We start from the raw sequence: 565,333 nt of genomic DNA, 5'->3' as shown, positions 1-565,333 counted from the left end.
GCAGCTGGTTCTAACATCAGTTACATTAGAGTCATCTTCTCCCTCCCCGCCGTTCTCTTGTGGTGGTGGAGGAGCCTTGGTGAGTTGAGGTTGTGGGCCAGGGTGCATGGCTGCATCATGATAGATGCTTTCACACTCTAAGCATTTCACGGAAGATTTGCAGTCTTTGGCAACATGTGAAGTTGAAGAACAACACTTGAAGCATATTCCTTTCTGTTTTAGAAAGGCCTTCCTGTCATCGATGGGCTTGTTTCTGAATGTCCTGCATTTTTTAAGTGAGTGAGGTTTATTGTGCAATGGGCAGTTCTTGTTAGGGTCGTTGTTGATTGTAGAGACATCTGTTTTGTGAACCGCGATAGACTTGTTGGTGTTAAAGCTCTTCATAGGTAATCTTTCTGGTTTTGTGGGGTTTGCGCCGTTGCTTTGACGAATAAAGCTGGGGTCATTTCGCTTCTTTGCCTCATGACAGACAAAGTTACAAAAGTAACTAAAGGGAGGGAAGCAGCCCTTATTCTCTTCTTTGTACCACGACCCAGATGACACCCACTTCTCCTGGAGCCCATATGGGAGCTTGTCTACTATGGGTCCAATACCTCTGGAAGTGTCTAGATATGACAGCCCAGTGAGGTATCCATCCTCCTTGGCGCCTTGTATCTCCATAAGCAAATCCCCAAGTTCACGTAATCTGATGTGATCTTTGGCTGCAATTTTTGGAAAACTGTCAAGTCTCTGAAACAGTGACTGCTCGATCATCTCAGGGGCACCATAGCAGTCATTCAGCCTCTCCCATGCCTTGCGCAGAGCCAAACCAGCATTATTCACATGCACTGAGCGTATGCATCTTATTTGCTGTCCAGACTCTTTTCCTAACCATTTGGTCATGAGGTCTAATTCTTGTGTTTCTGTAAGTTGAACCTCAGCCACAGCATTAGTGAATGAGGACCGCCGTGCACGGAAATTCTCTGGCTTATCATCAAATTGATACAGTCCTGACGTAACGAGATCACGTCGCGCCAAATATTGTGCCAGAGGGTCTGGTGGTTGTGACACGCTCACTGGAAGCATATGCCGGGGTGTTTGTGATTGAGCACCTATATACGTGCGAGAGTTTGTTCTTTCGACGTCGGTCTTCAATTCAGCTCTGGTCAGTTTAGACAGGTTTGTTGTGGGTGGATGCGTCCCATTATCCACTTCGGGCTTGGGCTTGCTATTGCTATGTTGGAATTCCGCTAAGCTTACAGGTGGATGCCATGTTCTGAAACTGTCTTGTGATTCTGCACGGTCTACAGATTTAACAGGTGGGACAGATACTGGTGCAAAGGTAGACCGATTCTGATCATTTTGAGAGCAAACATATTCACTAGTACGTTGCAATCTAAGCCTGTCTTCTGACTCAGATTTCACATTTTCTACATTTCCATGCATTTCTGCTACATCTTCTAACACCTGTGCTTCAGCGATGGCTGCGTCTGCTTCACGATTTAATGTTAGCACTTCCAGCTCTGTATCAATTCTAGCGGCTTCCAACTGATTTTGAGCTTCTCTAGTTTTCCTTTCTGCTTCTCTAGCAGCCTTTTCCAATTTTAATTTAGCCTCCTGGCTAGCATATGATGCTCGTACCATAGCAGCTTCTGCTTTAGCTCTGGCGCGAGCCGCACTTACAGATGATGCTGATGTCACGTTGCTCCTGGTATTTGATACCGATGACTTGTTGCTTGCTGCCATCACGAACACGTAGGACCATCGAGTGCCGCCTTTTCACTGTAGTGTTCTGTTGCAGAGTGTAGCAACTCCGATCAAACACCAAGCTAAACCTCTGTCAATGAATACACGAGTCCGAGTAGAGTTGACCTTTTACTCAGAATCTTCATTTGACAAGCGGTGAAAACTGTAGTTGAAAAGAAATACAGAATAGAAAAAATGATCGTTTACATAAATATTGCATCACGAAATAACTCAAAATGTGACCTTACACCTTCGTGTTAGCTTTAGCAACAGCAATGATCATCAAAACTGCCTTTTTTAACATGTACAAATCAACCTTCATGAATCACAAACAAAATATAATTTTTAACAAATACCGCTATTTATGCCTTTTTAACACCTTCATCATGAAATATATACACTTACGGCGTTGCCTGAACAATGTTCCCAAGTGGATGGCTGTGGATAAGTCTCAGAGCAAGACCGCATGTCACTCTCCCTCTTAGAGATCCAGGAAGAGGAATTAAACAGGAAATGAAGCAATACAGGTAGCCCACCAGGAAGTGAGGTTATTAGCAAGTTCACCTTCAAAATTAAAGCTTCTTAACATTTTTAACTCTTTTTACTGTTCTTTCTAACTTAAATACATACAAAAGAATTACTTTAAGCAAACATTAAAGATAAATGAAATAAATGCCTTTGAGGCATCACAATTCTCGATAGCACATTATCCTTTAACTCACATATCAACAATATTACACGTGCAGCATATTTCCAACTCCGTAACATTAATCGCCTCCGCCCCTTCCTCACACCTCACGCCACTGCCATTCTCATCCATAATCTTGTTATCTCTAGAATTGACTACTGCAACTCATTATTATTTGGCCTTACACAAAAATCTATCAACAAGCTCCAACGTGTCCAGAACTCTGCTGCCCGTATTATTACTAGGACTTCTTCTACCCACCACATCTCCCCAATCCTGAAGCAACTTCACTGGCTCCCGGTCAAATTTCGCATCCATTTTAAAATAATTCTGTATACATTCAAGGCTATTCATTCTCTCTCTCCACCGTACCTCTCTGACTTATTACAGATGAAGCTCCCATCCCGCTGCCTCAGATCTTCATCTTCTCTTTCTCTCTCTGTTCCCTCTGCTCGTCTGATCACAATGGGAGGGAGGGCCTTTAGCTGCTCTGCCCCTCGACTTTGGAATTCCCTACCCCCGGACCTCAGAAATATTAGTTCATTCTCTCTTTTTAAGTCCACCCTCAAAACTCATCTGTTTAAAATTGCCTATTCTTAAATTTCTGTATGTTTTAACTTTTATCTTCTATTTTTATCATTGTGTATATTTCCAGTTTTTATCTGTTGTACAGTGTCCTTGGGTGCTTTGAAAGGCGCTATTTAAATAAAATGTATTATTATTATTATTACTATTACTTTGAGGTTTTGCTGATTAAAATCCTGTTATGTAAATCTCATTGTGTTTGCGTAGATCTTCAAGAAGAGCAATCTGTGAAGGTTCTCAGTCATTCAGGTCATGGTAGTCTTGAATACTTGAAATGAAGATAACTGGATGTTTTCACCTCTTATCCATGAGGTTTCTACACTTCTAAGATGAATGACAGTTCCTGATGGATAGTTCCAGGTATTTGTCCCAATACTCTGCCTCACTTTCAAGCGTTCAGTTTATCATGCTTGTCTGCACTGTCTTATTGTTGGTCAGGTAAAGCTTGAGAATTGTTGAGCCAACACCTGGCAGTATTTTTGCAATGGTCAGATAAATCAGATAAGAAGGTCACCTATTTGGACTTTAGTTTGATACAGCGTGCAACATCAAATCTTCAACCATTCAGAAAGGCTCAGCCGAGACTGATGCCCCTGTGTTATGTGTAAGGATTGCTGAGGCTTACTGTGTATTACAGAGTACATGATCTGCAGCCTGGTGATGATCTGTTTTCATAAGCTGATCTCTTTTTGCAGACATGACACATACAAGATGTAAATTTTAGAATGTGTAAGAAGAAATAAAACCTCCCTTAAAATTGAGCTGCTGTGCTTCTACCGGAAAACAGAGATCTTATTCAGTGTTTTTACTGCATAGCATTTTACTCAGAGTCATTTCTGTGACTCTGACTTTTTCTCCAGCAGAGCTGACAACTTTTACTGTGTTCCTACTATAGAACTGATACCTTTTACCTCAGAGTAATGACATCTCCATGGGGGGCACATCTTTCTCTAATAGCTGAGTTTCTGTTGTGTAACATCCTACGGTCGTCGTCTCACAGGTGAACAAACATCTTTTATTCAGAGCAGTGTTACCGCAGTGTATCTGTCCAACTTTAATGCAACAACAGTTGCTCCAGCTGCAGGAGCTGTTTCTATCTGATTGAGTGAGAGTGCCATTGACCTTCAGCCATTTTACAGAGACTGTATTAAAAAGGCCCAGCCAGAGCCCTGATTTTATGGCCGAGCCTTCCCAAGGTCCCACTGACCTGATGGATATTACGAGGATAAATCAAACTTTCATGCCAACACACTCATCCACAGTAGGGGATGAAGCATGACTGTGTGCTGAAGAATGGCATGACTTGGAGTTAAGGAGGGGTTTGTGCATCTGTGTGTCACTGTGTGTGTAAGTGTGCCTTTTATGATGTTTCCAGTCCTGGATTCAAAGGAGTGTAGCTGGTTGGCCATTTTATTTTGATTGGCTGGGCCTGACGATTGAAGTCTTTAATTTTTGGACTTTTTTGAATCGAACAACGAAAGTACTACTTTCTTATTTACTTATAAGTAGCACTTAGTATTTATTTAATCAGAGATTTCTTTAAAATAAAAAAAAAACAAAACATATTTACTGTACATTTCAACAACTGATGTATGGACAAAGGTGATGCCGCAACTTAAAATTGCCACGTGTCATCATATAAAGGCCTCTGATGATTATGACGATGCCCAGCATTGAGATGGCAGATTTTGTTTATTGATAGCTATAAAACAAAGTGACATTTGACAACTTCACCAGCACCATGAGAAGAAAGAGCCACATACTACTGTATATTGTTTTTTTCTCTAGTTTTCATGCATTGGTTTTTAATACAAATGGGAACATTTGACAAATGTACAAATACATCTAGCTGTAAAAAGTAAGACCTTGACATCACTCTGCTACGGTCTATTACAGCATGCTGGTAAACATATAAATATCTAAAAAGACTACCTGTCAACAGTGTAACCGTTTGGCTAGTGTTAGTAAGGTGAATGAGGTAATGAATGAGGTAAATACTCAGAAAAGTTACTTGGCACTCAAGGGTAAAAATCATTAAATCCAATTATTGCTGCAATAGAGTACTCAAAAAGGGGTCCATTTTGGTACTTTAATTATAAGCTTTTACTTGCCAGGATGTATTAAAAATAAGTGGTCCTTTTCAGTTCTTGAAACCTCAGGTGAACTACAAAACATGAAAGATTACATTGGATATTTATTTCTTTAACAAAAACTAAGTCAAAATGCACAAGCAATATTAAGAAAACTAAGTATACCCTTACTGATTCCGTAGAAATTAACAGGGTAAGTAGCAATCAGGTGCTGCTAATGAAATACACTTGATTACTTGATCATCAGCGAGGATTAGCACCCAGTGTGCAAACAATCTAAAGTCCATCATTCTACAGTGACAAAGATTATTTGCCAGTGGAAAACATTCAAGAGCAGTGCCAGTCTTCCCAGTAGTGGATGTCCCAGCAAATTTATCTCAAGGTCAGACTGTCCAATGCTCAGAGGAACTGCAAAAAACCCAAGAGCTACAGCTCAGACTCTACAGCACTCGATTAGCATGTCAAATATTAAAGTTCATGACAGTACAATGAGATCACTGAAATGGCCTCCACAGTCGTCAGATCTCAGTCCCATATCGCACCTTTAGGATGTGTTAGGACGAGAGATTTGCACTGTACAAATCTGCAGCAATTGTGTCCAGGATTTCTGCAGAATGTTTCCTGCACCTTGTTAAATTCACGTTATGAATTAAGGCATTTCTGTTGGGGACTCCAACCCAGTACTAGCAGCATGCACTTAAGAAAATGTTTTTCTTTATTTTTCATTGTGTTTGCGGGTGCCAGTGAAACGCATTAAAAAATTAACAAGTTAGCACATAAACACTCAGATTTGACAGCTGCTGCATGTATAATTTGCCAGCAAGCAGCCTGATCTGTCCTAATTGTGTTAACTGGTGCCGTGGACCACCTAAAGGAGCGGTGTCATTACTGTAAAAGCATTGAAGAAAAATGTTCTTTAATGTGGATACATCAAGTTAACATTAACAATGCTGACACACAGGGTGAGTGAGAGGACAGTGGTGGATGGCAGCTCTATTTTCAAACTGTCCAGAGTCTCACATTCAGGGGCATTCAGGGTTTGTTATTCTGGGATTTAAGCTTCAGTGTGTGTTGACAGCTTGATAATGCTGCCCTGATTCAGACAGCAAGCTGTGCTCCTCTGGATTTACCAAGAGCAGATAGTCTTAATGAGATGTAACTGTAACTTCCAGTTTCCTGATTATCACTCCTAAAAGTCTTCTTGTGGCTACAATATCAGACATGAGCAAGTGTTAGATGAGAGGAGAATACTTGTTAGACATCTGACAAAACCAACAGTTTTGGTCAAAACTAATTTTATGAAAGTTGGGTAAAACATTAAATGATGATGTTGAAGCTAGAGGATTAAGCAATCCAAAGGCTACCATCTGCTGCATGCTGTCCACATATACTGTTAAGGACTCGCGCTTCCAAGTAATTATAATGTCTTTGTTTTTTTCCATAGGGTAAAAGTGCTCTTATATTGCATAAACACAAAAGCAGAAGAAAAAGAAAGCCTAGAAAAAAACATCATTAGTGAAAAATAAATTGAATCTGTTGCAAGACTTTAAAAAAAAGAAAAGATTTACTGATTTTAAGCTGAACTTCAGATTTTCACCACAGTGTCAGACGGGTTCACTCAGAACTCGGTGGTCAAGTGCTTTAAACATATGATTACTGATAATGTACTCCCAGCCGGCTTTGCTAATCGTGGCCTCTCTCAGCATCATGTGTGCTTCCTCTGCTTCCCTCCGTGTGTCATTCGCAGAGATGAGAACAGAAGAGAGAGAGAGAGAGACAGACACAGACGAAGTGATGATAATGTTTCTTGAGCTGATGACAGCTTGTTCCGAGGTTATGTAGAAGCTTAACAACTTTTAATCCATTGAAATGGTTTGTTTGTCAAGACACTTATTTAGCCTCAAATTCCACCCATTTAATGCACATAAGAAACTTTTGGTATGTGTACTAGTTTTTCATGCCTCTTTTCCTCCTGTATTTCTGCTGGAACCTCCTGATGTACCACGTAGCATTGAGCTGGTGCTATGTCTCCCTGCATATAGCAAAAGAACTTCTGAGTGGGACTCACAGATGTGGAGATAGTGATCCTATGTTGTTGTGTTGTGGATGCAAGAATATTCATAAATGAGGCTGAGGTTTTCAGCACTGTGCAAAAATTTTGAGCCACCCGTCATTTCTTTATTTTTTGCTTTCCAGAAGCCAGACTTTCTAGACTTTTTAAGTGGTTTTTGGGATTAATTAATTATCCAGACCTGGATCAGATTTTGACCCACCATTCAAGACCAACAGCTTCATTTTACAGCATGACAATGATCCCAAACACATTGCAAGTGCAGTAAAACCATACCTAGATAGAAAAAAACCCCGTAGTGGAACACTATCAGTCATGGATTGGCCTCCCCAGAGTCCAGACCTCAACTTTATTGAAGCAGTGTGGGATCATGTTGACAGAGAACAGAACAAAAGGCAGAAACATCCAAAGAAGAGCTTTGAATGTCCTTCAAGAAGTCTTGAGAATTATTCCTGAAGACTACTTAAAGAAATGACTATGTTAAAGAATAAAGGTGGTCATACCAAATACTGACTTTCTGACAGTTTTTGCCTTATATACTGTTTTTTGATGTATGTTTGCATGTTTCAATAAATCACTGCACCTATTTCTGAGCAGAATCTCAAAAAATGAGGAGTGGATCAAGATATTTGTACAGCACTGTAGATTGACAGCTAAGCCATTTAAATGTTTAAACTTTTTATTTCATAGAAAATATTTAAAAATATGGGACTTTGATGAAAAGCTGTGTAATGTCAGAGTGGTCGCCTCTACAAACAAATCCTCATCAAGCAACTTCGCATTGCGCCTCTCGGCTCAATATTGTCATGGATCGCTGTGTGGCAAGCAGGAGGAGGACCCAAATGCATAACTCACAGACACGGGGATGAACTCGAGAAACACAGCTTTAATGCTGGCACGGCAGAACACAGGAACGTGAACACATGAGAACTAAGAATACTGGGCCAACATGGCCCAGGATCATGACAAATATATTGTTATAGCTTATTCTTCCTCAAAGCATCACCATCACTTTTGCGTCCTTGGCACTGTGGCAAATAAATGAGAGCTATCATTTCTTGTTTTGTTTGTTTGTATTTTTGGTGTTGGAGCAGGGAGGCTGGGGGAATAATTTGAATAATAATAATGGCTAGTAATCTTTTACTAAAACAGTCTGTTTTGCAAGCAAAAAAAATATATAATTAGCTTCAAAAATTCCTGTCCATAGTTCACTTCCTTTCCCCAAAGACGCTCTCTCTTAGTCGCTCAGTTTCCCATAGCAGCATTTCCTGTACCTTTTTATCATAAATCCATTTCTGTTGTTATTGGGTCAGACTTACTCTCCAATGGGACTTCATGTTGCTGTAAAAACCAATAAAAGAGAGCCCCTGGCAAGTTTCCAGACAATTTATCATTGCTGCTAAATGTAAGCAGGGCACTGTGGTGTTTTTTTTTTTACAAATTTAAAGGCAGGTTATGGAAGACTGTGAGTCTGTGTGTGGAAGCTCACACAATTTCAAACACTGTTTAAATGTGTCAGTCAGGCAATGTTTAAGGACTGATCAGCACAGACTCACAGTGTATCAGAAAGATGTGAAGATATCAAGGGGTATCAGCTGGGGAAGGGTGACATACTTTTCTGTGCAGCTTCTAAAAAAGTACATGTTACTTGGGTAAAAAAAAGATTTCTTGAAATAATGTTAACATTGAGGCAAAGACAGTAAATATTCCACAAAGACCAAAAACTACTGCACCGCTTGTTGCTTGGATTGATGACAATTAATTGAGAGTTTACTATTTAATGAAAAATTCTTTTGATCTAACTTCAGATTTCTTTTTTAATTCCAAACATGGGTCAAGCTGTAAAAAATGCTGGATCCTACAACTTTCCTAATCCTACTCAGCAGCCCCTTTTATTATGCTGTGCTCCTATCATATCAGTATTTTCATTATTATGACTTCCTTGCTCATAGATAGTATTCATATCTTTGCCCAAGTCATAATTACTCCAGGTAATCTTGGAAGGAATGGTGGGTATGCTGAATATGGATGCATGATGTCAGTTAAGTCCAGTGCTGAATACAATTAAGGAAGACGTTTCACATATAGATACATTGGCTAGCAAATTACAATAAGTTACACATATTCACCATTTAATAAATTCTTATTAAGTGACACATTAGTGTTCTGTAAGTCATTTGTAGATTGTGATATCTGATACTGTTAATAAACTGTCTCTTTGTGTCTCCCTGCATCAGGTTAACCACCTGTCCAGAATGTACCCTGCCTTTCACTCTATGGTAGCTGGGATAGGCTCCAGCCCCCAACAACCCCGATAAGGATAAGCAGAAGAGGATGGATGGATAATAAGCACCCAGGTTTCATATTTTAAAGTTGCCTTCTTTTCAAACGAAACTACTACACTTACTAGAGTGTATTCTTGAGTGATAGGTAACACCTTTAAAAGAGAGTGAGAGAGTGCTCTTCAGATGTACACATTCTGTTGCCATTCAGTGGCAGAAAACAGCAGGGGGAAACTACTACTACTTTATTACTGAAACACTTTGGTTTCTTGACATTATCTGTTGGAAAAAAAAATCAAGGGTTTTTTTTTCTGTAAGAATAAATGAGCAGCCTAGATGTGGAGCTGTATAAGATTTTATATATAAAGTTAAGTTGTGGGCAGAGGTTTTCATACACTCATCATGAGCATGACCTGTTCTTTTTCCAGGGTGATTGTGCAGCATACACCTTTAATGACTTAAAAAGCTAAAATTGGGTGAACAAGTATTTGTTCTAATCTGCACAGTGTCAAAACTACACATACAGACTCTAATATATGTATACACTCAATTTTTTAATAAATGGTTCTGAGCTGAAAGGTCAAGGCCTATTAATTTCTCATTCTCAACTGGTAGTTTGTCTTTGCCAGCATAAAAAGGATTTGTTTGACAGCATTTACTGGACTGATCAATGCTTAAAACAATGGGAAAGTCTAAGGAACTCATTGAAGATCTAAGGTCTAATGTGAAGACCTTCCAAATGTCTCTTTGAGCCATTTCCAAAAAACTGCAGGTTCAAAAGATCATCAGTTTAAACAGAAAGAAGCTTTTGCTCCAAAACCTTTAAGCTTGACTAAAACTTCAAATGCCTTCCAAATGCCTTCTGGAGAAAGGTTTTATGGTCAGGCAAGACAAAGATTTTAGTTATGTTTGAGAAGGCGAGGCTTTCAAACCTAAGAACACTGCATCAGCTGTCGAGCATGGTGATGGGAGCATCATGCTCTGGGGTTGTTTTGTTGCAAGTGGTACTGGTACATTGCATAAAGTAGATGCAATAATGCAAAAGATGGACTATTTACAATTTCTTCAATTTGACCTCAAATCAAAAGACAATTAAAAGTTTGACACAGTTTGGTGATCCAACAGGACAATGATCCCAAACAAAAATCAAACCTAATCATGAAATGGAAAAAGCAGACTATCATTAAGCTTCTGGAGTGGTCTTCCCAAAGTTCCAACTTCAATTTATTGAAAATGTTTGAGACTGCATGTGTACTTTTGATTAGAGAAAATTCAAAATACATTCAAACTTGTGCACCTAATTCTTGTTTTTCAAAGTCATAAATGATGTATACTGAACAATCATTCCACCAAAAAAAAAAAAAAACAATTCAAAGAAATCTTTAAAAAACCAAAGATAAGCATGACACTCATGCCCATTAAACTTTTGACCACAGCTGTATCTCTAAATATTGTGATACTGGACTTATGGATTAAATGGTGTCAAGGTGGACTGGTTAAAAAAGATGTTATGTTTCTGAAACCTAATCACAAATTGCTTCATTTTAAACTGACTATTAAGATTTATGATAAATACAAAGATGTCATATTTAAAAAAAATATAAAAGAGTAATGGCTGCTCTTGTGGTACTTCCGCCTTATGAGAGTCACACTGAACAAGCCATATAAAAGTATGCTATGAGTGCTCTGCTTGGGTTTAGAGATATTTAATAAATACATGGTATGGGTGACTCAGTTTGTTGACCCATCTGTACGCTACAGTTCAACAGCTATGATTTCAAAGAACTAAAACAGGGATGGCTACTCGTCAGTGGTGCCTGCAGCAGCAGTTAAAAGGCTTTTCAGGGAACACGTTTAGTTATTGGGCTAACAGATGCAGAGCATGGTAGCGCAGAATACAACGTATACAATTTTAGCTGTCTGATGTAGATGTGAACACACAGCCATTATGTTTGTCTCTCTTCATCAATATCACCCATCCGATGTGAGACCATGTGCTTCATCATGACACTAGTATCACAAACTGGGGTTCAAGTGAAGTCGCACACTACAATAACCAAAAGGTGATGAATAGTCCTTAAATAACAAAAAGTCCACAACGATGAATAAAATTCAATTGAAATAAGGCATGAGATCAAACCAGGAACCTTAGGAGAACCTGAGATTAAAGAAAGGTGGGGGATCACAAATATTTCCAAAAGTTTCACATTTATAATGAATACTGGCCTGACAAATCAAAAATTGAAATTATTCCATGTTTTCAGCCTTTCAAACGTGAGGATTTTCTGCTTCCATTGTTTTGAATAATAGTAGCTTTATTACCTCAATTAGCTTTGGATGGTTGGTTGGACAACAAATAATCTGAATATGTTATCTTCAGCTGGGGGAAACCATGATCGGCATTTTTACAATTTTCTGACATTTTGCTGATGATCCATGGTCAATTAAACGTTTAATTGCACCCCTAAATGATACACTTGACCTAATCATTTAATCAAGTATTTTCTTATTTCATGATTTAAAATTAGGCCCTTGTAAGAACATGTTTCTGATAACATGTAGTAGAATATACAGTACAGAACATTCAGCATGGACTCCTTTAACAGAAACAGACATTATATATCAGTAATCCATATTCAAATGAAAATGCAGCTCTGAGATGAGGAAAAACTTACAGATAATGTTTGAAACTGTTTTCAAGTCTGAGTTAAGTCAAGTCAATGTCATTCATACACAATCGCACGCTCGCTTAAATGTGAGAATATCAGCAAAGTCCACAGGAAGGAATGTATAAGGAAACTATTCTTAGTCGTTCTTGGAAATAGTTTTACAGCAAAACAAATCAAGCACAACCTTGGAGTTCTGCTGTGGCACAGTGAAATGCTTCCTCGTTGCATGGGTGGAGGAATGAACATGACATGAACACCAAAGAAGGAAAATTATGATAAAGAGTGCGGACAGGTCCATCATGGTTAGTTAAAGTAACACAGGCTCAAATTGAATTTGTTTTGACTCCTCCTGTCAAGAAAATCACTAATTCAGGGAGGATGGCTAAACTCTTGCTAATGAAACAAGTGTGAGTCCATGTGCCTTTGGTTTATAAGCACAGTTCTGTTTTTTATCGTGGCTCAAGAGTTGGGCGTTCGTCTTGTAATCGGAAGGTTGCCTTTTCGAGCCCCGACTCCGACAGTCTCGGTCGTTGTGTCCTTGGGCAAGACACTTCACCCGTTGCCTACTGGTGGTGGTCAGAGGGCCCGGTGGCGCCAGTGTCCGGCAGCCTCGCCTCTGTCAGTGCGCCCCAGTGCGGCTGTGGCTACAACGTAGCTTGCCATCACCAGTGAGTGAATGGGTGGATGATTGTGTATAGTGTTAAGCGCTTTGGGGTCCTTAGGACCAAGTAAAGCGCTATACAAATACAGACCATTTAATGCGGCAGTGTGAAAGTGAATGAATCAAATCTGAAAAAAAAAAGTTTTTTCCAAAACAGAAAACAAAAGTGTGATCACACACAAACAGGATCAAAGTCCCGTGGTGAACTGCACCAACGAATAACCTGCATTCAGCTGCCAAGACGGAGATGTAGCCCTGCTTTGACATTTGAGAAGAAACAAAGCCAAAATACTGTATGCATGACTGACAGGATGTTGGGGATTTGCCCTTTGTGAGAGCTTCTCTTATTGGCTCGATGATTTTCAAAGAGGTTAGAGAATGTCAAGCAAGGAAGCTATAGTAGGCTCTGGCACTGCTCGAGAATAACACCAACTTGTGCTACAGACTTATCAAAGCGTTGTTTTTATTAGTTGAAAAGAAAGTTGAACGCTGTAGCTAAAATGAATAAAAGATCAAATACGTGATTATATCTGGTCGGGTGATTATATCCAGCCTTATCTGCACTGTTATATTGCACAATGATCCAAAATATTGAATGTGAAATGTCACCAAGACTAACGACTCCATTTCCAGTTAACTGTGAACATTTTCTGGTCATGATGGATGTGTTTATAGTGTGGCAAATGACCTTGACAACAGATGGTGATTATACTTTCACTATTTTTTCCCCCTTTTCTCTGTAGCCTTCTCGCAGGCCAGCAACACAAAGCAATTAACGGAAATACACAGCGAGCTTCAGAGAGATAGCGCCATGTTAAATACTTGACAAAAGAATTAAAGTCTTCAGTGTTTCATAGAGTTAGCCAGAAATAAATTCACCTGTCTTCACATGTTTATATGCACTGCAGGGTTTAAACAAAAGAGTTTAGGTTCTCATTGCAAAATCACCAGCCAGCCTAGAAACCAAAGCTTTTTGCTAATGTCATCTTCTTTTTTTTACAGATTGGACCAACATGACTGGGGGATAGGACAGGGAGAAAGAATGAAAGAAAGAGAGGGAGACGAAGAAAAATAGAGGGGAGAAGAGATGGTGAGAAAGGGGGGAAGAAAAAAAAAGAAAAACAAACAAAACACCAGGATCACCTGTATGGAGATAACAAAACAGAAGAGAAAAATAAAAAAAGAGCAACATAATAAACACAACACCATCACAATAAACTAGCTAACAGTGGATAACAGTAGATACTAAATATTAAATGTTATTTTGCAGCACGCAAGATTGACAGAGCCCAATGTGCTTTGAGGTAGCAGCCAAGAAAGGTGTGTGCAGGAGGAGATCCAGGCACCAGACATCCAGAGGCCCCAGAATACAAGGACCCAAGGAGGACCACCAAAGGGGCAACTGTGCCACCCTCCTAGGAAGAGCTGAGGAGAGCCCCAAACGAGTGGTCACCCAGCAGCCACGGAGCAGAGGCCAGAGGGGGTTGCAGTGACGTGCCCGCGGGCTCTGCCGGCAGCCAGCTGTGCCCAGGGACCAGGCCCAGGGGCCAGAGGCCTGAGAGCACCCCACCCCCCCGGAAGCTATTTATTTAGCTTTATTTATTTAAAGCTAAATAAATAAAAGCTCTAAAACATAGTAGAAACACCTTTGTGGAGCCTGAAATGAAGTTAGGTGGCGGTGGTTCTGATGGCTGGCAAAATAACACAACGGCTGAGAATTAAGAGCTGAAAACTTTGTTTAAACTGTTTCTTTGTAAATATGCATAAATATTTACATATTTAAATATTTATATATTCATAAATATTGACTCAGCAAATCAAAAGCTAGCTAGCTACATACATTGCCAAAATTGCTAGCCAATACGATGTTATCCCATTTTAATGCCTCGACTGTTGTATTTTAGACATTGCTATATTTATTTTTGGGACCGAGAATTAACTGTAGTTGGACCAGACGCTGGAGTGCTAATTTGTAAGGAAATGCTACCAGATGTGTGGGCAACATAGTCGATGAAAAACAAAGCCAACGCAGAGGTGCTTTAAAACAGCATTCTTTATGAAGACCATCAGATGGCTGGTGGTTGGAATTGATTTTCAGTCCTATGGAAAATGTCTTGACCTCTGTCAACACTGTCATGATGAGTCAGTCATTCATTTTGACTATTATATGATATAATATAATAATAATATAATAATTATAATAATGATATTAGTCAATAATGTCGCAAGTGGTTTTACAGTCAACCCTGCCCTTTCTCATCACATCTGTTTTTAATTTTAATTTTTTTAACCAAGATAGTCTCCAGACTTCAAAATGGAACACATCGATCTCATGAAGATAGGTATAGCCAGCTTTTACAATGTCTGTGGTTAGCAAAGTGTTCCCCATAGAGACACAGATACCTTCTATTACTATGTAATATGCGAATTTAATTCTATTTAATGCAACAAAACATAAACACAACTTGGTCTGTTAGTGTTGTAGTATTTGTCTCAGCTGCTCTGTTATTCAGATGGGGTAAACAGCAGGTAGCTCTGCATTTTTGATTTGGCAGACTTTTATGCCCCATGCCCTTCCTGACACAGCCCCAAAGGGATTTGTGTTTCCTACTGGAACCAAACCAGGGATCTTTTACTCATTAGGTGAATGTGAACACAATACTATTGATACTTGAATAAACACTGCTCCAAAGGGCAACGGCATCACCAACAGAACTGATCGCTTCTGGCCTTGGTGGCGTGGACACTGAAAGGCTTAATACAATTTAAATAAGTGGGACCATCCCCCCAATATAACAGGCTATAACATGTTTATTTCTGTGTAAAGTAGATTACACATTAGAATCTACAGGGATTGACTCACTTAATTAGCCATTCAGGGAACTGCTGCTTTTGCGGTTTTGTACCTGCGTTGCTGTTATTTCACTGCGAAACAATTACTGGCAGTCAGGGTTGCTTTCTTGGAGTTAACTTACCCTCATCCACTCAATTTGAACTATGAGGGCCACAGTCATTGCCTGCCTCAAGGCAATTTTCAGCTACATTTCTAGGGAGGTACAAATGAGGTTGCGGCATAGGCTTTCAGAAGGGTTTGGGATTACGATGTACACATGGTGAAGATTTAACACAAAAGTTATGGTTTAGCTTCATTTTGCAGCCCTGGAAGTTGTGGCTTTGGCACAAAGACAAGCTGAGAGAGATGGTAATGTCATTAGTTTAAGTTATGAACCAAAACAACAGAATAATTTCATAGCATTTTACCGTGCAGTTATAGAGAAGTTCAGTCAAAACCACATATATCAACCACAAAATAATGCTAAAGGAACTCAACGGATTACAGCAGTCTGTAGGGCTGTCTGTGAATTAACTGTCTGTGAATCATAAATGTCTCCATAAAATACCATGGCGATTTATCTAGTAATAGCTCAGAAATTTCAGTCTTGACCAAACTGGTGGACCACCCAACAGCTTCGTATTGACGTCCCCAGAGCCATGCCACTAGCATGGAAAAAGAATTAGGTAATTTACTGTGCCTGAATGTCACTTGATCAGATTGCTTGTGATTGTGCATCTTCTTTTCAAGCAATTTGCCTCTTAACCCAAGCCTTTCATATATTTCAACACAAAAAAGCAACCATAGAGAAGCAAAGCAGCTTTTCATACACTTAGGTTTATATGTATTTGGACAATGAGACACATTTTGCAGTTTTTCCTTTGTACACTGTGACAGTGGGTTTTTAACTCAAACAATCAAGATGAGATTTAAGTGGAAAATTAAGAGTGTTTTCAGCCTCTAAAGCAATTGGTCAAACTACCATAATATTAAATAGAAGTACTGTTTTTAATACTTTGACTGCAAAGGGTTTTCCTCCTTGTTTGTGGGTCTCTCTGCCATCAGTTCTTCAGTAACTAAAAAGCATGCTTTATTGGGTTGAGATCCGGTGACTGAGTTTGCCATTGAAGATTATCCAATTTCTTCCCTGGAGAACATTTTGGGTTCCTTTTGCAGTGTGCTTTGACTCAATATGTTACATTTTCTGGACTTCCTGGTGGAATTCATTTTAAAATTGTATTAATAACATTTAAAGCTCTACATGTACAAGTATATAGCAGAGCTACTGACACCTTATAAATGCAGCTGGCCTCTCCAATCATCTGATCAGCTTCTCCTAACTGTTCCACAATCTTTTAAAACCAAAGGTGATCACATCTTTAAGGTTGTAACACCTAAACTCTGGAACAGCCTTCCTCAGGTCAGCTTAACCTGTGGTTCATTTCAAAGGACTCCTGAAAACTCATTTTGTAGCTTAGCTTTTCTTTAATCTTTTGCCCATTGTGTGTGGCCTTTTGTTCTCCTAATATGTATGATCATGAGGTGTTTCTCTCTTTCTTTGTATTAAGACAGACTGTTTTTTTTTAGATATTTTCCACCAAAGTTAATTAATGTTGGAGTCTTGGACATTGATATGCCACCTCTAGTGTTCTTATCTTGGCAAGATATTATGAAGAGTTTCTTTTTACCCATTTTTATTTGCAACATCTGTTTGGAAAATTCCAGGAAAGAGCTTGTGCACGTTCAATACTTGTAATCAACTCTACTTATAATCAACCCTGTGGCTTAAGTTGTCATTGATTAATGAGGAGACGGACATCACCTGGCCACTAAAGCGCTTGTCAGTCAATTTTCCAATAATTATTGAGTCTGAAAACTGGAGAGTATTTAGAAAAAGTCTGTCATTCCTAAAGGTTTAATGCAATTCTTTTGTCAGAACCCTTGAATTAAAGCTAAAAGTCTGTAATTCAATCATGCCTTAACTGTTTAAATCCAAGTTAACTCTGGTGGTTTACAGAAACAAAATTATAAAACTTGCATCACTGTCAAAAAATAGATGGACCTAACTGCTTTTTGGGGTATTTTAAATGGTGAACATGCCCATGGTTGATACAATTGCTGAATAAAAATATAGAAGTTAATTTACATGTAAACCAAAGTAGCATGGCAAAAATTGCTTGTTTTTTTTTTTAATGTGTGTGATGTGTGAACCTAATTTAAACGGGCTAGTAAAATTCATGTTTAATTACAGATGTCACTAATAAGCAGCCAAATGTCAAAGACTGTGTGTGATATGCCCCTCATTTTCTCCCCTTTCTCTCCTTACATGCCTCATTTACTGATTAAATATTGATAGCTCATTAACCAGCTTCACGTGTAAGTGTTTATGTTAATCCCAGCACATCATGATAGTGTATTTTTTTTTTATCTTAAAATGTTAAATTTAGTATTTGTCTTGTGATGCCAACTGTTAATACAATATATAATTACTCACATGGAAGTTCAGTGATGACCGCACTGATTTGAGATATTTTGCCCCATAAAAATATGATGTTTTGAGGTGATTTCTTATTTTGGTCCACTCTTTCAGGCTGACATCCATACCCAAGCTGAAAAATGGCTGGGAATGGGTGTAAAAGCAGTGTGTAAACACTAGATGTTTGTCACATCACAAATAATTAGCTTCCCCCGTGCCTCAAGTTCAAACATATTCAAACAGTAACTCACCTCACCTTTATTTGATAAAATGCAGCAAACCTGGAGTCATTTACTGGAGCATGTTTATGTGGAACAGTGCGTTCCAGACACTGATGTCAGGTAAAGAAAATGACTTTAAAAACTATAAATAAACAAGTCTTCACTCTTTTTGGAAAACAATTTCTGCTGCTGCCAGGCAACTAATGAAGAGGGCAGAAATGTGTAGGAGAAATCTAATTTCATTTAAAATTTCAACACTACACCTTAAGAAAACACAAGGCATTCAATTTAATTCACTATGTGCGCCCGGATAAACAAATTGTAAAGTTTTTCAAAAAACAACCCCCCCCCCCCCAAAAAAAAAACCCCAAAACAAAACAAAACATCGCTGAATAAAAGAAAATGAAAAATATAGCCAGTTACCATGGCGCTTTTTGTTGTTGTTGTTGTTGTTATTCAGCAGAGTTTCTGATTATGAATCAGGATTGGGCTTCATTATTTAGCACACAAAGACTGAGAGCAAGCAAAACATCCACCCACCTCCTGGCCTGTGTGTTACCAATAAACAACACAGTCAAAAGGCTTTTCACTCCAATAAAAGACCTCAGAATACACAGCAGACAAGCTTGTGCATAAACAAGAGGATGCAGAGCAGAAAGCCTGATTATTACCTTCACTTGAAGAAATATTCTGCAAGTGGAGGCTGAGCTAAAACCGCTGATTTTTGTCCCTAATAGTATTGAGATCTAAACAATTAGAAATAGATTTTTGGATATAAACAGCATGCTGAGTTGTGGTAAGAATATTTCCCATTGGCTACAATGTTAACCAGAGGCAGAGGCAGACATTTGATACACCCGGGGCTTAGCCCTAAAGGGTAGTATGCATGTGGGATTTGAGGGGGGTGGGGTGGGGGGTGGGGGTAGAAATGACTGAAAAAATCAGAATCAGAATCAGAACTACATGATAGTAGCACTAAAATCATAGATCATCATAGACCTGCACTACACTTATTTTTTTAATTCTACCAAAGTACAATATTTAGATTGAGAAAAGTTTATATAATTATTGAGCCTTGTTGTGCAAACAAGCCTGCATAACTTAATAAATGTAGAATTTGAAAAATAACAAACCTAAAAAGAAACACTAGGTACGAGATACATGAGTACCTATGATACGGTGATACTTTTGGTAAACAACCATTTGACTAACATCTGTCTCACCTGCTCTCTCTCCCTCTCTCTCCCTCTTTGTGCTGACAATCAAGCCAAACACCAACATCATCAAGTTTAATTGTAAATGGCACCAAATTGTATTCAAACTTGAGCCACACTTATGGAGCTCCACAATTCTTTTCCTGGTGTTTTGGTTGATATCTCTTGATTTTCCCATGTCAAAGAAACAGGCTCTGTGTTTTGCCTTATATGCATCCACAGCTGTGCCACCAGTTTACTCTCATGGACTCTACTAACCTATCAGAAGCTTCTTCACCTCAGAATGGAATCGTCTGGAGTTTTCTTATTAATTAACAATAAACTTGGTGTATATGTACTCCTAAATTTGATGAAAGTGATAAAAATAGACAGCTCGCTCTCTTTATTCTGACATTTAACTAATTCAAAAGATATTCCAATATTTATTCATCCAAAACAAAACAGGTTTACTCTAAATTCATGTTGTACAGTAAAAAAATGTTCTTGTGTTTTCCATAAAGTGTATGTAAGTATCTGGTTTAAACTGTGGATATACTGCTGTGTATTGAAATTCCTCTTGTTTTACAAAGGAATGTACTGAACAACATACAAAGCATAATATATAAAATAACATCTACCAGAGTTTTTTCTTTGAAAGAAGCCCCTTATTCTTGTGTATCAGTGCATTACTTAAACCGATTTATTTAGCTGTGGAGGGTAACAACTGAAAATATGAAATAAACACACATGTAAGCTAAGACTCTCTAAAGAAACAGCATTGTTGTTGTTCGGCTTTTCCTTTCGCCATTTGTTGATTCACTTGAAGAGCAAGTAACGTAATATGGGTGAAGTGATCAGTTTGATATCAATCTTTCGTGATACACCGTCATATTTACATTATTTGTACAGTACGAATGATTTGCTTTGGTACCTGGTAAACTTCACTCTGCCTGGCTGCGCTTCTCCAACAGCGCACTCGCAGGCAGCAACTCCCCCCGCCCCCTCGCTCCGTGTCTAAGCTCGGATCATACCAATATTAGGGCGGATTTACGCACAGTCGTAAATTCCCACAGTGTGCACTATGTGCTTCGAATATTGTGTGTAGTTTTTGTTTTATACAGTTGTCAGTCAGGCATCTAGCTATGAAAAAATTACACTCCAAAAGACCCCGGGTTTCTGAAAAAACAACCCGGACTTAAGCCCAGTAAGCCACCCCCACGCTCCGCCACTGATGTTAACATAGACACTAAAGCCCTAAAATGCAGAGCTATAGATAGCCTTAAGCTTGATATTCAGGCATAAACATTTCACCTGTCTTTATCAGATATGTTCAGCAATATAGGATAAATCTTTGAGGGTGTTCCAGAGGTGTTATGTTGAAGCCATTCAGCTTCCTCAACTTGGGAATCACGCCAAAGTTGGAAAATTTGTTCTTATTTTTCTGAAATATACTTTACACCAAATGGTAAATGGCCTGCATTTGTATAGCGCTTTTCTAGTCCCTAAGGACCCCAAAGCGCTTCACACTACATTCAGTCATTCACCCTTAAATTCCCACACTGGCAATGGCAAGCTACATTGAAGCCACAGCTGCCCTGGGGCGCACTGACAGAGGCGAGGCTGCCGGACACTGGCGCCACCAGGCCCTCTGACCACCACCAGTAGGCAAACTTGGGGTTAGTATCTTGCCCAAGGATATTTGGCATGCAGCCAGGAGGCAGCCTGGGATCGAACCACCGACCTTCTGATTAGCGGCTGACCTGCTCTGCCACCTGAGCTACAGCCACCCCATCACTTTTTTTATTAACGGCTCAAAACTATATGTGTTTTGAAAAATGCAAGTGAAATACACAGTACAGAGGGGATTTTGGAGCAGCTCTCTTATACTTTGGAAAGTCGAATGGATGTTGAATTAGCCTAAGCATAGCTTTGGATAGGCAAAATCAAATCAACGAATATAAGAATCAATGGGAAAAATGGGAAATAGATTGTCAATTATACTTGAATAGGTATTTTACTGTGAAAAAACAATGAAATGGTAATTAATGAATTTGTTTGGTAACATTTATAATATAGCCTGTGACAAAGGGTGCTATTCCCTCTAATTTACTTTGTCTTTTGTGTGTGGTTTTTTTGTTGTTGTTGTTGTTGTTTTTTTTTTTTTTACTAAAGTTACTACTTTGTTATCCTTGTTACACTAGGGTAACAATTCAATATTTCACAGAAAAAAAAAGTCTAATTAATTATAAGTAATGTGTCACTTCTGGATATTTTTTGGGAAAAAACAAATGTTTTACACCTTGAATACTTTCAAGTTCTGGCTGTAATATGGAGTGCTTTTACCTTGCTTTGATACATTTATGCATTATATTAATGTACTTGATAGGGGTTTAATTATTAACTATTTAATCCTTGTTTTACAAATAATAATGTGATCAAGACTGTCCTTCATACTTACAGAAAAAACTAAACACAGCATGGATCAATTTGATCTTCTAATAATCAACTTTTATAAAAAGAAACCAAACAAAAAAATGGACTTCCCTTTTGTTATTGGGGGGGGGGGGGGGGGGGGGGGGGGGGGGATATCTTATTTGTGTGGTGCTTCCACAAATAAGCAAATAAGATATTTATTGTAGATTATTTTTCAAGCACGTCAATAATTTAACATAGCAAACCCTTTAAAACATACAACTCTTTTTTTCCTTTTCAGTAAAAACCTGAATTATTTACTTGATTGTACACTCAAAAGTATTTATGTCCAAAATGCTGACGTCAAGTAATTTGATTACATGTAAATTGTTACTTGTAGAAAATGTTAAATATATTGGCATCAGGTTAAATGAAATGCACTGATTTTATACGTTCAGTTTATACCAAGCAAATTTCCCCTAATCATCAATTATTTGACTAAATAAATAAATCAGCTTTTTAAATTTTTATATTTCAGCTGCATTTTATTCCAAATTATTGCTTTAAATAAATTAAAATATTCCCTTTATTCTTTTTTTTCTTTAAAAAAAAAACCATACTTATTAATTCCACTTTAAATCGGGGTCTTTAATCTTGGGTAGTATTATAAAGTTCCCTCTAGCACAGATGCTGTGACTGTCACTGTAGTAGTGACATTTCTCACATTTAGATCCAAACTATGTTCTTTTCCTACATCCAGCCAAACAGCTAGCTTTAAAGCAGTGTAAACAAGCTTACATGAACACAAAACTGTCTGAGCTAAAGGTTAGTGGTTTGTATATGATGGTTTTTATAAAGCGTTACCAAAGTTATGTAGTCAGGACTTGGCCAGATAGTGGCTGGTGTCAGTGTGGCCCATCACTTTTGTAATCTAATAATGTTTTCAGAATATGAAATAAAATGGTAAGAAGAGAGGAATTTCAATATGTAATATAATTATGTAACTAGTTTGCATAATTTTCAACGTTTTTGTCAGATGTATTACTTACAGATAGTAGTCTTATATTATCATGCTACTACTTAATTTCCATAGAGGTTTATTTTTTCGTTCTTACAGCTAAACTATGTTAATAATGTTAGCACTTGAATTACGCAATAGTATTTCACTCTGCATTCACACCCTCATCATATTTGCAGTGGTGCATTGCACTTCTTAAGTTAAATCTGTTGTACTGTAATGTGGGAGAGAGAGTGAGGTCTGGGAAGTGTGGCTAACTGAAGCTGGTAATGAGCCAGGAGGAGAATCATCCTATTCCTGTACTTTAAGTGATGTTTTGAGCAGAAACTTTGATGAGTCAGAGCTGACTCATTTTTGCCCATTTACCTTTCATGCTTAATAAAATGTGTCCAAATATTCCTCTTTCAGTATTAACACTTTGCAGTAATACAGGAGAACCTGCTGAAGAGACATGAGTCAAGGGAGAAGCAATTACAAGTATTTTACACAACAGTGATCTTAAGGTAGCAAGGTCAGGCAAAAATACAAACTGTAATTTTAGAAAACTGAGTCAAAAACACAGACAAACCCGGAAAGGAAGACTGATTTTATTAGACAGAAAATAAGATAGGGGTCTTAGGAAGAAAAAGGGGGAGAGAAATCAGATAGGACAACACACACTAGAGAGAAGGCCAGGGACTATTTTAGATGAAGGTCTTTCCATTTGTCTCTCTTCATTGTGGCCGCTGCTACACAAGAAAAATCATGCAGGTCAGAGCTGTTTCAGACCAGGTGAAGTCTACAACTGATTTTAGAAAATGAGTTTGTAATTATCTCTCCACATAAGCTCAGGGCAGATGTTTGTAATAGGGTTGTCCTTTTTTTATTTTTCCATAATGAAAAAGGAGCTTTGACACACACACAAACATAAAACGTCCAACAATACTTTTGAACAGAGAGTCCTTGACTTCAACCCAGTTTGCCTCTGGATGTTGCCATGAGGGCTTTAGCAATAACTACATGGCCACGTTTCCAATAGATGTTCTTTTGTTGTCATGACTTTTAGTGCATTTGGCAAATGAAAAGAGAGGGGAAAAATGTTTCTGCAGGCTTGTACAGAAGCTTTAATGTTTTACAGATTCATGACTACTTCAAGCTAAAATGCACTCATTTCATTACATAAACCTGTTCTGCTGCACATTTACATAAACATCTAATCCATCAATCAAACAGCATGGACATGCTTATCACCTGCTGAAGTTCAAATCAAGCATCAGAGTAGTGAAGAAAGGTGATTTAAGTGGCTTTCAACCTGACCTGGATTTCGGCACCAGATAAGTTGGTCTGAGTATTTCAGAAACTGCTGATCCGTTGGGATCTTCCCATACAACCAGTCTGTAGGGTTTGCATATAGAAGAAAAATATCCAGTGAGCTGTAGTTGGCCAGAATGCTTTGAGCAGACAAGAAGTTGACAATAACTCAAAATAACACATGTACAACCAAAGTGTGCAGAAGAGACTGCACAACGTCTCGAACCTTGAAACGGAGGCGGAAGACCACACCAGGTACCACTCCTGCCAGCTAAGAACAGGAAACTGAGGTTTCAATTCACACGGACTCCTCAAAATTGGACAAGAGAAGATTGGAACAATGTTGCTTGTTTTGATAAATTTCTCATTCTGGTGTGGTAGGATTGGATTTGGTGCAAACAATGGATCCATACAGTTGAGCTGGTGCTGGTAGTGTAACGGTGTGAGGACTGTTTTCTAGGCACACTTTGGCCACCACTAACTCATCATCCGAGCTGAGTAGTGCTCCCGACCACGTCTTTCCCTCTATCACTTCAGTGTACCATCTTCTGATAGCTGCTACCAGCAGGATAACACACAATATCACAAAGATCAAATCATCTCAAACTGGTCACCAGATTTCATTGAAATATGTGCTTTTATTTTCACGTTTAGCTAAACTCAATCCCTCAGTTTGATTTTGCCTATCCAATCCCTAATCTGAGTTTAATCACCAGCATCCCACCTTTAATGAGCCTTTTTTACATTAGATATTTGAACATGTCATTACAGCAAAAGCAGACACATTAAGAAAGACTTCACTCTAAATGGGTGTGTGTGTTTCAGAGCTCTGTTTATTCTCACTCAGTCTTGCTGGGACACTTAATGGAACTGAGCCATCACTAATGTTATTAGTTACACCTGTGCTTGTCTGAAACAGCCAACGTGCCTGCTGTGAAAAAGGCTTCCTGATCTGCCACAAACATATAAACATACACTTTTAAAATTTCTGATTTGGAAGATCAGAACAGATTGTTTTTTCCCCTCTTTTTTTTGTTTTTCACAACTTTCTTACTGTCTGACATTTGATACTAGGCAGGCAGTGTGCAGTCGATTTAGCTGGTGTGTTTTTTTCTCGGCTTGCTTTAGCTTGAAACAAGGCTGATAAGAACAGTTACACTAAACCAAAACAATAAAGTTGTGGGTTATAAAACTAAAAGACTCAGCTGAAACCCACCAGAACATTTAGTTCCTTTCAGAAGTGCAGAGTCAGATCATAATCATCTGTAGGTTTGCTACTTTAGGCTTTCTCTTATCTGATACAAACAACATAAGCTCTTTTCAGACATCAGACATTGCTGGCTGATCCTACAATGGCCTTGATTGCTGGAACTATCCAGAGTATTCAAGAATTTGAGACTTCCTCATTACTCATTATCACAGGATTTCATGATCAAAGTTATTGTCAAAAGCCAACCTTCAACAGGAGCTGAAGTTTTGTTTGCCGCCTCCAGCAGCATAGCAGTCTTTCCTCTGAGTTTATTTAACACCGACAAAAAGGATTGCTGATGATCTTCAGCATGGTCATTTATGGATGTAACCCAACACAGCAGGGACTCCTTTAATTACTCGTAATTATCAATTATCCACAACATGAAGGCGGGACCTGTCAGGATCTAGGCATACACATTGGGTAGTCTCTTTGCCACCAACACACACAGAGGCGTTGTTCTGAGAGAACAAAGCATACTGACTTGACGTACAGTAAATTCAAGGTTAAGCATGTATTAATGTCAGTGCACCTGACGTGTGCTGTATTTGCATTGGCTTCCTGTGTAAGCTTTACACCTTCTCTTAATCTTACCCTCTGCCCTAGGAGGTTATCCTTCAGTTCTTAATAACTACAGGCCCAATGTGAAGATACATTTATATAATAAATGCTGCATTCCATTTTTCTCTCAAAAGGTCTCTCTTGAAAAAGATTAAAAAGCTCTTTGACCATTTTACCTGTAAAATACAGAAATACAGATTATGATCATTAGCAAGGCCATATCCTACATTTATTTACTGATACAAACTTTATTAAACTTTAGTGAATGGATCAGACAATATGCGATGAATAAAGTCTGATGAAAGTTCATCTGTTTGTTGCTGCTCAATGAGCCTGTCTCCATGTTGGAAATGATGTTTTTATCAGTTATTGCTGATGGCTATAGCATTCCTGTGTCTCATGTGTAAATGCAGAAACTCTCCTATCACTCTGTATAGGCTCATGCTAAAGCTTGAAAACTACTTTAAAGTCTATCTGTATTCTGGAGTGATGACCGCACCAGTGAATGATGGAACACTCGACATCAAAGGAGAACGTGTTGGATATTCACGAAGGCTCTGGGGTGTGTATGGACTCATATAGGTGCTGAAAAGTGGGAAAAGCCTCATATTCAGACAAAACTGACTACATAAATAAAATAAATGAAAACACAAATAATTAACTAAGAATTTATTCTTCTTCCTGCTCCTTTTCATGCATGGAAACAGTGTTACTTTAATTGAAAGGAAGGGTGTGTATGGGAATGCATTACTGCTGTACCTTGTGTGAAACAAAAAAATAAAATAAAATAAAAAATTAATAAAATAATACAATTATAATAACAAATAAAATGTCTGTTAAACTTACATGTCAAACTCAAACGAAGTAAGCCTGAAATGTGTGATTTGACGAGTGCAATTTCCAAAACAATTGTGTTTTTGGTGAGCTCAGTAACTCACAGAGATGTACACACTGCATGTCTGAGTAATAGTTTATGCAAAAAATAAAAAGATTAAAGAAGCCTTAAGAAACCATGCCTTTGCATGCATACAGTCTGCTTTTATAGCTGTTTTTAACATTCGCCACCATCCACACGCTGCCAACACTCAACTTTAGTGATTACATAATTTTTAGTCGTCTGACCTTTTCCCAGGTGTTTTTTTAGAGTTAAATGCCTGACTGAATTTACTTGCTCGGTCAAGCCCTCTGTGTGCCTGCTTGTATGCAGATGTGTCGCCGCGTTTCTTCTTTTCAACATCAAGAAGACGGGTAATATTGTTAGAGCCTGAATGTTCACATTATAATGGTGCAAGGTAATGGTCATTGGCTTTGATCAACATAAAAAAATAAGAGGGTGGCTTGAGTATCTTTTGTGGGCATGAATATAACTGAAAGTGGTATCTTAGCAAGATAAAAAATAATATAAAATACAAAATAATCAACAGAAAGAAGCAAAATAGAAATTATTTTGTAGTTTAAATCTGTTTTCAGGTGGTATGATGTTGAAGTTACAGCAATATGGTCCAGCATTTGACTCTAATGGGCGCCTCAACCCCAGTCGACTATGGCAGATGGCCTCCCCTCCTTCAACCTGGTTTCTTCCTTTTAAAAGGGAGTTTTTCCTCCCCACTGTTCCCAAGTTCTTGCTCAGAGGGGGTAGATTCATTGTTTGGTGTTTCTCTATATTGTTGCAGGGTCTTTACCTTATAATATAAAGCACTTTTGAGGTAGCGCCTTATGTGATTCGTTGAATAAAATTGAATTGAATTGAATTAAACTATCCACTTGACCCATGACCTCTGGGATAGACGTCAGCCCAACTATGACCCTGAATCGGATAAGTAGAAGGAAATGTATGGATGGAATCTGATAAATTAAAATAAAAAGCCCAATATAGATATAATAGACGTTACTGACAGTGACACTTTAAACATTGCATGCTACCAGCAGGTGTGCAGTGGCTATATTTACATATATCTCACACATACATAAAGAGACACAGCATCACTGAAAACTAGAGCTGTAAAACTAAATCTTTAAGCAGATAAGAAAATACAGAACCGAGTAAAGTGGATGACATCGTCAGTTATTGTTGAAGTGAGCTCCTGCACCTTTCTCGCCTTTTTTAGTCAGCCTGCGCTATGAACAACAAAATATCTCCTGGGGCCTGCAGCTAAAGTGACATCCCCTATAATCAGCCCAGATCTATTTTCCTTTACTAAAGACAAATTAGACACTGGGCCTTTTATCACCATTTAGCTGAAATTATTTAGACAATGCTTTTCTGACAGAAGAAAAGCTTAGAGGGTGATTTACACGCCACACAACTTTTTAATTCACTGGGTGTCTCCTCTCTAAGTCGATCACTGCGCACACCATCTGTAATTAGATGCCAGTCATAATGATGAGAATCTTTGTAGTCGTGTTTGAATTAGATTAAGGTAGTGTGTGAATTAGATTTAAATCTCCCAATAGCCCGGTGTAGGCGAACGTCATTAGGCCTGCTTATGAAGCCCTCAGCCATTCCATTAAGTTGTTTTCTAATTAATTTCAGAGTGTGTGTTCAGTGTGTAAATATCACAGAAAGAGGAGACGTTAAGTTTGAAAAGTCATCTGCAGCAGCTAATGTATTCTCATTGAGTCTCCGCATACAGAAAAGATATAGCAGAGAAAAAATCCATCCTGGCCTGTCTTCAGCTCCTAGAAGACGCAGAGGAATAACACATATATCTTTATTGGACCTGAGTGAAGGAACACTTTATTCTACATGTGACTTTCTGATGTGGATATGTGCGTGCAGTACTAGCCGACCCTCCTGTTTCACAAGCCCTGCGATGATCCACAATAATTTGCATGTTATAGCAGTAAAAGAAAAGAGATGTGTTCGAGTACTTTACATAAGGTGCAGTCTGCCTCATCAATCAGAATAAACACACCAACAGAGCTCCAAGGAGGCCGCTTATTAATGTTAACTGAGTGTTCTCTAAAAGCTGGATAAAGATGTTTTTGCACATATCTACAAATGTGTTTAGTGGAATAACAAATGAGTCATAAAAATGTGCTTTAGATGCCATTTCCAGAGGGAAAATGCACACTAGACACTAACAGGTGACGGAGCTTGCATTTCTGAGACTATTTTGTGGTTGGTGGTGCAGATAACTTGGCAAAGGGGCAACATGACATTACATTAAGACATTTCCAGAGGAGCGTTTGATGGCAGAAAATGATTCTAACAAACATCTGCAGAAGGAGCAGCAGTTCTTTTTTCTTTTTTTTAGCATCAGTCTTTCAGAATCAAAGAACGAGAGCTTCTTCCCAACTATGAGGTGCCGTAAGGGACATTATTACTGAAACGCTCTCACACACACTACTGAAACGCTCTCACACACACTACTGAAACGCTCTCACACACACTACTGAAATTTTAGCTCTCACACACACTACTGAAACGCTCTCACACACACTACTGAAATTTTAGCTCTCACACACACTACTGAAACGCTCTCACACACACTACTGAAACGCTCTCACACACACTACTGAAACGCTCTCACACACACTACTGAAATTTTAGCTCTCACACACACTACTGAAACGCTCTCACACACACAACTGAAACGCTCTCACACACACTACTGAAACGCTCTCACACACACTACTGAAACGCTCTCACACACACTACTGAAATTTTAGCTCTCACACACACTACTGAAACGCTCTCACACACACAACTGAAACGCTCTCACACACACTACTGAAACGCTCTCACACACACTACTGAAACGCTCTCACACACACAACTGAAACGCTCTCACACACACTACTGAAACGCTCTCACACACACTACTGAAACGCTCTCACGCACACAACTGAAACGCTCTCACACACACTACTGAAACGCTCTCACACACACCACTGAAACCAGAGGCATTTCTGCTGAACAGGAAGTTGTTTCCTGACAAGGAAACTGATGGAAAAAGTGGTATATTTCAAAACACTACAAGGATTTCTACTCAGCAACCTGCTAGTACAGCAGTCCCCAACCTTTTTTGCGCCACGTAAACAATATAAAAAATAAAAAAACGATAAATACCATGAAAACCATAAATAGAAATGTGTTCGAATTTTTGTGGAGGAATAAAACCCATTACATAGAAAGATCTCAGCTTGTGAAGGGATACAATAAAGGTGGTATCAAAACTCCAGAATTGGAATTTATGGTTGGCACCCTTAGAATTAAATGGTTATAATCTTGTCTGTCACAGCCAGACTCTACTTAGCTCCACATCCCATGATTCTTGTTTAATAAAATAGTATACAGGATTAGACTTTATTTTGAAATGTGATTTTGCGTCAAATAAAATCCCCATAAAGATATCAAACTTTCCAAAACAGACGTTGCATTTTTGGGAAAATGAGATTTACCCACAACTTCTCCCCATAATTCAACCTTATGGAATAATAGGGTAATAACACTTAATCAAAAATCTATTTTCAAGAGTGACTGGTTTGAACAAAAATATTATATTCATAACAGATTTGTTGGATGATAACGGTGTCATTCTAAGTTACACAGACTTTTCAGAAAAATATTGTCTAAACTGTTCTCAAAGAGAATATAACAAATTTTGTGAACTGGTCCCACTGTCTCTGCTTCATTTGATTAAAATTTTTATGATATACAATAATTTCTCATCAGTGCTCCAAAATTTATTGCTAGGGCAATGTCAGCTGTTTGATAAAAATGCAATAAGAAATTTGTTAGTAGTTTCTTCAAAGACAAAATATTTCATAGTTACAACAGAATGGTTACATGGCATGGTTCTAATTTAGTTATTTCATATACACTGGATAAAGCATACTAAAAATTTATGAAATAGCCTATTCTACCTAAAGTTAAAGAAACACACTTTAAACAAAACTAATACTGTGGCAGAATTTCTAAAAAAAGAGATTTGGCTTTGAGGTGGATCAGTGTTCTTTTTGTACTGATGAAAATGAAACCCTAGAACATCTTTTTTTTTCCTATGCCCTATCACACAATGTATTTGGTGCAACTTAAAAAATTGGATTTCCCTAAATATTAATGATGTGCCACTGTTTGAATTACATCATAATTTTTTTTATATGGATCATCTAGCATTGGATGTCTCAGACATTATTAACATCATCATACTTGTTGAGTATTGCAGCATCGACAGCGATCAACTCGAAGGAAAATGACGACGGAGGCAAAAATGTCCTTAATATTTTTGGGAACTTTATTCCTCATCAACATGCGGCAAAACTTTTCTCATGGGTGCCATTTTCGTTGTGGTATACTTTTTTTTTTTCTTAGGGGCGTGATGACGCAGCATCCGTGCTCTTACAATGAAACAGTGCCTCCTTGTGGTGGCAACTAAAATACTGTCTCTGTTAAACCACAGTAACCATAATGCAGTTAAACACTGTACAACATGAGTACACACAATGAATATCTTAACAATACTTTTGAGTAAATATCATATCCATTGTGCTAAATGGAGGAACGCTAAGCCTTCTCTCCCTGGTTTTTTTGATGATTTTAAGATATTTTTCTTTGCTAAAAAAAAGACAAAAAGCACATATGCCAAAAAAATAACCAGGATAATGCACGTCTCCTGCTATTCTAAATTTTGACTTATGCTGAGGCTAATATATTGTTAAGTAATGCAGCTGTCTCACTAAGGTCCAGAATCGATTTGTTCCACGATTCGATTCAATTCAATTCGATTTGATTATGGGGAATTTTGACAGTCAGAAATATTATAATTCAGATCAGTACATTTACATATTTTTGTATTTAAAAAAAGGAAGCTGACACACGCAAGACTTTATCAAAGGTGTGAGCATCACAGCAGATGCCTTTGTGTCAAAGTAGCTGAAGATAAAACACATAAAAACATGAAGGTGGTTTTCCTGGCCTGGGATTTTATAAAAAATATTCTGCAGTACATCAAAAACAAAAGAAAACCATTAACATATGAACGTTACCTCTGACGTTACAGCGGTTTTATTAGAGACACGGCTAACGTTTTGCATTTTGCATAATTTTAAAAAGTTTAAATTTATTCAGTATTGAACGGCAGAAATTAGGTTTTCTTTTCAGAAGTATGTAAAATGAAAAAAAAAAAAAAAACAGCGGCCGACTGCGCTGTAAACAACAGTAGACTTGTGCATAACAAGCAAGCGAATAATACAGAAAACAAATTTTTAGACGGGAAACTGTTCTTGAAGTACAGAGAGAGAGAAAGAGAGAGAGAGAGGGCTGTGCATGACGTGCGATTTTATCGTGGTGGAAGCAAAACAGTGAGGGAATTCATGACGATGTTTATGTGAAGCGCAGTTTGGATCTTCTTTTGCTGCTGGTTCAGTCAATATTGTTTGGAGAGAGATCAAACTAACAGCTTTAGAATCGGCGCAAAAACGGCGTGAAAACAAAGCGCGGACCTGCCGACAGATCAGAGTCTGCGAGCTGTCGGCTTTCAGCCCCGACCGTGTCCGTGCTGTCGGGTGAGAAAGGCGACATCTCACTGATTCTGATCCGCGGGTCCGCGCTGTGTGTTTACGTCTTTGTGCAGAAGCCGTGTACCTGCTCTCATTTACTGTCTTAGCTGTTTGGTGGTTGTTGAAATTTTGTGAGGTTTCACCAGAGATTCTGGCATTTCGGGTAAAATAAATTTATATTAAAAAATCGATTCAGGATTTTAATGAATCGATTTCACATTATCCAAGCCAGAATCGATTTTAATCAATAAATCGATTATAAAAACCCACCCCTAACTAACAGGTTGCTGAGTAGACATCTGTGTGGTGGTTTGTTTGAAATCTAACACTTTTTCCTTCAGTTTCCTTGTCAAGAATTAACTTCCTGTTTAACTGAAATGCCTTCCTGTTCGACTGAAACGCCTTCCTGTTCAACTGAAATGCCTTCCTGTTCAACTGAAATGCCTTGGTTTTTCAGTAGTGTGTGTGAGAGCATTTCAGTTGTGTGTGTGAGAGCTAAAATTTCAGTAGTGTGTGTGAGAGCGTTTCAGTAGTGTGTGTGAGAGCGTTTCAGTAGTGTGTGTGAGAGCGTTTCAGTTGTGTGTGTGAGAGCGTTTCAGTTGTGTGTGTGAGAGCGTTTCAGTAGTGTGTGTGAGAGCTAAAATTTCAGTAGTGTGTGTGAGAGCGTTTCAGTAGTGTGTGTGAGAGCGTTTCAGTAGTGTGTGTGAGAGCGTTTCAGTAGTGTGTGTGAGAGCGTTTCAGTAGTGTGTGTGAGAGCTAAAATTTCAGTAGTGTGTGTGAGAGCGTTTCAGTAGTGTGTGTGAGAGCGTTTCAGTAGTGTGTGTGAGAGCTAAAATTTCAGTAGTGTGTGTGAGAGCGTTTCAGTAGTGTGTGTGAGAGCGTTTCAGTAGTGTGTGTGAGAGCTAAAATTTCAGTAGTGTGTGTGAGAGCGTTTCAGTAGTGTGTGTGAGAGCGTTTCAGTAGTGTGTGTGAGAGCTAAAATTTCAGTAGTGTGTGTGAGAGCGTTTCAGTAGTGTGTGTGAGAGCGTTTCAGTAGTGTGTGTGAGAGCGTTTCAGTAGTGTGTGTGAGAGCTAAAATTTCAGTAGTGTGTGTGAGAGCGTTTCAGTAGTGTGTGTGAGAGCTAAAATTTCAGTAGTGTGTGTGAGAGCGTTTCAGTAATAATGTCCCTTACGGCACCTCATACCCAACACTGTCATTTCACACGAGCATTCAGTGATCACACGGGGAGACATTTATCACAGAGGAGGTACCGCCAGCAATTTCCTCACTGGCAGCAGCCTCAACAGACCGAGATGCAATGCAGCAACTGCTGCTATTGTTTTCCTTCAGTTTGTAGTTTTTAAATTTGCATCGAGCCATTTATTTATTTATTTCACTTTGTATGTTGATAGTAGAGCTGTCACATCTGATTACTTATCTCTCTTTTTTTTTTTAAAATCTAACTGATAAAGTTATAGTAAAAGACAAATTCAGAACAAAGCAGTAATTTATGGTGTAGATTAACATCACAGTGCACGGTGTATCAAAGAGAATTTCAATTTCTGATTTCAAAAGGATATTTTTTTTAAAGTAATGGCTTGGAGTGAATTTTAAGTTTTACATAAAAATGCTTACAATGTTGACAAATGCTCAATATGTCCCCCTCAAGATAATCAAACTCATCATGCACCTTTTGTTGATATGAGCCAAATATTTTACTGCTACTATTCATAGCCATCATCATTACCATGGCATTAATAACATAATCTACAGCATTGATATTGCATTCAGATGTTTAAACATAATGGCACCATATTAACCTTTATTAAAGGTGCAGTTATAACTATTTTTATACACACGTTGCAGTTTGTGCTTATTAAAGAGTTAAAGCTCAGTCAGTAATTGAAGGTCAGAAGCTTCGTCCGGCGCTATGTCCAGACGATCTATTGTGCAAAGTGACTTAGAGCTATGGAAGGATTGCCTACACGCTTACAAGACACATATGCCATGTTATTCATTATTATCTTGTATTCGTTTATATTCTTTTTATTAAGCTTTGAGTGGTGGCATTTGATTAAAGCATTTATTCAATATATTACATATATAGTTTCAGTTAGGTTGTTACACATATGAGAGTGGCTCTGTCTGGTGAGAGGTCATGAGTCGGCGAGGTGAGACAGAGTGCATTTGAGGTCAGACACACACCCACACACACACATCATAGGTAGATTCATTTCTAGGTAAGAGTTTAGACATATTTTGCAAGCTTGCAACTGCATTTTGTGCCTGCATAAGTGATAGTTTGTTGTAGGATGTGCTCTGATGTTCCGGAGATAAGTGAGGGTAAGATGAGCTACCGGATGCGCCTGGCATGGAGATGAAGAGAATGTTCCTTTCAAATGTGTCAAAAGTCGTTAACAGAACATTTGTGGTTTTAACTTATGCATGTGATGTATCTGCTTGACGCATGAGGGGGCGTAAGAATACCCTGATGTTATAAAAACAACTGCTTGTGTATTTTTGGGCGAAGATTGATGCTGAGTGTGTGACAGTCTTCATCTCCCCACACGTGTGTTCATTAAAATCATCGTTTGACCTAAACTCTCCTGGACCATCGTTGTTTTTTTCTCATCCTCAATATTCTGGACACGCGACACTTTGCAAGCATGTCACTGATGTTTTTTTCTACCTACCGGCAACCGCGTGAAACTCCCAAATCTGCTCTTTCTAACATTACATGTTTAGATCGTTACAGCAGAATTAAAGCACTTTAAAATGGATGATTGTGTTTGATAACCACAGTATAACATGGTAAAATATTACAATTATTATGGCACCCTAGTAGGTAGTGCAAGTTGTACTAAAACAGCATGTGGCTGTCATGATGTTAGTTTCTTGTCAAGTATGTGTTGAGTTTTGGTTCTTGTTTTTAAATGATCTCTTTTCTCGTGACACTAAAAACGTGTTGACATTCTCCTGGTGCCTCCTGTGCTTTTCCTTCTTTGTCTCCCTGTGTTACTTCTAACAGTGTCTTTTATGCAGCATTCTCTTCTGGCTGCTATTCTTCCTTTGTTTTCACCCTCCTTTTTATTTCTTACCACTGTTGTAGTCTGCTCCACCCTAATTGTTTCCACCTATGTCTCAGTTTCAATCAACCCAGAGTGTGCATACATACTTTGTCCCATGTTCCCCCCTCATTTTCCTTGGTCTTTGTTTCTAGTGCCATATTTTCAATTTGGGTTATTCATTTTGGGCAATGCTTTTTGCTTTTTGTTCTTTGTCCTCATGTGTTCTGCATTCAAGCCCCCCATTTATATCAAATCACAAAAGAGGGAATCCTAGCAAAGAAATGTTTGCTGTAGTCACTTCCATATGCTATCACTTCATTGTGTTAAACTGCATGTTAACAGAAATATCTAATCCAACAATCAGATGGTAGGCTTTAAAAAGAAAAAGATGCTTGTCTGTGCCTCTGCCTTTGTCTATGAATTTGTTCATTTTACATGTTGTATTAGTTTTATTGTTACATTTATGTCTAGTGTCACCTCCCTGTGGACATATGATTGTCATATAATACTGGCGATCAAATCTGTCATGGATATTTTCAAAACTGGGGAGTATTACCTCCTTCTGTCCTGTCTGGAGCTCTCACCAACATTGATCCATCACTGCTGTCTATTATTAACAGCTCATGAGGCAAGGTTGCATGCTACTTTAAACATGCTGAGGGAACTCCTTCACAAATAACACTTAATCTTGATGACAGTTAATTTGGTAATTTTTTTTCAAAGTGTAGAACGTCAGTTTAGGTCATTATTAAGCAAATTACAGATTTGTTAACCCTTTTCAGTCTGGTTTCAAAAGCAGCACTCCACCGATACTGCTCTATAGCAATCTTTTATTGGCTTCTGACACAGGGTCAAGGTCAAGTTTATTTATATAGCACATTTCCAAACAGTCAATGTTGCACAAAGTGCTTAACAATGTAAATAGTAAGAGGATATGTTCTTTAATCATTCTTTAATCTCAGTGCAGCCTTTGATACTGTTGAGCATAATATTTACAGATATTTTACTTACTAAGATTTTGGTATCTCTGGCTCTACACTGAAAAAAATGCAATAGGGTGGTTGTTGAATTTGCATAGAATTACTTCATATATCCAGCATGACTAATTTAAATTTCACATCTAAACATATTTTTGTCTTTTAATTTTCACATATTCTTTAAGAATATTCATTCTTTTAGAACAAATCATGTTGAAAAGAAACAAGTTAGTCGTGTTTTATCCTCAAGCTCCGCCCCCTGGAAAGGAAAAATCGGCTGCACTGTCCGCCATTTTTGTCTCTCGCTTTGGAAAATCTACTACCATCTGGAGTTTTACACTTGAAGGTAAATACGATTTTAAAGCTAACACACCAGTGAGAAAGAGTGTAGACCCTTTATATATGTGGACTTTTACTGGGTGTTGTTATTTTACAGGTATGTGGGCTGTTTATCGAAAACCATGAAAGGCCAATGTTAGCTAGCTCCAGTTAGCTAATGGTAACCGAAATTATGCGATAAGCAAATTAGTAATTAAAATATATAATGTGAGTTAATATTGTTTGTATATTCTTTCAGTTTAAATTAACAGACTATTACAAACTTGCATCGGTGTCTGTAGTAAGTGGTGGTACCTGCAGTGTCTTAACCATTAAACAAGCTAATGTAGGGCCGGGATATGACTAGTTTGTTGAAACATGTCTGCTGCCAATGTGACTGCTCACACACGGTAACATTATCAGCACATAGCCACAGCCGCTAAAAACATGCTGAAAGGTCAATCTAGCTTCTGTAGTCAGCAGCTGGAAGACTCAACACAGACCCAAGATTCAGTGTAACGGTTATCTAAATGTTGTGTGTCCTGTTTGTAAGCCCAGAAAAAGAAATAAAATAAAATGACGACCTTGAGCTTCAAGCTAATGCTAATAGCATAAAGCAACTAATGTAATGATGAGGTTGTTAAATTAGTAAAAATACAGTAAATATATCCAACATGAATCATTTATATTTTTGGTCTAAACATAATTAAGTCTCACGCCTTTCACTTGTTTTAGAAGGATGTTCAGTCTTTTAAAACCAGTCATATCAAAATAACAGAAAATAGTTATGTTTTCTGTTGAAACTCCACCCCCAGGGTGTGTTCTACGAGGGAAAATTCACTGTGGCGGTCCGCCATTTTTTGTCTTCGCTTCGTTTACGTTTGGTGCTGAGCTTTACTTTGTCGAGGTAAACTGAAAACTACATGTTTGAGAGGAAACGAAGAGAACATCCATTAGATGGGGAAGTTTTTCTCATGAATTGCTGTTGAGCAACATAATGGAAAAAACAAGTCATTCCTTAAGTTAACTAACGATAATGCTAGCTTAAGCTGCGGGACAATATTATGTGCATTAGCTTTTTTTCAGTGTGTGCCCAGTCACATCCGCTTGTTTTTTCTCAGTGAATACAGACTAACAAACTTGTGTCCATTTAGTTAACAGTTAAATAAGCTAGTTTGCCATGGGGTGGGCTCTGTGTGTGTGTTCGGGAGAGGGGGTGGGGGTCTTCACTAAAGTCGGTTTATTTAGGGCATGACACCTATGCAGTACTCATTAGGAGAGGAAGTGCATGACGTGGGGCTTTATTTCATGTTCTGGGGCAGTGAATGTAATCTACTGATAACATGTTAAAGACACACAAAAACCCAACAAATTGTTTTAACTGATTTATAGAGAGACTGAGAGGAGGGCTTAAAGAGATAAAAAATAATGACAATATAAATATATTAAATTTATTTTTTCTGTATCGATATATGGTGCTTATCCCTGCTGAAGGGCAGATTGGTGTTGCTTCAGAACACTTCTCTAGCGCTGTTATGTAGAGGTGTTACAGTTAAGGTTTTAATAACATTATTTTATTTACTAGTGAAGATTTGCATCTGTAAGGTAAATTTTCTGGAAAAGTCAAATTAACTAATTTAACTAAGTATTAATGAAAGACCTTGATGTGTATATGACAATAATAGATGTAGTTTCTGGGTCATTTGGCAGAACTGCAAAATGGCCAGAAGGAGGCAACTGCTGTGGTTGCAAACAGGCTTTGGGTGGTATGGAAGTAAGGGCAACTATGGAACTGCTCAGCAACATGGGACCCATAGCTAATAAATAGTAATATGACAAAAAATAACAACTTTGTGTGGATGTAGCCTTGTGAGATTTGAGATTTTGACAGCCTTTTTATGTGACAACTTCTCTTTTTAGATACAGAGTTTAAGCGCATTACCACCATACCACTGCAGTCCATATTACTCTCGCAGATAGATGTGCTATCTGACAAACTAATAAAGGTGTTCAAAAGGCGAGGAGGACAAATAGGAAGAAGACTTCAGAACATTCTGGAGCCCACGGCCCAGGTAAGAAAAAAATTAATTTGTGTATACACTTTAGGGAAAATAATAATTTTAACAAAATGCTGCTTGTCACTCTATGCCAGGAGTATGTTGAAAATCACCTGGGATTTTCACAATTTACCATGGGTGCGTTTTTTTTTTTTCTTTTTTCTTTTACCTGCATTAGAACGATTCATAGTTGAACACCTCTCTATGCTCTGACAGTATTCTGCTTCTTTGCATGGAGATTTCACTTCAGAAATGCATTACCTTTTTAAGCATTCTGAGGACTCAAATCACATGCTGTAATGAATCCATTTTTGTTCACCTAATGTGTTAATGTTAACATTTTTTGGAATAGTGACACAGATTAAAATAAGATTTGGTATAATGTTCTTTGACCAGTGTTCTGTTTAATTAAATTTTGGAATTCTGCATTTTCTAGGCCACAGATGAAGCCATTATCCAACGATCTAATAAGGAAACAACCATGGGAATTTACATCATAAAGTCAAGAGATGCCAATGGCAGCCCTGAGGACATCGGGATAGTCCTTGAAGGCCAGAGAGTCTGGCAGGATTTGGATAACTATACCCTAGCAGCTGCAATGCTGTTTGGACTAATGTACACTTTGAACCTCACCTACCCACTGGAAAAGTATACCTTCGAGGTATTATAGAAACTGGTTATGGAGCTCAAAAGGAACAGCCTTTCAAAGAAGGCCCAGGTTCTCAGGACCAGACTGTACGATTGAACAGTTTTCCAGTTATGATGTGGGAACAACATGTTTACCTCTTCGAATATGGCTCTTTTAAGCCAGCACTGGTAAAGTTGCAGTACATAGTGAAACTTATTTTTCTGGCACTTTTCAACTTGGGGCCTTTATTACTGCAGTTTTCACTTTTCAAGCCATGGCTCTTTTAAAAAAGAAATTCAAACTTTGAATGTCCATTTTTCTCAATGGAAATGGTGCCTTGCACCAATTTCACCAGTTTGCAATTTTATTCCCAAGGTGCACCACTACAAACAGATTGCATCGTGTAGTATTAGTGATTGTGATGTTTAGTGATAGAAGCAAGCCAATACTAATCAGTTTAGGTCTCTTGGTTGTGTGCCTGTGGGTTATGATGTTATTTTAAGTCTCTTCTTTGTGTCATTTTAATAATTACACCCCTGTTGCCATATTACCTCATGGCTCTTACATTTAAAAAACAATTTTTTACATAAGCGCGATGTCATAAGGCCCCACAATGTTGAATTCAGGTTACAGCAGATAACTTTGAGGAATGTTGTGGAATGTTTTTCAAGAGATGCATTGTACAAATATGACTCATGTATATTTTGGAAGCCTGAATTGAAAGTCCATTGTTACAACTGTGTAGTATTTTCAAAAATACAGGTCATTGTTCAAAAATGTTTTGCTTATTTCTTTGATTGAAGAGAAAGTGTACAGTACATACAGTAAGATCAGCCTTAATTTAGTTTTATTTATTGAACACTCAATTATATATTAGATTATATATTATATATTAGAAATTTGTTATAAAATAAAATAAGCTTACCATAAAATAATCTTGTCAATATAACACATAGTAGTCCAATACAATTAACACAAAAAGTTCATGTCTGATAAACAAGTGGTTTCTATAAATATTTGACCGGAATGAAAAACATAACAACAACATAAAAAAGTCATGTTCGTGTTACCAGAAAAATGTGTGCAGGTATAACATAAAAAACTAAGGTTAACCAAACATAACTTAATTTCGTGCAACCGATTACAATGATTTTTTTATGTTTATCCCACTGATTATTTTTTTCAGTGTAAGTTACATTGGTTTTCTTACAATTTAGAGTTTCTCTGTCATCGAGAAAGTTCATCTTTAACATTGCCTCTCAACCTGTGGGGCCTTCCACAAGGTTCAGTCCTGGGTCCACTATTATTTTCTTTCCACATGCTTTCCTTAGCTGCCAACATTCAATCTGTTATTAACGTTCCTTATCAATTCTACATTTGTCTGTATAAGACTGATCTCCCTAGTTATCTGTTTAACCTGAACTAGTAATTGACTCTCTAGAAGTTACCTTGTTTTAAACACCAACAACACTGAGACCATTATTACTGCCTCTCTTACTGCTATATCCTGAATCAGTCAGGCTCTTGCTTCTTTTAGTTTATTTGCTAAGTCTAGCATTCAAAATCTTGGCATAGTTCTAATCTGGACCTATAGCCTATGTGTCTGCATCTTTCATTTAAGAAACCTTTCTAAATTGTGAATTATTCATCATATGTATCATCGGCCTTAGACTACTGTCATGTCCTGTATAAACAAATCATCTCTATAACTCCAAGCTATACAAAATGCCGCAGCATAATGTGTATTATTAACACATTCTAGCAAGCGAGCTCACATCACTCCCATTTTATGCTCTTTACATTGACTCCCAGTTGATTTTGAATTCTTTTTCAAATTCTTACATTCAGAGTACTAAATGGCCAGGCTTCAGATTATCTGTCTCAGGTTCTTGCAAAATGCACATCTGCTTGCAGTCTTCTTCACAGGCTAAGAATTTGTTAAATGTTTCTTATGCACAACTGAATACTATAGGGACACAGTTTGTAGCACCAAGGCTTTGGACCAATCTACCATTGCAACTTCAACTCTGTGGACTCTTAAATAGCAGTTAAAAACCTTTTTGTATAAACAGGCTTCCTGTTGAGAATTTTATTGATTGTATTTCATTGTCTTATTTTAAACTACCTGTTTATTTTATTGTGTCTATTTGTTTCTTTTTATCGGCATCACTTATTTTCTTATTTATTTTACTCTTTTCAGTTGTCACTGTGAAAGGGGCTCAATAGATACATTTACTTACTAATAGCGAGTTTTTTCATTACTTAATAATTAATCTTTTTCAATGTCCTGTGTATCGATTTTTTGTGTGGCTCCTGTGACTGTAACTAAATAAAATAACTAAGTGTTGTATAGTAAAGTAGGACAGCAGAAGGAAACAGTGTAAGATCCTTAATTATAAGCAATAGTACATAAATAATAATAATAATTAATCATAATACTATATTCTATATTTAAAATATACATTATCAATAATATTATTCATAATGCATTCAATGTTACCAGCAGACAATATTTTAATATAAAATGTAACTTGTTTTGACTGATTTTATTCAGCTGGGTAGTTAATCTTTAATATTGTCTAGAATAAATTTTTGTAATTTAAAAGCCTGACGGGAAAGACTTCATAGTAGATTCAGCTGGATGTCTTGTAAACATAGCATTACTTCTTCCTATAATGATGTTCATATCTACTGTCCCAAACAACCTAAAAAGGAAATAAAATACAAATAATCACAGGCTGATGAAATATATGTATGCATCTGTAGCTGCAAGGGAAAAGCCAGGGCAATCCTTCAGTCTGAAATCCTATAGAGAAGAATTGTAAAGCTGGAATTGAAATACCTAAATATGAAAGTACACATACATCAAACTGGGATTCACAACACAAAGTTACTTTTCTCCGCTGGAGACAAACAAACAGATACGAACTAAATCAGAACACGAGCATGACGGATGAAGGTGCACCGAAATAAGTGGGCCAGGTGCCACAGGAGAAACTCACTGACGCTTCCCTTCACAAATTCAAGAGAGAGCGGTTCTTGTTTTGAAGTTTGAATTACTGAAAAAAATGTAAATGAAGGTGCTTTTATTAATAGATGAGTAGGAGAACACAGTGACTTCACTCGGGAAATGTGAATGTCCATTAATGGAGCATAGAGCATTAGTCAGCAGCATGAGGAAGCCCCACAAGTTCAGAGAGCTTTGTGAATAGTCCGATTGTTTTTATAATGTCAATCTGTTACAGTAGCTAAGCAGTAACTAATCTTTTTGTATTTTATGTAGCAGTGCATACTATTTCTACATTCAAAACAAAGTGCAGCTTATATAGGAATATTTTACAAGCATAATTTCTGTTTTAAAATGCAGAGATTAACAGAAGTAAAAACAGGAAGGTATTATAGTGCTTTTGATGATATTTAATCACTGTTTGCACTTGTGTGACAGAATATGGTATACTTAATTGCCTTTCCTTTTAAGAAAACAATGCAGCTTTGGGTTTTCTTTAGGTTTTCTTCTGCAAGGTACCCTTTTTTGTTTATCTGATATGAATGTGAAGCTATCCTGCATATAATTAGCGTAGTTTAGCATTAATACCTGGAAACAGTGGAAATAGCTACTCTGTGTCTAAACCTAGATAAGGATGCCATCAGAACTGATACTTAAAATACCTTTTGATACCAAAAGTCTGATAATGTAACGCTACTGTTTTATGTACCAAGTAAGGTTGTTAAAAAATATACTTGGATACTAATTGACATTAAAAGTAACTATTGAAATAGATTCTTGTTTGCAAAGGTATTGATCCCACCAGTGCCATCTCGTCCAGCTGGCAGAGAGGTGCATACAGGCAGACATACAGCAGCTCACTAACAGCTGAACACATGAACAGCAGCAAAACAAACTTGGCAAACTATTTCAAAGACTGATAGCCCCGTCTTCATGTGAATTTTCATGACCATTAAAATGTTAAAATGTTAACATATTGTTAGCAATTTAACTATTAACAATTACCTTGTAGCCACTTTAGCATATAACATATAACACAATTATTTGTGTCTAAAAAGTGGAAAGTTTCTCTTAAAATTCCAGATAAAGATAAAAAAAAAAAACCTCTACCAGCTCTATTTGATGAGCAACAAAAACATGGAGACCAGTCACAAGAAGGACAAATGAATTCAGCATGGACCAGTATTGTTCTAAACTTCTATGGTATGAGCATTTTACTGGGCATCGGTATCAACTTTGAAATTATAATATTATGACCACCCTAAAAGTGAATATGTTTTATACTCTTTTATTTAGTTACTAATATTATGCACAACATTCACATATCTATGCAGAGGGATATGTAGGTGTATATAAGTAATAAGCTTTGCTGGGGCTGCAAAGACATGGTAAGGAACAAACCAGCACAAACAAGAATGCTGGAAATTACCTAATCACTGGAAATTTCTAGCTAATAAACTGATTGTCTTTTCCCCCTTTTATGCATCAAGTTTGATTTATGCTAGGGGATGTATTAAGGTTTATTTGTCCTGCATTCATCAAAGTGCATAAGCGCTTTGGTTATTTGCATGAAAGAGACAAACTACTTGGTGAGTGTGGGAATCCTAGAAAGGCTTTTAGAGTGATTTATGTGTATTTAAATGTAAGTATATTTGGGGACAAATATAGAAAAATGCTAAAAAAATCTATTATTCAATGACAAATACTCAGTTGCTGTCAAAAAATATATTTTTATGTCTAAGGTTAAAAATATTTTGGTACTGATGGCTCCTCTCTTACCTAAATTTACATACGGATTTGTTTTGCATAAATGCCAAGTACTTGAGCAAAATGATTTTTATGCACTTTGTAGGCAGGCAGATGCATTTGTCTCTTTTTTGAAAAGCAACACTAAATGTCAGTGATGCAATGCAAGGGAGATAGAAAAACATTTCCAATTAACATAAATTGTAGTTTCAGTGCACACACATCAATTTCTGAGTAGTGAACCCACATGACCAGCAGCATAATCTCACTGTCTACTAACCTCATAGTCATTTTACAAGAGAAATGACCAACACAGAGAAAAAAAAGGATACTGGGGCAAGTTTCGTCAATTATGATGATAGATATAGAAAAGAAGTTAAATGAAGCATGCCACAAGAAAAATCAAAAACATGGATGAAATTTTATGCACCACAAAATGCAACTGGTATTTAAATGGCAACCTCAGGGAGGATGATGAAAATGTTAACAATTTAGTCACCTGAAAAATAACATCATGATGATCATAAAAGGCTTTGCAATCAATGTGATTAATTCTTACAAAGCATGAAAGGCAGAGTTGCAGGTTGCAGAGCGGCTTGCAAATGCTTAATGGCTATGGTCAGAATAAAGGAACTGGGATAGAGTTCAAAGGGTGACATCGAGGCCACCAGTTGATGTGAACTGCCCACTAGCAGACTGCCATGGTCACTCACGGTTTACAAGGAAGATAGCAATTGGTAGCTAGCTAACCACCAAGTAGTAGAAAAACTGTGAAGGAAAAAAATGTGAAGGAAACTGAAACAGAAACCGTTTGCCTTCACAGTAAAAGTTATGCCTTTTCACTAAAACCAAAACATTTCAAAAGGCACAGCTTTTACTCAGAAGATGAACAGTCTCCTTTTCTAGTTTGGGTTGGGCTCTTTGCCATTTTAGAACAGCTTAGCAAGCAGTAAACAAGTGTTTGTAATCCAGTCAGTGTCGTCCATACAAACTATGGGCAACCGTGGTAATCTCCTAGCAGCCAAAGCAATAGAAAAGAGGTTTTTGGTTCAACACAGTATACAACTTTGCAACCAATTTCACCTAGTGACTCCAAGTAAGCACTTGCAGCCACTCACTAGTCAGTCGGGGAATAATAACTTTTCCCTAGGAACTAGTAGCCACCAACTAGTCTATTGGCCTGTGTGACTGGAGCCAACGATCGGTTGTTATCAGCTCTGTTTATTTTGTGTCTGAGCTGAATTATGTAAGCTTGTAATATAACATGTGTTTTATGTCTACTGCTAATTCTGACATTGGAAAGGTAAAAACCTGGCAGATTAGACAGACTTAAAATAGAAACCCTGTTAGACCACATTTCAAAACTGGAAGGTGATTAATGGGGAGAGATGTAATAGCTGTATTTTTCCTCCCTTTGGCCAATTGGCTGTTTTGTTAGAAAAGAGATACCAGAATTAGAGGATATTCTATCTGGAGTCAGGCTTCCTCAGGGCCATGTCTGTTTCAATGCAGCTGCCTTAATGCCTGGTTCAAAGACTGAACAAAGATAAAAGCCTGGAGAGTGGGGAAGCACAGGAGGGGTGGGAAGTAGATGATGTTGTTTGTCATTGCTTGTTAAAAACAAACTGCTGAAGATCATTGAAGGTCCGGCGCTTTCAAAACTCAGACCTCAGGCCTTGAACAAAGCAAGTGAGGGAATGAGTCCCTCCTAATCAAAATGAGAGTCCTCTCGCCCCCATATTGTTTCCCTCTTGGGTGGTGACTGATGTTGCATGGGTCTGAAAATGCATCGTGCAGTCCATTTCGAGGCATCCTCAGGCCATCTTGCCATCATGTTGTGGGTCAAAACAGCTCTTAAAACAACATCTTCATAAATTTAGGACATCATTGGAATGTCCCGGACACCTGAAAAAGTTTTATCTTCAGGCATCTAGCCATCTGAGTTTAAAAAAAAAAGGTAGCGATGTCCAGTGGCTGCAGGAAAGAGCATTACTGAATGTCTGAACACCTCAGCTCAGCACAGCAGCAGCAGCCGTGTTAGAGGTATAAGACTGAGAATATTGGAGGCAAAAATGATGTAAATTATGGAAAAGTGCTATTCAAAAGCAGCATCCAAAATCAATGGAAATGACTTTTGGGGGACATTAACTTGGTACGATTTCATATGTTGGTTAAAAGGCAATTTCCATTAGTGTGTGGTCAAAGTGGAAAGAAGAAAAAAACCCTGCCCTGTCAATCTACATCAGCCTGAGATTCATTGGAAATTCAAGCCATGAAAATGTAAATGGGAATTTTTCCTTTTTATTAAATGGTTGTAATTAATTCCTTAAACAACAGAGGACTTCTTCCTCCACACATTAATTTCATTGGTCTTCAGAGGGATATCTTAGCCTTTCCAGAATTAGCACAATTAACCACCGCTGAATAACGATCACCGGGCCATTTGAGATTGCTTCTGGCTTTTTCCTCTCTATTTCAGCAACATTATATCTAAGTGCCCGACAATAGTGAGCCCATATTTGTTCAATATATGAATGCATGAATTATTGATGCTAGCTACTATATCTGTTGCCACTTCCCATGGGTACTGTCACTTCTTCATAATATTAGATAATGAAAAGAGTGAAGAGAAAGATCTACAATTTTTCTTTTAAAAGGCCTGTCTCCAGCTGTCTAAAATCTTTCTTAAAAGCGCTATCTCCTCCGCTGCCTTCTTGTACTAACGAAGCAAAGGCAAAGGCTCTCATAAAAAATGAAAAAGCGTAGTGTTGAGATGGAAAAGAATATTTTTACTGTCACAATCTGCAAAATGTTGACAATCCAAGTAGGTTCATGCTGTTCTATGGTATTATGCAGCAAAATCCCTGATGTAGATTGTTTTTGTCATACTTCAACGAAACACCATCTTTAGCAGGATTTTGACATTGAAGGGGACGTGTGTGAATTTTAACAGGACTGGGAGAGGCTCTGTTTAGTTTGGGCTGAGTTTACAATAACGCACTTTCAAAAGTAGCTGGTTTACCCCACACTGTAGCTGACCCCATGGCCTGTGTGATGCATTGAAAACGTCAGCTGTGACATGCCTGTAGCCACTGCTGAACATTAAACAATAAGGCTCCCAGGTGGGAGAACTGTCTCATGCATGACAAGACAAGCTCTATGTTACTCCGACCTCTTGTGCTTGAAAAACGTCTGAACTTCTGTGTAGAAGTGACTAAAGAAAGATACTTTCTCTTTATATATTCTTTTTTCTAGTGTTCCAGACCTCTTGTACAAGAATTGAGCATTCAGATTATTAAATCATAAACACTATGCTGTAAAAGATGTATGTTTTCTCCCACTGGTTTTGAACTCCATAAATTGAAGCTTAAATATTAGCATTTTTACTTTTAGACTGTTAGTTCTTTGGACTAAGAAGCTTACATGGATGGAGTGCTAATTTACCATTAAATACTACACTGTAAAAAAAATTGTAATATAAAAGTATTTTACTGTGTATTTTACAGTTTTGTACTGTTTTTCTAGAATATCATTAAATTTACATAAATAGGCTGTGATTTTAAATTTTAAATGTAAATTAATGTAAAATCACTGTAAATGTAATAAAACATAATTTTCTAGTTTGTTAAATGTATCTTTCTGTACATATGCATATTTAGATTGTTAAAATAAATTCACAAATGTATCATAATTTCACAAATATTTGTTCGTTATTTGAAAGACCGAACTGTTAAATTCAAATGTAATGCTATGGAAAAATATATAAAATGATTCTTATAAACTTTTTTTACACCAAATAATTATTATTATTGTTGTTCTTTAGGGCGATTGTGGCTCAAGAGTTGGCAGTTTGCCTTGTAATCAGAAGGGTGCTGGTTCGAGCCCCGGCTTGGACACTCTCGGTCGCTGTGTCCTTGGGCAAGACACTCCACCTACTGGTGATAGCCAGGGGGGATTATTAAAATGGAATTGTAAAGCGCTTTGAGGGTGTCAAAGAGCGCTATATGAATGCAATCCATTATTATTTAAACCAACTGTTAACTGTACATTTAAGTATTATTATGAAGCGCCTTGAGGCGACTTTTGTTGTGATTTGGCACTATATAAATAAAATTGAATTGAATTGAATTATTCACATTGCCGCATTCATTGACCTTGTTTATAGGTAATTTCATTGTTTAATCACATTAAAATGTTCCTAATTTAATGTTTAAAAGCACTTGAAAAAGGCAAAATCCCATGTAAAATTAGGGCAACAAACTGTATTGTCATTACTGAAAATAACCCTATTTTCTGTTATTTTATGGTATTATTTTGGCGCTCCAGCTCCCGGAATATTACTGTTTTTTTTTAGGATTTTTTTTTTACGGTGTAGCTAACACTGCACATGGATGTTTGTACTCTGCTTTTTAAAGAGAAAATGATTCTGACTGGGCCGCCACTATGTGGATTTTATGGGCCCAGATATAACCAAGCGTGGTCTAAAATATGGAGTCGCAAGTTATCAGTTAACACTAGCTACTTTGATTAGCAAGCTGTATTAATAAACTGTGCAGGTGCAATACATGGGACAGATACTCTGGTATATCTGTAAATGACTAGCAAAATGCTCCAAACTTACTTACCACAGTTGAAGCACAGACTTCTGGGATGGTCTCTACCACACATTAAGCTATAATATTAATCAGATAATCCATTAAAAATGATCAGAAAGAACCGGACATTGTATACACAGTGGAGAGCTCCAGTTTAAATATACCAGTGGGCTACCTGGCTTTGTCAGCTAAATGTCAATCAATATGGCCACACCTCTAACCCAGAGGTTTTATGAAGAGGCCAAAGCCTCTTTTTAACATGCTTTATTAATATTCTAAATTTAGCTATTTTAATATGAGACACTGGTGATAGCCTCCCCTTTTAAGCTAGTGTTTACTTCAGTTTTGAGCTCTGAACGTTCAAATGTTTGCTGTAGCTAGTTAGATCAACTAGATACAGAAATAGATAAATAACTAAATAACTTCTCTAAGACCAGCAAATTTGTTTTTTTAGCAGCATTTCAATGTATGCATCTCATTGTCGACATAAACATAAATTCATAAATTGCACATGATGCCACTTTCTGTATAATACTCTTAATGCTTGTTTGTTTTAATTTGGGTTTATATAGGATCCAACTACAACTAAAGAGAATAGACTTCATAAAAAATATGCAGAGACTAGTATTTTAAAACCTTGTCTTTTGGATTTGGGGATCTATCAAAAGTAACACACGAGTAAAACACTACAATTTACTCACTAAAACTGTCTTCTTAAGCTTTTGCATTAGCAGAGATGAAGCCAGCAAGTAGCCAAATACTCAACACTGTCACATCCCTAAATAGGTGAGGTTAATAGCAATTGACAGTACAGTAATTGACATGTACAGTTGTCACAAAGTGTCAAATTTGCCAAAGAGCAAGGCTTTATTTTATTATACCATGCTGTAAACATTATGGGATAACTTCTGAAACTAGTCAAGTGACCATGTAAGGAACTGCAGTGGTTAGTGCTTCTCTTTAACCCTCTCAGGCTCAAATTAAGTTTTTTGTTGCTAATGCACAACCAAGTCCTGCAGAGGTACCTCTGAGTAAAAAAAACCTCATAAAATATGTATGTGGGGTAAGTGGTAATCAGGGTAAACTTTTGCAAATTGGCAACGTCTGCCTTGAGAGGGTTAAAAGGATAGCACTTTTCTAATAGCATGTCAGGGCAGCTGTATTTCTGTTTTATAAGAGGTTCCAAATGGGTTTGTAGATTTACGGTCCTCAGTCCTTCCTTAATAACCGCTAATTCAATACTGAGAGATCATCTGAAAGAGGATTTATTGAAATACAGAGATCGAGTAATAAACTATTTGGCAGAGCGGAGTCCAGCAATGGTAGGAAGTAGGACAGGTGCCCCAGGAGTCTAAACGCTGGTGGTGGCAGAGATGAAACAAGTGGAGATTTGGATGAGAATCTCTATCTGGAATGGATGAGGTGGAGACAAGGTGGAGTCTTATCTCAGCCAGACAGAAGAAGCACTGAGATTTAAAGCACACGGGACACAGGCTGATTGGTTCACTGAAGACGGGCAAGAAAATGATTGGACCAGAGTGATGATGACAGAATTAAGGTTGACAGCATGGGAAAGTGCGAGTGATGTAAAGAATAGAGTAGCAGCCCAGACACCAAGCCACGCAGGCGGATGAGTGAATACAGTTCTTCCTTAATGAACTTACACGTGAGCTTCATTAACACTTGTGTGAGAAAAACATCAGAAACAACAGGTTTAGGTAGCAGCTTTGGTGTGTCAATTATAATAACAGAGAAATTTCACAGATGCACGGCTCATCATGAACCTTGGGAATTCATCTTGAGGAAATGAGTAATAAAAGTATAAAACAAAGCTGAATGCACCTCTGTGCAATGTCACTGAAATGATCTAAAAGTTTCTTATGATCACATAATCGATTTATTTAGAGGGTTTTGATCGAATTAAAAAACAACAACTATATTATTCACGTTTTTAGCATTTAAAGTCATGATGATGAGTTGTGCTTGTTAATCCAGTGACATCAGTCAGAGACAATTCAACAGGCACTGCTGAGAGAGCAAATTCCCACATGTGTGGTTTGAGGGATCTGAATGGTGTGGGCATCAGAGTAGGCTCAAATGAGTAACTGTGAAAGGTTATAACTTCCACTCTGTACACCTGCACAGATAAGACAGGATGTTTTCCATCTACATATAGCCACTCTGAATGCCAATCGGCAAGTGCATGTGGACTCCAGTGCCCTACCTGAACTAAATCCTTGCTTAATTTGCAATTTCTTAACGCACTTTTTTGCGATTATACCTTCTTTTCCCGCTCTCTTGTTTTTACATTTGAATCATTTGTGGTTCAGCTTGATTGGCTCTTGTCAGATTTATTGAAAGTACAGTTTATCTGCTGTCAAGCAACGCTGATGTTGAACTCAAAGCAACCTCTAATTATTTTTTACTTTGCCAAGCCCAAGTCATCAGTTTCATCCGTCTTGGTTTCAGTGGATGGGTTCCAGGACCTTACGTGCCTTTTTTTTCCTGCTTCTATAATCGCAGACGACGAGACATCGCATTACGCCACTTCAGGCACGTAAGTGAAGTTTCACCCATCTCATACATCAAAGATAAATATCAGGCTTTGACATCAACCATCAGAATAAAAGAGCAGGGGCATCTTTCTAGACTCATCCCTTTACACCAATATTCATGTGGATGGAAATCCATCTTAGACGAACCAATTCCTCCACCGACAGCTGCCTCCGTAGACCATAATGCAACACAGCAAGAGCAAATTTATTTATTTTTTTACTGTCATCTGTTCTGAGAAAAAAAGCCATCTTTGACAGCTTTTCTTGTAATTTGAAGAACCTGGGGCAGCCCAAAGCATCATCACCATCTTATCTATTTGATGCTTTTGAAATCTGTCATTCCCTCCACCTCTACAACAGGTTATTGCTCATTCAGGGCTTGGGAAAGGATAAAGTTCAACTGAGTTTGGGGCGATACTGACTGCAATATGCCTGATAGAGGCAAACTGGTGTCAAGGAGCAGGTCTGTGAAGCATCTGAGTTGGAAAAGTACAAGGTACTTAAAGCCTTTCATTGTGGGTGAAGTCAATGCTGTTAGCACAAACAGCCTCATTGCCTGGTGGATTTTGTGGGTGTGAGGCGAGAAGAAGAGGTCAAGTACATAAAAAGCATCTGCTCGCATGTAGATTGAACAGCATCGTCAGTTTGGTTAACTCTTATCAGCATTCCCGTCATCGTTTCAACAGCAGCTACTAATTTGAATATATTTATGAGATTTCAAATGAAGAGATCCAGCTTTATAAAAATGTACCCACACGTTTCTTCAGAATCCTAATTTATTATAATCATGCCTAAAATCTCCTCAATGACTCCCTCCACTTATCTACAAATGCCTGTGAATTTGCAGTGCTTATGTCATTATGCTGTTATAAAGTGGAACATCAGTTCAAAATATCTAGACATAAAAAGGAAAAGAGCTCTTAGTCTCATTTTACCCGGCTTCTATAGATCTACTCCTGCTATCCTTTTTCATTTTTCCCCAAGGAACCTGGATCTTGATAGACTCAGACAACCGTATCAAGCCACCGAATGACACAGTCTTTATTACATGCATGGCAACTCGGGGGAGGTGTCCACAGAGAGGATATGATGAGTTAATGGCAAGAAACTATGTTTGATATGGGATGGCAGTTGTTGTTCAGTGTACCTTCATCACACTGTGAATCTTGCAGCAACTGTTTGATCAGCAGAGACTTGACCACCTGGGAAGCTGGGGCTTTAAATTTCCACCCGCAGTCAGTTGGTAGAGAACATGGAGTCAACTAGCTGGACATCCAGATCCCACGAGGTCACCGACTGCATGAGGCTGAACACCAAAACACAATGCAAGCCAATTACCAAAGAGAGTAATAACAGAATAACATTTAGAAACATTCATGGGAATACATTTAGAACAGCTGTGATAAAGTTGTAGACTATTTAACTACTAACAAAAGCTCACAGTGTAGGCAATTAAATGATAAAGAGGGTTATTAGTGGACATTAGTTTTTGATGTATGTGCTTCAGCTTCTTTAATGACAGAAAGGTGTTGTATAAAGGTGTCCATCTACCTAAAGAAGTTAAATTCGAGACTTTTTAAGACATTTTTAAGACATTTTTAAGACCTCTTTAAATGAAACTAAAGACAATCGATTAAAAGTTATGAAAATACACATTAAAAGTGAAAATATACTCTTTGCATGTAAACACATTGATATCACGTTAATATAACCGTTAAGGTGAAGCAAGTTGGGTTCAAATCTTGTGAAGGCAGTCGGCCTCCTGAAAGCAGTGGCTGTTGTATCAAACTAGCTTTTACGTTTTTTCGGGTCCTAATACAGAGCTCCTCCCACCTTATAACAGGAAATGACTTGACCTTCTTGGGAATCTATGCAAGTTGGTTTTGGCTCTCTTTGTTCATCTTTAAAGAAGGCTGGTGCCAAATTTGTTCTCATTTGCCTTTTTAAATTGTGCATCTATCCCTTGTTTAATAAGCATTGTGTTTTTGCGTTTTTTCTCATATTTAGTTTATACTTTATTTAGCTGCTATATATACATTTTATGCAACAGGATGGAAACCCATTCAGGGTGTACACCGTCTCTCTCCCTGTGGTAGCTGGGAGAGGCTCCAGCCAACCCACCCCCTAAACCTTAAATTGTAAAAGTGGAACAGAATGGATGGATGGATTAACATCTTGGCTCAGATAAATTGCTATTATGTGGATCTCCTTCCTTTTTACATGCTCTTAAAATAACATTTCCACTGACAGGAAGCCAATACTTATACTAAGGCTAGTGGGACATTAAAACTCCTTCTTTCCATCTACAGGGTGTTAGGATGCCTGGGTCGGTGACCCAGGATTTTGAGTTTATTATATTATTTATAATTTCTAGTCTTTGGTTTCTTTGAGTTCTGTCTTATGGTTTATGTCTCTGTGTTCTCTAGTTGCTCTGACTCCCCTGTCAGCTGTATCCCCTTGTCAAGTTCGCACACAGCCTTCACATAACACAGGGTGGGCCATTTATATGGATACACCATAATAAAATGGGAATGGTTGGCGATATTAAAGTCCTGTTTGTGGCACATTAGTATATGTGAGGGGGCAAACTCCTCAAGATGGGTGGTGACCATGGAGGCCATTTAGAAGTCGGCCATCTTGGATACAACTTTTGTTTTTTCAATAGGAACAGGGCCATGTGACACATCAAACTTATTGGTAATGTCACAAGAAAAACAATGGTGTGCTTGGTTTCAACGTAACTTTATTCTTTCATGAGTTATTTACAAGTTTCTGACCACTTATAAAATGTGTTCAATGTGCTGCCCATTGTGTTGGATTGCCAATGCAACCCTCTTCTCCCACTTTTCACACACTGATAGCAAAACCGCAGGAGAAATGCCAGCACAGGCATCCAGTATCCGTAGTTTCAGGTGCTGCACATCTCATATCTTCACACCATAGACAATTACCTTCAGATGACCCAAAAGATAAAAGTCTAAGGGGGTCAGATCGGGAGACCTTGTGGGCCATTCAACTGGCCCACGACGACCAATCCCCTTTCCAGGAAACTGTTCACCTAGGAATGCTTGGACCTGGCACCCATAATGTGGTGGTGCACCATCTTGCTGGAAAAGCTCAGGGAACGTGCCAGCTTCAGTGCATAAAGAGGGAAACACATCATCATGTAGCAATTTCAAATATCCAGTGGCCTTGAGGTTTCCATTGATGAAGAACGGACCCACTATCGTTGTACCCCATATACCACACCAAACCATCACTTTTGTTGTTCCAACAGTCTTGGAGGGATCCATCCAATGTGGGCTAGTGTTAGGGATGGGTACCGGTATCCGGTGCCATTATGGCACCGGTTCTGACATAAACGGTAGTAACCAGACCGAAAAGCAGCGCATATTTCGGTGCTTTATTTCTGTGTTCTTTTTTCCCCTGAGATGTCATACACTTTGGATTCTAGCCAATCATTTTACCTTTGCATGCGCAGTAGGCGGACCCAGGTACGTACTTTCTTTTAGAGCAGAGCTACAGATTAAAAATGCCCAAGGCGAAGCAGCCAAAAGTCTGGCTGTACTTCACAGCAAAAGATGCAAACTCAGCAGCCTGCAACAAGTGCTTTAAGGTGATACTGTGCAAAGGAGGTAACACCTCGAATCTGATGAAATGCCTGGCGACAAATAGCGGGGGGGGGGGGGGGTGTTTAAGCCGAGAAATGCACCGTATTTGATAGCTTGCTGCAAGACCAAGCACATCTTCTGCGGGTGTTGTGCCTGTTATCGGAACCGGAGTTAGCAACATCCCTCAAGAACCCGAAGAGGAGAGTCAGTGTAGCAGAAATGATGACGGGTGATGATGGCAACAGCAGCCGTTCTTCTCTGAGTGAGTAGCTTAATGTTGTTTGTGTGTAATTTACGTTGAGTAAGCTAACCACGTGATTAAATTAATGCATGTAAGGTGAACTAGCAAACACCATCGTAGTTACATGCGGCTGTCTTCTTGTTTGATGGCAGATACTCCCTTCACCCTGGCCAAAAAGGCTAAAATGACCAAAGGAAAAATGGGAAACAGCTAAACATGAGAGGTTTTTGGACAAAGTTTGCGTTTTTTCCATTGTTTAAGCACTACTTCCAGCCAAGAGTGATACCATATGCCCTATAGCTACAGAAAAGGCTAACATTGTTATCTTTTTACAAAAAAAACAGCTAGAAATGAGAGGTTTTAGGACAAGTTTGTGTTTTCCATTCTTTAAGCACCGATTCAAGCACCGTTTTAGCACCGGCACCGTTTCAAAAGTACCGGTTTGGTACTGGTATCGGATAAAACTTAAACGATACCCATCCCTAGTTAGTGTCAGACCAATAGCGGTGGTTTTGTTTGTTACCTTCACCATTCACATAAAAGTTTGCCTCATCACTGAACAAAATCTTCTGCGTGAACTGAGGGTCCTGTTCCAATTTTTGTTTTGCCCATTCTGCAAATTCTGTCTGGGTCATCCTCGTTCAGACGTAGCTGTAGTTTGTAAGGGTGCCATTTGTGAGTAGCTAATATCCACCACCGAAGGGATGTTCAACTAATGCAACTCCCAGTGACATGCAGCGAGTGCTACACTGTGGGCTCTTGCTGAATGAAGCTAGGACAGCCACTGATGTTTCTTCATTAGTGACAGTTTTCTTGCATCCACATTTTGGCAAATCCAACACTAAACCAGTTTCACGAAACTTAGCAAGCAGTTTGCTAACTGTAGCATGGGAGATGGGTGGTCTCGTAGGGTATCTTGCATTGAAATCTGCTGCAATGATTCGATCCACTCCTCACGTGTTAACCTCTTCGACATGTTAATGGCTGTGAACAAAGAGAAACTTGTAAATAACTCATGAACGAATAACGTTACGTTGAAACCAAGCACACCATTGTTTTTCTTGTGACATTACCAATAAGTATGATGTGTCACATGGCCCTGTTCCTATTGAAAAAACAAAAGTCCAAGATGGCCGACTTCTAAATGCGTCACTTCTTCCATGGTCACCACCCATCTTGAGGAGTTTGCCCCCACACATATACTAATGTGCCACAAACAGGACTTTAATATCACCAACCATTCCCATTTTATTATGGTGTATCCATATAAATGGCCCACCCTGTACATGCGGCTAACAGAGTCCTGGTTTTTATCGTCAGTTTCCCAAGGAGTATTGCAAGCCCTACAATGACCCTACAGGGAATTTTTTTTTTTTTACACAACCTCCAAGTAATGGTTGGCTAATGTATTTTACCTTACTACTATCACTCTGATATAGCTGATATAGGTATAGACATCTAAACTTGTTCCAAAAATAATGTGACCTTAATGCGTTATAGATTAAAAAAAACAATTAGGAAGCTCTCTCTCTGTATATAAATGTATGTGTATATACAGTATGTATACATGGAACGCCATAACCAAGTGGCCAGCATAGCATACAGAAACATCCGTGCCGAATATGGCCTGGAAGTCCCGAGGTCAAAATGGGATACGCCCCCTAGGGTGGTGGAGAATGACCGAGCTAAGATCCTGTGGGACTTCCAGACACAGATGGACAAAATGGTGGTGGCTAACCAACCGGACATAATGGTGGTAGACAAACAGAAGAAGAGACAAAGTGTGTAGATCAACTGAGGCTGAAATAAAGTAACAAACTGTTAGTCTGTTACTGAAAGAAGTAACCTGATCCTTTTTTGACATTATTATTTTTAGTAGTAGAAGTAGTGGTTGTGGTATTGTCCTTATTATATATGGATATAGGCACACACATCTTTGGTTGATATATGACTGCAAATTGTAAAGAAAATGCACAAAATAAATGCTGTATTTACTTTTTTTACGTCAGTATATTGAAAGCCATTTTGCTACCTCTTTCGCACAAAACATGACAATCACTTCAATTTTGGTGACATTACTGCAGCACTTTCTTGTTGTTAATGTTTTTAATGTCTGTCATCATAATATCTTCATTGTTGTGGTTATAGTTGTCTGACAATCTCCACGAGACACAAATGTTCGGAAATGAGAATAAACTATAAACAATATTTAAGGCTGAAAATTCATTGTTGACCTCAGAAACAATATTTTTCTAAACAATCACACAAGGAATACCTCCCAACTACCTGCTACCTAATTATCTTACCCAATCACATCTGAACATTATAAGCATTTTCTATATGTTTTTTCTTTAACTTGGAAGAGCAGTTTGCCGTCAGACAAGGCAACTTGCTTGGGGCCCCAGGCTCCTCTGAAGGCTGAAAGGCTTGAAACTAAAGCAGGGGCTATGTGCAAAGTTTGTATTGACAGTCAGAGCAACCTGATATCACGGCAAAGAGTATAATAGACAAGCCAGTCCACCATGTAAATTTCACGCTTGGGAGAGGTAAAGCGTGAAATGGACACAGTGTACCAGTATGTCTAATATACGTTTTACCTAGATACTGGGTTGGAAAGGTTGACCTGACCTCCCTAAGGAAGCAATGCCTGACTCCACTGCAAGTGGTATTTATGACTTAAATGTCAAAACTGATGCCAGTCAATGAAAATAAAGAGGTGTCCATATGATGAAAAAAAGGAGTGATGAGAAATGAAACGACAGTAGAGCAGTAAAGATAAGATATAATGCTATATAGCTAGATCCTGCGAGTCGCTAATGCAACTCCGACCTACACTATATCTTTCCCTTTATTTCCTTTGGCATTTAACATTAGTTAACTCAGCTCGCAGACCAGCCTGTAGCATCTCCACTGGCTGTCATTTGATCAAGTTGAGTATGGCTAGCCAACAGTCAGAGACATGGCACCAAGCTAGCAAGCCAATAAAAGTTAAAAGCCAGTATTAAACACCGTTTAACCAGTCAGTTTGGTAATCTACCAAAACTATTACCAAAATAAATGTTATATCTGCCATTTTTAGATAAGTTTTTTATGCATCGTTTTGCAGGACACTAGTCATGGGCAAATCTTCAGTGAAAGTTTTTTGTAGCTGACTGATGAAAGCTGTGTCTGACAGAGCTAACTGTCAAGCTGCGAATGCTAAGTTATGAAAGTCTGATGTGAAGAAATCTGGACATGCACTCTACAAAGGTGAGTGCTGTAAGTTATTGTTACAGTGCTCTATGTAGAGTATGGGGTGTTCTATTATATTTTCCATATTGGCAAATATAATAAAATATTGGTAGCATAGACTTAGTGATTTTATAATATTGAACATGTTTTATGCAAACCTAAGTAGACAGTGCAGGCTCCAGCACATAAGTTTAATCCTCTGTATTTTCAAATGAAAAGGAAAAGGCGCCATCGTTTTTTCTAAGATGGCTCCGGTGAGGACGGCTGCCGTCGCTCAGTGTCCTCCTCAAATTTGCGTTCTTCTTATGTTCGCTGTTTTATTTCTTAGTTTCTTTGTAACCTGTAATGCTTTATCACCTGTGACAAACTCTCCTGGACATTCATCAAAATTTTAATTCCGGACCTTCACCAACTGACTTTTTTGTGAATGGTGGTGACTCACCTTGGCTTCCTGGGCTGAAGAAACACTGGAGAAAAAGGGGGAGAAAGAGCCGAGATTCTGGTCAGGCTGAGAAACAGACAACATCGCACCCCGCTTCCCAGCATTCTCTAGCAAACGTCCAGTCTCTAGAAAACAAGCTGGATGAACTAAGGGCCAGGATAACATTCCAAAGGGACATTAAGAACTGTAGTGTGGCTGGACCCTTCCATCCCTGACGTGGCCATTGTCACTGAGGAACTCTCCATTCACCACCGGGATAGAACAAAGGACTTGGGTAAATGTAGGGGAGGTGGCGTGTGCGTAATGACCAACAAAGGTGGTGTACTAATGTACAGACAGTTTTGTAGAGGTGCTCTCCTGATCTTGAACATCTTATGAAGAGATGCAGACCTTATTTGACCAGGGAGTTTACAGCAGTATTCTGTACTGCTGTTTATATCCCCACCAACCCCCACGCTGAACCAGACTGGCACTGGATGAACTATTTGATATTATCGAACGGCAGGAAACGTTACACCCGGAGGCTGCTTTTATTGTGGCTGGCGACTTTAATAAAGCCAACATGAAGAACGTTTAAACTCCGTACGCAAATGCTTACAAAGCCCGCCCCCGACTGGCCTTCAGCAAACCAGATCACTCCTCGGTTATGCTTCTGGCAGCCTATAGGCAGAAGCTGAAAAGCGAACAGCCCATGGAGTGTTCGATTCAACGCTGGATCAACTAATCAGACAGTGCCCTGCTTCAGCATCACAGACTGAGAAGTCTTCCGGACTGCCACTGACAACAACATCAACAATTATGCTGAGTACCTAACAGACTTTATTCACAAATGCATCAATGACATTGTACCACGGGCTATTGTACAAACTCCAACCAGAGGCCGTGGGTTAATGGAGAGGTCCGCACAGCACTCAGAGTGTGGACTGCAGCCTTTAAATCTGGAGATCCAGGTGAATACAAAACATCCCAGTATGCCCTCAGGAAAGCAATAAAGATGGCCAAGGGACAGTACAAAGAAAAGGTGGAACTCTGCTCCAGCAACTCTAACACCAGGAACATGTGGAGTGGTTTGAAGACCATCACAGACTACTGTACATGGGAAACAGAGGCAGAGTGAGGGAGGTAACTTCTCTATCTGATGAGCTTAACACCTTCTATGCATGCTTTGAAAAACATCTATCTCAGGAGCATTTGCTGGAAGAGGACAGCTGCCCTTTTCAGATATCTGAAAAGGCAGTCATGAGTAAATACTTTAGGAAAGTACACTCGGAAAGCTTCTGGACCAGACAACATTCCAGGTCGTGTTTTTAAAGCATGTGCCCACGACCTGGCAGATGTCTGCACAGACATTTTTAACCTTTCCCTGCTCCAGTCTGGTGTCCCTATGAAGTGCTTTGAGTGCATAGACAAAGCTCACATCATATCTTTACTCCCTTCTTCACTTGATCCACTCCGGTTTGCCTACAGGCCTAACAGATCTACAGACGATGCAATGTATACCAATAGTACTTCACACTGCCCTCTCCCACCTGGACCAGAAAAACACATATGTGCGGATGCTATTCATCGACTATAGCTCCGCCTTCAACACCATCATACTCCGTGACCTGAACATCAGCTCCTCCCTGTGCAGCTGGATCCTGGACTTCCTGATAGACAGACCTCAGGTGGTTAGGATCGGCAGCATCACCTCATCCACACTCACACTCAGCACAGGTACCCCCCAGGGATGTGTGCTCAGCCCCCTGATGTACACCCTGTTCACCCACGACTGTACAGCAACACACAGCTCCAAACCATTATCAAATTTGCAGATGACACCACCATCATCGGCTGCATTTTGAATAGAGACGAGATGGCATACAAGGCAGAGGTGAGAGCCCTGGCATCATGGTGCCGTGTCAACAACCTGCTTCTTAACATCAGCAAAACCAAGGAGCTCATCTGGGATTACAGGAAACTGCAGAGAGGAGGCCACACCCTGCTCTACATCGAAGGAGCAGAGGTGGACAGAGTCAGCTGTTTCAGATTCCTGGGCATCAATATCAGCGAGGATCTGAGTTGGTCACACCATGTTGGTGTGATCACAAAAGCAGCAAGACTGCGGCGCCTGAGAAGATTCGGCATGAACTCCAGAATACTTACAAACTTCTACAGATGCACCATTGAAAGTATTCTTACTGGCTGCATCACCACCTGGTATGGCAGCTGTAACAGCTCTGCAGAGGGTGTTGAGATCAGCACAGCGCATCACCAGGACTGAACTGCCAGCCTTGCCGGATCTCTGTAGACCGCGCTGCATGAGGAAGATGCAACAGATCCTCTCTGATCCCAGCCACAGACTTTTCACACTCCTCCTGTCTGGCAGGCGGTTGAGGAGCATTCAGACCCACACTAGCAGACACAGGGATAGTTTCTGCCCAGAAACCATCAGGCTTTTGAACTGCTGACATTCTGCACACATCATTACACACTTACTACAACTACTGGACTCTACACACGGTCACTTCAACCATTTTAAATCCTCACTGCACAAGTTTTTGCACAAACTGTAAATACCAAACAATTGTCTTAAATTCTTTAATATTTAATCCTTCGTTATTTTTTTATTATTATGATTATTCATAGCACGAGCACCAGAATTTCATTACAGGTAAATGTGGCTACGCTGTTTATTTGAAACTTGAAACTTGGGAAGTTAAGACTCTTTTTAGGGGTTTTTAACTTTCATCTTTGCAACCCTGAAAATAACTGTAGTAATAATAGTAATAACCTCTTCCTCCATCTTCCTCTTATGTTGTATTCCAGGAAACTGTCTACTAGAGAAGGTACAAGAAGGAAAACAGGTTTAAAAAGTTTTCCTGATTTCATGACTTTACATTGCACACCATCAATGCTTCCACAGTGAGGCTTGTCATTAATAATAAAACTTGTGTTGCTCATGACAGGAAGGGGAGGAAGCAACACAAAGTAATCATTAGTTTTTATAAATCTCTAGCTCTCTTCCACAGTCTGTCTTTTGTCCTGACTTATTACCCCCACCCCACGTCTGCTACGGCCAGTGGGGTGGGATGCCCTTCCCGAGCCTCATTCTGCCAGAGGTTTCTTCCTGTTATATATTTTTTTCTTCCCACTGTCGCCAAGTGCTTGCTCGTCTGTAGTGTCTTTACCTTACAATATAAAGTGCCTTGAGGCTTCTGCTGTTGTGATTTAAAACTATAAAAATAAAACTGAATTGAAGTGAACCCAAACATTAGCAAGCACGTGCAAATTGTTCTGGCATTGCAGGGTCATTACTGTGAATTAAAAGGAGTGTGATTGTGAATATTTGTTCTCTAAATTGTGTCAAAAGCATTAACTAACATAGGCCAGATTATTAGAGGTTATTAGCTAATGTCTATGAGCCATTAGTCCTCCTCCATCTTTTGGATGTCAGCACAAAAGCTGAGAGAGGAGGACAGAGAAAGGGAGATACAGGGAAGTAAAGAGAAACAGGGATGAATGGATGTGTCGCCAAAGTCAACATTGTTGTTACAATGCCAAGGAGGCGTCTGTTTTGATTTCACATAAGTCAGTAGTGTGTCATACAGTTATTAAATGTGTATTCTTCCCAACCTGATTTAATAACAACTTATGTTACAAATGTGCCTTCTTTACAGATACTGAAGTTAACTTGGAAAACCAAGCTGTTTAGTCAGTTAACAATGAGCACATTTGAATTGGAGAGCCTCATGTCCCATGTTGAGGTGGAAACAGTGTTGTGCATGTCCCTCCTTTTATCTGCTTTGCTGCAAATTGTTCTTTAACTTACTCGGGTTGATCGTAGTTCAGCTTTGCTTCAGGTTCCATAAACGGTTCACTTTAGAACATGCCCATTATATTGAAAACATCCATCAGCCTATGCTGAGTTACGAAAGTTAGATGTGAATTTAGGCCTTGGTCTACAGGGAGTGCAGAATTATTAGGCAAGTTGTATTTTTGAGGAATAATGTTATTATTGAACAACAACCATGTTCTCAATGAACCCAAAAAACTCATTAATATCAAAGCTGAATGTTTTTGGAAGTAGTTTTTAGTTTGTTTTTAGTTTTAGCTATTTTAGGGGGATATCTGTGTGTGCAGGTGACTATTACTGTGCATAATTATTAGGCAACTTAACAAAAAACAAATATATACCCATTTCAATTATTTATTTTTACCAATGAAACCAATATAACATCTCCACATTCACAAATATACATTTCTGACATTCAAAACAAAAACAAAAACAAATCAGCGACCAATATAGCCACCTTTCTTTGCAAGGACACTCAAAAGCCTGCCATCCATGGATTCTGTCAGTGTTTTGATCTGTTCACCATCAACATTGCGTGCAGCAGCAACCACAGCCTCCCAGACACTGTTCAGAGAGGTGTACTGTTTTCCCTCCTTGTAAATCTCACATTTGATGATGGACCACAGGTTCTCAATGGGGTTAAGATCAGGTGAACAAGGAGGCCATGTCATTAGTTTTTCTTCTTTTATACCCTTTCTTGCCAGCCACGCTGTGGAGCACTTGGACGCGTGTGATGGAGCATTGTCCTGCATGAAAATCATGTTTTTCTTGAAGGATGCAGACTTCTTCCTGTACCACTGCTTGAAGAAGGTGTCTTCCAGAAACTGGCAGTAGGACTGGGAGTTGAGCTTGACTCCATCCTCAACCCGAAAAGGCCCCACAAGCTCATCTTTGATGATACCAGCCCAAACCAGTACTCCACCTCCACCTTGCTGGCGTCTGAGTCGGACTGGAGCTCTCTGCCCTTTACCAATCCAGCCACGGGCCCATCCATCTGGCCCATCAAGACTCACTCTCATTTCATCAGTCCATAAAACCTTAGAAAAATCAGTCTTGAGATATTTCTTGACGTTTCAGCTTGTGTGTCTTGTTCAGTGGTGGTCGTCTTTCAGCCTTTCTTACCTTGGCCATGTCTCTGATTATTGCACACCTTGTGCTTTTGGGCACTCCAGTGATGTTGCAGCTCTGAAATATGGCCAAACTGGTGGCAAGTGGCATCTTGGCAGCTGCACGCTTGACTTTTCTCAGTTCATGGGCAGTTATTTTGCGCCTTGGTTTTTCCACACGCTTCTTGCGACCTTGTTGACTATTTTGAATGACACGCTTGATTGTTCGATGATCACGCTTCAGAAGCTTTGCAATTTTGAGACTGCTGCATCCCTCTGCAAGATATCTCACTATTTTTGACTTTTCTGAGCCTGTCAAGTCCTTCTTTTTGACCCATTTTGCCAAAGGAAAGGACGTTGCCTAATAATTATGCACACCTGATATAGGGTGTTGATGTCATTAGACCACACCCCTTCTCATTACAGAGATGCACATCACCTAATATGCTTAATTGGTAGTAGGCTTTCGAGCCTATACAGCTTGGAGTAAGACAACATGCATGAAGAGGATGATGTGGACAAAATACTCATTTGCCTAATAATTCTGCACTCCCTGTAAACTCCTAACAGACTCTAGAATCACCACTGCTTGGAAACACTAATTTCTGTTTACTTAGGATATATTTGAGCTAACAACAGCAATTAGAAATAGTTTATTTTAACAAGGACAAAACAAAATGCACTGTTTAATCGAAACAACTTTATCCACAATGCTGTGGGGCAACTTATGTACCACATTGTGTGCTGTGGGTGGCCTGTAGGGCTTAAAGGGGATGACTTGTTGTCCTACAACCTGGTCAGCAGCATAAGCCAAACTGAGCTCCACGAGGTAAAGACTAAGTCTATATGACGGCTGACTCCAAATAAGTTGTTTTTTTGTTTTTTTACTGTAAAAGAAAAGAAAGCTCATATTTTAGCTCCTGTGTCCAGGTGGATGTTAGTCTGCCCTTGGGCATTTATTTTACGTTGTTCCCGTCACCCTCTCATCCAGGTTTCACCATATACATCAAATAAAGTCAAAAAAATATTCCCCAAAATCATAAGGGAAAAAGCAGCGCTAAGAAATAGCAGCTTTAGAAACCTAAACCTTCCTCTCAAAGCACCACATGTCACTTTTGTCCAGAACATCTCCAGTGAAAATTTCAATTTCAAGATATATATATATATATATTGAAATGGAGAATATTCACATGTATTACATATAACTGTTAAATGAAATCCATTATTATGCATTTAATGGATTCATTTGGGCTATTATAGGTAAATAAATACTGTACAGTATATAAATAAAAATTATTATAATCATAATTACAGAGCACGAAAATAATGATGTACATCCATCTGGGGCACTAAAGCTCTCAGCTAATACAAATCACTATGTTTTTCTTCCGAACAGCCGAAATTGACAGTAATATCTCTATAAAGCCTGCCATATGTACTTAAAACAGGTAAATCATAAGTACTGAATCTGACTGCAAAGTATAATTTGATGGGGTCATTCACTGCAGCCATAAAAAGCATGTAGCTGCAAGTGAGGTGTGGTAGTTTCCAGTGTTGGGCAAGTTACTTTGAAAAAGTAATTAATTGTAGTTACTAGTTACTTCTTCGAAAAAGTAACTGGGTTAGTAACTGAGTTACAATATTCTAAAAGTAATTAATTACTTGAAAAGTAACTATTGCATTACTTTAACGTTTAATGTTTAACCCTCTGGGGTCCAGGGTATAATTGGCCATTGTTAACTACTTTTGATTTTCTCTCCACATTTCACCTTTAAAAACGATTTACTTTGCCTTGTTTGGTATCATCCTTTTCAGCACAACCTCACGTGTCTGAATTTACAGTTATGTTTTCATTTTGACATACTGTATTAACACAATTAATCTAAAGTCAGACAAAAAACATAAAATCCGAGTGGAAAAAGTTAAATTCTTTTACTGTAATAACCACAGACATGTTTAATGAATCAAATTTGATAACTTTAAATGCAAATATAAATTGTCAATTTTAAAATCATATGCACAAGTTTTACAAACAACAAAGTTATTTGCAGCCATTTACCTTTTACAATTTTTTTAATAACCATTTCAAACTAATTACATAACCAACAGGTGTTCTGCATTCAATAAGATGCCACACAAATTATTTGTGCAACTCTATACATGCACCCCCACTAATATTTTGTTAAACTTGGAAAACTTTAAATAGCCAACAACAAGCCTTTGGCATAATTCTGCCTGGATATTTGACCACTCTTCTTGGCAGAATTGGTGGAGCATATTCAGATTGGTTGGTTTCCTGGTACCGACCCAAATTTTTCAGCAGGTCCATCGCAGGCTTTTCCAGTTCCTGGCAGGCTTGAGACTTGGTAGTTCCTGAACATCCTAACATCTGAGGGTAACCCAGGCTTCCTGACTTTGGCAAAGTGGTGTCACATTTGAATAACTTCTACTTACGTATAGTTGTTGAAATCGTCGATCTTTATATAGCAGTTGTTTATAAATGGTTCAAAGAGACCTTCTGAACTTCTCCTTCTTAGATCTTTACAGAGTTCAGACTGCTTTCCCATTGTTTTGTTTTGGTCGATCCAAAAAAATGCTCTCAAAAAAAGAAAAACTATCAGTAGTTGCCAATCATAGGTCGTGTCCAAATTCATGGGCTGCATCCTCCTGAGGCCGCATTTGTAGACCGATTACGTCACAGCGACGCGCTGAAGGCTGTCCAAATTTGTAGACTGCTCCGAATGCAGCCGACAAATGCGTCCTCCTTTTCCCCGAATTTGAAGGATGGGTCGGGTGTGTCCTTCGTGGCATACCATATCCCAGAATTCATAGCGTGGCCCAGCCAAACTCCAGTTTCCAACAATGGCGGCTGCTACTAAGTTTTAAAATCACTCATACTAATCCTTCTGGGTCATAAGATAAACTTTTAACATATTTTCAGGCGAGAAAGTAGCTGTGTAATCATCAAATATCTGCTCGGTTTATCAAGATATCGCATATTTGCAAAAGTGCTTCGACGTTTTCGGAGATGTCTGCTACCCACCAGCTCGACAGCTAGCCGGGAGCTCAAGGGTCACTGAAGCCGCCGAGAACGGCACAACTCCCGGCACATCATTTTCAGATCACCGTGGACTTTCGCTACTCCGGTTAAACGTAATATATAATTCACTTAGACAACCTTAAAATGTTATTGTTGGGCTTTTTTCAGTGTTTTGTTTGTTCGTGAGTAAATCGGTTTGGCTGAGATTAAAGTTATTAGATTAGATTAGAAAAAATGAAACTTTATTAATCCCCGGGTGGGTTCCTTCTTGGTTTTTACACAGCTGACTAAACGTCAAACAGAAAACTGATTAAACAGAAGTATGAGACAGTCGAGAATTTATGCCAGTGTCCTGTTATATTTTAGATAGCAAGGAGCAGACTGCCGAGTTTATTAAACTCCACCGAGACAGCGGTGACGCTAATCAGAAGGCTAGACTGTCCAATTTCCCCAGCCGTTTACTTCCTTGGACTTGTCAAGTTAAAAGAGGCTGTAAAAACCTTCAGCACAATTGATGTTTGTATAATTTTGACCCTGTGTGGATTAGAGAAAACCCAAAGTAAATTCAAACCTGTGCACCCAGTTCTTGTTTTAAAAGTGTAAGCTCTACAATCATTCCACCCTGGAAAAGAACAGTTCAAAGAAATCATCGAAAGCCCAAAATTACCATGAGATTCACGCCCATGATCTCAAACCTTTTAGCATAACTGTATGGTAAATGGCCTGCATTTGTATAGCGCTTTTCTAGTCCATAGGACCCCAAAGCGCTTTACACTACATTCAGTCATTCACCCATTCACACACATAAGGCATAACTGTATGCCAACTGTAAATTGGAAAGGTAGATTGATGCAGCACTACTCACTGCAGAGATAACTGCAGTGTAACTGCTCCCTCATTGGAGAAAAGATGCACTGTGCCAGTGTTCCTCTTAAAGAAAGGCATATGCAAGCCTTCCTTTGGTATGTAGTAGCATATGGTATAGTGCAGCGAATGTTTAATGTAAAAAGCCAAGTTTCTCACATTGGCCTGCAGGTTTTCTCTTTAAGAACTATAAGGAGAGAACTACATCATAAAAAAAAAAAAGTTTTTGTGGCCTGGGGTGGGGATGTTCCAGGAACTAAGTCAGAGAATACACTTTTCTAAACCAGCAAAACACCCGCTGAGCCACAGAGGATAGAGTCAGAATGCTACTGGTGCCAGTATTACTTTTGCTGTCACTAAAAATAACTGCCATACTGAAGCAATAATTTACTAGGTGATTGAGACACAAGCAAAACAGGGAAAAGGCAGCCAGGCTAAATATTATAATTAAGCAAATAAGAATCACAACAAGAACATAACAGGACAGGAGATTAAGTCGCTCAGAGAAAAGGTTGCAGAGAAAGGCTTTGACTCAGTGGGGATTTACAGAAAATGTAAGGTAAGGCAGATCATCTGTGTTGTATTACAAAATCTGGAAGGGGGATGTTAGAAGTCAGTAATGGAGCTGCTGCAGTGACTGACATGGATGTTACATGATGCTGATTATGAATTCTCACCAGCACACTGGCAGTGTCAAAACCAGCTTCTCTGAGTCACACTCAAGTGGGATGGAGTTTGGAAAAGCTGTGTGCAATTTTCTTTCCTTCTTCATTTTCTTCTTATCCCCCTGTGTGGCAGCAGATGGGGCTCCCCTTCCTGGAGACACAGACAGAGACACAAAAACATGATGCTGCTGAACAACCCTCTAGACAACCCTAGTAACCAAAACCCCGGGGAAGCTGCTGGAGTTCAGTTCCCCTCGTAATGAAGTGGAAGCCTCATTTGAACATGCCTGAATGATGGATTTACTGTTCGTTTTCATCTGCAGCATTTCAATCAGTGGCCTTAGAGCACAGATATGCCACATTTGCTGCAATATTAATTTTAGTTTAGGAAATGTTTGTTTCAATTTTCAATTTTTTCTTTTTTATATATAGCTTGGAGACGGTCTGACAATTTCGTGATTATAAGGGCCAACCTTCAAAAGAATCAACCCAGGGTCAAGCTCAACATGCTGGCAGCGATCCAGTCTCCTCCACTGTCCTTTAGAAAGAAGCCTTATTAGCTCCTGGGGTGTTTTTCTGTAGCTGACCCTGTGCGCTGACCTTCCAGCAGAGAGGGACAGGCAAAAACAGAATTTCTCAGCAGGGATCACTAAAGCATGTAATTCATTCATTAATCCTTCTCGCCTCTGATTAAGAATATGTGTGACTGCTAAGTGAGTTAAATATGCATGTATTATAAATTTTATGAAAATACTGAGGCTTTTTGTATTTCCCTAGTTAAACTTTAAGCAAGTCAGAAAATGAAATCGTGCAATGGGCTTTGGCTTTTTTCAAAGTTTATGGAGAGCAAAAAATATATTTCACTAATACAGTTGTGTTACCATACATGGAAGAAATAATTACAGCTTATATATGGAAGAAAACAAATAGTAAACACTGTTTGTGGGTCACCATCAGACCAGGCATGATTGTTTTTTAATGTTTTGCTGTAAAATTTTGTTGAGACCAAGGCCTAATATCCTGTTCTTGGCTGACATGAGAAGGGACCCAGTGTGGTCTTCTGCTTCAAGGTTCGATGTGTTGTGCATTTAGATGCTCTTCTGCCTTCCTTGCTTTTAAAGACCTCTGATGTCAAGGATTGTGTCCCATAGAACTGCTGCACAGTGGACATTTTCACAGAAAGGAAAGTAGAAAAACCAAGTTAGTAGAAGAGACTAAATAAACACAGGTAAAAGCATTAACACACAAGAAAAAAAACCTACTAAAATAAAACAATGAAATATGGAAGATGTTGGAATGATACTGACTCCCAAGAAATGACCCATAGAAAAAGTAAGAACATGGCAGTACAGTATTATCAAAGTGTTTTTTTCTTTTTTTAGAATTAGATTGTTCCACATTTGATGTCAAACATCTACTGTTACACCTCAAAAGCCCTATCTGTAGTTTTTACAGCTTGTTACAAATTAATCCGAGATGATTATGACAGCAATAAATCTAGTGAAGTGATATTCTCTACCCTTCAATTTTAATTGGCAATGGCATGTTGATGAAATGTAGACACTAAAATATGCAAAGAACGTATATACCGCAAAGGTGTGAGGTCAGGACAGACAGATGGTTTCACAGTGTGAACTGGAATGTGCTACAGCATAAAAATCTGGCACCAAGACTCATCCCCTTAAAGCCCAATCAAGTTCTTCTCTCCAAGATGTAACTCATCGCATAATGTGAGTCACTGTGGCTGACTTATCCCAGCAAACACTGACATCAGTAACCTATACCCTCCAGGCTGCCTAATTGTGATGACTTTGCAACAAAAGACACGTCACTGCCTTTAATTTAATTAGCTTCCATCTTTATTGGCGTAATTGTTTGTGACAAGACGTTCGCCTAGACATAGACTAGGAGGGTGACGGGGTAAATTATATGGTGATGAGTAACTAATGTGTTTCTTAATCAAACTGGAAGCTGATGGGTTATATATGGATCAGCAGCTTGTTTCAACAGAGTTATCCTGAATGAATCTATGAAGAGATTCCTGTGTGTCTTCTATAAAAACATGTTAGTTTTTTTCCTCCAGTGAGCTTCTGTGCAGTTTGGATTTGAAGACAGGTTGAAATTTGGTTTTATGATTTGTTTATTTCTTTAGAGCTTTTCAGATGTGCCAAGCTAACAAACCTGACTACCTCTGATGTGTTGTATGCATTAAAGCAGTCCACTGGGCTCCTCCAACTGGCTTGTTTGTGATAACCCAAGAGGACTGTGAGCACTGAAGAGATACAGCAGCTTAATTCTAGGGGTTTTGCCTTCTGTTTAATTAAAGCCCCCTTTTCACATGAAGAAAGCTTTGAAAAACTTAAATATTAAATAGCGCATTTGTCTTCAACAAATGTGCCTGTTTAAAAACATCCAATCAATTCAATATACTTTGCGGGTAAAACTGAAGGAAGGCATTCATCAAATATGTAGCCTGTCTAAGTGCTATTGAAATGATTGGTTTGGTGTTTAGTCAGGAGAAAGTGATTCTAATTTAAACTGTCTGGCATGTTCTCTGCTTCTCAAAGCAAACACTGCTCTGAGCAGCGACACTGAGGTCTTAAAGGGAAAGTTCACTTCATAAAGAAGCCTTCTGTCAGTATGGAGTGGGAGTTTTAAGGGAAAGACAAAAGGCTGTGTCAAAGCTACTGTCTGATTTGCAGCACTGTCAGTGGGGCGCACTAAAAATGCCTCATTCACAGTTTGAAACAATATGCCATGTGGTTTTCTCTGGACAGTGAGAACATCTTTTGAGTTGTTTCTTTAGAGGGTTTCTTATTTAAAGGCACAATCTGCCATACAAAACAAACAAAGTTGCTGCCCTTTCACAAAATGTGCTAACTTTCAAATTGTTTTCTAATGCATAGTTTAAATAATAAAGCAAAAAATAAATAAATGGAGTTATAAATTATGTTCCTATGATTTTATGTCAAGAATGATAATGAGGCTTAGATATAATAATGCCTTCATTCAATAAAATAACTTAATAATAGGCTTGAGCACTAGCCAGTGACACTCAGTAACCATGGTCACTAAAATATGTGTATTCCCCAAGTGGCTGGCAAATGGTTGTGGGAGGTTGCTTGAAGTAAAAAAATTAACCTTTTAAAACATGTTGGTAGCATTAAGGCACACCTTCAGAAGGAATATTGCATCAATTAGTTATACTAATGCTTAGTTGTTAGCCTGTCTGCAGACAAGTTCCACGCAAACTATGGCTGACTGTGGCATGCTAGCATTTTTGGTGCGTACCCTCTGAGTGACAGACTTCATCCAGCAACAGCCAGCAACCTCCATCACCCACTACAGGCCAAGTGGTTGGCTAATACATATTTTCTCTTGTGACTGGAGGTTACTAGGGGATTGCCAACTGGTCTCTAGGCCAGTGTGATGGAGTCCTAAGATTAAAAGCAATATACAAAAATACCCATGCTGTAACATGCATGTCCTATTTTCCATGAACGTTTGAACAGTGCCAGCATTTAGATGCAACCTTAATACTAAAACCCCTTGGCAATGTAAAAATTGTGTAAATTATGTGTGAAGTTTACCATGGCTTTGAAGTGTAAGTAATTACACCTCACCATCAGTGAAACAGTGTTGAGTCATTTCATGTATTTCTGCTATGGAATGAAACACTTTACATTCAACAAAAAACTTTCAGTGATTGGTGAAATGACAACTTAAGCTAGAATTTATTTATTTATTTTACCGGTTAGGTGAGTATGTCTCCAACTCCAGCAGAAGATGGTGCTGTAGCATTATTCTTGGACAGAAAACACATTTTTATACCGATATTTTAATCAAGACAAGACAAACAGACTAAAGCTGCTACAGATTGAAAGCGATTAGCTCGTTGAATATTGCTTGGCAGTTCCTGGACATTCCAGACTTTCTTGCCTAGGTAATGTCTAATCTATTTAGTATCACATCAGTCAAGGGTATTCTTCATTTGCACTGCTAGATGTTTCATACACTCAGCTGGAAGTTGATAAAAGTTCATCTCGGGTCCCACCCGCTTCCTGTCTTTCTGGAAGACAGGAAGTGGGTGGGACCCGAAAATCGCTTGCAGTCGCAGGATGTCCTTCACTTTCTGTTGTGTCTGGTCATCACATCACTTTCAATGTGGATGCAGCTTAAAGGTATGGGAAATTTTTGACCAAATTTGTAGATGTAAACTTCCACAAACCAAAAGAAGAGGACAATCTAGCATCTTGAATTTGTGATTATAGTCCTTGAATAGGCCAGGCACTTGATGTGCTTGATGGCTTTTGGAGCACACAGATTTCCTGCAACAGTGAAGTATGCGTTGATGGTAGTTGCTAGACAGAGCTGACTTACTTCTGACCCTGAGGTTGTGATCTTGTCATACAATGAAGCAAGCAGTGGATTTAATCCAGTGTCAAAAGAGAAATGTCTTGCTTCACTGGACTGATGATCACTGAACTGAAAGATCTGACGCCTGCCAGATTCTGACAATGCTATCAAGCCTCCACTGATGTTGGCTAGCTGTAATGCAACAGGTGATTTTAGCTCTGTGAAGATACCAGCTAATCCCTACAGGCGTTATATTGTTATAAAATTTTGTCCTGGTTTCTATGAATAGATACCTATTCTTTTTCCTTAGAGGAAATATGACAATAGACAGGACTTAAGGATAACAAGGCCGACCAGCAGTAGAAAGCTGAGATAACGAGGTTCCTGACAGACAGCTAAGGTAAGAAATCGCAGAGAACTCGGAGCTCCCCTCTCATTACCAGTTCTCACCCTCTGATTCCAGAGCTAACTGTGTTTGCTTGATGTAGAGAATATGCTGGTGTGCAAGCTGTGACATCTCCTCGACAATGAGCTGAGGATGCCAGGAGCTTGTTTTCCATTTTCATGACAGGCTCGGATCAAGTCGAGCTGACAGCAGTCAGTTTTAAGATCAAATGCTATGGACATAAATAATGTGGTTGTTGGGATCAAACACAACAAGATCATGAGTAGATTTCTGGCAGTAAGTTATTTTTCATTTGACTGAAAAAGCTTTCTCACTATTGCGGACAGATCGTTTCTGTATGGGCGAAGACCAAGAGAAAAGAACGTCTGGGCAATAAAGTTCTCTCTTTTCCATTACTAGTTGGATGAAAATAGTTTCCTAACATTAAGAGGGGGGAGCACTATATGTGGTTATCTTTGTTCTTATTTAGTTTAACGATGAGTGTGTCAAGATTCCAATTTAAATGCAAATAAATCTATCCAGTGTCGACTGAATTAACAAAAATTGTTTGTGTTTATAGAAGAATCAACAAATACCATAAAAAGAAAAAAAAACAATTGGTCTTTAGCTAATTGTGATTAATCTTGTCAGTCTTGCAGTCATTTTTTAAGGGTGCTCTCCACTTCCAACTTCATCTGTCTTTCTGTACTTCCAGAAAATATAATTCTAACTAAAAGCAACACAGTTGCTGAAGCCAAAGTCAGTGAGGAAGCTAGCCAAAATGCCAAATCTGTGCATAAGTAGGTCTGACGACAAAGTATTATCTGGGAAAACTACAGATTTTGAAATGCTTAACAGCAGCCAACAACTATGGCATGTTTAAAGTCACTTAAGTCAACTTTCATGTGCATTCTGATCTTTCTGCTCATTCCAAGCAGACTGCTTTGAGTTAAATAATAAACAGACTGGTAATGTAGCACTTTTCTACTCTACCAGAGCACTCAAAGCATTTATACAACTTGCTCATTCACACAAACACTTTTTCTATGCCTAAGTGCTTTCTATCTAACATTCACACACAATTGTACTCCAATGGATGCATCAGAGATCAACTTGGGGTTAGTATCTTGCCCAAGGATATTTGGCATGCAGCCTGGAGCAGCCAGGGATGGAACCACCAACCTTCCAATTAGCAGATGATCTGCAGTACCTCCTGAGCTACAGCCACCCCAGTTGTTGCCACAGATACTTGCATTAACAAGCAGTTGAATGGGTCTACATAATAATGTAGCCAGTGATCATATATCTCGCATAATCTATAGATCCTTGACAGGAAAAAAAAACATTGCATCACCATCTACAAAAGATGATAGCATTTTTCAAGATAACCAAGAGTCAATAGGCTGTGTTTTATCTGTTACCCTAAACATAACCTAATTTAGACCAGGTTAGGCTGTGTAGCATTGGTCACCAACATGATGCTCCCCGACAAGAAGCAAATCACCATTATGACAATGAAAGCCAATAGTTCAGTCACAAATCCTGCTTTGCTGTTTGGGCCAAACACCAACAGACAATTTAGGGCCTTTAGTTTTATAAAGATGAATATCTTTAGGGTTAAACAGTAGTGAGATCAACTACAGTAGTGAGAGAAAGCTTGCACAGGCATGTGGAAAACTGAGAAATTTCTCACAGAGAGCCAGAGCCTTCTCTTCTTAAGTCAACAGTGCCAACATCATTGCACCACTATCCCACCTGACCATTTTATATTCAAGACAAGGGTCAATTATCTGCCTGTTATGTCAAAACCAAACCTTTTTACAGCTTTTAAAGGAGAACAGGTTGCTGAAAGTGACAATATTGCTCAATGTCTGTGAGGGAGAGGTAATGCTGAGAAAAGCATGTATGTGTTGGTGTATCTTTTCTAAAAGCCTCCTGGTCCATTGGCACTGAAATGAACCAATATGTCTCTTCACAAACATTGAGGGGTTAATAGGATGTTCACCTTGGGGATGCCAAGCTGAGAAAAAGCCCTCTGGGGAAAAATCGTAAGCACCCCCCCACCTTTAGATGATTCTCTGCGCAGGGTGCCTGATTCATGAGGACAGCAGACATTAAACTGTAATGGCCTCGCCTCGGTTTCTTACATTTCTTCTGCTAAACTCTATAATTCTAGCACTTGTTAGACTTTCTTACCGAGTGAACAAGAAGCAAATCAGGACTTGTGTTTTAGTGCCTACCGCGAGAAAATAATTTGAAACAGATGAGCGCTTGTATTGAGCTTATTTTCTCTCACCCTGACATGTTTGTAAATGGAAACATGTTATTTTGTAGCTTAAAATTGAAAACCTTGTTTAGTCTTACTATAACCAATATTTTAGAACAGCAGTCCTGAGTTAAAGTTTACATACACTCATTGTGAGCGTGAATGTCATGGTAATTGGGGTTTTAATGATTTCTTTGAACAGTTCCTTTTCCAGGGTGGAATGATTGTATAGTGTGCATCTTTAGTTACCTTATAAAACAAGAATTTCATGCACTGGTTTGAATTTATTATAGATTTTCTCTAATCTGCACATGGTCAAAATATATACAGAGGAATTCAAAGTTGATTCAGTGAATGGAAGGACTGCAAGGTGCCTAGGTCATGTGGCTGCAAAATAAGTCCAAAGCATTACCACGAACATGTTAGACAGTTGCTGTGTATGCTGTGTTTGGCTTTCTCCAAATGTGGCACTGTGCATTATAACCAAACATCTCCACTTTAATCTGATCTGTCAAAGGACGTTACTCCAGAAGTCTTGTGGTTTTGTTCAAATACAACTATTATTTGTCATTAGTAGTTGTATTGTAGAGGTATTTATGATATAAAACGTCTTGACATGACTGCTCTTGCTGCTGCTGGACTGGTGCTATATAAACAAAACTGCACTGAATTAAGTTGAATTAAATATATTATTTTAAGGGAATAGAAGTCTAGAATCTAAAATACATTACCTGTGACCTATAAATGTGTGGATTCTCCCATCTGGTAGATGGGTGAACTTTACTAGACAACCTTGTCCTAATCACAGCCACCTTTAATTTATTTTAAAGCAATCATGTAACACAGTGAGGATTAGTGGTGGACTGCAACTGACAGAGGCCCCTTTGACACACACAGAAACTCCAGCCAGTTTGGAGAGAAGATAAAAGGTGCTTCTCAATATTTGCCTGGTCACAGGTGTGACAAAATGTGGTAAACTACAGAACTGTTCCAGTAATGTTTCGTGGCAGCATCATGACCAAAACCTGCTACTTTTACAGGATGGTTTCAGAGACTATACAGAACTGCTTCAGTACAATACAATACATGTGTGAACACCATATAAAATATGCAATAATTTCTTTACTGCACTGTGGCTATGTGCAGCAAAATGTATGGAAATTGATTCATGTCTTAAAATACTCTTTTGAGATTTGCTGACAGGAAGAGAAACTAAGATGAACTAGTTTATACAGTGTAGACAGCAGTACTGTAATTAATGTGAATTTTATGTTTATTGATTTAATAAAAAAAAAACATTCTCCCCCTGCAGCTGTGTACATAAAACCTGTTTGACAAACAGGTTTCATTTTAAATTTGGTGGATAATCTCGTCTGAGCAGACTGCATGTTTATGTCACTGCTATATTAATTAAGTTAATGATTAACATGAGGATATAGGCGTTAATTTGATAGAATCACTGTTTGATGTATGCAAACTCGTGGATACAGTGTGATAGCTAGTGCTATTAATTAGTTTTCTTTATGAAGCAAAACTGGCATCATTCATCTCAATAACTAATGTCTGTGGCATTTGTCCCTGTAATTTAAAACTATAATGCGCAGCCAGTAATTGCTGTTATTGCCAAGAAGGTAAAATAAAAAGCAGGTTCATAATTTATAGGTTGAATATAATTTCTTTAGGTTGACAGGTTTTGCTACAACTTACCACACCTTAATAGGGTGAAAGAAACAAAAAGATGGCTTAATTATTCAGTTTTTCTTGTTCTTTTAATGTCTCTGTGATTATAATGGAAGAACAGCAGCAGAAAATATAATAACTTACTGGATTTTTCATAAGAATGGAACTCTTTTTAAATAGGTCTCATTAGCGCTTAATTTTGATGGGTAGTGATTTAGTAGATACTGGTAGAGAAAAGTCTGTGGCCTAAAAAACCTTTTTGCAGGGCTTGCAAAGAGGTTAGCAACACCTGACCATTTTCAATTCCAAAACAATTGTACGGGTCACCTAGTGGGAGTCTGTTTCCAGACAATTGCGATCTGACTCTGACTGCAATCACTCTCAGGTTAGCCAAGGTTTGCAAATAAAACACCTATGAGCAGAGCTCACCTGTGACACATCTCTTTGCAGTAGTGAACTCAACTCAACTGGTTCCCAATTGGTTGCATTCTGGTTGTATTCATGTAATAAAGCAAGGCTGCTAAGCAAATGTGTTATTTTGAAGTTAAATTTAAGTCCGACAAAAACTATGTCTCTATTTGTAGGCAAATTTCTGGATTTCTATTTCAGATTTTTGAAGTTCCAGCTGGACTTTGAATGTAAGTAGTTAGTATAACTTATGACTGTGCATTTCTATGTAGTTGGCAACATATCTGCAACAGACAGCAAACAAGCATGTCCATGTAATATCCAACTTCACCCAAGAAGTGATAGCTGACTGAGTCTGATTGTCATAATGCCATCTTAACACAAGTTGCTTTCAAAATAGCAACCGTCAAATCTGAGTGGTCTCAGATCTGGTCTCCATCTTTGAAGCAACCATTTGAAAGGCAAGATGATCGCAAGTTGTTTGCATTCGGTCCTAAGGTTCCCAACCACTGTTCTCTCTAGTGTGACTGTTGCATCAGCAGTCCACAGGAGAGCAAAGATGGGAATACATCTACTGAAATTCTGTCTCATAACCATCTGAGTGAATTAGTTTTTTTTTTTTTTTTTTTTTTTTGCTTAACAGTAACCAGAGGATGGAACAGAAAGTCAAAGTTGTGTGACACTGGCTGTCAGTCCACAGAGGTTAAGTCAGAAATTAGCTCTGGAATTCCCAAGAAAAGTACAAATAATTTACTATATCTGCTGGTTTAACAATAGAATGTCCTCTTTTTAACGTATTTCATGTTTCCCCTAACAGATGCAACTTTCCGATGTTGAGGCTTTTGCCATTTTTAAGCACCTAAGGAGCTGTCTTGTGATAATTTTTCCAGTTTTTGATTAATTAGTAAAGTAATGAAGTAATTTTTTCAATTAGTAATGAGTAACCAAGCACGTATATCAACAAACCCATCCAATATTGCTAATGGAATGCTGGGCATTAAAAAAAGCCACATGGCTCTCCACCACTGACCTCTGGGAATTTTATAAAATCATTATGGCCCACGATTAAAAATTCTGAATGATTGTTAGTGCCTGTGTGGAGTACTTCTCCAGTTGACACAGTTAATTTGGCCTGTTTTGGGAAATAAAGTTCATAGGAAGCATAATGTCTTGTCAGCACCATTGGCTAATACAGACCTTCCCAAAGTGTGGGGCCCAGAGCCATTGCAGGGGGGGCGCGGTATGAAAGGAGGGGGGGACAAAACGCATAGCTGAATATGTTTCCAAACCAACTTCATTCTAAGCCAAAGACTAGAAAATATGGTGAAGCATATCTTCCCTTTGGTTTCACCTGCACAAGTGCCGAGGTAGGTCTCCCCTGCAGAATTGGTTTTCCCTGTGTTGGGAGCAGCGCTGGGCTCTTCAAATCACGGACAAACAGTATCCCACAGTTGTTTATGTTTTTAAACCCATTTTGCACAGAGAGGCATTTTTTGAAAAATGCATTGATAGCAATGTTGAATATTATTACACATGAAAAAAGAAACATCCATCCATCCATCCATCCATCTTCATCCGCTTTGTCCGGGGCCGGGTCGCGGGGGCAGCAGCCTAAGCAAAGAGGCCCAGACCTCCCTCTCCCCAGCCACCTCCTCCAGCTTATCCAGGGGAATACCAAGGCGTTCCCAGGCCAGCCGAGAGATATAATCTCTCCAGCGTGTCCTGGGTCTGCCCCGGGGCGTCCTCCCGGTGGGACATGCCTGGAACACCTCACCCAGGAGGCGCCCAGGGGGCATCCTTGTCAGATGCCCGAACCACCTCAGCTGGCTCCTTTCGATGTGGAGCAGCAGCTGCTCTACTCTGAGCCCCTCCCGGATGGCCGAACTTCTCACCCTATCTCTAAGGGAGAGGCCAGCCACCCTTCGGAGGAAGCTCATTTCTGCTGCTTGTATCCGCGATCTCGTTCTTTCGGTCACTACCCACAGCTCGTGGCCATAGGTGAGGGTAGGGACGTAGATCGACCGGTAAGAAACAACTACAGTAAAATAATCACACCGTGACGCCTCTGCCTTTCTAAATGGAGGGACAGTAACTGCGTGTATATGTAAGCGTGTAAAACCTGAAGATAGTAAGATTAACAGTATTTTGTCTCTATCTGCCATTCTGCAATTCATCTCATGTAAATGTGGCACACAGCGTGACGTGAAAAAAGGCAAATACCTTTGATGTTGCAACGAACTCTGTATTCCTCGTCCACACGTAAGCGGAAAAAATTAGTTTTAAAAAATCTCAGTTTTCGGTGATAGGAAACGCCGTTTATGTGTGGACAAAACAGCTGCGTTTTCAAAAATACCCGTGTATGTTTGAAGGTAGCCTAAAAGAGTTAGTAGTTTATTTTATTACTACCTGTCATTTATTGCAGATTACTTGTATTTGCTTAATTGTTTACTAAATGTTTGAGGTGTGAAAGAAACCGCAATGGAGCAAAATATGGGTGTGTGTGGTTGGAGGATGTGTTCGTACATGTGCGTGCGCACGTGCGAGAAAGGGGGGCGCGAACATTTTTCTTGTAAAACAAAGGGGGGCCTAGCAAAAAAAGTATGGGAACCACTGGCCTAATATATCAGTCCATCCATGCGAACAGAGCGACAGGCAACCCCACACTCACCCTCCTATAATCATTTTAACACTTAACATAATGAGGATCTCTTGGGTGGGGTAAAGCTGGAGTAAACCCATGTAGGCACAGGGAGAACAACTAATGTGGTGATTCCCACCCAAGTCCTTTTAGTGACAGTGCTAACCAAAGCACCTCTTTGTTGCCCATTGTAGACCATGTAAAGCTTTATATATGAACGTGTGTAATGATGGAAACCTGTGGCAACTGTCATTCCTGCTCGCCCACGCTCCCTGGTGCCCACAGTTTTTGTCCTTGTTATACAAAAGGTTTAGGGTAAAGTACATGATCTGACCCAATGACCACTGTGTGTGAATAATAGCAGCTAACTGTGTATGTTTTAATTTACAGGCAGTTCTCAGAGAAATGACGGGTGCAGTCAGTTTTATAATTTTACTATACAAGATCATCCTCCTACATTAACATGCCCTGAGATATGTCAGGCAACAACAGGGGCACAACTTGGTGGAGAGGGAGCACTGCATGACTGAGTCCTTTGCTATTCAAGTCACTACTTTATTCAAAATCAGTGCTGAGCATCTGCAAGCAGTGTAGGGGATAACAATTCCCAAAACCACTTAAAGCCATTATATTATAATTACTTATTCAGATATTGCTGTGTTACCACAACCTGATTTTCTAGGTAGGTACATGTGCTGCAGGTCACAACAGATCCAACGAAAACTGGAGGAGGAGCGAGACGTGTGCTTTCACCAGCTTGGAAGTTTAAGATACAAAGAGCATTTCGTGCAGTGGAAACTTTGTAATGCTTTCGACCGTGAAAAACAGATTTAATTTATTGACGCGTCTCATTTGGCAGCATGTCTACAATGTGCAACTTACCCAGCAGGTAACTTTATTTCTCAGAAGCAACTAATAACAGCTCTGCTCATGGGAAACAACGTTGACATATCTTTCATTTGCTTTCATTTATTTTGCTTGGTTATCAAGCCTTAAAGGAAACCCTGGTAACATCACATTCCAACCAGAGCATGCACATTTTTAAATTATTATTAGTTTATTATTTAATTTCTTTTCCTGAGAATTCTGCCCTGAAAGAAAAACCTTTCACTTGTTGAAATTATAGTCATCTGCTGCCATTCAAATACAGGTTATAATCTGTAACACTTTTCATGCCTTTTCAACAAATTCAGTCAAGGTTTAAGAGGGAGCTCTGTGAATCCGTTCACCTTCAGATAAGAAAAACAACGCCAGCTTTTCTATGCTGCTGAAAGCTAAAGGAAGACCTCCCAGTTTCTGGTCCACACAATTTATTTCACTCCAACTCAGGTTCATTAAATTCAAAGATTTGTACTTCAGGTAGCATGATAACAATTAGAGATGGCACGATACCACTTTTTTATGTCCGATACCGATACCGATATCATAAATTTGGATATCTGCCGATACCGATATGAATCCGATATAGTGTTTTTTAATCAACAAAACTGTTTTTTAAAATATCTTGCTGCATTTTGCAAGTCTGCAAGTTCATACTCAAGTTTAAAACAACAACTACACTAAAGCTATTCTGTTATACCTGTGTACAAAAAAAATATTTAATAGTTCAGCAATACTGATCAATCTAATAAACTTAAACCTACACCATCCTCCCTATTCTGGTATTTTAAAGAGTACTTAGCATAAATATTAAGCAACCTAACTAATAGGGTTCCAACTCCCAGCAACAACAAAAATAAAAAATAGGGAACCACCCCTCACGCGCCACCTCATGATGCTTAATCGACGTAATCAACCTTAATTTGATGCAGTGTGAAAAAAAATGCACAGAAATCAATTATTTTTCAAGAAATATTAAATAGATTCAACATCTTTCTTCAACAAAATTGCAGACTGCACAGATGGTACCTTCCCAAAGGAAAAAGTACTATAGCTTACTAGGGTATATATATTAGACTTAATAGTCACTATATACAGTAATTGACTTCTATTCATTTTACATCAAATTAAAACTTTGTGTGTCAGATAATTATTTATTAAAAGCTAGACATTGTAAATGAGAATAAGAAAGAAAAGTATGTCTTTGTGCCCCCTTTTCCCTGTTAATGCCCTATCGGCCCCCCTGGCTAAACTTTGCTAGATCCGCCCCTGCACAGTTACCAGCCGTCAGCTACGTAGAAAAAGATCCTGGAGTAGAAAGTAATATTAAATAAATTCTAACAACAGCTTATCAAGCTTAAACGTTCTGCTGTTGTTCAGCCGATGGTTTCCTCTTTCTGGTGCAAAGTGGGCCAAAAACAAAGAAGAGAGACGGAGTCGCGACAGAAAAGCCGATCAGCTGATCATTAAGCAGTTTCACGATTGAAGTAGCAGCCGGAGGCAGTCGCTCGTTAAGCTTAACGTGGGAATGCTTTACAAACATTCAGAGATGGACTTACACACTTGCTTTACTTCTCTCGGGGATAACTTTGTCGGAGATGAAATGCCGGGTTGCTAGCGAAGCTCCACATGCTATCCAGACCACCGACAGGTCCCGCATGCCACAGCCGCTCTATCACATGATGCATACTGCTCTGACATGCTAACGTTCTGAGGTGAGTTACGGCGTGTTGCAAGTTTTGTGAGGTGCTTTCGTGATATTTAATGGATCGGATTACATTTTTTATTTTTCTCCGATATCCGATCCAGTAATTTAGGCCAGTATCGGACCGATACCGATACGTAATATCGGATCGGTCCATCTCTAATAACAATAGACCACTAGAAACCATAGTTATTCTGTGCTGTACTGCTAGATTTTCAGCTAATACTCCCTAGTTCAATCTTATGTGAATTGGACCTTTATTAAAAGATATATATAATTTTGCAATAAATCACAGGTTGCAAGGTTGTCAACTTTTGTTAAGTTTCCTGGCAAATGGGTGATTGACACCACATAAATAAGCAGCTTTAACAGGCCTGCATATTAAACATCACCAGTTAACTCCATGAGCTTTGGATTAAGATACATTTCTTATCCCTCTGTGCAATACCACATCACATTTTAAATCAGACAATAAAGATGTGATTGAAGTGCAGACTTTCAGATTTCATTCAAGGGATTAAAAAAAAAAAAAAACTACATTAACTGTTTATGAATTACACCTGTTTTTATGCACATTCCTCCCATTTCCAGAGGTGTAAAAGTATTTGTGCAAGCTAACATAACAGGACACATTACATGAATGAAAATACTTTGTAATTAATGACTGCCTGTGTCTAGAAACCATGGAGATCGCCAAATGCTTTTTCCTCCTTTGAGATGGTTTGTTGGGCTGAGATCAGGTGACTTCGCCATTGAACAATTTCCAATTTCTTTGTCTTTAAGAAACTCCTGGGTTGCTTTTGCAGTATGCTTTAGCTCATTATCTATTTGCTGTGAGATACTATCCGATCAGCTTTGCAGGTTTTGGCTGAATCTGTGCAGAGAGTATAGCCCTGTACACTTCAAAATTCATCCTGCTGCTTCTATCAGCAGTCACATCTTCAATAAACATCTGTGGCCTGGTTCCACTGGCAGCCATACATGCAACATCCGTGTCCCCAGCATGAACTTTTATTTATACTTCTCTCTTTCCACAAACTGTGGTACAAGTACATTTAGGTTTCATCAGAATTTTTCCATAACTGTGCATGTGAATGTCTTTGGTTTTGTGGGGTTTTCTGTTTCATTCCAGTACATGTTGTAAGGGGAGCAAATGTATTAATATGAAGAAATAATTGTTTTTATCTGTCATTTCCCCTAACACTCATGAGATTGAATTAGAAAAGATTCAGGGTTCATGAACTCATAGAAGAGATTTGTTGCTCTTTGAGATGTTTTCTGGCAAAGTCTAATCTGGAGTTTCTGTTCTTCCAGAGGTTTTCACCTTCTCATAAATCCTCTCTATTTGCATTCATTGTAAACTTTCACAGTGATACACCTACCTCCTTCCGAGTTTTCTTGTCTTGGTTAGATGCTGCGAAGAGAAAGAAGGCTGCGATCACATGCATTGGTTGCCTCCTGCGCTCTATCAGGCCTCTTACTGTTGCTGAGCTGGCCAACATAGTCCTTCTTTTTAACAATGTGCCACAATGGCGTCCCCTGCCTCCCTCACTTGCACTGAAAACCTCATATTGATAATTCAATTAAAAATACAACAAATCCAAGTTCAGCACTTTAGAAGATAAAAGATTAACGATCTTTTATTTGCAAAGAAATAATGAGGAAAGAGGCCTCACCTGACCATGAGAAAGGTTGTCGGTCGATTGTCTAGTTACTTTTGAGCCTTTAAAATAGAGGGGACTGTGCTCTCATTCGTTGCGAGTACATTGCTTCAGTGCCTTCGACTTGTGCGACTTGTTGTGAATTATTGATTCAATAATGTGTCCTGTGTAGGGTTCAAAAATAAATTCTGGAATCTTAAAGACTTGACTGATGGCTTGGGTAAAAATTAACTTACACATTCATTTTTTTTATGCATTTTAATGAAGCCTCGTGTGTCATCCACTAACTGTTGCAATCATAACCCTCTACTTCTTAGCACAAAATCCAACAAACAGCTTAAGTCAACTGTCAGATCAAACACCTGCTACAGTTTCTGACGTGTACATAGGACTAGTCACTGCTGTTAATGTTCCTTAATATTAATTACAGGCAAAAATATTTTCAAATAATTCATTTTTCCTGCCTGCTACACAACTGTATCAACATGTACAGTTGTGTAGCAGCTTTATTTACTTTATTGTCAATACATATGCCGGTATAATGTGGCATATGTAGGGGAGCTGTGATTTTCAGCTGCAGTACATTTCATCAAAAATCTCTGATGTGAAGTGACCATAAGGCACATCACCTATGAATGACATTAAGCTACCTTTTTATGAGATAGACAGGCAGAAATAGTTTCACAAAGACAGCTCTTGCCTTCAGTGTCATTAATATAATATCTCTGCCCTTCAGTGGCACTTTATTATTAATCAGCAGCAAGAAGCAGGGCTTTTAAAATCATCCACTAGGGGTAAAAAAAAAAAACACTGCTCATGATTAGGTGGTTAAATGCTGCGCTGCATGGCTACATTTGGGCCTATCCTTCAAGTTATTAATGCGTAGGCAGTTTGCTTCCACAGTTCTTTGTGTCTGTTTGCATGCAAAATGCTACAAATCTGGCTGGGTGTGGATTTACAGGTTACTTAGGCAAGTCTAAAATTTCCATTTAAATGAAACTCTTTGGTCACATCATGCACTGGCAAAATGTATTTCTTTATAACCCTTCAGATGTGTGTTTTATGGATTAATCTTCAGTTATCACATTGTTCAGTAAAACCCTCTATTAAATAAGGCATCAAAGTCTTTGGTTTTGTGGGGGTTTCTCTCTTTTTTTTCCCGATACATGTTTTAATGGGATTGGATTTAATCATAAAAAGAACTAATTGTTTTTATCTCTGTCATTTCCCATAAAACACACGAGACTGAAATAGAAGAGATAAATTTGAACAAAGGGTTCATAAAATTGCAGTAGAGATTTGTTGCTCTTAATAGAAAATGAATGAGAACTAATCCCACATGATAGCCAAGAATGTGTGTTTTTCTTTTATTTTTGAAGTGTTTTATGACAACTGAAGCAACATAGTTTTTTGTTTTTTATTTTTATTCTTAATCATTTGCAACCCTGAAAGAAAGTCAGTCATAAACACAGAGGGTGGGTTAGATTAGACTGGCTGTCATCAATATGGCTTTAGCCATGATCGTCACCCTGTCCCTAACACTAGCTCATAACGTAGCCAAGGAGTGGCTCTCCTTGCTTGAAAGAAAGTGTAATAATATCTGTCATCATTCATTCCTATTTGACCTATCATTTGTATCGTCCAGCCTTACATTGTTTTATGTGATGCTGCAGAGCGTGACCTCTGTTAGAGACGGGGAAGTAAGATTTACTCGAAGGTTCGGTGGATGAATGGTGTGTCATTTAGTTAAAGATTAAAGCGTGGGGGAGTAAGCCAACAGCCAGGCAACAGAGGCGTCTACCATTGGGTGGCACCGGTCCTCCCACCAAATATCATTAACTTTTAATAACTTTATCAAGTATTTTACTGTTTAATGCTGCACATGTGTCTGAAAATTGTGTTTTCTACTCCAGTTTTCTACACTTCCTTGAAATCAAGACAGGGCAGAGAGGTCATACGGCCTCATTCTTGTTATGTTTTTGTCTTTAGTCCCTGTTTACTGCTGTTGAGTCACAAAATTGCCCTTTTGTCTGCAGCATCTTGCATTCAAAGCAAATCCACAATTTTGAGTCAGCCATGACACAGCAGCATCAAAGGTCATCTCCAGACACCAGCACCTTTGTCATTATTAAACTTTGGTTGGGAATTACAGTACAGGTAATAATTTAGTTTAGTTCTGCCGTAATAACCCTGTTTCATTCATAGACATTATTCTTTATTTCCATTTTTAAAGAGCATCATATTCTACATTAGGAGGCAGGGAGGTGCGGTAGTGGCATTTTTAATGTAAAAGACAGTAGTGAGATGCAGAAAATATCTTGTTGTGTATCTCTTATCAACTGATATAATCATTTATATATATATATATATATATATATATATATATATATATATATATATATATATAAAAATTCCCCACTCGCCCCTGTGGGCATTCAATCCTTCGAGCTTGAGGGTCCTGCGCAGCATCTTAGCTGTTCCCAGGACTGCGCTCTTCTGGACAGAGATCTCCGCTGTTGTTCCCGGGATCTGCTGGAGCCACTTGCCTAGCTTGGGAGTCACTGCACCTTGTGCTCCAATTACCACTGGGACCACCGTCACCTTCACCCTCCACATCCTCTCGAGCTCTTCTCCGAGCCCTTGGTATTTCTCGAGCTTCTCGTGTTCCTTCTTCCTGATGTTGCTATCATTCAGAACCGCTACATCGATCACTACGGCCGTCTTCTTCTGTTTGTCTACCACCACTATGTCCGGTTGGTTAGCCACCACCATTTTGTCCGTCTGTATCTGGAAGTCCCACAGGATCTTAGCTCGGTCATTCTCCACCACCCTTGGGGTCATCTCCCATACATATAACCATCAGGATGATTTAACAGCTTATCCACAACAGGCCCACGTCAAGGCTGGAGTCTCTCCCACCTGAGAGGGTGTGAGGTAAAGTACACCCTGGACAAGTCACTTGTCCATCACAAGGCTAACACAGAGCGACAGACTGTCCCACATCCACACCTGCAGCCAATGTAGAAACACGAATTAATCTAACATGCCAGAGTAAAGTTATGCAAGTTATGCCACACGGAAAAGAACCTTCTTACTACAACACAGCCGTGCTCACAACTGCTCTGGAAAAATGCACACATCAAATGATTCCCAAACCAATCATTTATTTAATCAACAGTAGGCTGCCAGAAAGCTTTGCTGCCATTACATGACAACCAACTAAGAGGTCATACCATTGCTAACTTGACACATGTATGAGGGTTTGATGCAAGAGTCCCATTAATAACTGCATATGATACCTGCAGGGCCTCATTTCCCATCATCCCCACAGCCAGTGAATAGTCAGTCACTGTTAGGGCTTCTAGGTTTGCTGTTTGCCACATGACATTACAATATTTTTAGAATATCCACCATCGGTAAAAGAAACATTAAGGGTTGATACCCATAAATAAACACTCCTATTTTATTTCAGTCTCTAAAATGCCTGGGTAACATAAGAGTTAACAAGCCCAAGTTAAGTGTGGATGAACGAAGTTCTTTCACAGTCTAAAGGTAAATTTAAAACACTCCACCAAGTCCTCCTTTGCACCAATTAACTCAGCCCAATATTCCTTTCGCCGCTGCCTCATCGCAGTATTGAACATTTGGAAATGGCGTAGTACAAGCAGAGAAGAGTACAAATTGCCAGTTGTCTAGAGGGGAAACTGGTATAAATTAACTCCACTTGCAACATCATTTACAATTGCATTAGGTACAAATACTTGAAAATTGCTTTTTCATTGTGATCTAATGGCTTTTAATTGGGAAAAACAGTTTAAGTCTCCAGAGGAGATGTGATGAGGTGTGCCTACTGCATATTAAATCCTTGTGTTTGTGTGATGTCATCCTGTCATAACAATCCAGGAAACAGTGCATGCTCAATCCTACAGCCTGTGATTTAAAAACTAAAGATAAGTGATAAAGATAAGCTGACATTACAACCAAAAAACAACCACAAAAAAGTTACTTTCATTGTTTTCTGCTGTGCTGTTTGCACAAATTATCATCTCTTTAATACACACAAAAGTTTCACTTTCACACCTTTTTTTTCTTTAGCACTGAAAGCATTTCTGTGTAATTACAAACGGCAGTAAGCACAACTGTTACTCAAACCACAGTGTGTAGTGTTCATGAGACAAAGAAAAACACAAACAACAGTGGCTATTCTGAATATGGAAAGCACCAGGTGATGATACCAACACCATTAAGTGTAATTTCATCCTTTCTGGGGGATTATGGAAGATTATTGCTGTATTCACTACAGGATGTGTCTGAAAGTAAAAAGATTCAATGTTAAATTCATGTCTGTGACAATATGGTTGTTGAACTATGTTTACATCACAATAGAGCTGAAAAATTATCTTTGATACAGGATGATTTACAGTAGAGATTTAATGGGAATGCATATCAACCAGAAAAGTTATATATAAATAACTCTTGTGTGATATTGTTAATGATGCATAAATTAGCATAAGTAAAAGCAATTTGAATTATTTGCCCTGTGCTACTAACAGCTGTATCATCTCCACTATCTATTCTTTTTGTATGCAACACAAACTGGTTGCCTAATAACCAGAAATCCTTAACCTCTCTTCTACATCCATCTTTCACTCTAATATCCATTCAAAACAGGAAGTCTTACAACCACACAGCTATCGTGTAGTCTCTAAATTCATTGCTGTATTCCATTCCCAGAATTTGGCACCAACATGAAGGCATGCATCTATCCTGCCTTGTGTGAACAGTCATGGTTCTTGGTGGTAAAAGTGTGTGGAGGATGTCTTCTTGGCCCACTTTAGGCCCCTCAGTACCAACTTAGCATCGTTTAAACACCATAGCCAGATAAAGCACCATGTCACAAAGCTCCTGTCATCTCGAACTAAAGATGAGTAAGATGAGTAAGTCGGCTTGAAATTACCTAGAGCACCACTGGGATATAGGACAATGGAATATTCACATTGTAGACATGCAGCCAACAAATTGTGTGCCGCTGTCATGTTAGTGTGCACCAAAAATCTCAGAGGAATGTTTTTAGCATCTTGTTAAATCTGTGCCATGGAGAGTAAAGACAGCTCTGGAAGCAAAAGGCAAACCACCCTGGTACTAGCAAGGTATACCTAATAAAGTGGCTAGTGCGTGTGTGTAAACAGTTGATTAAAAAAGTAAGAACCTTCTGTACTGAGGGGATCTGGCTCTGTTATGCTGACCGTAACATTTTGTGGCATGGTTCAGGTCCATTTGTCCCTTCTCAGGGAAGGGTCACTTCTAATCAATACAAAGCTGTTCTGAGTGATAACATATATCCTATAAAGAAACACTGCTGTTCTGATGGGACTGGTTTGATGAGTGTGAAAATGAGGTAAACCATATTCTTTGGCTCTTGCTGTCATCAGATTTCATCCCTGTTAAATCCCTGTTAACTTATTTTGGGCAGCATTATCATCAAAACACCAAACAGAGATAATATCTACAGAAAAGGCTGGTGTTTATCTCTCCACTAGAGACAATCCCAGGCGAAATGAATCTGTTCTGGCAGTACATGGAGGCCCAACACCTTACTAAGATATTCTAAGTGGATTTACCTTCAATATGTCACCCATATGTTTGTATTTACTCTAAAGAGAGTGGGCTTCACAACCATTTAAGTGGATTTCTACAATCTGTTACAAGGGTGTCTTACACTTCTTCAGGCAGTCTGAGGTATGAGTCAGCTCTGTTCAGTGGTTGTATGTGTTTGTAAAAGTTGTGGACTCCTTGTGCTCCAGTCCCTTAGCTCATCCCTGCAGACTTCTATCAGCCTGCTAGTAATGAACTGCGTATCTGTGCCACTGCCCTCCTTTGACATGCCAAATGGATAGATCTTTCCTTTATCTTCCACATTCTTAAAATAAATTACACCACACAAGTAAAAGACAAGCAATTCCGCTGCAGCAGAGATTGTTTGCGTTCGTCCCGATTGTGTTTTTTTTTATGGCTTTGTTTGGCAGCGATCTCTCTGACTTCACTTGAACAGCTGGAAATCCATTTCCTCCCTCTCCAAAGTTAAACATGCAAAATGTTTGTTTCTATGATTCATGTTTTGTTTGCCATAGCAAACGTGTACACACAGATAAGCAAACAGCGCTTTCCTCCGACCGAGCTTAAGCAGTTGACTTTGTTCATTTTTCATCAGCAGTGACTGAAATTCAAAGTGTCGTCAGATAAAGTCCATGTGTCTACAAAGCCTCTGTTTTTATTAATTAAAAATGGGGAGTTATTTTCGAGTGTCAATCTTTTTTTTTTTTTTTTCCTTCTTTTTCCTATGCCGTGCCATGAATAGCATTAACTGGGTCTTACTGCGGCAATGGTATTGAGATACTGGTGATAAATTTACCCCTGGAAATTCATATTGATCTTTAGGAACAGTAGGCATTTCAGTTCACAAACAGGTAAAAAAAAAAAAAAAGAAAAGCAGGTACCTCTTTTCTAGCTGTCAAGTATGTAATCTTGCTAAAAAAAAAAAGATGACTGGTTTTGTTAGCCGTAGCTAGCAAATGATACCCAGTGACAATGATTTTGAATGTTTCAGGCTCATTTGTTTTTACATCAATGTCTAAACACTGAAAATATAAAAGCAATGAGTTAAAGAAAAAAACTATTGTGCAAAAAAAAAAATCCAAGTGTGAAGTCCTGCAGTTGTAGCAAACACAACATGCTAAAGTGGCTACGTTAGGCTGGTCCACAAGTGAGTCAATCATTGGAGACTCCCAAGTTAAAACTGTCCATGTCATCAGGACAGGTAATTAATTTATTGTAAACTTTATTCAAAATTTCATTAAAGCTTAAAGTTATGCATAATTAAAAGAATGGCTCTTTGAATGGTAAGTGGGTGCTGAAACAACTGCACCTGCTAGCTTTTTGCTAGCCATCATCTCAGTTATTTCAAATCACTAAAATTGATCTTTTCTATATATTTGGGGCATAACTAGAAAATAATCACTTGTTGTGCTAATTTTACGTACAATCCATGCTGCAGTTTAGTACTTGATAGCAGGAATTTGCATTTGCTGGTCTGTACAGTTGTCAGTCAAATGTCCGATTACTTTTGAGCCTCTGAAAATGGGGGACTGTGTATAAACATTGTAGTAATTCCTAAGCAGTTGACACAATAATTTTGTTTAACCCCTTGAATTAAAGATGAAAGGTATCTACTTCAATCATATCTTAACTGTCTAATTTCAGAGGCAAAATAATAAAAAAATGTCCAAAGAGCTAACTGTAAAACTGATTTTGGGTGCTGTTTTTACCAGATTTAATGCATTTTTCAGCCCAGCAAAGGTAGTGTGAATATTTCCTGTGTTTAGGTATCTGTAATTGTACAAAGCAATCTTCTAATTTGAGGGAGGTCATATGAGAGTCACTCATTAATTTTCATGAAATGAACCTCCTACAAATAATAGCCCTTCCCGCCTTCATTACAGCTATACAGGGGGGAAATGTCATATAATTCCTCTTGTTTTAAGTGTATTAAAGCTTATATTTATGCATAATTGTGATTATAAATGACTGCTAACATTGCTATTAATAGAGTGTCCGTACCTGTATGCAAAAATTCAAAGTATGAGCATGAGCGAGAGTAGTTAAAACATGGTAATCTCTGGTTGGCCGATGTTTGTTTGAAGGTCAGAATATATGTAGAAGTCTGTAATTATTTGAAAAAACATAATTTTCCATCACAGCTATGCAAGAGTATAGATCGAGATATAGATATTAATAACCACCCTAAATGCCACAACATTAACATAGGTTTATTTGCCCTTTAATAAATGTGTTTGAGTAACAAAGTAAAAGCTGTAATTTAAAAGAAATAACACTAAAGAAGGTTCAGCTCCCCAGACTCTTCAAATCTTGTAAAACTGCCCAGAGCCTCGTAACAAGACGTCATCAGGGCCACAGTTTCATGAGCAGCTGAGGGGGATGCTAGTTAAATGCCTCAGAACGTTTTACACTGTGAACGGGTAATATATATATATATATAGGGCCTTTCATCACTTGCACAGGTAACTTTAAAAAAAAATACTAAAATTATATATACATATATAATTTTAGTATTTTTTTTAAAGTTATCTGTCAACCCTGTGAGTCAGAAATGCTGAGCTCCATGTTGGCTAGAGGGAAAATAAAACTGACACAGGTGTCAGCTTCACTCGTCTTCTTCAGAATTCAATTTTATACTGCCAATGAAATTCCACATTCACTGCTATTTTTAGATAGCACATATACTGTATTGACTCATTTCCTTATGCAAATGAATCCATTAAAACAGTTATTAGGAGAAAATCCATTATGCTCATGTTACAATGGCTGGGATGCACGTCGCTGTTATTCAGGTCAAAGTTTTTGGTGGTGCTATTATGACTGCCGAGCAACAGCGAGCTGGCGAGGCGAGGGCCTTTCATCACTTGCTCATTTGCCAACATCTGGATATGGTCTTAACAGTCACATTCATGCTGTTTATTTCCATATAAATAAAGCACATCCATTAAAATTGGGGTGTGAATTTAATCTAGAGGCAGGTATATCTGCAATATCACCCCGTTATTTGTGTGTGGGGGGAAATATACAGCCACTGCAAATACTCCCAGCTCATTATTTTTGTTATATTTAATTCATGTTTGGCATAACTTTTTTTTTTGCGTGGGAGCCAGTCCCCCAAAAGGAAACTTGTTACAACGCAGACTTAAATCATGGCTGTGTTCAAGCACAAAGTCGATGATCATAGCTGATGGAAACAGCTTAAATAAGATGCTGATTTTGGGCGTTGTATATGAGAACAGCAGGTAATCACATTTGATCATCAAATTGTCTGCTGTTGAAATTCAATCACAACACAGGTCATGACCAAAATGACCTCATCGTGAAAAGAACTGAGGCGTACAGGGGACTTCTTTACTGCTGTGAAATCGCTTTCTCTGGCATCTACTTAGCCAGGCACAGATCAGCTCTAATCACAGTCAACATAATGGTTTTGAGAAGTCATTCCGGCTTTCCATCTTCGTGGTGATGGCGGAGAATTATGCATCAAATCCTGCTCCCGCCATCTCTTGAGGATGCTCACTGCACATTAAATTTGGATCATGTCGGATTATCCCAAAGGCCAGGGCACACTGTGAGCACCACGCTGTCCAAAATGACTTCAGCCTTCAGTGACCAAATGCATCAGAACCTCAAAAAGAGGACACAAAGCTTATAAATGTTGCACATTTTTCACATTTTAGAAAGATCCCTCCAGCTCAAGGCCCGGAAACAACGAGTTCCTGAATCTTTATCATTATTTATGAAAGGCTCTAACATTTAAATAAAAGAAACACACTCCCATTTAGCTTCTGTGTCTCCCTCACATCAGGTATATCACCTGTGGCAGCTGAATTTACCCCAAGCTTAGTGAGGAGACAGTTTTCAGACAAGCAGAGCTCAGCATCACTGGGTTGCTCCAACCCCTTTCTGCTCTCTCTTTTGCTGTCAGGTACATCTGTACATGAGTTTGTTTTTGATGCTTTGTTGCCGTCTTTGTGAAAGACAAACTCTGTCGCCTCACAACATCTGTTGCATGCTAATTCCTTGCCAGTGGTGGGCGGCTGTAATGTTTTCGGTGCTTTTTGAGAGTGCCACAGGGCTAACAAACAAGTTAGAATTTTGATTATGAAAGAGAAAAGAGGGGAGGGTTAAGAATAAGCCTTGTGCTGATCTCGGTGCGCTCGTAAAACTGCAGCAGTTGTTAATTTATTACATGCATTATTAAGTCTGTAAGTGGAGAAACAATTCGTGTGTCGACTCCTGCAAGTTAATGAAAACAGAAAAAGAAAATTAAAAGGGAAAAAAAGGGGTTTTTTGCCTGCTTGTCAACTTTCTATGTGACTCAGACTGTTGGGTTCAGATTGGGCTGTATCAGATCTCTGAGTGGTTTTTTGTTTTTGTTTGTTTTGTGTTGGTACTGTACTAGTCCAGGTAACTTGAGGTACTGTATGTTTTAATCAATTATTAAGAAGATCTGTCATCACCTGTATCTTTTCAGCTTTTTTAGAAAAGCTGAAAAGAGATAGCAGAGGTAGAGAGAGAAGTAAAGACCCAACTAAAGGACTCAAATGTGATCATAAAGCAAATCTGTTTACAGCTCGACAGCTGTTTGTTTTAGTATATTTTACTATTGGATGTCTTGATGCATGCTCAATCATCCAGGTAAGTAAATCCCAAAAGCTTGATTCTGTTCATCTGAACACTTGAAAACGCTACATCCATTTGAACAGAATCAACCTTTTGGGATTTATCATTTTAGTCTCTTTGCTCAAGTTTTAGAATTAGGGCCAAAATGTGTTGGACAAAGACACAGTCCTTGTAGTTCTGCCTCTGTACAGGAACACAATGGATTCTAAATCAAGGCGTCAGACAGTTTCATGGCCAGGTGAGGCCTTGCTTTTTCATTGCAAATGAAGCATTTGTATTTTAAAACTTTTCACTGTAAAGTTATATATGAGGCCCAAAGAGATGACAGAGAAACCAGAGAGAGCAAAAACTTTAACAACCTAAATCAACAAGGTCTTAAAGCTCTTAAAGGGCACAGGATACGACTACAGTCCATGATGGCAGAATTATTTCTATGGTTAAGAAGAATAATTGACCAAGTGAAGAATATTTTTGAGGAGGCAGATATCTCACTCTGAAAGTCTACAATCAAAAAAACGCCTTCATGAAGGGAAATGCAGGGAGTGTACAATGAGGTAAACCACTGGTTACACTCACAGGAAGTAGACTTTGATAGAAAACATGTAAAAGAGTCGACACAACTGCGGAAAAAACAAAAACAAACAAACATTGGACTGAAGAAGATTAACTGAAGATTGACTTGTACCAGAATAATAGGTAGAAAAATGTACTGAGAAGAATATGAAGGACCCATGAGCTGAAGCACACCACATTATCTCTCAATCATAGTGGAGGCAGTATTATGGCGTGGGCAAGTACGGCTGCCATTAGAATCAGGTGGCTAGTTTTCGCCGATGACACGACTGCTGACAAAAGTAACAGGATGAATTCTAAAGCGTGAAGCTTTATACTCTCTCCTCAGATTTAGCTAAATATAGCAAAACTGATCAGACAGCATTTCACAGTGTAAATCACTTTCTAGCAAAAGCATACAGGGGGAAAAATTAGAGCTGTCCACCACAAGGCACAGGGGGCAGATTTAGCCCAAGAAAGGTCAGAATCAGACCAACTGAGATTTTTCGTACTAATTCATACTGATAAAGACATCCACCATTGTCATTCATACTACACCAAAGTAATTAAGTAATAGAAAAACAATAGAAAGATCCACTGTCTACTAAAAAATTTTTTTAACAATGGGTCCAAAGGGGGAAAAGGAACATTTTCTGTATTTTAACTGAAAATCAGAGATGTGCTGTTGAAATTGCACTTCTTCTTCCTATATTACAATGGGGTTTTGCTGGTTTGGCCAACTTAAGCTCATAGTGAGCTGCGTGTGGCCCACGATGTCAAATAAGTTTGACATCCCTGCTCTAGAATGACACTCCTAAGACATGAATCCCTCAGCAAAAATTATGTACCCCAAATTTAATCAGTCTTAAATTCCTTTTTATTTCTAAGCTTTTGTAACCTGCATGTCTTAACATTTAAATGGTAATTGCTGCAATGCCAAAGTTTACAATTTCCCCCATCTTTGTACACAATCACATCATTTCTGTACCATAAAAGTGTCATATACTGCATTTCAACGTTTCTCAAAAAACATTTCCCTCCCTTTGTAGTTTTATTGATGGCTTAAAACACCAACATAAGAATTCACAGCTAATGTTCATGTTGGTTCAAATCCAAAAGAGTGTACTGCTAAAAATCTAATTTTCCTACTAAAATATCACAGAGCAATTTCACAGAACTTTACAAGCTTATTTATTTATTTATTTTACTCTTAACCCTGATGTAACATGCCTCATTTCTCTCTGAAAGGGTGGCAGAATTTTGATATTATATGCACTATAAAGTGGAAAAGATATTAGAATAGACAAGAAGAGTCAAACTAAGTCAAAAGCACCGCATGAGTCAACACACCAAATGAGCGTTATACTACAAAAGCAGCATTTCTTCTGCGTTTACTGTGAAGGCGGAAGGAACAAAGTGTAACTGCAGAGGTTTTTCTGACCCGTGGGCATTTTAAAGCCCTATGCGATGAAACAATGGGCTCCAAAGAACTTTTTAACTCAAACATTGAATCTTAGTGGGTGAAATATTGAATAAATAAAAGAACACACAGTCGCGCTTCAAATTAATATTTAATGTGCCGCGAAGACGCTGGTGCACAAGTTCCCCAGTATGCTTTTAGCACAGGACAAGTATGCGGTGGCCCACCAGCAGTCATTCAGATGCAAACAGAAGAGCATTTGTTGAATGGATAACTCAGTCTAACAATCAGAATATTTATGGCTTCCTGTAGATGGAATTTCCACTGGATCCCATAAAGTTTTGATGTCTAAAACTTTGATGAAAATGAATCACGTCCTCATTTTTTTTTCTCCAACAAAAAAATAGTGAAGTCAACTTGAACCTCTGTTTTTTGTTTTTTTGTTTTTTTATCTCAAAGGCTCTGTTTGCAGCAGATTTCAACTATAAAACTTCTTCTATTGCCAATTTATGGACAGATTATGACCTAATGTCTAAAACTGGACCTTTCCACATAAATAAAGCTTGTGATCGTTATTCTTGTCCTTAATTGTTTTGCTCTTCTCTTCCTCTTAAAATGCCAACACCGAGCAACCTTAGCTAACCTGAGTTTAATCACTAGTGAACAACCAGCTCACAGCACAACAAACTCTGTATGAACCAAAACTGGGTGTTATTTTGTTTTAGATGGTTGGCTCTAGACTTCTACATATTATTGTACTGTATCTAAAATTACTTGCTATGTCTTACTCAAGTCAACATTATTGTCACTTTACTTACACTCAGGTATATCATATACAAGCTGCTCTTTTGGTTACAGTACATTTTACATGGCCATATGTACATCAAATCACTATTTTGACTACCTTGCCTGTTTTAAAAAACACCTAGCACAATTACTTCTTGAAAGAAAGCTAAGAAAAAAAAGATACATATGTCATATACAGTGGCTTGCAAAAGTATTCGGCCCCCTTGAACTTTCCCACATTTTGTCACTGTCATGGTCCCTGTGCCTGCCCAGCCGGCCTCACAAGGCTACACTTGTGTTTTTGCTTTTTCTCTCTCTCCCCTACCACTCTGCCTGGGCGAAGCTCACAGCTGGCTCCCACCCTTGGCTCACACAGCTGTTGGCGATCAGCTGATGGCGATCAGCTGATTACCGATCTACTATTTGAGGCTGGGTCACAGATCCTCTCATCGCTGGATGATTGAGCTACTGACTTTATCTTCCCAGACCTGTGACCTCCCCGCGGTACGGACGTGTGTGAGTCGGATGTAAGGACGTGAGCGAGCGTGAGAGAGAGAGAGAGAGAGAGAGAGAGAGCCTTCCCCTAATCCCCTGGAACCCTGGACTTTCCCCCGTCACTGTATATAGTATTGCACTGGTGTGTAAATAAATCGTGTTCTGATACGTCAACCTGCTCTGCGCTTGAGTCCCTGCTTTCAGTTTGTGACAGTCACATTACAGCCACAAACATGAATCAATTTTATTGCAATTCCATGTGAAAGACCAACACAAAGTGGTGTACACGTGAGAAGTGGAACGAAAATCATACATGATCCCAAACATTTTTTACAAATAAATAACTGAAAAAAGGGGTGTGCGTAATTATTCAGCCCACTGAGTAAATACTTTGTAGAACCACCTTTTGCTGCAATTACAGCTGCCAGTCTTTTAGGGTTTGTCTCTACCAGCTTTGCACATCTAGAGACTGAAATCCTTGCCCATTCTTCTTTGCAAAACAGCTCCAGCTCAGTCAGATTAGATGGACAGCGTTTGTGAACAGCAGTTTTCAGATCTTGCCACAGATTCTCGATTGGACTTAGATCTGGACTTTGACTGGGCCATTCTAACCCATGGATATGTTTTGTTTTAAACCATTCCATTGTTGCCCTGGCTTTATGTTTAGGGTTGTTGTCCTGCTGGAAGGTGAACCTCCGCCCCAGTCTTTTACAAGTCTTTTACAGACTACAGAGATTTCCTTCCAAGATTGCCCTGTATTTGGCTCCATCCATCTTCTCATCAACTCTGACCAGCTTCCCTGTCCCTGCTGAAGAGAAGCACCCTCAGAGCATGATGCTGCCACCACCATATTTGACAGTGGGGATGGTGTGTTCAGAGTGATGAGCAGTGTTAGTTTTCTGCCACACATAGCGTTTTGCATTTTGGCCAGAAAGTTCCATTTTGGTCTCATCTGACCAGAGCACCTTCTTCCACATGTTTGCTGTGTCCCCCACATGGCTTGTGGAAAACTGCAAACGGGACATCTTATGGGTTTCTGTTAACAATGGCTTTCTTCTTGCCACTCTTCCATAAAGGCCAACTTTGTTCAGTGCATGACTAATAGTTGTCCTATGGACAGATTCCCCCACCTGAGCTGTAGATCTCTGCAGCTCGTCCAGAGTCACCATGGGCCTCTTAGCTGCATTTCTGATCAGCGCTCTCCTTGTTTGGCCTGTGAGTTTAGGTGGACGGCCTTGTCTTGGTAGGTTTACAGTTGTACCATACTCCTTCCATTTCTGAATGATCGCTTGAACAGTGCTCCATGGGATGTTCAAGGCTTGGGAAATATTTTTGTAGCCTAAGCCTGCTTTAAATTTCTCAATAACTTTATCCCTGACCTGTCTGGTGTGTTCTTTGGACATCATGGTGTTGTTGCTCCCAATATTCTCTTAGACAACCTCTGAGGGCAACTGACTGCACTCAGACCAAAGGGGGCTGAATAATTACGCACGCCCCACTTTTCAGTTACTTATTTGTAAAAAATGTTTGGAATCATGTATGATTTTCGTTCCACTTCTCACGTGTACACCACTTTGTGTTGGTCTTTCAGGTGGAATTCCAATAAACTTGATTCATGTTTGTGGCTGTAATGTGACAAAATGTGGAAAAGTTCAAGGGGGCCGAATACTTTTGCAAGCCACTGTAATTAACGACACAGGAAATCATTCCTGCCTGTGGCCATCTCCCTGTACAACGCATCCACTTAACACACTGTTTGCTGCTACAACTACACATGTTTCTTTTCCAAATATTTATTTATAAGTGACTTATGTATGTATGTATGTATATATATGTATATATTGTACTATTCTTAGTTAGCGTATTGTCTGTCTTGTCTTAATGTTGGTTTAAAATGGAGCACTGTAACAAAAAATAATTTCCCCCAGGGATCAATAAAGTATTCTGATTCTGATTCTGATTTTTTGAAATGTGATCATTGCATCTTCTATAGAAATGCAGCATTAGCCAGGATGCTGTCAGACTCGAATCACAATACACCACTGTGTCATCTGCTGTGATCAAATGATCAAAACTCTACAGAGGCTTCATCGTTAATAGCTTAAACTACACTACAACGAAGGCCAGCTCTGACCAGCAGTCTTGTTGCAATTCTGGCAACACAGTCCTCCGCCTGTCTCTCTAATGAACCTACGGCATATTAATCCCTATCACTAATGAGGCTATTCAGAATGATAAGCTTCCCCATCATCCGCTAATGAACACATGCTAAAACTGCCTGGGCCTCTGCTACGCATACGTCAGGCTAGCCTAAATCACACAGCCGACACCTGGGTGACTGTAGTGACTGTACATCAGTGTCCCTGATAAACTGCTGCTCTACAGTCGAATATGATGTTTGTGTCAAAATTATGATTTGCTCGTGCAGAGTCAAAGGAAAATATGTTGAGTAATCCAATCAAGCCGCCACCACTTGCATGCGGAGACGTTGTTTAAAGGTTCACATTGCAAGCATTTCAGATAAAACTTTATATAAAATAAAAATGTGTGAGGTTGTCAGAACCACAGAGCTAACGTGTCACAACAAACAACCTTTTCAAATGCAGCAGTCCATATGAAATTAAGTAGATTACATTAAAAGGCATTTATTATTTTTTTTGCTTGTGAATTACGTAGCGTTGCAGCACTGAAGTGAAAGGTTTATGAGGTCTGACTCCCAGCATATGCAACAAAAACATTTTCATCAAGGTTAGGCGGGGGGGAAATGATAGTTTCAGTAAAATGCACAGTAAACATTTTGTCTCTCAAGCTTCGAGCTGCTTGTCAATAAACCTTTTTGCAACTAACAGATGCATTCATAAACCAGTGTCTCATTATGTAGAGAAAATAAATACGTCTCTGCCTCTATATCTGTAACAAACTGTCTATGTATTTGCACATTTTTTTGTATACATTCATTTTTCAGTCCCAAAGCTGTCGATCTGCTTGCAAAAGGGTGGAAAATGTATTGGGGTTTTCTTTTAATAATTTGATGAACTGCTCTTTGTTTTAAGCTTGTGTTAGCCGGTGCTGTGGTATGGAGTAATTCTGTTAAAGTTTTTGTGTTACACAAAATACCACCCAGAGAGGAGCTTACAAATCTTTTCCCCTCCCCCACCTCGGCGCCTCAGACCATATCACTGTCATGCTAATGTCTGCCTACAGACCGCTCGTTAAAGTCACCAAACCGGTTCGTAAGCAGATAAAAGTGTGGCCAGAAGGGTCTTCAGAGGCTTTACAGGACTGCTTCAACACCACAGACTGGAACATGTTTAAGCAGGCTGCCACCTATAACAACACCACTGACCTCCAGGAGTACGCAGAGACTGTTACTGCCTACATCAACAAGTGTATTGAGGATGTAACAGTCACAAAAACCATAACTGTCCGGGCCAATCAAAAACCATGGATGACAGGAGAGGTCTACAGGCTGCTGAAAGCTCGGAATGTTGCCTTCAGAGATGGAGACGAGGCAAGCCTGAGGACAGCTAGGGCCAACCTTTCCCGTGGCATCAGAGAGGCTAAGAGACAGTACTCCAGGAAAATATCTCATCACTTCAAAGACAGCAGAGACTCACGGAGCCTGTGGCGAGGCATTCAGACCATCACAGATTACAAGCCCCCACCACAGACCTGTGATAGCACTATCCCCCTGCTGAACGAGCTGAACACTTTCTTTGCTCGCTTTGAAGTCCAAAACAGCACCACTGCACAGAAGACCCCACCCCCTCCTGGTGACCAGGTGATGACTCTGTCCCCGGACAGCGTGAGGAGATCCCTCAGCAGGATCAATGCACATAAAGCTCCGGGTCCTGACAACATTCCTGGTCGTGTACTGAGAGACTGTGCAGTGGAACTCACTGATGTCTTCACAGACATCTTCAACATATCACTCATCCAGGCTGTCGTCCCCACATGTTTTAAAGCCACCACAATCATTCCGGTTCCAAAAAAGTCATCTCCCTCCTGCTTTAATGACTACCGTCCTGTTGCACTTACTCCCATCCTGATGAAGTGCTTCGAACGACTAGTCATGCAACACATCAAGACTGTCCTGCCCCCTCCCTGGATCCCTTCCAGTTTGCGTATCGGCCCAACCGCTCAACCGATGATGCCATCTCCACTGCACTCCACTCGGCACTCACACACCTGGACAAAAATGACTCATATGTTCGAATGCTGTTCATAGATTTCAGTTCAGCATTCAACACCATAATCCCCCAACAGCTCACTCAAAAACTGGTCCAGCTGGGGCTCAACACCTCACTGTGCAACTGGCTGTTGGATTTCCTCACCGGAAGACCTCAAGCAGTACGGGTCGGCAGTAATACATCCAGCACCATCATTTTAAACACGGGGGCCCCGCAGGGATGTGTGCTGAGCCCCCTCCTCTTCACTCTGCTGACCCATGACTGCACTCCATCATACAGCTCCAACCTCTTCATCAAGTTTGCGGACGACACAACGGTGGTGGGTCTCATTAGCAACAGGGATGAGACCGACTACAGAAGTGAGGTGAGACGCCTGGCCACGTGGTGTGCTGACAACAATCTCTCTCTGAATGTGGAGAAGACGAAGGAGATTGTTGTGGACTTCAGGAGAATGCACACCCAACATGCTCCTCTGACCATTGACGGAGCGTCTGTGGAGAGAGTGAGCAGCACCAAGTTCTTGGGTGTGCACATCACAGAGGATCTCTCCTGGACGTACAACACCACAGCACTGGCCAAGAAATCACAGCAGCGTCTCTTCTTTCTCCGCAAACTAAGAAGAGCAGGAGCACCAGCCCCCATCATGTACACTTTCTACAGAGGCACCATCGAGAGCATCCTGTCGAGCTGCATCACTGTGTGGTTTGGAACCTGCAATGCGTCCTGTCATAGAACCCTCCAACGCATAGTGAGAGCTGCAGAGAGGATCATTGGTGTCTCTCTCCCCTCCCTCCAGGACATTTACAGCACCCGTCTCACTAAAAAAGCCCTTTGCATAGCGGCTGATCCCACGCACCCAATGCAAAGCTTCTTCAAGCTGCTGCCGTCGGGGAGGAGACTGCGGAGTCTCCGGGCCAGGACCAGCAGACTGAAGGACAGCTTCATCCATCAGGCTGTCAGGAAGCTTAACTCCCTCCCGATTCTGCCCCCTCTCCCCTCTCTCCTCCACGGTCCTACTGAACTCTGTCACACACACACTCTCTAACTCACTCACTGGCCTGCACCAGTTACCAGTCACTTTGTGGAGCATTGGACTGCCACTACCTCATAAGACTTTGTTGTTACACTATCTCTTACCGTACATTACCAAATCTCCATTTGCACTATTTGCCCATTTGCACTACTCTGCCTGGTTTGCACTCAATGTCATTTACTCATTATATTGTATATTGTATAGCTTTCTTGTTATATGTAAAAATTGTATTGTATTTATTTATTTAAATTTTACTTTTTAATTATTTTACTTGCATTTTTAATCACTCTTATATTTAAATGTTCATTTGCTATTTTATCTAGGGATTGAGAGTAACGTAGTTTCTATTCTCTGTATGTCCTGTACATGTGGCAGAATTGACAATAAAGCTGACTTTGACTTTGACAAAGCTACAGTTGCATCTGTACATGAAAATAAAGCTTGGACATGAACTCATCTTCATTGTGCTGTAAAGGGTTTCGGGGAAAAGTGTCTTCACAACATGGCATTTTACATCAGTGACTATTGCAGCAGACTGCTTTTTTCCTCATGTCAGAGTATATGTCATCTTGATTGTGACAGTTTGACAACTGTTACCACTTCGACGCATTACATATCCCGCTTTTAACACTTTGGTACTGAGTTGTCAGCATCATTTCACTCCGTGTCTGAGTGTCACAAAGCCCACGGGGTGTCGAGATATAGTGCGCAGCAGTTAGTATTGAGGTGGTTGCCTGCAGCCCATCTGCTTACAGCAACCCCTCCATCACCAGCCACACAGCTCGCTACTGCTGGCGAAGTAAGTAAACAGCCTCACCCTCACCAGGACTCCTACCGTATCTCTTGGCCTGTATGGGTTGAATGATTTCAGAGGTGCAGTGATGTGCAGGCCCATCAATACAGAGTGTGGACAGCTAACAGTACTGTGCTGGCAGGATGCTTTAAACAGGCTTAGATGGACTGGTGATCTGGCAGCCTTGTTAAGTCCCTCTGTTCCTTTTTCAGCACAAATCAACCTCCCAGGAAGTCCTTCTGAGGAGAGCGCATACTCCACTGCACTCTTATTTTGTATTCGGGTGCTGCACTCGTTGCCAAAGGACATTTTCCACATTGGGAAGCGTTGGGCATACATGTGTAATTCCGCTCCAACATTCAAAAAAACATCTCAACAGATTCCCATCACAGTGGCTACCACTGTGGAAGACCATCTGTGCTGGCTGAGGAAATTTATAAGGATGCCTAATGGTAGACCATCAAAATCTTGCATGGTTCGCTGCATCTTGGCCACAGAGCTCCTTCACCTTTTTCCAAAGTCAAATTCAAGCACTTTTAAAGCATTTTCAAGGTTGTCAAGCAAAATACTGCTTTGATAAAAACAAATATTTGCATATATCGATTCTCAAAATGATGATTCTGCTTCACATTTAATCAGAAGTCTAACTGAGTTATCAACAACCAAATTTACATCACACACAATTACTAGACAAGTAGTCAAGACATTGTTTATTTAAAATGTTACGGGAGGTCTGTTAAGAGAGCCTCCGTGCAAAAAGAATAGGAATTCTAGTAGGGACCAGCAACAAACCACCACGCACACACTGCAATGGGTTACACAAAATTTATTTGTTCTTCCTCTAGGCAAACTACCGGCTGAAGACAACCCCGGCCAGGGATCCAAAGCCCAAAGACCACCGCGGTCCGAGTTCTTCGCCTAGTTACAAACAGGGGAGAGAGGGTCACTGCACGAACACGCAACCAACACGTATCAATCCTGCAGCTCCCTAAAACAGGTTTGCCACCCACCTTTTCAGGCTTTAACTTTGTTCGAGGCTGGGTCTCTACATTACCTCCCGGCAGTTAAACTTCCCCGAGCTGGTCCAGTTCTTCTTATCGGGGCGCAGGAGGTCTCCAGTCTAGTGCTCGTTTTCCTCTTTTCCAACACGTCCCTTTTTTTCCAGCACGTCCTCTCTTTCCCAGCACGTCCTCTCACAGCTCCATAGGAATACGTCCTCCTTTCCACGTCCTCCGTTTCGTTAAAAGCAAAAACCAGGCCAGGCTAAAAAAAAATCCTTTCTATTAAAAATGCGCACACTTTGTCCTGGATCTCCGGGGCTCTCCTGCTTCACCGAGGTCCTACTAAAAAAACAACAACCACACTTCCTGCTTCCTCTCCCCTTTATAAAGAGGAACTCCAATCAGCCGCTCCCTGTATTCAACTCCGCCTCACTGGCAGCTGGGCTAGAGTAAAATCTCCCCTCCCACACAGGTGCAACAACCGTAAATAAACACAAAAACATGCAATTAATCCAAAACAAACTCAAAAACAAAACCAACAAAACTTAGGGGGGGGGGGGTTTCTCTCCGTCCTTTCCCACCATGCTATACTCCGTAACAAAAAGGTGAAAAATAGAGCAATCTTTAAGACAGTCACCTTGAAATGGAGGCTGGTTATGTTTTTCATAGTGTTTGAATGGATGCGTACAAGCATGTTATAACAATTCATTAACATTTTCAACTACAACTACAAGGTCAAGAAACGTCAACGCAATAATTTATTCAGTTGAAAGTGGCAAAAACCCTTATAACTCAGAAACTGTGAGTCTTATAAGTGTGGTGGGTTTTTTCAACATATAGAAAGAATCACATAAAGAGAATATCACATCACACTTGACCTCTGACCAAATTCAGCAGATTGATGTGAAGCTCAAAATGATAAATTTAAACAAAATACAACACTGTTCCCTTAAAAGTCAATACTGCCCACAGAGTGAGCTGCCTTGATGGAGGTCTGCGCTCTAGGAGTGCTTCTTGTTTTTCATTAAAAATATGCAAAATGTGCAAATCAGAGCAAATCAACCAGAGTCAGCATCATAGGACCCTGTTCTGGCTCTGCATACTGCTCATCTTGTTGAACGGCCCTTGAACAAATCATCAATAAAACTTTGTGACAATAACAATCAGGGAAGTTAACAAAATCACAATAACCTGAAATAATGTTTTAAGTGCAGTTTATGTCATCTAGTTAAAAACACTCCAAACACAAAATACCACAAAGTGAAGGTTAAGCAAAAAGGTGGTTTTTAAGTTTTCCCCACCACTTCCATTATATTGCATGTTTATACTATAATATTTCAAGTATAAATGCCCCTAGTCTAAAACAAGTCTACAATTAGAAACAATAGAGTAGATTCAGGATTATCAGTTCCTAAAACTGCCAGGTCACCATCTGCAGAATTGTTTCGTTTTCTTCTACAGCTCTTCAAATGAAATTGGACTTTGAGGTGAAGCACAGTTTTCCTTGTGAATCAGCTTTTTCATCACTGTGATCAGCAGGCGCGAGGAGGACCTTATTCTCTTCTATTCGCCTCTTTCAAGGTGTGTTATCTCCTCCATTTTACAGGGCCTCTGCTCATCTTACTTGATAAATGTGATACTTTTGCCGCCAGCAGCTGAAGAGAGGAGAAGACCTTTTGTGGGGGCTATGTTGAGAAGCCCTTCAACCATCGTGATCATGAATAACCTGTTGGGAAATCATCGAATGCTCTTTGATGGTCTCCACCAACACCTCCTTGTTGATTCTCTCAAGAGGACTGACTGTGTATAAGGATGAAGATGAGTTTTCCTACCTGCCACAGACAGAAAGGGGTTTGTTGGGTGAAAGTTCATCGTAGAATTTATCGAAACTTACATTTTTCTTAACTTCAAGTTCTCAGGGGAATCTGGTGCTGCCATCAGGTCATAGTCACAGAACTGTAAACACCCTCCGAAAGGAGACCCAGAACAGAGGTGAGTTTTGAGGCGCTAATCTCTTTGTGTTTCCCGAAGAGCGCAATCTCTTCAGGAAACAAAGCCTGAGTTTCTGCCCAAACTTTACCTTCCGCCTCACCACATCTTCATGTGATTCCCTAGGGCTTAAACTTTTGACTTTCACCAGGTCATCATAGCAAACTTGTAGAATTACTGTGGGAGGTGTATATGAGGGTAAAAGTCTTTAGTTGACTTCTTAGCTTCCTTATTCCCCTGCATAAAAATCCACTTGTTGAGTATAAAGTCAAATTTGTTTGTTGGCCAGTCATATTCCTGCTTTTTGTGTTGGATTAGATCCACAACTGATTTTATGGTGCCAGCGGCAATCCTAGATAAACCTGGATTCCCCCTGGTACTCCACTGGCTGCTTCCACCATACTGACTATCGTTATACTGCCTGTTGCTGACATGAATGTGGATGTGCTGTTTTAAGCATTGCTTATCTATTGGAAAATACAAGCAACTTTTCTCATCAGATCTCTTTCCCCCTGTAAATAACACTAAACACTGTTTCAGTATCTAAATAATGTGCAGATATTCAGCTAAAGGTGAGTCTTCTTCCCTGATATCTCCGTCTCCAGCCACACATCTGCATAAAAGGCTGATTTTATTATGTTGAACCTACAGTTGTGTTCCAAAACCTCAGCACGGGTGATTGGTGCATGACTGTTATGACATTTCCACTAAACAGAGTGGCTCCAGGCCTGTAAAAGGGGTAAGGTCATGTTGCAGTGAATGAAACAGTCAATCCCTGATATTATGCCCCCCTGCCACATGCAATAACTTTCTCAAAACCTCAAATAATTCTGAGGGTCATTATTAAAAAGCAGACACTGATCTCTGTGCTACAGACACCAAATGTCAGTGGATATTGTGCTCATGTAAAGTTATTTCTGCCCATGGACAATGTTCAGCATTTAAGCCGCCTCCTGAGATAGCAGTGTCTTTTACTGTATGTGATGGCTTGACATTTCCAAGCCATGGCCCCGGCATAAAACGATTACTTTAACCAAGCTTACTTTTGTGAAAATGAAATATAAAACAATATGCTTTCCCTTCAGCAAAAACACATCAACAACTGAAATTTAAAATGCCAAAAAGTGGTGGAGAGCAGCAGATAAGAGATTACAGTTAATTTTCCATTTTGGTTCACAGTACATAAACAGGATTTTACTTTGATTTTTTGGGAAACATTTCCAAGCCTCAACTATTCTGGTATACTAGTGGCATTAATATAAATATGAAAAAAACTCACAGGCACTTTTAGCTGACTATGTCAATTACCTAAAGCTTTTTACGAACGCATTCAACTTTGCCTCTACAGACTCGTAAAAAAAACGAAGAAAAAAAAAAAACATAACAATGGATGCGCTTGCCAAGTAGTCATCACATTATAGTCCTCTCCAACGGCAATGACTCTGGCTTTCTGAAAACACACCTACGTCCTCGTGTCGCTATTTCAAAGTCAATCGTTGGTTTAACGCATTTTTTTGTTAATGCATCACACAGGAGGGGGAAAGGTGTCTATGTGAAAGTAGGCCATTCGGAAGACTGATGGATTGCATTATGCCAAACGGGCCATTATGAGGGGGCTGTGGATCATAAACAAATGACATAACGATCACGGGGTGCTGTAGGAGTGGAGGGGAAGATGGGTATTCTATCTGGCTACATTAAATGCAGCACTTAACATGTTCTGTTACGATAAATCAAAAAAGCTGCTGAAGGGAGGCCAAGCCGGTCCACTACTTGTGTTCTTAAACATCAAACAGTCCATCTGAGCTGCCTCTGTATCACCATTTTGCTGTATTTTTCTTGCAAACATGCAAAAAAACCCGTCTTCTTCTATCTTGTTCTCTGTCTTTGTAGCAGCAGTTAAAAAGCGTCAGAGCAGCTCGGTCATTCAGGGAGGGGGGTCTCTGTGATCTATGTTGATGACACTGACTTGCAAGCACCTACAGTCCCACAAACTCCATTTGGAGTGACCTTAGTCATAACCCGGTTTCACACCGCTGGCTCCAATAGATACCATCATTTATCATAAAGGATCCTCAAATTGGCCTTCTGACAGTGACTTCCACATCACAGATTAGTAAATCAACAACTACATACATACGGAAATATACAAATAGCTGTAATTTTCCGTGAGGATGGAGGCGCTATTAATCATAATAATGGGTCGTGCCAAGGTGACAGAGTTGTTAAAGGAACCTTTCCATTATCTAAAGGTTCAGCACTTTTCACCAGGTGTCTTTCAGCACAAAGGAAACATCCAGGCAACTAGTTTAGTCTCAGTCATTTAGCCTCATGGTCACTCCAGAGCAAATATGAGATGGGAACCCTACTGATACCTACCAACTATTTTATTTAAAAATAGGAAAAATCACATTCCAAGTATAGTGGCATATGAAGGTGGCAGACCAAAATAAAATGAGCTGCTGAGTTGGTAGAAACCGAACTATGTAGAAGACTGGATGGATAGATTTATGCAAATATTAAGAGTAGCTCACTTTGGGGATATTCTCAGTTTCTGTGCTATTATGAAGTCTACGTTGCTTTAAATGATTTGTTTTTGACTGTGCAGTATTAGCATAATGTCTCAATCTACTTGAATTTTAGAGCACTTAATTCCTTTAATTTAAATGGTCTATTCATTCTAAAATGTGTCTTGTTTTGGTGCTCAAGTAAAAGTCGAGCTCAAGAGAATCCAATATGTACCAAACCTGGGAACGCACAAGAAAACAATCGATATGTCTGTTCCACCACATCCCAAAGTTGCTCTACTGGATTTAAATTTGGTGACTGTGGAGGCCATTTGAGTACAGTGAACTCAATGCCATGGTCAAGACATCAGTTTGAGATGATTTGAGCTTTGTGAGATGTTGTGTTATACTGCTGGAAGTAAACATCAGAATATGGGTACACTGTGCTCAGGAAGGTGTGGGCATGGTAAGCAACAATAGGCTGTGGTGTTTAAATGGTGCTCAGTTGATACTAAAGGACCAAACTATATCAAGAAAATATCTCCCGCACCATTACACCACCAACAACCTGAACCGTTGATATAAGGCAGGATGGAGCCATGATTTCGTGTTGTTTACACAATTCTGACTCTACTATCTGAGTGTTGCAGCAGAAACTGTGACTCATCAGACATGACAAATTGCCGTCAGTATGAACATGTGCCCCCCCTCCCCAAAAGGTCACAGGTCACGCATATCTCACGTACTTTCTTGAAACTGTGCTCACATGTAGATGCTCTGTTCCTAAATGGAAAAGTATGGAAATGGAAATGTGAATGTAGGAGTATGTCTATGTATATCTCATGTGTGTATAGAGTGGCTATTTGTGGGGTTGTATGTCTCTGTGTCTGATCATCTGTATCCCTCTATGTCTTTGTCTCTGCATCAGTGTATCTATTATTACATGCAAATCTTACAGATCTATGCTTATAAAGCTGTTGTCCATTGGCTAATTAGGCCAAAAGCCAAAAGTGTGTGTAAATATATATCCCATCACATCAAAGCATAAAGTTTACACACAAAACACTTTACAAACTCCACTAATATTGGGATTTAAGATGATAATCAGGCATCTGTTTAATGTCTCGTGTATTTTGTTATCTAATGAGTTTTCCATTAACATTAAACATTCCAGCCCGCACATGTAGGGAAGCTGCCCTCTGTGCCCAGAGAAGTCCATTCAGGATGAAAGCATCAATGAAATCAATGAAACATAAATGTATTATAAGTGGCATAAATTAATCAAGTGTAGATAATTTTGCACAACATTTAATGAGCCTACTTGTGTCAGTTACACCTTATTTAGTTTATCACCTGTTAAGTGATTAATACGCTACACCTTCTTAAGCACCTTCCCCACTTTGAAGTGAGTCACGATGATGTTTGATTACATATTTCAAGCTTTTTTCAACTTGAAGTTTTGAACAACTTTTTTTAATCCGTCTCAGGGCCAAATGAGCAAACTGGAGGCAGACGCAATCAACAGGCATTAAGTAGACAACCTTTCTTCTTGGTTTTCAAAGTGAAGTTGTGTTGAGAAATAGTCAAACCTCACCGCTTTTAGGTTTGTTTACCGCACTTGAGATGATCTCTGCTCTTTAATCTACACTCGCCGGCCAGCCCCACGGTCGAGAATACGTCAATCAAAACTACAGCTAGGGGTGCCGGACATATCAATCCGCAACAATATCGTGATAGCGCAGAGCTTTATATCCCTTGTGGAAATGGTTGAGCAAATTCAATTTAATCCAAATGAGTTCAATTATTATTTCACGCAGTGTAATTTGAGAAAATATAATATAGAGTCATCATTAATATACTGTAGCTCAACATTCAAGTCCTGAATGAGTTTCTAAAATCAGTCATGGCTGAAATTTAAGCCATTTTGAAGTTTCACAAAGGTTTCACTGTGGCCTTTTGGGCCTTTCCTCAAAGTCCCCCACTGCAAAGCAACGGAAAGAGTCTGAATTTATTCATTCATTCTCTTTGTTTTCCTACAGCCACAGCCAATCGCTGCTTGTAACCCTGTTAGAAGAGCGCTGCACTGCACATCGGAAATATGAATTCAGCTGCCAGTTGCCTACATTTGGTGCCAATATCTAATATTTCTCTCCAACTTCCCAACACAAGTTTCACTGTTTCTCTCAAATTGTCTCTTATTGGCAGCACGGTGAAGTCTACTGAAACGCAAACTAATTAAATTGTGATTTATGAGTTAGAAAGTCTCAGAGGCAGAGTGACCCGTGTTCCATCTATTCAACAGCAGGAAAACTGAGGAATACATTACTTGGTTTAAAAGCAGGACTAATTTACTATAACGTCATTAGACAGCTAAATTACTGGAGAAATGTGTAAAGAGAGCATATTTCTTTATTTATGAGGGGAGCTGGGGGTCACATGATCAGCAGCGGGCTTGACTGTGGAATCGGCTCCATTTAGAAATCGTTTGATTCAGGTGAGGTGAACAGGAATCAATAGCAATGTTCTCGCTTACAAAAGCGCAGCCTCGATATGCCAGCGCTCAACACGCTGCCCTGGAGGAGAAGTCTGAAACACTGCAGCTGTGTTTATGTGCGCGTGTGACAAAGAGACTAATAAAGAAAAACATTTTTTGCCTTTTCCTGTATCATTTCATGTTCATGAGATAGGTGCCTTACAAGCAATTACTTCAGCTGTCAACTGTTCTTTTGAGTGAACCCAAAAGTTGGAAAGGTCAAGCTGAGTCTGTGTTTGTTCCAAAGGTGTATCGCAGACAACGCTCACATTACAATACAGTTTTGCATATAACTTTACAGACATTCACATTATCTGCATACTTGGCTGATTTTTACATACTTCCTGAGAAAAAAAAAGGTTCAGATGCAAAATATGGCAACATTTTGATCCATCAAAGGTCCTCCTTACAAATCAGGAAATCCACAAGTAATTATGAAGAAACAAAGTTTAATTGATCAACAACAACACTCACTCCACGTTCAGACAAGAGTGTTACCACATCAGCCTTATTTATCAAAAAATGATGTCTATGCCATTTATGTGCATGCATATAATAATTATATACTGTCATAACATGCCTTGCATGGTGGACTTACATCACCCTCCACTGTAATGAACAGTGCCTTGCAACCTCTTGCCCTATGACAGATGGAATAGACTCCAGCTCTTTGTAGCCCTGAACCAGATAAACAGAAGAAAATGGTTTAAAAAACAGAATAATAGACAAAAAAAAATTCAAGCTACCAAGTTTCTCATAGAAGACAGAACGGGAAGGACAGGCCAGGGTAAAACTGTGAATACTGACACAATTTAAACATTTTAACTGTTTTTCTAGTGTGAGCACATCTTAAACAGGTGTCATAAAAACACCCATTCAGTGTAAAACTGTTTGCCAGGTGCCTTTTCATAGTTCTTCCTATTTTTCCCATGCAACTTTACAGATTTAGCTATGAGGGCAGCCAGACTGGGCCTGAACACAACCTGTGGAGACACAGACAAAAGAATAAAGCTAAGCCTGCTGCTCTGCTACCTGTTGGGTTCACTGTGTGCTGCAGACCAGACAAGAAAAGTCTGATAAAACTTACTGGCGTGATTCATTGTAGAAGGCGGAAGACTCAGGGTTTTGCAGTCTATTTTAACGTGTCTAAATTAATGAGGCATGCCTTTCAAGGTTGTTTAAAAAATAGCTCTTCTTATCAAGAACTTTGGCTTTGAAGTGAATGCAATTTTAAGCAGAATGTGTTTTATAAACTTAGTGTCTTATAATTACATATTTCTACACTGTTCGCATAGTGGACTTGTATTTTGAAGACATTTAATTCTATAACAATGAGAAATACAATGCCATGCCTCTTGCAATGCAGTGTAAGTAATGTTTTTAGACAAGCTTTAATAAATGTGAAAGTATCCCTCATGTTTTCATCCATTTCTAACAAAACGTGCAGCTGACTGTGGTTAAAAGTGCTACACCCATCATCCTCCTTCTGGGTATCGTGAGGAATACAACTGGGCAGTGTCCAATTTTTTCAAGTTACGCAAATGTATAGAAGAGTGCTTCTAAAATTACATTTAAATACCAGTTACAATCAGGTCCACACTTTAAAAAAAAAACTTGGATAAAAAACCTTTCAATTCATTTGATAAACAAATTGTCAGTGTGGATATCCTATGATTTGATTGAAATTGCTGTTGCATCAGATTGCCAATTACGACAAGTGTGTGATTACACCGATCGCTTTCAAAATGACCATCCCTGAATGTGCTGTCACTCTCGCACATTTAATTAAACCAATCAGAGAGTAATGTTCGCCTCTCAACTAGCCATCACACAAACACAGAGCCTCTCTTTCAATTGGCCATGCGCCTTTTATTGGACACATAACACATTACTGTGGGTAAAGTTTTATCTGAATACCTATTTCAAGCCAACTTTGGAATAGAGAATAAACACTAAAGAGTACTTTGAAAAGTAACCTTTTGTTTTTAGGCTTTTTTTGTTAAATTTGTGGTGATGAGTGGGGAAAAAATGGCACGATTAAGAAGTTCACTCACTCTGCTCATTACGGTGAATAGAAGACCATTGTGTTTAAAGAACATTTGGTTTCTTGTTGTGCTTTAAATGTTTTAAATGACTGTGTTAACTGACTGACTGTGACTAGCAAGTTTCAAACTGTCACAGATCTGTGTGATGGCGAGTGGAGAGAGGGAAACAAAAGATCAGAACAGCGTGCAGAAAAATCTATTATCTCTGGAAGAAGAGCATAGTGGTAAAAGCACAAATGGAGCTTCCACTTCATGTTTTATCACCTTTTCTCTGGACATTGTTTTAATTCATTTATTTTATGAAAATAACACAAACTGTGAAAACACACATTAAACATCTGTTGGTTATTCATCCCATATTTGTAGTGGCAGGTTTTGCTTCTTTATTTATTCGTTTATTAATTCAATTGTTTGTTTTTTAATTTAAATCTTAAATGCCATTGTTAGCCAAATGGTTGATGTGCAACTGTTGTTTCTTGGCTAGATGTTAAGTTAATGTCACGATTGTCAGTAGATGAAGGATGTGGACCCAAACGCAAGCACTGATGACAGTGTAGTTGTGAGAGAGTTTATTAATAAAGGAAGACAAAATACAAACCAAAGCAGAGCATGGCAGGGAACTACACTAACAAAACCTAAACTGGGAACAGCTACAAAATAAAAATACAAAAAACAAAAACCGTGTGACTAGAAACTTGAAAACCTGAGATGTTGAACCTGGAACATGGAGAGACACATGGAGAAATACAGGGGATGACACACAGCCATGGAACACCGAAATCGGAAGACTAAGAACTTCAACAGTAAAAAAAAAACCCAAACCAAGAACTGATCAATCACGACAAAATCAAAGTTCAATAGTAATACAGAGAACAAAACACTGGGTCACAGGCCCAGGACCGTGACAGTTAACCATTAAAACAATATTAAGACAACAACTATAAAGTACATAATGTGAGATTAGATATATCTGTTCACCATCACATTAATGTACATATTTATTCAGCCAATCACAGTCAAGAGGACCTGCTGAAGTTTAAAATGAGCACCACAATGGAGAAGAAAGGTGATTGAAGTGACTGTGAACATGGCGTGGTTGTTGGTCTGTGTATTTCAGAGGCTGCTAATCTACAACACTTTCCCACACAGCCATCACTAGGGTTTAGGTAGGTAACTAGGTAACTCAAATAACCACTCTTTGCAACTAAGGTATGTGTCATGGTCTGGGTGAGTGCCTGTGTTTTTCCATAGAGCTGGCAGTTCCACCTCTGGGAGGAGCCACCTCGTTCCTGCATGTTTTCCACACCAGCTGGTAACAAAGCTGTCAGTATTTAGGTCCAGCGTTCTCAGCCATTCTTCGCCAGATCTTCAGCTAACCCTAGTTAGTGTAGGCTGTCACAGCTTTGCAAAACTTATAGAAAAGCTACTTTAACTTACTTTGTGCTTTTTCTTTCTCAGCTACTCACCAGACTGCTATGTTCCACCTCTGAAAATAATCCTCACCTCAGGATGCTGGACTTCTCGACAACTTCACAGCTACAGTTCTTGCTCTTTTCACTTGCCTGCCTCCCTGCCGCAGTAATTGGAACCACTTGGACCCAACCACTCCACGCTGTTTCTCCACCTGTGGCAAGTAAGCACCAACATCAGACTCTGTTCATGCCTGCCGCATTTCCTTGGACAACTTCTGAATCTGCCTCTCTCATTCCAGTGACTCTGACCTCCTTGGTTCCCACCTGACTTTCCCTTTGCCTCACATCACGGGAGCCCAGTCAGAGCAATGCTCTAATTATTCACGTTGTCTGCCTAGCTCCAGTTTTGCTTAGTGTTGTTTAGTATTTCCCGTTCTTGTCATAGCTCACGTTGACTTCATTATTCATTCTTCTAGTTAAAAATCACTCATTGTATTGTCTCACTGCGCTGTAAATAAATATTGTTTCACACATTTATCCACACCTCCATCTGAATTCAGCACTTGAGTCCTTTTCCTCTGATTTGGCTGTTTGCCATGACAGCATGCAGAAGAGCATGCAAGCAGCAGAAGACCACACCAGGTTGTACTCCTAAGAACAAGTTGTGCAAATTCAGAAGCAGAAAACTGGAAAAACATTACCTCGTCTCAAGAGTCTCCATTTCTGCTGCGACATTCAGGTGGTGGGGTCATAATTTCATGTAGACAACAAAATTCGGACTTTTTTTTTTTTTTTCTCAGAATTCTGGAAAGGAAGGAAAAAAATATATATATATTTTTTTTCCAGTGGCCCTAATCCTCTTCTGTAGATTGACTACTTTTTCTTTTCACATATTTATCTATTGCTAATACTTGCTGTGTTGTCTCACTCACGGTAACTATCACGTAATTTCTTCTTCATCTTCAGCGATTTTAATGGCAACACATTTAATTAGAGCAGGTAGTTGTACTGCCCTCTAGTGGAAGAGAATGTAATTGTTCTCCCCTTTACTCACGCCGTTACTTAGAGTACTAATCAGGTGGAACCAGATAATCTTCCACAGCACACCTGATCATTTCTCACAGCACACCTATGTGCTGCTGCACAATAGTTAATAATAATAATAATAATAATGGATTGGATTTATATAGTGCTTTTCAAGGCACCCAAAGCGCTTTACAATGCCACTATTCATTCACTCTCACACACTGGTGGAGACAAGCTACGGTTGTAGCCACAGCTGCCCTGGGGCAGACTGACAGAAGCGAGGCTGCCATATCGCGCCATCGGCCCCTCTGGCCAACACCAGTAGGGTAAAGTGTCTTGCCCAAGGACACAACGACCAGGACAGAGAGCCCGGGCATCGAACCGGCAACCTTCCGGTTACAGATACGCTTCCCAACCCCCTGAGCCACGGTCGCCCCAATAGTTGGGAAACACTGATATAGACAACGAGAGCAAGTGGTTCCAGCACCTTCCTGATGCTGTGCAATGAAGAACTGAAGCAGTTTGAAAGGCAAAAGAGGGTCCAAATCAGCAGTGTGACGGTCTACCTTAGTGTCTGGTGAGTATATATTGCACAGCACCAAAGCCCTGCAATAGCCCAGGTTTGGGGATTTATTTCCTAGCCAGAAGGCGTTTGAGATTTTGAGATTACACTTCTGTTTTCTGAAGTGCAAAGCCTGTTGTTGATTCTGGGTGTGGTCCAGAAACACAATTTAAAGTTTAATGTTCTCTTCAAGCGAACTGGTGTATTCCCCTGTGTGTGCATCAGATGTGAAAACCATCCAGTCCACAGACTGAAAGCTGAATAATGGCTCTAGTTAAATGAGCTATCCTTAAGCTTTCTGGGTGCCACTTATCAGAGGTGTTGGTGCGGTCTGCAAGGGATACAAAATCTCTGCTTATTATTCAAAAGAAAGAAAATATTTAAAGGTAAAGATCTGTTAACAAAACAGAGTTCATTTAAAGGGGTTTTGATTTAGATTTTATCCTCTATGATGACTTATGATGATATATGTGCCGAGTGTGTGGTGAGAAATGGACCCACATGGAGGATGTGGATTCTCCAGATGGCAGAGAGTTTTGTTGACAAGAAACAGAAACAAAAAGCGCTCCACAGAACCGGCAGGATAAACCGTCTAATCCAAGCAGACAAAAGAAATGACTGAACTCAAGAAACTAAACTGAGATCAAAGGAAGCAAAAGAAAAAGGACACAAAACCTTGAAGGAACATGAGAGTGATGATGAATTATTTGACACTGCTGACCAGCAAGTGGAGAAATGTGAGGTATAAACACAGGTGAACGGTATTTCCCCAGACAAATCAGCCTTTATTGTTGATAATAATCATATTGACAGTTTACATTGTTATTTCTGACCTGTTAGCAGTTACTTTTGAGATTAAGATCTTTAAATACAGAAAACACACAACAGCGTCTGGTTACTGACTGGTCTTTAGGCCTATGTGAACAAGGCCTTACATGCTGTTTCCTCATAAATAACATATATATATATATATATGTGTATGTATGTGTATGTGTGTGTGTATGTATGTATGTATGTATGTATGTATGTATGTATGTGTGTGTGTGTGTGTGTGTGTGTGTGTGTGTGTGTATGTATATATATATGTGTATATATATAAAAATTCAATTCTGGGGGACCATTCTGACGAGTACTTCTGGTCTTAAGCATATTCAACTCATGCGCACTTTTAGTAGAAAGACTTTCATGTGAATGAATGTCTTTTGAACTGTCAGACTCAGCTGTTCACCATAAAATGGATTCACCCCACCTCCTAGCTTGATGATCCTGAATTTGTCCCAAATTAATGAACATTTAATTTACATCATCAACACATCCTCAGCTTGGCACTGATGTGAGTTCCTTTGTGTGTCCCATCATTGGATTCCTCACCTGAACAGCATGTACCTCCATCTGCTACTCAACAGGAAATGCCTCTTCTTCAAAATAACCTCAGGTAAAAATCAGGACTAATATAACTCTCCTCGTTCACTCTTCCACCTACATGACCAGAGAGGAAGATGTGCTAGCACCAGACAAGAGAACGAGTCAAGTAAGAGGAGGCAGAAAGTGTCAAGTAAGAGCAAAATGTTCTCACTGCCTTCCCTCCATTGGAGTTCTGGTTAACACAGGAAATGGGCTTTTCAGATGGATCTTCTGCACTTCCATTTTCTGATTTAGATCAGATTCTTCCCGACAGGCGACTGCACAAATATTTTACCATGTTTTTTTCTAAGTGAATCTAGTAACAGGTGACTGGTACGTTCTCATTTCTCTGTCTGCTGCACTAAGCAGGTCGCTGTCCAACAAATGTCACTACAACTCTGTCCAGTGTGCAACAGTCACATAAGTGTGGCGACCTTTCTTTGCGCTTCTTCACAGAGGATTTACTCGGGGTTTGATCTACTTCTTTTATGTTTCCAGGAGGTTTGACTGAAAAGACTTTGATTCAAGAATTCCTTTTATAAATGTATTTGATTGGCAGTTTCAGAGTGCAGACCGATCAATAGGCCAACAACAGGTTTATGCAAACAAAACTGAGCTATGCAGATGTAAAGTGTGCAGCACAGGAACCCTTGGATACACACATAAAGACAATATGCAAATAAACAAGATTAATCAAAGGAAACACATTATCTGTTGTTGTTGGCACAGTAAAGTGAATATATGGTTTCTTTTAAATAATTAAATTCATGAAGATGCATGCTCTGTGAGGTCCCCGAAGTGAAGTATAAAGGCCTGCTTTCCACACAGGAAAACGTATATGTGAGTTGGACATAACCAGCAGCTCAACAGGGCAGATGTGACAAATTTCTTTCCCTCTAATCTGCTGACCCCTGGAGTTTATTTTCCACCTCCCGACTTAAATATTTCTTACGTAAGAAAAACATGAAACTATTGATCCACACAGAAGCGAGATTCAGTAATAAAACGTAATCTTTTATGCTTTTACCCACAAAATACATGAATCTTGTAACTGGATATTGTCTCTTTTTCAGCTGCTTGTACTTTTAGGTTATTTGATTCAAACCACATGCTGCCAGGTAAAGTATCAGAGAGACACAGAGAAAACATGTCAATATGGTTCAGCCTTGCTTGCTTTTTCTGGTTTTTAATAAAGATTTTGGGGCATAATTTTTGTTTTTTGTTGATATTTGCTTTTTTTTTTTCTTTGACAACAGAGAGCTGACTAGAATTGGGAGAAAAAAAATAATATAAGGTTTTTTTTATATACGTTTATTTTTACTTTTTGTTTTTTCAGATATAATGGCATTAATGCTACTGATGCTATTTCAACCCTCACTGATTAGAGCTGCTCAGAAATTCTGTTATTTGGAGTCTGGCAGACCGTTCCCTCAAAGTGCTAAATTCCTGAAGCTGTGCAAGGCCAAAAGTTTAATAGGATACGTGCTGTTTTGAAATAAATGTATGGTTTCTTTGTGTTGCTGTCAGATTATTAGAAAGTATTACATATGGTTAAATCTAACTCTAATGCTATTATCATGGTTCTTAAAATTTGACTAACTGATTGGTGTTCCGACTGGCTGAGCAATCTGCTTTAAATGACACAAAAGACTGACAAGTGGAAATGGTACGGTAGGTGATCATTCACATCTAGTGGAAATGTCTGTTACGCCCCTAGTCTAGGCGGGTAGGGACGCACATAAGGTTGGAGGAGAGAGAGACAAATCCCCGCCCTGGTTCCCAAGCCAAACATCCAAACCAGTTGTGAGTAAAAAAAGTGATTTTATTTAAGGACAAGAAGCATAGCTCCAGGGTGAGCCCAGGCCAAAATAATAAACAAAACCAACTAAGTCCCACCAGAAAAGACTAACTAAACCCTAAGAAAGAAAAAAGAACAAACAAATGACAGAGCTATCCCTCGCTCCCTGACCAAGAAAACAGGAGAAAACGATTCCAAAAGAAAAGGCAGCTCACCCCTTCCGCTTCAGCCCACGAGTGCCTAAGCTCTCAGCTAATGCACTAGGAGCGGCTTTTACAATCCACACTCCCACAAATACACAAGATAAACACAGGCTGGGAAAACCAGGGTCAGAACTGCGACGGCTGTCAGGCTACTCGCTCGTTCCACACTCTCTCTCTCTCCCTGGAGCTGTCAGAGCGGCTTTTTGAATGTGGTCACCTGTTCCATGGTCCAATCAGCTGCTCACTACTCTTCATTAGGGGAGGGACCTGTAAAGAGTCTTAAACACAGTAAAGAGACACAGAACAAACAGCCCACACAGTGTTCTTATGGCCACAGCCGTAACAATGTCATTATGGCAGTCACAGAATTAAAGGGAAAAAATAGAAATTAGTAGAAAAATTATTCTTCCCTTTCTTCCCCTAGCTGTTATAATAAAATTTACCATCTAGAATGCATGAAAAAAAAAAAGATTTAAAAGGTTTAGTGGAGACTTAGCAGGATTAATGCTTTTATGTTGCAACATCAAACCACTCTGAAACCCTACAAAGCTATGGCTAGGCTAATATTTAGTATTTAGTATTTAGTATTTATTTATTTATTGTCATTGTCAAGAACAATGAAATTGCGTTTGGGGCTTCCATACAACCCAAAAAAAAGAGAAGAAAATAATAAATACCCCTTAAAACCCAAGTGTACATATTTAACCCAGTGTGACTCCAATGCAATAAGACAATCCTTAGCAATAATGTTCGTAGAAATTCAGACAAAGACCTGAGAAACATGACAAAATACAACAATGCAACCCATTCAATATTATTGTACTGTGAGATATGATATCAGATATGATAGTTATCTATTTAAGAAAGAGGGGGGGGGGGGGGGGGGGGGCAGGAGGGGGAAGAGAATAAAGATATGATGCACCAATGCAGACCAGTTCATTGCTATTAAGAAGTTGGATATGGTTATATAAATATAAATAGGGTAATATGAATTCAGGTGTTCCAGTCACTTCCGTGCCACAGGTGTATAAAATCAAGCACCCAGGCATGCAGACTGCTTCTACAAACATTTGTGAAAGAATGGGTCACTCTCAGCAGCTCAGCGTATTCTGGTATGGTATTGTGATAGGAGGCTATGTGTGCAACAAGTCCAGTCGTGAAATTTCCTCACTACTAAATATTCCACAGTGAACTGTTAGTGGTATCATACCAAAGTGGAAGCGATTGGGAACGACAGCAACTCAGCCATGAAGTCATAGTCCACGTAAAATCACAGAGTGAGGTCAGAGGATTTTGAGGCTCATAGTGCACAGAGGTTGCCGATTTTTTGCAGAGTCAGTTGCTACAGATCTCTAAAGTTCATGTGACCTTGAGATTAGATCAGAACAGTGCATACAGAGCGTCATGGAATGTGTTTCCATGGAAACAGCTGCACCCAAGCCTTACATCACTAAGCACAATGCAAAGTGTCAGATGCAGTGGTGTAAAGCACGCCGCCAATGGACTCCAGGTGAATCACACTTCTTCGTCTGACAACCCAGTGGATGAGTGTGGGTTTTGCGGTTGCCATGAAGCTGTTTTAACTGTAAAGGGTGGGCCAACATCATACTAAACCCTATGGATTAAGAATTGGATGTCCCTGTTATGAGAAAAGCAGACCAGCCCTATCTAAGTTTGCCTTATGATGATTCTTTTTTGAAGTGTTAAAGTATTTGTTGTACAGGACAACATAAGCCCATATGAGGGATGGTTGGACTGATCCAAATACTGATAGTATCAATACCAGTGTTGATATTAGTATTGAATCATTACTGGGATGACAGGATCAATGCTTTAGTTTGTTTCTCTTCTCTTAGTTCAATAGGTTGCTCCAATTTCATCAAACAGTAGTTGTCTGTACAAACACCACTCTTCTCACACAAGCACACTTTTCTTCACCTCCTCTTCTTTGCTCTGCTGTGGTTTGTTGTCATGTGGTCACATTCAGACACAGGTAGGCTGCTGTGAGTGAGAAAGAGCAGCATCTCACCGAGATATTTTAGAGCTGTAAATATAGTCATGAATGTAGGAAGGAAATCTCTACTGTGGCCACAAAACCAGTTTTTGTAAACACTTGAAAACAAGAAGAAAACACTCTGTGTGGAGGAAAATCCCCCAAACAGACCCCCATCACAGAGACAGAGCCTGCTAACAGCCTGCTAATCTGGCGTCACCAGTGTTGGGACTAACGCGTTATTAAGTAACGCGTTACAGTAACTACGTTATTATTGTGGTAACGAGCACGGTAACTAGTTATTATGCCAAAATCAGGAACGCGTTACTCGTTACTGGGATTTAGATAGGGTCGTTACTCGTTACTTCGTGTGGTGGCTATCGCGGAGCTTCCACAGATTCAGTAACATTAGCAAGTGGTGGAGGCCAGCAGGTGGATGAGGGAAAGGGACGCAGAAGGAAAAGAGACCCGAGGCGGCCGCCGGTCCAAGTGTGAACTGAACCTCAGGTAAGAAGTTATGACCTGCAGTCTCTCTGGGTCAGATATGAACCAAGTTTAGGTGGAGTTTATTTTCGTTATTCTGACTTTTTCCGTCGTGCTAGCTAGCATGACGGAGTTTCTATACAGCTGGGTGGGTGCTATGAAGTTAATGATGTTGAACTTTATTTTGTTCATAAGTTATTAGAGTTGCCAACCGTCCCGCCTGGTATTCAGAGAAAATATTACGCGTTTCTTATTGAGGTGAAAAGGAACAGTTTGTCCCGTAATTCAGCTACAATGAAAAAGACACAAAGCTGGAGTTATTCTGTGTCTTTGCTGCACAGCTGCCTCTTCTTCTCTCATCCTCTCCCCCTCCCTCTCCCGTTTCTGCTTCAATCATGAAAACTGATCAATGATCAGCTGATCGGCTCTCTTGTTTGTTTATCGCTCACTTTGCGCCGAAAGAGGAAACCAGCAGCAGCAGCACGTTTAAGCTTGATCAGCTATTGTTAGAATTTATTTAATATTAATTTCTAGTATCAGCTGATGTTTGCTGGAGCCACAGCTGTAAAAAAAAGCTGCTGGTCATGATATGGTTTGGTTATCTGGTGAGAGGGAAACATGAAGATGAAACCAGGAGATGTCCTTACTGAATCATCAGAGCTGAACAGGTGATGGAGAAACAGGTTTACCTTTTAGGTGACATGAATGAGTTGAAGGGAAGTTATGAACTGTTTCTGAGAGACAAATAACACCAGGATCCTTTTTTAGGTAGCTGACAGCTGGTAACTGTGCAGGGGCGGGTCTAGCAAAGTGTTGCCAGGGGGGCATGTAGGGCATTAACAGGGAAAGGGGGGCACAAAGAAATACTTTTCTTTCTTATTCTCATTTAAAATGTCTAGCTTTTAAAAAATAATTATCTGAATCTTACAACAAACGATTGATAGATTGATGCATATATACCATCAAAACAGTGAACATCACTGTCACAACAGTGTTTATTTTCATTCAAAGGCTTTATGATTTTTCCTATAATGGTGGGCCGGTCTCTAGTCAAAATGCCCGGGCCAATTTTCTGTCCCAGTCCAGCCCTGTATGCAGCTCATCTGCAGTCTGGTGTTGCCTACATCTTCCTATTCAGAAGGCAGAATTTCCGAGTTCTGAGTACAATCGAAAGCACCACGACTCCAGTTTTTGTGTTGGATGTAAAAGGCGCGCATGACGCTGTGACGTAGGCTAGAATCATGGCAGCAGTCAATGACGGTCCAGGCGTGGGATTTCTCTCATGGAAATATGCACATTATCTTTTCCTTTCTATTGGTAGGTGGCACAGTGCACTTGTGGCTGTCATGGTCCTGGGCCATGTTGGCCCAGTGTTCTTAGTTTTCTTGTATGTTTGTATTTTGTTCCCTGTTTAGGCTCTGTTTCCTGAGTTGCCCTGTTGTGTTGTTCCCTGAGTGCTTTCCCTTTGTGACTCTCACCCCCTGTGTGCCCCTCTGTGTATTCATGAGCCCTCGTCCCCTTTCGTGTTTATTCCGTGTCTCCCCTGCCCGTTATGTTGGTGTTCTCCCCGTGCTCTCTCTCCTCCTGTCTGAACCTCTGTACTTCCTGTTTCACCTCTACCGTCAGTGTTGTGTTCACTCCTGCCATGTCCCGTGATTATTATCAGTGTCACCTGTGTTCCCCGTGTGCTCCCACTTCCCTCATTAACCCTCTGTGTATTTATGTCTGCGTCTCCCTCAGTTCTGTGTCGCGTTCTCCCTCATGTTGTGTGTGTTCCTCCCTGTGTTTCTTGGCGAGCTTTGTATTTAGTTTTCCCAGTTTAGTTTTGTATTTCCTACGTTCTGCCTCTCCAGCATTAAAGCTGTAATTTTTGAGTTCATCCCCGTGTCTGAGTTTTGCATTTTGGGTCCTCCTCCTGCCTGCCACACAGCGATCCATGACAGTGGCAAGTAAGCAAGCTAGAAGACTGGCAAAGTTATGGAAGCAACACATTAACAAGAGAATTCTGAGTAAAACCAAAGTTACTTTCCCTAGTAACTAGTTACTTTGAAAGTAACAAGTAACTTGAAGTAACTGAGTTACTTTTGAGAGAAGTAACTAGTAATGTAACTAAGTTACTATTTTAAAGTAACTTACCCAACACTGGGCGTCACTCAGATAAGCTGCTGGCCTTCGTCCCTTTGTCACCTCCACGACGAGCCGCACGCTCTTCTCCTCCCCAACGGGTTCTCGGCACCAAGAATTGTTAAAGTTCGTTCGATTTGGGTAAGAGAAGAAAGCAGGCTGAGTCCGGGGTAGGTGTCAAAAATAGTGATCTTTTATTGTACACACTTTGCGCAGTCAGTGTGGGAAGACAATTTGCAATACAATCCTTCCTCGAATGGACCGTCCCGTATCCTTATATTGCCATGATGACATCACAGTTAGATCTTTACTGGAAATGATAACAATTCCCCACCTCTCAAAAAGTTCTCCTTATATGGACATCAACTGCTACTTTTAGAGAAAAACAAGTGTGTATTATATTGTGCATTTTGTGAAAGTATATCTATCAGAAAAACTGTCCTCAGACAACCTTCCTATTCTTACTAAGTGTGTGTGTGAACGTGCGTGTCTTACATAAGTGTGTGCACGTTGTTACAGGCCTGAGTACGTGCCGAACTGCCTGTTACACAGGGCTGGGTCCAAAAGGACCCAGCAGTCCAAGCGGTTAACTGCTTAGGCAAATAGAAAGAATCATACAGAACGACAATAGACTGACTAGAGTACTGATAATCTGTGTGCATTAATATTTGCTCAGAGTAACATAGATGTGATTCAAAGATTATTCTGTCAACTGATTCAACAATGGTAAATGATTAATCAATGATAATTCTGATTATAACTGTGGTCATGAAAATACAAAATAAAATATCTCCTGGGCACAAGAGGCAACGAATTTCCAGGTAACTCATATAGTGGTGAAAGTAATGTTTCAGTCATGACTCATGGTCTAGGTTTAGCATTACTTATTGTTAATTTTCAAAATGTTATTGGTCGTAATTGGTACTTCAGCAGACTGATTACCTGTAGACTCTATTCAGACATTCAAATTATATATTTAGCTCACCGAATTGTGTTAAATAAATTATTTTATTGGAGCTGAAAAAATGTACTTCAATCTTGAAGTACAAAAATGTTTAAATATAGTAATCCTTTTATGTTAACAGTCTAATAAGGTTTTTGATTGATTGATTGATTGATTGATTGATTGATTGATCATACTTTATTCATTCCGAGGGAAATTGGGTTAAGGCTGCCAGCCATGCCAGCACCATTTTCTTATCTAAATAGCAGGTTTAAAACAACAGAAGTTGAGCCAAAGTCCTTGAAAAATAATGGAAGGCAAAATTCAGTCATTTAGTTGTCATTAAAATGTTTTCATATTAAGCAAACTGAAGATGCACTCACTTCATAAATCATGACACACAGCCCTCCCCTACATAAACTGCCTTAATATATTAAGAGTATCTGTACTGGTATGTTGTGTGAGTGATACTGCATATACTTGGTATCAATTTCAGCCCGTGTTATGGTACACCACTACTAAAGCCTGACCTTATAGTTGTGCTGCACATAATTAGTGTTTAAAGAAAAAGTATAAAACATTAAGCATTACAACTCATTAAAATGATGACAGCCTCAATCAACAAAGTTAGATGCTTGGACCTGGAAACAGGGTTGATACATCACCACTTAAAATGCAGATAGATTATCTTTTTTTTGTAATTGCAGCACTATTTTCACCCTTGCAGCCAAATTGTTTCACATCAAAGTAAGCACGTGAAGCTACAACAAAAGAGTGGGAGGTGGGGTCCAATGCCATGGAACTAACAGGGCAAAGGTTTAGGAATATCAGTTTGTGAATATTTCATAAACTGATTATGCAAAGCATAAAAAGCGTTGCAGCCTGACAGTAGCCACACTTCGAGTATAGGATAGAAATCATGCAATATAACAATCTGTGAAGCTATCAAGCAGTATGTAAAGGAACTTGATATAACGTCTGCATGATTTTATCCTGTATGTACCCTCTGCTAATTGGAACACTTTGGATGAACAGCATTACATTTATAACAATTATTATTATATTTACATTTATAACAACAATTTTTAAATTATTATTAATCTTTTTAATTATTCAATAATACCATGTTATGTTTTCAGTTTTTGTTTCTTTCACATCATCCGTACGTAAATTAATGGTCACCAAAACTTGTACCTACAAGGGAATTTTGTTTGAGTCACAATTACATACAGAATGAAGAAGTAGAATAAAAGTCTTTAGATACCACACACAGATAGTGAAACAGACGGCAGTTCATGGCGGTAAAGCTGAGCACGTTTTCGATGACCATCGGGAGTGCATGAACCTTACAGCAAGTACTGCAAAATTTTATATAAAACTTTTTAATGCTTTGTGGGTATAATCGTTCCTATATTATAAACAGAAGACAGACAGAGGGATGGATGAATTACTATGAAGGCTGCAATTTGAGGCTAAATGATAGTAAATTGATAGCCTGATAGTTAATTTAGATCAACATTCAAAAATGAATGAATACAGGGTACAACGTGTATTAAAATTGGGATTTTAAATTATTGATGAAAGTCTTCAATACACTAAGCATTGCATGCCTTAAAGGTCTCCTAAAGTTACAGGTTAAGTTTTTGACTGGCAGTGCCATACCAAATTATTCCAAGGTTTTTATGCACATTGACTATGTAATATCTACACATCTGGGTGTGTAACTGTTATATGTTAATATTATTCTGACGTTAAGTCAGGGTTTTATTTGTCTGACTATAAATACTCTGCATATATTTATCACGTTTTTATTTGTTGACAAAAGTGTTGATACATTTCATCATGGTTTTTGTCCTAGTGCATTTATTTTTTATGGAGTAATCGTCATGTTTTCGTCAGGAAATAAAAAGGTTTTTCATGAACTATGATGGCCAATAGAATTTACACTCCTGGACTTGACATAAAGGCTAGCTAAAATTTAATTTCAGTTCATTTAAAACAGTTTGGTTAAAATGGGCTAAATTCCTGTGGTCATAGCTCTGTAGGCCCAGCCATCCTTTTCACCTTCCGGGGCACACAGACGGAAAAAGAAGCTTATTTTTTCCACAAATGTTAAGCCACTATTTTAAAAAAAGAAAATAAAGTTAAAAAAAAATAAAAATCAATTATTTTTGGACAAGCCTTTTGGACAGCCTTGCTGTCAACAGCAAGCAATTGCCTGTCTGTGAACTGGAATCACTGGTCACTTAGAGGCATTTGAACACCCACTTCAATCAATACTGCTTTCATACCTGTGTGTTAAGTATTGATCTGTGACCAGAATACCAATAGTTTACTTTAGCATAAAGAATGGAAAACGAAAAGCATGTAATCCCCACAGAACAAGCTTTTTAATAGGTTTAACATGTGCTGCCGGTGTAGGTGTAGGTGTAAATATTTGACCTGGTAAAAAAAAAAAAGACACGCAAGTGGTATCAACCTTCTTGTTTGACATTTGAAAAAACAAATAAGCATTTTGTCCAATTTGTCTGTTCCTTTAAAAACGTGAAGCTTTCACCCTTTATCCTGCAGCAAAATTCAGTTTCTCATATATCAGGCCAGCAAGAGGCATAAAGCAAAACATCAGTCATAACTGAAGATCTAAATATATGCGATTTCCATGAGAAGCTGCTCCAGTGCCTCTTTGCTCTTTGGGACGGCATTACTTCCACTTCATTTCCATCTGTTCCTCCCATTTACCTTACATTTTCATTCATGAATAGTGGCACGTGTGTTTAAGTGAAAACATGGTTTGCAGGTTATATTCCACATTAGCGTGTAAAAATATCACGTGGCACATTGTAAAGTCAGGATAAAGTGTGCCTAATAAATCACTTGAGAGGAAAGGCACGCTTATGATTCACAGTTTTGAAACTATTCTTCCAATCAGTGCAGAGTAATGAGTTGTATTACCATAAAACAAGAGCTATTTGAAAAACTGCTGCTCTGCCAGGTATAATGGGGAAAACTCGGCATGATGTTATGTAAATGAGGCAACAGCATGAATACTTACTTATGATCAAGGCACAAACGGGTGACATATAAAATTAGGAAAAGCTGAACATTGTTTTGCCTCTGGTTTACTTTTCAAGTGTGGGGTTTCTCTTCTTAGACAGATGTAATATAAACTTTTAGGTGGAGCTATATTTTTAGAACTGATCCTGTTATAGTTGAACCCACATTAAAGCTTCTCAAATGTGAATTTTGCTGCTTTTAAATGACTGCACGTAAAAGGTTTCAAGGTTTTCACCTGCTACTAAGGCAATGAAGATATCATTAGCTGAGAATTTCTGATTTAATGACCACATATTCATTGAGAAAGCAGCAGTTTTAGTACTCGGCTGGCTCATGGTGACTTCACGTCAGACACAAATGGAAGTTTCGCCTAACATAATTACAGCTGCGTTAAAACCCAAATATTTGGCCCCTAAAAACCAACAGTAATAAGAGGAGCACAACTGATAGCTGGAATTATGTTACAGTAACATACAGTCCTGTGCAAAAGTTATGAGCCACCCTTCATTTCTTGATATTTTGGTTCCAATGAGCCAGACTTTCTTGTAATTATTTAAAATGCGTCTTTAACAAAAGTTCTCCAGAGTTTCTGATGGTCTTTCAAAGTTTTTCTTGTTTTATTTTTCACTGATTTTAATTGCATCTTTAAGAACTTTGTTACTAGTCATAAAGAAGATTCCCAAAGAGCTAAAAGCTAACTTCACTATCACTTGGCATATTTTGCCATGGTGTGCAATGCGTCCTTAAGAAATGTGAGAAAACTGGACAAGTGGAGGATAAAAGAAGAAGTGGAAGTCCTAAAACGCAGACTCTATAGAATACCTGAGAAATGCATCTGAAATCAGCTGATCCATCTACTTTTAACTGAAGCTGTTAGAGTTTGTATTGTTGATTGTCATTTATGCTTACAAATATTTAACCATGGATGCTTAGAGGTGTATAATTAATTGTGTAGTGATAAGTTGGGTGATCGTTAACAGGCTACAGAGACTGGGTGTGTGTTCCATACTAGAATGCACACCTACATCCTGGGAGCATGGGAAAGTTCGTACCTTGTTTAATTGTTTTATGGTAGGATTAATGTAGTTACGTCTGTTCTAGTCTAAGTGCTTTTTGTGTATAAATGAACTGCTGGACTTCCTCACGGTGTTATCTAGGATGAGGGGGGGTCTACCCTCTTCCTGACCAAGGATGTTTGCTTGTGTGCTTTTATGACCCTTTGATCAGCAGTACACACACACACACACACACACACACACACATCCAACACACACACACACATCCACCACACACACACATCCACCACATACGCACACACACACACAGGCAAGGTACTCTTTGTTTGTATGTAGACGTCATATGTTAATGAATCTATGCATATTCATGTAACCTCAATAAAAGGGCAGTGGTACGGGAGAACGGACGAGAGCAACTGGGGTCAAGTGAAGGAACGGCACTCTGTCCGGTCTCTCCCGTGCACGAGTAACATGAAGAACTTTGCCTACTTGTGTCTTGCTTTGCAGTGTAATTATATTGTCTTCAACGTTCCAGCGGATAGGTTCAAGCTACAAACCTATCTGAAGCCTCATCAGAAATGGTCTCAGTGGAACGGTGGCTATCAAGAAGCCAATCTTAAAGAAGGGAAACAGGGGAAAAAGGCTGATTATACATTATACATGAACTGGAATGAAAATCAGTGACAGCAGGTCTGATGGAGTAATGAATTCAAATTTGAAAGTGCTGGTTCAAATTAGCATCAGCATATAAATTAAAGAGGAGATCAGGTGAAAAATATAAACAGTGAGTGTCTACAGCCCAGGGGCGGAGCGTGGGGGTGGCTTACGGGGCTTAAGCCCGGGTTGTTTTGTCAGAAGCCCGGGGTATTTTGGAGTGTAATTTTTTCATAGTTAGATGTCTGGCTGACAACTGTATAAAACAAAAAGTACACACAATATTCGAAGCACATAGTGCACACTGTGGGAATTTACGACTGTGCGTGAATCCCCCCCTGATATTGGTATGATCCAAGCTCAGGCACTAAGCGACTGAGCGAGGGGGCGGGGCAGCTGCTGCCCGTGAGTGCGCTGTTGGAGAGACGGAGCCAGCCATACTAAGGAGAGCTTAAGTTTGACCAGGTACCAAAGCAAATCATTCGTACCGTACAAATAATGTAAATATGACGGTGCATCACGAAAGATTGATATGAAACTGATCACTTGACCAATATTACGTTACTTGCTCTTCAAGTGAATCAACAAATGGCAAAATGAAAAGCCGAACAAATGCTATTTTTTTTTAGTCTTAGCTTACGTGTGTTTATTTCATATTTTCAGTTCTTACCCTCCCCGACTAAATCGGTTTCAGTTATGTACTGAAACATAAGAATGGACATTCGAGGGTTCTTTCAAAGAAAAAACTCAGGTAAATGTTATTTTATATATTATGCTTTGTATGTTGTTCAGTATATTTCTATGCAAAACAAGAGGGATTTCAGTACACAGCAGGATATTCACATTTGTAACCAGATATTTACATACACTTTAGGGAGAAAACATAAAACATTTTTACTGTACAACATCAATTTAGAGTAAACTTTTGTTTTAGATAAATATTGAAATATATTTTGAATTAGTTAAATTTCAGAATAAAGTGAGACAGAGCTATTTTTATCACTTTCATCAAATTTAGGAGTACATGTACACTAAATTTATTGTTAATTAATAAGAAAACTCCAGACGATTCCATTCTGAGCTGAAGAAGCTTCTGATAGGTTAGTAGAGTCCATGTGAGTAAATTGGTGGCACAGCTGTGGATGCATATAAGGCAAAACACAGAGCCTGTTTCTTTGACATGGGAAAATCAAGAGATATCAACCAAAACACCAGGAAAAGAACTGTGGAGCTCCATAAGTGTGGCTCAAGTTTGAATACAATTTGGTGCCATTTGCAATTAAGAAATACAGATAGTTTCTCTCTTTACTCTTAAAGTTAACAAATATGTTTTTATATTTATCAATCTAAAACAATAAACATTTAGTCTGATTTGATGTTACAATTAAAAAAGTGTTTTTATCTGAAGAGTAAATATCTGGTTTCAACTGTATATTTGATGATTGTCAGCACAAAGAGGGAGAGAGAGGAGAACGAGGACAGAACAGATGAACAAGAGCAGGTGAGACACACATGTTAGTCAAATGGTCGTTTGCCAAAAGTATCACCGTATCACAGGTCCTCATGTATCTCGTACCTAGTGTTTCTTTTTAGGTTTGTTATTTTTCAAATTCTGTATTTATTAAGTTCTGCAGGCTTGTTTGCACAACAAGGCTAAATAATTATATAAACTTTTCTCAATCTAAATAGTGGACTTTGGTAGAATTAAAAAATAAGTGTAGTGCAGGTCTATGATGATTTTTAGTGCTATCATCTAGTTCTGATTCTGGTTCTGTCTTGGTTAAGTCCTCAGTAGTCCTGATTTTGAACTGTTGTAGTCCTGTTTTAATTCTGGATCAGTTCTGGGTCTGGTTGAATTGGGGTTTAGTCCTCGTGTCTTGATACAGCCCTGACCTTGTTCTGCCTTGCTGCTTAATTAAAAAACTAGTTTAAGGTGTCCTGCACATGTGATATATATTTTTCCCTATATGAAGTCATTCTTTTTTGAACAGAGCCTATTAATCTTTCAGTCATTTCTACACCCCCCCCCCCCCCCAAAAAAAAAAAAAAAAAAAAATCCCACATGCATACTACTCTTTGGGCTAAGCCCCGGGTGTTTCAAATGTCTGGCTCCGCCTCTGCTACAGCCATCTGTAAAACACAGTGGAGGCTCTGTCATGTTTTGGGCTCCATGTCAGTCAGTGCTGTTGGAGATCTGTCAAAACACAGAAAAGTGCCATCAGGTTTTGATCCGCCATGAAATACCATCTGGAAATGATCTAATTATCAACAGCTTCATTTTTCAGCATGATAATGATCCCAAACACACTGCCAAGCCATAAAACCACACCTGGATAGAAAAACACACAAAGCAGTGTGGGATCATGTTGTCAGAGAACTGAACAAAAGGCAGAAACATCCAAAGAAGAGCTTTGAATGCTCTTCAAGAAGCCTGAAAAACTATTCCTGAAGACTACTTAAAGAAATGATGAGAAAGCTGCCTGTTCAGAAAGCCAGAGTTCAGGCTGCGTTGAAGAATAAGAAGGTCTAAACAATCTAAGGAGCTTGAAAAGAAAAGCGACTGGACTTCTATAGTTTTTTGAAGATGTTTCACCTCTCATCCGAGAAGCTTCTTCAGTTCTTCAGAAACAGAAGACAGATTGACTGAAAGAGGAGTGAAAGAAGTCATCTATGTCCACTGAGAATGATCATTCTTGAACAGAGGGGTTGTGTCTACCACCTATAATCCAGTTTTGAGATCCCTTCGCAGACATCCTAATGCCCACTCACATCGTGTGTCAGTCGATCTCAAAAAATCTCACAATTATTTCACCTGATAATGACCCACACCCATTTCCACACTTTGGCTCATGTGATTACACAATAGTTGGTCAACGACCGTCTTGAGGAACAACTCCTGTTGGGGTTAAAATCTAGGACTCTCCACCAATTGGTCTCAGAACTGAAGAAGCTTCTCGGATGAGAGGTGAAACGACTTTAAGAAACCAGTCGCTTTTCATTTCAAGCTCCTTAGATTACCATGACCAGGATGATTGAGAACCTACACAAACATAACATCAGGGGCAATTTTAGCCCATTTTTAAATGAATCAAAATGAATCAAAGCACCCCCAAAGATTTCTTCCTTTTTTTGACAATATTTGCTGTTTGTGTGACACACTACTACAAATATAAAAAACATTCAGTACTTGGTTGAGACGTAGGATTTTAACAACAAAAGTATAGATACCCCCCGTGTCCGTAGCCTAGTGTTGTTACCACTGTCCTGTTTGAAATGGATACTAACTAGCTAACTGACTGAATGCCCATTAACCTTATAACTCCTGTTGTGTGTGCGTACAGAAAGACAGCCAGGTTCATAATGGATATGAGGAAGTGTTTTCAGAAAAAGGAGCCACATTCAGGTAAAAGTGTAAAATCAAATGTTCCGTTAATCAAGGATAATGTTGGATCAGTGTTTCAATATTTATATCTTTTATTAGATGTACATGTGGTTTGGTTATTTGCCTTTTGGTTGAAAGTACACTGAGAGAGGACTTTTTGTTAGTGATCTTAATAGTGTTTTTTTTTTTATATTAATGCAAATTTTCATCTAATTGAATACAATCTATTTGTGTATGATTGTCAGGCCATAGAAGGAGAGAGGAAAGAGGGGAATGTGAGGAGGAAGTACAAGGTCAGGAAGAACCAGGTAAGAAAACAGACAGTGACAGTGAACAGTGACAGGCAAAACAGAAACTGTTAAACTGACAAAGAGAAAAAACCTGATTTTACTCACACAATCTGGAGGTTGTGTCCTCCCTATATTAAAGCTGCTATACAGAATCTGCAAAACAAACTGGGTTGAAACATTTTGACCCTCTTTAACAACATTCCAACATAACATTATCATTGACTGAGGAGATTAAAATTAATGATATATTTTTATATGGTTCAGCCACAACTCTACTAAAACCTCAGCCAGTAATGGGTAGGCCAACTTTTGGACCATCTAGTTGTCTGTATGTCTGCTGCATTACGTACATCACATTTGCACACTATCAGAAAGTGCCAAGCAGCCCTGGTGGAGTGAGGAGCTGTAAAGAGAAGCAGATGCTCTGTTTATATTTATGTTTTAAGCTTGTTTCAAAGATTCTGTACTGCAGCTTTAAATGTTTTCCAAGAGCACACATACACTTCGTATATACGTTTCTTGTTTGTTTGTTTTCTATTTTTTACCCTAATTTTAAAGTGCAAGTGAAGACATTCCAATATGTTGTTTAGGAAATATTTACATGGTTTGTATCAGATGTAAGGAACAAATGTGATTGTTTGAGCATTTGTTGGGTAAATACTGTAGCTACAACCTTCAAGCAAGTTAGTGTTGAATAAAAACCAAAAAATGTGGCTAAACTTAGTCCGACTATGTCCAAAGACAAGAAAATCTGTCTACCACCACAATTAGCACATCACTTATGCAGCATCAATGGCGTGTCCAGCGGGGTGGCCTGGGGGGGCACAGGCCACCCCCCCCCCAACCAGACTGGCCACCCCAGGTGCCACCCCAAAGGCAAAACAATACAATTCAATCAAATATCAAATGTCCGATTATGTTTTCACGGTGAAGCTCAGATATCCGAGTGTAAGTGAATGCAGCATCGGCTTCTGCGCTATGTGCATCACGTTAGCAAAGGTAGGAGAGCCAAGCAAGAAAGACGGCACCGCAGGAAACAATTTTTCGGTGAAAGAAAATGAGGACAGAATAAATGTCCCGGTAAGTAATATTAAGTTTGTTGAGTTTAGTAAACTTCGGTGAAATTAGAATACCAAGGAAAAAAATAACACTTAAAGAATTATTGCAGCCCTCGAATATTTCTGACAGTATGCTACTGAGGGGAGCTAACATAAGAGTCATGAGTTATAAGATATCATCTAAGTCGTAACATTGCTGTATGGAGCTGCAGATTTGGTTGCAGGTTAACATAGCTGGACTGGCCATCGGGCATACCGGGCATATGCCCGGTGACTTATTTTTTTATTTTTATTTTGTAAGGGCATGAACAATGAGAGGTGGTGGATTGGCCAGATGCAGGTCGATGTGTAAAAATAACTCAGTTGTTTGGTGGTGGCTATGGCGGGGCTTCCACAGAGGCCAGCAGGTGGATGAGGGAAGGGGAGGCAGGAGGAGAGCCCCGAGGCAGCCGCCAGTCCGAGTGTCAGGTGAACTGAACTTCAGGTAAGAAGTTATGACCTGCAGTCTATCTGGGTCAGATATAAACTAAGTTTAGGTGGAGTTTATTTTTGTTGTGCTGACTTTTTACCGTCAGTTGCAATAACTCATACTGCCCGAGCTAGCATGACGGAGTTTCTGTACAGCTGTTCAGTTGCTATGATGTTACTGATAGTGAACTTTATTTTATTCATAAGGTTAGTTAGTAGAGTTGCCAACGGCTCCTTAAAAATGGAATGGTCCCTCATTCAGAGAAAATATTATGCGTTTGGTATTGAGCTGAGAAGAGACGCAGTTTGTCCCGAACTTTAGCTAGAATGGAAAAAGACAAAGCTGGATTTATTCTGTGTGTTTACGCTGCACAGCTGCCTCTTCTCTCATTCTCTCCCCCTCCCTCTTCTGTTGCTACTTCAATCATGAAACTGATCAATGATCAGCTGATCAGCTTTTCTCTCTTGTTTATTTATCGCCCACTTTGTGCCAGAAAGAGGAAACCAGCAGATGTCGCGCTAAACAACAGCAGCACGTTTAAGCTTGATCAGCTGTTGTTAGAATTTATTTAATATTAATTTCCAGTATCAGCTGATGTTTGCTGGAGCCACAGCTGTAAAGCTGCTGGTCATGATGTCAGTTTGGATATGTGGTGAGAGGGAAACATGAAGATGAAACCAGGAGATGTCCTTACTGGATCATCAGAGCTGAACAGGTGATGGAGAAACAGGTTTAGGTGACATGAATGAGTTGAAGGGAAGTTATGAACTGTTTCTGAAAGACAAATAACACCAGGATCCTTTTTTAGGTAGCTGACAGCTGGTAACTGTGCAGGGGCGGGTCTAGCAAAGTTATGCCAGGGGGCCAGGTAGGGAATTAACAGGGAGAGGGGGCACAAAGAAATACTTTTCTTTCTTATTCTCATTTAAAATATCTCGCTTTTATTAAATAATTATCTAAATCTTACAACCAAAGTTTTTATCTGATGTAAAATGTATAGAAATCATACATATACCAACAAGACAGTGTACATCACTGTCACAACAGCATTTGTTTTCATTCAAAGGCTTTATGGTTTTAATACCTGGTGGGCCGGTCTGTAGTCAAAATGCCCGATTTTCTGTCCCAGTCCAGCCCTGCAGGTTAATACTGGCAGTGTCACCATGCCAGCTGACTGTATTTCATCATCAGCCAGTGTTGTTCTTTATCAATATTACCAAAGTTTACCATAAGGCAGCATAGAAAGTATTTACTTGCTTTCAGGTTTTATTCAAATGTTAGTCTTTTCAGTTGTTTCCCCACTTTTTTCCTTTTTCAAAATCAAACACCAGTTTGTGAGAAGATTATCTTCTTTTTTTAACAGGCAGATAAAGTTTTACATTGGAACTGGCTAATTTGTCAATTGTTTGTTGCAAATGTTCGTATTTTAATATTCAAAAATGTTTTTCCCCAAAACATACGTATGTGCACTACATGTCAGTAAAAATACTATGCAAATATTGCTGTCCTTGAATGCTGAGTAAACACTGACAAAGCACTGATTGTATCTCTTGTACTTTATCAACGCAGTATCTAAAAACTTTGCACCGTAGTGGTTAAAATCTCATTCTAATAAGAGTTAAAAGCTCATTCGGTTATTAGGTTTATAGGATTATTGAATTATGGTTAATGGTTGGTAGAATTTTTTTTTTAAACATTATCTGCCAATTACATCTGCCACCCTTCTCCAAATCTGTGCCCCTACCTGCCCCCCCCAACAAAAATTTTCTAGACACGCCACTGTGCAGCATGCCTTTTTTAAATGGGCAGAGCCCATATAGTTCTTGGCAAAGAAGTAAATGAGCATATTTCACAGTTTGGAGCAGCGGCTTACGATGATATGAGGTCTTAAAGTTTCGGCAAAGGCCAGTAAGTGAGCCATGAGTCTTTTTATGGTTACTGCTTTTGGTAAGATTTTTATTCATTTTTTTAAATTAGTCTTGAAAACGAATACAAATGACTCTGGAGCCTGCTATATTTATTGTTTGATCGACTAAAAAATTTTCACATTGTTTTGTTTGATATAAATTAATATTTATCACAGCCAAATTATTCATTGTGGCTGTTTTTATTATATTTAACAAAATGTGTCTTATTCACTGATATTCAGAAATAAAGCAAAAGCACTGTCAGGGAAAGGTGTATACACTAACGTGATACTTCATTTGTTAAAGTTATTCAGCTCCTTCTTCAGAAATATCTAATGAGTCAATCACACGTGTAGGAAAATCCAGTCGTACCAGTTGTCTGGGTGAAAGCACCTTGTTGATGCTGGAGGCCAGACTGCTTACAGCTGATGCAGCAGTTTCTCAAAGAACCATTTGTTACAGTCATGTATGCAGAAGAGCATCTCTGTTAAACCTTGAAGCAGATGGGCTACAGCAGCATACGAATATACCAGGCACCACTCCTGTCAGTGAAGAAGAGGAATCTCAGGCTACAGTTTACACGGGCTCACCAAAATTAGATGATGGAAGATTGAAAAAATCTTGCCTGGTTTGATGAGTCTTGATTTCTGCTGCAACATTCAGATGGTAGGGTCAGAATTTGGTATACAGTATGAACACATGACTCCATATTGCAGTTCAGGCTGGTGTTGGTATGCAAGGGTGTGGGAGATATTTTCTTGGCACACTTTGGGCTCCTTAGTATCAACTGAGCATTGTTTAAACACCACAGCCTGCCCGAGTTTTGTCCATCCCTTTATGACCACAGTGCGCCTGTCTTCTAAAGGCTGCTTCCAGCAGGATAACACACCCTGACAGCGAGTTCACCACTGTACTCAGACGGCCTCACCAGTCCAGTAGAGCACCTGTAGGATATAGGAGATTTACATCATGGATGTGCATTCGAAAAACCTGCAGTAATTGTTTGTTGCTGTCATGTTAATATGGACCAAAATCTCTGAGGAATGTTTCCAGCACCTTGTCAAATGTATGTCATAAATTTTTTAAAGCAGCTCTGAAGGAAAAAGGTGTCCAACCCAGTTCTAGCAAGTATTGGCAAGGTAATGGGTTGAACTAATAACGTATTGAGCCTGTACGACCTACTTTCAGTTAAACAAAAATCAGGTAATGATTTGAAAAAAAAAATGCATTTAGTACTGTCTTGGAAAAAAGCTAAAATGACATTCTTATCACATCCTAGGATATAGTTAATGGCTCAAAAAGCAGTACACATAAATGGATTTTATACAAACAAGGCGATTTTAGATTATGCAATTCACAGTGATCATATAAAAGCATACATGTACTTTACAGCTTGCCTGATGAAAGAAAATATGTGGGGGAAAAAAACACAAAGGCAGGATTTGAAATGTTCACCAGTACTGGAACTGCTGTTCCTCCTACATGCTGCACAATGTTGTCACCATTTGTGCTCTGATGTCTTGCTTTAGGGCAGGTGAGGATTCTCAGGAGGCAAAAATCCACCTCCACGTCTAACTTATCAAACTCTGCTGTCATAGCTCTCCATTTGCAGTAAAGTTGACTCTACATTCTGGTGTTGTTAGTGCTTTTTGCCCTATAATCCAGGCTTTGGTAGTGCTTGGAAGCAACATCCAGCCTTAAATGATCAAGACCTATTTTGTGCTTTTCCAAACAAAGCACTTGTCTCTCATTAATCCATTCAAACACTGACCTTGTCTCTGAGCATTTATATATATATTACTGCATCAAGCTAGAATAAGGACAGCCTACTCAAGAAGAGCTTGACCAGTTAAATCTAAAAATAATATGACTCATTTTAATATATCTCTACAAAGCCTTCTCTCCCATGAAGGATCTCTATTGTCTGTTTTCACTCATCTTATAATTTGATTCAACAAACAAAAAGTTCATCGTGTGCATGCTCCAGCAATGCCACAAACATCTTGTAGAATGTGATGAATTGCTGAAGATTAAACTACCAAACAGAATACAAAGTATTACAAATGAGCTCAACCTTAAACATCAGCAGTGGTAAAATCCAACATAATGCATGAGTAATATTACCCCATAAACAACATATATAACAGCAGCCCACTGACAGGGAACCGTTTTTCTGCAGTATAACTACTTTTACTTTGGATACTGTATGTAAAACTTGGTTCATCAACTCTGCTTACCTTTCTGTAAAAGTCACTGCGCACCGCTGTTACAGTCATTTGTCTTAATTGATGATAAATTTAACAGCTGCTCGGATTATTTTTTTACAGATAAACAGGGTTTTTTTGCAATCCCAAATGCACTTGATGTTTTGACTCGTGTATGCAGAGCAAAGAGTGCAAAAGGGGCTGACTGAAGTAAAGCATACACTGGAGGGTGTGCTGTGTAAGACACATAGCCCTTGCCTTTCAGTAGCCAGATGCATGTTGGAACAGTTAACAAATGGATGGATGCTTCACCGAGAAAATTAAATCCTTTTGTGGATAGCGCGCCCGATTTCCAGTTCCAGGATTTTCTGTGCCGGCCATGAAGACAACAATCATTGTGGGCATGAAGAAGAGACCTGACTGAACATTAAACCATGTAATTAATGGACAACCTCAACATCTTGGGTCCACAACCACCAAAACAATACTGTCTGAGGGCAGATTTCAGTGGTAGCATCCAACGTACAGCGGCTGACATTGCGGCTGCTACACGTGTAGCAAAATTCAAATAAGTGGACAATTTGGCTTTAAGGGGTTCCACTAAATCACCTAGCTGGCTCATTTTTTAACTACATTTTGCTTTTTGGTTTTCTTTGCAATGATTTATAGTCATATGTCTAGATAATTGTTTTAAATGGTTTCTAATTTAAAAACACCACCTACCCCCCGACCCATCCATCCCATATAGTCTTTCTTTGCTAGCTTTGCCCCTGCAGCTGCTGGGATGGGCTGATACAGCGGAGGAGAGACACTTTTACATGGAAAGATCAATCCTAACCTGATCGCCATTTACTGCATCAATCACAAGTTAGAACTTGTGGTCCAAGCGGGGTAAAAAAGGACGACGTGCTGCATATGACCCCTCCACAGGAAAGCTGAAAAAAAAGGGAAAAGCTTCCCCATTAAAGCAGATCGGCTTTGTGTGTAGCAGTCGATTTCTACTTCAGTAAAGCTGGACAGATATTCACAGATTCGAACTTTAGTTACAAAAGTGCCGTACTATTTATTTTTATACAGTTTTCTGGTTGATAGCACTTCGTGCTGTTGGATTTTGAGATAACCTCTTGTTAAATATTGAAGTTGGGATGTCTGGCCAAATGGCACTATGTGAAAGAGGGATTTATTTCTGGCATGTTAAAACAGCCTTTAACCTTTGACCCCCATGTGATTGCATCCTTCTGCAAGAGGAAAGGACAAACCATGAGACTGTGGATATTTCTCATATTAATTAAAAGCATTTAAAAGCATTTAAATGTTACTGCAAATGCAGTCGTTACATTTAATATCTGAACGTATTTAGCTGAAGCTTACTCAGCAGACTTTACGTAGACAGCAGCAATAAATAAGAAATAAAATAAGAGACTTCATTGTCTATATTTATTGGAAGTTAAAAGTGGCAAGGAAATATATGAGGGTGGTGCAGGACATATGAGAGAAAAATGACTCAGTGGTGAGGTGGGGGATGGGAGTGACAGATGTGTGGGGGTGGGATTACTGCATAGCCATGAAAACAAGGGTAACAGAAATTGGACTTTACCCATCTAGAGTTTGGTAAAGTCAGTAAAAGGGATGTGCCATTTCATGCCCAAAGAAACTGTCACAAGCCGAACAGGCAACGAAGGGAAAAATTCTGAAGAGCGCATCATTTTTTTTTTTTTTTCATTCAATGACCCTGCTAAATTTGGCACAAGATATGAGAACGCATTGGATGATTTTATTATTGGCTGAATGTTGACTGCAAATGTGATTTACGGAGCCAAATTAAAAACAATGTTAAGAAAGTTAACTTCAACTTTTCCTCCAATTGTAATGATGAAATACTACTAATGTTGGTGCGTGTGAGTAAATACAAATGCATATATATGTGTGTGTATATGGCAATGGCATGCAGATAGATAGATAGATAGATAGATACACACACATGCCATTGCCATATAATCCAAAGGAAGTCTAATTATGAGAGTGATAGCAGTAATTATAGTAAGAATCACCCTACTGGAAGACACTGGTAGCTGCAGAAATAAAATAAAGGTCAAAAGCTCCTCGGACAGAGGTTCTAGTCTGAGTACGTTTGAAGGTTTAGGTAGCACCATGATGAGGTTGGGGGGAAACTGGAGCACCAAAGTAAAGCTGTGGGAGAACTGGAGAGTGATGGGAGCGTTATCTGTAACTACTGTTGTTGTTGTAACCATTATTTTTCTGGCATTTGAATTACCCAAATACAGCGGTTATCCCACATATGGTCCACCCGTTAAAGGGGGACAGAGGGCCTCAGGGGCAAGAAGAAATAGACCTTGCAACGCTGGATTGTAAGATGTAAGTGATCTCTTTAAAAAGAGATCAAAGGGAGAATTGTGAGATTATTATACTATCTTATGCCACCTTATACTTCTAATCAAAGAATTGTTGAATCATTATACGGCTATAGGCCACATTATGCCTTGGATTAAATATTGTGAAATCATTGCACTGTTTTATGATGCATTATACTGCTGGTTTATAAGAAATACTGTTTTCAGAGAATCATGGCCTTATTTGTCTGATTAGAAAGAACAGAGCATACCGCACAGGAAGCTCACTGAGAGAGAAAGAATGTGGATGTTTAGGTTTTATGGAGGGGTGCTGAAGCTATAAGTATGTGAGAAACCGTCAGACACTTCGACATCTGGCAGACACCCTCCTGTCCACATCTCCTGTCTGGACGTTTATGCTCAAAGTGTTGTATGAAATAATGAGAATTGTATGGAATAAAGAGATTATTGATTGAGCATTTATACACCGAGTGTTGTTCTTCCTTCAGCCCAAAGATCAAAGAATTGGGATATTTAACAAAACCCAGGAGGCAATATGGCTGCTTGAAATAATTCTGAATTCACATTACTTACATGCAAAATAACCTTAGAGGGGAAAAAGACTTTTTTAGAGGTGTTAAGAGGCTTATCCGAGTTGAGGGAAGTGACCTTTATTAAGCCACAGGTTTCTTTACACTACGCACTACTTCTTCTGGAGATACGTGTCACAGGAAGATGACACAAATACTGCAGTTTTGACAAAGAAGTCCGGCGTCCTAGGCTGGTATAAGATTGCATTTTTAAACACTTTCAACCAGAGAGTCACAGACAACTTAACACTCCTTTAATATCAGACAGCCGCTGTTATTTTTGATGTGTTTCTTATATCTTGACGTGATAGCCTTGAAAATGTATCCAGTTTAAACATCTCAATAAGTCATCTGTGAGACATTTCTAAAAGGTACTTTTTTGTATTATTATTATTTCTGATGTTATTTTTAAACACTTAGATCAAACCGTAAAGATAAGTCATCAATCAAATTGTCAAATGTGAGAAAAAGCAAAAAAAAAAGATGGTCAACCGAGACTGGAAATGTGGAGATGTGGAAAAGCAATGCAAAGTCAATATTCACTTAAAAAATATTATATGAAGGCACTGACTTTGAAGTGGAGAAGAAAATGGTTTATTTCACAGCAGGGGGTGGTGGATCATTAGTCACTTTTTGGAGCAAATAGGACTGGGGACAACCTGGGGGTAAGTCCCCAGTGAGGAAGTCCCCCCAGGAGCAAGATAGCTTCCAAGTGTTTTTTTCTCTTTGCATTTTCACTGCGAACAGGAACACTGAAGAGGTGGAAAAAGCCAGACACAAGCTGGTAATGCAGCATCTTGTTGTGAGCTATTATTTTTATCTAATCCCGTTTCAGACTCTCCATTTTCTCTCTGCATTGCTTCTCAGCATGTTGAGGGGAAACTGGTAGCCTGCTAAGATTTTCATATTTGTCAAAATTGTATTGTACTTTCTCTAGTTGGATACAACACTTTGGTTCTTTATTTTTTCAGTCATTCTGCTACAGATCTGTTCCAACTCGTTGGATGATTGTGCTGTCCTAACTGCCTTTCAAATAGATGGTCTCACATTTGACTCTTTGGTCTACAGAGGAGTTCGTGGTTGACTGAGTGCCTGCAAGGTGTCAAGGTCCCATGGCTGCAAAACAAGACCAAATCATCCACCTCCACCACCGTGCTCTTGTTGACAGTTAGTATGAGGTGTTTGTGCTGATATGCTGTGTTTGGTTTTCTTTGTTTTGGTTTCCTCTGTCCAGTGACCATTGTTCCAGAAGTCTTGTGGCTTGTTCAGATGCAGCTTTGCAAGCCTAATTCAAGAGAAAGGGCTTTCACCTGGCAACCCTTCCAAACAAACCTTGCTTGCTTGTCTTCTAATTTTTCTGTCACTAACTTCAACATCTAACATGCTAACTGAGGCCTGTTGAGTTTGAGATGTAGCTCTTGGGTTTTTTGCAGTTTCTCTGGGCACTGCACGGTCTGACCTAAGCATCAATTTGCTGGGTTGTCCGCTCCTGACTTTGTGTTAAGGGCCTCGAATGCTCCACAGCAGCAAACTGCCAGAACTTCAGTAAAGGTTTTATAGATGTGCTCACACTTGATGGTGATCAGTTACCCTTATGTCCCCTCTTAATTCCAATGGAAGCAGTAAGGGTGTACTTAATTTTTCAGACTTTAATTCATGCAAAAACTCTTTTCCACTCATTTGTAGCATTTTTGGTACCATATATCTTTGCATTTTATTTTTACGCTCATCCTCTTTTGTGTCACCTGTTATTTAATCCTAACACATCTTTTTTCAATATTTACAGAGGTTAATTGCTGCAGTGTAGACATTCTTGCTGTTATTGTGAAATTTTGTCAGGCCACAAACAAATATCTGAGATGTAAGATCCAAACTCTGACATCTGAAGTGAAGTCGACTCTGCTTATCAGCTACTCGAGCCAAGCTTTGTAAGCAGCCAGAGGGTGCCTAAGAGTTGCCCAAGGCTTTCTCAGCCAACCAGCTTTCCTTGCCACTGCTGTACAGCAGAGCCAAAACACACATCTCACGACTGCAGCCAACACAAAAACTGAAGAGAGCACAATCTAAACTGAGAGTAAAATACATTTTGATAGGTAGCAGATTAATGGGATCTTTGACATCCTTTTTGTTTCCTGTGTCCTCTTTTAGCCATCCTTTAGGATTATTATTACAGTTTGTCTATACAGTAGGAATTTAATTAATTCACAGTCGTACCCGCTGTGAGATAATCTCAGTAATCTCTTAGCAATATAAAGAATCTTAATTTCAGAAAGTCTGATTTGGCACAAAAAGTGAGATCATAAAAACCAAGTTATGGCAGCAACTCAAACCTGCAGTAGCTGTGAAAAATGAGCCGCAAGCTCCAGAACATGCTGGGACTCTTTCAGCACTGTGGGTGAGGCGTGAATGTGATTCGCATTATGACCGTGTAATTACATCAGTTGCTTGTCAATAAAAAACTTACAGGAAATAAGTTTTGGTTGCTACCAGGTACCTCTGTGCCCAATTACCTGAAATTCACATTTTTCCACAGTCTGTTCCCTGAGGTCCAAGTCTCATTCATTTTTAATTGGACTTGTAAGTTGCACTCTTTTGCTGAGTGCACAAAAATACCAGTAATTTTGCACCCGTATCCTTTGTTGTCCAATTAGAGATGGCCACAACATGGTTCATAATTATTTTATTAATATTGGTGAATCTCCCCTTATGTTTGCTGTTGCAGATTAGGAAGACATAATCCTTTCAAGGAGCACACACTGACAGTAAAGTAGTAATCTGCTGTTCTCACCTGATACCTGCAAAGAAAGTTAGGATCAGAGGTCACGGTCAGCTTGCCACTCATTTGGTGGTGTAAGGACACCACAGCTGAGCAGATATCAGCTGACAGAGAAGGCTGGAGTTGTGGTGAGAGGTCAGGGTCTCATCCTTCAGCCTGCTGCCAGAACTGGATGTAATTTATCACCACACAAAACTCTAATGTAACCAAGGTCTCCCTGTCTTTGAAAGAGCTTATGGGATCAGTGGGTGAATCACTGTAATAACCAAAGCTTCCATGTCATTCACAGTCTGGCTTGTTTGATGCAATTTTTATACCTATCCTAGGAGCATGGCACTACAGGGAAGAGCAATGTTGGGTTCAGACTGAAATATCTAAAAAAAAAAGAAAAAGAAAAAATTCTATCAAAAGGTTTATAATTCCCACACAGTCCACCTTTCTGGGACTGTTAGTCTCCTAATTTTAAAATTTTTACTCTTGTGCCAGCATCAGGCTTACATTCACTATCATGTGAATACAATTGTCTAGCACTATCTTAATTTGTACCAACAAAATGAATAACAGCCTGATAACATGCTGAACTAAACCCTAGACCAGGGGTCCCCAATCCCAGTCCACGAGGGCCAGTGTCCCTGATCCATCACAGCTGATGTAAATGGATAAATTACCTTCTCAACAATTCTTGAAGTTCTCCAGAGGCCTGGTAATGAGCTAATCATTTGATTCAGGTGTGTTGACCAAGGTGAGATCTAAAGCCTGCAGGGACACCAGCCCTCATGGACTGGGATTGGGGACCACTACCCTAGACAGAACAAAATAATATTAGTGCTGTCACTAATATTGAGTTTGAGCTTTTAAAATGACGTTAACGGCATAACCGCATTAATGCGGTAAATCTCCGTTAGCGAGTTATCGCGGCCTGCCCCATGCGTAGGGCTGCACGGCGTCAAAGCATTAGCGCGTTTAGCTCGTTAACGCGTTAGCGCCATCTAGCCCCACACGCTGGGGGACACCAAAAACAAAACTGTAGATGCAAATCTCCATTGATCTGGGGCTCCATGCTAAAATCTCACCCTGTGGGGTCAAAATGATCACAACAACGGTGAGCAAAAATCCCAGAACCACACGGGGGACCTAGTGAATGACCTGCAGAGAGCTGGGACCAAAGCAACAAAGACTACCATCAGTAACTGTCACGATCTGGTACAGGGATTCAAGCGCAGAGCGGTAAGGTATCTCCAAGGTGTGGTTTATTTACAGTGCAGTGCAATATATGTACAGTGAAGGGATCCAAAACTCCGGGGGGGGGGGGGAAATAAATCACAGGGTAACTCGCTCACGTCTTCTTCTCTCACACTCACACACTTTCCCGCAGCAGGGAGGTCGCAGGTCCGGGGGGGGGGGGGGGATCTGAAGCAGACGAGAAGGCAGGTCACCAACTAATCACAAGTCACGGATATGAAGCACAAGAGCTGTGAGAACACTAACGTTAGGGGTACAATCATCCAGCGACGAGAGGATCTGTGTTCCAGCCTCAAATAGTGCTCCCGGTGATGATGGGTGAGTGTTGTCAGGTGTGTGTGTGGGCCAAGGGCGGGAGCCCACAGTGAGCTCCGCCCAGGCAGAGAGGGAGAAAACAGCAACAGCAATTGTAGCCTTGTGGGGCCGACCGGGCAGGCACGGAGACCATGACAGTAACACACTATGCCGCCAGGGACTCAAGCAGGGGGACACGCCTAGCACTGCAGGATTTAAGTTAGTACATGTCCGGGCTCATCTGAAGTTTGCTAGAGAGTATTTGGATGATCCAGAAGAGAATTGGGAGAATGTCATATGGTCAGATGAAACCAAAATAGAACTTTTTGGTAAAAACTCTACTCTACTTGTGTTTGGAGGAGAAAGAATGCTGACTTGCATCCAAAGAACACCATACCTACTGTGAAGCATGGGGGTGCAAACTAGAGATGGCACGATACCACTTTTTTATGTCCGATACCGATACCGATATCATAAATTTGGATATCTGCCGATACCGATATGAATCCGATATAGTGTTTTTTAATCAACAAAACTGTTTTTTAAAATATCTTGCTGCATTTTGCAAGTCTGCAAGTTCATACTCAAGTTTAAAACAACAACTACACTAAAGCTATTCTGTTATACCTGTATACAAAAAAAATTTTTCATAGTTCAGCAATACTGATCAATCTAATAAACTTAGACCTACACCATCCTCCCTATTCTGGTATTTTAAAGAGTACTTAGCGTAAATATTAAGCAACCTAACTAATAGGGTTCCAACTCCCAGCAACAACAAACATAAATAAATAAAAAATAAGGAACCACCCCTCACGCGCCACCTCATGATGCTTAATCGACGTAATCAACCTTAATTTGATGCAGTGTGAAAAAAAATGCACAGAAATCAATTATTTTTCAAGAAATATTAAATAGATTCAACATCTTTCTTCAACAAAATTGCAGACTGCACAGATGGTACCTTCCCAAAGTAAAAAGTACTATAGCTTACTAGGGTATATATTAGACTTAATAGTCACTATATACAGTAATTGACTTCTATTCATTTTACATCAAATTAAAACTTTGGGTGTCAGATAATTATTTATTAAAAGCTCGACATTTTAAATGAGAATAAGAAAGAAAAGTATGTCTTTGTGCCCCCTTTTCCCTGTTCATGCCCTATCGGCCCCCCTGGCTAAACTTTGCTAGATCCGCCCCTGCACAGTTACCAGCGTCAGCTACGTTGAAAAAGATCCTGGTGTAGAAAGAAATATTAAATAAATTCTAACAACAGCTTATCAAGCTTAAACGTTCTGCTGTTGTTCAGCCGCTGGTTTCCTCTTTCTGGTGCAAAGTGGGCCAAAAACAAACAAGAGAGACGGACTCGCGACAGAAAAGCCGATCAGCTGATCATTTAAGCAGTTTCACGATTGAAGTAGCAGCCGGAGAGCGAGAGGCAGTCGCTTGTTAAGCTTAACGTGGGAATGCTTTACAAACATTCAGAGATGGACTTACACACTTGCTTTACTTCTCTCGGGGATAACTTTGTCGGAGATGAAATGCCAGGTTGCTAGCGAAGCTCCACATGCTATCCAGACAGGTCCGGCATGCCACAGCTGCTCTATCACGTGATGCATACTGCTCCGACTGCTAACGTTCTGAGGTGAGTTACGGCGTGTTGCAAGTTTTGCGAGGTGCTTTCGTGATATTTAATGGATCGGATTACATTTTTTATTTTTCTCCGATATCCGATCCAGTAATTTAGGTCAGTATCGGACTGATACCGATACGTAATATCGGATCGGTCCATCTCTAGTGCAAACATCATGCTTTGGGGCTCTTTTTTTGCAAAGGGACCAGGAAGACTGATCCGTGTGAAGGAAAGAGTGAATGGGGCCATTTTGAGGGAAAACCTCCTTTCAATCAGCAAGGGCAATGAAGATCAATCATGGCTGGGTCTTTCAGCATGGCAATGATCACAAACACATCGCCCGGGTAACGAAGGAGTGGCTTCATAAGAAGCATTTCAAAGTCCTGGAGTGGCCTAGCCAGTCTCCAGATCTCGACCCCATAAAAAATCTTTGGAGGGAGTTGAAAGTCCGTGTTGCCCAGCAACAGACCCAAAACATCACTGCTCTGGCCCTCCTGTCATGTTCGGATCAAATCTGACCAATTTACAACTTAAAACACTAATAAATATTGTGTTTTACATCTGATTGCCTCAAGACCTTATGACATCCTCCACACTATGAACTTGAACATAGAAAAGTGATGAGCACCTCTTTCATTGAATTTTGAGTGTTTTAATCAACTTTGTTACATATGTCGTGTTTCGGGTCAAATGTGACCAATATAGGAAATGAATGGAAATACACCTGGCCTGTGACCCCCTGAATGGACCACTCAATATCCACTGAATGACCCACTGAACCACCCATTGAACCACCCATTGAACCATCCACTGAACGGAATTTGGTGTTCCATTCAGTGGGTGGTAAAAGCTGTTAATACTGACCGGTCAATTGTGATTGGAACACTAAAGTAAAGAGGTGAGGGTGCACACAACTGGAGGGCTAGAGGAGATCTTCATGGAGGAATAGGTCAAAATACCAGCACCTTGTAAAGACTTACAGAAAATGTTTGACCTCTGTCATTGCCAACAAAGGGTGTATAACAAAGAATTGAGATTAGCATTGAGATTATTTTTCCACCATAATTTGCAAATAAATTCTTTAACCCTTTAAGACCTACCATAGAACCCAAGTCCACCAGAGCTTATATTATATTTTTACTTGCTATAGTACCATTTTTGGGAGCATTTCAAGCTGATATACATCAATATATTTCAGCTCGAGTGTGTGAATGTGTGCGTGAATGGGTGGATGACTGGTTCTGTAAAGCCCAAATTTTAATAATATGTATGCATTAAGTGCATAGTAATTACATAAATTGCAAAAAAAAGTGCAATAAACTACCAAAAAATTGAAAATCGTTTTTGTTTTTTTAACATATATTTCTAGTTAGAGAAATTTAAGAGGCAAACTGTAAATACAAAAAAGTTGCACAAAATAGTTTCCCACCATAGGAAATATATTTTGAGTGTCTTCATAGTTTTATTTTTGAAATACACCAATTTTTATATACTGCAGGAAAAACGAAAATAAATATTATAATGCAAATTTGCAAAAAAACCAGCATATGCATCAAAATTAACTATTTCCAGCAGTGCAATTTGAGTCCTAAGCATCCCAGAAATGACACAGAAAGTCATAAAGTCAAACATAACTTTTAAAAACACCAGTATAGGCTCATAAGGCCCTGATGGTAAAAACTACAGTTCCGCGAAATGACGTCACTTTTGGTTTCAGGCAGGACATGGAGGACATGCGATAGTTCGCGCTGATGGACGTAGGAAGTGTTATGAACAGCTGATCAGATTGGCAAAGCATGTTTCTGGAATATTATGTTTTTGTTGCTGCAAGTGCTTTTATGCAATTTTTGCAAAGATATATATGGAAGGAAACTGACCTAGGACAAGCTGATGGCATAAGATGTAAGTACAACTCCTCCGGTTTCATGTGCAAAAAAAATTATTGCGCTAGCTTACGTGGTTGCAGTGCTACCTGGAATTAAAAATAGTTAAGCAAAATGGAGCATCCCCGCTCCGACCGGCTTTAAAGGGTTAAAAACCAGACAATGTAATTTTCTGGATGTTTTTTCTTATTTTGTCTCTCATAGTTGAGGTATACCTCAAAAAGGTATACTAAATGCTTTTTTGCTGAAATTGCTCTTTCCAATCTTTTGGTGAGTTGTGTAAATTATAACATCAGATTACTGTTCTTAGCTGACAAGAGTGGTGCTCAGTGTGATCTTGTGCTGCTGTGTTCAGAGATGCTCTTATGCCTACCTTGTTTGTAACAAGCCTATTCGATTTCCCGTTACCTTACATTCAGCTCGAAGCAGTTTGGCCATTCTCCGCTGACCTTTGACATCAACAAGATCTCTTCACAGAAAACTACCGCTCATTCATAGCTGGACTGGCCATCAGGCATACCGGGCATTTGCCAGGTGGGCCGATGATTTATTTATTTTTTTTTTTTGTAACGGCATGAACAATGTGAGTTGGTGGATTGGCCAGATGTTGGCCAATGTGTAAAAATAACTCAGTTGTTTGGTGGTGGCTATGGCGGAGCTTCCACAGAGGCCAGCAGGTGGATGAGGGAAGGGGAGGCAGGAGGAGGAGAGACCCGAGGAGGCCGCCGGCCCAAGTGTCAGGTGAACTGAACTTCAGGTAAGAAGTTATGACCTGCAGTCTATCTGGGTCAGAAATAGACCAAGTTTAATTCAATTCAATTCAATTTTATTTATATAGCGCCAAATCACAACATAAGTCGCCTCAAGGCGCTTTATAGATACAGAGAAAAACCCAACAATCATATGACCCCCTATGAGCAAGCACTTTGGCGACAGTGGGAAGGAAAAACTCCCTTTTAACAGGAAGAAACCTCCGGCAGAACCAGGCTCAGGGAGGGGTGGCGCCATCTGCTGCGACCGGTTGGGGTGAGAGAAGGAAGACAGGATAAAAGACATGCTGTGGAAAAGAGACAGAGGTTAATAACAGATATGATTCAATGCAGAGAGGTCTGTTAATACATAGTGAGTGAGAAAGGTGACTGGAAAGGAAAAACTCAATGCATCATGGGAATCCCCCCGCAGCCTATGTCTATTGCAGCATAACTAAGGGAGGATTCAGGGTCACCTGATCCAGCCCTAACTATATGCTTTAGCAAAAAGGAAAGTTTTAAGCCTAATCTTGAAAGTAGAGATAGTGTCTGTCTCCTGAATCCAAACTGGAAGCTGGTTCCACAGAAGAGGGGCCTGAAAACTGAAGGCTCTCCCTCCCATTCTACTTTTAAATACTCTATGAACAACAAGTAGGCCTGCAGAGCGAGAGCGAAGTGCTCTAATAGGGTGATATGGTACTACAAGGTCATTAAGATAAGATGGGGCCTGATTATTTAAGACCTTGTATGTGAGGAGCAGGATTTTGAATTCAATTCTGGATTTAACAGGAAGCCAATGAAGGGAAGCAAAAACAGGAGAAATATGCTCTCTCTTTCTAGTCCCTGTCAGCACTCTTGCTGCAGCATTTTGGATTAGCTGAAGGCTTTTCAGTGAGTTTTTTGGACATCCTGATAATAATGAATTACAGTAGTCCAGCCTGGAAGTAATAAATGCATGAACTAGTTTTTCAGCGTCACTCTGAGACAGGATATTTCTAACTTTAGAGATGTTGCGCAAATGGAAGAACGCAGTCTTACATATTTGTTTAATATGTGCATTGAAGGACATGTCCTGGTCAAAAATGACTCCAAGGTTCCTCACAGCGTTACTGGAGGCCAAGGTAATGCCATCCAGAGTAAGAATCTGCTTAGATACCATATTTCTAGGCTTTTCAGGGCCGAGTACAATAACCTCAGTTTTATCTGAATTAAGAAGCAGAAAGTTAGCGGCCATCCAGGTCTTTATGTCTTTAAGAAATTCCTGCAGTTTAACTAATTGGTGTGTGTTATCTGGCTTCATGGACAGATAGAGCTGGGTGTCATCTGCATAGCAGTGAAAATGTATGCTATGTCTTCTAATGATGCTGCCTAGGGGAAGCATGTATAATGTAAATAGAATTGGTCCTAGCACTGAACCCTGTGGAACTCCATAATTAACCTCAGTGTGTGAAGAGGACTCTCCATTTACATGAACAAATTGGAGTCTATTAGATAGATATGATACAAACCACTGCAGTGAAGTACCTGTAATACCTACAGCATGTTCTAATCGCTCTAATAGGATATTATGGTCGACAGTATCGAACGCTGCACTAAGGTCTAGCAGGACAAGCACAGAGATGAGTCCACTGTCAGAGGCCATAAGAAGATCATTTGTAACCTTCACTAAAGCTGTTTCTGTGCTGTGATGAGCTCTGAAACTGGTGTAGTTTAGGTGTAGTTTATTTTCGTTGTGCTGACTTTTCACAGTTAGAATATCTCGTACTGCGTACTAGCTACTATGACAGAGTTTCTATACAGCTTGGTGGGTGCTATGATGTTACTGATAGTGAACTTTATTTTATTCATAAGGTTAGTTAGTAGAGTTGCCAACCGTCTCGTAAAAAACTGAATCGTCCCATATTCAGAGACAATATTACGCGTTTGAGCTGAAAAGGAACACAGTTTGTCCCGGACTTCAGCTACAATGGAAAAATACACAAAGCTGGAGTTATTCTGTGTTTACGCTGCACAGCTGCCTCTTCTTCTCTCATTCTCTCTCCCCTGTTGCCACTTCAATCATGAAACTGATCAATGATCAGCTGATCGGCTTTTCTCTCTTGTTTGTTTATCGCCCACTTTGCGCCAGAAAGAGGAAACCAGCGGATGTCGCGGTAAACAACAGCAGCACTTTTAAGCTTGATCAGCTGTTGTTAGAAGTTATTTCATATTAATTTCTAGTATCAGCTGATGTTTGCTGGAGCCACAGCTGTAAAGCTGCTGGTCATGATATCAGTTTGGATATGTGGTGAGAGGGAAACATGAAGATGAAACCAGGAGATGTCTTTACTGAATCATCAGAGCTGTGATGGAGAAACAGGTTTACCTTTTAGGTGACATGAATGAGTTAAAGGGAAGTTATGAACTGTTTCTGAGAGACAAATAACACCAGGATCCTTTTCTAAGTAGCTGACAGCTGGTAACTGTGCAGGGGTGGGTCTAGCAAAGTGTTGCCAGGGGTCCATTTAGGGCATTAACAGGGAAAGGAGGGGACAAAGAAATACTTTTCTTTCTTATTCTCATTTAAAATGTCTAACTTTTATTAAATAATTATTTGAATCTTACAACCAAAGTTTTTATCTGATGTAAAATGTATAGAAATCATACGTATACCAACTAGCTCGCTCATGACTGATGACCATGGGCGGCAAACCCCCGGTGCTTTAAAAAAAAAATTAATTTCGGGGGCGCACGCTGCCATGTCGTTTAATTTGTTCAAATCATATTTAGCCAATAAAATATGTGGTTTAGTTTCTGTGTGAATGGGATGGTGGAGTCCTCACGGCCAGCAAGCTCCACCAAACACACAAACAGGAGGGAGAGGAAGATCAGAGAAGCAGGTACAGAGCACAAGCAGCAGAGCAGTAAATATGGGGGTATTTTAAATACGAAGGCAGACTAGAGTCTGCAAGAGTCATATCAAACAGACTTTAACCCTCTGGGGTCGACGGACGCGCCGGTGTCATGCCAAACTAGGTATCCCCGACAGAATTAGTTTCCCCTGCGTCGGGAGCACACGCTGGACTTTCCAAATCACGGACAAACAGTATCCCACATTGTTGATTTTTAGTTTACAAACACTTCTTATAATGACTAACTACTCCTGAAGTTTTTGAGATGTTAGCTCCTTATACAACGAAGTTATAGTGGGATACAAATAATATCAGGCTTATCCTGCCACAATTTGTTCCCCCTGTGTAAATCACGGACAAACAGTATCCCACATTGCTGTGTTTAGCGTGTTTGGAGGCTAGAGTTAGTGTGTTGTGTAGTTATTGTTTTGTATTGTGTGTCACTTATGCAGCTGAATGTCACATTTGCTCCAAAAAAGCCATCAAAGGCAGATTCCAGTGTAAACGCTGTTCCCATATGGAAAACAGGAGTGATACACCTCCTTTTGTCAGACCTGCAGGGTTTAGGCCTGTGCTGTTCTCTTCTGTCTTATACTGAACACAAACTATTTTTTGTGACTGGCACAAATACTTTGTATGCCTTCTTATTTGATGCAGAACACCTGATTGTTCTGTAAATAGATTTAAATGGTTATATAAAAAACGCCTAAGGCCTTGGCTGCATTTTTAGGTAAATAGTACCAAATAACTTTGTTTGCAAAACTTGTGCATGAACCTGAAGTTCCCAAATTGATATAAAAATTGTTAGTTTTCAAAAAGTGTGTCCTCCTGAATGGGATTATAAGCTAACAAGCAGCGCTGTGTGTTTGGCAGATGGCAGGTCATGACGGACAGTTCAACTCTCATCCCACTCGTGCCACTTTTTGTTATAAATGTTGTCATAAGTGTGCTACATTGGTTGTGTATCAAAATTACTTAATAAAAGAAATCTGACAAAACCATGAGCAATTATCTGGAATAACTAATTTTATCATCTTCTTTCTTAAGGCTGTATTTTTAGCAACAACACTTAATGTGTTTTAAAAACAAAATGGTAGGTTTATAAATGAGACTGAGACTTATTTGATTTCCATGTTTTAGGTCTCAAACATAGTCCAGCATCGATGAACCATCAGTTTGGAAGGGTTACCGATATTTGTTCGTGACAACGAGACCAAACTCTTCTTAACATGTCTGGTGAGTATGCAAATCTACTCAATCTTCAGTTTTGGTTTACAGAGACTTATATGTACTGTTGTTAATTTTGCATAGGATACAGATCCAGTTGAGAGGGCAACCCAAGGTGTTAAAGTGGGCATCCTCACTGTTCTGGAGGACTGCGTAGGACCCAACTCGCAGTCCACAGGGGTCAACACTGCCATTGTTTTCGAAGAGGACATTATTCTTGATGATCTGCCAGACCTTCCCACTGCCTTTGCCTACCTGTTTGGCCTACTTTATGGGCTCAACATGGAGTTTCCCAAAGAACTCAAGTACACATTTGTTTGCTGTATGGAAACCAGATAGAAGAGTTCACATCCTGCCATCCGATGTTTTGAATCTGTTTGTTAGTGACTATCAATCAAGATAGGTTTGATATTCTGTCTGACAATACCACACCTTTAAAATTGGATGAGTAACACTTATTACAAAAATGTGACATTTTTGTTTTGTTTTTGGAAAAGGACTTTGTGGCTGAATGTTTTCAGTATGTTAAAAATGGCTCATCTCAAAACATTGTCAATGGGCAGTTGTGTTTGAACACAATAAAGTTATTTGAAAATCAACATTGTGTAAACCTTCATTAATACAACAGGGAGCACCTTATGAAAACTATAAAGGATACTTTTTCTAAACTTAAGGAATTTGGCAAAACAAAAAAAATATGTTGTGTAAACTTTAGGAATTACATTGCTGAAACAATAAAATATGAGTTAAGAAAAAGCAGTTATTAATCTTGTAAACACAAAAACATTAGTTGAAGCAACTTTTCTCCTAAACTTGAAATTATAAGTTATCCATCAGAACCTAAAAACATAAATGCAGTGCCTTGAGTTTTTAATTTTTTGCAACATTTTTTGTTTTTTTACAGTGAACAAACGCAGCAGAGAGGTCGAGTACAGTGAATCATATTAACTCAGATCATGATTATTTACAGTTTTAAGGGTTTTTTTGCTTTTTCTGACCATACATGAACAGGACACTATTCCTGGGAGACTGCAGTGATGCCAACTCCTGTTCAAATGAAATAACTCGATTTTTTAACTTTTTTTTCTCAGCAAGTCTATTTTTTGTTACCATCCTTAGATTCAGTATCATTCAGTCTTCCCTAATCACATTCCTTTCCAACTAAATAAAAAAAAAATACACTGCACCAGCAGCAGTGTCTCAAATGAATTCACTCTATAGGAGAAAATAAAAATGTAGCCATGCTTATTTCACCTGGGACCATGGGAAATAAATGAGAATGAGCTGCTTTTCATGTAATTACATGCTGAAGTTAATCCTACGTCAATGCATTTTAGATCATCAAACACTCAAATGGAAAAGCAATTGCGTGTAAAGTTCACTCCATTACATTCGGGTAATAAAGGCACGGGGGATGCAGTTCGGAGGCCAACAATCTAAATGGAATCTCATAGTTTCCCCTTAAATGTTTTCCTCACAGGCCTTAAGTTCCACGGAGAGGCTGATACAGATCAGACAGAACTGAAGAGGATAAAGTTCAGCAATGAGGGAATTCACAGCTGATGGTGATTTTTTTAATACATGGTAGGCTGCCATTTACATGCTCATGTTACTGTCTTGTTACTCTGTTGAAGTAACAAGAGAGTATAAAGTTTTATCTTTAGATTAGTGAAACTTGGACTTTTCAAGCTAACCGATTTGATGTAATTTTCTTTCATTTAAGTGCTAACAAATCCAATACTTAAATACTGCAGCTGCTGTATGAAGGGTTAGAGCCTTGAGTATCATTTTACCCATCACTGTATTTGTTTTTTGTGTTCTCTTGTCACATTTGATTAAAAACAAAATGTGGTTTTGAATGATGACAAAGCATCATTCAAGGCTCCAATGTGAATGATGTACTACAAAATAGTAGTGAACAAGGGGGCGATATTGCTGATTTGCAGAGCCCTGAGGTCCTCTAAGAAAAGCAAGTGGTAAGTCATAGGGTATGTGAAGGCCCATTGGATGCAAGAAGCAGGCCCACAAAGAGACCAGAAAGAGGCAGAAATGACCAAAAACAGACAAAAGCAATCACAAAACTGAAAAAATACAACATACATACAAATGACCCTAAAGTAATAACAATGACAATAAAGAACAATCATGAAATCTAAAATGACTAGAGGCCAAAAACTACAAGACCACAAACAGTATAAAACAAAATATATAAAACAACCACAAAGAGTCACCAAATGGCAACCCCCCCCCCCCCCCCAAAAAAAAAAAAAAGAACTATAATTTAAAAAATGCAAAACAGTTATGTAAAACATGAGGAATTTATCTCCATAAGCCAGAAAATAACCACAAACAAGTTCAACACAACAAAAAAGTCAAAAGAAAACCACAATAAGCACAAAAGTATGCTAAATTGCCACAAGAGACCAAAATGAACTACAAATACATGCGAAACAACTACAAAGGCTAGAAAAATTACAGAGATATGTAAAAAAAATCATAGTCAGGCAAAACACTGTAAAAGAGAAGGACAAAGTAGCAAAAACAAGCACAAAGAGACCAACAACAACCTGAAAATGAATTTAAAATAATCATTCAAAGATGTTAAAGACAAAGCTGTTACCATTACCATGTAACTATTTAAAAGACAAAGTAGTTCTCAAAGAAATGCAAAAAGGGAGCAAAATAAAAAAACAAATAACAAACACAAAGTGATGCAAAAATGACCGCAAAACAGTGGATGTGGGAACAAAAGCGAGAAGGGTGGGGGAGTGCCTGTGTCTCATAATCTGTCTGTGGCTAGAGGCTGTTTGGATTTACAAATGGAACCTTAATATTATTTTACATTAGAATATTTCAAGAAATGCATTGAATAAACAATGAAACTATCAATAATGTGCCGTTTGTTATTGCAAAAAAAAACAAATGAGAGTCTTACTCATTTTCCAAACGTGCCCCATTAAACAGTCAGTTCCCTCTGAGGTTCAAACTGAGAGGACATTTCTTCTTTTTCTGAACTTTGAACCCCATTCTCCCGCATAACCTCGTATAACCTTTTCTTTTTCTGTGAAAACTAGAAATCCATCAAAAAAGGAAAAAGAAATTCCACACACGTGGCCACATTTGCAGAATATTTGTTCTCATTTGGACCCTGTAAATTGTTAGATTTCATAGCCACAGAGGAACACGCAAGCAAATCATGACCATTAATTTTAAACACACTAATTCTACAAGACATATTGCCCATTTTATCAGCTTTTCCACTTGGTGTGTGTGTGTCACAAATGGAAACAGGCCCTCGCTGAAGACGGAGACTTGCTTTCTATTAACGTCCTCCCCGTTAACGCGCTGGACTGGCTCTGAAGCAATGATCCATGACACAAATGATTCATGAGAGCGTGACATGCAATGTTTTATATTGCTGCAATGAAACTTTTATAAATGTCACCAAAAAAGGACAGCAGGACTGCCAGGCAAAGCTGTGCTATTCATAGATGTAGATAATGGCGTCAAGGCTAGGATTGGGTGTATCTGGGCAAATTATTAATGAATGATTGCTATAATCCCCCCAGGCAATTTTATGTGAGGGGGGTATCCCTAGTAGAAGGGTAAGAAGAGTTATACACAGGTTCAAATATCAAATCCCACCTGGCAGCATATTAGATCACATTTAATTAGGATACAGATGAAATACCTCTGACATTGTTGCATATCATTGTGGCCTGTTCTTAATATGAGCTGTCACAAAAAAAGGTTGGTGGTTGGAAAAAGAGGGCAGAGGTGTCATTGCAGTAAAAGCTAATATGTATCAATGTCGTCTGAAAGTCCGGAGATTACGTGTACAACCAGTGAACATGAGGATCCAGCAATTTAGCATTCCTTTTACAACTAATAATTAAAATAATCTGCCTATATGATGAACACAGTGCAGGCCAGTTAAAGAATAACCATAAAAGACTGAAAGATGAATAACAACTCTTTAGATAAAATTGTGAGTTTGCTGTTTAGGCTCCTTTTAATCTCTATAAAAAGTATATATTCATATAAATATGCAGAATGTTTTCACTTTGAAGTTTAGTCCAAGTATTGAAGTACTGAAGCAAAACATGGACTGCATAGATGTAGACTTGAAATAATCATACATACACTTGTGATGGGCATGACTATCATGGTCATTTTAGCCTTTTAATGATTCATTTAAACTGGTCTTTCTCCAAGGTTGAATGATTGTACAGCATACATCTTTAATGACTTTAAAAAACAAGAATTGGGTGCACAATTATTCATGCAGGCCCAAATCTATACATATGCTCACCTAAATCTTTTAATAAGTGGTGCTGAAATGATCTACAATGTCTTTATTGTCTTAACTTAACAAGGCCTAATAACTTCTAATGTGATCATGACTGAATAAAACTGGTAGTTTCTCTTTTCAGTGTAAAAAGGATTTATTAGACATCGCTCACTGGATTGACTAATACTGGGAATAGGAAAGTTCAAGAAACTGAAGATCTAAGAATGAGAGAATTTCAGACTCCAAGATCATCAGTGTAAACAACTGTACATAAATAGAAGTTATTAGGTTGTGTCAATATTTAACCAAGATCTGGAAGAAGACTCAAGCTGTCTATCAATGCATTTTTGTAAAGTGTGGCTCAGGGTGAAATAATGGCCTTGCTGAAAATCATTTAACCTGAAACAGCCACCGCGGGGGAAAAAAAGTCAAATTTGATATGAAAAAAGACAAAGACCATAAGAAAAAGTAGAAAACGAAGATGGAGGGCAAGGAGCACTTGATCTGTCAGCTCAAGATGAGACTCAATGCAATATGTGTTAATGGACAAACTTTGGAGTGTAGGCTAAGTGATAACATCCAATAATATAATACTAAATGGTCTGAGAATATCCTAAAGTTGTTCACAAACACTGAACAAATTTTCTCACAGCTGTGAGAAAAATTCATACTTTTTATGCACAGTTTTGTCCATATACACTTTGTGAATGAGGCCCACTGCAGTGTTAGTTATGTGCTTATGTTGTTGATACTGAACAGAGTATTTAAATGCCTGTGGGGCCACTTTGCCTCATTATCATATCATTCTGCAATGCATTGCAATATATCTGTTATAAGCCAATATCAGCTGATAATAACTGCCAGCTAATATATCAGCCAGGATCAAGCCAGCAAGAGCCGTGAAATATGATCTAATCAGAATCACACAGTCCTAGTAAGGTAGATTATGAGGTGAGTGCTAAAGTCTGATAAATAACACCTATGCCAAAAAAGTTTTGCTTGCGACCTTTAACTTTCTTGCTTGTTTAGTCATGAATATTTAAATTAGAAAAATACTAATGGCTCTAAGTTTTCAGGGACTTCACAAACCACAGACGGCACCAGCCTGGAGAATAGAGACTACCACATGAGACAACTTGTAAGCAATTAATGAAACTCAGTAAAAAGTGTAAGCTTTTTTATAAATGAACTTAAATGCTTTTAACATAACTTCAGGCAACTAATCATTCAAAGGGTGCTGTGCCTACAAGGTCAAAAAGTCCTGTTTAGCTATGCATGCAACTCCAAAAAGTCAGCTTTTCATGAGATAAGAAACAACCCACTTTTCTGAGTCGGTATAATTAACTTTAATGTGATTTAAGTTTTAGATGTAGGAACATACGATTAACACATATCTTAAAGGAAGACACATAGTGTGCACTGAATGAAAGTTCACAGGTTTCTGAAAACATTTCCTTTATACTGTTACACATTCTCTGATAAATCAAGTCCAAGTTTAACATACAATCACAATCCTACAGTGGGGAAAAAAGGTTATGTAAGAGATTTGAAGGTTGCATGGTTGTTAGTGACAGATGGGCTGGATCTGACAGAAATTTCTATTCCAGAAACTGCAAATGTATTGGAATTTTCTGGAAAAAGGGAAAATACCAGTGTGATTCTGGAGGAAAATACCTCGTTGATGCCAAAGGTCAGACAAGAGCTGATAGGACAGCAACAGTAACTAAAATAACCATTCATTACAACCAAAGAATACAGAAGAGCATCACATGGGCTCAGCAAAATGGGATAACAGACAATTGGAAAGGTGATGCCTGGGGTGATGTCTCTAATTTCTCCTACAACAATCAGATAGTAGGGCGAGAATCTGGTGTAAAAAAAAAACCCAACAACGTGAAACTGTGCTTCAGGCTGATGGTGGTGGTGTAATGGTGTGGGTGATATTTTCTTGACACATTGTGGGACCCTTAGTAGATGTACCCATCTTCTGACTCCAGGGGATCGCCACGTCACCAAGCTCAGATCATCTCAAACGGCTTTCTTGAACCTTTTACTGTGGTCTCATGTCCTCCACAGTCACATGATCTTAATCCAAAGAAGCACCCTTGGAATGTGGTGGAACAGGAGATTCTCATGCTGGATGTGCAGCAGACGAATCTGCAAAACTTTGAGATGCTGTCATATCAATATGGAACAAAATCTCTGAGAAATGTTTCCAGCACCTTGTTGAATCTGTGCCATGAAGTATTAAAGCAGCTTTGATGGCAAAAATAGGGGTCCAACCCAGTACTAGCAAGGCATACCCAATAAAGTGTCTGGCGAGCATATATTATATACACCTTATAATGATCATATGATGGTACAGTTGGGAATAATGAACTTTAACACTGATTTGAAAATAAGGTTTGATGCTCTCAAAGTTGCACCACTTACAAAGGATGGCATTTTTTAATATAGGAAACACTCAGAATCAATTATGTAACAGCTCAACGATATCCTTCAAAGGGAGAAACATCAGCATGGCCCAAAAACTCAGATGTCTTTTTTAATTTTCTGTTATTTGACCTGTGAAAAAAGCTTCTGTTTTGCAAAGCTGAATCTGCATTCTTTTCCTTGGAAAAAAGAAAAATCTGAGCTTCATCCATGAGAGCCGATGAGTCACAGATTGACTTTATGAACCCCCTGAATGTTTTGAACTCTTCTCATTCAAATGAGCTTTCTTTAATTATACCACCACCTCTTCTTTTTTTAAGACAGAAAGTGTGCTTGCATCCCTGTAAGATCTCCTCTGGCGAATTCACTGTATCCACAAAAGTTGGTCTGCCTTCCTTCCTCTGACAGCACAGAAGAGGAGCTCCAGTTTTTTCCTTTTGATGATTTCTTGGCTCTGGTGCTCATGTTCGCAAATCTAGGCTAAGATTACAAAAATAACACATTAATTCTGCTACAGATGGATTTCCTTTCACTCCCATAAGTGCCAAAATAAATGCATATGGGCATTTATTTTGATTCAGATGTGAAATGTGCCGATTTCTTTTTAGAGAGTAGTTTTAATATTAATCTGGTGTTTTGACATTTACCTGCAGCTCTAACTTAAAGCCAAACTCACATTTTGGATTTAAAACACGCATTATCTAGAGCTTTTTTCCATTTAATATTTAAAAAAAATGCTGAGAGAAAATAAACAACGTAGCTAATCAAGGTTGTGCAGGAAAGCGGAGTTTGATTACTCTTTTTAACAAACATGATGCTTCAATGTCCTTGAGCAAAAAGCACCAAATCACAACGGTGCTCATCCATGACCCCAGTCTGCACAGGTCAAAACTGGTAATGAAAATGCATTTGCACACCATCACAGGTTCCACAATACCTGGCCAATTTCCCCAAGTTGACTGGCAATGTAATGAGATGGACGGTTGACTCTCATATTGTTACTATAAACAAGGGCACTTGTTTTTGCCAAGTTATTCAATCTGCATAGCTCCAATTATTTATAATTAGCGTGTCATTTGTGCCCCAGGGCACAGCGACACTGGTAATTACAAACCTCATTTTACAAGAAAGCGTCATCCAAGTATCTCTGCACTGTGGCTGAGAACTGCTTTCAAGCTTTTATTTAGAGGCAGAGAAATATGATATTAGTGCTGATCTGCTTTTTACATCTTCCTTTGAGTCATGTTTGAAGATTTTCCTCACACAGAAAAGAAAAAAAAAACGGCTTGCTGAAAAGACAACAAGAACACCTGCCACAGTAAATACTTTTTGTATTAACACTGATTTGTCATTCTGTGCTACAGCTGGTTCGTACAGGCATGTCCTCAGAGAGTTTTATAGATAAAGCACAGAAAATAAGAGAGTCTGCAGCCATGCTAGCAACTCTGTGTACCTGCACTTTGGCCACAGCAGTCCTATTAGAGCTACCATAATTACCAATTTCAATTTTCCTGTTACAAATGCAAAATTGGAATTTTTCTGAATAATATGAACATCCAAGGAAAAGCAAGCACTTTTTACACTGGGCAAAGTCATCTGCTAAAAGCAGTACGCTGAAATGTACTGAATACATTTTGCATCTTAGGGAATAAATGCCAAAATATGGACACATTCTATATTAAGCCCTTACAAATTTATATCTATATTTGTATAGATGCGAATTTGTTTCAGAATATGTTTAAATGAAACCTATTATGATATAGTCATTTGAAAAACTAAGTATGCTCCACTCAGCAGCTAGTAGAACCACTTTTAGCAGCAATAACTGGAAGTAATGGTTTTCTGTAAGACTTTATCGGCCTCTCATATCACTGTGGAGCCTTTGTCGCACATTCTTTTTCTCTTCCCAGTGTTCCTTCAGTTCAGTGAGGTTTCCGATCATTCATTTATGCACAGCATTTCAGTCAGGTTGAGGTCGAGACTTTGACTGGGCTGTTGCAACACTTTGATCCTTTTTTTTTTCAGCTATTCTGTTGTAGATTTGCTGCTGTGCTTGAGATCATTGTCCTGCTCAATGATTTAGTTTCAGCCAAGATTTAGTTATTTGACAAACAGCCTCACATTTGACTCTAAATGACTTTGGTGTACAGAGGAGTTCATGGTAAATTCAACGAATGCAAAGTGTCGAGGTCCTGTGAGTGCAAAAAGCCCAGATCACCACCGTGCTTCACAGTTGGTTTGAGGTGTTTTCTCCACTTTGGTGTTGTCCCCTTTATCTTCTGATTTGTTCAAATGCAACTTTGGAAACCAAAGCATTTTCAGAGAGATGAGATTTTCTCCAGAGAACTTTTTAAATACAAGCCACAATTGTTCTGTCTTTTTCTAAATGTACTGTCATGAATTTTAACTTTTAACATCCTAACTGAAGCCTGTAGATCCTGAGATGTAACTCTGGGATTCACTCCTGTGAGTATTATACAGTCTGACTTTAAACTGAATTTCTCATTCCTGGGAAGCTTGTGGCATTGAGCTAACACAAACTTGAATGCTCCAGACCAGCAAATAATGATTCAGCAAATAGTTTGCTATCTGATCAGTGCAACATTATTTGGAGAAAGGTAGCACTTGTATCTCCTTGTTTTGTCTTTACTTGCTCAAAACCTTTTTTGCTAAGGTGTTGATGTTTAGCACGTTAGTGCTACTTAATGTTAAGCATGTTCACCATAAAAGTTTTGTATGGAAATATGGGGAAAAAATGACTATGGGCACATAGTAAGAATAATTTATACTTCTTTTATTATCTTAGTTTCGTATGTTAGCTTACTGCCTTTTTCTAATTAGCACTAACCAGTGAATAGTTAAGTACAGTAACCTACAAAAAAGGAACTCATAAATAGTTTGTTTTTTAATCATTTTGTTTTTTTGTTTTCTTTTTCTTTTTTTAAGCCTCAAAAACTGAGCTTTCGGATATGTTGAGGATCCAGTTATACTTAATATGATTTGAGAAAGCAAACAATGAGTAAAAGTAGGATTCAAATTTAGTCTAAGATGAGTGCTGAACTCTAGCTTTCTGCTTCTGTTTGTTTATGACTTCTCTTAAACCTTTTTGCTCCCACTCCTGTGAGCTGCTTTGTTTCAGGAACACTTCTGTACTATGGTTTTTAATACAGTGGAAACAAATGACTGCTGTGATCGCATTACACAAAATGAAATTCTTACATAATGGTGGGACTAGATTGCAATTCAGACAATCAACAAAGTGCAACAGTTCATTCTGATGTTCGCTTAAATATCTCTAGTACATCTCAAGAAAGGCAGCTATTAAAGGACATTTAAAAAAAACAAAAACATTAATAGTTGCTGGGAAATTTCAGCCTGGACCAAAGTGGTTGGATAACTGACTAAAACCTACATTACCGTCCCTGAAGCTGTGCCACTAGCATACTAATCAGTCTGCTACTTTCACAAAATCATTGCTGGATTATGAAAGCTCTTGAATCCTCTGAGCTGAAGTACTACAGGATATAACCCACCCAGACAGACAAGACTCAGACCATAACATATTTATGCATAAACAACATTTCTAGCAGCTTTTGCACAGCAAGTCATTTCATATCAGAATTATGGAGGTAACCAGTTCTTCTCTGTTGGCCAAAACGAGTTCTGAAATAACTCAAGGACTCTGACAAAAGATTTATTTATCAGCCCACAAAAACGAATTCAATTTTAATAAAACATTTACAAAAGTCAAATAAACCCCTTTAAGGGTGTAGGCAACAGACCTGAACATTAGGGTCACAGACATTTTTAAGCTGCCACTGAAATGCAGCTAAAACATTAATGAAATAACATTCAACAAGTATCCATGTTCAAGCAATTAGCTTGAGTCCTATTAACTCCTCAGAGTGGTTTATGCAATGGGAGGTTGATATAACTACTTGGAGTATTTGGGAGGTTTAAAAAAGTGCAGGTCCTTGAGCCTTGAGTTTGTTGTAGCTAATTATTCATTAACACACAATTGCCTTCAATTTGCATTATCAAAACGTGGACGGTTTTTGTGTTAGTTTTTCTACAAGTAGCAGCTTACCTCACATGCTGTCTCCTATCAGTTTCTACAATGTACATCCACAAACCACTCCTGTTAAAGGGAAATTGCCACTCCCATAAAATAGACAGCTATAGTTTCCAATGAATATGAAACAAGTGCAGCTTTCAGCAACAATGGCAGACTGTGGCTACGACATGGCAATATAAAGGATGGATGGAAATAGCTGTCTGTATGATGAAAGGAACGAGATCACTTTACTTTGTGGTGCTTTTTTAATTATGTCTATTTTCAGATTTGACAAATTTGATTTTGATGGGATTTTGGTATTTAGTTACACAAGCTCATTTTTTGTACCCAAACCCCAGCTTGTAACACTTGCAGTGTTTTTTGCCACGAGCCATATTGCTCCAGAGTAACACAGACCAAACTTTGCACTCCAGGGAGTCATCAGTAAGCAGTGCAACTAGAGGGAAGACTTTGGGGAACAACACGGCACAGCTTTGTTGACAATCAGCACAGAAACAGATTGTCATGTGTCTCTTTTGTTTTGCTTCGTCAGGCTCACTGTGAACACATGCATGTTACACCCCTGTGATTAGTGCCTCAGTGTGAGGCCTGCCCATCTTTTGTCTTTCATTTGAATGAATGAATGAAAAGTTTCTTTGATCTTTTCATTTATGAGTATGAAGGACTTCTTTTTCCTCCATAATATCAGAAATGTGAAATATGTATTCAGCAAGGATTCCTATTGAAGGAGCTCTAAACATGAAAGAAAATAAACTATTCAAACACCTCAAAGGTGAAAAGGAGCAGAACTCTTTCAGACAACCAACTCAACATGTTGTTCTGTGACAGCAAATTGTCCAATCTGTATTACCACGAATTGAAATACAAAGCTTCTCCTGTTCACATAGTCTGCGTACGTCCTCAGCAAATAAATAAATAACAGCCCTCTGGATTTGGAAGCCTCATTGTCAGATCGCTCTCCAAGAGACCTGGCAAGTGTTTCACCCAGAGGCTGTACTTTTTTTATTTAGCCATGCCTCTGTTCATGGTTGATCTAATTCGTGCCATAGCAAAAGGCTGAAAAGGTGTCAGCCAGGATGAGTTTTGACTGGCAGGTGGAACAAAATGATGAGGTAAAAGCAAGAAAGAAGTATTTTACTATTTCACTCCCAGAAAACTCTGAATTATTCATACAAGGCTGGAGAAGTTTTAGCCATGAGGCACTTTGTAAGCATTTTTTTTTTCCTTTGACACAAGAGGCCAGTCAAGAAGAGGTCACCGTTAGATAGACCACTCAACAAGCCTTTGGACTCCCCACTGGGCTCCACAATCTGTCCATTTTTGAATTTGCTCGCAATTTTAGCTTTTAGAAATTTTTTTTACAGAAAGTGGAAACTTTCTACGTGTACTCTACTGAAAACAGTTAATGAATTTAGAAATCTTCAAACCTCTGTCAGGGCTGATTAACTCCTTTGAACATCAGTTGTTTTTAGTAAGCTGCCTTTTGCTGAGTCCTAAAAAACCTTGCTAAAGGCAGTGCCAGTCATTTTACAAGTGCTGATCCTCCTTCTCCTAAGCGGATTGCAGGGGGATGTTTTGACGTTTTGCCAGCTTCGGTCAGTGATAAGGTTGACCCGGTCATCTCACAGCAAGCTTCTGCACAACACTGTCTTTTCTTCAGAGAATAAGACAACACAGCCTGCCCTTAATGGATGCCCTCACACAGGCAAGCACAGTCCTGTCTTGTGACAGCAACTGCACAAAAGAAGAAGAATATGAAACCCTTTTTTTTCCCCAAGCATGTCTTGATTTTCACTTCATTTCTGACAGTGCAGTAGATTTTTTTAAAAGGCGCTGTGTGGCTTCTCTTTGTAGCAGCTATAAAAGCTACTGATAATAGATCAAAGAAGATGTTAAGCCTCAGAAAATCACATTGTGACACTTCACAGCAAACAATACTTGAGCTCAGACAGAAAAGGTGTGCACCAGCATTTCTCATCTCCCCTCCTTTGTCTTATTTCTTCCTTTATTAAATTAGAAATTACAAATAACCATCTTTGCTCCAGCACTAAGATTTTATAACCAGTTGTCCAGCAATTTGGTCCAGTTTACAAAGTCATTTTGAGAGTTAGTATGCTGAGAAAAATGTGAAATCTCAATGGCTCAGACAAAAACCAGAGCGTGGGTTACTTGCTTTTAGTTTTTATTTAATTCAAAGGCAAGCAGAGAAAACACAAGCTTTCAATGCTCAGCAGTACATCCTCTTGGCAAGTGACACTAATAATGGCCTTGTGCAGCGACGTCTGTCAACTCTGCATTCTCCGCAATGAAATAAGTTCTGTACAAAGAAACATGTCTCCTGCTTTTTTGAATGCAGCCAGCACCATCTAATTTGTCCAATTTTTACCACTGAAAGGGTACCAATTTATAGAGCCGGGTGAGGAATTTTCAATTTAGCTGAAATCACATTGAGACTTCGCCCGAGGGACAGGAAACTCAACCCTCTAAAAATGCTGAACAGATGATAGCATCCTCACTGTCATGATCCTGGGTCCTTTTGACCCAGCGTTTTGTGTTTTCTCTTCGAGATTTTGGTTCTGTTCTCCTCTAATTGGTGTTTACCCTGTTCCCCCCCGTGTGTTCCTGTTTTATTGTGAAGGTCTGCGTCTTATGTGAGTGTTTTCATTTTGCCTCCCTGGTCTCGTCATGTTAATCACTCCCAGCTGTGTCTCCCACCTGTGTGTAATCTCCCTGTGTTCTGAGTGTATTTAAGTTGTATTTTCTGTCTTAGTAATCGCTGGTTCGTCTGTGTTGTTTCCCCTCGGTCTCCTTGCGTCTTCCCGTATGTATTTCCCCCGGACCTCCCTGCATCCTCGTTTCTGGTTTGTGTTATTAGTTCTACCCAGTTTAGGTTTTCCTGTTTCATGGTACCCACACCATTGCTGTTTGTATTTTCAGTTGTCAAATAAACACTCATCTGCACCAGAGCTGCCACATTTTGGGTCCTATTTCATATTCCACACGGCTTGCCCCGGCAAACCGTGACAGTACGAACCAGCCACCATGGACCCAGCGGCAGTGAATCTGTCCGAGGAGCTCCAGGACGACATTGCGTATAATGTGGAGATTCTCCTCGGGCTATGGCTGGAGAACCCTCCAGAGGAGCTTCGTCGTGCCGTGGAAAGTCGGCTACAACGGCTCTTTTCTGGCCTGCCATGGCTTCTGCAGTCGCTTCCTCCGACCATGCAGGCTTTTCTCCGGCTCACACCGCACCTTCTCTCAGCCACTCCTGCCTCGCTGCCCGACTCGCCGGATGTGATCTTGCCCGGCCCGTCGGAGCCGTCTGCGAGGAGGAAACGCCGATCGCGCCGCAAGCGCGCCACCCCACAGCCGGACGTTCGGGCTTCTAAATCGCCGGCTGTGGTGAGTGAGGACTCTTTTTCATTTTCGGACTGCATGACTGTTCATTCAGGGGCTGCGTTTTGTGTGGCGGATGTCAACGCGAGCTGCTTATCGCCTGTGCAGCTACCGGCAGCTCAGTTAGCTCCCCCGCAGCCACTCTCAGCTCGGTTAGCTCCCCCGCAGCCACTCTCAGCTCGGTTAGCTCCCCCGCAGCCACTCTCAGCTCGGTTAGCTCCCCCGCAGCCACTCTCAGCTCGGTTAGCTCCCCCGCAGCCACTCTCAGCTCGGTTAGCTCCCCCGCAGCCACTCTCAGCTCGGTTAGTTCCCCCGCAGCCACTCTCAGCTCGGTTAGTTCCCCCGCAGCCACTCTCAGCTCGGTTAGTTCCCCCGCAGCCACTCTCAGCTCGGTTAGTTCCCCCGCAGCCAGTGCTCCTCTCAGCTCAGTCTCCTGTGCCCCCTTCAGTTCAGTCTCCAGTGCCCCCTTCAGTTCAGTCTCCAGTGCCCCCCTTCAGTTCAGTCTCCAGTGCCCCCCTTCAGTTCAGTCTCCAGTGTCCCCCTTCAGTTCAGTCTCCGGTGTCCCCCTTCAGTTCAGTCTCCGGTGTCCCCCTTCAGTTCAGTCTCCGGTGCCGCCCTTAGCGCAGGCCCCAGTGCCGCCCTTAGCGCAGGCCCCAGTAGCTCCGGTGCCGCCTGTAGCGCAGGCCCCAGTAGCTCCAGTGCCCCCACTACCCGTAGCTCTGGCTCCAGTATCACCGGTTTCACTCATTCACTCCATGCAGGGAGAAAGTCTAATTTCACCTCAAGGTGCTTTTCATGGTTCAGCCGCCATTGGCACAGTTGGTCCGGATCGCCATCGCCTGAGTCGACGCCGTTGCCTTCCGCACGGTCGGCCCCCCGAACTGTGTCCGCGTCGCCGCCGTTGCCGTCCGCACGGTCGGCCCCCTGAACTGTTTGGACTCCTGTGCTGTCGGCCCCCTGGCCGGCCCCCTGAACTGTTTGGACTCCTGTGCTGTCGGCCCCCTGGCCGGCCCCCTGAACTGTTTTGGACTCCTGTGCTGTCGGCCCCCTGAACTCTTCTGTTTTGGACTCTGTTTTTTCCTGTGTTCTGGTGTGCTTCGTTTCTTTTGGTTTTGGACTCGTTTTTTGTTTTTGTCTTTTGGCCTTCTGGTGCTCCGGTTTTGTTTTGCTTCGAGCCCTCCTTCCTGGGCCCCCGCCGCCCGCCCTGGTCGGGTTGTTTTCTGTTTTTTCTGGCTGTTTTGTTTCTTGTTGGGGTGTCTGGAGCCAGCCTTTGAGGGGGGGGGGGGGTACTGTCATGATCCTGGGTCCTTTTGACCCAGCGTTTTGTGTTTTCTCTTCGAGATTTTGGTTCTGTTCTCCTCTAATTGGTGTTTACCCTGTTCCCCCCCGTGTGTTCCTGTTTTATTGTGAAGGTCTGCGTCTTATGTGAGTGTTTTCAGTTTGCCTCCCTGGTCTCGTCATGTTAATCACTCCCAGCTGTGTCTCCCACCTGTGTGTAATCTCCCTGTGTTCTGAGTGTATTTAAGTTGTATTTTCTGTCTTAGTAATCGCTGGTTCGTCTGTGTTGTTTCCCCTCGGTCTCCCTGCGTCTTCCTGTATGTATTTCCCCCGGACCTCCCTGCATCCTCGTTTCTGGTTTGTGTTATTAGTTCTACCCAGTTTAGGTTTTCCTGTTTCATGGTACCCACACCATTGCTGTTTGTATTTTCGGTTGTCAAATAAACACTCATCTGCACCAGAGCTGCCACATTTTGGGTCCTAATTCATATTCCACACGGCTTGCCCCGGCAAACCGTGACACTCACAGAGGCATGTGAAACAGATCATGGAAGCACTGTAGGAAAAATGGGCCATCGTTGCTTGAAAGTGACAGCACAGTCAGTGGAGTAATTAATACTTAGCTGACTGCTGTGTAAGTTTGTTCTCCTGTACTGACTTTAAAGTTTATTCTTGATCAAGACAAATGAATAAAGTATTTGGGGCTCACTGTTGTCACGTGACTCATTTCCTTCTAGCCAATGACAACTGAGCAAAAACCCCTCTTCCAAGGCAGACCTTTGGCTCCGCCTCCAAAACATGGTGGTCTACAGTATTACCAAAGACAGTCACTGACAACATCAATGTCAGGACTGTTACTACAACCCTTTTCCACAAAGCAACCATTAAAAAAGCAGCATGAAATGATGTGCTGAATAAGACACCAATGCTTGCCAAGGCAAACCCAACGGGATGGGTTGGAGGTAAATTGTTAGGGATTTAAGAGTTATGGGAGTAGAAAGCATGGTTAGTAATTAATATCTTAGAGTTTAAATTCATCAGGTTTAATGAGTTTGCCCACAGTCACACAGGCCTAGAGATCGGTCAGCAAAACCCTTCAACAATCAACCATCACTCAGTAGGAAGAAATGTGTATTCTCAGGTTAGTGGGTGCCAACACTTTTTAATTTGACATGTTTATCTACTTTTTACTTTTTCTGTATGTATATAATTAGTCGCAGCAATAAAATGAATCAAGAGCTAAATGATTCATTTATGCGGCATGTGTAACTGATGTTGGCATTGCTGACAGTAATTACTGACTATTTTTGATAAGGTTAATTTGGAAAATAGGAAATGTTTAATGACCCATCATAATTTATTGTTGAAAAAAAACAAAAAAAAACAGAAACAAATAAAGCACCCAGGACAGCGACCGCCACCATTTTTTTGGTTTTGCACTTCCCTGTCATAAATAATATATGTAAATTAATTATATACTGATAAATCTCAGGTGGAAATGTGCATTTTAATTCTTTTTTCTTCTTGTTTTGCTAATTATGTTCAAAATTACCAAGAAAAAATGGAAGAAGTCATGAGGTGAATGCAGTACACTACACACCCATATGAAAAAGATCCATATAAACTGAAGGTACTTTTAACTAGACCCATATTTCCCAAGAGGTCGCCACAGCATATGGATCTACATATTTCTAGATCAGATTTAATTCTGGTTTAATTTGTCATTATAGTCCACAAAAATAAGTTTCAGCTTCATAGTCTGCACACATACTCTTCCACAGTGGTGCACTGCTTTAAAGAAAAACCTAATTTTACACAATAAATACCGACGATAAACCCACACTGTTATTTAGCTGTCAAGCCAGATGATTTGAAAACCAGCATCTATGCACAGGCCATTAGGAAAGTCAGATTTACAACACATCATGACAAGAGAGTCAACCAATGAAACCAAGAAAGCAGAAGTCTAAAAGTATTTTGCACTGATTAGAATTTGTCTGTGTCAATCCAGCTAAACTTTGGTCATCTCACTGTACTGTGTGTCCTTCCGTGTGTCATTTGCAGAACATGCAGCAGAATAAAGTCAAAGCTGTCGCACCTCTTTGCAGCTAGTGTGGGAATGTGAGCATTAAATACTCAAAGTTTAAAAATAATTGATAGATTGTTAAAAATGTTAGAAAAAGTACAAAGTTAAAAAGAAGAATTTTCTGAAACTGACCAAAGCCAGAGCAAAAGTCTAACAAAAAAGTGCAAAACAAAAGTCTATGAAAGGCACTGAAGCTCAGGAGACAGTTCTTAAACCTTTCAGGGGGCCGACCCGAAGGGTGACGGCACAAAAGTCCACAGTTCATTAGTTCGGGGGGCCGACCTAAAGCTGACTACACTGACATAGGACACTGACCTTCAAAATAAAACAGGAAACATGAGACGTAGACAAGGCAATATAAACTTGACAGGGAGAGGGAAACTTAAATACAGGGGTAGAAAACACAAAGAGAAACTAATAAACAAATTAACTTAGCTACCCTAAAGAACTTAAACATAACATCCAAATAAACTAAAACTCAAAACGCTGGGTCAACAGACCCAGGAATGTCACAAGTACAGACTTGGAGATGCGTTTCAAAGTGGCTTGCATATCCACAGTAAATATATGGGCAGGCTAAAACAGCTTAACAACCATATAAGAGATTTATCCATTGAAAGTGTGAAAGAGTACCTTAGGCACTGGCTGAAATGGGCTTGCAGTGAGATCAGCTTATCTTCCAGGACTGTAGCTCAGCTTGTCTTTGTGCCTGGCCCAAACTATAATTCAATCTTTAGTAGTGGACACACCAAGCACTGGCCAAAGAGTACCGAAGCATGCTACTTGGGACCCCCCAGCATTAGGCCCGTGTTTCTTTTATTCTAAATTTACAGCTCAGGGCTTCATGCAATCATAGGCTGAGGCTTCGGGGTTTTATACACAACTTAAACAACAACCAACATCAATTCTAAAAATGTATATACATACATACATACAAAAGTCTGAAAAACACATTCATCTTTTTAAATCCACATAAATTCTTGCACATTGCTTCTGTTATGTCAGGTGACTCATGCCAAGTTAACTTAATAAAGGAGGTGAATTTTACAGAAAGCCTGTGTCCTTGGTGGGTGCAGCTTGTGTTAGTCTTTTGCCATGCTGATTGATAGTGGCAGATGCTAATTCTATTGCAAATGATGCTATTATTCAGGGGCTCAAATTGAATTACTTCATCCATTGGATCTGCTTAACGTTGTCCCCATGGAGAGTTTAGAAACCAGTGTAATCTCCCCTACTTGCTCACAAGTTCCGTTTGTCATATCTGGCCTCTGGCTGCATTTTGGTCATTGCAGCACTGTTGCAATGAAAGAGAAAAAAGGGTTTTTTTGTGAATCACGGTGCACTTGTATGTCTAATCAACACTAGGGATGGGTACCGGTGTCCGGTGCCATGATGGCACCGGTTCTGACATAAACGGTAGTAACCAGACCGAAAAGCAGCGCACATTTCGGTGCTTTATTTCGGTGCTTTTTTTTCCTGAGCTGTGATACACTTTAGATTCTAGCCAATCGTTTTACGTTTCCGAGGATAGTAGGCGGGGCCAGGTACGTATGTTCTGTTAGAGCAGAGCTACAGATTAAAAATGTCCAAGGCGAAGCGGTCAAAAGTCTGGCTGTACTTCATAGCAAAATATGCAAACTCAACAGCCTGCAACAAGTGCTTTAAGCTGATACTGTGATACTGTCAAAGGAGGTAACACCTCAAATCCGATGAAACACCTGGCGACGCATAGCGTTTTTTTTAAAAGCCCAGAAATGCGCCGTATTTGATAGCTTGCTGCGAGACCTCACACCGAGCACATCTACTGCGGGTGGGTTGCCTGTTATGCAACATCCCCCAAAAACAGGAAGAGGAGAGTCCTGGCCCCTAGCCCTGCCAGTGTAGCAGAAATGATGACGGATGATGATGCAGCAGCAGCCGTTCTTCTCTGCGTGAGTAGCTAATTTACGTTGAGTAGGCTAACCACGTTATTACATTAATGCATGTAAGGTGAACTAGCAAACATCATTATAGCTACATGCGGCTGTCTTCTTGTTTGATGGCAGATACTCCCTTCACCCTGGCTAAAAAGGCTAAAATGACCAAAGAAAAAGTGGAAAACAGTTAAACATGAGAGGTTTAGGACAAAGTTTGTGTTTTTTCCATTGTTTAAGCACTGCTTCCAGCCAAGAGTGATACCATATATGCCCCATAGCTGCAGAAAAGGCTAACATTGTTATATTTTTACAAAAAACAGCTGAACATGAGAGGTTTTTGGACCAATTTTGTGTTCTCCATTCTTTAAGCACCGGTTTGAGCACCGTTTGAGCACCGGCACCGTTTCAAAAGTACCGATTTGGCACCGGTATCGAATAAAACCTAAACGATACCCATCCCTAATCAACACAGTGAGGCAGAGGCACATGTTAACAACTATCCAAAAAACTCACAGATTTCAGAGCAACCTTCATTCACGTTGATGTTTGACCCTTTAAATCTGTCCTGTGTTTTTTAAGTTACCCTATTCTGTCAAATACATCTGTAAATACATATATCTATAAAGTAGGCATGTCAATAGTGCATTATTTTAGGCCAAAGTCAAACCTAAACCAGCATTGCCAGCATTTTTTGTTCTTAGGTTTTGCAGTTGTTTTGTGTACGCTGTCTTCATTTACTGTTCAACATGACCAACTAAATGTCAATAACCACTCCTGCTCTGTTTAATAGCACAATTTCACAGACTTGTATGTGAATCTAGAATTTGTTCATAAGTCTAATTATATCAATATCTAATATTGACATTAACATTAGGGTGAACCACAGCACAGAGACGGCTCTCCTAAAGGTTTTAAATGATCTTAGATGTAACTGGGACTCCCAAAAGCTCTCAGTCCTGGTGCTACTGGATCTAAGCGCAGCCTTTGATACAGTAGACCACGCTATTCTTTTAAACAGACTGAAACACATGGTGGGCCTCTCTGGTGCTGTACATAACTGGTTCACTTCCTATCTCTCTGACAGAACTTTTATGGTGAGTATGGATACATGCTCCTCTAAGATCCATAGAATGACATGTGGTGTGCCTCAAGGGTCAGTTCTAGGCCCTGTACTGTTTAATTTGTATATGCTCCCTCTCGGCAGTGTCATCAGGAGGCATGGAGTGAACTTCCACAGTTACGCTGATGACACGCAGCTGTACATCTCCGTGTCTCCTGATGACACCAGACCAATGGATGCCCTTTTTAAGTGTATCTTAGATATACGATCTTGGATGGCAGAAAACTTTTTACAGCTTAACCAGGACAAAACTGAAGTTTTAATCGTCGGTCCCGAGGCTCAGAGAGAGAAACTCTTGTCTAAATTACAGGCATTTTCACTATGTCCTTCGCTACAAGTGAAAAACCTGGGTGTTATTTTTGACTCTGAGCTTGGTTTTATCCCACATGTTAAACATGTAACCAAAATTGGATTTTATCATCTAAAAAATATAGCCAGAGTCCGCCCTATTCTCTCTCGGGCCAACACGGAGATGCTGATGCATGCTTTTATTACCAGTCGCATTGATTACTGTAATGCCCTGCTCTCTGGTCTTCCTAAGAAGAATATTTCAACTTTACAACTTTTGCAAAACTCGGCAGCTTGTGTGCTGACGAAGACCAGAGGGCGGGCCCACATTACACCGGTTTTAGAATCGCTGCATTGGCTCCCCGTGTGTTTCAGGATCGATTTTAAAGTTCTTTTATTGGTTTTTAAATGTCTTAATGGTCTTGGGCCTTCTTATCTCTCAGATCTGCTTTTACCATACGAACCCTCGCGGACCCTGAGGTCCTCTGGTGCTGGCCTTTTAATTGTCCCTAAAGTCAGGACACATACTCACGGAGAGGCAGCTTTTCAGTGGTATGGTCCTCGTCTGTGGAACAGCCTGCCGGAGGAGCTCAGGGCTGCAGAGAACGTACATGTTTTTAAGAACAGGCTCAAGACCCACCTTTTTAATTTAGCTTTTACTTAACGTTTATTTATTTTATGCTTATTTATTCTATCCTGTTATTCTATTATTAATTTAGACTTTACCTAATATTTGTTGATTTTATTCTTATTCATTTTTTAATCTTCTTACTCTATTTATATTTATATTGTATCCTGTTCTTATTTATTTTATCATTTTACCCTGTATATATCCTATTGTGTCATATCTCCAGTGTTTCCTCAGAGGGCGCTCTCTGCACCGGGGCTGTGATCGACTGTGGCTGCTGGGTCTCTGGGGGTCCTCTCAGCCTGGCTGGGGGGCTCCTTGGCCTCCCTCCTGCTGTGTGCCCAGCCTGGAGGCTGCGGTCTGTGACCGGCTCCCGGTGCAGACGGCTCCCTGTTATAGTGTTTCCTCACTTGGCTCATGCGAACCCAGCCCAATTTTTACTCTTTAAGTGAATATGAATATTCTTTATTGAATGAATATTAAGTGTGCGCGTGTGTGTATGTGTGTGTGTGTGTGGGGGGGGGAATATGTGTGTATTCACATCATTTATGTTAATGAGAGTGTGGGGAGTGAGTTGGAGGGTGGGGTGGGCTGCTTTTAACTATGTAAAGCACTTTGTGCTACATTTTTTTTTTTGTATGAAAAGTGCTTTATAAATAAAGATTGATTGATTGATTGATTGAATATCTACACTCAAAAGCAATTTCATTAGGTACACCTGTTTGGTTGCTCATTAATGAAAATATTTAATCACCAAATCACATGGCAGCAACTCAGTGCATGTAGACATGTAAACATGGCCAAGATGACCTGTTTAAGTTCAAACCAAGCATCAGAATGTGGAAGAAAGGTGGCTTTAAGTGACTTGAAATCTGGCATGGTTGTTGAGGTCACACGGGGTGGTCTTAGTATCTAAGAAACGTCTTATCCACTCAGAATAGAGAAAATCTCCACCGAGTGGCATTTTTCTGGAAGAAATTATCTAGTTAATGTCAGAGGTCAAAGGAGAGCTGATAGTAAGGCAAAAGTAACTAAAATAACCACTTGCTACATTTAAGATATGCAGAAGAGCATCTCTGAATGCACACTGTGCCAATCAGATGGGGTACAGCAGCAGAAGACCACACCAGGTGCCACTCCAGTCTTGATTTCTGCTGCAATGTTCACATGGTGGGGACAGAAACATGTATTTAAAAAAGTGAAAGCATCCATCCTACCTTGTATGAATGGTGCAGACTGGTCATAGTGGTGGAATGGTGTGAGGGATATTTTTCTTGCCACACTTTGTGCTTCTTAGTACCAACTGAGCATTGTTTAAACACCACAGCCTACCTGAGTATTTTTTTTTTCTTTTGGAACATGTTCCTCACTTTATCATCACAGCATACCCATCTTCTGCTGACTATTTCCAGCAGGATAACATACAGTGAAACAAAGCTCCAAACAATTGGTTTCTTGAATAGGACTTTACTTAAATGACCTCCACCTTGACGAGATTTCAATCAAACAGAGCACTTTTTAGATGTTGTGGAGAGTCATATCATGAATGTGCAGCTAAAAGTCTGCAGCACTAACGAGCTTGTCTTATGCATATAATACAGTATATTTTTATATTTTTGTACTGTATATCTCTACTTTGGAACCTGTCCTCTGCATTGACGGTGTTATTTTTCTATTTTGTGGCAGTTTTCCATCTAGTTTGTTTTTGCTTTCTCCTGACAGAACTGGGAGTCTCCTAAAAGACTATAACAGTGAGTTCTGGATAGAAATCGCATGTAATAGCACTGAGTGTTTTATGTTCACGTTGCATGTGTTTGTCTCATTGCAACGAATAAGACTAAAAATAAATGACAAAAAAATAGGACAGCAAATTTAATTAACAGTTTAAGATTTTTAAGAGAAACCCATCAAAGCTGTCTGAAATGTGACAGATCAGTTAACAAGTTTAGAGCCGCAAAGGTTCAAACTGTAAATTTTTACACAATTAGGAAAGAAAAATCGAAGAAAGTTGTTGTTGTTGTTTTTATATACAGTATAATGCAAACAAGAGTGAGAGGTTAAATATAGAGAAAAATGTAACTACAGCTTGATTTGTCAAGTGTGGAAGCATAATAATAAAGTGTGATCAAGTAGCTGCGTGGGTCTGAAATATAAGTTTTAATATGCATAATTTGAAGAGGTATTAAAGAGCTCAGAGTGGAGGTAGTTGAGTCCCCCCCCCTCCCCCTGAAATGTTGACACCTCTGTTTCTTAGAGCCATGAAAGAAAAAGGCTAAAGCACTCTGTGGCATTTCGCTCTACTTAAATGCCATTTAGGTGATTTTAATTTAACAAACTCAATTAAGATTCACTAAATAAGCAGAATTGTATGGCTGAACAAGTCATGTTTACAGACACGTTGCCAGATCTCTAACACTTCCCACACAGCACAAGTCTGAATTAAATGCAGTCAAAATAACAGATTGGCTACTGCAAGTTCATTAAGTCCTGATGGAGGACATTTTAGTATGCAAACCAATCACAGGAGTCACGTGGGAGGCATTTAAAGTGTTGCAGCCTGATCTTATAGATCCCTCTGAATGTGTTTTTTAACCAAAAACACGATTGGAAATTCCTGCTGAGGTCTAAATGATCAGGCAGCTTATTGGCGATAATGTTTTTAGCTCAAAAACTACTTTCCTAACAGAAGTCCACACACCCATGATACTGCATCCAGCTGTCTATTAACAATATCACTGGATTTAAGCCCCTGGTAAGCATGAAAAAAATATGACTCACTGTAAGGCTGTGTCATTTAGGGGACACATTATCACTGTGAACTACAGGCAACATGGAAGCCACATATTTGGTTGAAAAGCAGTGCCCCGCAGAAATGATGATGCATTTTGAGGCCGGTTTCTGTGCTCTTGATGGATGATACAGAAACACCAGTTAAGGACCATTACTGTGTGAAGCCAATTTTCCACAAGAGCTTTGACATTGAGATCACAGTATGAACTCCAATACAATCCAGAGGCTGTGTGACAGAGAGGTACAACTTAAAACACCACGGATGGCAGAGTCCCCGCATGGCCTCCGGCAGCTGACGCGCTCCACTTGCGCAAGGGAGTTAAATCCGTGAGGCAGAAATGCTGAGCAATGTTTGCATTAACAAGGTTTAATGCATTAGCCCACGAACAGGTTAATATGCATTCGCAGACTGGAAAATGGATTCATCCCTTATTCTGTGCTAAAACGTGAAATTAAAAGCTCAGCTGCACAAGCACACAGCACGGAAACAAAGAAAGTTACACAACTGCTGTGGTACGAAGATAGAGCTGGTGTAGCAGGTTAAAAGTGCACTAAATGTACAACTAACGGAAATATATTGAAATTACTGTAAATAAGTTAGTATTTAGTTCAGAATGCCTTTCAGCAGAAGATGAAGGAAGTAAATAAAATAATATAATAGCCCATATTGATATTCTATACATTTAAATTCTGTATCAAACGGGCAGTGCAGTGGTTAGCAAGCTGCAAGAAGGCTCTGGGTGAGCTGTCTAGGGTGAGCCCTGCCTCTCATCCTAAGGCAGCTGCAACAGTCCATGTGACCCTGAAGTGGGTAAGTGGAAGACGTGGGTGGGTGGGTGGATAAAAAAGTAAAAATGATGCAGTCATGCTTTGACAACTTTTCAGCGACATATCTGACAAACTACTCAGCAGCTTATCATACAGACGCTCATTCGCACCTCTTTCTGCTCACATGTGGTACTACTCTGCTACATGTGCAGCAGGCAGTCCCGACACTGTTGTAATTATAAACAGTATAAAAGATGGATGCAGCCACTGTGACCTCACCCACAGGTTATTGAAGTCCTCTTCTAAAGCCTTGGGCAGGCTTGGGCAAGCCTTGTGACAGCCGGGATGTGGCTATGACAGTGAAATTAAGGAAATGTTCATTGGTTTAGTTTCCAGGTAACTAAATGCTGACCAATGAGCATACTCTGCATAATGCGCTTGTCTGACTCTAACAATGATCATAATTCATTTTTCCAGGACGCCCCCCCCCCCCCCCCCCCCCCCCCCCAGAACGCTGAATTGGATAAAGGAACAAAAGTTGTATGTACATTTTCATTATTCAGGTATATCGATGAAGCCAAATGGCACAAATCAACTAGTCAAACTACAGGATGCCTTAAACACGTGGATAACCTCTAGCTTCGTACTACTAAATTAATCCATCCATCCATCCATTCGCTTCCGCTTATCCTTTTCAGGGTCGCGAGGGGCGCTGGAGCCTATAGGGCGAGAGGCAGGGTACACCCTGGACAGGTCGCCAGTCTGTCACAGGGCCAACACACAGGGACAGACAACCATTCGCACTCACATTCATTCGCACATTCACACCTAGTGACAATTTGGATTATCCAATTAACTACTAAATTAAAAAAAAAAAATCAGGGTTAATACATTTCGTCCTTAAAATCTTAGAAACATAGTGTCTAACCAGATACCGGTATTACCTTGGCCTCCATTAACATTTTTGACCAGGATATGTCCTTCAGTGCACGCAGTAAACTAATATGTCAGACTGCTTACTTATATCACTAAAATGTGAAACATCCCGTGTCAGAGTGATGCTGAAAAAGGAGTTCATGCATTTGTTCCTTCTAATTCATTGTAATTCATTACCAGGCTGCTTTAAAATCTCTCTGAAAAGCTTCACTTAATCCAAAATGCTGCAATGAGAGTAGTGACATTGACATTTCTCCCATATTAGCTTCTCCTCTTTGGCTCTTTGTAAGTGATTAGAAGGATTCTAAATTCATTTCTGCAGTCAACAAAGTGTTGAATCATCAGGCACTTCACTCTCAGGCTGCTGGTTTACTTGTGGGGCCTGCAGTTTCTGAAAGTAGGATGGGAGGCAGAGAATTCAGCTTTCAGGCCTCTCTTCAGTGGGAGCAGACAGAAACCTCTCTGCACTTTTCAGATGAGGTTTAAAACTTTTCTTTTTCACAAAGTGTGTATTTAGGGCTCGATCAGGTAATCAGTAACCAGGCCCTGTAGAGAACCAGCTCCAGCAGTTCAGTTCCTTTTGTGGCAGCACGAGGTGGTGGAGAGTAATAAGGAAAAGTGCAAGAAACCAATGATGTCACACTCAAACCTGACAGCAGCACCCTGGGAATTTCACCCAGAGAATATCGAGTTTGAAACAATTGTCAAGAAGGCACTTAGGCCCGTTGTACTTGAGACAGAGGTTCAGTGTAAAACAAACAATTTATTGACAACCTTTTAAAATATATCACATAAAAGAACAATCGATTGTACACATACTGTAAAAGTCAGAGCTGTGGCTTACCAGTGAGTGAATGGGAAGCCAGATGAGGACAGGGCCTGAAAAACCAGTACACATGTGCAATTCACTGTCACACACACTCACACTGTTGTGCAACTTAAACCAGGGGTGCATAAATAATCACAGCACACGGAAGGTCACAAAAAGTCAATGCAAAATGGACACAAAAAGATGCAAAAAAGGCAAAGCAGCAGCACTTCTGTAAACGCAGCCCAAAAAGCAGTAATGGCCCAACTATAAAGCTATCACTCAGGCCAAGATTCCCTGTAATGCATCAAAAAATTAGCATTTACAGCAAAAAGATTAATAAATTAATAAAGACTTTAACTGATCAAGCACACACATCCATACATATGCAATAATACTAAGTGCAATAATCCTTTCTGTCATCGTTGTATTTTTACTCAGTTGTATATAGTATTTGTATTCTATTTTTATCTTATTGTATATTTATTTTATTTTATTCTACTGTATATAGTATTTCATTTTATTCTATTCTGTACAGTTGTGTACTGTATTTATTCTTATTGTATTCTAATTTTTGCCTCATAACTTTTGCACTGTCCACTTCCTGCTGTGACAAAACAAATTTCCCACGTGTGGGACTAATAAAGGTTATCTTATCTTATCTTATCTTATTATGACAGAGGCAATGCTAAGATCATAACAAATCATAACAAAGGGGCCAAAGGAGGCTTCTGCACCTGGAGCTATAAACACAATGTTTGCTACCAAGTAAAGTAACAAATGTATGGCACAAAATCAAAACATGTCTGTGACTCTTACCTGTAACAGCAAGGGAAGTCAGGTGAGCGAAAGGCGCAGCTGAGCATCTGCACAGACAGCATGCTAACCCTAAGTTAGCCAGAATCCAAATATATATATATCTATAAATATATATATTTATGCAGGTTTAAGACTAATCCAGGTCCATATATTTGAAAAAGAAAAGATATTTTTTAAAGATGACCTGTCCAAGAACTAAAACACCGACAGCATCAAAAGCAAAGCAATCCACTGCATTGAGTCTGTTCTCTTGACTAAACTGGGTGACAGCATTTGGTTGTAATGTTTGTATTAGTGTCACAGTTTCTCAGGTTGCTCTGCAGCAGCTCTTTGTTTCAGGGAGTCTGCTCATCAACCAGTGAACACTGCAGGGCCTATTTGGGTAGAGAGTATCCAAGAGTGATAAGCCAGGATGGTTGAATATAGCCACAGAAACCAGTTCGCTTTACTCCAAAATGGGAATCCCAGAGCGAGAGACAGCCTGTCAGGTCCATCAGCGCCGGGTTAATCCCACAGAAGAGACGGCATTTTTATTGGCCTGTGTCTCACTCCAGTGCCAAGACCAGCAGTCTAATAAGTCAGTGATGCCTCCTTTTTTTCTCTCCAGATTTGAGGCCTACTTTCACTTACAGCTCTCCTTTTTTTCTGACCTCAGGTAGAAACTTTCATAGAAAGTTTTCTATGAAATGAAGTCTTTTTTGTCCAAGGCTGATGAAAGACGGTGGCACAACATATATTAGCCCCTCAGCCTCCTGCAGCTCTCATTTAAAAAGTAGTAGATGCATAATATCCTCACAAGGGCCTTTCATTATATTATTAAGAAAAATGTTGTCAATCTGTGCTGTCAAATGCATTCAAAGGGTTATAATCCACTTTTTCATGCTCAAACTTGCCTTCAACCATCTCTATTTTAAAGCATGTCAGTTAGCAACAGCTTATATTGCCAAGTATGCCTTTCAACCTGCCCCCACCCCGGTGCTCAGTATATGTGAAAGCATTTATTCGGTACCCTGTGGTCCAGCTGAAAGAGATCTGCTTGCTGTCTTTCCTCCACAAAGGTCTGAAAACCTTTTCAATGTCGAAAAGAAACGCGCAAACATGCCTGATTTTCCAATGAGCTAAACACATGCAAATTGGACTTCATAATGTTTAACAGCTGGTACTTTCATTCGCAGCTAATGTTGACTAATTAGCCAGTCAGTTAGTAGCTAAAGCACAGGCAGCACCTACCTGGAGCACCAGTGATCACCACCCACCTTCACATCTCATTACATGAACAGAATCAGCGTGTAAATGGCAGGTAAGTGCTCAACAGCAATAAGCAATCCGACAAACCTTTTGTGGCTGATACAGTGGAATATTGCTCTCTCCCTCTCTGGTGACTGTTTCATGGAGTCAGCAGTGTGGGTGACAAAGAATCTAATGAATGAACTGAACAGTTTGCAGCTGAACGGGATCTTTAAAAAAACAGGTCTGTTCCCTTAAAAAGGTCATAATCAATATACTGACAAATAACTAAGTGGAACCAGCGTGACAGGAGTTAACCTGCAGCAAATGATCACCCAGTTCGACAGCTTCCCTCAACTCTAAATGACTTTACAGAATTTTGAGCTGACTTTTTAGGTTTCCAGCCTGCAGTAGTCTTTTTAATAACTCTCAATCCACTATTGCATCCTTTTTTTTTTTGTCCACAACAGGGTTTTGGTTTTTCTTATGTACACTACATGAGTCAGCACTTAAGCAGGGGTTATGCTCTGCTACAGCATGAATACAGACACCTTCATTCTTTAGTGATCTGTTATTATACACTCTATGTTCAAAGAAAGTTCGTTTGAAAGTCTCATGGGTAGTTCGTGCACTAGTGTCATGTCTCCGTGAACTAGTCAGTGGAGTCACATGGTCATCTGCGCACTGCTTGATAAGGAAATTTGGGTTATCTGGACCCAAATTTCCCCCATGGACTTGTGGACATGGAAACTAACATGCCTCTTAAGAGCAAACTGACACCATTAATAACAAGAAAGCTAACATTAACCTCCTTAAATAGGCATGAAATATACAGCGATATACAAATGTTTTATCTGTACTTTAGCTGGAACTGTCCATACCCACACTCATGCATACAGACAATATTTTTAGAGTCACTGTCAATGACGCATAACGAAATGTTAATAATATGCTATATTTTCTCCTTCGTAACCAAGTAGATAATGCCAAATTCTTAGCATTTCTCAAATGTACGCATGTTGTTACAAGAACAAATGTGGTTGCATCTGAGAGTCACAGGGAGTGCAAAGAGGTCGAGAAGATTAAGAAACGGAGTGAACTGAACATGCTGAAAGCTTTTCACAGGGATTGTTGACAACAGAACGCGAAATAGGAGATAATGCAGTTTCTCCTTTCAACAACATTGAAAAGAACACACCATTCAGCCACATAGGGTCAAATAGGCACTTTTAGTGGTCCATCTTTTTGTATCTCAAAATGGGAAACATGTCAGCAATATCTGTGGCTGCATAATAAAGTAGACTAGTGCACCTTGCACTCTCCCTTTCAAATTTCTACTTTCCTTGATGCCATGATGTTTTCCATCGAGGTCGATGAAAAGTGTTTTGGAAAAGACAAAGGTTGTTTTTTTTTTTACTGTCTTTTGACTATCTGATTGCAACCCAAGGAGATGTTGGTGGAAATATTACAAAATTCCTTCTAGTTGGTACTCAGATATTTAGTTCATGAGAAACTAGGAACAAAAATGCCTCCAGCCATGCCTGTCACCACTGCAGATGCAGAGAAAAGTCAGCCTCACTGGTGTAATGGTTAACACAATTGCCTGTGAAAAAGATCAAGACCAAAAGGACACAGGGTTAAGGGGTCGCAATCTGGCATACTCCAAGTGCCAGTCCCAAGCAAGCCCAGATAAACAGGAAGGTTGCATCCAGCATAAAATCTGTGCCAAATCAAACAGGAAACAAGGAAGTCACAGAATGTACCTCGTTTTATTGTCAAGTTGTTCCCATTGCAAGAGAAATAGAACAATCCAGTAATAAACAGCAGCTGTTTTCCCACATCCCAAATGTTTCACAACCTGTGAAACAGTCATCGTTGAATAAAGACATTAAAAGACTTTTCTGACAGAATCCATTCAGCAACATGAACAATATTATTGTTCACTCTTGACGATAACCAGAACTCTCAGTTCCTGTAAAGAGTTGCACAACATGTTCTGTGACTATTAGCAGTAAGGCTTCTAGGACAGCAGGGCCAAGTGTGAACTGCAATTAAGACAATGCAGCAGTCTGTACTGTTGAAGCCAGTTCTGTTGAACATTTAAATACGAGTCAGTGCAGACTTTGCAAAGAGAAACTTAAATTTTTTGGAAGAAGTCTACATCTTCTTGTGGTATCTGATCAATACTGGTTAATAGCTGGATAAGATAATCAATCATTGTTGCGTTTTTAGGCCTTGTCTATCTTGTGGTTGAAATGCTTTATTTTACACTCTAAAATCTTCCAGTGCTGCCTTAATGGATTTTTAATAGGTATTTCAGAGGATCGAGGAAAGGTTGTACTGGTCTTGCTTGAGTCACAGTGAACAGATGGTATCCCAGGCAGGAAAAAAAGAGGAGAAATCAAAGAGTTTATTGATCCAGCAGCTTAATTAAACAAGACTGGGCCTCAGTACTTGGCCCATATCATGACTCAGCTTCACAGCACCTGGCATGAACCTTAACTTAGTGACAGAACACAAAGGCGGAAACATATAAGGAACCAGGACATAATAAAACCTTTCTTGACACCCATAATCATATACACACACACATATGCACACACAGTTTAAGCACTTACGCAGCTATAAGCCCAGGAGAGAACCTGAAGAGGGAGAAGCAAGGCACAGGAGGGGGAGTGACAATAGCTTTACAACCCCCCTAAACAATTATGGAATCTGTTCTCTGTAACCTGCCTACCCAGTTTTTACCTGTGTGTTGCTTTTCTGCAGTACTTCTTGTTGATTTTGTAACTCGATTTCCCTTCGAAAATGTTTACAAGAAGTCGGTACAGAAAGAGCCAAAAACGTCCAAACACGCTCTGTAAATTCTTGACAGCATTCTCCTAAAGTAGCTGTAATTGTCAGCCATGTTTGGAGACAACTTTTCCCACTAAATATGTTAATAGCGCACTTTTGAAGTAAGGCAGTCTTCCGAAATAGTGCACAGACTCGTGGCCGCCCACACCTGAGCAGGCCAATATCAAGCCTGGGCTCTATTCCGGTGGGCTGTCGGAGGGAGACTGATGGAGGCTGGCAGACAGGCGTTTAGGGAGGAGTCCGTCTGTTCCACGGTGTGGCAGAGCCAGCCACCATCCATCTCCATTATACACATCCACATGCCACTGGGCAGGGGACAACTCCTCCGAGAATGACCAGAGTGGAGGAGGGGGGTGTAGGGGAGGCGGGATGGGTGCAGAGGAGGAGGGAGGGAGCGAGTGACTGTCAAACTGTTATGCTGCTGTTCCCGGCCCGTGCTCCTCTTCAGCTTATCCATGTTGCGCTTGTGTAAATCACTGATGGAGGAAGAGGAGCCGTCAGAGGATGGACATGATGTGAATTCATTCTTCATGGCAGGCACAGCACGCTGTCACCTTTCTATATCAGCTTTTTTATTGATTCCTGTTTCATCTAGTTCAGAGGAGACACGTTTTATTTATTCATCCATTCTTTACCAGCTTATCTTTGATGGGACCCAGGTGATTTCAACCAAATGTGGACAGACTATAAAGCAGATTATTTTTTTAAGATCTTAAATAGTTTTGTAAAGCTATTATGACTCACATTTTGCAGATATCCAGATATAAAAACAGATATTGTTTCAGTCAGAGGAGTCAGAGGAACAAAGATTGCTAGAGAGCACAGAGCATGACAAACCCAAAATGCCCACACTGACATGGATCACTAAGCCAGCATTGTGGACTGTCAAAACAAAGCAGAACAAAAGAACCTGCAACAGGTTCTCTCTGGCTATGTTCCTCTGATGTGTAAATGTCCACATCATTTCAAAGATTTTAATAAGCTCAGACATTAATGACTGGCTAGAAATATGGTTGCCATGGGAACAGCAGCCAGAAGGACCACTCCGACATGGGAATTATCAATCGCATTGATCAAGTTTAACTGGACAACTGAACAAGACTAATTATGGAAAAGCTCATTGAAAACTGCCTCTTTACTGTACGCTGGGCTCTATAGCTTTGACCACACAGTGAGCTCAGTGTTTACTCAGTTAGCTTTCTATGCTCGCGTTCCCTCTTCATTTCCAGGGGAGTGAAGGTGAAGTTTTCAGCTCACCTAAAAACTGTCCCAAACCACAGATACCGCCTTTTTTTTTTCCTACCTGACAGCCAGCTGGCCAATTAATGTGTCTGCATGGGTGCTCTCTGGGTTCTCCAGCTTCCCTCCATAGTCCATTATGCTATAGCCACACTAGGGAAAACATTGGTCGGAAATTGTAATACAATCAAAAATAATTGAGACACCGTGGGACGAACATATGATGTTGTTGCCTTTGCAACAGTTGCTTCGAAGTTGGGGATCAGGTGTGCGATCACTCACAGTCAGATGCCGTCGCCAAAGTGATAAAGTGATAAGAGCAATAGAAAATGGTCTGCTATCAGTTTGAGACTGAACAGAATCAAACTGGTAATTATATGATGAATCAGCGAAAATTGCAGTTTCACAGTGTGGTGGGGTGTGGTTAGTGATGCCGCTGCAGGGTAGGCGAATGCACCTGCAGGGCATCCGCAATCACGCCTCACTGGATTAAAAGACTGAACTTGGTCCGGTGGTGTTGTTGTTGTAGTTTTGAGCTGTGAGAGGGGAGCTGCAGCTGTGGTTTGTACAGCAACCGTGTCTGCCATTGTAATAAATAATGCTGAAAAGCACTGAAATGTCGGTGGGTCTGCCGTGGGTTCTTCACACTAAGCATTTTACATTAAAATGAAATCATATTAACTGCTCACGTTCAGAGTCCAACCAGAACCTCACTGAAACAGAAGTTCATCCACATACACTGAACAAAAATATAAACGCAACACTTTTGTTTTTGCTCCCATTCCCCATGGGATGGACGTAGAGACCTAAAATTCATTCCAGATACACAATATAACCATCCCTCCCAAACAGTGGTCACAAATCAGTCCAAATGTGTGGTAGTGGGCACATCTGCTATATTGAGATAATCCATCCCACCTCACAGGTGTGCCACATCAGGATGCTGATCTGACATCATGAGTAGTGCACAGGTGTACCTCAGACTGCCCACAACAAAAGGCCACCCTGGAATGTGCAGTTTTGTCTCACAGCAAAATGCCACAGATGCCACAAGCAATGAGGGAGCGTGCAATTGGCATGCTGACAGCAGGAATGTCAACCAGATCTGTCGCCCGTGCATTGAATGTTCATTTCTCAACCATAAGCCGTCTCCACAGGCGTTTCAGAGAATATGGCAGCACATCCAACCGGCCTCACAACCGCAGACCTCGTGTAACCACACCAGCCCAGGACCTCCACATCCAGCAGGTTCACCTCCAAGATCGTCTGAGACCAGCCACCCAGACAGCTGCTGGAACAATTGGTTTGCACAACCAAACAATTTCTGCACAAACTGTCAGAAACCGTCTCAGGGACGCTCAACTGCATGCCCGTCGTCCTCATCAGGGTCTTGACCTGACTCCAGCTCGTCGCCGTAACAGACTTGTGTGGGCAAATGCTCACATTCGATGGCGTCTGGCACGTTGGAGAGGTGTGCGCTTCACGGATGAATCATGGTTCACATTGTTCAGGGCAGATGGCAGCTGAGAATGTCCCAGTTCTTGCATGGCCAGCATACTCACCGGACATGTCACCCATTGAGCATGTTCGGGATGTGCTTGACCTGCGTATACGACAGCGTGTACCAGTTCCCACGAATATCCAACAACCTCGCACAGCCATTGAAGTGGAGTGGACCAACATTCCACAGGCCACAATTGACAATCTGATAGACTCCATGCGACGATGTGTTGCACTGCATGAGGCAAATGGTGGTCACACCAGATACTGACCGGTTCTGGGTCCCCAGACCCCCAATAGCGCAAAAAACTGCACATTCCAGGGTGGCCTTTTGTTGTGGGCAGTCTGAGGTACACCTGTGCACTACTCATGATGTCAGATCAGCATCCTGATGTGGCACACCTGTGAGGTGGGATGGATTATCTCAATATAGCAGATGTGCCCACTACCACACATTTGGACTGATTTGTGACCACTGTTTGGGAGGGATGGTTATATTGTGTATCTGGAATGAATTTTAGGTCTCTACGTCCATCCCATGGGGAATGGGAGCAAAAACAAAAGTGTTGCATTTATATTTTTGTTCAGTGTATATTGACATAGTTGCTGCAGTAGGACAATTTAACTGCAAAAATAACATCATCACTAAATTATAATAAAACAAAGAATAAAGGAAAGAACTGGAATAAAACAAACTGGCAAACTCTGGATGACTAGTTGGTCCCTGCATCCTCTTGCATCAAATCAGGAAGCATGAGCCCAACTGTCTTGCTGTGTTGCTGTGTAGACACAGGTTTATCTGTGATAAAGATAACTTTTCCACAGTGTGACTCTTCATGCAATTTGTTCATTACTGCGGTGTGATGAGCCAGAAACAGTGATTGTGCCGTCTCTTGGAGCCATTTTACATATGCACAACTGTTGCATATGTAAAACTTATTTTCAAATATTATGTTGCTGATACTTTGTGTCCAGCATTTGGGTGACCTTTGAAATTGCAATTTAGGCTCTCGTCCCTATTCATCAGGATAGCAGCTTCAAAGGAACAGCTCTAGCTGCTAAGAAAATTGCCTGTTTCAAAAGGATCTTTGGTTAACCCACAAACAGGAGATCAAGGTGGAATGATTGGCTAAACACTGGACAAGAAGCTCAAAGAATTTCCCACTTTTTTCCAAATTACCAAACCCTTACCAGTGAAAGTGTCACGCTGAGAGTCCCTTTTGACAGTATGTTGGTATTTGTGTGGGCGTTTTCCCCCCCTAGCTTTTAAAATAACATGATACCTCCCAAACGGTGGTCCTTGCCTGAAGAAGCACTGATTACTGCAAAGCACATGTTCGTGATAAGAACAAGCTTGAGAGAACTGCTACCCTATGTCTGACAATTGCTTTTGGAGGGTGCGATTTAGCTAAGAGTCTGATGCAATTCTGTCTTTGGAGCGATACAAAGGCAATCAATCCTACCATCTCACCTTCCATCCTTTTATTCTCGATACAGATTACATCAGTATGAGAGATAGATTCCCTCCCAGACACAGGTGAAGACTGGCTGATGTTAAAAGTGGAGGCATGCCACCCGGTGTGTAATCACTGTTTTAACCTCCCTCTCAGTCATTTATCATAGTCAATACGCTGAGGCATGGGGATGTAATCCGCGGGTCTCGTCCACTCCTCACAGTCTCACCCATACATGCAAACTGTGGGCCGGGAGACAAGCAGCTAATCAGGGAGCCTACAGTGGAAAAAGCTGCCAACCTGGAAAAAGAGTCTTTATTTAAATAAGAAGTGATTTTAAAAGTCAGGATTAATTTCAGTGAGTTTGAAGGGCCAAGCCTAGCTGGAGGTTGGACATGTCTTCAGCCCATGAATATTTCATGTTCTTTTTTTTTTGTCCTTAGAAACAATAATTTACTGTTTAAACATCGCGTTTGTTTCTTCAGCCACAGGACACATCCTCTAGCATTTAAAACATCTAAAGAGAGCAAACTGGTTTTAACCTCAAGGTTAAATCAGGATTTATTTCTTGAAAGTGTGTTATCCTATTTAAAGGTTCCTGCAAATTTGTTTTGCTTTCATGGGAAACATAATTAAACCCTGAACTATGCACATGTACTTGTTTTATTTTTTGGGTGTTGGTATTGGCCAAGCGGGTAAGTAATGTTAAATTATTTATTTGGTTATTTTATTTAGCTTTTATTTACATTTTAAAGCATCTTTAGTTTAATTAACTCTAATTCTGCAGTCCCACAGTCCTGGAGAGTGATCCATGATTGGGCAGCTCTCCTTCTGTGTGAACCTGGCATACTGATAGTAAAAGATTATGTTTGGTAAGGATTTAAAATAATATCTTATATTTTGTGCAGTAAAACTCAAGCGGATATTCTGGTAATGTGTTCATACATTTTTTTATTGTTGTGTTAGTACAACTGCATATATATTTCTAAACATTTATGAAATCTGTCAGCGCTGTGATACAGGTTCTTTGTGTGTCTTTGTATGTGTGCTTTCTTTTTTCCTACACAAACTAAGGTACATTAGTGATTACGTGACCACTGCAAGGGAGAGATGTTTTTCTGAATAAACTCCAAGGTTGCTTTTTTTGTTACTGTAGTACATTAGCTGGGCCTATTTTTTTTATAACAGACTAAAATGAAAGCATTAAATCCAGAAAAATACACAAACATAAAAAAGTACAGAAAAAAATCTAAAGGTTAACATTTGTTTGTTTTGACTTTTCTGTATTTTAGTATTTATAAATTTTCTTGTCACAGTTTCTTTGTATTTGAGAGAGATGTATACATTAACAGCCCACAGACATGAGCTGTGGTCAAAGCTTATGAAGCTTACTTACATTGTTTACATGGCATGTGTGTCTGAAGTGAAAAAACAAGAGCTGAATTACATGAAAACTCACAAAAACTGTATGTATCAAATATGATACACAAGGCGTTAAAGAATTAACAAAGTGGTCACTCGCTGGATTTAACAAATCAAGTAGGTAAGAGCTTTCTATTGGATAATCACTACCATGATTAATAAGTTTTAGCTGGCAACAATAAACAATAGGGTTTTTAAGTCTTGCTGATGGAGTAACTTCTCATTTCTAAAGGCACACTTTGTGGTTGTAGAAAGGTAGTGACTCCATTTCAGAAGGGTCAAATCATTGACCTCCATCAAGCAAAGAAAACAACAAAGCAGAGTGCTGAAACTACTAGAATTTGGTCAAGATCTGTCGAGGAGAGTGATGAAGCATCGTCTTGGATAAAATACTTAAATTATTGTAATCAGTGCAAAAATTCAACGGTAGAGCTCATGGCTGGGTTTAATAGTGGAAGTAGGAGCATTTCCACATAGACAGTGCATGTTCAAATGATGTGTGGTCTCTAAGAAAACTTTCATGCTTCACGTATTCATGTATGGTAAAGATTTGACTCTTGAGCAGTGAAAAAGGGTCATGTGGCCTGATGAGCTCAGATTTATGCCATTTTAGTGTGATGGGCACATCAGGGTAGAAAGTGAGGTGGATGGATTGACCCACCTGTGCCCTACCATACAAGCCTGTGAGGGCAGTGTTATTATCTGTGCTTGCTTCAGTGGGTAAGATCAAGGTTTAGTAACATTATATCCAAAAAAAAAAGACTCATCCATCATCAATACAAGATTTTGGCATTAATCAAAACTACGCTTATCAAAACAATGCTCCAGCAAATGTGGGCCAAATCTAAATGTAGCCCACAGAAATATTAGAGTGGGAGACCTTTTCTTTTTTTTCTTTTTTTGGCCAGTTCGTGTATATTTTGTAAGTTTGTAAGTGTTTTTTGAGCAAAATTGATAAAACTGCATATTTTAACTCTGTAAATAAGACTTTTTGTTTATATAACTGGGACGAGCACGACACAGGCTTCAGTTTCCGTGTTTATTCAGGATTTTCAGCTGCGGATTATCAGCTTGTATTAAGAAGCTCACACTGTTTGAGGCAGCATTTGTAATATTAAAGAGTTTGTACTTGTTTGGTGCTGCAAGCACTGAGGTCCAGTGAGAAGAGAAAGGAAAAGAAGAAAAAAACTGGTGAAACAATTTTCTCCAGATGGGGATTTACATAATGTCATCCAAAATATTCCACAATGCATTTATAATAATGTTCAATCTTCACTCTGATGCTCCACAAGGCCCATTTCCTCCTCAGTCACTTTTGATTTCCATCATATTTCTCTGCAGTATTGAAACCAGAAACTTATTAGCTACTTTAAATCTAGAGGACCCGGGTTCAAGAACCTGTGACCCCACAAAAGCTCGGCACTGATGCTGCTCCATATAATTCGGTTTGGCTCCTGAAGTTATCGTTTATGATTTATTTTCATTAAGCACAGAGCTGCTGTTGTGCGATTCATTTCTCCATGATAAACAGTGACTGCGAGATGAGCCGCAGCTTTATAAAATAGCACAAGTATGAAAAACGCTGTCTTCACCCCCCACCCCTACCAACAGTTGTAAAGTATGAAGTGCATTAGTGAGATAACGCCTCTATTACTTTTAACAATATTGCTCTTCCTCAGTGGCAATCCCTTGTTGGTTGTTAGTTCCACCTATCAACTTCAGGGGAGGACAATTTCAAAAGGAACTCATATCAGAGCCAAGGAGTCGGCCATTAGAGGAGAAACAACACATTAGCCTTGCTGTGTTTGACGGCTCCGTCCGTCGATTTAGAATGACAGTGTGAAATTAGACTAAATTTGGAGCGGACCTTCAGAGTTCAACCTCAGGATAGCAGCCGCAGGTTTTTATTTCCTTACGTCTCTGCATTTATTGAAAATGTTTGTCCTGGCCTCTTTACAGTCCTATCGTCTACTGAAACTGTGGCATTGTGGGTAGCTGAATACAGAACACTTTTTTAAAAACTTTGACATTAACTGCATTGGCTTTCTCATTGAATTCTTTTTAGTACTTTACCGGCATTTATTGTGCACTAGATTTTTACATTTAACGAAGATAAATTACATCTCCGTAAATAAATCTCTGAATTAATAACAAATATATAAAATATAACGACCCATTTGTAGCTGTTTAGAGTGACCGGAGCAAAACAAAATGATAAAAGACATAACTGCTGGCCCAGCAGTTATTTTAGGAGGAAGACTCAGCGTGAATACATCAGAGCTTTTATATCCTACATGAAGCGCTGTGGATTTGTTGTTTCTCTACGCCATCTTGTATTACGCTTGTCTGTTTTCTGTACTGTTTTGAAAATGTGCATGTGAGGATGGATGACCCACTTACTGCAAATCAGATCCAAGTACAGATGCAAATAAAGTAACCTCAACCTGAACCCTGAACCTGTGTATGTATGATTGCTTCTTGTGTTGTATTTTCTATGGGGACTTAAGGGGAATTTAATCTCATTTCCAGCTCCATGCTTTTATTCTTGGACTCTACTAGCACAGCTTTATGTGATCCATAGTTAAAAATATTCCTTATTTATCTTATAGTGGGCTTTGGTAGAGCTGCTCAGTTTATCCTGTCTGATTTTTCTGTGCTCCCTTTAAGCCTTATTTGATTGGCTGTCTGTCATAAAAACACAAGGTTTGAAGAGCAAGTGGGTGGGACTACTGTGCACCCCCTTCCAGATTAAAAAAATACACTAAAAGTGTAAAAATTCTTTAGAGCTGTCTGACTATTCAGCTCACAGTTAAAAGCAGCTTTCACTGTAACAGTATATGCATACTGTTACTGTTATTTATTTTTTATTTTTTTTTAGGTCTTTAGGTCACGAGCAGTTGTCCAAGCATTTCACTACATATCGTACTGTGTATGACTGTGTACGTGACAAATAAAATTTGAATTTGAATTTGAATTTGCAATACAAACGTACAAAGGTCGTGAGATAGATCACCTATTCTTTATATCTTGGTAGGAAAACTGGAAATAAGTGTATTCTTTTAGTCAAGTTATCTTGTCATTTCTTTAAGTAGTCTTCAGGAATAGTTCTCCAGGCTTCTTGAAGGACATTCAAAGCTCTTCTTTGAATGGTTCTGCCTTTTGTTCTGTTCTCTGTCAACACGATCCTACACTGCTTCAATTTTGTCGAGGTCTGGGCTCTGGGGAGGCCAATCCATGACTGATAGTGTCATAATATGCCATTTTCAGCTAAAAGTTGTTTATGAATCACTTTGTTGGTGCAAAAAATGCTAATAACCTGTGTTGTCTTTGGTGACAATGAAAACAAATTATGTGTTTTTGTGAAAGGCTGCTAGTAACAAACTCCCTTAAGATACAATTTAAATGTATTGTTTGCTTAGTTGTCTGTTACGTGTAGACACATAACTGACGCATCCACTGAGTTGGACATATTTTCATGTGTGGGTGATTCATAGATGAGTGTTGAGTGGCTTAACAAACACAGGAAAAACATTCCTCTGAAAACAGTCTAGTACGAGGACTGAAGAGTGAAGAAATGAGGAGTGGCTCAAGAATTTTGCACAGTACTATACTTTATATAAAATAAGCATATGAGCATCAGCTGCCTGACTGTTAAGTGTTAAGTCAGGTGTTTTGTATACTGACACTATGTAGTGCTGAAAGTCATAGTTTCCTTTAGTAAATTAGTGATGACAGTAAAATGGTAAGCAGTACTTCCTGCATCCAAAACTCTACCTACATGGTCCCCAGCTGAGGCCTTTGGCAACTTACTATAGACCTCTGGGAAATAAGAGAGGAGGCCAAGCAAACACTGCTGTGTTCAAAGTCAAAATAAAAGCACAGTCACACAGAAATGACATAATAAAATCAACTGTTTCCAAACAAAATAGGGCTTTAATGCACAGACTAGTCATTATGTCACTCAAACCATATGCTGCGTTGTTTATTTCCCAAGCTTTTTAATTAGAGCTCCAACAATATGTTTGCAATAAGGTAACAGCTCCACTGCTATAGAAGTTCAAACATGCTAAAATCTTTGTAAGGCCGGGTATCAAACCTCTCTGATCCCTTTCTGCGTTCTCCGTATCACTATATCCAGCTGTGAGAGACTTCTTTACTTTCACCATCCGCAAACATCAAAATGCTGGATGACTGTGCAAACGGGATTTGATTGAGATAAGTTTGTTTGGCCCCAAGGGTGCCTACAGGGAACACAATACAGTTTATTCACAGCTTTCAGAGATAGCAAGGACATTGCCGACATCAAAAAGTTTCACCCATTTATAGTTTTAAGGCTAAACCTCTGGTTTCAGTTTTACATACGGAGTAAAGGGATTACACAGTTCCTTTAAAAGAGTAATAAAATAGAATAACAGATCAGATTCATCCTTGTTAGCAGTTAAGCTTTTTTTTTTTTCTTTTTTTTTTTTCTCTTTCTTTTTTCCTTTTTCTTCTTTTTTTCTCTTTCTTTTTTCCTTTTTCTTCTCTTTTTTTTCTTTTTTCTTCTTCTTTTTCTCTCTCTTTTTTCTTCTTCTCTTTTCCTCTTCTTCTTTTCTTCTTTTTTTTCTTTTTGATTTAAAAGACACCTTGTGTAACTAAGTGGTTTTGACAAAAGTGCATTATTGTTTAGATTAGGGGTCTCAAACTCGTGGCCCGTGGGCCATTTGCGGCCCGCATATTGATGTGAAGAAATATTTTTTAAAAATTATTATACGAAAAATGATTTAATACGACGGCAGAGTGTTACAGGCATGGCCCTTTAAGACTGTGGCCTCATGGGTGGTGTAGTCCGTGCAGCAGGGAGAACGTGTGGGACCGCCCCTCCCGCTGTGTGAGCATGAGGGAGGGAGAAAAAGGAAAGTGGAAAAGTAGGAGCTGTCACGGAGCAGAAACGGGAGCTGGAAGCATGTAAATATAATAATAACCACTGACGAGCCCAGCTGTAAGTAAGCTGTTAAGACTTGACTGTACGCTGTGTTCCTGTTTTCCTCCGAAACAATAAAGTTCTGCTGGAGCAGCCTTTCAGCGCCTCTCTCTGTCTCTCGCTAGCAAAGCTGACCCAGACAGTAAAGCTCATTCGTGGCTACGAGCCCCACACGGACCCGACGTTTTCGCCAGAGTTTACTTACCGCGGTTCGGAGCCGCCGACCTGGCCGAGGTAACGAGAGTGCAAACATGTTGAGGGCTGTGTTAGTTCAGCAACAGATTTATTTGGAAAGAAAACTATTTTCACTTGCAGTTGAAAACGCTTGCACGCTTATACCTGCATTTTTATTTTATTAAATACAAACAAAATTGTAGCAAAAGTGCTTCACGTGTCTGAAAGAGCTGTTTATTTGGTAGTTCAATGAAACTACTGTACTACACTGTACTGCTGAGTGACTGTCTGCTGCTGTCAAATGCATTTCATTGCAATGTTGACCCTGTGCTAACTTGTGTACTGCAACTGGCAGTATCTATGATTTTGAATGTGCAATGATTGTGTCACTGTGTTTGCTTATGTAGTTGTAGCTTTGCTTTGGGCTACTTCTGTCTATGATCATTTCTTTTTTTCTTTTTTTCTTTTTTATTTTTTTTGCCTGTCCTGTTTGGCTCTTTTGCCATCAGAATTGTTGTCTAAAGGCAAAGAAAGATGCCCAACGGATTTACTTTACCAAATTGACCATCCCAGCCTTGCCATAATGGTCCATTTGATTCACCTTTTATTGTTTATTTTATTTTCACTTACTGAATACGGGACAGACTTGACTGGGGGAAAGAAGGGGAGAAAGAAAGAGGGAAAGAGAAACAGCTGAGAAGAAAAGCAGCAGAAAAAGAAAAAAAAGAAGAAGAAAAGAAAAAAAATGCATATATCAATCACCTGGGTCACCTGCTGAGAAAGAAAAAAGAAAACAAGCAGAAGAGAACAAGAGTAATAGAATAAACAACATCACAATGATATATGGGAATATGACAGTAAATACTAAATATTAAACATTATTGTGCTGTCATGGTCCGTGGTCCTGTGTCTGTGGAATGCGTGATGCTCGGGTAGCCACACCCCCGGGCTGGGCCATCACCAGCACACTTGCTCTCCATCCCGGTGATTACACGGAGATCCACTTAATCCGGCGCTGACGGATGCTCCACGCCAGTCCGTAGTCATCCCCACAGTGGTAACCAGACTTCCACGAAAAGTGTGCATTCTCTCCTGCTTGGAACTTTGTTTAACCTGCCTACTTCTGTCCAGGTTTCTACTCGGCGTCTGCTACCTGCCTGTCCTCCGGCTCAACTGGATCTCGCGGTGCTCACCTGGCCCACTCGCCATTCCACGGACTTCCTGCCCCCACGGACTGCCACACTTCCCTCCCGAGCTCCCACGGTTCCGTTCTATCGTAAGGCCCTACTCTAACTCAGTCCTGATATGTTCTCCCCGCTTCCTGGCTCCCTAGTAATCATCTCCCCTTTCTATTGCAGCCCCCCGCCGTCCCGATCCCGGCTTCCTCGTGTCATTGTTTCCCCGGATTTTTAGTTTCTGTTTTGCTCTCTACTTTCCCCGGGTCGCCTTTCGTTGTTTTATTAAAGTGTCTTTTTGTTAGCTCGGAGTCTGCGCCTGGATCCTTTCGTGCCCGCGCACCACGGCGCATGACATGTGCAGCACATAAGATCAACAGAACACAGTGTGCTTTGAGGTAGGAGCCAAAAAGGGTGTAGTTTGTGGGTGTGATCACCCGTGTGTACACCTGTGAGCATGGACGCGTTTGTTTTTTGTTTTTTAAAAGGTTCCTTCATGTAATGATCTGCTAGAGGGTGTGGGGGGGGCCACAGCCCCGTCCTCCAGGGCATGAAGCAGGTATGGAGGAGATCAAAACTCCAGACATCCAGAGGCCCCCAGAACACAAGAGACCAAGGAAGACCAACAGAGGGGCAGCCGCGCCACTGTCCCAGAAAGAGCTGAGGAGAGTCCCAGATGAGGGCTCACTCAGCAGCCGCGGAGCAGAAGCCAGGGGGAGTTGCAGTGACGCGCCCGTGAGCTCCGCCGGCAGCCAGCCGTGCCTGAGTGACCGGGCCCCAGGCCGAGAGGCCGGGGGCACCCCACCTCCGAAGTGGCCCGAGCAAGCCCCAGGCTCCAGGCCCCAATAAGCGGCCGCCAAGGAGTGAGCCGGTGTGTACCTGGACGCCCATCCCCGGACACAAAGAACCACCAATGCACCGATGTCTGAGGGAGTCCGCCACTGGCAGGGGAAGTGGTGGTAGGGGGAGATAGGCCTCCATACCTTGGAGGGCCTAAGATGTCCCCAGAGAGGTGGCGCCTGACACCCAACCTGACATATAGACACAGACCATACAGGCATACACATATACAAACATCCATTCCCACCCTCATGCTCTCATATACACTTACTCCACACTCAACCAACGTGGAGACAGACATAAAGAGACGCTGTACACACGATCACACTCCCCAAGCGTACTCTAAGCCCCGGGTCTAGGTACCCTTGCCCCTGGAGGGGGGGAACTGCACCCAGACCCAGGTGGTGTTACCCTTTTCCATGCGGTGGGGGGAGGCAGACCGCCCCGACTCCGCAGCAGCAGGGAGGCCCCACACTCCAGACTGCAGTCGGACGGCCAACTCCTCCTCCTAGCCCCCCCGCTCCAGCAGGTCGCAGAGAATGGGGGTGAGAGAAGACTCCAAACCTCCCTCCACCCGCTCATTGTAGTGTTGATGCATGTGTGTTCTAAGGTGCATTTAAAACCCAGGAGGGCATGGAGCTACCTGCCAGAGAGCAGCAGGTAAGCGCATGGTCCCTCCTGCTGGCCCTCAATGTCTACGTGTATTTAACATTGAGAGGTGGGCAAGGACGCCAGGGGTGGGGTGTACACCCTGATGGTACTTTGGATTCCGTGTATCGTGCCCACCCCCAAGATCCTATATGTATGTGTAATGAGAGTGTGAGTAATGTGAATGTCTAAGTTGTGGGATAAAATTGAGGCAGAGGCAGCCAGAAGGGGACGGGGGGGGCCTCCTCTGCACCCTGGTGACATACCCCTACTCCAAGGTCCTGCATGTGTGGGTGGTTGTGGTGGAGCGGGAAGAGGGAGGCAGCTGGAGATGGGGAGGGAAGGAAGGGAGGGGCAAGTGACCCCTCTCTGGGGCCAGCTCCCCCGCTGCCCCAGTAGGCACCCCCATACTCCGCGACCCACCAGGGAAAGGGGGCCCAGGCCCATCCAGACCGGGGCCCAGCACAGCAGCGCCCCCCAGCCCCACAGAGCCCAGAACAGTCCACCCAACCCCACCACAGAGAAAACTGCACCCACCCCACCATCCACTCTTCTTCCAGACTACATAAGACAATAAACACCCAGGCTGAGATCTTCCTCCACCTCTCCTGTATCTCCCCCTCCTGTAGAGAGAGCCCCTGAGGAGAGGAAAGCTCCTGCAAGATGTGACAATCTTCCCCACCAGTTGAAGAGCCCCCCAGGTGGCTCGATGCACCGGCGGCACCCTGCTCCAGGGCTGGGCCCCCATGCACCCACCCGCCCACAACCCCGGCAACACACCAACCAGGACCCAAGCCCCCGAGGCCCGGCCCGGGCCCCAGCCCAGAGACGGAGCGCCCCCAGAACCTCACGCCCATCCCGGACCCACCCAGGGGCAGCCAGGCTACCAGGTCAGTAACCCACGTCCGTCAGCACAGACCCTCCCCTAGTCCCGCTGCACGCAGCCGCGAGGAAACAGTCACCTGAGAGCCAACAGAGCCCCTAACCGGACATGACCGCTAGCCCGGGTTGAGCCCCCCAAGGAAAATGCCTCCGGGGAACCCCCCGACGCCCTAAGCCTGTCCCTACCCCCACACCAATCACAACAGTGAAGGCGGGACCAAACTATGACCCCCCACCCCCACTAGGTGATGGAGCTGATCAAAGGAGCCCAGAGCAATTGATCTGATGTGGTGGCAGAGGCTGTATCAAGACCAATGTAATCTAATAGATAATTTCTATATTGGTTAGAATTAAGATTATTTTTATTTTTCCAGTTCATGAGGACTGTTTTCTTGGCTATGCATAGGGCAGTGAAAACCATATGGGCAATATTCTTTTCTGAAGTGACATTATCTAAGCTGCCCAACAAACACACTAAGGGGGAAGTTGGAATGTTACATTTCAGACACTTCGATAAGTCTTCACATATCTCGCGCCAAAACTTCTGAACTGGTGGACAGAACCAAAGAGCGTGGATATAATTGTCCGGTGAATTGGTTTGGCAGTGTGAGCAGTTGTTGGTAGACGTAAAGCCCATCTTGAACATCCGATGACCTGTATAGTGCACTCTATGTAATTGTCACGATCTGGTACAGGGATTCAAACGCAGAGCGGTAAGGTATCTCCAAGGTGTAGTTTATTTACAGTGCCAGTGCAATATATGTACAGTGAAGGGATCCAAAACTCCAGGAGAATCACAGGGTAACTCGCTCACGTCTTCTTCGCTCACACTCACACACGTTCAGCAGCAGGGAGGTCGCAGGTCCCGGGGGGGGGGAGATCTGAGGCAGACGAGAAGGCAGGTCACCAACTAATCACAAATCACGAATATGAAGCACAAGAGCTGTGAGAACACTAACGTTAGGGGTACAATCATCCAGCGACGAGAGGATCTGTGTTCCAGCCTCAAATAGTGTTCCCGGTGATGATGGGTGAGTGTTGTCAGGTGTGTGTGTGGGCCAAGGGCGGGAGCCCACAGTGAGCTCCGCCCAGGCAGAGAGGGAGAGAACAGAAACAGCAATTGTAGCCCTGTGGGGCCGACCGGGCAGGCACGGAGACCATGACAGTAATATTTTGTATTGAATTAATTGAAGACTGGGATTTCTAATTAGATGAAAGGTTTTTAAGCAAATCTGAGACCAGAAGTTTAGGTCTAAGTTAACTGATAAATCCGCTTCCCATTTTGCAATAGGAAGTGATATTGATTCATCTGTTTTAGAAAGCATTCTGTATATTTTGGATAGTAATTTGGGGGTTTTAAGAGTAAGACAGCTACTTTGGTAGGATTTAAACATAAATAAATAGTTTTTATTTAAAGTCAAAAACCTGCAAAACTTCAAATTGAGCAGAATTACACAAGAAAAATATAGCAGACCTAGCAACCCTGGTTTTCTGAATTAATGTTTAGTTACAAAAATGTTGTCAGCATTGATTTTCTCCCTTCTACATAATTAAAACACTTTTGTTTGTTAATTGGATCATTGGGAGAAAATGGATGGATGGATAAAATAGACTTTGTGGCTAATCAGCAATAATCAGTTTTATCATACGTGGTGCAACAAGTCAAATGCTGAAATTTAACCAAACTTGTATGTGTATATATATACTTCCTCTGTAGTGTCATCAGTATTATAAGTAGCGAACCTAACTGCAGCACCAACTGTACACTTAGTGTTACAAGAGATTCAGATTTCTTTAAGTGTACGAGTTTCTCATCTTATTAAAAATAGCTTTGATGTCTGCATTCACACAGTATTTACTTGGCTTTTTTAAAATTGGTAAAATTGAATCTACATGCCATTATGTACTCAATGTCAAGCAGGAATAACTTGCCATGATGTGTGAAGGGTTTTATTCACAGTGGTGCTGCTAATATGTAAAAATCTTCTGGTGTAAAGACAAATACGAATTTCTATACCTTGTGCAAAGATAAGCTTTAACAGGAATCGGCTCTTTTGCACCTCAGCCATATGCATCTGTGGCAAGAGAGGAGTTTTGGTAAGTGACAGTAGAGCGGATACCCTGGGTCATGAGCTATTATTGTATTTTTGTGTAAAATTGCTGCATCAATGAGGGCAGGTAGGTTGGGAGTGGAGTGGCTTACTAAATATGTTCCAGCATTTCTGATATCCAAGTGTGTTTTTGCCTTGTTTCTTTTGACCATGGCGATGGTGGTGACAAACAGAGATGGAAACTGTGCAGATGGATGGTTGGATCGTGAAAATGTTTTATAGTCTATAAGAACTATGTAGTTATTGGACAAAAGAAGTGAACTTCTGCAGGTAAAACTGTTAGTATTTGCACTTTGTACCGGCGTCTTAAAGAGATCAATGCAAATAGATTTTAAAAAACAAGTAATGTTGCATGCAAAGATCAATTTAAAATTAACAATGAATTGATCCTGCTTTGTAAAGTAGCCCATGCCCGATAGAGGTTCTTTCTGTGAGTCATAGACTAGATAGATTAAAACTAAATTAATGAGCCACACTGTGCACGGGGTAAAATTATGATGATGAACACTGGGTGTGTAGTTTATTTTAAGACAATCAACATACCCCCCTCCTGCTACCATAAATCCTGACTAGTGCGCCCAATGTGTATTAATTTGCAGGCAGAAAAAAAAGACCATAAGAAGTACTGTCATGGACTCTCGTGGTCTTTTTTTTTTTCTTACACAGTAGTGCTCAGCTCTTGCAATGACTGAGCAGAAATTAAACTTGCTTATAGTGTTCAACCATCCACTCTGTTCACACTGCAAGTGAATCAAATCAAAGATCAGATTCTTAAGTCAGCCAGTATACACTATTTGTGTGTTCAGATAGCACCATCTGATAATACTATGGAATACACTTTATTAACTATGAATTTGACGTTGTAATTTTGTGTTGCATTGCAGTGACACGAAAGACTTTGAAATCTATTGTAAGCATCATGAGACATTTCTAGACAAATTTCTTTGTCTAAAAATGTCTCATAATCTTTACTGACTTATGTTTGGCTGGTTGTATTATCCCAGCCCTCCCACATCCATATATAGTTGAGAGAATAAGTTAAAAAGAGGTTAAAAAAATTGACACCTTTTTTCATTTTGAGGTTTTACATATAAGGACATCATCAACAAGTGATCGTTTCCTTAACAAGGTTCAAGTAAACACAACCTGACATATAGTGCACCATGTCATTATTAATTTATTAAAAATCTATAGAAAATGCTCATGATTCAATAGTAGAACCATTGTTTAGATCAGCAACATGAATATGAGTACATCAGGCTCTCACATGAGCTTCTTTTCAACGCTGCTTCAGTTCATTGAGGCCTTCAGTTATGCACAGCTCTCTTAGAGTCCTACAATAACATTTCAATCAGATTATTGTTTGAACTTCTACTGGGCCATTGCAGGACTTTGATTTTTCCTTTTTCAGCCATTCTGTTGTCGGTTTGCTGCAAACTGGCCAAACCTATGCTTTTATAGAGCTGATCAAACTTGCTAATGATCAGTTAATCAAGTGTATTTGATTAGCAGCACCTGCCTTCTAGTTAACCTCCTAATGCTTATGGAAGCAGTAAGGGTGCACTTAGTTTTCCATATAACAACATTCTTGCATTTTGGCTTAATTATTGTCTTAAAACTCTTTATAAAGCTAGAATGTAGATGGGTTACAAAGCAGTGTGCATGTGAAGCAGCTTAAATGAATTTATTTATCTACCTTGAGTTTACCAGGAAGTGAGACCAAAATCTCTTTTACAATCGAGCGAACAATCACATGCTTCCTTTACAGATTTCCTGATGATACCTTTAAATTAACCATAGATAAAGTTGTGTTTAGGCTTTAAATCTTCCTGCAAGGTAAGTTTTCCCAGATCTGTCAATGAGTCAACTAAATCAGGTGAAAGAATGCCAACATCCTTACAGGATGTGAATATACTGATGTTAAACATTCAGTGCATTCATTTGAAATAAAAAAATTAATGTATAAGGTGAATACTGAACATCGAAAATGGGGCTAGGTAAAAGTTAAGGAATCACCACATATCTATTTTTTTTATTCTTAAGTAGGATTAATACCCATTCTTCAGGTGTGTAATTCCTCTGTGAAATATAACAGTATTTCCTTTCCCTTGAGGACGTCCTTATTCTTAAATCACCGACTGATTGATCCCGTTTTCTCATTAACACCACTCCGGCAAAATCATTCAAGGACTCTCATACTCTTGTTTCACTGGGTACTGCAGCTAACTTTACCAGACACTTGCCTAAAAAATACTTTTTAATGTCTCACAGGTGAAGAACTTCTGAGTAGATCAAGAGTCCTGCAGACCACAAGCTCTGTCTGTCCAAAGTCCTTTGGCAATACCTATTATCCTGGTTTCATCAGGTCAAAAGTTATTCTGCAGATCAAAACAAACTTTGAAGTCTCAGATGGTCTTTTGATGTTATGAAAAAGAAATCAGGATGACCGAAGGTTAACCACTCAGGTCTTTAAACCAATGGTTAAGAAGGAAAAGAAGCACACAAGTTTTTTTTAGCATGATACTGGAAACATACTATGGCTCACTTTGTTGCTTATTATTTCATGGAAACACGTCAAGAGTCTGTCATCCCCAGGGAAAAAAAGAAACTCAACTTAAATAAAAGGACAGCTGAAGGTTGTCACTAGAGATGGCTGCTTTGTTAGATTTCTTGAAAGCAAAGTACAAATTTCTTTGGGTTAGCAATTTTGCATCAGAAATGTAGTATAATGGTATGGTATAATAGTATCAAGCAGTGGAAATGAATCCCTTCACTTTTCAAGCCTATAGGAGAACCCAGGTTGGCCACAATGTCAATGTTAAAGTGAAAAACATGTGTTCTAGAACCAAGTTTGTCTAGTCTGTGCTACTACAGATATTTGGAGGGCTTATTTTCGGCTAAAGACTAGAATTATCTTTGCAGTTGTGTACCTGTGCCAACAAGTCAAGTCACAGTTTGTATCTGGCTCGGTCTCGTTTTTAGGGAAGACTGTTTGGTTGGAAGATTATTAAAAAAACGTCTCTGTTGCTGAGTTATGGTGTTAAATAATGATCAAAATAGGTTTTATGAAAATCTTTAAGATGCACAGGCACAGTGAAGGCAGACTCTATTGCAGATTTTTGTATCAAATGCTCTTGTTATTACTGAATGATGAACACAAATTTGTATTGATAGGTCAGTAATTAGTTCATCCTTGAATCAAAGTGGGTGAAAATTCATTGACAAGTTTCTCAAGAAGCTCAAGTGAGTAGGATGTAACATAAACATGCCTCCAGCTACAGCGGTGACCAGCGCAGAAGAATTATACATGACTGAAAACATAAATATAAATACTTCTTTGCTACTGTTCAACAAATAAGATCTCATTATTTGTGTTAATTCTTAAAGTACCAATTCAAAGTTTACAATCAAGCTATGACAGAATTAAATATAATTAAAGTCCATTTACTAGTTACACCTGTAGAACTGCTTATTAAAATAACTAATCATCCATCACATATGAAAAACTCAGTTTATTTCAGCATATAGACGAGATCAAGACAACTTGCTGAAGTTCAAAATGAGCATCGGGAAAGTAAAGACAGTTGATTTCAAGGACTTTGAATGGCCTGAAAAACCAAAAAATGACTTGTTGATGTCAGAGGTTTAGGATAATGTCCAGACTGCTTCCCGATAGAAAGGCAACAGTAACTTAAATAACTGCCTGTTACAAGCAAGGGTTAAAGTGAAGCTGTGATCAGCTGACCTGTGCTGCTGCTGCTCTGATATTCAATGCTCTTTTTAGATTCAGCCAACTATAAGCAGATGTTTCACAAATATAAGGCGGATTTCTGGCAAGGCCCTCCAGTCCTCCTGTGCTTCCTTGCCCTTCAATCTATCACTCCACCTTTTTGTGTGTCTGTGTGTGAGGACACTTAACCACACCTTTGTATTGCAGACACAGTTTGTCCCTGCGCACCTGAAGATAATCAAATCACCTGTTTGTCATGGCATGAGTACGCAGCTATTACTTAAGAAAGAAGTCGCTGTCTGAGCTTTGAGCAACCCATGTTAGTGAAATTGGCTCCTCGTGTTAAAAAGTTGATTCTGTCTTGCTCCGTGCCTGCAACTCACCTGTTTTCTCCTCAGCACAGAAGCCTGCTGCATGAGTCCAACATCGTGCATTAAACTAACCCAGTGGTTCCCAAACCTTTTTGCTAGGCCTCCCTTTGTTTTACAAGAAAATCTTCAAAAAATGCCTCTCTGTGCAAAATGGGTTCAAAAACATAAACAACTGTGGGATACTGTTTGTCCGTGATTTGGATACCTACCTTGGGACTTGTGCAGGTGAAGTCAAAGGCAAGATATGCTTCACCATATTTTCTAATCTTTGGCGTGGAAGGAAGTTGGTTTGGAAACATATTTGGCGATGCTTCATCTTCTGCTTTGCGTTTGTGTGGGAGCCCCATCAAATACCTGTCCATTATGCTAGGCGCACCCCACACTCTGGGAACCTCTGAACTAACCAGTGTAGCCTGAATTAAAGTACACCAAAATATATTTTTCATGCAATCTCTGAAAAATACTCTGAAAAATCTAGTATACTTGAATTTGTTTTACCAGAGATTCAGCAAAACATCTTGTATAGATCTAATATCTGCTTTAAAAACTTTACGATGAATTAGGACAGTAAGATTTATATTCCCAGTTTAGGCTGGATACAGTTGTTGTATGCTGGGAAATACAGAAACTGTACATTTTGCTCACAGAAGCATTTTGTGACAGCCTGCAGAGAAATGGTAAATGGCCTGCATTTGTATAGCACTTTACTCAGTCTCTAAGGACCCCGAAGCACTTTACACTACATTCAGTCATTCACCCATTCACACACTGGCAATGGCAAGCTACGTTGAAGCCACAGCTGCTCTGGGGTGCACTGACAGAGGGGAGGCTGCCAGACACTGGCGCCACAGGGCCCTCTGACCACCACCAGTAGGCAAACATGGGATTAGTATCTTGCCCAAGAATATTTAGCATGCAGCCAGGAGGCAGCCTGGGATCGAACCACCGATCTTCTGATTAGTGGCTGACCTGCTCTGCCACCTGAGCTACAGCCACCCCAGGTGGTGAGTTTGGAGATATCAGTTGAGCTGCTTGAAATATTATACTTGAAATTACTTTCCAAAAAGCATCTGTTTCTGGTCTTTCCTCTGACCACAACTTTATTTACATCTGCACCATGAACACATCAAAGGGATGAAATAAACAGGATGATATGATGGGCTGGGCGGGTAGGGGGGTGTCTTTGTTTTCTTATGGCTGGCTAAGTATTTCCATGTCATCAGTGGAAACAATCCCAGGCTGCAGCACAAGAAAAATTAACTAATTTAACAATAACATGCATTAACCTGCTTATTCAATTTCTCCTTAAGTGTTGATTATCTGAATGTCATTCCACATCGTTCCCACCCACTTAAAAACCTGATAACAACCAAGGTATGCAGAGCATCACTAAACAACACATTAAACCTTCAAGCAGGTGGTCTACAGCAGAAGATCGCACCAGGTGCCACTTCTGTACAGGAAACTGAGGCTGAAATTCACAAAGGCTCATCAAAAGTGGACAACAGTAGATTGGAAGATCAGTCTTGATTTCTACTGCAACATTCAGATGATGGCGTAACCATGTGGGGGATATCTTCTTGGAACACTTTGGCCCCCTTAGTACCAAGTGAGCATCATTTAAACACCGCAGCCTACATGAGGTTTGTTTCTGATCATATCCATCCCTTTGTGACCTCAGTGGCTGCTTCCAACAGGATAACACACCATGTCAAAAAGCTCAGATCATCTCAAACTGGTTTCTTGAATATGACAATGAGTTAGCTGGACTGAAATAATCTTTACAATCACCAGATTTCAGTCCAATAGAGTACCTCTGGGATGTGGTGAAATGGGAGATTCTCAACGGGTTTGCAGAAACCATGTGATGCTGTCATGCCAGTATGGAGCAAAATCTCAGAGAAATATTTCAAGCACCTTGCTGAGTCCATTTCATCAAGAATTAAAGCGGTTGCGAAGTCAAAAGAGGGTCCAAGCAGGTACTAGTGAGATGTGTCGAATAGTGTCTATTGAGTGTATATTACAGCAGAAATATGTAGCTTTCTGACTTGTCTTGTTACTTTGGGAGAAATCTTAAACTATTTCTTCAAGTTTTCTTCACAAAACTGCTGAAGAAATTACAATCTGTAGCATTTTTTTCAATGTATCTCTTCTCTTAGTACTTTTAAATTACTGCCGTTCTGAAACCCTCTTTCAAAAAGCCTACATTTTTAGGAGAATATAATATGATTATCAGGTACGAAACACAGGTCATACTAATTTACATTCACAAGAAAAACCTTGATTGTGACGACTGTAGTGCATTTATTTTGATCTCTTGTCTGTGCTGCATAATGAGCACTGAAAGACTATTGATATCAGTGCGACCTCGTATCTGCTGCAGCCCTTATAGGCTTGAGCTTTCAGCGTACAAGCGTCCACATTTTCATTACGTCCCTCAATTACAGGAGTGAGCGAGTGCTGCAAAAAAAAAAAAAAAAAAAGACAAGGCAGCAATGATCAAACACAAACGCAGACACATTCAACTTCGTGCGCCCTTTCAACTCATCCGTCCCGTCCTCTGCTGGGTGCTGCAAAGTCTAGACTCAAAAGCAAAGGTCATAAAGCGCACAGACTTAATTACTCAAAGAGATTTGGCTAAAATATTAAAATCATTCATGAAGTGTGGTTTGACGACCTTTCATGGCATTAAAGAGTCTTGCAAGGGGTCAGCAGTACATTTAGGAACAAAAACAAAGACAGCTGGGTTGCAAAGAGGGAAACCAGAGCCTAAATCCAATAACATTTTGGATGTGTTAGTGCTTTCAGCTGCTTTGGTTAAATATATGCGCAGAGGAAACAGAGGAGAGAAAAAAATCATGCAGCTCCAACCTGGATCTAAGAGGTTTTTGAAGTATGTAATTCATATACTTAGCAGCTGGACAGTCACAGGGACCACAAAGTCACCAGTGTGCATCTGAATAAAACATGCATCATAAAATCACATAACAGGGACTTTTCTAAACCTCATGGGCTCATATAAAAGTTCTACATCACTGATAAACAAAATTAATTGCCCTGTCTCATTCCCTGAGTTAATTGCCTTTGGGCGTTTTATTCTACAGCTTAGCTCTGTGTTTGTTTTTAAATTATTTATTCATATAGCAAATTATTATTCTTTACGCTCCCTCCCTCTCTTTCTTTCTCTCTCGCTTGCTCTTATTTCGCTATGTTTTTCTTCTCTTGATGTGCCTTGGCAGTTAAATCTAGAGGTCTAAGGTGAGCCACTCTAAAAATGAAAATAAAAAAATAAAATACGCCATGAATAAACCATTTCATGCCTTTCTCATTACTGCTATTAAGCAACTTGTGTTTAAATCAGCGCTGCTAATATGCCCTATCACCACAGAAGTGTTTCATTTTACCTCAAGAGGCGTGTGCTGGTCAAGCTGAAACATGCCCTCGTAACATATGTACAGAATGACAGCGACTTAAAAAATGTGAATGCTTAAAAGGGCATGACAACAACGAAAAAATAAAAGCTGACATTTCCTTTTCTTTTCTTATTTCCAGCCAAGGAACTCTTCTTCATTCTCCCCCTGTTCTACAGCTCAGTGCATCAGGTTGGAGGGCGTCTATCTTTTATTAAAGATTTCTCTGGCAGCACTGTCTTCTCCACATACCAAATTAATCCACAACCACACTTTGCATTCTGCCCATGTTTCGCCGATACATGCAGCAGCATAACTGAAGAAATACAGCAAAATGACACAGTTTATACTGTGACCTGTGCATATTTTTACTCTAATTGGCTTGTGGACAAATGGTGTCAGAAGAAAATCACAGATTTTTGATTAAAAAAAAAAAAAAAGTAAAACAGTTAAAGTAGATTTTTTTTTGGTAAAAAGTCTTAAGCTACATCTCATTTCTAGATATCTTTCTAGGAAAATAGCTTCAGTGATTTATTGAAATGTGATAAAACAGTATTTAAGACAATAACAGAGTTTGTACATTTCTAATAAGCTTAAAAGTCGATATTTGGTGTGACCACCTTTATTATTCAGCCCAGTCTGAACTCTCTTAGGGAGCTCTGTTGTCATTTCTATAAGTAGTCTTCAGGAATAGTTCTCCAGGCTTCTTGAAGGACATTCAAAGCTCTTCTTTGGATGTTTCTTCCTTTTGTTCTGTTCTCTGTCAACATGATCCCACACTGCTTCAATAATGTTGAGGTCTGGACTCTGGGGAGGCCAATCCACGACTGATAGTGTTGTACTGTGTGTTTTTCTATCCAGGTATGATTTTTAATGCTAATAACCTGTGTGTGTGTGTGTGTGTGTGTGTGTGTGTGTGTGTGTGTGTGTGTGTGTGTGTGTGTGTGTGTGTGTGTGTGTGTGTGTGTGTGTGTGAGAGAGAGAGAGAGATCATTGTCATGCTGAATATTTAAGGCTTTGCAAATAGTTTTTCCAGATGGCAATGCAAATTTGGATTCATCACTCCATCAGACCTGTTGCCACTAGTTTTCACTCCAGTTTTGGTTTAATGTGGCATACCTCAGCCTTTTCTCCCACTTTCTCTTTCTTAAGGCAGCCACCCTTCCACTGAGACCATTTCTAAAAATGCTTTAGTGAACACTACATGGATCATCGGAATGTCCAGATGCATCCCTCCGGTCCTGTGTCAGGTCTTTTACTAGATTTCTTTCAGATACTGTTTATCTGCTGTAGATAATTATTTTCAGGCCTGACGCATCTTCTTTTGTCCTCCACTTTTCCAGTTTCCTCAAGTATTTTAAGGACATCATGCAAACCATGCTGCGATATGTTGCATTTTCAGCTTCTAAACGTTGTTTGGGGACATCCTTGTTGGTACAAAATACTATTTTATGCTGTCAACCTGTGTCTTCTTAGGCATTTTCTATGGATTCAAAGAAATGGGGACGTACAGGGAGTGCAGAATTATTAGGCAAGTTGTATTTTTGAGGAATAATTATTGAACAACAACCATGTTCTCAATGAACCCAAAAAACTCATTAATATCAAAGCTGAATGTTTTTGGAAGTAGTTTTTAGTTTGTTTTTAGTTTTAGCTATTTTAGGGGGATATCTGTGTGTGCAGGTGACTATTACTGTGCATAATTATTAGCCAACTTAACAAAAAACAACCCATTTCAATTATTTATTTTTACCAGTGAAACCAATATAACATCTCCACATTCACAAATATACATTTCTGACATTCAAAAACAAAACAAAAACAAATCAGCGACCAATATAGCCGCCTTTCTTTGCAAGGACACTCAAAAGCCTGCCATCCATGGATTCTGTCAGTGTTTTGATCTGTTCACCATCAACATTGCGTGCAGCAGCAACCACAGCCTCCCAGACACTGTTCAGAGAGGTGTAACGTTTTCCCTCCTTGTAAATCTCACATTTGATGATGGACCACAGGTTCTCAATGGGGTTCAGATCAGGTGAACAAGGAGGCCATGTCATTAGTTTTTCTTCTTTTATACCCTTTCTTGCCAGCCACGCTGTGGAGTACTTGGACGCGTGTGATGGAGCATTGTCCTGCATGAAAATCATGTTTTTCTTGAAGGATGCAGACTTCTTCCTGTACCACTGCTTGAAGAAGGTGTCTTCCAGAAACTGGCAGTAGGACTGGGAGTTGAGCTTGACTCCATCCTCAACCCGAAAAGGCCCCACAAGCTCATCTTTGATGATACCAGCCCAAACCAGTACTCCACCTCCACCTTGCTGGCGTCTGAGTCGGACTGGAGCTCTCTGCCCTTTACCAATCCAGCCACGGGCCCATCCATCTGGCCCATCAAGACTCACTCTCATTTCATCAGTCCATAAAACCTTAGAAAAACCAGTCTTGAGATATTTCTTGGCCCAGTCTTGACGTTTCAGCTTGTGTGTCTTGTTCAGTGGTGGTCGTCTTTCAGCCTTTCTTACCTTGGCCATGTCTCTGAGTATTGCACACCTTGTGCTTTTGGGCACTCCAGTGATGTTGCAGCTCTGAAATATGGCCAAACTGGTGGCAAGTGGCATCTTGGCAGCTGCACGCTTGACTTTTCTCAGTTCATGGGCAGTTATTTTGCGCCTTGGTTTTTCCACACGCTTCTTGCGACCCTGTTGACTATTTTGAATGAAACGCTTGATTGTTCGATGATCACGCTTCAGAAGCTTTGCAATTTTGAGACTGCTGCATCCCTCTGCAAGATATCTCACTATTTTTGACTTTTCTGAGCCTGTCAAGTCCTTCTTTTGACCCATTTTGCCAAAGGAAAGGACATTGCCTAATAATTATGCACACCTGATATAGGGTGTTGATGTCATTAGACCACACCCCTTCTCATCACAGAGATGCACATCACCTAATATGCTTAATTAGTAGTGGGCTTTCGAGCCTATACAGCTTGGAGTAAGACAACATGCATGAAGAGGATGATGTGGACAAAATACTCATTTGCCTAATAATTCTGCACTCCCTGTATTATTTGTTTGTGGGACAAGCCGCTAGCAACAAAGTGCGTAAAGCTACAATTTAAAATTGATTCTTTGCTAAGTTGTCTGTTATGTGTAGACACAATACTGGTTCATCCCTTGGGACAGGAGCCAATTTTATGTTTGGATGACTTATAAGTAGGGCTTAAAGGGTCTAAAGGGTTTAACAAGCATAACAACATTTCCTTTGAAAATGGCCAGGTACATGGACTGGACCATGGATAACTGAAAAAGAAGCCAATGGCCAAATAAAATCTTTTTTAAAAGACCTTCAGCAAGACTGGACTTTTAGACGCTGCTGTATTTAAAGAAGTTCCTTCCTAAGTTTTCAAATACAACTGAGGTAAATGTGAAAATAATCAAGGTAGGTAAAGTTTCTAAAAATGCTGCAGGCAATAAACTACCAGCTGTTGCACAGAGCAGCAATAAGTCTCAAAGAAGATCAGCTTTATAAGGCAAGTATTTCTTTTAAAATTCAGCAGTCTCCGTCAGTGTTTTTGTTCCAGTCTCTTGCAACAGATATTGCAAAGAACAAAAACAGGCATAACAAACACAGATACAAAGAAGGTAAATTCAACTATTCATCTCAATTTACTCTCTTCAGTTACTTCACTCTTCTCAGCTCAGTGACTGGAGACCGAGTATCAGCATTGCTCCTGCAAAGCTAAGCTTATCCCTTGTTTCTCAGCGTGTGAGCTTTTTCAATTGGCTGGAGGAGAATTGATCTGTATGTTTGGTCTCTAAAGTCATTTTGGAAGCAGTCACAAAGAATACAGAATCAACAAGTGAGATGCATGAAGATGAAGAAATGAACATTTTCCAAATGAACTGAAAACAGATAACGTGACCAGCGAAGTTTTGTAAAATTCATCCATAATCAACCACACACTCTTTACATAAGAAGGTCTGGGCTCTGGACCTAGAGTTAGAGTTAGCAATGGAAAAATTAACCACCTCAAATGTCACATGCATAAGGTGTAAACTGAGGCTACCAAACTGATCACATCTCTCAAAAGGCCTTTAAATTCAGCTGCGTCAACCTCCAAAATAAAAAACCCTGCACCTGCATGAGTTACGCTCTGTTAGAGTGCGCCCCTGAGTGCCATGTTGTCTGCATTAATTCCCACTGGTGCATTATTATAATGCTCCCTGAGTGTTACTTAACATGTTGCTATAGGTTTCATGCTGTTACACTCAATTCCCACAGCAGGTAGTAACCCCAAGAGCTGAATCCAACAGCAACCGTGATGTAAGCGTTTCTAGCAGATCAGGACCTCCGTATCTATCTCTCAAAACAACACATTGCCAGAGGCAGAGCAAACATAGAACAACAAAGAAATCCATAATTACGGTTTCATCGTGGTTCAGACAGCCGAAGTTGGAAATTACAAACTATGCTCTCGTAGTTGTGTACTCATGATTTCCTCATCATTTATGAAGAAGATGTTACTACACTTACAGAAGCAGCTAGAAATGAAAGGGAGCTTCTGTCCTCTCTCTCCTCATATCAGATGCATATAAGCAGGCTGATACAACCAAACAAGAAAGATATCACATCATAGTACACTTTTCTTGGCTCTTACCACACTCTTAAAAACCTTGCATCTCAGAAAGAGAATCTCTGCCCTAATGCTAACACCCATTTGCCGGCTCTTGCACTAATTATCTTTATACAGAGTTGAACAAGCAGAGATCAGAATCTAGAGGTTTGACCTTTAACCCAAAATGAGCAACTCTCGCTCAGCTGGACAAATCAATAAATAGCAAAACACAGCCGGCCAATTAGGAAATATGTTCAACCACCGCAACATATTTATAGCACAGTGTACTTCACCTTTCTTTCACATACACACTCTGATACAAGCATGTGTAAAATCACAGTTCTTAACAACCCCCACCCAGCACCCATCAGCATCCATGTCTCAGAGTGATTAATGGTTGTTCATTGTACCTGCGTTCAGCGGCTTGATTGATGGCCCAATGTGCTTGACAGATGGATAGATGTGGCAAGGCAGAACACCCAGGCGAGGAGCAACACCTCAGTCCTGCCACCATCAGCACCCACTTCCTATTTAAAGAGAAGAGGGATCCATTAGACAGCGAGCAAATTTTTAAACGGAGGGCTTATATGCCATATGCGAAGAACAAATAGCTCTGATGTTATTTCTTCTGTTAGGATCAAGTCAAAACAGCAACTGGTTGACATTTGGTGGAAATATCACTGAGAAAATGTGAAACACAAGTGACAGGTGACCAGGTTTACGTGCCCTCGGAGGCCGTGTTTTTACTACGAGGCTTTTGATAGAAAAAGCTTTGCCTCAGGCCTTCCTGGTGATTCATTTGGATACGGCGCCTGCTGTACTAGAGCAACATCCTGGGTTTGTAACACTGGCTGACTGAGCTTGGACTCAAAAACAGATTTAGGAGGCAGATGAGGTATGATAAAACAGCCTCAGCTTAAAAAGGAGGAATAAAAATCAAACAGACCTTCAGGCAGGCTAAGCAACCACAAAATGAAATCCAACAAAGAGCAGGCAGAGAGTTACAAAAGTAAGAAACTTGGGTCAAATAGGGGAGGAGGAGGCAAGTAAAGAAGTAAATGGCGCATCCGATGAATGTGGCAAAACTAAGTCCTTTTTATCCATGCATTAAATGCACAAAGGTAAAACATATAATTTGCTTTTTTTCTGAAAAGAATGAGGGAGCCTCCTTATATTATATAAATATTATATGCTGGATATTATTCATAAATTCATGTGTTGTAGAGCAGAGACAGTCCAGACATGTCATTCCAATACAGAAGACGTTAAAACAAAATTCTTCACTGGGAGAAAGTCAAATCAGAAGATTAAGAGTTGGAGGCAGGAGAGAGATTAAAGAAGGCTTTTTTCAGTATTCATTCTGTCATTAAGACATATGCCTATTTTACATTAAAGTCCCTCTAGGCTTTTTTGAGACACCGCTATGACAGCAATGCAGAGCACTGCGATTTTTACCATTCATTCAAACAATCTTTTGCACTTCTGATGATGAGTCTTCTTCGTTTGGTTGTTCTTGATACAAATCACCACAGTGCCTTCATCCATCTCACCCAATCCCTAACATTGTCCTCTGTCACACCAACTTTTTGCATGTCCTCCTTCACTACATCCCTGAACCACCTCCGATGTCTTCCTCTTTTCCTCCTGCCTGACAGATCCATATTCAACATCTTTTGTCCGATATATCAGCCATCCTCTGCACATGTTGAGATGATTTGGACATCTAACCTTGTCCACTCTGGTCAGCTTCTATCTTTCTGTCACTGCCTCCAAACCATACATCACAGCAGGTCTCAGTATCATTGAATAGTGTGTCGTATTTAACTTTTCATTTTTCTACTTCTTCATTATGTGCATGCACTGCTGCAGCTGCCCCGCCCCTAACACAGGTTCATAGAGACAGATTTCATTTGTGGATTGAGAATAGCAAACATGCACAACCAATGTTTTAATTTGAAAAATTGCCAAGTATAAAGAAGGTTTATTGGCACAGGACATTTAGTTGTAATCGTGTGAGCAGATCAGTCATGCAGTTTATACTTATGCCGTGTTTAAAGTCATACATAAATATTAAGAAGGCCAGCTGAGTAAATAAATGAATCAGGTTGCTCGTTTAGACAAAATGTCAAACATGGTAAGATGCCAACAGATGTAAATGAGTGCATTTCTAAAAGGGGGCTTAATATCAGGTTTTAAAGTATCAAAATGTCAGATTTGGTGATATCAGCCATTTGATTATAGACTCTTTACCTCTCCTCTTTTTGTATGTGCGACTATCATGGCTGCTAAAAACCCAAAATACCCCCTGCAGAGTCCAACTTTAGACTGTTCATTCTGGGCACTGGGCACAATTCAATTCAATTCAATTTTATTTATATAGCGCCAAATCACAACAAAAGTCGCCTCAAGGCGCTTCATAGGTACAGAGAAAAACCCAACAATCATATGACCCCTATGAGCAAGCACTTTGGCGACAGTGGGAAGGAAAAATTCCCTTTTAACAGGAAGAAACCTCCGGCAGAACCAGGCTCAGGGAGGGGCGGCCATCTGCTGCGACCGGTTGGGGTGAGAGAAGGAAGACAGGATATAAAAGACATGCTGTGAAAGAGAGACAGAGATTGATAACAGATATGATTCAATGCAGAGAGGTCTATTAACACATACTGAGTGAGAAAGGTGACTGGAAAGGAAAAACTCAATGCATCATGCGAATCCCCCGGCAGCCTATGTCTATTGCAGCATAACTAAGGGAGGATTCAGGGTCACCTGGTCCAGCCCTAACTATATGCTTTAGCAAAAAAGGAAAGTTTTAAGCCTAATCTTGAAAGTAGAGATAGTGTCTGTCTCCCGAATCCAAACTGGAAGCTGGTTCCACAGAAGAGGGGCCTGAAAACTGAAGGCTCTCCCTCCCATTCTACTTTTAAATACTCTATGAACAACAAGTAGGCCTGCAGAGCGAGAGCGAAGTGCTCTAATGGGGTGATATGGTACTACAAGGTCATTAAGATAAGATGGGGCCTGATTATTTAAGACCTTGTATGTGAGGAGCAGGATTTTGAATTCAATTCTGGATTTAACAGGAAGCCAATGAAGGGAAGCCAAAACAGGAGAAATATGCTCTCTCTTTCTAGTCCCTGTCAGAACTCTTGCTGCAGCATTTTGGATTAACTGAAGGCTTTTCAGCGAGTTTTTAGGACATCCTGATAATAATGAATTACAGTAGGCACAAATATTGATGGAATCAATACTAACGCTGGTACTGTTATTGGATCAATACTACCAAGATTAATACTTTATTTCTATGCTCCAAGTTCAGTATGTAGCCCACTGAATTGTGTTAAATTGATTTTATTTTGGGTTTTTTGGAAATGAAAAAGATATTCCTCAAACATGCACCATGAAAAATGCCTATAGCCTATAGAGGATTCAAACAACAGAAGATGACCCAAAGTGCTTTAGAAGCAGGTACCTTTACACTCCAGATCTTCAAAAAACACACTTTCCAAATAAATAAAAAGCTAAAAGGTGTATTTTGCTGAACTGACTAATTATATGGAAAATAAAAATCCCAGTGATTAAAATGTGTTCAGAATTTGCAAATTAATGATGATTTATGACACACAAACTGCCTATATAAGAATCTGTATTGGTATTGATAACACTGGTGTTGTATTTACTTGGTATCGGATCCTTACCAAAATTTGCATTATCACACACAGCTCTACTGACAGAGCAACATTCAGTATTGCTGTGAGAGGATCTGCTCTCTGTGCTGTGTAGAGGCATGGAAACACAATAAAACACTGTCATGGTCTGTGTGAGCAGCTGGGTGTGGCCTGTGTGGACCCCTGCCTCCTGTACCCGCCTCTGGCTGGCCTACCATCCTCTCACCTGGGCAGCGCACCTGGAGTTAATTCTTGGCAATAAACGGAGAGTATTTATGGCCAGCTTCACTGTCACCTCACCGTCAGTTTGTCAACCCACCTAAGTTGGTAACAGGCTCAAACTCTAGCTTAAGATCCAATTTCTTCTATGCTTACCTTGTTTTCTTTCCTCCTAGCTCCACCAGACCACTACTCCACGACACCACCTCTAAGATTCACCTTTTAGTTTCTGGTCACAAACCCTCACAGGATTTTCAGCCACACTCAAGGGAGTGTGCGGTATCACCAACCGCACTAACCTGCCTGACCTCCTGCTATCACCACCCATGCAGGGTCCTGGAAAACTCAGGTCAGACCTTCTTAACAGTCCTCTGCGAGTCATTCAGACCTCTGCCTCCCCCTCCAAGCCTCAGCCTCAGCCTCCTCCTGCCCAAGTAAACCACTCAGTCTCAGTATCCACTACAATCTCTGGTCCAACCCATGCACCCACAAACATCCTGAGTCCAGTTCTGGTACAGGCCTCTGGCCCCCTTAACAAGAAACTAGTACAAAACATAATTTCTCCCAACAAATCCACTAAATCCAGGACACAGGACCCTCTAGCAATCTCATAAGTGTACAGAGTAAGCATCAATATATCAATCCCTTGTACCAATATTACATAACTGTATAACATGTTTGTTTGTCCACAGACTTTTTTTTTTAGTTTTTTAGTTTTATGCACTACGAATCTTTAGCACAACACAGCCTGATTGTGCTGACATTGGTTTGTGATGCAAAACATCAAACATGAAAATGTATTCATGAAAAATAATAATCATAATGTCAGGTGTGTCTCTAAGCTCCTGCTACACCCTCTCATAGGTAAGACACTCAGGCAAATAGGCTTTAATTTCAGTGAAGCTCTCATGATTAAAAATAGATGAACATAGGTCAGCTCACTAAAACATGCATCCTGTGCAGTTCCCCTAAATAGCCTCTTAAATTAAGAACTCAGCAGACTCATCCTTAACAAAAGTGAGGCAAAGAATTTTCCATTAGGAGAAAAAAGAAAGGAAATCCTAATTTACACCTGCCCCACATTCTCAGTCCCTAAAAATGGTGGTACCCTGTGAAAGTACCTCCACGGAACTTTTTGTAAGATGTGGACAAAAGGGGAACATTTGGTCCCATGTCTTTATTTCCATTCATCATTGCATCTATTTTTAAACACAGATTTTCTTTAATGGCATGTAACACCCTCTCCTTACCATCGATCCAAACCACTAAAGCTCACTGTGCTGCTTTTGAGCTACAAGACAGAAGCAGGGAGATGCTCTGTTCTGGGAGGCTGTTGCTGAAGTGAAAGCGGTGGTCTCTGCAGGAGAGGCAGACAGAGTCATAAATCATACGTCTACTAATGGCAGTTCCAAATGAGCCCTCTCATCAGACAAGACAAGTGCCTTGCTTTGTGTGCTACTTCAGGCTCCACTCTAACATCTGTGCGCTCTCAAGCAACTGTGGAGGAGATGTGTGTGTCGCCCTTGTATTCATTAGGAATTGTCTACCGAGCCCTAACAGTTCAATTTAGTGCAATTTAGAGCATATCTGAAAAGTTGCCTGTGACAAACAGTCAGGAGTGGAGTTTCCTGTTAATTATTCTTTTGTCAAAAGTCATATTTTCCACTAAAAAGAGGATAAACTTTTCCTTTGACTGGCATGACAAATATCAAAACATAAGTTATTGTGTAATTAGAGTAATTGTTATGGAGTGCAGTGTGTTGGGTTGGGTTATTTTCATGACAAGTTTGTAAACAGCCTTAAATTTCAAATGTACACTCAGATAAAAAAAAATTAAAAACACAAAGTTGCTTCTATGTGATCTCACTATAACCTGAGAGATGTCTGCATTATGATGCTACAGAAACAGAAAAAAACATGCGAAGTGTTAAATTTGAAGACCTGAACCCAATCAGTGCGATTGTGAAGGCTTTCAAGTGCATTGGTGCCAAGATGAGGATAATCCAGCGGCTGATACGACACCCCACTCTGAGACCATAAATTTAAAGTCGCAGTCTGCCTCTTCCGAGACTGTGACACAATTTGATGTCTAACCCCAGAAGGGGTCAGTGTCTCTTTCTGAGTGCCAAAACCATTGAATGTTGGGCTTTTGTTCAATTTGGCAAGCGTATAATGGAGTTTGAGAGGGGTTTGCTGGTGCTGTATGGAGATAGGAACTGAATGGAGGAGAATGTAATTACTATACCTGTCTATGTAACAATGGCTAACCACCTTTGTCGCCCCTCACTCCACTTTAAGAAGCCGACAGCGAGTGCTGTTGGAATGTGGGATCACAAACGCCGCCCTTGCTGCACCTTCAAAATCAGTGTTTCGAACTCAGACAAGAAAAAAACTTGCAGTAGTTTTTAAAATGTAGATGTTTCTATCTCTATGTCGATGTCTGGTTTTCTTTGCCAGTACTCCCTTTTAACTAGTTTGCTGCGTAAAAAGAATCTAATTTTAAGATGATATGCAGCCAAGGCAGGAAGCCATATTATAGTAGTTGTAAAAGTTGCAGGCATGCAAACATAAAAATAACTGGGCACTAAAAATCACAACTACTTAAAGAGGGGTGAAATATAATAGAAGTCTGGTAAAGGCTGGCTCTGCTCTCACATGTAGGCAAATCATAACCCCTAAACCCCATTTATTTTCTATGAGGTGGCTTCAAGGTTGAAGAAGTTGTCTTGTCCTGTTAGTGCCTGCTTTTATATTCTATATCAGCTTCGTTCCACGTGTTTATTGAAGCTGTATAGAGAAATTCAGAACTTTTCAAAAAAGGCAGCTGTGTTGTGATCCAAATTAAACTAGAAAAATTTGCATTTCCTGCGAAAATCCTGTGTGGATGCCTTAACGCTGAAGATGTCTGCTGAAAAAAGCTGAAAAAGTTGGAAAGTTGCAAAAAGTTGCATGGCGTTGAAGAAACTGAAAATTCTGGTGAAAACAGAAAAAAAGAAGCAGAAATTTTTTGCTGAAAAGTGGTGAAAAGCAAAAAATTCTACTGAAAGGGGTAAAGACGGAGAAAGTTTTGCTGAAAAGTGGTGAAAAAAAAATGTTACCGTGAGCAGGATTCGAAGAAACTTAAGAAAGGATCAGTGCTCACTCTGAGTTAATTGCATAGCAACCATAGCAACGCATGTATTTTCTGAAAAATTACAATTTTGCAACTGAAAACTTAAAGAGGGATAAGATTAAAATGGTAGAAAATCTGAAAAAGCTGAATCAGACAGGAATAGCCCAATAATTTGAGAAAATTTTAAAGTTTGAATGGCGTTTCTAGGTGAAAGTATGAGGAAGTAGTTAAGTTTCAAAAACAAGCAAGTTTTAGCAGAATTGTGGAAGTTTTCCATTCATTTCAATGGGACAAAAAAAAGGAAAAAAGTGTAATATTTTAAAAAGTATAATAGTAATAAACACCAAAAGTCATAGCAGGAAAGAGCAGAAAGAGCAGAATAGTTTAGAGTTTGAACTGAGAAAATCGGCTGAAAACTGAGGGAGTAGTTAAGCGGCAAAGAAAGTGGCAACTTGAAGAATACCCTTGTGTGGATGTCCTCATAGGGCATCCACACAATAAAGAGAAACAGGAACTGAATAGTGTGAATGCCCTTTGAGGGCATCCACACAATAACCAATTCAATTCAGTTCAGTTCAATTCTATTTATATAGCACCAAATCACAACAACAGGTCAAGAGTAAGGTAAAGACCCCAAAATAATACAAAGAAAACAAAGAAAACCCCAAAAATCATATGACCACCTATGAGGCAGCAGTGGGAAAGAAAACTCCCTTTTTACAGGAAGACTGTAATACTGAATACTCTAGGAAGCCCAGCAGTATGAGAGCTAGGAGCTCTAACAGAGTGATACAGTTCTATAAGATCATTAAGATGGGGCTCGATTATCAAAGACCTTCTTTGTGAGGAGGAATATTCAAGGAAGGCGTCAGATGTTCGTTTGCTTGGTTCCGGAGATAATTTTGCACTTTTGCAGAAGGATTTGTGATGTATTTGTAACAAAAAAAACATCTGAAAGCTATGGCACACTTATATTATAGTTAGCCATCTGAGGTTAATACTGGGGATGACAGATTTTTATTTTATTAAATTGTTCTCCAAAAGCTTGGCAGCAAAGTCTTAGGAACAAACAAATTATTGATTCTAACTGAAACACATCAAAAACTATTATCAGTTTTCCCAAAACATAGAGTTTAGGTGCTCCCTGGACTCCAAGAAGGTAACAATGCACAGTGTACTTTTCATGTTATGTTATATAACATAAAGCATAAAGTAGCTCAGAACAGGACAGAGTATTTCTTATCCATTTCAGTTTTTCTGTTTCAGCCACAAGGAAGTAGCAAACTTTTCTAACACTAACAAATACAGCTGGTGTCACAGAGTGTAACAATAACCTGAATCTATGCTGTAGGTATCTCTGAACTGCAAACCTTTCTGAACCCCTGTGTTTTAGAAAGACCATGCACTTCCATAGAACTGCAGTCCTGCAGCCTGCACTGACTATGATCGGCCCACTCGATACTGTCATTTCCTCCAAGAATGTCCAGTTACTACTTCTTCTGCCACAAACTGTAAAAGGGCTGATCAACTCAAACAGAGAAGCTCTGCCACCAACTACTGTGCTGACGGCAGCGCTGCAGAGCAACAGAGGAACGCGATACATTGGTATGAACGCTGGCCACTTTGTAGGCTTCACATACAGTTGCGGTGAGAATAAACTCATTATGGGTGTGAATGTCATGGCAATTAAGGTTATATTGTCTATGAACTGTTCCTTTTTCAGGGTGGAACGATTGTTGATGACTTAAAAAAGCAAGCATAGAGTTTTGAGTTTGAGATTGCTTGAGATTTGTTAAAGAAATCACCCCTAACCAAGCATTTTAAGAGTTCAGTGATTGGCTGCCCAGTACAGTTTTGTAGTGACTGACTCATTGGCATGTCAGCTGGGTTTGGGGTTCGGTTTCATGCCTTGCAGACCCTTCATTCTGCTCAGCTGTACAGTCTATCACTTGCTTTGCAACCAAATAATTTAAGCTCTGTGTAATCTGATTTGTCAGTGTAGTCTCCACCCCCTCTCCCTCTGCTTTGTGTGTGTCAAACGAGAGAGCAGCAGAGAATAACATGCTCCCCCTCAAGGCCATAGCTGGCTATCAAAATAATTTTGTCATAATGCAGTGTGAGATGGGATTATATTCTTCATAAATATAGAAAGTTGCATCATTTAGCCCCCCAATTCCCCGCTTCTGTTAACGCTTCATGAGTAGGCTGAGCTGCTCATCAGGTGTCACCCCCTCCTCCCACGACCTCTGAAAGCCTTGTTTGAAATGCTGTCATAACTCCTGTGGGTTATCAAGCAGCATGAGCTTCCGGCCCACTGCACTGAGTTATGGAGGAAGTACGCTGATGATGTCACTCTGTGATTAAGTAACATAATAAGGGGAGGCAGGGGGGATAATAAGGCTGATGATGGGTGATTATAAAGTGAATGATGGTGAATGATGCAATGTCAAGAAAAGTTACACAGGATTTGATCTGTTTGAGATCTTTTTCAGGTTTCTGTAATTTACTGTTATTCAACCAAGAAAACAAATGTTCAGACACTAAGATAAAGTCTGAGACCACAGTGCTGTAACGCACTGAACCCACTTAACATGTTGAAAATCTAAACTGGGGGCGGGCTTATGTGTATTATAAAAAAGACTCATGAGCTGTTACATTGATCAAATATATGACATTGCAATAAGCTCTTATCATTGAGTTTCACGCTTCAACACCATAAAATCTTTTTTATTGCTGCTTTGACTCATTATATGATTGATTTCTTAATGCAGCAGGTGAATATTCTTCCACACGGCGCATGATGAGACATACAGAGAATGATAAAAGACTCTCACCCCCATGTACTTTATTTAAATACAGTTTTGACATACCTCATTTAGCTGAATTAAGCTGTATTTTCAAATTGAATTCAGCTACTTGATGAAAAGTGAAGAGCACAGTAGAGTCATGCATTTCTCCATTACAACGCCTACAAAACGCATCCAAAGAATCAAAATTACAGATGCTGTTATGCATGCTGTCACTTCTTTGTTTTAAAAAATGAAAGTTTGCTTTAACACCGCTACCCCGCCTGTTTCTACTGTAACTACGATTGTAATGTCTATGCATATTTTAACATCTTTCACATCATTAACGTGATTGTGCATGTAGCCTTGTTTCAACCTCACCCTTTTCATCTCACATAGGCTGTATACAAAAGACGAAAGTAGCCATAAGCAACTTAAAAAGATACAGATGTCTCCTGAACAGCTTTATAAATAGGGCTGTTATTTGTTCTTTTACGAGGATGTTTTTACAGAGACACAAATGGAGGACACAGACTAGCAGGAAGTATGATGAAGCCATTTGAACTTACAGTGTAGGACAAAACATGCCAGAGGGAAGGTTAACCAGTAAAAGTCTGCTAAGACAACCAAACTAAGGAAATCCAAAAAAGGAAATCAGGGAAATCAGTGCAGGTGTTTTAATAATAACACAGAACTTTTTGAAAGCAGTTAATACACGGTCTTGTCAGTGCCTCATTAGGCAAGTTGCAATTAGGTTTTTACTAAACTAACAGATATTAAAAGTAAGAATGTTACTTTTGTATTTTACCTCTATATTTTTATATTTTGTTTTATTTTGGTGAGTTTTCCAAGTTCATAAAATAGTTTCAGTATAACAAAATAACAAAAGCGAGGCCAAAAGTAAACATAAACCTAAACTGGGGAAACTAATAACAAACCAAACCCGAAACCATAACTCACGGAATAACGCACAGGGAAAAACATATGGAGGTGACACGGGATGACGAGCGGAGAATGGAGAGCCGGAATGAAGGCAGAGAGATGCGGGGATTGCCAATGCTGGGCAGACACTGTGCGATTTTTTCAGTCGCGCGATTCAGCTCCTGCTCAAACTGTACGGTTGACTCGCAGGGGTTAGAAGTTCATAGGTCACGATGCAGGGTCTCACACTATACGGCCCGATGCTCTGATGCGACCTGAGTGCTCACACTGTGCGTACATAAAATGAAGGTTATAACAGAAATTCTGTCGCTCGCTCTCCCTCTCTGTCTTTCACTCACACAGACACACACACCACCACCATCAACTTTGCTAAATTGCTAATGAAAAACATTGATCAGGCAGCTGTGATTGAGCAGCAGTGTCGATCCAACTATTTTCACGGTTGTTGTGGTCGTGATAATTTTGTGAGGCCACATCGAAAAGGCTCGGATGAGCTTTCCAAAGTTCTACAAGTTGTGCCTCCATCGCTTGTGTCCAGATCACACGCTGCACAGCCGTGCTGCGCCGTCTTTTTCGCTGACATTTGTGTTTGCGCGTGCGCAGTGTGACAAACTGCGGTGACACCCTCACGACCAAGCGATTGATGATTGGGAGCTGGTCGTGAGGTGTTAATCGCGTCTCGTTACCCCACGTATACTACACGATGCACGACGCACGATGAAGGCCAAAATCGGGCCGATCGCCAAAACGGTCGCACGACTCAAAAATCGGCTCAAAATGGGCCAAAAATCGCACAGTGTCTGCCCAGCATAACACAGACAGAGCGACGACAAGCAGAAGCCAACACACTATGGCTGTATCCCAATTCAGGGTCTGCAGCCTTAAAGTACGCAGCCTTAACGATCCTCAAGGGCCGCGTACTCAAAGACCGCTAAGGCCGGAAGTGCGAGGCTTGTGAAATGGGACGGTCTAGCCTCCGTTGCGCTGCCCAGGTTGCCCAGCAACCATGATACTAACAGCTGGAAACGTTTCATACAGCTTTGTTTGACAGAAATGAAGGAGAAAATCTTTTGTTCATTTGTTTGTTTCTACATGAGCTTTGATCATTCTCTGTAAGATTAAGGTCAGCTATTGAACGGCGTATATTTTAAAGTAAAGGCTTTAAAACCAAGTTAGTACAAACGTCACTAATGTCACATAACTTTGCCGACATGTGGCCAACAGTAATGGTTTAATGTTCTTCGTTATTAAACATTTGCACATAAATAAGTGTCATGATATTCAGTACTTACTTAAAGTTTACTCTTCGGCCGCCCCTCATCCGCCGTTTTTTCAGCAAAATTATCCACACCCACCGCCGCGCTATGCATTCTGGGATATGTTGGGCCACGAAGTCTACACTGCCACAGCCTTAAAATTCAGGGAAATGAAGGACGCATTTGAGGGCCGCATTTCGAGTAGCCTTCGAATTGGGACAGCCTTCGGCGCGCCGCTGTGACGTAATCGGCTTTAAAATGCGTACTTGAAGGCTGCAGACCCTGAATTGGGATACAGCCTATAAATACAAACCAGGTAAAGAGGAAATGACATGCAGGGGTGGACACAGCTGGAACTAATGGGCATAACGAGACACAGACCTTCAAAGTAAATCAGGAAATTCACTGTGTTTTAAAAACATAAAAAACTCAGAGACACGAACAGAACACCGGAAGAGAACACAGGTAGGGATAACAGAAACACTAAACACAAGACCCAAACCCTAAGAACTCATACAAAAACAGAAGAAACTAGAAAATAATAACAATAAACTCAAAACACTGGGTCAGCGACCATGACAGTCACTTATACCTATACAGTGCTTAACAATATTACTAGACGTCCTTGTCAGATCACCTAAAACTAACTTTTCTGTTCAAGTATGAAAGTAATTTGGCATCTTAATCAAAAAGTAATAGTAATGTGCTTTACTGGGGTGTTTTTTCTGCTTTTTTTGTAAAACAGTACATTCAAAAATTCATTCTTAACAACAATTATATTTTAGCATTAGAAATATCCTGTCAATTTAACAGCTTGAACATACCGGTGGATTAATCATCACAAAAAGTAATTAATAATTACCAATACTGTTAATTTAGTTCAGCTGTATGATAGACCTTTAATCTGGTGGTTGTCTATTAAATTCGTTAAGCACTGCATACCTTACAGTTCTGTTACTGTATTTTTGTGTCTGTGTCATTGTCAGACTACTTAAAAAGAGTGCCGTCACTGTGATAGTTTGTATTATTCTAATTTTCCATTCATTTTATATCGCTTATCCATGCTTCTCAATGTTTTTTTACATTTTGTTTCTCCTGCAGCATCGAAAATATTATGGAATATGTTCCTGGGTATCGCATCAAGTTAGAAATTCTAGTATTCTAACAACCCCTACTGCTTAGTTCTGGCCAGCACCATAAAGCAGAAGGGAAAACTTAGCAGTTATCTGGTGAATATCTTGGAAGATTTAGTTGGAAAGCGCCAAGCGGACAGACTCGTGAATCCAAATCTAGATCGCCCAAATGTTGCCAAAGTGCTCACACAAGGAGCCTCTATGCTGTTCAGTAGTCCTCGTCAGATGGTCAAAGATGAAGACCGGCAAGACTTTGGCACCAACATACTAGAGAAACACATGAATATATCCACACATGCAGTGCTTATTGGTATTTTTGTCAGTTACTACAGTCAAAATACCCTACAGAGTTAGGGTGCAAAGCCAGATGAAGTTGAAGTCCTAAAAACTAATACAGAAAGAAGTGTTTAACCAAATGGAGCTTTTTCATTTCTTTGAGAGGAAAAAAATCATCAAGTTTGCAGTCTTTTTGAGCGAGATCCTCTTTTAAATATCAAAATCAGCATTTTTAGCCATTACTTTTAAAAGTAAAGAGAAGAAAATTTATGAGGTGAAAAAAACTGTTCTGATTAATGACAATCTTTAAGAATATTTGTATTAAACTTATGAGAATATCTGTATGAAACTGGAAACTAAAACGCTGACTTAATCATTGATAGAGAAGTTTCATGCACCCTTTGGCAGCAGCCTGTATTCATCTGTGGCGACTGCAGCTTGTTAGCAACCTTGCAGCAGCTGGGGATTTGATGTCTTGCTCAAGGACACTTCAGCATCCCAGACAGTATGTTCAGTGTGGCGCCTTGTTTTGACAGACAAGTCTGTTTATCCACTGGGCACCCGGTGCCACTCTACACTGTTTTACCATTCTAGCAACTTGAAAAGTGTCAGGGAAGAACAGATTTCTTTTCATACTCTGGCCTTCCTCACTTTTAGGTGACAGCTGCTGAGTTGGCACATGTGCGTCAGGCTCTTAAGCACAATCTTAGCCACGACAGCAGCGCTGACGGTGCACAGACACAGAGGACACTCAGTGGATCTTTGTGACTCTTTGTGATCGGCAAAAAGATATCAAGTGGAAGGACCAAAGCAAAAGCAATTTTCAGGAGCTGAGGGGAATATATTGAGGTCAAGTGAACTTCATTTTTTCCCCACATTCCCTTTACATGATGTCTGGTCTCTAACACATTCATTATATCTGAACAGCTGCCTCATAACACCTCCAGGAATTGTCCTGCATACTGATTTCCTGAGGTCGTGTGATGTATTCATGCAATACCCATGTCACATGTGACAAGTGTATAGTGGTGGGGTAGACTCAGCTGGTGGTAATCTCAAAATAAAAGCTAAAAATAAAAAATGTAAACCAAACGGCTGTGTTTGCCTGACTGTCTCAGCTTCTGTTTCTTTGTCTGACTGAGATAAAGCAAAGACACGGGCCTCTCGCTCAGTCTGCTGGATAGGACAATGGGTTCTCTATGATTAGAAGTACAACTGACGAAATCTAACCTTTAATGTCAGCAGTGCCACATCTAATCATAGTAAAGCAGTCCAAACAAATGTGTTTAGAAGCTCCATCAGTAAAGTCACAGAGGAAAACAACCACCAGGCTTTCAAAAAGAAATCAAAACCCCAATAATTGCTCACATCCTGAGCTGTTGGGAGCTTTTTATCATAGGCGTTTAGCTATCCTTGAAGAGCGCTGAAGAGCCCTCCACGTGTCCCTTCCACTCCGCACCCAAACACTCTCAAAGACAGAACGACAGCGAGAGTCAAAAAGGTAAAAATGTGCTCGGATGCGTGATTTTACATGCCCCGCTTTAATGTCTGTCTACAGTTCTGCAAAAGGCATCTCGCTCTCTGGGTTTATTGACCGGTTCCTTTCTGCCTCAGCTGCAGTGACCATCAGATCAGCCATCCTTTGCTTCACAGTTTATGAACTTCAAAGCTGTGCAGCCAGAAGTGAACAGATGATGGACTGCAGGGACATTAAAGAGAGATAGCAACACAGCTAGGGCTCTGCTAGCTCTTTAATTCCAAATGAGGGGGATGACAAGGCATCCTGTGAGTGGAACGTATGGGTGGTAGTAAATAAATCAGAGCAACAGCATACTGAGGCACAAGACCCTGCGATGCTATGTGAGTAATAAGTAGGAGGAATTGATCAATATATGCATTCACAGGAAGGTTAGAAAAAGAGTTTGTGTGTGTCTTTTAGCGTTTTGGCTGCTGAGTTTTGAGGGTGTTGGATATTTATAACTACAGATTCAGAAGAGGAGGCGAGTGTTATTTGTCAAAATAACATTTTGTCAGAAACAGAATTACTACTCCTTGGTCTAAAAGTTAGATACAGCATACTACCACATGCTGGAGGTGTTTGCAAGCTAAAAATATGTGTCATAAACAGACTTTTTACCAGTCTAGTTTGATATTTTGGGAAATACTTTGTTGCCTTTTTGCCAAACACATTAATGCGGCAATTCTCTGTTAGCGAGTTAGCGCGGATTGCCCTGTGCATGGGGCTGCACGGCACTAACGCGTTAACGAGCTAACAGCGCTGATGCAGCTTCTGGAAGTGCCAAAAACTGCAGTTTCTTTGTCCAGCTGGAAAAAAAAATTATTTAAATAATTTTATAGATAATTTCATTAGAACTTTATGATGGGTACATTTTTATAGCTCCTTATTTAAGTTATATCAAGACTTAGTTATGCATGACTGAGAGCGCAGCCACACTGAGCAACAGAGTGGGTGCTAACTAAAGAGCCTCACCTCAGCACTACATTTGGTGGTGATGCCTTTTGGATATATTTATGCATAATCTTAGATATTATTATATCGCTTGATATGCAGCTATTTCCACCAGCAGACCACTGAAAAAGAAATTCTAGTATCATTCTATTTGTAAAAGTCCACTAACCAACTGGTGATTTCACACAGGCTGCATGAATCTTTTGTAACGCATTTATACAATGTTTTTTTTTCCCAAAGATTAAATGCTATGCTCATGCTCCAACAGCAACCCAGCAAGTTAACACATCCAATTTATTCTAACTAAAAGAAAGTGTTTTCATAAAACATGATGCATGGGAGATATTTAAAATCCCATTACCACAAAACCTCTTTGATAATAAAACTGGGTTACTCAGGGGACAAAGAAGAGATAGATTTTATAAATATAACTAATAAACACATCCCACATTTAGCGTTTAGGCACTTTGACACCAAAGGTTTGAATGTGTAATTTCCTCCTTTATTTTAGGTTGAATAAATTTACTTTGTCTTGAGATCTTGATTGCTAATTTCAGCCAGACAATTGGAATTGGGGCCTTTTGCATACATCTGTATGATGTCTGTAACAGTTTGTGCCAGCGTGATGAATTTAATGAGTTTAGTCTTTGTGGAGAAAGATGACCTTCTAAAATGACACTGCCAGATAAAAAGACCATGTTTCTGCTCTAACAAAATAACAGCAAATGTCGTCCCCTGGATCTGCAACTCTCTGATTTCAGCTGAGTCTGATTTAAGATGATATCTTCCACACATCCGCTGAAGTGCACCACAACAACCAGCCGAGCACAGTAAAAAAAAGAAAAAGAAAAAAACGGTTAGACAGCAAGGGTAGTGTCTATTGTCAGCAATTGACTACTTGCTCTGAAATAGCAGAAAATTTACATCACGCTTGAAATGAAGCGATGCAAAGGAGCAAAAGGTCCTCTCACATCCCTCTTCACGATGCTTGTGTTTGCAGCGCTCATCAGCATTATGATCGAATCAAGAGCGAAGGAGCGAGGAATTAAACAGTGCTTTTATCTGCTCTAATGTGAACTGCAAATATGAGCGGTAACCCAGAGCTACTGCTAAGGCCAGAGGCATTTCATGCTACATTATTTTATGAGGCTACATTATAAAAACAAAATCATGCCTTTTTCACTGCAAATATTCTCTCGCTGTGTTAGCAGTTGTTGCCCCAGACAGAGTTAGACTCTTACATCCTGTGGTCGTTGTTCTAAAAGTCGTCACTCTTGTTATGTAAAACTGTTTTTTTTTCTTCTTCTTTTTACAGTTATGGAAATAATGTTGATCGCACGATGTAGCAGCTACAGAACAATGATGCTAACTGCATGATGTAGACTGGCTCCAAATAAAACTCACCTTCAAACAATTCTGTGTCATGGCCCTGTGCCTTCCCGGCTAGCCCAGTCTGGCTACAAGTGTTTTTACCTCTATTGTCCCTTCTCTCTTCCCTCTTGTGCTCTGCGCACCACCGGGGCGGAGTTCACTGTGGACTCCCGCACCTGCAAGCAATCTCCTGTGATCAGCGCTCACTCTAGCTCTGTACTTAAGGCGGCAACTGGAGGTGCCTCGTTGCTGGATTATTGTGTAACTCTTGTTAGTGTTCCGTCGATTCTCTAGCCTCTTCGAGTAAAGACCCGTGAGCTATTCTCATGTTGTTCTCCTGTCTCTGTGCTAGATGCTATCCGCCTGCCTGAGGACTTTCCACCCCTGCTTGGTTGAGAGTTGGGTGAGTCGGTGTGGTCCGAGCTGGACGAAGAATCCCTGGGAGGAGGAGTATGTGTGTTGGTGTTTTCTCTAAAACTTCCCTCGTGACCCTTGGAACCCCCTGGACCCGTTTCCCTGCACTTGTAGATATCGCACTTGGTGACTGTAGAAAATAAACTACCTACTGTTGTGATTTCAGTCTGTGCTAGTCCTTCCTGTGCCCGTGACAGAATAATCCAGCCACGAAATGGACTCCACAGACTCAACACCTGCTGCGGCAACCACGATCTCTCTGGAGGGAATAGTGCAATGTCACAAACAGATGTTAATTCAACTCAGCGGGGAAGTCGCAGCGCTGACCCAGGCTCTCGCCCAACATATTCTGCTGCCGGAAAGCCCGCCTCCCATGGCATCTTCGCAGGTAACTCTCACTGCTGTCGCTATGCCTGCTGCCACAGCCACTCAGGCATCTGGCGTCATAGCCCCATTTTCACTAGATTAACTGTTACCCACACCTGAGACGTTTTCTGGGGAACTGGGGGAATGTGCGGGATTCTTAACACAGTGTACTATGCTGTTCAAACAGTTGCCAAATATGTTCACTAGCGACGGGGTTAAAATTGCGTCCCTGACCCAGTTGCTTCGTGATCGAGCTTTGACCTGGGCTCAGGCTCTGCTGCAGGCCAGCCCTGAAATTTCTTATGATGACTTTCTGGCCCGTTTCAAGGCAGTATTTGATAAGGGCTCCAGTGCGGAGGCTGCCGGCCACCGTTTGATCAACCTAAGACAAGGTAGTGGCTGACTATTCGATTGATTTTTGGACCCTGACTGTGCAAGCTAATTGGGGCTCTGAGGCTCTAAGAACCACTCTGTTAAATAATGTCAACGAGGAGCTTAAAGATGAAATAATGATGCGTGAAATCCCTTCCTCTCTGGAGGTGCTTATGTCACTATGCATCCAGGTGGATGACTGCCTACGGGCGCGCCGGGCCTCACGGAAACAGTCGTTTCGGGAACTTCCAGTATCGAGGGAGGACCAGCCTGAGTCACGGGAAGCCCAGAGTGTCAGGGAGGATGAGGGGGAACAGCCAATGCAGCTAGGTCACTCGTGGCTCTCGCTGGCGGAACAACAGCAGGGGTGAGTGTTTAAATTGTGGCCGTAAAGGTCATTTCATCTGCGCCTGTCCTGCGCTGGCAAAAGGGCCAGTAATTGAGAGGGTACTGGTGGGCGACCTGTCTGGCAAACACCCTCTTCCATGTTTGTTGCTGGCCGCTACACTCACTTTTCGAACTGAGTCATATTCTCTCTCCGCTCTGGTAGATTCAGGAGCGGAACAAAACTTTATTGATTCCTCACTAGTTGCTAAGCTCCACATTCACACCAAGCCTCTGCCAAATCCTCAGCCTTATTCGGTCAACGTTTGCCAGACATAACTCTTGTCACCTTACCTATCGCCCTCACCCTCTCCGGCAATCACACAGAGAACATTAGCTTTTGTGTTTTCAAGGCTCCTGTCACCCCCCCACGTGTTAGGCTACCCATGGCTAATGCAACATAACCCACACATTGATTGGCAAAAGGAGCAGATTACGGGATGGAGCACTGAATGCCATAGGAACTGCTTTCGGGCTGCCACTCCACCTGTGCCTTCCTCCTCCCCACGGGAGCCCTCTCTGTCCATGGATCTGTCATCGGTGCGTCGTCTCTATCATGATCTAGCAGCAGTGTTCAGTAAAAATAAAGCACTGTCTCTCCCACCTCACCGGCCCTACGATTGCGCCACTGACCTCCTCCCAGGGGCTCCCTTGCCCTCTGCCCGTCTCTATAGCCTCACCCAGCCTGAGAGGGAGGCCATTGAAAAATATATCACTGACTCTCTGGCTGCAGGCATTATCCGCCCGTCGTCATCTCCTGTGGGGGCAGGTTTCTTTTTTGTAGAAAAAAAGACAAGACTCCGGCCATGCATAGATTTCCGTGGGCTTAACAAAATCACTGTAAAAAAACAAATACCCCCTACCGCTTCTGACATCGGCCTTTGAACTGCTTCAGGGGGCCACCGTGTTTAGCAAGCTCGACCTCTGTAATGCCTACCACTTTGTGAGAATTCGTGAGGGAGACGAATGGAAGACAGCGTTCAACACACCCCTTGGGCATTTTGAATATCTGGTGATGCCCTTCGGATTTACCAATGCCCCAACAGTATTCCAAGCTCTTGTTAATGATGTGCTGAGATATTTCATTAATCAATGTGCCTTTGTTTATCTGGATGATATTCTCATTTTCTCCAGGTCCCAGGCAGAACACAAGGTCCATGTCCGACAGATACTTCAACGACTCCTGGAGAACAGACCGTTCGTGAAGGGTGAGAAATGTAAATTCCATGTCAACACTGTGGCTTTCCAGGGTTACATCATCGCTCGGGGAGATCTGAAGCCTGACCCGGAGAAGGTTTGGGTCATTGTGCACTGGCCTCGGCCCCCCAACCGTCTCCAGCTCCAGCGCTTCCTTGGATTCGCCAATTTCTATCGGCGCTTCATTATAGACTTCAGTAAGATCACTTTACCACTCACCAAACTCACCTATCCAAAAAACCCTTTCAGTGGGACCCGCCTACTCAGGAAGCCTTCGACCTACTGAAAAATAGGTTTGCCACTGCTCCTATCCTCCGTCAGCCTAACCTCCAGCAGCAGTTCGTGCACATGGCTTGGCACAAAAGTTAGTGTCTCCTCTGGCTTTCATCCACAGAACAATGGACAAGCAGAGAGAACAAACAGGAACTCGAAGCAGCCCTGCGGTGCATAGTCTCCCACAACCAAACCACCTGGTACGAGCATAGTCATGGCCCTGTGCCTTCCCGGCTAGCCCAGTCTGGCTACAAGTGTTTTTGCCTCTATTGTCCCTTCTCTCTTCCCTCTTGTGCTCTGCGCACCACCGGGGCAGAGTTCACTGTGGACTCCCGCACCTGCAAGCAATCTCCTGTGATCAGCGCTCACTCTAGCTCTGTACTTAAGGCGGCAACTGGAGGTGCCTCGTTGCTGGATTATTGTGTAACTCTTGTTAGTGTTCCGTCGATTCTCTAGCCTCTTCGAGTAAAGACCCGTGAGCTATTCTCATGTTGTTCTCCTGTCTCTGTGCTAGATGCTATCCGCCTGCCTGAGGACTTTCCACCCCTGCTTGGTTGAGAGTTGGGTGAGTCAGTGTGGCCTGAGCTGGACGAAGAATCCCTGGGAGGAGGAGTATGTGTGTTGGTGTTTTCTCTAAAACTTCCCTCGTGACCCTTGGAACCCCCTGGACCTGTTTCCCTACACTTGTAGATATAGGAATTGGTGACTCTGGAAAATAAACTACCTACTGTTGTGATTTCAGTCTGTGATAGTCCTTCCTGTGCCGGTGACATTCTGTCTGTCAACATATGAAAAAGTTGAAGGTGCACAACCTAGCAATGGGAAAAGAGCGCTTTTGTTTGTTTTCCTGTTTTTGCCCAGCGTCTATTAGCAATTTGCTCAGATAGCTGAAATGGTAGATGCCCAAACAGCTGGATTAACTGTGGAAAAACTACCCAGCAAAAGGGAAAAGAGTGCAATTGTCAGACATGCTCACTTAATAAAGAGAGCCCCAGGAGTTGAGGGCGTGCTTTATTACGAGGCTGATGTTTCAGTCTTATGCAAGGAAGTGTTTTAATATGAAAAGCTATCCCATCTTTGGATGGGGAGACTGATAAAGCAAGTATTACTGCTTAAAAAGTGAAATTTACTGTTTGAAAAATGCAAGCGTTAGAGCTTAATCTTCTCTCAAATATTAACCTGTGTCTTGTTTGTATGTGTGGGGAGCAGCCAGGCTGGGTCATATTAGAATGAAATAAAATTCTTATCTTACACTTATAAACTTGTTCAGGTTAGAGACCAGATTAGAAGTTTGCTCAGGTCTTTCTATGGGATATGAGGGATTTACTTCTGAACATTTCTGAACACTGACTCGAAACACAAGTAAAAGGTCAAAATTTTAAAATGTACTCTATACTAGTTAAAGATTTAAATTGTTGACAATATGTCATGTATATTATTTTAGTCTTTGGAAAATGTATGAAATGTCTTCTTTTTAACACATTTACTAAATATCAAGGTATTGGCCGACTTGAACAAGATGTGGAGGCAATGTTATTTTGTTTTCGTACAGTTTTCGTCAATTTTTTTTTTGGATGAAAACCAGATGATAACTAAATAAAAATACTGGCCCTTAGACTTTTAGTAGATACATTTCTTCAATCAATTTGAAACTCCTAAATAGCCTCATTCTCGAGTTATCACAAACTTGGGTTTCCATGCCAACCCACTGCCCGTCTGTACACCCGATGGTGTGATGACAATACCCCACCAGCTTTTTATGTCTAAGGAGTAATAAAAACGAATGCATGAGGACAAAATCTATCGTGAATGTACTATTTCATCAACAAATAAAAACAGATGAAAATGCTGTGTCGAGATGAAATCCAATCAGAACTAATTAACTTGTGTCGAAGGACGGGACAAGTTTGGAAGTGATCCAGTCAGCAGTAATCTTCATGTGCAGCAGGATCAGATGCGCACATTTGCTCTGTCATCGAGAATCACGGTCAGTTCGAGGGAGGACTCTCTGTTTCTCATGAGAATGCAACAAAATATCAACGCTGGGGAGGAAGAGAAGAGCAGACATATGGACACATTTCACATTTAATATCAGGGTAAGGAAGAGGATTTGTAAACCAAAAAACTTTTACACTTTATATTTTAGTCGACTAAATCAGCTTTATATTTAGTCTATGATCATCTTATGGTATTGTCGTCTGAAGCTCGACTAAAACTAAAAAAACATTAAGATGCTTAAATTATGACTTAAACCAAATCAGTCTGTTTGCTTTCATCATAATAGTGGAGATGCATTTTCTGATTTTTTTGTAAATATGACTTGCTAATTCATATTTTCTAAGATCTTTCATTGATATTTACGGTCAAAAATCTAATTTCCTTCAGTGCAAAATATATTAAGTATAAAATCACTGATTTTACTTCAATTACTCCCAAACTGCAGGATTTTCTCTCACATTAAAAAGCAAAAAAAAAAAATTACACTGAAAATAAAAATAAATGCTCCACTATTAAAATAATAGTGGAAATAACAAATACAAACTGAAAAGGAAACGCTGCATCGGCCTTTATGCAATCATATTGTACCTAGGGCTGAACGATATATCGCATTTGCGATAATATCGCGACATGATCAAGTGCAATTTTCTAACCGCAAAGGCTGCGATTATACTCTGGACATGTCCAAATTCATGGGCTGCATCCTCCTGAGGCCGCATTTGTAGACCGATTACGTCACAGCGACGCGCCGAAGGCTGTCCAAATTACTACCATATCCCAGAATTCATAGCGCGGCCCAGCCAAACTCCAGTTTCCAGCAATGGCGGCCGCTACTAAGTTTTAAAATTACTCATACTAATCTTTCTGGGTCACAAAATAAACTTTTAACATATTTTCAGGCGAGAAAGTAGTTGTGTAAACATCAAATATCTGCTCGGTTTATCAAGATATCCCATATTTGCGAAAGTGCTTCGACGTTTTCAGAGGCGTCTGCTACCAACCAGCTCGACAGCTAGCCGGGAGCTCGAGGGTTACTGATGCGGCCGAGAACGGCACAACTCCCGGCACATCATTTTCAGATCACCGCGGAGTTTCGCTGCTCGGGTTAAACGTAATATATAAGTCACTTAGACAACCTAAAAATGTTATTGTTGGGCTTTTTTCAGTGTTTTGTTTGTTCGTGAGTAAATCGGTTTGGCTGAGATTAAAGTTATTAGATTAGATAAAATAAAACTTAATTAATCCCCCGGGTGGGTTCCTCCTTGGTTTTCACACAGCTGACTAAACGTCAAACAGAAAACTTATTAAACAGAAGTATGAGACAGTCGAGAATTTACACCAGTGTCTGGTTATATTTTAGATAGCAAGAAGCAGATGGCCGAGTTTATTAAACTCCACCGAGACAGCGGTGACGCTAATCAGAACTAGCCTTCTGATTAGCTAATCAGAAGGCTAGACCGTCCAATTTCACGCCTTTAAATTTTAAAGGCGTGTTTGTGTGTGTGTTTATACAATTGCTATTATGTTTGCACTTTATGTGTAATGTTACTGACTGCAGAGATCAGTAAGATGTGTGTATTTTTTATTTATTAGTTTTATTTATTTAATATTATTTTTTAATTGAATGACTGTCTAGTAGTTCACAGATGTCGAAAAACTGAGTGTGGTAAAGCCACTGATTTTTTTTATGTATATTTCTGCAATCTGCACATTGTACTGACTTTCATTTTAATGTTTACACCAGGGTTCCTTGTCAGCACTTTATGCTCAGATGTTTGTAAGCTAAAAATAAACTATTGTGTATGTTCAAATATACTGTTGTGATTGAAGAAGTTAAATAAAAATGTCAGTCATCAATTCATGCATCACCTCATGTCATCATAACAGAGGTCTGTCTTCCAGGAAAGAACAGTTTAAAATTAATGTAATATAGTATTGGCCATACTATATGATGTATTGCTTGTCTTTGTTTAATAATACAGAAGACAAAGACCTTAAAAAATAATCGCATATCGCATCGCAATCGCAATATTGGGGCAAAAAATCGCAATTAGATTATTTTCCATAATCGTTCAGCCCTAATTGTACCTCACCAAAAAAAAAAGTAGGTAGAACAGAACAACAAATGTCTGTTACATCATCATTTTTCAATTCATTTATAAATTCACCAGATAACAGGATATGAACCTCTTTTCCTTTTTCTCTCTTCTCCATAATTTTCTTCCTAACTGTTTTTTATCCTTTGCTTTATCCAGTTTTGCCTTTGTTATCTTCTTCTAAATGTCCAAGTTCAGCTGAGGGTGACTTAAGTTTCTGATTAGGTTTGTTATTACAAACATTTTGTGGTGTGGTGGTTACTTTGTTACTTTTTTGTCTTCAATCACATGAAGAGCTTCCACGTTAACAATACGTGCCTCTGCCACTGTACAAGTGTTACATGTGCACGAAACAGAGTGGCTCACAGTCAGACATATGGGAGGCTGACTGACGGGTTAAACTGTCTGGGCCGTGAATGCTGAAAATTGGCCGATGTCACCTAATCAGCTTAAACTTACAACAGAAAATTAATAGTGTTTCTATATTTCCTCTTCTTGGATTCATGTATTGTGAGAATACAGACCTTTTACCTGGTAAATGTGACATAGTGAGTGCAGCCCTCCAGCAAACCAACTTAGCATTCCCCATGCAATCCAAATCCAAACTGGTTAAAAAGCTGACAGGAAGCAACCTTAAATTTGGACATTTAGTCATCGCTGTGAAACAGGGCACCCTAAATCTAACAGGAATAAGAAAAGCCCACACTTGGAGCAGACACCTGCAACAACTTTATGTGATTCTGGAAAGTGCTGAATGCAGTCTGGAACTCTCAAGCCCTCAAGTCCTAAGCTGATTTTAACACAGTTTTCAACTTTAAAAGGACTGAGTGTGAAACATTAAAAGTTAGGAGAAAGCATTTTCAACCAGCCAGTATGTGCTCTGCATGAACATAAACACTTGACAAGCAAAGCAAGAGAATCCAGATGGAACTGAGTCAGGATTTTAATAATAGACATTAAAAGAGATAGACATCCTGAATAATGACTTCAGATGCTTTTTCTCTATAATTCAGTGAACAAAGACGGTGGTTATCCTGCTCTCACCTGCAAAGAGCCAATCAACAGGGGCCATGGGGAACATATGAGCCAGTGATTTGGTTCCTCTCAAGCATGCGCAAGGTAGGACTTTAAAACAGTTTCAGCTTTGTGGTTCGGGCTTATCTACTCACTATCTTATAAGTTTGTAAGTGTGCCGTGTTTGTTGACTAACCATTTAACCCCTTAATGTCTGGTGTATTGTGTTTGATATGTGAGTTTTTGTACGTTTTTGAGATTTTCTTCTCACCAAAAAATCTAAATAAATTGCACATTACATGTGACACAAATTAAAACTGATATATGTAGATTTAACTTTTTTTAATGTGTCAGAAGTTTCAATAAACACTTTACCTTCAAAAATAATTAAACTTTCTCTTTAAGGGATAAACACTGAAAACAGACTTGTCGCTTTTACAATTATTCCTCTTGCCCAAATGACATACAGTGGGGCAAAAAAGTATTTAGTCAGCCACCGATTGTGCAAGTTCCCCCACCTAAAATGATAACAGAGGTCAGTAATTTGCACCAGAGGTACACTTCAACTGTGAGAGACAGAATGTGAAAAAAAAAATCCATGAATTCACATGGTAGGATTTGTAAAGAATTTATTCGTAAATCGGGGTGGAAAATAAGTATTTGGTCAATAACAAAAATACAACTCAATACTTTGTAACATAACCTTTGTTGGCAATAACAGAGGTCAAACGTTTACTATAGGTCTTTACCAGGTTTGCACACACAGTAGCTGGTATTTTGGCCCATTCCTCCATGCAGATCTTCTCGAGAGCAGTGATGTTTTGGGGCTGTCGCCGAGCAACACGGACTTTCAACTCCCGCCACAGATTTTCTATGGGGTTGAGGTCTGGAGACTGGCTAGGCCACTCCAGGACTTTCAAATGCTTCTTACGGAGCCACTCCTTTGTTGCCCGGGCGGTGTGTTTTGGATCATTGTCATGTTGGAAGACCCAGCCTCGTTTCATCTTCAAAGTTCTCACTGATGGAAGGAGGTTTTGGCTCAAAATCTCACGATACATGGCCCCATTCATTCTGTCCTTAACACGGATCAGTCGTCCTGTCCCCTTGGCAGAAAAACAGCCCCATAGCATGATGTTTCCACCCCCATGCTTCACAGTAGGTATGGTGTTCTTGGGATGCAACTCAGTATTCTTCTTCCTCCAAACACGACGAGTTGAGTTTATACCAAAAAGTTCTACTTTGGTTTCATCTAACCACATGACATTCTCCCAATCCTCTGCTGTATCATCCATGTGCTCTCTGGCAAACTTCAGACGGGCCTGGACATGCACTGGCTTCAGCAGCGGAACACGTCTGGCACTGCGGGATTTGATTCCCTGCCGTTGTAGTGTGTTACTGATGGTGACCTTTGTTACTTTGGTCCCAGCTCTCTGCAGGTCATTCACCAGGTCCCCCCGTGTGTTATGAACCGAAGTTCCGTGCGCAAGCTGGACCCAGAAGCAGAACACACACACACCAGGGTAGGAGGGAATAAAGAAAGCAAATTTATTATAACTAAAGGTGTCCCGTGAGGGTAGCCGAAAAAACAACGTATGGAACCAGAAGAAACCGAGGGACTGGGGAGGTGAACTGCGCAGGGAACGCCGAGAGCGGGGCTGTGAGAAGGGAGGTAACCGGGCTGAGTGAACCAGAGGGGGGGGGGCTCCAAAAGGGTCGAGACGGCGAGGCTGATAGTGCTTCCGAATCTCAGGCGGACAGGTGGACAGGCAGGTGGCTCGCAAAAACGCCGAGTTGTGATCGCTGAGAGGCGACTACGGACTGGCGTGGAGCAGCAGGTAGGGCAGGATTAAATAGTCCACCTGGTGATCGCCTGGGATGGGATGCAGGTGTGGGGTTAGCAGCCACGCCCGTGGGCTTGGGCATCCCAACAGCACCCCGGACGCCGGGCCGCGGACCATGACACCGTGTGGTTCTGGGATCTTTGCTCACCGTTCTCATGATCATTTTGACCCCACGGGATGAGATCTTGCATGGAGCCCCAGATCGAGGGAGATTATCAGTGGTCTTGTATGTCTTCCATTTTCTGATGATTGCTCCCACAGTTGATTTTTTCACACCAAGCTGCTTGCCTATTGTAGATTCACTCTTCCCAGTCTGGTGCAGGTCTACAATACTTTTCCTGGTGTCCTTCGAAAGCTCTTTGGTCTTGGCCATGGCGGAGTTTGGAGTCTGACTGTTTGAGGCTGTGGACAGGTGTCTTTTATACAGATGATGAGTTCAAACAGGTGCCATTCATACAGGTAACGAGTGGGGGACAGAAAAGCTTCTTACAGAAGACGTTACAGGTCTGTGAGAGCCAGAGATTTTCCTTGTTTGAGGTGACCAAATACTTATTTTCCACCCTAATTTACGAATAAATTCTTTACAAATTCTACCATGTGAATTCATGGATTTTTTTTTCACATTCTGTCTCTCACAGTTGAAGTGTACCTCTGGTGCAAATTACTGACCTCTGTCATCATTTTAAGTGGGGGAACTTGCACAATCGGTGGCTGACTAAATACGTTTTTGCCCCACTGTATATGAGATGGATTGAAATGGATTGAATGATAAAGCGGATGAAGATGGATGGATGGATGGATGGATGAATGATTAACGAAACCGTCATTTCATGAAACTTTATTAACGTGTACATGTGTAAATTACAGAAAAATGGCATCAGTTTAATGTTTTTTAAGGAAAAAAAATCACAACGTTTTTTATTGTTTTGTACAACAGATTTGACTGGTCATTCTACAGATGCCTTTTTTATTTCCCTCTGACCATTAAAATTAAAGTTATGACTCCTCTCGCCATTGATTTAGAAAAGGGCTTCAAAAATAACTAACCAGGAGCATTGCCAAGATGGCTGCCAAGTGCTCGACCAGACTGACATTGTTAATACCAAAGCACATAAATTATGGTGACAACTTTGGGGCGGTTTAAATCTTTTTTTTTAGTGTAGCTGACTACCCAGAGGTCTCTGGGTTAGAGTAAACTGATGCGAACCTTAACTGATGGGCTCAATGAAATGGAAAAGAGTGTTGGACACAGACACTCATTTCTTTGCAGATTACAAGAATTTGATTATGACGTCTATTTTCTTCACAGAATCTACTCATTCAGTGAGTTCCAGGGAAAAAGAAAAATCAAATAAGTGGTTATAAGGCAAAACCAAACTGCATGGAACAATAGCGTGTCAGGTTCCAGGATCTGCAGGGCATGTAATGGTTTCGATTTCCACCCACGCAACTCCAAGTTCCTACACTTCCTGCGGACAACAACACAACAACAAGGCAACCTCACTACAGATCTCTTCTGCTTCCTCTCAGGCGATGATTTTAAGCCTGTGTGAATACTCCGCTCACCCACTTCTTTCTGTAACAGCACAAGTGGCCTCAGCGTCACTCTTCAAGAACTGTTTGTACAGGTTTCGGTCAGCCCTCAACGTCCACCCACAGGGTTACTTTAGATTTTTTTTGATTTCCCATCCAGCCTTGCAACCCTGGATTTACGGTTTTACAAACTGTCCACTGGAACAGGTGCTAAAGCATCAGAAAAAAAAGGTACACGTGTACTTATTGATCAGCCCCACAACTGCAAGGCCAGCCTTGATTCGAGATTTCAAGACAAAAGCTTTCCACTACCAGAAACTTTCTGTGGAAAAACATTTTTGTAGTAAACTTTTTTTTTTATTTACATTACTTTTGTTCCCTTGTTCCTTTCTCTTTCCTTCTGCCCTGCAGGAATCCTCCAAGCAGCTGGTTACAAAATAAGCTCTGGACCACATGCTGGACTTTGGGGAATGTTGGTGTTGAAATCGCCAAAAAGGAAAAGAAGAGGTTGAGCTCACTTGTAGAAACATAAAGATCTGGCAATGGCTTTCTGTCAGTAGAGACGGTTAAAAAGGGAGGAGACTCTTGGGAACCACCTGACATTTTCTCATTATTTTCATTTAATGTAATCCTTTTTATCTTACCAGTGGGGTTTAAGGTCTTCGAGCTTATTGCCTCCGACCTGCACAAGTTCATATATGGCTGTGGATGTCCTTGTGTACATGTCTATTTAAAAGCTGCACTTTCTTTTTGAACGTCCATTTAAGATTAGCCTAGATGATACCTGCAGCTGTTTCAGTGGGTCAGTTTTTTGTGAGTCACAGCTCTTTGATCACCAAACGCAACATCTTTTTCCTCCTGTTACCCCAACCGTTTCTTTCTATTTACGACCCTTTTTCTTGTGCTGTAAATAAATCCAATTTTCGAGACCTTGAAGTGACTCTGCGCGTCTGTGAACTTAGCATGCCACGGATGAAAAGTGTGTCTTTGAAGCATCTTCTTAGATGTCCTTCCTTTTACAACGGCCTATATTTAGGCGTTGTAATTGCTCCACTTGTGGCATAATGCTGTGGAGGATCAAACACGTAGGGTCATACATGAAGCAGTAATGACTTGACAGTACCTGTGCCGCCTCACTTGAACTGTATTTATGCTGTTGAGCATTAGGAGAAAGCCACACAGTCACGGTCGATTTAAGTGAGTGTGTGTGTGTGTGTGTGTGTGTGTGTGTGTGTGTGTGTGTGTGTGTGTGTGTGTGTGTGTGTGTGTGTGTGTGTGTGTGTGGACCAACTCTATTAAACATACATCTTCCCTTTGGGCAGAATCACTCTTCCCTCTGTGTCTGATTCACCCCTCGGGGAGCAATCACTCTTCAGTGCCTTCAATACCTTTCCAGACAGTTGTTTTGCACCGCCTATCAACGTCAGAGCTGCACTTCTCTTGGTTTCGCTTATTTCTGATTTGCCTTGTTGCTTTGATTTGACAGTACTTCTTTGCCTTCATCTGCTCTCAGCAGCAGAGTCGTCCGCCGCCCACATGCATTCATCATGCAAAATAATGAGTTCCCATTTCCGTGTGAATTTGCTGGCCATACTGAATATGTTCGCTTCTCTACTGAATATGTATTTTTGCTTTCTTTCTTTTTTCTTTGATTGTTTTATTGAATTGGATTTCAGGTATTGAAGCTGAAAAAGTCAATGCTAACATATATCAACTGTTTTAGTTTTTTGGCCCTTGACGTCACAAATTTTTCGGCCATTGTCTACCAATCAGAAGGTCAGTGAGTCCTTAATCTGTATGGTAAAGTATCCTTGGGCAAGATAGCGAACACTGGGTTGCCCTCAGTGCATCCAATGGAGTGTGAGTGTGAGCATTAGAAAGTGCTTAGACTTTGATAAAAACGCTATGTGCGAATGAGACAGTTTGAGTGCTTGACTGAGTAGATGGGTGCAATAAAAGAACCAGTTTAGCCAGCCTCCTGTTATAATACCACTATTTATCTATCCATTCGATAACCAGACTGTAAGTTAGCTACTCTCCATTGAACTGATAAAAACAAAATAGCTGGCTAATATAGTGGAGCTGTTTAGCAGCTAAAGAGACAAATTTTAAAAAATTTTAATGACGAACACAGAAATGTATTTTAACTTATATTTATCATTTATTTACTATTTATTTATTTATTTTGACTTACATTCTATTCATCTTATATGCAGAAATACACTCCAAATTAAGATTACATGTACTCCACACCTGCTCTACTAACTTGATTTTGCATTGTGAGCACTATAGATTGTGTGAATTGTATGAAAAAATAAGTTAGGACATCCAGTCATAAATTACCAGCTACCACTGACAAGCTCTGTTATCAAGCTGCAGGTCATAAACAGTGTAGGTGTAACACACAGACACAAACACACACACTCACCTGCCTTTTAGAGCTGATCAAACAGTGAAGAAAACACTGAAAGTTCTCTTACCAAAACAAGCGAGCCACAATAGCTATCAGATCATTTCAGTAAAAAATACTCCAAAAGGCACAAATACCACAAAATTGATGTTGAGGTCCAGTTCATTGTCTCCAGTTCGGGAGGTGAGAGCTGCAGATTACAGCTGCCTGTGTCGACATACCTGTCAAAAAACTGTCCATTCCCCTAATTTTCCATCCTTGGAGGTGTTAGGAAGGGGGAAACTAGGAGAAGCCAAAACTATTTTTTACCAGGTTCTGAACATGCTTTTTCATACAGAAGAGGTGGCTGTCTATGGATAATTAGCTATCAGAAGTAATTAGCCCATAAGCGTGCAATTTTACAGTCTGAAACACCCCTGCTCACCACATCAGGTTTGTTGTAATAAAATGTGATGATGAGATGCTCGTCTTGAGTCTTTGAAACAAGACTTCCAAAAAACAGTGGGTGACATCACAGAAGCTATATCCATCTTTAGCTGTCTCTGATTTTTTTTCTTTTCTTCTCTGCTGCTGTCTCCAAGTTGCCAAAAATTACCACAGCTTCAAACTTAAGATGTAGATGATTGTGATCAACATATCCCCAATTTGCCATGTCAGGGCAAATAACCCTTGGTGTTATATTTAAATGCACTTGGTATCCAATATGTAGATAACAAACTTAAACGACACACAAAATAATTATCATAATTCAAAAGTATATGCACTTTCATATCAAGTGAAACAAGTTAAGAAAATCTGTGATTTCAGTCTCTCTTTTGTATATTTTGTTGCAATTTCTTCTCTACATCAAAAACTGTGACAGTATCTGACCCCCTGGGATAGAAAAACCAATTGAACTTGGAGATGAAAGCTATTGTTGATCGGTTTCTCAGTATTTAACCAGAGCACGGTTTAATTATTAGCTAAAATGATCATTTGGGCTCACCAAACAAGTGGAAATTAAGAAAGGACACTTTTGTTGGCTAAAATATAGACCACAGCGAATTTAATTTGTGTGTAATTTTTAAAATCTACTATTAAAATCTGGGTTTTTCCTGCATACAAGAAATGTTGGTGTCCTCAAAGAGGTTTAGGTCTCCCCCCAAAGAAAATAACCATAATTTTAATAAACATATTTATAGGTTTCATTTATTTGTTTGTGAAACTAGGAGGAAAAAGCATCAACTTCTTGAGTAATATCAGGCAGAAACTGTATGCAGACCAACCACACCAAGTAGTCACCCCTCAAAGGTCCATTTTGAGCCAGTTCAAAACCCTGAAATTGAATCAACTGTGTGGAGCACAAGTCTGCACAACCAAAAAGAACACTTCAGCCAAACTATTAAGCCAATAAAAGCCAATCTAGTTCAAGAGACAGAGAAGGTATCTAAAGGAATGAGTGAGATGTCTGTACCAACTTGTTTGTACTGTACTTTGATATCTACATCATCAAGGCTCCAAATGTTTCACTCATTGTTGGTTTTCACATCCTCTCCTGTGTGCTCCAAGCACAAAAAGCTTAAAAACGACAATGCCGTCGCCTGGCTGAGCCCAAAGAAGACTGACATCAGAGCGTTGTAGGTAGCTGACAGCTCCCTAATGATTTCTTTTGGCTTCCCTATCCTCCGCCGTCTGCTAGCAAGTAATTACAGCCCGACTCAGCATGGATCAGTCCTTCACTGGGAACAGAAGCTTCTGTTTGTGTGTGTGACTGTTGTTAAAATCACACTTTAGATTAATCTCAGCTCTCTGTATGCCTGCACATTTAATGGTAAGTTGGACAGAGATGAAAATAGACGGCAGATAGGGGAAAACACTGAGAGATAGCAAGAGAGAGGATGCCACTGACTGTATTGTTTGAATTTCTGTTAGATAAAGATGCATATTTGTAAATGGTATTATGTTCACTGGCAGTATGAGACATTTAATTTAAAAACTTTGCTTCACTTTTGATCTCTCCTTTGAGTCTGCTGACAAGTGAAACATACATGACATACGCAGCTTCACCATCTGTCTAGCCTATCTTTTCCTTAAATATGATACTTCTTTACTCAGCGGCTCTGCTGGCTGTATGAAATAATACTTCCCGTGCACTTGGGGTGTCTTCAGTGCAAATTGATGCACCCACAGCTGTGCTTTAATTAAGCCTATGTGGCACTGGCAACCTGTTGAGATCCGATATTAAATTTTTTACTTAGGATGCTAAACCAGTCATGTGCAGTGTGAATGTTAATGGAAATTCCAGAAAATCAGCAAAAGAAAACGAATCAGTGAATCTATGTTTTTTATTCAAATGTCAAGTCCAGCCATCACAACTTTGCAAACGCATCCATCCTTTTTCCTTGCACCCATCCTCTGAATACCTTCTTCTTTGATGTGCAGACATACAGCTAATGTTATTGTACAGAGCAATGTAATAATTTACAGTGCTCTGCAAATGTCTTGAGCTACCACTTGTGTCATTTCTTTTCATTTTTTAAAACTGATTCTTGAGCAACAGACCTCCAGGCTTTCTCAAAGTCTTTCAAGGTTTTCCTTGAACATTGGCTAATTTGGCAATCATTTTCATATACCTGACCTTTTTCAGAGAAAAGTTTGTATGTTAAACCACTTAATGCTGACCTATGAATCATTCAAGCATAAACAATGCTGTATAACAGACAATTCAGCAAAGAACATTTTAAATTCTATCTTCAGCATATTGCTACTAGCAGCCCATCACAAAAACACATCATTTGTTCCCATTTCTTTAGTTGAAACTATTAAAAAAATTGCAAGATGATTCTATTAGACTATTAGCCAAAGGGGTCAGTGTTCCCTTTAAAAAATTCAGCCTAAAAGGCATAAAAACCACCTATGGCAAATGAACCATACCTGAAAGTCATGTCTTTAAGAAATAAGAAAAAAATCCAGCAAAGACCTGACACAGAACCTGAGAGATGTATCTGGCCCTACAGTTCATCCATCTACTGTTCACTGAAGCCTCAGAAATGGTCTCAGTGGAAGGGCGGCTGTCAAAAAGCCATTTTTAAGGAAGGGAAACATTTCAGCCTGTCGTGTTGGGGATCTTGTCAAAACTGATGGAATTATAAACACAGAAAGGGACCATCAGATTTTATGTCCAGCACTATCTGGAAAGCATCTGATTGTTAACATTTTTCAGCATGATAATGATCCCAAACACACTGCCAATGCAGTAAAATCATACCTGGACAGAAAAACACACAGTGGAACACTATGGATTAAACACACATGGACTGGCCTCCCCAGAGCCCAGACCTCTACATTATTGAAGCAGTGTGGGATCATGTTGACAGAGAACAGCACAAAAGGCAGAAACATCCAAAGAAGATCTTTGAATGTCCTTCAAGAAGCCTGGCGAACTATTCCAGAAGACTACTTAAAGACATGACAAGAAAGACAAGAAAGCTGCCAAAGAGAGTTCAGGTTGTGTTGAAGAGCAAAGACGGTCAAACCAAATATTGACTTCAAGCTCATCTGTTTGTACCTTATGTACTGAATTTCCATGTGTGTATGCAAATGTTTCAGTAAATCACTGCATATTTCCCTGCATCACAGCAAAATATGAAGAAATGTCAAGACTTTTGTACGACACTATATATTGTGGACAACCAGCATAAAAAAGGGTATGATCCACAGGAACATCAAGCGTTTTTAGGTGGTGCCTAAAACGTAAAACAGCTCAGCCACATGATCTCCTCATCAACAAAATCAGGAATACATTGCCATTACCTTATTTTAAAAGACCCACAATTATTTATGAGTAGTTTGCGTTGATACATTGGATGCAATGGAAATGAATGTTGAACAACAGCAGCTGAGACAAGTCAGCTGATTATAACAAAGGTATGTTATCAATTGTTCTCCCACACAGATATTACCAGTAGGCAGCTTCCTACATCAATTAATAGGTTAACTACAGTTACCCCCAGTTAAAAAGTCATTTGGACTTCAATATTTTATATTTTATTTAAATGCTGTTTGTTAGGCAATACAAGGTAATAAAGTTTTACTTAACCATGAGTTAGAAAGCATTTTCCAGGATAGCAGCATAACTTTTACATGCGCTTATTCACACAACCACTAGAGGTCTCCTTCATAATCTGTGTTCCTTTTGTTTGTCGGTGGGTAAAATGGATGAGAACCAACCTCCTTGACCAACAGTGTGTGAATGAGGGCATCTACATTCAATATCTATGTGAGTGCAGTCACATCATAACAGTCTGTAGCATTAAGCAGCAGCAGGAGACTCAGGCCTGAGTCTAACAATAAGCAGCCATAAAAAAAGTTTAGCTAACATTAGGAGAGCCTTACATCCAGATGTGTTATTGATTCTCAGCCATAAAACCATTGCAGAAATTGAGTGCAAATGTGAATAAAAAGGTGCCAAACCTCTGGCATTAAGTAGCACGGACACAAAGACAGGTGGATGGCGTTCTGCCATAGTTATTATTCAGACAGTCATCAAATATCTCCTTTAAAAAAGACAAAAGTCAGGTATGCCCAGAAGATTTTGTGAGCTGGAGCAAAAAAAAGGATTTTTCACTTGTAGTGGTTAAATAAACACAAACCACAAAGAAATGGCAGAATATCGCAGGCTGTGTTCTTCCAGTCAGGTGTGGAAAGGATTTCTGACATTTCAGAGAGCGCCCTTGTCAATCTTGTGTCAGTCGGATATGAGGCTGATGTTTGTCTACGCTCTTTGACCCGACCTAAGAATCAACAACAGGCAGAGCTAAAGTTGCTGCTGTTTAAAATGGCTGAAACATGTGTTCAGACCTCCTACATCTGCTAAAACACGCACACCTATCCCCCGCACTACCTCTCTTGTTCACATTTTGTCCACCCTTGCGTCCCCTTCCCTCAAAATCCGATGGCTTCATCTGTTTCGGGCTTTCTCACAATCCTGTGACTCGCTCAGCGTGGCCCCTCTTGCTCTTTCAGCCCCTGTTTTGCTGAGCCTGGCCAGATTTGGCCAGAACCTGCCTCTGCTCCTTTTTCACCTTTATCTCCTCGGTCTCTCCTCCAAATTCCCCTCACCCTTTTGTTTTCTCTTCTCTATCACTCCTCCCTGTGAACACCTCATTATCCCTTATCTGCATTTCTTGGTCTCTTGCCCATCTCTCATTGCCTTTCTACCCCCTTCTAATCTTGCTCTTCTACTCTCTCTCTGCATCTCCTTCTACCATTTGTTAACCTGAACTTTTTTAATCTAACTGGCCTCAATCAGGCCGTGCACTGTTCCTGTATCAGGTGCACAAGCACCAAAAAACTGGGAAGCTTTTGTGGAAAATGAGTTGACTAACAGCAGAGTGCATCAGTGCACATTAGTCCATTGTTTTAAATGAGTACTTACTGCTGGCAATGAGGCTATTGGATCAGAAATGATATTATAATGTGACAATGAAATAGGTCCACCATTAGCACAGCAGAGTGCATTTGTAGATAAGGGCACTAGATAGCGAGGGCTCTGGCTCAAGTGCTTTGCATGGCGGTTTCTTCATTTACATTAACTGCATTCATCTTCACCAATAGGTGCAAATTGCTTTTGTGGAAGCCTGAATGTCATGATCCAGCACTCATGAGCCATCTAGCTGTCACGGTGTGGGACACACGGGCCAGTGCCAGCTGTCCATCTGAACTACAGTGTCCTTGTGAGAAACAGAAGCCTAAATATCAGGGGTATGTTGTTAAGAAAGGCATTTTAAAAAGAAAAAAGATGAAAAAAGTGCTTTGACTGGGATTTTTTGATGGACAATGAAGTTAGGAGTTGCTTTCCTCAGTCAATAAAATACCAGAAATTGGTTCTCACAGCCCAAGGTGAGATTTTAAACGAGTCCAAAACTGAAAATATTAAATTTCATGTGATACAAAACAGAGAAATGGACCAAATCTTTGCATTTGGAAAGGCATTTTAATAATCTATTTTCTCTCTGTCTAATCGCCTCGTCCCCACACTGCCCCATTTCCTAACGAGTCCCTCGATTTCTGTGCAGTGTTAAAACAGCTCAGTGAGGAGGTTTAAAGACCCACTGACTGGACTTTACACCTGTAAATTAGAGCAGGTGGTGGTGTTTCTACAGGGACTACAAAGCATCACAGAAACACTGTTTTAAAAACGATTCACTGAAAAAAGAGACCATTTTTAGTAATTACTTTTGCTGAGGTGGCTCCACAGTGCAGTGGTTTGTGCAGTGGTTTATGCACTTGTCTAAGAAGCGAGCGATCCCTGGTTTGATCCTAGGAGGACTCATTAAACCTCGTTGGGGTTGTTTCAGGAAGGAAGTTTAACTTGAAAACTGCTCCAAATCAGATGTGAAGCTTCCTGTTCTGGTGAGCCTGTATGAATGAGGGAACAGCTGAAAGTGGCTTCCACAGTTGTTAAGGTGGCTACATTCAAGGGCATGGCAGCTGCCGGAAAAATATTTAAATGTGAACCAAGAAAAAGTCTATGAACAGCACATCTGTACCTCAAACTGCAAAAGAATAACGGGTATTAAAGAATATACTGAAGAACATGTCTGTGTGAGAAAAATTTCTTTTTGTATTATTAATTTAATTTCTGCTTTTGAAATAATTTCTTTATACAGTATTTGACATGCCATCTAAGTTTTCATCGTACCTGAAGATAACAACAAAAAATATCTTTCTGATCCTTAATACGAGCCCAACGCCCAGTTCAGTCAGAAAAATTTTTTTTATTTTCATCTGGAATAAAATATAAACGGCAGTATAATTCAGTCCAAGCAGAATGTAAAGGAGGTGGGTTGCCAAGTGTCTTTTAGTTCATGCTAAAAAACTACTTAAAGCCTGAACCATGAATTAATTGCCAGAGAAATAATCCAGTGTTTATTTAATTAATAAAATGTTTATTCGCATGTATGAGTTATAATTTTTTTATCAGATTTGCTCAATCTAGCTCTCTTTTTATACAATTTATTGCCTAACAATTTGTTTTGTGGGGATGGCAAAAAAAACAAACTGATGTAGTATTAGTATTAAATATGATACATTTGCTGTTACAGGGATGAAAAAAAAAAGAAAAGACAAAAAAGTGCACTGTGGGAAATCAGTGACCTTTCATGTGAAGTGAACCAGCACTGAGATCGGCTGAGGCAAGCCATCTAACTAACAGCACACTGTAAACGTGTAGGTATAGATACTGGTTTCAAGTATGTTTAAGATTTTGCATTTTTGTGTTTATGTTTTTGCCTGATTTAGAATTAGTTCACATTGTTTCAAATGTGCTGTATGAATAAAAGTGACCTGACTTGATTAAAAATGATTATATTTTATTTATGGGTAAATACAGAAACCCCTCACGATTAATCAAAGGGTCAAAGCTTTTGCATAAATACTATCTGGTTATAAAAGCTTGATAGCTTGATTAACTATAGAGATAATCTATATTTTCTGCACTTGGCACTTAATTTGCAAGCTAACTGGTGGAGCTGAACATTCAAAATGGTATTCTCTTTGGCCTTTAGACAGCAAACAAAGCCAACCATCAAACACAGAGGAGACTAAAATAAGACTGCAAGCCCAGTAAAAGCAAATAAGTGGACTTTTGAGTAAAAAATTTATTAATTAAAGGCTTCTGGAAACACCTTAAAAGTGGAAAATCACTGTTCAATTTTACTTGCGGTAAGTGAATGTCTGTATTACTAGTGATGCTGCCCCTTCATTCTCTCACCTCAATATGAGTTCAAATTTATGCAGCAGCATTCGACGCAAACCAAATCAGTCAGTGTGTGCGTAGCAGCTGTTTGTAACTGTACACTCCTCCAGGAAAATCTGTTCATTTCATGTTTCAACTTTCCCCTTTTTCCCCCTGTTTAGTTACATAATGAGCCATTACATGGGCTCCATTATCAGATGAAAGCTTGGCTCTCTTTAGTTAGAACCAGCTCTCAGCTGAATACCCTAGATTGAACCTCTCCTGAGTTACTATTTTGTTCCTTCATTGTCAACAGGCTTAGGTTACACACTTAGCTGGCCCTAGAAACAAACTAAAAGATGCCATTCAGCTCAGAAGAATGGCAAGACTAACAGCAGTTAATAGTATTCCAAGTATTTCCAACTCCCTGTGCTACATGTATTATTGGAGCTGCATTGCCCTCTGCAGGCAATAACAAAGGACTGCACAGTGACAACACAGAGCAGCAGAGGTTCCCCCATCGGCTCACCTCTACTGCTGCTGCAGAAGACACCCCCTCCAGCACACAAGCACACTCAATTACCTATTGCCTTTGCTATCCCATTTTTAAGACAGATGCACAAACCGCAAGCCAGAACACAAGTTGTTCATTAGTTTGTCTTTATTTAACCCTCAGGGTTTCTCGACAGGTTGCGTTCTGTCGACACGCGGCGCACAGCAGGCATTTTTTTAAAAACTTGTTACACTGCAAAATCAGAGATCTGCCGCTGATTATTCAAGCACAGCTCTCTTCCTTCACTGGTGTGTGATGCAGGATCAAAGGCATAGGAGTTGTATAGGAATGACTTAGAATCATACCACACTCTCCTACAGATGTGGATTGTTAGTCTTCTTCACTGTCCTTTATTTAATGGCACAGGAAGAACGGGAGAGTTTCCTGCAGTGATGACTGCCGGCAGTGAGCTCTGCCACTGCATTTAAAGCGATACAGTATGCTTCATGATGAATGATAAGTCAGCAACAAGCATCAGAACAGCTTTGCGAAGCCTTTTTGAACAGATGCCAGGGAGATATTAAGGCCCAGATTTGACAAAATGATGTAGCTGACAGGTTTTGAAGGTATGTTTTTTGCACATTTTCCAAACAGTTATCCTTTACTCGTGTCAACGTCTCATAAATATTCAATTGTTTGAGGAAAATTCCAGGCTGTGGCTACTGCAGAAAGACAACACAGGGTGCCTTCGCCTATTACAGCAACAATTGGTGTATCCAAAAAACTGACAGCCACTTGTTTGAATTCTGTATGCAGTTGGTGAATCGAGCTTCCCACGTGTCCTTCAGCAGCAAACTGAAGCATTTCTTCTTATTTATTATCACCTGCTTCACTGATAGGAGCTTTAGTTCGAATTATTCAAGGTGTTAAAGGGTGCGTATGGGCGCTAGCTCTGTGCTCAGGGGCATCAGCGCTGCCAATATTTTCACTCCCATGCTGAATTCCAAACAACTAAATTAATGTAAATGAGGTGAGAGTGCCACAAGTTGAAACTCAGGTACTTTACTTCATATGCTACTAAATCAACTATGAGGATACATATGAAAATATGTATGTTTCCGGTTTAAGTTATTGTTTAACTGGTAGTGACAGATGCTGACACAGGTGCATGAATGCATTAGCGACTTTATTTGGGTTGTAGAAGGTTGTGTTGAAGCTACTGTTACCTAATATCAGAAATAAATAGTTTTGCTGCTTTATGTTGTTGACAAAGTGGCTCTGTAGTCAAGCGGTTTGCTCGTTCACCTCACATGCAAAAGATCCATAGACCGAGATGAGGTCACAGAATGAGGTCCACAACTCAACTGTGTAAGCGTTCATGGGACCTCACCAGATAAGCCACATCATCAATAACATGAAGGTCCCCTTTATGCCAGCAATTCAGGCATGGCCCTTTGGGATGTGGACGCAGGACCTGTAGGGCGGGGGATACTTGTATATCGGTTAAGGATCTTTTGAGTCCTGTGTTCTGCACCTGAGGTCTTACTGAATCATTTGCTCCAGCAGTTCTTGTGGTGGGATCTGGAAACAACAGCTTGGGCTCTTTATCGTGTTCCTTGAGTTGTTCCGTGGCTGCTTTCGCAAGGTGTCAGAGTGTATTGCCCTGCCGGGCGACACCACTGCTGCTGGAGAGTGCTACTGACCTGGAACAGGGGGTTGGTCTGCTTAGGCAAGAGGCACATGAGGATAAATGGATCCTGTGTTTTCCCACCTGAAAGCTGAATCCCTTCCAGTGGGTTACTAAATGAATCAGTTGTGAAGCGGTGCAGATCTACTTCACAAGATTGTATAAATTTTGCATAAATTATTGGAGATTAAATGTCTCAGGGCTGCAGAAAATTATCTAAATGAATCACTTCTTGTTAGATCTGCTAATAGCTCATAGGCATCTGAATCATGACAAATACCCAAAAGAGTTGGAAACCACTAATAATTCTTTACCAGTGCACTGGATTTTTCTTGCTAGTGATTTTAATGGGACCAACTGGACTAATTTCCAGCTCCATAGTTTTAATCTTAGGCTAGAATAAATTTCAAGAATTCACAATTTGAAAAAGAAAATCCTTATTTACAATGCTGCTAAAAACTATTTGTACCAATTTTTTTTAATCGTTTTGCAGTTTGTCACACGTACATGCTTCAGATGATCAACAAACTTTGATGTTAGACAAAGATAACCATAGTAAATACAAAATGCATTTTATGACTTTATTTATTAAGGGAAAAAGGTTATCCAAACCTTCCTGGCCCTTGCTAAAGTCATGAATTAACTGTGATTAACTATACTGCCAGATCTGTTGGATCAAGAAATCGCTTAAACAGAACCTGTCTGATAAAATAAAGCAGGCTCAAAGACTCAAAAGGCAATGCATCATGTCACAATCTAAAGAAACAACTAAGAAACAAAAGTCACTGATATCTATCAGTCTGGAATGAGTTACAAAGCCATTTCCAAGGCTTTTCGGCTCCAACAAACCACAGTGAGAGCCATTATACACAATTGGAGAAAACTTGGAACAGCAGTGAATCTTCCCAGGAAAGGCTGACCTACCAAAATTACTCCAAGAATGCATCAATGACTCCTCTGGGAGGTCACAAAAGAACCCAGAACAACATATAAAGGACTGCAAGCCTCATTTGCTGTGGTTAAGGTCAGAGTTCATGATTCAAAAATAAGAAAGAGACTTGACATCCATGGGAGATCTCCAAGGAGAACACCACTGCTGACCCAAAAAACCCCACAAAGGCTTGTCTCAGATTCACCAAAAAGCATCTTGATGATCCCCAAGACTTTTGGGAAAATATTCTGTGGGTTGAACTTTTTGGAAGGTTTGATTTCCGTTACATCTGACATAAAACTAACACAGCATTTCATCTAAGAACATCATAACAGCAGTCAAACACGGTGGTGGTAGAGTGATGGTCTGGGGCTGCTCTGCTGCTTCAGGATGACTTGGTGTAATTGATGGAACCATGAATTCTGCTCTCTGCCAGAAAATCCTGTAGGAGGATGTCTGACCATCAGTTCATGCCCTGAAGCTCAGCTCACATGGCTCACGTCCTTATAAAAATTCAGATTGTTCTGATGATATTGTCCATACACTAACTGAAATATGTGGCATGTATAATATAAGCATCAATAATTAAAACAGTATATATGTGAAAAGCATGATAGGTGAACTTTAATGCACTTTTAATTTGAAGAGTTAACAACTTTCAAATATTTGTAGTAAAAGATATAAAATATCCCTCAGAATGTAGTAAAGTGGAAGATAAAAGCAGAAAAAGTGCCACAAAACAGCACTTGAGTAATTTTTTTCCACAACTGCTGGCTATGTCATGCATGAGTGTAAAAGTGATCTAATGCAGCACCTGAAGGTACAGACTTAGTTGAAGTGGACATTCAAAACTACAAGAAAAAACAAGAATAAACAAGAAAAGTGTTTATAACAGTAGCAGCTGACATGCCACAGAGGTCTCATGTAGGCGTGATGGCACCTAAGCGCATCAGCATGAGTTTGATCTGCTGCCAGTTTACCTAGAAGACTTTTCACTGAAGAGTAAGGGCAAAAGTTGTAGTTAGAAAGCATTGTGTTGGTCAAAAATGTATCTCATTGCAGAGGAAGTGAGAGGTGTGCACCATGTTCTCCTATACTTAACAACCTCTGTGACTCTGAGTGAATCACTTCATGATAATATTTAATTATTTGTGACGTGAAAGCAGCTGCAGTGGTAGTTAAAAGCAGACTTTATAATATGTGACACCTCTTTGAAGGTTTTTTAATCAAAGTTTGAAGACTTCCTGCTGTGAAGACCATGCAGTTAGTTGCAGCATTATTGTCCTCTTCATGGCCTATGCGTTTGAATTTTTTTTTTTTTTTATGAAATGTTGCCTTTGCACAGTAGCACCAATACTGCAATGAAAATAGTAGTGGCATAAGTAATTTATGATGAAAAACAACAGCAACATCCAGCCAGCTACAACTTGCACTGACATGTTTTTTCCAGTTGGAGGTCCTGCTCTCCTCCAGCTGTAAGGTGAAAACCAGGGCACACAAGATGATGATGTCATCTAGGAAATACTAAAATGAGACAAAGTTGAATTTTTATTTCTACTTCTAGTCTCTGGCTTGTGCCTTTGCTAGTAAAAGAAGTGACAGATTTTTTAACTTAAGGATGGTACCTCCACAAGTCAAGAGACCATGCAGTGCTAAGCTGTTAGCTAATGTTAATGCTGTTTAGCTACTTTGGTTAGCAAGGCCGACCTACCATATCTATCTATAGAGCTATACAATCCATAGACTGTATCAGTGTATTGAAATGATATATACTTGCTTACTAGTACTTGCTTGTAAATGGTTTAATAACCCTTTAGTTAACAAAAGAATAGGAAAGTTTCTTTAGGAATTATACCGGTGTTAGCAGGCACCTATCTTTCAAAGTATCCACACCCTTAATTTTCCAATTCAAAGTTACAATTATTTATATAATTTTAACCCTAGAGTTAGATTTTTTTTAAAAGTCATCCAAGTAGAATCGTTTTAAAAGGTAAAAGTTGGCTAAGGAGACCAAAACATTTTTACATGCTTTAAACGTGCTTATTTCTGATGTAAAGTTAGGCATTTAACACCATTAAAGTAGTCTAATTCATTAATTAAGTGATGATGTATCAAGCGTGCTTCTGGGTCCAAGCTCCTACTTTTTTCAGTCAGGCTGTTGTTTTTTTAATACCTTGTAATGCTTTGTACCTTATTCTATTTAATATACACAAAACCCCTAAAATTATCTGCTTCTCTGGCTTTTTATTTGCACTATTCATGCATGTTAACATGCAGCTCACCTTTAAGCTTCAAGAAGTTTTTAAAAGTTAAATGTTTTTAACAATTACTACAGCTACTACAACTGCAGCCCATGGGCTTACAGTTTAGCAGGCACCAAATGTTTAAATGCTTCAAAAAATAATTACTTTCTGGCTAACTAAGATTTTAGTGGGTTCTTTTGGTTAAGGATTAGGAAGTCATCCAAACAACAGCCACATATTAATGACAAACCTCGATTGCGGGATGGATCATCTCAAATGTTCTCTTGACTGAAGTTTGGTTGATTTCGGTGTCTTTTTCCTGGCATATACATATATATGTCAATCTCCTGGATCACCTGTTGAGAAAAAAAGAGAGAAAACAAGCAAAGAAGAGAGCAATATAATAAACATCATCATCGCGATAATCTATGTGTATATAACAGTAAATACTGAATATTGAATATTATTGTGCAGCACGTAAGATCGACAGCGCACAGTGTGCTTTGAGGTTGCAGCCAAAAAGGGTGTAGTTTGTATCTGTGAGCACCCGTGTGTACACCTGTCAGCATGAGCGCGCTTGTATTTAAAAGGTTCCTTCATGTAACGATCTGCTAGAGGGTATGGAGAGCCATAGCCCCGTCCCCCAGGGCATGAAGCAGGTATGGAGGAGATCCAGGCTCTAGACATCCAGAGACCCCCAGAGCGCAAGAGTACAAGGAAGAACAACGGAGGGGCAACCGTGCCACTCTCCCGGAAAGGGCTGAGGAGAGTCCCAGATGAGGGGTCACCCAGAAGCCGTGGAGCAGAAACGTGAGGGGGTTACAGTGACATGCCCGTGAGCTCCACCTGCATCCAGCTGTGCCAGAGTGGACCAAGCCCCAGGCCCACCAGGCCCAGAGGCCGAAGGCATCCCACCCCCCGAAGGGCCCGACCGAGCCACAGGCGCCAGGCAGCCACCGGGAGTGAGTCGGTGCATACCTGAGCGCCGAGCCCCGGACACCAAGAACCACCAACGCACCGATGCCTGAGGGCGTCAGCCACCGGGAGGGGGAGTGGTGAGGGGAGCTAGGCCTCCATACCTTGGAGGGCTTGAGATGTCCCTAGAGAGAACATCTCTCTAGGGACATCTCTAGAGAGAGACACAGACAAACAGGCACACACAGATACGAACATCCATTCCCACTCCCATGTACACATGCAAATACTCAGCACTCACTCAACATGGAGACAGACATAAATAGACACTGTACACACAATCACACTCCCCAAACGTACTCTATACCCCAGGTCTAGTTACCATTCCCCCTAGAGGGGGAAACTGCACCCAGGCCCAGGAGGTATTACCCTTTTCCCTGGAGTGGAGACAAGCAGACCGCCCCCAACTCCGCAGCAGCAGGGAGGCCCCACATTCCAGACCCCAATCGGACTGCCAACTTATCCTCCCAGCCGCCGCCCCCCCGCCCCGACGGGCAACAGAGAATGGGTGTGTGCAAAGACTCCAAACCTCCCTCCGCCCGCTCATATGTAGTGTTGATGCATGTGTGTTCTAAGGTGCATTTAAAACACAGGAGGGCATGCAGCTACCTGCCAAAGAGCAGCAGGTAAGCGCATAGCCCCTCCTGATAGCCCTCAATGTGTACATGTATTTAAAATTGAGAGGTGGGCAACGACGCCAGAGGTGACATTGTATACACAGACGGTCCTCTGGATGCTGTGTAGCATGCCCACGCCCAAGGCGCTATATGTATGTGTTATGAGAGTGTGAGTAATGTGGATATCTAAGTTGTGGAATAAAATGGATGAAAGAATCTGGGCCATTATCTTGAAATTTCATCTCATATGGACTTCAATAACACTGGTAACACTGGTTTTGGGTTACATACTATACAAATAAAAATTTATGATTAGGGATTTATTATTATTATTAGATATTTTATGTTTCATATATATATTACTAACTATCAATAGAAGATGACTAGTATCCCTTTTGCTTCTACTGTGTCTAATGAATCAATGCATAAAAACATAAAAACTCAGCCTTGCTGTGCCCTGAAGAAGTACAACACCTGAGTAACAAAATCTCTACATCTTTACACATCCAACAGTTCAACAGTTTTTATTCTATATACATCATTTTGCCCTAATTTAAAATTTATTTCTGACATTTTGTTCCATATAACATAACACTAAAATGATAATTCATCACTCTGCTGGTAAATATTTTTCAAACTTCATAAATTTAGGTTTTGTTTTACTTTGTTTTCTTACAAACCTCATTTAAAGAGGAAGAAATTCTGCATTATTTGAAGACAATTTTTAGCTGTAGCTTGATACATTAAGCATTTCAGCAGCAGCACAGTGAGTCTGGGATTTCCCATATATAAATAAAAGAACGATTTTTACCAATAACAAGAAACAGAAAGACAATCTTTAACTCCAAGCAGTACTTTATGTGAAATATTCACTGTTGGGTTTGCTCTTTTAATTGGATTTGCTGGAATAAGGAATAATAACCAATTTTGTCTTATCTACACAGAATGAAATAAATATTTACTGTCACTGGACGGTTATTAAAACAAGAAAGTCTGCACCCATGCTGTTCCACTTTTGGAAAATACTTGACTAATAATATGGTAGAAATTTTGTTGTGCAGGATTAAGTCATGGACAAAACCACAAGTTAATTGCACGCATTTTGTACATTCATATAGGTTGGTTTCTTTTTACCAAATGTCTGTATATGCGGCCTTTTCCAACATGTTCAGGCAGTTAAGAGTCACAGTGGAATGAACTAAACAATTCCCCGACTGCCAGCAGCAATGTTACTTGAGTTATGAACAATAGTTTGTGTTAGTAAGGAGGCAGCCTCAGAGGCTTACATGTGATCAAGTTCAAGACACTGAGTGCAACATTTTCAGTCAACTTTTTAGCCCTGCTGGCAACAGTACAACTGCCCAAAAGATTTCATCTCTGCTCATGGCCCTTTTGCTGCTGCCAAGTGATTTAACACAACAGTGATTCAACCTATTCCCTGCCCATGAAAGCTTTTATGTTTGCTGTTTTAAGCGCTCAGCTGCTGTAGGTCACTCTCAGGAATGATGAACAGGAAGTGATGGGTTTTATGTTTCCAGTGGCAGCAGCAGCAGTTTTATTTGGAATAAACAACAAGCATAAAGAAATGGAGCTGGACACTTTTGATTAAGGGCAGATCTGTACACAGCATGGATTGCTTAGTATGAAGGATGTCTGAATGGTTTAAATGCAACACTAAACGAAAATATATGGCCCTTGTGAAACAACCCTTTGAAAAACAGCAGTAAAAATGACTTGTTGTCCCTTGTCCTCATCCACAAGGGTAAGCACTTTTAAATTTCCAGCACACCTGACATCTTATTATAAACACAGACCACCAAAACTCTCACAGAGTGGCTGACTTCTCTGAGATTTAATAAACAACAATGTGAAACAACCTCTTCCATAAGCCATGTACAGCATCCCGGAGTAGCCCCAATCATATGCTACATCCAAGAAAAGCAAAAGTAGAGGGTAAAGGGGGGTATTATGAAGCCTCCATGCAAGTTGTTTGGTTTCCTGAGCCAGTGCGCAGAGGTTTTGGGCAAAGTTATCAGCCATCTTGGGTGTCACACTGGATTTTTTTTGCCCCCATGAATGTGAAGCAATCATTCTGAAATCATTCTCAAAAATACTTATCATTGATCCAGACAAACTGTAATCTGTCATTTAGTCCTTTCCTGCTCCTTGAAAAGTTAATGTACAATCAGAAAACTTGCTTTTTTTCATTCTAAACTCAGTGTTGAGAAACATATAATGGCACTATCACCCAGTCCTGCTCCGGCACCACCTGAGGAATATTGCAAGGACCCAATCAATACTGAGTTAACGCTCGGGTCTTATTTTCTACAGTTGACAGGCTAACAAACCCTCCTGTGTCAGTGGCAGCTGAACTTCATTCAACCATGGCCTGCAATGACTTTGCCAAATTCTTCACAGAAAAAATCCAAAAGATTAGACAAGCAATTGGTACTTCAACAGCAGATCCAGAATATGTACTGTGCCCACCGAAAAACTGTTTAAACACCATGAAACAGTTTCACCCTATTAACAGCAAAGACCTGGAGGACATCTTAGGTCAACTGAACTCCTCCTGCTGTTTAGATGTCCTGCCAACAAGTTTTTTCAAAAAGGCCTCAAAGACTTTAGAGTCAGACCTGTTACAGATCGTCAACTTTTCTTTAATATCAGGTGTGTTTCCAGAATCACTAAAAACTGCTGTAATAAAACCTATACTGTAAAAGGACAATCTTGACAAGACACAAATGAACAACTACAGGCCGATCTCAAATCTCCCATTTCTAAGTAAGATCATTGAAAAAGTAGTTTCTCAACAGCTCAATTATTTCTGCTCTGACCAAAGTGTTTAATGACATATGTCTGAACACAGACAGTGGAACAATGTCAGCACCGGGTGTTCGTAATTTTGGTCCAAGTGAATTGATAAACTTTTTGAAGGCAATTGACTCACACAGTTATGTAGATACCCCAGTCCTGTTGTCTCGGGATGCATCACGCTGCCTTGCCTGGGGTTAGCTTCTGTTTTCTGGGGATGAGGGTTGAGTGTGCTCCCTTACCTTCTCAAGGTAAGCTAGGTTAGCCTTCTTGTGTGAGCTTTTCAAGTGCACTTTAAGGTTTGTGGGATTTTTTCCCCTTTAGAAATGTCCCTCATAATTTGCCTCTTTCCACTACAAGACACTTGCTTTATCCAAAACACAGTCATATTCAAAGTAATCCCAAATTGGACTCTGGAGCTTTCTCTCAACTGTTCCTGACATGATTCTGCGCGTGGACAGAGCAGCAATACAGACGACTCGACTAACGTACTGCCACCTGCTGGCATAATGAGACAGCAAGAAAAAATCTGGAAACTAAACTTCATTTTCACCCTTGACTATTGTATGACACGCACACATCAATGAAAGCTAAACACATTTTTGCTATAAATTCAGTTAATTTTAGTTAGTTTTGTGAAAACTCATTACAGTTTTAGTTAGTTTTCCTTTTTTTGTCTTTATATTTATTCCCGTTAACGAAAATGTTTTTTCACTTCTAGTTTTCGTTATTTCGTTAGTTTTCGTTAACAATAATAACCTTGGTCGGTTGGATTATTGTAGTGGGTTTTTAAAAGGTTTCACTCTGATATCCATTAACAGACTTCAAACACAGAATCAAGACTTCTTTCAAGGACTAAAAACCGGAATCTGTTACACCTGTATTAATGACTCCACAGATTTCAAGATTTTACTTACCACATTGAAAGCCCTTCTTTGGCTGGCTTCAGAAGACACAGGCTACTGGACTGCTCTCTTTGTATCATCAGCTGTGCAGCCTGAGGTCCTCAGGTAAGAACCTGCTAATTGTTCCCTTCTCACATTTAACACAAAAGGTGGTGGAGTGTTTACTGTTAGGGCTCCTTGTTTGAGGAAGGACCAGCCTGAGGAACTGGTTTACTTTCCTGGTGTCTTCTTTTAACTCACTACAGTTTATTTTTTTAAATTAAAAATTTTATGTGAAGTGATTCTTTGCTGTCGAATCCCACTGTATTTCATATTATTTGCATGGCCCTTTGCTTCTAGTGAAGCAGCAAGAAGTACAAAACATCAGTAACTATTTAAGAGTAAAATTTAAAACCAGGCATTTCTTAAAATGAAATGTCATACTGGAAGGCGGACAGCTGCTGTTAAATTACTGCCCAACCTGAAGAACTTCCATGCTATTTAAAAAAAAAAAAAAAAAAGGTATCAGCACCAAGATGTGAGCTGGACTGGGTGCCTCTGTAATCAGGGTTGAGTGGAGGCAGGAATTTGGGTTGACTTGCACTTATGCAACTGGGCCAATCACGGTTCAGGGACTGCACTACAACATCTACATGATGGAAAAAGTGAAGCATTTTTGGGGCTTTATTGTTGATTAACAAAACCTCCCACTGTTGTGGAGGTGTTTCACAGACCCTTAGAGACCCCTCTAAAATCATTATTTGTTACCTTAAAATAAAAGATTTTTAACTTCTTAAAGAGGAAATTTAAATCTGTACATACTCTTTTTGGGACATGTAGACCAATAATTTGATTTTTGGCAATGAAAATATGGAATATCAGGCAAAAAAAAATTATACAGCTGTGGTCAGAAGCTTACATCCACTCATCGTGGGAATGAATGTCATGATAATATTATGCTTTTAAGGACTTCTTTGAACTGTTCTTTTCCCAGGGCACATCAAATGAGTTCTGGAGAAACGTTTTGTGGTAAAACATGTTTTTTATGGTATGTTTGGAGACATAAAGGTAAGGCTTTCAAGCCTAAGAGAACTGTACTGTATGTTTGTGGTAGCATCATCCTCCGGGGCTGTTTTGCTGCCAGTGGTACTACAACATTACACTAATGATGAAGGAGGACTAGCTCCAAATTCTCCAAATTGGTTGAAACTTGGACACAGTTTGTTGTTCCAACAGGTCAGTGATCTCAAACACACATCAAGACTGGTTTTTATAATGGGTAAATCAGGCTAACATTAGGCTTCAGGAATGGTCTTCCCAAATTCTTGGCATCAGCCCTACTGAAAATTTGTGAGCTGCTCTTTAAAGCTGGGTCTATGCCAGAAAACTAATTGATTTAAATGAACTCTACCAAGATGAACAGTCAAATATGTAGTTAGCATTATCCCAGGAGTTTGTTGATGGCTATGAAAGCCATCTGGTAAAGGTGATCTATAGGTCATATTTGAGTCGGGATATATATATATATATATATATATATATATAAAAAACAAAAAACACCCAGCACGCCCCTGCGGGCGGTTTATCCTTCAAGCTCGGGTCCTCTACCAGAGGCCTGGGAGCTTGAGGGTCCTGCGCAGTATCTTAGCTGTTCCCAGGACTGCGCTCTTCTGGACAGAGATCTCCGATGTTGTTCCCGGGATCTGCTGGAGCCACTCGCCTATCTTGGGAGTCACCGCACCTAGTGCTCCGATTACCACGGGGACCACCGTTACCTTCACCCTCCACATCCTCTCGAGCTCTTCTCTGAGCCCTTGGTATTTCTCCAGCTTCTCGTGTTCCTTCTTCCTGATATTGCTGTCATTCGGAACCGCTACATCGATCACTACGGCCGTCTTCTTCTCTTTGTCTACCACCACTATGTCCGGTTGGTTAGCCACCACCATTTTGTCCGTCTGTATCTGGAAGTCCCACAGGATCTTAGCTCGGTCATTCTCCACCACCCTTGGGGGCATCTCCCATTTTGACCTCGGGACTTCCAGGTTATACTCGGCACAGATGTTCCTGTACACTATGCCGGCCACTTGGTTATGGCGTTCCATGTATGCCTTGCCTGCTAGCATCTTGCACCCTGCTGTTATGTGCTGGATTGTCTCTGGGGCATCTTTACACAGCCTGCACCTGGGGTCTTGCCTGGTGTGATAGACCCCAGCCTCTATGGATCTTGTGCTCAGAGCTTGTTCTTGTGCTGCCATGATTAGTGCCTCTGTGCTGTCTTTCAGTCCAGCTTTGTCCAGCCACTGGTAGGATTTCTGGATATCAGCCACCTCCTCTATCTGCCGGTGGTACATACCGTGCAGGGGCCTGTCCTTCCATGCTGGTTCCTCGTCTCCCTCCTCTTTCTTGGGTTTCTGCTGCCTGAGGTATTCACTGAGCACTCGGTCAGTTGGGGCCATCTTCCCAATGTATTCTTGGATGTTCGTTGTCTCATCCTGGACTGTGGTGCTGACACTCACCAGTCCCCGGCCCCCGCTTAGCGTACAGCCTCAGGGTGCTGGACTTGGGGTGAAACCCTCCATGCATGGTAAGGAGCTTTCTTGTCTTTATGTCAGTGGCTTCTATCTCCTCCTTTGGCCAGCCTATTACCCCAGCAGGGTACCTGATCACGGGCAGGGCGTATGTGTTGATGGCCCGGATCTTGTTCTTACCATTCAGCTGACTCCTCAGGACTTGCCTGACCCTCTGCAGGTACTTGGTGGTTGCAGCTTTTCTAGCGGCCTCTTCATGGTTCCCATTCGCCTGCGGGATCCCCAAGTACTTGTAACTGTCCTCTATGTCTGCAATGTTGCCTTCTGGTAGTTCAATCCCCTCAGTTCTGACTACCTTCCCTCTCTTTGTTACCATCCGACTACACTTCTCCAGTCCGAACGACATTCCAATGTCATTGCTGTATAGCCTGGTAGTGTGGATCAGTGAATCGATGTCTCGTTCACTCTTGGCATACAGCTTGATGTCATCCATGTACAGGAGGTGGCTGACAACTGCTCCGTTCCGTAGTCGGTATCCGTAGCCAGTCTTGTTAATGATCTCACTGAGGGGGTTCAGGCCTATGCAGAACAGCAGTGGGGACAGAGCATCTCCTTGGTAGATCCCGCACTTGATGGTGACTTGTGCTATGGGCTTGGAGTTGGCCTCTAGTGTTGTACGCCACATCCCCATTGAGTTCCTGATGAAGGCTCTTAGGGTCCCATTGATCTTGTACAATTCTTTTTCCACATGGGGCGCATGCGCACGCAGCGACCGGCAGTGAGTGAGAGCTTGGCATCCTAAGTTTTTAAGTTTTTATTATTATTTTTTTGGTTTTATTTGTTGCCGTGTGTTTTGGTTGAAAGAAGTGACAGTTTCTTACAAAGTGACACACGCTCCACAACAGTGAGAACGTCATGGATTCTCTCTTCTTCATTTTGGTTGGATTTCTACTGTGCTGGCTTGTTTCCAATGAGGTGGGCGAGGCCGTGAGTCAGCTGAGGATTGTTTACTCCCGCGACGAACTGTTACAACTTAACTTACCGTATGATGGTAAGGACCTCACCTCATGTATACCGGATTTTATACATAAAGACTCTAACAGAATGAGTGAGAAGAGGAAGAGGAAAAGAGGGAGACGTGGAGGTGTTAAATTGCGTATGAGGAGACAACAGGTCAGTCGGTTTCCCCTGCCGTCTGTTATCCTTGGAAATGTTCAGTCTCTTAGGAACAAACTAGATGAACTCCAGGGAAACGTCAGGTTCCAGAAAGACTTCAGGGACAGCTGTGTAATGGCTTTTTCCGAGACATGGCTGACGGAGATGGATCAGGACGCCGATTTTTCAATCGACGGTTTTGGAGCTCCCTTCCGCCGGGATCGAGATGCACGGGTAACAGGGAAATCTCAAGGAGGGGGAGTATGCTTGTATGTGAACAAACGTTACTGTAGCGCTGTGACTGTTAGAGAATGTATTTGTACACCAGATGTTGAACTTTTATCTGTGTCACTGCGCCCTTTTTATCTCCCTCGTGAGTTTCCACAACTTTTTATAACCGTAGTTTACATTCACCCGAAGGCTCACCCCGCCTCCACTTGCAGCATCATTTCAGACGTAGTGCAGAAGCTGCAGGCGCTTTCTCCTGATGCCCCAAACTTTATAATGGGGGATTTTAACCATGTCTCCCTTAAATCAACTTTGGGCAATCTGTATCAATATGTATCCTGTCCTACCAGACGGGATAAAATGTTGGACCTTTGTTACGGATCGGTGAAGAATGCTTATAAATCCCTCCCGCTTCCTCCTCTGGGATCTTCTGACCATAACTGTGTGCATCTTCTGCCCATCTATAAAACTGTCTTAAAACGAGAGAAGACAAAGACTAAGGATGTTGACATATGGTCAGAAGAATCTGTGCTTACCTTGCAGGAATGTTTTAAGTGTACAGATTGGGAAGTTTTTATTCAGTCTTGTGGAGATGATCTCGACGCTTTGGTGGATGTTACTAGCTCTTATGCAGTATTTTGTAAAGACATGATTATACCCCGTAAGCGCGTTAAAATTTACGCTAACAATAAGCCATGGGTCACTAAAAGTGTCAAATCCTGTTTAAGGAAAAAGAGACAGGCCTTTAAAGAGGGGGCTGTTACCGATTTTCAGACAGCCACCAAGGAAATGAAAATCGAGATCTTGAAAGCAAAACAGAGCTACAAAAACCTTCTTGAAAGCAAATTTGCTGCAAAAAATTTGGGGTCTGCCTGGACTTGTATGAAAACCATAGCAGGGTTTCAAAATCCCCAGAGCAGCAGTCAGGTCATGTTAGATGGTTTTAATTCAGACAGAGATTTTGCAAATGCTTTAAACATGTTTTATGCTCGTTTTAGTTCTTCTGATTTTAGCGAGGATATTTTGGAACTGAAACAGAAACTGAGAGATACTCAGCACTTTATCATTGAACTCAGCGATGTTAAAAAGGCCTTTCATACAGTCAATGTGAACAAGAGCCAGGGTCCTGATAATATTAGTGGCCGCCTAATTAAATCTTGTGCTGATGAACTCAGTCCTATATTTCAGGTTATTTTTAACAAATCCTTGCAAACACAACATGTGCCCTCTCTTTGGAAAGAAGCAGTCGTGGTTCCTGTCCCTAAATCTAGTCGTCCAAAAATTCTAAACGACTTCAGGCCTGTTGCTCTCACTTCAGTTGTCATGAAAGTCTTTGAAAAAATCATCAGAAATGTGATTATGAAAGAGACTGAAAGTCAGCTGGATCCAATGCAGTTTGCATACAGGCCCAACAGAGGAGTGGAGGACGCACTTTTGACTTTACTAAATCTAATTCTTAAACATGTAGAGAGTAAAGGGACTTTTGCAAGACTTCTTTTCATTGATTTTTCTTCGGCTTTTAATACAATACAGCCCCATATTTTAATTAAAAGACTTTTAGAACAGTTTGAAATCAGGAAAAACCTGGTGGGCTGGATTTTAGATTTTCTAACTGACAGGTCACAAAGAGTGAGAATAAATGGGGTTCTGTCTGACCCAGTGTTCTCCTCCACAGGTTCTCCTCAAGGGTGCGTCCTATCGCCCTTATTATTCACTCTCTATACAAATATGTGTCAGGGCAGACATGAAAACAGGGTCATTATTAAATATGCAGATGACTCTGTTATTGTCAGCTTACTGAAAGAGGGTGAAACTAACCACGGTCCAGTCATTGATGACTTTGTTCAGTGGTGTGAGGAGTCTTATCTCCAGCTGAACATATCTAAAACAAAAGACATGGTTGTTGATTTTAGGAAACAACAAAATGGGCACGGAGTCACTTTAATTAAAGGTCAGAAAATAGAGCAAGTACAATCATATAAATATCTTGGGACCATAATAAATGAAAAACTGAATTTTGATCAAAATTGCAAATCAGTTTGTAAAAAGGGTCACCAGCACCTTTATTGCCTTAGGAAACTTGTTCATTTCCACATTGACCAAAAAATTTTAACTTTGTTTTATCGTTCTTTTATTGAGTCTGTTTTATCCTTTTGTTTGGTGGCATGGTTTGGTCAGACCTCTGTCACAGAGAAAAACTCTCTAAATCAGATAGTGAGATGGTCCAGTCGTCTGATAGGTGAGCCACAGTCTTGTTTAGCCTCCCTGTACTCTAAGCAGGTACAGAGGATGGCTTTATCAATCCTTAATAATGGTTCCCATCCTCTAAGGGGTGAATTTCAGCTTCTTCCCTCAGGACGGAGGTTTCTATTTCCGAGATGCAGGACAAAGCGTTATAAAAATAGCTTTGTCCCCGTTGCTGTCACTGAATTAAATAAGAACTGTTTTTGATTCGAAATATTAAAGTATGTGTTACAGTGAGTTTTATATATTTACTAGGTATGTGTGTTTTTAAAGGGATGTCAAATGCTGTCATTTTTCTGTAAAGCAAATTTACCTTGCCTTTAGGTATAAATAAAGTTACCTTACCTTACCTTACCTTCTAGGCATTCCAGTATCCAGCTGTGGGGCATTGAGTCATAGGCCTTCTTGTAATCAATCCAGGCAGTGCACAGGTTGGTCAGTCTGGTCTTGCAGTCTCGGCTGATTGTTCTGTCTACCAGTAGCTGGTGTTTTGCGCCTCTGGTATTCTTGCCAATTCCTTTCTGTGTCCCGCTCATGTATTGACCCATGTGCCTGTTCATCTTAGCCGATATGATGCCTGACAGGAGCTTCCATGTAGTACTGAGGCAGGTTATTGGTCGGTAGTTGGAGGGGACCGGTCCCTTCTTGGGGTCCTTGGGGATCAGGACCGTCCGGCCTTCAGTTAGCCATTCCGGGTGTATCTCGTTAACTAGCAGCTGGTTCATTTGTGCTGCCAGACGCCAACCGGATATATATATATATATATATATATATATATATATATATATATATATATATATATATATATATATATATATATATACATATATACATATATATATATATATATAATCACCCAGCACGCCCCTGCGGGCGGTTTATCCTTCAAGCTCGGGTCCTCTACCAGAGGCCTGGGAGCTTGAGGGTCCTGCGCAGTATCTTAGCTGTTCCCAGGACTGCGCTCTTCTGGACAGAGATCTCCGATGTTATTCCCGGGATCTGCTGGAGCCACTCGCCTATCTTGGGAGTCACCGCACCTAGTGCTCCGATTACCACGGGGACCACCGTTACCTTCACCCTCCACATCCTCTCGAGCTCTTCTCTGAGCCCTTGGTATTTCTCCAGCTTCTCGTGTTCCTTCTTCCTGATATCGCTGTCATTCGGAACTGCTACATCAATCACTACGGCCGTCTTCTTCTCTTTGTCTACCACCACTATGTCCGGTTGGTTAGCCACCACCATTTTGTCCGTCTGTATCTGGAAGTCCCACAGGATCTTAGCTTGGTCATTCTCCACCACCCTTGGGGGCATCTCCCATTTTGACCTCGGGACTTCCAGATTATACTCGGCACAGATGTTCCTGTACACTATGCCGGCCACTTGGTTATGGCGTTCCATGTATGCCTTGCCTGCTAGCATCTTGCACCCTGCTGTTATGTGCTGGATTGTCTCTGGGGCATCTTTACACAGCCTGCACCTGGGGTCTTGCCTGGTGTGATAGACCCCAGCCTCTATGGATCTTGTGCTCAGAGCTTGTTCTTGTGCTGCCATGATTAGTGCCTCTGTGCTGTCTTTCAGTCCAGCTTTGTCCAGCCACTGGTAGGATTTCTGGATATCAGCCACCTCCTCTATCTGCCGGTGGTACATACCGTGCAGGGGCCTGTCCTTCCATGATGGTTCCTCGTCTCCCTCCTCTTTCTTGGGTTTCTGCTGCCTGAGGTATTCACTGAGCACTCGGTCAGTTGGGGCCATCTTCCCAATGTATTCTTGGATGTTCGTTGTCTCATCCTGGACTGTGGTGCTGACACTCACCAGTCCCCGGCCCCCTTCCTTCCGCTTAGCGTACAGCCTCAGGGTGCTGGACTTGGGGTGAAACCCTCCATGCATGGTAAGGAGCTTTCTTGTCTTACCATCCGACTACACTTCTCCAGTCCGAACGACATTCCAATGTCATTGCTGTATAGCCTGGTAGTGTGGATCAGTGAATCGATGTCTATATATATACACACACATATATATACATTAATTGTGTTGATCACCCAGGATACATTGGGCACAGATTGAAGATTGTTAAAGGGAGTCTTTGAGGATTCTCAAATCGTCATAGCAACAGTGAGCAACAGTGAGCAAAACTGTGTTTTCTAAAGAAGGCTGCGTATTTATGACTGGATACATCTGATCTTTAGTCTATGATACACTTAGACTACCATAGATTACCACAAGCAGAGAAAAAGCTCATTTAACAATGTCAGCAACATGACACCAAATCTGACGTTCAGCTAAACTCTATTTCACAGATGATCCCTTAGCTTTAGAGATTATTTAACACACTCTTTAAAGAGTTTTACTGAAGCAAATTAACATCAGGTTGAGTTCTAAAGTGAATAAAATGTAAATTATCCACTAACCACCTCCTGCTTGTGCTTCCAAAGTCTTTTACTTACCATTTCTGCAAGTTGTCTGAAAATTCTTCAGTTGTTATTGTGAAGATTGTGAATCCATTTTGATTTTTCTGGGTTAAAACCCATTTATCCCAATTTAAACCTTAATTTGTTCCCCATATGTGTAATGATGGCAGTGATGAGCACGCTGCTTCAAAAGAGAGAGCCACAGCACTGCAGCGTTTTCTGATTACTTACCTTAACTTGATATCACACTGAAGCATTTCCAGAACAGACACAACAGAGCTTGATAGCTGAGTGTTTTGTGATACCAAACTGCATTTGCACAACAATACACAGAGACATCTATTGTTGAAGAGGAACAGAGACCAGTTTCTTCACTGACAAAATAGACCAAAATGCAACACAACCTCATATCATAATTCAAAACAAGGAACCCTCTTTTTTGTGATCTGAACCATTGTAAAGGCTAAATAAAGGGAGTGCTAACCCTCTCCTCACTGTCTGGGATGTGCTTAAAGGCATTTGCGGTCATCAGAAAATCACTAACTAAAACAGATGCACAGAAGCAGATTTTTGAGTGGGGTAAGGGAAGTAAATTACAACACTTCATCAGAAAACCGCTCCTGGAATGAGATGGACGTCAAAGATTGATGATATTAAAGGATGCGAGCATAATGAGGGAGGGGATTGATGGTTAAAAGCGCCTGCTTAAGGGCACCAGTGCATCTGCTGTCCTCCTTCTGCAGGACACAGCATCATCACACCGATTTCAGCTCCGGCACTGCGAAATCCTTCACTTAAATGAAGCCTGCCTGCACATCGACAACAGGCAGAGCAGTAATGAGACAGCACATCATTTCAATGTTCAGCTTGCAGGAGACACAGGCTGTAGATGCTGTGAGCAGATGTTTGACAAGACCTGAATGAGGATACAGAGCAGCCGAAAAACAACTATTTTTAGAGAGACTGAAGCTCATTTCTGAATTGTCACATGCTGGATGTGTTCAAGAAACATTATCGAGTCTCTCTAAAGTTTTCATTCTCCCGTTTTAGTCTTTAAAAATCCTGGCAAATACGTCTCTACCTCCTGTTTCTGGAAAAAGAAGTAATACAGAAGATGAGGTCAGCCCACTCTCATCAGTACTTTAGCAAATGTGTAATTACTTTGTCAGCAAGGGGCTTAAATTGCCTACCATGCTTTAAAGATTTAGTTTAAGGTTAAGTGTTATCCATCATTTCATCGCACGTTCCATTTTAGCTCTTTTACTATACAGGCTAATTCCACATTGGAATACATTTCGCCTGTGGGGAGTTTAATTTGTATTAGTGACAGATCACTACTGCACCACGAGATGGGAACGAGAAGAGACGCTGCATCCAGGCTCTGTGTGTTTTAGAGCTGCGGTGGGTTCATTCAGTTCAGTTTGCTCTCGAAGCCCAAACACATGAATCTTACAGTGTTTTGTCAAACAAAGGAGCCAATTTATCAAATGTCTCAACATTGTGCTTACTTGTTTTCATCTCACCCTTCAAATTATTTTTGTCTTTTGTTCTCTGCGAAGAGCTGTTTAATGGACCTGCTCATTCAAAACATTGTTTCACTTCTGTTTATCTGTCACTGCTCCATGATGGAGATATCAGTATAAAAGCCACAGAACAGCAACTCTTCAGTACGAACGTTGTTCATGTTTTAGACCATGTAGGTATACTAAAACCACAGCAGTTTGCTGCTGATTGTATCAGTCACGCCCAGTTGTTCCTGTGATATCTCTTTTAAAACACTGTTTTTCACTTGTTGCTTTAATAGAAAAGTAGAAACCACAAGTAGAACAACAACTCCTATAAGTATACCTGTTTAACTGCCCACTATCACAGTATCTAATGAGACAATCACATGGCAACAGCTCAGTCCATTTAGGCATGCGGACATCGATTATCTGATTACACAACAACCATCTGTAGGGTTTACTTGTTTCCGCTGCAGAAAAAAACTTTTTTATCCATCCATAAGTCAAAATTTCAACTTACTTGGCAGCAATCTAGCTCACAGGGAAATCATAAGCGGCAAGCTTAAATACAGCAGCCCGGGTTCCTTTGAGGCATGCCTTTCCCCACTCTCTCTCCCTGCTTTCCTGCATGCTCTTCACTATCTGGCTAATAAAGAGAAAAAAAATTCAGCTCACTAACTTGAAATTTCACTTTTTGGGGGGTAAGTTTGAGTTGGTGAAATTTTGACTGGATGGATGGCAAAAAATCATTTTCAGTAGTGGAAACAAGCTTCCATACTCGAGAGAGAATGGTGCGAAAAAGAGAAAATATACAGAAAATATCTATGAAAGAGGTCAAGCTGACAGGAAGGCTATAGTTACTAAAAAAAACAAAAACAAAAAAAACAAGATCCACCTCATCCACGGTATACAGAAGAGCATCTCTGAATGCAGAAGTCCACACTTAGTGTCACTATTGTAACAAAAAAAAAAAAAAGAAAGAAAGAAAGAAACTGAGGCTAAAGTTTTGAGGGGTTTACAAAAGTTGAACAATGGAAGACAATGAGAGTCTCAAGAATTCTGAAGAGTTGGTTGAGTTGCTGCCATATTCAGATGGTGCGTAAAGAACATGCTGGTGGTGTAATGATGTGAGGAACATTTTCTTTGCAATCTGTGCCCCCTGGTACAAAGCAAGTAACATTTAAACACCACAGCCCACAGAAGTATTGTTGTTAACCATGTCCATCCCTTTGTTCTGTGCCTAATGCCTAATAATACCTAAGTGGCCAATGAGTTCATTATTCATGTAACATAAATATATGTGTGTGTGTGTGTGTATATATATATATATATATATATATATATATATTTAAAATACTATAATTATGTTTCCATATTTATATCCTCAGGGTGTTCTTAGAGACGTGTCAAAGTGTGATCAGATGATGAACTTTGATTAAATATCAAGTACCATTAAGTACCATCAGACAGGACGATCTAAGTTTTATTTCTAACTAGATCTTTTGCTTATTTGTGGTTCTTTATTTATTGCGGCAGTTTGAGGGCTACACAGCAGATAGACCAGAGTATTATACAGTGAAGCTTCAAATACAAGCCTCACGAGGGAAAACCTGACTGCAAAATGGCAATAATAGCCATTATCGGCATTGCCTGAGAGACAGAAGTTTATGCTAAGCAGGAGCTGGATGTCAAATGCACTGCTCTTAATGTTAAGCTAAAAATAAAACAACAAACACTCCACAGCAACAGGCAACTCATTTCCCTGACAAGTGCAAATACTCATGGAGAAATACTGCAGTCACTCAGTAATATATTTAAAACATCTTTTATTTTGCCATTATAAAATTCAATCTGGATAGAAAAAATATCTTTATTTTTTTAAAACATCTAGCACATTAAAAGAGAGTGAGCATGGTACTACAGATCTGAAATACAACATTGCAGGGATTTTTTTTTTTAAAGTGATACTTCTTTTATTACTTCTGGTGCACATATTCTCATGTGTTCTGACCCAATACTGGCTGTTCCAGGTGCTGCTGTAGAAGTATGTTCTTCTTCCCTTATCATCCCTACTGCAAACTCCTCCAGCACACAAAACAAACTTAACTGGGGCAGTGGAGTGTTCAAAGCTTCAGATTTGTGATTATGCTCGTCGAGATGCAATTTTAGTGGGGGGTTTTTTCAAAGCAAAAATGGGCGCAGCAGACAGCCGCGCCGCAACAGATGGGACACCAACAGCACCAGCTCACACCTCGAGGGCCACCTGAAAAGGCAGCGAGTCTGTCTTGAGAGAAATATCACTTTTAAAAAAAAAAAAAAAAAAAAAAAAACTGACACACAGTGTAAACAGCAGAATGTGTTAAAAGCTCTGTAGACATGTAAATGTTCATGTTTTAAAACAGTAGATAAAAAGTTCCTTTATAAATGTATCCAGTTAAAGAGTTTTTAAATTAGTGTTTTCCTTTTCTTTGTGTTTTACATCAAAAGTCAACATAGTCCTTAAAAAAAAAAAAAAAAAAAAAGTGACTTCCACAAAATCCACTTGCCAGCTGTGACTCGCCCTCTTTACACATCAGTGCTGTAAAAAAAAAAAAAAAAAGCTGGAAATGTTTCCGACTTCACAAAAGGTCCAATTTAAAGCACTCACCTGTAAGAAGCCACTTAAGACCGATACCATTTTTCTTTTTCTTTTTTTTTTCTTTTTTAAATCATTACTCAGGTGCCTGAGCCACATGGTGTTTTACACTAAAAACCCAGAAGTGCAAAAATAAATGGTGTGGTTATTTTAATGGCGGCATGTATACAAATAAATTATTCAGACATATTTAAAGGGTATATTTACATTTGCTGTCGATTAAAAGCATCAGAGTTTGACACAGAAGTCCGAACTAACACTGATATTATTAGAAGGATATAAAGTCTACGAGCTGGAGAGAGTTCAACACCAAGTTGTGCTTTTGCTTGTGAAGACAGAGTCTTATGCACAGTTCAGGTGGGTTTCACAATGAATTTGTGAGGTCAAATTACAGCTTCTGAGCAGGACTTCCTGTCGCAACTCTGTTTAGTGTCCATCGCCCTTTCAGAGGTCCCCGGCTCCGGCATCCACAGCAGTCAAGCTTTTATTTGCTTGGTTGTCTACACGCCGCTCTCTTGAGACAAAAAGGAAAGGAGAATACAGTCGTGATTGGTCAACCTCAATCGCTAAAAGGGGGTTTAAGAAATGATGTCGTGAGCATCGCCGTTAGGCCTCGGCCTGTTGGCGACCGGCGGGAGAGGTTTCTTGTAAAACTCTGTGGAGGGAAGGAGAAAAGGTTTGGTTGTGTTAGTACGCAACGCCCACGGAGACCTGAAATACAAATTTCTTTTTAAAAAAGTAAGCACTCAATGGAAGCAACCGTGAAAGATGCTGCACAGACTGGAGGAAAATGAATACAGATGAATACACAGACAAGTCTTTGAGTTGATTTTAGATGTCTGCACCCGTGAAAGATCCACACAAACACATGCCTGGAGAGATGCAGGAGGGAGAGAAAAATAAAGACAACAACGTGGGGTTGAGATGCTAATTAACAGTCAGCGCACGTCTCAAGGCAGAGTTCAGGGTTTCCACTGCAACTTAGAAATCTACCACCAACACTGTGAGACAAACACCAGGCTTCCTCCTTAAAAAGAAAAAAAAAGAAAAAGGAAAACACATGCAAAACTACTATTTCCATGTAGCTTTAATCACTACTGTGTAGAGAAAACACTGATCAGGTGCTGCAGTTAGTGAATGAGTAAGACCAAGTTAGTGACAAACTGCAGATGGTGGGTGGTTAATGCATGCACGTAAACAGCGGTTAACACTGACGGCACAAACAGCTTTACCAGAATGTCCCGTGTCCCCGAGTGGCTCTAGCTTCGGCAGCCTAGAGACTTTGGGCGTGGCCCATCCCACTAAAGAAACAAAATAAAGAAGAGAGGGATGAGGAGAACAGTGAAGGATCCTGAAAAAGAAAGCCATAACTAGCGGATTATCTCACTCCTTAAGATTGAATGTTGCACACAAACAACAAAAACTCACAGGACCACAATGTATTTGTGTGATCTAGAGCTATAAAGCAGCCTATCAAAATGTATTAAATATCTTCCTATAATACCTCTTAAATATAAAGCAACAGGCTTTATATGCATGCTGCTGATTTCTGCAGTTTTGTTTGTTAATAATGATTTCATTTGAGAGTAACCAGCAGGTCCTGTTGTCAGTCTTGGTCATTCAAGGCCTTCTTCCGCTTTTGTTTGTTATTAACGGGGCTCCCATTGCCCTTGTTTAGGTCTTGTCCTATGTCTTTGTCTGTAATTATTTTTGTATTATTAACCATTTCTTGAATTGCAGTAAAATTCTGACATCTCATATATATAGGAACATATTTGGGGGTTTGTCCAGGACTCATGCTGAGCTCAGTTCACATCTATTACGTGCCTGTAATTGTGCGTTGGAAGTCTTTTTCCATCACATTGTCGAGTAAAATAAATTATGTTGTTGGACATTTTGTTTGTTTGTTTTTGGGTTAGTGTCGGTGTGACAGTGTCCATAGTTTATTGTGCAAAATAATTTTTATTGACTGTGGAAAAATTTATGGTATAAATTTGAAAATCCTATGTCAGATTGTTCTCGAGTTAACCTGGGTGTCCACACTGCCTGCCCACATGGCAGTGTGAATACAATACCCCACCAGCCTTGTACGGCTAATGGGTAAAATAAGTTCTGCCAAATCCATCAAACATATCGTATTTCCTGTAGTTCCTTCGCAATAAAAGTCTTGAATAGGAAGTGAAACATAACAGACGTTTTTCCTCACTGAGCCAATTAGTACAATCAGCCAGTTCTGCACAACAGGGTGAGGGGTAGCAGTGGAGAAGCTGCATGTAACAGCAGCTCAATGTGATGAAGTACAGACTGACCTGGAGGCGGAGGAGGGGTGAGGCTCTCCGTTGGTCCGTCCTCTATCCTCAGCGGGTCCACCCTGTGCTTCCTCTTCAGGTGCAGCTTGCTCGTCTTCTTCTTGCTCTGCTCACCTGTCGTGGCTGAATGAACAGACATGTGTTGCAAGTGGAGAATCCAGATGTTCAACACGAGCTTAACTATAACAGCTTTCAGCTTTCAACAGTGGGCCTAAGCAAGTTAAAATTAATGCCCGAAGCCATCATTTCATCCTCTAATGCATCTACTTAAAGTTAAATCACCTTTTATCTATGAGCACTCTGAGCTTAGATCATAATAAGAAGATGATTATCAAAAAGATGGCTTAATTTGACTGCATCTCTCTCTTAAATTTTAAAACATCTTGTTCAATAGTTCACTTTCAAAGTGAAAAGAAGCTCACTCGTTGCAAAGCTGAACAACAACGCTGCCAGCGAAAGCTCTTCAAACACCCCCTCTGCCCTGCACATCAAGGCAGATCATTTTTGTATTCATAAAAACTGTTTCGCACTCTGCTTACTTTTAGAAGACTTTCGAATGCTTTGCCAGAAGACTTAACTAAAGTCGTTTCATCCAATCAACTTTTCCTCAACTGAAACTTTCGACTGAATTTGTTCTAACAACTCAATTTCCGAGCTTGGGAGATCCGGGCGTCCTGAAACTCACCTGGAGTGTTGTTCTCTAGTGTTTGTCTCATGTCGCCCTGCTCCTTCTCCTCCTCCTCTTCCTCTTGATCAGTGGCTGCCCTAGGGCTGTTACCCCTTCCCTCCTGCAGCTCTTTTTGCCTCTTCCTTTCCTTTTCTTTATCCTCGTTCTGAAGAAAACATGAAAGTAAAGGGCTCTCTGAAGCACTCTAACTTTAGAGTCTCAACAACATAAACCAGAGTAATAAACTATCAGCCCCAGAGTGTACACACGACTCACTTCAGAAATCATGCTCTCTATTGGCTGAAAGGGGCTCTGAATGTACTCATCATCGGGCTCATCTTCTTGGATGGGCCTTCCCTCTCGCTCTGCCTCCTCCCGCTCCTGTCGCTCTCTGCGGACAGATAAGATGTTAACCTTTCTGCTTAATGATACGCTCCTCCTTGGTAGCGGTGTCACATTTATAAAAAATTGATCTAAGATCACATTTGATTAAAATGTGCATTTGTTCTAGCTCGTAGTTCAGTCACTGGCAGCAAGGTTGCCCTTTTCTAATAGAGGCAATAATTTATTTAGGGATAAATATCTCTTTGCAGACACTTTTGTAACCTTTGGCCTTTTAACATTTCTACTGCTCCCAGAGCTTTACTCAACATTTCTGACCATCTCCTCCCTCCTGTTATGCTTCAAAAAATTTCTGTCTTAGACTTTTCCACTTTATAGTTTAACCTCTTCCACATTTTGTTTGCCACACTGACTTCTGCTGCGTCCTCACCTCTCCTCTCGTATCCGCCGTACTCTCTCTGCCCTCTCTTTCTTGTCTTGCTCCTCCAGAGCGCGCTGCTCAGCAGTGTCCTTCTGCACTCGCTCGGTGATGGCTTCATAGTCTTTGGCAATGTTGCTGAGCAGCCAGTTCAGGCCCTTCTTGATGGACTTGTCAACCTTTTTCCCATAGCCTAAAACGGCTGAGCATGGTTCCTGTAGAAGAAATGTACATTGAGGTTAAAACATTAACATCACCTCCAAAACAGCACAAACTTTTAACCGATGCAAATGTAGCTTTGCACCCACTAGATTAACAGGTCATCTTCACTGTTTTAAAAAAAAAAACTCAAAGCCATACTTTCTGTCTATAAATTCAGTTCACAAACACTTACAATCTGACAGAGACACTTGTTCTCATTAACAAGCTTCTCTAAGGACAGGTTCTCAATGATGTCAGCTTCAGCCAGTGCTCCCTCCTGGTCTTGTTTGTTTGCAAGTCTGAAAACAGAAAGGAAAAAACAAGACGTGTTGGTTATGGCCATCAACAGATCTCTGTTCATTCCACCGTCCATTAGTTTTGTTTCCACCTAGCTCCATAACAGTTCATCAGTATAGCTGGGGACCCAAATAAGTGCAGTGCCAAGTTTGAGGTCTTCTCATATTTGGCCTGCAAGTACCAAGGCATAGTGCTACCTGCTCCACTCTGTGTGCAAGAAAAGTTTAACCAACAAGAGGACAGAGAAAAACAAAATAATAGAGAGCTCAGCAAAAAGTTCCCATTTTTTTCAAAATCTGATGGTCTGAAACTCTCATAAAGGTAGATGGATGACTCGCTATAGTCTGTGTTTTTTTTAATCCACATTATATAATTTTGTCTTTGATTTCCAGCAAAAGGCCTAAATCATGTTGTTTGGATGAACAGTCCTCCAAAACTCTAGACACACACACACAGAGTGTATCCTCGTTTATACACAGGTAATTCAGTAACTTGCCAATTAGCAACTTGCTAATTCACACAGTGTGATGCATTTAAGGAATACCCATAAATTGTGGCTGCGAACAAACCTCAGTTAACCTCCCTTTGAATGGGCCATTGGCTGGTATATAAACAGCTTAATATTTTCACTACATTTCCTGAAGCAATCCAACTCACCCAGTCATTAAAGAGAAAGGTAAGGTAGTTCCAAGGACACTTATCAGACTCAATTTTTTGCAAGGTGCATAATTACAATGTCTGGAAATCTTATTGAAATCTGTTCTGATTGTGACTTGCTCATTAAAGCACTCTGCATACCTGGAAACACACTTAACTCTCATCTCTGCAGCCAGCATGTTGTGTCCTGATTACTGATTAAACAGATGCCTGCAGGAATCAACCTGCAGTGCACCCCGCATTCAACAAAATTGAAGCGAGGGCTGAGGCTTCAAATCTGGGCAATTTCTCTATTATCTCCATCTATTTCAGCTTACCCTCTGCACTTTGCTGGTCGTTCTGTTTTCCCTCATGTGCATAGGCAATCTCAAAGTAAATTCTACTCAAAAGCTAATGATGTTATTTATTCAGAGAACTCACACTAGCACAGGCTTGCCAGCGATGCGTGGGTGCTGAAGGACCTCAGCCATGGTCTCTCGCGTCTCCTGGATCCGCTGGACATCGCTGGAATCGACCACAAACACCACACCGTGCGATTCCGAGTAGTAATTTTTCCAGATTCCCCGGATTCTTTTCCCGCCCCCCAGGTCAAAGATGGTCACTTCGAACTTGCCCTGCTTCAGGTCGACTTTGGAAAAGCCCACTGTGGGAGCGACGTCCCGCGGATTGTCTGAAAACACGAGCAGGTAGAGGTCACGCATCCGCAACGAGGTCAATAAAACATGATTCTGCAAACTGGATTCTCACCTCCCTGAATTCCCCGCACCGTGGCAGTCTTCCCTGCATTATCCAATCCCACCATCACCAGAGTCACCTTCCTATAAGATAGGAAACGGGAAAACATAAATATAGGTGCACACAAACGGGTCTACCACATTGCACAGAGCCTGGATGGAGTCTGTGAGCAAAAGAGGCTGCATGGCATTAGCTCTCATGACTCAATTGGGGCCACAGATAAGCCACTTTATAATCTGAACGCAATCAGACAGTGAGTCAACAACAGTCACATTGTGAACTGACACAAATAACGCATGACAACATTGCTGCGGATTGACTCCAATTAATACCTGTAATTGTTTTATTAACACCTGGTCGACTGTAGAACTTGTAAATTTGCATACTTCAAATTAACAGCAGAATAAAATGATCACAGTCTTGTTTTTTAATCCTCTTTTTATTTCCATTAGAGAGCTGCAGTCAGCAGCAGTGGCCATTGTGAATATTTAAAAAACATGCCTTAAATGAACACTGGCAAACAAAGAAACAGATGCACAATCAGTCATCTGTGCAGCTGTGCGCACACCTGGGTGGCCAGCTGGGAGGCTAATCTGGAGCTCTGACAGTCTTGGTGGAAAATTTTCATATGCAAGCATAAAAAAACTTTTCTGAAAGCAATGCAAGATTTGCACCAAAATTAGCTACACTTGCTTAAAAAGGGTCATAATCACACTGTGACGACACTTAGCTTCAACTGAAGGAAGGAAAACAATGAGAGACGCGGCACTTCACTTACACTGGACGCTTATGCTGTAATCATAACCCAAATCTTGAGGTTTACATCAAAGCTCCCAGCATACATAAATAAATAAATGGGAAGAAACAGGCGAAAATATTAAACTGAGGAAACACACACTGAAACGGAGCAAGCTGACATGATAATAAAGCTCAATTGTAGACTTACACAGGACCTGTTCTTCATTTCCTAGCTGCATACTTAACTTTGACACTTTCGCCGAAAATACATCAACCGCACTATCCATCTAACCGTCTTCTGGAGCCAACCGGCCTTCATCAGGGTAGGCTCTCGGCATAAACCTCCCAAAAGCAGAAACAAAGGGTGAGGCACTGTCTCCCTGCTGTCCCCTAACCCACAGCCATCAGTCCTGGCTGCTGTGAATACCTCATGGTGACAGGTCAAACTGAAGAGCCCTGCTGAACCACCTGGCTGCGGGATTAGGTGAGGATTTCTGATTAAGTCCAAAGGATGAGATCCTTCACACGTACCACGTGAGTTAAGCACTGTCAATTACATTTTGCTGGTCTTGCTGCTTTGTACGGTGGGTCTGAAGTAGTCTAAAGGGTCCACAAAAAGCCTCATGGCTTAAAAAAAACGAACAGCTAACACAAACAGCACAGAACAAATCTCTTTCACTAGCCATCAGATCACTGTACAAAACACATTTCTGTCTTCTCTTTATTAAGGTGACATTGTTTATATACTTGCTTTTACAATCATGTTGAAACCTCTTGATTTTTTCCCCTCTTATCATCTTGTATGGAAAAACGTATGATGCTGCTTCATAACTAACAGAGAGAGCCGCACTGTACAGTGTTTATTTACATGGCTCTACAGCAGCGGTCCCCAACCTTTTTTGGGCCACGGACCGGTCTTTAAGGTGTCGCGGATAAATACAACAAAATATTACTAATACCGCTAAAAACCAAGAAAAAAAAAAAAAAAAAAAAAAATTATATATATATATATATATATATATATATATATATATATTTATTAGGGGTGCAACGATACACAAAATTCACGGTTCCGTTCGGTTCGATACTTTGGTGTCACGGTTCGATATTTTTTCGATACAAAAAAATGTTCATGCATTTTTAATTTGTCATTTATTAAAATTATAAATATATATTTTAACTCAAAAGTACAGTTTTTAAATTTAACCCTAACCCTTGTGCGTGTTTTTTTATTTTGACAGCGAATGCGCACCTGCGGACCACTTATGTGCAGCCCTGGTTATTTAGCTCATCATATCGCAGCCACAGAAATTCTTTTGTCCATGAAACCATAAAGCTGCACTTTCTTTTTGCCTTATAGTCTGATTTGTCATAACTTCTCCGTTTTGTGGTAAGCTTTTCTTTGGCTGTCACTTCTTCACCCTGACCTGTCTTATTTGGCTCAGCAGAACTGAAATGCTTTTACACGCTCACTCACATAAGCTCAGCGATTCTCTGCGCGATCAACCTCTCACATGTGTAAGCTGCGGGAGATTTCACTTGTCATGTTTGCATAGTAAGCTAACGATTAATAAGACGATGTCAGAGGAATTGGTGCACAAATTATCATCACTCACAGATCAGTGCTGTCGCTCTCTATACACAGTTCGCACGATTGCAAAGTGAAAGCAAAAAAACAAGCGCAAATTCAAACGCGACTTCAATATGTCACATATTGACAGTGGCTCACCGATGCCAATGACATAATTACCCAGCTACATTTCTGAAAGAATGCAAAAGCATTGACATATATTTTTCCTACAATAGCCCGACGGGCAGGGAAGAGAAAGATTTTGGTAGCCCGACTGAAAAAAATCGCTAGCTCCAGGACGTCGGGCTAGCGATATTGCAAGCCCTGTATCTGATTGAGGAATCACTCATCTTTGGAAAAGAGAGTTTATTACAGAGAAATGGCTCTTTCCAAAATAAAAGCTATACTATCCGCTTCTTCTGGGCTATATTCTCAGCAGCATAAGGAGAATCATGTGCTAACAGCTGTCTAAATGACTCGGCTAAAGTTAGTAGCATGCTTGTTGTTTTTGTCTTTGCACTAGGATGATGTCGGCGTAAATGTGCAGTCATATTCGTTGTGTTCCCACTAGTGCTTTCAGGTTAATCTCGTTGAAATGACCTTAACGCCACAACACGGCAAATCTCCGTTAACGAGCTACCGCCGATCGCTCCGTGCATGGGGCTAGACGGCCAACATGTTAACGAGCTAACTGCGCTAACACACTAGTTCACACCAATGTAATTGAGCATTGCATGGCACATCCAACATACTGTTTTACTTTAGTCCATGACTCGCTTACCTTCAGGGTCATACGTCACATGAAAACCAAAATAATTCCAAACGCCAGATCTGAATGAGGTTCAATTTGCCTGTTGCAAGTAGAGCTTAACTTCTGTCTCGCTAGCTTGCCCTGCGCTCTTCCTTCTGACTATGCTGTCTGTGTTGAGCGCTCAGTGGATCTGCGCTCGACAGTGCAGCCTAGGCGGAGTAGTCGAACACAGATTCACTGAGCGCTCAACACAGACAGCATCGTCAGAAGGAAAATTGATAAAATAAATTACAAATGTTGTATTGTTCGATACATATGCGTACCGAACCGAAAGCACTGTATCGAACGGTTCAATATCGATACGAATATCGTTGCACCCCTAATAAATATATAACACCCAGCACGCCCCTGCGGGCGGTTTATCCTTCAAGCTCGGGTCCTCTACCAGAGGCCTGGGAGCTTGAGGGTCCTGCGCAGTATCTTAGCTGTTCCCAGGACTGCGCTCTTCTGGACAGAGATCTCCGATGTTATTCCCGGGATCTGCTAGAGCCACTCACCTAGCTTGGGAGTCACCGCACCTAGTGCTCCGATTACCACGGGGACCACCGTTACCTTCACCCTCCACATCCTCTCGAGCTCTTCTCTGAGCCCTTGGTATTTCTCCAGCTTCTCGTGTTCCTTCTTCCTGATATCGCTGTCATTCGGAACCGCTACATCGATCACTACGGCCGTCTTCTTCTCTTTGTCTACCACCACTATGTCCGGTTGGTTAGCCACCACCATTTTGTCCGTCTGTATCTGGAAGTCCCACAGGATCTTAGCTCGGTCATTCTCCACCACCCTTGGGGGCATCTCCCATTTTGACCTCGGGACTTCCAGGTTATACTCGGCACAGATGTTCCTGTACACTATGCCGGCCACTTGGTTATGGCGTTCCATCTATGCCTTGCCTGCTAGCATCTTGCACCCTGCTGTTATGTGCTGGATTGTCTCAGGGGCATCTTTACACAGCCTGCACCTGGGGTCTTGCCTGGTGTGATAGACCCCAGCCTCTATGGATCTTGTGCTCAGAGCTTGTTCTTGTGCTGCCATGATTAGTGCCTCTGTGCTGTCTTTCAGTCCAGCTTTGTCCAGCCACTGGTAGGATTTCTGGATATCAGCCACCTCCTCTATCTGCCAGTGGTACATACCGTGCAGGGGCCTGTCCTTCCATGATGGTTCCTCGTCTCCCTCCTCTTTCTTGGGATTCTGCTGCCTGAGGTATTCACTGAGCACTCGGTCAGTTGGGGCCATCTTCCCAATGTATTCTTGGATGTTCGTTGTCTCATCCTGGACTGTGGTGCTGACACTCACCAGTCCCCGGCCCCCTTCCTTCCGCTTAGCGTACAGCCTCAGGGTGCTGGACTTGGGGTGAAACCCTCCATGCATGGTAAGGAGCTTTCTTGTCTTTATGTCAGTGGCTTCTATCTCCTCCTTTGGCCAGCCTATTACCCCAGCAGGGTACCTGATCACGGGCAGGGCGTACGTGTTGATGGCCTGGATCTTGTTCTTACCATTCAGCTGACTCCTCAGGACTTGCCTGACCCTCTGCAGGTACTTGGTGGTTGCAGCCTTTCTAGCGGCCTCTTCATGGTTCCCATTTGCCTGCGGGATCCCCAGGTACTTGTAACTGTCCTCTATGTCTGCAATGTTGCCTTCTGGTAGTTCAATCCCCTCAGTTCTAACTACCTTCCCTCTCTTTGTTACCATCCGACTACACTTCTCCAGTCCGAACGACATTCCAATGTCATTGCTGTATAGCCAGGTAGTGTGGATCAGTGAATCGATGTCTCGTTCACTCTTGGCATACAGCTTGATGTCATCCATGTACAGGAGGTGGCTGACAACTGCTCCGTTCCGTAGTCGGTATCCGTAGCCAGCCTTGTTAATGATCTCACTGAGGGGGTTCAGGCCTATGCAGAACAGCAGTGGGGACAGAGCATCTCCTTGGTAGATCCCGCACTTGATGGTGACTTGTGCTATGGGCTTGGAGTTGGCCTCTAGTGTTGTACGCCACATCCCCATCTGGAGGCATTGAGTCATAGGCCTTCTTGTAATCAATCCAGGCAGTGCACAGGTTGGTCAGTCTGGTCTTGCAGTCTCGGCTGACTGTTCTGTCTACCAGTAGCTGGTGTTTTGCGCCTCTGGTATTCTTGCCAATTCCTTTCTGTGTCCCACTCATGTATTGACCCATGTGCCTGTTCATCTTAGCCGATATGATGCCTGACAGGAGCTTCCATGTAGTACTGAGGCAGGTTATTGGTCGGTAGTTGGAGGGGACCGGTCCCTTCTTGGGGTCCTTGGGGATCAGGACCGTCCGACCTTCGGTTAGCCATTCCGGGTGTCTCTCGTTAACTAGCAGCTGGTTCATTTGTGCTGCCAGACGCTCGTGGAGTGCAGTCAGCCTCTTTAGCCAGTAGGCGTGAACCATGTCGGGCCCTGGTGCTGTCCAACTCTTCATACTGGAGACCCTTTCTTGGATATCTGCCACTGTGATGGTTACTGGACCCTGTTCAGGGAGGTCGCTGTGGTCTGCCCTCAGATCCACTAGCCACTGAGCATTGCCGTTATGGGTTGCGTCCTTCTCCCATATGCTCTTCCAGTATTGCTCCATCTCCAGCCTTGGTGGTGCTGTTCTCTTATTATTGTTCCCTTGCCACTGAGAGTACACCTTTTTCTCTGGTGTACCTCCTCAAGCGGCTGGCCAAGGCTGTGAGTCTTTGCTTGGCAGTTTCCAAGGCCTCAGGTATGGACAGCTTGCTGTATTTCTTATGCACCTTCTTTGTCGCACCTTTCTGCAACTCCGTTAGTTGGCTAACCTCCCTCCGTGCTACTTTGATCTTGCCCTCTAGCCTCCTTCTCCATGGAGGGTACTGCCCCTTGTGGCTGTTCAACTTGTAGCCAAGCATCTCACTGATCACTGCTGCCGTATTGTAGATCAGCTTGTTAGCGCACTTGGGGCTATGTACCCAATCTCGGGTGGGGGTCGGGTCCTCCTTGCCGTAGCATTTGTGTTGTACCTCGTCAATCTCTAGCTGTGAGAGCAGTCCCTTCTTTCGAATGTTGGAACACTGAGCTACTAGTTGTTTCGCCGTCATTGTGGATGTTGGGTATCGAAGAATCCATAGGTCCGTCATCCTATTCATGTAGCCCCTTCCGCCGGGGTTACTTGCATAGTAGCATTCCAACAACGCCCTGTTTTCGTCTCTTGCCCACCGATGCCTTCTTGTTCCAGTAGCCCACTTTTCGTCAGGGTGCCCTGGTTCCTCAACACCTGACGCGGACCTTGTTGATCTGGGCGACGTCCGAGCCGGCATGCCTTCATATTTATCTGTCCCGATGCCTTCATATTTATCTGTGTCATATATATATATATATATATATATATATATATATATATATATATATATATATATATATATATATACACACATACACACACACACACACACACACACATACATATTAGGGGTGCAACGATATTCGTATCGATATTGAACCGTTCGATACAGTGCTTTCGGTTCGGTACGCATATGTATCGAACAATACAACATTTGCAATTTATTTTATCAACTTTCCTTCTGACGATGCTGTCTGTGTGGAGCACTCAGTGAATCTGCGTTCGACTACTCCGCCTAGGCTGCACTGTCGAGCGCAGATCCACTGAGCGCTCCACACAGACAGCATCGTCAGAAGGAAGAGCGCAGGGCAAGCTAGCGAGACAGAAGTTAAGCTCTCCTTGCAACATGGCAAATTGAACCTCCCCCACCCTCATTCAGATCTGGCGTTTGGAATTATTTTGGTTTTCATGTGACATATGACCCTGAAGGTAAGCGCGTCATGGACTAAAGTAAAACAGTATGTTGGATGTGCCATGCAATGCTCAATTACATGGGTGGGAACTAGTGTGTTAGCGCAGTTAGCTCGTTAACATGTTGGCCGTCTAGCCCCATGCACGGGGCTATCAGGGGTAGCTCGTTAACGGAGATTTGCCGTGTTGTAGAGCTGCTCAATTAATCGAATTTTAATCACGATTACGATCTGGGCTTTCAACGATCATTAAAAATGACTGAGCCGATTATTAGCCCCTCCCTCATTTATCCGCGACACCTTAAAGGCCAGTCCGTGAAAATATTGTCGGGCATAAACCGGTCCGTGGCGCAAAAAAGGTTGGAGACCGCTGATTAAGAGGACCCGAGGGAAGCTCGGAAAGCTAAGCAGAAGTTATTTGGAGAGGAGAGTGACTGCCGCTGGTTGAAAAGAGTTTAAAAAAAAAAAAAAAAACTTCAGTGGTGTTGCACACCATTTTATATTATTTTTTAAAAGTCATTGTTAACCCTTTAAAGCCGGTCAGAGCAGCACGCTCCATTTTGCGTAACTATTTTTAAATCCCTGTAGAACCTGAACCGTGTAAGCTAGCGCAATAATTTGTTTTGCATATGAAACCGGAGGAGTTGTACTTACATCTTATGCCATCAGCTTGTCCTCGGTCACGGTTTCGTTCCACATATAGCTTTGCAAAAATTGCATAAAAAGCGCTTGCAGGAACAAAAACATAATATTCCAGAAACACGCTTTGCCGTTCCTATCAGCTGTTCGTAACACTTCCCACAGTGAAATGATGCACATGCTGTTTTCTTTGCAAATTTGCATCATAGGATTGTTTTTTGTTTTTCCTGCAGTATATAAAAATTGCTGTATCTCCAAAATAAAACTATGAAGACACTCAAAATAAATTTCCTGTGGTGGGAAACTATTTTTTGCAACTTTATTGTATTTAAAGTTTTGAGGGATAAACCTCTTAAATTTCTCCAAGTAGAAATATATGTAAACAAAACAAAAGCGATTTTAAATTTTTTTTGTAGTTTATTGCACTTTTTTGCAATTTATGTAATTACTATGGACTTAATGCATACATATTATTAAAATATGGGCTATAACAGTTGTATTGATGTATAGCAACTTGAAATGCTCCCACAAATGGCACTACAGCATGTAAAAAAAATAATATAAGCTCTGGTGGACTTGGTTCTATAGTAGGTCTTAAAGGGTTAAATAAATATCGTCAAATAATCGTGATCTCAATTTCAGTGAAAATAATCGTGATTATCATTTTTGCCATAATCGAGCAGCCCTACCGTGTTGTGGCGTTAAGGTCATTTTAACGAGGTTAACCTGAAAGCACTAGTGGGAACACAACGAATATGACTGCACATTTACGCCGACATCATCCTAGTGCAAAGACAAAAACAACAAGCATGCATGCTACAAACTTTAGCCGAGTCATTTAGACAGCCGTTAGCACATGATCCTCCTTATGGGGACCTGATATGTTTAATATGCTGCTGAGAATATAGCCCAGAAGAAGCGGATAGTATAGCTTTTATTTTGGAAAGAGCCATTTCTCTGTAATAAACTCTCTTTTCCAAAGATGAGTGATTCCTCAATCAGATACAGGGCTCGCAATATCGCTAGCCCGACGTCCCGGGGCCAGCGATTTTTTTCAGTCGGGCTACCAAAATCTATCTCTGCCCTGCCCGTCCGGCTATTGTAGGAAGGAAAAATATATGTCAATGCTTTTGCATTCTTTCAGAAATGTAGCTGGGTAATTATGTCATTGGCATCGGTGAGCCACTGTCAATATGTGACATATTGAAATCGCGTTTGAATTTGCGCTTGTTTTTTTGCTTTCACTTTGCAATCATGCGAACTGTGTATAGAGAGCGACAGTACTGATTGGTGAGTGATGATAATTTGTGCACCAATTCCTCCGACATTGTCTTATTAATCGTTAGCTTACTACGCAAACATGACAAGTGAAATCTCCCGCAGCAAGCTTAAACATGTGATAGGTTGATTGCGCAGAGAATCGCTGACCGTTATGTGTGTGTGTGTAAAAGCAGCAGGATATATATTTCAGTTCTGCTGAGCCAAATAAGACAGGTCAGGATGAAGAAATGACAGCCAAAGAAAAGCTTACCGCAAAACAGAAAAGTTATGACAAATCAGACTATAAGGCAAAAAGAAAGTGCAGCTTTATGGTTTCATGGACAAAATAATTTGTGGCTGCGATATGATGAGCTAAATAACCAGGGCTGCACATAAGTGGTCCGCAGGTGCGCATTCGCTGTCAAAATAAAAAACACGCACAAGGGTTAGGGTTAAATTTAAAAACTGTACTTTTGAGTTAAAATATATATTTATAATTTTAATAAATGACAAATTAAAAAGGCATGAACATTTTATTTTGTATCGAAAAAATATCGAACCGTGACACCAAAGTATCGAACCGAACCGTGAATTTTGTGTATCGTTGCACCCCTAATACATACATACATACATACATACATACATATATAGATATAGGAGGTTAAATGAGGAACTACAATAATAAAACAAAAATGTTACATGGTAATAAAATAAATGATGTGGTGTGATCTTCTGATATAGAGTAACACGTTGATAGAAAAAATAAATATGTAATACTTAGGTAGAAATGCTATAACACTATAAAACAAAGCCTGAAATCCACACTGTATGAATTCTTTGGTTTATTTTAACTTTAAAAGTTGTTTTATGTTACTTATTTATTAGAAGAAAAACTGCATCTTCAGTATCACAAGATAAAAGATCTAATGGCCTTTAAAAAATAAAAAAGGCCATTTCTTCTGCAAGAAATAAAAAGCTAGAGGGGATTTTTTTTTAAGCTAACTTTAATGGATTATGTATAAACTAACAAAACTGCAAATACAGAACTGTCTCAGCTTTATTAAAAGGTTTATGGCGTGTGATGTGTCGGTGATAGTATCTCATTTACTGTTTCACTGAAAAACGAACTGAATGTATAACAACGAGCAGCTCCACTTTTCGAAGCACCTCAACAGGTTGAAGCTGTCCGTGATTTCGGAGTGTGAAGCACTGATTTTGGGGCATCATATCGTGACCTAACTTACCTTGCAGGCTCCTGCCAGCGTTTTAGCCAGTTGCAACAATTCGCCATCAGGCTAAACATCGCAGTCCGGGTCCGAATGACTGAGTGGTGGTCCAGGTGGGCAGCGACACTCCACTATCCAGCCCTGCTCATCGACTCTTAACCTAAACTAGCTACATGGCGAACTAACCCATCAAAGTGTAAACGTTTAGCTTTTAAATGCCTCACCCAACTTACGTCGGTGAATAATTTAGTCGTTACCGTGTGTTTTCGATAAATATTAGGCTGGAAGACATTATTTTCCAGAAGCTGAACATCCCGTTAAACGAGGCTAGCCAAAGCTAATGTAGTTAGCAATAACGGTATTTGTAGTATCGTTTAGTTTGTAGTGTCCGCAAATACGTGAGTCGTTTACCACTTACATCTGAGCCCTACTCACCAATAAAATGTGCTCGTTTGTAACCAAGCGCATAAATACTGAGTATTTTACTACTGAAATATTCGCTACTTAGCGTTAGCCGATTCCTAGCAGTCTGCTTTGTTTACGCCGTCTTTTCTGCTGCTAGGCTGCGGACGTGCCTTCGTCATCTTCCGTCATCAACAAATCAGCGCCAGCGCAGATTCCGAGCCTGCGCACTCGTTACAATTGTGACCAATCAAATAACCTACTACAGCTATAATGCCGAGGAATAATAATAATTTGTTGTTATTTTTTTAGTATTTAATTAGCTGGAAAAGTGTGTCCACAGTTCAAGCAACTTAATTAAAGAAGTCCAGACGCTTTTCTTTGCAAGCTCCTTTGACCACAGCTAGTACATTTAAATTAGGCCCATGAGTTACATTGCTCTGCAATAATAATACTTATTATTATTATTATTATTATTAACAATAATATAATTGCTCTGTGTTATGCTCTCTGAAGAAAATGAGAAAGAGAAGGGGATGAATGGAGGAACATTGGTGAATCAAAAAGCTCAGGGGGTTATAAGGAGGAGCTGAGGGCAGCTATGAAAAGTTCGAAGACTGGAAAAGCAGTTGGTCCTGGTGGCATACCTGTGGAGGTATGGAGACGTGTAGGAGGTGGGCAGTGGACTTTTTGACCAGATTGTTTAACACAGTCTTGGAAAGTGAGAGAATGCCTGAGGACTGGAGAAGAGGTATACTGGTACTGATTTTGATATGCAGAGCTGTACCACATACAGAGGGATAAAGCTGAGGAGCCAAACCATGAAGATATGAGAAGAGCTGCTGAAGCTAGGTTAAGAAGACAGGTGATGCGTATGAGGATGAGGTGAACCAATAGGTAACGAATAGAACAAATGTCTTGACCTCATTCATCAAAGTCCCTCCAATCAACCAGATTAAACATTTCTACATCAGCAAATATGTATTAAAAATCACATTTCACCATAAACACACAAGCTAAAAGGTGTGAAACAGCACAAAATTAATTAAGCAGTTTGTATTTGTCATGAAATATCAGATGTCTTCCTAATACTTCTTCTAATATCATCTTGCCTCCCTCTACTGGCTCCCTTTATTAGTTTTTTGATATCATCCACTGTACCTGAGCTTTCCCCCCAAAAATTTTGTTTCATATCACCAGAATGGACTCTCTTGAGCTGAGTGAGAAAAGGAGACAAAGACAAACCAAGACACGGTGAGATGTATTTTTAAAGACAAATTATTTCCTATTGCTCCATCAGTTACCAATTCCCTTCATTCTGCCAAAGCACAAAGTTTATTAGATTTTTCCAGCTCGCCCGGGCTGAGTTAGCGGGCTGTTTTGCTGTTAGACTGAATGTCAAGTGTCTTTTAAGGAAAGATGGATTGCACTTTATTTATTCCGAGGCTGAGTTATTTGCCCCAGTTCATCTCGGCAAGTACTCGCTGGTGACTCTGCAGTCGGAGGAGTGAGACACAATGAGGAAAGCACGTCTTTTAGAGAGCCTGTCTGAAGAAACATCATCTCCCTCCCTCCCTCCATCCATCCCTCCCTCCCTCTCCTCCGAGACAACTTCAGCTTAATTTTTATGAGATGTGTCTGCTGCTCTCATAAAGCCACAGTAATCATTTTTATTTGTTTACTGGGATCCAGTGCAGCTCCAGACAAAGAGCTTTGAAATGGAAAAACCAGGCAGCGACTGGTGAAAATTTCAGTTAAAAAAAAAAATCATTAATTCACAGAAATGTTTTATTAATTCATTCATTTTTACCATTGACCCGGTGTAAAAAACCCATTTCTTTAGTCAATAGTGGAAAAAAATGTCATTTAAAATGATTTAGCTGTTTATCTATTACTTAATTACTGTGGTGTAATATGAAGGACAGTGGTAATGGGGTAATTCTACATTCATAGGAAAAGCTGTAAAACTTGTGAAAATACACTTAACAGTTCAAAATCTATGTCCTTCATATATTCCAAAGCATGTAGTGGGCCAGATTGGAGGCCCCCCACCTCTTCTGCACTTTGAATGAACCCAGTTTTTTATTCAAAGTAATATATTTGCAATAAAAAAAAATTTAAAAAGGAAGGCATAAAAATCTGGCATTCTTTTAATATAAGTTCCTTTCCCTGCCTGGTTTTAAATGTAAAAAATGTTTAATATATAAGATCTGTTTTGATTTTTTATGAATGCAAGATTGGGCTCAGATGAATCGGGTTTTAAACAATATGCTGTTCATTGCTGTAGGGTGACCAGATGTCTGGGACTGCAAAGCATTTTTATCCACCCTTCCCTCTTCCCACACACAGAGGCAATGTCCTGCAATTTGATTGGCTGTGGTTTACAATAGTGAACGCTGCCTAAGAAAAGTCTTACTTGAAGAGATGATCCATCCATGCATGTTTCCTGAAATCCAAATACAGGAGTACAACAGTTGTTGCAACAGATACTGAAGCAGAAAACATGAATTGTATACAGACAACACCAGCACCATAAAAAAACTTTACCTTCCATCTATGCTTATAGTAGTTTGGTGGGTTGCAAATGTATTTCATTTATGAATGATCAAAGTTTCTTCCTCTCAGCACATTATGCCCCACAGAGGTGTTATGTTTTAAAATGAACCTGAAAATATTTTTCATGTTTTATATGGACAGAGATGGAAAGAGTACCTTCGGCTCATTGCATTTGAGTTGACCTAAACCTCCACTGACTGACTATCATTCATAAAACTTTTTAAACTTTCACTCAGTTTTCTAGAACTGAGTCTTAAGAATGCTAAAACAAAATAATATAAAATGTCAGTAAATAATTAATCTGACATGTTTTAAATAATTAAAATTGGCAATTAATCATTAATTATATATAAATGTATAAATAAATCTATTAATTATGTAAATGTGTTTTTGATTAATTAAAATGAAAATATATAATTAAATAATTGCCTCAAAATATTGTTTTAAAAACTTAAAACGTATTAGTCTTTACACAAAACTATTTATTTCACTATTTAATTTATTATTTCCTGGTTCTTGTGCTTCAGTGCACCCCATGAAATAAAATAAACAATCATTGCAGCTTGTCAACAGTTGCTAACATCTGGTTACTCTGGCAGACTGATTTTGGAAAATGGATTGATCCAGTGGACATGGGGTTGGCAGGTTTCCCAGAATGCATTTGGAATAAAATCACATCAGCTGTTTCCTCCACCACTGCGAAAGTGCCCTCAAACTGTAAGTACAGTTTTGGAACATGATTTTTCTGTCACCAAATGCATTTTTTAGTTGTTTTTCTAAGGTAAAAATGTAATGGCATAGTCTGAACGAAAATGAATATCTGGCTGGTTTATTGAGAGCCTGTTTGCAAAAATAATTACATTTTTTCATAGCTGTCAGGTCCTGTTAGCATAACAGACAGCTTCCCTCACCCTCTGTCAGCTGACCGGGTGATCAGAGCCCATGGTACCCCTTCCTGATCCTCGCCTCTCAGTGAAGGTTAAACACGGGTGATAGGTGATATCTAACAGGTTATGTTTGGTTTATTTTAGTTTTGTATTCGTTCCCAAGCAAATCAGTTAAGCTGAGATTATTGTTTAATTTCATAACTGTGTATTTTTAGTGAACCATATAGGAATGCTCTCAGAATATATTGAATTGAATCATTTGCACGTCTTTATTTCCTGATGTGCACAGGTCATACTTTTTGTTGAGAACAGCTTGTTTTCAATTAAAACTAACATAAAAAAAAAAATGTAATACATAGGGAGGAAAGTGAGAGCATTTTCACTGGGAGCAGAACCATCTGGACCAGCATGTTGTTCATGCTGGTCATGGATATCCTGACGAGTGATGTCAAGCCTGCTCCAGAAATTATTCAATTGTTTGTTTCTTAATATTTATTCAACTGTATTCAAAACACCAGATGTCTGCTATAAGTTTTGGAAGTCTGGAGTTTAAAAAAAAGAAGAAGAAAGAGCTGTGTGTTTTTTCTTCAGGTAGCAATGGGAGTTACTTGTATAATGTTTTTAAGACAGCTCAGGATGAACTAAGCAGTTGATTCATCTGTAATATTTAATTTGAAATAATGATGTACAGTTGTTTAACACCTTTTTCCAAATCAGTTCAGTGTTTATCCCCTTTCAAAATCATTTTATATCTTTTTATGCCTTTCCCAACTTTGATGGGTGAGTTTGACAAACAAAATTAATTTATGATGCACTGCAGCACAAGAACAATGAAAATAATAAAGTAAATGTGAAATAATAAAATATGTATTTAAATAAAATCCACCCATCAATTATCTTCCACTTAAGATAATAAATGATACTTAATCCAAGATAATTAATGATACATCTTGTTAAATGTATAATGGTTTATTTGTTTCATTTGGATTTCAGTATAGTATAAAAGCCTTTTCTCTGCCTCGTTTCCCACGAGGCCCTTTTTTCTTTGGCACTTTAACGCCCTCTATTGTTTCCGCCATTCTTTAAATTGCTTCCCTGTATGCGGCATCCTTCGCACTTCCTTAAACTGTCACGGTGGCGGATTTTTTAGAAAGGAATATCTACTTACTGCTCATTCAAGGTTGGTTTGCGCTTCTTTACGATAGTTTAGTTGAGAGCCAAGCAGAAAAACATGTCACTTCACAGCATGTGTTTTAAAACTGCACTTCCGGTAACGGTATTTTGTAACAGCTCGAGTGTGGTGTGGAGTGCAGGGGCTGGTGGGTGGTAGAGGAGAGTGTGGAGGTGTCACAAGAGCATAGATCAGTGACGCAGTTGGGGGTGCTGATGTTTGAGAGCCTCCACACCTTTCTTCTGGAGAGGTGTGCAGGTGTTGTAGGACATATTTTTTATAGTAATGTTTAATCTGTGCATGTAATGGTAATCTGCTGATTGTTTTCCTAATTAATGCGTGTAAGGAGAGCAGATTACTAAAATAAAGTGTTACATAGATTTGACTTTCATTTTCTTTTATTTTGAAGGTCTGATCATTTTAAATTAGATCAAATTTCCACCTCTGGACAAGTGACTGATATAATACAGAGTAACAGTTAAAATTGGATAAATATATTTGCCAGTAATACTTGCTGCTCCCAGAGGTGTTTCTCCCTCTTTACACCACAGGTGTGTCTTTGGTCCTCTGTCCTCATGACTCGGGTCTTTGTGTACGGCATCCTGAAGAAGGGGCAGCCCAACAACTACCGCATGTTCGACAAGAACAATGGAAAGGCCGAGTACCTTGGCTTGGCATTCACTATCCAGAAATACCCGTTAGTGATCACCACCAAGGACAACATCCCTTTCCTGCTCAACATCCCTGGCCAGGGTCACCGAGTGCACGGGGAGATCTACAAAGTGGATGACCAGATGCTGAAATTCCTGGACACTTTTAAAAGCGTCCCAACGTGGTACCAGCGGACGGTGGTCCAGCTGGAAGTGAAGGAGTGGGTGGGGAAGACGGAAGGAGAGGAGAAGGTGTCACCGGGGAGCATCACAGATGCGTTTGTGTACACCACCACGATGTACGAGCCAGACTGGCGCTCGCTGCCGTGCTATGAGAGCTACGACTCAGAGGGAGATCACGGGCTCAAATATAGGTGTAGAGAAGAGCGGGATTGATCTCATCATGCTGATGCAACTGACAAAGTTGCTTTTATTTTTGTAATTTATCTTATTGCTGTGCACCTAAAACAATGCCCTGTAAACCTTTGTCAAAAAAATGAAGCTGTAATGTCAGACCCTAACCCTAACCCTTTTAAAAAAAAAACAACCTGTTAACAATGTGTAATTGTGTAGTGCTGACTACTTGCTGGCAAATATCGTGAGCTAATAGAATTTTACATATATATTGTATGTAAAAAACAAAAACAAACAAACAAACAAAAAAAACCTGCATGTAGCTTCCAGGTCAAGCTAATGCACAAGTGCTTTGAACCTGCATTGTATGGCCAGCCTGTCCTTCCAAAAATGTGATTGCATAGAAGTCTGTGAGGAAATGACCCAGCTGCTTACTTGATTTATGACCTCACCAAAGAGTTTCCTTGTGTGGTCTCAATGCCATAAATAAGACTATTATTTAATGGCATAGGTTAAGACAGGCTTAGAGCAGGCGTGTCAACCATGAAGCCCAGGAACCAGATTCAGCCCAGCAAAGGCTTCAAATTTAGCCGACTGGGTGGCTTTGGAAACTTTTACAGCTTTTCACACTGAGAAAGATCTCAGATTCCTTTTAATTCTTTTTGTTTACTACAATAAAAAAATGGACTTGTACTGTAAATATGCAATTAAACAAGTTTACACTGACAGAAAGGCGAGTTTTACTGGATCATTTAAATCAAAGCTGATTGTATGTGGCCCATGATGTAAAATGAGTTTGACACCCCTGTCTTAGAGCATTTATATCACACGGATATGAACTCTGGTGTGTTTAATCATTACATTCCACTTGTCTTTGATTACCTCTGAAATAAAAATTAATTCCTGATTTCTTTTGTTTGATCTGTGCTGTGTTTGTTCCATCCAGGGGATAAGCTTTTACTCTGCGTTGTCATAAGCAGAATAAATATCCTGCAAACTACTTACAGGGATTTAGACATATGTATTTATCTTCTTTATTACAAGAGTCACATATTCATGATACAACCTCTCTAATACAGCAGGTGTCGCTAAAAGACAGGCTGTGTTTTTGTACCAGCAAACCAGCAAAGCAAGAGATGTGGCCCCTGAAGTCTGCTGAGGGGCCTCATCAACTACTGATAGTCTCTCCCAATGTTAGTGCACACAGATGCAGAAATAGAGATATGGACTGAGGCCGATGAAGAAAGACAAAAACACAGAGATGAGCAGAAAGAAAAGACACAAGGGCAATGGTTCTTTGAGCACAAAGAAGAAGACAAAACAGTGGTAAGTAAGTGGGACACAAGCAGGCAGCTGGACTTCAAAGTCAGAGGTGGGAAGGAAAAAAATCTAATCCAATTAGACCTCTTCTTTTGACCACCAAATAGGTTGCTGTTTTTGCCTATAGTTTTTGAAGACAAAGTACATCACCTAAAGCCTTTTTGAGCGAACCCAATCTGCCGTTTAAAAGACAAGAAGTTGACGCGGGAAAAAGCAGAAGCTTCAGCCAAATAAGTGGTAGCCTCCAAAAGCTCCGCAGCCACTGACCACGAATACTCCATGGTGATTTCAATGTCGTCAGCCAAAAGAAAAACCCCATCTACATCCACCAAAGCACCGTTGTAAGGGAATTGTGTCCCAAAGTGTGGAGACCAACAACTCCATAGTAGAAGCCATTAACAAGCTAACAAACAAGATTGATCACCTCAGTGTGCAGCTAAGTAACAACATGATAATGGTGGCTAATATTGCCAAGCTAGCTGAAATGAACGCAGCCGTTATAAAAGAGTGTAAAGCTAAACTGTTTGTTTTGGAAAAAAGGCATGCCTCCTCTCAACAAAGAAAACATGGAGCTGAAGGAGAGAGTGTGGGAACTAGAATGGTACATGTGCCACTGGAACTTGAAAATTCAGGGATGGAAAGAAACAAACGACAAGGATTCTTGCAAGGAGGTCATCGACATCTTAGCCAAGATCGCACCACATTGGGCTTCTTCACTGGACAACGCTGTGGACACCGTCCATCGCCTAGGGAAAAAAGAAGCGGGTTGACCTTTACAAATAATAGTTCAGTTCACCGTGAGACACCATCGAGATGCTTTCTGGCAGCTGACCAAGGATTCCCAGGTGTGCAAGGAGCTAGGCATCTACATCAAGCAAGATTTCTGCAAACTAGACCAGGAGGCAGGAGCTGCAGTTTGGCCAAAATAGAGCAAGCCGGAGCTGAAGGGAAGAACATTTACTACAGAGAAGCACGCCCGTTAAGTTTAAGTAGGCAGGTTCATATTACCTATTTGGTACGGTATTATAATGACTATACATAACGACTATATATATTATATTTTTTAGAGCTCTTTTGCATTTTGTGAATTCAATTTAAAGGATTTAGTGTTCCAGTCTCTTGTTTATTTTCCTTTTTATGTCATTTTTCACTTCTAATTTTAACTGTGTGTCTTTAAATAGTAGGGGCTTGAGAGATATTCTTAAAATAAAGTATTTTTGTTTTGTAAAAATGTAAATGCTAACTGTATATTGCTACAAGAAACACACTCTGTTGAGGCAGATGAAAAAATTGGTGTAATCTGTAGGGAGAAAAAATAATTCTTTGTCATGATACTAACAAATCTGCTGTATATTTGTTGAGTTTTGGTTCCTGTTGTTTCACTCTCTCACGTTTCTTGATGTCCACATTTGTGACTCCTGTGCTTCCTTTACTTTTACTGCTACTGCTTTATCCACGTGTGCTTTGTGTCTCCATGATATTTACTTCCTGTGTTGTTTCAAACCAACTAACTTTAACTATTTAAATTATATGAACATGAATGAATGAATATTAATTTGCATAAATGAGTTTGAATTTGTATCATAATTGATACATCTACCAATATTTTTGCTATTTATTGCTTAAAAAAATATTGTACAATTAATTTAGGTTTTTTTGGAGGATTCACACTAATGATGATGATGTAGAAGTCTCAAAAACTCAGAAAACCTCCATCCATCTATCCATCCATCAATCTTCTTCCGCTTATCCGAGGCCAGGTCGTGGGGCAGCAGCCCAAGCAGAGAAGCCCAGACCTCCTTCTCGCCAGCCACCTCCTCCAGCTTGTCCGTGAAAACACCAAGGCGTTCCCAGGCCACCTGAGAGATATAATCTCTCCAGCGTATCCTGGGTCTGCCCCGGGGCCTCCTCCCGGTAGAAATGCCCAGAACACCTCGCCCATGAGGCGCCCAGGAGGCATCCTTGTAACATGGCCGAACCACCTCAACTGGCTCCTTTCGATGTGAAGGAGCAGCGGCTCTACTCTGAGTCCCTCCCGGATGGCTGAACTTCTTACCCTATCTCTAAGGGAGATGCCCATTTCCACCACTTGTATCCACAATCTCGTTCTTTTGGTCATTACCCACAGCTCGTGACCACAGGTGAGGGTAGGAAACTCAGAAAACCTCTATTTATCAAATTTGATATATTTAAAAACGTCCGTAATAACATAGAAACTCATAGGAAAGACAATTTGGGCCATTGGCTAATCTGTGTACTCAAAGTGGAAAATACATTTCTGTTTCTATGTAATGTTTATGGCTACAACAGTGTTGCTCAGAACGAACTCTTATTAACTGACATAACCAATCACCTAAAAGAACTATCTCACAAGTACTCCACAAACAATTTTATAGTGGGAGGAGATTTCAATATTGTCTGTGACGAGTGGCTTGATAGATCACTCTCTAAAATCCAGTCTCATCATATAAATTCATTGTTTAGATTTTAACCTAATAGATCCTTGGAGATTAGTGAACCAACTTCATCAGCCCTTTTTATGGTTCAAGCTCGATCGCTCAGCTAAATCTCATTTTGATTTCTGGCTAATTTCAGACAGTATAATGCAGAACAATGTAGATGCGGGTGTCTCAGCTGCGCCTTTAACCGATCACTGTTTGATACAGCTTAATGTCGCACCTCAACTTAAAAAATAATAATGGATTGGATTTATATAGCGCTTTTCAAGGCACCCAGAGCGCTTTACAATGCCACTATTCATTCACTCTCACATTCACACACTGGTGGAGGCAAGCTACGGTTTTAGCCACTGAAGCAAGGCTGCCATATCGCGCCATCGGCCCCTCTGGCCAACACCAGTAGGGTAAAGTGTCTTGCCCAAGGACACAACGACCAGGACAGAGAGCCCGGGTATCGAACCGGCGACCTTCCGATTATAGATACGCTTCTCAACCCCCTGAGCCACGGTCGCCCAAAAATCTCATAATAAAGGTTACTGGAAATTTAACTCAACCCTGCTTACCAATGAAAATTTTAGTAACAAAATACTTGAACAACTAGAACTTATTTCAAATGATAAAAACCTAGTAAGTAAGGAAAATGTATTTATATAACGCTTTTTGCAGATAAAAATCACAAAGTGCTTTACAACAAAGAAAATGAAAAATGAAAAAAAGACAATAGTTATACTAAAAAGGCCAAAGGTGCATATCTGAGATCCCAAGCCAAGTGGATAGAGGATGGCTATGCACTGACCCTCAATTAATATCCAAAGAAATCTTTACCTTTTACAGCAATTTGGCTGAGGCCAATGGCATAGAATCAACCTATTAAACACCTGATTCCTAAAACTGATGAAAATTTTAAGCAGTACTGTGATGCAGGTATTACCCTTGAAGAGTTAGATAAAGCATTAGGTGCTTTATCCAACGATAAAGCCCCAGGATGTGATGGCCTGACGAGTAACTTTTACATATATTTTTGGGATCATACTAGAATCCTTGTGTTTGAGATGCTCACAGAAATTTTAGAAAATGGTTCTCTCACACACACTATGAAACAAGGGGTAGTTACACTCATACCCAAACCTGGGAAAGATCCGACACTTCTTGATAATTTAAGACCAATAAAACTCTTAAATAATGATTATAATCTTCTAAAACATATTTTTGCTAACAGATTAAAATCAGGCATAACTCAAATAATTTCTTACACTCAGTCCAAATTTATAAAAGGCCACTCAATCCATAATAATATCTGCCTTGTTCTGGACTTGATTGACTATAACTACCTAATTAATAACAAAGGTTTTTCCTAGTTTTAGACTTTTACAAATCCTTCGATATGATAGAGCACGAGTTTATGTTTCAAGCCCTAGATTTGGAAGTGGCTTTAATAATTACTGTATAGAGACACAAACAGTTCAGTGTGTCTTCCACATGGCACCTCACAGAGATTTAGGATCTGCAAAGGAATAAAACAAGGATGTCCAATCTCACCATTGCTGTTTATCACAGCAACAGAAATGCTTTCCATACTGATTAAAAATACTATATTTGGTAAGTAATCTGTTCTAGGTAAAGAGCTCTCTATCAGCCAGTTAGCCGATGACACCGCCATTTTCTTAAATAACTTGAATCAAATCCCCAAAATTCTACAAATCATTGAAAATTTCTCAAAAGCTTCAGGCCTAAAACTGAACTCAGACAAATGTGAGATCTTATACCTTTAAAAGACTGTACTATATCTAACACTTTCAATATCCCTGTAAAAAAATCCAATGTCAAATATTTGGTATGTATATAACTTAAAACAGAACTGAGTTAGAAAACCTTAATATTTGAAAGAAAATGCAAAATTGTAGAACTCATTGAAGTAACTGGGCACAGACAGACTTATTGATTCTGGGTAGAATATTTCCAGGCTAATATACTCTGCATATACATTAGGTGTACCTAAATCAGCAATCAAATCTATTAACCAGCTAAACTTTGATTTTATATGGAAGCAAAAAAAAAAAAACCCTCTATATTAGGCAAGGTAATTGAGTCAAACAATTTGAAGATGGAGGATTGCAAGCTATTGAATTTGACAGTTTAAATGGCACCCTAAAAATAAACTGGCTCAGGTCATTTTTCAAATGTCAAATCAAAATAGCCTATGGTTTTATTTTTTCCAAACAAAATATTTTCAGATCTGTAAAAAAAAAAACGTTGCTAAAACTTAAAAACTCAAGGCAACCGACTGCATTTACGTTTTTAGGTTCTGAAGGATAACTTATAATTTCAAGTTTAGGAGATAAGTTGCTTTAGCTAATGTTTTTGTGTTGACAAAATTAATAATTGTCCTTTTTCTCAACTCATATTTTATTGTTTTTGCAACGTATTTCCTAAAGTTTACACAAGGTATTAGTTTTAGTTTCGGCAACGTATTTCCTAAAGTTTACAAAAGGTATTAGTTTTAGTTTCGGCAACGTATTTCCTAAAGTTTACACAACATATTTTTTTTTGTTTTGCCAATCAATTTCCTAAAGTTTAGAAAAAGTATCTTTCATAGTTTTCATGAGGTGCTCCCTGTTGTACCAATGAATGTTTACACAGTTGATTTTCAAATAACTTTGTGTTCAAACACAACTGCACCACTGACAATGTTGACTTTTGAGATCAGCCATTTTTAACATACTGACAACATTCAGCCACAAATAAAGTCCTTCCAAAAACACAAAAAAAGTCAAATTTTTGTAACAAATGTTACTCATCCAATTTTAAAGGTGGTGTTGTCAGACAGAATATCAAACCTATCTTGATAGATAGTCACTAACAAACGGATTCAAAACATCAGATGGCAGGATGTGAACAACTTCTATCTGGTTTCCATACAGCAAACAACTTTCAAACAAATTTTTCCACCACTTGTCTTTTAATAGTAATCAACACTCCAATTTCCTGTGAAGTTCAGTATCGCGCCACATTTGTTATAAAACTAATACAAATGTACCTAAAACCAGATTATAAAATTTTTTTAAAACAGCTCAAGTTAGAATAAAACCTTTCAACATTTTATAATAACATGTTATACATGAAATCTGCAATCAGTCATGCAAGCCACATTAAGTAAAGTTAGAACAGAAGACATTGATTCAGAACTTTCTGCACCTTAGTTTTCTTAAAGACAGAAATGAACTTTTTTCAGAGCAACTTGCCACAAAACCCAAAAACTGTAAATCAAAACAAATTGCTGCATTCTGTTTTACACAAGTTGTATTTGAGTTGAACATGTTGTCAAATAGGTTAGACTTTGGTTAAGAGCTTGGTTTTGAAGCTTCTTATCCTCTGGGAACAGGTAGATGTCAACTCCATAAAAATGTGTTGCACAGCTTCAAATGTGTACTTGAGTTCTTTGGGAAACTCCATGTTGAGCCCATAAAGTAGGCCAAACAAGTAGGCAAAGGCAGTGGGAAGGTCTGGCAGATCATCAAGAATAATGTCCTCTTCCAAAACAATGGCAGTGTTGACCACTGTGGACTGCGAGTTGGGTCCCACGTAGTCCTCCAGAACAGTGAGGATGCCCACCGTAACACCTCGGGTTGCCCTCTCAACTGGATCTGTATCCTATGCAAAATAAAAAACAACAGTACATATAAGTCTCTGAAAACCAAAACTGAAGATTGAGTAGATTTGCATACTCACCAGACATGTTAAGAAGAGTTTGGTCTCGTCGTCGCGAACAAATATCGGTAACCCTTCCAAACTGATGGTTCGTCGATGCTGGACTATGTTTGAGACCTAAAACAAGGAAATCAAATAAGACTCAGTCTCATTTATAAACCTACCATTTTGTTTTTAAAACACATTAAGTGTTGTTGCTCAAAATACAGCCTTAAGAAATAAGATGTTGAAATGAGTTATTACAGATAATTGGTCATGTTTTTGTCAGATTTTTTTTATTTATTTATTTTTTAAGTAATTTTGATGTGCAACAAATGTAGCACACTTATTACAACATTTATAACAAAAAGTGCCATGAGTGGGATGAGAGTTGAACTGTCTGTCATGACCTGCAATCTGCCAAACACAGCGCTGCTTGTTAGCTTATAATCCCATTCAGGACACACTTTTTGAAAACTAACAATTTTTACATCAATTTAGTAAATATTTAATAAAGTATCTTTCGTTACAGTGGGAACTTCAGGTTCCTCATAAACCAGACACAAATACATTTTTATATATTACCTGTTCATCAAACTTCTGCAACAGGGAATCCATGTCATTGCGGAAAGCAGCTTTTCTAATTCGATACAGCTTAATCAGCCGAAGTGAGTAAGTGTCGAGGGCAGTCAAGAAGGTCCCCATGAGATCCTTGGTGGTAATGCGTGAGAATTCCGCACAAATCTACAAAGCAACAAAAAAAATATAGAAGAAAACTTTTAAAGGTACATTATATAAAAATCACATTGTTTTCAAATTTGGTTAAAAGAGCTTAATTTCAAAACATTTAGTCTCGGTTGATCTATTGGTCAGGCCTTGATTGGATTTTTTTTTTTTCCTTTAGTGGTAGTGGTGGTACAAATTATAACTGACGTATTAAAAAAAACAAAAAAAAAAAAAACCCAAGAAAAATCTGATCGGCAGATCTTACAGTAAGTCTATAGAATACCTAATCAAATGTTGATAAGACAAAATAATGGTTTCAATTGTTACAGGATTCATTGCAGAAAAGAAATAAATCAATAAATTGTATTTTAAATTCATTGAAAAAATTCCATTAATTTTATAGTTATGTAGGAATGAAGTAAGAATAACATCCTGTGGTCAAATTTGTATACTTTCATAACACGTAAGTGACTTTCTCAATCCTGTTCTGTGAGTTTCATGGCTGTTGCCTGCTAAGGGTCAGCACCAAAAGATTCTAGATGCCCAGTGAAGACACGTCATTGCGGCGACCGTGGTTCAGGGGGTTGGGAAGCTCATCTGTAACCGGAAGGATGCTGGTTCTATCCCCAGCTCTCTCTGTCCTGGTCGTTGTCCTTGGGCAAGACCCTTTACCCTACCGCTTACTGGTGTTGGCCAGAGGCGCGATATGGCAGCGTCACTTCTGTCAGTCTACCCCAGGGCAGCTGTGGCTACAACTGTGGTTTCCCTGCACCGATGTGTGAATGTGAGAGTGAGTGAGTAGTGGAATTGTAAAGCGCTTTGGGTGCCCAGAGAAGAGCGAAATAAAAGCAATCCGTTATTATACACAGCAAGTTGACAAGTAAATAGATTTCACTTCAATAGTTGTTGGTAATACCAAAATTAGCTTCATATTTTTAGAGCCAAGTATTTTTTTTATATTTTACCACTAGCATTGTTAGCTCATCGCGAGCCTTCAACCTTTTCTACAAGATATTGGAGTGATACAAACAGATGCTTTTAAAGGTCCTATATCATGTAAAATCAACTTTTTGGAGCTTTTAAACACATTTTAATGTTATTTCCTTAGATTAAAAACCCTCCAGAGTGGTTTTTGGCTTAATTCAGGCATTTCTTAGTTGTCTCAGTGAATCCTTTCCCCATAACCGTGGCTCAGCTCTCTCTTGCAAAACGACTGACTCGTAACATTGGGATTAAAATTTCTTTCTAACAACTCCAAATGCCTTGAAATTTTTCTGGGTGAATAAATGAACGTTTTCCATTTTAGAAATAAGACCACACTGGGGAAAAAGGGAAGAAGAAAAAAAAAAAAACGGAAGTTTTCCTTTAAATATTTAAGAGATTATCTTACCTGTTCTTTCAAGAAGAGAGCTGGCCATCTGAGCTGCATTTCCTTGACCAAGGGCTGCATCTCCACAACTTCTTTCCTCCTGAGAGAGAATGTGATGTCCATCTTTTGGGTGATGAGTGCCATGTTCTTATCCCTCTTCTTCATTTCATCTTCCAAAATGCATCTTTCATTTTCAAGAGACTCATCATTGTAGTTTTCTGGGCCATCAGGGATAAAGTTGACTTCACCTCGCTTTGGTTTCTTTAAGGAAAATCTATTTGAGCCACTGTCATCTTCTTCCCCTCTTCTTTTTCGATTGACTGCAACTTCACTACATCCAGCTTTACTTAGCTTGGAACGGTAGTTGCCAAGCTTGAACTTAATGCTTGTTGCCCAACCATCATATCCTGTGCCATTGCCAGGCTCTTTGAGGCAGGGATGTTTGGAAACTAGCTCCTGTGCAACAGATGTTATTTCATTCTTGTCAGGGTACGCTTTGATTGCAAACATTTCTTGTGCCAACTTGTCTAGAATTTCCATCTTGATGTCTCTTGTTACACTTAAATTTGCCCCTGCTTTCTCATATACCTCATTGCCCTTGCGAAGTTTTAACGCTACATCATAGGAAAAGGTTGGGATAGGAAATGGATTTGGCCACTGTGAAGTGCTACGCATGTAGGTCTTTGTGGATGAGGATGGGCTGAAAGAAGATGCTGAACTCACACTGGCTGTATCAATAGATGAGATAGCGCTATGATCAGATGGAGTCTGTGGTGGCGAGGCTGATGCATTTTCCTCCCAAATGAGGTGCAACACTGCCCGTCCAGCAGGTAGCTCCTTAATATCCATCAGGTTGCAAAGTGCGTTCCCAAAATCTGGGTCTTCATATTGTATTGCAAAGTCACCTTCAAGTCCAAGCTTTGCTTGTAGTTCATCTTGAAGCTGCTTCACAGATTCTGGAACAGTGGACAGTTGGATTTTTCTGATAAGTTTTGGACTGACGTGGACTCGCAGTAACAGGGCCTGTGAAGACAAACCAAAAAAAAAGGGCGCAATTCTAAATAATTGACAAATTCAAAGTAATCAACTGAAAACTATTTATGAATAATACATACCATCACTTTCAATGCAGGAGGCACGTAACAGGTGTCACCATCAGTTGTCCATCTACGCAGTATTCAGCTAAAGGGTGGTAATCATTCAAATCTTCTGGGTCAAGTATTTCCAGATCTTTGTAGCTGCTGTCAAGCCGATATGATCTGTAGTGTTCCATAAACCAAGAGGAGAGCTTTGTAGCAACAAATGACACTTTCCCAGAGTCTACCAAAATGTTCAGTATCTTGTAGAATTCAGGTAGTCCACTCAGTTGTCCTGATGAAATGATCATGCCTTTAACATACTGGGTCCCATACAGATAAACACATTTAGCAAATGACACAGCTTTTACCTGTGGATATTTCAGTTTCAAGCACTTCTGAAGATTTTCATTCAAGAAACAGATGTCAACTGTGTCAATATTATCAACATGCAGACTTGGTTTAAAAAGACTGTGACCATCTAACAAGTATGCCATCATTTGTTGATGCTTTGAAGAAAGTGTTAGTAGTATATTCTTAAAACATTGGACATCATGCACAGTTTTCTTGAAAAAGTTGTGCTTAGATTCAAATCGAATAGTCCACAAATCAACTAAGGGACCAAAACAACGCACAAGATGACTATAATGTTCAATATAGTGGTGTTTTGGCTTCAAATTAAAATCAGGAAAAGTCTCTATCAGTAATCGTCGATGATCCAATATTTTGGTGTCCAAGTATGACAATATTTCTTCTGATAGAGTTGTCGAGACAACAATTTCAACAAGCTCCTTAAGGTCCATCAATACTTCCCATGATGGCTCATGTTCTGGTATACGGGTCCCAATGATAAAAGGCAGCAAACGCAAAAGTGTCCAGTTTTCATGTCCATTGCCACTCACTCTTCCTGTTCCAAAACTGGCTTTTGTAATTTGTTGTGGCTTGTTGAGATTATCAGAGAATTTATATGGAAATGATTTTATACGTTTGTTTAATCCTTCAAATGTAATAAAACCCTTTCTGATTAAATCTTGAAGACACAAACACAATTCCACAGGGACAACACCTTCAAAGAAATCATGTAATATATCTGGAGGAAATCCAGTGACTGGATGAAAATAGGACAACGCACTTAAGGCACAGGAACCTTTGACACCACACACACTTTGTCTTTGACCATCCTCAAGCTCTTCTAGAAAAATGTTATGCTGTTCCACAGTTCTTAATGGAAATTCTGTAGGATCAAGAGCTGCAATCTGATGTTTATCAATACTACAAAATCGACAAAATTTGTCGACATTAAAGGACTCCAAAAAGCCTGCAAGGCTGTGAGCCCCAAGGTTATCTGCACAGACACAAAATACAGTTCCCTTTAAAAAACTATTTAAAGATTCAACATACACCCCTGTGCTTTCAAGACATTTTAAATCCTCAATGAGTGGATAAAGAAAAGCATCATACCCAAACTGTTTAACGTCTACACTTTTACCAAGAAGAGCAAGCTGTATTGAGTGTAATGTAGAACGAAACCTTGCAGATAAGTTGAGTACAACCCAATAGACAGCAGTTATTTTATGAATTTTTCGAGATGTTCCTAAAGGGTTGCATATTTCAAAGTCGTCAATATACAAAGCTAAACTAATGCAAGTATCTTGCAATCCTAAAAGCTTGTTGTTTTTGAAATACTGCCCATCTCTAAATGATCTGTAACCTTCACTAATTTCTTTATCAAATGCTAACTTTTCAAAGAAACTTTTCTCTTTCAATAAGTTCTCCAAGACCTGGTTTACTGAGACATAAACAAATGTATTTCTAGTTCTCGCTTTGTAGATGTACTCTGTAGGCTCAATTACATGAAAATTATTCTTGAAATAAATATTTCTCTTGTAATCAGTAGATAATGCACCTTTTGGTTCTGTTGAGATAATTAATGGGTTGGTTTTGAAAAGTGCATCATTTATATTTTTAATTACATCATCATCTGCCTCAATGTTCTGTTCAGCAAGCACCTGTTTGATTCTTTGAAATGAATGAACCTGAGAAAATTTTAAAATGTCACTAATTTCCTCAATAATTCTCTGCAAAGCACTTTTAGAAACATGTAACAATGTTTGCATGCATAGAAAAAGTCTAGCTATTTTATGTTCAAGACATTGGTAATCTACAAACTCATTGTCCTCTTTATCACTTGATGCTACACCTGAACCACTTGGTAATGTCTCTGGCTCCTGAGAGGTATTTAAGGATTTATCAGGGGAGCTACTTTCACTAGGACATGCATTTGCATGAGAAATCAGTCTAATACAGTTTTCTATATCTTTTGAGTTTTTGTGCTTTCTGCTTGTGTGTGACGTAAAGGTTGTTAAATTGTTGGTAGCATAGTCACATTTTTGGAAAGGACAGGATACAGTCTGATTTTTTTTTAAGTGCCTTAAAATATGTGAAATAAATGTATGCTGTGAGCAGTTTTCCTTAAATTCACAAAAATCACAAAAAAATGTTGAGATCTCCTGCCTTTTCTTAGCCCTGTTGTGTGATCTGCTAAGGTGAGACTTCAATGCCCCTCGTGTCCTGAACGAACAGACGCAGTCACTGTAAACACAGGGCAAATGAAATCCTCTTCTATGTCGTAGCTGGTGATGTCTTAAGAGTACTTCTTGGCTTGAACAGACAAAAGAGCAGAACTGGCACTGCATACAAAAGCTATAATGAGAAGAGAGGAGAGGACAGTGTCAACAATTCAAAAGAAACCTGAATTAATCTCAAATTACCAAAGTTACATTACCTGATAATGTGTTTGGGGCGGGGGGCAGGCACTCCTGTTCTGATTCCTCTCCTTACCAACTCCTCATCAGTCCCTCATAAATCAGGACAAGCAGTGGTCTGGAGTTGGCTTTTAATTCTCTAAATAAATAAAAATAGCAATTAGTTTTAAAATAAAATACCAGCTTCCTGACATTACTTAAGAATTTTTTTCTCCTGTCCTAATTTTTTTGGCTCACTAAAGTGAGCTGATTCTGCCTTGTAAAATGCCATGTGAAACACAGTAAAACAAATAATTTACAAAACATACATTACATCAAATGTTTAATTTATTTAATTTATTATTAACAAATTGTATTCTACATGGAATGCACCAACAGTATACTGGGATGTATTATGTAAGCCAAGGATAATTTTGTGTGATTGGTTTTACAACTTAGAATGACAAACATTGGATTGAGAGTATGAGTGGGATAAAACTCCTGAAGCATCTGTTTAAATTATCAGTGCATTTATTAATGGTGCTCCATAAATAAACCAAAACAATGTTGTTTTGTGCATAACAAAAAGCTCACAATTGTGCAGTCAAAATGTAAAATAAAAGATGCTGAGCATAATAACAAAGACAGATTTTGCAGCTGCTCTGTTTCCAAGTTCTACTGCGCAACTGACAGCCTGGAGTTTGAAATCCTCTTTGTAACCATGTCTCTTACAGGCGCCATTTATGGTCCTTACACGCATAATATGGTAATATTACGTTGAAGCAGAGTACGTATCACTCTGCGAGGCTCCTCGGTAGCCGTAATGCTCCAACAATCCATCAAGCAGTGCAGCTTCATAGCTTACCAAAGTCGTACCAAAACATTTTTTGACATATTTTTTTAAGCTGTGTACCACATAAAATTGGTTCGAGGTCAGTAAGCACAACCAGAATTCATACATAAGGCAGACTGTCGATTTTTGAGATGAAAGGATTTTAGGCCGTGCGTCAACGCGTTAGCCCGGTTAGCTCACTAACGCCACCCAGCCCCACGCACGGGGTGATCCGCGGTAACTAGTTAACGGAGATTTGCCCCGTTAATGCAGTTATGGCATTAACTTTACGCTGACAGTACTAAAATAGTAATCTTCAAATGTTTTCTTTTTACCGACCAGCTCCTCTTTGATAGCTGCCGTGTCCATCTTGTCGTTGCCTGCAGGTGAAGCGATGGGGGAGGGGGAGTTGTGTTCAGTGAAGGAGAGAGGCGGAGTAACACAGCGTAGAGACAAAAGTGGACGAAAGAGAGGCAAACTTGCGGCTCCACGAGTATAATGATAATGTAGACTATATCGATATAAACTATATTGTCACATCTCATATTTCATTTAGTGGAGCTCGCTGGCCATGAGGACTCCACCACCCCGTTCACACAGAAACTAAAGCACACATTTTATTGGCTAGATGTGATTCGAACAAATTAAACGACATGGCAGCAGGCGCCCCCGAACTTTATTTTATTTTATTTAAATAGCGGTGGGGGGTTGCTGCCGTTGGTCATGAGTGAGCCAGCCTATTTTGTTTCGTTCGGTGGTATGGCGGCCACAGACTGCACTTCATGAAATACGCATAGGGGGTGTCGCGGAGGCTTGTCAGATATGAGCGCGACTCTTTAGTAGCGAAGTTTGTCGGATTTTCATTGTTTTGTGACATGGCACGTAGTTTGTGACATGGAATCTTAAATGATATAGTAAACACATACCCATAAGCCACAAGGCTTCTTAGCCAAGAAAGTAATGCTATGCTAAGTTTCGGAAAAATACGAAGAACTTCAGTTGTGATATTTCTAACAGACAAATTGAGACTGTTCAAACATATACTGTCTGATATAATAAAAGAAACATTACTTGCCTTTAGAAACTTGAGATGAACAGCTCCTAGCCTCACGTTCTCATTAAGGCAGACGGGCAGGTGGCTTTCAGTCCTTGCAAAAGCGCAAAGTAGACCCCGTAGCATCCAAAAATATGAGATGCGCATGCGTACTCAGGCACAGAAAGGCGCCAACAGCTTCAACTCATGTAAAACTTGAATTCATTCATTTTGCCAGCAATAAATTTCATCTGAGACCAACTTTTGCTCCAAAACGTTAAATGATTAGTTGAAACCCTTAATGTATTTGAGTTTATGGGCCAACTGAACTTTTATTGTTGAATTGTGAAAGAAATGACTGTAAGCTCAACAACTGCAAGTTTGATTTTTTACAGTGTAGGCGAAATTAATCTTTTATTTACAAGTTTTATTATACTGGAAATTAATATACAAACATAATTATAGCCCACGTAATACTCCCTTGTGGAACTATCGTTACATAGAAGTTAGAAACAAATCAATCTTTGTGCAAAAAATGGTAAGAAAAAGGCATTCATAAATGTTGATTTCTTTAATTACTTATGTCTATTTTATTTTCATTATTTGTCTTTAAATACAGCCTACAGGCTGTATTTGTTGTACTTGTTACATTTGTTTAATTAACAATTAAAAAATAAATAAAATATTTTTTCCTTTGGCACTTTAGCGCCCCCTGTTTTTGTTCCGCTTTTATTTGGATTGTTTCCACGCGTGCGCAATGTAAGCTCGCTGTCTGACACATACTCCGGAACAGTAAGAGGCGGTTGCCAACCGCCGTTAAACAGAAAAAAGAAGAAGAAGAAGAAGAAGAAGAAGAAGAAGAAGAAGAAGCGCGCCTAATCCAGAGTTCTACCTCAAACTGTCACGGTGGCACGGAGATTTTTATAGTAGAAGAGCTACTTGCTGCTTATTCAAGGTGGACTTGTGCTTCTTCATGGTGGTTTTATGACAGAGATAAGCAGGAAAAACGTGTGTCACTTCACAGCGTGTTTTAAAACTGCATTTCCGGTATCGGTATTTTTTTTGACAGCTCGAGGGGGGTGTGAGGAACTCTAAGGTAGCCTAACTTATGCTTTATCATTACACAGTGATGACGTGGTTGCTTGGTAATTGTAACTGATGTTTAACTTACCCATAAGCATAACATGTAAACAGCGTTTTTCACTGAATGACCTCTCCCAGCTCACAGTCACAGCATGACAGGAATGTGTGCAGATCTAGTCTGACAGTTGCTGTTGTAGGAAGTGTATTGATATAGTCATGTGTAATCTGTGCATGTAATGTTAATCTGCTGATTGTGTTCCTAATTAATGTGTGTAAGGAGTACAAACTCCCAAACAGTGTTACCTAGATTTGAGTTTGATTTTCTTTTATTTTGAAGGTCTGATCATTTGAAATTAGATCAAATATACACCTCTGCACAAGTGACTGATATAATACAGAATAATAGTTAAAACTGTATAAATATTTTTGCCAGTAATACCTGCTGGGAATTTGCTCACACAGATGTTTCTTCCTTCTTTACACCGCAGGTGCGTCTTTGGTCCTCTGTCCTCATGACTCGGATCTTCGTTTACGGCACTCTGAAGAAGGGGCAGCCCAACAACTACCGCATGTTCGACAACAACAATGGAAAGGCCGAGTACCTGGGTTCGGCGTTCACCTCCCAGAAATACCCGTTAGTGATCACCACCAAGGACAACATCCCTTTCCTGCTCAACATCCCTGGCCAGGGTCACCAAGTGCACGGGGAGATCTACAAAGTGGATGACCAGATGCTGAAATTCCTGGACGATTTTGAAAGCGTCCCAACGTTGTACCAGCAGACGGTGGTCCAGCTGGAGGTGAAGGAGTGGGTGGGGAAGATAGAAGGAGAGGAGAAGGTGTCACCGGGGAGCATCACGGACGTGTTTGTGTACACCACCACGATGTACGAGCCAGACTGGCACTCGCTGCCGTGCTACGAGAACTACGACTCAGAGGGAGATCATGGGCTCAAATATAATACGGAAGAAAAGCTATAAAGGGACTGATCTCACCGTGCTGACACAACTGACAAATGGACCTCTATGTGGTGTTAGCAGAATGGGTGAAGGAGCTCTCAGGAAAACAACACCTGGACATGGGTGCTGTTTCCTGTCCTGTGTCAAATTGAAAGAAATCTCAAGAGAAATTAATTTTAATAGCAGATAGGCAGGCTTACAATCAAAGTAAGGATAGTGTAGAGAAGGAAAAGGGCACACTGTGCCACTGAAAGTTGCATATTAGTAATGTTGTTTACAAATTTGGTTTTCTTTTTATGATTTATAATCATCTGGGAAGCATTATGATCAAACTGGAAGGCTTTTATTTTGGCGTATTGCTGTAACATGAATTGTATCTCTAACGCTAAATATTTTGGTTGGATGTCTGCTATGACACTACCGGTTTAAATGCTAAACACATGCACTTTTAATAATGCAAAGATACAGAACATACAGTAGCCGTATATGCACATCCTTTCACATGTTGTGAATGGCTGCACTGTAAACACAGATACTGGCCATCTAGTTTCTCACTAATGTGAAAATATTAATAGAAAAGCTGATCTGCAGTTCAGTAATTGCACATGTATACTAAATATAAGCTGTATGGGCAACGTTCTCTGAACCACGTGCACCCATTTGTCAGCAGCTAGCTTCCTCTTACAGGATAAAAGCATAGTTTTAGAAACTGACTGTCACGGCTAGACGGTCCTCACCGATCGCCTTGCCAATTTTTGGTGGTGTTTGTGTGTACTGTGTCGTGTTCTCCTCTCCATCCTGTGCATGTGTTTTTCTGCTGGAACATGTACCTCCGGAAGCCGTGGCACGGAATGGCGGCTGACCCGAGGGGAGTGTCCTGAGCTGGAATCGTCGCACCTGTGCGTAATCACTTCGCCGGCTACAACTAATCTGAAGCAGACCTATTTAACGGTGCGGTCGAGTCACAACCAACGCTGGAACGTTGAACTAAACCGGGTAGCGTAGTCGCGGCTAGCATACCCAGTATGTGAAGGAGAGAACGTTTTTTTTACTGTGCGTGTGCTTTTCTCATCTGCCTCCAGGATTCAGGGATCGGAGGAGGAGCAGGCACAAGGAGTTGTTTTGGATTGTCACTGCACTGTCACCGCGGGGAGAAGTCATCGTATCTCTGCACTGCCCTTTCTGGATTACAGACTCGAACTGTTGACTCACCTTTTCACTGTGAATAAATTCACTGTCACTCTGCAAGGAGTCTCGCACCTGAGTCCTTTAACCCAATTCTCCATGACACTGACAAACCTCCATGTCCCTGAGAAAATCACTCCAGCCTGATGCTGTGCACCTAGAAGAATATACTCCAAACCTTTCTCAGAAAAATGAAGATGTACTGTCAGATAAGCTTATTAACACTGACTTTTTACAGTTTACCACCGTTAATTTCCAGGTGAAGCTAATGTGTAAGTGCCTTCAACCTGCATTCTTTTGAATGGCCAGCCTGTGCTTCTTAAAAATGTGATTGCATAGAAGGCTGTGAGGAAATGACCCAGCTGCTTACTTGATTTATGACCTCACCAAAGAGTTTTTTGATGAGTGTGTGGTCTCAAAGAAAGTCTTATTTAATGGCATCTAGGTTAAGAAAGGCTTAGAAGAGGGTTGTCAAACATGAGGCCCAGGGGCCAGATTCAACCCGGCATGTGGGCTTTGGAAAGTTTTAAAGCTTTCCACAATGAGAAAGAGCTCAGATTCCTTTCCTATTCCTTTGTAAAAATTCTTTTCATTTACTACAGTAGAAAAAATGATTTGCACTTTAAATGTGTAGTTAAATGTGTTTATACTGACAGAAAGGAGATTTTCACTGAGTTTGACACTCTAGGCTTAGAGCATTTATATTACACAGATATGAACTCTGATTTTATACTAATCTGCAGACAATGTGTTTAATATTTACATTCTGCACATCTTTGTTTACCTCAAAAATAAAAATTCACCCTGATTTTTTTTGTATGATCTTCCATGTGCTGTGTTCATCCCCTCTAAGGGATAAACTCAATAAAAAGAGGAAAAAAAGAAAATTTTGTATAAGTTTCATTTTGTTCCATATGAACACAATCTATTCATCTTTATTTTAAAATAGTAAAATCCATAAAACCTGAGGAATACTGAAGAGAAGGTAATTAGCAATAAACCAGCAAAATCTCTGTTGGCGTTGGAAGAAGGTTTCAGGTGTTTTTCGAAACAAAAAAAAAAGAATTAAGAATGACATAATTTAAAAAAAAAACATTGCAGGATTTTTTATTGTGTCCAAACTTACATTACATTTAAGTCATCAAATTACATACAGACAGATTGTCATACAATTAAAAACACAATTATTGTGTCCACATTAGAGATGGACCGATCCAATATTATGTATTGGTATCGGTCCAATACTGACGTAAATTACTGGATCGGAAATCGGAGAGAAATTAAAAAAAATGTAATTCGATCCATTAAATATCAAAAAAGCACCTCACAAAACTTGCGACATGGCGTAACTCGGATCATAACCGTAGCACGTGACAGCAGTATGCCTCACGTGATAGAGTGGCTGTGTGTATTTGTAGCCTCGCTACCAATCCAGCATTTCATCTCCGAGGAAGTTATCCCAGTAAAGCAAGTGTGTAAGTTCATCTCTGAGTGTTTGTAAACAGTAGCGGTTTTAGATACGGGCGGTTGCCCGGGGCGGCATCACGGGCATCGGCAAAAAAAAAAAAAATGCTCGTACTCATGCTGCCCCGACGTCAGCCAGCGCATATTGGGAATGGCATAAGCACCGATCGGTTTTCTATCGCCCATTTGCTGGGAGTAAGGGCGCCCTTCGTTTGCGAGCTGCTTGCAGCGCAGAGAGGAGAGGGCGGGGCTCCGGGGAGCAGCATCTAATAACCAACTCGCAATAAAACAAAATAAAAACAAACCAACAAACACGAAAACACCATACATTATAATACAGACTTATAATTTGCACTGATGTTTTTTCGAAATTCTATACACGAAAAGTGAGCGCGAGAGCCCTCAGTGCGCCTGCTTGCTGCCGAAGTCAAAGTAAACTTTATTGTCATCTCCGCTACATACAGTCCAGTATATAGAGAGACGAGACGACAAGGCTCCAGTTACAGCAGTGCAAGTAAACAAACAATATATATAAGAAGAGTAAGAAAATAAACATACACTTTAGGACCAGGGCCCTGTGCTTCGTACGTCGCTTACTACATCCAAGATCAAATGAAACATCCAAGACCAAATCATCGCGCTAACTCTGAGCTCGCTATTCCGGTTCCCCGAACACACCTGTTGTTGACGATTAGTATAGCTGGATGAAGTAATGTGAGATCACTGGGTGGCCCAACAGGGGCTACGCATCGATAGTAGAAACATTGATCGGCAACCCTTTGATTGGTCGGCGAAAATGTCGAAGGAGCGCGCTCGGTATTTTTCGGCAGCAGAGCAAGAACTCTTGAGTGAGGGATTTCAGGAGTTTCAGAGTTTAATTAAAACGCAAGGGAACACTGCAAAGGCTGCAAAAGCAAGGAGAGAGGGCTGGCAGAAAGTTGCTGACAAATCAAACTCGTAAGTAATTCAATAATAACAATAATAATGGAGTGGATTTATATAGCGCTTTTCAAGGCACCCAAAGCGCTTTACAATGCCACTATTCATTCACTCTCACATTCACACACTGGTGGAGGCAGCTACAGTTGTAGCCACAGCTGCCCTGGGGCAGACTGACAGAAGCCAGGCTGCCATATTGCGCCATCGGCCCCTCTGGCCAACACCAGTAGGCGGTAGGGTAGATTTATCATATCACACCATATTATCCAATATTATATTACATTATAATATGTTATATTATATCCCCTTTCACATTAGAGCCACAACAGGACCCACTAGAACATGGGAAAGAGGAAAAGTGAAATATAAGAATATTCTACAGAATGGTAATATTTATCACTTATATTGCTTGTCGTCTCTTGGAAAGAGACCCTGGAATACTCTGTTTGTTTGTTCATAACAGCAACCAAGAAAAGGGCAGAGCAAAAAAAAAGACAGGTGGTGGTCCTGCACCCCCTCGTCAACAAGTTGGTTAAGTGAATAATACCCTCACGGGAAAATCGATATCTCTCTATGAGCACACTGTCGCGCTGAGCTAAAGGATCCTGTCTGTCCCGCAATATACGCTGAATTCTGAGGACTCTCCTTATCAATCTTGCACCTTCCGCAATGGGCTGCTCGCGTAAACGGACAGGATATGACTGCGACAGACTTCCCAAATCCACCTTCGCTTTTATAGCCGTGGTCTCTCATCTTGATTACACGAAGTAATTTACAATTACTACTCTGAAATATGAATTACATCTGTAATAATCACATACATGTAATAGAATGTTAATAGTACATTTCCCTTTTTTAGGAAATGACCTGTATGTATCTGTGTGAAATCAATAAATGGATCAAGTGCTGCATTATCTTTAGTTACATTGATGTTATTTATTTATGGTGAAACAGTGGTGGAATATCGCTGTTGCTTTCGTATGAATGACGCGGACATACCTGCGTGGCCGCGATCTAATCCTGTTTACATAAAGTAAACCTGCTCCCCAGCAGGTTTACGCTTACGGCTCTGTTGCTATGACAGCAAGTCCCGGATGGGCTTCGGGGAACCGAACGATCCAGGATCACGCGAAATCGTCAACAATCTCATCCAGCTAACTCACTTAGCGCGGTACGAAGAACAGGCCCCAGGGGTAAAGGGATCAATAACAATTTAAAATTTACAGTTTGATGATTTAAAGTCTCACACACAACCTGTCGAAAGGGGGGGGGGGGGGGGGGGCTGCTTCCAAATAGAGCACATTTCATTTATAATGTTGTAAATCCAAGCCCATTATGTATTCATGATTTGAATCCTGGGTTGTGCGAAATCTCAGAAATGCACCCTAGACAAAGCGAATCTGTGAACTAAGGTGGGGGTGTGTTAGGTTATGTTGTGATGATCCTTGGGTTGTAGGATGGGTGTTTATACTGGAGTGCAAAATTAAAACCAGTGGAAGATGGATAAGAAAAGTTCAAAGCCATCAGGTCCTCAGTTTAGAAAAAAGAGAAAAGAAGAGGAGGCGAAACGAGAAAAAGATACAGGTAAGCAGATGTGTCATTGGATAATGGCAGGTCATCCTGAAACAATCAGAATCAGAATACTTTATTAATCCCTATGTGGGTTACAGTTGCTCCAAGAAGAAATGGTAAAAATAGTAACAGTAACAGAGGGAGTGTTCGCCCAGGGCGCCAAACAGGCTAGGACCGCCACTGTTTGTAAAGCATTCCTGCATTAACCTTTACAACCGATATATGGAGCGACTGCCTCTTCTCTCTCCCTCCCTCTCCGGCTGCTACTTCAATCATGAAACTGATCAATGATCAGCTGATCGGCTTTTCTGTCGCAAGTCCATCTCTCTTACTTGTCTATCGCCCACTTGTTAGAATGTATTTATTATTACTTTCTACACCAGGATTCTTTTCTACGTAGCTGACGGCTGGTAACTGTACAGGGGCGGATCTAGCAAAGTTTAGCCAGGGGGGCCGATAGGGCATTAACAGTGAAAAGGGGGCACAAAGACATACTTTTCTTTCTTATTCTCATTTAAAATGTCTAGCTTTTTTTTTTTTTTTTTTTTTTTTTTTTTTTAAATGACATCAGAAACAGCAGTATGCGACATTACGTGATGGCAGAGCTTCAGTTCATCCTTTGTCATTTTTTTTTTTTTTTTTTTAATAAATAGGACAGGGGGAATGAATGAGAGAAAGAGGGGGAGAGAAAGAAAGAAAAGCAAAGGGGAGAAGCGACGGTGAGAAGGGGGGGGAAGAGAGAGAAAAAAAAAAAAAAGAACTCCTGGGTCACCTGTATGGAGAAAAAAAAAAAACAAACAAAAAAACAAACAGAGGAGACAGCAAACAACAAAGAGCAACATAATAATAGAGAAAACAAAGCACCATCACAATAAACTAGCTAGTCATAGATATCAATATTTACTAAATAATAAACGATATTGTGCAGCACGCAAGATAGACAGCGCACAGTGTGCTTTGAGGCAGCAGCCAAGAAAGCTTTAGTCCGCGTCTGTGAATACCCATGTGTGCATACCTGTGTGGATCAGCATGCTTGCATTCCAAAGGTTTCTCCATGTAATGATCTGCTAGGGAGTGTGGGGGGGCCACAGCCCCGTCCTCCAGGGTGTGAAGCGGGTATGGAGGAGATCAAAACTCCAGACATCCAGAGGCCCCCAGAACACAAGAGACCATGGAAGACCAACAGAGGGGCAGCCGCGCCACTGTGTGTCTAGCTTTTAATAAAAAAAATATCCGAATCTTACACCCAAAGTTTTAATCTGATGTAAAATGTGTAGAAGTCCATTACTGTATGTAGTAACTATTAAGTCTAATATACCCTAGTAAGCTATAGTACTTTTTTCTTTGGGAAGATACCATCTGTGCAGTCTGCAGTTCTGTTGAAGAAAGATGTTGAATCTATTTAATTATTCTTGAAAAATAATTTATTTCTGTGCATTTTTTTTCACACTGCATCAAATTAAAGTTGATTACGTCAATTAAGCATCATGAGGTGGAGGGTGGGTGGTTCCCTATTTTTTTTTTTTTTTTTTTTTTTTGCTGGGAGTTTTAGAATCCTATTAGTTAGGTTGCTTACTCTTTAAAATACCAGAATAGGGAGGATGGAGCAAGTTTAAGTTTATTAGATTGATCAGTTTTGCTGAACTATGAAATATTTTGGGTGCAGTGCATTTTTTGCATACAGGTATAACAGAATAGCTTTAGTGTTTTTTTTTTAACTTGAGTATGAACTTATACAAAAAGCAGCAAGATATTTAAAAAAGTTTTATTGATTAAAAAACACACTATATCGGATTCATATAGTTTTTCAGCAGATATCCAAATTTATGATATCAGTATAGGACATGAAAAGGTGGTATCGTGCCATCTCTAATCCACATGCACACAGCTTTCTACATAAAGTTTATTTCCAATCTTAAGACACTTTTCATCCATTTCAGAAATATAAAATATTATAAAGCACCGGCCAAATATCAGTGAAACAGAGGAGTGCTCGGAGAAAGTGAGGCCAAAGGGATTCAGATCCTTCGCCCGCGCTCGGGTACGCCTTTTCTCTCGCTTTGGTGGAAGAAAAAAATAACACAATGTGGCGCTCCAGGCTGACAAGGACAAATGGAAAAATTACACATAGAATTACATTGTGGATGACTGCAGACCGTTTTTGCTAATCAAACACTAATGGTGTGGAAAGTGTAATAATAAGGTGAAGAGAGAAGACCTCTGAGTGGAGTCTGTGTAAGGAGTCAGAGGTAATAATTAGTGTCCGCTTGTGCAGCTGGAAGAGTCTTTCCTGGTGTTTGTGCAGTCGAGATCTTCACTCAAGAGAGTATGAGGTGGAGGAATCAATTCAATCCAATTCCATTTTATTTATATAGCGCCAAATCACAACAAAAGTCGCCTCAAGGCGCTTCATAGGTACAGAGAAAAACCCAACAAATATGACCCCCTATGAGCAAGCACTTTGGCGACAGTGGGAAGGAAAAACTCCCTTTTAACAGGAAGAAACCTCCAGTAGAACCAGGCTCAGGGAGGGGCGGCCATCTGCTGCGACCGGTTGGGGTGAGAGAAGGAAAACAGGATGAAAGACATGCTGTGGAAGAGAGAGAGAGAGATTAATAACCGATATGATTCAATGCAGAGAGGTCTATTAACACATACTGAGTGAGAAAGGTGACTGGAAAGGAAAAACTCAATGCATCATGGGAATCCCCGGCAGCCCATTGCAGCATAACTAAGGGAGGATTCAGGGTCACCTGGTCCAGCCCTAACTATATGCTTTAGCAAAAAGGAAAGTTTTAAGCCTAATCTTAAAAGTAGAGATAGTGTCTGTCTCCTGAATCCAAACTGGAAGCTGGTTCCACTGAAGAGGGGCCTGAAAACTGAAGGCTCTCCCTCCCATTCTACTTTTAAATACAACTAGTAGGCCTGCAGAGCGAGAGTGAAGTGCTCTAATAGGGTGATATGATACTACAAGGTCATTAAGATAAGATGGGGCCTGATTATTTAAGACCTTGTATGTGAGGAGCAGGATTTTGAATTCAATTCTGGATTTAACAGGGAGCCAATGAAGGGAAGCCAAAACAGGAGAAATATGCTCTCTCTTTCTAGTCCCTGTCAGTACTCTTGCTGCAGCATTTTGGATTAGCTGAAGGCTTTTCAGTGAGTTTTTTGGACATCCTGATAATAATGAATTACAGTAGTCCAGCCTGGAAGTAATAAATGCATGAACTAGTTTTTCAGCGTCACTAAGAGACAGGATATTTCTAACTTTAGAGATGTTGTGCAAATGGAAGAAAGCAGTCTTACATATTTGTTTAATATGCGCGTTGAAGGACATGTCCTGGTCAAAAATGACTCCAAGGTTCCTCACAGTGTTACTGGAGGCCAAGGTAATGCCATCCAGAGTAAGAATCTGGTTAGATACCATATTTCTAAGATTTTCACGGCCGAGTACAATAACCTCAGTTTTATCTGAATTAAGAAGCAGAAAGTTAGCAGCCATCCAGGTCTTTATTTCTTTAAGACATTCCTGCAGTTTAACTAATTGGTGTGTGTTACCTGGCTTCATGGATAGATAGAGTTGCGGGTCATCTGCATAGCAGTGAAAATTTATGCTGTGCCTTCTAATGATGCTGCCTAGGGGAAGCATGTATAATGTAAATAGAATTGGTCCTAGCACTGAACCCTGTGGAACTCCATAATTGACCTTGTGTGTGAAGAGGACTCTCCATTTACATGTACAAATTGGAGTCTATTAGATAGATATGATACAAACCACTGCAGTGCAGTACCTGTAATACCTACAGCATGTTCTAATCACTCTGATAGGATATTATGGTCGACAGTATTGAACGCTGCACTAAGGTCTAGCAGGACAAGCACAGAGATGAGTCCACTGTCAGAGGCCATAAGAAGATCATTTGTGAGTGATGTTCGATTCGTGAACGAATCGTTCAATACTCGAGAATCACTTTACTGACTCGTGAATCATGATTCACAAGCCCAACTGACTCACTGACTCATCCCTGTTGCTGTTAGCAAACTAATTTCATTAGTAGAAATATATCTAGCTTATAATTAAAATTGGGGGGGGGGAAACAACAGCCAGTTTTGTAACAAAAGCATTTCTGCCCTGAACTGGAAGAAAAAATCCTGAGTAGATCACATCAAGAAAATAGCTCCGAGGTTCAGAGTAGCATTGCTCTGCTAACATGCTAACAACACATTTGAGCTACTCACCCCCTCCCTTCCTGTGCTCAATCGTAAGCATAAGCGAATCACTCAGGACTCACTAACCCCCTCCCTCCTGTGCTGAATCATAGAGCGAACGAACCACTCAGGACTCACTCACCCCCTCCCTCCTGTGCTGAATCATAGAGCGAGCGAACGAATCACTCACTCACTCACTCACTCACCCCCTCCCTCCTGGCTCACAGCTTAGAATAGAATAGCCTTTATTGTCATTGTACAGAGTGCAACGAAATTGGAGTGCCACTCCCTTGGTGCAAGTGTCAATAATAAATATAAATGTAAAATATAAAAAGTACAAAAAAAACAATCGTAAGTACTCAAACAATAGTATGTACAATATATACAGGATAGCAGCATTAACATAATGACAGTATGAATAGCAGCATAATATAATGACAGTGACGGTATGGAATAGGTTCAATTGTTTTTGTGCTTATTTACTACGGTGATAGCTCCGGGAAAGAAGCTATCCCTGAATCTGTTTGTCCTGGTTTTATGTGACCTGTACCGTCGGCCTGACGGTAATAGTTCAAACAGTTGGTTGCTGGGGTGAGAGTGGTCCTTGATGATATTGCCAGCTCTGCTGAGGTACCGAGAGTTTGCAGTGACCTCCAGGCTGGGCAGAGAGCAGCCAGTGATCTTCTGGGCTGTGTTGATGACCCTCTGCAGTACTTTCCTGTCCGCAGCTGAGCACCCTGCATACCATGATGTTATGCCGTACGTTAGGATGCTCTCTATGGTGGCTCTGTAAAATGTCACCAGCAGCCTCTCCTCCAGGTTGTTCCTCCTGAGCACTCTCAGAAAGTGGAGACGCTGCTGGGCCTTTTTAACCACCGCCGTGGTATTTGCAGTCCAGGAGAGGTCATCAGAGATCTGCACGCCCAGAAACCTCATGGAGTGTACCCTCTCCACACAGTTCCCGTGAATGTAAAGTGCTCTGCACTTCCTGAAGTCCAAGATAAGTTCTTTAGTTTTCGTGGTGTTCAGTTGGAGGTTGTTAACTGAACACCACTCAGTCAACCAAGAAGCTTCTTCTTCTTATTGGTTGGCAACTAATGTTAAGGCGCATTACCGCCCCCTGGCTCACAGCTCAGTGGACATTTAGATGAGAAAATATATATTTGACACATATATTTGAAAATACTAATAAAATACAAATAAACAAAATAAATGTTTATTAAGCAATTTTGATAGGAAATTGCTTAATTTTAGAAATGTTTTTGCTCTTCTTTGCTCTATAAAATAGTTGTTTGTTTGTTTGTTTTTTAATCATTCATCTTAGCAGTGGGATTTACATGAAAAGAGAAACAAATTAAGTTTGAGTGAAAATGTAAATTTTTTGCACTCTCTGGTCAACTGACTCAGTGAATCAAATGACTCAAAAAACTCGATTCACTTTGGTGAGTGACTCATTAAAACTCGATTCAGTAAAAAGAATCAAATTTACCATCACTACACCAAGTGGAGGAATCATCAGTAAAGGTCTTTCCTGGTGCTCGGCAGTGATCGGCTAGTAGAGCAGGTTGCGCTCCGGATCACCTCCATCCACCTGGTGGGAAAAAAGGATTTATATCAGTAGCTTCAAACATTGATTGAAATATATCAAACATCGCAGAAGTTCTGTTGGAATACTCCGTCCATCCGTTTACTCCACCTTATCTAATTTATGGCCATGGGAGGGGCTGAAGCATATCCCAGCTATCATAGGGCGAGAGGTGGGGTGCACCCTGGGAAGGTTGCTAGTCGGTTACAGGGCTAAGGAGACTGTTTGAATAGTGTTACTGTTAATATTCACTTTTTAAAATACTTAATGCTTTCCTTACTTGGGTTTGCTCACAAAACGTTCTATTAAAATAATTTAAATATATAATGCAATACAACTTGGTAAATTGAACTAGACAGAAATTGACTTTTACATTTAAAATGAAACAATTTATCTGAATTTCAGAAGAGGGCCCAGACTATAAGCAGTCTCTTTCCTGTAGTTTGTAATTGTTTTTTCTAAACCTGTTTATTGGACCCACACATAGCATGTAGAAATGCCTTTCAGCTGTTCAAGTGTCAGATTAAATTTTAAGCCTTTATTTACAAGTGCTCTTTAAATGAGTGTCACTCTCTTACCATCTGTGCTAGAGAGAAAATCTAAATGTTTCAGAAAGAAGAGAAGATGAGCTTTATATTTAGAACATGATATTCAGTGTATGAACACATATAGTAAATGCATTTCCAAATATTCCTAAAAAAAATTTTTTTCATTTTAATTTTCCAGGCTTTAGATGACACCTGAGACCACTGCATACCCATATGAGTTGCCACTCACAGCTTAGCCACATCCTAAGGCATATTTTGCTTTATTTTCTATTTTACTGTAAAAATGGTGACAATTTAAAAAGTCAGCATCAAGCTGTGCAGTTGTTCTGGACATTAAAAAGATTTAAGGAATTTATCAAACGTTGTAAAAGATGGATGTAGCTTCAGAGAGTCGGATTAAAAAAATAAAAGGATGGTTTAAGTTAAAGCACGTTGTAACTAATTGCATTTCTGTATTTGCCTCTATTACTGTACACCCACCTCTCAAAGGTGTACTCGCTCTCTGATCTGAAGTAGTAGACGTGAGACTTGAAGTGGAGTTTGAAGACGTAGTCCTTGTGGATGTTTTCTGACTCCGATGGGACGGTGACAGAGTAGCCCAGCAGAGGGAGGCTCGCCAGAGGGTAGTCATCCTGCACATGAGTCAGAAGAGGGAAACATCTGTTAATACAACCTCTACTATTAAACTGATCAGAGTAACCGAAACTACATTCTGTGGCTGCGACTGCACAAATTCAATCTAATTCAATCAGTGTTGGGGAGTAACGGAATACATGTACCACCATTACGTATGTAAAATACAAAATATGAGTAACTGTATTCCATTACAGTTACTGTTTAAAAAGGTAGTATTCAGAATACAGTTACTTTGTTGAAATGAATGGATTACACGGTGGTATTTTCCTGTTTCTGTCACCTCTCTATTTTTGGTTTCCACCAAAACACACATTATGAGGCTTCTAATGCCTGGGTCTCAATCTTGCCGCCCATGTCACCTCTACATGCGGCCCGCATAATGCCGTGAAGAAATATTTTAAAGAATTATATATACGTGCGGAATAGTTTTCTATATGAGATCGCTGCAAAAAGTGCAGCCTTACCTATTGTCCACCCTACTGTTACTCATTTTATATTAAGATTTAAACATCTAGTTTGTTTTAGTATGGCGAGTAACCTTCAGTAAAAGTAATAAATCACACAGCAATAGTACATTCATGTAGTTGTATAAAGTATGATAATATATTAAGTATTCAGAATACGTTACTCTCATTGAGTAACGTAACGGAATACGTTACAAAATACACTTTGGGCCTGTATTCTGTAATCTGTAGTGGAATACATTTTAAAAGTAACCTTCCCAACACTGAATTCAATAAATTTTAAAGACACTATCAGCTTCCCACTTTGAATTATCAAGTCAAACCATTCCTGCGTATTTGCACTGTAACTGCCAGTGTTTTCCTTCTCGTCTTACCTGGTGTGACTTGTAGAAAAACAGACTGAAGTTGGTGAAAACCACCCAGAGTTTCTGCCAGCCATTGCTGTTCTTAAACTTCCTTAGCAGGTTACCTGAGAGCTGGTTCTGCGAAGGCGACAGAAGAAAGGAGAGAGCAAAAAGCAAATGGATAAAACAATCAATGATGCAACACAGTGTTAGTCTAACTGGATGTTAAAACGGAGGAGATTATGGGAAAGAGAAAGCCATCAGGTCCTGTCAATGTAATATACTCATTTTGAAATTTAGCGTGAGCATCAGTAGTGCAAAAAAATGCATAAATATTTGCGAATTTTAGGAAAAAATTGTTTTACTCATTTGTCATAAGCAGACTAAACATCCTGCAAACTACTTACATTGATTTAGATATATGTATTTATCTTATTTATTATAAGAGTCATTTATTAATTTATTTCTGATTTGTATAGCTAAACACGTTTGCAGCTGTTGCAGTACCTCTCTAATCCAGCAGGTGTCGCTAAAAGACAGGCTGTGTTTTCTGTACCAGCAAACCAGCAAAGCAAGAGATGAAGTCTGCTGAGGGGCCTCATCAACTCACTGGCCGCACTACTGATGGCCTCTATCAATGTTAGTGCACACAGATGCAGAAATAGAGATACACATGAACGCCGATGGAGAAAGACAAAAACACAGATATGAGCAGAAAGAAAAGACACAAAGGACACCGGGGCAATGGTTCTTTGAGCAAGAAGAAGAAGACAGAACAGCGGTAAACAAGTGGGACACAAACAAGCAGTTGGACTCCAAAGTCAGAGGTGGGAAGGAAAAACAGGGAATGTGGCAGGAGAAGAAAGACGAACACAAACACGGCAATGGTACCTCCACAGCTATGCTAAAGTCCACCATGGACATGCTGGTGTTGCCATGCCATCAGATGTGCATGGACTGAAACCTATATCAGCTGCCCAGCTGAGGGAAGACGCAGGCTGCAGGTTGACAGGCTACAGCAGAGCTAATTAATGTCGAAGTTGCCAATACTAAATGACTTATTTCTAAGGTAATTAATGACACATTTCATTAAATGTTTAATGATGTATTCAATATTTAATGGTTTATTTGTTTGTTTGCTTAATTTTAGATTTCAGTATAGTATAAAACCCTTTTTTCTGGGTCCTTTCCCACAATGCAATTTTTTTCTTTAGCGCACTTTAGCGTCCTCTGTTGTTTCCGCCTTTATTTGAAGCACTTCCACGCATGCGTCGTCCTTGGCATGTCCTCAAACTGTTACGGTGGTTCATTTTTACAGTAGAAGAGCTACTTACTGCTTATTCAAGGTGGGTCTGCGCTTCTTTGTGGTAGTTTTATCACTGAGCGCCAAGCGGAAAAAACGTGTGTCACTTTACAGCATATGCTTTAAAACTACACTTCCAGTATCTGTATTTTTCTTACAGCTCGAGCAAGTTCGAGGATGGGCCCATGTCCCCTTTTCGGGCTGTGCCCGGCTGTGCCCCATGGACTAAGGCCCAGCCACCAGATGCACCCTCTTCGGGCCTGAGAAAATCACTCCAGCCTGATGCTGTGCACCTAGAAGAATGCTCTGCAAACCTTTCTCAGAAAAATGAAGATGTACTGTCAGATCAGCTTCATAACACTGACCTTTTAAAGTTTACTACCGTTAACTTCCAGGTGAAGCTAATGTGTAAGTGCCTTCAACCTGCATTCTTTTGAATGGCCAGCCTGTGCTTCATAAAAATGTGATTGCATAGAAGTCTGTGAGGAAATGACCCAGCTGTTTACTTGATTTATGACCTCACCAAAGAGTTTTCCGATGAGTGTGTGGTCTCAAAGAAAGTCTTATTTAATGGCATCTAGGTTAAGAAAGGCTTAGAAGAGACCCAGGGGCCAGATTCTGCCCGGCAGGTGGGCTTTGGAAACTTTTAAAGCTTTTCACACTGAGAAAGATCTCAGATTCCTTTTAATTCTTTTCATTTACTACAATATAAAATGGACTTGCACTGTAAATGTGCAGTTAAACAAGTTTACACTGACAGAAAGGTGAGTTTTCCTGGTCCCACTTAAGATCAAAGCTGATTGTATGTTGCTCATGATGTAAAATGAGTTTGACACCCCTGTCTTAGAGCATTTATACCACACAGATATGAACTCTGATGTGTTTAACTGTTACAGTCCACTTGTCTTTGATTACCTCTGAAATAAAAATTAATTCCTGATTTCTTTTGTATGATCTGTGCTGAGTCTGTCCCCTCCAGGGGATAAACTTTTATTCTGCTTTGTCATAAGCAGAATAAACATCCTGCAAATTACTTACACAGATTTTTACATATGTATTTATCTTCTTTATTACAAAAGTCATTTATTCATTTCTTTCTGATTTCTGATTTGGGGCAATCGTTCTTTGAGCAAAGAAGAAGAAAACACAGTGGTAAACAAGTGGGATACAAGTAGTTGGACTCCAATGTCAGAGGTAGTAAGGAAAAATGGGGAATGTGGCAAGAGAAGAAAGATGCGCACAAACACAGTTAGTGGTATCTCCACAGCTATGCTGAAGTCCACCATGGACACGGTGGTGTTGTAATGCCAGCAGACGTGCACGGGCTGAAACCTATATCAGCTGCCCGGCTAGGGCAAGAGGCAGGTTAAGGTTACAGATCGCCAGTCTACAGGAGGGCAATTAATGACAAAGTCAATTAATTAATACATACAATTAATTTTTCAATAATAATCTTATTTCCAACATAGTTAGTGAAAAATATTGATATTTAATGATGTATTTAATGTTTAATTGTTTATTTCTTTGTTTGTTTTTTGCTTAATTTTGACTTCAGTATAGTATAAAAACCCTTTTTCTAGGTCCTTTCCCACGATGCCCTTGTTTTGTTTGTCACTTTAGCGCCCTCTGTTGTTTCCGCCTTTATTTGGATTGCTTCCACGCATGCGCCATCCAGAGACAGTAGTGACGGCTCTTTCCAGTAGTGATGGGCAGATGAAGCCCCATGAAGCACTGAAGCTTTTCATCCAATTGGTTCACCCCAACGCGAAGCTTCATGAAGCTTCATTTGCTCTAGCAGGACACCTACTGGACGTAAAAATAATAGCTGGCATGAATTTGAAGAGTGTGGCATTTTGCACACAGCCTGTAAATGTCAACAACAAAAGGAGTGTGTAAAACATGTATATTGTAGTGATGGCAGTATACTGTGTATATTTATCCTGGCAGTATGGGAAATGATTATTTGGAAATGCTTGAAATGGAAATGATCATTTACTGTGAGGTGAGGTGTGGTTGGGGTGTGGACAGTAGTTGTGCTTTTGTAACGTTGAGGTATGGACAGCTACACACTGAGGCTTTGAGACTCAGTCCTGCCTGTTCACATTTTATTCTGTAAAAACTAAATGTTCACTGCTTTTACGACCTTTTTAGTGGGGAGAACATAGCTAGGATTTAATGATTTAACAAATCTTTTGAATCCTTTGTCCTCCACAATGCTAAATGGCTGTGAGTCCTCAATCACCATGCTAACCAGGTCTTCATCTATTTGAGATTGTTCTCCTGAGGAAAGACAATAAAGACAAAGCACAAATATAAATATCACACACGTAACTTATAACAGTTGTATAATATTGTTATATCATTTAGTAACATTACTGCATGCTATATTATCATTGCATTTGATGGCTCACCTGGTCTTGCTCCACAATCGGTGTTCCCCTTATTCTCATGCAAAGCTCTGTAGTGCCTAAGCATGGATGAGGTGTTGTTGTTGTTATATCCCAGCTCCCTGGCACATAGCAAACACTTCACCTTGTACAAAAGTAAAGACAGCTTAACATAAATTGTATTGCACCATCAGTATTATGAAAATACATCTTCTGTAGAAATTTACATACCTTGTTGGGAGGAATAAGATCAAAATGTTCCCACACAGGGCAGGACATCCTCCTCTTCTTAGCTGGCTCCATTCTCTCCTGACTTTCCTCACTCTCATAAACCTCCAAACGGTCTCCAAACTCTCACTAACCGCAACTCTCCATCAAACACCCACATTTTTGAATGAAGTCTGAGGGGTTTATATCGCTGTCATATCTCGCGGCAAAGTTCGAACCACTTCATGAACCAGTCACGTGGTACAGCCGGGCAGCGAGGCTTCGGACGTCATCATTTTCAGCTCCTCCCATAAATGAAGCAAGCCTCGATACGCGCTTCGCGGAAACGCCCCCTCCATTACTCGACACACGCTCCGAAGCCTCGATACAGAACGTCCCATCACTACTTTCCAGTAAAGCTACTGCTTATTCAAGGTGGGTCTGCGCTTCTTTATGGTAGATTTATGACGGAAAAAACGTGTGTCACTTCACAGCGTGTGTATTAAAGCTGCACTTCCGGTATCGGTATTGTTCTTACAGCTCGAGCAGGTTTGAGGAGCTCTGAGGTAGCCTAGCTTATGCTTTTGCATTACACAGTGATGATGTGCTTGCCTGGTAATTGTAACTGACTGTTAACTTACCCATAAGCATAACATGGTGTAAACAGTGTTTTTCACTCATATACTGTCATTGAATGACCTCTCCCAGCTCTAACATTAAAGTATCTGTCCGATTATCTCTCAGCCTGTTAATCATTGAGCACGTACTGTACTTTATATTAATAACCAATCCAAAGAGATCCAGTCACGACAGGTCCAAGTTCACAAGTCACAGCATGACAGGAATGTGTGCAGATCCAGTCTGACAGTTGGTGTTGTAGGAAGTGTTTTATTATAGTCATGTTTAATCTGTGCATGTAATGCTAATCTGCTGATTGTTTTCTGTCACGGTACTGGGTCGTGTGACCCAGTGTTTGAGTTTTATGTATTTTTGTATTCATTTTTGATCTAGTTAATTTCTAGGTTTCTGTTTAGTCCTTTATTTCTTAGTTGTCTACCTGTCATGTTTCATGTCTATGTGGTTATGTTAAGTCTATGTCTCCGTGTTTCCTGTTTTATTTTGGAAGAGTCTGGCGTTCTTTGTTCATTGTAGTTAGTGTTACTCTCCCCTGTATTGTCATTATGTTTCATAATCAGCTAGTCAGCTGTGTTCTCATCTGTCTCTGCCTCATGTGTGTATTTAAGTCCTCAGTCTTCCTTTGTTCGTTGTCGTGTCGTATGTGTATCAGTTTAAGTTCACTCCCGTCTCCTCGCCTGTGTTCGCGCCTGGGTCCACCACACACTCTCCACAAGGTCTGCCTCCGCTGGCCGTGACAGCTTTCCTAATTAATGCGTGTAAGGAGTTCAAATTTCCAAACAGTGTTCCTAGATTTGAGTTTGATTTTATTTTATTTTGAAGGTCTGATCATTTTAAATGAGATCAAATTTGCACTTCTGCACAAGTGACTGACATACAGAGTAATAATAAAATTGTATAAATATATTTTTGCCAGTAATACCTGCTGGGAATTTGCTCACAGAGATGTTTCTCCTTTCTTTACACGACAGGTGCGTCTTTGGTCCTCTGTCCTCATGACTCGGGTCTTCGTTTACGGCACTCTGAAGAAGGGGCAGCCCAACAACTACCGCATGTTCGAAAGCAATAATGGAAAGGCCGAGTACCTGGGTTCGGCGTTCACCATCCAGAAATACCCGCTAGTGATCACCACCAAGGACAACATCCCTTTCCTGCTCAACATCCCTGGCCAGGGTCACCGAGTGCACGGGGAGATCTACAAAGTGGATGACCAGATGCTGAAATTCCTGGATGACTTTGAAAGCGTCCCAACGTGGTACCAGCGGACGGTGGTCCAGCTGGAGGTGAAGGAGTGGGTGGGGAAGACGGAAGGAGAGGAGAAGGTGTCACCGGGGAGCATCACGGACGTGTTTGTGTACACCACCACGATGTACGAGCCAGACTGGCGCTCGCTGCCGTGCTACGAGAACTACGACTCAGAGGGAGATCATGGGCTCAAATATAGGCGTAGAGAAGAGCGGGACTGATCTCATCATGCTGATGCAACTGACAAATGGACCTCTATGTGGTGTTAGCAGAACGGGTGAAGGAGCTCTCAGGAAAACAACACCTGGACATGGGTGCTGTTTCCTGTCGTGTGTCGAATTGAAATAAATCACAAGAGAAATTAATTTTAATAGCAGATAGGCAGGCTTACAATCAAAGTAAGCATAGTGTAGAGAAGGAAAAGGGCACACTGTGCCACTGAAAGTTGCACATTAGTGATGTTGTTTACAAATTTGGTTTTCTTTTTATGATTTATAATCATCTGGGAAGCATTATGAGTAATGTATGGCCAGCCTGTGCTTCATAAAAAGTGATTGCATAGAAGTCTGGGAGGAAATGACCCAGCTGCTGATCAATGTGTGGTGTCAATGCCATTAAACAAAACACATTGTGTCATTTGATACACCTGCTCTTAGCAGTGCTGTCAAACATAAGCTCCGGGTGCTAGATTCAGCCCAGCAAAGGCTGCCAATTTGACCCACTGGGTGGGCTTTGGAAATTTTTATAGCATTTTTACACACTGATAAAGATCTCAGATTTTTAACATTTCTTTTCATTTACTATGGTAGAAAAAATGATTTGCACTATAAATGTGTAGTTAAATGTGTTTATACTGACAGAAAGGAGATTTTCACTGAGTTTGACACTCTAGGCTTAGAGCATTTATATTACACAGATATGAACTCTGATTTTACACTAATCTGCAGACAATGTGTTTAATATTTACATTCTGCACATCTTTGTTTACCTCAAAAATAAAAATTCACCCTGATTTTTTTTTGTATGATCTTCCATGTGCTGTGTTCATCCCCTCTAAGGGATAAACTCAATAAAAAGAGGAAAAAAGAAATTTTTGTATAAGTTTCATTTTGTTCCATATGAACACAATCTATTCATCTTTATTTTAAAATAGTAAAACCCATAAAACTTGAGGAATACTGAAGAGAAGGTAATTGGCAATAAACCAGCAAAATCTCTGTTGGCTTTGGAAGAAGGTTTCAGGTGTTTTGAAACAAGACAAAGAAAAAAAAGAATTAAGAATATTTCACAGTGTCAAAAGTACTGTACAAAAAAGATGACTTAATAATAATAATAATGATAAAAAAAAACATTGCAGGATTTCTTATTGTCCAAACTTACATTACATTTAAGTCATCAAATTACATACAGACCGATTGTCATACAATTAAAAACATAATTATTGTGTCCACATGCACACAGCTTTCTACATAATGTTTATTTCCAATCTTAAGACACTTTTCATCCATTTCAGAAATATAAAATATTATAAAGCACCGGCCAAATATCAGTGAAACAGAGGAGCGCTCGGAGAAAGTGAGGCCAAAGGGATTCAGATCCTTCGCCCGCGCTCGGGTACGCCTTTTCTCTCGCTTTGGTGGAAGAAAAAAATAACACAATGTGGCGCTCCAGGCTGACAAGGACAAATGGAAAAATTACACATAGAATTACATTGTGGATGACTGCAGACCGTTTTTGCTAATCAAACACTAATGGTGTGGAAAGTGTAATAATAAGGTGAAGAGAGAAGACCTCTGAGTGGAGTCTGTGTAAGGAGTCAGAGGTAATAATTAGTGTCAGCTTGTGCAGCTGGAAGAGTCTTTCCTGGTGTTTGTGCAGTCGAGATCTTCACTCAAGAGAGTATGAGGTGGAGGTGGAGGAATCATCAGTAAAGGTCTTTCCTGGTGCTCGGCAGTGATCGGCTAGTAGAGCAGGTTGCGCTCCGGATCACCTCCATCCACCTGGTGGGAAAAAAGGATTTATATCAGTAGCTTCAAACATTGATTGAAATATATCAAACATCGCAGAAGTTCTGTTGGAATACTCCGTCCATCCGTTTACTCCACCTTATCTAATTTATGGCCATGGGAGGGGCTGAAGCATATCCCAGCTATCATAGGCCGAGAGGTGGGGTGCACCCTGGGAAGGTTGCTAGTCGGTTACAGGGCTAAGGAGACTGTTTGAATAGTGTTACTGTTAATATTCACTTTTTAAAATACTTAATGCTTTCCTTACTTGGGTTTGCTCACAAAACGTTCTATTAAAATAATTTAAATATATAATGCAATACAACTTGGTAAATTGAACTAGACAGAAATTGACTTTTACATTTAAAATGAAACAATTTATCTGAATTTCAGAAGAGGGCCCAGACTATAAGCAGTCTCTTTCCTGTAGTTTGTAATTGTTTTTTCTAAACCTGTTTATTGGACCCACACATAGCATGTAGAAATGCCTTTCAGCTGTTCAAGTGTCAGATTAAATTTTAAGCCTTTATTTACAAGTGCTCTTTAAATGAGTGTCACTCTCTTACCATCTGTGCTAGAGAGAAAATCTAAATGTTTCAGAAAGAAGAGAAGATGAGCTTTATATTTAGAACATGATATTCAGTGTATGAACACATATAGTAAATGCATTTCCAAATATTCCTAAAAAAAATTTTTTTCATTTTAATTTTCCAGGCTTTAGATGACACCTGAGACCACTGCATACCCATATGAGTTGCCACTCACAGCTTAGCCACATCCTAAGGCATATTTTGCTTTATTTTCTATTTTACTGTAAAAATGGTGACAATTTAAAAAGTCAGCATCAAGCTGTGGAGTTGTTCTGGACATTAAAAAGATTTAAGGAATTTATCAAACGTTGTAAAAGATGGATGTAGCTTCAGAGAGTCGGATTAAAAAAATAAAAGGATGGTTTAAGTTAAAGCACGTTGTAACTAATTGCATTTCTGTATTTGCCTCTATTACTGTACACCCACCTCTCAAAGGTGTACTCGCTCTCTGATCTGAAGTAGTAGACGTGAGACTTGAAGTGGAGTTTGAAGACGTAGTCCTTGTGGATGTTTTCTGACTCCGATGGGACGGTGACAGAGTAGCCCAGCAGAGGGAGGCTCGCCAGAGGGTAGTCATCCTGCACATGAGTCAGAAGAGGGAAACATCTGTTAATACAACCTCTACTATTAAACTGATCAGAGTAACCGAAACTACATTCTGTGGCTGCGACTGCACAAATTCAATCTAATTCAATCAGTGTTGGGGAGTAACGGAATACATGTACCACCATTACGTATGTAAAATACAAAATATGAGTAACTGTATTCCATTACAGTTACTGTTTAAAAAGGTAGTATTCAGAATACAGTTACTTTGTTGAAATGAATGGATTACACGGTGGTATTTTCCTGTTTCTGTCACCTCTCTATTTTTGGTTTCCACCAAAACACACATTATGAGGCTTCTAATGCCTGGGTCTCAATCTTGCCGCCCATGTCACCTCTACATGCGGCCCGCATAATGCCGTGAAGAAATATTTTAAAAAATTATTCACAAAAATGATTTAATATGAAGGCAATAGGGAGAGTGTTACAGGCACAGCCCTAAAGAATGTAGCCTCATGGGCAGTGTAGTCCGTGCTGCAGGGAGAATGAGCTGCCATACCTGTTATGTGTCTGTGAGCGCGAGGGAGGGAGAAAAAAAGTTGAAAAGTACGAGTTGTCACCGAGCAGAAACGGGAACTGGAAGCATGCAAACATAATAATAACCACTGCAGCCAAAAAGAGTGCCTGACAAGCCCAGTTGTAAGTAAGTTATTAAGACTCGACTGTACACTGTATTCGTGTTTCCGAAACAATAAGTTTCCTTTTGGAGCAGCCTTTCAACGCCTCTCTCTGGCTCTCGCTAGCAAAGTGGACCCAGACAACAAAGTAAAGCTAGTTTTCGGCTACAAGCCCGACATATAAGCCAGAGGTCCCTTTACTACAGTTTGGAGCCGCGGACCTGTTTTATATACGCGCAGAATAGTTTTCTATACAAGATCGCTGCAAAGAGTGCAGCCTTACCTAATGTCCACCTACTGTTACTCATTTATATTAAGATTTAAACATCTAGTTTGTTTTAGTATGGCGAATAACCTTCAGTAAAAGTAATAAATCACACAGAAATAGTACATTCATGTAGTTGTGAAAAACATGATAATATATTAAGTAACCACAAGTATTCAGAATACCTTATTATTATTGAGTAACGTAACGGAATACGTTACAAAATACATTTTTGGGGCATGTATTCTGTAATCTGTAGTGGAATACATTTTAAAAGTAACGTCTTGATGCATTCTCAAATATCCAGGAAAGTAAATCTCCAAAAGTTGATTCTGTTCATCTGGACGTAGCGTTTTGTGGGAGAAACGTTTCATCACTCATCCAAGTGTCTCAGCTGACTGCAGGTTTCCCCAAATCTTATAAACAGTACATTTGCATAATGACTGAAACCAGCCCACTGAAGGAACAATGGGCTGGGAGGTCAATCAGTCAGTCAATCATAATTATGCAAATTCTCATGACCATTGATCAACAACCACTGACCCCTCCTGAATCGAGGAGGGGGCCTAAGGGTACATCTTTCGCCATCTTACAATGCTGTGATTGCAGCCATTCCCCAACTCTCTGTGAATGGTACTCATGGCCATTGATCAGTGGTCTTTGATCAGTGGGTTTGGTCAGTGGTTGTTGATCAATGGTCATGAGAATTTGCATAATTATGATTAAGGAACTGACCTCCCAGCCCATCGTTCCCTCAGTGGATATGAGGGGACGATGGGCTGCATAATGACAGGTTTTCAGTCATTATGCAAATGTACTGTTTATAAGATTTGGGGAAACCTGCAGTCAGCTGAGACACTTGGATGAGTGATGAAATGTTTCTCCCACAAAACGCTACGTCCAGATGAACAGAATCAACTTTTGGAGGTTTTAAAAGTAACCTTCCCGACACTGAATTCAATAAATTTTAAAGACACTATCAGCTTCCCACTTTGAATTATCAAGTCAAACCATTCCTGCGTATTTGCACTGTAACTGCCAGTGTTTTCCTTCTCGTCTTACCTGGTGTGACTTGTAGAAAAACAGACTGAAGTTGGTGAAAACCACCCAGAGTTTCTGCCAGCCATTGCTGTTCTTAAACTTCCTTAGCAGGTTACCTGAGAGCTGGTTCTGCGAGGGCGACAGAAGAAAGGAGAGAGCAAAAAGCAAATGGATAAAACAATCAATGATGCAACACAGTGTTAGTCTAACTGGATGTTAAAACGGAGGAGATTATGGGAAAGAGAAAGCCATCAGGTCCTGTCAATGTAATATACTCATGTTGAAATTTAGCGTGAGCATCAGTAGTGCAAAAAAAATGCATAAATATTTGCGAATTTTAGGAAAAAATATTTATTATAAGAGTCATTTATTAATTTATTTCTGATTTGTATAGCTAAACACGTTTGCAGCTGTTGCAGTACCTCTCTAATCCAGCAGGTGTCGCTAAAAGACAGGCTGTGTTTTCTGTACCAGCAAACCAGCAAAGCAAGAGATGAAGTCTGCTGAGGGGCCTCATCAACTCACTGGCCGCACTACTGATGGCCTCTATCAATGTTAGTGCAGACAGATGCAGAAATAGAGATACAGATGGACGCCGATGGAGAAAGACAAAAACACAGATATGAGCAGAAAGAAAAGACACAAAGGACATCGGGGCAATGGTTCTTTGAGCAAGAAGAAGAAGACAGAACAGCGGTAAACAAGTGGGACACAAACAGGCAGCTGGACTCCAAAGACAGAGGTGGGAAGGAAAAACAGGGAATGTGGCAGGAGAAGACGGGCATTAGTGGTACCTCCACAGCTATGCTAAAGTCCACCATGGAAACGCTGGTGTTGCGATGCCAGCAGACATGCACGGTGGTGTTACCGCGATGACCCTGGCGCTCCAGGGACGAGCGCGAGCCGCCAAGCTCGTCCTCAGACTCCTGCTCGCCTCCTCCGTCCTCTGAGAGCTCTGCAAAAAACAGGCAGATGAAAACGAGGGTGGTTAGCAGGAGAGAACTTCACTCTGAACAGATGCATTATGAGTTCTTCATTCATTCATGCTCCATGCAATTATAAACCATCAAATTATTTTTACAAAGTGAAAACACCTGTTAGAGCAACCACGCTCAGATTGGACTTTACCACAAATATACTCATTTGTGTACAAATCAGGGTCACAGAGGGGTTGAAGCGTATCCCAGCTAAGACACAGAGCCAGACAGTCATTCACACTCCCGTTCCTATCTATGGATAGATTAGAATAACCTTTTAACCTAACATCCATGTCCATGGGCTTTGGTAGTGGGCTCAAAAAACATGAGAACAAAGCCCTTTTATCGTGGGAATCTTTCAGCATCAAAACAATTTCAATAAAGTTTCATTTTTTTAAAAAAAGGAAAAGAGAAAGAGAAAGAAGCCCTCTTTTGTTGTCACTTGTAAGGCAATACTCTTTAACCGCTTGAGTTAAAAATGAACATGGCATGTGGACTCCAATGACAAACAATGCAGGGTGTCAAACCAAACAGGTCAACGGGAGGAGGCCTTATTGAATAGCTTGACGGATACAACAGGATGAGTAAAGTCAGGGATACCTCGGGTCTGCACCTACATATATCAGGTAACATTAAAAATACGATGAAGTGACCACCTGGACCTGAGTATATTCATGGGGTGCTGAAAGCTGCGGAGGAGGACTGTGCAGTAGTGTCTAACAGGTAAGGGTTGATCTATTTTAAAAAGGCCTATAGAAAAAAGCCTCATAAAGAAGTGTAGACATGTGGTTAATGATTGATCTTATTGATTTTCTGGTTCCCACAGTCCTGACAGATGTGATGATGATGTGGTGTTTGGGCAGGGAGAAGAATCAATTTAACGTTTAGCGTTAAACCAACAGTAGATGACTTACTGTTGTCAGAGAGGCTGGTAGAGAGCAGGTCATTGTTTAAGCTGCTACTCTGCTCTGCCAGGTCGATGGCCATCCTGATGTCCTCCACCCAGCGCTCCATCTCTGATGTACAGCTGGACACAGCAGGAAGTAGACATGTTAAAATAAACAAGTGATAGGGCATCTCTAACTTCAACAGCTGAGCATATCGGTTTGGAAAAAACGCAGAAAATGAGAAGCCTTCATGAAGGGAAATGCATATTATTAAGTCTGCTTCACATGAAACTGCCACTTTACAGCCAGATAAAACTTTTTAATCAGTGACTGAGTAAGTGACTGGAAACTAGGTCACGCAGTCCAGTTTAATTTGAGGATAAGCAAACTTTAACGAGGCTGCCCTCTATTAATTTAATACAGACCAGCTGTTTTTCCTCTTCCATTCACAATGCACGGTTTGTATTTTTATTCCCCTTTTATTCCTGTCTGCGATTTCTTTGCTTTCATTTTCAGATATCTACAAGCATCTTTGCATGTGTGTTAATGAATACCTGGCTGCCACCACCACAGACTGCCGCTGCCCGAACAAGGTGAACGAATGAGGGACTCCCCACTCCTCCTCGCTTTCTCTGATCTGCGGGAATAACATAATGTCATCATTTAATGTCATAATAACATAATTTCTGTTTACCTAACTACTGCTTTAGTACTTTGGCCATTTCAAAGGTTTCTATGAAATATTAGTTCCTCAGTCAGTAATAACAATAACAACAATAATAATAATAATAATTATAATAATTATTATTATTATTATTTATTCTCTGTAGAAAAATTTAGCGGATGCAAAATTATGTTTAAGCACATTTAATGTGACAGAGTAAAAATAAATAAATTAAAAAACACAAAAATATGTTTATATAGAAAGAACAGATTGTATTTATAATATGATGTTCATTTATCTTTTTGACCTCATAAACAACACACACTATACTAATTATACTTGACTGTAGGGAGCACGTCTGTAGTTACTCATTTATAAAATTATATAATTCACTGACAATATTTAATTCCTAAACAGAAGGCTCAAGAAGGTGCTTTTGAAATAACATATTTTTTAAAGATATAAACAACTTCCATCCATCCATCTTCATCCGCTTTATCTGAGGCCGGGTCGCGGGGCAGCAGCCTAAGCAAAGAGGCCCAGACCTCCCTCTCCCCAGCCACCTCCTCCAGCTTGTCCGGGGGAATACCAAGGCGTTCCAAGGCCAGCCGAGAGATATAATCTCTCCAGCGTGTCCTGGATCCACCCCGGGGCCTCCTCCCGGTGGGACATGCCTGGAACACCTCAGGGGGTGCATCCTTGTCAGATGCCCGAACCACCTCAGCTGGCTCCTTTCGATGTGGAGCAGCAGCTGCTCTACTCTGAGCCCCTCCCGGATGGCCGAACTTCTCACCCTATCTCTAAGGGAGAGGCCAGCCACCCTTCCGAGGAAGCTCATTTCTGCCGCTTGTATCCGCGATCTCGTTCTTTCGGTCACTACCCACAGCTTGTGGCCATAGGTGAGGGTAGGGACGTAGATCGACCGGTAAATTGAGAGCTTCGCTTTTACACTCAGCTCCCTCTTCACCACGACGGACCGGTGCAGCGTCCGCATTACTGCAGCTGCAGCCCCAATCCGTCTGTCGATCTCCGGCTCCCTTCTCCCATCACTCGCGAACAAGACCCCGAGATACTTGAACTCCTCCACTTGGGGCAGGAACTCATCCCCGACCCGGAGTGGGCACTCCACCCTTTTCCACCTGAGAACCATGGCCTCAGATTTGGAGGTGCTGATCCTCATTCCCGCTGCTTCACACTCAGCTGCGAACCGTTCCAGTGCGAGCTGGAGGCCTTCACCCGATGAAGCCAACAGAACCACATCATCCGCAAAAATCAGAGATGAGATTCTGAGGCCACCAAAGCAAAAGCCCTCCGCCACTTGGCTGCGCCTAGAAATCCTGCCCATAAAAATTATGAACAGAACCGGAGACAAAGGGCAGCCCTGGCGGAGCCCATCACCCACCGGGAACGAGTCCGACTTATTGCCGGCAATGCGAACCAAGCTCTTGCAACGGTTGTATAGGGATCGAATGGCCCGTAGCAATGGGCCAGACACCCCACACTCCCGCAACACCTCCCACAGGACACCCCGAGGGACACGGTCGAATGCCTTCTCCAAGTCCACAAAACACATGTAGACTGGTTGGGCAAACTCCCATGCACCCTCAAGTATCCTGGAGAGGATAAAGAGCTGGTCCAGTGTTCCGTGACCAGGACGAAAACCGCATTGTTCCTCCTGTATCCGAGGTTCGACTAGCGGACGAACTCTCCTTTCCAGCACCCTGGCATAGACTTTCCCAGGGAGGCTGAGGAGTGTGATCCCCCTGTAGTTGGAACACACCCTCCGGTCCCCCTTCTTAAAGTTGGGGACCACCACCCTGGTCTGCCAGTCCACAGGTACTGCCCCTGATTTCCACGCAACATTGTAGAGGCGTGTCTACCAGGACAGCCCTACAACGTCCAGAGCCTTCAGGAACTCGGGGCGGACCTCATCAACACCAGGGGCTCTGCCACCAAGGAGTTGTTTAACTGCCTCAGTGACCTCGCCCCCGGAAATTGGCGGGTCAGTCCCCTCATCCCCAGACTCTGCTTCCTCCTCGGAAGACGTGTCAGTGGGATAAACAACTTGTAACCCTAAAATGTAACATTTCCATAGAACGAGCCAGATGGAAAACAAAACAATTTAAAAATCTGAAAAACCTTTCGTAAGGAAAAGAAACTGCTTTGATAAGATAAGTGTGTTTTGTGTGTGTGTGTGTGTGTGTGTGTGTGTGTGTGTGTGTGTGTGTGTGTGTGTGTGTGTTTTGATTATGTACCGTCATGCCATAGAGAGGCAGCTGGCCGTGAACCTTAAACTGGTTGGATGGAGTCATGCCTCGACTGGTGTACACCAAACAATCACTAAACTGGAAAGAAAAAAAAAGAGTGAAGAGCTTTGTTTAGAGGTATTATAGATGCTTTGTTTTTTTAGTAGAAACCAGCATAAAGTCTCACCAGGAAGAACATCCTCTGCTGAAGGCCCTTTCCAGAGAGTTTGCTGAGGCAACCGAGCCTGATGAACTCCTGTAAGTGAAACAGAATCACACCGACAATGTGACAACAGGACGGCAGAGCAAGGAAGTGAAAACTCTACAAATGTCCAGGATGAATCTAGACTAGCTGAATTATTAAAGAGCCGCACCCTTCCAGGGCTGATGAGGTCTTCGACGCCGGTCAGATCCTTCTTCAGTTCTATAAGCTTCTGGAAGTTCTCCATCTTCATCATGATTCCCTGAAGCTGCAACACCATCTCCGAGATGTCCGCCAGGGCAGCTGGAGGAGACAGATTTATTTTCATATATAGAAAGAAAATACACACATGAGCGGAAAGGGTAGGTGTGGGGGACTGTGTACCTCTACAGTCCCTGAAGTCATCATGTGTGGGCGGGTAGTGCTTGCAGAGCCTCTCCAGGATAAGTTTGTAGTGCAGCAGGCGGTGAAGAGGCCTGAGGAGGAAGATGTTGAGGGGCAGGTAGCAAACCCGTTGCTGCTCGAAGTCTCGACATAAAGTCTCCACCTTCCGACTGGACCTGATAGTCACAGGGATGAAGTTTCTCTTTAGGACATCCTGTTTTGATTTGAACAACTTGTCTGCATGCTCACTGTTTTGCCACCCACCGACAGGCCCGCTCCAGTTCTACCAGGCACTCTGAATGTTTCTGGAGATGAATCGTCAACTGCTGCAGATGCGGAAAGAGATGAAACCAAGATAAGAGACAGAAATTAAAAGTTAAAAATTAAAATGCACCTTATTTTATGAAATTAATGATCCAGAGTCAAGTATGGAGATTTACCCTGAGACCCTGAATGTTCTTGAGTAAAACGTCACCAATTCGCTGATAGTCTCCTTTAATGTGGGCGTTAGATCGGCCCTCCCTGAAGAGAGATTAAGACGTGCGTTAATGTGCAGGAGCACAGATTCACCAGTAGGTGTCAGCTCAAAACATCTTACACAAGTGTGGAAAAGTCTTCATTCAACCCCCACAGCCCCATTCATCTCACCAGTGTGTGTAAGTGTGTGTGAGTGTGTATGTGTGCTCCTGCCTGTCATTACAGAGATAACACAAAACAGATTCTGACAGCAGGGAAAGTGAGGAATTTCAGGTATTTGCACGAACACAGATTTTTTCATACCACATTATGTCAAGTGAAGGAAAAAATTTCCAACAAAGCCATTTAGCCATCTCAGATTCAGGAAAATGAAAATGTAATCAGTTCAAATAATTCCTTGGGTTACTAAAAGAAAATCTAGGCTGAATATGACTATGAAACATGACTAGAACTGCTTGGAAACAAAGCAGGACACAGAGACGAACTACAGCAGAAGGGATTCATTTTTCCTGATCCTACATCAGCACCAAGATTAATCTGGTGTTAAAATGCTTCCCATTTTTTTGGACTTGTTTTGATTACATGAACTAATCCTGCTTAATTGCACTGTGGAAAATGTTCTACACATTTGAATTAACCCTTGTATGGTGTTCGGGTCTGTGAGACCCGTGTTCAGTTTTTTTCAAAAGAAAAATTAAACAATTAATTATTTTTTCACGTGTAAATGTGTTGTGTCTTTCCACTCACTCCACTTGATTATAACTGATTTATTTATAACATTTTATATAAAAGAAAAACGAGAAGCACATTAATTCATAAATGTGATCTAACAAAGGTAAAGGGAAAAAATTAACCATGTTTGCTGTTCATATGTCTTGTAATTGGGATGAAGTAAACATCTGTTGAGTAATTTAACATAAAATTGTTTGATAGTGTTAATTTGGAAAGCCAAAACTCTAGCGGGTCCACCAGACCCATGAACACTGGCTGAGTAACAAAAATACGAACACCACACAAGGGTTAAACATAAAAATAGGAAGGAATTAATTTGTGACCATTTTTAGTTTGTAACATTTTTCTATTTTTATTCTTTTTCCTCTGTTAAAAATGGGGCCTATTATTCTTTACCTTATATAATGTTGTATACATACTGTTGTTTAAATAAGGATTACTAAACCCTATGAGCCCAATGCTCTGTTTGAGACAGCCTTTTCCACTCTTGGATGTAGATGATATCATACAGAGCCAAGACTGAAGCTGTGTTCGCACCGGAGATGGTTCGCTTGTTTTGCATCATTTTGAAGCTGAAGGCCAGTTGCTTGATGACATTGCAGGCTCTGATTGCCTTTACGATAAGATTCATATGTCATTTTTAATAGTCTTCTTCACTCTGATTGGTAGTGGCTTCAGTCAGTCATGTAGAAGTTGACAAAGTTAGTTTCAGGTCTCGCCTGCTTCCCGTCACCAGCGGTTATTAAACATGTAGTCATCTGAAATAATAGAAACTCATTCACTTTCTGTGGTCACCACATCACTGCGAATCAGTTCCAGTGTGGATGCGCTGTCTGTGAGCACAGAAGCCCCACCCACCTCCTCTGTTCAGTCTAAGAGGGGCAGCCAATCATATGAAAGTAGGGGGAGAGGAGTTAAAACACCTTCTTTCAGTCAGAGCCAGCCCCAGGTTAAGATAAATACAGATTATTTTGAACCGTGGATCATGCAAAGCTACTTTTCCAGAGTAGGCTGAATAAAATTATAGAGCTGAAAATGAAAAAAAACAAATACAACTTTAATTCAAGCCCTTTTTTAAACATAATAAACATACAGTAAAAATAAATAATTTTAAACCTCATCTGTAAATTTCTGAAAAACAAAAAAAACTTTTCTGAATGGAAACAGATGGACACTGACCACTGCGCCAGCCGCTGCTCTGTCTCTTTGAGGAATCCCTGATGAAACTTGTACACCGGATCATAGTTGGCAGAGATCAGGCTCTTAACAGAGTCTGGGAAAGCCTCGTCTTTCCCCACAGCGCTGTGGAAGGACTAGAAAATTGACAAACAATGTGGACATGTGGAAAAAGAAGAAAATGCAGATCACATTTTATCTTTTACTATATACATATATTTTTTTAAATTGTATTTCCATATCGGATACTTCGGCACATAATGAGTGCCTTTTCTGCTCCTCACAAGTAAGTGAACAAAACATTCAGAAGGAATAAAAATAATGAGAATGTAACTCCTACTCATCCACAACTCCCCCAGATTACTGGCAGAGATTGGAAGGGACACATCCAGTATGAGGTCCCACACATTACTGGTAGGATCCAGGATGAGGGATTGGACATGATAACAGAAATCCATCAGACACACATAAATGTGCTCAGGGCCCCGTGTGAGCGCACCACGACCCCTGACACAGAGGTGTTATATTCCCCGCTGTAGTAAATCACACAGGGTCTGAGAGCTCGAGCAGACAGGCGGCAGTCCAGCAGTTTCACAGACAGACTCGCCCGGAAAGAACACGAGTGACACGAGATTTAAAAAAGAAAAAAGAAGAGAAAAAGATGGGTGGGTGTGGGATCCCAGGCATGAGCTGTACCAGCAAAGGAAAATGTTTAAGAGGTTTTAAAAAAGCACCCGCGCATGCCTTCTTTCCACATCAAAGAGGCTGGAAACTACTACTGTGAAGAAAAACAGCTGAGAAAGGAAAAAGTAGGAACAGAGGCGTTTTTCAATCCACAGCGAGGTCAGAGGTCACCGTCAGTGTCTCAGTATTAAGGAGACAGGTCTTTAGCAAGCAGGTGCTGAACCTGTGTTTCTGCATTGGTGGTCTTTACTCATCATAACCCCGCCTATCACATTTCCTTTTTTTTTCTTTTCTCGAAAGCAGTTGCGACAGACAGTAAAAGTGAGTCATATAAAAGCAAAGACTGAGTCTGACCCACATTAAGCTGCACTTTCATCCCAGACGCTGTTTTTATAAATGCAGAGTGGGGTTTTTTTCTGTCTTGACTTCAGCGGTTTTACTTGTAAACTAAAAGAGCCTGAAGCTAATTAGTCTGTCCAAGCTATGTAACAGCAAAAAGATACAAGTCTGCTCACTTACAAGGAAGAGAGTTGTAGCATATGCACTGCACTGAATGCATTTTCATCTCTGTCCTGCATGAGAAAAGTGCTCATAAACTTCAGCCTTCAGTCGGGGGCCAAACTAAAGGCACATAAAAGCCTTTTTCTGGGATGTGAATAAAAAAAGAGAAGTAAGACTGGAACTGTGTGCTGGAACTAATGTAATATTAATGTTGCATTACTGAGAACAAACACTGTGAGATTTGTGAGTTTGGTTCAGACTTGAGCCTTTACTTTCCCTTTGGGGCCTCTTTTTCTAATATATAGCTGTAAAAAACACCAACGCTTGCATCTCGAATTCAGCACGTTGTGCGGTGCAAACCAACCCTGACTCACTGTTCCAGCACATGAGCTTTTAAAAAGATTAATTTTGGTACACTGTCCCAAAATTAGACTTCTAAACCAACAGTTTTGACTCATTATTCCGGTATTATTCTAAAGAAACCAGCCTTGGCTCACGGTATGCTTTTGGACCCCACTGGCTCTTGGTCCTGCCACTTTCAGTCTAATCCAGATGGTATTGGCCTCACAGTGTGAAGGGAAGAGATAACAGATTGGACACAAGAGACTGGACAATACATGGAGACAAAGAGGCACCACTATCTTTACCTCTGTGATAACCTGCAGGTCATTGAGGTAGGTCCGCTCTGTGGTCAATAGTTCCTTGGCTATAAAGTAAGCCTTGTCTGTGGGAAACTTCTAGACAGAAACAAAAAGAAGCAAATCAATCTGTTTATATATATTTTTATCTCATCTTCTACAGAAAGAAGTCTGCACATTTTATGTTGCGAAAGACCAGCAGTTCAGTTCTTGTTATTAATTTGGATGAATTCCCCCAATTAATAATTTCTTTGTCTCACCAAATTACAGTAACGTGCAAAAGTCTTCAGCCAACCTTATTTCTTTGCATTTTGCTAGAAAAATTGGAAATAGCTGCATTGATTAATTTATTTGGCCCTTGAAGTTACTTTTTTGTTAGGGAGGATTTGTTTGTTGTTGAGTCCAATGTTAAAATAAGTTCTTTAAAAAGCCAAAAAAAATGCTGCTAGTGAAACATTTTTCACTAGCAGTCAAAAACTAATGTGCACACTTACGTCTGCATTTTTTTTTAATATAAACAAAATTATAGCGGAAGTGCTGCCACATGTCTGGTCAGAAAGAGAGAACCAATTTGTTTATTTGGTAGTTCAATGAAAGACTTCTGTTAGTTAAGAGTGAGAAAACAAATTTGCAGTTTTGTATTGTTATACAATATTTGTATTACTTGAACACTGAAGCGGCCCTCCAATGAGATGACAGTGCCAGCAGTGGCCCACAGCTCATTTAAGTTTGAGACCCCTGCTGTGGACACTCACAGCACACTAATGACCTCCTCCATACATACCGACAATGATTTGAATGAAAACTTTCACATTTGGATTTGTCACTCCTTCAGACCTGATGTCACTGTTTTTCATTCCAGTTCTTCTGTAATGTGGAATGTGTGCTTGCTTCGGCAAGCGCGTACGCTAAATTGGATACGATACAGAGAAGATTAGCATGGCCCCTGCGCAAGGATGACACGCAAATTCGTGTAATGTGGAATACCTCAGCACTCCTACCCCCACCCCTTTCTTTCCTTAAGATTGGCTTCTTGACAGCCAGTCTTTCACTGAGACCATTTCTGATGAGGTTTCAGTGAACAGTCGATGAATCGACCTTTGGGTCCAGATGCATCTCTCAGGTCCTGAGTCAGGTCTTTGCTTTAGTTTTCCTGCTTCTTAAGGACAAGACTTTCAGATATAGTTCATCTGCAACAAGGTCTTGTTTTGTTTTTTTCAGGTATGCCACTTCTTATTTTGTCCACTACTTGTCCAGTTTCTTCATATCTCCATGTGTATATGTGACAGGCTGTACCAACAAAACAAGTTCTTTGTTACTTCGTGTTTTTTTTCCTGTCTGTTTTGTGTAAACACAACACAGGGTCATAACTTGATTTGACCATATTAATGCTTCAGTGATTCATAGGTCAGTGTTAACAAACAAATCATTCCTATGAAAATGGTCAGGCGAAAGAACTGGATTGAAATGAGTGAAAAAGTCACCAAGACTTTTGAAAGGACTTAAGAAAGCCTGGAAAACTATTGCTCAAGCACACTTACAAAAATTACAAGAATCTCTGGCTGCTTGAATCAAAATATAAAGAAAAGAGGAGTGGCTAAAGGCTTTGCACATTTGTCTGAGTCACAGCATTGTTTTTTCCAAGTACTGAAAGACTTGGGTGTTCACAACTTCTTAGTCCAGACTAAATTCCTTTGAAGTCCTTCTGGGGGCCAATTCAGTGACTACAAGAAATTTCCCCATCCACCTTCTTACTCTCTGTATACCCACCTTCCTCCTCGCCTCGTCTTCCTCATCGTTGCGAACATATCCCGCTTCGGTAAGCAGCGGGCTGGTAAGTGGGGATAACGGCTGGATTTCAGCACTCTGTTCAGCACCCAGGACCCCAGTCCTTCCCATTCTCTGCCCATTCACAGAGCCGTTCCCATTAACTGCTACATGAGGACCTCCCAACGAAGACTTCTCTGAACCCGGACTTCCTGAGGGGCGAGAAGAAAAGAAGAATATAGAAAGGGGGGAGAAGCGGAGGTTAGGAATAGAACAAAGAGTAAGAGAAGATGACAAGAGAAGATAAGGGACAGTGTTAAATTTGATACAAAGAGAAATTCAGCTTCTACAATGAAATGCACTGCCAACTTGTATTTGTATTTCTTATCATTTAATAGAACTTTTAATCATGACAGAATTATTTATTCTGCCAGACACAGCAGTGAAGCAAAAGGTTTCCAGGCTCACTGCACTGTGCACCTAAAAACATATTTAACAAGAAGAAGAAGAATTGTTCAATAATATTGTCTCCAAATAACTCAATTAAACATAAAACAAGATGATTGGCAATGAATTTCAACACTGGATAATTCTACACAATCAGTTCTAAAGTATGGTCTAAATGAGCACCTCTCATTTAGATCATACTTTAGGACCAAATGCCACTTGACCAAATGCTACTGTCCACTGACTCTATTCTATTTGCATTCACTTATATGAATGTGAATATGATTAAAGCATAGCTAGAAGGGATGGAGAGAAGAAAAACAGACTGTTAGTAAGGAGCCAACCATTAATAAAGGTTATATCAAGGCATTACATAGGCAAATTAAGGGGAAGAATGATGGTGTGCATAGTGGAGGGCTTTGAACATTTCTGCATATTTCATAGTTCATCAGCAAGCTATCTTTTGCTTCAATTTGCCTACATAAACACCAGAAGGACAGTACAAGACTGATCAGTGCCATTAAATTTACAACCATTTATGATTTAAAAAAAGATCACCTAAACTTTGAGATGCTGGAAGCAGTAAAAGTTAGCCACTTTAACTTTTTACTAAAAAGTTTTGATGATGCCTTAAATGGAGCTGTCGTATAACAGGCATATGCTCTGAGTAGTTTAAATCTGCTTCTGGCAGCCCTTTATGAAAATGATGGAAAGGGTAAAAAGATAAGTCTACTTCTCACTAATGTGAGAAACACTACAGATGTTAACTACATGGTAACTACATGGTACTAAGTCGTGACTGTATACTTGCCCAGGTGCAAAGTTTCCACAGAGTCCACTTCTATACACCAAACTGAATCATGGATAAAACCATGGCAACCAATGAGTGCAAGTCTGTGTGTGGGGGGGATGCTATAACAACACTGACAACCATACAGAAGACCACTAAGAAACTACCACAAAAAAACAAACTGAAGCTACAAAACAATAAAGGGAGTGGAATCAAGTACAACACTGAAAAAGACAAACAGGCTACGCTACAGACTAACTACCACAACACAAAACACTGGTGGGATCCATGTGACGAGCAGGCGGAGGGTATATAGGTGGGTGTGTGAGGGGCACGGCAGTTCAGCACCTGTTTGTTCTAAAGAAATTCCCAAGTCCCTTTTCTTCTGACAAACGTCATCATTTTTTTGTTTATTGACACTAGTTCACATAATCAGTTACAGTGTTAAAAAGAGAGATTAAAGGGAAAATTGGGGAAGGGGGCCTCAGAGAAGTCACCAAAAAAAGATTCAGAAGGTGCTTAGTGATGAAAATTTAAAAAAAAAAAAAAAAGGACAGGTGCGGAGGAATACAAAGTGTTACAGCAGAGACAGAAAAAACAGTGAGTCAATGCAGCTTTAGTCCATTCAAAATCAGCATGTTAATTTGTAAAGATGCTTATGCAGATCTTTGACTAGAATGGATGCATGTTCAGTATTTATAATTTCAAAGCATGCTACAGTCATTAAAATGAACAAATAAATAGAAAACATGCAAACCCCAACTGCCACCAAGGTCTCCACTTTAACTTTAAAAGAACAGCAAACAAGTGGTTTACACCTTTTAAAAAAAATCATGTAAAAAGAAAAAGATTAAAGGATCAAGTGACGCAGCAGTACCCTTGTATACCATTTTAATAATCTAAATTTAAGAAACACTTTGAAAATATGGTTGCTTTCTTGCTCAGACTTAAATAAGAAGACTGACTATGAACTCAGCTTAAGTTAGCTTAGCTTAGTTAGCAACAAGTGAGAAAATCCCTACAAAACCGCAACCTGTCAAGTTATTTTCTAAACTTTACAGTTGCTAACAAGTGGACTTTGTCACTTTTAGACAGAGATATGGGGTATGTTTTTTGCTAAGCTAAGCTAACTTGCCACTGGCTGTAGCTTCATATTTTCAACATATATAAATCTTTAGCTTTCAGAAAGACATCAAATATTTCCAAAAGTTTCAAACTATTTCGTGATGCAACCTGATATCATCACAGTGTGTATATATATGTATATATAATCGCCAAAAAAAGCTACAAGGTAGTTTACCTTTCATTTTAAATTAATCAGTCAAATTAACCAAATTTGGCTGCAATTAATTCCATAAATAAACAAAATATCAATCAATCAGTCTTTTACTGCATCTACTTTATATTAAAACTACAAAAACAAGCTTCAGTGGAAGTGACTGGCTTCAAGTGCTACTTGTTGACAGGCAGCGAGACTAAAGACAAGCTGGACTCAACCCCAGTATTCCAGTGTATGCATGTGAATAACTTCTCACAATACTCTGACTTTCATACCTTAAAAAATAAAATGCCAATATCTCTCAAAGATATCTTTATTTTTGCACTTGCACTTGCATTATGCTTTAAGCTGAACGTTACTTGTGTCTGTCTACCTTCGCCCTCTCAGTCTCCGTTAAAAGAGCACTGGAGTTGAGTCAGCCTTGTTTTGTCCTCATGCTTGGTGAGGAAACCGCAATGGGTACGAATGGTTTCTAAATATTCAAAAACAAAACAGTGCAGTTGAGAAATCATGAGCAAGGAGCAACAACAACAACAACAATAACAACAACAAAAAAGGGCTATAAACTGCAGTAAGAAGTATCTGAGTCTAGAAGCCTGCAAAGCTATAGGGTTGTTGTTAGGATTGTGTTAAACTGCACCCTCACACATCTGGATCCAGTTTAAGCCCCACGACAGAAACACAGCGTGACACAGGGAGCAAAAACAGAGTTGAGTGACAGAGAGCAGCAACATCCTTCACCTGGTTAACATGCATTTACAGTACAGAAAGTGAAATGGTGAGAAAACAGTGCTGAAAGACTTTTTTTCAACCCCTTGAAATAACAACAAAAAAAAAGAAGCGAGAACATGCTTAAAAACAAACATTTACAAAGAGTGAATCATGAACATTTGATTCAGGTAGAGGCAGCAGGAAACAAAAGGTCATTCAACCTTGGAAGCTGATAGAATCTTGACGACATTCAGTCCAAATTAAGCCACCTTGTAACTTGAACCCCCGATATCAGCAAAACAGTTCAGCTTCCTGAAACTGAATCTACCAACAGTACTGTTTGTGTTTGCGTTTGTTGTGCTACAATTTAGGTGCAAAAAGACTGTAATATGCAAGAAGAACCAAACCAGAATGAGAATGAGCAAGCTAAGACACTGACTTAATACCATTTAATGCAATTTTTGCTTACTCAGTCCATCTGGATGACAGTGCTGAAACATGACATCTAAACAAAAGCTCCTTGTGTTGATCTTTAAAGTAATTTCAACTGATACTCAACAGGTTGGCTTATTTTTGTACTGATTTAGTTTATGGGACATTCAAACATTTCCTGCATGTCTCAAGAGAAGCCCACACTTTAATTCACTTCAGTTTGATCCAATTCAGCGTGCTGTAGTGGAGCAGCCAATGACAGAGATGGAGATGGGAAGCCTTCACCAGCAGAAAACAGCATCCAGAGAGGTGAAAGATAACAGGGTTACCTCTGTTTGTGGTTGCAGCGCATGCCTGGAGCCAAGCCGAGCAAAGCAGGACGAGGATGGCGGTCGGTGTGTTTGATTACCGCTGATTATGTGCATATAAACCGTGACAGAAAGAGAAAGCATAACCATAGAAAGAAATAAAGGCTGAAGAAATCCCCCTAAACCCATCACCAGCTAGCTGAAGTAGCATAAGTGTTGAAATGTAGAGACAAATGGAGCTTCAGCTAGAAAACACAGATATAAAAGATTAGGGTTTCCCTAAAATTGATGCAAAACTACTTCAATTGGTCTAAATACAAAAAGTCATGACCGCAAATATCCAGAATACCATCCAGATCACCCACGACAGACAGACAAATGAACTGAATGCATGAAAAATTGCTCAGAAGACAGGAACAACAGCAGTCGGCTATTTTCCTCCTCTGGCAGATCCCAGTAACTCACATAGAAAACACACTTTTCCCAAAGTGTAACACTCCAAGTACAATTCAATCTACTAACTAAATCAAATACACTGTACAGTTAAAGGGGATCAGACCAACTGTACAGAAGTCTCCCCTCCTAGCATCCTATCAAATCCATTTATGAACTTCAGCTATTACCTCAAAGTCCATCTATTGCACCAGACAGTCTGATTTAGAGAAAAAAGCTACACTATAACTACAAAATGGGTGTATAATGCCACAGAAAGGCAGAAAATCTGCTGAGCTTGACAGCTTTTAGAAAGTCCAATCAAGTATCACATTTACTACCAAAAAGAAAAAAACTCTTCACACACTTCTACACCTTAATGTCCCACAAATAAGAAAAAAATGTCTTAATTCTCAACAATGTGGCAAATGCTAACAAGTAAAGTGTGAAATGAACAAGAATTTTTTGAAAACGTCAAGGTTTTCCTCGAACTTTCTATGAAACATTTCCTTCTGCACATTCAACTACAGTGAATATAAATGTTTCTGAGTTATGGCACGTTGTGAGGAAGCTTTTACCAAATGTATGCTCATTATTTTACCTTTCTTTTTATACAAAGAGCTGGCTGGCTCACAAAAGTGTCAGCTAGCAGCTTACTAAGAAATCTGCATACGTAATTTTAAAAAAGGAGTTTAGAAAAAACAGATGTTATTAAAGATTCAATTCGCCATTAGAAAACACACATCTTGCCCTATGTTTACGCTCCAGAAAATACGTTAGACCCTGTGCGTAAAGCGTGCTTGACTATAAAATGTGTAAAAGCACCGCAATCAACCATAGTGTTTTCCTTCTATTTCGGTGCTCGTCAGTGTAGCAGGAAGACAAAGCTGTCTCTAAGAAGAAAAAGACGACTTTAAACATCTGTTTATCTGTAACACACTAAATTAACACGTTGTTTTTTTCCTTTTGCCCACTCATGCTCGCTCAACAGCTAAAAACCCGACCGCCTATGTCTTCCTCATTAAAGCGGTAACACCCTTCCTCTTCCTCCACACCGTCGCCACCCTCCTCCAACTGCAAACTCCCGAAAGAGAACTTGGTGTGAGAGAGCGGGGATGTGCCGTTTGAGTTAACCGAAATCATGGAGCTGACGGCGGCCGGGTTGCCGTACATTAAGGGCTGGCTGTACGCACTGCTGCCCGTGTCTGACTCTGTGTCGCTGGTGTCTGTGCCGCTGCTAGTAGACCCGTCGATCATTTGGACCGGCTGGTTTAGAGTGTTGTATTTGTTATTAGACGGGCTGCTGCCGGGCTTTCCCTGACGCCCGAACATCCGCTGCACCGTATTGGACCGTGGCTGACCAGGAACCAGGAGGTTCCTGTCATTGCCGTTGGTCATCATCATTCTACGCTCCAGTGGGGCAGAGCCAGGAGTTTTGGCGTGCAGCCCAGAGCGATTGCGGTGGTTGATGGGTGTCGATGTCAGCTGGCTGAGAATGAATGGGTCAGTGTCAGAGCGGTTCCTCATGTTATTGTTGTTGTAGTACGGTTTAGCCAGATTTGGCGAAGTGCGGTTTGAGGTGATCGGGGAGTAGCTGCCATAGTGGTTTTGTGGATGGGATGATGGCGGGACCGTGGGAGTCTCCACAGGGAGCGCTCCAGGACGTTTACTGAAATAATGCCCGCCGTCATCCCACCGCGAAGCTGAACGTGGCTGACTGTGACCGTTTGTCATCTCTGAGTGACTGAGTGAGTTTGTGCGGTGATGGAAGCTGCTGATCACCGGGCTGGAGCACTGACTGCGTGTCCCGGTTCCTAATGGACGACCCAACACTGCACCTCGCTTGTCTCGCCCCTGAAAGATCTCATCTAACAGCGTGCTGTGGAGCGGGAGACGCCCATTTGTCAAAACGTCCTCATCTGTTAGCTCGTGACTCACATTAAACTTGTTACACACAGGAGACTGATTTACAGTGTTCCTGTTACCCTGCATGCTTTGCTGCTGCTTCCCCACCATACCCTGCTGCATCAGCCCTTGGTGATTGGTGTGATAGAACCCATTAACAGCCCCAAACAGCCTCCCAGCTTGCCCCCCATTTCGACCAGGACTACCCAAGTGCCTACTATAAGCACAAGGCTCATCCTCATTGCTGTCATTTGCATTGCTGTGACCCCGGGTAGCCCTGTTGTTCTTTGTCACATCACATTCACTGTCTATGTCGCTGCAGTCTATGTAAGGAATAGAAGAGCTGCTGCCTTTGTTTGCCCTGCAGGATGGACCTGGGTTGAGGAGCTGCTGGTCCAGTACTGATCCCGCAACGTGGTGGTTCTGTCGGGGCTGAGTCGGGTCTGAGCCAGGCGCTGCCGTTAGGCCATGAAGACCGTTGGTGGGGGGTGTGACCGCCTGTGGCTCCTCCGAACCATTAGGTACAGCCAGATGGCTCAATCTGTCTGAGTCAGGCTGGTCTGCTAACGGGATCGACGTGGCACTCTGCAAATAACAAGAGGGGAGAAAAGACAGAACATGGAGTGAAGATGGAATGAAAGGTTAAAAGGGGGGAATAATAAAGGATAAAACTGTTATTTATTTGGGCTCTATTACAGGGACAGCCTTAGAGCAAGCACTCAGTTACACATTTTCACTCCCTGGAACGGCATGGGTACACAAGCTTTGTAATCACAGCTCCAGATGTAAACAAAGATGCTGAGGAGTGATTTTTAAAAAAAGAAGAAGAAAAAAAAAGCTTGTTAATTATCGTGTGGTTGTGTTTCGGCGTTTTCTAATGCAGTTCCAAGTAAAGGTAAACATATTTCTCCCTCTGGTTTTCTACTGTACTTTCCCTCACACTATTTTGGTAGTTGACATTTCTGAGTCCATACATTTACGCTATGACTATTATTCTTTATACTGAGGCAATGATTGTTATTCTCTCACTGATTAATTCAAAACACTTGTGGGTTGAGTTAACCTGACATGTAGTTAGATTTCTCAGGAGGTGCCCATCAGGTTATGGCATAGACTGAAGGATAATTCAGACAAGACAAGCCTGAGCATGTCTAAGAGTGAGAGCCAATGTCAGCCCCCAATGTTGATTTAGTACCTAAATACGGAGCTACTTCAACAACCTCTCACAAAACACAGTACTTTGATATGCAAGAAAACTATTCCTGCTGAAAGTGTAAAAGAAACTCATATTGCTCATTGAGGCAAAGATAGCAGGATATGCTAGCAGCATGAAGTGTGAACGTAATGCCAACCAATAACTCCAAGCACCCATGGATTTTACGGTGGGGGTTATGTGTTGGAAAAGCAGGGCTTTAAGCAGCTGATTAAAAAGCTTGGCCAAAGATACAACATCCCAGGCAGAAAATAAAATATTTGTCAGTTTAATTATGTGACAGTATTGTGCAGTTCCTGAAGAGTTACAAGGTTTAGTTACTTTAGTTATTGTTAAACTAAAACGGTAAGCAGTTATTTTATACTTTTTATAACATACTGCTACTTTCTCATCAGTAACGACCAGCTCCTAACACAAACAGAACTCCAACACCAAGCAAGCTAAAGTTAGCCCGCTAGCTAAGCTTTGGGAAATAGCTTTGTTACCAGGTAAAGCAATGTTAGCCAACAGGAAGCATGTGGGTATTGTTCAGCTTGGTTTCCCAAAGAGTTTCTGATCTTACACTAAAGTAAAAATACCAGGACTGCCAAATTAAAAAACAAACAAAAAACAACCTAATTCAAGCATAGAATACACTACTTTGTCAAAGGCCAGAAATGGATATAAAAACGCAAACATGTTTTTCAAGTAATGCAACAAAGACTAACTGCCTCAACTATACGTGCCTAATTTTGACCTCCGATCTCAGACGAAACATCCTGGAGATATTGTGCATGCAATAGCACAATATAACAGTGCAGTGTAGTTTTGTATGCGCAGTTTTGGCTCATGCTTTTTTGCATAAACACTAACCTGCTAATGGTTGTGGGTGTCATTAATAATGGGTTTCTAGAAAAGTTTTAAGCTCGCATTACCTCTTTTGGCACATGTGATCTTGTGGAGGCAGACTGAGGGGATATGCTGCTGTTGGACAGGATCTTACTGTGCTTCCTGAAAAAAAAAAAAAAGCAGGGAAACAGATGAGATTATACCATATACGACTAATCAGCGACCGAGAAATTTGATTACATTTAACTTCAGTAGCTTGGCTCAGTCTTGGTAAAACGAAGGAGGAACACTACACCTTTCAAATGGAACTTTCTTGGGCTCGGAGTCTTTAACGTAATCAATGATTTGCTTCTGGGTTCGACCACTGCAGGTAGAGGACACGGAAAGAAGACCAGTTGATACGAAACCAAAATATTTTAAAAAGAGGAGTTCACTTTCAGTCTCTTTTTTCTTTCCTCTTCTTACCTGAACCGGAATGAGGATCCTCGGGTGAAGAGGATGGGCTTGGGTTTTGGTTTGGGCTCCTCAAAGAGTCTGAAGAAGGCATGGTACTCGACACAGATCTTCCAGAAAACCTTACAGCAGTCCCTGCTGGCCATGGCAAACTCCAGCGTGTCATGGTGGGCATTCTGCTGGGAGGATACAGCAACAAATATAAGCACAGAAAGCAGAAAGAGAAAAGGCGAGGCAAGAAAAGAAAGGAAACGTCGCATGAACTTACAGTGGGGTCGGCTCTAAGCTTGATTAGGAACCTTTTACGTTTGAAGCTGAGTTTACGGATCTTGGACCAGTTGAAAGAGTTAATTTTTGTGTTCCCCTGAATACAGAAAAATCAGAATCAGTTAAGACAGCGCAAGCAAAATTGAAAACAAACCCAAAACTACCAGGCGGTACATTCCTTACCAGATGAGTTGGGTGGAGGCTTACCACAAAACGTCAGGAACCAATTAATCGATTTGTCATATCAGCCAAATTTTAAAAGATCTCAGCACTCTTTGAAGATGTGGCAAAAAAAAAATCAGGGCAGTGAAACAGCGCAGACTGGACTTAATTGGGGTCAGCCTGGTCAAAAGAGAGTGCATCCACTGTTCTATGGCATGTTTTGTGTGTTATGTTTGAGAGTGTCAGGTCAGAGCACCATTAAAAAAAACTGCCTGAACTGCAGCCGAGCAGCAGCAACCACCATCTGTTAATTGCTGTGCCTAATATCTCGGTGTTGTCAGTGGAGAAAACCTTCCACCTTGAGTTGAGGATACTATGATACTAAGACTAAGACTCCCTTCCTTCTTTCTTCTATAAAATATCTAAAGCATTTACAACTCATACAAAACATATTTGTCAGCCTTGTTAATGTGTGTCGAAAAACCGTTGGTGTTCACCTAGAAAATATCAATTTTTAGCCAACTGCCCCACCCAAGCCCCAAAAACCTTTTATGGCCCCTACTTATTGAAGATTTTACCTGGAAAACCAGTACCCCACTGTTTGCTACAGCCAGGCTGAGTTTAGTACCCTCGCGGTCCTTCGCCGGGTGTAAGCGAACACCATACATCTCTAACCGCCGTGCGATTTCAAGCAGCTGATAGTCCGACTCTGCCGGCGTCTGCCCGCTGTGGAGAAGAGAGATGCATCAAACTATCAGCGATCAATCAGCAGCTCATTTAAGCCATTCGTCTTAGTTAGTGTTCAACACTTGCTCTCAGTGTGTAAGAAAATCAATTCCTCTAACCAAGAGGTAATGAGTCACAGCTTAAACTGTGCATCTCAGGGGTATACTGAGAATTTAAAAACATGGGTCAGCCTTAAAATACACTGCGGCACCCACAGCGGGGAGGAAGAAATCAGCCACAAAATCCACACAAAGTTTGTTTCCTCACAAAATCTGAAAATAGCTTCCTGTTTCCTGTATAAGCGGCTGAATTGGCCATTTCCTTCCTGTGTCGGCTAAGGGGAGGGTGAAGGATTGAAGGGAGGCAAGGCGGAGAGGAGGGTGAGGGGAGAACGGGTGTGCGGTGCACGGTGTGACGGTGACTGATGATCAACAAGTTTGTTTTTCAGTTCTTATTCAATTCAATTCAATTTTATTTATATAGCGCCAAATCACAACAAAAGTCGCCTCAAGGCGCTTCATACATTATTGGTGGTTAAGGGAGGGTTTTGCATGTCCAGAAAAGAATCTCATTTATTTATTTGCTGCCAGCAGCATGGAAATGAAATACATGATGTGTGTGTGTCTGTGTGTGTGGTCCCAGGGGCACAGTAGGAGTGCCAAGTGGTATGTTTGCAGATAGCCAGCTCTGCAGGGGAGAGATTTAGAAGTGTGTGAATGTGAGTGTGTGCTGGCTGTTGTGGTTAGAAGATAAACCTCTCTGCAGGAGGGAGACTTATGGGTGTGTGTTTGGGGGGTGTATATTTGAATAAACAGATAAATATCTTTGCATTGCAGACTGGAATTATGCGAGCTTGGTGTGTGTTTATATATGACAAACATATCTCTCCTGACACCTCTGAGCTTGCCACCTAGAAACTGATCTGTACCTCAGCTCAGTATTGTTTTCTAAGCAAGGATAATCTTGCTGTTTGCAGGTAAACAGTGCTGCTTTGGTACTGTTAGAATGACCTGATTGTTAATAACCTCTTGACATTCATGCTAACATACTGTGAAACTGGTGGAGTTTATGTTTGTGATTACTAAAGGCTTCCTCCCCCCATGAATCATGTATACACAGAACTGTGTTCACTTAATCCACCAAAGCTGATCAGATTTTAAATCCTTTATATTAATTTCAGATAATGCAGCTATGTTGGAAGTCAATCATGATCCGGTGGGAAAGGGAAACGTGAAGAGAGGAAGAAACATTAAGGATCATGATAACCATTATTTGCCAGAATTTTGTAACTCAAGTAGTTTGATCTTCTAGTAAAATAATTGATTCATAAGGAGACTTGATTCTTTTTTAGATGACCTAAAGGCAAACCTGAAAATTAACCGGCTCAGAAACAGGTTATGTTCCAGATAAGAGCTCATCAGGCATGACATCACTGCCTACTGACTAATCAATTCTCTGGAAAACAGCATCACTTCCTGGAAAATCTCTCAGAGCTGTGAAAGGACAGTAGGAGGGTCTAAGGTTTTTCCATGTGTTTGTGTTTTCCTGATGCAACTTTATTTAATTTCAACTTACAATAATTTTAGGGTCTAATACTAATAGTGTGTTAATATCCGATCCTGAAACAGGCCATGTATTTGTAGTAATAGACACTATATCAAATTAGCGTGCAGTCTATACACATATGGTTGAATTTGCTTTTTAAAATTGTATTTAACTTAGGTTGCTCTCAGACGCATGCTTGCAATTTGTCAAATGCTGCCAATGCACTTTAATGTGACCGGCTTAAATGACGAACCCCTGTGTTATCTGCTTATCCATCTGATAACCACTTCTGTGTGACTGCTTAACCTGATTGCTGATAAGTGAAGATGTATTACAGGAAGATACCCTGGGGATGCTGAACTTGCAGGGCCCCGTCTGAGCCTCATGCTCTCTCTCCTGACTTAGATACTACTCCTAATAGTCTACTCCAATCAGCAATCAGGTTACTCTTTAGTTGTTTTAACCCATATTTCCTTGTTTTTCATGGTAACAGCAGGTGTTCTGCCTGCTTTCATTTTATTGATAATAACTGTTTTGTTTTGTTTTTTCTTCTTAGTCTCCTTATTTAACTTGGGCACTTTTATTGTTACTGCCCCACATCTCAGGCCGGCAAAGTATAGAGTAAGAGAGCATGAAGGCTATGAAGTTAGTAAGACATGGTAGAGTAGCCGGGTGTGTACACGACTTCCACATGGGAGAGTGGGGTTTGAATCCCATTCAAGTTACTGGGAGGGGCTGAAAACCTACATTGGTTGCCATTTTTTTGACACTGTGCAGATTAAACCCATGCTGATTCCCACAAAGCATAGAGAAAACCCTGAATTCACTGGAACCCACATCTAATAAGCAATCCATGTGTGGACGTGCACACGAGATAACTCACACATGCTCGCGGTGGCAGTCTATGATCTCGTCTCTAATGGCGTCTTGGTCGGGCAGATACTTATTGTGAAGGAGGTGCTGCCAGCTCTGGGTCTCATCGAAGTCTCCGATCTCAGCTGGTGGAGGGAAAAGAAAATGGATATTTATTTAAAGTGAGGACGAGGAAGGTTAGGAGCTGATTAAAATAAAGATGCAGAGTGTTGAGGAAAAAAAAAAAGAGTTAAAAGGCCTTTTCCTCATCCACAAACCAACCTTGGCAACTCTGTTGTAGATGAAGTGTGCTGATGCATGCGTCCCCATCTGTTTTATACCAGCAGCACCCCCATATACTGTACTGCCTGCAGGTGCACATACGGGCTGAGCACTGACAGTTGCTATGACAACAAAGCAATATCCTTCAGTATACAGCGCTGTACCTTAGCAGCATCTGAAAGACGGAGTCAAGATCCTATATCCTCCATTTACAGAGCTGAGGTACAATGGTCGTTGTGACGAATCGCGACCATAAAGTCTGCATCCTGTAGACGACCACATGCTCACACTTCATTCAACTATAACGCTTACAATTATAAATGAGAGGTGATTGAGATTGTAATGCTATGGTGGTTCCCGTTGGTATTACTGTAAGTGTTGAAGGAGGCTGTTTTGTATTTATGTTCGTTGTCATTTACTTGGTATAAAACACAGTAAGTGGTGCTGAAATTACCCCCACAGGGAATCTCTGTAATGAATCTGTTGATTTACAGTCAGTCATCTACATAAGCAAAGCATTTACATTATAATAGAACCTTCACAGAGGCCAAAGATCTTTTCAGACAAGGAAATTTTAGTAACTATTAAAAGCTATCTGCATATGAATATGCAGTATCTGCAGGCAACTGACCCCTCAGATTTAAGCAAGCAAGAGGGGCCATATCTGGTGAAATGCAGTCAGCTACTGTCTGATGATGAGCAGACTGTCAATGTGTACTCATTGACAGATGACAGCGAAAGCCCCAAAATATCAGCAGTTGTCCTGGAGGCACCAAAGGATAGCTGATGACTTCAGAGACGGTGAAGAATCCAACACCTCTCAACATGAAAGGCATTTACTGGGTGGCACAATGGCCTTTAGCCTGGCATCTGTCATGTGATGAACGAAAGGAAGCTGTGAGTAACAAGAGTGCTCTTTCCTGCCTTGAAAGGTTTCATCACTTCCACCCACTTTGCTGCTAAAGCGTTAATGAATAACCCAAGTAACCATCCATCGATTCGCTTCCACTTATCCTTTTCAGGGTCGCGGGGGGCACTGGAGCCTATCCCAGCTGTCATAGGGCGAGAGGCGGGGTACACCCTGGACAGGTCGCCAGTCTGTCGCAGGTCCAACACACAGGGACAGACAACCATTCGCACTCACATTCATACCTAGTGACAATTTGGATTATCCAATTAACCTATCCCCACAAGCTGCATGTCTTTGGACAGTGGGAGGAAGCCGGAGTAACCGGAGGGAACCCACGCAAACACGGGGAGAACATGCAAACTCCACACAGAAAGACCCCGGCCTGATGGTGGAATTGAACTCAGGACCTTCTTGCTGTGCAGCAACAGTGCTAACCACCGTGCCGCCAAGTAACCAGTGTGCAGATTTCTGCCTTTTTATTCGGTCCGACAGCTCTCAGACATCAAATTACGTTCAGGCTCAAGTTTAATTTATTCCCATTTAATTTGCATACATGCTTTTTGCAAAGCATGGATTTTAATTTCTTCTTTCCCCCCCCCCCCCTCTACACTGATGCAAATTAAAAATTAAAGTTATACGAATCAATACAGTTGCTGTGATTATTAATGATTACCCTGAACTGTGAAGGCAAAAAGGAACCTCAACAACCTCTGCATATTTTAATTAATTGTTTTCCAGTCATCGACTGCTGTTATGATTTGATGACATTCACAGCATGTCAAAATCATCTAAAAAGGGACTCGTTTGTGTGCTTCAGCGCCTTCCAAACATCAGATTCTTGAATACTTTTCGTGTTAAAACTCACACTGAATAATGTGGGAGACCATGAGAGCGGCGCTCGTGTCGTTGCAGATCAGACGACCACAGGCCAGGTCGCGTTTAATCTGTAGAGCAAACAGATACCTGGAGGAAAAATAAACAAACAAACAAAAAAATAGAAAGATTGTGGGGATGGAGGAAAAGGAAGATGAAAAACAGAAGTTTGGGGAAAGGTTACAGGGGTTAATGCACACTCCATAAACGCAGCAACTTACAATGTTAGAGCCAATCTCATAACCATTAAAGTGATGGCATTTAGAGAGAAACCCTGTGTATGCCCGCTGCTTTGCATCTACTGCCTTTAAACTGACCCTAATTGCGGGTTTTGTTAATCATTATACAGGCGGCTACTTACGCCATGATGAGGGCTTAATGAGAGTCACAGACACAAGCATGTGCACCCGTGTATGCACATGCTGCCGGGCTGTGATGTCACATTTTAATTAAGAAAGCCCAACAACGACAGTGGGAGGCTTAATAAAAGGAAAAAAGCCTGTAGGCAACATCACCCTGTAGGAGCACGCCAGAATTCAATGTAAACGGCATCACCGGAAAAAGTATTCAAGGTCCACATGTTCATCTCCCACAACCTTTAAACCTGATTCGCTGCCTTTCTATTCACTGTATGTGGGCAAACAGTTGACTGCATTCAGAGTGAATCCATGTGAGAGTGTGATCAATGATCTGAGGCACCTTTTAATGTAAAATCCAATTCAACTGTTTTGCTGCGTGATTACCTCGCTAGCAAAGTTAATGAGGCTTTCAGTGCAGAATGTTATTACACAAGAAAGCTGCACTTATTTAGACTGAAAAACATCAGGTCAATCCAGCGGCCTTGACCATACTGGAGTAGCACTGTTATTGGGAGCAGATCCCATTTCTGATTTCAATTCAATTTTATTCTCACCCCCTGAAAAGAGAAGGTACATAAGGTACAGCCCTCTGTATCTTTAGCACCATTATTACATCCATACAATATTGATTGTAAATAAGGTTAGCACGTTGTTAAAACAGGCCATACAAAAGGCGTCATACGTTTTACTAGTACCTACCATCACGAGCAGATCACTTGTGATGGTAGGTACTAGTAACTACTGGATAAGTAAAAACTTTATACTACCCACAATCTTTCCATGGATTGTCTTCAAACTTCACAAGAATACACAAGGCTTCAGGGGTCATGATGACCAAGGTTGACTAAGCATTAGACCTTGACCTTTTTGTTAGCACCCAAGGTCAAAGCTTTTGTTGTTGTTGATATGCTCTCTCGAGTGCTCTGGTTTATACAGCACCAAAAACATAAATGTCACACAACCGGTTGGGGGTGAAGATTCAGTAATCAGCAGCTAATAGGAGGTTAACAGCTTGATATACACACAAGGAAGCCTTTCTTCCATCTGTGCTTACATTACTCATCAAAGGAAACACTGACAGCGGCAACACTGTGGGAGCCAAACAAAAGGGGAAAAGAAACAACTATGTGTCTACTTCATGTTCGTCCACTGACACAATCAGAGATGATATGAGGTCAGTGGAATAATCTCTCCTACTTTTATCTACAGTGAGCTGGTGACAGGAATCAATAGTAAGATGTAGGATTTCACTACAGTGGGTATAACTATAACTTTATTTCTACAGGTAACTTTAGTGCTTCCTGATTTGCCATCATCTCAAATTAACCCGCTCAGGCTCAAATTAAACTTTTTGTTGCTAATGCACAACCAAGTCCTGCAGTGGTACTTCTGAGTAAAAAAACCTCATAAAATATGTATGTGGGGTAATCAGGTTGTTAGTTTTTAACTGTTGCAAATCGGCAACGCCTGCCTCGAGAGGGTTGAGCCCAGCTGGGTGGCTGTAGGAGTGTCAGCACCATGGGAAAAATGTGGAAGGTCAGATAATTGTCCTATTTATGTTTTAGCCAAGTGACCGAGAATTTCTGCGTGTGTCCTAAATCAGCTCCGACAAACAGAAACAGTCCAGAAGGGTCCCACTAGGCTCCGTCACACTAAACTAAACAAGAAGGTGGACTTGATGGTCTGCAGATAACGCTACACTTTTTAAGCAAAGGACAGAGGGAATAGGTGGGAATCCAGATAAAATGGATCTTCCAGGGTTAAACTATGATTAAAAGGCCAGAAGTGGTCAGACCATTCATCTTCTTTGACTTCCTTTCAGCTGGCTTGGAATACCAGAAGGTTTATTGAGCCTTGTTCCCAGATGACAAAAATATGTTTGGGTCCAGAAAAGACAAAACGGCTTATTTGATGTCAGGCATATAAATGTGTTATAAATGCTAAGGGTCTGACCAAAAACAACAACAGGCAGACAACAAGAAATATACAAGACTTCTGCCTCATGTTTGGATGCAGCTGTAAATCATAAATTGTCCTTAAAAATTCCTGGTGAAGGACTGAAATCACGCTGACCAGACAGGAAACCAAATGCTGAACAGCATGTCTTTTAATTTGGGAGCTTCTTCTTCAGATAGGTGTGGTTTCTGTGCGGGGAAGACCTACCGAGTCAGCTCCTCCAAGAGCTGCGTGTGGTCAGGAGGGAAGAACTTCACCACAAAACGAAGGATGGTGTTTTTAGGCCCTGGAGGAGGGAAATAACGGGATGTGGTTAGGAAGAACGAGACAGAGTGGAGAGATGCAGAAAGGCTGCAGAGGAAATATCCGTTTACTACTATTAGTGGGAGTGTCTAATGTCTGAGTTAAGAAGAGTTTGGATTTGTGTTTTAGTTTGAAGCACAGAGGCGTTTGAAGGATGAAAGACGGGATGGGATCTGAGAGTGACTTACGTCTGATCTGCTTCAGTGTCGGCTTCAAAAGATCCAGCCACACCTGCGGGCATCAGGGAACAGCTTTACTTTCATTAGTGCCTTAAAGACGGATACCTGATTTTCATCTCTAGCTACAAAAATGATTCATTTTCAACTAATGTGCATGTTTGTTCCAGCTGTGAGAAAAGAGATCATTTCACTGGAAATATTAAAGACTTTAGTGAAACCTGAGGTCCTACGTGTAGCAGACACCACCTGATAATTACTAACCTTTAAAACTCCTGTATCTATTTATTTTATCTCATTTATTTTCCTTCAAATGGTTCAGTTCATGGGTCCACAGTTCATAATAATTCCCAAATCTGCTGGACACTTACTAAAAAGAGAGCTATTTTCAGCTATAATTTGTTAATAGAAGGAAAAGCAGAATTTCTTTCAAAGAAAATACGTTAAAACTATTATATCAATTAAAATAACATATATTCATTCTTCTCCTGTTTAAAAAAAGCACTGCACATTTGCTTTGGACATTTTTTAATGTGCATTTGCTAAATGACTGGTCCATGCTCATGCTACAGTAATGTTTGGTCTCTGACTTTAGTCCACTGTTAGGTGGCTGCCAGGCAACATGACATGTCATCATATATCATACATAATTCAAGGTTTGTGGAAATAATTGAGATGTTGCTGAAATGATATGATGCTTTTGCAAGGCACATACTCCTGCAGAAATGCTACAAATGCACAAACTTAGCAAAACATTGTCACCAAAGCATTTTTGGGGGATATAACTTACATATCACTGTTGTGAAATTAAAATAATGTGATGCTTATCCAAGGTGTTACGGTGCTACAAACGGGTCATCTTGACCTGATCATAGGTGGTTACCAGGCAACAAGATTACGTTATTATGTAATGATATAGATAAGAACTTTCAGGGGTCTAAGATGTACCTGTGTGCCAGTTTTGGCTGCTCAACTCCCGATGGTGTAGGAGGAGCTCACAGATACTGGGTGAAACCAGTCTTTTATATATTTCTATAACAAATGCCAAGAGAAAGGAAAGTGAAAATACCCAAAAAAGTCCTTATTTGGGGTTTAGCAGTAGCTGAAGCTCAGAACTGTATTAGCACAAACGATACCGTTGAATATGATGGCAGTGTTATGATGGCTACGTTGTAAGCAGATTCAGTGTGAATGTCTTTGATATATAGCGATGTTTCAATGCGGGCGATCTGCTTGACGGACAGCCTCATTTGTTATGTGCATGTGGGTCTGCTTTCTGAGTATTTGTCTTGACAAAGTTGTAATCATTTCTTCAGCATTACATCATTTGTTCCACTGATCCACTTCAAAACAACAGCTCTCATGCCCGAGGCACTGGTAAGCACAGCGACTGCCTGTGTTTAGATACATTAAAGAGCTTGTGTTCATGTGTTTCGACAGAATGGATCAGTCCATCTCTGAGTTACAGACTTACTGTTGTCTTGCAGCAAAATTCTTCTTTACAAGTTTTTTAAATTTATTAATTGCATTAATAGAAAGTGAAGTAAACAAAAGGATTAAAACTATAGACAGCCCCAGTAACATACAGCAAGTCTACAAAACACTATACAGCGAGCTGCTGCTTTTTGGAGCATAGAAAACCTAAATCCAGGCTCATTTATATCTGAAACACTTCTCACACAAGAGTGGTTACAGAAAAAGAAAAATATTTTATTTATTTGTGAAGTTTCTCTCCCCTGTCCTCAGCCTACCTCCACACACACACACACACACGCCAGTGTGATAAAGCTTTCCCAAGCGTTTGTTAACATAAAAATGAAGAGCATGACTTTCTTCCACATTTGTCTTTGACAAACCAAAGAGCGCCAAGGGGGAAACACAGAATGCGAAGTTTGTTGCAGAGTTTCCCTAAGGCACCTCAAACACCTCTATTATATGACTGAGCACAACCTCAACCACACACGCTGTGTACCCATGTGATTAAAGCTAAAGTTAGCTTGTGGCAAGTGAGAAGGAAGTTTTAATTTGAGACATTTTCCTAGTTAGCATAGATAAAAAATGGTTTTAAACAACAGAAATGAGCTAAAAGTACTTAAAGGTACTCCATGGTGCAATATGTGTGCATCTTACTGTCATCTTCCGCTGGTCCTGGTACTCCAGTCCAAAATAGTCTCCCTCAACCAGGTTGAGATGGGCACAAACCAGGTCAAACAGCACTTTGCCTGGTGAACGTTGCTAGAAGAGAGAAAAAAAAAAGATTCAAATAAAGGAAACTGAAGAACACAGCTGGCCAGAGGAGGAAAGTCAGGTGCATACATCAGGCGAGTGCTGATAATGGAATTGATTTTTCAACTTTAAAGTGCCTTAATATCAGAAGTCTCCACATTTATCTTTTATCTTTCAATAGAATATCTCGAAAAATTGTGAGTGGTTCCAGTTTTCTAAAACTTCTCATCTCACCAACAAACAGCCGACCTTTAACCTGATGTGAAGCCTCAGGCTGATGTCTAATGAACAGTTTGAGGTCGGAGATTAGCTGGAAGCATTGAGAAATAAGAAAAATGCCTCAGGAGAAGTGTGCAAGTGAGTAGCAACACAACACCATCAGCTTTGCTCTGTTTAATGATGAACTGGCAGAGGAGGGAAAGCACTGTTCAATTAGTTTACTTCATCAGTAGTACAAGCCTCATGAATCTGAGATTCACTGGATTCCACCAAAAAACATGAGAGCCAAACGTGAGGCTAAAATAGTCAGGCACGGAAACCCAAAATTAGCCCAGAATCATTTTCTCTATGCAGTTCACTACCCTGCCATTCTGCATAGCTGTTGAAAAGTTACAGCGTACTATTATGCATTCTTAAGTTGCTCTAGTTAGGTTAATATGCAGTTAGAAAGGCACACATTCCTTACTTTGACAGGCACACACACAACCAATGACACATATTCATCTAAATCATGAGAACTGCACTTTAAGTCAACACTTAATGCTTCACTAGGAGACAAAACATAGAGCGTGGATGCTCTTAAAATCGGGAGAAGGTAGTGGGTATGCGTGTGTGTGTGTGTGTGTGTGTGTGTGTGTGTGTGTGTGTGTGTGTGTGTGTGTGTGTGTGATGTCCATTTCTCTCTGCAATGATGGTTTGATCATTTTCCTACACCAGCAACAAATATTCCCAAGCAAATTAAAAGATAAGAAAAAAAAAAGGGAAGGACGAGAAGAAAAATCCAAAGTAAAAGAGCAAAATTGAAAAATGGGCTCAAAATTTACACCCAACACACTTTCAAAGTTTACTTAATTTCCTTCCATTAATTCAATTCAATTCAGCCTTATTTATAGAGCAAAAAATTACAAAAAACCCCAGTCGCCTCAAGGAGCTTTATAATGTAAGGTACAGACCCTTCAATAATACAAAGAAAACCCAGACAATCAAATGACCGTCAATGAGCACTTGGACACAATGGGAAGGAAAAACTCTCTTTTCACAGGAAGAAACCTCCAGCAGAACCAGGCTCCGGGAGAGGCGGGGCCATCTGCCACGACCATTATTAAGTGCTGAGCGCCTACATCATTTTGCAGTTAAAACATCATCCTGCAGCAACAACATCACAGTTTGTGGAGGAATTTCTATTTTTCTGTTTCAAATCTTTGAGATTCTGTCTTGTTAATGTGAGTTAATTTGTTGCAACAGTTTGACCACTAAATAAACAGTTATTTGCTGTATTATTGCAAACAGATTGAAAGATATTTCCAACTGAACCCAATTCAAGTGCAAACTGATTTCAAACTGACTCCATCTTTTTGCTGTTTTTCTACCAACTCGATGAACCAAAGTAGCTTTGAGGAAGGCAACTGCCTGAGCGATCGCAGACCTGATCCACATCTTGAACACAATCACAGTAATTTTGGCCTCCAACTACTGTTCTCTAGTGTTACCATAGCATAATGCATCAGACTGATCTAAATATGGTAGATGTACATTTTACAATTTGCAGACTTGTATCCAAAAGAGTCACGCCTATAAAATTTAAACTCTGATTCCAATTTGGCTTTGACCTCGTATTACACATGTGCTGCTCTCTGTAGGACACTCAAAACACTTGTAAACTCATCTTCTACCAGGACATTTAAGCATTTACACATGACTTCCTTCTAAATACTGAATTGCGGGCGAGTGGGGGCTGAGTAATTAATACAATTTAGTTTGTTATGATTTTTGCTTCCAGCAATAACGGAAACAAGATAATACAGCTAAAAGGATGACTCTGCTGCATTCATTCAGTGGTTATGCAATGTTTTGTTTCAGCAGTGCACTTTTGTCCCTCTTTGAAAGCTGAAACTTCTTCACCGTTTAGTTCAGACTGAGCCAAGACATTCTGGGGAAAAAACAAAGCCTTTGATGAGCAGATTTATTTAAGGGCCCTAAAGCTCTAATCATTGTAGGTGAACCAGTGGAAACCCTAGTCGTGCTCCCTGTGGCTCCTGTGGAGGTCATGTGAGGAAAGTGAGCCTGCTGCCACCTGGGCCTCCATCTGTGCCCTGCAGGTGCACTTGCAAGGTAAGCTTCAAGGTCAAAAACACTCCACCACCCATCTACATATTTGGTTTTTGATTGGTTGGAGTTTGGTCTAAAATTAAAATTTAGTGGTGGTATAAGGCACTTCAATAACAGAATGTTTCTAAAGTTGACTAATGATTAATCATCTAAAAATGAGCATGACCTCAATAATAAACAAAATAATCAGGATTAACATTTCTGGCACAATCAGTTTGTTGTGGTGGTGTTTTTAACCATTTAAATGCTTTTATTTATGTCAAGCATTTTTTTTCTTAGTGTTGTACTCTTTGGACCTCTGTACAGATAATGTGCGCTTACAAGGAGGACAGAGTATTAGAAGTAATAATCTTCCTGACACAGCAGAGGCTTTGTACTTTAAAAGTACATATAAACACATATATTATGCTGTAGGTGGAAAGGAAAATATAGAGGAGGAGTCAGAGCTCTGAAGGTCAATATGAGAGCCAAGTCTGTCAACATCTGGCTACCGCATGTGTCCGACCAGTCTGTGGGGACACACCCACATACTGTAGTTACACCGAACATGTCGGTTCCAGACATGGACACAGTCTGCTGCTAGATATTGAGGACTCGTAGTGAATGTATGTATGTTTTCACAGAGAGAGTGACAGATGTCACAGCTCATGGATTTCTGGAGTTTGGACAGGATTCAGGCATGTTCAATGGTAATCTTGGTTTTAAAGGGGGGGGGGGGGGGGGTAGGAGGTGGACAAGTCTGGAGAGAAAAATCCACCCTCCTCTTTCTTTCTTCTCAACATGTAGCCAGATATATGTTTCTGTTCTTCACTCCTATGATTGATCTTAACCACTCAGCGCTGCCTGTTTGGTTTGTCTGCAGCAGCATTTGTGAAACAGCTATTTGCTTTTAATTTGACCATTTTCTCTTTTTTCTCTTGTGTTATTTTCTCTAATGCGCTCCATTAACTAAAAACATCCATGGAATCTCCTGCACAAAATTTTAAAAATATGGGGTCCAGTTTTCTGCAGTGCAGAGCAATGTTGGGTTTGGAGGAGACGCAGGAGTTTTATTATGTGATCCAAGAAACACTCAGCACAGTGAACCACATACTGGTAAGGATGGAGTTGGAGATTTAGACTTAACCAAGGGTTTTGAACCTTTTGAAACAGGGTGCAGCCTCTCCTCTTAGGGCAAAACTATCCAAGTGAAATCAAGACTAAATTCCAAGTATGTTTTGGAAAGAAGCAATTTCCTCCAATATCAGCAAACTCCTCACCAATAACTACTGTAAGCCAGTGTACATGCACTGTAATACAACACACTGGAATGCAGATGGGAATGTCAGTGATCGAGCAGAGGTGAAATGCGTATATATCAATACCAGTTATAATAACAGGGCTCACATGTCTCTTCTTACATATCTTCAGTTTCAACAAAGCAGCGAGTTTCATTAACCAGTTTGTATTCTGTTTTCTGTCAAAACAGTTAGCCGGCAGTTAGCCGGCACTCAAAAGAAATCCCCAATGTAACTTAAACGGTAAAAAAAAAAGAGGAGCTGGAATTAAAAGGTGATCGCTAAAGCGCTGGGAATCGAGGAAAACAGGATGCCAAACCCGATAGGCGCGGTCAGACTCAGCTCTTTTTGGGCACTGAAGCAAACCTCTAAAAACAACATGCAGTAGCAGGCAAACTTCACTAAACCTGGTCCACAGAGTACTGAAAGAAGCCGGTTTCAGACTTCAAAGTTGTATGCAGAAGGGGGGAACGTTGAGAGCTCTGTTAAATCCAGTTCCAAGGTTATCAAGAATTTCTTGTCTTGTTTACTGTAGATTTTCATGGTGTTTCACTTTCATTCACTTGTTTCAGATGTAGGAAGCAAAAGTGGAAAGTGGGATAAAGCAAAACAAAACTCTGAGGGAATCAACTGTCAGTGTGAAGCCTGACAAAGGCACTGCTGCATTTTCATGAGATCAAATGGTTTTTAAAAGACGAATATAGCCACTGATTTGATGATTGCAGCCATCTTGGCCTTTCTGAAACTGGATGTGACCACCATATTTGTACACAAGGGGAGTTTCAAAGTTTGCAAAACTAGCCAACTTTGATAACAAGGTGCATCTGTACTTCACTGTGTTTATGTTTCTCATGTGACTCAAGAGTTTTTCGCCACATTGAACGTAGCACCACCACCGGTTGCTATGGAAAAATTGTATAAAAAGTGTATTCCCTGACTTGTCGGTAGTGACTCTTGGAGGTGGTTTCTGGCCATCGCTGGGTCAAACAGATTTCAAAGAAGGTGCTGCACCAAAATTCTTTTAATTATCACTATGGTTGCTAGAGGATTGTCACAGTTGCCTACAGTTTATCATGTTTCATGTCTTTTGAAAAAAAATTGGCTACAGAGCAGAGGTATAACTTTGAAGGCAACCCCAGCTCAGAAAGTTGTTTGGAGACAAGTCCGTCACTAGGATTCAAATTATGACCACAGCAATACTCTAACAACCAAAGCGACCACAAGGAGGTTTTTGCCAACTGGCTGGTGAATTTTCTCAAGTGATGGGGGGTTCCCAGCAGGTCTGTAGGCCTGTGTGACGGAGGCTTTGGCAATCATTTTCCTTACAGTTGCCATCGGCCTCGTGGAACCACTCACAGCAGGTTGGAACATTAATTTTTCCCTCATTTAGGTGGTTGCCAGTTACTGGAGCCTTATTCAAGTAATCCTCCCCTGTCCCCATGATTGTTACATGTCCAAAATGGTGTATAGGTTATAGACATGTGGTTAATGGTCACATGTCTACAAAACCTCAATATTAAATTGGATGTTAATTTTGGCTAGCAAACCGAAACAGACTTAAAACAATATAAACGCATCCACAGAGAAACCGAACTTGGATTGGGCTTTAGTACAACTAAACACTGAACGTGACAAAAAATTATGTTAGTCAGTGTGGTTACTGTTTTACTGCATACAACTTTAACAGCCAAGTTAAAAACAAAACACAAAAACCAGAATCCCTGAGAGTCCCAATTGCTTTTGCACCAGGCTGTAAACATGTTTATTTCTGCTCTAAAGCTGAGACTAAAAATTGTAGTCCGTGAGGCTTGACTTTTCCAAGAGGTCTAAAGTGTGCTGCTTTTTTCAAGGCAAATCTTCTGTTTAAAAATAATATCCATAAATACAGGAAAAGGAGAAACTCTAGATTAAACAGTCAAAACACCATAAAAGCTTCAGCTAGTGTTAAATGATAAAGTCTAGCATTACATCCCATTTTAGTATTAAAATTTTACTCTTAGTTCTTGGAATTACTAAAATAATCCAAGTTCTCTAAAGAGGCTTCAACTCTAGAAAGTGGTACTTAAAAATTGAATAGTACAGCCAGTTCTCATGACCTCCTCTGATCTTGGCAACAGTCTCAGCAGAGGAAATGGTCATCCAGCTGAGGTCAAACATACAGCAAGAGAAGAGAAATAGGCTTTGTGTCATACAAAGCAATGTACCGAGATAGTGAGGATGATAACGACAGAGGACCTCAAGGCAAATCAAGTTCGTAGTTTGTTTCTTTTTTCTTTTATAATTTTTTTTTCTCTTTTGGTCGGGGTCTAAAAATAAGTATGTTGAAATCATCCAACTGAAGAGAGCAGACTGGCCACTGCAGAGCTCAGACTGAGATCCTTTCACTTCAAATCACAATCAGTTCATTCAGCTTCTCCCATCAATGGGGCGTTCTCTGTCTGCCAGAAACACACAAAGAAGCACATTTTTATCATACTTTATGCTGGGCTATAATTTTGCTCTGATCCATGAGACAATCAGATACACAATGATGTAAACCCAGAAATATGTGATGCATTAATGAATATAAATATCCTCCAACTCCAGACACCAAAAATCAACCTGTGGAGGCCAGTGTCATGTTGCTTAAGGTTTTTTTTGTTTTTGTTTTTTTTTTTAAACTCAGCTCTCTTGTAGGGCCATACATCAACATGGCTTTTCTCATTTAAGATAATTAGAGGTCCAGCAGCATGCTCCACCAACCTAAGTGCCCATCCACCAGTACACTGGTGCTGGATTCTAGCTTCAAGTCTGACGGGTATCATTCAACCATCCAAGCGAAAAGAAAAAAAATGCTTAAAAAAAAATCTCAAGAAGTCATTACAATAGCTCTCTAATGTTTGCTATGCACCTTCTTGCTGTGTTAAAATGTAGCTAATGAGGGAAAAAAATTTAATTATGCGAAGCAAAAAAAAAAAGAAAGGGAAAAAAAAAAAAAGAAAGAAAAAGATTTTCCATCAAGTGCGTGTCACGAGAAAAGGTCAATGAAACACAGAGGCCTGTCTGCAGCTGTGTGCCGACTGCTTCCTCTTTCTGTTTACCTTTCTTTAGATGACTCAGGCTCTTTTTTGTGCAGCAAACTACACACAAATTATAGAGCCGCCCCTTAGAAAATATAAAAAATAAAAGATGTGTGTTAGGGGGTTGCGTGTCACACCCGAGCATAAAAATATCCATTATAGTCTGCTTGCAGGATGATTGTGGTGAATCCCATTCAGTGAAGGAGTATAAACAAGGCTAGAGTCAGCAAGAAGTACCTGAAACCCAAAGGCAGGCACTTACAACTTGGTAGTTTGAACTTTAAAAAAGTTGCTTGGACTTGGAACTTATTTCTGTGTCTTTTGGATTTCCTCTGGAGTCGCTCCAGCGCTTCTCTAGTGTCCAGACTTCAGTTAGGCTCTCTGCCTATCAGGAACACTTGCCAATAAGCAGGCCTGTCTGTGCGCCTTCCAGCCAAAAAGACACCCTCACTGTAACCCAGCAAAGTCATCAGCCAGCTAAAATGCACTTCCTCTCCCACTCCCTCGCTGCATTTAAACCAAGACTCCTCTCATGCCACAAGGTCAGAGTCTGGCTAAACTGGGCTGTGGTATATCAAAGTAATTGCTCGCTTTTCTCCTATCCAGTCGTCCTTTAGCCTCTTGAGGCCAATAGCTGAGAAAACCTCTATACATTTCACCAGATTTTTTTTCTGTGCAATTTTACTCTCCTTTTATTTTTACTGTCTCTCCTTGGCTGAAGCTCTCTTTGTGTTAGAGGTTAAAAGTTAATAAGAAAGCATAAATTATTGTTCCCTGGAGCAAGTCAAAGAACAAAGAAAGGATGCAGATCACTAAATTAGCCAAGCAAACAAACAACCAAACCCCAAACAACTCAATTTAACAACTCCAGCCAGTTACCAATAACCAAGGGCTTAAAATATGACTTTAGCTAACTGTCCAATGCGTATCTCTCTGCCCGATCCTCTAAAATCTAAAGTTAGCCTTTCATTTACAATAAAGAAAGTCTATGAGACATTAAACCAGCTGATTTTATTATTTATCCTCCAGTTTTCCCTTCACTCTCTCTTTCAGCTTTTTTTTCCCCAAAATACCCTGCAACACATGGCCAAGGCAAATATTCTCACCATCTGCCATGGCGTGCTGAGGGTTTACAGAGAATCCCACAGCGCCATTGATGCAAATGACCTATGAAACCTAGGGGGGGGAAAAAAAGAAAGAAACAATGTATGGACACAGGTTTTGTTTGGCTGTGATAAATTGTAATGTCTGCAGAACAACTGCTTTACTTAGAAGGTTTAAATTTACACTTGCCAAGGGAATTTATAGCATTTTATAACTCATCAGGCTTTCCGGAAATTAAAAATGAAGATTTCCCATTATCCAGGTCATAATTGCACATATGCACGAAACTAATGAAAAAGACTCAGGGCAAACTGTCATAAATTACGGGAATGTTTGAAAGTTCCTCTTCTATGTAGTCTTAGTCTGGTCTGAAGCAGTCTGACTAATGTTAACAGGGATGAAAACCAGATGGGTGAGAGTGATGATAAGAGCTTTGCAGGGGGAAAGACCAGGAAGAAAAAAAGAAAAAACAAAACAAAACACACCTCAAAGCTATTCAGTTTCTTCCTTCAGGCCCCTGCTATGAATTACCAGCAGGGATCTATCTAGCTATGTGCTTTTAAAGGTAAACGAGAAAAACTGTGCTCGTACTCGTGTGAAATTTACTCTAAAAGCAGCTTTTTTAGGGAAAAGAAAAAAATGACAGAGGGAGGGGGGGGGGAAAAGGAGAAATCCCATAGAGAGTGCGAGAGAATTACCTGAACCTCAACTAACATTCCTTTCTGGCTCCGAGTACAAATACCATGCAGATATTTGAGCAATGATCTGTGTATGTTTTTTATTTTTCTTCATGGTGTTATCATGAAACTCCAAAGGCTTCGTACCAGAGCATGCTGCTCACTGCACATCAGTGGACCAAAAAGAAAGAAAGAAACAACAGAGAACAGAGATCGAGTTACAGCAACATGCAGCACAGCACATGCACAGAAATTACTCCAATGCTCAAGGGAAGTTTGAATCCAAAAGTGTTTATTTGCACACTGTCTTTCTCTACCAGTATGCATGCCAGCATTTTGTCCAACCCATCCCCCGACCAGCTATTGGGACCATTACAAATGAGACTGGGTTTGTTCCCCAAGGCTCCAGATAATGTAATGTTTAGTGGCCTGTGCACATTTTGGGAAGGGACAAAGAATAGGGTTCCAATAATTACATAGTTACACGAGTTGTCATACTGCCCACCGCCCTTTTTGTGTCTATTTACTTCGCACAATATGCCAACATATTGGGTATTCTTTACTACAGCTCAGAGAGTAAAAGGTGTGCGTTTATGACAAGTTACTGTCATTGATGCAGTCTGATAGTGAATAAGGCAATGGCAGGGAGGTTTTGGGAGCAACCAGCATTTGCCTGCGACAGTCAGCAACTTCCAGGAAGCACTCTCATACCAGTACATATTTTTGTTTAATGATGAGAGGTTGGTCACATAGGAAGTTCTGGGACCATCGGGAGACTTGAATCAAGAACCTGATGCTCTGAGGCTTGGTGCTCACCATTAAGCAGGAATAACAATTGAAGATGCAAGGGTGGAGGTGTAAAAGAAAGTGTTATATGCTGTGTTTTTCTAGTCTTCCTGAGCATGTCCTTCTTGCAAATTGCAAATTGAAGCACAAATTGATAAGGTGGTATGACAAGGTTGATCCAACCTTGCAAAGTGAAATGATGTAGTTCCTTGACAAAAACCACAGTTTTTTTTTTCCTACTTAGAGTTTTCTCTTATAATTTTAGCACATTCAATTTATTTTTAAGCTTAGAAATTCTGATTTTTTCCCTCAGAATGTTCCTGGAACCATAATTTCTTATTTTATCTTCAATGACACATATGTGTAATATAGTGCACAGGCTTGGTAGTCAATTTTTAACATGATGCACTAAAGCTCTTGCTACACTGCTATGCCTAAAGTAAATCTCCCTTTTAGCTACACCTGGAAGGTACTCCGTTTAATTTTTCAGTTGCATGGCAGGTATCAGCATTTAGTTTCCATATATCATATTTCACATCCAGTTGTGCACAGTCTCTGCCCACAGCACACGATCAGTAGCTTAACCTACTGGAAAGATGTCACAGCCAGTTCTTCATCATGGCCAGAAGGGTTCCACGCACGCACGCACACACACACACACACACACACACACACACACACACACACACACACACACACACACACACACACACACACACACACACACACACACACACACACACACACACACACACACACACACACGCAGGCCTGCTGATTAAACAGCATGTTGCTGAATACCTGCCTGCATTGCCACTAGTAACAATAATGCACTGCAGGAAATCAAACTGGCAACAACCCTGCTGAGGGGTTGATGAAAATGCCTACAGGGCTACTAGGAAGACATGGCTTTGTCTCTTTATGCACTATTAATATGTGTGTGTGTGTGTGTGTGTGTGTGTGTGTGTGTGTGTGTGTGTGTGTGTGTGTGTGTGTGTGTGTGTGTGTGTGTGTGTGGCACTTGAGGCAGACAATTAAATTGAACAGCAGAGGGAAATAACATGCACAATGCTGTACCATTAAGAAAAAGCAATTAGTTTCTTGCGTAGTATGGCAGTTGGTTCATTTGTGTTACGCCTTGTGCAATAATGAGGTCTTTAAATCTTGCAATGGGGCTGCTTCTTAAAATCCTCCGGAGCACCACAAAGAAACTCAATGATAACATAGAAACAAGCTAACTAACATTACTGTGTTTTTATTCAAAGAGTCCCACAGTCATAACACAATTTAACTGGAAAGAGCAGTTATGATACAGATATTGGCCTGGAAAATGATGCTATTTGCAAATGTGTATTAGTCAGTCCTCATACACTCCAATTGTAGAGCGGAAGTAAGCAGGTTTACAGCCTGTGTCCCTCATACAAGAAATTTGATATAACTAGCTTGTTATATGAGTGGTTGTGGCGAAGTGAATAGACTTCTCGACCATGTTTGTGTTGTTATGCAAAGTGTTCTAACAGACAACCCAAGAAGCACAAACTTATTTTTTTGGTAAATGTAAATCAGTCAATGGAAATTAGCACTTCTGTGTCTGAGGGTATTGTTCTCAGAGTGAAATGGGCAGAGTCCACTACTGGGTTGAGAACGACTTGCTGCCCCCAGTGGAGGAGTTTAAGTATGTTGCTGTCTAGTTCACATGTGAGGGGAGGGTGAAACACCTGTAGTAATGCGGACATTTTTCCCCACAACATACCAGAACATTGAGTTGAGTGTAAAAGTAAACATGTTGATTTACTAGTTGGTCTACTTTGCTACCATCTGCTGTGGCTACCAGCTCAGTCATTTGGGAGGGGCTCAGAGTAAAGCTGCTGGTCCGCTACACTGAAAGGAGCTAATGGAGGCTTTATGATATTTTAGCAAAGAAACTCAGAGATATACAGATATACAAAGGGGAGATGTTGCAACTGTTTGAAAACTTTGTGGAGAAAAAAAAAAAAAAACAACCCAAAAAACCCCACTTTTGACCTCCTACGTGAGGCGTTTCAGACTGGGAGGAGGCCCTGGGGTAGACTGAAGAATAGCTGGAGAGATCAAATCTTTTGCCTGGCTTGGGAACACTTCAGTCATCCCAGAAGTGGTGGATGAGGTGGATGGGTAGAGGCAGGTCTGAACGTCTCTTCTTAGGTTGTTTTTCTTATGATCTGGACCCAGATAGGTGGCAAAAAAAAAAAAAAAGTTGCGTGGATGGAATTTTATGCCATTTATCTGTGACGTCTGTGGGTGTACATTGCTAACCAAGCTAGCTTATATTACCAGAGAAATTTACATTCCACATACCAGTCCTAAATATGGTCACTTTCTAGCTCCGAAAACCCCACGTGGAAATAATCAAGACACAAGACTTCACAACAATAGATGATGGTGAATATGTCCATGTTGTGAAACAGAAAACAAAACCAAAAAAAAAAACAAAAAAAAACAGACCATAATCTGGGGTAGACCTCACAGGATAAAAACACTTATTGCTGAGGAATCTGCCCAACCTTTCAATCTATGGATCTACTGCTAAAAGAACTAACTAAAATACACATTTTTGCACACTTGTAATGGTGGCCATCTTTCAGTGTGCACATAAATTAAAGCTTGAAAACAAAAGGGTACATTTTCTTCATGTTAACATCAATAGTAGCTTCAAAACTCAAAGTTTGATTACCCCAGAAGACAAAGTCAAAAAGCAAAGATGGCAAAAATAAATCAATGCTATTATTTTTTTCTCAAGGCAAAAGCATCATTACAACTGGGGTTGTTGAGCTCTCTGCAATCTTCATCCAGTGTGTGTGTGTGTGTGTGTGTGTGTGTGTGTGTGTGTGTGTGTGTGTGTGTGTGTGTGTGTGTGTGTGTGTGTGTGTGTGTGTGTGTGTGTGTGTGTGTGTGTGTGTGTGTATACGCTTGCATGCATATATAGCTAAAAAATTTGATTTACAAGGAATAAAAGGGTGTGGAAACCCACCAGAATAATTAACGGAGGCCTGTGGTAAATACATTTGTGCAGTGGTATGAGCATCCACACTGCAAACACTATTAAAGCAAAGCAATATTACAAAAAGTCAATGAATATAATAAAAATCCCCAAAAAGCTCACTAAATCCATTTGAAAACAAAGGGAAAAAAAGCACTTCAATCAAAAAATCCATCACAGTCAAAGCCAATGAGATGAATCGCCCAGGGATACAAAGTTTGATATTTCTGGCTACAGGCGTAAAAAAAAAAAGAGAAAAAAGCAGTGCTTTCATAATTTTGTGTTTAAATATAACAGACGTTGCACAAAACGTAGCACAAATGATGAGACTTCGACATGACAAAATGGCTTGGTTGAGAGCAGTGACAGAAAAGGCGAGCAAAGATGGCATGAGGTAAAAACCACAACTACGTATTTTACTCTCCGATCCCCACATTTCAAGCCGCATTCCTCTCAGAGTTTCTCAGAGAAAACAAACGTCTCGAAGCTCAGGGACCCAGCAGGGGAGACGCAATTGAATTCCTCAGAGGCTTCTGGAAAACGTCCCAACAGAGACGAGGAGGGTGCAAGGAAAGAGATTAAGCAACCCTTCACAACACTTTAAGACATCCCAGTCCCCACACACACACACACACACACACACACACACACACACACACACACACACACACACAATAACGTCCAAGGACTCAGGACTGGAAGTTACAGGGTTTGGTCCAGGTCTGTGACAGAGATTGAGAGAGGCAGGTTTGTGGCCTTAGAAAGGTATAATGAGGGAGCCATGGTTAACACTTAGCAAGGGGGGAGAAGTCTCATTTAGGATATTGAAGCTGACACTGAAGAGTTTTAGCTCCAGGCTAAACTCTCGGCATGCCAGAATGTAATACTGAGGAATCACTTAGCTCCAGCACACATTTCACTCTGCAAACAGAGAAGTTATCTGTAAAAAACACTGTGAGTCGGTTTTAGCTCCCTTATTATGGACAACTGGCCACAAGATCTGCTTTCTGGGGTCTTGTTTTATTCTCTGAAATACAGAACCTCCTTCCCCAACACAATCTACTTTACTGGTGACTTTTTAATGACCTACACCAAGGGGACACCTCAACTCAAGTTAACTATTCCCCTCAATCATTGAGTGATGATTTACAGCAGCATAGACAGCCAGAACAAGAAGCCCCATAGTCTAATAAGTCTACACATATAAACCTGTCTAGCTTGTTCAGTTCAGTTACATCTGACTTTTTTTACTTGTGCTTCATCATGTGAGGTTGTATTTTTCCTGTGTTCGGAAAAACAGGACTGGTGGCTGATCCTTTTTGCTAAAGCATATAGTTAGGGCTGGACCAGGTGACCCTGAATCCTCCCTTAGTTATGCTGCAATAGACATAGGCTTCCAGGGATTCCCAAGATGCATTGAGTTTTTCCTTTCCAGTCACCTTTCTCACTCACTATGTATTAACAGACCTCTCTGCATTGAATCATATCTGTTATTAACCTCTGTCTCTCTTCCACAGCATGTCTTTTATCCTGTCTTCCTTCTCTCACCCCAACCGGTCGCAGCAGATGGCCCCGCCCCTCCCTGAGCCTGGTTCTGCCGGAGGTTTCTTCCTGTTAAAAGGGAGTTTTTCCTTCCCACTGTCGCCAAAGTGCTTGCTCATAGGGTGTCATATGATTGTTGGGTTTTTCTCTGTATCTATGAAGCGCCTTGAGGCGACTTATGTTGTGATTTGGCGCTATATAAATAAAATTGAATTGAATTGATTAAATCAGACCCTGAAGCAAACTCCTGTGTCCAACAACAACACGTGTCACCCTTAACACCTTCTAGAATCTCATCCAGAGTCATTTTTCCAAATAAAACAAAAAGGTCCACAAATCGGTTTTGGCATCCCTCCAGTCAGCCAGCTGCTGGCAATAATCCTACCAGTGTTTTCTTTTTCTAGCAGCTGGTGTTACCATGCCAAACTGGAGCTACTTTTTACAGCATCAAAAATGCCACAACCCCCGTCAAATACAGGATATAATTCATCTCCCATTTTGCAACATAAAATGACCAGACGAACTTGTAAAAACAGCAGTGAAAACTTCACCACAAGCCCACCTCAGTGGCCACTGCTCCAAACAATCCAGGAAAACTACTAAATTGGTGGTTTTGTACAGCAGTGAAGCAGGGGGGTGCAGTGATTACCCTAAATGGGGCCCAGCTCTTCCATCACTGGCTTTAGTAGTGCATCACGGGGGGACTTCATTTACTCCAATTACCAAAAAAAAAAAGGGGGATATCGTTTGCGGCCAAGCAGTGCAGGAAAGTGTTTGCTCATTCAGAGGCTGTCGGCGTAACGCGAAAGGCTTCTGTGGGAGACGGATGTGGGCCTGTATTCATCTTTCTCTCTCCCAGTGCTGCAGTCTCTCACAGTGAGTGCAGCACCACGTCTCCTTTCCGTCCCCCAGTGGGGCCCTTTTTAATTCCCTTCTACCCCCATCCCGCTGCCTTTCAGAAACAAGCTCTCAGTGATCGTCTCTGCACCAGAAAGAGTCTATACTGTAGAATAGTATACTCACACACTCGTTTCCTCCTTCATTGCTCAAGGGCAGCTTCGTCTGTGGGCCTCTCTTTGAACTCAGCAGTTTTAAATGCTTCCACGTGGCTCCACGTGCACAAGCCCACCTTAATAGCAACATAACACAATGCATGGTTCTACCAAAGCTACTTGCTCAAGTCGGAAGCTGAATGTCTGGAAAGCAGAGGGAGAACTGTCGACATACAATCTTATCACCTTCTTACATCTGTAAAAAGATGAATCATCACCGATCCTCTCTCTGCATTTGCTCTCCTAGCTGGTTAAACACTGGGGACAGCTAAAGAAAGAAAGAAGAAGCTGAAAGGAAAGTCAGTCCACAGTCAGAAGTCCCTTTTTGAGATCTCTGACCACAGGAATGAGACAGTGAATGCCAGCCATTACATAATACAGCACAGTTCCTCGGTTGGAGACTCATGCTAGCATGCTGCATCCATATTTTCCCCCAGCTTGGGTCACTTCATGTGGATTGCAGAAAAGACTCATGCATTTGTATTAGATTCACACTTTATATGTATCCTAACCTTCTGCTAAGCCCTGCTTTGGTTAGCTTTTTAGGTGCACATAAGTGGTCCGCAGGTGCTTATTATGATTAAGTGTAAACCATTTTCTAAATAACTTGAGTGAAGATCATATGAGCCATTTTCTGCTACAATTAGCCATAGACCATCAGAGCACTGGATGTAGAAAAAAAAGTCATGGCATGCTAATATTTCAAGACAGCAATAGTTTACCTCCTTAAAAATGAGCACCTGGTAAAAAATTTTAATTAAAAATATATTACAAATTAACCTAAATTACAAAAAGAATGTGAAGGAACTCTTGTTGTAGATGTCTATGTATTTGGTTGATTAATTTAGAATCACTGTGCTGGTACATGACCCAGTTTGGGCCAATTTTTAGGTGTTGGACTAATGGCCTCACATTTGCTTCTAGAATACTTTAGTATACAGAGGAGTTCATGGTCAACTTAATGGCTGCAAGGTGCCCAGTGTCTGTCATTGCCAAACAAGCCCAAATCATCACCCCTTCACCACCGCACATCCTGTCATGTTCTTTGTGGAGAGAAAAGGCTTTCTCTTGGTAACACTTCCAAACAAGACATACTTTTTCACTTGATTTCTAACTGTGCTGTAATGAAATTTAACATGCTATCCGGGGCTTACACAGTCTCAGAAGTTACCATGCTGTCAAGCTGACATCTGCCTTTATCCTCTTAAAACAACACTTGGTACCTCGAGATGGGATTGTGAGTCATGGCAGTGTCAGCTCAATATGAGAAGAAGTACTGCCCAGGGATATTTTACTTGTGTGCACTCTTTGATTCTGCTTGATTTCTTCTTATCAAACAAGATGAAACAAGCCTGCAGGCTACAGGTTTCTTTTTTAGACTCCCTCTCTTGCCACACCTTCACATTTTGATGATGGAGGCCATGCTGGCACACCTTATCAGGCATGTTAGATAGCTAATGATATTGCAGGCAAGTACCATTTGAGACAGTATTGACATAGATATGTGTACATCATGATGCAAGTTGCTTCAGTAGCTTTCACAGGCACTACCACAACATCTTTCATATTGCCCCGTCAAAATCTGATTGCATTTATTTCAGTTTTTGGAAACTAGACGATGCAGAGAAAGAGTGCAGTCGATGGTCAATTTCAGGGCTACACATCACACATAATGCTAATCCATGTACCACTGTGGTCATGATATTATTTAATCAAATTCATTTCTTGCTCCCATCTGTGCCATAGTCATTAAAAGGAGGATATCACAACCCCAAATCTAATCAAAAATTTACTTTTATTATTTTACTGTCAATCTTAGGCGACTGAACCACAGGGTGGGTGGTAGCATGCACACGTGCGCATATGCCCGTGAAGTCAAATAGTAAGTCCATAAAACATGGTTTAGGGTGGCCCAGGAAACCAGTATCATTATAGATTTAATATGTTACAATGGTAGATTAGGCAAGGACTAGCGACACACACACACATGCGCGCACACACCCACGCACACGTTTCTGTCTATAATGACGAATGAGACCTGCCACAGGTACAGTTATTTCTGTAAGTGCTCCAAAAAAGCCAGAAAGAAAGAGATTATTGAGAAGAGAAGAGAAGAGAAGAGAAGAGAAGAGAAGAGAAGAGAAGAGAAGAACCGTCTTTAACCATTACCTTACTTTGGTTTCACCTACACATTTAAACTACTGCCAGAAGATCTGCCAACTTTAAAAGACATAAAGACACATGAGTAGAGTTTGGCTCCAAATTCTAAAACCCATTTTCTCATCTCTTATCACTCTCTCCCTCTAAATGAATTTTAGCAGGGTTAAAATGTGCTTTGGGGTAAAACAGTGCAGAAGAAGACATACAGACCCACACAAATAAAAGAAAATTAAATTAAAAATGAAATAAAAAGAAAATTAAAAAAACCATGCCGCTGGGCAACCCAGAGTTTAAAAATATCTGGCACTGCACAATATTTTAACTGTCTGGTTCTCTGAATAGTAATGCACTAAAGGAAGGCTACATTAAAACTAATTTCCTCTTCTTAGGGCCAAATAGCCAAGGTCTGCGTGCTGGAAGTGCAACAATGAGGCAGTCATTCCTGTTATTGAGGAGGGAAGAACCACAATCAATCCACAAAGATGTTCTTAGCTGAGTAGCAAGGTCAGGATTTTTAAGGTTTTTGGCCACATGATACCAAAGCAGTGTCCTTAAAGTGGACCTGTTACAGTAGTGGAATGTCATTTTAAGATCAGGAAATGCAACAATAATTCCTGTGGGTCTAAAGCTCAGGCCTCAGACTGCTCTAAACACTTGGTAACAGGCAGTTTTTTCTACTCTTGTACATGTATGATGTCAAAAAAAAGAGGATATCCTTAATATGGTCAACTAAAGCACAGAAGCCCCACCCACATGCTGGTCAGTAATTCTGTTACTGACTGGCAGCCAATCAGAAGAAACTTTCTTTCAGACAGTGGATGAACTGAGGAGCTGCACCAAGGTCCAGCACAAGATGAATAAGGATCATTTAAACTGTGAATGATGCAAAATGACTCCACTAGAGTCCAATAATAAAATAATGGAGCTGGAAATCAGCATAATAGGCCCCCTTTAAAATGATTATGATACATGCATCCAAACCAGTAACAGGGAAAATTCAACTTGCCACAGTGTTACTGTCATTTTAAGTAATTTTCTTGTTCGTTCTGCCTTTTAAGATCTGTCCTTTTATACTGGTTCCTTTAACATGACTCTTTCAATTCCAAGACAGTGGACACCGACAAAACAAAGGCCATCCATTTGAAATGTCAACAGCTTAACTCTGGAGCTAAGGAGTGAGTCTGTGTGCGTTCCTGCATAATTTGGCGGGGGACTTGTAGCTCATTTATCACAGGCCTTGGGGGACTGCTAGTCTATCAAATTATGTGGTCTATTCTTCCATCATCCTAATCCTCATAACCATCCCCCCCAGAGTCCTGTATCTTTCCCCAGCTCTCTTTTTAGACAAAAAACAAACACTCACATAAGGTCAGGAGCTGACACAGATCATAAAGCCACAATCCAATCATGCAACAAAAACCTTTATAGACTGCATATTGCGACAGAGCACGTTCAAAATACTCCACCATCCTCTCATTCATGCCATCGTTAATAAAGAAACCTAAAGTCTGGTTTAATGTGGCTATACTGGAAATACTTACAGGGATTACGTTCAAGCAAGCATCATGCTAGACAAGACAATACAAGCAAACAGAAACCACTAATCAACAGGTAAAAGGGATTTTTTGCAAACTCCCTATTAAATCGTCTGAGATGGACTCAAATGGGATGTAGGAGTGAAAGCTCCAGGAGGCCACATGTGGCTCCATATGTGTAGGCCTAAACCACCTGAGGCATTAAAGGCATCATATGAGCCAATGATATTTCTTAGTGAGGGTGGGTCCACAGGGGACAGGCATAACAGAGATAGACCTCATATTTTTCAACATAATGCAGAGAGCTCAAGTGTGAAAGCACTGCAGATGTCTGGCAAATAAAGGGACCAGCTGCAGGTGCCATCATCGAGGACCCCAAGGGAGTAAGGTATGTCCAAACTGTAGCTAAATGTACAAAACAATAGGCTGAAAAAAAAAGAAAGAAAAGCATACTATATACACACAACTGTGTGTATATAGTATGGACCGGCCTAACATACCAATCAGTGGTCAGCAGTTTTCTTTAACCCAGGTTTTCTTCATACGTCTAAGTGCGGTCACATAAAAGTCACAGACTCTAAGGCAAGCCGAGAAAGGACCATCTATGTTAGAAGACCTGGTCATAAAGTGTTAGGGCTACAAACACTGAATGTGTGTGTGGATGGGTGGATGACTGGTTGTGCAAAGCGCTTTGGGGTCCTTAGGGACTAATAAAGTGCTATACAATTACAGGCCATTTAGTCTTTTAAATCTATAAGTAAATGTGCCTACTTACCACTCTGAATATGGTTTATGTCTAACGTGACAGCTGACATTAGAGCCCTTAAATGTGATTTTAAGAAAACTGGACTCAAACTGTCCCCTACTAAAAGAATATGTGGAAATCCTTTTAGCATTACTAAACAATTTTATTGATTAATACCAATAATCTGTAACTCAGGAGAAATTTTCAGGAAGAAAAAAAAAAGAAGCACCTTTTAACAGTTGGTGTTAATCTTTAACTCTGAAAATAACCTGTTCAGGTTAAGCCTGCTGTACCCGTTCCATCATCACCATACCTCACCCTCTTAATCTTCCATTACAGTGCACACCTGAGTTTCCCCGAACCTGGCTGTTTATAATGAACAGAGATATAAATTCAATCTATGCGGCTAAACTGGCCTTTGTGGGGTTTGGAAACTGGGAGGAAACTGGTACGTGAGGAAGAACAAACAGAGCATTTGTTGGGGATTATTTTGAGCTATGGATTAATAACGGTGTTCCGGTGGTCATTTCCATCAGCAGGCTGTTGTAGGTGAGACTGAAATGTGAAAAAAAGAAATGAAAATAATGTGTTTTTCAGACAACAATAGAGTCCTGTGGTGCACAGGAATGGACGGGCTGAATTTTTGTTCAAAAGAAAAGCTCATTAGTAAGATAAATGCAATGCTTCTATAGCATCCTTTAAGGTGGTAGTATACTTTAAAATTAATAAAATTTTCTCCCTCCGAAGGAAGGGAGTATGTAATCCACTATGTTTGTTTATGTGTTTGTTAGCAGTCTAGCATCCACATATCATTTTTAAATTTTGTGTGATGGTAGCTCGAGCTGTTTTAATTAGGTGAAAAATCAGGTCACACCAAATGTGAAAAATCTGTGAAAACTTTCAATTACCCACAATTTTTTTTGTATCGTCTTCAGACTTTAAAACAACTTACTAACCTTCGGGGGACATGAGTACTTAGGTTGGCTAAATACCTTGACCTTCGTTGTTAGCACCCAAGGTCAAAGCTGACCTTACTAAAAGAAAAAAGAAAAAAGGAAAAACACAAAATAACGAGTAATACACTGGTCTTATTGATTATCGTTGCTATTGCAGATTTTGGTATGTAGGTTATTTTGCTTCCCCTTAATAACGGATGCTGTGGCCTGTTGAGAATGTGAAACGGTTTTACTTGTGAGTCACACGGCAAAGTCTGTTAATGCCATGCAAGAAAACAATCAGAGGAGTAGGTCAAAAGTTTAAACCTTTGTGCATGCTTGAAATTGTCTGTGTTGAAAGCTATACTGTTAGTTTATGCTCCATTCAGCATGTATGCAAACAAAAACACAGACACACACATGCACGCACATCCTGTCTACCTTTAATTATTAACCAGCTGGGCGTGACCTCTACCACTACCTCCATCTCTGCCTCTTTTACACATTAATAATGAAGACTGAGTGTGTCTGTGCCTCTGTGTATGTGCGTGTGTGTGTGTAGCCTCAGTGGTCACTAATGCAGTGTGTGCCTACGTCATGTCATGTCATGATGTTTTATTAATGTGGTGTACACTCAAATAATATACATTTCCAAAGATCAGCTCAAAGAAAAAGGCTGATAGATATAAATAATAAAATGTTAACTATCAGTAAACAAAGTGCTGAACGCACAAGATGATCTGCCCAGTCTGTCGTGATTTCAGGAGAAGTTTTTAATGAAATTTCATCTCTTTCCCTCTGAACAGCAGAGTGCAGTTAAAAACTCTGCAAGGTCTTCTTTGGATCTAATGGATTCGACATTAGCTCTCACGGGAAATCTGAGAGACAGAGTCTGTTCATGGTCCTGAACAGACTCCAGACTGAAAGCCTGAGGATACAGCTTCATGAACACCAGAAATATCATAGGAATCACAGACAGTTGAGCATGAAAGACAGAGGCTCATATTAAGAACGTGGCTCTGATCTTAGAAATGTGTGTTTATAAAATAAAGATGTCACAGTAGTCCATTTTCAGTGGGGTTTTTTTGTTGACCCCTGCTGTACATACACTCTAAATCTTCCCCATGTCTGAAGTCCTAAATTTATTTTCCATGACAAACCAATTTATTTGTCCTGGTCTGTAGAACAAAATTCTGGGGTCGGCTTCACAAAAAGATGTGGCCTGTGGGATTAAACCAGTCTGAATTTTGTTCTTATATTACTCTAATGTGGGTTAGACTGATTAAAGCTAAACGAATTATACATCTTACAAAAAGGCTAACTCAAGCCTAAGACTGATGTTAAGGTAAGAATCAACAAAGAAGGAAAACTCAGAATTTGTGGTTTGCCAACACTGCTATGGCAAAACCACTCAGAGGGGAAGTTGTCCTTGGATGCTGCAGGAAATATAGAGCAGTGAGGTCATCATCAGCCATTCTTTCTTGCTTGCCTTGGCCACAATAACAAGCAACAGCATCAAAACTCTGATACATATTTGCGCTTTGTTGAGATTTCATACAAACAGAAAGTTTCCTACACTGCTTACAACGTCTACTATTGCAATAAAGTGAAACATTCCTGCAACTGGTCATGTTTTTCCTCATAATTCTCTGTGCCACACAATTTGTGTAGATAGCAAGATAGTTAACGACTAAACCGCTTTGATGTAACTGGATGAATCAGGCATTTATCTTAGTGGAAGTGAAGGGAACAAAGGGTCGACACAGCCAAATGCCTCGAGTCACCTTCATGTGACAGATCCCTGTTAAATGAATAATTTATGCTCTACTGTTTTAACTGATGCAAAAAGCTACTGCTAATATTGATCAAAACATGTGCAAAGCTTCTCAATATGTGCAGCTTCAAACTGAAGAAAGTGATAGGCCCATACAGTTAGCCTTCCAATTAATAGCTAGCCAAGACCTGCTAAAAATATAATCATTATTGTGGTTCTTGTAAATGCACATTTTATGATAATCTTGAGACTGCACATTAACCAAATCCATATTTCTTCAGGAAGACTGATTATAGAGCGTGACTGCAATCAGCACAGCTGTGATGCTACTCTGCTACATGTGCTGCAGATAGTGCTTTTTATATTGTAAACATAGTACTGGAGCAACTGCCGTTTGAAGCCCAGAAAACAGACAGAAGCACTATGCCTGTTTAAACAGGCTGAATTAATGTGCACTCCTAACTATCCCTTGATTTTGGAGAAATATCTTCATTTCCTTGTAATTGGTCTCAAAAGTGGTTTAAAACAAAGAACAAATTCAAGAAATCAACCCCAAAAAGCTTTAGTCAACATTACAACAACACTATGGTATGTCTGCATTGTTCTTCATGTGCTAAAAAAACAAAACAAAACTAAAATTAAATGTATTTTTAATATTTATTGCCCCTCTCCTGCAGCAGCCTGAGGTTTGCTGATAACAAGGTGGTTAATGAGCTACCCTTCTACTTTACCTCCACTGCAGTGAAAAAATGCCCAGTCAAGTGCCAATGCTAGTGAAAGCTGCAGGCTTATCTCCTGATTCACACATTCGACTGCACCTACTGCACAAATACACTGGAGGCTATTGTAACAGGAAAAAACAGATTAGGTGAGTCAGGCTCAATAGACAATGTCCCCATTATTTCACCAAATTTGTAAGAAGCACTGAAAACAACTGTCATTAATTTGGTTGGTTCACTTCCCATGTTCCATGTTTCTCTGCTCTGTTCTCGCTTCTCTCCTTCTAGTTCATCTTTTATTACATTTGGCTTTTAAAACAGCAACGAAAAATAAAAATAAATAAATAAATACATAAAAAATATTACTATTTTAGTTTCATGCTGCTGTTTTCACCTGATACTTCTGCTCTCCTGTGGTGTAAAGAGTGAAGCTGAAACAGGGTCCAGAGAGACAGACCAACTCATACGTGTGTGAGAGGCTGTGAAAGGAGTTGAGGACAGAAATAGATAGAGAAAAGAGCTCCCTGATATGAAGAGGGCTGCTGCTTTGTGGAGAACATCAGTTTGTGGAGACATCAATTTAGTAGTATTCACACACAGATGACATCCCCTCACAGACACCAGATCCCAGGCCACTGTCAAACTGTCCAATCATCCACTCAAACACATCCTGAGGTACTTTCACTCCAACAACCGCATGCATTCTTGGCCATTTCATGAGGACCAATTACAGCCCCACAGACCAGCAGCTCTGAATGTTCGAGAAGCCAGCTGAGACAGTGATTCTTTCTGGATTCTCTCTTGATTATCATCACAAAGACTCCCTAAATCTGAAGCTGAAAATACAGCAGCTGTTTTTTTTTAAAGACATGCAAATCACCAAGGAAGGCTTGAAACCAAACTCTGTGTCAGCCTGCAGCAGACATTAATTCTGAAATTCGAGGATACGCCCACCCTGAGATGACATACCACAGTACCACAGCAGCAGCAATGTGATTAAAACTGCTGTCTGTGCCGCCTCTCAAAGGACGCCTTTAAAAGAAAAAAAAACAAAACATTAGGAAGTCAGGGAGCACAAGTAGACGCGCATGACATACTCAAGCTAACAAGGAGATTCAAAACACATGCAAATATTTATGAAGCAGGGTGAATACTGGCTACAGTAATATACAGTTATGTATGTTTATGATGGAGTAAATGACAGAAGAGGGAGGCTTAAGGCTAAATAAAAGCAAAGAAGAAGAAAATGAAAACTTAGGAACACAGGACAAATGCAGGACTGCTTACTACATATACACATGCCATAACAGCAATCTTTTTATAAAAAGGGGAGCAGGCTTAGTGTTTAGAAAAACACAAGCTGCTGGGAAGTAGTCAAAAAAAACAGAATAAAGTCTGCCTCTGTCTGCAAAGCCAAAACAGGAGTCTGTAGGTGTGGTGTGCTCGGACAGGAAGCTGGCTTCTGTCCCACTTCCCGTGTATCACAAGGAAGTGGAGATTGAAGATAAGACTCAAGGTGGATGGAACAAAATGAACCATCTCTATGGAGCAAAAACTGGTGATGAATTCCATGGGGACTGTGGAAAAATAGTTTAACATTTTACCCTCCTTTTCTGCTTGTATCAGTTAATAAAGTGACAGTTTAGCAAGAGGGTAATAAATAAATGACAAACACATGCTTAGATGAAGAGAAAATGGAGAGAGGCTTAAGGAAACAAACCAATATCTTATCTGAACATTGAAGGCAATAATGTCACTCTGCAAATGCTTCCTTTTCGTGATGCCAAAAATCTAAAAAAGACTATGAAAGTCATTTTACACATTCTGAACAGAAGCACAGGTTTATTCTTTGAGGCTTTTGTGCTACCCAAGAGCAGCGATGGTTTTATAACAGGCTCTTAGGTAATAAATAAAGGGGCGCTTTGGAAGCACATCCTCCACCAAGTACAGAGCAGCACAGACAGTTACACAGTTATCGTGAAATGCAATAGTGAAATGCCAGTGGATCGCCAACCAACAGGGCCAATACAACTGAAGTATCCCTCATCTTGATATTGAACCCAGACTTGCTCTCAAGTCATCCATCCATGAGTGAATGTTGCTTGTAGTGAAAAGTGTAAGTCCCAGTCCATTTACCAAATGAAATGAAAGCATGTAAATATTTTAAAAAGCAAAACAACAAAAACAAACAAACAAACAAAAAAAAACAAATATGGAAATTTGATGGGTTAATGGAAAGAAACTAAACTCATGCACTGCTTATTTGCAATAACAACACACAAGAAGGTTCTACCAAGCTGAACACCTGTTTTACTCCCATCACAACCACTGCTGTGGATATTTTCATGGACAGTAAGATGTGTGCAAACCTCACACATCCACTCTTCACTTCCCACATGTTTATTTTAAATCCCTCTGGATCACTAAAGTATGCCTGCAATAATCCAACATTATGTTACTCACCGATATTTGGAAGACTTCCTGTGTGTCATCAAGCATCTGCACCCTCATGGAGACTTGGCGTCCTGGAGGCTGGGCAGGAGGGCGCAGACCTGGCTCTAGGGTGGACACTCCAAAGCTTTCAGGAGCACCCAGCCTCTGCCCGGCTGTGGACGACCTGTCGGCTGGTTCGACCATGATGACAGACCTTACAGTAAGAGGCTATCGAGCTGCAGGGACCTCTGTTCACGTCTAGTGGAGAAAGAAAAGAGAATTTTCTGAAAATGTGGGATTGGAGTTTGTCTCTTTGTATGCTTTGGGCCCTCACTATAAACAGTACAGTTGCATCACATCCTGTGTGTTAGTAAATCTGCATGCACAATTTCCTTAAAAGGCATCCTGATACTGCTTTTATAGGAATTCTAAATCCCTTTTGTGGGTGTCTGAAGGACTAAAAACGTCATTAGCATTTAAAGAAACACAGGCCAAACTGCATTAATGCAAACCTGAGAGATCTCTTGAATAACTGGAGGTTATTCTTGAAACATGAAAATAAAGGACCTGTGCACCTTATTTAAAAAGAAAAGAAAAGAAAAGAAAGGGAGTAAGAGGTTCTTTTGTGGCACTTTGCTTGGAGAGAAACTCCAAAGTTTAATTACTTCAAGAAATGTGTGAAATGTCTTCCCATATTTATCCAATCTTTGCTTTAAATTGGTCTTACCCAATGTACAAACCAAAAGACATTTAATCTGAGTTCTTTAGTGATGAGCTTTATTTATTTATTGACTATAGTGATGAAATGAGTGCATACATAGCATAAACTTCAGACAGAATCAGACAGACTTGCTCACACCTAGCTAGACACTCATGTATCCCAGCTGCAGAGCATGAAGTTGGGATTTCCTATGAGCTAGTCACAGAGCTCTGTTTAAGGCCAGTTCAGACTTGAATAAAGCGTCACAAGTAGGGCAGATGAGATACGGTCTGAGAACGCACAAAGACACTCAATCTGTGCCCCTCACCCCCTTTGCTTTCATTCAATTACACAACACCCCCACCTCCATCCCACACTTGATAAACCTCAACCTCAGACAGTAAATAACCCCTCAGGACTGCTGGTGATATCACAGCTGAGGAATGTTTTAGAAGACAGTCAGGGTGGGGGGCAAAGGACGAGGGTAACACAGTGCTGCGCTGCCCTGACACACTAACACACAGGATCAATTATCCAGCGTTTCCAGCAATGCTCAGCAGACTTTGAGGTTTGTGTCTGGAGAAAAATTAAATATTAAAAAAAAAAGAGAGAGATCATGTACAGAGGCATTTCTTGTCAATAAATCATGACATCAATGTCCACTTCTAACCCAGTAGTAAACATCATTTAGAAAACACAGCTTCTTGTTCAAGGTCAACATAATTGATCATTATTATCACACAACAGATGTAGTGTGACTGTAAACTATGAGTCATCCACTAAGCTGCAGTGGAAAAAATCAAATCAAATCTGTTGTTTCCTTTTCACCAACAACTCAGTTTGTTGTAAATATTTGAGTGGTGCAGTTAGCAGGGAGACTCCACCATGGCAAACATCCACCCCAACTATGTGAGCTTCATTCACCACTTCCAATGCCGGGCCCATAATTCAAGAGCAAATACAGTGTGTCATAGGCTTGATGGGAGCTGTCCTGTTCCAAAGACTCCTATAAATGTGCCTGAAAAATACAGCTTTCCTTTGCCCAAATCTGGAGAATCAAACTGATGTATAATTTGTGGTTTTACGAGGACAGGACACTGTGGTGAAGCCACTGTGACGAGTATCTAGTTTGGGGATAAAGTACAGGTTGAGTGAATTTTTTGAGCCAGATGTCAAAATATTTAGGCAAGCAAGGTATGCAGACAAAATCCTTGAATGTTATTCACAAAAGCACAGTCATAGTTTTTGCAATAAACCACAATAAAAATGTTACAAAAAGGCACCAGCATCACAGATGTGGTTGAGAAATCCAGGTAAGTGAATCGAGTTAGTCTAACAACACCTGTTGCAGCTGTCTGTAATGGTATTATAACCCTTTCCACTATTAAGTACTTGGCTGGACTCGATTAGCCTTTTAGGGTTTTCTATTAGGTGGTAGTACCTGGGACCAGGTCCGTTTTTAGCACCTACTTGGCCGGGGTTCCAAGCGATCTGAAATGCTCTAAAAATATGATGTCAACAAGTCAACAAAAAGCCATACACTGAGCAGCAGGTATAACATTGATGTCCTACATTGTTGTGTTGTGTTTGTGCCACATACACTGACTGAAATGGACTTTCAGCCATGTTCGATAATGACCCCATCCATGCACATTAGGGTGTACTCAATCATAATGGAAAACGACTGAAACCAAGTACACTCAGTTCGAATAAGTACTAGTCCTCTGAATAGGGCTATTATGGTTCCTGTCAGTCAAAGCAGAAAGGCCCCAAACTTTAAGCTTCAACAGCTGAGTTATAAGAAAACTTAGACTTCGCACAGATGTAACAAAGGGATAAGGTGGTTGTAGAGGGCTGTATTAGTTGCTGTATTCTGTAAAGCCGGTATTTTAACATGGGACCCTATGGGGATTGACCCACTTTTGGAAACGGCCTCAAATGGGCACTAGAGGAACTACAGTTAGTGGCACTTCCTACTTTGGCTGCCACATCTTAACATTTTGAACTGTTGGTCAAAATAAAGAAACTTCGACATCTGTCTTATTTCTTTCATGATCATTCAAACCTTATCAAACCTTTATTTCAAAATTGACCCCAGAACAGTTGAGGTGATTTTTTTCCCCCACAGAAATAACCAGGCTAATAACACCACACTGCAATAGAAAAGAAAAACAAAAAAACAGCACCATCCTTAGTAATCCCTTCACATGAACACACAGGTTACTGCTTCTCTACACCTCAGTCACAAAACCTGAAACTGGAGACGTACCAAGGAAGTGACCTGACAATAAAAAGGGATCTGACATTCAAGTTACTCATTACACCAGTGGGAACACTCCTTTGTTTCTGTCAACCACTTCTGCAATGAAATGAAAGTGCCATGCAGTTGTTCACTGGTAGCTGTAACGGCTGGAAGCACTGAGACAGTGACCAACACCTTCCTTTAAGCTATAGTAAAACTTACATGCCACTGTCCTGCTTGACAAAACAATGTTACATATTTTAAAACTACAAACTTAAAGCTCCCTGTATTACCCAAGTCAAAAACCAGTTTTATAGCTCTAATAATTCACTGACAATGACGTATCAATTGCCCAGCTGATATTCTGCAGGCAGCAGAGCTGATTTGTTGTCTGCATGTCTTCAGTCTTTTAAAGAAAAGCTCACATAAGGAATCTACTGGGAACTAAAATAAAAATAATACAGATTCTTCCATGAATGATTTCAATGACTTCACCATCATAAAAGAAATCGGAACCTTGATAATAACACACTACATGTTAAACTGACAATCAAATTCACCACCAATTAAATCTAGAAAGAGGGAATTTGGAAGCTGGGATTTCATCATCTCCTCTTTAGAGCCTGGGAGAATTATACATGGAGTTTTGTTGTGCAAGAGAGGAATACAGAGCAAGCTGCTCATGCAGGCACAAAGGAAGCTACTGTGGGAGCTTCCAGCAGTGGGGCTTTAACTCAGGGGGACCTAGGCCTCTCAACCAGGCTTTGAACTAGCTGAAAGTTTCCCAAGAGTTTGCCAGAGGGAAGCCAAGCTAAGAGAATCGGATGTGATTGCAAGTGCATGAGAGACAGCCTTATGTCATACAGGGAGAAAAGTTACCAATTTGATTCAGATCGTTTTCATACAAAGGATTACCAACTCTGACCCCAATCTGTTAAAAAATTAGATAACGCTTTGTCATTTTTGAAGTGAGAAGTCTGACATTACATAATCTGTGTAAGCTTGCACAATGGGAAGAGTCAGTCGGCTGTGAAACAGGTCTAGCAATCAGCAGTTTGGTTAAAATGTCAAGGCCAAATGAGATGCAAGAAGCTGGAAGTCTGTACACAGACTGATGAGTGTGCTGGTTAAAAAAAAAGCTAAATTATTGACAAAAGGAGCAGCAGAAACTGTGCTGTGAAAAAGGATCACTGATCACAAGATGAAACTAACACAGGTGCACTGCTAGGCTAATGAAGGGAGCTTTGCAGTCATATTTAAACAGCACTGTGTCAGGGCCACTGTAGAGAGAAAGTAACACGGTAGAGCTGGGGTAATATTCTCAGAAAAACTCTGAATAATACAAACATTTACAAATAGTAAGGACCCACTTGCCTCACCTCATAAGGTTGGATCAGCATTGTCATAACACAATCATTTGATCATAATGTAATTTATAAAAAAATTAGAATATGCATGCCGGGGAAAAAAAGTGTTACACATTCCTTGAAATGTCTGTGGAAATCTTTAAACGTCTTTGTTTGACAAACAGTCCCAAACCTGAAAATATTCATGGAAGTACTGCCCACACAAATTTAAAAGACTAACTAGCACATAATCTCTGGCCTCAGTTACTTTTTCCTATCACAGTTATATCAGGATATTACAGATATCCTGCTAGTGGCATAACACATATGTCCAATACCAGAGATAGCAAGAGAGCGATATGGCCCTCAAAGATCCATGAGAAAGGATTTATAAAACCTTATTTGGTGGATAACGTCAGCAATCAAAACTACACAAGTAGTTTTGATTTCCTGTGGTAACTTAAATGAAAGCTCATTTAGATAGTGCTTCAAAGTAACCGCCAAAATAATGGCCCAGAGGCGTTACTAAGATGCCCATGATACCAGACTTGCTCATAGAAGGACTTTGACTTTGACCACCTCTGTGGTAGCTCACCAGCAATCAGCGTGCTACAGTGCAGTCCTGGGATCCCTTTCACAGGTGATTTAGCCCCACTCAAACCTTGAATCATATGACCAGAATAGCAGACATGATAGTAGGGTGGGACTAATTCTGAGTTCCAGATCAAGTCAGAAATCAAAATTTCTGAGTTCCCAGTTTAATCTGGAATGCCCCCTTAACTTGAATTTCCTACTCAGAAAGTCAAAGCAACCCCAACAATCAAGAATGAATAATACAAGATGGCAGCAGTTAATGTACAAGCAGTAAAACTGTAAAATTTTTAATCTGGACTGCCGCCGTTGTATATTCATGACTCGCTAAACAAGCCATATGCAGAGCACTGACTAGGCTCTATCCATGCGTGTGCCACAGGCGTGTTTTTAAGTTCCGACAAACAAATATGCTGTATAGCTAGTCATACATGAATGGCTCTACAATGCTAAAAACCAAAACAAATCCTGATTTTCTTGCTTTTCTGACTTTACTGTTGGAACACACTAGCTAGGAAGTGAAGTCATTCTAGAGTTCTGACTTCCAAGGTTATTGGAACATAGCTAAAGTCTCCAAAATTCAAATTCAGACTGTAACCCATTCCAAAGCGGTTCATTTATGGTGTGAATGTGATCACACCTCAATCAGAATCAAATACCAGGTATACGTTGTAGAGATGGCACGATACCACTTTTTTATGTCCGATACCGATATCATAAATTTGGATATCTGCCGATACCGATATGAATCCGATATAGTGTTTTTTAATCAACAAAACTGTTTTTTAAATATCTTGCTGCATTTTGTATAAGTTCATACTCAAGTTTAAAACAACAACTACACTAAAGCTATTCTGTTATACCTGTATGCAAAAAAAAATATTTCATAGTTCAGCAATACTGATCAATCTAATAAACTTAAACCTACACCATCCTCCCTATTCTGGTATTTTAAAGAGTACTTAGCATAAATATTAAGCAACCTAACTAATAGGGTTCCAACTCCCAGCAACAACAAAAATAAATAAATAAAAAATAGGGAACCACCCTTCACGCTCCACCTCATGATGCTTAATCGACGTAATCAACCTTAATTTGATGCAGTGTGAAAAAAAATACACAGAAATCAATTATTTTTCAAGAAATATTAAATAGATTCAACATCTTTCTTCAACAAAATTGCAGACTGCACAGATGGTACCTTCCCAAAGGAAAAAGTACTATAACTTACTAGGGTATATATATTAGACTTAACAGTTACTATATACAATAATGGACTTCTATACATTTTACATCAGATTAAAACTTTGGGTGTAAGATTCAGATAAATATTAAATAATTAAAAGCTAGACATTTTAAATGAGAATAAGAAAGAAAAGTATGTCTTTGTGCCCTCTTTTCCCTGTTAATGCCCTATCGGCCCCCCTGGCTAAACTTTGCTAGATCCGCCCCTGCACAGTTACCAGTGTCAGCTACGTAGAAAAAGATCCTGGAGTAGAAAGTAATAATAAATAAATTCTAACAACAGCTGATCAAGCTTAAACGTGCTGCTGTTGTTCAGCCGCTGGTTTCCTCTGTCTGGTGCAAAGTGGGCCAAAAGCAAACAAGAGACACGGACTCGCACAGAAAAGCCGATCAGCTGATCATTTAAGCAGTTTCACGATTGAAGTAGCAGCAAGAAGAGGCAGTCGCTCGTTAAGCTTAACGCAGGAATGCTTTACAAACATTCAGAGATGGACTTACACACTTGCTTTACTTCTCTCGGGGATAACTTTGTCGGAGATGAAATGCCGGGTTGCTAGCGAAGCTCCACATGCTATCCAGACCACCGACAGGTCCCGCATGCCACAGCCGCTCTATCACGTGATGCATACTGCTCCGACGTGCTAATGTTCTGAGGTGAGTTACAGCGTGTTGCAAGTTTTGTGAGGTGCTTTCGTGATATTTAATGGATCGGATTACATTTTTTATTTTTCTCCGATATCCGATCCAGTAATTTAGGTCAGTATCGGACCGATACCGATACGTAATATCGGATCGGTCCATCTCTAATACGTTGTAAGTTTGGGCTACAGAAAAATTTCCCATAGCCACGTATGCTTTGCATTCTGGGATGCAGCAAGGTACTATAGAAGTGGAAAGGTATGTATAGGCTAGCAACTCGCAGTCAAATGAAAATGTAAATTCTACATGTTCTCTAATAGGAGATCAACACAGGACCCTTTCCCTGCATTTACTTTTGTTGCTCCCCTCTCCGGACACATATGGCCAATAACATTCTCATCTGGTTTGTAGTGATGCATTTTATGTCTGTGAAGGTTCTCAGTCATCCAGGTCATCTCAGGAATTCGCATGATAAGGTGGGGCCAGGTTTCACAATGAACTCACCCGAAACTCTGGCTGATTGGGACCCACACCCAGTTTCACACCTTGGCTAAGGCGATTAGAGGATCATCAGGGGGTCCTTTTGTCCCTCTGTGGGGGGTTACTCCCACTAGGTTTATATCTGGGACTCTCCACCATTTGACCTTAGAACTGAAGAAGCTTCTCGGATGAGAGGTGAAACGTCTTCAAGTAACTTAAAGAAGTCCAGACGCTTTTCTTTGCAAGCTCCTTTGACTGTGATGCATTTTAGTTCACTTGGATTCTACTCTGTGTAAAAAGAAGTCAAATTACAGGGAAAAGCTACAAGTTTACAAACTCATCAACTGATTTGAATCAGAGTAAAAGAACCATTGGATGTGAAAACTAAGGGTTATATACCAGGGACTCTCCATAGGTTGTTATAGAACTAAAGAAGCCTCTTTCTTCCAAGAGGCTTCTTTACTTTGGTATGTGAACATGAAAACATGTTCACATACCAAAAGAACTCTATTTGCCTTCTTTCCAAGTACTTGAGACATAGGCTCTAGTGGTAAATATGTTTGAATTATTCCCTACTTAGCTGTTCGCATACCACTGTATCAGGATTTTCTTGGATCAGAACCTCCAACTTCAATGTTAAAATTGTTGAATTTACAGAATTACAAGCAACATAAATCTTTCACAAAAACTGTAAGGAATATATTGTTAAAAAATAAGCCCAAGAAACTGAACTGGAGTCACTGATCACTGATACTTCTCCATCATGTCAGAAGCTCTTTTTTTAATGAATGACAAATATTTGACAAATGACATGGCTTTTTGTGTGTTACCCCTAGTTCATGAAGTCTGCGCATCAGTGTTGGTTAGAGCTGATGCTTAACAGATATTGTGTCTGTATGACATGCCCTTAAACTCTACAGATGCATCTTGATAACAGAGCTATTTAGAGCTAGCTGTTAATTCAGTTCCAAAAAAAGCTCCAAATAACTAGCACTGGGAACATTTTTAAGGCTTAAAAAACAGTGGCTGATGTTATGTTGCTATGTCCATCTTTTGGTGACTACACATGCACGCAACTATCAGTCAGTAGGTCAGTCGGAAGGTGCATACTGAGCATTGTTTTGTGCAGAAAAAAAAAATCCCTGTGTGTTCTGGTGAGGGCATCCTGAGTAGCGACATATGGTGAGAAGGTGTGGAAACAGCTAAGCAAGTGGATCTTGCTTCCAGATTATGTCCCATATATTTACACCCACCCCTAACCCCACCCCCGAAACTCACACAATAAAACTAATACATGCACTAAGCCAATGAACACTAAAGGGGATCCATTACCTGACAGTGTTGTTTGTTGTGTACATTTTCACTCTGTGTATTCTACATGAGTCGAGTGAAAAATGACACCCAAGCCGACAAGCATTGGCGAGGGTGAGATCAAGGCTATGACACAGCGAGCCCGCTACACCTGCGCTCCTTGACAGATCAGTGGCTGGGCTTGACTCCACCAAGGTGACACCATCCACCTGCTGAGCCATTAAGCTGCTCTACTGCCCTCAGGAGAGATTGTATTGTGTGTGTATGTGTGGGCAAGAAATGGAGTGCAACATCAACACCACGTGGCAATCAATACCATGTCATACTGATTGCAAAACCAAACAGGCAGCATTTCCACCTGAGCACCCAACCATTGTTGATCATGGATGCTGACCCTGTGACCTCATGCTGAAAGATGGAGGGGGTCCAAGAAGAGTATGTGTCTCTCAGAAATCAATAAAGGGAGGGGATTTGTTTACCAGCTGATTGTGACACCTAAAAGGTGCACACTGTGAAAGGGGGATTGTCTCTGAGAACACCAAAGATCAACTAGCAGCTTTGTTAGGTGCACGCGCACGCACGCGCACGCACACTTCGACGAGCCACATTTAGAGACGTACTCATACAGTACAGAGTACAGTTGGCAGAGAGAACCCTACAATGTGGGTTAGCAGAGTAATCCTTTAGCCCAGGGCAAAGATGTCAGTAGGCCAAGGCAACCTGCTCACAGTCCAGGGACTGAGCTGGTGTGTGCATGTGTGTGTGGCATTATTAATACAAAATACTGGAATTACTAATAAAGTGGAAAATATTCAAGATTAAAGTGTTAAAACTATAATAATCTTGAAGTTTTATGTAGCAGTAATCGGAGGAGCATATCCTCGTCTATCTTTAAGCTTACAGTAACAGAAGCTCTGCTGGACCTCCTAAAGCTCAGCCGATTAGGAAAACGAACAGACTGGTGGCTGCAATCGAAGCGAGCTTAGACTTAAGATATCGGACTCATCGCGCTTAACCCACTGTTGCATTTTAAAAAAGCAACGACTCCTATTCCTAGAAACTGGTCTACATAATGCAGTAAAGGTGTCTGAATCTGCACCTACTGTGCGAGGAATACCAGAAACACTGCGTTTAAGCTCGCTTCACAATCCGGATGGCACGGTTTCCTTACCCCCCCTCTTCCTCCAGGATCCACTGAATGTGCGTCCGTGAGAGCTTTTTATGTCCACCGCAGATGGTAAAATCCACGTTGTAAGTTTTGAACGCGGTGCTCCTCTTGCTTGCAGCTGAACCGCTCCCTCTCAGGTGGGACGTGGTTTGTCCGCGGCAGCCATTCAGACAAATGTGGGAAGCCGCGCACTGAGCTTTCTACTGGAACAATAAAGAGCAACACACACCGCCTCCAGCGCTCCGTGCGCCCCGGCACTGGTGGTGGTGGTGTCAGGGAGAGAAAATGCAACTTGGGCGGCTCAGCAGCGCCATCGCACGGCCTGAGTAAGGTGTTGGCCATTGGTTTGTTTCTCACAATGAGCACTTTACAGCCTATTTAACTTAATAGAGATTCAAATTATTCAGGCCCCAGAAAACAGACTATATCAGAATATAATAGGAGTAAAGTAAACATTGCTTAGATTAAAACATTTGAATTTTATATCAATATTGAAGATAATCCAAAATTACACAATGGGTAATGGGAAATTACAGAATTACACAACTACTAGTAAGGACTACAACACAATGGAGACTTCATACAAATTTTTCACTTTAATTTGACAATTTTTACAATTTAATGTCGAATTTTTTGAGTTTTTTCTATCATTTCACCTAACAGCGATGGTTTACATTCTTTTTTTTATTAGGTTGAAAAAATGATTTGTTATAATTAAAATCAAAGGGGGTTTTTTGGGGGAAAAAAAAAAAACAAAAGCTGGAAATGGCCCGTACGGGGATCGAACCCGCGACCTTGGCGTTATTAGCACCACGCTCTAACCAACTGAGCTAACCGGCCACGAGGCTTTCCGGCAGAACAACTGTTTTTATATGTGTACCATATGTACTGCTCACGAAAGCGGTATAAATTGGTTGAACAAGCTCATATTCTTGTGGTTGGTTCTCTCTTTCACTTTTTCATTGCACTTGTCGCATTCCACGACAACCAATAAAAGCAAATAATAATTCTACGAGGCGAAAAGAAAACCTCAGCCCCACATCGACGACGTCTTTCTTTGCCACGAAGCAGCATCAGCCAGGTCTGTTGCCATAGTTACGAGAGAGCGAGAGAGCGACAGAGAGAGAGAAAGCGAGAGGGAGAGAGGGTGAGACTGATCACGTGACCCAGCAAGATGGCGACTATAATGTAGAATGGGGATGTGAGTACCACGTCTTATTGGCTAACCTTTGGGCTACTAAAACCAGCGTGTGTTCTCACATTGTTGGGAGCCGTGTTTGTTGCACTTTTATTTTGCTACGAAGCAAATGCTTTGTCTTCACAGTGTAACTTTAAAAGAAAAGGGTCCACCAGCGCCGCCTTATCCTCCAGGACAGCCTACCAACTAAAGTGAATCCGCTAACGTTAGCTTTCTTATATACCGTGGTTATCTGTTATTGTGGCTGATTACTCAGCTGGTTTTACTCTGACCCGGGTAGCTCACCTCCAGCTGCGGCTGCACTCTCACCTTGTTCCGCTTGTGTCCTCTTCTCTTTCAGGATTTAAACTGAGAGGGTGGAAATTTGGATCTGTTGCCTAATTGTTCATCATCATCATCATTATTATCTTAGAATCAAGATGGCCCTAAATGTCTTTGGTAAGCAGCATCTCACAGTACACGATTGTCCCTGGAATGTCTTATGGATTTAAGAATGGTGTGTTAATTTGTTTATGATTAACTTCCAATCTGTTGTTTAAACATGTTGTTTAAAAATGAAAAGTGGTCAGTGGTCGTATTCACAGAAGTTTCAAATAGTAGACTTGATTTAATGAAGAAAAATCCAGATCCTTTAAATAAGGAAAACTAGTATTGCATTATAGCCATAAGTGGTTCAGTTTGCAGTTATAATTATTATTATTATCATTATTATTATTATTAATTCTTTATAGCATTTCTTATGGACTCCAGGACACTTTGTTTTTAATTATGGTTTGGTTTTTGTGTTGTTGTTTTTTTAACAAGATGTACTGTCTACCATCTTTTGCAATCAAAAGTATGATCTGAATGCACTGTTGTGCCAAATATATTTTGCTTTTCCAAGACAAGCTCTGTAAATTCTCTACAGGCTCCTCATGTTCGTCTTTCTCATCTTCTTTTTTTCTTTTTCTTTATTCATTTTTATTATGACTCACATAATATGTGCAATATAAATATGTCAAATCTGAGGCGACTGTTGTTGTGATTTGGCGCTATATAAATAAAATTGAATTGAATCGGTGTAGATAAGTATTCCCATTATAAGTAAAATTTCCTTCAAAAGTAAAAGTCATCGTTCAGTGGTTTTTATATACATATATATTATATTATATTATCCATCCATCCATCCATCGTCATCCGCTTTGTCCGGGGTCGGGTCGCGGGGCCAGCAGCCTAAGCAAAGAGGCCCAGACCTCCCTCTCCCCAGCCACCTCCTCCAGCTTGTCCGGGGGAATACCAAGGCGTTCCCAGGCCAGCCGAGAGATATAATCTCTCCAGCGTGTCCTGGATCCACCCCGGGGCCTCCTCCCGGTGGGACATGCCCGAACCACCTCAGCTGGCTCCTTTCGATGTGGAGCAGCAGCGGCTCTACTCTGAGCCCCTCCCGGATGGCCGAACTTCTCACCCTATCTCTAAGGGAGAGGCCAGCCACCCTTCGGAGGAAGCTCATTTCTGCCGCTTGTATCCGCGATCTCGTTCTTTCGGTCACTACCCACAGCTCGTGGCCATAGGTGAGGGTAGGGACGTAGATCGACCGGTAAATTGAGAGCTTCGCTTTTACACTCAGCTCCCTCTTCACCACGACGGACCGGTGCAACGTCCGCATTACTGCAGCCGCAGCCCCAATCCGTCTGTCGATCTCCGGCTCCCTTCTCCCATCACTCGCGAACAAGACCCCGAGATACTTGAACTCCTCCACTTGGGGCAGGAACTCATCCCCGACCCGGAGTGGGCACTCCACCCTTTTCCACCTGAGAACCATGGCCTCAGATTTGGAGGTGCTGATCCTCATTCCCGCTGCTTCACACTCGGCTGCGAACCGTTCCAGTGCGAGCTGGTTATATTATATTATATTATATTATATTATATTGCTGATGTGCCCCTGGTAGCTGTAATAAACAGCCAAGCTCTCAGTGTTGCAACTAGCTCTACATATTGATAGTATTTTAATGATATGATATATAATATCATAGCCATCAGTGGTTTCACTTTATTTTATTTTATTTTTCATTCCTTTCAGGACATCAGACAATCCGCTAACAGCTCGTATTTGAAATGTGACTTTGTTAAGAGGTCATAAGCGTTTAATCTTTAGCAACCCGTTGTATTTTAAAGTTTGCTTTTTTAATGTAAATATACGAGGCAATTTACTGTAACCCTTATTTTCTGAATGTAGCAAAGGGCCAAGTGTTTCTTACATGTGTTATGAAGGAGGAAAAGTGCCCATTTGTTGTTGCAGATGCCGGGAGTGTGAACAGTCCGTGTGTTTTGTCTGGGTTCTTGTTAGTTTGTGTATCTTTGAGCCTGTGTTACCTCAAGAAAAGGAGGGTGAGACGATTGCCCGGGGAGGATTTGGAGTTATTTTGAAGACAGGATACCGAGACGACAAGTGTTGAATAGATAAGGCTTGTAGAGTGGCCTCTGTACACAAGGACAGGAAGCGGACTGTTAGTTTTACCCATGCAAAGAAGATGGAAGACGGAATACATTTCTGAATTGGCAAGATGCTGACAAAAATATATTTTCGAGGCCTGGGTTAAAGAGGACCTTTTGTACTGATTTCCAGTTTCAAATTTTTGGTCTTGGATTCTGCTAAAGTAGCTTTGCATGGCCTAATGTTTAAAATAAGCTTAATTCATCTTATGATTTGCCTTCACACAGGACCTGAACAGCTATCTAAAACTCTCCACTTTAAGCTAACTTTCTGCTATTGGCTGTTGTTCAAAAACAGCAGGTATCTCCTCTCACTGACATCACACATCAGCCGAAAAGCTCAAACACTGTGTTCAGAGCAGTCCAAACCCTGAGCCTTTGGCTCACAGGGATTACTGTACACATACTGACCTCATAATTTGAAACTCTGTAGAAGCTGTAACCCTATATATGTGACACAAAATAGGGGTCCACTTTAAGTATTTTAATTTAGTTTTTGTTAGATGTTCAGTGTAGGATTTCTTAATTATTTTCACAAACGATATTTTTGATATGTTTATTTCCACTCTTTTTGTACATACAATCTAATTGACTGTTCAAAGCAATATGTGAAATATTACCTGCTATACTGCAGAAGTTATGTGATATAAGACAGTTTTGCTGAGCAAACGAGAAAACTACTTTTCTCAGAGTGCTTTGAAACAAAGCTAGCTAATTTAAGCATTACTAACTATGGAATCATCAAAAACAAGCTTTACATAGCACTGTGAACATGACACTTTATAAATCACATCTCACTTTTCACAGCATGAGTCAGATAAGCTATATCTTTAATGGTTTGTATACAATGGCCAGTAACTCAGTTCAAAATTGCTATGCTTATTTTTTTTTGTTTTGCTTTGGAGTTGTCTGTTTTTGTGGTTATGTGTAAATGTATAGGTACATTTACATGTATGCATATAGGCATTCTGCTACTGTAAATAACCTTATAAAATATTTATTTGTAGAAAGTGTAGGTTCGTAAGATTTTCTTCTTCCTGCATCTTTTCGCCTTGGTTTATGCGAGGATGTTTTTATATGCTAACTCAAGTGAGACACAAGGACAGGACTAAAAAAGAGTGAAGAAGCAGCCAGTGTCCAAAGGAAAACTTTGAAAAAGCTTCAGAAATCCTGGACACCAGATGAAAAGATGAGGAGTAACTCAAAACCTTTGCTCAGTGCTGTGAATATACACAAAATGCCAAACTCAGAGCAGAATAAGATATAAACAAAGCGAATAGAAACTGCAGTATAATGAAGTACAAAGAAGCAAGACATCATTCATTGCAACTACGTGACTGATTCCTCTTTAACAACCTGTTTTATGCTTTACGGCACATAAAGGATAAAGTAAACAGCATGTCGTAGTGACCGATGATGCCTTTGTCATGCTTATGTAACAAGACTCACTTTGTCCCAGTACAAGTGGAAGTGTTAAATCTCATTTCTGTTGGGAATTGAGGTCATTGCAGTAACAACACATGCAATAGATGTAAAGTGCATAATTTAAATGTGTACATTGGGATTTTACAGGCGCCACAATGGGTGTCTTTGAGTAGAAGTGCTCAGCAGCTCCGCAAGAGTTCACCCAGACTCCACACCAGCGCCTGGGGCCAAAAGTGTTTCGGTTTTAATTAGAGATGGCACGATACCACTTTTTTATGTCCGATACCGATATCATAAATTTGGATATCGGCCGATACCGATATGAATCCGATATAGTGTGTTTTTTAATCAATAAAACTGTTTTTTTTAATATCTTGCTTTTTGTATAAGTTCATACTCAAGTTAAAAACAAAACAAAATACTAAAGCTATTCTGTTATACCTGTATGCAAAAAATGCACTGCACCCAAAATATTTCATAGTTCAGCAAAACTGATCAATCTAATAAACTTAAACTTGCTCCATCCTCCCTATTCTGGTATTTTAAAGAGTAAGCAACCTAACTAATAGGATTCTAAAACTCCCAGCAAAAAAAAAAAAAAAAATAGGGAACCACCCACCCTCCACCTCATGATGCTTAATTGACGTAATAAACTATAATTTGATGCAGTGTGAAAAAAAATGCACAGAAATCAGTTATTTTTCAAGAATAATTAAATAGATTCAACATCTTTCTTCAACAAAATTGCAGACTGCACAGATGATGAAGTACTATAGCTTACTAGGGTATATTAGACTTAATAGTTACTATATACAGTAATGGACTTCTATACATTTTACATCAGATTAAAACTTTGGATGTAAGATTCAGATAATTATTTATTAAAAGCCAGACATTTTAAATGAGAATAAGAAAGAAAAGTATGTCTTTGTGCCCCCTTTTCCCTGTTCGTGCCCTATCGGCCCCCCTGGCTAAACTTTGCTAGATCCGCCCCTGCACAGTTACCAGCCGTCAGCTACGTAGAAAAGGATCCTGGTGTAGAAAGTAATATTAAATAAATTCTAACAACAGCTTATCAAGCTTAAACGTGCTGCTGTTGTTCAGCCGCTGGTTTCCTCTTTCTGGCGCGAAGTGGGCGATAAACAAGAGAGACGGACTCGCGACAGAAAAGCCGATCAGCTGATCATTGATCAGTTTCATGATTGAAGTAGCAGCAGCAGAGGGAGAGATAGAGAAGCAGTCGCTCCATATATCGGTTGTTAAGCTTAACTCTGGAATGCTTTACAAACATTCAGAGATGAACTTACACACTTGCTTTACTTCTTTCTGGGATAACTTCCTCGGAGATGAAATGCTGGTTTGGTAGCGAGGCTACAAATACACACAGCCGCTCTATCACGTGACCCGTACTGCTGCTACGTGCTACGGTTATGAGCCGAGTTACGCCATGTCGCAAGTTTTGTGAGGTGCTTTTTTGATATTTAATGGATCAGATTACATTTTATATTTCCCTCCGATATCCGATCCAGTAATTTACGTCAGTATCGGACCGATACGTAATATCGGATCGGTCCATCTCTAGTTTTAATCACATTCGCTAATACTACTGTCAGTGTTGTTTATGGTGTGTTACAACCGAATAAAACTACAGGGGAACACTGCCATGATGTTGATATCCATCTACAATTAATTTCACACGGCCTGAGGAAGGGAGGGGAGCTGACAGTAAAAGCTAGTGTGAGGGTAACAAAGATAAACACTGCACAGCTCATTTAAAAGCAACCACGGTATAAATGAATCTTTCACAGCATTTTATGCTTCACGGAGTAGATTTATTCATTAAGCCACTTAGTCGCCAATTATGCTCTGTGTGGTTTCTGCTGTGGAAAAAACTTAATCCATCACTCTGATGTCCCAAGGTAATTGCATACAGACTAGAAAATAAAGCAGTCATGCTGTCAGTGTTGGAGCGTAGATTTCTGTGTTTGTTTGGCTTGTTTGCTTCAGCAATTTCAAGGCTTAGCTGTGTGAGTGCCCTAAAATCGTAATGCTCTTCCCTGATGTGATTGTAAAACATTTGATTTTTGTCTGTACATTAAGCTTCCCCTTTCTTTACGCTGGTCTAATGTCAAAGAGATAATGACTTGATCAATACATCCGCATTCTGATGCAGTTATATGTTTAATGAATTAAAATTAAAATTTAGACACAGAGCTGTTGCGTCACTGTCATGTTTTCTCCACATGGGGGTGCTGCATTAAAGGAATTAAATGAGAGCTTTCTGTGTCCTCAGATCATGATGAATACAGGCCACCAGTGTGGAAATCCTACTGTAAGTATCAATATACCTTTTGTTTGTTTGTTTTTTTCAAACATACCTAAATATTTTGTCTTCTTTGTTTTCAATGATTGTTTGATGATTTTATAACATGGCCTCTTTCCCGTCACAGTGTATCAGCTCCAGCAGGAGGCACCTCACCCACGCAGAGTCACCTGCACCTCTGAGGTGAGAGCACATGTCCTTATTATCAACCAGCACATTCTAGCACGTCTCATATTTTGAAATCCGCTTTTTATCTGTGTCATGTTGCAGTGAAAAAACATCAATAGATCTGCTAGATACACACGAGGCTTTGCTCAAATTCTTATCCTCATTGAACTCGTCTTCAAATGCAAAAGTAGTTTTTCTTCTCTAACATGTTTTCTACGGTCAGCTCAACAAGACAGTCACACTTGGAGCATAGTTGTCAATTTTATTGCATTTTAACTTGCAGTATTTTGTGGTGATGTTTCTCAATCCCTTTATCTGGATAAACCTTTGCTTCTTTAAAAGTTAAGGTTTCTGCAAGTGAGATTTTGAATGTTAGCAGCAGAAAACTATTTGATAACTATTTAAATCCATTCCCTATGCTTGTTTTGGTAAGTGGTCCAGCATTGTGTCCATGTTAGCATGTTGGTCGCCCCCAAAGTTTATAAAGAACACAAAAGTGAGTCAGGTAGGAGCACTAACTAAATTCTAAACTAAACGTTCAGCCAGTTCACCAAAAGAAAAAAAAAAACTTTATTCTTTTCTGCGTTTGTGTGTCTGTTTCTGCATATCTGTGCATATTCTAAGTGCCACAGAGTAGATACTAGAGATGGACCAATCTGATATTACGTATCGGTATCGGTCCGATACTGACGTAAATTACTGGATCGGATATCGGAGAGAAATGAAAAAAAAAAATGTAATCTGATCCATTAAATATCAAAAAAGCACCTCACAAAACTTGCGACATGGCGTAACTCGGCTCATAACCATAGCACGTAGCAGCAGTACGGTTCACGTGATAGAGCGGCTGTGTGTATTTCTAGCCTCACTAGCAATCCGGCATTTCATCTCCGAGGAAGTTATCCCAGAGAGAAGTAAAGCAAGTGTGTAAGTTCATCTCTGAATGTTTGTAAAGCATTCCTGCGTTAAGCTTAACAACCGATATATGGAGCGACTGCTTCTCTATCTCTCCCTCTGCTGCTTCTACTTCAATCATGAAACTGATCAATGATCAGCTGATTGGCTTTTCTGTTGCAAGTCCGTCTCTCTTGTTTGTTTATTGCTCACTTCGCGCCAGAAAGAGGAAACCAGCGGCTGAACAACAGCAGCACGTTTAAGCTTGATAAGCTGTTGTTAGTTAGGTTGCTTAATATTTCTGCTAAGTACTCTTTAAAATACCAGAATAGGGAGGATGGAGTAGGTTTAAGTTTATTAGATTGATCAGTATTGCTGAACTATGAAATATTTTTGGTGCAGTGTATTTTTTGCATACAGGTATAACAGAATAGCTTTAGTGTTTTTTTTTTTGTTTGTTTTTTTTTAACTTGAGTATGAACTTATACAAAAAGCAGCAAGATATTAAAAAAACTGTTTTATTGATTAAAAAATACACTATATCGGATTCATATCGGTATCGGCAGATATCCAAATTTATGATATCGGTATCGGTATTGGACATAAAAAAGTGGTATCGTGCCATCTCTAGTAGATACACAAACATGGTGAAACAGAGCGCGGACAGACCCATATCGTGATGTTGGGACAGTGTTTCCTACACATAGACTTTACTTGGGCAGGCCATCCATGTATATTAAAGCCCAGTACTTTGTGCTATCCATATCCCTTCCTGTCTTGTATTTTTCTGCTAGCGCTTTGACCGATTCGCTTTTGTGGAGCTCCTTGATGATTGTTTATCTGCGCCTCCTGAGTCTTTTGTCACATAGTCGTACTGTCTCAGACCCCAATATGCTGGTCTGCAGCTGGTTGCTGTAATCATTGTTTTGCAATAGTGACCTGCTGCAAGCTGAACAGTGCCACGACAGTAGACAGGTAAAGTTACAGTCCATGCCTCATACTTCATTTTATGCTTGCCCTCTGACCTGCTATCACAACAAATCTAGTCAAGTTCAGTGTATGCTACAGTGTGAGTGTTGGATATAGCTTGCTCTAGTTGTATTGGTGTTCTTCGTGCAGCTGATGCGATAGCACTTAACTGAAACAGGCTTCCGATAAATGACATACTACATGGGCTTAATTATGGGGCCAGGCTTTGGCTCTTAGGACACCTGGGGGGAATTTAGCAATGAGCTGGGCTGCAGTCCACTGGAAGCAGCTGAGCTCCAGCGTGACATCTTGTGGTTCTGCATGTATATAGCATGTGAAGCAGGTGATGAAGTCTACATGTGTACTTGTTGTACTTGCTCTTACTTCAGAAAACTGCTTCTTTCCATGCTTTGGTAAGAACCCGCTGTTCTGTTAAAAGTTTTAGAGCGTATGGGCATGTGTCATTATGGATTTTTCAAGTGAAATCTACTGAAATCGTGCAAAGGACTTCAGCTGTAAGTTTGAGACCCCTTTACCCTGAATCTCTAGCATCAGCATAGTTTCTGTTCTTGGTTTTAATGACAGTTGAGTGTGATAATAACCAACAACAGAAACCTTATTGGTGTAGATCAAGTCTGGAGTAAGCATGTTTGTCTCCTCAAAGAGACTGCTGACTCAGCTTGTACCAAGGCTGATTGTTTTTTCTGCTGCACTTCACCTCTCAGTTTTTTTCAGGGGCGACATTTGTCAAGCTGTCTTTAATCTAAAGTTGTCAGCCGGCACTATATCATGCTCTTATTATGTTTAGCTTTGGTATTATTAAGGCAATCTAACAGGATTTTTCACACTCTGTCCCTGCCGTACTCAAAGCTGTTCTGCTTCGTTAGCAGAGGAACAGGCATAACAGGATAGATGGGAGAGATCAGAAATTATGTTGTGCTAAAGGTCACACGCTACACTAATCCAGAGCTACACAAAGGACATGAAAAAACCTCTTAGCGTCGTGTTCCAGCTGATCCTCATCCTCTGAAAATGCAGGCTTGGTGCTTCACTTGTTAAAGTAATATCCAGTTATTCCCACAAACGAATTCACTTGTAACAGCTTTATTTAATTATTACAGCAAACTGAAGTGTGTTTATGTCTTAGTTAGTGGTGGAGTAGTTTATTGAGAAGAGGTTTTGTCCTAGCCCAGGGCACGCAGGTGGTTTGGCATGATGCTGATGTCCACTAAATGCCACGCAGCAGCACATCTGCTCAGCATGGGTTGGAGAAATCCAAGGGGGATTAATAAAGATGGATGGGGGGGTTGTACATCTGGTTTTTGCGTGTAAAGACAGTCATCTTAGGGTATGATGGGAGGATAGTAGGCTGTGTGTGTGTGTGTGTGTGTGTGTGTGTGTGTGTGTGTGTGTGTGTGTGTGTGTGTGTGCGCGTGCGTGCGTGCGTATGCAAAATGAGCAGCTGTTGTGTCTGATGCCTTGGTTTGGTAGTCACCGCTGACCTATTTGAAGCAAGCAGAACCCCCCCCCCCCCCCCCCCCCCCCCCCACCAGCAGCCCCACTTTGTCTCCTGGGTGTGCAGCCGTATGTGATTTAATGATGCACCAATAAGCACTTATCTGCTGCTGGTACTTTTGGTACAATTTGTGGTGCATAACAGTGGTGCAAAGGAGACAAAGAGAGTGTGTGTGTCCTTTAGCTGGAGGACCAGAGGTTACGCTGTGTTACTGCTATGGCAATAACATTTTTTAAAGCAGTGCAATCAAACAATCAATTACACAACATTAAAGAAGCAAACACAGCCTGCAGTGCATTTAAGTGACTTGGTGTTGAAAACATTTGTAGGTTTATTGATTTGACTTTGCTTTAAAGGGCACAGAGGCAAGAGTAGTGCCATGAAAAACTCTGTTCTTGACCAGGTTTTTTGAGTGGATAAAACATAACAACACCTCTCTGAAGGAAAAAGGTCATATAATAATCACAAACATTTACTAGCCACATGTTTCTGAAATATAGTATCAGAAATTTAATATGTGGATAGGCTGAACAGTTCAAAGATTTTCAGTAAATCTGTGATCATGGTTTAAAATTTTCTGGCATGGTTTAGCGGATTCAGACTTTCTAGACAAGTTGGTTCACATAATAGTTTAAAATGTACTCATCTGTGCAATAACTGATATTTTAAACATTCAGTATTGATTTCATGTTAAAGCTGCTTTCCTGTTGATATTAACTGAAGGGTTAATTTAGCAGTTGTTTCAGATGACGATGATGTTTGGTCTTGTTGGTCTTTTATCACTTCTTTTCCATGAAGCATAGTTACTCTTGTTCTTTTTGCTCTTGTATTATTGTATTGCCAGTTACCTTCCTCACATTCTGAGTGTGAGGAAGGTAATTATTTTTTCCATAAATTAAAAATATTATAAGGTGATTTGACCACATAAATTGTGAAGAGAAATGTCATATTGGGACCATAAAGTATAATTTTACTGTAATATTTTATCTTTTCTTCCTTAAAGGTTATCTATTGTGGTAATTCCCATCTCCATATTTTTATTGTTGGAATCTTAAATTGGGCCTTGGTGACCTTCAATTCACATTTTTCAGAAATGAGCCGTTTTAACCCTTTAAAGCCGGTCAGAGCAGCACGCTCCGTTTTGTGTAACTATTTTTAAATACCTGTAGAACCGGAACCACGTAAGCTAGCGCAATAATTTTTTTTGCATATGAAACCAGAGGAGTTGTACTTACATCTTATGCTATCAGCTTGTCCTCGGTCACGGTTTCCTTCCACATATATCTTTGCAAAAACTCCATAAAAAGCACTTGCAGCAACAAAAACATAACATTCCAGAAACACGCTTTGCCGATCCGATCAGCTGTTTGTAACACTTCCTACGTCCATCAGCGCGAACTATCGCATGTCCTCCATTTCCTGCCCAAAACCGGAAGTGACGTCATTTTGCGGAAATGTAGTTTTTTACTATCAGGGCCTTATGAGCCTATACTGGTGTTTTTAAAAGTTATGTTTGACTTTATGACTTTCTGTGTCTTTTCTGGGATGCTTAGGACTCATATTGCACTGCTGGAAATAGTTTATTTTGATGCATATGCTGCTTTTTTTGCAAATTTGCATTATAATATTTATTTTCGTTTTTCCTGCAGTATATAAAAATTGGTGTATTTCAAAAATAAAACTATGAAGACACTCAAAATAAATTTCCTGTGGTGGGAAACTATTTTGTGAAAATTTTTTGTATTTACAGTTTTGAGGGATAAGCCTCTTAAATTTCTCTAAATAGAAATATATGTTAAAAAAACAAAAACGATTTTACATTTTTTTGTACTTTATTGCACTTTTTTGCAATTTATATAATTACTATGCACTTAATGCAGACATATTATTAAAATTTGGGATATAATGGTTGTATTGATGTATATCAACTTGAAATGCTTCCAAAATTGGCCCTACAGCATGTAAAAATATAATATAAGCTCTGGCGGGCTTGGTTCTATGGTAGGTCTTAAAGGGTTAAGACCCTTCCTTCTCCCTTTTGGCCAGCTTTGTTCTGATTGGTTGCACCTTTTAAACAGAAGGTTGGTGGGTGTTACTTCTGTGCTCACAGGCAAATATGTGTGCCTGTGCTGACCATATTAGTCCCATCCCCTTTTTAGTGATACCACACAGATATCCAAGAGTAGAAAAGTGTATAGCAAAGTCTGAACCTTTGGCTCACAGAGTGGACTACATACAACTTGCAAATACATACCTTTAGCTGCATTTAGTGACATCATTACTACCTTGGTTCAGTTTGCCTATTAGCAGAAATACTCAAAATGTTCTGGTTAGATTTGCATGAAGAGTTTTAACAGAGGTGAGTCTTAGCCTAGCTCAAAGTAGAGCCGACCAATAAAGACTGATACTGACACCGACACCAATATTTAGTGAAAAGTCTGATATTTTGGCTGAATTTTTTTTTTAAGTTTCCTTTCAGGCACACACAACATATTTCCCTAATATTTGTTATTTATTTTTTATTTATTTTTGCCTGACTCTGTTCAGGGGCCCGTTCTTCGTACCTCGCTAAGTAAGTTAGCTGGATTAGATTGTTGACGATTTTGCGTGATCCTGGATCGTTCGGTTCCCCGAAGCTCATCCGGGACTTGCTGTCATAGCAACAGAGCCGTAAGCGTAAACCTGCTCGGGAGCAGGTTTACTTTATGTAAACAGGATTAGATCGCGGCCACGCAGGTATGTCCGCTTCATTTATATGAAAGCAACAGCGATATTCCACCACTGTTTCACCATAAATAAATAACATCAATGTAACTAAAGATAATGCAGCACTTGATCCTTTTATTGATGTCACACAGATACATACAGGTCATTTCCTAAAAAAGGGAAATGTACTATTAACATTCTATCACATGTATGTGATTATTACAGATGTAATTCATATTTCAGAGTAGTAATTGTAAATTACTTCGTGTAATCAAGATGAGAGACCACGGCTATAAAAGCGAAGGTGGATTTGGGAAGCCTGTCGCAGCCATGTCCTGTCCGTATACGCGAGCCACCCATTGCGGAAGGTGCAAGATTGATAAGGAGAGTCCTCAGAATTCAGCGTATATTGCGGGATAGACAGGATCCTTTAGCTCAGCGCGACAGTGTGCTCATTGAGAGATATCGATATTCCCATGAGGGTATTATTTACTTAACCAACTTGTTGACGAGGGGGTGCAGGACCACCACCTGTCTTTTTTTCCTCTGCCCTTTTCTTGGTTGCTGTTATGAACAAACTAACAGAGTATTACAGGCCAGTATTACCTTGCCAAGAGACGAAAAGCAATCTAAGAGATAAATATTACCATTCTGTAGAATACTCCTGTATTCCACTTTTACTTGTTCCCATGTTCTTGTGGGTCCTGTTGTGGCTCTAATGTGAAAGGGGATATAATATAACATATTATAATATAATATAATGCCATATGATATTGGACAATATAGTGTCATATGATAGATCTACCCTACCGCCTACTGGTGTTGGCCAGAGGGGCCGATGGCGCGATATGGCAGCCTGGCTACAACCGTAGCTGCCTCCACCAGTGTGTGAATGTGGGAGTGAATGAATAGTGGTATCGTAAAGCGCTTTGGGTGCCTTGGAAAGCGCTATATAAATCCAATCCATTATTATTATTATTATTAAATTACCTACGAGTTTGATTTGTCAGCAACTTTCTGCCAGCCCTCTCTCCTTGCTTTTGCAGCCTTTGCAGTGTTCTCTTGCGTTTTAATTAAACTCTGAAACTCCTGAAATCCCTCACTCAAGAGTTCTTGCTCTGCTGCCGGAAAATACCGAGCGCGCTCCTTCGACATTTTCGCCGACCAATCAGCGGGTTGCCGATCAATGTTTCTACTATCGATGCGTAGCCCCTTTTACGACACCCAGTGATGTCACATTCCTGCGTCCAGCTGTACTAATCGTCAACAGCAGGTGTGTTCGGGGAACCGGATTAGCGAGCTCACGGTTAGCGCGATGGTTTGGTCTTGGATGTGTCATTTGATCTTGGATGTAGTAAGCGACGTACGAAGAACAGGGCCCTGATCAGCTAGTTTTTGTGTTTGTGGTGTTCCAAACATGTCGGTAAGTTGTAGAGTGCCCTCTGGTGAGCAAGCATGCAGTATCTTTATTTAGCTTTTTTCATTGGCCTCTGTAAATGCTGGTACCGACATATATTCAGATCCACTATTTTTTTTTAATTTCATGTGTTTGCTTCCACGCCCTGTCTGACACATTGTGAAAAAAATCTTTCCATTTCCCTCTGTGCCCTTTTATTTCATCATTTCATTCAAAAACTTTGAAAAGACTGAAGATAAGCTTCTTTTTGCTTCTTTCCCCCCCAAGCTTGCACTCAACAGTATGTCCATTGCATGCATGGTTTACTGACAGGCCTCAGAGCAGATCTGGACGCTGTCCAGAGGTGCACGTGCATGGCAGACAGCAGAGATCGCATGTCTCCTCTCTCCTCAACAGCTAGACTAATTCTGCCCCCCCTCGGGATTTTACCAACTTGACCACTTTTGCATTAGAGTCAGTAGGCATTTAGTTTGTGCTCCAATTTCTTCTAAAAATAAAAACTTGTTTCCATCGTGACTCCATGTACAAGTGCTCGATTTCCATTCCCTGATTGCTCCTTATCTACATCTTATGGTGTTTGAGACCCCCCCCCCCACACACACACACACACACACACACACACACACACACACACACACACACACACACACACACACACACACACACACACACACACACAGACATAGGGCATTTAACTTATTATTTACCATTGTTTGTTAGGCCCTTGCTGATTTATTGGCTCAACAGCAGTTTTGCTGAGAATAACACGATGCTCTGCTTTTTATCTGACTCATGCAATTTTCTTGATGCCCACACACTCACAAACTCTCACTCATACACACACACAGCTGAGTGTTAAGTGAGGCTTACATTCAAATGCTGAAAATGTTACATGCTCTTTGAGCAAGAGCACACAACTTGTGTAGTGTTAAAGCATTTTACACACTGTATTGTGAGATTATTTTAATTTTTTGTTTATTTAACAATCACCATTTCTCTCCCCTACAGGTGGAAAACCGACCTAAATACTATGGCAGAGAGTAAGTTGGCTTTCTCTGTAGTAGTAGATTGTGTTAAGCACTTTGTGTCATTACATTATAAACAATGAGGATTATTTTCAATTGGTATGTGGATTTTTCTTCATTAGATTCTTCAGTTTATCAAATAAGCTTACATTTAGCTATTTTTGCATCCAGGTTCCATGGGATGATCTCAAGAGAAGAGGCTGACCAGTTACTGAGTCAGGCAGAGGGCAGCTACCTCATCAGAGAGAGTCAGAGGCAGCCAGGCACTTACACACTGGCTCTAAGGTATGCTAGTTTGGGGAGACAGAACAAACATGAGCTTATTGGCAACACTAGATTTTTCAAAAAAACCGAGAAGAGCATTCTGGAGTAAGAGCATTGTCTTTAAGTGATGACGGGATGGATCCTGCTACTGGGCCCAAACTACTATGGCTGTTGTGTTTTTAACATGTTTTAATGCTTTGCATCTTGTTTTATTTAATCTACAAGCACCTAAAACAGTCAGTGATCACTGTCAGCCTCTTTCGGTTTTTATTACCGCTAATTTTAAAGCTCAGTTTTTAAAACCTTATGATGTAACTACAGCCCAGGCAATGCAGCAGTATATTAATGACTAACCTTGTATTATGGATGGATTTTCTCACTTGTTCTCCTGACTGAAGTTTGGTCCTTTTACAACATCCTGCCATGCAATTGCATTTGTCCCTAACCATCGGGAACCCTCACATTAACTTCTATTGAGTGGAAAAAAGTTAGCGTTTGTCCTCCAGCTTCACTGTTTATATTATGCTAACATAGGTGTGTCGGTAGCGATTACGTAGCACATCATTAGCTAACACATACCAGCTATCCCAATTTCAGTAACCCTGCAAAAGTCACTGCTGTTTAGTTTTCTGTCTCCATTTATGTTGGAAGTGATAGCAGAGCTGTAAGTTTTACCTTTTCTCTCAGTCAGAACATGCTATATTATATTTAGATGGAAACTAGCAAGCTAACTCCCTGGTAACTTCTAACTCCGTTAAGTCACACTGATCATTTTATTACAGATGAAAGAATTTAGACAGTTTTCAACTCTCAGTGATGGTGCAGTGAGCGCTTGACTTTGGGACCTGCAGCGTAGTTTGGGCCCAGACATAGCTAATGACATCAGACTTAAATACTGGATGGAATGGGAGCATGAAGGGAAAACCTTCAAATCAAGGACAAACAGTATCCCACATTCTTGATTTTTAGTTCACAAACACTTGTTGTAATGACTAACTACTCCTGACATTTTGGAGATGTTAGCTCTTTATACAGTAAAGTTACAGTGGGATACAAATAATATCAGGCTGATCCTGCCATGATTTGTTCCCCCGGTTCAAATCACAGACAAACAGGATCCCACAGCTGTTTATGTGTTTAAACCCATTTTGCACAGAGAGGCATTTTTTGAAAAATGTACTGATAGCAATGTTGAATATTATTACACAGTAAAAAAAAAAAAAAAAAACTACAGGTAAAATAATAACACCTCTGCCTTTCTAAATGGAGGGACAGTAACTGTGTGTGTATATGTAAGCATGTAAAACCTGAAGATAATCAGATTAACAGTATTTTGTTTCTATCTGCCATTCTGCAATTCATCTCATGTAAACAATAACGTGGCGCACAGCGCGACGTGAAAAACATTTTTCTTGTAAAGCAAAGGGGGGGGGGGCTAGCAAAAAGAGTTTGGGAACTACTGCACTAATATATAATATATATTAGTGCTGTCAAACAAGTAAAATGTTTAATCTAATTCGCCACAGGGTTACTGTGGATTCATTTTGATTAATCATGATTAAATATCATTCATTTTTATTCAATATTAATCACATTTCATTTTGCATGATAAAAACAGACCCCAGAAAAATGGGAAAATATATGCACTTAACATGTTTATTGAACATCTTAAACATTCATGTTAACAAAAAACTCTGTAAACATTTATCCACTCTCTCTGTCACTCTTGGAGAGGCACTTCAAGTCCTTGAAACGAGGAACCAAAGCTATGTAAAGCGCTTGTTCTCAACGATATTAATAGGTCTGCAGTTTGTTGCAATCCACTTAGCAATTGTGTCAGTCAGTATTTCTGAGGTAGACTTACTCAGTCCCCGATGCTCCGTGAGTGGTTTGTCGCAAGCTGGGTGACGCGTTAGCCAAGGTCCTAGCAGAATCCCCGACTAACGTATGCTTCGTGTCAATGTGATATTTTAAGCTGGAAGTGCTTCGGTGAAAAGAAAATTCCTTCTTGCACAATGTGCAGAATACTTTATGTCGGTCGACTGTTCCGTCTTGTTATTTTTTTTAATACTCAAATTTCCTGTTGAGAGGATTGGATAATAGAAGAGAATGGATGGATGGAGTATAAATTGAACCATAAAGGAGATATTTTATGGTTTATGGTTTAATTTTATGGACTGCATGTGAGCACAGTTCTGTTGGTTGAAAAAAAACCCCTCTCTGTACGCAGATATGCAAAGGGACACAATTGCAGTGCGATACATAAATCATAGCTCTAGTACCAACCAGAATCTCTACATGATCAAATTTACTGAAAGGAAAAGCTGTAACCTCAAAACTTCCATCATTTGACTGCCTTAGCTCTGTGTTTATATAAAGTTTAGCTACTAGCTATTAGCCATCTGCAGTTCTACAATATTTATAGCTATCAGATATCCATGATAGAACTAGAGTATTATGATCAAATATTTACATTTTGATATATGTTGTGACAGTGTTTTCAAGGCCTTTCCCCCTTATCGGCCCTATTCCCATCTCAAAGCATAGTGTAAACTATATTGATACAGTATCCAGTGCCAGAGTGAGAAGAAATACAGACACAGAATATGATATTAACTACCAAGGCTACACCTTTCTGTCTGTACAAGCACACATTTGTGTGACAGTGCATGCTGCTTTTTAAAGCTTGTCTAATTGTGTTCAGGTGCTGTAAGGTGTGAGGATTTATCTCTGCAGTCAACCTTTAAACAGCTCAGAGGAGCTCAACTTTACGTGCACATGTTTCCTCACAGCAAGGCTTGTGAAAGAGTGAGAGTAAGCCTGTTAACAGTAAGGCTTGTTTCTTGTTTTCTGTCAGTTTACCCGGCTGCCCACACTTCGCTGTTAGTTTTACTTGACTGTGAGCTATCATTTTCTCAGAGTAGGTGTCACACTTTTAAATGGGTGCATGGCTTAATTTGAATTTAGTTTTGGGTCAGTTCGGTCTATTCATAGCTGTGTCATTTTTTTTTTTCCACCTGCGCAACTGTTCTCAGTCATTTACTGTCCCTCCTTACCCCTGTGGTTATAATTACCTTCCATAAATACCCTTTCATAAACTTGAGTCCCAGTCTGAGTGGTAGAAAAAAGAAAGGTTGGATTTTGGGTTAATGATTTAACAGTGCTGCTTTAATCTCATTGTGATCCGCTGAGGAAGAAATAACAGCGCACGTGTGGTGGCCCAGTTCAAAGTCTGTGTGTCGATTAGAGTTTGTGCCACTCTTTTCTGGCTCCGTGTTAGCGGAAAGCAAAGCTACAGGATTTTAAATTGGAGAGAGTAACGACATGTTTTGCAGATAACCTCAGTTTTTGACCCTCGACTTACAAAGACTGGCAGATACAAGGTTATTGCTATTTTATAGGCCCTCTCTTATCAAAATTTGTCAAGGTTTGAGTCAGACCCTGAGGATGCATTAATTGAAAAAAAATTCAAGGAAAAGATTTAACATAAATTTTGACTTTCAAAATACCGAATAACAAAATTTGCTCATTTCTTTTATCTGCAGGTTTGGGAACCAGACAAGAAACTTCCGTCTCTACCATGACGGGAAACACTTTGTTGGGGAAAAAAGGTTTGAGTCCATCCATGACCTCGTCACAGATGGCCTCATCACACTCTATATCGAGACAAAGGTGCGTTTTTGCATTGATCTGTCCTTCCTCCTGCTTTCCTTATTTATAGCAGTCCTGTTCAGCAGAGAGACATAAAAGCCTGTGATGCCTCAGTATGAATTATGGATGGGTATTTGTCAGAATGGCAACATTTCTCAAAAAAGTTTTACTGTCTTTGACAGGTGTAAATCCATCAGTTTGAGACATATTTAATCACTTTCATGATCATGTGAACACTTAAATTCCTTAAAAAGTCACAAAGACAGAAGGAAAATTGAAATGCCTTGATGCATGCTCAGTCATCCTGGTAAAGAAATCCCAGAAAGCTGACTCTGTTCATCTGGATGTATTGTGAGTGGGAAAAACGCGTCATTATTCATTCAACTGTCTTATTCAGTCTCAACTGAACAACCTTGACCAACCCAACCTTATAAATGGTATATTTGCATAATGACCCAAATTAGCAACTAGTAAACACTGACTAACAATGGGCCGTCAGATCAGTTTTATGATCATTGATACATTGATATGCAGATTGTAATGACGATCACATTGACAGTTAAATCAAACAACCTCTAGCTAAGCAGATGGCACAGTCCAGAAGAGCTGTCTCATTCGGCCACGAGTCTCCAGTCTGTTTCCAACTAGAGACCAGTGGCCAGTCTTTCAGTGATGAAGTTGTACACATCCTGGACAGGGAGAAACGTTAGTTTGAGTGGGGAGTCAAGGAGGCCGTTTCCGTGAAAAGGGAAACACCTACTCTGAATCAAGGAGGGGGCCTATAAGTATATCTTTCATCATTTTAAAATGCTGTGATTGCAGCCATTCCCCAACTCTCTGTGAATGGAACTCATGGTCATTGATCAGTGATCATGAGAATTTGCATATCAACGATCATGAAACTGATCTGATGAGCCATTGTTAGTTAGTAGCGCTAGTTTCAGTCATTGCGCAAATGTACTTTTTATAGGGTTGAGGAAACCTGCAGTCAGCATGAAGGAATCACTTAGAGAGAAAATTCTACGTCCAGATGAGCAGAATTCAAATCTCTTTCAGAAGACAGAAGTCCCATTATTTATTATTTGCTTATTTCAACTATAAAAAAAGTGTCTCAGGACACAAAACATGGATAATGAAGAACATTATTAGTTATAGTTGTGGGCCAGCTAAAGAAAAATTAACAGTAAAAATGTAAGGTTTTAGGGGACACAGAAACACTGAACTTCCCATAGACTACCTAAACATAAGTTGGAAGAAGTCTATAAATCTAAAAACGGGGCCAAATCTATAGGTAAGAGGCAAGATTTTATTCCCTGGAAGCCAAAAAAATTCTCTGCTGCCTTCAGAGATACAAAGACAAGGCAACAGTTTCCCAGATTGAATTTACAGGGATTTAATTCTCTTCTCAGGCAGCAGAGTACATCGCTAAGATGACCATAAACCCTATCTACGAGCATGTGGGATACACCACTCTGAACCAGGAGCCCACCCTGAAAAAACACCTCCCTCACAGCCAGGAGGAACCTGACGGACCGACTCCAGCCAAAGATGACCACAACACAGAGGAAAGGGTGAGGACAATCAGTGATCTAGATATCGTATATCCTATGAGCGTGATGTCATTTATCTGCTGTAAGATGCACCAAGTTTGACTTCGTAATTATTGTTCAGACTTGTCCAAAACCTTTGAATAGATCATTCAGAGGATCTATACTTTAGAGCTTTAGAGGGTGAATAATAAGAATGATAAACCTTAATCTGTAATCACAATGAATACAAGTCAATATTTTCTGGGCTTATCACTTCCTACAAGAAATGTCGAAATGTGGGTTTTTAAGAAGGATCTTGTGTAGACACTCTGGAAGATGCTTCTTAAAAACATGTTCCTGGCAACTGACCTGAAGGCCTTGGCGGGGGATTGAATAAGAAATGTTGGCTGAAGTTTACAGTCACTGAGATGAGTCCTAGTTTTTTTCATTTTAATCAGAGGAGTGGCAAAGGATGAGGACATTGGAGTCTACACTGTGAAGTCCAGACATGTGGGATAATTAAAAATGGAAAAAAAAGAAATGTATATATTTTGGTTATTTGCTGGCTTAGTAGCATAATGTATACATTACTGTATGTACCCTATCTCCTCGTTAACGGGTCGTCCAATCTGAACTAAACTGTTCACAAGCATGGTCATACATGCAGTGATTATCATTTATTCACCAAAATTTGTATTTGTGACAGAATTTCGTTTCACTCACCTCTAAATACTGAATTAAGACTTTTGAAAAGTATCACAGACTTTGGTTTCAGATAACACGACTTAATTAATTACTGTTAATTACACTAAAGCGCTGCATTAATGTAAATCTGTTACTTTAGGCTGGTCCAAGCAATGCAACAATCCTCTAGTACATGGATGTCAAACATAGGGCACAGTGGGCAAATTCGGCCCTGCAAAAGAATTCAATCTGACCTGCCTGACAGCTTTGGAAAATGTGAAGGAAAGCATAAATTTTGGGTGTGTAAATGTATTTTAATAAGTTGTACAGGTTTTTCCTGTTGATAAAGACCTTTTCAGATGTCTGTATGAATCCCATCACCTCTTTATCAGGTTCGGCCAATGTGCAGTGTTAGGTTCTCCATTTGTGTCCGTTTCAAGTTGCATGTTCAGCGTACGTCACCTGAACGCAAGATAATGGTCGCCAAAATTTGTATCTGCAACAGAATTTTGTTCAAGACTTTGAAAAAGTGCAGCAGACCATTGATAGGGCGTGTTTTTCCTAGCTATTTAACCATTTTTGGTAACAGTGTATACAACATGGTAATAAAAAGTTCTACATTTCTGTTTCAGTTTAACAAGTGATAGTTTAGTTCATACTGGATTTATACTGTGAGCAGTATGAGGTATTATGTAATTTCTTAGTCTCTGAACCTTACCTGTGTTACTAGAGGTTATAACATTCATAATGCCTAATGTGAGCGTATATACCACCAAAACGTATAAATGATAAACACATATATCTAAAAAGATTAGGTCTTTAAATGTTAAGAGACCACGTAGAGAATTCAAATGAGCAGAGGAAAGTTGGTGTAAATGCAGCAGCAGGATAGAAGGATGAGAGTTGAGGAACATGGAGAAAGAAGGTGAAGAAAAAGAAGGAGGCGGAGGATGGATGCAGAGGAGAGATGGCCTCCAGCCAAGGGCTCTGCAGTAAAATTACATAACAGCGGTTTGCCTGCAGAAACCTGCTATGTCCCAAAAGCTACGAAGTATACAGGAATCAAGTTTGTTGTCGGCTCATTAATTTTCGTTCAGATGTGAATTAATTAGTGTTAAAGCAGGAACTGAGGGGAAACTTTTTTCCTGTCGGTCGAGGTTTTTTTCTCTTTCTTTTTTTTTCTTTCTTTTTTTTTTTAAATAGGAAGATGCGAGGTTTCTTGGTCATCTTGCTAATGACTGAGCAACTTCTAATGCAAATTTCAGTTCTGCAACTGTGAGTTTGTGCTGATGAGTGCATGCAGCTGCATTCAGGCTTATACTACAAAACCCCCAAGACCCCTGCATACACACACAAACACATACACACAATAATATAATCCAGTTTCCACACACACACACAAACACCCACAGTGCAGTATGTTTATCTGCTAAACCACTGCTCAGCATCATGAGGCCTTATGTGACCTGCAGTGCATGACCACCTGCACTGCACCTCATACATCACTGTGTGTGTGTGTGTGTGTGTGTGATGGGGGTAGTCCTGTGTACGTGTGTGCCTTCATAATTGGGTGGATTTGCAGACAAAGCAGTACGCCAGTGACATTGAGACCAGAGGCAGCTCACTGTGGGAACAACAAACACGAGAAGGAAATTCGTATTTTTTTTCATGCAGCTAATCATCTTTAGTTCCGGGGGTTAAACTCTGTTTTACTGTGCCTTTGAGGGCGATTCAGACGTGCGTTTTTAAACATTAATTGTTAAAGCCTTGTTATCAGATTGAAATCACTGGACGGTGAGGTGAAATGTGGCGGAAAAATAAGATTGCACTTTTTGGTCTACCTGAGAAAATGATAGAAAAACTCAGTAATATCCGGTGACTTTTAGCTCTGCAGATTTTATCTACAGCTGTTATGGTTCTTCCTTTTCTGTCTTTTTTTTTTTTTTTGCCCTTTTTGCATCTGACTGTGATCAAAGTGCTCTTTTGTGCGCCAACCTGCACCCCGCTGCATTCAGCACAGTGACAACAGTCATTAAATATCCATGATCAGTCATACATATTCACTGTGTTGTGTGTATAAGCTGAGAATTAATGAAGTTGGATGTGCGGCAGCTTGTTTTAATTGGATTTGTGATGAAAAAATCCACACGTTTCTTTGGTTATATCTATCTGTGGGACCATAGAAAACACACAGCTTGTAAATCTTACATATTCTTTGCCCAAAAACAAGTCGAAAAAGAGAAAACATCCCCCTTCCCAGAGGCAGTACTTGACAAGGGACGTCTTCTAAAGTGCACTTAAGTCCAGACTAAACTGCTCTTATATAATGTTCCTTATGTGGCATGAGACAATGGATGCAACCCAAGAACAACACGAGGACACAAGGTTTGTGTTTATCTGTTACCGCCGGGTGTATAAGGCAGATACAGCAGCTCCTAGTTGTCATAAATACTGGAAGCTTTTAGTGGAAAAGCATCCAGCTGCTGCAGGTGGAATGACAAAGGAAAACGGGGGGAAACAAAGAGGAAGAAAAAAATGTGAAGGAATGAATGAAACAACATATTGTTTCTCAGCTCGTTCTCCCTCCTTATCGCCGTCTCTCCTGGGACCATCGAGGTGGCAGAATTGGTGACGAACAACAAGAAAATGCAGCATCCTGATTGGCTCCTTCCCCTCTCATTGTGACCTGTTAAATTCATCCATTGCTGCACCGTAGCTCAGCTTACTCCCCCCACCTTCCTCCTCCTCTTCTGGCTCTCTCCGCCTCCCTCCCTCCCAAGCGCTGTTTCTGCCTGGTGTAGAGGATGGGGAAAGCGGATTAACACACACACACACACACATATATACAGAGCCATGTGGGTTGACGCGTTCACCTACACGAGAGCGAGACACAGGAATTCTGTCGCATCAGGATTTCACAAACACCTTCCAAGGAGTGGAGATTTATTGAGTTTTATTCACTGAAGTTTTCAGGACAGATTTCTTGTTGCCTGCCTGGCTTTTTCTGTTTGTTTGTTTTCTGTTTGTTTTTTGTTTTTTAATGAACTGGAATTGCACCATTTAACCCCATCAGTATGCTGCGCTAATCTGATTGGTTGATCTTTGTGGTTCTAAGACAGCAGGATTGGTCCCATGCTGGCTCCTCGGTTTGGGTTGTTGTTGTCAGATGGAGCTGTGAGATGATTTAGTATAGTTGTTTTGCTTTTTTTTTTTTACTTTATTAATTATTCTGGGATTTTTTTTTCTTATGTTATTTATTTATTTTATTTTAAAGCAGCCTTTAAGAATAATTAAATTTTTCAGCAGGCTGTTTGGTTTATTGTTTTAATCAGTGGGATTTGAACTTTGTTTTCTTTTATATTATTTTTTCTTTTTCTCTGTTGATCCCACAATGCCGAGCCAAGAGTCGTATGTTGTTAGGAGGGGTAAAAAGAAGTCACGCAGGCGAGGCGAGAAGGAAATAAGTCAGAAGGGCTCTTTGTTTACTGCCGCGCTCGCCTTGAATGCCAGTGCTGGTTCAATTCCCTCCTTGCCACTCTCCGCGGGCTCCTCGGACCCCAGTGCTGCAGCCAACCGGGCAACAGCCCCCTCCAAACCCACCTCCCCTGCTTCCACTTTCTGGCATCCAATCCGATCTTTTGCCCTTTCACAGCTCACATCACTGGTGCGGCGGGCCACCCTGAGGGAGAGCGACTTGGCGCCCAAGTACGAGAAGGTCCACAACTTCAAGGTGAGACACTCCTTTGCTCCCCAAATCCTATTTATGTGTGTGAGTGTGCTGCCAGAATCGCTGATTCAGCTCGTGGGGACTTATTCAAATTCACCATAGAAGGCTTAGAGTGTTAAGAAACACACACAAACGCACACAGACACACACAATCTTCATGTTTTCAGCCTTTGTTTACTTTTAGATTCCCGTATAATGATTTTGTGTATTATTAGTGAGAGGCACAACAGAGCCACAGTGTCCCGAGCTCAAGAGAAATGTGGACAGACACACACACAGACACACAAAGAGTACTGCGATGTGATGGAGGTTATTAGCATTTCATTATACAGAGCCAATTTGTGCAATAAATGAGCAGATTAAAACTCTGCTCTCACTATAAATTGTCTCTGAGCACCCTTTCAGCACTCCTGTTGTGTCTCCATCAGTCTTTTGTCAGTCTCTAATAAAGGTTACTGCTGGTATTCAGGTATTACTTGACCCAATCTGGATCATATGAATAATTTTTCCACCCTTTTCTCTCAAATATACAATTATTGGCTATTTTGACTGATGTGTTTCACTCTTTTTATTTTTTCTCTGACCCAATCTGCTGCTGTTTAATAATTATTGTGGCAAATATAACGTTTAAACACATCGAGTTTGTCTTTTTTTATGCCTATTTAACCAGGTTCATACATTCAGGGGTCCCCACTGGTGTGAGTACTGTGCCAACTTCATGTGGGGTCTCATTGCTCAGGGAGTGAAATGTGCAGGTAAGTCACAAACAAACAAGCACATTCCTTCTCGCCATAAAGTAATTTTTCTCTTCCAATCATGATTCAGTTTCCAATTCTTTCACTCGTACTTTCTGTCTTAAAGCATGACTCGAAAGTAGGAGAGCAGGCTAAAGTTAATCACTTTCACTGTTGTTGACTCATCTGCGCCGTTTCATGGATTTTAAAATGTTAAAAGACTGGCTTGGGTGCCAAAGAACAAGCTGTCAGTGTGATCACTACTGCATGTGTGGGTGATTGAACTGGGCTTCTGCAACGCCTACATTTAAAAGCAACTTTCATCATGCAGTCTAACAATGACTCTTAAGGATCATCACAAGTAAAATAAAAAATAAAAAAACAGAGATGTCTAAAAATGGACATAAAGTGACATAAAACAAAATTCTGGGTTTCTTTGTCAGATTGTGGGTTGAACGTCCATAAGCAGTGCTCCAAAGTCGTACCCAACGACTGCCAGCCAGACCTTCGGCACGTCAAGAAGGTGTACAGCTGTGACCTGACAACGCTGGTCAAGGCCCACAACACCAAGAGGCCCATGGTGGTCGACATGTGTATACAGGAAATTGAGGCCAGAGGTGAGAGAAAGAGAGCGTGTATGTGTGACTCAGAGATTATATAACAGAAAAAGGCTTTTAAGTATTGTTTGCAGCAAGGTTAAGAGAAGTAGGGGGAGGAAAGGAGAACACCCACGAGGCTGGCGTTCATACGCAAGATGCGATTGCCTTTGTGTGTGTCAGCCCACCCACTCAATGCTAAAAAGATGTATGCAGGCAGCTTCATCTGTGAATGTAGGTGTGTGCGTGTGTGGAGAGTGACAGTTTTCCCTTCAAGACAGCTGCCGCAGACAGCATTTTATTGATGACTTGAGTGAAACTAATACGTGAAATCAATAAAGACTTGAAAAGATTGAACTTGACTGGAGCGAGAGAGACAGTTGAAGTCTTCACCCCACGCTTTATTTCTTTCTTCTGCCTTCACATATGTTGTGTTTGTGTGTGTTTAATAATCATTTTTGCATCCATTTCAGTTGTATTTGCTAATAGCAGGAAAGAAACATACATTTTATCATTTCTTTAAGACATAAATAGAAAACATTCTCATCTGAGAGGCTGTACACTGAATTTTTTTTAGTTGGTTATGCAGAATTTAAGCTTATCGTAGTCATCAAATTAATATTGGTATGATTTAAACCTTCCAGGTCTTCAGTCAGAAGGTTTATACAGAATATCAGGCTTCAGCGAGCTGATTGAAGACGTTAAACTGGCCTTTGATAGAGGTAAGTGTCGCCCCCCAATGTTCCATAAGCAGGTTCTTTTGCCAAATCAATTAAATGTCATGCGCACGATTGTTCCTCCACAGACGGAGAGAAAGCAGACATATCCTCAAATGCTTACGAGGACATCAACATCATCACCGGAGCCCTCAAACTGTACTTCAGAGAGCTGCCCATACCCCTCATCACGTATGATGCCTACCCACGCTTCATAGAAGCTGCAAGTAGGTCTTAACGTTCAGGCTTTTAACCACAATTTACCTTAAAACTCAAAGATGACTTGTTCAGGGTTATAGGGAAATAAGCAACAAAAGGAGTCCTAGACAACCCTCTCTTTTGTAGGTCACCAAGAGGCAACTCTCAGTCTGGATCCTCTTTAAATTTTAATTGAATACCCCTGGTTAACATCAGTTAAAATTGTATGGTTACATTTTTAAACGATGTTAGCCAAATGAAGGCGGTTTAGACACGCCAGTATTCACTCTCATGAGACTTCTAAGCTTCCTATTGGAGAAATTTAGGTTTCTGAAATAACTGTAAAAATTTAAACAGATTCAATAAAACCTTAGTTAGAACTCCTGAAAACAGACTGTTAAATAGAAGATGGACGTAGCCACCATTGGTTGTTAAAGTTTATGGAACTATGTCATCTTGGTTTTTGAGGAGGTGATAATGTGGTATGGTTGGTTTGCTTATACTTTACCCAAAGAGTATCTATTACCCTCCTTAACAGAAGTCTATGTCTGTTCGGGCTGTTTCTTGAACAGAAATTATTTTAAAGGTACCTAAATTAAACCACACTTGTATGATGCTGGCTAAAAATATTCTCATCACAGACCTGATATTTATTATTTAATATTTTTATTTTAAAGGCCAAAATCTCTACATAGTGGGCCCCAAAATTAAAACAAAATTGTAAATTACACATACTTAAAGCCATAGCTTGCTTTATTTTTTTATTTTAGATCAAATGTGGTAAATTACCATAGAATTTCATTAAAATAATACTTAAAACTTGTGACAAAGGTCATAAACTCATTAGGAAAATATTGTTAAATCAAATGAGACTTGAGGTCTTTTGTTTTTTGTTTTTTATTTCTGAAAGACATCTATTCAAAATATTGATCTGGAGGCTAAACCTATCATTTGTATAGATGCACTATCTCAATATTTTCGTGTGTGTGTGTTGTAGAAATAACAGACCCAGAGAAACGACTGGAGGCCCTCCATGAGGCCTTGAAGCTGCTGCCACCAGCTCACTGCGAGACGCTGCGATACCTCATGGGTCACCTCAAGAGGTCAGACACACACACGAGCAGTTGTTTTACTTTGTTACATACTTATTTCTTTGGTATCTCCATTATTATTTGACTGTTGTTTTTACATATTATATAAATTGGTCTCTTTCTTCATTCAGAGTGACACAATACGAGAAGGAGAATCTCATGACTAGCGAGAATTTAGGCATCGTCTTCGGCCCAACACTTATGAGGGCGCCCGAGCTGGACGCCATGACGGCACTCAACGATATCCGATATCAGAGACTTGTGGTGGAAAGTCTCATTACCAATGAAGATGTGTTGTTCTGAAGTGCAAGAGGAGATAAAAAGAGAGACTGGGGATGACACTTGAATGCTTTTAAAGATAAAAAGGTGGCTTCTAATGAGAAAATGAAGGAGAAACATGCAAGATACTTGTGTCTCGCTAGAGAGGATTCAAAAAATATACTACCTGCTTTTGTGATGGTTGGATAAATCGAGAAATGAAGGAAGTGTCTGTCTTCATGAAAGCAATTTAACAAAATCTATCTTGAGACACAGCAACTTTGAGTGAAGAAGTGGATGGAAGGACCCAGCATTTCCCTAAAGTTTAATGAAAATAGGAGCAAAACATCAAGTCAACGAGCTCTACTTTGTCTCTATGAGTTGGTATTAAAAACACCCTGTATCAGCGAGAGAATTAACAATGTGTGGTAGAAACACTGCACCATCTATCTTTAAGTTCTTGTCATTTCTTCCTACAAGGATGCCTTGACATTTTGGATTGTGGAAAAACATAACTGTATTGAAAATGTTAGCTTGGTTAGTGTTTATCATTGAAAGTCCTGGTAAGTTTTCGTTGTTTTCTTAGTGTCAGTGTGTCCCGTTTGATCCTCTTGAAGAGAAGAAGCAGCAGCACTGGCTTCCTAACAGTAGACAGCCGGATGAATGAATGAATGACTGGAAAAAGTGTATTGCTCACGTTTGGCGCATACTCATTCCTCCAAATGGAACTAAAGTGATTTGGACCTATGGCCTTTCTTTTTTCCTTCCTCTTCTTTTGCTCTGCTTTTGCTTCATAGCTCTCCCTTTTGCCCCGTCGCTGAATTATAACCACACAGCAACCTCAAACCGCCTTCTTCTTCTTCTTCTTCTTTTTTTTTCTTTTTTTGTGGTGTGATGATGTGTAATTGCGCCCGGCGATGAAGCGGGCGGAGCTGCAAATTAACAATCCTTCAATTCTCTCACTTCTCCACTTGCCACGTGTTGAAAACCTGATAGGAAATGACACTTAAAATTCAGTGAGAGTCTATTTAAAGGAAGCGTTTTTCCAGTTCCTGAAACAGCATCTTTCCAAGTGAAAATTTTGCTTCTGACACAACTTACAAACATAGAGCAAGAAGTATTGTGCCAGACCATCTGTCAGACATGAACACACAGTATTTACCAGTAATTGTCAGGCAGCTTTAGCCGTCATACTTTGCTGTAGTGGCAGATGCCGAGGGGAGGGACACCCTCGTTTGACTTGAAACGCAAATACGTGAGGCCAGTACTGTTTTTTGTTTTGGTTTGTCATTTGTATAAAGCGGTGCTGTAATTAAGCAGTGTTTTGTTATGAAGGAGATTTTTGCAATGAAAATACTAATTGAAATTCATCATCACTCGCCCGACTGCAATTCAACAAAATGAAGCACACTGATAATTTCAAGGCCCATTCTGTTATTGGCCTGAGTGGGATAATTGGGCAAGTTTTAATATCAAGTCGAATCCCAATTGCTTTGCATCGGTGCTTTGCCTCTCCTTCTGTAAACATGTTTGGAAGTCATGTATCTGTCACTTGTGTTGATGCCACTTAATCTAACTGTGAAACTGGAGGAAGTGATGATAATTTCAAGCCCAAAGGCCAGTCTGTATTTCATATCTTAACGTCTGCCTTCTGCAGTGAAGATGAGATTTGTCCCTGACTAGAGCAGGTGACAGATTACAGAGGTTTTTGAGTTTGCTGTAATGTTTTGATGCCGTAAAAGCAGTGTCCATGATAGAAATCATCTGTCCATGCTTTTTTATTTGTTGTTAAACTAGTGCCATTTGAAAGGGTGGAGGTGTAAAATGAAGGCTTTCTGCATGTACCCCCACCTGCTACTACTCACCTTTACTCATTCCTCCCCCCATTTTTGTCGGGGGGTTCACTGAGTAGTGAAGACCCACCCGGCTTGAAGACCTTTTTGGCTTTTTTTTGGTTTGGTTTCTTTTTTTGTAAAGCAAGGACAGTTGCTGGGTGTAAATCAAATTGATGTAACATAAAAATAGCATCAGCATTTTTCTAATGGATTATGTTTTCATGTTATCTGTTTTCTTTATTTACATTGTCTAACCATAGACTAACTCTTATCAGACTAACCTGATGAAAACTTGTGACCCTTCAGTGATCTGTGACAGCTGCTTTTTTAGCATCATGATTAAAATGTGTTGGGGTTTTTTGGTTTTGTTTTGGGTTTTTTTTTATTGTCATTGCTGTAAAGTATTTTCTATATGGTTTATGCATGGTGAAGTTAAATTATTAAATATGACTTTAAGTTGGTCGTCTGAATTTTGGGTTTTAATTCATTTGAGTATGGATGTGTCCAAGAAGACCTGCTGAAGTTCAAACTGAGCACCATAATGGGGAAGAAAGGTGATTTAAGGCCAAATTGGTCCGAGTGTTTCACAAACTGCTCATCTACTGTGATCTTCCCACACAACCGGTGGTTTGAAAAAGAGAAAATATCCAGGGATTAGCAGTTCTCTGGGTGATGACAGATGGTAGCGGTCATAGGGGAATAGCTAGACTGTTTTGAGCTGATAGAAAGAAAATAGTCAAGTATTCATTTGATTTAATGGGGGCATTGCAGTTTAACATGGTAATGATACAGAGTATGAAACTGCTGCACAGAGATTTTAAAGTTGTTTTTTTTTCATTTTCAATCCTTATCCATAGTTGGGCTAATAAACTACTAATTGTAGTATAATTAATTAAATCAAGTGCAGCTCTGACTTACTTTTGACAAACCTTTGACAACAACGGTTGTTTGTAATAATGTAATAATTGTTATACCACATTCTGTAACAATGCTGTTGAATTAATGTAACAGATCCCTTTATACAGTATTTCTGATGACTTTTTGAATTTCCCTGGAACGTAACCAGTTTGCTGTATCTGTGTTATGAGCAGTGACAAGACCTGGAAACAAAACCTCCCTCTTAAGTTCAATATTTCTTTTAGTATAATTTTAATTTTCAAAAACCAATAAATGTTTATTAACATTTTTTAACACTGAGACAATATTGTATACTGTGGCTAAACAACATTTTTAAGACTTCCAAAATGCCTAAACTATTTTAAAGCATTTTCTTTTTAAATTTTGCTCCATAATTTTCTAAATTAAATAATACATGGTAGTTTTAGACATCAGTGTTTTAAAAAAAGATAAATGAATCAATAAAAAATAAATAGTAAAAAAGTGAAATAACTAAGTTTGTAAGATAAAATAATGGACTTTGATACGGTAGTTACTTCTGTTTTTAAGCGCTATGCAGCAAAACTTCATGTTCGGGCACGCCTTGTACTTTTTCACACCACGTGCTCATGACTTGGCTCGAGCGTCCTCCATTTGCTGCTCGAACTGGTCGTGATGCGGGTTTTTACTCGGACACACCATAGCAAGACTACCACTATATAACCACATGAATTTAGGTTGCCTAGAGAAGCATAAAAACTAGTTATTTCTATTTATATTGTTAAAGCAAACCTCAGTGGAAATAGAGTCTGGAGAGGAGTTTACTAGCGGGTGACTGCACGGACTTCGGACATGTGCGTCGAGGAAAAAAAGCGCAGACGATGTTAACTACATGACACAAGGTGAGGCACTGTAGGGCTAGAATGAGGACGCTTGTATTGTTTTTTGTGAATTTCCTCTGTTAAGTTTAAAATAACGTGTTTTTGTGCAGATATTGTTAGCTTGAGGTGGTGACTAGCGAACAACTAGCCACTAATACTAGCCTACCTACTACCTGCTCATTAGCATCAGCATGACGCCTAAATTACAGTTACTTGGTTATTAACACCAGTGCAAATTTGCTTCTTTTTAAGCTGCTGGATATGACTGTTTTAATAAACATATGTGAAAGGGTTTTGTTTGGTGTGCTAGCTGTCAGCAGGTTTAACATTTTTTAAGTTTGAAGGTAGTTGCCAACTTCTTAACCGTCACTGTGGCGTGCCAGAAGCACAGTGCACAGTCAGCTGGGTAAATATGCACTGCATGTTCATATTTTTATAATAAAAATGCACTAAAATGTTGGTATGCAGTTTATGCATAATGCTTTTATGAAGTAAGAAGGTTCTACTTCACCCCTTTGGAAAATAAAAAGAACTACATGTGCCAATGCAATACAATATAATGCAATACAGTACAACTTTATTTATATAGCACATTTAAAAACCAGAAAGTGCTTCACAGTAATGCCAGGTGTGCTCTATTCTAATTTTGAAAATGTTAATGTTTTATAAAGGATTTTTGTTTGTTTATTTATTTTTATAAGGCAACATTTTATAATTGGCAACACTTGTTGCCAATTGATCTTCACGAAATTCCAATATCCAATTTTACCTATTTATGACAGTGCCATAGTAGCTTTAGCTCCGCTGTGTGTAAAAAACCTTCTTGTTAACTGTAGTGGCAAGCCTCGTTGGCGCAGTAGGCAGCGCGTCAGTCTCATAATCTGAAGGTCGTGAGTTCGAGCCTCACACGGGGCAGAATATTTTGTTTACATCCATATGAACAGAATCGACTTTATGGCACTTTGAGTACATTTTAGAGATATGTTTTATAGATAAATGAATTTCACAGCTACTGTGTCTTGTAGTTTAAAAATTTTAGTTTGCTTGGATTGGATATCAGTTTTAGTATTAGTCTTCCTATCATCTAAAACTATGCTAAAGCGTAAGTGTGAATTTTGAAACACTAGGGGTTGAGGTTAAAGCTGTAAGCCCGGCTAGCTCAGTCGGTAGAGCATGAGACTCTTAATCTCAGGGTCGTGGGTTCGAGCCCCACGTTGGGCGTAAATCTTTTCCTCATTTGCCCCTCTTCCTGTTTGTCTTCTTTTGTAATTTTGATGTCCAGTGTTTGGACGCTAGAAAGTTTACATGTCATTTTCAGTGGGAAACCACTGAAAGACATGAGAGACATTGTTGATGTATGCATGTTAATTCAGCAATTCGATAAGGGGCATCTGTGAGCATTGGTGGTTCAGTGGTAGAATTCTCGCCTGCCACGCGGGAGGCCCGGGTTCGATTCCCGGCCAATGCAACAGTCTTTTTAATTTTTTTTTTAGTCGATAAATTAATTTCTATGTTCCCTATGTTCTTTGGGTACACAGAAGCATTTTCTTTAATTTTTTATGTTGCTTTTATTTTGGCTTAACTGTTAATATTACTGACCCTAATTGTACTTGTTTGTTTGAAGGCATCAATAAAATAAAAGAGACAAAAATACTTATCAGCCTTACATTTTCAAATCCTTAACCTTTCCAATTTGCTTCCCGGTTTTAGATATCGACAATTTCTTGGTAATATGACTTTTGTGGGTCCATTGGTGTGTTGCATCCTAGGCCTCGTTGGCGCAGTAGGCAGCGCGTCAGTCTCATAATCTGAAGGTCGTGAGTTCGAGCCTCACACGGGGCAGGATCTTTTGACACACACATTTCTTGTTTTTGCAAATGGTTATGCATATGCTTATTTTGTTGTATAATCAACTATTACTTCCAGCACCCCCCATGCGTGGCAGGCTGCTAAGACAGCTCTGCTCATTTCTGAGCTTTTGCGTTTAAGTCAACCTAGGATGAGTTGTTTTAATTTTCATATGGTCATTAGAGTGTCCACTCTAATGCAATGTGCTTGAAAAGCTTGGATATGACCGTGAAAAAGGTTTATGAACCCTTCATATAGTATGTTATAAAGGTTTATCTTATTAAGAAAAAAACCCCCAAAAAAAACAAAAACTAAAATACTCCCCGTCGGGGAATCGAACCCCGGTCTCCCGCGTGACAGGCGGGGATACTAACCACTATACTAACGAGGAGATATCTTTGTCAACTGTCTTTACTGTTTAAATACCAGCAATCGGAATAACAGCACTAAAAGTGAGGGATATGTCATTTGTTTCTGCCATTGCCCATGGAAAGCCTTCCCATCTGTTTGATTTCAAGACTCACACGTGACAGGCGATCCTCCCCTATGGATGCGTGCCGGCCCTCTGGAACCACTTCATCCAACTTTCATCACAATTCCTCTTTCTTTTCTCAGGTCAGAATTGTATGGTGGCTGGGAAGTGCAAATCGCAACAAATTAAAAAACCACAACAAATTAAAAACCCGCAACAAATTAAAAAAAACCCCACAACAAATTACAAAAACCCCCACAACAAATTAAAAATCCTTGACGGGAAGGGATTGTCTGAAATACCGGAAGTGACGCAACGATTAGCCTAATGGGGCTTTTGGAGTGTGATGTCACGAGAGGGGGCGTGGCCATGATTTTTGGTTGAGGCGCCATGTTTCTGGCCCAAACAAAGCGCTAGCGAAAGAGGAGCGAAAGTACACGGATAACACTAGCTATGGTTCGTACTTGCTGTGCGGTTGGTTGTAAACTTAGATCGCACGACCGGCAAGGCAATAAGGTTGAAAATGGTTTATCTTTTCATTCTTTCCCCACCTGGAAGCAACATGAGGCAGCTCTTGTATCGTATGTTACCAAAAGAAGGCATCTAGTCTGGATAGCAGCTGTGAGACGAGCTGATATGCAGTTCTCTTCCATCTCCAAATATCTGTTGGTGTGCTCCAGACATTTTCATTCCGGTAAGTTATAGATATGTTCATATCACTCTTTATCCGGTCTTTAAGTCTGACGTCACTAGCCATGTCTGGGCTCAAACGCTGCTGCAGGTCCATAAATCACTGAGAGTTGAAAAACTATCTAAAGTCTTTCATCTGTAATAAAATGATCAGCGTTCTGCTCTACCATGTGTAACAATTGAGTTTATCATCCAGGCAACCATGAAAACGAAACGGAATTTATGACATTTAACAGAGTTAGAAATTAGCAGGAAGTTAGCTCGCTAGCTTCCATCTAAATGAGGGATTTTGGAAACAAATTCAAACGTACAGCTCTGCTATCGCTTCCAACATAAATGAAGACAGAAAACTAAACAGCAGTGACGTTTGTAGGGTACTGTGAGTAAAATGCATTTGATTTTCTCTTGAACATTCAAATTAGTGCAATTATAAATTCATTCATGAGGGGCAAATTACAGTGAGAACATGTGGAGGCTCTGGCGAAGTTCACACTGCACGCGAAAGCGCATCAAATCCGACTTTTATTTTTACCCTATGCGACCCATATCCAATCATGGTATGACATAGGGCTGCACGATAAATCGAAAATTTATTGTCATCGCGATATCAGCCTGCGCGATGGGCCCATCGCAAAAGACGGCGTAAACTGCGATAATTGGGTACCTTAAAATGTTTACACACGTGCTGTAAAGAATTTACCAATCAAAGAAATCCATTTACACATTTGACCAGTCGAATAGAGCCCTTCACGGCATTAACCAATCAAATGGATTAGAGGCCCGCCTCCTACGCAGGTCGGGCGCGAACAACGCTGCAGCAACGAGTCAGAGTTGTAATGGCTGAGAGCGAGACGCGTGACGAGAATGCTACTGAACTCGTGGCTAAAAAAAAAAATAGTACCTCACTTATTTGGAGGTACTTTGGATTTGATAAAGACGATGTTCTCCAAACACAGGTACTCTGCAAAACTTGCCGAACACTCGTGGCAACCACCAGAGGAAACACGACTAATCTCCACCATCATCTTCAATACAACCACAGAGAACTGTTTGAAGAGTTCCAGAAAGATAGGGCTAGCCAAACAAAGGTTGCTAATGTTAAGACAAAGAGCGCAGCAGTCCAACAGCCGTCTCTGTATCAGAGTTTTTCAAGTGGAATTCCTTATGAGAAAACGTCGAAGCGGTACAAAGAAATAACAGAGGCCATTACACATTTTTTGGCTAAAGACATGATGCCTATAAATACAGTTAGCAGAGAGGGCTTCACCAGTCTGATACATAAAGTGGACCAGAGATACCGCATCCCCTCACGAAACTACTTTTCACATGTCGCCATTCCACAAATGTATGAAACATGCCGCAAGACCGTCATGTTTGAACTGAGCCAAGCTGAAAACTACGCAAGCACTACAGACCTATGGTCAAGTCGTACAACGGAACCATATATGAGTTTCACAGTGCACTTCCTCACCGAAGACTTTGAACTGAAAACACGGTGTCTAGAGACTGTGTATTTTCCAGACTCCCACACTAGTGAAAATATAGCCCATGTATTACGTGAGGTGTTAGCCAGCTGGGATCTTAAAGAAGATCGACAAGTGTGCATCACCACAGACAACGGTGCCAATGTTGTGAGAGCCACGGAGCTAAACAACTGGGTCAGACTTCAGTGTTTTGGACACAGGCTGCACCTTGCAATCGGTAAGTTTTATTCAAGGCAGATCTTTTTAGCAATGAAAATGTGCTATACATTATTATCAAATTGATATTGATAAGGATAATGTTACCTTTTTAGACAACTTTAGTTATAAATTTCAATTAGTTTTTTTTGTTTTAAAAAAAGGTTTTAAACATGACAGTTTTTTTGTTTCCTCTTATTTCTCCAGAAAATTCTATCAAAGATGATGCCCGCATTGCCCGAGCCATTGGACTTTGCAAAAAGTTAGTTGGACATTTTTGCCACAGCTGGAAAGCAAAGATGGCTCTGAAAAAAGCACAGCAGAAGCTCAACCTCCCAGAGCACACACTGATCACAGAATGCCCAACCAGGTGGGGTTCCAGGCAGAAGATGATTGAGAGAGTCCTGGAGCAGCAGCGGGCCATTTCTGATGTCATCTCAGCAGACAAGAAATCAAGACACTTGATTCCTACTTGGCAGGATCTTGAGGTACTGGAGTCTGTCAACCAGGCATTACACCCCCTGCAAGACTTTACAGATGCCCTGTCTGGTGAGAGCTACGTTAGTGTTTCATATGTAAAACCAGTCCTTCATCTGATGAAGACGTCGGTGCTTGCAGAGAAGGAAGAAGACAGTGATTTGACAAAATCAATTAAGAAGAAAATCCTCGAGTACCTGATTACTAAATATGAAAATCCAGCTACCCAGGAACTTATGGACATGGCGTGCTTCATGGATCCCAGATTTAAAGTCAGCTACACCAGCACTGATCGAGTCTCAGACATCAAGACCAGAGTGATGTCAGAAATGGAAGCAGTGGCACAGAAGGTATTCATGCATGCTTATATATAAAACCTTTCAATTCATATTTAGTCCAAAATGTTTACTTTTCTTATAATCTGCTTTCTGTTCCAGGAGAGAAGCTCCGCTGAACCAGAGGCCCAGACAGATGATCCACCCAGTCGTCCCCTGAAGAAGGCAAAAAAGTCCCTGGGCAGTTTCTTCAAGGCAGCTCCAATCCCTACCTCCTCTTTTATGCATCTCTCACAAGCTGTTGAAGCTGAGCTTAACAGCTACTTGCTATCCACGGCCATAGACAGTGAGGAAGACCCCTTGGCATGGTGGAAACTCCACAAAATGACATTCCCACAGCTAAGCAAGCTTGCAAGGAAGTATCTCTGCATACCTGCAAGTAGCTCACCTTCAGAGAGACTTTTTAGTACATCAGGAAACATAGTAACATGTCAGCGCACATGTTTAAAACCTTGGAGAGTAAACATGTTGGTTTTCCTTAACAAGAACTTGCCATAAAAAACATTCACTCAGGAAGGATGAATGCAAGATAGAGAAACCTTTTTTTTTTTTCAAAAAATTACAAAAATACACTACCTACATTGTTCTTAATTGTTGATAATATTAGTCTTGGCCAGTACGACCACAAAGGTAGACAATTGTTCTTTGGTGTGTTCCCACAGCAGACAAGTTCTTACCTATAGTTTAATCTAGTAAAGTTTCCACTCCAGTTTTGACTTGCATCATAACTACTTGGTGAGTGGTAAAATGATGAACAACTGCATAGAGATAATTTGCAGTATAATTTAAGTTATGTTTATTTAAAACTAATTATAGAGACCGGGAAGGATGTCTTTCAGAATTCAAGCCTCAGAAATTTTTTTATGGGGGCAATGTTTCAATGTTTGACTGCACTTTGTTGTTACACTGCTAATACAGCAGCTTTCATTAAATAAAACTGTGCAGTAAAACGGAAATTATGTATTTGTTTTTTGGGTTTTTTTTGCTATTTATTTTATCGCAAGTCATATCGTTATCGCAGTATTGATCACAGTTATCGCACATCGCAGGTTTTCCTAATATCGTGCAGCCCTAGTATGACAGTGTAAAAACAGCATAATTCCGATATTTTCAAATCCGATCTGGGTCACTTTCGTATGTGGTACTGAATCCGATACATATGTGATGTTTCAGAAAGCAAATTAAAAATCCCTTCCCGTCAAGGATTTTTAATTTGTTGTGGGTTTTTGTAATTTGTTGTGTGCTTTTGTAATTTGTTGTGGGTTTTTTTTTTTATTTGTTGTGTGTTTTTGTAATTTGTTGTGGGGTTTTTAAATTTGTTGTGGGTTTTTGTAATTTGTTGTGGGGTTTTTTAATTTGTTGTGAGTTTTTGTAATTTGTTGTGGGGGTTTTTGTAATTTGTTGTGGGTTTTTTTAATTTATTGTGGGGTTTTGTAATTTGTTGCGGGTTTTTGTAATTTGTTGTGGGTTTTTTTAATTTGTTGCAGGGTTTTAATTTGTTGTGGTTTTTTAATTTGTTGCGATTTGCACTTCCCAGCCACCGTAGAATTGCGGGGCACCACACGTTGGCTCCCAAATGACTCCTACCTGTTATTTCTTCTAGGACACTTTGTCCAGGTAGGGTTAGGAATGTCTTTGCATTGGAAGCGGATGAACAAGGGCTGATAATTGGTTATCAGCAGCTCCCGAGCTGAGTCTCTGGAGGTTGCCTGGAGTTCCTTTGCCAACAGGGTCCATGGAGAGGGATAATTTGAAGTCATTCTTGCCTGACTGTTAAGTTGGAACAAGAAGTCTATGCAAACCAAACTTGGGTTGGACATCGTATCTGCATTAAGTCAAGATGTTGTTGAGAGTAGACTTTGGAGAGTGGCGCGAATTCGACGAGACAATTGGCAGACTTGTAAGGGCTGGTGGCTGAGCGTTAGAACTGTCGCCTGCCACATGTGAATCACGAAATCAGAAGGTAGTGACTTGTAGCCTCACGCAAGCGATGTGCTTTGATGCGCAGTACGTGGCAGAGTTTGTGCATCCATTTTAAGCGTCTGGAGAGGAGAGTTTGGACAGTAGCGCGAATTCAGCGGGACAATTGGCGGACATGCAAGGGTTGTTAGCTCAGCGGTAGAATTGTCGCCTGCCATGCGCAAGTCTCGAAAACTGGCGGTGTTGAGCTCTATCCTCACGGGAGGCATGTTTTGATGCGCAGTTCGGCCACACATTTTTTGGATGTCCTGTCACACCCTTCACCTCCAAGACGGCAGCTCATCCTGGGCTTGAAGAACTGGCAACTCTGCTTCATTTGTTGACGGCTTCAAGGAATGGTCCGTTTTGGGGGGAGATGGTGCCTTGAGGCTCTCTTGATACACAGTACGTGGCAAAGGCAACCCATCCATTGTCTACCGCTTGTCCCTTTCGGGTAAGGCGGAGGTGGGGCAAAACACAGTTTCCCTGACCGGGAATCGAACCCAGGCCGCGGCGGTGAGAGCGCCGAATCCTGACCACTAGACCATCAGGGAGCTGCCACAGAGGTGTCTTGATGAGTGACGCGTGGGTGTATCGGGCTACATTTTCCGCTGCGCCTCGAGAGGAGCGCTTGGGCAATGGCGCGAATTCGTTGAGAAAACTGCCACGTGTGTGAGCATTGGTGGTTCAGTGGTAGAATTCTCACCTGCCACGCGGGAGACCCGTGTTCGATTCCCGGCCAATGCACGGTTCCTTTATGCGTGGGGTCTTGGGGGGCATTAAGTTTGTTCTCGGTCACGGCCAGACGGCATCAAGATTTGGAACAAGAAGCCTGTGCAAACCAAACTTGGGTTGGACATCGTATCTGCATTAAGTCAAGATGTTGTTGAGAGTAGACTTTGGACAGTGGCTCGAATTCGGCGGGACAATTGGCAGACTTAGAATTGTCGCCTGCCAGCGCCAGTGGGTGACTGAATATATGTTTACAGACATTGCTGGTAAACCCGTGTGTCTTATTAGTGGAGCTAATGTGGCTGTAATTAAGGAATTTAACTTAAGACGGCACTACGAGACAAAAGAAGAATGGTCCGTTTTGGGGGAAGATGGTGTCTTGAGCCTCGCTTGATACACAGTACGTGGCAAAGGCAACCCATCCATTGTCTACCGCTTGTCCCTTTCAGGTAAGCCGGAGCTGGGTCAAAACACCGTTTTTAGGATCTCCTGTGGCACTCTTCACCTCCAAAACCCGTTCAGGGCTTAAATACCTGGGGACTCACCTTTGTTTGTCCAAGCTGAATTTCATTTCTGTGCAGCTTCGAGAAATCGTCCATTTTCAGGTTCCCTGTCAGCCTCGTTGGCGCAGTAGGCAGCGCGTCAGTCTCATAATCTGAAGGTCGTGAGTTCGAGCCTCACACGAGGCAGGTGTTTTGGTACAGAGTTGGTCCATCCATTTTGTACCTCTTCTACCCATTTCGAGGACGCTGGAGCCTTAGAACCACTCCTTTGTAGTGGATTTTCAGCCTCCTCCGATGCGAGATCTAGAACAGGGATCAATCCAAATCATTCTGCCATTGAGCGTGGAAAGCCTTCCCATCTGTTTGATTTCAAGACTCACACGTGGCAGGCGATCCTCCCCTATGGATGTGTGCCGGCCCTCTGAAACCACTTCATCCAACTTTCACCACAATTCCTCTTTCTTTTCTCAGGTCAGAATTGCGGGGCACCACACGTTGGCTCCCAAATGACTCCTACCTGTTATTTCTTCTAGGACACTTTGTCCAGGTAGGGTTAGGAATGTCTTTGCATTGGAAGCGGATGAACAAGGGCTGATAATTGGTTATCAGCAGCTCCCGAGCTGAGTCTCTGGAGGTTGCCTGGAGTTCCTTTGCCAACAGGGTCCATGGAGAGGGATAATTTGAAGTCATTCTTGCCTGACTGTTAAGTTGGAACAAGAAGTCTATGCAAACCAAACTTGGGTTGGACATCGTATCTGCATTAAGTCAAGATGTTGTTGAGAGTAGACTTTGGAGAGTGGCGCGAATTCGACGAGACAATTGGCAGACTTGTAAGGGCTGGTGGCTGAGCGGTAGAACTGTCGCCTGCCACATGTGAATCACGAAATCAGAAGGTAGTGACTTGTAGCCTCACGCAAGCGATGTGCTTTGATGCGCAGTACGTGGCAGAGTTTGTGCATCCATTTTAAGCGTCTGGAGAGGAGAGTTTGGACAGTAGCGCGAATTCAGCGGGACAATTGGCGGACATGCAAGGGTTGTTAGCTCAGCGGTAGAATTGTCGCCTGCCATGCGCAAGTCTCGAAAACTGGCGGTGTTGAGCTCTATCCTCACGGGAGGCATGTTTTGATGCGCAGTTCGGCCACACATTTTTTGGATGTCCTGTCACACCCTTCACCTCCAAGACGGCAGCTCATCCTGGGCTTGAAGAACTGGCAACTCTGCTTCATTTGTTGACGGCTTCAAGGAATGGTCCGTTTTGGGGGGAGATGGTGCCTTGAGGCTCTCTTGATACACAGTACGTGGCAAAGGCAACCCATCCATTGTCTACCGCTTGTCCCTTTCGGGTAAGGCGGAGGTGGGGCAAAACACAGTTTCCCTGACGGGGAATCGAACCCAGGCCGCGGCGGTGAGAGCGCCGAATCCTGACCACTAGACCATCAGGGAGCTGCCACAGAGGTGTCTTGATGAGTGACGCGTGGGTGTATCGGGCTACATTTTCCGCTGCGCCTCGAGAGGAGCGCTTGGGCAATGGCGCGAATTCGTTGAGAAAACTGCCACGTGTGTGAGCATTGGTGGTTCAGTGGTAGAATTCTCGCCTGCCACGCGGGAGACCCGTGTTCGATTCCCGGCCAATGCACGGTTCCTTTATGCGTGGGGTCTTGGGGGGCATTAAGTTTGGTCACGGCCAGACGGCATCAAGATTTGGAACAAGAAGCCTGTGCAAACCAAACTTGGGTTGGACATCGTATCTGCATTAAGTCAAGATGTTGTTGAGAGTAGGCTTTGGACAGTGGCTCGAATTCGACGAGACAATTGGCAGACTTGTAAGGGCTGGTGGCTGAGCGTTAGAACTGTCGCCTGCCACATGTGAATCACGAAATCAGAAGGTAGTGACTTGTAGCCTCACGCAAGCGATGTGCTTTGATGCGCAGTACGTGGCAGAGTTTGTGCATCCATTTTAAGCGTCTGGAGAGGAGAGTTTGGACAGTAGCGCGAATTCAGCGGGACAATTGGCGGACATGCAAGGGTTGTTAGCTCAGCGGTAGAATTGTCGCCTGCCATGCGCAAGTCTCGAAAACTGGCGGTGTTGAGCTCTATCCTCACGGGAGGCATGTTTTGATGCGCAGTTCGGCCACACATTTTTTGGATGTCCTGTCACACCCTTCACCTCCAAGACGGCAGCTCATCCTGGGCTTGAAGAACTGGCAACTCTGCTTCATTTGTTGACGGCTTCAAGGAATGGTCCGTTTTGGGGGGAGATGGTGCCTTGAGGCTCTCTTGATACACAGTACGTGGCAAAGGCAACCCATCCATTGTCTACCGCTTGTCCCTTTCGGGTAAGGCGGAGGTGGGGCAAAACACAGTTTCCCTGACCGGGAATCGAACCCGGGCCGCGGCGGTGAGAGCGCCGAATCCTGACCACTAGACCATCAGGGAGCTGCCACAGAGGTGTCTTGATGAGTGACGCGTGGGTGTATCGGGCTACATTTTCCGCTGCGCCTCGAGAGGAGCGCTTGGGCAATGGCGCGAATTCGTTGAGAAAACTGCCACGTGTGTGAGCATTGGTGGTTCAGTGGTAGAATTCTCGCCTGCCACGTGGGAGACCCGGGTTCGATTCCCGGCCAACGCACGGTTCCTTTATGCGTGGGGTCTTGGGGGGCATTAAGTTTGTTCTCGGTCACGGCCAGACGGCATCAAGATTTGGAACAAGAAGCCTGTGCAAACCAAACTTGGGTTGGACATCGTATCTGCATTAAGTCAAGATGTTGTTGAGAGTAGACTTTGGACAGTGGCTCGAATTCGGCGGGACAATTGGCAGACTTAGAATTGTCGCCTGCCAGCGCCAGTGGGTGACTGAATATATGTTTACAGACATTGCTGGTAAACCCGTGTGTCTTATTAGTGGAGCTAATGTGGCTGTAATTAAGGAATTTAACTTAAGACGGCACTACGAGACAAAAGAAGAATGGTCCGTTTTGGGGGAAGATGGTGTCTTGAGCCTCGCTTGATACACAGTACGTGGCAAAGGCAACCCATCCATTGTCTACCGCTTGTCCCTTTCAGGTAAGCCGGAGCTGGGTCAAAACACCGTTTTTAGGATCTCCTGTGGCACTCTTCACCTCCAAAACCCGTTCAGGGCTTAAATACCTGGGGACTCACCTTTGTTTGTCCAAGCTGAATTTCATTTCTGTGCAGCTTCGAGAAATCGTCCATTTTCAGGTTCCCTGTCAGCCTCGTTGGCGCAGTAGGCAGCGCGTCAGTCTCATAATCTGAAGGTCGTGAGTTCGAGCCTCACACGAGGCAGGTGTTTTGGTACAGAGTTGGTCCATCCATTTTGTACCTCTTCTACCCATTTCGAGGACGCTGGAGCCTTAGAACCACTCCTTTGTAGTGGATTTTCAGCCTCCTCCGATGCGAGATCTAGAACAGGGATCAATCCAAATCATTCTGCCATTGAGCGTGGAAAGCCTTCCCATCTGTTTGATTTCAAGACTCACACGTGGCAGGCGATCCTCCCCTATGGATGTGTGCCGGCCCTCTGAAACCACTTCATCCAACTTTCACCACAATTCCTCTTTCTTTTCTCAGGTCAGAATTGCGGGGCACCACACGTTGGCTCCCAAATGACTCCTACCTGTTATTTCTTCTAGGACACTTTGTCCAGGTAGGGTTAGGAATGTCTTTGCATTGGAAGCGGATGAACAAGGGCTGATAATTGGTTATCAGCAGCTCCCGAGCTGAGTCTCTGGAGGTTGCCTGGAGTTCCTTTGCCAACAGGGTCCATGGAGAGGGATAATTTGAAGTCATTCTTGCCTGACTGTTAAGTTGGAACAAGAAGTCTATGCAAACCAAACTTGGGTTGGACATCGTATCTGCATTAAGTCAAGATGTTGTTGAGAGTAGACTTTGGAGAGTGGCGCGAATTCGACGAGACAATTGGCAGACTTGTAAGGGCTGGTGGCTGAGCGTTAGAACTGTCGCCTGCCACATGTGAATCACGAAATCAGAAGGTAGTGACTTGTAGCCTCACGCAAGCGATGTGCTTTGATGCGCAGTACGTGGCAGAGTTTGTGCATCCATTTTAAGCGTCTGGAGAGGAGAGTTTGGACAGTAGCGCGAATTCAGCGGGACAATTGGCGGACATGCAAGGGTTGTTAGCTCAGCGGTAGAATTGTCGCCTGCCATGCGCAAGTCTCGAAAACTGGCGGTGTTGAGCTTGTAAAATTATGATATTATTTTATGCCATGTTATACCCCTAATTAAAGATTGTGAATTATTATGTAGTTTTAGTTTGCATTATTCTCCTGAATTAGAAGAAGCTGATAACTATTGCATTAGTTAAACTGATTTGCATTACATTAAATTGCTGACTTGTTGTGAATGAATGATATTGTTTTATGATGCATTATATTGCTGAGTTATAAGAAATACTGTTCGCAGAAGGTTATTGTCTAATTTGTCTGAGTAGAAGAGAACAGAGTGTGCTGGAGTTTTCTGCCCCATTTCAGCAGGAGCAGATAAACAGGGAGCCAAGGTCGTAGCTTAGGCGCTGTGTGAGAGAGAGCATGTGAATGTTTAGGCTTTTTATGATAAGGTGGAGGCACCAGAGGTTATAAAAGTTTGAGCAATGCTCCACCATTTTGAGATTTTGAGGCTGTCTGCATCAGTGTCCATCTCCCACGTGTGTGATCATTAAATCATCGTTTGACTCAACCCGGCCGGACCAGTGTTGTTATTGTGGTTTTTTCTCTTGTCTCCATCCCCAATATTTTGAACCTTAACAGCTTGGGGGCTCGTCCTGTGGTATTGGGGTGGAATTTAAAAGTTTGGACGGTCCGAGGTTGTCGAACGGACAGGCACGAGCCAGTGGTCTGATGTGAGTGGACAAAAGCCGGCTTATCTAAAGGTAAGGCACTACCTGTTGAATGATTTCCAAAATGTGCCAAATTGGATATGACTAAATTAAAGTCTACTCACTGAAATTACTGGTAGAGTGTCTGTTTTGATTTTGATGAGAATCACCGTGTGGTATGCAGTTAAAGTTGCTTAAGAATGTTTAATGAAGTTGAAGAAATATGAAAGTAATAATGTTGGGTTTGAGTCCCTGGATATTGAGCTGAAGGCTCAGGTAGTTTGGTAGGGAAATTAGGACAGAAACTGTTCCAGAAGTAACAGATACTGTTTAATAGTTTTACAAATTAGGACAGAAACTGTTCCAGAAGTAACAGAGACTGTTTAATTGGTCGTAAAAAAGTTATCTTTCTTCGGTGGGACCCGTTATGGTAAAATTTTTCAAAATCGGTTAGGTTGAAATTATTATAGGACGGCACTGGAAGATGCTAAGAAGCACATAGCCCGGAGGTTACGCTCCCTCCTGGCCGTGGACGCGCGGTCTTGACCTGTCGGCGAACAGGGGTAGTTCAGTTTTGGTTTAACTGTGGGGTACAGGGCATCCCGAAATAAGCTAGGAGTTACCGAGACTCCTCATCGTTTAAAACGGTGTCATGTGCTTGTTTGGACAAAGTTAAATTGAGTTAGGGATTTAGAAGTTAGGTCAGAAACTGTTCCCAGAAGTAACAGATACTGTTTAATTGATTACAAAAAAGTGAAGCTTTCTTCGGTTGGACCCGTTAACTTAAATTTGTCGAAATTTGTTAGGTGCTGAATCTGTCAGGCCTGTCAGTAATTGTAAATATAAGACGTCTTTGTAATATAAAATAAAAGAGTTTTGTCTGAGCTTTGTGTGACCCTGTGTGTGACGACAGCGCACTGCAGCGCTGCGAGCTATTTTTAGACGGTGTGTGAACATGCAAATGAGCTGTGACGCGCACAGAGGACTTTGCTTCCTGTTTAGCGTATTTTTGAGTTTTATAATTTTGATTTGCAAACAATGATACATGCCTGTAAGTAAAACGCTGATTTTGCTGATTATGATACTACAAATAAGGTGTTGAATGACTAGGGTGTGAATGATGTTGGAGTTTAAAGCTGAAACTCAGAGAGGAGTGTGTTGGGAGACTGGCATGTAGTCTGCAGTGCAAAGGTGGGCGTCTTGCCTGCTAGTCTATTTAACAGTAATGAAAATGATATTAAATAAATCTCTCAGTGTGTTGATACAGGTGGCTATGGGGCTGGACCAACTGCCCCCACAAGCACGGCGGCCGAAGCAAAATTATAGTAATGGAAACCAAACTCAGCAAGAATCAGCAGCTGTGGAAAAGACAGCAGCTAGCAGAGAATTAAAGGAGAAATTAAGAGAAGTTTTACACATAAAATTGCGGCCAACAGACTTGTGGAGGTTGGGAAGGCGCCTGGAGCATCACAACAAGAAGGTGAAACAAAAACACACACAAGCAGAGAAATGTGAGAGAGAGGCACGTGCTAGAGAAATGCCTCGTTTGAGAAAAAACGTTAAATTAGCCCATGTACAAACGCACATACACGCAATGAAGAAACAGCTTACACCCATGAACACGTGAAGATTTTCCAGCAAGTTTAAAGCAGTGAAGCTTAACATACACCCGCCGTTACACAATAAAGTTTATCCACTACTAACAAATAAACCCTCTGGGTTGCAGGACAATAACTTAACTTCAAAAAAAAAAAAAAAAAATCACAACCAGTGATTACACGACAAATTTAGTGGTTAATAAAAGTCAAATTGTGACATGTTTTCTTCTGATTGATTAATACAAGTGATTACTGAATGAAAGAAAATTCCATTTTTGTGCTTTAAACATGATCTTAAGAATTTTAACATGTACCTGTGTTGTCCTGTCAGCTTGGTGGGTTATGAGAGGATTATATGGTGAAAAAAAAAAAAAAAAAAAAAAAGGGGGAGAGAAGGCTGACACAGGGCCTGGTCCCGTTGTTTTTCCCCTCTCTGAGTAACACAGCCAATACAACATGATTTTCCTGTTCGTTTGTTTTTGTTTTGTTTTGTTTTTTTTTTCTCTTTATGCTTGATTACAGGCTGCTTTGTCGGCCCGGAAAAGCCGAGGCTGACCCTGGACTCCTGCTCTCCCCTCTACCATCTTTGCTCTCTCCTCTACCATCTTTGATGTGACCCTGACTAAATGCTAAAGCAGCTGGACCCACAACAACTTGAAACTGTCAACAGTGCTGCAGGAAAATGATCTCATGCAGCAGAGACGGAGAGCGGTAATCCAAGGCCCGTTTCACTACACGGGGAGATTTCTGTCAGCGTCTTTTCTTTCTGAGAAGATTGAGAAAGGCCCGGCTCCCACCACCGATTCTGACCACCTTATATAAAGGAACTATTGAGAGCATCCTGAGCAGCTATATCACTGTCTGGTTCGGGAACAGCACCATGCCGGACAGACAAGCACTACAGAGGGTTGTGCAATCAGCTGAGCGCACCATCCGCTCGGTGCACCCTGACCTGCACTCAATCTACAGCAGGCGGTGCTGGACCAAGACCAGGAAGATGGTGAAGGACCTCAGCCATCCCAACAACAGACTGTTCTCTCTGTTGCTGTGTACGTGACAAATAAACATCTGGATTTGGAAAACGAGGCACTCGCAAAGCCACCAGCATTGTGCCTGATTGGACACACCCCTCTCACACACTCTTTACATTCTTGCCATATGGAAAAAGACAGCTTCAGCTGACAGAGCTGTGACGAGACGCCCATCAAGCCCAGATGAAAAGTGAGGCCGAGCAAAACCATGCTGACCTTAACCACTCTGCATTAAAGCTGTGCAGGACAGTGACGGACCAACAATGACCATCGGGCAGCAAAAAGGGCGTGCCAGGGACAGGAGGAGTAACTGAGGTCACCTCAGAATGGACAAAACACCAGGAGAAAATAAGCTGAAGGCACAGGTGTCGGGGCTCGGCCAGGAGCTGACCTCTGAGAAGAGCCGAACAGCAGAGCCGCAAAAGGCCGTGGAGCAAAGCAAGGAAAACATCAATGGACTTAAATCTGATTTCTACGGAAAAGACTCTGAGGTTTCTGCCCTCAATAAGACCTCGAGGCATCAGAGCAGAAACTGAGCATGGCCCAGGAGGAGCTAGCTGAAAATCGAACCCATCAGGCTTGGAGTCCAAGACACCGGACTTGAAATCAGGCCGGAGCATCCTGGAGCTAGATGAGCAGTGTGATTTGTCCGGTCTGCTATGGAGCGAACGTTAGGGGGATGGCTTCCTGTCGCCTCTGCCGTCCTCCGATCGCTCAGCGTCCTGGGCTGCCCAGCTCTGGACTGAACGCTCGGGCCGAGACACCCAAACAACCATGGACTCCATTCCCGTGGAATGGGACCACGACTACGACCTCAGCCGTGGGCTTGAGAGTGCAAGAAGGGATCCCAGAGAGCCTTGAGGCCTGTGTAAAACTAACAGAACAAAGATTGAGGTCTTCCACTGGGGAGGTGGAAGCTGCAGACTCTCCTATACACCTTCTGGATGTCAGCCGTTCCACCTGCAAACAAACGGACAGCAGTCGTACTTCTGCAAGCAACAAACGGACATCCAGACAATTGAGCTGCGTATCAAAACCCTGAAGGAAGACCGAAGCAAAAGGGTCAAGTTAAGGAGGAGCGAAATAAGGAGAAGATGCTGGACACTGGAGAAAAGGACTGCCTCAATTGGGGCCAGAACCAGTATGGACAGAACTCTGAGCAGCAGCACCAATGGATGCAAACAGACTGAAAAGGGGGGCAGGACCCAGGGCACGCTTCAGGCCGTGGTTTACCCAGAACACTACAACAGGAAAGTGATGAACACAAACACCCACACAAACACACACATCTACATGCACCGACTCAGAGTGAAAAGAAACATACATATGAACATATGCACTCGTTGATTGAGGGAGAAATGACACACACACACACACAAATTAAAATGTTGATTCAATGAACTGAGAAGTGATCCACACACACACACGCTGATGCAATGAAGAATGCTTTACTAACAAATGCTGCACACAAACATCCAAATACGGAGTTGGTTACAACAGCAAGAACTGATTGATCATTTATTGCTTAAATGTATTTCATGCCACGCAGAGGGCATTTGTGTAGATTTAGAGGACATGGTCTGAAGCACTTTGATAATGAAAACAATGTCTGTGCGTGATGTCTGTTTATGGCTCAAAGCCTCCACTGAATTGTTTACTGTGCTTCACACAGTCTAACAAGGAGCAGTGGTACAGAGCGAAAATGATGAATGAATGGTGTGAGTTTTATTTCGAAGAGATTATGAAAAGGTTGTGTTGATTCAACTTAGTTGTTTACGTTTTTGCCAAGGTAAAGAGTTGGTGTGTAACTAATGTCCACGATTGAGTCAAGTAAATCCAACATGTTTTGTTGGTGCAAAAAGGAGTTTTGGTTGATCTTTGGGTTTTGTTTGACACTAGGTTGATTCTATCAGTGAGGTTTGGATTGTTCTCTTTCTCTGAGAGAGAGAAAGATGGTTTGAACTTTGGACATGTTTGCAATGGGCCCCAGTATCTGTTATTATATGAGTGTTTTATTGTTTACGTTTGTTTTTTCTTTTGTTACAGTGCACTGAGATAAGAACATCTGAGAGGTGTGATCCACCGGTGGTGATATTTTGGTATTTTGTGAGTTCCTGATTTAACAAATCAGCTCTTTAATCCAGGCCTGAGAGATTGAACTTTAAAGCGCTATAAAATATTCTTATTGAAAACAGTCGCAAAGTATTTTTTCTCCATGATTATAATGGGCTTGGGAGAAAATTGACTTATATGGGACACTGATCCTGAAGCCTAAAAGGATTGCAGCGAGTCAATCCAGTCCAAAGAAGGAAAAACAAACAAGGAGCTGTTTCCTTTAAAATGATGACGTCATCTTGCTGGTGATGGAGCCTCGAATAGGCTGCGCGTGAGACTCCATTATCAGCAACTTTTGGTATGAATGTGTGTGGATGTATGCATATGACTGACGACTAAAAGTCATGGACTGACGACTAAAAGTTTAACTGACTTGATACTGAGACAAAAACGGTGCTGACTTTAGGATTATTGAATGTCCACAGACAATTCACCCAGCCTGTAAAAGAAGGGTGGATGTTTTGTTTTGCTTTGTTTTGTCTGCAAGGACAGAAGAATGACAGAGACTAAAGAGCTGTAGCTTCACAGCAGTGTGAACTGCAGACTGAACCCTTTGGTTGCTAATTTTGAGCTACTGATGTTTGCATTAAGGAAATTGTGTTTTAGTAGCTGTGTTTGAATTAAGGTATTACATTATATTGTTGGGAATATTAAATGCTAAAGTGAAGAAAAGGTTTGATCCCACTCATGACTGAGCATGTTATTATTAACCATAGTGGGTCACTATAGAGAGTCAATTAATTTTAGAAAAAAAAAAACAAACAAACAAAAAACCCTCCACCGAGGCCTATGAATAAGAGGGGAATGATAGACAGCCACACTCAAAATGGAGATATGTAATGATAAACACTGGTCCCCGTCTTTTGGGCGCTCTCTTGAAGTAGTCAACAATTTAAAAGTAAGATAAAATAACAGGGGCATGTGCTGAGGGGTGGTGCTGCACAAGAACAAGAGTAAAATAAAGAAAATATTGTTTTTAGAAGTGCAAATTAAAATGTACCATTACACTCAGAGGATCAATATGAAGCTTAATATTTGTTAATTTTGAATGAAGTACATGACTGGTGACTGTTCTGTCCTGAGCTTTTGTTTTTACAGCACCCGCTTGATCACACCAACAGTTTCTCGCCACCGAAGAGGGGTACTTGAAAAAAATAAAGAACGGGGAGGAATATCATCAAAACTGGAAACAGGTAATCCCCAAAGGGGGTGATAATGCCATAACTTTCACTATGGTCAAATTCTCAAAATTTGACCCTCAAAAATTCTTCAAACATTTAGACACAAAGTGGAGATTTAGATAAATATAATGTCGTAAACCACATAAGCATGAAGTAGTTGATTCAATAAGATGGTGAAGTAACAAGCAGCAAAAGGTTGATCATGTTAATGGTGTTTATTCAAGGGTGCAGAGGAGATTATTATTATTAAAGACAACAAATGAAATAACGAAAAGTAGAACTGGAAAGAATTTGCGTTAACGGTAATAAAATCAAAAAAAAAGAAATACTAACTAAAACTGTACTGAATGTTCACAAAACTAACTAAAATTAACTAGATTTATAGCAAAATGTGTTTGGTTGCATTGATGTGTGCGTGCCCTGCAATAGTAAAGTTAAGGTAGTACGTTAGTCGAGTCGTCTGGGTTGCTGCTCCGTTCACCCGCAGAATCAGGTCAGGAAAAGTCGGGAGACAGCGCCAGAATAGAATTGAGGATGATTTTAATATGATTGTTTTGTAGACATAACAAGAGTCTTGTAGTGGAGAGGGACGTAATGTCCTCCTGAGACCCAGAGAATAAGAAAAAACAGGGAGAAATTATTTTCGTTTTTTCTTTTTTCTTTTTTTTCTTTTTTCTTTTAAATGAATCAAGTGTTATTAAAATAACAATATTATAAGATGAAGATCAGGGACCAACCCAGAAGTCACTGACACTTCACTAACTGTAAACTATTGGTTTAGGAATAAGTGATGGCACTGACCTTTCTATTTCACAAAAGTCAATTTATTTAGGATATCTGAGTAAGTACTGATTTTATTTGGAGACACAAAGGAACATTTGGCACTTCCCTCATCTCACATCTGTTTCATTGTTGTACCCAATCATTCTACAACTGAAATGCCTTGGACTGCTAACCATTTCAGGCAAGTGGAGTGAACCATATTTTGCTAGACTCTCATCAGATTGGGGCTTCCTTTTATTGATCTTTGGAGAGAAGTCTTCATTACTGATATTATTCAGGTCTTGTTCACATGTTTGTCCCAGGTTTCTCAGCCAAGAGGAGCTTAAACCCCAGATACTGTGAGTTCTTTTCACACGTTGAGATCACTGATAACTCTCAGCAACGACGTGATCTCGTAGGAACAATTAGGTGTTATGGATTCAACTATAATTGCGGCTCTTATTTTTTACTTTACTGGAAAACATTTCTGCATTTTACCCATATTTTATTTTTAACTCAAAATCAAAATTCCAGATTCTACTACATGTTGGTTTTGCACCAGATAGGACGACAGATTTCAGGTGGCCCTGTGTCTTTCTCTATTACATCTGCCACTGCATCTCGATAATCTTTGTGTGGCTTTTAGTGGGTCCTGACCCTCTCATATTTTGAAAAATCTATGTTTGAATCTCCCTTAATAATTGTGTTAAGAATTCTCTCCGCCTTTGTCAAAAGTTGGGTATTAGGAAAAAGTGAAATAAATATAAATATAAAGTCCCAATGTGTAGAGCACACATTAATAAATTAGTCATGTTCCCTGTGAAAGTAAATGAGCCTAATTCTTAAAGACCCCTGAAATTATTTACCAGATGTTTATTTTTTGAATAAAATAAAAATCTGAGTTTAACAAAACATTTTAATTGTAAATATCAAGCTTACCTTTCTTTCTTCCATAAAATGTGCTTGTGGGCACGCCAGCCATTTTGAAAAGGTGGGAAAAACAATTGGCAAGGCCACACCCCCACACATGGGATATAATTTTAAAGGTTCTGTTGTCCTCTCTAAGAAACATCAGGACTTAGAGGAGTGGCAAGTAGAGTATGAGAGCTACAAGCAAAAAACTAAATGTGTACTACAGTGCGCAAAAATGAATTACTGGGTCATCAGGGGGTCTTGAGGGACATTTATAAAACAAAAAATCCCACAAACTTTAAAAGTGCACTTGAAAAGCTCACACAAGAAGGTTAACCTAGCTTACCTAGAAGACCTCATCAGGGGGAGCACACTCCCCCTCTTTTTAGAGTTCACCCACTTAACTTGCATCCCAAGAAAACAGCTAACCCCAGATAAGGCAGCGTGATGTATCCCGAGATAACAGGACTGGGACATCTAAATAAAGGTGTGAAACAATCGCCTTCAAAAGGTTATCAATTAACTTTAACCAAAATTAGGAACACTCGGTGCGGCAAGAGTTAATAGTTATTAGTCTCAACACCCAAGGATAATTAGAAGAGCATGACTGATATGATGCAACTGAGATTTTGTTACACTTAACTTTTGCAAAACACAAATAAAACTAAATTGAAACTAATGATTTTCAGAAAATAAAAACTAGACTAAACTAGCAAAGAATTGGTAAAAACTAATTACAACTGGCAAAAAATTGAAAATCTGGAGTCGAAACTAAATAAAAGATAAAACCTAATGAAAATGGCGAAACGTTTAAAACTCTGGTGCAGAGATTGGCAAATCTGACCAGGAACGTTATAAAATTGATTGTCAGAACAGTCAGCGTTAAAGCCACTTTTGACAGTCCATACTAGGATGGCATTGGACATCTTGGGGGTGGAAAGGGGTTGGTGTGACCAAGGTGTGGTTTGGCTTGTTGTGTGTATATTTGAGATCATATGGCTCTGGATGGACCAGTTACCAGGGCATGGAAGGAGGACAGACTCATTAAAGGAGGAGAAGGCATTTCCTGGGATTGGAGATCCTCTGGGTGAGTGGTTGATTAAAAGCATGCATAAAATAGAAGTTATCTGTTGTTATTGATTGGTAATAGATTGATAATTGGCCTCATTTACAGCTGTATTGACTTGTTGTGGACGTAGTCGACTTCAGGTTTAAACACTCTCATTAACAGGTTGAAAATAGTGATATTAAAGGAAGAGTATGCAGCGCCACCCTGTCAGACGCCAGTGATGGTGGAGCTCACTGATGAGTCAGGTGAGCTGGATTCATGGCTGATTCAAAACTAAGATCCCCCTGCTGTGGTCAGTAAGGGGAGAAAAGGGGGAAATAAAATCAAGAATTAAAGAGGCATTTATAAACGTTTAGGTGTCAAGTGAAACGGGACAAAAGGGGGTGTTATACTGTTATTTTCAATGTCAGCATTATTATTGTATGAGAATCATGCAACAAGCATTGCATCGATGATCATTTATTGAAGCTTTTGACCTTATACTAACATCTGTGTTCCTGTGATTGTTATAACCTCTGATGAATCTTCCATTTACAGGTGTTAGGATAATGATATAATTTTTCATTGCAGGTGTAATCATGATCATTTTTATACATATTGCAACTTGTTGCTCATTGTAGAGTTGTGCTCAAGTTAATAAGGGTTAAAAGCTACAGTCAGCGCGAATGTCTGACTGATCTATTGAGGGGAAAGGCTTCGAGCATAGAAGGCCGCACGCGCTTACAAAACACTGATATCATGTTATTCTTTGTGATCTTTTCTTAAATTATGTCTTTAAGGTTAGTTTAAATAGTGGCAGTTAATTAAACGAGATTTATTAAAATATTAAATACCTGACTCAGAACGTTACACGCGGATCACCTTAAGAGTCTGGGAAACTTTGTAGCTGCCTAACTTTTTTTTGAATGTTCTAGCTCCGTTGATTTGACACATTGGAATGTGTCAAAAAAGGGGGGGGGGAGGTTGAGCTTTAACATCAAACAAGGATTATTTGAACAATTTATAACTTCATTTGTGTCTTTAATACCTTAGGAATGGTAAAGCTTAAGCTAATAGCGGTCCAAGAAGACGGACCTTTTAGAGAATCAGTGAAAAAGCATAAACTATCACTTTCATGTTTAATCATTACTCATTGAAATGAACTGAATAGCGTTTAGAAGATTTGTTAATTTTTTGTCTTTTGTTAAAAAGAGGGGTTTCAATAATTTTCAGACACACCTTGCAAATGTGCTTATAACGAGTTGGCACTCGGCCTTTTGAAGGTCAGAAGCTTCGTTCGGCGTGACTGTCCGGACTGATAAAGTGTAAGAAATGCCTTGAGTGCGGAGGGCTAAATGCAAACATGCTTACACACACATAAGATATGATTAGAATAAGTCCCTGGGACATTCTGAATGTTTTAGACCAATTCTGAATCACTAGAAGGTCAGTAGATAAGAACATTAGATTATTAGGGTTAGGAAGAGAGGTGTTTTGGTTTTCTGTCTCTTACAGAGAAAGGAACAGACACCAGACGAGGTCACAGAGATGCGAGGATCCTCCGTAGCAGAGTCAGACACAGTGACTGCCGAGACATCAACTGGGTCCAAGGGTCATGGCGTTTGGGCTCCAGCTAGTCACCACAAAAGGATGGATCCCATAAACACAGCAATAACCATGAAGGGGTTGGCGGAAATCCGGGAACACCAGACCAACGAAGTTCGAGAGGCTTTTGGGCAAAAAGGGGACACCTTCCTGTTCCTTTTTCTGGAGAATACACAGATCGTTGTTTGAAATCGGAGCAGAATAATCCCCTGATCTGTGTTACGACTGAAAGGTTGTCTAACCCCTAAGGCGGAAGAATTAAGAGCAGAGGATCACCCATCTGGACGACACTGGTAGCTGCAGCAATAAAATAAAGGTTAAGAGCTCTTCGGACAGAGGTTCTAGTCTACGTCTGAATGGTATAAGGGAACATCAAATAAAGCAGTGGGAGACAAGGACATTGTCATCTGGACCTGCTACTGTTGGAATCCTAGTTTTTCTTGCACCTGACTTGCGTAAACACAGAGGTCATCTTACATATGGTTCGCCCCTCAGGGGGACAAAGGACCTCAGGAGTGAGAAGAGTTGAACCCGGCCACACTGGGCTACAGGGTGTTTGTGAGGTCATTATTCTAATGACCTCATCAGGGGGAATTGTAAAATTATGATATTATTTTATGCCATGTTATACCCCTAATTAAAGATTGTGAATTATTATGTAGTTTTAGTTTGCATTATTCTCCTGAATTAGAAGAAGCTGATAACTATTGCATTAGTTAAACTGATTTGCATTACATTAAATTGCTGACTTGTTGTGAATGAATGATATTGTTTTATGATGCATTATATTGCTGAGTTATAAGAAATACTGTTCGCAGAAGGTTATTGTCTAATTTGTCTGAGTAGAAGAGAACAGAGTGTGCTGGAGTTTTCTGCCCCATTTCAGCAGGAGCAGATAAACAGGGAGCCAAGGTCGTAGCTTAGGCGCTGTGTGAGAGAGAGCATGTGAATGTTTAGGCTTTTTATGATAAGGTGGAGGCACCAGAGGTTATAAAAGTTTGAGCAATGCTCCACCATTTTGAGATTTTGAGGCTGTCTGCATCAGTGTCCATCTCCCACGTGTGTGATCATTAAATCATCGTTTGACTCAACCCGGCCGGACCAGTGTTGTTATTGTGGTTTTTTCTCTTGTCTCCATCCCCAATATTTTGAACCTTAACAAGCTCTATCCTCACGGGAGGCATGTTTTGATGCGCAGTTCGGCCACACATTTTTTGGATGTCCTGTCACACCCTTCACCTCCAAGACGGCAGCTCATCCTGGGCTTGAAGAACTGGCAACTCTGCTTCATTTGTTGACGGCTTCAAGGAATGGTCCGTTTTGGGGGGAGATGGTGCCTTGAGGCTCTCTTGATACACAGTACGTGGCAAAGGCAACCCATCCATTGTCTACCGCTTGTCCCTTTCGGGTAAGGCGGAGGTGGGGCAAAACACAGTTTCCCTGACCGGGAATCGAACCCGGGCCGCTGCGGTGAGAGCGCCGAATCCTGACCACTAGACCATCAGGGAGCTGCCACAGAGGTGTCTTGATGAGTGACGCGTGGGTGTATCGGGCTACATTTTCCGCTGCGCCTCGAGAGGAGCGCTTGGGCAATGGCGCGAATTCGTTGAGAAAACTGCCACGTGTGTGAGCATTGGTGGTTCAGTGGTAGAATTCTCGCCTGCCACGCGGGAGACCCGGGTTCGATTCCTGGCCAATGCACGGTTCCTTTATGCGTGGGCTCTTGGGGGGCATTAAGTTTGTTCTCGGTCACGGCCAGACGGCATCAAGATTTGGAACAAGAAGCCTGTGCAAACCAAACTTGGGTTGGACATCGTATCTGCATTAAGTCAAGATGTTGTTGAGAGGAGACTTTGGACAGTGGCGCGAATTCGGCGGGACAATTGGCAGACTTAGAATTGTCGCCTGCCAGCGCCAGTGGGTGACTGAATATATGTTTACAGACATTGCTGGTAAACCCGTGTGTCTTATTAGTGGAGCTAATGTGGCTGTAATTAAGGAATTTAACTTAAGACGGCACTACGAGACAAAAGAAGAATGGTCCGTTTTGGGGGAAGATGGTGTCTTGAGCCTCGCTTGATACACAGTACGTGGCAAAGGCAACCCATCCATTGTCTACCGCTTGTCCCTTTCAGGTAAGCCGGAGCTGGGTCAAAACACCGTTTTTAGGATCTCCTGTGGCACTCTTCACCTCCAAAACCCGTTCAGGGCTTAAATACCTGGGGACTCACCTTTGTTTGTCCAAGCTGAATTTCATTTCTGTGCAGCTTCGAGAAATCGTCCATTTTCAGGTTCCCTGTCAGCCTCGTTGGCGCAGTAGGCAGCGCGTCAGTCTCATAATCTGAAGGTCGTGAGTTCGAGCCTCACACGAGGCAGGTGTTTTGGTACAGAGTTGGTCCATCCATTTTGTACCTCTTCTACCCATTTCGAGGACGCTGGAGCCTTAGAACCACTCCTTTGTAGTGGATTTTCAGCCTCCTCCGATGCGAGATCTAGAACAGGGATCAATCCAAATCATTCTGCCATTGAGCATGGAAAGCCTTCCCATCTGTTTGATTTTAAGACTCACACGTGGCAGGCGATCCACCCCTATGGATGTGTGCCGGCCCTCTGAAACCACTTCATCCAACTTTCACCACAATTCCTCTTTCTTTTCTCAGGTCAGAATTGCGGGGCACCACACGTTGGCTCCCAAATGACTCCTACCTGTTATTTCTTCTAGGACACTTTGTCCAGGTAGGGTTAGGAATGTCTTTGCATTGGAAGCGGATGAACAAGGGCTGATAATTGGTTATCAGCAGCTCCCGAGCTGAGTCTCTGGAGGTTGCCTGGAGTTCCTTTGCCAACAGGGTCCATGGAGAGGGATAATTTGAAGTCATTCTTGCCTGACTGTTAAGTTGGAACAAGAAGTCTATGCAAACCAAACTTGGGTTGGACATCGTATCTGCATTAAGTCAAGATGTTGTTGAGAGTAGACTTTGGAGAGTGGCGCGAATTCGACGAGACAATTGGCAGACTTGTAAGGGCTGGTGGCTGAGCGTTAGAACTGTCGCCTGCCACATGTGAATCACGAAATCAGAAGGTAGTGACTTGTAGCCTCACGCAAGCGATGTGCTTTGATGCGCAGTACGTGGCAGAGTTTGTGCATCCATTTTAAGCGTCTGGAGAGGAGAGTTTGGACAGTAGCGCGAATTCAGCGGGACAATTGGCGAACATGCAAGGGTTGTTAGCTCAGCGGTAGAATTGTCGCCTGCCATGCGCAAGTCTCGAAAACTGGCGGTGTTGAGCTCTATCCTCACGGGAGGCATGTTTTGATGCGCAGTTCGGCCACACATTTTTTGGATGTCCTGTCACACCCTTCACCTCCAAGACGGCAGCTCATCCTGGGCTTGAAGAACTGGCAACTCTGCTTCATTTGTTGACGGCTTCAAGGAATGGTCCGTTTTGGGGGGAGATGGTGCCTTGAGGCTCTCTTGATACACAGTACGTGGCAAAGGCAACCCATCCATTGTCTACCGCTTGTCCCTTTCGGGTAAGGCGGAGGTGGGGCAAAACACAGTTTCCCTGACCAGGAATCGAACCCGGGCCGCGGCGGTGAGAGCGCCGAATCCTGACCACTAGACCATCAGGGAGCTGCCACAGAGGTGTCTTGATGAGTGACGCGTGGGTGTATCGGGCTACATTTTCCGCTGCGCCTCGAGAGGAGCGCTTGGGCAATGGCGCGAATTCGTTGAGAAAACTGCCACGTGTGTGAGCATTGGTGGTTCAGTGGTAGAATTCTCGCCTGCCTCGCGGGAGACCCGGGTTCGATTCCCGGCCAAGGCACGGTTCATTTATGCGGGCGGTCTTGGGGGGCATTAAGTTTGTTCTCGGTCACGGCCAGACGGCATCAAGATTTGGAACAAGAAGCCTGTGCAAACCAAACTTGGGTTGGACATCGTATCTGCATTAAGTCAAGATGTTGTTGAGAGGAGACTTTGGACAGTGGCGCGAATTCGGCAGGACAATTGGCAGACTTAGAATTGTCGCCTGCCAGCGCCAGTGGGTGACTGAATATATGTTTACAGACATTGCTGGTAAACCCGTGTGTCTTATTAGTGGAGCTAATGTGGCTGTAATTAAGGAATTTAACTTAAGACGGCACTATGAGACAAAAGAAGAATGGTCCGTTTTGGGGGAAGATGGTGTCTTGAGCCTCGCTTGATACACAGTACGTGGCAAAGGCAACCCATCCATTGTCTACCGCTTGTCCCTTTCAGGTAAGCCGGAGCTGGGTCAAAACACCGTTTTTAGGATCTCCTGTGGCACTCTTCACCTCCAAAACCCGTTCAGGGCTTAAATACCTGGGGACTCACCTTTGTTTGTCCAAGCTGAATTTCATTTCTGTGCAGCTTCGAGAAATCGTCCATTTTCAGGTTCCCTGTCAGCCTCGTTGGCGCAGTAGGCAGCGCGTCAGTCTCATAATCTGAAGGTCGTGAGTTCGAGCCTCACACGAGGCAGGTGTTTTGGTACAGAGTTGGTCCATCCATTTTGTACCTCTTCTACCCATTTCGAGGACGCTGGAGCCTTAGAACCACTCCTTTGTAGTGGATTTTCAGCCTCCTCCGATGCGAGATCTAGAACAGGGATCAATCCAAATCATTCTGCCATTGAGCGTGGAAAGCCTTCCCATCTGTTTGATTTCAAGACTCACACGTGGCAGGCGATCCTCCCCTATGGATGTGTGCCGGCCCTCTGAAACCACTTCATCCAACTTTCACCACAATTCCTCTTTCTTTTCTCAGGTCAGAATTGCGGGGCACCACACGTTGGCTCCCAAATGACTCCTACCTGTTATTTCTTCTAGGACACTTTGTCCAGGTAGGGTTAGGAATGTCTTTGCATTGGAAGCGGATGAACAAGGGCTGATAATTGGTTATCAGCAGCTCCCGAGCTGAGTCTCTGGAGGTTGCCTGGAGTTCCTTTGCCAACAGGGTCCATGGAGAGGGATAATTTGAAGTCATTCTTGCCTGACTGTTAAGTTGGAACAAGAAGTCTATGCAAACCAAACTTGGGTTGGACATCGTATCTGCATTAAGTCAAGATGTTGTTGAGAGTAGACTTTGGAGAGTGGCGCGAATTCGACGAGACAATTGGCAGACTTGTAAGGGCTGGTGGCTGAGCGTTAGAACTGTCGCCTGCCACATGTGAATCACGAAATCAGAAGGTAGTGACTTGTAGCCTCACGCAAGCGATGTGCTTTGATGCGCAGTACGTGGCAGAGTTTGTGCATCCATTTTAAGCGTCTGGAGAGGAGAGTTTGGACAGTAGCGCGAATTCAGCGGGACAATTGGCGGACATGCAAGGGTTGTTAGCTCAGCGGTAGAATTGTCGCCTGCCATGCGCAAGTCTCGAAAACTGGCGGTGTTGAGCTCTATCCTCACGGGAGGCATGTTTTGATGCGCAGTTCGGCCACACATTTTTTGGATGTTCTGTCACACCCTTCACCTCCAAGACGGCAGCTCATCCTGGGCTTGAAGAACTGGCAACTCTGCTTCATTTGTTGACGGCTTCAAGGAATGGTCCGTTTTGGGGGGAGATGGTGCCTTGAGGCTCTCTTGATACACAGTACGTGGCAAAGGCAACCCATCCATTGTCTACCGCTTGTCCCTTTCGGGTAAGGCGGAGGTGGGGCAAAACACAGTTTCCCTGACCGGGAATCGAACCCGGGCCGCGGCGGTGAGAGCGCCAAATCCTGACCACTAGACCATCAGGGAGCTGCCACAGAGGTGTCTTGATGAGTGACGCGTGGGTGTATCGGGCTACATTTTCCACTGCGCCTCGAGAGGAGCGCTTGGGCAATGGCGCGAATTCGTTGAGAAAACTGCCACGTGTGTGAGCATTGGTGGTTCAGTGGTAGAATTCTCGCCTGCCACGCGGGAGACCCGGGTTCGGTTCCCGGCCAATGCACGGTTCCTTTATGCGTGGGGTCTTGGGGGGCATTAAGTTTGTTCTCGGTCACGGCCAGACGGCATCAAGATTTGGAACAAGAAGCCTGTGCAAACCAAACTTGGGTTGGACATCGTATCTGCATTAAGTCAAGATGTTGTTGAGAGGAGACTTTGGACAGTGGCGCGAATTCGGCGGGACAATTGGCAGACTTAGAATTGTCGCCTGCCAGCGCCAGTGGGTGACTGAATATATGTTTACAGACATTGCTGGTAAACCCGTGTGTCTTATTAGTGGAGCTAATGTGGCTGTAATTAAGGAATTTAACTTAAGACGGCACTACGAGACAAAAGAAGAATGGTCCGTTTTGGGGGAAGATGGTGTCTTGAGCCTCGCTTGATACACAGTACGTGGCAAAGGCAACCCATCCATTGTCTACCGCTTGTCCCTTTCAGGTAAGCCGGAGCTGGGTCAAAACACCGTTTTTAGGATCTCCTGTGGCACTCTTCACCTCCAAAACCCGTTCAGGGCTTAAATACCTGGGGACTCACCTTTGTTTGTCCAAGCTGAATTTCATTTCTGTGCAGCTTCGAGAAATCGTCCATTTTCAGGTTCCCTGTCAGCCTCGTTGGCGCAGTAGGCAGCGCGTCAGTCTCATAATCTGAAGGTCGTGAGTTCGAGCCTCACACGAGGCAGGTGTTTTGGTACAGAGTTGGTCCATCCATTTTGTACCTCTTCTACCCATTTCGAGGACGCTGGAGCCTTAGAACCACTCCTTTGTAGTGGATTTTCAGCCTCCTCCGATGCGAGATCTAGAACAGGGATCAATCCAAATCATTCTGCCATTGAGCGTGGAAAGCCTTCCCATCTGTTTGATTTCAAGACTCACACGTGGCAGGCGATCCTCCCCTATGGATGTGTGCCGGCCCTCTGAAACCACTTCATCCAACTTTCACCACAATTCCTCTTTCTTTTCTCAGGTCAGAATTGCGGGGCACCACACGTTGGCTCCCAAATGACTCCTACCTGTTATTTCTTCTAGGACACTTTGTCCAGGTAGGGTTAGGAATGTCTTTGCATTGGAAGCGGATGAACAAGGGCTGATAATTGGTTATCAGCAGCTCCCGAGCTGAGTCTCTGGAGGTTGCCTGGAGTTCCTTTGCCAACAGGGTCCATGGAGAGGGATAATTTGAAGTCATTCTTGCCTGACTGTTAAGTTGGAACAAGAAGTCTATGCAAACCAAACTTGGGTTGGACATCGTATCTGCATTAAGTCAAGATGTTGTTGAGAGTAGACTTTGGAGAGTGGCGCGAATTCGACGAGACAATTGGCAGACTTGTAAGGGCTGGTGGCTGAGCGTTAGAACTGTCGCCTGCCACATGTGAATCACGAAATCAGAAGGTAGTGACTTGTAGCCTCACGCAAGCGATGTGCTTTGATGCGCAGTACGTGGCAGAGTTTGTGCATCCATTTTAAGCGTCTGGAGAGGAGAGTTTGGACAGTAGCGCGAATTCAGCGGGACAATTGGCGGACATGCAAGGGTTGTTAGCTCAGCGGTAGAATTGTCGCCTGCCATGCGCAAGTCTCGAAAACTGGCGGTGTTGAGCTCTATCCTCACGGGAGGCATGTTTTGATGCGCAGTTCGGCCACACATTTTTTGGATGTCCTTTCACACCCTTCACCTCCAAGACGGCAGCTCATCCTGGGCTTGAAGAACTGGCAACTCTGCTTCATTTGTTGACGGCTTCAAGGAATGGTCCGTTTTGGGGGGAGATGGTGCCTTGAGGCTCTCTTGATACACAGTACGTGGCAAAGGCAACCCATCCATTGTCTACCGCTTGTCCCTTTCGGGTAAGGCGGAGGTGGGGCAAAACACAGTTTCCCTGACCGGGAATCGAACCCGGGCCGCGGCGGTGAGAGCTCCGAATCCTGACCACTAGACCATCAGGGAGCTGCCACAGAGGTGTCTTGATGAGTGACGCGTGGGTGTATCGGGCTACATTTTCCACTGCGCCTCGAGAGGAGCGCTTGGGCAATGGCGCGAATTCGTTGAGAAAACTGCCACGTGTGTGAGCATTGGTGGTTCAGTGGTAGAATTCTCGCCTGCCACGCGGGAGACCCGGGTTCGATTCCCGGCCAACGCACGGTTCCTTTATGCGTGGGGTCTTGGGGGGCATTAAGTTTGGTCATGGCCAGACGGCATCAAGATTTGGAACAAGAAGCCTGTGCAAACCAAACTTGGGTTGGACATCGTATCTGCATTAAGTCAAGATGTTGTTGAGAGGAGACTTTGGACAGTGGCGCGAATTCGGCAGGACAATTGGCAGACTTAGAATTGTCGCCTGCCAGCGCCAGTGGGTGACTGAATATATGTTTACAGACATTGCTGGTAAACCCGTGTGTCTTATTAGTGGAGCTAATGTGGCTGTAATTAAGGAATTTAACTTAAGACGGCACTACGAGACAAAAGAAGAATGGTCCGTTTTGGGGGAAGATGGTGTCTTGAGCCTCGCTTGATACACAGTACGTGGCAAAGGCAACCCATCCATTGTCTACCGCTTGTCCCTTTCAGGTAAGCCGGAGCTGGGTCAAAACACCGTTTTTAGGATCTCCTGTGGCACTCTTCACCTCCAAAACCCGTTCAGGGCTTAAATACCTGGGGACTCACCTTTGTTTGTCCAAGCTGAATTTCATTTCTGTGCAGCTTCGAGAAATCGTCCATTTTCAGGTTCCCTGTCAGCCTCGTTGGCGCAGTAGGCAGCGCGTCAGTCTCATAATCTGAAGGTCGTGAGTTCGAGCCTCACACGAGGCAGGTGTTTTGGTACAGAGTTGGTCCATCCATTTTGTACCTCTTCTACCCATTTCGAGGACGCTGGAGCCTTAGAACCACTCCTTTGTAGTGGATTTTCAGCCTCCTCCGATGCGAGATCTAGAACAGGGATCAATCCAAATCATTCTGCCATTGAGCGTGGAAAGCCTTCCCATCTGTTTGATTTCAAGACTCACACGTGGCAGGCGATCCTCCCCTATGGATGTGTGCCGGCCCTCTGAAACCACTTCATCCAACTTTCACCACAATTCCTCTTTCTTTTCTCAGGTCAGAATTGCGGGGCACCACACGTTGGCTCCCAAATGACTCCTACCTGTTATTTCTTCTAGGACACTTTGTCCAGGTAGGGTTAGGAATGTCTTTGCATTGGAAGCGGATGAACAAGGGCTGATAATTGGTTATCAGCAGCTCCCGAGCTGAGTCTCTGGAGGTTGCCTGGAGTTCCTTTGCCAACAGGGTCCATGGAGAGGGATAATTTGAAGTCATTCTTGCCTGACTGTTAAGTTGGAACAAGAAGTCTATGCAAACCAAACTTGGGTTGGACATCGTATCTGCATTAAGTCAAGATGTTGTTGAGAGTAGACTTTGGAGAGTGGCGCGAATTCGACGAGACAATTGGCAGACTTGTAAGGGCTGGTGGCTGAGCGTTAGAACTGTCGCCTGCCACATGTGAATCACGAAATCAGAAGGTAGTGACTTGTAGCCTCACGCAAGCGATGTGCTTTGATGCGCAGTACGTGGCAGAGTTTGTGCATCCATTTTAAGCGTCTGGAGAGGAGAGTTTGGACAGTAGCGCGAATTCAGCGGGACAATTGGCGGACATGCAAGGGTTGTTAGCTCAGCGGTAGAATTGTCGCCTGCCATGCGCAAGTCTCGAAAACTGGCGGTGTTGAGCTCTATCCTCACGGGAGGCATGTTTTGATGCGCAGTTCGGCCACACATTTTTTGGATGTCCTGTCACACCCTTCACCTCCAAGACGGCAGCTCATCCTGGGCTTGAAGAACTGGCAACTCTGCTTCATTTGTTGACGGCTTCAAGGAATGGTCCGTTTTGGGGGGAGATGGTGCCTTGAGGCTCTCTTGATACACAGTACGTGGCAAAGGCAACCCATCCATTGTCTACCGCTTGTCCCTTTCGGGTAAGGCGGAGGTGGGGCAAAACACAGTTTCCCTGACCGGGAATCGAACCCGGGCCGCGGCGGTGAGAGCGCCGAATCCTGACCACTAGACCATCAGGGAGCTGCCACAGAGGTGTCTTGATGAGTGACGTGTGGGTGTATCGGGCTACATTTTCCGCTGCGCCTCGAGAGGAGCGCTTGGGCAATGGCGCGAATTCGTTGAGAAAACTGCCACGTGTGTGAGCATTGGTGGTTCAGTGGTAGAATTCTCGCCTGCCACGCGGGAGACCCGGGTTCGATTCCCGGCCAACGCACGGTTCCTTTATGCGTGGGGTCTTGGGGGGCATTAAGTTTGTTCTCGGTCACGGCCAGACGGCATCAAGATTTGGAACAAGAAGCCTGTGCAAACCAAACTTGGGTTGGACATCGTATCTGCATTAAGTCAAGATGTTGTTGAGAGGAGACTTTGGACAGTGGCGCGAATTCGGCGGGACAATTGGCAGACTTAGAATTGTCGCCTGCCAGCGCCAGTGGGTGACTGAATATATGTTTACAGACATTGCTGGTAAACCCGTGTGTCTTATTAGTGGAGCTAATGTGGCTGTAATTAAGGAATTTAACTTAAGACGGCACTACGAGACAAAAGAAGAATGGTCCGTTTTGGGGGAAGATGGTGTCTTGAGCCTCGCTTGATACACAGTACGTGGCAAAGGCAACCCATCCATTGTCTACCGCTTGTCCCTTTCAGGTAAGCCGGAGCTGGGTCAAAACACCGTTTTTAGGATCTCCTGTGGCACTCTTCACCTCCAAAACCCGTTCAGGGCTTAAATACCTGGGGACTCACCTTTGTTTGTCCAAGCTGAATTTCATTTCTGTGCAGCTTCGAGAAATCGTCCATTTTCAGGTTCCCTGTCAGCCTCGTTGGCGCAGTAGGCAGCGCGTCAGTCTCATAATCTGAAGGTCGTGAGTTCGAGCCTCACACGAGGCAGGTGTTTTGGTACAGAGTTGGTCCATCCATTTTGTACCTCTTCTACCCATTTCGAGGACGCTGGAGCCTTAGAACCACTCCTTTGTAGTGGATTTTCAGCCTCCTCCGATGCGAGATCTAGAACAGGGATCAATCCAAATCATTCTGCCATTGAGCGTGGAAAGCCTTCCCATCTGTTTGATTTCAAGACTCACACGTGGCAGGCGATCCTCCCCTATGGATGTGTGCCGGCCCTCTGAAACCACTTCATCCAACTTTCACCACAATTCCTCTTTCTTTTCTCAGGTCAGAATTGCGGGGCACCACACGTTGGCTCCCAAATGACTCCTACCTGTTATTTCTTCTAGGACACTTTGTCCAGGTAGGGTTAGGAATGTCTTTGCATTGGAAGCGGATGAACAAGGGCTGATAATTGGTTATCAGCAGCTCCCGAGCTGAGTCTCTGGAGGTTGCCTGGAGTTCCTTTGCCAACAGGGTCCATGGAGAGGGATAATTTGAAGTCATTCTTGCCTGACTGTTAAGTTGGAACAAGAAGTCTATGCAAACCAAACTTGGGTTGGACATCGTATCTGCATTAAGTCAAGATGTTGTTGAGAGTAGACTTTGGAGAGTGGCGCGAATTCGACGAGACAATTGGCAGACTTGTAAGGGCTGGTGGCTGAGCGTTAGAACTGTCGCCTGCCACATGTGAATCACGAAATCAGAAGGTAGTGACTTGTAGCCTCACGCAAGCGATGTGCTTTGATGCGCAGTACGTGGCAGAGTTTGTGCATCCATTTTAAGCGTCTGGAGAGGAGAGTTTGGACAGTAGCGCGAATTCAGCGGGACAATTGGCGGACATGCAAGGGTTGTTAGCTCAGCGGTAGAATTGTCGCCTGCCATGCGCAAGTCTCGAAAACTGGCGGTGTTGAGCTCTATCCTCACGGGAGGCATGTTTTGATGCGCAGTTCGGCCACACATTTTTTGGATGTCCTGTCACACCCTTCACCTCCAAGACGGCAGCTCATCCTGGGCTTGAAGAACTGGCAACTCTGCTTCATTTGTTGACGGCTTCAAGGAATGGTCCGTTTTGGGGGGAGATGGTGCCTTGAGGCTCTCTTGATACACAGTACGTGGCAAAGGCAACCCATCCATTGTCTACCGCTTGTCCCTTTCGGGTAAGGCGGAGGTGGGGCAAAACACAGTTTCCCTGACCGGGAATCGAACCCGGGCCGCGGCGGTGAGAGCGCCGAAACCTGACCACTAGACCATCAGGGAGCTGCCACAGAGGTGTCTTGATGAGTGACGCGTGGGTGTATCGGGCTACATTTTCCGCTGCGCCTCGAGAGGAGCGCTTGGGCAATGGCGCGAATTCGTTGAGAAAACTGCCACGTGTGTGAGCATTGGTGGTTCAGTGGTAGAATTCTCGCCTGCCACGCGGGAGACCCGGGTTCGATTCCCGGCCAACGCACGGTTCCTTTATGCGTGGGGTCTTGGGGGGCATTAAGTTTGTTCTCGGTCACGGCCAGACGGCATCAAGATTTGGAACAAGAAGCCTGTGCAAACCAAACTTGGGTTGGACATCGTATCTGCATTAAGTCAAGATGTTGTTGAGAGGAGACTTTGGACAGTGGCGCGAATTCGGCGGGACAATTGGCAGACTTAGAATTGTCGCCTGCCAGCGCCAGTGGGTGACTGAATATATGTTTACAGACATTGCTGGTAAACCCGTGTGTCTTATTAGTGGAGCTAATGTGGCTGTAATTAAGGAATTTAACTTAAGACGGCACTACGAGACAAAAGAAGAATGGTCCGTTTTGGGGGAAGATGGTGTCTTGAGCCTCGCTTGATACACAGTACGTGGCAAAGGCAACCCATCCATTGTCTACCGCTTGTCCCTTTCAGGTAAGCCGGAGCTGGGTCAAAACACCGTTTTTAGGATCTCCTGTGGCACTCTTCACCTCCAAAACCCGTTCAGGGCTTAAATACCTGGGGACTCACCTTTGTTTGTCCAAGCTGAATTTCATTTCTGTGCAGCTTCGAGAAATCGTCCATTTTCAGGTTCCCTGTCAGCCTTGTTGGCGCAGTAGGCAGCGCGTCAGTCTCATAATCTGAAGGTCGTGAGTTCGAGCCTCACACGAGGCAGGTGTTTTGGTACAGAGTTGGTCCATCCATTTTGTACCTCTTCTACCCATTTCGAGGACGCTGGAGCCTTAGAACCACTCCTTTGTAGTGGATTTTCAGCCTCCTCCGATGCGAGATCTAGAACAGGGATCAATCCAAATCATTCTGCCATTGAGCATGGAAAGCCTTCCCATCTGTTTGATTTTAAGACTCACACGTGGCAGGCGATCCACCCCTATGGATGTGTGCCGGCCCTCTGAAACCACTTCATCCAACTTTCACCACAATTCCTCTTTCTTTTCTCAGGTCAGAATTGCGGGGCACCACACGTTGGCTCCCAAATGACTCCTACCTGTTATTTCTTCTAGGACACTTTGTCCAGGTAGGGTTAGGAATGTCTTTGCATTGGAAGCGGATGAACAAGGGCTGATAATTGGTTATCAGCAGCTCCCGAGCTGAGTCTCTGGAGGTTGCCTGGAGTTCCTTTGCCAACAGGGTCCATGGAGAGGGATAATTTGAAGTCATTCTTGCCTGACTGTTAAGTTGGAACAAGAAGTCTATGCAAACCAAACTTGGGTTGGACATCGTATCTGCATTAAGTCAAGATGTTGTTGAGAGTAGACTTTGGAGAGTGGCGCGAATTCGACGAGACAATTGGCAGACTTGTAAGGGCTGGTGGCTGAGCGTTAGAACTGTCGCCTGCCACATGTGAATCACGAAATCAGAAGGTAGTGACTTGTAGCCTCACGCAAGCGATGTGCTTTGATGCGCAGTACGTGGCAGAGTTTGTGCATCCATTTTAAGCGTCTGGAGAGGAGAGTTTGGACAGTAGCGCGAATTCAGCGGGACAATTGGCGAACATGCAAGGGTTGTTAGCTCAGCGGTAGAATTGTCGCCTGCCATGCGCAAGTCTCGAAAACTGGCGGTGTTGAGCTCTATCCTCACGGGAGGCATGTTTTGATGCGCAGTTCGGCCACACATTTTTTGGATGTCCTGTCACACCCTTCACCTCCAAGACGGCAGCTCATCCTGGGCTTGAAGAACTGGCAACTCTGCTTCATTTGTTGACGGCTTCAAGGAATGGTCCGTTTTGGGGGGAGATGGTGCCTTGAGGCTCTCTTGATACACAGTACGTGGCAAAGGCAACCCATCCATTGTCTACCGCTTGTCCCTTTCGGGTAAGGCGGAGGTGGGGCAAAACACAGTTTCCCTGACCAGGAATCGAACCCGGGCCGCGGCGGTGAGAGCGCCGAATCCTGACCACTAGACCATCAGGGAGCTGCCACAGAGGTGTCTTGATGAGTGACGCGTGGGTGTATCGGGCTACATTTTCCGCTGCGCCTCGAGAGGAGCGCTTGGGCAATGGCGCGAATTCGTTGAGAAAACTGCCACGTGTGTGAGCATTGGTGGTTCAGTGGTAGAATTCTCGCCTGCCTCGCGGGAGACCCGGGTTCGATTCCCGGCCAAGGCACGGTTCATTTATGCGGGCGGTCTTGGGGGGCATTAAGTTTGTTCTCGGTCACGGCCAGACGGCATCAAGATTTGGAACAAGAAGCCTGTGCAAACCAAACTTGGGTTGGACATCGTATCTGCATTAAGTCAAGATGTTGTTGAGAGGAGACTTTGGACAGTGGCGCGAATTCGGCAGGACAATTGGCAGACTTAGAATTGTCGCCTGCCAGCGCCAGTGGGTGACTGAATATATGTTTACAGACATTGCTGGTAAACCCGTGTGTCTTATTAGTGGAGCTAATGTGGCTGTAATTAAGGAATTTAACTTAAGACGGCACTACGAGACAAAAGAAGAATGGTCCGTTTTGGGGGAAGATGGTGTCTTGAGCCTCGCTTGATACACAGTACGTGGCAAAGGCAACCCATCCATTGTCTACCGCTTGTCCCTTTCAGGTAAGCCGGAGCTGGGTCAAAACACCGTTTTTAGGATCTCCTGTGGCACTCTTCACCTCCAAAACCCGTTCAGGGCTTAAATACCTGGGGACTCACCTTTGTTTGTCCAAGCTGAATTTCATTTCTGTGCAGCTTCGAGAAATCGTCCATTTTCAGGTTCCCTGTCAGCCTCGTTGGCGCAGTAGGCAGCGCGTCAGTCTCATAATCTGAAGGTCGTGAGTTCGAGCCTCACACGAGGCAGGTGTTTTGGTACAGAGTTGGTCCATCCATTTCGTACCTCTTCTACCCATTTCGAGGACGCTGGAGCCTTAGAACCACTCCTTTGTAGTGGATTTTCAGCCTCCTCCGATGCGAGATCTAGAACAGGGATCAATCCAAATCATTCTGCCATTGAGCGTGGAAAGCCTTCCCATCTGCTTGATTTCAAGACTCACACGTGGCAGGCGATCCTCCCCTATGGATGTGTGCCGGCCCTCTGAAACCACTTCATCCAACTTTCACCACAATTCCTCTTTCTTTTCTCAGGTCAGAATTGCGGGGCACCACACGTTGGCTCCCAAATGACTCCTACCTGTTATTTCTTCTAGGACACTTTGTCCAGGTAGGGTTAGGAATGTCTTTGCATTGGAAGCGGATGAACAAGGGCTGATAATTGGTTATCAGCAGCTCCCGAGCTGAGTCTCTGGAGGTTGCCTGGAGTTCCTTTGCCAACAGGGTCCATGGAGAGGGATAATTTGAAGTCATTCTTGCCTGACTGTTAAGTTGGAACAAGAAGTCTATGCAAACCAAACTTGGGTTGGACATCGTATCTGCATTAAGTCAAGATGTTGTTGAGAGTAGACTTTGGAGAGTGGCGCGAATTCGACGAGACAATTGGCAGACTTGTAAGGGCTGGTGGCTGAGCGTTAGAACTGTCGCCTGCCACATGTGAATCACGAAATCAGAAGGTAGTGACTTGTAGCCTCACGCAAGCGATGTGCTTTGATGCGCAGTACGTGGCAGAGTTTGTGCATCCATTTTAAGCGTCTGGAGAGGAGAGTTTGGACAGTAGCGCGAATTCAGCGGGACAATTGGCGGACATGCAAGGGTTGTTAGCTCAGCGGTAGAATTGTCGCCTGCCATGCGCAAGTCTCGAAAACTGGCGGTGTTGAGCTCTATCCTCACGGGAGGCATGTTTTGATGCGCAGTTCGGCCACACATTTTTTGGATGTCCTGTCACACCCTTCACCTCCAAGACGGCAGCTCATCCTGGGCTTGAAGAACTGGCAACTCTGCTTCATTTGTTGACGGCTTCAAGGAATGGTCCGTTTTGGGGGGAGATGGTGCCTTGAGGCTCTCTTGATACACAGTACGTGGCAAAGGCAACCCATCCATTGTCTACCGCTTGTCCCTTTCGGGTAAGGCGGAGGTGGGGCAAAACACAGTTTCCCTGACCGGGAATCGAACCCGGGCCGCGGCGGTGAGAGCGCCGAATCCTGACCACTAGACCATCAGGGAGCTGCCACAGAGGTGTCTTGATGAGTGACGCGTGGGTGTATCGGGCTACATTTTCCGCTGCGCCTCGAGAGGAGCGCTTGGGCAATGGCGCGAATTCGTTGAGAAAACTGCCACGTGTGTGAGCATTGGTGGTTCAGTGGTAGAATTCTCGCCTGCCACGCGGGAGACCCGGGTTCGATTCCCGGCCAACGCACGGTTCCTTTATGCGTGGGGTCTTGGGGGGCATTAAGTTTGTTCTCGGTCACGGCCAGACGGCATCAAGATTTGGAACAAGAAGCCTGTGCAAACCAAACTTGGGTTGGACATCGTATCTGCATTAAGTCAAGATGTTGTTGAGAGGAGACTTTGGACAGTGGCGCGAATTCGGCGGGACAATTGGCAGACTTAGAATTGTCGCCTGCCAGCGCCAGTGGGTGACTGAATATATGTTTACAGACATTGCTGGTAAACCCGTGTGTCTTATTAGTGGAGCTAATGTGGCTGTAATTAAGGAATTTAACTTAAGACGGCACTACGAGACAAAAGAAGAATGGTCCGTTTTGGGGGAAGATGGTGTCTTGAGCCTCGCTTGATACACAGTACGTGGCAAAGGCAACCCATCCATTGTCTACCGCTTGTCCCTTTCAGGTAAGCCGGAGCTGGGTCAAAACACCGTTTTTAGGATCTCCTGTGGCACTCTTCACCTCCAAAACCCGTTCAGGGCTTAAATACCTGGGGACTCACCTTTGTTTGTCCAAGCTGAATTTCATTTCTGTGCAGCTTCGAGAAATCGTCCATTTTCAGGTTCCCTGTCAGCCTCGTTGGCGCAGTAGGCAGCGCGTCAGTCTCATAATCTGAAGGTCGTGAGTTCGAGCCTCACACGAGGCAGGTGTTTTGGTACAGAGTTGGTCCATCCATTTTGTACCTCTTCTACCCATTTCGAGGACGCTGGAGCCTTAGAACCACTCCTTTGTAGTGGATTTTCAGCCTCCTCCGATGCGAGATCTAGAACAGGGATCAATCCAAATCATTCTGCCATTGAGCGTGGAAAGCCTTCCCATCTGTTTGATTTCAAGACTCACACGTGGCAGGCGATCCTCCCCTATGGATGTGTGCCGGCCCTCTGAAACCACTTCATCCAACTTTCACCACAATTCCTCTTTCTTTTCTCAGGTCAGAATTGCGGGGCACCACACGTTGGCTCCCAAATGACTCCTACCTGTTATTTCTTCTAGGACACTTTGTCCAGGTAGGGTTAGGAATGTCTTTGCATTGGAAGCGGATGAACAAGGGCTGATAATTGGTTATCAGCAGCTCCCGAGCTGAGTCTCTGGAGGTTGCCTGGAGTTCCTTTGCCAACAGGGTCCATGGAGAGGGATAATTTGAAGTCATTCTTGCCTGACTGTTAAGTTGGAACAAGAAGTCTATGCAAACCAAACTTGGGTTGGACATCGTATCTGCATTAAGTCAAGATGTTGTTGAGAGTAGACTTTGGAGAGTGGCGCGAATTCGACGAGACAATTGGCAGACTTGTAAGGGCTGGTGGCTGAGCGTTAGAACTGTCGCCTGCCACATGTGAATCACGAAATCAGAAGTTAGTGACTTGTAGCCTCACGCAAGCGATGTGCTTTGATGCGCAGTACGTGGCAGAGTTTGTGCATCCATTTTAAGCGTCTGGAGAGGAGAGTTTGGACAGTAGCGCGAATTCAGCGGGACAATTGGCGGACATGCAAGGGTTGTTAGCTCAGCGGTAGAATTGTCGCCTGCCATGCGCAAGTCTCGAAAACTGGCGGTATTGAGCTCTATCCTCACGGGAGGCATGTTTTGATGCGCAGTTCGGCCACACATTTTTTGGATGTCCTGTCACACCCTTCACCTCCAAGACGGCAGCTCATCCTGGGCTTGAAGAACTGGCAACTCTGCTTCATTTGTTGACGGCTTCAAGGAATGGTCCGTTTTGGGGGGAGATGGTGCCTTGAGGCTCTCTTGATACACAGTACGTGGCAAAGGCAACCCATCCATTGTCTACCGCTTGTCCCTTTCGGGTAAGGCGGAGGTGGGGCAAAACACAGTTTCCCTGACCGGGAATCGAACCCGGGCCGCGGCGGTGAGAGCGCCGAATCCTGACCACTAGACCATCAGGGAGCTGCCACAGAGGTGTCTTGATGAGTGACGCGTGGGTGTATCGGGCTACATTTTCCGCTGCGCCTCGAGAGGAGCGCTTGGGCAATGGCGCGAATTCGTTGAGAAAACTGCCACGTGTGTGAGCATTGGTGGTTCAGTGGTAGAATTCTCGCCTGCCACGCGGGAGACCCGGGTTCGATTCCCGGCCAACACACGGTTCCTTTATGCGTGGGGTCTTGGGGGGCATTAAGTTTGGTCATGGCCAGACGGCATCAAGATTTGGAACAAGAAGCCTGTGCAAACCAAACTTGGGTTGGACATCGTATCTGCATTAAGTCAAGATGTTGTTGAGAGGAGACTTTGGACAGTGGCGCGAATTCGGCAGGACAATTGGCAGACTTAGAATTGTCGCCTGCCAGCGCCAGTGGGTGACTGAATATATGTTTACAGACATTGCTGGTAAACCCGTGTGTCTTATTAGTGGAGCTAATGTGGCTGTAATTAAGGAATTTAACTTAAGACGGCACTATGAGACAAAAGAAGAATGGTCCGTTTTGGGGGAAGATGGTGTCTTGAGCCTCGCTTGATACACAGTACGTGGCAAAGGCAACCCATCCATTGTCTACCGCTTGTCCCTTTCAGGTAAGCCGGAGCTGGGTCAAAACACCGTTTTTAGGATCTCCTGTGGCACTCTTCACCTCCAAAACCCGTTCAGGGCTTAAATACCTGGGGACTCACCTTTGTTTGTCCAAGCTGAATTTCATTTCTGTGCAGCTTCGAGAAATCGTCCATTTTCAGGTTCCCTGTCAGCCTCGTTGGCGCAGTAGGCAGCGCGTCAGTCTCATAATCTGAAGGTCGTGAGTTCGAGCCTCACACGAGGCAGGTGTTTTGGTACAGAGTTGGTCCATCCATTTTGTACCTCTTCTACCCATTTCGAGGACGCTGGAGCCTTAGAACCACTCCTTTGTAGTGGATTTTCAGCCTCCTCCGATGCGAGATCTAGAACAGGGATCAATCCAAATCATTCTGCCATTGAGCGTGGAAAGCCTTCCCATCTGTTTGATTTCAAGACTCACACGTGGCAGGCGATCCTCCCCTATGGATGTGTGCCGGCCCTCTGAAACCACTTCATCCAACTTTCACCACAATTCCTCTTTCTTTTCTCAGGTCAGAATTGCGGGGCACCACACGTTGGCTCCCAAATGACTCCTACCTGTTATTTCTTCTAGGACACTTTGTCCAGGTAGGGTTAGGAATGTCTTTGCATTGGAAGCGGATGAACAAGGGCTGATAATTGGTTATCAGCAGCTCCCGAGCTGAGTCTCTGGAGGTTGCCTGGAGTTCCTTTGCCAACAGGGTCCATGGAGAGGGATAATTTGAAGTCATTCTTGCCTGACTGTTAAGTTGGAACAAGAAGTCTATGCAAACCAAACTTGGGTTGGACATCGTATCTGCATTAAGTCAAGATGTTGTTGAGAGTAGACTTTGGAGAGTGGCGCGAATTCGACGAGACAATTGGCAGACTTGTAAGGGCTGGTGGCTGAGCGTTAGAACTGTCGCCTGCCACATGTGAATCACGAAATCAGAAGGTAGTGACTTGTAGCCTCACGCAAGCGATGTGCTTTGATGCGCAGTACGTGGCAGAGTTTGTGCATCCATTTTAAGCGTCTGGAGAGGAGAGTTTGGACAGTAGCGCGAATTCAGCGGGACAATTGGCGAACATGCAAGGGTTGTTAGCTCAGCGGTAGAATTGTCGCCTGCCATGCGCAAGTCTCGAAAACTGGCGGTGTTGAGCTCTATCCTCACGGGAGGCATGTTTTGATGCGCAGTTCGGCCACACATTTTTTGGATGTCCTGTCACACCCTTCACCTCCAAGACGGCAGCTCATCCTGGGCTTGAAGAACTGGCAACTCTGCTTCATTTGTTGACGGCTTCAAGGAATGGTCCGTTTTGGGGGGAGATGGTGCCTTGAGGCTCTCTTGATACACAGTACGTGGCAAAGGCAACCCATCCATTGTCTACCGCTTGTCCCTTTCGGGTAAGGCGGAGGTGGGGCAAAACACAGTTTCCCTGACCGGGAATCGAACCCGGGCCGCGGCGGTGAGAGCGCCGAATCCTGACCACTAGACCATCAGGGAGCTGCCACAGAGGTGTCTTGATGAGTGACGCGTGGGTGTATCGGGCTACATTTTCCGCTGCGCCTCGAGAGGAGCGCTTGGGCAATGGCGCGAATTCGTTGAGAAAACTGCCACGTGTGTGAGCATTGGTGGTTCAGTGGTAGAATTCTCGCCTGCCACGCGGGAGACCCGGGTTCGATTCCCGGCCAATGCACGGTTCCTTTATGCGTGGGCTCTTGGGGGGCATTAAGTTTGTTCTCGGTCACGGCCAGACGGCATCAAGATTTGGAACAAGAAGCCTGTGCAAACCAAACTTGGGTTGGACATCGTATCTGCATTAAGTCAAGATGTTGTTGAGAGGAGACTTTGGACAGTGGCGCGAATTCGGCAGGACAATTGGCAGACTTAGAATTGTCGCCTGCCAGCGCCAGTGGGTGACTGAATATATGTTTACAGACATTGCTGGTAAACCCGTGTGTCTTATTAGTGGAGCTAATGTGGCTGTAATTAAGGAATTTAACTTAAGACGGCACTACGAGACAAAAGAAGAATGGTCCGTTTTGGGGGAAGATGGTGTCTTGAGCCTCGCTTGATACACAGTACGTGGCAAAGGCAACCCATCCATTGTCTACCGCTTGTCCCTTTCAGGTAAGCCGGAGCTGGGTCAAAACACCGTTTTTAGGATCTCCTGTGGCACTCTTCACCTCCAAAACCCGTTCAGGGCTTAAATACCTGGGGACTCACCTTTGTTTGTCCAAGCTGAATTTCATTTCTGTGCAGCTTCGAGAAATCGTCCATTTTCAGGTTCCCTGTCAGCCTCGTTGGCGCAGTAGGCAGCGCGTCAGTCTCATAATCTGAAGGTCGTGAGTTCGAGCCTCACACGAGGCAGGTGTTTTGGTACAGAGTTGGTCCATCCATTTTGTACCTCTTCTACCCATTTCGAGGACGCTGGCGCCTTAGAACCACTCCTTTGTAGTGGATTTTCAGCCTCCTCCGATGCGAGATCTAGAACAGGGATCAATCCAAATCATTCTGCCATTGAGCGTGGAAAGCCTTCCCATCTGTTTGATTTCAAGACTCACACGTGGCAGGCGATCCTCCCCTATGGATGTGTGCCGGCCCTCTGAAACCACTTCATCCAACTTTCACCACAATTCCTCTTTCTTTTCTCAGGTCAGAATTGCGGGGCACCACACGTTGGCTCCCAAATGACTCCTACCTGTTATTTCTTCTAGGACACTTTGTCCAGGTAGGGTTAGGAATGTCTTTGCATTGGAAGCGGATGAACAAGGGCTGATAATTGGTTATCAGCAGCTTCCGAGCTGAGTCTCTGGAGGTTGCCTGGAGTTCCTTTGCCAACAGGGTCCATGGAGAGGGATAATTTGAAGTCATTCTTGCCTGACTGTTAAGTTGGAACAAGAAGTCTATGCAAACCAAACTTGGGTTGGACATCGTATCTGCATTAAGTCAAGATGTTGTTGAGAGTAGACTTTGGAGAGTGGCGCGAATTCGACGAGACAATTGGCAGACTTGTAAGGGCTGGTGGCTGAGCGTTAGAACTGTCGCCTGCCACATGTGAATCACGAAATCAGAAGGTAGTGACTTGTAGCCTCACGCAAGCGATGTGCTTTGATGCGCAGTACGTGGCAGAGTTTGTGCATCCATTTTAAGCGTCTGGAGAGGAGAGTTTGGACAGTAGCGCGAATTCAGCGGGACAATTGGCGGACATGCAAGGGTTGTTAGCTCAGCGGTAGAATTGTCGCCTGCCATGCGCAAGTCTCGAAAACTGGCGGTGTTGAGCTCTATCCTCACGGGAGGCATGTTTTGATGCGCAGTTCGGCCACACATTTTTTGGATGTCCTGTCACACCCTTCACCTCCAAGACGGCAGCTCATCCTGGGCTTGAAGAACTGGCAACTCTGCTTCATTTGTTGACGGCTTCAAGGAATGGTCCGTTTTGGGGGGAGATGGTGCCTTGAGGCTCTCTTGATACACAGTACGTGGCAAAGGCAACCCATCCATTGTCTACCGCTTGTCCCTTTCGGGTAAGGCGGAGGTGGGGCAAAACACAGTTTCCCTGACCGGGAATCGAACCCGGGCCGCGGCGGTGAGAGCGCCGAATCCTGACCACTAGACCATCAGGGAGCTGCCACAGAGGTGTCTTGATGAGTGACGCGTGGGTGTATCGGGCTACATTTTCCGCTGCGCCTCGAGAGGAGCGCTTGGGCAATGGCGCGAATTCGTTGAGAAAACTGCCACGTGTGTGAGCATTGGTGGTTCAGTGGTAGAATTCTCGCCTGCCACGCGGGAGACCCGGGTTCGATTCCCGGCCAATGCACGGTTCCTTTATGCGTGGGGTCTTGGGGGGCATTAAGTTTGTTCTCGGTCACGGCCAGACGGCATCAAGATTTGGAACAAGAAGCCTGTGCAAACCAAACTTGGGTTGGACATCGTATCTGCATTAAGTCAAGATGTTGTTGAGAGGAGACTTTGGACAGTGGCGCGAATTCGGCGGGACAATTGGCAGACTTAGAATTGTCGCCTGCCAGCGCCAGTGGGTGACTGAATATATGTTTACAGACATTGCTGGTAAACCCGTGTGTCTTATTAGTGGAGCTAATGTGGCTGTAATTAAGGAATTTAACTTAAGACGGCACTACGAGACAAAAGAAGAATGGTCCGTTTTGGGGGAAGATGGTGTCTTGAGCCTCGCTTGATACACAGTACGTGGCAAAGGCAACCCATCCATTGTCTACCGCTTGTCCCTTTCAGGTAAGCCGGAGCTGGGTCAAAACACCGTTTTTAGGATCTCCTGTGGCACTCTTCACCTCCAAAACCCGTTCAGGGCTTAAATACCTGGGGACTCACCTTTGTTTGTCCAAGCTGAATTTCATTTCTGTGCAGCTTCGAGAAATCGTCCATTTTCAGGTTCCCTGTCAGCCTCGTTGGCGCAGTAGGCAGCGCGTCAGTCTCATAATCTGAAGGTCGTGAGTTCGAGCCTCACACGAGGCAGGTGTTTTGGTACAGAGTTGGTCCATCCATTTTGTACCTCTTCTACCCATTTCGAGGACGCTGGAGCCTTAGAACCACTCCTTTGTAGTGGATTTTCAGCCTCCTCCGATGCGAGATCTAGAACAGGGATCAATCCAAATCATTCTGCCATTGAGCGTGGAAAGCCTTCCCATCTGTTTGATTTCAAGACTCACACGTGGCAGGCGATCCTCCCCTATGGATGTGTGCCGGCCCTCTGAAACCACTTCATCCAACTTTCACCACAATTCCTCTTTCTTTTCTCAGGTCAGAATTGCGGGGCACCACACGTTGGCTCCCAAATGACTCCTACCTGTTATTTCTTCTAGGACACTTTGTCCAGGTAGGGTTAGGAATGTCTTTGCATTGGAAGCGGATGAACAAGGGCTGATAATTGGTTATCAGCAGCTCCCGAGCTGAGTCTCTGGAGGTTGCCTGGAGTTCCTTTGCCAACAGGGTCCATGGAGAGGGATAATTTGAAGTCATTCTTGCCTGACTGTTAAGTTGGAACAAGAAGTCTATGCAAACCAAACTTGGGTTGGACATCGTATCTGCATTAAGTCAAGATGTTGTTGAGAGTAGACTTTGGAGAGTGGCGCGAATTCGACGAGACAATTGGCAGACTTGTAAGGGCTGGTGGCTGAGCGTTAGAACTGTCGCCTGCCACATGTGAATCACGAAATCAGAAGGTAGTGACTTGTAGCCTCACGCAAGCGATGTGCTTTGATGCGCAGTACGTGGCAGAGTTTGTGCATCCATTTTAAGCGTCTGGAGAGGAGAGTTTGGACAGTAGCGCGAATTCAGCGGGACAATTGGCGGACATGCAAGGGTTGTTAGCTCAGCGGTAGAATTGTCGCCTGCCATGCGCAAGTCTCGAAAACTGGCGGTGTTGAGCTCTATCCTCACGGGAGGCATGTTTTGATGCGCAGTTCGGCCACACATTTTTTGGATGTCCTGTCACACCCTTCACCTCCAAGACGGCAGCTCATCCTGGGCTTGAAGAACTGGCAACTCTGCTTCATTTGTTGACGGCTTCAAGGAATGGTCCGTTTTGGGGGGAGATGGTGCCTTGAGGCTCTCTTGATACACAGTACGTGGCAAAGGCAACCCATCCATTGTCTACCGCTTGTCCCTTTCGGGTAAGGCGGAGGTGGGGCAAAACACAGTTTCCCTGACCGGGAATCGAACCCGGGCCGCGGCGGTGAGAGCGCCGAATCCTGACCACTAGACCATCAGGGAGCTGCCACAGAGGTGTCTTGATGAGTGACGCGTGGGTGTATCGGGCTACATTTTCCGCTGCGCCTCGAGAGGAGCGCTTGGGCAATGGCGCGAATTCGTTGAGAAAACTGCCACGTGTGTGAGCATTGGTGGTTCAGTGGTAGAATTCTCGCCTGCCACGCGGGAGACCCGGGTTCGATTCCCGGCCAATGCACGGTTCCTTTATGCGTGGGGTCTTGGGGGGCATTAAGTTTGTTCTCGGTCACGGCCAGACGGCATCAAGATTTGGAACAAGAAGCCTGTGCAAACCAAACTTGGGTTGGACATCGTATCTGCATTAAGTCAAGATGTTGTTGAGAGGAGACTTTGGACAGTGGCGCGAATTCGGCGGGACAATTGGCAGACTTAGAATTGTCGCCTGCCAGCGCCAGTGGGTGACTGAATATATGTTTACAGACATTGCTGGTAAACCCGTGTGTCTTATTAGTGGAGCTAATGTGGCTGTAATTAAGGAATTTAACTTAAGACGGCACTACGAGACAAAAGAAGAATGGTCCGTTTTGGGGGAAGATGGTGTCTTGAGCCTCGCTTGATACACAGTACGTGGCAAAGGCAACCCATCCATTGTCTACCGCTTGTCCCTTTCAGGTAAGCCGGAGCTGGGTCAAAACACCGTTTTTAGGATCTCCTGTGGCACTCTTCACCTCCAAAACCCGTTCAGGGCTTAAATACCTGGGGACTCACCTTTGTTTGTCCAAGCTGAATTTCATTTCTGTGCAGCTTCGAGAAATCGTCCATTTTCAGGTTCCCTGTCAGCCTCGTTGGCGCAGTAGGCAGCGCGTCAGTCTCATAATCTGAAGGTCGTGAGTTCGAGCCTCACACGAGGCAGGTGTTTTGGTACAGAGTTGGTCCATCCATTTTGTACCTCTTCTACCCATTTCGAGGACGCTGGAGCCTTAGAACCACTCCTTTGTAGTGGATTTTCAGCCTCCTCCGATGCGAGATCTAGAACAGGGATCAATCCAAATCATTCTGCCATTGAGCGTGGAAAGCCTTCCCATCTGTTTGATTTCAAGACTCACACGTGGCAGGCGATCCTCCCCTATGGATGTGTGCCGGCCCTCTGAAACCACTTCATCCAACTTTCACCACAATTCCTCTTTCTTTTCTCAGGTCAGAATTGCGGGGCACCACACGTTGGCTCCCAAATGACTCCTACCTGTTATTTCTTCTAGGACACTTTGTCCAGGTAGGGTTAGGAATGTCTTTGCATTGGAAGCGGATGAACAAGGGCTGATAATTGGTTATCAGCAGCTCCCGAGCTGAGTCTCTGGAGGTTGCCTGGAGTTCCTTTGCCAACAGGGTCCATGGAGAGGGATAATTTGAAGTCATTCTTGCCTGACTGTTAAGTTGGAACAAGAAGTCTATGCAAACCAAACTTGGGTTGGACATCGTATCTGCATTAAGTCAAGATGTTGTTGAGAGTAGACTTTGGAGAGTGGCGCGAATTCGACGAGACAATTGGCAGACTTGTAAGGGCTGGTGGCTGAGCGTTAGAACTGTCGCCTGCCACATGTGAATCACGAAATCAGAAGGTAGTGACTTGTAGCCTCACGCAAGCGATGTGCTTTGATGCGCAGTACGTGGCAGAGTTTGTGCATCCATTTTAAGCGTCTGGAGAGGAGAGTTTGGACAGTAGCGCGAATTCAGCGGGACAATTGGCGGACATGCAAGGGTTGTTAGCTCAGCGGTAGAATTGTCGCCTGCCATGCGCAAGTCTCGAAAACTGGCGGTGTTGAGCTCTATCCTCACGGGAGGCATGTTTTGATGCGCAGTTCGGCCACACATTTTTTGGATGTCCTGTCACACCCTTCACCTCCAAGACGGCAGCTCATCCTGGGCTTGAAGAACTGGCAACTCTGCTTCATTTGTTGACGGCTTCAAGGAATGGTCCGTTTTGGGGGGAGATGGTGCCTTGAGGCTCTCTTGATACACAGTACGTGGCAAAGGCAACCCATCCATTGTCTACCGCTTGTCCCTTTCGGGTAAGGCGGAGGTGGGGCAAAACACAGTTTCCCTGACCGGGAATCGAACCCGGGCCGCGGCGGTGAGAGCGCCGAATCCTGACCACTAGACCATCAGGGAGCTGCCACAGAGGTGTCTTGATGAGTGACGCGTGGGTGTATCGGGCTACATTTTCCGCTGCGCCTCGAGAGGAGCGCTTGGGCAATGGCGCGAATTCGTTGAGAAAACTGCCACGTGTGTGAGCATTGGTGGTTCAGTGGTAGAATTCTCGCCTGCCACGCGGGAGACCCGGGTTCGATTCCCGGCCAATGCACGGTTCCTTTATGCGTGGGGTCTTGGGGGGCATTAAGTTTGTTCTCGGTCACGGCCAGACGGCATCAAGATTTGGAACAAGAAGCCTGTGCAAACCAAACTTGGGTTGGACATCGTATCTGCATTAAGTCAAGATGTTGTTGAGAGGAGACTTTGGACAGTGGCGCGAATTCGGCGGGACAATTGGCAGACTTAGAATTGTCGCCTGCCAGCGCCAGTGGGTGACTGAATATATGTTTACAGACATTGCTGGTAAACCCGTGTGTCTTATTAGTGGAGCTAATGTGGCTGTAATTAAGGAATTTAACTTAAGACGGCACTACGAGACAAAAGAAGAATGGTCCGTTTTGGGGGAAGATGGTGTCTTGAGCCTCGCTTGATACACAGTACGTGGCAAAGGCAACCCATCCATTGTCTACCGCTTGTCCCTTTCAGGTAAGCCGGAGCTGGGTCAAAACACCGTTTTTAGGATCTCCTGTGGCACTCTTCACCTCCAAAACCCGTTCAGGGCTTAAATACCTGGGGACTCACCTTTGTTTGTCCAAGCTGAATTTCATTTCTGTGCAGCTTCGAGAAATCGTCCATTTTCAGGTTCCCTGTCAGCCTCGTTGGCGCAGTAGGCAGCGCGTCAGTCTCATAATCTGAAGGTCGTGAGTTCGAGCCTCACACGAGGCAGGTGTTTTGGTACAGAGTTGGTCCATCCATTTTGTACCTCTTCTACCCATTTCGAGGACGCTGGAGCCTTAGAACCACTCCTTTGTAGTGGATTTTCAGCCTCCTCCGATGCGAGATCTAGAACAGGGATCAATCCAAATCATTCTGCCATTGAGCGTGGAAAGCCTTCCCATCTGTTTGATTTCAAGACTCACACGTGGCAGGCGATCCTCCCCTATGGATGTGTGCCGGCCCTCTGAAACCACTTCATCCAACTTTCACCACAATTCCTCTTTCTTTTCTCAGGTCAGAATTGCGGGGCACCACACGTTGGCTCCCAAATGACTCCTACCTGTTATTTCTTCTAGGACACTTTGTCCAGGTAGGGTTAGGAATGTCTTTGCATTGGAAGCGGATGAACAAGGGCTGATAATTGGTTATCAGCAGCTCCCGAGCTGAGTCTCTGGAGGTTGCCTGGAGTTCCTTTGCCAACAGGGTCCATGGAGAGGGATAATTTGAAGTCATTCTTGCCTGACTGTTAAGTTGGAACAAGAAGTCTATGCAAACCAAACTTGGGTTGGACATCGTATCTGCATTAAGTCAAGATGTTGTTGAGAGTAGACTTTGGAGAGTGGCGCGAATTCGACGAGACAATTGGCAGACTTGTAAGGGCTGGTGGCTGAGCGTTAGAACTGTCGCCTGCCACATGTGAATCACGAAATCAGAAGGTAGTGACTTGTAGCCTCACGCAAGCGATGTGCTTTGATGCGCAGTACGTGGCAGAGTTTGTGCATCCATTTTAAGCGTCTGGAGAGGAGAGTTTGGACAGTAGCGCGAATTCAGCGGGACAATTGGCGGACATGCAAGGGTTGTTAGCTCAGCGGTAGAATTGTCGCCTGCCATGCGCAAGTCTCGAAAACTGGCGGTGTTGAGCTCTATCCTCACGGGAGGCATGTTTTGATGCGCAGTTCGGCCACACATTTTTTGGATGTCCTGTCACACCCTTCACCTCCAAGACGGCAGCTCATCCTGGGCTTGAAGAACTGGCAACTCTGCTTCATTTGTTGACGGCTTCAAGGAATGGTCCGTTTTGGGGGGAGATGGTGCCTTGAGGCTCTCTTGATACACAGTACGTGGCAAAGGCAACCCATCCATTGTCTACCGCTTGTCCCTTTCGGGTAAGGCGGAGGTGGGGCAAAACACAGTTTCCCTGACCGGGAATCGAACCCGGGCCGCGGCGGTGAGAGCGCCGAATCCTGACCACTAGACCATCAGGGAGCTGCCACAGAGGTGTCTTGATGAGTGACGCGTGGGTGTATCGGGCTACATTTTCCGCTGCGCCTCGAGAGGAGCGCTTGGGCAATGGCGCGAATTCGTTGAGAAAACTGCCACGTGTGTGAGCATTGGTGGTTCAGTGGTAGAATTCTCGCCTGCCACGCGGGAGACCCGGGTTCGATTCCCGGCCAATGCACGGTTCCTTTATGCGTGGGGTCTTGGGGGGCATTAAGTTTGTTCTCGGTCACGGCCAGACGGCATCAAGATTTGGAACAAGAAGCCTGTGCAAACCAAACTTGGGTTGGACATCGTATCTGCATTAAGTCAAGATGTTGTTGAGAGGAGACTTTGGACAGTGGCGCGAATTCGGCGGGACAATTGGCAGACTTAGAATTGTCGCCTGCCAGCGCCAGTGGGTGACTGAATATATGTTTACAGACATTGCTGGTAAACCCGTGTGTCTTATTAGTGGAGCTAATGTGGCTGTAATTAAGGAATTTAACTTAAGACGGCACTACGAGACAAAAGAAGAATGGTCCGTTTTGGGGGAAGATGGTGTCTTGAGCCTCGCTTGATACACAGTACGTGGCAAAGGCAACCCATCCATTGTCTACCGCTTGTCCCTTTCAGGTAAGCCGGAGCTGGGTCAAAACACCGTTTTTAGGATCTCCTGTGGCACTCTTCACCTCCAAAACCCGTTCAGGGCTTAAATACCTGGGGACTCACCTTTGTTTGTCCAAGCTGAATTTCATTTCTGTGCAGCTTCGAGAAATCGTCCATTTTCAGGTTCCCTGTCAGCCTCGTTGGCGCAGTAGGCAGCGCGTCAGTCTCATAATCTGAAGGTCGTGAGTTCGAGCCTCACACGAGGCAGGTGTTTTGGTACAGAGTTGGTCCATCCATTTTGTACCTCTTCTACCCATTTCGAGGACGCTGGAGCCTTAGAACCACTCCTTTGTAGTGGATTTTCAGCCTCCTCCGATGCGAGATCTAGAACAGGGATCAATCCAAATCATTCTGCCATTGAGCGTGGAAAGCCTTCCCATCTGTTTGATTTCAAGACTCACACGTGGCAGGCGATCCTCCCCTATGGATGTGTGCCGGCCCTCTGAAACCACTTCATCCAACTTTCACCACAATTCCTCTTTCTTTTCTCAGGTCAGAATTGCGGGGCACCACACGTTGGCTCCCAAATGACTCCTACCTGTTATTTCTTCTAGGACACTTTGTCCAGGTAGGGTTAGGAATGTCTTTGCATTGGAAGCGGATGAACAAGGGCTGATAATTGGTTATCAGCAGCTCCCGAGCTGAGTCTCTGGAGGTTGCCTGGAGTTCCTTTGCCAACAGGGTCCATGGAGAGGGATAATTTGAAGTCATTCTTGCCTGACTGTTAAGTTGGAACAAGAAGTCTATGCAAACCAAACTTGGGTTGGACATCGTATCTGCATTAAGTCAAGATGTTGTTGAGAGTAGACTTTGGAGAGTGGCGCGAATTCGACGAGACAATTGGCAGACTTGTAAGGGCTGGTGGCTGAGCGTTAGAACTGTCGCCTGCCACATGTGAATCACGAAATCAGAAGGTAGTGACTTGTAGCCTCACGCAAGCGATGTGCTTTGATGCGCAGTACGTGGCAGAGTTTGTGCATCCATTTTAAGCGTCTGGAGAGGAGAGTTTGGACAGTAGCGCGAATTCAGCGGGACAATTGGCGGACATGCAAGGGTTGTTAGCTCAGCGGTAGAATTGTCGCCTGCCATGCGCAAGTCTCGAAAACTGGCGGTGTTGAGCTCTATCCTCACGGGAGGCATGTTTTGATGCGCAGTTCGGCCACACATTTTTTGGATGTCCTGTCACACCCTTCACCTCCAAGACGGCAGCTCATCCTGGGCTTGAAGAACTGGCAACTCTGCTTCATTTGTTGACGGCTTCAAGGAATGGTCCGTTTTGGGGGGAGATGGTGCCTTGAGGCTCTCTTGATACACAGTACGTGGCAAAGGCAACCCATCCATTGTCTACCGCTTGTCCCTTTCGGGTAAGGCGGAGGTGGGGCAAAACACAGTTTCCCTGACCGGGAATCGAACCCGGGCCGCGGCGGTGAGAGCGCCGAATCCTGACCACTAGACCATCAGGGAGCTGCCACAGAGGTGTCTTGATGAGTGACGCGTGGGTGTATCGGGCTACATTTTCCGCTGCGCCTCGAGAGGAGCGCTTGGGCAATGGCGCGAATTCGTTGAGAAAACTGCCACGTGTGTGAGCATTGGTGGTTCAGTGGTAGAATTCTCGCCTGCCACGCGGGAGACCCGGGTTCGATTCCCGGCCAATGCACGGTTCCTTTATGCGTGGGGTCTTGGGGGGCATTAAGTTTGTTCTCGGTCACGGCCAGACGGCATCAAGATTTGGAACAAGAAGCCTGTGCAAACCAAACTTGGGTTGGACATCGTATCTGCATTAAGTCAAGATGTTGTTGAGAGGAGACTTTGGACAGTGGCGCGAATTCGGCGGGACAATTGGCAGACTTAGAATTGTCGCCTGCCAGCGCCAGTGGGTGACTGAATATATGTTTACAGACATTGCTGGTAAACCCGTGTGTCTTATTAGTGGAGCTAATGTGGCTGTAATTAAGGAATTTAACTTAAGACGGCACTACGAGACAAAAGAAGAATGGTCCGTTTTGGGGGAAGATGGTGTCTTGAGCCTCGCTTGATACACAGTACGTGGCAAAGGCAACCCATCCATTGTCTACCGCTTGTCCCTTTCAGGTAAGCCGGAGCTGGGTCAAAACACCGTTTTTAGGATCTCCTGTGGCACTCTTCACCTCCAAAACCCGTTCAGGGCTTAAATACCTGGGGACTCACCTTTGTTTGTCCAAGCTGAATTTCATTTCTGTGCAGCTTCGAGAAATCGTCCATTTTCAGGTTCCCTGTCAGCCTCGTTGGCGCAGTAGGCAGCGCGTCAGTCTCATAATCTGAAGGTCGTGAGTTCGAGCCTCACACGAGGCAGGTGTTTTGGTACAGAGTTGGTCCATCCATTTTGTACCTCTTCTACCCATTTCGAGGACGCTGGAGCCTTAGAACCACTCCTTTGTAGTGGATTTTCAGCCTCCTCCGATGCGAGATCTAGAACAGGGATCAATCCAAATCATTCTGCCATTGAGCGTGGAAAGCCTTCCCATCTGTTTGATTTCAAGACTCACACGTGGCAGGCGATCCTCCCCTATGGATGTGTGCCGGCCCTCTGAAACCACTTCATCCAACTTTCACCACAATTCCTCTTTCTTTTCTCAGGTCAGAATTGCGGGGCACCACACGTTGGCTCCCAAATGACTCCTACCTGTTATTTCTTCTAGGACACTTTGTCCAGGTAGGGTTAGGAATGTCTTTGCATTGGAAGCGGATGAACAAGGGCTGATAATTGGTTATCAGCAGCTCCCGAGCTGAGTCTCTGGAGGTTGCCTGGAGTTCCTTTGCCAACAGGGTCCATGGAGAGGGATAATTTGAAGTCATTCTTGCCTGACTGTTAAGTTGGAACAAGAAGTCTATGCAAACCAAACTTGGGTTGGACATCGTATCTGCATTAAGTCAAGATGTTGTTGAGAGTAGACTTTGGAGAGTGGCGCGAATTCGACGAGACAATTGGCAGACTTGTAAGGGCTGGTGGCTGAGCGTTAGAACTGTCGCCTGCCACATGTGAATCACGAAATCAGAAGGTAGTGACTTGTAGCCTCACGCAAGCGATGTGCTTTGATGCGCAGTACGTGGCAGAGTTTGTGCATCCATTTTAAGCGTCTGGAGAGGAGAGTTTGGACAGTAGCGCGAATTCAGCGGGACAATTGGCGGACATGCAAGGGTTGTTAGCTCAGCGGTAGAATTGTCGCCTGCCATGCGCAAGTCTCGAAAACTGGCGGTGTTGAGCTCTATCCTCACGGGAGGCATGTTTTGATGCGCAGTTCGGCCACACATTTTTTGGATGTCCTGTCACACCCTTCACCTCCAAGACGGCAGCTCATCCTGGGCTTGAAGAACTGGCAACTCTGCTTCATTTGTTGACGGCTTCAAGGAATGGTCCGTTTTGGGGGGAGATGGTGCCTTGAGGCTCTCTTGATACACAGTACGTGGCAAAGGCAACCCATCCATTGTCTACCGCTTGTCCCTTTCGGGTAAGGCGGAGGTGGGGCAAAACACAGTTTCCCTGACCGGGAATCGAACCCGGGCCGCGGCGGTGAGAGCGCCGAATCCTGACCACTAGACCATCAGGGAGCTGCCACAGAGGTGTCTTGATGAGTGACGCGTGGGTGTATCGGGCTACATTTTCCGCTGCGCCTCGAGAGGAGCGCTTGGGCAATGGCGCGAATTCGTTGAGAAAACTGCCACGTGTGTGAGCATTGGTGGTTCAGTGGTAGAATTCTCGCCTGCCACGCGGGAGACCCGGGTTCGATTCCCGGCCAATGCACGGTTCCTTTATGCGTGGGGTCTTGGGGGACATTAAGTTTGTTCTCGGTCACGGCCAGACGGCATCAAGATTTGGAACAAGAAGCCTGTGCAAACCAAACTTGGGTTGGACATCGTATCTGCATTAAGTCAAGATGTTGTTGAGAGGAGACTTTGGACAGTGGCGCGAATTCGGCGGGACAATTGGCAGACTTAGAATTGTCGCCTGCCAGCGCCAGTGGGTGACTGAATATATGTTTACAGACATTGCTGGTAAACCCGTGTGTCTTATTAGTGGAGCTAATGTGGCTGTAATTAAGGAATTTAACTTAAGACGGCACTACGAGACAAAAGAAGAATGGTCCGTTTTGGGGGAAGATGGTGTCTTGAGCCTCGCTTGATACACAGTACGTGGCAAAGGCAACCCATCCATTGTCTACCGCTTGTCCCTTTCAGGTAAGCCGGAGCTGGGTCAAAACACCGTTTTTAGGATCTCCTGTGGCACTCTTCACCTCCAAAACCCGTTCAGGGCTTAAATACCTGGGGACTCACCTTTGTTTGTCCAAGCTGAATTTCATTTCTGTGCAGCTTCGAGAAATCGTCCATTTTCAGGTTCCCTGTCAGCCTCGTTGGCGCAGTAGGCAGCGCGTCAGTCTCATAATCTGAAGGTCGTGAGTTCGAGCCTCACACGAGGCAGGTGTTTTGGTACAGAGTTGGTCCATCCATTTTGTACCTCTTCTACCCATTTCGAGGACGCTGGAGCCTTAGAACCACTCCTTTGTAGTGGATTTTCAGCCTCCTCCGATGCGAGATCTAGAACAGGGATCAATCCAAATCATTCTGCCATTGAGCGTGGAAAGCCTTCCCATCTGTTTGATTTCAAGACTCACACGTGGCAGGCGATCCTCCCCTATGGATGTGTGCCGGCCCTCTGAAACCACTTCATCCAACTTTCACCACAATTCCTCTTTCTTTTCTCAGGTCAGAATTGCGGGGCACCACACGTTGGCTCCCAAATGACTCCTACCTGTTATTTCTTCTAGGACACTTTGTCCAGGTAGGGTTAGGAATGTCTTTGCATTGGAAGCGGATGAACAAGGGCTGATAATTGGTTATCAGCAGCTCCCGAGCTGAGTCTCTGGAGGTTGCCTGGAGTTCCTTTGCCAACAGGGTCCATGGAGAGGGATAATTTGAAGTCATTCTTGCCTGACTGTTAAGTTGGAACAAGAAGTCTATGCAAACCAAACTTGGGTTGGACATCGTATCTGCATTAAGTCAAGATGTTGTTGAGAGTAGACTTTGGAGAGTGGCGCGAATTCGACGAGACAATTGGCAGACTTGTAAGGGCTGGTGGCTGAGCGTTAGAACTGTCGCCTGCCACATGTGAATCACGAAATCAGAAGGTAGTGACTTGTAGCCTCACGCAAGCGATGTGCTTTGATGCGCAGTACGTGGCAGAGTTTGTGCATCCATTTTAAGCGTCTGGAGAGGAGAGTTTGGACAGTAGCGCGAATTCAGCGGGACAATTGGCGGACATGCAAGGGTTGTTAGCTCAGCGGTAGAATTGTCGCCTGCCATGCGCAAGTCTCGAAAACTGGCGGTGTTGAGCTCTATCCTCACGGGAGGCATGTTTTGATGCGCAGTTCGGCCACACATTTTTTGGATGTCCTGTCACACCCTTCACCTCCAAGACGGCAGCTCATCCTGGGCTTGAAGAACTGGCAACTCTGCTTCATTTGTTGACGGCTTCAAGGAATGGTCCGTTTTGGGGGGAGATGGTGCCTTGAGGCTCTCTTGATACACAGTACGTGGCAAAGGCAACCCATCCATTGTCTACCGCTTGTCCCTTTCGGGTAAGGCGGAGGTGGGGCAAAACACAGTTTCCCTGACCGGGAATCGAACCCGGGCCGCGGCGGTGAGAGCTCCGAATCCTGACCACTAGACCATCAGGGAGCTGCCACAGAGGTGTCTTGATGAGTGACGCGTGGGTGTATCGGGCTACATTTTCCGCTGCGCCTCGAGAGGAGCGCTTGGGCAATGGCGCGAATTCGTTGAGAAAACTGCCACGTGTGTGAGCATTGGTGGTTCAGTGGTAGAATTCTCGCCTGCCACGCGGGAGACCCGGGTTCGATTCCCGGCCAATGCACGGTTCCTTTATGCGTGGGCTCTTGGGGGGCATTAAGTTTGTTCTCGGTCACGGCCAGACGGCATCAAGATTTGGAACAAGAAGCCTGTGCAAACCAAACTTGGGTTGGACATCGTATCTGCATTAAGTCAAGATGTTGTTGAGAGGAGACTTTGGACAGTGGCGCGAATTCGGCAGGACAATTGGCAGACTTAGAATTGTCGCCTGCCAGCGCCAGTGGGTGACTGAATATATGTTTACAGACATTGCTGGTAAACCCGTGTGTCTTATTAGTGGAGCTAATGTGGCTGTAATTAAGGAATTTAACTTAAGACGGCACTACGAGACAAAAGAAGAATGGTCCGTTTTGGGGGAAGATGGTGTCTTGAGCCTCGCTTGATACACAGTACGTGGCAAAGGCAACCCATCCATTGTCTACCGCTTGTCCCTTTCAGGTAAGCCGGAGCTGGGTCAAAACACCGTTTTTAGGATCTCCTGTGGCACTCTTCACCTCCAAAACCCGTTCAGGGCTTAAATACCTGGGGACTCACCTTTGTTTGTCCAAGCTGAATTTCATTTCTGTGCAGCTTCGAGAAATCGTCCATTTTCAGGTTCCCTGTCAGCCTCGTTGGCGCAGTAGGCAGCGCGTCAGTCTCATAATCTGAAGGTCGTGAGTTCGAGCCTCACACGAGGCAGGTGTTTTGGTACAGAGTTGGTCCATCCATTTTGTACCTCTTCTACCCATTTCGAGGACGCTGGCGCCTTAGAACCACTCCTTTGTAGTGGATTTTCAGCCTCCTCCGATGCGAGATCTAGAACAGGGATCAATCCAAATCATTCTGCCATTGAGCGTGGAAAGCCTTCCCATCTGTTTGATTTCAAGACTCACACGTGGCAGGCGATCCTCCCCTATGGATGTGTGCCGGCCCTCTGAAACCACTTCATCCAACTTTCACCACAATTCCTCTTTCTTTTCTCAGGTCAGAATTGCGGGGCACCACACGTTGGCTCCCAAATGACTCCTACCTGTTATTTCTTCTAGGACACTTTGTCCAGGTAGGGTTAGGAATGTCTTTGCATTGGAAGCGGATGAACAAGGGCTGATAATTGGTTATCAGCAGCTTCCGAGCTGAGTCTCTGGAGGTTGCCTGGAGTTCCTTTGCCAACAGGGTCCATGGAGAGGGATAATTTGAAGTCATTCTTGCCTGACTGTTAAGTTGGAACAAGAAGTCTATGCAAACCAAACTTGGGTTGGACATCGTATCTGCATTAAGTCAAGATGTTGTTGAGAGTAGACTTTGGAGAGTGGCGCGAATTCGACGAGACAATTGGCAGACTTGTAAGGGCTGGTGGCTGAGCGTTAGAACTGTCGCCTGCCACATGTGAATCACGAAATCAGAAGGTAGTGACTTGTAGCCTCACGCAAGCGATGTGCTTTGATGCGCAGTACGTGGCAGAGTTTGTGCATCCATTTTAAGCGTCTGGAGAGGAGAGTTTGGACAGTAGCGCGAATTCAGCGGGACAATTGGCGGACATGCAAGGGTTGTTAGCTCAGCGGTAGAATTGTCGCCTGCCATGCGCAAGTCTCGAAAACTGGCGGTGTTGAGCTCTATCCTCACGGGAGGCATGTTTTGATGCGCAGTTCGGCCACACATTTTTTGGATGTCCTGTCACACCCTTCACCTCCAAGACGGCAGCTCATCCTGGGCTTGAAGAACTGGCAACTCTGCTTCATTTGTTGACGGCTTCAAGGAATGGTCCGTTTTGGGGGGAGATGGTGCCTTGAGGCTCTCTTGATACACAGTACGTGGCAAAGGCAACCCATCCATTGTCTACCGCTTGTCCCTTTCGGGTAAGGCGGAGGTGGGGCAAAACACAGTTTCCCTGACCGGGAATCGAACCCGGGCCGCGGCGGTGAGAGCGCCGAATCCTGACCACTAGACCATCAGGGAGCTGCCACAGAGGTGTCTTGATGAGTGACGCGTGGGTGTATCGGGCTACATTTTCCGCTGCGCCTCGAGAGGAGCGCTTGGGCAATGGCGCGAATTCGTTGAGAAAACTGCCACGTGTGTGAGCATTGGTGGTTCAGTGGTAGAATTCTCGCCTGCCACGCGGGAGACCCGGGTTCGATTCCCGGCCAATGCACGGTTCCTTTATGCGTGGGGTCTTGGGGGGCATTAAGTTTGTTCTCGGTCACGGCCAGACGGCATCAAGATTTGGAACAAGAAGCCTGTGCAAACCAAACTTGGGTTGGACATCGTATCTGCATTAAGTCAAGATGTTGTTGAGAGGAGACTTTGGACAGTGGCGCGAATTCGGCGGGACAATTGGCAGACTTAGAATTGTCGCCTGCCAGCGCCAGTGGGTGACTGAATATATGTTTACAGACATTGCTGGTAAACCCGTGTGTCTTATTAGTGGAGCTAATGTGGCTGTAATTAAGGAATTTAACTTAAGACGGCACTACGAGACAAAAGAAGAATGGTCCGTTTTGGGGGAAGATGGTGTCTTGAGCCTCGCTTGATACACAGTACGTGGCAAAGGCAACCCATCCATTGTCTACCGCTTGTCCCTTTCAGGTAAGCCGGAGCTGGGTCAAAACACCGTTTTTAGGATCTCCTGTGGCACTCTTCACCTCCAAAACCCGTTCAGGGCTTAAATACCTGGGGACTCACCTTTGTTTGTCCAAGCTGAATTTCATTTCTGTGCAGCTTCGAGAAATCGTCCATTTTCAGGTTCCCTGTCAGCCTCGTTGGCGCAGTAGGCAGCGCGTCAGTCTCATAATCTGAAGGTCGTGAGTTCGAGCCTCACACGAGGCAGGTGTTTTGGTACAGAGTTGGTCCATCCATTTTGTACCTCTTCTACCCATTTCGAGGACGCTGGAGCCTTAGAACCACTCCTTTGTAGTGGATTTTCAGCCTCCTCCGATGCGAGATCTAGAACAGGGATCAATCCAAATCATTCTGCCATTGAGCGTGGAAAGCCTTCCCATCTGTTTGATTTCAAGACTCACACGTGGCAGGCGATCCTCCCCTATGGATGTGTGCCGGCCCTCTGAAACCACTTCATCCAACTTTCACCACAATTCCTCTTTCTTTTCTCAGGTCAGAATTGCGGGGCACCACACGTTGGCTCCCAAATGACTCCTACCTGTTATTTCTTCTAGGACACTTTGTCCAGGTAGGGTTAGGAATGTCTTTGCATTGGAAGCGGATGAACAAGGGCTGATAATTGGTTATCAGCAGCTCCCGAGCTGAGTCTCTGGAGGTTGCCTGGAGTTCCTTTGCCAACAGGGTCCATGGAGAGGGATAATTTGAAGTCATTCTTGCCTGACTGTTAAGTTGGAACAAGAAGTCTATGCAAACCAAACTTGGGTTGGACATCGTATCTGCATTAAGTCAAGATGTTGTTGAGAGTAGACTTTGGAGAGTGGCGCGAATTCGACGAGACAATTGGCAGACTTGTAAGGGCTGGTGGCTGAGCGTTAGAACTGTCGCCTGCCACATGTGAATCACGAAATCAGAAGGTAGTGACTTGTAGCCTCACGCAAGCGATGTGCTTTGATGCGCAGTACGTGGCAGAGTTTGTGCATCCATTTTAAGCGTCTGGAGAGGAGAGTTTGGACAGTAGCGCGAATTCAGCGGGACAATTGGCGGACATGCAAGGGTTGTTAGCTCAGCGGTAGAATTGTCGCCTGCCATGCGCAAGTCTCGAAAACTGGCGGTGTTGAGCTCTATCCTCACGGGAGGCATGTTTTGATGCGCAGTTCGGCCACACATTTTTTGGATGTCCTGTCACACCCTTCACCTCCAAGACGGCAGCTCATCCTGGGCTTGAAGAACTGGCAACTCTGCTTCATTTGTTGACGGCTTCAAGGAATGGTCCGTTTTGGGGGGAGATGGTGCCTTGAGGCTCTCTTGATACACAGTACGTGGCAAAGGCAACCCATCCATTGTCTACCGCTTGTCCCTTTCGGGTAAGGCGGAGGTGGGGCAAAACACAGTTTCCCTGACCGGGAATCGAACCCGGGCCGCGGCGGTGAGAGCGCCGAATCCTGACCACTAGACCATCAGGGAGCTGCCACAGAGGTGTCTTGATGAGTGACGCGTGGGTGTATCGGGCTACATTTTCCGCTGCGCCTCGAGAGGAGCGCTTGGGCAATGGCGCGAATTCGTTGAGAAAACTGCCACGTGTGTGAGCATTGGTGGTTCAGTGGTAGAATTCTCGCCTGCCACGCGGGAGACCCGGGTTCGATTCCCGGCCAATGCACGGTTCCTTTATGCGTGGGGTCTTGGGGGGCATTAAGTTTGTTCTCGGTCACGGCCAGACGGCATCAAGATTTGGAACAAGAAGCCTGTGCAAACCAAACTTGGGTTGGACATCGTATCTGCATTAAGTCAAGATGTTGTTGAGAGGAGACTTTGGACAGTGGCGCGAATTCGGCGGGACAATTGGCAGACTTAGAATTGTCGCCTGCCAGCGCCAGTGGGTGACTGAATATATGTTTACAGACATTGCTGGTAAACCCGTGTGTCTTATTAGTGGAGCTAATGTGGCTGTAATTAAGGAATTTAACTTAAGACGGCACTACGAGACAAAAGAAGAATGGTCCGTTTTGGGGGAAGATGGTGTCTTGAGCCTCGCTTGATACACAGTACGTGGCAAAGGCAACCCATCCATTGTCTACCGCTTGTCCCTTTCAGGTAAGCCGGAGCTGGGTCAAAACACCGTTTTTAGGATCTCCTGTGGCACTCTTCACCTCCAAAACCCGTTCAGGGCTTAAATACCTGGGGACTCACCTTTGTTTGTCCAAGCTGAATTTCATTTCTGTGCAGCTTCGAGAAATCGTCCATTTTCAGGTTCCCTGTCAGCCTCGTTGGCGCAGTAGGCAGCGCGTCAGTCTCATAATCTGAAGGTCGTGAGTTCGAGCCTCACACGAGGCAGGTGTTTTGGTACAGAGTTGGTCCATCCATTTTGTACCTCTTCTACCCATTTCGAGGACGCTGGAGCCTTAGAACCACTCCTTTGTAGTGGATTTTCAGCCTCCTCCGATGCGAGATCTAGAACAGGGATCAATCCAAATCATTCTGCCATTGAGCGTGGAAAGCCTTCCCATCTGTTTGATTTCAAGACTCACACGTGGCAGGCGATCCTCCCCTATGGATGTGTGCCGGCCCTCTGAAACCACTTCATCCAACTTTCACCACAATTCCTCTTTCTTTTCTCAGGTCAGAATTGCGGGGCACCACACGTTGGCTCCCAAATGACTCCTACCTGTTATTTCTTCTAGGACACTTTGTCCAGGTAGGGTTAGGAATGTCTTTGCATTGGAAGCGGATGAACAAGGGCTGATAATTGGTTATCAGCAGCTCCCGAGCTGAGTCTCTGGAGGTTGCCTGGAGTTCCTTTGCCAACAGGGTCCATGGAGAGGGATAATTTGAAGTCATTCTTGCCTGACTGTTAAGTTGGAACAAGAAGTCTATGCAAACCAAACTTGGGTTGGACATCGTATCTGCATTAAGTCAAGATGTTGTTGAGAGTAGACTTTGGAGAGTGGCGCGAATTCGACGAGACAATTGGCAGACTTGTAAGGGCTGGTGGCTGAGCGTTAGAACTGTCGCCTGCCACATGTGAATCACGAAATCAGAAGGTAGTGACTTGTAGCCTCACGCAAGCGATGTGCTTTGATGCGCAGTACGTGGCAGAGTTTGTGCATCCATTTTAAGCGTCTGGAGAGGAGAGTTTGGACAGTAGCGCGAATTCAGCGGGACAATTGGCGGACATGCAAGGGTTGTTAGCTCAGCGGTAGAATTGTCGCCTGCCATGCGCAAGTCTCGAAAACTGGCGGTGTTGAGCTCTATCCTCACGGGAGGCATGTTTTGATGCGCAGTTCGGCCACACATTTTTTGGATGTCCTGTCACACCCTTCACCTCCAAGACGGCAGCTCATCCTGGGCTTGAAGAACTGGCAACTCTGCTTCATTTGTTGACGGCTTCAAGGAATGGTCCGTTTTGGGGGGAGATGGTGCCTTGAGGCTCTCTTGATACACAGTACGTGGCAAAGGCAACCCATCCATTGTCTACCGCTTGTCCCTTTCGGGTAAGGCGGAGGTGGGGCAAAACACAGTTTCCCTGACCGGGAATCGAACCCGGGCCGCGGCGGTGAGAGCGCCGAATCCTGACCACTAGACCATCAGGGAGCTGCCACAGAGGTGTCTTGATGAGTGACGCGTGGGTGTATCGGGCTACATTTTCCGCTGCGCCTCGAGAGGAGCGCTTGGGCAATGGCGCGAATTCGTTGAGAAAACTGCCACGTGTGTGAGCATTGGTGGTTCAGTGGTAGAATTCTCGCCTGCCACGCGGGAGACCCGGGTTCGATTCCCGGCCAATGCACGGTTCCTTTATGCGTGGGGTCTTGGGGGGCATTAAGTTTGTTCTCGGTCACGGCCAGACGGCATCAAGATTTGGAACAAGAAGCCTGTGCAAACCAAACTTGGGTTGGACATCGTATCTGCATTAAGTCAAGATGTTGTTGAGAGGAGACTTTGGACAGTGGCGCGAATTCGGCGGGACAATTGGCAGACTTAGAATTGTCGCCTGCCAGCGCCAGTGGGTGACTGAATATATGTTTACAGACATTGCTGGTAAACCCGTGTGTCTTATTAGTGGAGCTAATGTGGCTGTAATTAAGGAATTTAACTTAAGACGGCACTACGAGACAAAAGAAGAATGGTCCGTTTTGGGGGAAGATGGTGTCTTGAGCCTCGCTTGATACACAGTACGTGGCAAAGGCAACCCATCCATTGTCTACCGCTTGTCCCTTTCAGGTAAGCCGGAGCTGGGTCAAAACACCGTTTTTAGGATCTCCTGTGGCACTCTTCACCTCCAAAACCCGTTCAGGGCTTAAATACCTGGGGACTCACCTTTGTTTGTCCAAGCTGAATTTCATTTCTGTGCAGCTTCGAGAAATCGTCCATTTTCAGGTTCCCTGTCAGCCTCGTTGGCGCAGTAGGCAGCGCGTCAGTCTCATAATCTGAAGGTCGTGAGTTCGAGCCTCACACGAGGCAGGTGTTTTGGTACAGAGTTGGTCCATCCATTTTGTACCTCTTCTACCCATTTCGAGGACGCTGGAGCCTTAGAACCACTCCTTTGTAGTGGATTTTCAGCCTCCTCCGATGCGAGATCTAGAACAGGGATCAATCCAAATCATTCTGCCATTGAGCGTGGAAAGCCTTCCCATCTGTTTGATTTCAAGACTCACACGTGGCAGGCGATCCTCCCCTATGGATGTGTGCCGGCCCTCTGAAACCACTTCATCCAACTTTCACCACAATTCCTCTTTCTTTTCTCAGGTCAGAATTGCGGGGCACCACACGTTGGCTCCCAAATGACTCCTACCTGTTATTTCTTCTAGGACACTTTGTCCAGGTAGGGTTAGGAATGTCTTTGCATTGGAAGCGGATGAACAAGGGCTGATAATTGGTTATCAGCAGCTCCCGAGCTGAGTCTCTGGAGGTTGCCTGGAGTTCCTTTGCCAACAGGGTCCATGGAGAGGGATAATTTGAAGTCATTCTTGCCTGACTGTTAAGTTGGAACAAGAAGTCTATGCAAACCAAACTTGGGTTGGACATCGTATCTGCATTAAGTCAAGATGTTGTTGAGAGTAGACTTTGGAGAGTGGCGCGAATTCGACGAGACAATTGGCAGACTTGTAAGGGCTGGTGGCTGAGCGTTAGAACTGTCGCCTGCCACATGTGAATCACGAAATCAGAAGGTAGTGACTTGTAGCCTCACGCAAGCGATGTGCTTTGATGCGCAGTACGTGGCAGAGTTTGTGCATCCATTTTAAGCGTCTGGAGAGGAGAGTTTGGACAGTAGCGCGAATTCAGCGGGACAATTGGCGGACATGCAAGGGTTGTTAGCTCAGCGGTAGAATTGTCGCCTGCCATGCGCAAGTCTCGAAAACTGGCGGTGTTGAGCTCTATCCTCACGGGAGGCATGTTTTGATGCGCAGTTCGGCCACACATTTTTTGGATGTCCTGTCACACCCTTCACCTCCAAGACGGCAGCTCATCCTGGGCTTGAAGAACTGGCAACTCTGCTTCATTTGTTGACGGCTTCAAGGAATGGTCCGTTTTGGGGGGAGATGGTGCCTTGAGGCTCTCTTGATACACAGTACGTGGCAAAGGCAACCCATCCATTGTCTACCGCTTGTCCCTTTCGGGTAAGGCGGAGGTGGGGCAAAACACAGTTTCCCTGACCGGGAATCGAACCCGGGCCGCGGCGGTGAGAGCGCCGAATCCTGACCACTAGACCATCAGGGAGCTGCCACAGAGGTGTCTTGATGAGTGACGCGTGGGTGTATCGGGCTACATTTTCCGCTGCGCCTCGAGAGGAGCGCTTGGGCAATGGCGCGAATTCGTTGAGAAAACTGCCACGTGTGTGAGCATTGGTGGTTCAGTGGTAGAATTCTCGCCTGCCACGCGGGAGACCCGGGTTCGATTCCCGGCCAATGCACGGTTCCTTTATGCGTGGGGTCTTGGGGGGCATTAAGTTTGTTCTCGGTCACGGCCAGACGGCATCAAGATTTGGAACAAGAAGCCTGTGCAAACCAAACTTGGGTTGGACATCGTATCTGCATTAAGTCAAGATGTTGTTGAGAGGAGACTTTGGACAGTGGCGCGAATTCGGCGGGACAATTGGCAGACTTAGAATTGTCGCCTGCCAGCGCCAGTGGGTGACTGAATATATGTTTACAGACATTGCTGGTAAACCCGTGTGTCTTATTAGTGGAGCTAATGTGGCTGTAATTAAGGAATTTAACTTAAGACGGCACTACGAGACAAAAGAAGAATGGTCCGTTTTGGGGGAAGATGGTGTCTTGAGCCTCGCTTGATACACAGTACGTGGCAAAGGCAACCCATCCATTGTCTACCGCTTGTCCCTTTCAGGTAAGCCGGAGCTGGGTCAAAACACCGTTTTTAGGATCTCCTGTGGCACTCTTCACCTCCAAAACCCGTTCAGGGCTTAAATACCTGGGGACTCACCTTTGTTTGTCCAAGCTGAATTTCATTTCTGTGCAGCTTCGAGAAATCGTCCATTTTCAGGTTCCCTGTCAGCCTCGTTGGCGCAGTAGGCAGCGCGTCAGTCTCATAATCTGAAGGTCGTGAGTTCGAGCCTCACACGAGGCAGGTGTTTTGGTACAGAGTTGGTCCATCCATTTTGTACCTCTTCTACCCATTTCGAGGACGCTGGAGCCTTAGAACCACTCCTTTGTAGTGGATTTTCAGCCTCCTCCGATGCGAGATCTAGAACAGGGATCAATCCAAATCATTCTGCCATTGAGCGTGGAAAGCCTTCCCATCTGTTTGATTTCAAGACTCACACGTGGCAGGCGATCCTCCCCTATGGATGTGTGCCGGCCCTCTGAAACCACTTCATCCAACTTTCACCACAATTCCTCTTTCTTTTCTCAGGTCAGAATTGCGGGGCACCACACGTTGGCTCCCAAATGACTCCTACCTGTTATTTCTTCTAGGACACTTTGTCCAGGTAGGGTTAGGAATGTCTTTGCATTGGAAGCGGATGAACAAGGGCTGATAATTGGTTATCAGCAGCTCCCGAGCTGAGTCTCTGGAGGTTGCCTGGAGTTCCTTTGCCAACAGGGTCCATGGAGAGGGATAATTTGAAGTCATTCTTGCCTGACTGTTAAGTTGGAACAAGAAGTCTATGCAAACCAAACTTGGGTTGGACATCGTATCTGCATTAAGTCAAGATGTTGTTGAGAGTAGACTTTGGAGAGTGGCGCGAATTCGACGAGACAATTGGCAGACTTGTAAGGGCTGGTGGCTGAGCGTTAGAACTGTCGCCTGCCACATGTGAATCACGAAATCAGAAGGTAGTGACTTGTAGCCTCACGCAAGCGATGTGCTTTGATGCGCAGTACGTGGCAGAGTTTGTGCATCCATTTTAAGCGTCTGGAGAGGAGAGTTTGGACAGTAGCGCGAATTCAGCGGGACAATTGGCGGACATGCAAGGGTTGTTAGCTCAGCGGTAGAATTGTCGCCTGCCATGCGCAAGTCTCGAAAACTGGCGGTGTTGAGCTCTATCCTCACGGGAGGCATGTTTTGATGCGCAGTTCGGCCACACATTTTTTGGATGTCCTGTCACACCCTTCACCTCCAAGACGGCAGCTCATCCTGGGCTTGAAGAACTGGCAACTCTGCTTCATTTGTTGACGGCTTCAAGGAATGGTCCGTTTTGGGGGGAGATGGTGCCTTGAGGCTCTCTTGATACACAGTACGTGGCAAAGGCAACCCATCCATTGTCTACCGCTTGTCCCTTTCGGGTAAGGCGGAGGTGGGGCAAAACACAGTTTCCCTGACCGGGAATCGAACCCGGGCCGCGGCGGTGAGAGCGCCGAATCCTGACCACTAGACCATCAGGGAGCTGCCACAGAGGTGTCTTGATGAGTGACGCGTGGGTGTATCGGGCTACATTTTCCGCTGCGCCTCGAGAGGAGCGCTTGGGCAATGGCGCGAATTCGTTGAGAAAACTGCCACGTGTGTGAGCATTGGTGGTTCAGTGGTAGAATTCTCGCCTGCCACGCGGGAGACCCGGGTTCGATTCCCGGCCAATGCACGGTTCCTTTATGCGTGGGGTCTTGGGGGGCATTAAGTTTGTTCTCGGTCACGGCCAGACGGCATCAAGATTTGGAACAAGAAGCCTGTGCAAACCAAACTTGGGTTGGACATCGTATCTGCATTAAGTCAAGATGTTGTTGAGAGGAGACTTTGGACAGTGGCGCGAATTCGGCGGGACAATTGGCAGACTTAGAATTGTCGCCTGCCAGCGCCAGTGGGTGACTGAATATATGTTTACAGACATTGCTGGTAAACCCGTGTGTCTTATTAGTGGAGCTAATGTGGCTGTAATTAAGGAATTTAACTTAAGACGGCACTACGAGACAAAAGAAGAATGGTCCGTTTTGGGGGAAGATGGTGTCTTGAGCCTCGCTTGATACACAGTACGTGGCAAAGGCAACCCATCCATTGTCTACCGCTTGTCCCTTTCAGGTAAGCCGGAGCTGGGTCAAAACACCGTTTTTAGGATCTCCTGTGGCACTCTTCACCTCCAAAACCCGTTCAGGGCTTAAATACCTGGGGACTCACCTTTGTTTGTCCAAGCTGAATTTCATTTCTGTGCAGCTTCGAGAAATCGTCCATTTTCAGGTTCCCTGTCAGCCTCGTTGGCGCAGTAGGCAGCGCGTCAGTCTCATAATCTGAAGGTCGTGAGTTCGAGCCTCACACGAGGCAGGTGTTTTGGTACAGAGTTGGTCCATCCATTTTGTACCTCTTCTACCCATTTCGAGGACGCTGGAGCCTTAGAACCACTCCTTTGTAGTGGATTTTCAGCCTCCTCCGATGCGAGATCTAGAACAGGGATCAATCCAAATCATTCTGCCATTGAGCGTGGAAAGCCTTCCCATCTGTTTGATTTCAAGACTCACACGTGGCAGGCGATCCTCCCCTATGGATGTGTGCCGGCCCTCTGAAACCACTTCATCCAACTTTCACCACAATTCCTCTTTCTTTTCTCAGGTCAGAATTGCGGGGCACCACACGTTGGCTCCCAAATGACTCCTACCTGTTATTTCTTCTAGGACACTTTGTCCAGGTAGGGTTAGGAATGTCTTTGCATTGGAAGCGGATGAACAAGGGCTGATAATTGGTTATCAGCAGCTCCCGAGCTGAGTCTCTGGAGGTTGCCTGGAGTTCCTTTGCCAACAGGGTCCATGGAGAGGGATAATTTGAAGTCATTCTTGCCTGACTGTTAAGTTGGAACAAGAAGTCTATGCAAACCAAACTTGGGTTGGACATCGTATCTGCATTAAGTCAAGATGTTGTTGAGAGTAGACTTTGGAGAGTGGCGCGAATTCGACGAGACAATTGGCAGACTTGTAAGGGCTGGTGGCTGAGCGTTAGAACTGTCGCCTGCCACATGTGAATCACGAAATCAGAAGGTAGTGACTTGTAGCCTCACGCAAGCGATGTGCTTTGATGCGCAGTACGTGGCAGAGTTTGTGCATCCATTTTAAGCGTCTGGAGAGGAGAGTTTGGACAGTAGCGCGAATTCAGCGGGACAATTGGCGGACATGCAAGGGTTGTTAGCTCAGCGGTAGAATTGTCGCCTGCCATGCGCAAGTCTCGAAAACTGGCGGTGTTGAGCTCTATCCTCACGGGAGGCATGTTTTGATGCGCAGTTCGGCCACACATTTTTTGGATGTCCTGTCACACCCTTCACCTCCAAGACGGCAGCTCATCCTGGGCTTGAAGAACTGGCAACTCTGCTTCATTTGTTGACGGCTTCAAGGAATGGTCCGTTTTGGGGGGAGATGGTGCCTTGAGGCTCTCTTGATACACAGTACGTGGCAAAGGCAACCCATCCATTGTCTACCGCTTGTCCCTTTCGGGTAAGGCGGAGGTGGGGCAAAACACAGTTTCCCTGACCGGGAATCGAACCCGGGCCGCGGCGGTGAGAGCGCCGAATCCTGACCACTAGACCATCAGGGAGCTGCCACAGAGGTGTCTTGATGAGTGACGCGTGGGTGTATCGGGCTACATTTTCCGCTGCGCCTCGAGAGGAGCGCTTGGGCAATGGCGCGAATTCGTTGAGAAAACTGCCACGTGTGTGAGCATTGGTGGTTCAGTGGTAGAATTCTCGCCTGCCACGCGGGAGACCCGGGTTCGATTCCCGGCCAATGCACGGTTCCTTTATGCGTGGGGTCTTGGGGGACATTAAGTTTGTTCTCGGTCACGGCCAGACGGCATCAAGATTTGGAACAAGAAGCCTGTGCAAACCAAACTTGGGTTGGACATCGTATCTGCATTAAGTCAAGATGTTGTTGAGAGGAGACTTTGGACAGTGGCGCGAATTCGGCGGGACAATTGGCAGACTTAGAATTGTCGCCTGCCAGCGCCAGTGGGTGACTGAATATATGTTTACAGACATTGCTGGTAAACCCGTGTGTCTTATTAGTGGAGCTAATGTGGCTGTAATTAAGGAATTTAACTTAAGACGGCACTACGAGACAAAAGAAGAATGGTCCGTTTTGGGGGAAGATGGTGTCTTGAGCCTCGCTTGATACACAGTACGTGGCAAAGGCAACCCATCCATTGTCTACCGCTTGTCCCTTTCAGGTAAGCCGGAGCTGGGTCAAAACACCGTTTTTAGGATCTCCTGTGGCACTCTTCACCTCCAAAACCCGTTCAGGGCTTAAATACCTGGGGACTCACCTTTGTTTGTCCAAGCTGAATTTCATTTCTGTGCAGCTTCGAGAAATCGTCCATTTTCAGGTTCCCTGTCAGCCTCGTTGGCGCAGTAGGCAGCGCGTCAGTCTCATAATCTGAAGGTCGTGAGTTCGAGCCTCACACGAGGCAGGTGTTTTGGTACAGAGTTGGTCCATCCATTTTGTACCTCTTCTACCCATTTCGAGGACGCTGGAGCCTTAGAACCACTCCTTTGTAGTGGATTTTCAGCCTCCTCCGATGCGAGATCTAGAACAGGGATCAATCCAAATCATTCTGCCATTGAGCGTGGAAAGCCTTCCCATCTGTTTGATTTCAAGACTCACACGTGGCAGGCGATCCTCCCCTATGGATGTGTGCCGGCCCTCTGAAACCACTTCATCCAACTTTCACCACAATTCCTCTTTCTTTTCTCAGGTCAGAATTGCGGGGCACCACACGTTGGCTCCCAAATGACTCCTACCTGTTATTTCTTCTAGGACACTTTGTCCAGGTAGGGTTAGGAATGTCTTTGCATTGGAAGCGGATGAACAAGGGCTGATAATTGGTTATCAGCAGCTCCCGAGCTGAGTCTCTGGAGGTTGCCTGGAGTTCCTTTGCCAACAGGGTCCATGGAGAGGGATAATTTGAAGTCATTCTTGCCTGACTGTTAAGTTGGAACAAGAAGTCTATGCAAACCAAACTTGGGTTGGACATCGTATCTGCATTAAGTCAAGATGTTGTTGAGAGTAGACTTTGGAGAGTGGCGCGAATTCGACGAGACAATTGGCAGACTTGTAAGGGCTGGTGGCTGAGCGTTAGAACTGTCGCCTGCCACATGTGAATCACGAAATCAGAAGGTAGTGACTTGTAGCCTCACGCAAGCGATGTGCTTTGATGCGCAGTACGTGGCAGAGTTTGTGCATCCATTTTAAGCGTCTGGAGAGGAGAGTTTGGACAGTAGCGCGAATTCAGCGGGACAATTGGCGGACATGCAAGGGTTGTTAGCTCAGCGGTAGAATTGTCGCCTGCCATGCGCAAGTCTCGAAAACTGGCGGTGTTGAGCTCTATCCTCACGGGAGGCATGTTTTGATGCGCAGTTCGGCCACACATTTTTTGGATGTCCTGTCACACCCTTCACCTCCAAGACGGCAGCTCATCCTGGGCTTGAAGAACTGGCAACTCTGCTTCATTTGTTGACGGCTTCAAGGAATGGTCCGTTTTGGGGGGAGATGGTGCCTTGAGGCTCTCTTGATACACAGTACGTGGCAAAGGCAACCCATCCATTGTCTACCGCTTGTCCCTTTCGGGTAAGGCGGAGGTGGGGCAAAACACAGTTTCCCTGACCGGGAATCGAACCCGGGCCGCGGCGGTGAGAGCTCCGAATCCTGACCACTAGACCATCAGGGAGCTGCCACAGAGGTGTCTTGATGAGTGACGCGTGGGTGTATCGGGCTACATTTTCCGCTGCGCCTCGAGAGGAGCGCTTGGGCAATGGCGCGAATTCGTTGAGAAAACTGCCACGTGTGTGAGCATTGGTGGTTCAGTGGTAGAATTCTCGCCTGCCACGCGGGAGACCCGGGTTCGATTCCCGGCCAACGCACGGTTCCTTTATGCGTGGGGTCTTGGGGGGCATTAAGTTTGGTCATGGCCAGACGGCATCAAGATTTGGAACAAGAAGCCTGTGCAAACCAAACTTGGGTTGGACATCGTATCTGCATTAAGTCAAGATGTTGTTGAGAGGAGACTTTGGACAGTGGCGCGAATTCGGCAGGACAATTGGCAGACTTAGAATTGTCGCCTGCCAGCGCCAGTGGGTGACTGAATATATGTTTACAGACATTGCTGGTAAACCCGTGTGTCTTATTAGTGGAGCTAATGTGGCTGTAATTAAGGAATTTAACTTAAGACGGCACTACGAGACAAAAGAAGAATGGTCCGTTTTGGGGGAAGATGGTGTCTTGAGCCTCGCTTGATACACAGTACGTGGCAAAGGCAACCCATCCATTGTCTACCGCTTGTCCCTTTCAGGTAAGCCGGAGCTGGGTCAAAACACCGTTTTTAGGATCTCCTGTGGCACTCTTCACCTCCAAAACCCGTTCAGGGCTTAAATACCTGGGGACTCACCTTTGTTTGTCCAAGCTGAATTTCATTTCTGTGCAGCTTCGAGAAATCGTCCATTTTCAGGTTCCCTGTCAGCCTCGTTGGCGCAGTAGGCAGCGCGTCAGTCTCATAATCTGAAGGTCGTGAGTTCGAGCCTCACACGAGGCAGGTGTTTTGGTACAGAGTTGGTCCATCCATTTTGTACCTCTTCTACCCATTTCGAGGACGCTGGAGCCTTAGAACCACTCCTTTGTAGTGGATTTTCAGCCTCCTCCGATGCGAGATCTAGAACAGGGATCAATCCAAATCATTCTGCCATTGAGCGTGGAAAGCCTTCCCATCTGTTTGATTTCAAGACTCACACGTGGCAGGCGATCCTCCCCTATGGATGTGTGCCGGCCCTCTGAAACCACTTCATCCAACTTTCACCACAATTCCTCTTTCTTTTCTCAGGTCAGAATTGCGGGGCACCACACGTTGGCTCCCAAATGACTCCTACCTGTTATTTCTTCTAGGACACTTTGTCCAGGTAGGGTTAGGAATGTCTTTGCATTGGAAGCGGATGAACAAGGGCTGATAATTGGTTATCAGCAGCTCCCGAGCTGAGTCTCTGGAGGTTGCCTGGAGTTCCTTTGCCAACAGGGTCCATGGAGAGGGATAATTTGAAGTCATTCTTGCCTGACTGTTAAGTTGGAACAAGAAGTCTATGCAAACCAAACTTGGGTTGGACATCGTATCTGCATTAAGTCAAGATGTTGTTGAGAGTAGACTTTGGAGAGTGGCGCGAATTCGACGAGACAATTGGCAGACTTGTAAGGGCTGGTGGCTGAGCGTTAGAACTGTCGCCTGCCACATGTGAATCACGAAATCAGAAGGTAGTGACTTGTAGCCTCACGCAAGCGATGTGCTTTGATGCGCAGTACGTGGCAGAGTTTGTGCATCCATTTTAAGCGTCTGGAGAGGAGAGTTTAGACAGTAGCGCGAATTCAGCGGGACAATTGGCGGACATGCAAGGGTTGTTAGCTCAGCGGTAGAATTGTCGCCTGCCATGCGCAAGTCTCGAAAACTGGCGGTGTTGAGCTCTATCCTCACGGGAGGCATGTTTTGATGCGCAGTTCGGCCACACATTTTTTGGATGTCCTGTCACACCCTTCACCTCCAAGACGGCAGCTCATCCTGGGCTTGAAGAACTGGCAACTCTGCTTCATTTGTTGACGGCTTCAAGGAATGGTCCGTTTTGGGGGGAGATGGTGCCTTGAGGCTCTCTTGATACACAGTACGTGGCAAAGGCAACCCATCCATTGTCTACCGCTTGTCCCTTTCGGGTAAGGCGGAGGTGGGGCAAAACACAGTTTCCCTGACCGGGAATCGAACCCGGGCCGCGGCGGTGAGAGCGCCGAATCCTGACCACTAGACCATCAGGGAGCTGCCACAGAGGTGTCTTGATGAGTGACGCGTGGGTGTATCGGGCTACATTTTCCGCTGCGCCTCGAGAGGAGCGCTTGGGCAATGGCACGAATTCGTTGAGAAAACTGCCACGTGTGTGAGCATTGGTGGTTCAGTGGTAGAATTCTCGCCTGCCACGCGGGAGACCCGGGTTCGATTCCCGGCCAACGCACGGTTCCTTTATGCGTGGGGTCTTGGGGGGCATTAAGTTTGTTCTCGGTCACGGCCAGACGGCATCAAGATTTGGAACAAGAAGCCTGTGCAAACCAAACTTGGGTTGGACATCGTATCTGCATTAAGTCAAGATGTTGTTGAGAGGAGACTTTGGACAGTGGCGCGAATTCGGCGGGACAATTGGCAGACTTAGAATTGTCGCCTGCCAGCGCCAGTGGGTGACTGAATATATGTTTACAGACATTGCTGGTAAACCCGTGTGTCTTATTAGTGGAGCTAATGTGGCTGTAATTAAGGAATTTAACTTAAGACGGCACTACGAGACAAAAGAAGAATGGTCCGTTTTGGGGGAAGATGGTGTCTTGAGCCTCGCTTGATACACAGTACGTGGCAAAGGCAACCCATCCATTGTCTACCGCTTGTCCCTTTCAGGTAAGCCGGAGCTGGGTCAAAACACCGTTTTTAGGATCTCCTGTGGCACTCTTCACCTCCAAAACCCGTTCAGGGCTTAAATACCTGGGGACTCACCTTTGTTTGTCCAAGCTGAATTTCATTTCTGTGCAGCTTCGAGAAATCGTCCATTTTCAGGTTCCCTGTCAGCCTCGTTGGCGCAGTAGGCAGCGCGTCAGTCTCATAATCTGAAGGTCGTGAGTTCGAGCCTCACACGAGGCAGGTGTTTTGGTACAGAGTTGGTCCATCCATTTTGTACCTCTTCTACCCATTTCGAGGACGCTGGAGCCTTAGAACCACTCCTTTGTAGTGGATTTTCAGCCTCCTCCGATGCGAGATCTAGAACAGGGATCAATCCAAATCATTCTGCCATTGAGCGTGGAAAGCCTTCCCATCTGTTTGATTTCAAGACTCACACGTGGCAGGCGATCCTCCCCTATGGATGTGTGCCGGCCCTCTGAAACCACTTCATCCAACTTTCACCACAATTCCTCTTTCTTTTCTCAGGTCAGAATTGCGGGGCACCACACGTTGGCTCCCAAATGACTCCTACCTGTTATTTCTTCTAGGACACTTTGTCCAGGTAGGGTTAGGAATGTCTTTGCATTGGAAGCGGATGAACAAGGGCTGATAATTGGTTATCAGCAGCTCCCGAGCTGAGTCTCTGGAGGTTGCCTGGAGTTCCTTTGCCAACAGGGTCCATGGAGAGGGATAATTTGAAGTCATTCTTGCCTGACTGTTAAGTTGGAACAAGAAGTCTATGCAAACCAAACTTGGGTTGGACATCGTATCTGCATTAAGTCAAGATGTTGTTGAGAGTAGACTTTGGAGAGTGGCGCGAATTCGACGAGACAATTGGCAGACTTGTAAGGGCTGGTGGCTGAGCGTTAGAACTGTCGCCTGCCACATGTGAATCACGAAATCAGAAGGTAGTGACTTGTAGCCTCACGCAAGCGATGTGCTTTGATGCGCAGTACGTGGCAGAGTTTGTGCATCCATTTTAAGCGTCTGGAGAGGAGAGTTTGGACAGTAGCGCGAATTCAGCGGGACAATTGGCGGACATGCAAGGGTTGTTAGCTCAGCGGTAGAATTGTCGCCTGCCATGCGCAAGTCTCGAAAACTGGCGGTGTTGAGCTCTATCCTCACGGGAGGCATGTTTTGATGCGCAGTTCGGCCACACATTTTTTGGATGTCCTGTCACACCCTTCACCTCCAAGACGGCAGCTCATCCTGGGCTTGAAGAACTGGCAACTCTGCTTCATTTGTTGACGGCTTCAAGGAATGGTCCGTTTTGGGGGGAGATGGTGCCTTGAGGCTCTCTTGATACACAGTACGTGGCAAAGGCAACCCATCCATTGTCTACCGCTTGTCCCTTTCGGGTAAGGCGGAGGTGGGGCAAAACACAGTTTCCCTGACCGGGAATCGAACCCGGGCCGCGGCGGTGAGAGCGCCGAATCCTGACCACTAGACCATCAGGGAGCTGCCACAGAGGTGTCTTGATGAGTGACGCGTGGGTGTATCGGGCTACATTTTCCGCTGCGCCTCGAGAGGAGCGCTTGGGCAATGGCGCGAATTCGTTGAGAAAACTGCCACGTGTGTGAGCATTGGTGGTTCAGTGGTAGAATTCTCGCCTGCCACGCGGGAGACCCGGGTTCGATTCCCGGCCAATGCACGGTTCCTTTATGCGTGGGGTCTTGGGGGGCATTAAGTTTGTTCTCGGTCACGGCCAGACGGCATCAAGATTTGGAACAAGAAGCCTGTGCAAACCAAACTTGGGTTGGACATCGTATCTGCATTAAGTCAAGATGTTGTTGAGAGGAGACTTTGGACAGTGGCGCGAATTCGGCGGGACAATTGGCAGACTTAGAATTGTCGCCTGCCAGCGCCAGTGGGTGACTGAATATATGTTTACAGACATTGCTGGTAAACCCGTGTGTCTTATTAGTGGAGCTAATGTGGCTGTAATTAAGGAATTTAACTTAAGACGGCACTACGAGACAAAAGAAGAATGGTCCGTTTTGGGGGAAGATGGTGTCTTGAGCCTCGCTTGATACACAGTACGTGGCAAAGGCAACCCATCCATTGTCTACCGCTTGTCCCTTTCAGGTAAGCCGGAGCTGGGTCAAAACACCGTTTTTAGGATCTCCTGTGGCACTCTTCACCTCCAAAACCCGTTCAGGGCTTAAATACCTGGGGACTCACCTTTGTTTGTCCAAGCTGAATTTCATTTCTGTGCAGCTTCGAGAAATCGTCCATTTTCAGGTTCCCTGTCAGCCTCGTTGGCGCAGTAGGCAGCGCGTCAGTCTCATAATCTGAAGGTCGTGAGTTCGAGCCTCACACGAGGCAGGTGTTTTGGTACAGAGTTGGTCCATCCATTTTGTACCTCTTCTACCCATTTTGAGGACGCTGGAGCCTTAGAACCACTCCTTTGTAGTGGATTTTCAGCCTCCTCCGATGCGAGATCTAGAACAGGGATCAATCCAAATCATTCTGCCATTGAGCGTGGAAAGCCTTCCCATCTGTTTGATTTCAAGACTCACACGTGGCAGGCGATCCTCCCCTATGGATGTGTGCCGGCCCTCTGAAACCACTTCATCCAACTTTCACCACAATTCCTCTTTCTTTTCTCAGGTCAGAATTGCGGGGCACCACACGTTGGCTCCCAAATGACTCCTACCTGTTATTTCTTCTAGGACACTTTGTCCAGGTAGGGTTAGGAATGTCTTTGCATTGGAAGCGGATGAACAAGGGCTGATAATTGGTTATCAGCAGCTCCCGAGCTGAGTCTCTGGAGGTTGCCTGGAGTTCCTTTGCCAACAGGGTCCATGGAGAGGGATAATTTGAAGTCATTCTTGCCTGACTGTTAAGTTGGAACAAGAAGTCTATGCAAACCAAACTTGGGTTGGACATCGTATCTGCATTAAGTCAAGATGTTGTTGAGAGTAGACTTTGGAGAGTGGCGCGAATTCGACGAGACAATTGGCAGACTTGTAAGGGCTGGTGGCTGAGCGTTAGAACTGTCGCCTGCCACATGTGAATCACGAAATCAGAAGTTAGTGACTTGTAGCCTCACGCAAGCGATGTGCTTTGATGCGCAGTACGTGGCAGAGTTTGTGCATCCATTTTAAGCGTCTGGAGAGGAGAGTTTGGACAGTAGCGCGAATTCAGCGGGACAATTGGCGGACATGCAAGGGTTGTTAGCTCAGCGGTAGAATTGTCGCCTGCCATGCGCAAGTCTCGAAAACTGGCGGTGTTGAGCTCTATCCTCACGGGAGGCATGTTTTGATGCGCAGTTCGGCCACACATTTTTTGGATGTCCTTTCACACCCTTCACCTCCAAGACGGCAGCTCATCCTGGGCTTGAAGAACTGGCAACTCTGCTTCATTTGTTGACGGCTTCAAGGAATGGTCCGTTTTGGGGGGAGATGGTGCCTTGAGGCTCTCTTGATACACAGTACGTGGCAAAGGCAACCCATCCATTGTCTACCGCTTGTCCCTTTCGGGTAAGGCGGAGGTGGGGCAAAACACAGTTTCCCTGACCGGGAATCGAACCCGGGCCGCGGCGGTGAGAGCGCCGAATCCTGACCACTAGACCATCAGGGAGCTGCCACAGAGGTGTCTTGATGAGTGACGCGTGGGTGTATCGGGCTACATTTTCCGCTGCGCCTCGAGAGGAGCGCTTGGGCAATGGCGCGAATTCGTTGAGAAAACTGCCACGTGTGTGAGCATTGGTGGTTCAGTGGTAGAATTCTCGCCTGCCACGCGGGAGACCCGGGTTCGATTCCCGGCCAATGCACGGTTCCTTTATGCGTGGGGTCTTGGGGGGCATTAAGTTTGTTCTCGGTCACGGCCAGACGGCATCAAGATTTGGAACAAGAAGCCTGTGCAAACCAAACTTGGGTTGGACATCGTATCTGCATTAAGTCAAGATGTTGTTGAGAGGAGACTTTGGACAGTGGCGCGAATTCGGCGGGACAATTGGCAGACTTAGAATTGTCGCCTGCCAGCGCCAGTGGGTGACTGAATATATGTTTACAGACATTGCTGGTAAACCCGTGTGTCTTATTAGTGGAGCTAATGTGGCTGTAATTAAGGAATTTAACTTAAGACGGCACTACGAGACAAAAGAAGAATGGTCCGTTTTGGGGGAAGATGGTGTCTTGAGCCTCGCTTGATACACAGTACGTGGCAAAGGCAACCCATCCATTGTCTACCGCTTGTCCCTTTCAGGTAAGCCGGAGCTGGGTCAAAACACCGTTTTTAGGATCTCCTGTGGCACTCTTCACCTCCAAAACCCGTTCAGGGCTTAAATACCTGGGGACTCACCTTTGTTTGTCCAAGCTGAATTTCATTTCTGTGCAGCTTCGAGAAATCGTCCATTTTCAGGTTCCCTGTCAGCCTCGTTGGCGCAGTAGGCAGCGCGTCAGTCTCATAATCTGAAGGTCGTGAGTTCGAGCCTCACACGAGGCAGGTGTTTTGGTACAGAGTTGGTCCATCCATTTTGTACCTCTTCTACCCATTTCGAGGACGCTGGAGCCTTAGAACCACTCCTTTGTAGTGGATTTTCAGCCTCCTCCGATGCGAGATCTAGAACAGGGATCAATCCAAATCATTCTGCCATTGAGCGTGGAAAGCCTTCCCATCTGTTTGATTTCAAGACTCACACGTGGCAGGCGATCCTCCCCTATGGATGTGTGCCGGCCCTCTGAAACCACTTCATCCAACTTTCACCACAATTCCTCTTTCTTTTCTCAGGTCAGAATTGCGGGGCACCACACGTTGGCTCCCAAATGACTCCTACCTGTTATTTCTTCTAGGACACTTTGTCCAGGTAGGGTTAGGAATGTCTTTGCATTGGAAGCGGATGAACAAGGGCTGATAATTGGTTATCAGCAGCTCCCGAGCTGAGTCTCTGGAGGTTGCCTGGAGTTCCTTTGCCAACAGGGTCCATGGAGAGGGATAATTTGAAGTCATTCTTGCCTGACTGTTAAGTTGGAACAAGAAGTCTATGCAAACCAAACTTGGGTTGGACATCGTATCTGCATTAAGTCAAGATGTTGTTGAGAGTAGACTTTGGAGAGTGGCGCGAATTCGACGAGACAATTGGCAGACTTGTAAGGGCTGGTGGCTGAGCGTTAGAACTGTCGCCTGCCACATGTGAATCACGAAATCAGAAGGTAGTGACTTGTAGCCTCACGCAAGCGATGTGCTTTGATGCGCAGTACGTGGCAGAGTTTGTGCATCCATTTTAAGCGTCTGGAGAGGAGAGTTTGGACAGTAGCGCGAATTCAGCGGGACAATTGGCGGACATGCAAGGGTTGTTAGCTCAGCGGTAGAATTGTCGCCTGCCATGCGCAAGTCTCGAAAACTGGCGGTGTTGAGCTCTATCCTCACGGGAGGCATGTTTTGATGCGCAGTTCGGCCACACATTTTTTGGATGTCCTGTCACACCCTTCACCTCCAAGACGGCAGCTCATCCTGGGCTTGAAGAACTGGCAACTCTGCTTCATTTGTTGACGGCTTCAAGGAATGGTCCGTTTTGGGGGGAGATGGTGCCTTGAGGCTCTCTTGATACACAGTACGTGGCAAAGGCAACCCATCCATTGTCTACCGCTTGTCCCTTTCGGGTAAGGCGGAGGTGGGGCAAAACACAGTTTCCCTGACCGGGAATCGAACCCGGGCCGCGGCGGTGAGAGCGCCGAATCCTGACCACTAGACCATCAGGGAGCTGCCACAGAGGTGTCTTGATGAGTGACGCGTGGGTGTATCGGGCTACATTTTCCGCTGCGCCTCGAGAGGAGCGCTTGGGCAATGGCGCGAATTCGTTGAGAAAACTGCCACGTGTGTGAGCATTGGTGGTTCAGTGGTAGAATTCTCGCCTGCCACGCGGGAGACCCGGGTTCGATTCCCGGCCAATGCACGGTTCCTTTATGCGTGGGGTCTTGGGGGGCATTAAGTTTGTTCTCGGTCACGGCCAGACGGCATCAAGATTTGGAACAAGAAGCCTGTGCAAACCAAACTTGGGTTGGACATCGTATCTGCATTAAGTCAAGATGTTGTTGAGAGGAGACTTTGGACAGTGGCGCGAATTCGGCGGGACAATTGGCAGACTTAGAATTGTCGCCTGCCAGCGCCAGTGGGTGACTGAATATATGTTTACAGACATTGCTGGTAAACCCGTGTGTCTTATTAGTGGAGCTAATGTGGCTGTAATTAAGGAATTTAACTTAAGACGGCACTACGAGACAAAAGAAGAATGGTCCGTTTTGGGGGAAGATGGTGTCTTGAGCCTCGCTTGATACACAGTACGTGGCAAAGGCAACCCATCCATTGTCTACCGCTTGTCCCTTTCAGGTAAGCCGGAGCTGGGTCAAAACACCGTTTTTAGGATCTCCTGTGGCACTCTTCACCTCCAAAACCCGTTCAGGGCTTAAATACCTGGGGACTCACCTTTGTTTGTCCAAGCTGAATTTCATTTCTGTGCAGCTTCGAGAAATCGTCCATTTTCAGGTTCCCTGTCAGCCTCGTTGGCGCAGTAGGCAGCGCGTCAGTCTCATAATCTGAAGGTCGTGAGTTCGAGCCTCACACGAGGCAGGTGTTTTGGTACAGAGTTGGTCCATCCATTTTGTACCTCTTCTACCCATTTCGAGGACGCTGGAGCCTTAGAACCACTCCTTTGTAGTGGATTTTCAGCCTCCTCCGATGCGAGATCTAGAACAGGGATCAATCCAAATCATTCTGCCATTGAGCGTGGAAAGCCTTCCCATCTGTTTGATTTCAAGACTCACACGTGGCAGGCGATCCTCCCCTATGGATGTGTGCCGGCCCTCTGAAACCACTTCATCCAACTTTCACCACAATTCCTCTTTCTTTTCTCAGGTCAGAATTGCGGGGCACCACACGTTGGCTCCCAAATGACTCCTACCTGTTATTTCTTCTAGGACACTTTGTCCAGGTAGGGTTAGGAATGTCTTTGCATTGGAAGCGGATGAACAAGGGCTGATAATTGGTTATCAGCAGCTCCCGAGCTGAGTCTCTGGAGGTTGCCTGGAGTTCCTTTGCCAACAGGGTCCATGGAGAGGGATAATTTGAAGTCATTCTTGCCTGACTGTTAAGTTGGAACAAGAAGTCTATGCAAACCAAACTTGGGTTGGACATCGTATCTGCATTAAGTCAAGATGTTGTTGAGAGTAGACTTTGGAGAGTGGCGCGAATTCGACGAGACAATTGGCAGACTTGTAAGGGCTGGTGGCTGAGCGTTAGAACTGTCGCCTGCCACATGTGAATCACGAAATCAGAAGGTAGTGACTTGTAGCCTCACGCAAGCGATGTGCTTTGATGCGCAGTACGTGGCAGAGTTTGTGCATCCATTTTAAGCGTCTGGAGAGGAGAGTTTGGACAGTAGCGCGAATTCAGCGGGACAATTGGCGGACATGCAAGGGTTGTTAGCTCAGCGGTAGAATTGTCGCCTGCCATGCGCAAGTCTCGAAAACTGGCGGTGTTGAGCTCTATCCTCACGGGAGGCATGTTTTGATGCGCAGTTCGGCCACACATTTTTTGGATGTCCTGTCACACCCTTCACCTCCAAGACGGCAGCTCATCCTGGGCTTGAAGAACTGGCAACTCTGCTTCATTTGTTGACGGCTTCAAGGAATGGTCCGTTTTGGGGGGAGATGGTGCCTTGAGGCTCTCTTGATACACAGTACGTGGCAAAGGCAACCCATCCATTGTCTACCGCTTGTCCCTTTCGGGTAAGGCGGAGGTGGGGCAAAACACAGTTTCCCTGACCGGGAATCGAACCCGGGCCGCGGCGGTGAGAGCGCCGAATCCTGACCACTAGACCATCAGGGAGCTGCCACAGAGGTGTCTTGATGAGTGACGCGTGGGTGTATCGGGCTACATTTTCCGCTGCGCCTCGAGAGGAGCGCTTGGGCAATGGCGCGAATTCGTTGAGAAAACTGCCACGTGTGTGAGCATTGGTGGTTCAGTGGTAGAATTCTCGCCTGCCACGCGGGAGACCCGGGTTCGATTCCCGGCCAATGCACGGTTCCTTTATGCGTGGGGTCTTGGGGGACATTAAGTTTGTTCTCGGTCACGGCCAGACGGCATCAAGATTTGGAACAAGAAGCCTGTGCAAACCAAACTTGGGTTGGACATCGTATCTGCATTAAGTCAAGATGTTGTTGAGAGGAGACTTTGGACAGTGGCGCGAATTCGGCGGGACAATTGGCAGACTTAGAATTGTCGCCTGCCAGCGCCAGTGGGTGACTGAATATATGTTTACAGACATTGCTGGTAAACCCGTGTGTCTTATTAGTGGAGCTAATGTGGCTGTAATTAAGGAATTTAACTTAAGACGGCACTACGAGACAAAAGAAGAATGGTCCGTTTTGGGGGAAGATGGTGTCTTGAGCCTCGCTTGATACACAGTACGTGGCAAAGGCAACCCATCCATTGTCTACCGCTTGTCCCTTTCAGGTAAGCCGGAGCTGGGTCAAAACACCGTTTTTAGGATCTCCTGTGGCACTCTTCACCTCCAAAACCCGTTCAGGGCTTAAATACCTGGGGACTCACCTTTGTTTGTCCAAGCTGAATTTCATTTCTGTGCAGCTTCGAGAAATCGTCCATTTTCAGGTTCCCTGTCAGCCTCGTTGGCGCAGTAGGCAGCGCGTCAGTCTCATAATCTGAAGGTCGTGAGTTCGAGCCTCACACGAGGCAGGTGTTTTGGTACAGAGTTGGTCCATCCATTTTGTACCTCTTCTACCCATTTCGAGGACGCTGGAGCCTTAGAACCACTCCTTTGTAGTGGATTTTCAGCCTCCTCCGATGCGAGATCTAGAACAGGGATCAATCCAAATCATTCTGCCATTGAGCGTGGAAAGCCTTCCCATCTGTTTGATTTCAAGACTCACACGTGGCAGGCGATCCTCCCCTATGGATGTGTGCCGGCCCTCTGAAACCACTTCATCCAACTTTCACCACAATTCCTCTTTCTTTTCTCAGGTCAGAATTGCGGGGCACCACACGTTGGCTCCCAAATGACTCCTACCTGTTATTTCTTCTAGGACACTTTGTCCAGGTAGGGTTAGGAATGTCTTTGCATTGGAAGCGGATGAACAAGGGCTGATAATTGGTTATCAGCAGCTCCCGAGCTGAGTCTCTGGAGGTTGCCTGGAGTTCCTTTGCCAACAGGGTCCATGGAGAGGGATAATTTGAAGTCATTCTTGCCTGACTGTTAAGTTGGAACAAGAAGTCTATGCAAACCAAACTTGGGTTGGACATCGTATCTGCATTAAGTCAAGATGTTGTTGAGAGTAGACTTTGGAGAGTGGCGCGAATTCGACGAGACAATTGGCAGACTTGTAAGGGCTGGTGGCTGAGCGTTAGAACTGTCGCCTGCCACATGTGAATCACGAAATCAGAAGGTAGTGACTTGTAGCCTCACGCAAGCGATGTGCTTTGATGCGCAGTACGTGGCAGAGTTTGTGCATCCATTTTAAGCGTCTGGAGAGGAGAGTTTGGACAGTAGCGCGAATTCAGCGGGACAATTGGCGGACATGCAAGGGTTGTTAGCTCAGCGGTAGAATTGTCGCCTGCCATGCGCAAGTCTCGAAAACTGGCGGTGTTGAGCTCTATCCTCACGGGAGGCATGTTTTGATGCGCAGTTCGGCCACACATTTTTTGGATGTCCTGTCACACCCTTCACCTCCAAGACGGCAGCTCATCCTGGGCTTGAAGAACTGGCAACTCTGCTTCATTTGTTGACGGCTTCAAGGAATGGTCCGTTTTGGGGGGAGATGGTGCCTTGAGGCTCTCTTGATACACAGTACGTGGCAAAGGCAACCCATCCATTGTCTACCGCTTGTCCCTTTCGGGTAAGGCGGAGGTGGGGCAAAACACAGTTTCCCTGACCGGGAATCGAACCCGGGCCGCGGCGGTGAGAGCTCCGAATCCTGACCACTAGACCATCAGGGAGCTGCCACAGAGGTGTCTTGATGAGTGACGCGTGGGTGTATCGGGCTACATTTTCCGCTGCGCCTCGAGAGGAGCGCTTGGGCAATGGCGCGAATTCGTTGAGAAAACTGCCACGTGTGTGAGCATTGGTGGTTCAGTGGTAGAATTCTCGCCTGCCACGCGGGAGACCCGGGTTCGATTCCCGGCCAACGCACGGTTCCTTTATGCGTGGGGTCTTGGGGGGCATTAAGTTTGGTCATGGCCAGACGGCATCAAGATTTGGAACAAGAAGCCTGTGCAAACCAAACTTGGGTTGGACATCGTATCTGCATTAAGTCAAGATGTTGTTGAGAGGAGACTTTGGACAGTGGCGCGAATTCGGCAGGACAATTGGCAGACTTAGAATTGTCGCCTGCCAGCGCCAGTGGGTGACTGAATATATGTTTACAGACATTGCTGGTAAACCCGTGTGTCTTATTAGTGGAGCTAATGTGGCTGTAATTAAGGAATTTAACTTAAGACGGCACTACGAGACAAAAGAAGAATGGTCCGTTTTGGGGGAAGATGGTGTCTTGAGCCTCGCTTGATACACAGTACGTGGCAAAGGCAACCCATCCATTGTCTACCGCTTGTCCCTTTCAGGTAAGCCGGAGCTGGGTCAAAACACCGTTTTTAGGATCTCCTGTGGCACTCTTCACCTCCAAAACCCGTTCAGGGCTTAAATACCTGGGGACTCACCTTTGTTTGTCCAAGCTGAATTTCATTTCTGTGCAGCTTCGAGAAATCGTCCATTTTCAGGTTCCCTGTCAGCCTCGTTGGCGCAGTAGGCAGCGCGTCAATCTCATAATCTGAAGGTCGTGAGTTCGAGCCTCACACGAGGCAGGTGTTTTGGTACAGAGTTGGTCCATCCATTTTGTACCTCTTCTACCCATTTCGAGGACGCTGGAGCCTTAGAACCACTCCTTTGTAGTGGATTTTCAGCCTCCTCCGATGCGAGATCTAGAACAGGGATCAATCCAAATCATTCTGCCATTGAGCGTGGAAAGCCTTCCCATCTGTTTGATTTCAAGACTCACACGTGGCAGGCGATCCTCCCCTATGGATGTGTGCCGGCCCTCTGAAACCACTTCATCCAACTTTCACCACAATTCCTCTTTCTTTTCTCAGGTCAGAATTGCGGGGCACCACACGTTGGCTCCCAAATGACTCCTACCTGTTATTTCTTCTAGGACACTTTGTCCAGGTAGGGTTAGGAATGTCTTTGCATTGGAAGCGGATGAACAAGGGCTGATAATTGGTTATCAGCAGCTCCCGAGCTGAGTCTCTGGAGGTTGCCTGGAGTTCCTTTGCCAACAGGGTCCATGGAGAGGGATAATTTGAAGTCATTCTTGCCTGACTGTTAAGTTGGAACAAGAAGTCTATGCAAACCAAACTTGGGTTGGACATCGTATCTGCATTAAGTCAAGATGTTGTTGAGAGTAGACTTTGGAGAGTGGCGCGAATTCGACGAGACAATTGGCAGACTTGTAAGGGCTGGTGGCTGAGCGTTAGAACTGTCGCCTGCCACATGTGAATCACGAAATCAGAAGGTAGTGACTTGTAGCCTCACGCAAGCGATGTGCTTTGATGCGCAGTACGTGGCAGAGTTTGTGCATCCATTTTAAGCGTCTGGAGAGGAGAGTTTAGACAGTAGCGCGAATTCAGCGGGACAATTGGCGGACATGCAAGGGTTGTTAGCTCAGCGGTAGAATTGTCGCCTGCCATGCGCAAGTCTCGAAAACTGGCGGTGTTGAGCTCTATCCTCACGGGAGGCATGTTTTGATGCGCAGTTCGGCCACACATTTTTTGGATGTCCTGTCACACCCTTCACCTCCAAGACGGCAGCTCATCCTGGGCTTGAAGAACTGGCAACTCTGCTTCATTTGTTGACGGCTTCAAGGAATGGTCCGTTTTGGGGGGAGATGGTGCCTTGAGGCTCTCTTGATACACAGTACGTGGCAAAGGCAACCCATCCATTGTCTACCGCTTGTCCCTTTCGGGTAAGGCGGAGGTGGGGCAAAACACAGTTTCCCTGACCGGGAATCGAACCCGGGCCGCGGCGGTGAGAGCGCCGAATCCTGACCACTAGACCATCAGGGAGCTGCCACAGAGGTGTCTTGATGAGTGACGCGTGGGTGTATCGGGCTACATTTTCCGCTGCGCCTCGAGAGGAGCGCTTGGGCAATGGCACGAATTCGTTGAGAAAACTGCCACGTGTGTGAGCATTGGTGGTTCAGTGGTAGAATTCTCGCCTGCCACGCGGGAGACCCGGGTTCGATTCCCGGCCAACGCACGGTTCCTTTATGCGTGGGGTCTTGGGGGGCATTAAGTTTGTTCTCGGTCACGGCCAGACGGCATCAAGATTTGGAACAAGAAGCCTGTGCAAACCAAACTTGGGTTGGACATCGTATCTGCATTAAGTCAAGATGTTGTTGAGAGGAGACTTTGGACAGTGGCGCGAATTCGGCGGGACAATTGGCAGACTTAGAATTGTCGCCTGCCAGCGCCAGTGGGTGACTGAATATATGTTTACAGACATTGCTGGTAAACCCGTGTGTCTTATTAGTGGAGCTAATGTGGCTGTAATTAAGGAATTTAACTTAAGACGGCACTACGAGACAAAAGAAGAATGGTCCGTTTTGGGGGAAGATGGTGTCTTGAGCCTCGCTTGATACACAGTACGTGGCAAAGGCAACCCATCCATTGTCTACCGCTTGTCCCTTTCAGGTAAGCCGGAGCTGGGTCAAAACACCGTTTTTAGGATCTCCTGTGGCACTCTTCACCTCCAAAACCCGTTCAGGGCTTAAATACCTGGGGACTCACCTTTGTTTGTCCAAGCTGAATTTCATTTCTGTGCAGCTTCGAGAAATCGTCCATTTTCAGGTTCCCTGTCAGCCTCGTTGGCGCAGTAGGCAGCGCGTCAGTCTCATAATCTGAAGGTCGTGAGTTCGAGCCTCACACGAGGCAGGTGTTTTGGTACAGAGTTGGTCCATCCATTTTGTACCTCTTCTACCCATTTCGAGGACGCTGGAGCCTTAGAACCACTCCTTTGTAGTGGATTTTCAGCCTCCTCCGATGCGAGATCTAGAACAGGGATCAATCCAAATCATTCTGCCATTGAGCGTGGAAAGCCTTCCCATCTGTTTGATTTCAAGACTCACACGTGGCAGGCGATCCTCCCCTATGGATGTGTGCCGGCCCTCTGAAACCACTTCATCCAACTTTCACCACAATTCCTCTTTCTTTTCTCAGGTCAGAATTGCGGGGCACCACACGTTGGCTCCCAAATGACTCCTACCTGTTATTTCTTCTAGGACACTTTGTCCAGGTAGGGTTAGGAATGTCTTTGCATTGGAAGCGGATGAACAAGGGCTGATAATTGGTTATCAGCAGCTCCCGAGCTGAGTCTCTGGAGGTTGCCTGGAGTTCCTTTGCCAACAGGGTCCATGGAGAGGGATAATTTGAAGTCATTCTTGCCTGACTGTTAAGTTGGAACAAGAAGTCTATGCAAACCAAACTTGGGTTGGACATCGTATCTGCATTAAGTCAAGATGTTGTTGAGAGTAGACTTTGGAGAGTGGCGCGAATTCGACGAGACAATTGGCAGACTTGTAAGGGCTGGTGGCTGAGCGTTAGAACTGTCGCCTGCCACATGTGAATCACGAAATCAGAAGGTAGTGACTTGTAGCCTCACGCAAGCGATGTGCTTTGATGCGCAGTACGTGGCAGAGTTTGTGCATCCATTTTAAGCGTCTGGAGAGGAGAGTTTGGACAGTAGCGCGAATTCAGCGGGACAATTGGCGGACATGCAAGGGTTGTTAGCTCAGCGGTAGAATTGTCGCCTGCCATGCGCAAGTCTCGAAAACTGGCGGTGTTGAGCTCTATCCTCACGGGAGGCATGTTTTGATGCGCAGTTCGGCCACACATTTTTTGGATGTCCTGTCACACCCTTCACCTCCAAGACGGCAGCTCATCCTGGGCTTGAAGAACTGGCAACTCTGCTTCATTTGTTGACGGCTTCAAGGAATGGTCCGTTTTGGGGGGAGATGGTGCCTTGAGGCTCTCTTGATACACAGTACGTGGCAAAGGCAACCCATCCATTGTCTACCGCTTGTCCCTTTCGGGTAAGGCGGAGGTGGGGCAAAACACAGTTTCCCTGACCGGGAATCGAACCCGGGCCGCGGCGGTGAGAGCGCCGAATCCTGACCACTAGACCATCAGGGAGCTGCCACAGAGGTGTCTTGATGAGTGACGCGTGGGTGTATCGGGCTACATTTTCCGCTGCGCCTCGAGAGGAGCGCTTGGGCAATGGCGCGAATTCGTTGAGAAAACTGCCACGTGTGTGAGCATTGGTGGTTCAGTGGTAGAATTCTCGCCTGCCACGCGGGAGACCCGGGTTCGATTCCCGGCCAATGCACGGTTCCTTTATGCGTGGGGTCTTGGGGGGCATTAAGTTTGTTCTCGGTCACGGCCAGACGGCATCAAGATTTGGAACAAGAAGCCTGTGCAAACCAAACTTGGGTTGGACATCGTATCTGCATTAAGTCAAGATGTTGTTGAGAGGAGACTTTGGACAGTGGCGCGAATTCGGCGGGACAATTGGCAGACTTAGAATTGTCGCCTGCCAGCGCCAGTGGGTGACTGAATATATGTTTACAGACATTGCTGGTAAACCCGTGTGTCTTATTAGTGGAGCTAATGTGGCTGTAATTAAGGAATTTAACTTAAGACGGCACTACGAGACAAAAGAAGAATGGTCCGTTTTGGGGGAAGATGGTGTCTTGAGCCTCGCTTGATACACAGTACGTGGCAAAGGCAACCCATCCATTGTCTACCGCTTGTCCCTTTCAGGTAAGCCGGAGCTGGGTCAAAACACCGTTTTTAGGATCTCCTGTGGCACTCTTCACCTCCAAAACCCGTTCAGGGCTTAAATACCTGGGGACTCACCTTTGTTTGTCCAAGCTGAATTTCATTTCTGTGCAGCTTCGAGAAATCGTCCATTTTCAGGTTCGCTGTCAGCCTCGTTGGCGCAGTAGGCAGCGCGTCAGTCTCATAATCTGAAGGTCGTGAGTTCGAGCCTCACACGAGGCAGGTGTTTTGGTACAGAGTTGGTCCATCCATTTTGTACCTCTTCTACCCATTTCGAGGACGCTGGAGCCTTAGAACCACTCCTTTGTAGTGGATTTTCAGCCTCCTCCGATGCGAGATCTAGAACAGGGATCAATCCAAATCATTCTGCCATTGAGCGTGGAAAGCCTTCCCATCTGTTTGATTTCAAGACTCACACGTGGCAGGCGATCCTCCCCTATGGATGTGTGCCGGCCCTCTGAAACCACTTCATCCAACTTTCACCACAATTCCTCTTTCTTTTCTCAGGTCAGAATTGCGGGGCACCACACGTTGGCTCCCAAATGACTCCTACCTGTTATTTCTTCTAGGACACTTTGTCCAGGTAGGGTTAGGAATGTCTTTGCATTGGAAGCGGATGAACAAGGGCTGATAATTGGTTATCAGCAGCTCCCGAGCTGAGTCTCTGGAGGTTGCCTGGAGTTCCTTTGCCAACAGGGTCCATGGAGAGGGATAATTTGAAGTCATTCTTGCCTGACTGTTAAGTTGGAACAAGAAGTCTATGCAAACCAAACTTGGGTTGGACATCGTATCTGCATTAAGTCAAGATGTTGTTGAGAGTAGACTTTGGAGAGTGGCGCGAATTCGACGAGACAATTGGCAGACTTGTAAGGGCTGGTGGCTGAGCGTTAGAACTGTCGCCTGCCACATGTGAATCACGAAATCAGAAGTTAGTGACTTGTAGCCTCACGCAAGCGATGTGCTTTGATGCGCAGTACGTGGCAGAGTTTGTGCATCCATTTTAAGCGTCTGGAGAGGAGAGTTTGGACAGTAGCGCGAATTCAGCGGGACAATTGGCGGACATGCAAGGGTTGTTAGCTCAGCGGTAGAATTGTCGCCTGCCATGCGCAAGTCTCGAAAACTGGCGGTGTTGAGCTCTATCCTCACGGGAGGCATGTTTTGATGCGCAGTTCGGCCACACATTTTTTGGATGTCCTTTCACACCCTTCACCTCCAAGACGGCAGCTCATCCTGGGCTTGAAGAACTGGCAACTCTGCTTCATTTGTTGACGGCTTCAAGGAATGGTCCGTTTTGGGGGGAGATGGTGCCTTGAGGCTCTCTTGATACACAGTACGTGGCAAAGGCAACCCATCCATTGTCTACCGCTTGTCCCTTTCGGGTAAGGCGGAGGTGGGGCAAAACACAGTTTCCCTGACCGGGAATCGAACCCGGGCCGCGGCGGTGAGAGCGCCGAATCCTGACCACTAGACCATCAGGGAGCTGCCACAGAGGTGTCTTGATGAGTGACGCGTGGGTGTATCGGGCTACATTTTCCGCTGCGCCTCGAGAGGAGCGCTTGGGCAATGGCGCGAATTCGTTGAGAAAACTGCCACGTGTGTGAGCATTGGTGGTTCAGTGGTAGAATTCTCGCCTGCCACGCGGGAGACCCGGGTTCGATTCCCGGCCAATGCACGGTTCCTTTATGCGTGGGGTCTTGGGGGGCATTAAGTTTGTTCTCGGTCACGGCCAGACGGCATCAAGATTTGGAACAAGAAGCCTGTGCAAACCAAACTTGGGTTGGACATCGTATCTGCATTAAGTCAAGATGTTGTTGAGAGGAGACTTTGGACAGTGGCGCGAATTCGGCGGGACAATTGGCAGACTTAGAATTGTCGCCTGCCAGCGCCAGTGGGTGACTGAATATATGTTTACAGACATTGCTGGTAAACCCGTGTGTCTTATTAGTGGAGCTAATGTGGCTGTAATTAAGGAATTTAACTTAAGACGGCACTACGAGACAAAAGAAGAATGGTCCGTTTTGGGGGAAGATGGTGTCTTGAGCCTCGCTTGATACACAGTACGTGGCAAAGGCAACCCATCCATTGTCTACCGCTTGTCCCTTTCAGGTAAGCCGGAGCTGGGTCAAAACACCGTTTTTAGGATCTCCTGTGGCACTCTTCACCTCCAAAACCCGTTCAGGGCTTAAATACCTGGGGACTCACCTTTGTTTGTCCAAGCTGAATTTCATTTCTGTGCAGCTTCGAGAAATCGTCCATTTTCAGGTTCCCTGTCAGCCTCGTTGGCGCAGTAGGCAGCGCGTCAGTCTCATAATCTGAAGGTCGTGAGTTCGAGCCTCACACGAGGCAGGTGTTTTGGTACAGAGTTGGTCCATCCATTTTGTACCTCTTCTACCCATTTCGAGGACGCTGGAGCCTTAGAACCACTCCTTTGTAGTGGATTTTCAGCCTCCTCCGATGCGAGATCTAGAACAGGGATCAATCCAAATCATTCTGCCATTGAGCGTGGAAAGCCTTCCCATCTGTTTGATTTCAAGACTCACACGTGGCAGGCGATCCTCCCCTATGGATGTGTGCCGGCCCTCTGAAACCACTTCATCCAACTTTCACCACAATTCCTCTTTCTTTTCTCAGGTCAGAATTGCGGGGCACCACACGTTGGCTCCCAAATGACTCCTACCTGTTATTTCTTCTAGGACACTTTGTCCAGGTAGGGTTAGGAATGTCTTTGCATTGGAAGCGGATGAACAAGGGCTGATAATTGGTTATCAGCAGCTCCCGAGCTGAGTCTCTGGAGGTTGCCTGGAGTTCCTTTGCCAACAGGGTCCATGGAGAGGGATAATTTGAAGTCATTCTTGCCTGACTGTTAAGTTGGAACAAGAAGTCTATGCAAACCAAACTTGGGTTGGACATCGTATCTGCATTAAGTCAAGATGTTGTTGAGAGTAGACTTTGGAGAGTGGCGCGAATTCGACGAGACAATTGGCAGACTTGTAAGGGCTGGTGGCTGAGCGTTAGAACTGTCGCCTGCCACATGTGAATCACGAAATCAGAAGGTAGTGACTTGTAGCCTCACGCAAGCGATGTGCTTTGATGCGCAGTACGTGGCAGAGTTTGTGCATCCATTTTAAGCGTCTGGAGAGGAGAGTTTGGACAGTAGCGCGAATTCAGCGGGACAATTGGCGGACATGCAAGGGTTGTTAGCTCAGCGGTAGAATTGTCGCCTGCCATGCGCAAGTCTCGAAAACTGGCGGTGTTGAGCTCTATCCTCACGGGAGGCATGTTTTGATGCGCAGTTCGGCCACACATTTTTTGGATGTCCTGTCACACCCTTCACCTCCAAGACGGCAGCTCATCCTGGGCTTGAAGAACTGGCAACTCTGCTTCATTTGTTGACGGCTTCAAGGAATGGTCCGTTTTGGGGGGAGATGGTGCCTTGAGGCTCTCTTGATACACAGTACGTGGCAAAGGCAACCCATCCATTGTCTACCGCTTGTCCCTTTCGGGTAAGGCGGAGGTGGGGCAAAACACAGTTTCCCTGACCGGGAATCGAACCCGGGCCGCGGCGGTGAGAGCGCCGAATCCTGACCACTAGACCATCAGGGAGCTGCCACAGAGGTGTCTTGATGAGTGACGCGTGGGTGTATCGGGCTACATTTTCCGCTGCGCCTCGAGAGGAGCGCTTGGGCAATGGCGCGAATTCGTTGAGAAAACTGCCACGTGTGTGAGCATTGGTGGTTCAGTGGTAGAATTCTCGCCTGCCACGCGGGAGACCCGGGTTCGATTCCCGGCCAATGCACGGTTCCTTTATGCGTGGGGTCTTGGGGGGCATTAAGTTTGTTCTCGGTCACGGCCAGACGGCATCAAGATTTGGAACAAGAAGCCTGTGCAAACCAAACTTGGGTTGGACATCGTATCTGCATTAAGTCAAGATGTTGTTGAGAGGAGACTTTGGACAGTGGCGCGAATTCGGCGGGACAATTGGCAGACTTAGAATTGTCGCCTGCCAGCGCCAGTGGGTGACTGAATATATGTTTACAGACATTGCTGGTAAACCCGTGTGTCTTATTAGTGGAGCTAATGTGGCTGTAATTAAGGAATTTAACTTAAGACGGCACTACGAGACAAAAGAAGAATGGTCCGTTTTGGGGGAAGATGGTGTCTTGAGCCTCGCTTGATACACAGTACGTGGCAAAGGCAACCCATCCATTGTCTACCGCTTGTCCCTTTCAGGTAAGCCGGAGCTGGGTCAAAACACCGTTTTTAGGATCTCCTGTGGCACTCTTCACCTCCAAAACCCGTTCAGGGCTTAAATACCTGGGGACTCACCTTTGTTTGTCCAAGCTGAATTTCATTTCTGTGCAGCTTCGAGAAATCGTCCATTTTCAGGTTCCCTGTCAGCCTCGTTGGCGCAGTAGGCAGCGCGTCAGTCTCATAATCTGAAGGTCGTGAGTTCGAGCCTCACACGAGGCAGGTGTTTTGGTACAGAGTTGGTCCATCCATTTTGTACCTCTTCTACCCATTTCGAGGACGCTGGAGCCTTAGAACCACTCCTTTGTAGTGGATTTTCAGCCTCCTCCGATGCGAGATCTAGAACAGGGATCAATCCAAATCATTCTGCCATTGAGCGTGGAAAGCCTTCCCATCTGTTTGATTTCAAGACTCACACGTGGCAGGCGATCCTCCCCTATGGATGTGTGCCGGCCCTCTGAAACCACTTCATCCAACTTTCACCACAATTCCTCTTTCTTTTCTCAGGTCAGAATTGCGGGGCACCACACGTTGGCTCCCAAATGACTCCTACCTGTTATTTCTTCTAGGACACTTTGTCCAGGTAGGGTTAGGAATGTCTTTGCATTGGAAGCGGATGAACAAGGGCTGATAATTGGTTATCAGCAGCTCCCGAGCTGAGTCTCTGGAGGTTGCCTGGAGTTCCTTTGCCAACAGGGTCCATGGAGAGGGATAATTTGAAGTCATTCTTGCCTGACTGTTAAGTTGGAACAAGAAGTCTATGCAAACCAAACTTGGGTTGGACATCGTATCTGCATTAAGTCAAGATGTTGTTGAGAGTAGACTTTGGAGAGTGGCGCGAATTCGACGAGACAATTGGCAGACTTGTAAGGGCTGGTGGCTGAGCGTTAGAACTGTCGCCTGCCACATGTGAATCACGAAATCAGAAGGTAGTGACTTGTAGCCTCACGCAAGCGATGTGCTTTGATGCGCAGTACGTGGCAGAGTTTGTGCATCCATTTTAAGCGTCTGGAGAGGAGAGTTTGGACAGTAGCGCGAATTCAGCGGGACAATTGGCGGACATGCAAGGGTTGTTAGCTCAGCGGTAGAATTGTCGCCTGCCATGCGCAAGTCTCGAAAACTGGCGGTGTTGAGCTCTATCCTCACGGGAGGCATGTTTTGATGCGCAGTTCGGCCACACATTTTTTGGATGTCCTGTCACACCCTTCACCTCCAAGACGGCAGCTCATCCTGGGCTTGAAGAACTGGCAACTCTGCTTCATTTGTTGACGGCTTCAAGGAATGGTCCGTTTTGGGGGGAGATGGTGCCTTGAGGCTCTCTTGATACACAGTACGTGGCAAAGGCAACCCATCCATTGTCTACCGCTTGTCCCTTTCGGGTAAGGCGGAGGTGGGGCAAAACACAGTTTCCCTGACCGGGAATCGAACCCGGGCCGCGGCGGTGAGAGCGCCGAATCCTGACCACTAGACCATCAGGGAGCTGCCACAGAGGTGTCTTGATGAGTGACGCGTGGGTGTATCGGGCTACATTTTCCGCTGCGCCTCGAGAGGAGCGCTTGGGCAATGGCGCGAATTCGTTGAGAAAACTGCCACGTGTGTGAGCATTGGTGGTTCAGTGGTAGAATTCTCGCCTGCCACGCGGGAGACCCGGGTTCGATTCCCGGCCAATGCACGGTTCCTTTATGCGTGGGGTCTTGGGGGGCATTAAGTTTGTTCTCGGTCACGGCCAGACGGCATCAAGATTTGGAACAAGAAGCCTGTGCAAACCAAACTTGGGTTGGACATCGTATCTGCATTAAGTCAAGATGTTGTTGAGAGGAGACTTTGGACAGTGGCGCGAATTCGGCGGGACAATTGGCAGACTTAGAATTGTCGCCTGCCAGCGCCAGTGGGTGACTGAATATATGTTTACAGACATTGCTGGTAAACCCGTGTGTCTTATTAGTGGAGCTAATGTGGCTGTAATTAAGGAATTTAACTTAAGACGGCACTACGAGACAAAAGAAGAATGGTCCGTTTTGGGGGAAGATGGTGTCTTGAGCCTCGCTTGATACACAGTACGTGGCAAAGGCAACCCATCCATTGTCTACCGCTTGTCCCTTTCAGGTAAGCCGGAGCTGGGTCAAAACACCGTTTTTAGGATCTCCTGTGGCACTCTTCACCTCCAAAACCCGTTCAGGGCTTAAATACCTGGGGACTCACCTTTGTTTGTCCAAGCTGAATTTCATTTCTGTGCAGCTTCGAGAAATCGTCCATTTTCAGGTTCCCTGTCAGCCTCGTTGGCGCAGTAGGCAGCGCGTCAGTCTCATAATCTGAAGGTCGTGAGTTCGAGCCTCACACGAGGCAGGTGTTTTGGTACAGAGTTGGTCCATCCATTTTGTACCTCTTCTACCCATTTCGAGGACGCTGGAGCCTTAGAACCACTCCTTTGTAGTGGATTTTCAGCCTCCTCCGATGCGAGATCTAGAACAGGGATCAATCCAAATCATTCTGCCATTGAGCGTGGAAAGCCTTCCCATCTGTTTGATTTCAAGACTCACACGTGGCAGGCGATCCTCCCCTATGGATGTGTGCCGGCCCTCTGAAACCACTTCATCCAACTTTCACCACAATTCCTCTTTCTTTTCTCAGGTCAGAATTGCGGGGCACCACACGTTGGCTCCCAAATGACTCCTACCTGTTATTTCTTCTAGGACACTTTGTCCAGGTAGGGTTAGGAATGTCTTTGCATTGGAAGCGGATGAACAAGGGCTGATAATTGGTTATCAGCAGCTCCCGAGCTGAGTCTCTGGAGGTTGCCTGGAGTTCCTTTGCCAACAGGGTCCATGGAGAGGGATAATTTGAAGTCATTCTTGCCTGACTGTTAAGTTGGAACAAGAAGTCTATGCAAACCAAACTTGGGTTGGACATCGTATCTGCATTAAGTCAAGATGTTGTTGAGAGTAGACTTTGGAGAGTGGCGCGAATTCGACGAGACAATTGGCAGACTTGTAAGGGCTGGTGGCTGAGCGTTAGAACTGTCGCCTGCCACATGTGAATCACGAAATCAGAAGGTAGTGACTTGTAGCCTCACGCAAGCGATGTGCTTTGATGCGCAGTACGTGGCAGAGTTTGTGCATCCATTTTAAGCGTCTGGAGAGGAGAGTTTGGACAGTAGCGCGAATTCAGCGGGACAATTGGCGGACATGCAAGGGTTGTTAGCTCAGCGGTAGAATTGTCGCCTGCCATGCGCAAGTCTCGAAAACTGGCGGTGTTGAGCTCTATCCTCACGGGAGGCATGTTTTGATGCGCAGTTCGGCCACACATTTTTTGGATGTCCTGTCACACCCTTCACCTCCAAGACGGCAGCTCATCCTGGGCTTGAAGAACTGGCAACTCTGCTTCATTTGTTGACGGCTTCAAGGAATGGTCCGTTTTGGGGGGAGATGGTGCCTTGAGGCTCTCTTGATACACAGTACGTGGCAAAGGCAACCCATCCATTGTCTACCGCTTGTCCCTTTCGGGTAAGGCGGAGGTGGGGCAAAACACAGTTTCCCTGACCGGGAATCGAACCCGGGCCGCGGCGGTGAGAGCTCCGAATCCTGACCACTAGACCATCAGGGAGCTGCCACAGAGGTGTCTTGATGAGTGACGCGTGGGTGTATCGGGCTACATTTTCCGCTGCGCCTCGAGAGGAGCGCTTGGGCAATGGCGCGAATTCGTTGAGAAAACTGCCAAGTGTGTGAGCATTGGTGGTTCAGTGGTAGAATTCTCGCCTGCCACGCGGGAGACCCGGGTTCGATTCCCGGCCAACGCACGGTTCCTTTATGCGTGGGGTCTTGGGGGGCATTAAGTTTGGTCATGGCCAGACGGCATCAAGATTTGGAACAAGAAGCCTGTGCAAACCAAACTTGGGTTGGACATCGTATCTGCATTAAGTCAAGATGTTGTTGAGAGGAGACTTTGGACAGTGGCGCGAATTCGGCAGGACAATTGGCAGACTTAGAATTGTCGCCTGCCAGCGCCAGTGGGTGACTGAATATATGTTTACAGACATTGCTGGTAAACCCGTGTGTCTTATTAGTGGAGCTAATGTGGCTGTAATTAAGGAATTTAACTTAAGACGGCACTACGAGACAAAAGAAGAATGGTCCGTTTTGGGGGAAGATGGTGTCTTGAGCCTCGCTTGATACACAGTACGTGGCAAAGGCAACCCATCCATTGTCTACCGCTTGTCCCTTTCAGGTAAGCCGGAGCTGGGTCAAAACACCGTTTTTAGGATCTCCTGTGGCACTCTTCACCTCCAAAACCCGTTCAGGGCTTAAATACCTGGGGACTCACCTTTGTTTGTCCAAGCTGAATTTCATTTCTGTGCAGCTTCGAGAAATCGTCCATTTTCAGGTTCCCTGTCAGCCTCGTTGGCGCAGTAGGCAGCGCGTCAGTCTCATAATCTGAAGGTCGTGAGTTCGAGCCTCACACGAGGCAGGTGTTTTGGTACAGAGTTGGTCCATCCATTTTGTACCTCTTCTACCCATTTCGAGGACGCTGGAGCCTTAGAACCACTCCTTTGTAGTGGATTTTCAGCCTCCTCCGATGCGAGATCTAGAACAGGGATCAATCCAAATCATTCTGCCATTGAGCGTGGAAAGCCTTCCCATCTGTTTGATTTCAAGACTCACACGTGGCAGGCGATCCTCCCCTATGGATGTGTGCCGGCCCTCTGAAACCACTTCATCCAACTTTCACCACAATTCCTCTTTCTTTTCTCAGGTCAGAATTGCGGGGCACCACACGTTGGCTCCCAAATGACTCCTACCTGTTATTTCTTCTAGGACACTTTGTCCAGGTAGGGTTAGGAATGTCTTTGCATTGGAAGCGGATGAACAAGGGCAGATAATTGGTTATCAGCAGCTCCCGAGCTGAGTCTCTGGAGGTTGCCTGGAGTTCCTTTGCCAACAGGGTCCATGGAGAGGGATAATTTGAAGTCATTCTTGCCTGACTGTTAAGTTGGAACAAGAAGTCTATGCAAACCAAACTTGGGTTGGACATCGTATCTGCATTAAGTCAAGATGTTGTTGAGAGTAGACTTTGGAGAGTGGCGCGAATTCGACGAGACAATTGGCAGACTTGTAAGGGCTGGTGGCTGAGCGTTAGAACTGTCGCCTGCCACATGTGAATCACGAAATCAGAAGGTAGTGACTTGTAGCCTCACGCAAGCGATGTGCTTTGATGCGCAGTACGTGGCAGAGTTTGTGCATCCATTTTAAGCGTCTGGAGAGGAGAGTTTAGACAGTAGCGCGAATTCAGCGGGACAATTGGCGGACATGCAAGGGTTGTTAGCTCAGCGGTAGAATTGTCGCCTGCCATGCGCAAGTCTCGAAAACTGGCGGTGTTGAGCTCTATCCTCACGGGAGGCATGTTTTGATGCGCAGTTCGGCCACACATTTTTTGGATGTCCTGTCACACCCTTCACCTCCAAGACGGCAGCTCATCCTGGGCTTGAAGAACTGGCAACTCTGCTTCATTTGTTGACGGCTTCAAGGAATGGTCCGTTTTGGGGGGAGATGGTGCCTTGAGGCTCTCTTGATACACAGTACGTGGCAAAGGCAACCCATCCATTGTCTACCGCTTGTCCCTTTCGGGTAAGGCGGAGGTGGGGCAAAACACAGTTTCCCTGACCGGGAATCGAACCCGGGCCGCGGCGGTGAGAGCGCCGAATCCTGACCACTAGACCATCAGGGAGCTGCCACAGAGGTGTCTTGATGAGTGACGCGTGGGTGTATCGGGCTACATTTTCCGCTGCGCCTCGAGAGGAGCGCTTGGGCAATGGCACGAATTCGTTGAGAAAACTGCCACGTGTGTGAGCATTGGTGGTTCAGTGGTAGAATTCTCGCCTGCCACGCGGGAGACCCGGGTTCGATTCCCGGCCAACGCACGGTTCCTTTATGCGTGGGGTCTTGGGGGGCATTAAGTTTGTTCTCGGTCACGGCCAGACGGCATCAAGATTTGGAACAAGAAGCCTGTGCAAACCAAACTTGGGTTGGACATCGTATCTGCATTAAGTCAAGATGTTGTTGAGAGGAGACTTTGGACAGTGGCGCGAATTCGGCGGGACAATTGGCAGACTTAGAATTGTCGCCTGCCAGCGCCAGTGGGTGACTGAATATATGTTTACAGACATTGCTGGTAAACCCGTGTGTCTTATTAGTGGAGCTAATGTGGCTGTAATTAAGGAATTTAACTTAAGACGGCACTACGAGACAAAAGAAGAATGGTCCGTTTTGGGGGAAGATGGTGTCTTGAGCCTCGCTTGATACACAGTACGTGGCAAAGGCAACCCATCCATTGTCTACCGCTTGTCCCTTTCAGGTAAGCCGGAGCTGGGTCAAAACACCGTTTTTAGGATCTCCTGTGGCACTCTTCACCTCCAAAACCCGTTCAGGGCTTAAATACCTGGGGACTCACCTTTGTTTGTCCAAGCTGAATTTCATTTCTGTGCAGCTTCGAGAAATCGTCCATTTTCAGGTTCCCTGTCAGCCTCGTTGGCGCAGTAGGCAGCGCGTCAGTCTCATAATCTGAAGGTCGTGAGTTCGAGCCTCACACGAGGCAGGTGTTTTGGTACAGAGTTGGTCCATCCATTTTGTACCTCTTCTACCCATTTCGAGGACGCTGGAGCCTTAGAACCACTCCTTTGTAGTGGATTTTCAGCCTCCTCCGATGCGAGATCTAGAACAGGGATCAATCCAAATCATTCTGCCATTGAGCGTGGAAAGCCTTCCCATCTGTTTGATTTCAAGACTCACACGTGGCAGGCGATCCTCCCCTATGGATGTGTGCCGGCCCTCTGAAACCACTTCATCCAACTTTCACCACAATTCCTCTTTCTTTTCTCAGGTCAGAATTGCGGGGCACCACACGTTGGCTCCCAAATGACTCCTACCTGTTATTTCTTCTAGGACACTTTGTCCAGGTAGGGTTAGGAATGTCTTTGCATTGGAAGCGGATGAACAAGGGCTGATAATTGGTTATCAGCAGCTCCCGAGCTGAGTCTCTGGAGGTTGCCTGGAGTTCCTTTGCCAACAGGGTCCATGGAGAGGGATAATTTGAAGTCATTCTTGCCTGACTGTTAAGTTGGAACAAGAAGTCTATGCAAACCAAACTTGGGTTGGACATCGTATCTGCATTAAGTCAAGATGTTGTTGAGAGTAGACTTTGGAGAGTGGCGCGAATTCGACGAGACAATTGGCAGACTTGTAAGGGCTGGTGGCTGAGCGTTAGAACTGTCGCCTGCCACATGTGAATCACGAAATCAGAAGTTAGTGACTTGTAGCCTCACGCAAGCGATGTGCTTTGATGCGCAGTACGTGGCAGAGTTTGTGCATCCATTTTAAGCGTCTGGAGAGGAGAGTTTGGACAGTAGCGCGAATTCAGCGGGACAATTGGCGGACATGCAAGGGTTGTTAGCTCAGCGGTAGAATTGTCGCCTGCCATGCGCAAGTCTCGAAAACTGGCGGTGTTGAGCTCTATCCTCACGGGAGGCATGTTTTGATGCGCAGTTCGGCCACACATTTTTTGGATGTCCTTTCACACCCTTCACCTCCAAGACGGCAGCTCATCCTGGGCTTGAAGAACTGGCAACTCTGCTTCATTTGTTGACGGCTTCAAGGAATGGTCCGTTTTGGGGGGAGATGGTGCCTTGAGGCTCTCTTGATACACAGTACGTGGCAAAGGCAACCCATCCATTGTCTACCGCTTGTCCCTTTCGGGTAAGGCGGAGGTGGGGCAAAACACAGTTTCCCTGACCGGGAATCGAACCCGGGCCGTGGCGGTGAGAGCTCCGAATCCTGACCACTAGACCATCAGGGAGCTGCCACAGAGGTGTCTTGATGAGTGACGCGTGGGTGTATCGGGCTACATTTTCCGCTGCGCCTCGAGAGGAGCGCTTGGGCAATGGCGCGAATTCGTTGAGAAAACTGCCACGTGTGTGAGCATTGGTGGTTCAGTGGTAGAATTCTCGCCTGCCACGCGGGAGACCCGGGTTCGATTCCCGGCCAACGCACGGTTCCTTTATGCGTGGGGTCTTGGGGGGCATTAAGTTTGGTCATGGCCAGACGGCATCAAGATTTGGAACAAGAAGCCTGTGCAAACCAAACTTGGGTTGGACATCGTATCTGCATTAAGTCAAGATGTTGTTGAGAGGAGACTTTGGACAGTGGCGCGAATTCGGCGGGACAATTGGCAGACTTAGAATTGTCGCCTGCCAGCGCCAGTGGGTGACTGAATATATGTTTACAGACATTGCTGGTAAACCCGTGTGTCTTATTAGTGGAGCTAATGTGGCTGTAATTAAGGAATTTAACTTAAGACGGCACTACGAGACAAAAGAAGAATGGTCCGTTTTGGGGGAAGATGGTGTCTTGAGCCTCGCTTGATACACAGTACGTGGCAAAGGCAACCCATCCATTGTCTACCGCTTGTCCCTTTCAGGTAAGCCGGAGCTGGGTCAAAACACCGTTTTTAGGATCTCCTGTGGCACTCTTCACCTCCAAAACCCGTTCAGGGCTTAAATACCTGGGGACTCACCTTTGTTTGTCCAAGCTGAATTTCATTTCTGTGCAGCTTCGAGAAATCGTCCATTTTCAGGTTCCCTGTCAGCCTCGTTGGCGCAGTAGGCAGCGCGTCAGTCTCATAATCTGAAGGTCGTGAGTTCGAGCCTCACACGAGGCAGGTGTTTTGGTACAGAGTTGGTCCATCCATTTTGTACCTCTTCTACCCATTTCGAGGACGCTGGCGCCTTAGAACCACTCCTTTGTAGTGGATTTTCAGCCTCCTCCGATGCGAGATCTAGAACAGGGATCAATCCAAATCATTCTGCCATTGAGCGTGGAAAGCCTTCCCATCTGTTTGATTTCAAGACTCACACGTGGCAGGCGATCCTCCCCTATGGATGTGTGCCGGCCCTCTGAAACCACTTCATCCAACTTTCACCACAATTCCTCTTTCTTTTCTCAGGTCAGAATTGCGGGGCACCACACGTTGGCTCCCAAATGACTCCTACCTGTTATTTCTTCTAGGACACTTTGTCCAGGTAGGGTTAGGAATGTCTTTGCATTGGAAGCGGATGAACAAGGGCTGATAATTGGTTATCAGCAGCTCCCGAGCTGAGTCTCTGGAGGTTGCCTGGAGTTCCTTTGCCAACAGGGTCCATGGAGAGGGATAATTTGAAGTCATTCTTGCCTGACTGTTAAGTTGGAACAAGAAGTCTATGCAAACCAAACTTGGGTTGGACATCGTATCTGCATTAAGTCAAGATGTTGTTGAGAGTAGACTTTGGAGAGTGGCGCGAATTCGACGAGACAATTGGCAGACTTGTAAGGGCTGGTGGCTGAGCGTTAGAACTGTCGCCTGCCACATGTGAATCACGAAATCAGAAGTTAGTGACTTGTAGCCTCACGCAAGCGATGTGCTTTGATGCGCAGTACGTGGCAGAGTTTGTGCATCCATTTTAAGCGTCTGGAGAGGAGAGTTTGGACAGTAGCGCGAATTCAGCGGGACAATTGGCGGACATGCAAGGGTTGTTAGCTCAGCGGTAGAATTGTCGCCTGCCATGCGCAAGTCTCGAAAACTGGCGGTATTGAGCTCTATCCTCACGGGAGGCATGTTTTGATGCGCAGTTCGGCCACACATTTTTTGGATGTCCTGTCACACCCTTCACCTCCAAGACGGCAGCTCATCCTGGGCTTGAAGAACTGGCAACTCTGCTTCATTTGTTGACGGCTTCAAGGAATGGTCCGTTTTGGGGGGAGATGGTGCCTTGAGGCTCTCTTGATACACAGTACGTGGCAAAGGCAACCCATCCATTGTCTACCGCTTGTCCCTTTCGGGTAAGGCGGAGGTGGGGCAAAACACAGTTTCCCTGACCGGGAATCGAACCCGGGCCGCGGCGGTGAGAGCGCCGAATCCTGACCACTAGACCATCAGGGAGCTGCCACAGAGGTGTCTTGATGAGTGACGCGTGGGTGTATCGGGCTACATTTTCCGCTGCGCCTCGAGAGGAGCGCTTGGGCAATGGCGCGAATTCGTTGAGAAAACTGCCACGTGTGTGAGCATTGGTGGTTCAGTGGTAGAATTCTCGCCTGCCACGCGGGAGACCCGGGTTCGATTCCCGGCCAGCGCACGGTTCCTTTATGCGTGGGGTCTTGGGGGGCATTAAGTTTGTTCTCGGTCACGGCCAGACGGCATCAAGATTTGGAACAAGAAGCCTGTGCAAACCAAACTTGGGTTGGACATCGTATCTGCATTAAGTCAAGATGTTGTTGAGAGGAGACTTTGGACAGTGGCGCGAATTCGGCGGGACAATTGGCAGACTTAGAATTGTCGCCTGCCAGCGCCAGTGGGTGACTGAATATATGTTTACAGACATTGCTGGTAAACCCGTGTGTCTTATTAGTGGAGCTAATGTGGCTGTAATTAAGGAATTTAACTTAAGACGGCACTACGAGACAAAAGAAGAATGGTCCGTTTTGGGGGAAGATGGTGTCTTGAGCCTCGCTTGATACACAGTACGTGGCAAAGGCAACCCATCCATTGTCTACCGCTTGTCCCTTTCAGGTAAGCCGGAGCTGGGTCAAAACACCGTTTTTAGGATCTCCTGTGGCACTCTTCACCTCCAAAACCCGTTCAGGGCTTAAATACCTGGGGACTCACCTTTGTTTGTCCAAGCTGAATTTCATTTCTGTGCAGCTTCGAGAAATCGTCCATTTTCAGGTTCCCTGTCAGCCTCGTTGGCGCAGTAGGCAGCGCGTCAGTCTCATAATCTGAAGGTCGTGAGTTCGAGCCTCACACGAGGCAGGTGTTTCGGTACAGAGTTGGTCCATCCATTTTGTACCTCTTCTACCCATTTCGAGGACGCTGGAGCCTTAGAACCACTCCTTTGTAGTGGATTTTCAGCCTCCTCCGATGCGAGATCTAGAACAGGGATCAATCCAAATCATTCTGCCATTGAGCGTGGAAAGCCTTCCCATCTGTTTGATTTCAAGACTCACACGTGGCAGGCGATCCTCCCCTATGGATGTGTGCCGGCCCTCTGAAACCACTTCATCCAACTTTCACCACAATTCCTCTTTCTTTTCTCAGGTCAGAATTGCGGGGCACCACACGTTGGCTCCCAAATGACTCCTACCTGTTATTTCTTCTAGGACACTTTGTCCAGGTAGGGTTAGGAATGTCTTTGCATTGGAAGCGGATGAACAAGGGCTGATAATTGGTTATCAGCAGCTCCCGAGCTGAGTCTCTGGAGGTTGCCTGGAGTTCCTTTGCCAACAGGGTCCATGGAGAGGGATAATTTGAAGTCATTCTTGCCTGACTGTTAAGTTGGAACAAGAAGTCTATGCAAACCAAACTTGGGTTGGACATCGTATCTGCATTAAGTCAAGATGTTGTTGAGAGTAGACTTTGGAGAGTGGCGCGAATTCGACGAGACAATTGGCAGACTTGTAAGGGCTGGTGGCTGAGCGTTAGAACTGTCGCCTGCCACATGTGAATCACGAAATCAGAAGGTAGTGACTTGTAGCCTCACGCAAGCGATGTGCTTTGATGCGCAGTACGTGGCAGAGTTTGTGCATCCATTTTAAGCGTCTGGAGAGGAGAGTTTGGACAGTAGCGCGAATTCAGCGGGACAATTGGCGGACATGCAAGGGTTGTTAGCTCAGCGGTAGAATTGTCGCCTGCCATGCGCAAGTCTCGAAAACTGGCGGTGTTGAGCTCTATCCTCACGGGAGGCATGTTTTGATGCGCAGTTCGGCCACACATTTTTTGGATGTCCTGTCACACCCTTCACCTCCAAGACGGCAGCTCATCCTGGGCTTGAAGAACTGGCAACTCTGCTTCATTTGTTGACGGCTTCAAGGAATGGTCCGTTTTGGGGGGAGATGGTGCCTTGAGGCTCTCTTGATACACAGTACGTGGCAAAGGCAACCCATCCATTGTCTACCGCTTGTCCCTTTCGGGTAAGGCGGAGGTGGGGCAAAACACAGTTTCCCTGACCGGGAATCGAACCCGGGCCGCGGCGGTGAGAGCGCCGAATCCTGACCACTAGACCATCAGGGAGCTGCCACAGAGGTGTCTTGATGAGTGACGCGTGGGTGTATCGGGCTACATTTTCCGCTGCGCCTCGAGAGGAGCGCTTGGGCAATGGCGCGAATTCGTTGAGAAAACTGCCACGTGTGTGAGCATTGGTGGTTCAGTGGTAGAATTCTCGCCTGCCACGCGGGAGACCCGGGTTCGATTCCCGGCCAATGCACGGTTCCTTTATGCGTGGGGTCTTGGGGGGCATTAAGTTTGTTCTCGGTCACGGCCAGACGGCATCAAGATTTGGAACAAGAAGCCTGTGCAAACCAAACTTGGGTTGGACATCGTATCTGCATTAAGTCAAGATGTTGTTGAGAGGAGACTTTGGACAGTGGCGCGAATTCGGCGGGACAATTGGCAGACTTAGAATTGTCGCCTGCCAGCGCCAGTGGGTGACTGAATATATGTTTACAGACATTGCTGGTAAACCCGTGTGTCTTATTAGTGGAGCTAATGTGGCTGTAATTAAGGAATTTAACTTAAGACGGCACTACGAGACAAAAGAAGAATGGTCCGTTTTGGGGGAAGATGGTGTCTTGAGCCTCGCTTGATACACAGTACGTGGCAAAGGCAACCCATCCATTGTCTACCGCTTGTCCCTTTCAGGTAAGCCGGAGCTGGGTCAAAACACCGTTTTTAGGATCTCCTGTGGCACTCTTCACCTCCAAAACCCGTTCAGGGCTTAAATACCTGGGGACTCACCTTTGTTTGTCCAAGCTGAATTTCATTTCTGTGCAGCTTCGAGAAATCGTCCATTTTCAGGTTCCCTGTCAGCCTCGTTGGCGCAGTAGGCAGCGCGTCAGTCTCATAATCTGAAGGTCGTGAGTTCGAGCCTCACACGAGGCAGGTGTTTTGGTACAGAGTTGGTCCATCCATTTTGTACCTCTTCTACCCATTTCGAGGACGCTGGAGCCTTAGAACCACTCCTTTGTAGTGGATTTTCAGCCTCCTCCGATGCGAGATCTAGAACAGGGATCAATCCAAATCATTCTGCCATTGAGCGTGGAAAGCCTTCCCATCTGTTTGATTTCAAGACTCACACGTGGCAGGCGATCCTCCCCTATGGATGTGTGCCGGCCCTCTGAAACCACTTCATCCAACTTTCACCACAATTCCTCTTTCTTTTCTCAGGTCAGAATTGCGGGGCACCACACGTTGGCTCCCAAATGACTCCTACCTGTTATTTCTTCTAGGACACTTTGTCCAGGTAGGGTTAGGAATGTCTTTGCATTGGAAGCGGATGAACAAGGGCTGATAATTGGTTATCAGCAGCTCCCGAGCTGAGTCTCTGGAGGTTGCCTGGAGTTCCTTTGCCAACAGGGTCCATGGAGAGGGATAATTTGAAGTCATTCTTGCCTGACTGTTAAGTTGGAACAAGAAGTCTATGCAAACCAAACTTGGGTTGGACATCGTATCTGCATTAAGTCAAGATGTTGTTGAGAGTAGACTTTGGAGAGTGGCGCGAATTCGACGAGACAATTGGCAGACTTGTAAGGGCTGGTGGCTGAGCGTTAGAACTGTCGCCTGCCACATGTGAATCACGAAATCAGAAGGTAGTGACTTGTAGCCTCACGCAAGCGATGTGCTTTGATGCGCAGTACGTGGCAGAGTTTGTGCATCCATTTTAAGCGTCTGGAGAGGAGAGTTTGGACAGTAGCGCGAATTCAGCGGGACAATTGGCGAACATGCAAGGGTTGTTAGCTCAGCGGTAGAATTGTCGCCTGCCATGCGCAAGTCTCGAAAACTGGCGGTGTTGAGCTCTATCCTCACGGGAGGCATGTTTTGATGCGCAGTTCGGCCACACATTTTTTGGATGTCCTGTCACACCCTTCACCTCCAAGACGGCAGCTCATCCTGGGCTTGAAGAACTGGCAACTCTGCTTCATTTGTTGACGGCTTCAAGGAATGGTCCGTTTTGGGGGGAGATGGTGCCTTGAGGCTCTCTTGATACACAGTACGTGGCAAAGGCAACCCATCCATTGTCTACCGCTTGTCCCTTTCGGGTAAGGCGGAGGTGGGGCAAAACACAGTTTCCCTGACCGGGAATCGAACCCCGGCCGCGGCGGTGAGAGCGCCGAATCCTGACCACTAGACCATCAGGGAGCTGCCACAGAGGTGTCTTGATGAGTGACGCGTGGGTGTATCGGGCTACATTTTCCGCTGCGCCTCGAGAGGAGCGCTTGGGCAATGGCGCGAATTCGTTGAGAAAACTGCCACGTGTGTGAGCATTGGTGGTTCAGTGGTAGAATTCTCGCCTGCCACGCGGGAGACCCGGGTTCGATTCCCGGCCAATGCACGGTTCCTTTATGCGTGGGGTCTTGGGGGGCATTAAGTTTGTTCTCGGTCACGGCCAGACGGCATCAAGATTTGGAACAAGAAGCCTGTGCAAACCAAACTTGGGTTGGACATCGTATCTGCATTAAGTCAAGATGTTGTTGAGAGGAGACTTTGGACAGTGGCGCGAATTCGGCGGGACAATTGGCAGACTTAGAATTGTCGCCTGCCAGCGCCAGTGGGTGACTGAATATATGTTTACAGACATTGCTGGTAAACCCGTGTGTCTTATTAGTGGAGCTAATGTGGCTGTAATTAAGGAATTTAACTTAAGACGGCACTACGAGACAAAAGAAGAATGGTCCGTTTTGGGGGAAGATGGTGTCTTGAGCCTCGCTTGATACACAGTACGTGGCAAAGGCAACCCATCCATTGTCTGCCGCTTGTCCCTTTCAGGTAAGCCGGAGCTGGGTCAAAACACCGTTTTTAGGATCTCCTGTGGCACTCTTCACCTCCAAAACCCGTTCAGGGCTTAAATACCTGGGGACTCACCTTTGTTTGTCCAAGCTGAATTTCATTTCTGTGCAGCTTCGAGAAATCGTCCATTTTCAGGTTCCCTGTCAGCCTTGTTGGCGCAGTAGGCAGCGCGTCAGTCTCATAATCTGAAGGTCGTGAGTTCGAGCCTCACACGAGGCAGGTGTTTTGGTACAGAGTTGGTCCATCCATTTTGTACCTCTTCTACCCATTTCGAGGACGCTGGAGCCTTAGAACCACTCCTTTGTAGTGGATTTTCAGCCTCCTCCGATGCGAGATCTAGAACAGGGATCAATCCAAATCATTCTGCCATTGAGCGTGGAAAGCCTTCCCATCTGTTTGATTTCAAGACTCACACGTGGCAGGCGATCCTCCCCTATGGATGTGTGCCGGCCCTCTGAAACCACTTCATCCAACTTTCACCACAATTCCTCTTTCTTTTCTCAGGTCAGAATTGCGGGGCACCACACGTTGGCTCCCAAATGACTCCTACCTGTTATTTCTTCTAGGACACTTTGTCCAGGTAGGGTTAGGAATGTCTTTGCATTGGAAGCGGATGAACAAGGGCTGATAATTGGTTATCAGCAGCTCCCGAGCTGAGTCTCTGGAGGTTGCCTGGAGTTCCTTTGCCAACAGGGTCCATGGAGAGGGATAATTTGAAGTCATTCTTGCCTGACTGTTAAGTTGGAACAAGAAGTCTATGCAAACCAAACTTGGGTTGGACATCGTATCTGCATTAAGTCAAGATGTTGTTGAGAGTAGACTTTGGAGAGTGGCGCGAATTCGACGAGACAATTGGCAGACTTGTAAGGGCTGGTGGCTGAGCGTTAGAACTGTCGCCTGCCACATGTGAATCACGAAATCAGAAGTTAGTGACTTGTAGCCTCACGCAAGCGATGTGCTTTGATGCGCAGTACGTGGCAGAGTTTGTGCATCCATTTTAAACGTCTGGAGAGGAGAGTTTGGACAGTAGCGCGAATTCAGCGGGACAATTGGCGGACATGCAAGGGTTGTTAGCTCAGCGGTAGAATTGTCGCCTGCCATGCGCAAGTCTCGAAAACTGGCGGTGTTGAGCTCTATCCTCACGGGAGGCATGTTTTGATGCGCAGTTCGGCCACACATTTTTTGGATGTCCTGTCACACCCTTCACCTCCAAGACGGCAGCTCATCCTGGGCTTGAAGAACTGGCAACTCTGCTTCATTTGTTGACGGCTTCAAGGAATGGTCCGTTTTGGGGGGAGATGGTGCCTTGAGGCTCTCTTGATACACAGTACGTGGCAAAGGCAACCCATCCATTGTCTACCGCTTGTCCCTTTCGGGTAAGGCGGAGGTGGGGCAAAACACAGTTTCCCTGACCGGGAATCGAACCCGGGCCGCGGCGGTGAGAGCGCCGAATCCTGACCACTAGACCATCAGGGAGCTGCCACAGAGGTGTCTTGATGAGTGACGCGTGGGTGTATCGGGCTACATTTTCCGCTGCGCCTCGAGAGGAGCGCTTGGGCAATGGCGCGAATTCGTTGAGAAAACTGCCACGTGTGTGAGCATTGGTGGTTCAGTGGTAGAATTCTCGCCTGCCACGCGGGAGACCCGGGTTCGATTCCCGGCCAATGCACGGTTCCTTTATGCGTGGGGTCTTGGGGGGCATTAAGTTTGGTCATGGCCAGACGGCATCAAGATTTGGAACAAGAAGCCTGTGCAAACCAAACTTGGGTTGGACATCGTATCTGCATTAAGTCAAGATGTTGTTGAGAGGAGACTTTGGACAGTGGCGCGAATTCGGCAGGACAATTGGCAGACTTAGAATTGTCGCCTGCCAGCGCCAGTGGGTGACTGAATATATGTTTACAGACATTGCTGGTAAACCCGTGTGTCTTATTAGTGGAGCTAATGTGGCTGTAATTAAGGAATTTAACTTAAGACGGCACTACGAGACAAAAGAAGAATGGTCCGTTTTGGGGGAAGATGGTGTCTTGAGCCTCGCTTGATACACAGTACGTGGCAAAGGCAACCCATCCATTGTCTACCGCTTGTCCCTTTCAGGTAAGCCGGAGCTGGGTCAAAACACCGTTTTTAGGATCTCCTGTGGCACTCTTCACCTCCAAAACCCGTTCAGGGCTTAAATACCTGGGGACTCACCTTTGTTTGTCCAAGCTGAATTTCATTTCTGTGCAGCTTCGAGAAATCGTCCATTTTCAGGTTCCCTGTCAGCCTCGTTGGCGCAGTAGGCAGCGCGTCAGTCTCATAATCTGAAGGTCGTGAGTTCGAGCCTCACACGAGGCAGGTGTTTTGGTACAGAGTTGGTCCATCCATTTTGTACCTCTTCTACCCATTTCGAGGACGCTGGAGCCTTAGAACCACTCCTTTGTAGTGGATTTTCAGCCTCCTCCGATGCGAGACCTAGAACAGGGATCAATCCAAATCATTCTGCCATTGAGCGTGGAAAGCCTTCCCATCTGTTTGATTTCAAGACTCACACGTGGCAGGCGATCCTCCCCTATGGATGTGTGCCGGCCCTCTGAAACCACTTCATCCAACTTTCACCACAATTCCTCTTTCTTTTCTCAGGTCAGAATTGCGGGGCACCACACGTTGGCTCCCAAATGACTCCTACCTGTTATTTCTTCTAGGACACTTTGTCCAGGTAGGGTTAGGAATGTCTTTGCATTGGAAGCGGATGAACAAGGGCTGATAATTGGTTATCAGCAGCTCCCGAGCTGAGTCTCTGGAGGTTGCCTGGAGTTCCTTTGCCAACAGGGTCCATGGAGAGGGATAATTTGAAGTCATTCTTGCCTGACTGTTAAGTTGGAACAAGAAGTCTATGCAAACCAAACTTGGGTTGGACATCGTATCTGCATTAAGTCAAGATGTTGTTGAGAGTAGACTTTGGAGAGTGGCGCGAATTCGACGAGACAATTGGCAGACTTGTAAGGGCTGGTGGCTGAGCGTTAGAACTGTCGCCTGCCACATGTGAATCACGAAATCAGAAGGTAGTGACTTGTAGCCTCACGCAAGCGATGTGCTTTGATGCGCAGTACGTGGCAGAGTTTGTGCATCCATTTTAAGCGTCTGGAGAGGAGAGTTTGGACAGTAGCGCGAATTCAGCGGGACAATTGGCGGACATGCAAGGGTTGTTAGCTCAGCGGTAGAATTGTCGCCTGCCATGCGCAAGTCTCGAAAACTGGCGGTGTTGAGCTCTATCCTCACGGGAGGCATGTTTTGATGCGCAATTCGGCCACACATTTTTTGGATGTCCTGTCACACCCTTCACCTCCAAGACGGCAGCTCATCCTGGGCTTGAAGAACTGGCAACTCTGCTTCATTTGTTGACGGCTTCAAGGAATGGTCCGTTTTGGGGGGAGATGGTGCCTTGAGGCTCTCTTGATACACAGTACGTGGCAAAGGCAACCCATCCATTGTCTACCGCTTGTCCCTTTCGGGTAAGGCGGAGGTGGGGCAAAACACAGTTTCCCTGACCGGGAATCGAACCCGGGCCGCGGCGGTGAGAGCGCCGAATCCTGACCACTAGACCATCAGGGAGCTGCCACAGAGGTGTCTTGATGAGTGACGCGTGGGTGTATCGGGCTACATTTTCCGCTGCGCCTCGAGAGGAGCGCTTGGGCAATGGCGCGAATTCGTTGAGAAAACTGCCACGTGTGTGAGCATTGGTGGTTCAGTGGTAGAATTCTCGCCTGCCACGCGGGAGACCCGGGTTCGATTCCCGGCCAATGCACGGTTCCTTTATGCGTGGGGTCTTGGGGGGCATTAAGTTTGTTCTCGGTCACGGCCAGACGGCATCAAGATTTGGAACAAGAAGCCTGTGCAAACCAAACTTGGGTTGGACATCGTATCTGCATTAAGTCAAGATGTTGTTGAGAGGAGACTTTGTACAGTGGCGCGAATTCGGCGGGACAATTGGCAGACTTAGAATTGTCGCCTGCCAGCGCCAGTGGGTGACTGAATATATGTTTACAGACATTGCTGGTAAACCCGTGTGTCTTATTAGTGGAGCTAATGTGGCTGTAATTAAGGAATTTAACTTAAGACGGCACTACGAGACAAAAGAAGAATGGTCCGTTTTGGGGGAAGATGGTGTCTTGAGCCTCGCTTGATACACAGTACGTGGCAAAGGCAACCCATCCATTGTCTACCGCTTGTCCCTTTCAGGTAAGCCGGAGCTGGGTCAAAACACCGTTTTTAGGATCTCCTGTGGCACTCTTCACCTCCAAAACCCGTTCAGGGCTTAAATACCTGGGGACTCACCTTTGTTTGTCCAAGCTGAATTTCATTTCTGTGCAGCTTCGAGAAATCGTCCATTTTCAGGTTCCCTGTCAGCCTCGTTGGCGCAGTAGGCAGCGCGTCAGTCTCATAATCTGAAGGTCGTGAGTTCGAGCCTCACACGAGGCAGGTGTTTTGGTACAGAGTTGGTCCATCCATTTTGTACCTCTTCTACCCATTTCGAGGACGCTGGAGCCTTAGAACCACTCCTTTGTAGTGGATTTTCAGCCTCCTCCGATGCGAGACCTAGAACAGGGATCAATCCAAATCATTCTGCCATTGAGCGTGGAAAGCCTTCCCATCTGTTTGATTTCAAGACTCACACGTGGCAGGCGATCCTCCCCTATGGATGTGTGCCGGCCCTCTGAAACCACTTCATCCAACTTTCACCACAATTCCTCTTTCTTTTCTCAGGTCAGAATTGCGGGGCACCACACGTTGGCTCCCAAATGACTCCTACCTGTTATTTCTTCTAGGACACTTTGTCCAGGTAGGGTTAGGAATGTCTTTGCATTGGAAGCGGATGAACAAGGGCTGATAATTGGTTATCAGCAGCTCCCGAGCTGAGTCTCTGGAGGTTGCCTGGAGTTCCTTTGCCAACAGGGTCCATGGAGAGGGATAATTTGAAGTCATTCTTGCCTGACTGTTAAGTTGGAACAAGAAGTCTATGCAAACCAAACTTGGGTTGGACATCGTATCTGCATTAAGTCAAGATGTTGTTGAGAGTAGACTTTGGAGAGTGGCGCGAATTCGACGAGACAATTGGCAGACTTGTAAGGGCTGGTGGCTGAGCGTTAGAACTGTCGCCTGCCACATGTGAATCACGAAATCAGAAGGTAGTGACTTGTAGCCTCACGCAAGCGATGTGCTTTGATGCGCAGTACGTGGCAGAGTTTGTGCATCCATTTTAAGCGTCTGGAGAGGAGAGTTTGGACAGTAGCGCGAATTCAGCGGGACAATTGGCGGACATGCAAGGGTTGTTAGCTCAGCGGTAGAATTGTCGCCTGCCATGCGCAAGTCTCGAAAACTGGCGGTGTTGAGCTCTATCCTCACGGGAGGCATGTTTTGATGCGCAGTTCGGCCACACATTTTTTGGATGTCCTGTCACACCCTTCACCTCCAAGACGGCAGCTCATCCTGGGCTTGAAGAACTGGCAACTCTGCTTCATTTGTTGACGGCTTCAAGGAATGGTCCGTTTTGGGGGGAGATGGTGCCTTGAGGCTCTCTTGATACACAGTACGTGGCAAAGGCAACCCATCCATTGTCTACCGCTTGTCCCTTTCGGGTAAGGCGGAGGTGGGGCAAAACACAGTTTCCCTGACCGGGAATCGAACCCGGGCCGCGGCGGTGAGAGCGCCGAATCCTGACCACTAGACCATCAGGGAGCTGCCACAGAGGTGTCTTGATGAGTGACGCGTGGGTGTATCGGGCTACATTTTCCGCTGCGCCTCGAGAGGAGCGCTTGGGCAATGGCGCGAATTCGTTGAGAAAACTGCCACGTGTGTGAGCATTGGTGGTTCAGTGGTAGAATTCTCGCCTGCCACGCGGGAGACCCGGGTTCGATTCCCGGCCAATGCACGGTTCCTTTATGCGTGGGGTCTTGGGGGGCATTAAGTTTGTTCTCGGTCACGGCCAGACGGCATCAAGATTTGGAACAAGAAGCCTGTGCAAACCAAACTTGGGTTGGACATCGTATCTGCATTAAGTCAAGATGTTGTTGAGAGGAGACTTTGGACAGTGGCGCGAATTCGGCGGGACAATTGGCAGACTTAGAATTGTCGCCTGCCAGCGCCAGTGGGTGACTGAATATATGTTTACAGACATTGCTGGTAAACCCGTGTGTCTTATTAGTGGAGCTAATGTGGCTGTAATTAAGGAATTTAACTTAAGACGGCACTACGAGACAAAAGAAGAATGGTCCGTTTTGGGGGAAGATGGTGTCTTGAGCCTCGCTTGATACACAGTACGTGGCAAAGGCAACCCATCCATTGTCTACCGCTTGTCCCTTTCAGGTAAGCCGGAGCTGGGTCAAAACACCGTTTTTAGGATCTCCTGTGGCACTCTTCACCTCCAAAACCCGTTCAGGGCTTAAATACCTGGGGACTCACCTTTGTTTGTCCAAGCTGAATTTCATTTCTGTGCAGCTTCGAGAAATCGTCCATTTTCAGGTTCCCTGTCAGCCTCGTTGGCGCAGTAGGCAGCGCGTCAGTCTCATAATCTGAAGGTCGTGAGTTCGAGCCTCACACGAGGCAGGTGTTTTGGTACAGAGTTGGTCCATCCATTTTGTACCTCTTCTACCCATTTCGAGGACGCTGGAGCCTTAGAACCACTCCTTTGTAGTGGATTTTCAGCCTCCTCCGATGCGAGATCTAGAACAGGGATCAATCCAAATCATTTTGCCATTGAGCGTGGAAAGCCTTCCCATCTGTTTGATTTCAAGACTCACACGTGGCAGGCGATCCTCCCCTATGGATGTGTGCCGGCCCTCTGAAACCACTTCATCCAACTTTCACCACAATTCCTCTTTCTTTTCTCAGGTCAGAATTGCGGGGCACCACACGTTGGCTCCCAAATGACTCCTACCTGTTATTTCTTCTAGGACACTTTGTCCAGGTAGGGTTAGGAATGTCTTTGCATTGGACTCACACGTGGCAGGCGATCCTCCCCTATGGATGGGTTAGGGTTAGGGAATAAGAAGACAGTGGAAGTAAGACTCAACACAAGAAAGAGACAAGAGGCCACCAAACTAAAACACAGACTAAGACACACGAGCTTGACACAGACAAAAGCATAAACAGACATGAAGACAAGACTGGCTTTAACACTAGAGTGTTTTCACAAGTGTTCCATCCACTTGTGGAACGCTGAAGAAGAACTACACTTAAAATAAATATGGAACTGAAAACAAAAGAATACATAATGTAAACATATCATCAAATAATCCAGGACTCACAAGCAATGATATGATGAACAGAACTATAAAGAACAAAACTGAGAAATGCTTGGTAAACTGACCAAGAACTATGTCATCATGTCATTTTTTAATATCATAGTTAATGTGTCCTGATTTGTAGATAGTGCCATCTTACAAATACCAGGAAATCCAACTGGGTGACAAGCCAGAGTTGTTTGTCCACACACCCACTGACTAGAAAAAGGGTCCAAGACTCTTCAAGCTGGGATACAGGCATTAAAGAAAAAGATGTAAACAGATAGAAAGTCATTAGGAAGGCATTGCCTGTTGTTGCTGCTGCTGTCAGACTTTTTAATTCATCCACTTGTGTCAGACACATATTGAACAGGAATAAACATGACTCACTGCACTCTCACTTTGTATGCCACAATGTTTGCTTAGACACCTGTATGCTTATATTGTTTATTATATCCCAGAAACATTAATGTTAAAACTTGTGCTCCTATGTCTATATATAAGTTTATTTTCATATATCTATATTAATCTATTTATAGCTCCATTCCCTGACTTCATTTTATACAATTGCTTTGTTCCTGCATGAGAGCTATTTAAAGTGGTTTCACACACAGTGCCTCCAGATGAATACAGAGTAGTTTTGGACAGCAGAGGCTGGAGAATGGTATTGCTCTCTGTGTGAAAAATAACTACTTTTTTGAAATGAAGATGAATGTATGTTGTCAAGGCAAAAAAAAGTTTTTTCTTTTAAACAGTACATTGCATAGTGAGAGTTGGCAGTTCGTCTTGTAATTGGAAGGTTGCCGGTTTGAGCCCCGGCTCCCACAGTCTCGGTCGTTGTGTCCTTGGGCAAGACACTTCATCTAAAACCTACTAGTGTTGTATATATGAATAATGTATATAATTTTGAATAATTTCATGTAAATTTAAGTTTTATTAATAGAAACTGAGGAAAGAATGTAATTTGTTTTTACACATCTTGATACTTGGATATGGGGATTAATAGGTAGTTATTTATATATTTTCATTATCTTCTGTATTTCAAACTGTAAATTAAGCTTGTTTGGTTATATTTTTTATTGCACTCTTGTAATTTTTCATGCTTATACTTTTAATACATTTTTGATAACATAAAAATAAATCTGAAAGATACCTGCATTTTTCAATACAAAATTCACAGATATTTTCAAAATTGATTTGGCATGCAGCGTTACATTGGTAAAGTATAATATATTGCATTAGAAACTTTCACAGGATCAGTACTGGACTATATCAAGTTCTGTATTGCAAATGTGACTGTGGACAAAAGCATTCGGGTTTTCCCAAACCAAAAACCCTGGATGACCAGCGACATCTGCACACTCCTCAAACCCCACAATGCTGACTTTACAGGGAGTGCAGAATTATTAGGCAAATGAGTATTTTGTCCACATCATCCTCTTCATGCATGTTGTCTTACTCCAAGCTGTAAAGGCTCGAAAGCCTACTACCAATTAAGCATATTAGGTGATGTGCATCTCTGTAATGAGAAGGGGTGTGGTCTAATGACATCAACACCCTATATCAGGTGTGCATAATTATTAGGCAACTTCCTTTCCTTTGGCAAAATGGGTCAAAAGAAGGACTTGACAGGCTCAGAAAAGTCAAAAATAGTGAGATATCTTGCAGAGGGATGCAGCTTTCTCAAAATTGCAAAGCTTCTGAAGCATGATCATCGAACAATCAAGCGTTTCATTCAAAATAGTCAACAGGGTCGCAAGAAGCGTGTGGAAAAACCAAGGCGCAAAATAACTGCCCATGAACTGAGAAAAGTCAAGCGTGCAGCTGCCAAGATGCCACTTGCCACCAGTTTGGCCATATTTCAGAGCTGCAACATCACTGGAGTGCCCAAGAGCACAAGGTGTGCAATACTCAGAGACATGGCCAACGTAAGAAAGGCTGAAAGACGACCACCACTGAACAAGACACACAAGCTGAAACGTCAAGACTGGGCCAAGAAATATCTCAAGACTGGTTTTTCTAAGGTTTTATGGACTGATGAAATGAGAGTGAGTCTTGATGGGCCAGATGGATGGGCCCGTGGCTGGATTGGTAAAGGGCAGAGAGCTCCAGTCCGACTCAGACGCCAGCAAGGTGGAGGTGGAGTACTGGTTTGGGCTGGTATCATCAAAGATGAGCTTGTGGGGCCTTTTCGGGTTGAGGATGGAGTCAAGCTCAACTCCCAGTCCTACTGCCAGTTCCTGGAAGACACCTTCTTCAAGCAGTGGTACAGGAAGAAGTCTGCATCCTTCAAGAAAAACATGATTTTCATGCAGGACAATGCTCCATCACACGCGTCCAAGTACTCCACAGCGTGGCTGGCAAGAAAGGGTATAAAAGAAGAAAAACTAATGACATGGCCTCCTTGTTCACCTGATCTGAACCCCATTGAGAACCTGTGGTCCATCATCAAATGTGAGATTTACAAGGAGGGAAAACAGTACACCTCTCTGAACAGTGTCTGGGAGGCTGTGGTTGCTGCTGCACGCAATGTTGATGGTGAACAGATCAAAACACTGACAGAATCCATGGATGGCAGGCTTTTGAGTGTCCTTGCAAAGAAAGGTGGCTATATTGGTCGCTGATTTGTTTTTGTTTTTGAATGTCAGAAATGTATATTTGTGAATGTGGAGATGTTATATTGGTTTCACTGGTAAAAATAAATAATTGAAATGGGTATATATTTGTTTTTTGTTAAGTTGCCTAATAATTATGCACAGTAATAGTCACCTGCACACACAGATATCCCCCTAAAATAGCTAAAACTAAAAACTACTTCCAAAAACATTCAGCTTTGATATTAATGAGTTGTTTGGGTTCATTGAGAACATGGTTGTTGTTCAATAATAAAATTATTCCTCAAAAATACAACTTGCCTAATAATTCTGCACTCCCTGTAGGTCTGTTGACAGAGCTCTGTACAGGTCTGCTCGAGCTGACCTGAAAAGGGGTCCCACCTGTCCAGCAACAACACACGAGAGGTGTGGCATGGAATAATAGACATCATAAACCACAGAGGCAGAACTGTGAAAACAGAAAACCTGAGTGTGCAGCTAGCAGAGGAAATAAACAGCTTCTTCGCCCTTCATCTGCCTCAGCCCTGCTCCCATCCTCATCCTCACCTGGTTCCTGCACCGCTCCATTCACTGTAACGGAGCACGATGTCAGATGTGTTTTCCTAGCAGTGAACCCCAGGAAGGCGGCCGGTCCAGACGGAATACGTGGTAAAGTGCTAAGACCATGTGCCCACCAGCTCACCCTCATCTCCACCAGAATCTTCAACCTCTCACTGGATGAAGCAGCCATCCCATCCTGTCTAAAATCAGCCACAATCATCCCAGTGCCAAAGAAGTCTCCCATCACCAGCCTGAACTATTATTGCCCTGTGGCCCTCACACCGGTAATCATGAAATGCTTTGAGAGACTAGTCCTTCAGCACACCAAGGATTACCTCCCCCCAGAATTCGACCCCCACCAGTTTGCATACCGTGCAAACAGATTCACAGAAGATGCCATCACCCTCCACTCGGTGCTGAGTCACCTAGAACAGCGGCAGAGCAACGCCAGAATGCTCTTTGTGGACTACAGCTCACCCTTCTACCACTCGCCCATTGAGAGCCTACTAACTTACTGCATCACAGTATGGTACAGCAGCTGCACTAAGGCGGATAGAGCCACCCTCCCAACATGTTTGCAATGAGTAGGAGATGCTCTGTATCTCACTGTACAACTGTATAGTGACAAAGGTATTGGGTTCTTTTCTAAAAATTGCTATAAACAGAGGAACCCAAACTGATGAAAAGTGGCGAATATTTTTTTTCAAATGACTATTTTTAGTGGATTTTTGATATAGAAGCAGAATGACAGAATGTTAAAAGAAGTTACTTTTAGTCACTCTAAGCTGGGCATTGCGTTCTCTGGTTGTTCAAAGCCATGGAACTTTAGACTTTCCAAGCAAATAATGATGGCCATACTGATGTTCTTTTCAGTACATTTTACTTTATGTTCATTTTCATTTTTATGATGTTTCTATTTTTACATAATTCCTCCCACATAGCAAAATTGGTATGGCCTGGATCTGTCCCACACAATGTGCTTACACATGGCCTGCGTACCGCAAAGAATGACGGCCCTATGGTGGCCCAGATCTGGTTTACCAGAGGTGGCCCACACATGAGCCAGCACAAGGCCAGTTGCAGACACACTGCTGGCCCTGTGCTGGCCCAGAACAGTTTCAGCTCTGGCCCCAGATGTCAGCCTAATGTGTACCTTAGCCATGTAAGCCATGTAATAACAACATGTGCTTGAACATAATAGTGCAAAAGTAACATGACGAAACTGTTCAGACAGTGAATGGACTGATTCTTATACAGCGCTTTTTTACTCACCCATATTACTCAAAGTGCTCTATACAACATGTCACATTCACCCAATCAGGCCAAATGTGGCATGCCATCACATAAACAGTGCCATCTTACCATGCCAGAAGTCAGCCAGCAGTGCCGGCTTGACACCAGATCCAGGCAAGACCCGTCTGCTATGTGGGATGACTTGTTCTTTTGGCGTTTTAGTTGTGGATTATGTTTGGACTGTGTCTCTTGCCCTTTCAGTATTGTTTGCTTGTGCTTCTAAGTGTCCCTTTGTTTCTTTTTAGGTTATGTAGTATGGGTTAGAGATATTTTGTATGTTGTTTTTGTTTAATAAATCCGCCTTTTGGATTATTCCCTGATGTGCCTGAGTTCTGTTATTTAGTGCCACTTTGAAAGGACACACATCCAGCATTGACATATAATTGTTCTTTCAATTTTTGATAAAGATTACAGTGAATTGAGATGTAACTTGGCCCAGAGGTACGGTAGGACGCCCAGAGTAAGAAAGTGTTGAAAGTTGGACATCAACTATTATGGATGATTTTTAATGAATTTTTGAAATTTCCATAATTGTAGTGTATTGGCTGTATTGAATTTCATTTAAATGTCCTTTAATTTTTTTTGGAATTTTCCAGTAAATCTGGATGAAACTTGGCACACAGGTAGAGTAGGTGTCCCAGAGGAGGAATGTGTTGAAAGTTGGGCCTCAACTACTCAGGATGATTTTTAATGAATTTCTGAAAATTGACATAATTCTATTGTATTGGCTGTATTGCATGGAATAAAAATGTCCTTTAATTTCTGAGGAATTTTACAGTAAATCTGGCTGAAACTTGGCACACAGGTACAGTAGGTGTCCCTGAGGAGGAATGTGTTGAAAGTTGTACCTCAACTACTCAGGATGATTTTTAATGAATTTTTGAAAATTGACATAATTCTATTGTATTGGCTGTATTGCGTGGAATAAAAATGTCCTTTAATTTCTGAGGAATTTTACAGTAAATCTGGCTGAAACTTGGCACACAGGTACAGTAGGTGTCCCTGAGGAGGAATGTGTTGAAAGTTGTACCTCAACTACTCAGGATGATTTTTAATGAATTTTTGAAAATTGACATAATTGTAGTGTATTGACTGTATTGGATTGAATAGGAGTTTCCATTAATTTCTGAGGAATTGTACAGTGAATCTGGCTGAAACTTGGCACACAGGTAGAGTAGGTGTCTCAGAGGAGGGATGTGTTGAAAGTTGGACCTCAACTACTCAGGATGATTTTTAATGAATTTTTGAAAATTGACATAATTCTATTGTATTGGCTGTATTGCGTGGAATAAAAATGTCCTTTAATTTCTGAGGAATTTTACAGTAAATCTGGATGAAACTTGGCACACAGGTAGAGTAGGTGTCCCGGAGGAGGGATGTGTTGAAAGTTGGACCTCAACTACTCAGGATGATTTTTAATGAATTTCTGAAATTTCCATAATTGTAGTGTATTGGCTGTATTGAATTGCATATAAATGTCCTTTAATGTTTGAGGAATTTTACAGTAAATCTGGATGAAACTTGGCACACAGGTAGAGTAGGTGTCCTAGAAGAGGGATGTGTTGAAAGTTGTACCTCAACTACTCAGGATGATTTTTAATGAATTTTTGAAATAGACATAATTGTATTGACTGTATTGGGCTGTTCCATTGTAATTTGTGTGCGCGCGTGTGCGTTTGACTGTTCGCGCGCGCGCACGTGTGCGCGAGTATAGGCTTTCAATCAGGATATAAAGCGAAAAGGAGCTACGGTAAAGACTGGTGTAAAAGGAGGAGGCTACCCCCCCCCCCGTCCCCTTCTGGCTGCCTCTGCCTCAATTTTATCCCACAACTTAGACATTCACATTATTCACACTCTCATTACACATACATATAGGATCTTGGGGGTGGGCACAATCACGGAGTCCAAATTACCATCAGGGTGTATACCTCACCCCTGACGTCGTTGCCCACCTCTCAATTTTAAATACACTTAGTCATTGAGGGCTAGCAGGAGGGACTATGCGCTTACCTGCTGCTCCTTGGCAGGTAGCTCCATGCCCTCCTGGGTTTTAATTGCACCTTAGAACACATATGCATCAACACTACAATGAGCGGGTGGAGGGAGGTTTGGAGTCTTCTCCCACCCCCATTCTCTGCGGCCTGCTGGAGCGGGAGGGCTAGTAGGAGGAGTTGGCCGTCCGACTGCGGTCTGGGGTGTGGGGCCTCCCTGCTGCTGCGGAGTCGGGGTGGTCTGCCTCTCCCCACCGCAGGGAAAAGGGTAACACCACCTGGGTCTGGGTGCAATTCCCCCCTCCAGGGGCAAGGGTACCTAGACCCGGTTTGTAGAGTACGCTTGGGGAGTGTGATTGTGTGTACAGCGTCTCTTTATGTCTGTCTCCACGTTGGTTGAGTGTGGAGTGAGTGCATATGAGAGCATGAGGGTGGGAATGGATGTTTGTGTCTGTGTGTGCCTGTATGTCTGTGTCTATATGTCAGGTTGGGTATCAGACGCCACCTCTCTGGGGACACCTCAGGCCCTCCAAGGTTTGGAGGCCTATCTCCACCCACCACCACTTCCCCTGCCGGTGGCGGACTCCCTCAGGTGTCGGTGTGTTGGTGGTCCTTTGTGTCTGGGGGTGGGCGTCCGGGTACACACCGGCTCACTCCTTGGCGGCCGCTTGTCGGGGCCTGGGGCCTGGGGCTCGCTCGGGCCCCTTTGGAGGTGGGGTGCCCCCGGCCTCTCGGCCTGGGGCTCGGTCACTCAGGCACAGCTGGGGGCCGGCGGAGCTCACGGGCGCGTCACTGCAACTCCCCCTGACTTCTGCTCCGCGGCTGCTGGGCGAGCCCTCATCTGGGACTCTCCTCAGCTCTTACTGGAACAGTGGCGCGGCTGCCCCTCTGTTGGTCTTCCATGGTCTCTTGTGTTCTGGGGGCCTCTGGATGTCTGGAGTTTTGATCTCCTCCATACCCGCTTCACACCCTGGAGGACGGGGCTGTGGCCCCCCCACACTCCCTAGCAGATCATTACATGGAGAAA

The 565,333-nt window shown here is 42.2% G+C and overlaps 10 protein-coding genes, 8 long non-coding RNA genes and 140 other non-coding genes across 179 annotated transcripts; 108 read left to right on the top strand and 50 right to left on the bottom strand.

Moving 5' to 3' along the window:
- The first annotated feature begins 36,625 nt into the window (after window positions 1–36,625).
- On the top strand, window positions 36,626–40,733 carry LOC143415109 (uncharacterized). 2 transcript variants are annotated; one of them, XR_013095719.1, is made up of 3 exons: window positions 36,626–36,899; window positions 38,792–38,943; window positions 39,365–40,733. It is a non-coding gene; the product is annotated as an uncharacterized LOC143415109 (long non-coding RNA). The 2 variants fall into 2 exon arrangements; XR_013095720.1 differs by lacking the exon at window positions 36,626–36,899 and adding an exon at window positions 37,135–37,778.
- Window positions 40,734–115,353: 74,620 nt separating this feature from the next.
- Window positions 115,354–115,994, top strand: LOC143414921 (uncharacterized). Its single transcript, XR_013095526.1, has 3 exons — window positions 115,354–115,439; window positions 115,517–115,691; window positions 115,770–115,994. It is a non-coding gene; the product is annotated as an uncharacterized LOC143414921 (long non-coding RNA).
- Window positions 115,995–130,919: 14,925 nt separating this feature from the next.
- LOC143415012 (uncharacterized) lies at window positions 130,920–132,752 on the top strand. The gene is made up of 3 exons (XR_013095621.1): window positions 130,920–131,195; window positions 131,394–131,481; window positions 132,180–132,752. It is a non-coding gene; the product is annotated as an uncharacterized LOC143415012 (long non-coding RNA).
- Window positions 132,753–138,550: 5,798 nt separating this feature from the next.
- On the bottom strand, window positions 138,551–228,083 carry LOC143414949 (uncharacterized). The gene is made up of 3 exons (XR_013095558.1): window positions 227,945–228,083; window positions 216,339–216,455; window positions 138,551–138,780 (listed from the first exon to the last, which is right to left on the bottom strand). It is a non-coding gene; the product is annotated as an uncharacterized LOC143414949 (long non-coding RNA).
- LOC143414909 (uncharacterized) lies at window positions 151,242–156,248 on the top strand. The gene is made up of 3 exons (XR_013095513.1): window positions 151,242–151,569; window positions 155,593–155,688; window positions 155,764–156,248. It is a non-coding gene; the product is annotated as an uncharacterized LOC143414909 (long non-coding RNA).
- Window positions 199,131–199,671, top strand: LOC112430360 (uncharacterized). Its single transcript, XR_003022022.2, has 3 exons — window positions 199,131–199,203; window positions 199,278–199,422; window positions 199,505–199,671. It is a non-coding gene; the product is annotated as an uncharacterized LOC112430360 (long non-coding RNA).
- A 214-nt stretch (window positions 228,084–228,297) lies between the features above and the next one.
- Window positions 228,298–236,900, top strand: LOC143414992 (uncharacterized). 9 transcript variants are annotated; one of them, XM_076880191.1, is made up of 7 exons: window positions 228,298–228,373; window positions 233,511–233,608; window positions 233,739–233,960; window positions 234,478–234,677; window positions 235,829–235,902; window positions 236,286–236,364; window positions 236,679–236,900. In XM_076880191.1, coding segments are annotated over exons 3-7 (528 nt in total). In that variant the 5' UTR covers window positions 228,298–228,373; window positions 233,511–233,608; window positions 233,739–233,786; the 3' UTR covers window positions 236,680–236,900. The 9 variants fall into 9 exon arrangements, with proteins under 9 accessions (XP_076736306.1, XP_076736304.1, XP_076736303.1 ...); XM_076880189.1 differs by lacking the exon at window positions 228,298–228,373 and having other exon boundaries at window positions 233,402–233,608; window positions 233,770–233,960; XM_076880188.1 differs by lacking the exon at window positions 228,298–228,373 and having other exon boundaries at window positions 233,402–233,608.
- Window positions 236,901–277,294: 40,394 nt separating this feature from the next.
- On the bottom strand, window positions 277,295–294,367 carry arl13b (ADP-ribosylation factor-like 13b). 3 transcript variants are annotated; one of them, XM_012924376.4, is made up of 10 exons: window positions 293,798–294,367; window positions 283,759–283,829; window positions 283,432–283,681; window positions 282,251–282,356; window positions 281,869–282,071; window positions 281,373–281,487; window positions 281,115–281,262; window positions 280,430–280,552; window positions 279,353–279,421; window positions 277,295–278,775 (listed from the first exon to the last, which is right to left on the bottom strand). In XM_012924376.4, the coding sequence occupies exons 1-10, from the start codon at window positions 293,854–293,856 to the stop codon at window positions 278,699–278,701; spliced, it is 1,221 nt and encodes a 406-aa protein (XP_012779830.1). In that variant the 5' UTR covers window positions 293,857–294,367; the 3' UTR covers window positions 277,295–278,698. The 3 variants fall into 3 exon arrangements, with proteins under 3 accessions (XP_012779830.1, XP_076736212.1, XP_076736213.1); XM_076880097.1 differs by having other exon boundaries at window positions 277,295–278,634; XM_076880098.1 differs by lacking the exon at window positions 279,353–279,421 and having other exon boundaries at window positions 277,295–278,634; window positions 293,798–294,366.
- A 4,365-nt stretch (window positions 294,368–298,732) lies between these two features.
- LOC101480356 (gamma-glutamylaminecyclotransferase B-like) lies at window positions 298,733–300,706 on the top strand. Its single transcript, XM_004570133.2, has 2 exons — window positions 298,733–298,804; window positions 299,347–300,706. The coding sequence occupies exon 2, from the start codon at window positions 299,371–299,373 to the stop codon at window positions 299,839–299,841; it is 471 nt and encodes a 156-aa protein (XP_004570190.2). The 5' UTR covers window positions 298,733–298,804; window positions 299,347–299,370; the 3' UTR covers window positions 299,842–300,706.
- A 6,159-nt stretch (window positions 300,707–306,865) lies between these two features.
- On the bottom strand, window positions 306,866–312,733 carry LOC143415086 (uncharacterized). The gene is made up of 5 exons (XM_076880474.1): window positions 310,476–312,733; window positions 309,382–310,383; window positions 307,851–308,009; window positions 307,308–307,403; window positions 306,866–307,229 (listed from the first exon to the last, which is right to left on the bottom strand). The coding sequence occupies exons 1-5, from the start codon at window positions 310,476–310,478 to the stop codon at window positions 306,909–306,911; spliced, it is 1,581 nt and encodes a 526-aa protein (XP_076736589.1). The 5' UTR covers window positions 310,479–312,733; the 3' UTR covers window positions 306,866–306,908.
- A 37-nt stretch (window positions 312,734–312,770) lies between these two features.
- Window positions 312,771–314,816, bottom strand: LOC143415042 (uncharacterized). The gene is made up of 3 exons (XR_013095648.1): window positions 314,352–314,816; window positions 313,222–313,340; window positions 312,771–313,139 (listed from the first exon to the last, which is right to left on the bottom strand). It is a non-coding gene; the product is annotated as an uncharacterized LOC143415042 (long non-coding RNA).
- Window positions 314,817–315,880: 1,064 nt separating this feature from the next.
- LOC106675826 (gamma-glutamylaminecyclotransferase B) lies at window positions 315,881–319,159 on the top strand. 2 transcript variants are annotated; one of them, XM_076880214.1, is made up of 3 exons: window positions 315,881–316,000; window positions 316,617–318,083; window positions 318,170–319,159. In XM_076880214.1, exon 2 carries the CDS (start codon window positions 316,641–316,643, stop codon window positions 317,106–317,108), a length of 468 nt encoding a protein of 155 aa, XP_076736329.1. In that variant the 5' UTR covers window positions 315,881–316,000; window positions 316,617–316,640; the 3' UTR covers window positions 317,109–318,083; window positions 318,170–319,159. The 2 variants fall into 2 exon arrangements, with proteins under 2 accessions (XP_076736329.1, XP_076736330.1); XM_076880215.1 differs by lacking the exon at window positions 315,881–316,000 and adding an exon at window positions 316,005–316,141.
- Window positions 315,892–336,901, top strand: LOC105941377 (gamma-glutamylaminecyclotransferase B). Of its 4 annotated transcripts, XM_024798823.2 has the most exons (3): window positions 334,278–334,365; window positions 335,219–335,324; window positions 335,538–336,901. In XM_024798823.2, exons 2-3 carry the CDS (start codon window positions 335,319–335,321, stop codon window positions 336,030–336,032), a joined length of 501 nt encoding a protein of 166 aa, XP_024654591.2. In that variant the 5' UTR covers window positions 334,278–334,365; window positions 335,219–335,318; the 3' UTR covers window positions 336,033–336,901. The 4 variants fall into 4 exon arrangements, with proteins under 4 accessions (XP_076736327.1, XP_076736328.1, XP_024654593.2 ...); XM_076880212.1 differs by lacking the exons at window positions 334,278–334,365; window positions 335,219–335,324 and adding an exon at window positions 315,892–316,000; XM_076880213.1 differs by lacking the exons at window positions 334,278–334,365; window positions 335,219–335,324 and adding an exon at window positions 316,031–316,141.
- Window positions 324,127–330,961, bottom strand: LOC112430420 (FERM, ARHGEF and pleckstrin domain-containing protein 1-like). The gene is made up of 5 exons (XM_076880168.1): window positions 330,925–330,961; window positions 330,064–330,171; window positions 329,070–329,221; window positions 327,972–328,047; window positions 324,127–324,592 (listed from the first exon to the last, which is right to left on the bottom strand). The coding sequence occupies exons 1-4, from the start codon at window positions 330,955–330,957 to the stop codon at window positions 327,972–327,974; spliced, it is 369 nt and encodes a 122-aa protein (XP_076736283.1). The 5' UTR covers window positions 330,958–330,961; the 3' UTR covers window positions 324,127–324,592.
- Window positions 336,645–406,847, bottom strand: LOC101479692 (FERM, ARHGEF and pleckstrin domain-containing protein 1). 5 transcript variants are annotated; one of them, XM_076880210.1, is made up of 28 exons: window positions 406,577–406,847; window positions 396,882–397,109; window positions 371,611–371,715; window positions 369,493–369,535; window positions 369,209–369,287; window positions 366,679–366,776; window positions 364,653–364,767; window positions 362,077–362,224; window positions 361,338–361,433; window positions 361,082–361,248; window positions 360,912–360,980; window positions 360,703–360,778; window positions 358,926–359,160; window positions 352,287–352,483; window positions 350,514–350,603; window positions 348,685–348,818; window positions 346,737–346,818; window positions 346,561–346,622; window positions 346,297–346,472; window positions 346,085–346,215; window positions 345,898–345,966; window positions 345,720–345,809; window positions 343,355–343,437; window positions 342,828–342,940; window positions 341,731–341,891; window positions 340,958–341,065; window positions 338,834–338,985; window positions 336,645–337,811 (listed from the first exon to the last, which is right to left on the bottom strand). In XM_076880210.1, the coding sequence occupies exons 2-28, from the start codon at window positions 397,053–397,055 to the stop codon at window positions 337,736–337,738; spliced, it is 3,129 nt and encodes a 1,042-aa protein (XP_076736325.1). In that variant the 5' UTR covers window positions 397,056–397,109; window positions 406,577–406,847; the 3' UTR covers window positions 336,645–337,735. The 5 variants fall into 5 exon arrangements, with proteins under 5 accessions (XP_076736325.1, XP_076736322.1, XP_076736324.1 ...); XM_076880207.1 differs by having other exon boundaries at window positions 352,275–352,483; window positions 406,577–406,846; XM_076880209.1 differs by having other exon boundaries at window positions 350,514–350,600; window positions 352,275–352,483; window positions 406,577–406,846.
- On the top strand, window positions 351,390–351,495 carry LOC143415341 (U6 spliceosomal RNA). Its single transcript, XR_013095979.1, has one exon. It is a non-coding gene; the product is annotated as a U6 spliceosomal RNA (small nuclear RNA).
- A 492-nt stretch (window positions 406,848–407,339) lies between the features above and the next one.
- Window positions 407,340–407,413, bottom strand: trnai-aau (transfer RNA isoleucine (anticodon AAU)). The gene has a single exon. It is a non-coding gene; the product is annotated as a tRNA-Ile (tRNA).
- Window positions 407,414–407,690: 277 nt separating this feature from the next.
- On the top strand, window positions 407,691–438,428 carry LOC101479218 (N-chimaerin). 3 transcript variants are annotated; one of them, XM_004570128.4, is made up of 15 exons: window positions 407,691–407,774; window positions 408,112–408,209; window positions 413,962–414,000; window positions 414,119–414,174; window positions 422,670–422,701; window positions 422,858–422,971; window positions 426,496–426,622; window positions 428,011–428,172; window positions 432,467–432,544; window positions 433,212–433,296; window positions 433,719–433,892; window positions 434,516–434,593; window positions 434,677–434,814; window positions 435,783–435,888; window positions 436,008–438,428. In XM_004570128.4, the coding sequence occupies exons 2-15, from the start codon at window positions 408,191–408,193 to the stop codon at window positions 436,177–436,179; spliced, it is 1,380 nt and encodes a 459-aa protein (XP_004570185.1). In that variant the 5' UTR covers window positions 407,691–407,774; window positions 408,112–408,190; the 3' UTR covers window positions 436,180–438,428. The 3 variants fall into 3 exon arrangements, with proteins under 3 accessions (XP_004570185.1, XP_004570186.1, XP_012779831.1); XM_004570129.5 differs by lacking the exon at window positions 407,691–407,774 and adding an exon at window positions 407,787–407,962; XM_012924377.4 differs by lacking the exon at window positions 407,691–407,774 and adding an exon at window positions 407,787–407,976.
- A 2,140-nt stretch (window positions 438,429–440,568) lies between these two features.
- On the top strand, window positions 440,569–440,641 carry trnam-cau (transfer RNA methionine (anticodon CAU)). Its single transcript has one exon. It is a non-coding gene; the product is annotated as a tRNA-Met (tRNA).
- A 233-nt stretch (window positions 440,642–440,874) lies between these two features.
- Window positions 440,875–440,947, top strand: trnak-cuu (transfer RNA lysine (anticodon CUU)). The gene has a single exon. It is a non-coding gene; the product is annotated as a tRNA-Lys (tRNA).
- Window positions 440,948–441,123: 176 nt separating this feature from the next.
- trnag-gcc (transfer RNA glycine (anticodon GCC)) lies at window positions 441,124–441,194 on the top strand. Its single transcript has one exon. It is a non-coding gene; the product is annotated as a tRNA-Gly (tRNA).
- Window positions 441,195–441,495: 301 nt separating this feature from the next.
- On the top strand, window positions 441,496–441,568 carry trnam-cau (transfer RNA methionine (anticodon CAU)). The gene has a single exon. It is a non-coding gene; the product is annotated as a tRNA-Met (tRNA).
- A 325-nt stretch (window positions 441,569–441,893) lies between these two features.
- On the bottom strand, window positions 441,894–441,965 carry trnad-guc (transfer RNA aspartic acid (anticodon GUC)). The gene has a single exon. It is a non-coding gene; the product is annotated as a tRNA-Asp (tRNA).
- A 1,697-nt stretch (window positions 441,966–443,662) lies between these two features.
- Window positions 443,663–446,184, top strand: LOC106676602 (E3 SUMO-protein ligase ZBED1-like). Its single transcript, XM_014413520.4, has 3 exons — window positions 443,663–444,437; window positions 444,623–445,242; window positions 445,330–446,184. The coding sequence occupies exons 1-3, from the start codon at window positions 443,966–443,968 to the stop codon at window positions 445,723–445,725; spliced, it is 1,488 nt and encodes a 495-aa protein (XP_014269006.2). The 5' UTR covers window positions 443,663–443,965; the 3' UTR covers window positions 445,726–446,184.
- Window positions 446,185–447,668: 1,484 nt separating this feature from the next.
- trnae-cuc (transfer RNA glutamic acid (anticodon CUC)) lies at window positions 447,669–447,740 on the bottom strand. Its single transcript has one exon. It is a non-coding gene; the product is annotated as a tRNA-Glu (tRNA).
- Window positions 447,741–448,534: 794 nt separating this feature from the next.
- Window positions 448,535–448,607, top strand: trnam-cau (transfer RNA methionine (anticodon CAU)). Its single transcript has one exon. It is a non-coding gene; the product is annotated as a tRNA-Met (tRNA).
- A 1,185-nt stretch (window positions 448,608–449,792) lies between these two features.
- On the bottom strand, window positions 449,793–449,864 carry trnae-cuc (transfer RNA glutamic acid (anticodon CUC)). Its single transcript has one exon. It is a non-coding gene; the product is annotated as a tRNA-Glu (tRNA).
- A 122-nt stretch (window positions 449,865–449,986) lies between these two features.
- On the top strand, window positions 449,987–450,057 carry trnag-gcc (transfer RNA glycine (anticodon GCC)). The gene has a single exon. It is a non-coding gene; the product is annotated as a tRNA-Gly (tRNA).
- Window positions 450,058–450,785: 728 nt separating this feature from the next.
- On the bottom strand, window positions 450,786–450,857 carry trnae-cuc (transfer RNA glutamic acid (anticodon CUC)). The gene has a single exon. It is a non-coding gene; the product is annotated as a tRNA-Glu (tRNA).
- A 122-nt stretch (window positions 450,858–450,979) lies between these two features.
- Window positions 450,980–451,050, top strand: trnag-gcc (transfer RNA glycine (anticodon GCC)). Its single transcript has one exon. It is a non-coding gene; the product is annotated as a tRNA-Gly (tRNA).
- Window positions 451,051–451,651: 601 nt separating this feature from the next.
- On the top strand, window positions 451,652–451,724 carry trnam-cau (transfer RNA methionine (anticodon CAU)). The gene has a single exon. It is a non-coding gene; the product is annotated as a tRNA-Met (tRNA).
- A 920-nt stretch (window positions 451,725–452,644) lies between these two features.
- On the top strand, window positions 452,645–464,616 carry LOC143414956 (uncharacterized). The gene is made up of 2 exons (XR_013095569.1): window positions 452,645–454,753; window positions 455,394–464,616. It is a non-coding gene; the product is annotated as an uncharacterized LOC143414956 (long non-coding RNA).
- Window positions 464,617–465,155: 539 nt separating this feature from the next.
- trnag-gcc (transfer RNA glycine (anticodon GCC)) lies at window positions 465,156–465,226 on the top strand. The gene has a single exon. It is a non-coding gene; the product is annotated as a tRNA-Gly (tRNA).
- A 601-nt stretch (window positions 465,227–465,827) lies between these two features.
- Window positions 465,828–465,900, top strand: trnam-cau (transfer RNA methionine (anticodon CAU)). Its single transcript has one exon. It is a non-coding gene; the product is annotated as a tRNA-Met (tRNA).
- A 1,185-nt stretch (window positions 465,901–467,085) lies between these two features.
- Window positions 467,086–467,157, bottom strand: trnae-cuc (transfer RNA glutamic acid (anticodon CUC)). The gene has a single exon. It is a non-coding gene; the product is annotated as a tRNA-Glu (tRNA).
- Window positions 467,158–467,951: 794 nt separating this feature from the next.
- trnam-cau (transfer RNA methionine (anticodon CAU)) lies at window positions 467,952–468,024 on the top strand. The gene has a single exon. It is a non-coding gene; the product is annotated as a tRNA-Met (tRNA).
- A 1,185-nt stretch (window positions 468,025–469,209) lies between these two features.
- On the bottom strand, window positions 469,210–469,281 carry trnae-cuc (transfer RNA glutamic acid (anticodon CUC)). The gene has a single exon. It is a non-coding gene; the product is annotated as a tRNA-Glu (tRNA).
- Window positions 469,282–469,403: 122 nt separating this feature from the next.
- On the top strand, window positions 469,404–469,474 carry trnag-gcc (transfer RNA glycine (anticodon GCC)). The gene has a single exon. It is a non-coding gene; the product is annotated as a tRNA-Gly (tRNA).
- Window positions 469,475–470,075: 601 nt separating this feature from the next.
- On the top strand, window positions 470,076–470,148 carry trnam-cau (transfer RNA methionine (anticodon CAU)). The gene has a single exon. It is a non-coding gene; the product is annotated as a tRNA-Met (tRNA).
- A 1,185-nt stretch (window positions 470,149–471,333) lies between these two features.
- On the bottom strand, window positions 471,334–471,405 carry trnae-cuc (transfer RNA glutamic acid (anticodon CUC)). Its single transcript has one exon. It is a non-coding gene; the product is annotated as a tRNA-Glu (tRNA).
- A 122-nt stretch (window positions 471,406–471,527) lies between these two features.
- Window positions 471,528–471,598, top strand: trnag-gcc (transfer RNA glycine (anticodon GCC)). Its single transcript has one exon. It is a non-coding gene; the product is annotated as a tRNA-Gly (tRNA).
- Window positions 471,599–472,193: 595 nt separating this feature from the next.
- trnam-cau (transfer RNA methionine (anticodon CAU)) lies at window positions 472,194–472,266 on the top strand. The gene has a single exon. It is a non-coding gene; the product is annotated as a tRNA-Met (tRNA).
- A 1,185-nt stretch (window positions 472,267–473,451) lies between these two features.
- On the bottom strand, window positions 473,452–473,523 carry trnae-cuc (transfer RNA glutamic acid (anticodon CUC)). Its single transcript has one exon. It is a non-coding gene; the product is annotated as a tRNA-Glu (tRNA).
- Window positions 473,524–473,645: 122 nt separating this feature from the next.
- trnag-gcc (transfer RNA glycine (anticodon GCC)) lies at window positions 473,646–473,716 on the top strand. The gene has a single exon. It is a non-coding gene; the product is annotated as a tRNA-Gly (tRNA).
- A 601-nt stretch (window positions 473,717–474,317) lies between these two features.
- Window positions 474,318–474,390, top strand: trnam-cau (transfer RNA methionine (anticodon CAU)). The gene has a single exon. It is a non-coding gene; the product is annotated as a tRNA-Met (tRNA).
- Window positions 474,391–475,769: 1,379 nt separating this feature from the next.
- trnag-gcc (transfer RNA glycine (anticodon GCC)) lies at window positions 475,770–475,840 on the top strand. The gene has a single exon. It is a non-coding gene; the product is annotated as a tRNA-Gly (tRNA).
- Window positions 475,841–476,441: 601 nt separating this feature from the next.
- On the top strand, window positions 476,442–476,514 carry trnam-cau (transfer RNA methionine (anticodon CAU)). The gene has a single exon. It is a non-coding gene; the product is annotated as a tRNA-Met (tRNA).
- Window positions 476,515–477,699: 1,185 nt separating this feature from the next.
- Window positions 477,700–477,771, bottom strand: trnae-cuc (transfer RNA glutamic acid (anticodon CUC)). The gene has a single exon. It is a non-coding gene; the product is annotated as a tRNA-Glu (tRNA).
- Window positions 477,772–477,893: 122 nt separating this feature from the next.
- Window positions 477,894–477,964, top strand: trnag-gcc (transfer RNA glycine (anticodon GCC)). The gene has a single exon. It is a non-coding gene; the product is annotated as a tRNA-Gly (tRNA).
- A 601-nt stretch (window positions 477,965–478,565) lies between these two features.
- Window positions 478,566–478,638, top strand: trnam-cau (transfer RNA methionine (anticodon CAU)). The gene has a single exon. It is a non-coding gene; the product is annotated as a tRNA-Met (tRNA).
- A 1,185-nt stretch (window positions 478,639–479,823) lies between these two features.
- Window positions 479,824–479,895, bottom strand: trnae-cuc (transfer RNA glutamic acid (anticodon CUC)). Its single transcript has one exon. It is a non-coding gene; the product is annotated as a tRNA-Glu (tRNA).
- A 122-nt stretch (window positions 479,896–480,017) lies between these two features.
- trnag-gcc (transfer RNA glycine (anticodon GCC)) lies at window positions 480,018–480,088 on the top strand. The gene has a single exon. It is a non-coding gene; the product is annotated as a tRNA-Gly (tRNA).
- A 601-nt stretch (window positions 480,089–480,689) lies between these two features.
- On the top strand, window positions 480,690–480,762 carry trnam-cau (transfer RNA methionine (anticodon CAU)). Its single transcript has one exon. It is a non-coding gene; the product is annotated as a tRNA-Met (tRNA).
- A 1,185-nt stretch (window positions 480,763–481,947) lies between these two features.
- trnae-cuc (transfer RNA glutamic acid (anticodon CUC)) lies at window positions 481,948–482,019 on the bottom strand. Its single transcript has one exon. It is a non-coding gene; the product is annotated as a tRNA-Glu (tRNA).
- Window positions 482,020–482,141: 122 nt separating this feature from the next.
- trnag-gcc (transfer RNA glycine (anticodon GCC)) lies at window positions 482,142–482,212 on the top strand. Its single transcript has one exon. It is a non-coding gene; the product is annotated as a tRNA-Gly (tRNA).
- Window positions 482,213–482,807: 595 nt separating this feature from the next.
- Window positions 482,808–482,880, top strand: trnam-cau (transfer RNA methionine (anticodon CAU)). Its single transcript has one exon. It is a non-coding gene; the product is annotated as a tRNA-Met (tRNA).
- A 1,185-nt stretch (window positions 482,881–484,065) lies between these two features.
- trnae-cuc (transfer RNA glutamic acid (anticodon CUC)) lies at window positions 484,066–484,137 on the bottom strand. The gene has a single exon. It is a non-coding gene; the product is annotated as a tRNA-Glu (tRNA).
- A 122-nt stretch (window positions 484,138–484,259) lies between these two features.
- On the top strand, window positions 484,260–484,330 carry trnag-gcc (transfer RNA glycine (anticodon GCC)). Its single transcript has one exon. It is a non-coding gene; the product is annotated as a tRNA-Gly (tRNA).
- A 601-nt stretch (window positions 484,331–484,931) lies between these two features.
- On the top strand, window positions 484,932–485,004 carry trnam-cau (transfer RNA methionine (anticodon CAU)). Its single transcript has one exon. It is a non-coding gene; the product is annotated as a tRNA-Met (tRNA).
- Window positions 485,005–486,189: 1,185 nt separating this feature from the next.
- Window positions 486,190–486,261, bottom strand: trnae-cuc (transfer RNA glutamic acid (anticodon CUC)). The gene has a single exon. It is a non-coding gene; the product is annotated as a tRNA-Glu (tRNA).
- A 122-nt stretch (window positions 486,262–486,383) lies between these two features.
- Window positions 486,384–486,454, top strand: trnag-gcc (transfer RNA glycine (anticodon GCC)). The gene has a single exon. It is a non-coding gene; the product is annotated as a tRNA-Gly (tRNA).
- A 601-nt stretch (window positions 486,455–487,055) lies between these two features.
- On the top strand, window positions 487,056–487,128 carry trnam-cau (transfer RNA methionine (anticodon CAU)). Its single transcript has one exon. It is a non-coding gene; the product is annotated as a tRNA-Met (tRNA).
- A 1,185-nt stretch (window positions 487,129–488,313) lies between these two features.
- On the bottom strand, window positions 488,314–488,385 carry trnae-cuc (transfer RNA glutamic acid (anticodon CUC)). The gene has a single exon. It is a non-coding gene; the product is annotated as a tRNA-Glu (tRNA).
- Window positions 488,386–488,507: 122 nt separating this feature from the next.
- trnag-gcc (transfer RNA glycine (anticodon GCC)) lies at window positions 488,508–488,578 on the top strand. The gene has a single exon. It is a non-coding gene; the product is annotated as a tRNA-Gly (tRNA).
- Window positions 488,579–489,179: 601 nt separating this feature from the next.
- trnam-cau (transfer RNA methionine (anticodon CAU)) lies at window positions 489,180–489,252 on the top strand. The gene has a single exon. It is a non-coding gene; the product is annotated as a tRNA-Met (tRNA).
- A 1,185-nt stretch (window positions 489,253–490,437) lies between these two features.
- On the bottom strand, window positions 490,438–490,509 carry trnae-cuc (transfer RNA glutamic acid (anticodon CUC)). The gene has a single exon. It is a non-coding gene; the product is annotated as a tRNA-Glu (tRNA).
- Window positions 490,510–490,631: 122 nt separating this feature from the next.
- trnag-gcc (transfer RNA glycine (anticodon GCC)) lies at window positions 490,632–490,702 on the top strand. The gene has a single exon. It is a non-coding gene; the product is annotated as a tRNA-Gly (tRNA).
- A 601-nt stretch (window positions 490,703–491,303) lies between these two features.
- trnam-cau (transfer RNA methionine (anticodon CAU)) lies at window positions 491,304–491,376 on the top strand. Its single transcript has one exon. It is a non-coding gene; the product is annotated as a tRNA-Met (tRNA).
- Window positions 491,377–492,561: 1,185 nt separating this feature from the next.
- On the bottom strand, window positions 492,562–492,633 carry trnae-cuc (transfer RNA glutamic acid (anticodon CUC)). The gene has a single exon. It is a non-coding gene; the product is annotated as a tRNA-Glu (tRNA).
- Window positions 492,634–492,755: 122 nt separating this feature from the next.
- On the top strand, window positions 492,756–492,826 carry trnag-gcc (transfer RNA glycine (anticodon GCC)). The gene has a single exon. It is a non-coding gene; the product is annotated as a tRNA-Gly (tRNA).
- Window positions 492,827–493,427: 601 nt separating this feature from the next.
- Window positions 493,428–493,500, top strand: trnam-cau (transfer RNA methionine (anticodon CAU)). Its single transcript has one exon. It is a non-coding gene; the product is annotated as a tRNA-Met (tRNA).
- A 1,185-nt stretch (window positions 493,501–494,685) lies between these two features.
- Window positions 494,686–494,757, bottom strand: trnae-cuc (transfer RNA glutamic acid (anticodon CUC)). The gene has a single exon. It is a non-coding gene; the product is annotated as a tRNA-Glu (tRNA).
- A 122-nt stretch (window positions 494,758–494,879) lies between these two features.
- trnag-gcc (transfer RNA glycine (anticodon GCC)) lies at window positions 494,880–494,950 on the top strand. The gene has a single exon. It is a non-coding gene; the product is annotated as a tRNA-Gly (tRNA).
- A 601-nt stretch (window positions 494,951–495,551) lies between these two features.
- On the top strand, window positions 495,552–495,624 carry trnam-cau (transfer RNA methionine (anticodon CAU)). Its single transcript has one exon. It is a non-coding gene; the product is annotated as a tRNA-Met (tRNA).
- A 1,185-nt stretch (window positions 495,625–496,809) lies between these two features.
- Window positions 496,810–496,881, bottom strand: trnae-cuc (transfer RNA glutamic acid (anticodon CUC)). Its single transcript has one exon. It is a non-coding gene; the product is annotated as a tRNA-Glu (tRNA).
- Window positions 496,882–497,003: 122 nt separating this feature from the next.
- On the top strand, window positions 497,004–497,074 carry trnag-gcc (transfer RNA glycine (anticodon GCC)). The gene has a single exon. It is a non-coding gene; the product is annotated as a tRNA-Gly (tRNA).
- Window positions 497,075–497,675: 601 nt separating this feature from the next.
- On the top strand, window positions 497,676–497,748 carry trnam-cau (transfer RNA methionine (anticodon CAU)). The gene has a single exon. It is a non-coding gene; the product is annotated as a tRNA-Met (tRNA).
- Window positions 497,749–498,933: 1,185 nt separating this feature from the next.
- On the bottom strand, window positions 498,934–499,005 carry trnae-cuc (transfer RNA glutamic acid (anticodon CUC)). Its single transcript has one exon. It is a non-coding gene; the product is annotated as a tRNA-Glu (tRNA).
- Window positions 499,006–499,127: 122 nt separating this feature from the next.
- trnag-gcc (transfer RNA glycine (anticodon GCC)) lies at window positions 499,128–499,198 on the top strand. The gene has a single exon. It is a non-coding gene; the product is annotated as a tRNA-Gly (tRNA).
- A 601-nt stretch (window positions 499,199–499,799) lies between these two features.
- Window positions 499,800–499,872, top strand: trnam-cau (transfer RNA methionine (anticodon CAU)). The gene has a single exon. It is a non-coding gene; the product is annotated as a tRNA-Met (tRNA).
- Window positions 499,873–501,057: 1,185 nt separating this feature from the next.
- trnae-cuc (transfer RNA glutamic acid (anticodon CUC)) lies at window positions 501,058–501,129 on the bottom strand. Its single transcript has one exon. It is a non-coding gene; the product is annotated as a tRNA-Glu (tRNA).
- Window positions 501,130–501,251: 122 nt separating this feature from the next.
- On the top strand, window positions 501,252–501,322 carry trnag-gcc (transfer RNA glycine (anticodon GCC)). Its single transcript has one exon. It is a non-coding gene; the product is annotated as a tRNA-Gly (tRNA).
- Window positions 501,323–501,923: 601 nt separating this feature from the next.
- Window positions 501,924–501,996, top strand: trnam-cau (transfer RNA methionine (anticodon CAU)). Its single transcript has one exon. It is a non-coding gene; the product is annotated as a tRNA-Met (tRNA).
- Window positions 501,997–503,181: 1,185 nt separating this feature from the next.
- On the bottom strand, window positions 503,182–503,253 carry trnae-cuc (transfer RNA glutamic acid (anticodon CUC)). Its single transcript has one exon. It is a non-coding gene; the product is annotated as a tRNA-Glu (tRNA).
- Window positions 503,254–503,375: 122 nt separating this feature from the next.
- Window positions 503,376–503,446, top strand: trnag-gcc (transfer RNA glycine (anticodon GCC)). Its single transcript has one exon. It is a non-coding gene; the product is annotated as a tRNA-Gly (tRNA).
- Window positions 503,447–504,047: 601 nt separating this feature from the next.
- Window positions 504,048–504,120, top strand: trnam-cau (transfer RNA methionine (anticodon CAU)). The gene has a single exon. It is a non-coding gene; the product is annotated as a tRNA-Met (tRNA).
- Window positions 504,121–505,305: 1,185 nt separating this feature from the next.
- Window positions 505,306–505,377, bottom strand: trnae-cuc (transfer RNA glutamic acid (anticodon CUC)). The gene has a single exon. It is a non-coding gene; the product is annotated as a tRNA-Glu (tRNA).
- Window positions 505,378–505,499: 122 nt separating this feature from the next.
- Window positions 505,500–505,570, top strand: trnag-gcc (transfer RNA glycine (anticodon GCC)). Its single transcript has one exon. It is a non-coding gene; the product is annotated as a tRNA-Gly (tRNA).
- A 601-nt stretch (window positions 505,571–506,171) lies between these two features.
- On the top strand, window positions 506,172–506,244 carry trnam-cau (transfer RNA methionine (anticodon CAU)). The gene has a single exon. It is a non-coding gene; the product is annotated as a tRNA-Met (tRNA).
- A 1,185-nt stretch (window positions 506,245–507,429) lies between these two features.
- trnae-cuc (transfer RNA glutamic acid (anticodon CUC)) lies at window positions 507,430–507,501 on the bottom strand. The gene has a single exon. It is a non-coding gene; the product is annotated as a tRNA-Glu (tRNA).
- Window positions 507,502–507,623: 122 nt separating this feature from the next.
- Window positions 507,624–507,694, top strand: trnag-gcc (transfer RNA glycine (anticodon GCC)). Its single transcript has one exon. It is a non-coding gene; the product is annotated as a tRNA-Gly (tRNA).
- Window positions 507,695–508,295: 601 nt separating this feature from the next.
- trnam-cau (transfer RNA methionine (anticodon CAU)) lies at window positions 508,296–508,368 on the top strand. The gene has a single exon. It is a non-coding gene; the product is annotated as a tRNA-Met (tRNA).
- Window positions 508,369–509,553: 1,185 nt separating this feature from the next.
- On the bottom strand, window positions 509,554–509,625 carry trnae-cuc (transfer RNA glutamic acid (anticodon CUC)). Its single transcript has one exon. It is a non-coding gene; the product is annotated as a tRNA-Glu (tRNA).
- A 122-nt stretch (window positions 509,626–509,747) lies between these two features.
- Window positions 509,748–509,818, top strand: trnag-gcc (transfer RNA glycine (anticodon GCC)). The gene has a single exon. It is a non-coding gene; the product is annotated as a tRNA-Gly (tRNA).
- Window positions 509,819–510,419: 601 nt separating this feature from the next.
- On the top strand, window positions 510,420–510,492 carry trnam-cau (transfer RNA methionine (anticodon CAU)). Its single transcript has one exon. It is a non-coding gene; the product is annotated as a tRNA-Met (tRNA).
- A 1,185-nt stretch (window positions 510,493–511,677) lies between these two features.
- Window positions 511,678–511,749, bottom strand: trnae-cuc (transfer RNA glutamic acid (anticodon CUC)). Its single transcript has one exon. It is a non-coding gene; the product is annotated as a tRNA-Glu (tRNA).
- A 122-nt stretch (window positions 511,750–511,871) lies between these two features.
- Window positions 511,872–511,942, top strand: trnag-gcc (transfer RNA glycine (anticodon GCC)). The gene has a single exon. It is a non-coding gene; the product is annotated as a tRNA-Gly (tRNA).
- A 601-nt stretch (window positions 511,943–512,543) lies between these two features.
- Window positions 512,544–512,616, top strand: trnam-cau (transfer RNA methionine (anticodon CAU)). The gene has a single exon. It is a non-coding gene; the product is annotated as a tRNA-Met (tRNA).
- A 1,185-nt stretch (window positions 512,617–513,801) lies between these two features.
- On the bottom strand, window positions 513,802–513,873 carry trnae-cuc (transfer RNA glutamic acid (anticodon CUC)). Its single transcript has one exon. It is a non-coding gene; the product is annotated as a tRNA-Glu (tRNA).
- Window positions 513,874–513,995: 122 nt separating this feature from the next.
- On the top strand, window positions 513,996–514,066 carry trnag-gcc (transfer RNA glycine (anticodon GCC)). Its single transcript has one exon. It is a non-coding gene; the product is annotated as a tRNA-Gly (tRNA).
- Window positions 514,067–514,661: 595 nt separating this feature from the next.
- trnam-cau (transfer RNA methionine (anticodon CAU)) lies at window positions 514,662–514,734 on the top strand. The gene has a single exon. It is a non-coding gene; the product is annotated as a tRNA-Met (tRNA).
- A 1,185-nt stretch (window positions 514,735–515,919) lies between these two features.
- On the bottom strand, window positions 515,920–515,991 carry trnae-cuc (transfer RNA glutamic acid (anticodon CUC)). Its single transcript has one exon. It is a non-coding gene; the product is annotated as a tRNA-Glu (tRNA).
- Window positions 515,992–516,113: 122 nt separating this feature from the next.
- On the top strand, window positions 516,114–516,184 carry trnag-gcc (transfer RNA glycine (anticodon GCC)). The gene has a single exon. It is a non-coding gene; the product is annotated as a tRNA-Gly (tRNA).
- A 601-nt stretch (window positions 516,185–516,785) lies between these two features.
- On the top strand, window positions 516,786–516,858 carry trnam-cau (transfer RNA methionine (anticodon CAU)). Its single transcript has one exon. It is a non-coding gene; the product is annotated as a tRNA-Met (tRNA).
- Window positions 516,859–518,043: 1,185 nt separating this feature from the next.
- On the bottom strand, window positions 518,044–518,115 carry trnae-cuc (transfer RNA glutamic acid (anticodon CUC)). The gene has a single exon. It is a non-coding gene; the product is annotated as a tRNA-Glu (tRNA).
- Window positions 518,116–518,237: 122 nt separating this feature from the next.
- On the top strand, window positions 518,238–518,308 carry trnag-gcc (transfer RNA glycine (anticodon GCC)). The gene has a single exon. It is a non-coding gene; the product is annotated as a tRNA-Gly (tRNA).
- A 601-nt stretch (window positions 518,309–518,909) lies between these two features.
- Window positions 518,910–518,982, top strand: trnam-cau (transfer RNA methionine (anticodon CAU)). Its single transcript has one exon. It is a non-coding gene; the product is annotated as a tRNA-Met (tRNA).
- A 1,185-nt stretch (window positions 518,983–520,167) lies between these two features.
- trnae-cuc (transfer RNA glutamic acid (anticodon CUC)) lies at window positions 520,168–520,239 on the bottom strand. The gene has a single exon. It is a non-coding gene; the product is annotated as a tRNA-Glu (tRNA).
- A 122-nt stretch (window positions 520,240–520,361) lies between these two features.
- trnag-gcc (transfer RNA glycine (anticodon GCC)) lies at window positions 520,362–520,432 on the top strand. Its single transcript has one exon. It is a non-coding gene; the product is annotated as a tRNA-Gly (tRNA).
- Window positions 520,433–521,033: 601 nt separating this feature from the next.
- On the top strand, window positions 521,034–521,106 carry trnam-cau (transfer RNA methionine (anticodon CAU)). Its single transcript has one exon. It is a non-coding gene; the product is annotated as a tRNA-Met (tRNA).
- Window positions 521,107–522,291: 1,185 nt separating this feature from the next.
- trnae-cuc (transfer RNA glutamic acid (anticodon CUC)) lies at window positions 522,292–522,363 on the bottom strand. The gene has a single exon. It is a non-coding gene; the product is annotated as a tRNA-Glu (tRNA).
- A 122-nt stretch (window positions 522,364–522,485) lies between these two features.
- Window positions 522,486–522,556, top strand: trnag-gcc (transfer RNA glycine (anticodon GCC)). Its single transcript has one exon. It is a non-coding gene; the product is annotated as a tRNA-Gly (tRNA).
- Window positions 522,557–523,157: 601 nt separating this feature from the next.
- trnam-cau (transfer RNA methionine (anticodon CAU)) lies at window positions 523,158–523,230 on the top strand. The gene has a single exon. It is a non-coding gene; the product is annotated as a tRNA-Met (tRNA).
- A 1,185-nt stretch (window positions 523,231–524,415) lies between these two features.
- trnae-cuc (transfer RNA glutamic acid (anticodon CUC)) lies at window positions 524,416–524,487 on the bottom strand. The gene has a single exon. It is a non-coding gene; the product is annotated as a tRNA-Glu (tRNA).
- A 122-nt stretch (window positions 524,488–524,609) lies between these two features.
- On the top strand, window positions 524,610–524,680 carry trnag-gcc (transfer RNA glycine (anticodon GCC)). The gene has a single exon. It is a non-coding gene; the product is annotated as a tRNA-Gly (tRNA).
- Window positions 524,681–525,281: 601 nt separating this feature from the next.
- Window positions 525,282–525,354, top strand: trnam-cau (transfer RNA methionine (anticodon CAU)). The gene has a single exon. It is a non-coding gene; the product is annotated as a tRNA-Met (tRNA).
- A 1,185-nt stretch (window positions 525,355–526,539) lies between these two features.
- trnae-cuc (transfer RNA glutamic acid (anticodon CUC)) lies at window positions 526,540–526,611 on the bottom strand. The gene has a single exon. It is a non-coding gene; the product is annotated as a tRNA-Glu (tRNA).
- A 122-nt stretch (window positions 526,612–526,733) lies between these two features.
- Window positions 526,734–526,804, top strand: trnag-gcc (transfer RNA glycine (anticodon GCC)). The gene has a single exon. It is a non-coding gene; the product is annotated as a tRNA-Gly (tRNA).
- A 595-nt stretch (window positions 526,805–527,399) lies between these two features.
- Window positions 527,400–527,472, top strand: trnam-cau (transfer RNA methionine (anticodon CAU)). The gene has a single exon. It is a non-coding gene; the product is annotated as a tRNA-Met (tRNA).
- Window positions 527,473–528,657: 1,185 nt separating this feature from the next.
- Window positions 528,658–528,729, bottom strand: trnae-cuc (transfer RNA glutamic acid (anticodon CUC)). The gene has a single exon. It is a non-coding gene; the product is annotated as a tRNA-Glu (tRNA).
- Window positions 528,730–528,851: 122 nt separating this feature from the next.
- trnag-gcc (transfer RNA glycine (anticodon GCC)) lies at window positions 528,852–528,922 on the top strand. The gene has a single exon. It is a non-coding gene; the product is annotated as a tRNA-Gly (tRNA).
- Window positions 528,923–529,523: 601 nt separating this feature from the next.
- Window positions 529,524–529,596, top strand: trnam-cau (transfer RNA methionine (anticodon CAU)). Its single transcript has one exon. It is a non-coding gene; the product is annotated as a tRNA-Met (tRNA).
- A 1,185-nt stretch (window positions 529,597–530,781) lies between these two features.
- On the bottom strand, window positions 530,782–530,853 carry trnae-cuc (transfer RNA glutamic acid (anticodon CUC)). Its single transcript has one exon. It is a non-coding gene; the product is annotated as a tRNA-Glu (tRNA).
- A 122-nt stretch (window positions 530,854–530,975) lies between these two features.
- On the top strand, window positions 530,976–531,046 carry trnag-gcc (transfer RNA glycine (anticodon GCC)). The gene has a single exon. It is a non-coding gene; the product is annotated as a tRNA-Gly (tRNA).
- A 601-nt stretch (window positions 531,047–531,647) lies between these two features.
- Window positions 531,648–531,720, top strand: trnam-cau (transfer RNA methionine (anticodon CAU)). The gene has a single exon. It is a non-coding gene; the product is annotated as a tRNA-Met (tRNA).
- Window positions 531,721–532,905: 1,185 nt separating this feature from the next.
- Window positions 532,906–532,977, bottom strand: trnae-cuc (transfer RNA glutamic acid (anticodon CUC)). Its single transcript has one exon. It is a non-coding gene; the product is annotated as a tRNA-Glu (tRNA).
- A 122-nt stretch (window positions 532,978–533,099) lies between these two features.
- Window positions 533,100–533,170, top strand: trnag-gcc (transfer RNA glycine (anticodon GCC)). The gene has a single exon. It is a non-coding gene; the product is annotated as a tRNA-Gly (tRNA).
- Window positions 533,171–533,771: 601 nt separating this feature from the next.
- On the top strand, window positions 533,772–533,844 carry trnam-cau (transfer RNA methionine (anticodon CAU)). The gene has a single exon. It is a non-coding gene; the product is annotated as a tRNA-Met (tRNA).
- Window positions 533,845–535,029: 1,185 nt separating this feature from the next.
- trnae-cuc (transfer RNA glutamic acid (anticodon CUC)) lies at window positions 535,030–535,101 on the bottom strand. Its single transcript has one exon. It is a non-coding gene; the product is annotated as a tRNA-Glu (tRNA).
- A 122-nt stretch (window positions 535,102–535,223) lies between these two features.
- Window positions 535,224–535,294, top strand: trnag-gcc (transfer RNA glycine (anticodon GCC)). The gene has a single exon. It is a non-coding gene; the product is annotated as a tRNA-Gly (tRNA).
- Window positions 535,295–535,895: 601 nt separating this feature from the next.
- Window positions 535,896–535,968, top strand: trnam-cau (transfer RNA methionine (anticodon CAU)). The gene has a single exon. It is a non-coding gene; the product is annotated as a tRNA-Met (tRNA).
- Window positions 535,969–537,153: 1,185 nt separating this feature from the next.
- On the bottom strand, window positions 537,154–537,225 carry trnae-cuc (transfer RNA glutamic acid (anticodon CUC)). Its single transcript has one exon. It is a non-coding gene; the product is annotated as a tRNA-Glu (tRNA).
- Window positions 537,226–537,347: 122 nt separating this feature from the next.
- On the top strand, window positions 537,348–537,418 carry trnag-gcc (transfer RNA glycine (anticodon GCC)). Its single transcript has one exon. It is a non-coding gene; the product is annotated as a tRNA-Gly (tRNA).
- Window positions 537,419–538,019: 601 nt separating this feature from the next.
- On the top strand, window positions 538,020–538,092 carry trnam-cau (transfer RNA methionine (anticodon CAU)). Its single transcript has one exon. It is a non-coding gene; the product is annotated as a tRNA-Met (tRNA).
- Window positions 538,093–539,471: 1,379 nt separating this feature from the next.
- Window positions 539,472–539,542, top strand: trnag-gcc (transfer RNA glycine (anticodon GCC)). The gene has a single exon. It is a non-coding gene; the product is annotated as a tRNA-Gly (tRNA).
- A 595-nt stretch (window positions 539,543–540,137) lies between these two features.
- Window positions 540,138–540,210, top strand: trnam-cau (transfer RNA methionine (anticodon CAU)). The gene has a single exon. It is a non-coding gene; the product is annotated as a tRNA-Met (tRNA).
- A 1,185-nt stretch (window positions 540,211–541,395) lies between these two features.
- trnae-cuc (transfer RNA glutamic acid (anticodon CUC)) lies at window positions 541,396–541,467 on the bottom strand. The gene has a single exon. It is a non-coding gene; the product is annotated as a tRNA-Glu (tRNA).
- A 122-nt stretch (window positions 541,468–541,589) lies between these two features.
- Window positions 541,590–541,660, top strand: trnag-gcc (transfer RNA glycine (anticodon GCC)). Its single transcript has one exon. It is a non-coding gene; the product is annotated as a tRNA-Gly (tRNA).
- Window positions 541,661–542,261: 601 nt separating this feature from the next.
- On the top strand, window positions 542,262–542,334 carry trnam-cau (transfer RNA methionine (anticodon CAU)). Its single transcript has one exon. It is a non-coding gene; the product is annotated as a tRNA-Met (tRNA).
- A 1,379-nt stretch (window positions 542,335–543,713) lies between these two features.
- Window positions 543,714–543,784, top strand: trnag-gcc (transfer RNA glycine (anticodon GCC)). The gene has a single exon. It is a non-coding gene; the product is annotated as a tRNA-Gly (tRNA).
- Window positions 543,785–544,379: 595 nt separating this feature from the next.
- trnam-cau (transfer RNA methionine (anticodon CAU)) lies at window positions 544,380–544,452 on the top strand. Its single transcript has one exon. It is a non-coding gene; the product is annotated as a tRNA-Met (tRNA).
- Window positions 544,453–545,637: 1,185 nt separating this feature from the next.
- Window positions 545,638–545,709, bottom strand: trnae-cuc (transfer RNA glutamic acid (anticodon CUC)). Its single transcript has one exon. It is a non-coding gene; the product is annotated as a tRNA-Glu (tRNA).
- Window positions 545,710–545,831: 122 nt separating this feature from the next.
- trnag-gcc (transfer RNA glycine (anticodon GCC)) lies at window positions 545,832–545,902 on the top strand. Its single transcript has one exon. It is a non-coding gene; the product is annotated as a tRNA-Gly (tRNA).
- A 601-nt stretch (window positions 545,903–546,503) lies between these two features.
- On the top strand, window positions 546,504–546,576 carry trnam-cau (transfer RNA methionine (anticodon CAU)). The gene has a single exon. It is a non-coding gene; the product is annotated as a tRNA-Met (tRNA).
- Window positions 546,577–547,761: 1,185 nt separating this feature from the next.
- On the bottom strand, window positions 547,762–547,833 carry trnae-cuc (transfer RNA glutamic acid (anticodon CUC)). Its single transcript has one exon. It is a non-coding gene; the product is annotated as a tRNA-Glu (tRNA).
- A 122-nt stretch (window positions 547,834–547,955) lies between these two features.
- Window positions 547,956–548,026, top strand: trnag-gcc (transfer RNA glycine (anticodon GCC)). The gene has a single exon. It is a non-coding gene; the product is annotated as a tRNA-Gly (tRNA).
- A 601-nt stretch (window positions 548,027–548,627) lies between these two features.
- On the top strand, window positions 548,628–548,700 carry trnam-cau (transfer RNA methionine (anticodon CAU)). Its single transcript has one exon. It is a non-coding gene; the product is annotated as a tRNA-Met (tRNA).
- A 1,379-nt stretch (window positions 548,701–550,079) lies between these two features.
- Window positions 550,080–550,150, top strand: trnag-gcc (transfer RNA glycine (anticodon GCC)). The gene has a single exon. It is a non-coding gene; the product is annotated as a tRNA-Gly (tRNA).
- Window positions 550,151–550,751: 601 nt separating this feature from the next.
- trnam-cau (transfer RNA methionine (anticodon CAU)) lies at window positions 550,752–550,824 on the top strand. The gene has a single exon. It is a non-coding gene; the product is annotated as a tRNA-Met (tRNA).
- A 1,185-nt stretch (window positions 550,825–552,009) lies between these two features.
- Window positions 552,010–552,081, bottom strand: trnae-cuc (transfer RNA glutamic acid (anticodon CUC)). Its single transcript has one exon. It is a non-coding gene; the product is annotated as a tRNA-Glu (tRNA).
- A 122-nt stretch (window positions 552,082–552,203) lies between these two features.
- On the top strand, window positions 552,204–552,274 carry trnag-gcc (transfer RNA glycine (anticodon GCC)). The gene has a single exon. It is a non-coding gene; the product is annotated as a tRNA-Gly (tRNA).
- A 595-nt stretch (window positions 552,275–552,869) lies between these two features.
- On the top strand, window positions 552,870–552,942 carry trnam-cau (transfer RNA methionine (anticodon CAU)). Its single transcript has one exon. It is a non-coding gene; the product is annotated as a tRNA-Met (tRNA).
- Window positions 552,943–554,127: 1,185 nt separating this feature from the next.
- trnae-cuc (transfer RNA glutamic acid (anticodon CUC)) lies at window positions 554,128–554,199 on the bottom strand. Its single transcript has one exon. It is a non-coding gene; the product is annotated as a tRNA-Glu (tRNA).
- Window positions 554,200–554,321: 122 nt separating this feature from the next.
- On the top strand, window positions 554,322–554,392 carry trnag-gcc (transfer RNA glycine (anticodon GCC)). The gene has a single exon. It is a non-coding gene; the product is annotated as a tRNA-Gly (tRNA).
- Window positions 554,393–554,993: 601 nt separating this feature from the next.
- Window positions 554,994–555,066, top strand: trnam-cau (transfer RNA methionine (anticodon CAU)). Its single transcript has one exon. It is a non-coding gene; the product is annotated as a tRNA-Met (tRNA).
- Window positions 555,067–556,251: 1,185 nt separating this feature from the next.
- On the bottom strand, window positions 556,252–556,323 carry trnae-cuc (transfer RNA glutamic acid (anticodon CUC)). The gene has a single exon. It is a non-coding gene; the product is annotated as a tRNA-Glu (tRNA).
- Window positions 556,324–556,445: 122 nt separating this feature from the next.
- Window positions 556,446–556,516, top strand: trnag-gcc (transfer RNA glycine (anticodon GCC)). The gene has a single exon. It is a non-coding gene; the product is annotated as a tRNA-Gly (tRNA).
- Window positions 556,517–557,117: 601 nt separating this feature from the next.
- Window positions 557,118–557,190, top strand: trnam-cau (transfer RNA methionine (anticodon CAU)). The gene has a single exon. It is a non-coding gene; the product is annotated as a tRNA-Met (tRNA).
- The last annotated feature ends 8,143 nt before the right edge of the window (window positions 557,191–565,333 follow it).

Source organism: Maylandia zebra, linkage group LG23 (assembly GCF_041146795.1).
Source record: "Maylandia zebra isolate NMK-2024a linkage group LG23, Mzebra_GT3a, whole genome shotgun sequence".
NCBI classification, from domain to species: domain Eukaryota; kingdom Metazoa; phylum Chordata; class Actinopteri; order Cichliformes; family Cichlidae; genus Maylandia; species Maylandia zebra.
This window is presented reverse-complemented; position numbering and strand designations above follow the sequence as displayed.

Bases quoted from the DNA above. Each gene is read 5' to 3' on its own strand.
- LOC101480356 (XM_004570133.2), top strand. From the start codon at position 299,371: ATGACTCGGGTCTTTGTGTACGGCATCCTGAAGAAGGGGCAGCCCAAC.
- LOC106676602 (XM_014413520.4), top strand. From the start codon at position 443,966: ATGATGCCTATAAATACAGTTAGCAGAGAGGGCTTCACCAGTCTGATA. The intron at 444,438-444,622 runs GTAAGTTTTATT...TTATTTCTCCAG, and splicing joins CAGGCTGCACCTTGCAATCG to AAAATTCTATCAAAGATGAT. The intron at 445,243-445,329 runs GTATTCATGCAT...TTTCTGTTCCAG, and splicing joins TGGAAGCAGTGGCACAGAAG to GAGAGAAGCTCCGCTGAACC.
- LOC101479692 (XM_076880207.1), bottom strand. From the start codon at position 397,055: ATGGTCGAACCAGCCGACAGGTCGTCCACAGCCGGGCAGAGGCTGGGT. The intron at 350,604-352,274 runs GTGGGTATACAG...GTTTCTGTCTAG, and splicing joins AAGACGAGGCGAGGAGGAAG to AAGTTTCCCACAGACAAGGC. The intron at 337,812-338,833 runs GTGGGTGTACAG...TTTTCCCACCAG, and splicing joins AGCGAGTACACCTTTGAGAG to GTGGATGGAGGTGATCCGGA.
- LOC112430420 (XM_076880168.1), bottom strand. From the start codon at position 330,957: ATGTCCATGGTGGACTTTAGCATAGCTGTGGAG. The intron at 330,172-330,924 runs GTACCATTGCCG...TCGCCTTCGCAG, and splicing joins ACTTTAGCATAGCTGTGGAG to AACCAGCTCTCAGGTAACCT. The intron at 329,222-330,063 runs GTAAGACGAGAA...ACTCATGTGCAG, and splicing joins TTTTCTACAAGTCACACCAG to GATGACTACCCTCTGGCGAG.
- LOC143415086 (XM_076880474.1), bottom strand. The intron at 308,010-309,381 runs GTAAGATAATCT...GTTGCTTTGTAG, and splicing joins CTCTCTTCTTGAAAGAACAG to ATTTGTGCGGAATTCTCACG. The intron at 307,404-307,850 runs GTAATATATAAA...TCCTTGTTTTAG, and splicing joins TGCAGAAGTTTGATGAACAG to GTCTCAAACATAGTCCAGCA.
- arl13b (XM_012924376.4), bottom strand. From the start codon at position 293,856: ATGTTTAGCCTGATGGCGAATTGTTGCAACTGGCTAAAACGCTGGCAG. The intron at 282,072-282,250 runs GTAAGTGTTTGT...TTTCTTCTACAG, and splicing joins ACAAGTGTCTCTGTCAGATT to GAACCATGCTCAGCCGTTTT. The intron at 281,263-281,372 runs GTGAGTCGTGTG...TGTTTTCTTCAG, and splicing joins TAGAGAGCATGATTTCTGAA to AACGAGGATAAAGAAAAGGA.
- LOC106675826 (XM_076880214.1), top strand. From the start codon at position 316,641: ATGACTCGGATCTTCGTTTACGGCACTCTGAAGAAGGGGCAGCCCAAC.
- LOC101479218 (XM_004570128.4), top strand. The intron at 433,297-433,718 runs GTAAGTCACAAA...TTTCTTTGTCAG, and splicing joins TCAGGGAGTGAAATGTGCAG to ATTGTGGGTTGAACGTCCAT. The intron at 435,889-436,007 runs GTCAGACACACA...TTCTTCATTCAG, and splicing joins CTCATGGGTCACCTCAAGAG to AGTGACACAATACGAGAAGG.
- LOC143414992 (XM_076880191.1), top strand. From the start codon at position 233,787: ATGGACTCCACAGACTCAACACCTGCTGCGGCAACCACGATCTCTCTG. The intron at 233,961-234,477 runs GTAACTCTCACT...TCCTCTCTGGAG, and splicing joins CTCCCATGGCATCTTCGCAG to GTGCTTATGTCACTATGCAT. The intron at 234,678-235,828 runs GTGAGTGTTTAA...CATTTTCTCCAG, and splicing joins CTGGCGGAACAACAGCAGGG to GTCCCAGGCAGAACACAAGG.